The sequence below is a fragment of the Rhinoderma darwinii genome, chromosome 4 (genome assembly GCF_050947455.1).
Source record: "Rhinoderma darwinii isolate aRhiDar2 chromosome 4, aRhiDar2.hap1, whole genome shotgun sequence".
Taxonomy (NCBI): Eukaryota; Metazoa; Chordata; class Amphibia; order Anura; family Rhinodermatidae; genus Rhinoderma; species Rhinoderma darwinii.
In genome coordinates this window covers 81,313,768-81,890,483 of record NC_134690.1, presented here as the reverse complement: position 1 = coordinate 81,890,483, position 576,716 = coordinate 81,313,768, and the positions used below count along the sequence as shown (strand labels likewise).

General features: G+C 42.9%; 3 protein-coding genes across 5 annotated transcripts in view; 2 read left to right on the top strand and 1 right to left on the bottom strand.

Annotated features, from left to right (window-relative positions):
* Positions 1–167,796: 167,796 nt before the first annotated feature.
* SPHKAP (SPHK1 interactor, AKAP domain containing) lies at positions 167,797–463,454 on the top strand. 3 transcript variants are annotated; one of them, XR_012883118.1, is made up of 13 exons: positions 167,797–167,945; positions 277,019–277,133; positions 283,369–283,479; positions 406,933–406,983; positions 407,843–407,977; positions 413,000–413,249; positions 415,380–418,815; positions 425,971–426,147; positions 432,253–432,327; positions 437,092–437,138; positions 437,763–437,944; positions 456,981–457,040; positions 457,265–457,351. XR_012883118.1 is itself a non-coding variant. In XM_075861277.1 (12 exons), exons 1-12 carry the CDS (start codon positions 167,923–167,925, stop codon positions 457,406–457,408), a joined length of 4,746 nt encoding a protein of 1,581 aa, XP_075717392.1. In that variant the 5' UTR covers positions 167,797–167,922; the 3' UTR covers positions 457,409–463,454. The 3 variants fall into 3 exon arrangements, 2 of the variants coding, with proteins under 2 accessions (XP_075717392.1, XP_075717393.1); XM_075861277.1 differs by lacking the exon at positions 456,981–457,040 and having other exon boundaries at positions 457,265–463,454; XM_075861278.1 differs by lacking the exons at positions 432,253–432,327; positions 456,981–457,040 and having other exon boundaries at positions 457,265–463,454.
* An 18,363-nt stretch (positions 463,455–481,817) lies between these two features.
* On the bottom strand, positions 481,818–539,819 carry DAW1 (dynein assembly factor with WD repeats 1). Its single transcript, XM_075863924.1, has 13 exons — positions 539,712–539,819; positions 535,370–535,442; positions 530,324–530,468; positions 521,840–521,898; positions 517,494–517,616; positions 515,216–515,315; positions 511,329–511,436; positions 509,376–509,482; positions 507,847–507,949; positions 497,958–498,072; positions 492,077–492,153; positions 484,646–484,808; positions 481,818–482,135 (listed from the first exon to the last, which is right to left on the bottom strand). The coding sequence occupies exons 1-13, from the start codon at positions 539,749–539,751 to the stop codon at positions 482,101–482,103; spliced, it is 1,248 nt and encodes a 415-aa protein (XP_075720039.1). The 5' UTR covers positions 539,752–539,819; the 3' UTR covers positions 481,818–482,100.
* A 21,529-nt stretch (positions 539,820–561,348) lies between these two features.
* Positions 561,349–576,716, top strand: part of SLC19A3 (solute carrier family 19 member 3) — a 33,369-nt gene continuing 18,001 nt past the window's right edge. The window contains exons 1-3 of the mRNA XM_075863923.1: positions 561,349–561,567; positions 563,906–564,686; positions 568,927–569,119. Of these exons, the coding sequence (XP_075720038.1) occupies positions 561,418–561,567; positions 563,906–564,686; positions 568,927–569,119 (1,124 nt within the window). The 5' untranslated portion in view covers positions 561,349–561,417. The remainder of the gene's footprint in view (positions 561,568–563,905; positions 564,687–568,926; positions 569,120–576,716) is intronic.

Here is a 576,716-nt window from a genome sequence, read left to right as displayed (position 1 = left end):
GTTCTGATCTGGCACAAATGGAAAGTTAAGGAAACCAAGTGCTCTGTGCAATATCGGTGGGACACATGCTTCTTTTCCACCTCCCTGTGCATTTGTTGTTGTCCATAGAATTATTTCAGGTTTATTTTAGGTTTATAATTGTCATTATTTAAAATGGTTCCAAACAGTGGTGTTGTATTGTGTATGTGTGCCCGAGTGCATTCGAAACTAGCTCTGCAATAAGCACCAAACAGATCCCTTTACTTTTGGAGATTAAATGATCCATGGGAAAGGGATCCAAACTAGTCAAAGTTCAGACAAATATGATCTTTTTTATTTATGGTTAAATAAAAAAATATGCATAATTCATAATAATGTGAAATATATTTCTAGTTACAAATTGCATGCCATATTTTGTCAAAGCTATTTGTTACATGCTATGCCCTCCAATGTAATCATAGAATCCATAGGAAGAGAACTTAAAAGCTATATACACCTTTAAAAGGGATTTTTATTATATTTTTATTTTTTTAATAAAATGGTCAATCAGTATATTTGGTGCAACTGTATAATTAGGTTTTTTAAATGTATTTTTTCAGATATAGCTGGTTTGAATTCTGCATACAGAGCAGCTGTATCGTTCGCTAACACCTGAATCCATCTGTCCCGTGGACCTGACGGGTCCAGTGTCAGAGGATCCACCTGTAATCTATCACATCTAAGTTATGAACTTAGATGTGATCGGTACCTACGGACCTGAAGGGCACAGTATTAAGTGAACGTTACAGCTGCACTGTATACAGAATAAAAAACAGCTGTATCTCAAGAGCTAAAAATATTTTTTAATAAAGACTAATTATAAAGTTGCACTAAACAGACTGATTGACCTTTTTATGAAAAAAAAAAATTACTTTTAAAGGTGTGCATAGCCTTTAAAGGGAACATGTTGCATGGAGCATTCTATGTAATCTGTAGTAGTTAGGCCCCCCATACAGTAGTTAGGTCCCCCATAGAGAAGTTAGGTTCCCATATAGTAGTTAGACCCCATATAGACGTTAGACCCCATATCGTAGTTAGGCCCTATAAAGAAGTTAGGTCCCCATACAGCAGTTAGGCCTCCATGCAGTGGATAGGCCCCCATATAGTAATTAATAAATAAATAAACTCACCTAATCCCATTTCCATGATGAGATGCTGGATCTTCTGCCTGCTGCCTGGTGCAGGCAGTGCAATGAAGTGACATCATCATGCTGCTTGCAGCGGAATGTCACACTGACGTCTTCCTGACCTCCAGTAGGCCACAAGTCCAAAACAGCCTGTGGCTTACCAAAGTAAGTGACAGGGGAAGAAGCCACTGGCTCTTTGCTCGGCCCAAGTAAGCGACGCTCGCCCGGGCCTCCTTGTGGGCCCTCCTGTGTGTCGGAAGACTGCCAAAACGATCAGCTGTTCTTTTTCACTAACTAGTGGACGAGAACAGTTAATAACTGCAGCAGCTGTCTGCTCTGTATGACCGGCCAAGGTCCACCGGGGCAATTACCCGCTACCTGGTGGGAAAGCCTGAGCCTGCTTCCATCTGCTCTGTGGATTTTTTAAACTCCTTCAGTGTTAGCGTTGGTGTCTGTTGAATCTCTGATTAATGCCCTCCCTACCTGTTCTGTGAGTTTTGGTGGGCTTCTCTTGCAAGGTTTGTAGTTGTGTCAAATTTTTCCCATATTAATATAATGGATTTAATGCTGCTCCCTGGGATAGCTTTTTATAGACCAAACCTGATCTATACTTCTCCGCAACTTTGTCTTTGACCTGTTTGGAGAGCTCCTTGGTCTTCAGGTTGCTTGCTTAGTGATGTTGCACCATCATTGGCCTTTCATTGCACACGGGGATGATCTTGCCAGCTGTTTGATTTGCAGCAGAAATTTTTTGCAGAAAATCCACAGAAAACTGCAGAAAAATCCACGTCCGCAAGTCCGAACGAAATTGTGCAAATCTTGGTGTGGATTCTGTTGCGATTTCCCTTTTGCAGAAATGTTGGTCACTAAAAAAAAAAAACAGAAAACGGTATACTCGCCTTACCAATCCCTGGGAGCTCATGTGGTGATGCTTGCCTGGTCCCTGTATACTGTGTAAGGTGTTAGTGGTATATTTGAAGCCTTCCACCGCAGGACTTGATATTTTGTATACTCTACAATAATTAATAATTGAATCACTGGAATAGGACTAGAGTTTCGTTTAAAATGTAACTTTTACTTGTAACATATTTAAAAAGTGTGTAAAACAAATGACACACCAGGACAAGACTGTTTACAAAAAAATCTTCCTTATAGTACAGGAGATATAGTGCTCAATGCAAAAAAAAAGTCAATTCAATATTGGTGATATCATCATTTCTTTGCAGAGTTAAAGAAAAATGCTCCAAATTGTTGCAAAACATGTGAGTGATCTATTTCCCAGGAGGATATATATAAAACTCTGTGGGGTAATGACCCCTCCTACCCGTTCCGTAGTGTGTTAAAGTCCTGTTCCGTTCTTATGGCTGGGGACTGGGAAGCCTCACTTGTTTCTTTTATATGATTTTAGGCAATCAATCATTTTTTTCTCCCGACGCATTTCCTTATGGCCAGAATTCCTCAGGGGAGATAAGGCCAGATAACCTCCTTGACAGGGGGCACAAATGAAGTTGGTCACTAAAAAAAAAAAACAGAAAACGGTATACTCGCCTTACCAATCCCTGGGAGCTCATGTGGTGATGCTTGCCTGGTCCCTGTATACTGGCCTCAAGCAATGAAGTATCGATACATGTGACCGCCAAAGCCTGTGATTGGCTGTAGCAGTCACGTGTCGACTAGACACGTCATCACTGGAATCAGACAAGTGATGCTACAGGAGCGCCAGGGAATTGTTAAGGTGAGTATTCTTTTTTTTTTTAAAACGGGTACCATCATCTGTGGTTTGGTTGCAGGTAATCCGCAGCAAAATCTGCAACACTAGAATTGTTTGCTGATTTCTTCCTCCCCATTGATTTCAATGGGGAAAGCCTGCAACAAATCCATGCTCATTCCGCATCTGAAATTGACATGCTGCATATTTTAAAATGTGCATCATAGGTCAATTACCTGCATGGAAAGTTTCTGCAGCATGTGGTTAAGATTTGTTAAAATCTCATCCACATGGCTGGTACTGTAACCCACTGCGTGTGAATTAACCCATAGAGTTTTTAGCTTTGTATTTTAGTCTATATGTCGAGTAATTTTGGAGAAGAAAGTTGTTATACTATAGACTTCCAGTCTAATGCTAATATTTGTATATGTCAGACAGACCGTTAGAGAGAGAATTAAAAGAGGATCTTTAGCCATGTAAATTACATAGACACATAATGATTATCTATTCTTTTCCCAGGAATAAAATGTTTTAGTATTTTCGGATCAGACTGTACTTCTAAGACCTATTATTAAAAGTTTATTCATTTATTGCCCAATTCTATAAAGAGAACCTTGTTTTCCTGAATTCTGCTTTAGTCAGTCTTACCGACACAGCCTCACATGCTGGACAACTCTCCATTCAACCCAGAAATTCCAATTAGCTGCATTGTGTATCCAAAAATGAGATGTTATAATAATCCCATGGCAAAAGAACAATTGCTAATTGGATGACAAGGCAATCACATCCGGACAAAGACAGCACAAGCTCATGAAGGCTGCTGTGCTATTTCTTCAGAGTTTACAATTCCTGACAAATTCCACAATTTTTTCTTTACATTCCTGACAAATCAGACAGGACAGGTGATGTCTTGAAGAAATCGATTGTTTTCTTTGGAAGACGAAGGAACATGCTTTGCGTTCATTATAAACTATCACAGAATATTCATAAGTACAGTCTTCAAAGTCTTCTCAAAAGAACAATGACCCTTTTGCTAATGACTTCCATACTAAAGGGTTATAAGCAGTGTCGGACTGGAGTACCTTGGGCCCACTAGAAGAAAATATTTCTTGAGGCCCATCCATTAGCTATGTATAAAAGATGTGACCACTCTTAATTGTGTAGTAAAACAAAGGCCAACATTATCACCATACAGTGTCAGACACCAATCCTACACACACGCTCTGCAGACCATAAAAGTTAATACAGTACAGTGAAATCCAGTAACTCACAGGTATGTTTTCTCAGATTGGAGTCGTTCACTTTCCCTTTTCTTCTTCATCTGCCCAAAACGCCATGATGACTTCTTCTATACGCGACACACCTCTGCAGAATTTGCAACACAAACATCTTTAGCTGCTCGATTTTCAGCACACTCCCCACCTATTGCCCACCGTCTACAAAAACTCATCATTTAGAGTGCCCCACATGGAAATAACGCCCCCGCTTGGTGCCCCACACTGTAATAGTACCCCCCTTTTGTGCTCCACACAGAAATTGTGACTTCCACACAGTAATATTGCCCCCTTTAGGCCCCGCACAATAATAGTGCTCCTCTTAGTGCCCCACACAGTAATAGTGCCCCCAAACAGTAGTAGTTCGTCCTTTAGGCCCACACAGTAATAGTGCTCCCCAAACAGTAATAGAGCCCCCTTTAGGTCCCGCACAGTAAAAGTGCTCCTCTTAGTGCCTCCTACTGTAATATTGCCCCTTTGTACTCTCTACACAGGAATGCCTCCCTTTGTGCATTTATACAATAGCAATGTGTCCCTTTCTTACCCCTATACAGTAGTTAGGTCTCCTTTGTGCCACCATATAGTAGTTAGGTCCTTCTAAGTGCTCCCATATAGTATTAAGGTCCCCTTTTGTGCCCCCATATATGGATGTGTGATATCACACAACAAAAGCCACTGAAAAGTCATTGAAAAAGTCCAGATAAGAGATCTAGCCATTGTTTATTTAATGCGTTAAAAGTCATGGTAAAGATGGCTACATCTGGCAGTTGTTTGTGCCCCCTATATAATAGCTAGGTTCTCATTTGTGGCAATAATAATAAAAAATAACTCACCTAACTCCGTTCCCTCGATGAGCAAATCTGTCCTTTGCCTGCTGTCTGTGGCTTGGTGCAGTGATGTCATTGCGAAACCTATGCCAGGATGTCCTCTGCATCCTCTAGTAGGCCACAGGCCTTAGACAGCCTGCGACTTACAAGAATAAGCGGCTGCAGAGAACCAATGACCCTCTGCTCCGTGGCTGGAGCGTTGCAGCTCGGTGCCTGGGCCCACCGGAGGATCCTGTGGTCCTCCGATGGGCCAATCTGACGCTGGTTCTAAGGTTGGAATCACACATGCAGTTTTCAATGCAGTTTTTGGTCTTTTACTTTAATTTGGATCCACTTTTGACTTCACCTAGAAAAAACTGCATCAGAAGCTTCACCAAAAACTGCATGCGTAAGTCTAGCCTAAGGGGGGGGGGGGGATTGTATTCAAGATCTCATTGACAACAACAACACTAGATGACTTCCTTAGTTTTGCCTTTAATTTGCCTTCCATTGCATTGCGTTTTTAGTCTGAAGTTTGTTTCTGCACGTACATAACATACATTTAAGAAGTAGTTTCTATTGTGACAGCAGCTATGGTAACCATTATTTTTTTGTAGCTAAGACTTCTAATTGAATGCATCTGTGAGGAGTCTGCAAATTCTTCTTAGAAACAAGTAGTTAAATCAGAGTCATTGATCAGCTCTAGTTTACAATAAAATTTCATGAAATCTCTGCAGACTAGCAATTCCGCTCTGTAGTGAGTGATACAGTTAGCTCTTAACAAGAACGTGGGCAATGAAATGTGCCATCGACTGCTGGCAGTGCCTGTTGCTAAAAAGCTACCGCAACTTATTTGATTGTAGCCCATCAAGCACTGCGTTTGTAGAAATGTACCATGATAAAGTCTGAAGGAATCTAAATGGTTATTTGAAATTATCATGGCACAGCTTATGTTCATGTTCATAGTACTTATAAAAGAAAATCAATTGGCAACGAAAGAGAGAGGGATTGAAAGGACTTTAACCATGTTATTTGCTTAAAAATGTAATTTCAAGATTAGTGCAATACCAAAGACACATTATAGAGATGAGACAAGTTCCCAAAATTAATTTCGGGCCCGATTCTATCGCACTGCCCGTCAGATTAAATCCGGTCTAGAAAGTTCTCTGATTGTCCTGAAATGTAGTGTATGACTCTCTGAGGTCTTTTATGACTGTATTCAAGCCCTTTCAAGCCCTTTAACGCCAAGACAACATTAGTAATGTCAAAGTGACAGCAACATATATGACTATGGGTAAACGATGTGATGAATGATGATGAAAGATAAAGTCCACCATCCAGACTTCTTTTTAATAAATTATCCGTAATATATATAGAAAAGAAAAGTAGATCCCGAGTTTTTTTTGTATATAAAATATAGCTTTTACTTGTTTCTCTTAAAAAATTACTTTAGAAAAAACATACATGTACAGACAATATATATATATATATATATATATATATATATATATATATATATATATAAAAAGTAGCAAGTGTACTGAATTTTTGATGCTCATTCATAGCCTGTATCCAGTATCGTGAGGTGATACGACATTAACAGCAGTTCATGCGTGTATATAATGAATAAAGAGTGTTCATCAATTTTTATGTCTAGAGATCCTTTCCAGTTAGTAACCAACAGGTAATAAATAATAAGTGACCAACAGATACAAGAGTATGGGGCTCAATGCCCCCCAACCCGTATGGATGTCATCCGTTTTCTCTGACAACCTTTAAAGCTTGCTGTCCAATGGATCAGGAAAGCTCTCCTTGTATGTATAAAGGATCTACTCTGTGAACTCTCGTAGTATAGATAAAATCTCCCAACGCGTTTCCTCACGGCCACATGATTCTTCAGGGGAGAGGGGCCATACCCAGCTAGATCCAAATTTTCAGGAGTGCTGGAGCAAATCAAACAGGCTGTATGTCTGCAGGCGTGAAACAGGCGCCAGACAAGGAACTATAGACGTACCTGAGCGATTTCTTGCCACTGCAAGCACGCCTGCAGACATACAGCCTGTTTGATTTGCTCCAGCACTCCTGAAAATTTGGATCTAGCTGGGTATGGCCCCTCTCCCCTGAAGAATCATGTGGCCGTGAGGAAACGCGTTGGGAGATTTTATCTATACTACGAGAGTTCACAGAGGAGATCCTTAATACATACAAGGAGAGCTTTTTCCTGATCCATTGGACAGCAAGCTTTAAAGGTTGTCAGAGAAAACGGATGACATCCATATGGGTAGGGGGATATTGAGCCCCATACTCTTGTATCTGTTGGTCACTTATTATTACCTGTTGGTTACTAACTGGAAAGGATCTCTAGACATAAAAATTGATGAACACTCTTTATTCATTATATACACGCATGAACTGCTGTTAATGTCGTATCACCTCACGATACTGGATACAGGCTATGAATGAGCATCAAAAATTCAGTACACTTGTTACTTTTTATATATATTGTCTGTACATGTATGTTTTTTCTAAAGTAATTTTTTAAGAGAAACAAGTAAAAGCTATATTTTATATACAAAAAAAACTCTGGATCTACTTTTCTTTTCTATGGGTAAACGATGGTAACAAACAGCTACCGTTTAAAAACACACTGCACTGCTTGATATTTTTGCTTTTTAAATAAAAAATGGTCAAAAAATTATTCCTTTTTGGCGGCAGATGCCTGCCGCTGTTTATACACACACAGTGGTATCGAAGAAGCAATGGCTTTTTAACAGGCAGTTAAAAAAAATATCCCTTTTTAGTGAGTAGCAACAGGTTTGGTGTTATTTTAAAGAAAAAATAAATAAATACAAAAAATAATTTATATATATATATATATATATATATATATGCAGTGGATATAAAAATTCTACACACTCCTGTTAAAACGCCAGGTTTTTGTCCTGGCAAAAAAATCAGTACATTCCCCACCCATAATCTGTACAATTCCATTGAAAAATAAACTGAAATCATTTAGAGGGGAAAAATATAAATAACAAAACTACAATAATGTGGTTGCATAAGTGTGAACACCCTCTTATAGTTGGGGATGTGGTTGTGTTCAGAATTAGCCAATCACATTTAAACTCATGTTAAATATTAGTCAGTACACATCTGCCATTATTTAAAGTGATTCTGAGTAACCCCATATAAAGTTCAGCTGTTCTATTAGGATTTTCTGACATTTTCTTTGTTGAATGTGACAGCAAAGTCTGTGGTCCGTAAAGAGCTTACAACACATCAAAAGGATCTGATTGTTGAAAGGCATCAGTCAGGAGAAGGGTACAAAGAATTCCCAAGGCATTAGATATACCATGGAACCCAGTGAAGCCGGTCATCATGAAGTGCATTACATTTGCAACAACAGTGACATTACCAAGAACTGGACGTCCCTCAAAACTTGATGGAAAGACAAGATGAAATTTGGTCTGGGAGGCTACCAAGAGGCCTACAGCAACATTAAAGCAGCTGCAGGACTTTCTGACAGGTTCTGGTTGTGTAGTGCATGTGACAACAATCTCCCTTATTCTTCATATGTCTGGGCTGTGGGGTAGAGTGGCAAGACGGAAGCCTTTTCTAACAAAGAAAAACATCCAAGCCCGGCTATGTTTTGCAAAGTCCTACATCAAGTCTGCCTAAAGCATGTGGGAAAATGTGTTATAGTCCGATGAGACCAAGGTTGAATAGTTTGGCCATAATTCCAAAAGGTATGTTTGGCGCAAAGCCAATACTGCACATCACCAAAAGAACACCATACCCACAGTGAAGAATGGTGGGGGCAGCATTATACTTTATTTTTCTGCAGCTGGAACTGGGGCTTTAGTCAAGGTGGAGGGAATTATGAACAGTTCCAAATAACAGTCAATATGGGCACAAGACCTGCAGGCCTCTGCCAAAAAGCTGGAGATGAAGAAGAATTTCACCTTTCAGCACGACAACGACCTAAAGCATACCTCCAAATCAACATATAGAATGGCTTCACCAGAAGAAGATCAAAGTTGATCTTGATCTGTACCTATAGCATCTGATGTGCTGTGTAGTAGAAATTTGCCTAGCATTCTTTTTAAAATAATAATTTACCTCTACATGTCTGCTGAAACAATTTCATGTAGATACAATAATAGTTTTCATTTACAGAAAATTTAAATATGAACAGTACGGTGGTGATGCGGGATGAAATCCATGCACAGGAAATAGCTCTGAGGTTTAAACCTGCTAAACAATTTAGTTTCTGAAGCCGAATGCAATCTAACAACAAATAATTTATGAAATGCCAGTGTGTATTAGAAGCCACAAAGGGTTATTGTCTAAGGGATACAGCAAATAACATTAATCTATTTCAATCCTTCCCCAGATGGCCCGCTATTAAAGAGCACTAAACAGAGACATGTACATAGCTACTACAGACAATGCTATAAGTGCTCAAACCTCAGGGTAATTTCACATTGCAAGGTCATTTCAAAGACATCCTTCAGACTCATACGTAAAACGTTTTGGGGTTTTTATATATTTTTTTAGGCCTCATGCACACGACCGTAAAAACTCCCGTTATTACGGGTCGTAATCACGACCCGTAATAACGGGCTCATAGACTTCTATTGGCGACGGGTGCCTTCCCGTTTTCTCACGGGAAGGTGCCCGTTCCGTTAAAAAAGATAGAACATGTCCTATTTCTGGCCGTAATAACGGCACGGACAGTCCATAGAAGTCTATGGAGCTCTCGTAATAACGGGTGGCTACATGTGTGCACCCGTCATTACGGCAGCGTTGCTAAGCGACGTCAGTAAATAGTCACTGTCCAGGGAGCTGAAAGAGTTAACTGATCGGCAGTAACTCTTTCAGCACCCTGGACAGTGACTACCGATCAGTATAAACCTGTAAAAAATAAAAATAAAAGACGTTCATACTTACCGGCTGCTTCCTCCAGTCCGGTCTCCCGCCCGTTGCCTTGGTGACGCGTCCCTCTCGACATCCGGCCCGACGTCCTGGATGACGTTTCAGGCCATGTGATCGCTGCAGCCAATCACAGGTCAATCACAGGCTGCAGCGGTCACATGGACTGCCGCGTCATCCAGGGATGTCGGGCTGGATGTGAAGAGAGGGACGCGTCACCAAGACAACGGCCGGGTAAGTATGAATTTCTTTAACTTTTATTACAGAAAAGGCTGTCCCTTCTCTCTATCCTGCACTGATAGAGAGAAGGGGCTGCCGATTAGTGCAGTGCTATTTTGCCGCCAAAAACGTGCTCGTAAATACAGGTGGAATACGTGTGACACCGGACCCATATTTACGAGCACGGGTTCGTAAATACTGGTGCAAAACGGGTGGAATACGTGTGACACCGGACCCGTATTTACGCCAGTATTTACGGGTGGGAAAAAATACGGTCGTGTGCATGAGGCCTTATGGTGAGTTTTTCCTTTATTAACAATATATCAGTATATAATGTCTCAGACCTAGTCATAATCTACTAAAGTTTTCCTAAATCTTATGTACAGATGTAGCCATCTTTATCTTGACTCTTAACGCATTAACCGGTTAAGGACTAGGCTGTTTTACAGCTAAATGACCAGAGCAAATTTCACAATTTTGCTATGCGCTTCTTTACATGACTATAACTCAGCAGGTGAATAAAGTTCATCTTTGAATTTTACACTCTTTTTAAAGGACAGATAGGGCTTTGTTTTAGTGGCATTTGTCAGTATATATCATTTTTTTTTTTTTCACTAAAGTGGGCAAAATTGGAAAAAAATGCAAGAATTTAACAATTGCGTCGGTTTATGCTAGCATTTTTCACACACGGTATGAACCACGGCCAAAATTAATCTCCTTTCACATTCTTCCACTTCTCCCGTGCATGGGGATACCAAATATGTGAGCCTTATTCACTGTGCGGGCATGTGCCAGGGCTTGGCATAAAAGGAGGCTTTTTGGCCTTTTCGGTCCAGGAATTTTGCATTTGATTTTATAGCCGCATACTGTTTTCTGGGGGGTGTAATGCTGCTGAAACATTAGAATCACCCCATAAATGACTTCATTCGCACAAGTAGACCCCACAAGGTTTCCTTCAAGGGGTTTATCATATTTTTAGCAAGTCCAGTTTTCTTCTGAAAGTTTCTTGAATAAGATGGAACAAAATAAAATCAGCACTTTTTTAGCAAATGCGTCAGTTTAGGCTAGTATTTTTCACACACGGTATAGACCACGGCCAAAATTCATCTCCTTTCACGTTCTTCCACTTCTCCCGTGCATGGGGATACCAAATATGTGTGCCTTATTCGCTGTGCGGGCATGTGCCAGGGCTTGGCATAAAAGGAGGCTTTTTGGCATTTTCGGTCCAGGAATTTTGCATTTGATTTTAGAGCCGCATACTGTTTTCTGGGGGGCCTAATGCTGCTGAAACATTAGAAACACCCCATAAATGACTTCATTCACACAAGTAGACCCCACAAGGTTTCCTTCAAGGGGTTTATCATATTTTTAGCAAGTCCAGTTATCTTCTGAAAGTTTCTTGAATAAGATGGAACAAAATAAAATCAGCACTTTTTTAGCAAATGCGTCAGTTTAGGCTAGTATTTTTCACACACGGTATAGACCACGGACAAAATTCATCTCCTTTCACATTCTTCCACTTCTCCCGTGCATGGGGATACCAAATATGTGAGCCTTATTCACTGTGCGGGCATGTGCCAGGGCTTGGCATAAAAGGAGGCTTTTTGGCCTTTTCGGTCCAGGAATTTTGCATTTGATTTTATAGCCGCATACTGTTTTCTGGGGGGTGTAATGCTGCTGAAACATTAGAATCACCCCATAAATGACTTCATTCGCACAAGTAGACCCCACAAGGTTTCCTTCAAGGGGTTTATCATATTTTTAGCAAGTCCAGTTTTCTTCTGAAAGTTTCTTGAATAAGATGGAACAAAATAAAATCAGCACTTTTTTAGCAAATGCGTCAGTTTAGGCTAGTATTTTTCACACACGGTATAGACCACGGCCAAAATTCATCTCCTTTCACGTTCTTCCACTTCTCCCGTGCATGGGGATACCAAATATGTGTGCCTTATTCGCTGTGCGGGCATGTGCCAGGGCTTGGCATAAAAGGAGGCTTTTTGGCATTTTCGGTCCAGGAATTTTGCATTTGATTTTAGAGCCGCATACTGTTTTCTGGGGGGCCTAATGCTGCTGAAACATTAGAAACACCCCATAAATGACTTCATTCACACAAGTAGACCCCACAAGGTTTCCTTCAAGGGGTTTATCATATTTTTAGCAAGTCCAGTTATCTTCTGAAAGTTTCTTGAATAAGATGGAACAAAATAAAATCAGCACTTTTTTAGCAAATGCGTCAGTTTAGGCTAGTATTTTTCACACACGGTATAGACCACGGACAAAATTCATCTCCTTTCACGTTCTTCCACTTCTCCCGTGCATGGGGATACCAAATATGTGTGCCTTATTCACTGTGCGGGCATGTGCCAGGGCTTGGCATAAAAGGAGGCTTTTTGGCCTTTTCGGTCCAGGAATTTTGCATTTGATTTTAGAGCCGCATACTGTTTTCTGGGGGGCCTAATGCTGCTGAAACATTAGAATCACCCCATAAATGACTTCATTCACACAAGTAGACCCCACAAGGTTTCCTTCAAGGGGTTTATCATATTTTTAGCAAGTCCAGTTTTCTTCTGAAAGTTTCTTGAATAAGATGGAACAAAATAAAATCAGCACTTTTTTAGCAAATGCGTCAGTTTAGGCTAGTATTTTTCACACACGGTATAGACCACGGCCAAAATTCATCTCCTTTCACGTTCTTCCACTTCTCCCGTGCATGGGGATACCAAATATGTGTGCCTTATTCGCTGTGCGGGCATGTGCCAGGGCTTGGCATAAAAGGAGGCTTTTTGGTCCAGGAATTCTGCACTTGATTTTATAGCCGCATACTGTTTTCTGGGGGGCCTAATGCTGCTGAAACATTAGAAACACCCCATAAATGACTTCATTCACACAAGTAGACCCCACAAGGTTTCCTTCAAGGGGTTTATCATATTTTTAGCAAGTCCAGTTATCTTCTGAAAGTTTCTTGAATAAGATGGAACAAAATAAAATCAGCACTTTTTTAGCAAATGCGTCAGTTTAGGCTAGTATTTTTCACACACGGTATAGACCACGGACAAAATTCATCTCCTTTCACGTTCTTCCACTTCTCCCGTGCATGGGGATACCAAATATGTGTGCCTTATTCACTGTGCGGGCATGTGCCAGGGCTTGGCATAAAAGGAGGCTTTTTGGCCTTTTCGGTCCAGGAATTTTGCATTTGATTTTAGAGCCGCATACTGTTTTCTGGGGGGCCTAATGCTGCTGAAACATTAGAATCACCCCATAAATGACTTCATTCACACAAGTAGACCCCACAAGGTTTCCTTCAAGGGGTTTATCATATTTTTAGCAAGTCCAGTTTTCTTCTGAAAGTTTCTTGAATAAGATGGAACAAAATAAAATCAGCACTTTTTTAGCAAATGCGTCAGTTTAGGCTAGTATTTTTCACACACGGTATAGACCACGGCCAAAATTCATCTCCTTTCACGTTCTTCCACTTCTCCCGTGCATGGGGATACCAAATATGTGTGCCTTATTCGCTGTGCGGGCATGTGCCAGGGCTTGGCATAAAAGGAGGCTTTTTGGTCCAGGAATTCTGCACTTGATTTTATAGCCGCATACTGTTTTCTGGGGGGCCTAATGCTGCTGAAACATTAGAATCACCCCATAAATGACTTAATTCACACAAGTAGACCCCACAAGGTTTCCTTCAAGGGGTTTATCATATTTTTAGACAGTCCAGTTTTCTTCTGAAAGTTTCTTGAATAAGATGGAACAAAATAAAATTACCTTTTTTTTTTAACAATTGCGCCAGTTTATGCTAGCTTTTTCACACACAAAATGGACCACGGACAAAATTCATCGCATTTCACATTCTTCCACTTCTCCCGTGCATGGGGATACCAAATATGTGTGCTTTATTCACGGGCATGTGCCAGGGCTTGGCATAAAAGGAGGCTTTTTGGCCTTTTCGGTCCAGGAATTCTGCACTTGATTTTATAGCAGCATACTGTTTTCTGGGGGGCCTAATGCTGCTGAAACATTAGAAACACCCCATAAATGACTTCATTCACACAAGTAGACCCCACAAGGTTTCCTTCAAGGGGTTTATCATATTTTTAGACAGTCCCGTTTTCTTCTGAAAGTTTCTTGAATAAGATGGATCAAAATAAAATTAGCAATTTTTTAGCAAATGCGTCAGTTTATACCAGCATTTTTCACACACGGTATAGACCACGGTCAAAATTAATCTCCGTTCACATTCTGCCACTTCTCCCGTGCATGGGGATACCAAATATGTGGGCCTTATTTATCACATAGAGATGTAGGAGGGCGGACGATAGAAGAAGATTATTTCACAAATCGCTTTTTTTCAAAGCTGGTTTTACAAAACTCAACAGAGTTTCTATAACACTTCCAAAATATCTGCTCTCGAAGCAGAGATCCCAAAATATTCATCTAGGGGTATAATGGGAATTTATTTTTTGGGGTTTTCTAAAATAAGAAATTTCAGGTTAATGCAAATGGAGCTCTCCAGCAGATGAACTTTAGAAAACATCAAACATGACATCCACCCCCCACCCATTCCCTCCCTCACCCTTGGAGTAAAATCAGGGGAAAAATAAAAACGTAATGTAGGGCAAATATATTTTCAACAAATTAACTAAAATCTAATAATTCAGAACAGTGTGGTATTTTTTAAAACATGGCTCAATGCACAGGCCTGGTTGCGAGGGACATGAGGGACAGAAATATCGGGAATCTTTGCGGTGCCCGTCTTTTCTGCAGACGCGGCACTTTTTCTGGGGGTTGCTTCTGGTTGCTGTTGGGGGAATCCGACTGACGAAGTGTCTTTCAGTCAGTCGCGTGACATCCTCAGACTGGGGGCATTCTCGGGTGTCCTGAACATCAAAAATGAGGCCTTCAATAATTTTCTCCTGGAAATCCAGGTATGTGTCTCTGCCTCTGTTTTTTTTATAGAGCACAAATGAGTTGTGGATGGCCACCTGTAACAAATAAATGGCCACCTTTTTGTACCAGGTTTTAGTTTTGCGTTTTACTAAATAGGGCTGTAAAACCTGGTCGCTTAAATCCACCCCCCCCATGTACTTGTTATATTCGGACACGCTCACTGGTTTGTGCTTGTCCGATGTTGCCCCTCTTTCCCTCACTGCCACTGTTCCTGCGGTATGAATCGTGCTTAGCACATACACATCTTTGCGATCCCTGAACTTGACCGCCAGCAATTCCTCAGATGCATAAGCACAGGAGTCCCCCTTTACCATGCGCTTCCCCACTAATTGCTGTGGAAAACCAATTCTGTTTTTGCGCATGGTACCACATGCCCCAGTCCTTGCAGCATGCAAATGCCTAAACAGGGGCACACTGGAATAAAAATTATCACAGTACAGGTGGTACCCCTTGTGAAGCAGAGGCTGCATTATCTCCCACACGATCTTACTGCTGGTGGAAAGATCAGGGGGGCATCCAGGAACATTTATTGTGCGGTCCCGCCCTTCATAAATCCTGAAGGCGGTGGTATATCCTGACCCGCTTTCACACAATTTGTAGAGCTTAACGCCATATCTTGCCCTTTTTGAAGGTAGATATTGGCGAAAGCTAAGTCTGCCATGGAAGTTGAGGAGGGATTCGTCCACACTTACATTCTGCTCAGGGGTGTAGAGTTGCAGAAATAAATTATTCAGGGAATTTATTAGCGGTCTTATTTTGAACAACCGATCCCGGTTTGCATCGGTACTTGGGGGGGCCTGTGCGTTGTCATTGAAGTGGAGGAACCTCATTATTGTCTCATAACGAGACCTGGGCATTACTGCAGAATATACTGGGGTGGCTTGGGCGGGTCTTGTTGACCAGTAAGACCTAATGGAGGGCTTTTTGACAATACCCATATTTAGGGTGAGCCCCAAAAAATTTTTTAATTCCTGCAAATTGGTGGGCGTCCAATCTCTGGCATGGGTGGATGAAGGTTTCTGCCTTATATATTGCGTGGCATATAAATTTGTTTCGTGGACAATCTGATTTAGGATGTCGTCCGTTATAAATAAATGGAAGTAATCCATTTGGACAAAATTTGTATTGTCCACGGTTATGCCAGGAGTGGCCGTAAATCCGTGGATTCTAGGCCCAAAAGATGGGGCAGGTGCCCATACAAGAGCCTGGACTGGAGGGACCAGGCTGTCCCGTGCTACAGCGCTACTTGGCCCTGCACTTTCATGTTCTGCAGTTTCGACTGCATCAGGGACAACGTCCCCTGAAGATGAACCTGAAGTGACGCTGTCATCGTCACTACCTAAAACAGGTTCCATCTCGGACGCCATCTCTGATGCGGTCTCCGACTCAGACCACAGCATGGCGTATGCCTCCTCGGCGCTAAACAACTTCCTCGCCATAACGTAACTAACACTAACACTAACTAAACAAATTTTTTTTTTTTTTTTTTTTTTTATAAAACACACAAACTAACTGCTATATATATCTACACTACCGCTAACAAAAAAATAAACCGCTATTGCTATATATATTATATATATGTGGATATATATATAATTATATACTCCCTACCTGCCTATTCTAATAGAATAAAAGAAAGAAAGGTAGATAGATAGAAAAAAAGATAGATGGATAGATAGATTGTATAGATAGATAGAAATCTATCTATACAGAGAATGTTTTATAGTGTAACTGTATTTTTTTTCACTGTATTCTTCTGGCAGCAATTCTCCCGAGTCTCTTCTTCTCCTCAAACTGAAACAATGTTTGAGGAGAAGAAAAGAGGCAGGAGATTTACTGCCAGAAAAGTCAAAATAAAACAAATGTGGTCGCTGTGATAGGTTTTCACAGCGACCACATGATCAGGGACCATCAGATTGGTCCCTGATACTCTGCCCAGTGCCCAGAGCTGTTGGTAACAGCGAGGGCACAGGGCTGTGTGCACGCGATCGCGTGCACACTGTTTTCTATGCAGAAATGCATGTGATCGCTGTGATTGGTTGTCACAGCGATCACATGTTCAGGGGCCAAAAGATTGACCCCTGACATTCTGCCCAGTGCCCATGGCTGTTAGCAACAGCCAGGGCATAGAGCTGTGTGCACGCGATCGCGCGTGCACAGTCTCTGAAGTGCGGCCGTATATATACTATACGCCGGACTTTAGAGACCCTGGCCGCTGGCCGTATATTTACGGCCAGCGGTCGGGAACCTGTTAAATACACAGTGGCAAGAAACTTTAACTTGACTTTTTCAATGACTTTTCAATGGCTTTTGTTGTGTTATATCACAAACCCATTGTCCTATATTTTATTAAGCAGGGTTTGGATTGCTTGAACTGCACTGTTCTTATGTATGTTTTAATCCCTGCTTAGTGAATATTTGAAATATTTGAAAAAGGTATGTGAAGTCTATGGACTTTCTTGGGATAAGTCAATGTTTAAAAAGATACTTGCAGTAAAGTCACTGACGTCAATGGAGTTCAGTTGCATGTTCATTGTGACTAATATAAATCTCTGTGCTATCACTTGGATAAAGAAAAATCATTTTACGTTCTGATAAAGTTCTATTTTATTAAACTGTAACTCGAGGCAAAAACCAAATGTGAATTTCTTTCTACAAATGACTAGAAGGAACAACAGAAGTGAAAAACATAACTTGGTAATCATTCTCTAGAGAACCCCTAGGAGATCTCTGTATCACGAAATACCAGTTAAGAGATTTCAGGGGTGGGGTATCAGGTCATTTTCAGTTGTTCATTATTGAAGGAGAGCACTGTGTTCTGTCTATAGTAGTTTTCTAAAAGGCCGATCTTTTGATTCTCACAAAGATAAATGGCACTTTGCGTGTCTGATAGCTGCTTATCTCTCCCTCCATGAAATGACATGCAAGCTGCATGGTGACAAATGGCATGTTATTTCAATGTAAGTCCATAATATGTCATTATTTTAATGTCCGTATTTCCATACCCGGACCCCATGTGGATTCGCTGAGCTAAACTTAGATCATTATAGGGTTTCTATGGTGATCTAAATTCAGTTCAGTAGTAAAGCAGGGGGTCTGGGTCTTGCATATGTAACATAGACATTAAAATGCTGCATATTATGACCTTTTGAAACTTGTTGGGCGAAATCCACAGCAGATTTTACATGCTATGTTTGAATTTCGCCTTATTTATGGAAGTACGTGTATCATTAAAGAGCACACTTAACATTAAAAATGTACAGAGACGGAAGTCTGCTCAGTATGTGTAGTCACCAGGGGTGTAGCTAAAGGCTCATGGGCCCCGATGCAAAGGTTCTTCCTGGCCACCCCCCAAACTTTTAATGGCGGTCGATGGCCCGCAGCTTTCAGCTGCATCGCTGGGTCTCCTAAGTGACTCAACAATGCAGCAGTAGCAGGGGCGCCACTAAGGTCTTACAACATCAGGGGAAATAGCCCCAAGACATATGCCCCCCCCCCCCCCAAAACAAAAAAAATATGTGTGTGCATGATGTACATGTGTCTAAGTATATGTATATATATATATATATATATATATATATATATATATATATATATATATAAAAACAGATGGATCCAGCCGCACCGGTATGCTATGGATGCAAGCCAACGGGATAAGACCACAATCCCAATGGTATATAAGACAAAAAATAGGCAGCACTCCGTTCAGGTAGAGGTGAAAAAAGAGGGTACTTTTATTGTCCCATAAACAGTGGCAACGTTTCAGCTCCTTCCACTGGAGCCTTTCTCAAGGCTTGAGAAAGGCTCCAGTGGAAGGAGCTGAAACGTTGCCACTGTCTATGGGACAATAAAAGTACCCTCTTTTTTCACCTCTACCTGAACGGAGTGCTGCCTATTTTTTGTCTTATATATATATATATATATATATATATATATATATATATATATATATATATGTGAGACAGCATATCTATAGCACTATAACCCTATAGCTATGGATAGGTTTAGATAAGGTGGCTCAGCAGAGAGTATCACACATTATACAGGGTGGGCCATTTATATGGATACACCTAAATAAAATGGGAATGGTTGGTGATATTAACTTCCTGTTTGTGGCACAGTATATGGGAGGGGGAAAACTTTTCAAGCTGGGTGTTGACCATGGCGGCCATTTTGAAGTCGGTCATTTTGTATCCAACTTTAGTTTTTTCAATGGGAAGAGGGTCATGTGACACATCAAACTTATCGAGAATTTCACAAGAAAAACAATGGTGTGCTTGGTTTTAACGTTACTTTATTCTTTCATGAGTTATTTACAAGTTTCTGACCACTTATAAAATGTGTTCAAAGTGCTGCCCATTGTGTTGGATTGTCAATGCAACCCTCTTCTCCCACTCTTCACACACTGATAGCAACACCGCAGAAGAAATGCTAGCACAGGCTTCCAGTATCCGTAGTTTCAGTTGCTGCACATCTCGTATCTTCACAGCATAGACAATTGCCTTCAGATGACCCCAAAGATAAAAGTCTAAGGGGGTCAGATCGGGAGACCTAGGGGGCCATTCAACTGGCCCACAACGACCAATCCACTTTCCAGGAAACTGTTCATCTAGGAATGCTCGGACCTGACACCCATAATGTGGTGGTGCGCCATCTTGCTGGAAAAACTCAGGGAACGTGCCAGCTTCAGTGCATAAAGAGGGAAACACATCATCATGTAGCAATTTCAGATATCCCGTGGCCTTGAGGTTTCCATTGATGAAGAATGGCCCCACTATCTTTGCACCCCATATACCACACCATACCATCAATTTTTGTGTTCCAACAGTCTTGGAGGGATCTATCCAATGTGGGTTAGTGTCAGACCAATAGCGGTGGTTTTGTTTGTTAACTTCACCATTCACATAAAAGTTTGCCTCATCACTGAACAAAATGTTCTGTGTAAACTGGGGGTCTTGTTCCAATTTTTGTTTTGCCCATTCTGCAAATTCAGTGCGCCGATCTGGGTCATCCTCGTTGAGATGCTGCAGCAGCTGGAGTTTGTAAGGGTGCCATTTGTGAGTAGCTAATATCCGCCGAAGGGATGTTCGACTGATGCCACTCTCCAGTGATATGCGGCAAGTGCTACGCTGTGGGCTCTTGCTGAATGAAGCTAGGACAGCCACTGATGTTTCTTCATTAGTGACAGTTTTCATGCGTCCACATTTGGGCAAATCCAACACTGAACCAGTTTCACGAAACTTGTCAAGCAGTTTGCAAACTGTAGCATGGGAGATGGGTGGTCTCGTAGGGTGTCTTCCATTGAAATCTGCTGCAATGACCTGGGTACTGCGTTCACCAGACATCAACACAATTTCTATCCGCTCCTCACGTGTTAACCTCTGCGACATGTCAATGGCTGTAAACAAAGAGAAGCTTGTAAATTACTCATGAAAGAATAAAGTAACATTAAAACCAAGCACACCATTGTATTTCTTGTGAAATTCTCGATAAGTTTGATGTGTCACATGACCCTCTTCCCATTGAAAAAACTAAAGTTGGATACAAAATGGCCGACTTCAAAATGGCCACCATGGTCAACACCCAGCTTGAAAAGTTTCCCCCCTCCCATATACTAATGTGCCACAATCAGGAAGTTAATATCACCAACCATTCCCATTTTATTTAGGTGTATCCATATAATGCTCACCATGCTCTCCCAGCATTATAAGACCTGGCTGTGTCCTGAAAAAAAGATATACGGTGTAAGTAACCGTATGGTGTGCTGTTGTTTGGTATAGCAAGCAGGGCAGCCCGCTCTATGTAATAGCATGGGCGTTATAAATGCTGCGCCTCACAACTCGCACATCATCCCTCCATGTTTCACACACTGCACTCACACTTCATGTACAACTAACAGTCCCAACCCTTACGCACTATACCCAGTACTGCCTCCTATATTTCACACATATTATTACCACATGCATATTATACGCAATTTGTAAATTTTTTTACTATACATCCACACCCATGCACCACACACCACTACCCTCAAGGCCAGTGGGAGAGGATTCTATTATTTAATGCACCTGATCACTCTCCTTCAGCAGCATTTCTGACCTGTCTGTGTCCTGATGGGAACAGGTTTTTACCTGCCCATTTTTGTAAGTATTGCCTTTATTGTGTACAGTGAAGGAAATAAGTATTTGATCCCTTGCTGATTTTGTAAGTTTGCCCACTGTCAAAGACATGAACATTCTAGAATTTTTAGGCTAGGTTAATTTTACCAGTGAGAGATAGATTATATATATAAAAAATAAATAAAAAATCACATTGTCAAAATTATATATATTTATTTGCATTGTGCACAGAGAAATAAGTATTTGATCCCTTTGGCAAACAAGACTTAATACTTGGTGGCAAAACCCTTGTTGGCAAGCACAGCAGTCAGACGTTTTTTGTAATTGATGATGAGGTTTGCACACATGTTAGATGGAATTTTGGCCCACTCCTCTTTGCAAATTATCTGTAAATCATTAAGATTTCGAGGCTGTCACTTGGCAACTCGGATCTTCAGCTCCCTCCATAAGTTTTCGATGGGATTAAGGTCTGGAGACTGGCTGGGCCACTCCATGACCTTAATGTGCTTCTTTTTGAGCCACTCCTTTGTTGCCTTGGCTGTATGTTTCGGTTCATTGTCGTGCTGGAAGACCCAGCCATGAGCCATTTTTAATGTCCTGGTGGAGGGAAGGAGGTTGTCACTCAGGATTTGATGGTACATGGCTCCATCCATTCTCCCATTAATGCGGTGAAGTAGTCCTGTGCCCTTAGAAGAGAAACACCCCCAAAAGATAATGTTTCCACCTCCATGCTTGACAGTGGGGATGGTGTGCTTTGGGTCATAGGCAGCATTTCTCTTCCTCCAAACACGGCGAGTTGAGTTAATGCCAAAGAGCTCAATTTTAGTCTCATCTGACCACAGCACCTTCTCCCAATCACTCTCAGAATCATCCAGATGTTCATTTGCAAACTTCAGACGGGCCTGTACATGTGCTTTCTTGAGCAGGGGGACCTTGCGGGCACTGCAGGATTTTAATCCATTACGGCATAATGTGTTACCAATGGTTTTCTTGGTGACTGTGGTCCCAGCTGCCTTGAGATCATTAACAAGTTCCCCCCGTGTCGTTTTCGGCTGAGCTCTCACCTTCCTCAGGATCAAGGATACCCCACGAGGTGAGATTTTGCATGGAGCCCCAGATCGATGTCGATTGATATACAAAATGACTATCTTCCATTTTCTTACTATTGTACCAACAGTTGTCTCCTTCTCACCCAGCGTCTTACTTATGGTTTTGTAGCCCATTCCAGCCTTGTGCAGGTCTATGATTTTGTCCCTGACATCCTTAGAAAGCTCTTTGGTCTTGCCCATGTTGTAGAGGTTAGAGTCAGACTGATTAATTGAGTCTGTGGACAGGAGTCTTTTATACAGGTGACCATTTAAGACAGCTGTCTTTAATGCAGGCACCAAGTTGATTTGGAGCGTGTAACTGGTCTGGAGGAGGCTGAACTGTTAATGGTTGGTAGGGGATCAAATACTTATTTTTCTGTGCACAATGCAAATAAATATATATAATTTTGACTATGTGATTTTCTGTTTTTTTATTTTTTTAATATATATAATCTATCTCTCACTGGTAAAATTAACCTAGCCTAAAAATTCTAGACTGTTCATGTCTTTGACAGTGGGCAAACTTACAAAATCAGCAAGGGATCAAATACTTATTTCCTTCACTGTATATCTATATCCCCCTGTCTGTATCTAAGCCTAACACATGGTAGGCTTAAAAGGGGTTGTCCCATCCCTAAACATTGATGGCCTATCCTTAGGACCATAAATAGCTGATGGGTCGGGTCCGTACAAGTGCTGCTTCCCCTTCATTTCCCTTACCTGCTCAGACTGTGAACTGCTAACACGTCCATGTCGGCGATTCACAGTGTCACAAAGTGACCGGAATGAAGGGGAAGTAGCGCTCGTGCGAGTGCTGCACTCCTTTCAAAACAGCTAATTGGTGGGGGTCTCAGGAGTCGGACCCAACGCTTCAGCATACAGTAATATTAAACTTACCCTGCTCTTCGGCCACAGCGGAGGTCCTGACTCCATCCATGGTAAGGATGTTGTGCTCAGCGCATAGCGTTGCGACGTCATCCGCTGTGCACAGCGCTGTGACGTCAAAACCTCTGCAGCGCTCCGGAAAGAGGGGGGTAAGTACTGTCAGTTACTATAGTAACAGGGGCCCTCTTAGTTTATTACATAGGCCCCAGTTACTATAGTAACTTTTCATTGATGTGGTGTTGGGGTCCGCGGGCCCCCCTCGTTTCAGGGCCCAGTCGCAATTGCGACCGCTGCAACCCCTATAGTTACGCCACTGGTTGTCACAAAAGCATAAATGGAAGGTATACATACATTTCAGTTCTATAATTTTTAAGGTATATCTTCAATTGGCATCTGGCAATAGTGTCAGATGGCAAAAATGTATGTGATGTGTAACACCCCTTTGGGCCGACCTCTGTAGGCAGGGTGTAGTGTAGTTCTCACCTCACTATGGCGCAGTGCCTCCACCCGAATCTTGCTAGGAGCTCTATAGGAAAGCAGGGGGGTATTCCTCTTCTGCCAGGGGTCGACTCGGGAAACCCCCACCTGAGCTCAGTACACACTCACAAGCGGTTATGGTGAAACTACTCAACCGTTTTATTTAGGGAAAGGTAAACAAGGGCGATCTGAATAAGAATAATGCAAATAAAGAAAAAGCACAAATGACATAACAGTTACAGTTCTGTGTGATTGACCCCTAGTGGTGGGCATGGGCTATATGCAATATGAAATGTTATAGGGATAACAAGGGGTTAAGATACTGTCTTCACCAAACATATACAGTATATCAGTGACCCAAACAGGATAATGATCACTCACACACACTTATAGGGCTGGTAATAGCTGGCACACACTTATACTGTTACTAATGGCTGCAGTAATGCAATGAACATAGTCCAAACGTTGGCGCCCTGTTGCCGCGGACGTTGGCGCGCTTTTCAGGAACCGTTGGTGCACTTAGATACTGAACTTCCTCTCAAGAACAGTTCTATCACTAAGTCCTCAAGATCAGCACAATAAGTTCCAGCAATGTGTACTCACTACTTCTTGCAGCAAAGTTGATATTCCCCTGGGATCCAGCTCGGGGCCGCAGTGTTAAGACGCGTGGACGACAATGGAGTCGCAGGCAAAATCCTCCTGTGCTGCAGACCAGGGAACCTCCCTGGAATCAGGCTGTTTTGCAGAGGTGATGCTGCTGCAGCATTTCTTTCTCTCATACAGTGAGCTGCTGGGCTGTCAGGACTGTCTCTGGGTCTCTGTGCTGTGTGCCCCAGTGCAGTACTCTCTTCTCTCTGCAATGCACTCACAGTCTCCCTATCTCCTGACCATGTGTCTCTCCCAAAGATGGCCACCGTCTCCCCAACCTGCTCAGCCTTGTCCCACAATCCCCTGCTCAGCCAATCAGTGCTCCCCTCTGCTGCTCCTCTCCTAGGCTGCAGGGGTATAGAGAAGCAAGTGTTGCTGGGACATGTAGTCCACTGCACTTCAGAAGAAGATGTGCTAAAGTCTGTTGATGTGAGTCCCTGCTTGGCATTAACTGCAGCATCCTCTATACACAATGCTTTCTCTGCAGGTGTTACACTCTCCCCCTGGTGAGTCGGTGCTAGTGTCCGAGCACAAAGTGAAGACTCACCACCTGAAATACAAATTGGCGTTAAAGCATCCTGACCAACACCACAATCAGTCACGCACATACCATTTCCATGCCACATGGGCACAGAGGGGAAATATGGCCACATGACAATGAAATTGGGGTGTAATACTCTGGGTACCTCAGTAGCATGCCCCATTCTATCATAGGTTAGCATCATTGGGGGCCTAGTGTCCGGTCTGGGACGAGTGTGCACTGTGGGAGCCCCCTCCTCGACCCCTAGCTCTTGACTTTCAGGCTCAAGTTCCATGATGGTTACTTTGTCACCTGGTGACTCTATATCTTCTAAATTCTCCCCCGACTGGGGACACGGTATGCTGGCTTCTAGACTGGATTCTTCCTGGTTGTTCACATCAATCAACCGATCTGTACCATCTTTGATGATAGGGCCTGGGTTGCTTACCCATCTGTAGTCTGGACCCCATTCATCACTGGATTCACTATCACTTCCTTCAGGGGGAAGCACTGGGCTGATCCCTCGTCGATGGCGGCCACTCCTTCTAGGAGGTCGGGTGGGCGTCTTGGCTCCATTTGCTTGTGGCTGTTGCAAACAAATATTTTTTACTACAGGCAACAGATGTTGGCGATGATAGGTCTTGATGGTCCTACTTCCATTCTCAGACTTCACTCTGTAGGCTGGAACACCAGGCAGCTTTTCTACCACCACATAGGGTTCTGGACACCACCGATCAGCAAGCTTGTGCTTTCCATGCAGGCCCAGCTGTTGAATGAGGACCCTATCCCCAGGCTGCAGAACTTGCTCTCGAACTCTGCAGTCATAACGGTTTTTGTTTCGCCTTCCTGATCGACTGGAAGCCTGGTCAGCCAATCTGTAAGCCTCCTTCAGTTCTTCCTTTAACTGCGACACATACTTCAAATAGGTATTTCCCGATGACTGGTCAGGTGATACTCCAAAGCTAATATCCACTGGTAGTTGGGCTTCCCTACCAAACATGAGGAAGTAGGGGGAGTACCCAGTTGACTCATTTTTGGTGCAATTGTAGGCATGAACTAACTGACTTATGTGTCGGCTCCAGCGTCCTTTCTGCTTGGGGTCCAAGGTGCCCAACATGTTGAGAAGGGTACGGTTGAATCTCTCTGGTTGAGGATCCCCTTGGGGGTGGAAAGGTGTGGTTCTAGATTTCTTGATTCCACAGATCTCACACAGCTCCTTGATCAGCCGACTCTCAAAATCTCTTCCTTGGTCAGTATGGATGCGGGCTGGCAGCCCATAATGTATGAAGCACTTCTCCCACAATGTTTTGGCCACGGTGACTGCTCTCTGATCTTTGGTAGAGTAGGCTTGCGCATAACGGGTGAAGTGGTCAGTGACCACTAGGACGTTACTGACATTGCCCTCGTCAGGCTCAATGGAGAGGAAATCAATGCACACTAGCTCCAGTGGACCATCACTTGTGATGTTAACAAGAGGGGCTGATCGAGTGGGCAAAGTCTTTCTCAGAACACACCGTGCACATGACTTGCAGTAGCCCTCAATGTCTGCTTCCATTCTTGGCCAGTAGAATCTGTCTGCAACAAGACCAGTGTTCTTTTCAATGCCAAGATGCCCATGGTCATCATGCAAAGCCTTCATGACCATCTCCCTAAACTGGCCAGGTAGCGCCAGCTGTTTTCTCACCTCTCCATTTTGCCGTTTGGCCTCTCGATACAGCAGTCCATTTCTTACTACTAGAAATTCTGACTGGCAAGCAAGCAAGATGGACCCTTCTGTTTTCAGAGCCTTCCTTTCAGGTCTCCAGCCCCTTTTCACTGACCACCGGACCACTCCCACAGAAGGATCTTCCTGTTGGGCTTTCTCTACTTGGCTTCTGGTTAATTGAGGCAGGGACTCTGTATTCACCTTAGTCAACTGGCAAAACAAGGGTGGAATGGCCTCCTCTGAAACCCCTAAGAAATGGGCGCAGCCCCGTAAAGGAACAGTCTTGGCTTGGTGTCTGCGACACATGGCTTTTACCTCTGGGGCAGGAACCTCTATCCAGGTCTTTTCGTCATCATAAAGCAGCTGCCTAGGAAGACGGGATAGGGCGTCAGCATCAATGTTGGTGGTGCCCGGACGGTACTTCAAGCTGAAGTCGTACACTGCCAGCGCTGCAAGCCACCGATGCCCAGTTGCATCAAGCTTGGCTGTGGTCCTCACATAGGTCAGAGGATTGTTGTCGGTGTGAACTTCAAATTGTACCCCATAAAGGTAGTCATGCAGCTTGTCCACCACTGCCCACTTCAATGCTAGGAATTCAAGCTTGTGTGCTGGGAAGTTGCGCTCACTCTGAGTCAATCCTCGACTGATGTAATAGACTGGTCGCAGAGAACCACCATGATCCTGATGCAGGACTGCTCCGAGCCCCTCAAGGGAAGCATCCACATGCAGCACATATGGTTTGCTGGGGTCCGCATAGGCCAATACTGGAGCCTGTGTAAGGCAGGACTTCAGCTTTTCAAATGCCTCATCACATGCAGGTGTCCATCTTTCTCCAAATAGCTCATTAACCTTAAAGTAGGACTGCTTAGCTGGCTTCTTGGAGTGATTTGTCCCTCTAGGAGGAGGATACCCCTGGGTGAGGGCAGTCAGAGGCTTCGTAATCTCGGAGTACTGTGGTACAAATCTTCTGTAGTACCCACAGAATCCTAGAAAAGACCGGAGCTCTCCCAATTTGGTGGGCTTGGGCCATTTGACTACAGCTTACACTTTGGCTGGGTCTGTAGAGATCCCTTCCCGGCTGACAATGTGTCCCACATATGTCAGAGTCCTCTGGCAGAACCGACACTTGTCGAGGGACAACTTGAGCCCAGCCTTCTTCAGCCTATCCAGTACCTTGAACAATCTCTAGTTGTGCTCTTCTATGGTTTGCCCAAACACGATCAGGTCATCTAGGTAGACCAGTACTTCCCGGAAATTCATGTCTCCCATCACCTTATCCATGCACCTCTGGAAAGTGGCGGGAGCACCAGTAACTCCTTGGGGCATCCTCTGGAACTGGAGGAACCCAATGCATATGAAAGCGGTCTTCTCTTGATCCTCTTTATTCATGGGTATCTGGTAATAACCACTCTGGAGATCAAGCACAGAAAACCACTTGCTGCCTTGTAGGCAATCCAAAGCTTCATCAATTCTGGGCACAGTGTATTGGTCAGTAACCGTGCGCCTGTTTATAGTGCGGTAATCCACACACGTCCGGATATCCCCATTTTTCTTCCGAGCAACCACTATGGGAGAAGCGTATGGGCTGTTGGACTCTAGGATGACTCCAGTATCCAGCAGGCCTCTTAGATGCTGCCTGACATCTTCAATATCAGCAGGAGCTAGCCTTCGGGACCTCTCTCAGAAAGGCTTTTCATCATTCAGTCGGATGCGGTGTTCCACTCCTTGTGCCAGGCCCAGATCCCAGTGTCCTAATGAGAAGGCGGCACCACGCTCCATCAGGCCCTTTATTAGTGACCCCTTTTCTTCCTCCTGCAGGTCACTATCTTCAAAACAGGGATTGAAACATTCAGGACGTAGTTCCCTTTCTTTTTCCTCCTCCTTTCTCACGTAAGCAGCCAGACAGGCTGGGTGAATGGTGAGGGTCTGGGAATAATTATTGCCCCCGATTTCTCGACACCACTGTGCTAGGGTACGGAAGATGTTCACATTTGTCCCCACTATAATAGGCACGGATCTCTGGTCTGCTTCAGACTCTGGACAGACTAGTGCTATGATGGGTATCCCCTTCTCCACTCCAGCAACTGTCTTCGGGAACTGTAGCATAACAGACACATATCCTCTGTATGGGTAGCTATGTTCACTCAACCCCCAAACCACGAGTCCTGATAAGGGATGTATGGGCACGTCTGACAGGTATTTCTTGTACCATTTCTCAAAAATGATGGAGACTTGAGATCCGCTATCCAACAACACAGTACATGGTTGATCATTGATACAGGCTGGTACATGTGGGGCCGGTCCTACTAGACTTTCAGGAAGTGGTTCCAACCGAGCAACAGTATATGGGGCAGTAGAGTATGCCTTTGATGTTGACGGGGGGCCAGTATGGGACTCTACTGGCCCCCTTTCCCGTTTCCCGACAGCCTATTCTTCTGATGGGGAGGAGACGGAGACGTCTTGGAATGCCACCTCTTCGGGCACTGGCGAGCTGTGTGGCTGGACTCCCCACACGCAAAGCACCCCTCTGTTTTCATATCTCTACCTCTCCGTGGATCATCACTTGCCCTTCTCGGGGACTGCTGATGTCTCTCAGTGACAGCCTCGGCAACCTGTTTTAACCACTCCACTTCCTTAGCCTGGGCACTTAAGAGTTGTGCAATTTGATCCCCCTGCTTCGCTATGATTTTAAGAAGCTCCTCCTCACGACAACTTGGCATAGGCTTTAGAGCAACAGCAGCTACCATCTTGGGTGTCTACTCCCTGGCTGCCAAAGTAACTTCCTCTAGTCGCACTTCCTTAAAGGGAATGTGTCGCAAATTAAACCTTTCTTTTTAAGTGTCGTTACTTATTTCTATTATATTTTTTACGTTTTTTGCTGTATTTTTTTTTTTTTTCCGTATTGTGGAAAGTATTAAAAATTAAATAATAATTTGACATGTTTTCCAATGTTGGCCACCAGGGGGAGCACTTCCCAGAATTACAGCAAGGTGAATAAGGCAAAGCAACCTGACTCACAGCTGCTGTAAATCTGGGAGGGAACTTCACCCCCCCCCCCTCTCACAAGCCAGGTAAAGGTGTCTTCAAATTGCTAAGCAGTGTCTGGCAGCCATATTGGGTGTGATTCTGCAACTGGAAGAAGTTCTAGGACACACCAAAAGGCTAAGTGTATGTTCACACGCTTACTGAACAAAGGGAAAACCGATCCTGATTTTCAGCCATTTTTTAATCAAACTCGCGTTTTTTAACGGCCGTTTTTGGAGCTGTTTTTCTATAAAGTCAATTAAAAACGGCTCCAAAAACGTCCCAAGAAGTGATGTGCACTTCATTTTGGTCGGGCGTCTTTTTACGTGACGTTTTTGGAAAACGACCACGTAAAAAACGCCCTGTTGGAATAGAACGCCGTATTTCCCATTGAAACCAATGGGCAGATGCTTGTAGGCGTTCTGCTTCCGATTTATCAGCTGAAAACATTGTGTGTGAACATACCCCTAGGGTATGTGCACACACTAACTGCATTTACGTCTGAAATGACGGAGCTGTTTTCAGGAGAAAACAGCTCCGTCATTTCAGACGTAATTGCTTGTACTCGCGTTTTGCGAGGCGTCAATCACGGCCGTAATTTGGAGCTGTTCTTCATTGAATTCAATGAAAAACGGCTCAAATTACGTCCCAAGAAGTGTCCTGCACTTCTTTGCCGAGGCTGTTATTTTACGTGCCGTCTTTTGACAGTGACGCGTAAAATTACAGGTCGTCGGCACAGTACGTCGGCAAACCCATTCAAATGAATGGGCAGATGATTCTTCAAAACAGCTGATAAGCGGCTATGAAGTATCAGCGGCGCCCGTGCACACTCCGCTCTGCCACACACACACACGGGAAAAGTCTTAAAGGGGTCGTCCAGGAAAACATGGCGCCGCACCTGTCCTCAGGTCGTGTGTGGTATTACAGCTCTGTCCTATTCACTTCAATGGAGGTGAACTGCAATACCAGACAAAACCTGAGGGCAGTTGCGGCGCTGTGTCTCCAATCCGGACACCCCTTCTGTCCTGAGATGACCCGATGGGAGGCGGGTGTCAGAGCCACCCACCGCCATCACCGCAGACAGAACCACACAACTACGGCATGAGGGCAGGGCTTGTCCTGAGTGCACTGTCTCTTGTTATGGACAGAGTTATAGTCACATGAACCCCGTCTGATGAACCGGTAACCTAGGTCCGATCACATGACAGAGGGGGTCACCAAAGACCCTGTGCACGCTCAGCCCGTCCATCCAGCCCTTTCCTGGTTATATCTGCGTCTGGGAAAGCTGGGTGACCACCATTACCCCTCATACTGGAGTGTTTAGGGATGTGACTAATGAACCTATTCACACTTTTCGTTTCGGGGGGGGGGGGCCCGTCGGAGGTCACGAGAGCGGGGGTCTGTGAGGTAGAGAGTGGGACATGCAGAGACACACATCTTACCTGCAGTGCAGCTGGTCTTCAAGATGGCGCCTGCTCTCTCCCTGCAAATAGCTGCTCTGCTCTGTGTAACTCTGACCTGCGTCTGCGCAGGACAGAGCCATAGTGCAAAGTCAATGGGACGGCTCTCGTTCATTGACTCCTATGCACTGTAGCTGCCGTATTCCATGTCTGTATGTGTCGTTAATCGACACATACAGAGATGAAAAACAAAATGGCAGCCCCCATAGTGAAGTAAAAGTTAGAAAAAAGAAAAAAGTAAAAAACAAACACACACATAAATAAAAGATTTTATAATAAAACACTAAATGCAAATTGATATCCAAATTTTTTTTTTCGTGACACCTTTCCTTTAAGTAACTGAGGGAAGGAATGGGGAATTTTCTCTTTATCGCAGCACCTCAATCTTTGAGCGATAGGGTCCTGGGTCAGAGCTCCACGCAGTACTTGATCAAGGCGGCGCCGGTCAACTTCTCCAGGGCTAAGCCCGCCTTTGGATACTATTCTGTGAACCAGTTTGTCTAGTCTGTAAAGATAGTCAGACATTTTCTCACCAGGATCTTGGTATGTAGTACGGAGTTTATAAAGTAGGTCTGTGGCATCCTCTGGGGACCCAAAAGCATCCTCAAGAGCAGTCATATAGTCCTGGGAAGTTGCTTGGGGCTTGCTCCGCCATGCAGCCTGTACCACTTCCATAGTCGGACCCAGTGGCGGATTATCATTAGGGCGTTTCGGGCGGTCGCCCGGGGCCCAAGACTGCCAGGGGGCCCAAGGCTCCCAGCGAGCCTATGACCGCCCGAACCCCCTCATGCCCAGTGGCGTCGCTAGCACCGGAGGGAGCCCCGGTGCCAGGACCGCACCTGTCAGGCGAGGGGAGCTTTGCTTCTACTTAGCAGCCGTGGTCTGTGCTGCTTTAGAAGCTCCCCCTCCAGCCCCCCTTCCCTGCTCTAAACATCTCTGCTGCTAGCTGTCGGGACATGGGGCAGGGGAGACTGTCGGCGGGCTCTGTGCTGTGAGCAGGAGAAGAGCTGCAGTGAAGACATAAAAGGTAAGTGCATGTGTGTTTAATATCCATATTAATGTATGTTTAATGTCCATATTCATGTATGTTTAATGTCCATATTCATGTATGTTTAATGTCCATATTCATGTATGTTTAATGTCCATATTCATGTGTTTACAAGGTGTACTTTGTGTATAATGTGCATACTCGTGTATAATGTGCCTACTTAGTGTATAATGTGCATACTCGTGTGTACTTTGTGTACTATGCATACTTTGTGTATAATGTGCCTACTTTGTGCATAATGTGTGTACTTTGTGTACTGCGCGTACTTTGTGCATAATGTGCGTACTTTGTACTGTGCGTACTTTGTGCATAATGTGTGTACTGTGCGTACTTTGTGCATAATGTTGTACTTTGTGTACTGTGCGTACTTTGTGCATAATGTGCCTACTTTGTACTGTGCGTACTTTGTGCATAATGTGCGTACTTTGTGCATAATGTGCGTACTTTGTGCATAATGTGGTACTTTGTGTACTGTGCATACTTTGTGCATAATGTGCCTACTTTGTGCATAATGTGCGTACTTTGTGTACTTTGTGCATAATGTGCGTACTTTGTGTACTTTGTGCATAATGTGCGTACTTTGTGCATAATGTGCATAATGTGCGTACTTTGTGCATAATGTGCGTACTTTGTGCATAATGTGCCTACTTTGTGCATAATGTGCCTACTTTGTGTACTTTGTGCATAATGTGCGTACTTTGTGTACTTTGTGCATAATGTGCGTACTTTGTGCATAATGTGCATAATGTGCGTACTTTGTGCATAATGTGCGTACTTTGTGCATAATGTGCGTACTGTGTGTACTTTGTGCATAATGTGCGTACTTTGTGCATAATGTGCCTACTTTGTGTACTTTGTGCATAATGTGCGTACTTTGTGCATAATGTGCCTACTTTGTGTACTTTGTGCATAATGTGCCTACTTTGTGCATAATGTGCCTACTTTGTGTACTTTGTGCATAATGTGCGTACTTTGTGCATAATGTGCCTACTTTGTGTACTTTGTGCATAATGTGCGTACTTTGTGCATAATGTGCGTACTTTGTGCATAATGTGCGTACTTTGTGCATAATGTGGTACTTTGTGTACTGTGCGTACTTTGTGCATAATGTGCCTACTTTGCGTACTTTGTGCATAATGTGCGTACTTTGTGCATAATGTGCCTACTTTGTGTACTTTGTGCATAATGTGCGTACTTTGTGCATAATGTGCGTACTTTGTGCATAATGTGCCTACTTTGTGTACTTTGTGCATAATGTGCGTACTTTGTGCATAATGTGCCTACTTTGTGTACTTTGTGCATAATGTGCGTACTTTGTGCATAATGTGCGTACTTTGTGCATGTGGTACTTTGTGTACTGTGCGTACTTTGTGCATAATGTGCCTACTTTGTGCATAATGTGGTACTTTGTGTACTGTGCGTACTTTGTGCATAATGTGCCTACTTTGTGTACTGTGTGTACTTTGTGCATAATGTGCGTACTTTGTGCATAATGTGCCTACTTTGTGCATAATGTGCGTACTTTGTGTACTGTGTGTACTTTGTGCATAATGTGCCTACTTTGTGTACTTTGTGCATAATGTGCGTACTTTGTGCATAATGTGCCTACTTTGTGTACTTTGTGCATAATGTGCGTACTTTGTGCATAATGTGCGTACTTTGTGCATAATGTGCGTACTTTGTGCATAATGTGCGTACTTTGTGCATAATGTGGTACTTTGTGTACTGTGCGTACTTTGTGCATAATGTGCCTACTTTGCGTACTTTGTGCATAATGTGCGTACTTTGTGCATAATGTGCCTACTTTGTGTACTGTGCGTACTTTGTGCATAATGTGCCTACTTTGCGTACTTTGTGCATAATGTGCGTACTTTGTGCATAATGTGCCTACTTTGTGTACTTTGTGCATAATGTGCGTACTTTGTGCATAATGTGCGTACTTTGTGCATAATGTGCCTACTTTGTGTACTTTGTGCATAATGTGCGTACTTTGTGCATAATGTGCCTACTTTGTGTACTTTGTGCATAATGTGCGTACTTTGTGCATAATGTGCGTACTTTGTGCATAATGTGGTACTTTGTGTACTGTGCGTACTTTGTGCATAATGTGCCTACTTTGTGTACTTTGTGCATAATGTGGTACTTTGTGTACTGTGCGTACTTTGTGCATAATGTGCCTACTTTGTGTACTGTGTGTACTTTGTGCATAATGTGCGTACTTTGTGCATAATGTGCCTACTTTGTGCATAATGTGCGTACTTTGTGCATAATGTGCCTACTTTGTGCATAATGTGCGTACTTTGTGTACTGTGTGTACTTTGTGCATAATGTGCCTACTTTCTGTACTAGTGTTTAGGTAGTGTTAGCAATAGTTACGGCACGGCAGGGTGGCGGTGGAGAAGGGGGGCCCAAGTTTGGGTAACAGCCCAGGGCCCATGGTCTTCTTAATCCGCCACTGGTCGGACCCCTCAAACTCTCCACTATTCTCTGCTTCTTTGCAATATCAGTACACTGCCACTCTTCCAGGTACTGCAGGGTAACATCTCTCCATGTGTCATACCCTTCTTCTCCAGCTGGGGTAGGGGTGACACCTGAGAAGGTCCTCAGACGGCGGTAGCTCCCCTCAGGCTGCATCTTTGCAAATTGGCTGACTAACTTCTCCATGGCTGCCATCAGCACGTCAGCAGTAGCAGAAGTCTCCTCTGACTTGGCCTGAGGTGGAGTAGTAGGTAAACATCTACTGGGCCTCCTATTCTGTATGACTGGATCCTGATGCAAGGTTGCTGCAGGCCTCATAGGCCATACGATCTTCCATTGCCGACCATGTTCTGGTGGCACAGCTATAACAGATGGGAAGTATTCTCTCTCTAAAACCCTTTCCGTGGCTATTAAAGCTGCTGACAATTGCCCCACTTCTTCTTCCCGGCAGTCAATCACTTTGGGGTGGACAATCCCATGAAGCCTGTTCACTATCTGCAGTATGTCATCATTAGACGCCTCAAAGAGTTTGCCGCACACTACAAAACTATGTTCCGCAGCAGCGCTCATCTCCTCACACCACGTGTACACCTCTCCCTCGGTGAATGTTTCCATGGCGCCTGTTTCTTTCGTGATCTCAGCAGTGCCTCCACTGTAACACCCCTTTGGGCCGACCTCTGTAGGCAGGGTGTAGTGTAGTTCTCACCTCACTATGGCGCAGTGCCTCCACCCAAATCTTGCTAGGAGCTCTATAGGAAAGTAGGAGGGTATTCCTCTTCTGCCAGGGGTCGACTCGGGAAACCCCCACCTGAGCTCAGTACACACTCACAAGCGGTTATGGTGAAACGACTCAACCGTTTCATTTAGGGAACGGTAAACAAGGGCGATCTGAATAAGAATAATGCAAATAAAGAAAAAGCACAAATGACATAACAGTTACAGTTCTGTGTGATTGACCCCTAGTGGTGGGCATGGGCTATATGCCAGGCCTGGCTGGTACAACACATATCAATATTCCCTGAAATGTTATGGGGATAACAAGGGGTTAAGATACTGTCTTCACCAAACATATACAGTATATCAGTGACCCAAACAGGATAATGATCACTCACACACACTTATAGGGCTAGCAATAGCTGGCACACACTTATACTGCTGGTAATAGCTGGCACACACTTATACTGTTACTAATGGCTGCAGTAATGCAATGAACACAGTTCAAACGTTGGGGCCCTGTTGCCGCGGAAGTTGGCGCGCTATCAGGAACCGTTGGTGCACTTAGATACTGAACTTCCTCTCCAGAACAGTTCTCTCACTAAGTCCTCATTATCCGCACAATAAGTTCCAGCAATGTGTACTCACTACTTCTTGCAGTAAAGATGATATTCCCCTGGGATCCAGCTCGGGGCCGCAGTGTTCAGACGTGTGGACGACAATGGAGTCGCAGGCAAAATCCTCCTGTGCTGCAGACCAGGGAACCTCCCTGGAATCAGGCTGTTTTGCAGAGGTGATGCTGCTGCAGCATTTCTTTCTCTCATACAGTGAGCTGCTGGGCTGTCAGGACTGTCTCTGGGTCTCTGTGCTGTGTGCCCCAGTGCAGGACTCTCTTCTCTCTGCAATGCACTCACAGTTTCCCTATCTCCTGACCATGTCTCTCCCAAAGATGGCCACCGTCTCCCCTCCCTGCTCAGCCTTGTCCCACAATCCCCTGCTCAGCCAATCAGTGCTCCCCTCTGCTGCTCCTCTCCTAGGCTGCAGGGGTATAGAGAAGCAAGTGTTGCTGGGACATGTAGTCCACTGCACTTCAGAAGATGAAGTGCTAATGTCTGTTGATGTGAGTCCCTGCTTGGCATTAACTGCAGCATCCTCTATACACAATGCTTTCTCTGCAGGTGTTACAGATGGAAAAACTAAAAACTTATGTGACTGGTAATTTTTTTAGCTCTATAATAGGAAATGCACCTATTGTAAAAATCCTGACAAGGAAAATTTGACTGATTCACAAAATTCTATCCCTAAAACATAGTTGCCATCAGTCCCGAATTTGCTGGGACTGTCCCGAGTTTACAGAGACAATCCCAGCAAATTACTGTCCCAGACCGTGCCCCGCCAACTTGAACTGGCGACTGCAATCCTCAGGACGCAGATACAATTGAATACTATGGCAGAAAAGGGAGCCTGCTCCCTGCTCTGCCATTCACTAGGCTACTGGCCACATTTGCCTCCAGCGTATGAAACGCTGGGACAGGATCCCTGTGCATGCCGCTGCAATGACGTCACTAGATCACGTCGGCCTACGCAAGGATCCTGTCTCTGCGCCTCATAAGCTGCAGAACTGAGGAGGCTGTGGACTAGGTGAGTAAGTGTTTTTTATTTGTTTGGGGGGTATACGGGCACTATCTACAGGTGGGCTGCGTGGCAGTATCTATTAAGGGGGGAGTGTGGCAGTATCTATAAAGGGGGAGTGTGGCACTATCTATAAAGTGGGAAGTGTGGGGCATTATCTACAAAGGGGGAGTGTGTGGCACTATGTATAAAGGGGGGGAGTGAGTTTCTACCTACAAGGGGTGTGTGTGTCTCTATCTACAAGGGGTGTATGTGTCTCTATCTACAGGGGGATGTGTGTGGCACTAATATACAGGGGTCTGTGTGCGTTTAACTATCTACGGGGGCACTGTGGAACTATCTAAAAAGTGTGTGAGTAAAGGGGGGGTGTGTTCCTATCTACAGGGTGTGTGTGTGTGTGTGTGTGTGTGTCTCTATCTACAAGGGGTGTGTGTCTCTATCTACAGGGGGATGTGTGTGGCACTATCTACAGAGGTCTGTGTGTGTTTAACTATCTACAGAGGGCACTGTGGCGCTGTCTAAAAAGGGGGCTTTGTGGCACTATCTACAGGGGGCTATGTAGTACTATCAACAGGGCACTGTGGCTCTATCTACGGAGGGCACTGTGGCACTATCTGCAGGGGGCATGTGTGGCACTATCTGCAGGGGGCCTGTGTGGCACTATCTACAGAAGGTGTGGCACTATCTATAAAGGGGGAGTGCATCACTATCTATAAAGGTAGAGTGTGGCACTATCTATAAAGTGGGGAGTGTGTCTCTATCTACAAGGGAATCGGTGGGGCACTATCTACAGGGGTGTGTGTGGCACTATCTAAAGGGGTCTGTGTTTGTGTGGCACTTTCTACAGGGGGCTGTGTGTAGCACTATCTACAGAGGGCACTGTTGCACTATCTACAGAGGGCACTGTGGCACTATCTACAAGAGGGACTGTGGCACTATCTACAGAGGGAACTATCTACAGGGGGCACTGTTGCACTACCAACAGGGGCCTGTGTGGCACTATCTGCAGGGGGCCTGTGTAGAACTATCTACAGGAGGTGTCGCACTATCTATAAAGGTGGAGTGCATCACTATCTATAAAGGTAGAGTGTGGCACTTTCTATAAAGTGGGGAGTGTGTCTATCTACAAGGGAATCTGTGGGGCACTATCTACATGGGTGTGTGGCACTATCTACAGGGGTCTGTGTTTGTGTGACACTATCCACAGGGGGCTGTGTGTGGCACTATCTACAGAGGGCTAAAAAGGGGTCTTTGTGGCACTATCTACAGGGGGCTATGTAGTACTATCAAGAGGGCACTGTGGCCCTATCTACGGAGGGCACTGTGGCATTATCTGCAGGGGGCCTGTGTGGCACTATCTGCAGGGGGCCTGTGTAGCACTATCTGCAGGAGGTGTGGCACTATCTATAAAGGGGGAGTGCAGTGGGGAGTGTGTCTCTATCTACAAGGGAATTTGTGGGGCACTATTTACAGGGGTGTGTGTAGCACTATCTACAGGGGTCTGTGTTTGTGTGGCACTATCTACAGGGGCTGTGTGTAGCACTATCTACAGAGGGAACTGTTGTACTATCTACAGAGGGCACTATGGCACTATCTACAAGAGGGACTGTGGCACTGTCTACACAGGGAACTATCTACAGAGGGCACTGTGGCACTACCAACAGGGGGCTGTGTGACACTATCTACGGGGGCACTGTGGAACTATCTAAAAAGTGTGTGTGTAAAGGGGGGGTGTGTTCCTATCTACAGGGTGTGTGTGTGTGTGTGTGTGTGTGTGTGTGTGTGTGTCTCTATCTACAAGGAGTGTGTGTCTCTATCTACAGGGGGATGTGTGTGGCACTATCTACAGAGGTCTGTGTGTGTTTAACTATCTACAGAGGGCACTGTGGCGCTGTCTAAAAAGGGGGCTTTGTGGCACTATCTACAGGGGGCTATGTAGTACTATCAACAGGGCACTGTGGCTCTATCTACGGAGGGCACTGTGGCACTATCTGCAGGGGGCCTGTGTGGCACTATCTGCAGGGGGCCTGTGTGGCACTATCTACAGAAGGTGTGGCACTATCTATAAAGGGGGAGTGCATCACTATCTATAAAGGTAGAGTGTGGCACTATCTATAAAGTGGGGAGTGTGTCTCTGTCTACAAGGGAATCGGTGGGGCACTATCTACAGGGGTGTGTGTGGCACTATCTAAAGGGGTCTGTGTTTGTGTGGCACTATCTACAGGGGGCTGTGTGTAGCACTATCTACAGAGGGCACTGTTGCACTATCTACAGAGGGCACTGTGGCACTATCTACAAGAGGGACTGTGGCACTATCTACAGAGGGAACTATCTACAGAGGGCACTGTTGCACTACCAACAGGGGCCTGTGTGGCACTATCTGCAGGGGGCCTGTGTAGCACTATCTACAGGAGGTGTCGCACTATCTATAAAGGGGGAGTGCATCACTATCTATAAAGGTAGAGTGTGGCACTTTCTATAAAGTGGGGAGTGTGTCTATCTACAAGGGAATCTGTGGGGCACTATCTACAGGGGTGTGTGGCACTATCTACAGGGGTCTGTGTTTGTGTGACACTATCTACAGGGGGCTGTGTGTGGCACTATCTACAGAGGGCTATGTTGTGCTATCTACAGAGGGCACTGTGGCACTATATACAAGAGGGACTATGGCACTATCTACAGAGGGAACTATCTACAGAGGGCACTGTGGCACTACCAACAGGGGGCTGTGTGACACTATCTACGAGGGCACTGTGAAACTATCTAAAAAAAAGTGTGTCTTTACAAAGGCACTGTGGCACTATCTAAAAAGGGTATCTGTGGCACTATCTCCTTGGGTTGTGGCCCTATCTACAGGGGGGTGTGGTAATATCTTCAGGGGGCTATGTAGTACTATCAACAGGGCACTTTGGCACTATTTACGGAGGGCACTGTGGCACTATCTGCAGGGGGCCTGTGTGGCACTATGTGCAGGGGGCCTGTGTAGCACTATCTACAGGAGGTGTGGCACTATCTATAAAGGGGGAGTGCATCACTATCTATAAAGGTAGAGTGTGGCACTATCTATAAAGTGGGGAGTGTGTCTCTATCTACAAGGGAATCTGTGGGGCACTATTTACAGGGGTGTGTGAGGCACTATTTACAGGGGTCTGTGTTTGTGTGTCACTATCTACAAGGGCCGTGTGTAGCACTATCTACAGAGGGCACTGTTGTACTATCTACAGAGGGCACTGTGGCACTATCTACAAGAGAGACTGTGGCACTGTCTACACAGGGAACTATCTACAGAGGGCACTGTGGCACTACCAACAGGGGGCTGTGTGACACTATCTACGCGGGCACTGTGGCACTATCTAAAAAAAGTGTGTGTGTACAAGGGCACTGTGGCACTAAAAAGGGTACCTGTGGCACTATCTCCTTGGGCTGTGGCCCTATCTACAGGGGGGTGTGGTACTATCTACAAGGGTCACTGTGGCATTATCTACAGGAAGCAGTGTGTGGTAAAGTCTACAGGGAGCAGTGTGACACTATCTACACAGGGCACTGTGGAACTATCTAAAAAAAAGTGTGTGTGTACAGGGGGCACTGTGGCACTATCTAAAAAAGAGGCTTTGTGGCACTTTCTACAGAGGTCTGGGCACTATCAACAGAGGGCACTGTGGCATTATCTACATAGGGCACTGTGACACTATCTACAGAGGGGCTGTGTGGCACTATCTACAGGGGTTGTGGCCCTATCTACAGGGGGGGTGTGGTACTATCTACAAGTGGCACTGGGGCATTATCTACAGGAGGCAGTGTGTGGTAAAATCTACAGGGAGTAGTGTGTGGCACTATCTACTAGGGGCAGTATGGGGCACCATCTTCAAGGGGCACTGAGTGTGGCACTATCTTTTTTTATGCTACCAGTAGTGGTCAGCACATATCGCCTAGCCCTAGTGATAAAGTGAGATATCACCTGCCTGTATACAACCGGATAACCGGAGATATATACCGGCCACCATAGTAGTTGTCAGCCAAACTAATGCAGACCATTTTGTACATTTATTTGTATGTAAAAATTCTGGTAAGAAAGTCACGCCCCATTAGCCACACCCATCTGATAAACCACTCTCCTATAAGACACACCCACCCGATAAGCCACACCCTAAGTGTCCCTGGAAAATAAAATTAAATTGTTGCCAACTATGTTGATACTAGATTATGTTATACTCTATAGACACAAATTCAACAAAGCATATAACTAAACTAAGAGGAATGGGAGATGGAGGGGTCTCTCTCTCTCTCTCTCTTACTGTCTACCAGAGAGATCTGAGAGAGAAAGAGACAGGAACCTCTGGGTAACCACATGACAGAAAGAGCAGCCGCATAAGAACTAATATGGCTGACAGTGGTAGCTGTCCCAAAAATGGAAGATACGTAGGAGACGTTTGGAGCATAAACAGTAGTGTTCACACAAATACTGCACATAAGGATTCAGGAGTAAAGATTTAATTTTTCTCTGTTCTTTAACAGCAATCTTGTGATAAATGCATAATAGGCTGAGACATCTCACAACTTATGATAATGCTATCCCTAAAAGAACAATTACACATGAACATTATAAATTTCACAAATAATAAAGAAGGAAATACTTAACATTTACAATCATAATTAAAACTATAATTTTCTCTAATCAGATTGTTCTTATTTAGCTGTCACTGAGGATTTTTTGAGCTATAGAATAATTATTACATGAATTATTCTTAAATTATCTGATGATTATATAATTATACAATGAGGATACAGAAAAGCTATTTAAATACGTTATAATCATTTCCTTAAAGGGTAACTAAATGTTCAACATCTTCTGACATGTCATAGTGACATGTCAGAAGCTTTGATTGGTGGGGGTCCGAGCACTGAGACCCCCACCAATCGCTAAAACGAAGCGTCAGAAGCGCTCGTGTGAGCGCTCAGCCGCTTAGTTTCTGCTTTGCTTTTTCTGGAAAGCCGATGTATCAGAGTACGGGCTCATAGGCTTTCTATTGAGCCATAGGCCCCATAGGAATGAATGGGGCCTCAATTCTCCTGTGGCTTTTCGGGGGAATTGCGGATGCAAAAGCACGTTCGTGTGCATGGGGCCTTACTCTGATACATTGATTTCCGAAAAAGCCGAAACAAAACTAAGCGGCTGAGTGCTCACACTAGCGCTTCTGCCGCTTCGTTTAGCGATTGGTGAGGGTCTCAGTCCCCGATCAATAAAAACTTCTGACATGTCACTATGACATGTCAGAAGTTTTTTTAAACGTTTAGTTACCCTTTAAAATAAAAAAAACCTGAGGATGAACTCAAACGACTACGTCACAGCTAAACAGTAAGGCCTTGTTCACACTGAGTTTCTTGGCACGGTTTTTGATGCGGAATCTGCACTAAAAAACGTTTGAAAATGCCTCCCATTGATTTCAATAGGAAGAAAAAAATACTCGCGGGGAAAAAGAAGTGTCATGCCCTTTTTTCAGGCACTTCGGTTTGAAAGGCAGAGAAAGCGGTTTTCGCTGTGTTTTTACCTTCGGCGCTCATTAGCCGCGGCCGAAAAACGTAGCAAAAAGCACGGCAAGTGTTCTGCCGGCAGGTCAAAATCTGCATCAAAATTGCTGAAGGAGTTTTTAGGCTATGTTCACACGGGGTATTTTGCAGAGTCTTTTGACGCGGAAACCGCGTCGCAAAACTCGGCAAAAACGGCCCGAAAATGCCTCCCATTGATTTCAATGGGAGGCGTCGGCGTCTTTTTCCCGCGAGCAGTAAAACTGCCTCGCGGGAAAAAGAAGCGACATGCCCTATCTTCGGGCGCTTCCGCCTCTGACCTCCCATTGACTTCAATGGGAGGCAGAGAAAGCGTTCTATGCCCGCGGCGCTGCAAAAATCGGCGTGCAGGGAGAGGAAAACCTGCCTCAAAGTTCCAAACAGAATTTTGAGGCAGATATTCCTCCCCCAAAATACTCTGTGTGAACATAGCCTTAGGCAGATTTTTCTGCCTGCAAAAAACTCTGTGTGCACTAGGCCTTAAATAACTAGTAAAACACCAACAGTTATTATTCCACATATTAACCCACAGCCATTTTTTCAGTTTTGCCTCTGCGCATTTCAAAATTATCTTTTAATCTTTTTAAAAAAACGTTAACTGTTTTTTATTTTTTTCTTAGTCCCCCTAGGGTACTTGTTGGATCGCTTGCACAATATACTGTAATACTAAAATATTGCAATATGTTGTGTTTTTCACTGGCTTCTATTTATCTCTGCCTCTGGCATGGCTTAATAGGAGCACAAAGATGTCAGACCTGGGGGCCTTCAATAGGCCCCCAGGCTGCCATGACAACCATTGGTAGGTCATCATCGTGAAGCAGGGGATAAATTGGCTACAGTTGCTATTGACCTTGGCATATAAGTGGTTAAATGGCCAGGATTGGAGTTATCTCCGATCCCAACCGTTGCAGTGAGGTGTCGTCTGTAACATAGAATCGACGCCCGCTTCTAAAGTCAACGGTGTCCGTGGTACAATAGAACCAGAATCCGGTTATTTCCTTCTTCTACTCCTCTGATGGAGTGCAATAATGGAATGACGAGCGCAGCTGTGAACATAGCCTAACCCTTTTGTGCATGGACATCCCGTCTTGTGACTTGTATTCAGGGCCGGCGTCAGCACCCGCCGAACCTACCCTTGGAGGGCCCCACTCTGCCGCCGGGCGCTGACGCTGCCATCATGGCTCCGCCAGGAGTGGAATCCCTGGCCAGAGTCTTGCCGGGGATTCTGCTTCTAGACAGAGCCCTGTCTAGGAGGCGGCGTAACTACTGCTGTAGCAGCCATAGCGGCTGCCACAGGGCCTGCAGCATGAGGGGGCCCGTGCTGCTCGTCGTCACGCCTCCCCCATGTACAGTGGCCCCACCAGCAGCCAGTATGGCTGCTACAGTGGTAGCAACGCCACATTCAATCTCCCCGCTTTGACATTTACTAAGCTACGGACTCCCAAGCAGAGTGCTAGTAGCTAATAGCGCTCTGCCGGGACTCCAGCTTTGGGGAAGCCCCAGACATCACTGTCCATATATGGACAGTAATGTTAGGAGAGGAGAAGGAGTCCTAGGCAGAGCGCTAGAAGCAGCTCTGCTCAAAAACTCCATCCCTGGGGAAGTCCCTGACATCACTGTCCATATATGGACACTGATGTCAGGAGCTGAGCAGTGTCCCAGGCAGAGTTCCAGTAGCGCTCTGCTCGGGACTTTGGCTGTGGGGTTGCCCCTGAAATCACTATCCATATAGGGGCTTCCCCAGAGACGAAGTACCGTGCCTTTACTAGCGCTCTGCCTGGGACTTCAGCTATGCTCCGGACATCACTATGTATATATGGACAGTGATGTCAGGAGCAGAGCAGGAGTCCCAGGAAGAGGGCTAGTAGCGCTCTGCCCGGGACTATGGCTCTGGGATAGCCACTGACAACACTCTCAATATATGGACAGTGACGTCAGGGGCTTCCACTGAAGCAAATTGCCCAGCCTAAGCGTAGGCAATGCTCTGGCTGGGAATTCCACTCCTAGAGGGAGCCCCAAAGGCGCTACCTACAGAGAGGGGGGCTGTGTGGCACTACCAGGGAGGGGGCTGTGTGGCACTACCTGGGAGGAGGGGGCTGTGTGACACCACCTCGGAGGAGGGGTCTGTGTGACACTACCTCGGAGGAGGGGTCTGTGTAGCACTATCTACACAGGGCACTAAATTTATGGGGGTACAAACTGGGGGCCTATCTTCTATACTGGGGCATAAACAGGGCCTAACCTCTATAAGAGGGCACAAAGTGACATTTTCTGCAATTTTACTGCAGCCATGAGTTCCCCCGCAATGGGGCCTACTAAGGTTGGGCGACTGGAGTTCTGGAGAAGTCCTCAAATGGTGATCCAAGTGTCTTCATCGCTGTCTGCAACAGATTTGTCCTGTTTTGCCTCCACTGCCACAGACACTCTCTGATTTACCCACACATTATGCCAGCTTTGCAGACGTCTTTAGCAAGAAGGAGGCAGGGACTCTTCCTCTCCATCACATCTACGATTGTCCTGTTGAACTTGTCCTTGACATCTTACCCCCGAGTGGACGAGTCTATCTTCTTTCTCTGCAAGTAAAAAATATACAAGAAAAATTGGTCCATTCACCACTCATTTGAAGTAAAGATGCCAAATTCCATGATTATTCAGTGCACAGGCAAGAGAGCTACATCGGGAGTAGGTAGAAATCTAAAGGAAAAAAGTTAGAGGTCCAGCACATGATATGATGTGAAAAAATACAAAACTGTTTATTTAAGTCACCTAGGAAAGATATATTAAACAGAAAAATAGCAAACTGTTTCTCCACACTGTCCAAACACATCCCTATATGTGAATAAAGCACAGAAGACAAGTATACAAAGACATGTATAAATAGGAAAATAATTTACATTTATAGATGCCTCAATCCTATCCAGAGAATACATAACAGTTTACTGGAAATATAGGCATAAACTCAATACAAAATCAGTATAAAGTTATTTCAAAGTATACATACACACTTATGTAAATATGTAGCATTAACCCCTTCAGGACACAGCCACTTTTGGACCTTATGACACAGCCTCATTTTTTAAATCTGACATGTGTAAATTTACGTGGTAATAACTCTGGAATGCTTTTACCTAGCCAAGCGATTCTGAGATTGTTTTCTCATGACATATTGTACTTTAAGTTAGTGAAAAAATTTGGTCGATATATTCAATATTTTTGTGTGAAAAACACCAAAATTTAGAGAAAATTTGCAAAAAATTAGCATTTTCTAAACTCAAATGTATCTGCTTGTAAGACAGATAGTTATACCACACAAAATAGTTACTAGCTAACATTTCCCATATGTCTACTTTAGATTGGCATCGTTTTTTGAACATCCTTTTATTTTCTTAGGACGTTACAAGGCTTATAAGTTTAGCAGCAATTTCTCAAATTTTCAAGAAAATTTCAAAAGCCTATTTTTGTAGGGACCAGTTCAGTTCTGAAGTGGCTTTGAGGGCCTTATATATTAGGAACCCTCACAAATTACCCCATTTTAAAAACTGCACCCCTTAAAGTACTCAAAACAGCATTTAGAAAGTTTCTTAACCCTTTATGCGTTTCACAGGAATTAAAGCAAAGTGGAAGGGAAATTTGCAAATTTCTTTTTTTTTTTTGCATAAATTCCATTTTAATCCATTTTTCCTGTAATACTGAAGGTTTTTACCACAGAAACACAACTGAATATTTATTGCCCTGATTCTGAAGTTTTTAGAAATATCCCACATGTGGCCCTAGTGCGCTACTGGACTGAAACACCGGCCTCAGAAGCAAAGGAGTACCTAGAGGATGTTTGGGCCTTCCTTTTCTTAAATTATATTTCAGGCACCATGTCAGGTTAGAAGAGGTCTTGTGGTGCCGAAACAAAGGAAACCCCACAAAAGTGACTCCATTTGGTAAACTATACCCTTTGAGGAATTCATCTAGGGGTGTAGTGAGCATTTTGACCCCACAGGTGTTTCACAGATTTCATTATAATTGGGCAGTGAAAATGAAAAATTACATTATTTTCCAATAAGATGTAGTTTTACCTCAAAATTTTTATTTTTTTCATCAAATAAATGGGGAAAAGCACCCCAACATTTGTAAAGCAATTTCTCCAGAGTACGGAAATACCAAACATGTGGTCATAAACTGCTGTTTGAGCAAGCAGCAGGATTCGGAAGGGAAGGCACGCCATTTAGCTTTTGGAGCGCTGATTTTGCTGGATTCATTTCTCTGCACCATGTCGCATTTGTAAAGCTCCTAAGGTACCAGAACAGTGGAAACCCCCCAAAAGTGACTCCATTTAGGAAACTACACCCCTTGAGGAATTCATCTAGGGGTGTAGTGAGAATTTTGACTCCACAGGTGTTTCATAGATTTCATTAGAATTGGGCAGTGAAAATGAAAAATGACATTATTTTCCAATAAGATGTAGTTTTACCTCAAAATTTTTATTTTTTTCAACAAATAAATGATGAAAATCGCCCCAATATTTGTAAAGCAACTTCTTCAGAGTACGGAAATACCCAACATGTGGTCATAAACGGCTGTTTGGGGAAGCGGCAGGACTCAGAAGGGAAGGCACGCCATTTAGCTTTTGAAGTACAGATTTTGCTGGTTTGATTTCTCTGCACCATATCGCATTTGTAAAGCTCCTAAGGTACCAGTACAGTGAAAACTCCCCAAAAGTGACTCCATTTGGGAAACTACACCCCTAGAGGAATTCAACTAGGGGTGTAGTGAGCATTTTGACCCCCCAGGTGTTTCATAGATTTCATTAGAATTGGGCAGTAAATTCACTGTATAAATTGATATAAATATAATTGTGCTCCCACAATATAAGGAAATTAGAAGGTTCACTGAAGTGACAACTGAGTAAAATATACCTTTTAATAGTAACTCGTTTTAAAAACAGGGGTAACACACCACTGTGAAATAAGCCCCACCGTGAAGTTTAAAAGCGTATTAAACAAAAAACACTGAGTCATTATGATAAATATATCTCAGTGTTTGTAACAATGTTTCACTGAAAACAGCATTTAACCTGGGCACAACAGTAGTACAATCCCCAAAGTGCACCAGTGTCCGTGAACAAAACACCGGATCTCCTAGCGCTGGGTGTAAAACAATGCTACTGTCCCCTATGCAGATATTCCATATACAATGAACGACCCTACGCGTTTCAGATACTCATCCTCAGGGGTCCGTATCTTGGTCACTCTGGCCTCATCACCAGCGATAATAGTATTCAACAGCAGATATTCTGCTGTGCGTCACGGGAAGATGCTCGTATCGATGTCAACGGCATACTTCATTGCAGGCGCTGGGTTACTATAAGCACCAAACTCCACCCCTCGTTTTTGGCGGCGCTACATGAACTGACCAATCACAACACCCTCTCGATTCGTGACACCTGCCCATGTGACCCCCCGCCGTCAGCTGACAGCCAGGGGTCATCATCGGCCGCATCAATCCGAACGCGCAGGCGCAGTAGAAGCCAGGGACGTATCGCCCGGACTGCCAAGTAAGAGGAAGGTAAGAGCAAGCCGATAATTTGTTTGTAAGTATGTCTTGCGGGACAGTTACCCACCGCAAGTGGACTACCTCAAATAAGCAACTCTCTAGTTTATAAACACATATTGGGTGGACAAGATAGCGGAATCCCTCCCATTTAAAATTTCTGACACAAGATCTCTAAATATGTTAACTGGCTGTAATGGCAGGGGGTAGGGAGACGGACAAGTGAGCCCTAATCTACCCGCCACTCTGTCCCTGCCTACTTGCAACGACCCGCCCTAGGCGACGGGGTACAACTGGGCGGCGGTCCCTGCGCTCAGTAAGTGCACGATAAACACGACAAACATACAAGGAACACAAGCAAGGAAAAGGGGCCGTTGCCCACGGCAACACCGTGAGCAACCAGAGTGGTGAACGAGCCGAGTCAAGCCAGGAGTGTGCGAGGTACAAAACGAAAAGCAGAAGAGTAGTTGGTAAGCCAGGGTCGGTATGGAGCAGGATCAAAAATAGCAGGAGCTGTAGCTGGGCCAGGAACCACAAGGAAAGAAACAAAAGCAATAACAAGCACCGAGGGACAGGAAGTGCAGGCTTAAATAGACCGAGGGCGGGAGCTAGCTGAGTCTGGCCAGGTTACGATAGGCTCTCCCACTCCTAAGCCTGCCAGCCTGAATGGTGGAAGCAGGAGTCAGTCTCAGGGATGTATTCTCAGGTGCTGACTGATTAGTTCTGGGAGTTAACCCCGCTGTGCCTGGCAGATCCTTTACAGTACCCCCCCTTTTATGAGGGGCCACCGGACCCTTTCTAAGTGGACCTGGCTTACTGGGGAAACGCAGGTGGAACCTCCTGACCAATACCCCAGCGTGAACATCCCGGGCGGGTACCCAAGTCCTCTCCTCGGGCCCGTATCCTCTCCAATGGACCAGGTACTGGAGGGAGCCTTGGACCATCTTGCTGTCCACAATCCTGGCCACCTCGAATTCCACCCCCTCCGGGGTGAGGATGGGAACAGGAGGTCTCCTCGAGGGAGCCAAGGACGGGGAGCAGCGTTTGAGGAGGGAGGCATGAAACACGTCGTGTATCCGAAAAGACGGGGGTAACTCCAGCCGGAAGGAGACAGGATTGAGGACCTCAATGACCTTATACGGCCCAATAAACCGGGGAGCAAACTTCTTGGATGGAACCTTGAGACGCAAGTTCCTAGACGACAACCACACCAGATCCCCGACCATAAACAGGGGGTTAGCAGAACGTTTCTTATCAGCCTGAGTTTTTTGTACGCTCTGGGACACCTCTAGGTTTTTCTGAACCTGGGCCCAGACTGTGCACAGTTCCCGATGAACGACCTCTACCTCAGGATTGTTGGAACTACCAGGTGAAACGGAGGAGAACCGTGGATTAAACCCAAAATTACAAAAAAAAGGAGAGACCCCTGACGAGTTACTGACCCGGTTATTAATGGAAAATTCGGCGAGGGGAATGAAAGAGACTCAATCAAATTGACAGTCAGAGACAAAACACCTTAAGTATTGTTCTAGAGACTGATTAGTCCTCTCCGTTTGGCCATTGGTTTCAGGATGGAAGGAAGAGGAGAAGGACAGATCAATCCCCAACTTCATACAGAAGGCTCTCCAAAACAATGAAACAAATTGTACCCCTCTGTCCGAAACAATATTGACAGGGACCCCATGGAGACGCAGGATGTGTTTGACAAACAAGGTAGCCAACGTTTTGGCGTTGGGTAGTTTCTTGAGGGGCACAAAGTGGCACATCTTACTGAAGCGGTCCACCACCACCCACACCACCGACTTGCCTTGGGATGGAGGAAAATCTGTGATAAAATCCATGGAGATATGTGTCCAAGGTCTCTGGGGAATGGGCAACGAACGCAGTAAGCCCGCTGGTCGGGACCTGGGAGTCTTGGACCTAGCACAAACCTCACAAGCGGCGACGTAGGCCTTAACGTCTTTAGGCAACCCAGGCCACCAATAATTTCTGGTAATGAGGTGTTTGGTACCCAGGATGCCTGGATGGCCAGATAGTGCGGAGTCATGATTTTCCCTAAGTACCCTTAGCCGGAATTGCAGGGGAACAAACAGCTTGTTCTCAGGAAGGTTCCCGGGAGCTGCACCTTGATCAGCAGCAATTTCAGAGACTAAATCAGAATCGATCGAGGAAATGATTATACCTGGAGGCAAAATACAAGCAGGATCTTCCTCCGAAGGAGGGCTGGCCATGAAGCTACGCGACAGTGCATCAGCCTTAATATTTTTAGACCCAGCCCTATAGGTAACCAAAAAATTGAATCTGGTAAAAAATAACGCCCATCGAGCTTGTCTCGGGTTTAGCCTCCGGGCAGATTCTAGGAAAACCAGATTCTTGTGGTCGGTAAGGACCGTTACCTGGTGCCTAGCCCCCTCCAGGAAGTGGCGCCACTCTTCAAATGCCCATTTAATGGCTAAGAGTTCGCGGTTGCCAATATCATAGTTACTTTCAGTTGGCGAAAACTTCCTGGAGAAGTAGGCACAGGGGCGTAGATGGGTGAGGGACCTGGTACCCTGGGACAAGACAGCCCCCACTCCCACCTCAGATGCGTCAACTTCCACGATAAATGGCTCCATTTGGTTGGGCTGAACCAGCACCGGGGCCGAGACAAAGCACTTCTTAAGGACCTCAAAAGCCTGGACAGCCTCAGGAGGCCAGTGGAGGAGATCAGCACCTTTGCGAGTGAGGTCCGTAAGGGGCTTAGCGATGACCGAGAAGTTAGCAATAAATCTCCTGTAATAATTTGCAAACCCCAAAAAACACTGTAACGCCTTCAGGGAGGCAGGTTGGACCCATTCCGCCACAGCTTGAACCTTGGCGGGGTCCATGCGGAATTCATGAGGAGTGAGGATTTGACCCAAAAATGGAATCTCCTGTACCCCAAACACACATTTTTCGGTTTTGGCAAACAGTTTATTTTCCCGAAGGACCTGGAGCACCTTCCTGACATGCTCCACGTGGGAGGACCAGTCCTTGGAAAACACCAGTATGTCATCAAGGTACACTACCAGAAAAATCCCCAGGTAATTTCTCAAAATCTCATTTATGAAATTCTGGAAGACCGCAGGGGCATTACACAACCCAAAGGGCATGACGAGGTATTCGAAATGGCCTTCGGGCGTGTTAAACGCAGTCTTCCACTCATCCCCCTCTTTGATGCGAATAAGGTTATACGCCCCCCGTAGATCCAATTTAGAAAACCATTGGGCCCCCTGAACCTGATTAAAGAGATCAGGAATCAAAGGAAGGGGATACTGGTTCCTTACCGTGACCTTATTCAGGCTACGGTAGTCAATGCATGGCCTAAGACCACCATCCTTCTTCCCCACGAAGAAGAAGCCAGCACCTACCGGAGAAGAAGAGGGACGAATGTAACCCTTGGCCAGGGATTCCTGGATATACACTCTCATAGCTTCACGTTCGGGACAAGAAAGATTAAATATCCTACCCTTAGGGAGCTTAGCTCCTGGTACCAATTCGATAGCGCAATCGTATTCTCTATGAGGAGGTAACACTTCGGAGGCCTCCCTAGAGAAAACATCAGCGAAGTCCTGAACAAACTCGGGTAGCGTATTCGCCTCCTTAGGGGGAGAAATAGAATTAACAGAAAAACATGACGTACAACATTCATTACCCCATTTGGTTAGCTCCCCAGTATTCCAGTCAAACGTAGGATTATGCAACTGCAACCAGGGAAGACCTAGAACCAAATCGTACGATAATCCCTGCATCAACAGTACAGAGCATTGCTCCAAATGCATGGAGCCAACAAGGAGTTCAAAAACAGGGGTATGCTGTGTAAAATAACCATTAGCAAGAGGAGTGGCGTCGATACCCACTACCGGGACAGGTTTAGGCAAATCAATAAGAGGCATAGCAAGGGACATAGCAAATTCCACAGACATGATATTAGTAGAGGACCCTGAATCCACGAAAGCACTGCCGGTAGCAGACCTACCACCAAAAGAGACCTGAAAGGGAAGCAAGATCTTAGTACATTTCATATTTACGGGAAATACCTGTGCGCCCAAGTGACCTCCCCGATGATCACTTAGACGCGGAAGTTCTCTGGCTGCAACCTTACGCTTAGGACAGTTGTTCACTTGATGCTTGTCGTCCCCACAGTAGAAGCAGAGACCATTCTTCCTGCGGAATTCTCTACGTTGTTGGGGGGACACGGAGGCCCCGAGTTGCATAGGTATCTCTGAATCTTTCGGGGAGGAACGAAGCAACGGAGCTTCGGGAGGCATCATGGGGGAGTCGGAGGAGAAAACACATAAACGTTCACGTTGTCGTTCCCTGAGACGTCGGTCAAGTCGTATCGCTAAAGCCATAACCTGGTCTAGGGAGTCAGAAGAGGGATAGCTAACTAGCAGGTCTTTCAGGGCATTCGACAGACCCAACCTAAACTGGCACCTTAAGGCAGGGTCATTCCACCGAGAAGCTACGCACCACTTCCGAAAGTCAGAGCAATACTCCTCAACAGGTCTCTTACCCTGACTTAAGGTCACCAGCTGACTCTCGGCAAAGGCAGTCCTGTCAGTCTCGTCATAAATAAGTCCGAGAGCAGAAAAGAAACAATCAACGGAGGAAAGTTCAGGGGCGTCAGGAGCCAAGGAGAAGGCCCACTCTTGGGGCCCTTCCTGGATCCGGGACATAATTATACCCACCCGCTGGCTCTCAGAACCTGAGGAATGAGGCTTTAAACGAAAGTAAAGCCTACAACTCTCCCGAAAGGAGAGAAAAGTCCTCCGGTCCCCTGAGAACCGGTTGGGCAGCTTGAGGTGGGGTTCAAGAGGTGCGGTGCGGGGAACTACCAGGGTAGCATCAGGCTGGTTGACCCTCTGAGCCACGGCCTGGACCTGTAGGGGGAGACCCTGCATTTGCTGAGCCAGGGTCTCACGGGGATCCATAGTGGTGTCAGGGACCAGGGGTAGACTAGGTATGGGCTTGTTATTATGTAATGGCAGGGGGTAGGGAGACGGACAAGTGAGCCCTAATCTACCCGCCACTCTGTCCCTGCCTACTTGCAACGACCCGCGCTAGGCGACGGGGTACAACTGGGCGGCGGTCCCTGCGCTCAGTAAGTGCACGACAAACACGACAAACATACAAGGAACACAAGCAAGGAAAAGGGGCCGTTGCCCACGGCAACACCGTGAGCAACCAGAGTGGTGAACGAGCCGAGTCAAGCCAGGAGTGTGCGAGGTACAAAACGAAAAGCAGAAGAGTAGTCGGTAAGCCAGGGTCGGTATGGAGCAGGATCAAAAATAGCAGGAGTTGTAGCTGGGCCAGGAACCACAAGGAAAGAAACAAAAGCAATAACAAGCACCGAGGGACAGGAAGTGCAGGCTTAAATAGACCGAGGGCGGGAGCTAGCTGAGTCTGGCCAGGTTACGATAGGCTCTCCCACTCCTAAGCCTGCCAGCCTGAATGGTGGAAGCAGGAGTCAGTCTCAGGGATGTATTCTCAGGTGCTGACTGATTAGTTCTGGGAGTTAACCCCGCTGTGCCTGGCAGATCCTTTACACTGGCCAATCTGGCCATATCAAACATAGTACACTATGCAGAATACAACCACCCACCCAAAAGGCCACCCAAGGTGAATATTGGCCGCCTAAGGAGGAGGAATGGTATTACATATTAAATAAAACACGTATAATTAGTCTGCTCGTTTAAACCCGCTGGTTGTATGCATGCCAGTCTATGGATCCATTGGGCTTCTTTGCGTAGAATTAAATTGTCCCAGTCACCTCCTCTTTTAGGGGGTCTAATAAGTTCAATTGCTTGAAACTTTAAACATGCTGCATGGCCTTGGTGTTTGGCATGCACATGCTTAGATATTGGGGTGTCCCTAGCATGGATAATGTCTCCGATATGCTCCCTTATGCGGCGCCGAAATTGTCGCGCCGTTTTACCCACATAATTAAGGGGGCATGGGCATGTAATGAGGTAAACCACCCCCGCTGTTTTGCAATTGACAAAATCCCGAATGTTGTATTTCTCCTGTGTTGCAACACTGGTAAAGCTATTCCCTTTGAGAATGAAGTCACAAGCTTTACAGCTACCACATCTAAAAGTGCCTGGTATTTGTCTATCCAGCCACGTACCCCTAGGTAAAATGGGGTCAAAACAGCTATGCATGACTCTGTCCCTGATGTTTTTCCCTCTCCGATACGTGACAGAGGGCCACTGTGTGATCTGATCAACCAAATCTGTATCAGAACTGAGAATACGCCAATACCTTTTCAGGATTTGCATGATATCATTTTGTTTAGAATCATAGGTGCCTATGAGTCTCGTAACTTGTTCTTGTTTACGTTTTTTAGGAACCAGAAGACATTGCCTGTCTGCGTCCCTTGCTCCCTCATAGGCCTTTCTGATTACACCCTTGGGGAAGCCTCTATCCTTCAATCTTATCTTGAGTTCCTGAGCCTGGCACTCAAAATCACCCATGGAGCTACAATTCCTGCGTACTCTCATAAATTGGCCTTTTGGAATACCACGTTTGAGGGGATAAGGATGACAACTGTTCCATTGCAAGAAACTATTGGTTGCTGTTTCTTTCCGGTGTACCTTTGTACGAATTGTGCCTTCTCCTGTTTTTATAATTTTCAAATCCAGAAAAGACAATTCTTTTTCACTGATCTCACACGTGAACCTAAGCCCTATATCATTTGTGTTGAGGGCTGCTACAAAGCTATGGAGAGGGAAAAACATCAGGGACAGAGTCATGCATAGCTGTTTTGACCCCATTTTACCTAGGGGTACGTGGCTGGATAGACAAATACCAGGCACTTTTAGATGTGGTAGCTGTAAAGCTTGTGACTTCATTCTCAAAGGGAATAGCTTTACCAGTGTTGCAACACAGGAGAAATACAACATTCGGGATTTTGTCAATTGCAAAACAGCGGGGGTGGTTTACCTCATTACATGCCCATGCCCCCTTAATTATGTGGGTAAAACGGCGCGACAATTTCGGCGCCGGATAAGGGAGCATATCGGAGACATTATCCATGCTAGGGACACCCCAATATCTAAGCATGTGCATGCCAAACACCAAGGCCATGCAGCATGTTTAAAGTTTCAAGCAATTGAACTTATTAGACCCCCTAAAAGAGGAGGTGACTGGGACAATTTAATTCTACGCAAAGAAGCCCAATGGATCCATAGACTGGCATGCATACAACCAGCGGGTTTAAACGAGCAGACTAATTATACGTGTTTTATTTAATATGTAATACCATTCCTCCTCCTTAGGCGGCCAATATTCACCTTGGGTGGCCTTTTGGGTGGGTGGTTGTATTCTGCATAGTGTACTATGTTTGATATGGCCAGATTGGCCAGTTAACATATTTAGAGATCTTGTGTCAGAAATTTTAAATGGGAGGGATTCCGCTATCTTGTCCACCCAATATGTGTTTATAAACTAGAGAGTTGCTTATTTGAGGTAGTCCACTTGCGGTGGGTAACTGTCCCGCAAGACATACTTACAAACAAATTATCGGCTTGCTCTTACCTTCCTCTTACTTGGCAGTCCGGGCGATACGTCCCTGGCTTCTACTGCGCCTGCGCGTTCGGATTGATGCGGCCGATGATGACCCCTGGCTGTCAGCTGACGGCGGGGGGTCACATGGGCAGGTGTCACGAATCGAGAGGGTGTTGTGATTGGTCAGTTCATGTAGCGCCGCCAAAAACGAGGGGTGGAGTTTGGTGCTTATAGTAACCCAGCGCCTGCAATGAAGTATGCCGTTGACATCGATACGAGCATCTTCCCGTGACGCACAGCAGAATATCTGCTGTTGAATACTATTATCGCTGGTGATGAGGCCAGAGTGACCAAGAATTGGGCAGTAAACATGAAAAATTTCATTTTTTTCCACTAAGACGTAGCTTTAGGTAAAAAATCTTCATTTTCTCATCAAATAAAGGGGAAAAATCACTGTAACATTTGTAAAGCAACTTCTCCAGAGTACGGAAATACCCCATATGTGGTAATAAAGTACTGTATGAATACACATCAGGGCTCAGAAGGGAAGGAGCGCCATTTGGCTTTTGGAGAGCAGATTTTGCTGGATTGGTTTTTCTGCGCCATGTCGCTTTTGCAAAGCCCCTTAGGTAGCAGTACAGTGGAAACTACCCAAAAGTGACTACATTTGGCAAACTACACCCATTGAGGAATTCATCTAGGGGTGTAGTGGGCATTTTGACCCCACAGGTGTCTCATATATTTTATTAGAAATGGGCATTGAAAATGAAAAATTACATTATTTTCCAATAAGACGCAGCATTAGTTAAACATTTTTCATTTTCTCAACAAATAAAGGAGAAAAAGCACCATAACATTTGTAAAGCAACTTCTTCAGAGAAGGGAGATACCCCACACGTGGTCATAAACTGCTATTTGGACACACAGCAAGGCTCTAAAGGGAAGGAGCGCCATTTAGTATTTGGACTGGAGATTTTATAAGATTCGTTTTTTGACACCATGTTGCATTGAGCTATAGTACCAGTACAGTGGTACCCCCGAAAAATTACCCCATTTTGGAAACTAGATCCCTCAAAGAATTGATCTAGGGGTGTAGTGAGCATTTTGACCGCACAAGTGTTTTGCAAAAATGAGTAAACAATAGATGTTGCAGATTGAAAATTGCTGTTTTCCACAGATATGCCATTTCAGTGCCCAATGTGTTGTGCCCAGCTTGTACCACCATAGACACTCATCCCATAAATTGTTAAGCGGGTTCTCCAGAATACCCCATATGTGGTCATAAATTGCCGTTTGGGTACACTGCCAGGCTCAGTTGGACCACCATTTGGCTTTTGAAGTTTGAAGATTTTGCTTGGTGTATTAGTGGTATTTCAGCTTATAATGTGGGGGCATATGTGAGCTGGGCGGAGTACATCAGGGTATATGTAAGCTGGGCGGAGTGCAACAGGTCATAATGGGATGATGTAATAATGGGGAGATTGAATAATCCATGGATTGGTGTGGTCGCTTTGAACCAATCCTTTATACACAGGCCGGGTTTATTGGGTATTATACAAAATATCTGCGCTCCAGTGTTGCCTTATATTTGACTTCTTCACTAGCCCTATAAGCCGCACAAGGCCCTAAAGTTTCCTCATCGCCGCTACATCTACGGGGTCCACCTGTGGGGTCCAGCAAATGATGATGTGGGGTATTTAGTAAAATTCTACTGGACCTAAAAATGGGTCTGAGCCGTCATTTAGAATCATTTTGCATCATTGCGTTTTGAGAGTCATAACGTGTTATTTTTCCGGTGACGGAGCTGTGTGAGGGCGTGTTTTTTGTGGAACGAGCTGTAATTTTTATTGGTTCCATTTTGGGGTACATGCGATTTTTTTATCACTATTTATTCAATTTTTTGGGAGATGGGGAAACCAAAAAACAGCCATTCCAGCACGTTTCTTTTTTGTTGTTTTTTTACAGTGTTCACCGTGCAGTATAAACAACATGTTAACTTCATTCTGTGGGTCGATACGATTACAGCGACACCAAATTTATATTGTTTTTTTACGTTTCGCTACGTTCCCACAGTAAAAATACTCTTTTCTAAAAAAAATCATGTTTTAGTGTCGCCATTTTCTGACAGCCATAACTTTTTTACTTTTTAGTTGATATCGCTGCGGGACGGCTTCTTTTATGCGTGACGAACTGTACTTTCTATTGGTACTATTTTGCAGTACATGCAACTTTTTATTACATTTTTTTTGAGACAAGATGACCAAAAAATAAAATACTGTCATTGTTTTTTATTAAAACTTTTTACGGTGTTCACCGTACGGTAAAAATAATGTGATATTTTTATAGATCAGGCCGTTCCGAACGCGGCGATACCTATTATGTATATTTTTTTTTTCATATTTTCATGTTTTTCTAATAATAAAGGAGTTGATCAGGGAAACAGGGCAAGTGTTGTTTTTATTATTTATTGATTATTTATTAACTTTTATTTATTTATTTTTCTTTCACATTTTTTGTAAAATTTTTTACTTTTTCTTTTACACTGACCTGGGGACATGAAGATCTGGTCTTCTGATCCCCGGTACGATGCATTGCACTACTTATGTAGTGCAGTGGATCGTAACTGTCATTCTTCATTTGACAGTTAGCGTATTAGGTCCTGCCTCGGGCAGGACCTAATAGGCTACCGTACCTTGGCAACCAGGAAGCCTAGTAACGGCTTCCTGGTTGCCATAGCAACAATCGCCACCCGCGATCCATCGCGGGGGGGCCCGCGGGTTACAGAGGGAGCTCCCTCCCTCTGTCAACCACTTCAATGCGGCGGATGTCATTGACAGCCACATTGAAGGGGTTAAATGGCTGCGATCGGCGGCAACAGCCATCGCAGCCATTGCAGCGGCATGTGAGCTGTGTATAACAGCTGACAGCCGCTGAAGATAAAGCGCGCACAGCTCCTGTGCTCGCTTTATCTGCAGGGCGTAACTGTACGCCCGTCTGCGGGAAGTCACTTGGTTTTCGGGTGTACAGTTACGCCCAATTGCGGGAAGGGGTTAAGTATAAAGCCATCTCAAGATATGTATATAAATGCATGAATGCGTTTCAAGGTCAATATGACGATATTTTGAAATACAGCATTAATTTCAGAAGGCTCCGAAAAGAGAAGAAAATTATCCCCTATATCAACAATTAACACAGAAATATTTTGAACGAACCCGCTCGATCCACTATATAAGGCTGCGCCTCCATCCTCTTCTGCCCCAGTCACTTATTCCCAAGCACTGTAGCGCAGCCTTATATAGTGGATCGAGCGGGTTCCCCATCAGCATTTAAAAGAAACAGGATCCTGACCTGTCCACAGAGTTTAAGGCAGCACAGAGTATTTCAGGAGATGAGCGTGCGGATCTTGTGCGGGGTGGTGACTTGCCAATCATGTGAAGGTGTTATTGAGCACAGGAGTGGAGGAGAGTTAACAGACTGAGAGCTGCGTTATGGGTAAGAGCAGAGTTCACAGCAGCACAGAATATTTCAGTAGAGGAGCGTGTGATTGGCTGCAGAGGCCGCTGCAGCCTGTGATTGGCTGCAGATGCCGCGGCAGCCTGTGATTGGTTGCAGAGGCCGCGGCAGCTTGTGATTGGCTGCAGAGGCGGTCATGTGACGTGCGTGACCGCCACTACAGCCTGTGATTGTCTGCAGGGAGCGGCAACATGGATGAAACGTCATCGCTGGAGGCCGGACAGGAGGAATGTAAGTATGAAGGTATTTTTTTTATTTTTTATTACATTAAAATTGTATTTTCCGCGCGCCAAGCATGGTACTGTCAAGGTTGCTGAAAGAGTTAGTGCAGCCCATTAACTCTTTCAGCACCCTGGACAGTACCATGCTAGGCGCACGGAAATTACAGGTTCGGTCAGAACTAGTTCGGTCCGAATCAAACTTTTTTGTGAAATTCGGCGAACTAGCCGAACCGAACTTTTCATAAGTTCGCTCATCTCTAATTACGAAAATATTGTAATTTCAAAATATCATCATATTGACCTTAAAACGCATTCATGCATTTATATACATATCTTGAGATGGCTTTATACTTAAAGAGGCTCTGTCCCCACATTATAAGTGCCCTATCTCCTCCATAAGGAGATGGGCGCTGTAATGTAGGTGACAGCAGTGATTTTTATTTACAAAAACGATCTATTTTTACCACGTTAGGAGTGATTTTAGCTTTATGCTAATTCGTTTATTAATGCCCAACTGGCCGTGTTTTTACTTTAGACCAAGTGGGCGTTGTACAGAGGAATGTATGACGCTGACCAATCAGTGACCAATCAGCGTCATACACTTCTCCCCATTCATTTAGTCAGCGCATAGTGACACTGTGTTATTCACTATGTGCTGTGTTATACTGACACATTAACGTTGCTGAAGTGTTTAGACAGTGAATAGACATTCCTTCCAGCCAGGACGGGATGTCTGTTCACAATCCCGATACTTCAGTAACGTTTCTATGGTACTTACAGCAGAGCAAACGTAATCTCACGAGATCACGCTGTAAATGACAGGTTACAGCTAGATTACGCTTTGCTCTGCTGTAAGTACCACGGAAACGTTAACGAAGTGCAGGGATTGTGAATAGACATCCCGCCCTGGCTGGAAGGAATGTATATTCACTGTCTAAATACTTCAGTAACGTTAATATGTCAGTATAAGACAGCACATAGTGAACAACGCAGTGTCACTATGCGCTGACTAAATGAATGTAGAGAAGTGCATGACGCTGATTGGTCAGCGTCATACACTCTTCTGTACAATGCCCACTTGGGCATTAAGAAAGTAATTAGCATGCCTATATTTCCAGTAAAGTGTTATGTATTCTCTGGATAGGATTGAGGCATCTATACATGTAAAATATTTTCCTATGTATACATATCTTTGTATACTTGTCTCTGGATCTTCTGTGCTTTATTCACATATAGGGATGTGTTTGGACAGTGTGAAGAAATGCTTTGGTATTTTTCTGTTTAATATATCTTTCCTAGGTGATTATACGTCCATTGCAACTTTCTTTCCAAAGGGTTGTATTCACACTTGCCATATAAAAACAAGTTAATCAACTCCCTAGCCTTATAGTTCATTGGAAATAGATACAAATCTAATTAATATTACCATCTATAGCATTTTACATTCATATATCTAATGAACTTCCCTTTCCACATTATTCCAATTCACATAGATACCTTAAACGTGGTTTCAAAAAAAGCTTAATGATATTGCCCATATAATAATAAGTTTGTGTACCATAAAGGGTTAATTGCTTGATTTGGCAGCACATTCACCCTTTGCCTCACTATCCAAGCACCTGATTTTTTAAATGGACTAATTTATGAAAGGGCACAACTTTCCAGGAGACAGATCTATAGATTGTATTTTTTGTATCTTTTAATCTAAAGAGGTGAGTACATATGCATCTAATATAAAAGAATGCTTCACTTATACTGTTTATTCAATTGTTTGCATTGTACCTTGTCTTCTTTTCTGTGATTCTGTTTAGTATGTTGCTAAAAATGTGCAAAGAAACTGTGTACCCAATAGCCAATCAACTTGAAGGGGTTAATTCTAAGCACTCCCACTTCCTTGTTTTTCCCAATATCTGATCCATAAAAGCAGACTCTATACAGCAGAGAGTAGCTATGATTAAGAACTGAAAAGTTTGAAACGCGTAGGCGTTCTCTCCCGGGATTTTTTAATTTCTTGTTTTAATTTTGACTTAATTAAACAGTTTTGTATTTTTTCACATCATATCGTGTGCTGGACCTCTAACTTTTTTCCTATCTTCTTTCCCTGCCAGAGACCCTGGCCATATCTGCTTACGTTAAGGAGAACCTTGAGAGAGTGTTCATCCGGAAGTCTTCTTCCCCAGTCGGAACCGGATTCTCCTTCGTAAAGAACAAAGGTGGATCTCTTCATCCTTGTATCGACTACCTAGGTTTGAACCAAATCATGGTTAAAAACAAATATGGTAGAAAATGTATAGGAGGAAACCTCCAGCTCACCTTAGAGCAAATGGAATTCCAATGCCTGCTGCACACGGATCCTCGTGTCGGCACACGTTGGTAGGAGTGTAGAAAAAGAAGTAGATGAGATCCAGCGCAAAAATATGGGATATTCCAATGGTAGGTTTAAAATGGAATCTAGTTCTCAGCCATGACTAAGGACGAGGACTTCGTCTGAAACGCGTAGGCTACACACCTATTTCTTCTATTCACATCCACCTTACCCGCTGTGGGAAGTCAGACTCCCGGTTTTACGTTTATTTATTCAATAAAATTGGAACTAGATTCCATTTTAAACCTACCATTGGAATATCCCATATTTTTGCGCTGGATCTCATCTACTTCTTTTTCTACACCCTTAAAAACAAATATCCCTGGCCGCTCATATCTTAGCTTATTGACAGAATTTGTGGGGCCAAGGTGTTCACAAAGCTGGATCCACGCGGGGCTTATAACTTAATCCGTATCCGCAATGGTGACGAGTGGAAAACTGCATTCAACACCCGAGGCGGTCACTACGACTATCTTGTGATGCTCTATGGACTGTGTAACCCTCCAGCTGTGTTCCAGGACTTCGTAAATTACATCTGCCGGGATATGCTGTATGTCTGTGTGGTGGACTATCTGGACGACATCCTGATCTACTCACCCGATTTGACGACGCACCGGAGGCATGTTCACCAAGTTCTGTTGCAGTTAAGGGGGAATCACCTATATGCTAAACTCAAAAAATGTGTGTTTGAAAGGAACTCTCTGCCCTTCCAGGGCTACATTGTGTCCGATCGTGGACTCAAGATGAATCCAGAAGAGGTGAAGTTCGTCTTAGAATGGCCACGTCCACAGGGTCTTCGGTCTATACAATGATTTTTGGGATTCGCAAACTTCTAACGACAATTTATCCCAAACTTCTTGTCTCTGACTGCTCCAATCTCTGCTCTCACCAAAAAGGGGGTGAACGCAAAGGTTTGGCCTCTGGAGGCAGTCAACATTTACCAACCTCAAGAGCGCTACCACCTCAGCCTCAGTTCATCATCCTGACGCATCTTGGCAATTCTATCTGGAGGTGGATGCGTCTTCCGTTCGTTCTGGAGCACTGCTGTATCAGTAAAACTGCAAAGGCTTGTGGCTTCTTTTCAAAATTATTCTCCTCTGCAGAGCACAACTATTCCATCGGGGATCAGGAGTTTCTGGCCATCAAGTTGGCCTTAAAGGAGTGCAGACACTGGCTGGAAGGCGCTATTCATCCTATAATTTATACGGATCACGAGAGCCTCACGTACCTACAGTCTGCACAACGACTAAATCCTCGCCACGCCAGATAGTCGCTGTTTTTCTCTCGATTCCGATTCTTGTTTCACTCCGTCCTGCAGACAAGAATGTGAAGGCTGATGCCCTGTCTCGATCATTTGAAACTAAAGATTCTGAGAAAATTCCTCAATATATCATAGATCCTTCTAGGATTATTGTCGCTAACCCTCTGCAAATTAGAGACATTCCTCCTGGAAAGACTGTTGTTCGTCTTGCAGACAGGAACAGAATTCTCCACTGGGGACACAGCTCCAAACTGGCTGGGCACTCTTGTGTCAGTAAGACACAGGACTTGATAGCGCGGCATTACTGGTGACCCACGTTGCCTAGAGACGTTGTGAACTATGTTTCCTCATGTATGAACTGTGCCTCAAACAAGTCTACCCATTCCAAACCTGCTGGTCTGCTCATACCCCTGCCTGTCCCTGATGCCCCTAAGTAACATATTGCTATGGACTTTGTTACAGGCCTTTTTCCTTCAGCTGGATGTACTGTATTTCTCAAAAATGGCACAGTTTGATTCTTTGACTGGCATTTCCATCTGCTCCTTGTCTGGCAAATCTATTCATTCTGCACATTTTCCGTCTGCATGTACTACCTCTGCATATTATCTCGGATCGGAGTGTACAGTTTACGTCCAAATTCTGGACAGCCCTGTGCAACCTGCTAGATATGCAGCTGGACTTCTCTTCTGCCTATCACCCACAGTCCAATGGTCAAGTGGAGAGGACCAATCAAATTTTAGAGAATTATCTTTTCGTTTCCGCCCAACATGACAATTGGGTACAACTTCTGCCTTGGGCGGAATTCTCTTACAACAATCATACAAGTGAGTCTACTGCCTTTTCTCCTTTCTACATTGTGAACAGCCAACATCCACGAGTTCCTGTTCCAGCCATGACTCAATTACCGGCAGCTGATTCTTCATTTGGGACTTTCATTCATATCTGGCAGAAAACGAAGTCGGCGATCCTTTAACCCCTTAAGGACGCAGCCTAGTTTTGGCCTTAAGGCTCAGAGCCCATTTTTCAAATCTGACATATTTCACTTTATGTGGTAATAACGTCGGAATGCTTAAACCTACCCAAGCGATTCTGAGATTGTTTTCTCGTGACACATTGGGCTTCATGTTCGTGGTAAAATTTGGTCGATATATTCAGTGTTTATTGGTGAAAAATTGCACAATGTAGAGAAAATTTTGAAAAAATTGCATTTTTCAGAATTTAAATGCATCTGCTTGTAAAACAGACGGTTATACCACCCAAAATAGTTACTAGTTCACATTTCCCATATGTCTACTTTAGATTGGCATCGTTTTTTGAACATTTTTTTATTTTTCTTGGACGTTACAAGGCTTAGAACATAAACAGCAATTTCTCATATTTTTAAGAAAATTTCAAAAGCCTTTTTTTTAAGGTACCTCTTGAGTTCTGAAGTGGCTTTGTGGGGCCTATGTATTAGAAACCCTGATAAAACACCCCATTTTAAAAACTAGACCCCTCAAAGTATTCAAAACAGCAGTTAGAAAGTTTTTTAACCCTTCAGGCATTTCACAGGAATTAAAGCAAAGTGGAGGTGAAATTTGCAAATTTCATTTTTCTTGCTGAATTTCAATTTTATTCATTTTTTTTTCTGTAACACAGAAGGTTTTACCAGAGAAACACTACTAAATATGTATTGTCCAGATTCTGCAGTTTTTAGAAATGTCCCACATGTGGCCCTACTGCGCTCGTGGACTAAAACACAAGCCCTAGAAGCAAAGAAGCACCTAGTGGATTTTGAGTCCTCTTTTTTATTAGAATATATTTTAGGCAGCATGCCAGGTTTGAAGAGGTGTTGAGGTGTCAAAACAGTAGGAATCCCCCAATAGTGACCCCATTTTGGAAACTACACCCCTCAAGGAATTCATTTAGGGTTGTTGTTACCATTTTGACCGCACAGTTTTTTCACAGCACGTATTTGAATTGGGCTCTGAAATGAAAAAAATGTCATTTTTTCCAATAAAATGTCATTTGTGATCAAAATTTCTTATTTTCACAAGAAACAAAATACCCCATTTTGTTGCCCAATTTGTCCTTAGTGTGGCAATACCACATTTGTGGTGATAAACTGCCGTTTGGGCCCATGGGAGGGCTCAGAAGGAAAGGAGTGCTATATGTTTGTTGGAGTCCAGATTTTGTTGGATTGGTTTTCGGGTGCCATGTCGCATTTGCAGAGCCTCAGAGGTATCAAAGCAATGGAAACCCACCAAAAGTGACCCCATTTTGGAAACTACACCCCTCAAGGAATTCATTTATGGTTGTTGTTAGCATTTTGACCACACTGTTTTTTCACAGCACCTATTTCAATTGGGCTGTGACATTAAAAAAATGACATTTTTTCCAATAAGATGTAATTTTTTACCAAAATTTCTTATTTTCACAGGGAACAAAATACTCAATTTTGTTGCCCAATTTCTCCTGAGTGCATCAATACCCCATTTGTGGCAATAAACTGCCGTTTGGGCCCATGGGAGGCCTCAGAAGGGAAGGAGCGCTGTGTGTTCTTTGGAGTACAGATTTTGCTGGTTTGGTTTTCGGGTGCCATGTCGCATTTGCAGAGCCCCAGAGGTATCAAAGCAATGGAAACCCACCAGAAGTGACCCCATTTTGGAAACTACACCCCTCAAGGAATTCATTTATGGGTAATGTGACCATTTAGACTCCATAGTTTCTTCACAGAACTAATTTGAATTGGGCTGGGAATTAAAAAAATATATATTTTTTCCAATAATATGTCATTTTAGCTCAAAAATTCTTATTTTCACAAGAAATAAAATACTCCATTATGTTGCCCAATTTGTCCTGAGTGCGGCAATACCCCATTTGTGGTGATAAACTGCCGTTTGGGCCCATGGGAGGGCTCAGAAGGAAAGGAGCGCTGTGTGTTCTTTGGAGTCCAGATTTTGCTGGATTGGTTTTCGGGTGCCATGTCGCATTTGCAGAGCCCCAGAGGTATCAAAGCAATAGAAACCAACCACAAATGACCCCATTTTGGAAACTACACCCCTCAAGGACTTCAATTATGGGTGTTGTGACCATTTTGACCCCATAGTTTTTTCACAGAACTTATTTGAATTGGGCTGGGAATGAAAACAAAATTATTTTTTTAAAATAATATGTAGTTTTGGCTGAAAATTTCTTATTTTCACAAGAAACAAAATACCCCATTCTGTTGCGCAATTTGTTCTGAGGGCCGCAATACCCCATTTGTTGTGATAAACTGCCATTTGGGCCCATGGGAGGGCTCAGAAGGAAAGGACCACCATTTGGCCTACTGGGGATTTTCTAGTGCGAAGTCATGTATGCAGAAGCCCCTGAGGTACCAGAACAGTTGAAACCCCCAAGAAGTGACCCCGTTTTAAAAACTACACCCTTAAGGCATTCATCTACATGTGTAGTGAGCATTTTGACCGGAGACCTACACCCCATAAACTGTAATGTGGGTTCTCCCGGATATGGCAATACCCTACATGTGGCTGTTATCAGCTGCCTGGACACACAGCAGGGCCCAGAGGGGAAAGACGAGGGGGGATAAGCTGTGTGGAGTGCATCAGGGTAAGTAAAATTGGGGTAAATTATAAACCAAGGGATGTATGATAAATTTTAAAACACTTTCATACAGAGCTCTGGTTATTCGGGACACGTGTCACATTGATATATTGTGTCCTCCCTTACCCCCTCTTATAGCAGACTTTGCACCTCTTTTGACTTTTTCCCTTCTTGCCAGTTTGGGGAACTTCTCCTGGAAAGTGTTGCCCTGGTACGATGCGTGTGGGCTCGCTTCCAGAAGTACTGGGTGCCCCCCCTTCTTGGTCCCTAAAGATTAGGTTCTTGATAATCACCTCTTGAAATTCCAGGAAAGTTCCCGTCTGGCCTGCACATCGACGTAGCATGTACGCATTGTACAATGCCATCTGTATGATGTGCCCGGCCAGCTTCTTATACCACACCGCATGGCGCTGTAGGGCTTCAGGGCTTGATCTTACAAGTCCATCCCTCCCATGTACCTATTGTAGTCCAGGATGCAGTCTGGTTTGGGGGTGGCCTTTCTTTCATATATCCTAAACCTGTAGGTATACCCTGATGCACTCTCACAGCTTATACATCTTCACGCCATACCTTGCCCTCTTACCCGGCAGGTACTGGCGGAATTGAACCCTCCCTTTAAAATGTACCAGGGACTCATCGATAGAAATACACTTCTCAGGGGTGTATGCTGGGGAAAACCGGGCACTGGAACGGTCTAATAGGAGTCTCCGTTTATACAAACGGTCAAAACTGGGGTCATCTCGGGGTGGGCACGGCTCATTATTAGTATAATGTAAGAAGCGAAGTATTGCCTCATTTATTTATTTTTTTAGGTTCCAGTTCAGTTCTGAAGTTGCTTTGAGGGGCCCATATATTAGAAACCCCTATCAAACACCCCATTTTAGAAACTAGACCCCTCAAAGTATCCACAACAGCATTTAGAAAGTTTATGAACCCTTTAGGTGTTTCACGGGAATTTAGAGCAAAGTAGAGGTGAAATTTAAAAAATTTTTTTGTCAGAAAATCCTCTTTATACCATTTTTTTTATAACACAAAAGAATTTATCAGAGAAACGCAACTTAATACGTATTGCCCAGATTCTGCAGTTTTGAGAAATATCCCACATGTGGCCCTAGTGCGGTAATGGACTGAAGCACCGGCCTCCGAAGCAAAGGAGCACCTAGTGGATTTTGAAGCATCTTTTTTATTAGGCACCATGTCCGGTTTGAAGAGGTCTTGTGGTGCCAAAACATTGGGAACCCCCCAAAAGTGACCCCAATTTGGAAACTAGACCCCTTGAGGAATCCATTGTAGTTTTCTTGGGGTGCATGCGGCTTTTTGATCAGTTTTTATTCTATTTTTAGGTGGCGTGGTGACTAAAAAACAGCAATTGTACGATTGTTTTTTTTTTCGTTTTTTTTTACAGCGTTCACCGTGCGCTATAAATGACATATTCACTTTATTCTGCGTGGCGATACGATTACGGCGATACCAGATGTTTATAGTTTTTTTTAATGTCTTATGGCGTTTGCACAATAAAATACGTTTTGTAAAAAATCATTCACTTTTTGTGTTACCTTATTCTAAGAGCCATAACGTTTTTATTTTTCAATCAATAAAGCCGTGCGAGGACTTATTTTTTGCGTAACGAACTGTAGTTTCGATCAGTACCATTTTTCGGTACATGCGACTTTTTGATCTCTTTTTATTCCATTTTTTGGGAGGTGAAGTGACCAAAGAATTGTGATTGTGGTTCGGTTTATTATTTATTTTTTTTACGGCGTTCACCGTGCGGGATAAATAATGAAATAATTTTGTAGTTCAGGCCGTTACGGACGCGGCGATACCAATTATATATAGTTTATTTGTTTGTTTATATATTTTTATTAATAATAAAGGACTGATAAGGGAAAAAGGGGGATTTTTACTTTTAATACTTTTAAAACTTTTATTTTCTTATTTTTACACAACTTTTTTTAACTTTTTTTTTACTTTATTACTTTGTCCCACTAGGGGACATGAGGGCAGGAGGCCCTGATCGCTATTCTAATACACTGCACTACATGCGTAGTGCAGTGTATTAGAACTGTCAGCTACTCACTGACAGCAAGCATAGTGGGTCCTGACGTTGTCAGGACCCACTAGGCTTCCGTCTATGGCATCGCCGGACGCCATTGTTTGGTGTCCGGTTGCCATAGTCACCATCGCCGGCCGCTATCGCGTAGCAGGCCGGCGATGGCAGCTTAACCCCTAAAAAGCCGCGATCTCTATAGAACGCGGCTTTTAAGGGGTTAATCAGCGGGGACACAGCGATCGGTCCCCGCTGTAGGAGCTGTGACAGCTGCTGAACAAGACAGCAGCGTCACAGCTCCTGTATGTGTCGGGAGGACGGCCGAAACGGCCGTTACTCCCGAGACGTACTATTACGGCATGGAGCGCGAACGATACAGCTGCCATGACGTAATAGTACGTCAAGGAGCGGGAAGGGGTTAAGCAGTGGACTGCATGAAAAAACATGCCGATAGATAAAGAAAGGTTTCTCCTCAATTCTCCCCCGAAGTCAAGGTCTGGCTATCCTCGAGAAACATTCCTCTCAAGATGCCCTCTCATGAATTCGCTCCCAGATTCCTTGGTCCTTTCTGGTGTCATCTGCCATGCCAAGTTCCATCCGTGCCTAAGCCTCTGCTACACCTAGTGTCTTTCTGGACTTTTACAGGTACTCTTGTGCTAAAGACTTTGCATATACTTTACTTCACTGTCATGGATTCCACAGAGTCCCGGAGCAGAGCCTATACTAGCACTCTGCCTGGGACTCTGGCTCTGGGGAAGACCCTAACAACACTGTCCATATATGGACAGTGATGTCCGGGGATTCCACAGGGTCCCGGAGCAGAGCCTATACTAGCGCTCTGCCCTGCTCTGGGACTCCGACTCTGGGGTCAAATTAAGTTGTTTTTTTTAACCATTATGTAAGAAAGTGTTGTTTGGTACAGCACTGATATGTTGCATGTTTATCGTTAGCTCTCACTGATCCAATGAGAGCAGTAAAATGGCAACGGAGTATGTGTATAGCTGGGTGTAGTTAGCGTGATGAGTCCCTGCTGCTGGCGCATTGCATGCTGGGAAACAAGCGGTGCATACCGGGAACTGTTTGACCGGAAGAGCAAAACAAATGAACACAGAGAGGTAAACAAACCTCCCAATGTAAACAAACAAGAATAATGGTAAATTAAAAAATATAAATGTAGATAACTATATTCAGGGGCATTAATAGTTAAATTGAGAGGTGATGCAGTGATTAAAAAAAAGTATTGGAAAACCCCTTTAATTGATATATTAACAGCACTGGCACCGGCTACATCAGCTGCTCTTTCTTCTGTTGTATATACAGAGCTAAAGAACCTATTTAGTAACTTTGCCTTCTTTTGATCACCTGTCACCAACTCCCCATTACCACTGTTTAGGGGTCCTAGCTGTCCATGTCCTACCTGCCTTTCATTTTGTATGTTTGCTGATTTTATTATCCTTTTACAGATTTTATTAAGCTCTTTATAATTTACAAAATGTATTTTTGAAATGGCTTTTTTTTTTTTTTAAACATATATTGCCCTTTTTAAAGAAGGTGTAAGCCATGTGGGGTTTAATTTTAGTAGTTTATGCTTGTTACCTATAGGCATACATTTTGCATTATAATTGTACAAAGTAGATTTTAAGATCTCCCATTTATCATTTGTACCATTATTTGACATTAGTTGTTCCCAGTCTATGTCCTGAATTGCAGCCCTCATCCTGGTGAAATTGGCCTTCTTAAAATTAATTGTTTTTTGCCCTCCCAGCCTGTGTTTGTTTTTTACAGTAAAGGTAATATGTAACTATATGGTGACCACTGTTACCGAGGTTTTCACGAACACTCATCAGCCATTCTGAATTTAATGCTTTTTCTGTTTTTCTCAAGACAAGATGGACTATCAGCTCACTGAAGGATCAGGTTACAGCTGTCATAGTAGTCTATGGAGAGGGGAAATCAGGTGTTATATCTCACCCCAGTGCTGGATTCACAGCTAGACTGTTTATTACTGCTGTTTTTATATATCTGATAGCCAGAGATAGGGGAGCAGGATACTCCTCTTCTCTGTGTGCAGTGTATAGAAGACATGATAGCAGTTAGGCTCCACCCACTAGCTTAGAGAAAACTGAGAATTAAAGATAAAGCCTTCAGAGGGAATAACTACTAGAAAACAAAATGCAGGATACAAGATGTAAAAGGGTAGGTATTATAGCAGGGTTCACTGGCTAGTGTCACCCACTATTACTACCTCCTTTAAATTGGGGTTACTGGGGTTATGCCTAGTTTCCCCTACCTTTCTGTTGTATTAACGTTAGTCTACTTGCTTTGCTACTAAGTAAGTGGATACAACTGTATAGTAGAAATAAAGGTAATATTTATTAACACAAACAGTAATCACTCTTAGATATAAGAATACACCAAACACAGTAAATAATCATAGTATAGTATCAGTGTATCCCAATTCACATAATAACTTAAAATGTATTTAATACTCTGACACTACACGTAGCACAGTATAAACAAGGTATTACAATCCTAATCTATACCACCACTCACTTACCTAAACATACATATAAGTTACGTTGCAATTCTCACTTGCTCACTATTTCTGTCCCACTCCCTCCTAAATATATCTGTCCCTGTACACTAAGGTTTAACAAGGGAGGAGGAGGATCAAGGGTTACCAGGGGATAATCATGTAAAGGGTTAACAACGGGAACAGGGTTTATGCAGGTAACGTGCAGGTGGGAAAAGGTTAACTAGGGCTTTACCAGAGGGTATGCAGGTAAGTCAGACCAGGGGATGTGCAGGTAATGTGAGGGTTGGAAGGGTTAAACCCAGTGAAGGTAAGGGTTAACTAAGTGATACTTAGTGGTACGTTGGTGGAGCGGTGAGGGATGCAGGGATGACGTTGGTGGAGCCGGGGAGGAGGAGAGGTCCGTTGGTGGAGTGGTGAGCAGATGAACCGAGCTCATCGGTGGAGTGGTGAGGGTAAGCTGCGCTACTGAGCGTACCGACACAAGGCTATTTAAACCCTGTCGGTACGCTCGTAAATGGGGGGCGAGTGGCGCTCACCCCCGTCTAACATGGGTTAGTGTGGCGATATCACATCGCCGGCCGACTCATGAGTGCGAGAGTCCGCGGGAAGTTTAATTGGAGACAGGAGATCAAAAACAGTATGCGTCTCTACAGCCCTGGCTCATGAGGCTAATATATATATATATATATATATATATATATATATATATATACATATAACACTTCCCCTTACACAAGTCAGGTCAGAAACACTTCCCTTTACACAAGTCCAGAAACAACTTTATTCCTCATGTACACACATCTTATTCTGAAAAGTCACCTAACACTACAGGTACACTTTAAGTACTGTACAACATTGACCTGTAATAAGGCCGTGTGCATGAGGTCTTAGAGTTAATATTTCAAAAGTAAATTGTACAGCAATGTTCAGGGCTGAACTGTGAGAAGATTTGGGGAAATATAATTTTAGATACATTTGGTAACAGTTGCAGAAGAACATGTAGGTAGTCTAATCAATTATAATTATAACCTGAAGCATTTGGCTTTTATCTTCTTTAATTATGTAGCAATGAGATTCAAACCACAGGCACTAACGTTGTAGGTTTGTTTACTTGGTCACTGACGGTGAAAATGAAAATGTTATGTGGGTTGTGGGCATTAAGTGATTGTGATTGCTGAACTTTATACACAGAACGAGCGGAGGATGGAAATCTTTGAGGTCACCTATCAGCTAGCTGGCAGGTTACAGAGAAGTTATAAATCAACTTCAGCCCCAATATGTCTGCTAGGGATTGTAGGGTTTATCTTTTATTAAAATGCATAAAGAGGTAGATAAAGCATATCATGCCTACATATTTCAGCATTGTATTATGTTTGTTTCAATAAATGCTACAGTATTATTGTTTAATGTATTTCAGAAACAGAGTTTTCATGTAAATTCAGGCATGTACTTGTCTGATAGCTCAGCTCTCTCAGGCCATGCTTCCCCAAAGATCTGTATATATAGCAATGGTCCAGATGTTTGCTCCTCTATCCTGGTCCAAAAATGATAGGCAGGTCTGGCTCTAGTTTTATGTGGGCGTTTGGGCGAAACAGACTTAGTGGGCCTCTTTGCGGGGGAACTCATGGCTTCAGTAAAACGGCAGTTTGTGCCCCATATAGAAGTTAGAATCTGTTTATGCCCCCATATAGAAGTTAGGCCCCAAGTTTGTCCCCCCATATAGAAGTTAGGCAATGTTTATGCCCCTATATAGAAGTTAGGCTCCCAGTTTGTGCCTCCATAGAAAAGTTAGACCCCCCTTTATTTCCCCATATAGAAGTTAGGCCCCCAGTTTGTGCCCTCATATACACAGTGCAGTCTGTAGATAATGCCGCAGTGCCCCCTGTAGATAGTGCCACACAGCCCCCTGTAGATAGTGCCACACAGCCCCCCGAAGATAGTGCCACACAGCTCCCTGTAGATAGTGCCATACACACCGCCCTGTAGATAGCGCCAACCCCCACCTCCTTGTAGATAGAGCCATTGGGGCTCCCTCTAGAAGTGGAATCCACAGCTAGAGGATTGGCAACACTCTAGCAGGGGATTCCTCTCCTGGAGGAACCCGTTAGGTCACTGTCCATATATGGATAGTGACATCAGGGGCTCCTCCAGTAGCGCAATCCCCAGCCAGTGCATCAGCAATACTCTGGCTGGGGATTCCGCTCTAAGAGGAGCCCCTGACTTCTCTGGACAGGGATGTCATGGGCTCCCTCTATGAATAAATCGGCGTCAGCAATACTATAGCCGGGGATTATGCTCCAGAAGAAGCCCCTGATGTCACTGTCCATATATGGATAGTGACGCCAGGGGCTCCTCCAGGAGCGTAATCCCCAGCCAGAACGTTGCTGGCGCTCTAGTCGGGGATTCCTCTCCTGCATGAACCCCTGATGTCACTGTCCATATATGGACAGTGACATCAGGGGCTCCCTCTAGGAGTGGAATCTCCGGCCAGAGCATCGGCAACGCCCTGGGGGATTCCTCTCCTTGACAGGGGCTCCCTCTAGGAGCAGAATCCCCAGAAAGTGCATTGGCAACTCTCTGGCCGAGAATTCCGGTCATGGAGGAGCCCATGACGTCCCTGTCCAAATACGGACAGGGATATCAGGGGCTCCCTCTTGGAGCAGAATCACATTTATTATGTGGTCCATGCTGTATGATAAATATATGTCAAACTCCTTCGATTTCAGGGTCATTATTGACTGCAGCATCTTGGAAGTTAAACAGCCGTGATCAGAGGTTTCTCTGATGCCTAACATTACATCGGGAGCCCGGCTGTCAATCACAGCTGGACTTTCATGTTAATTGTTTCTGTGTCTGCACAATCACGTACTGCGGTAAAGACACCGCTATTAGGATGTAATAGTATGGATACGGGAAGGATAACTAACGAACTAGTCATAGCATGACACCTGTTTAATATCTACATTAGCTGTAAAAAGAAAGTATTTATATACTAAAATAGTTTTCTCTTGTGTAATTATATAATTACGCAATTAGTAAGACTCTTACAGAACCGATAAAAACACAGGGACATATACAAAAACACCGACAAAGGCCATACTTACAAATGGACACAGCCAGGCCAGAAATGCTGATGAAAGGGCGAGCAGGTGCTTTAAAGAGGCTCTGTCACCAGATTGTGCAACCCCTATCTGCTATTGCAGCAGATAGGCGCTGCAATGTAGATTACAGTAACGTTTTTATTTTTTAAAAACGAGCATTTTTGGCCAAGTTATGACCATTTTTGTATTTATGCAAATGAGGCTTGCAAAAGTACAACTGGGCGTGTTGAAAAGTAAAAGTACAACTGGGCGTGTATTATGTGCGTACATCGGGGCGTGTTTACTACTTTTACTAGCTGGGCGTTGTGTATAGAAGTGTCATCCACTTCTCTTCACAACGCCCAGCTTCTGGCAGTGCAGATCTGTGACGTCACTCACAGGTCCTGCATCGTGTCGGCACCAGAGGCTACAGATGATTCTGCAGCAGCATCAGTGTTTGCAGGTAAGTCGATGTAGCTACTTACCTGCAAATGCTGATGCTGCTGCAGAATCAAGTGTAGCCTCTGGTGCTGACACGATGCAGGACCTGTGAGTGACGTCACAGTGCTGCACTGCCAGAAGCTGGGCGTTGTGAAGAGAAGTGGATGACACTTCTATACACAACGCCCAGCTAGTAATAGTAGTAAACACGCCCCGATGTACGCACCTAATACACGCCCAGTTGTACTTTTACTTTTCAACACGCCCAGTTGTACTTTTGCAAGCCTCATTTGCATAAATACGAAAATGGTCATAACTTGGCCAAAAATGCTCGTTTTTAAAAAATAAAAACGTTACTGTAATCTACATTGCAGCGCCTATCTGCTGCAATAGCAGATAGGGGTTGCAAAATCTGGTGACAGAGCCTCTTTAAATAATAATAGCCACTCCCACTAGTCTTGAGGGGAGTGGTGTGTGGTGCATGGGATGTGTAGTAAGAAATAATAAATGAATAGTGTGTGTGCAAGTGTAATACTATAAGTGAAATATAGGGGGCAGTAATAAATGAAGTGCCTCAATAGAAATAAATGGATAATGGGGTGCAAGTGAGTGAAACATGGAGGGATAGTGTGTACGTCATGAGGCACAACGTGTATAGCCAGGTAGAAGCCTATTTGTGACGCCTTGATAATTCATAGAGTGGGCTACCCTGCTTGCTATGCCAAACAACAACACACCATGCTCTCCCAGCATCAAAGACCCGGCTGTGTCCAAGAGAAGCGAATATACATAATAATGAAAAATACCTGGGGTATTGGTAATCATTTTGGCCAAAAGGACGCCAGCTCGCAATCCACGACAAGGATCCCCAGACTTGCGAGTCCCTAACTCCTAAACTGGAACAGAACGTTCCTGATGCACAAACAGAACCGATAAAAACACAGGGACATATACAAAAACACCGACAAAGGCCATACTTACAAATGGACACAGCCAGGCCAGAAATGCTGATGAAAGGGCGAGCAGGTGCTTTAAATAATAATAGCCACTCCCACTAGTCTTGAGGGGAGTGGTGTGTGGTGCATGGGATGTGTAGTAAGAAATAATAAATGAATAGTGTGTGTGCAAGTGTAATACTATAAGTGAAATATAGGGGGCAGTAATAAATGAAGTGCCTCAATAGAAATAAATGGATAATGGGGTGCAAGTGAGTGAAACATGGAGGGATAGTGTGTACGTCATGAGGCACAACGTGTATAGCCAGGTAGAAGCCTATTTGTGACGCCTTGATAATTCATAGAGCGGGCTACCCTGCTTGCTATGCCAAACAACAACACACCATGCTCTCCCAGCATCAAAGACCCGGCTGTGTCCAAGAGAAGCGAATATACATAATAATGAAAAATACCTGGGGTATTGGTAATCATTTTGGCCAAAAGGACGCCAGCTCGCAATCCACGACAAGGATCCCCAGACTTGCGAGTCCCTAACTCCTAAACTGGAACAGAACGTTCCTGATGCACAAACAGAACCGATAAAAACACAGGGACATATACAAAAACACCGACAAAGGCCATACTTACAAATGGACACAGCCAGGCCAGAAATGCTGATGAAAGGGCGAGCAGGTGCTTTAAATAATAATAGCCACTCCCACTAGTCTTGAGGGGAGTGGTGTGTGGTGCATGGGATGTGTAGTAAGAAATAATAAATGAATAGTGTGTGTGCAAGTGTAATACTATAAGTGAAATATAGGGGGCAGTAATAAATGAAGTGCCTCAATAGAAATAAATGGATAATGGGGTGCAAGTGAGTGAAACATGGAGGGATAGTGTGTACGTCATGAGGCACAACGTGTATAGCCAGGTAGAAGCCTATTTGTGACGCCTTGATAATTCATAGAGCGGGCTACCCTGCTTGCTATGCCAAACAACAACACACCATGCTCTCCCAGCATCAAAGACCTGGCTGTGTCCAAGAGAAGCGAATATACATAATAATGAAAAATACCTGTGGTATTGGTAATCATTTTGGCCAAAAGGACGCAAGCTCGCAATCCACGACAAGGATCCCCAGACTTGCGAGTCCCTAACTAGTAAGACTCTTCTATACACATCCACACCTCCATCTTATACTATTGCTATTCACTTCTATGGCAAGGGGGCCTACAAATCATTGCAACCAATATGCATACTTGGTTGATAAGCAATAAGATTTAACCCGTTAGTGACCGCCCCATAGTGTTTTTACGTCGGTCACTAATGGGTTAAATCTTATTGCTTATCAACCAAGTATGCATCTTCCGATGCAATAGACTTTTTACATCACTGCATCTGAATAAATAAAAAGAGCAGGGAGCTGTCAAATCTCCCTGCTCTCAGCTGCCAAAGGTAGCTGAGGGCTGGGGGCATCCCTGCTCGAACGTGTGAGATCGATATTAGTATCAATCTCAAACGTTTAACCCCAATGCGGCGCTCAATAGCGTGCACCGCATCTGAGTTGTTTTGGAGAGATGGAGGGAGACCCTTTTCATCCCACTGACACCCGGTGATAAGATCACCGAGTGTCTGTGTCTCCGATGGAAGCCGGGGGCCTAATAAAGGACCCAGGTCTGCCTGTAGTGAATGCCTGCTAGATCATGCCTCTGGCATGACCTAGCAGATGCCTGTCCGTTTTACACGGACAGGCATAATACACTGCAATACAGAAGTTTAATAAAAAGTGAACAAAAAAAAAAATGAAACACCCACTGTTCCCCCTTACAAACTGCTTTATTATTAATGAACAAAATAAAGTAAAAAAATTACACATATTTGGAATCGCCGCGTCCGTAACGACCCCAACTATAAACTTATTACATCATTTAACCGCACGGTGAATGTGTAAAAAATAAAATAAAAAACATGCAAAAATTGCTGTTTTCTTTTAATCCAGCCTTAAAAAAAATGTGATAAAAAGTGATCAAAACGTCGCATCTTCTCCAAAATGGTACCAATAAAAACTACAAGTCGTCCCGCAAAACAAAAGCCCTCCTACAATTGCATAGGCGAAAAAATACAAACGTTACGGCTCTTCAAATATGGAAACACAAAAACAAATAATTTTGAAAAAACAGTGTTTACAATGTGTAAAAGTAGTAAAACATACAAAAACTATACAAATTTGGTATTGTTGCAATTGCAACAACCCACTGAATAAAGTTATTATGTTATTTATACCAAACGGTAAACGGTGTAAATTTGGGACGCAAAAAAGTGTGGTGAAATTGCTGTTTTTTTTCTATTCCCCCCTCCCAAAAAAGTTGATAAAAGTTAATCAATAAATTCTATGTACCCCAAAATGGTGCTATTAAAATTACAACTTGTCCCGCAAAAAATATACAGCTATGTTGACGCAAATATATGAAGGTTATAGCTCTTTGAATGAGACGATGGAAAAACGTAAAAAATGGCTTGGTCATTAAGGTCTAAAATAGGCTGGTCATTAAGGGGTTACATTTGATGTCATAGGCCATTTAAGTGTCCATTGTTTTCAGGACAGACCAACATCTGTACTGGCTAACGTAAAAGCAGTGTGTGGGATAACCAAAATAAATGTAAAAAAATGTTTATTGTAGCAATAAAAAAAACTTTAAAAATGTACACAGTGGGGCAGATTTACTAATACCTTCTAAGTTTTTGACATTGTAAACGTAGACAAGGCAGTCAGAAAATGTGCCACATTTATTAAAGTGGTCCATGCTGTATGATAAATTTGGCACATGCATCTAGACAATTTTTTCTTCCTTATACCAGTTTGTTTGCCTTACGACAGTTTTTCCCCAAAATTGCCCAAGATTTTGGCGAATTTTAAGTCATGTCCCTTTTGCTAAACCATAAAAAAGTGTCTAAAACAGTTAATGCAAGCTTAATGTAGTGAAGCTTAACGAACAATTAAAATTGCTTGTAGTGAAGCTTAATTTTAACCCCTTTCCGCAATTTTACGTACAGTTACGTGATGGGAGATGGCCTTTTCCCGCATCTCCACGTAACTGTACGTGAAGGAGATGGAGCTGGCTCAGGAGCTGAGCCAGCGACATCACCGCCGGGTGACAGCTGTATGTTACAGCTGGCTCCCTGAGGTATCGGCCAGGACCGGAGCTAGCCTCCGATCCGACCGATTAACCCCTCACATGCTGCGTTCAATAGAGATCGCAGCATGTGAGGAGTTTATAGCCACCGGCACCCCAGCAACGTGATCGCTGGGTTGCCGGTGGCTGCAAAGGTGATCGGAGGGCTAATACTTACCTCCCGGTCTGCCAGTAACGGAATCCTCCTATGCCCCGTCGTCGGCGGGGCCCAGGAGGCTTCCGGTACCATTGGCAAGATGGCGCCGGCTCAGCTTCCGGCTCAGGAGCTGAGCCGGCATCATCAGCAGTGGGTGTCCGCTGTATGTAACAGCGGACACCCCGATCTATCTGCAGGAGCCAAAGCTAGCTCCGATTCCTGCCATTAACCCCTTCAATGCAGCGATTCAATACAATCGCTGTATCAAAGTGGTTTCTATGCAATCGGCAGCCCTGCCATACGATGGCAAGGCTGGCGACTGCTACTATGGCAACAGGATGCCTAACAATGGCTTCCTATCTGCCATTACGTTAGCCGATTAGGCCCCGCCCGGAGGCGGATCCTGATCGGCTTGCTGTCAGTGAACAACTGACAGTTCTAATACATTGCACTACATAGGTAGTGCAATGTATTAGAACATCAAACAAACAGTTGGACCTTCAAGTCCCCCAGTGGGACTAAGGAAAAGTTGTAAAAAATAAAAGTTGTAAAAAATACAATAAAAGTTTCAAATAATAACACAAAACACAATCGCCCTTTTTCCATTATCAAGTCATTTATTATTGAAAAAAATAATAAAGCCATACATATTTTGTATCGCTGCGACCGTAACGACCTTAACTATAAAAATATTATGTTATTTATTCCGCACAGTGAACACCGTAAAAAAAATAACTAAAAAATACTGACATAATTGCTATTTTTTGGTCACTTTGTCTTTCAAAAATTGAAACAAAAAGTGATCAAAAAGTCGCATGTACCTAAAAATGGTACCTATAAAAACTATAACTCGTCTCGCTAAAAACAAGCCCTCATACAGCTGCGTTGACGAAAAATTTAAAACCGTTATGGCTCTCACAACTTGGCGACAGAAAAAATCCATTCTCTTTACAAAAGTTATTTTATTGTGCAAAAAGTTGTAAAACATAAAAAGTGCTATAAATTAGGTATTACCGGAATCGGACTGACCCGCAGAATAAAGCTAACATGTAATTTATAATGCGTGGTGAACGCTGTATAAAAAGAACTAAAAAAATATGCCAGAATTGCTGTTTTTTGGTCACTTTGCCTCCCAAAAAAAAAAGGATAACAAGTGATCAAAAAGTCGCATGTACCCCAAAATGGTACCAATAAAAACTACAGCTCGTCACACAAAAAAAAACAGCCGTCATACCACTACGTCTATGAAAAAATAAAATTAGTCAAGGCACCAATAAGCCAGGAAATAAAAATATGCAGTTGTGCCGGCCCGAGAGGAACATTTCTTCTGTTTCAAGTGGCGAATTATCAAGGCCCCTAAAATTAGGGAACAAGGAAGGGGAGGGCCCAAACATATCTGCTGGAAGTGAGGGCGCCCATATTATACCAGGACAACACTTCCCAGCAAAATTCCTCAAACTGCAAAGATCCCGAGTGCGGACCAAAAGGGGAATAAGTAAAGACCATTTATTAGTGCGACACCGGCCTGTGCAGAAAGGATTGTGTCACAGCATAACACACATCTATGGATTATTTTATTGTTTTTTTTTACCCCACTATACCACCTGACTATTCCCCTTATATACTCCGCCCGCCTTACATGTACCCCCACATTATAAACGGAAACACCAGTAAGACTCAAAACATAACTGCTACAAGCAAAATCCACGCTCCAAAAGCCAAATGGTGCTACCTCCCTTCTGAACCCTACAGTGTGCCCAAACAGCAGTTTACTTCCACATATATGGCATCGCCATACCCGGGAGAACCCTTTTAACAATTTTTGGGGTGTGTTTCTCCAGTGGCACAAGCTGGGCGCCACATATTGTCATATCTATGGAAAAACCATTTTCACTCTGCAACATCGAGTGCACACCAATTTCTGCTAATCACCTATGGGGTTAATATGCTCACTACACCCCTAGGTGAATACCTTGAGTGGCGTAGTTTGCAAAATGGGGTCACTTCTGGGGGGTTTCCACTGTTTTGGTCCCACAGGGACTTTGCAAATGCGACATAGCGACCAGAAACCAATCCAGCAAAATCTGTACTCCAAAAGCCAAATGGCGCTCCTTCCCTTCTGTGCCCTACTCTGTGCCCAAACAGCAGTTTATGACCACATATGTGGTATTGCCGTACACAGGAGAAGTTGCTTTACAAGTGTTGGGGTGATTTTTTTTTCATTTATTTGTAGAGAATATGAAACATTTTCAGCTAAAACTACGTCTTATTGAAGAAGAAGGATTTTTTTTATTTTCACTGCCCAATTCTAATAAAATCTATGAAACACCTGTGGGGTCAAAATGCTCACTACACCCCTAGATGAATTCCTCAAGGGGTGTAGTTTCGTGAATGGAGACACTTTTGGGGAGTTTCCACTGTACTGGTACCTTAGGAGCTTTGCAAGAGTGACATGGTGTCAAGAAACCAATCCAGCAAAATCTGTGCTCCAAAAGCCAAATGGCACTCCTTCTCTTCTGATCCTTGCCGTATGCCCAAACAGCAGTTTATGACCACACATGGGGTATTGCCGTACTCCAGAGAAGTTGCTTTACAAATGTTGGGGTTCTTTTATTCCTTTATTTGTTGAGAAAATGAAAAATTTTGAGCTAAAGCTACGTCTTATTGGAAAAAAATGATTTTTTTTATCTTCACTGCCCAATTCTAATAAAATCTATGAAACCCCTGTGGGTTAAAAATGCTCAATACACCCCTAGATGGATTCTTCAAGGGGTGTTGTTTCCTAAATGGAGTCACTTTTTTGGTGTTTTCACTGTTTCGGTCCCTTAGGGGCTTTGTAAATGTGACGTGGTCTCCGCAAACCATTCCTGCTAAATTTGAGCTCCAAAAGCCAAATGGCGCTCTTTCCCTTCTAAGCTCCGCCGTATGTCCAAACAGCCGTTTATGACCACATGCGGAGTATTGTTTTACTCGGGAGAAATTGCTTTACAAAAGTAGTGGTGCATTTTCTCCTTTTAGTCCTTGTGGAAATTAGAAAAAATTAGCTAAACCTACATTTTCTTTGAAAGAATGTAGATTTTCGTTTTCACGGCCTACTTCCAATAATTTCTGCAAAAAACTTGCGGGGTCAAAATGCTCACTATACCCCTAGATAATTTTCTCAAGGGGTATAGTTTCCAAAATGAGGTCACTTTTGGGGGATTTCCACTGTTTTGGTGCCGCAAGAGCCTTTCAAACCCGACATGGAGCCTAAAATATTTTCTAATAAAAAGGAGGCCCCAAAATCCTCTAGGTGCTCCTTTGGTTCTGAGGCCTGTGCTTCAGTCAATAAGTGCACTAGGGCCACATGTGGGGTATTTCTAAAAACTGCAGAATCTGGGCAATAGATATTGAGTTGCGTTTCTCTGGTAAAACTTTCTGTGTTACAAAAAAAAATAGATGAAAAATGAATTTCTGCAACAAAAAAAGAAATTTGAACATTTCACATCTACTTTGCCTTAATTCCTGTGAAACATCTAAAGGGTTAAGAAACTTTCTAAATGCTGTTTTGAATACTTTGAGGGGTGAAGTTTTTAAAATGGGGTGACTTATCGAGGGTTTCTAATATATAAGGCCCTAAAATCCACTTCACAACTGAACTGGCCCCTGTAAAAATAGCCTTTTGAAATGTTCTTGAAAATGTGAGAAATTGCTGCTAAAGTTCTAAGCCTTGTGATGTCATAGAAAAATAAAAGGATGTTCAAATAATGATTCCAATCTAAAGTAGACATACAGGTGATGTTAATTAGCAACAATTTTGTGTGGTATTACTATCTGTCTTACAAGCAGATACATATAAATGTAGAAAAATGCTCATTTTTGAAATTTTTCGCTAAATTTTGGTGTTTTTCACAATTAAATACTTAATGTATCGAGCAAATTTTGGCAGTAACATAAAGTCCAATGTGTCACGAGAAAACAATCTCAGAATCGCTTGGATAGGTAAAAGCATTCCGAAGTTATTACCACATAAAGTGAAACATGTCAGATTTAAAAAAATGGGATGTGTCCTGAAGGCCAAAACAGGCTGTGTCTTGAAGGGGTTAATAGCATTTTAAATAGTAAATCTTCTCCAGGGTCTATTATATTAAGAACAGGGTTAAAGCATGCCAACTAATTTTTAAGGCATCTTAATTGCTATTGCCATGTTGTAATTCATGTCTTTGCCCAACCTGCTCAAAAATTGGTTATAAAATAAACTGCATCCAACACTACCTCCAATTTTAACAGCCATTCTGCTCTTGCAGCTTGTGTCATTCTTTCCATGTCAATAGTCAGCAGAAACAAAAAGACAAAAACACCACTACTATAGGAGGCATACACTGGGACAGACCAATAATATAACATATCAAGCATAAGGCAATCAGATCCTCACAATAGGTAACCTGAGGACTACGGGTACATAACATGTAACCCCCGCAGTCCTCTTTTGAGTTTCTTACTGCTGTGCTACCCACCAGTCCACTAGATAATTCTATTGTTTTCAGAACACTTTGTGTTAGACATGTAGAAATGTGCAGAAACATCATTAATTTCATTTGACTTACTGAGCTGCTAATTTCACAGCAGGAGAAACAATTTTTATAGTTCACAGAGAAGCTGCTGCGTCTACGCTGTAATTATGTGAAAGATCCATGTATTTTTTTTATATATATATATATATATATATATATATATATATATATATATATACCGTTTAAAAGTTTAGGGTCACTTAGAAATTTCCTTATTTTTCCAGTTTTTTTCAATGAAGATAACATAAAATTAATCAGAAATACACTCTATACATTGTTAATGTGCTAAATGTTCTATTCTAGCTGCAAACGTCTGGTTTTTAATGCAATATCTACATAGGTGTATAGAGGCCCATTTCCAGCAACCATCACTCCAGTGTTCTAATGGTACATTGTGTTTGCTAACTGTGTTAGAAGGCTAATGGATGATTAGAAAACACTTGAAAACCCTTGTGCAATTATGTTAGCACCGCTGTAAACAGTTTTGCTGTTTAGAGGAGCTATAAAACTGACCTTCCTTTGAGCTAGTTGAGAATCTGGAGCATTACATTTGTGGGTTCGATTACACTCTCAAAATGGCTAGAAAAAGAGAGCATTCATGTGAAACTCGACAGTCTATTCTTGTTCTTAGAAATGAAGGCTATCTGTAATGGAGTGGCCAGCGCAGTCACCAGATCTCAACCCCATAGAGCTGTTGTGGGAGCAGCTTGACCGTATGGTACGCAAGAAGTGCCCATCAAGCCAATCCAACTTGTTGGAGGGGCTTCTGGAAGTATGGGGTGAAATTTCTCCTCATTACCTCAGCAAATTAACAGCTAGAATGCCAAAGGTCTGCAATGCTGTAATTGCTGCAAATGGAGCATTCTTTGACGAAAGCAAAGTTTGAAGGAGAAAATTATTATTTAAAATAAAAATCATTATTTCTAACCTTGTCAATGTCTTGACTATATTTTCTAGTCATTTTGCAACTCATTTGATAAATATAAGTGTGAGTTTTCATGGAAAACACTAAATTGTCTGGGTGACCCCAAACTTTTGAACGGTAGTGTATATATATATATATATATATATATACAATTACATGTAAGTGTGACACAAAATGAACACTTGTTCTATGGAATAATTGTGTGCAAATGTTGACATTTGATGCATTTGAGACTTATCAATGTTAGAAAACTGGCATAGAAAAGTTGATAAATCCCCACCCCACGAGTGTATGTAAATAAATTGTAACCACCTCTGAAACCTGTGTATCCTGGTTGGAGCTATTGTCCGTTAGGAAATCAGTTCTGTGTGAATGTGTTACTTGCATTTAGAAGTCACAAGAGAACAATTTCTTCTTCTAGGTAATTTCACTGCCTTTACAAATTTGGTGCATATCATCCACATCTTGACATATAAGTGGCCAAACCATTAGCTAATTAGACCGTTGGTTTAATTTGTTGACTTAGCACTAACTGGACTATTGGGTATTCCAAGAATACAGTTTGCCTAGGTAGGTCCTCTAAAACATAAAGAAAAGTTGGTGGATTCACAACAAGCTGACGTAACTGAATGCATTGTTTATTTAATGGTCTCTCTATCATTTACTCTAGAGTACACATGCACAACCTGCAGTCTGGGGGGCACATGAAGCCTGTGATGCCTTTCTATGCTGCCCTCAACAGAAGGGGCAGTCACAATGTACAGTAGAATATATTTGTCCCGTATAGGCAGAAATTTCCGCCAGTCAGTAAAAGCACTGTAATGTACACTTTATTCTCTAACATGGCGCATGCTATCAAAAGTTCATTGCCGTTATCTCTTCCCCTAAACTCCTCCTCCAACCGTAAATAACGGTCTGCAAACATTTGCGCCTTATATGGTAATTTTTTTAATTTTAAGCCACGCCTCTAATCCCACTCAATCCCCGCTCATACACACCCGGTTCAGCCCACACAGTATCATTCTCCCATAGTGCCTCCCGCACAGTATATTACCAAATAGCTGCCCCCACACAGTATAATGCCCCCATAGCTGCCACCATACAGTATAATTCACCCATTTCTGCCACCATGCAGTATAATGCCCCCATAGTTGACTACATACAGTATACTGCCCCATAGATGCACACATCCAGTATAAAGCCAACACAAATGCCCCCATACAGTATAATGCCCACACAGATGCCACCATGCAGTATAATACCCACACATTAGCCAGGGGCTGGCATTAAAGGAGCAGTGCATGCAGTGCTGATTGAGTTTCTCAATATACAACTGGGCGTGTTTTACTATATGACCAAGTGGGCGTTGTACAGAGGAGTGTATGACGCTGACCAATCAGCGTCATACACTTCTCTCCATTCATTTACACTGCAAATAGTGATATAGCTATATCGCTATGTGCAGCCACATAAACACACTATAACTGTAATATCGGGGTAGGGAGACAGACAGGTGAGCCCTAATCTACCCGCCACTCAGTCCCTGCCTACTTGCAACGACCCGCCCTAGGCGACGGGGTACAACTGGGCGACGGTCCCTACACTCAATAGGTGCACGACAGACAAACAGACAAGGGTACAAAGAAGCCGGGGAAATGGGGAAGTTGCCCAGGGGAACGCCGTGAGCAACAAGCGAGGTGAACGAGCCGAGTCAAAGCAGGAGATGAGCGAGGTACAAAAACGCAGAGCAGAAGAGTGGTCAGTAAAGCCAAGGTCAATAAAAAGCAGAGGGTCAGTAGTTCAAGAAGCTGCAGCAGGGCCAGAAAATCAGCAGAGAAGAGTCACAAGCAAAGGAGGAACAGGAAAGGCAGGTATAAATAGACAGAGGGCGGGAGCTAGCTCCGTCTGGCCAGACTGTGATAGGCTCTCCCACTCCTAAGCCTGCCATCCTGGGTGGTGGAAGATGGAGTCAGTCTCACAGACATAGAAGCAGGTGCAGACTGATTACCTATGGGCGTTGACACAGAAACTGTGTCTGGCAGATCCTTTACAGTACCCCCCCCCTTTTATGAGGGGCCACCGGACCCTTTCTAGGTGGACCTGGTTTATTGGGGAAACGAAGGAGGAACCTCCTGACCAATACCCCAGCGTGAACATCCCGGGCGGGTACCCAAGTCCTCTCCTCAGGCCCGTATCCTCTCCAATGGACCAGGTACTGGAGGGAACCTTGGACCATCCTGCTGTCCACAATCTTGGCCACCTCGAATTCTACCCCCTCAGGTGTGAGAACAGGGACCAGAGGTTTCCTCGAGGGAGCCAAGGACGGGGAGCAGTGTTTAAGGAGGGAGGCATGAAACACGTCGTGTACTCGAAATGACGGGGGCAACTCCAGTCGGAAGCAGACAGGGTTGAGGACTTCAATGACCTTGTACGGCCCTATAAACCGGGGAGCAAACTTCTTGGACGGGACATTAAGGCGCAAATTTTTTGACAATAGCCACACCAGATCCCCGACCACAAACAAGGGGTTAGCAGAACGTCTTCTATCTACCTGAGTCTTTTGTATGCTCTGGGACGCCTCTAGGTTCTTCTGAACCTGGGCCCAGACTGTGCACAGTTCCCGATGAACGACCTCTACCTCGGGATTGTTGGAACTACCAGGTGAAACGGAGGAGAACCGTGGATTAAACCCAAAATTACAGAAAAAGGGGGAGACCCCTGACGAGTTACTGACCCGGTTATTAAGGGAAAATTCGGCGAGGGGAATGAATGAGACCCAATCATATTGACAGTCAGAGATAAAACACCTTAAATATTGTTCTAGAGACTGATTAGTCCTCTCAGTTTGGCCATTAGTTTCAGGATGGAAGGCAGAGGAGAAGGACAGATCAATCTCCAACTTTTTACAGAAGGCTCTCCAAAACAATGAAACAAATTGTACCCCTCTGTCAGAAACAATATTGACAGGGACCCCATGGAGACGCAGGATGTGTTTGACAAACAAGGTAGCTAACGTCTTAGCATTGGGTAGTTTCTTGAGGGGCACAAAGTGGCACATCTTACTGAAGCGGTCTACTACAACCCACACCACTGACTTGCCTTGAGATGGAGGCAAATCAGTGATAAAATCCATGGAGATATGGGTCCAAGGTCTCTGGGGAATGGGCAAAGAACATAGTAAGCCCGCTGGTCAGGACCTGGGAGTCTTGGACCTAGCACAAACTTCACAAGCGGCGACGTAGGCCTTAACGTCTTTAGGCAAACCAGGCCACCAATAGTTTCTGGCAATGAGGTGCTTGGTACCCAGGATGCCTGGATGGCCAGATAGTGCGGAGTCATGATTTTCCCTAAGTACCCTTAGCCGGAATTGCAGGGGAACAAACAGCTTGTTCTCAGGAAGGTTCCCGGGAGCTGAACCTTGATCAGCCGCAATTTCAGAGACTAATTCAGAATCAATAGAGGAAATTATTATACCTGGAGGCAAAACACAAGCAGGATCTTCCTCCGAAGGAGGGCTGGCCATGAAGCTACGCGACAGTGCATCAGCCTTAATATTTTTAGACCCAGCCCTATAGGTGACCAAAAAGTTGAATCTGGTAAAAAATAACGCCCATCGAGCTTGTCTCGGGTTTAGCCTCCGGGCAGATTCTAGGAAAACCAGATTCTTGTGGTCGGTAAGGACCGTTACCTGGTGCCTAGCCCCCTCCAGGAAGTGGCGCCACTCTTCAAATGCCCATTTAATGGCTAAGAGTTCGCGGTTGCCAATATCATAGTTATTCTCAGTGGGCGAAAACTTCCTGGAGAAGTAGGCACAGGGACGGAGATGGGTGAGGGACCAGGTGCCCCGGGACAAGACAGCCCCCACTCCCACCTCGGACGCGTCAACCTCCACGATAAATGGCTCCATTTAGTTGGTTTGAACCAGCACAGGGGCCGAGATAAAGCACTTCTTAAGGACCTCAAAAGCCTGGACGGCCTCAGGAGGCCAGTGGAGGAGATCAGCACCTTTGCGAGTGAGATCCGTAAGAGGCTTAGCGATGACCGAGAAGTTAGCAATAAATCTCCTGTAATTATTAGCGAACCCCAGGAAACACTGTAACACCTTCAGGGAGGCAGGTTGGACCCATTCCGCCACAGCCTGAACCTTGGCGGGGTCCATGCGGAATTCATGAGGAGTGAGTATTTGACCCAATAATGGTATCTCCTGCACCCCAAACAAAGATTTTTCGGTCTTAGCAAACAGTTTGTTTTCTCGAAGTGCCTGGAGCACCTTCCTGACATGCTCAATGTGGGAGGACCAGTCCTTGGAAAACACAAGTATGTCATCAAGGTACACTACAAGAAATACCCCCAGGTAGTCTTTTAAAATCTCATTTATGAAATTCTGGAAGACCGCGGGAGCATTACACAACCCAAAGGGCATGACGAGGTATTCGAAATGACCTTCGGGCGTGTTAAACGCAGTCTTCCACTCATCCCCCTCTTTGATGCGGATAAGGTTATACACCCCCCGTAGATCAAACTTAGAGAACCATTGGGCCCCCTTAACCTGATTGAAGAGATCAGGAATCAAAGGAAGGGGATACTGGTTCCTTACAGTGACCTTATTCAAGTTTCGGTAGTCAATGCATGGCCTAAGACCACCATCCTTCTTCCCTACGAAGAAGAAGCCAGCACCTACGGGAGAAGTAGAGGGGCGAATTTAACCCTTGGCCAGGCATTCCTGGATATACTCTCTCATGGCTTCACGTTCGGGACAAGAGAGATTAAATATCCTACCCTTAGGGAGCTTAGCTCCTGGTACCAAATCAATTGCGCAATCGTATTCTCTATGAGGAGGTAACACTTCGGAGGCCTCTTTAGAGAAAACATCAGCGAAGTTCTGAACAAACTCAGGTAGAGTGTTCACCTCCTCAGGGGGAGAAATAGAATTAACAGAAAAACATGACGTCATGCATTCATTACCCCATTTGGTAAGATCCCCAGTATTCCAGTCAAACGTGGGATTATGCAACTGCAACCAGGGAAGGCCTAAAACCAAATCGGACTATAATCCCTGCATCACCAGTACAGAGCACTGCTCCAAATGCATGGAGCCAACAAGGAGTTCAAAAACAGGGGTATGCTGTGTAAAATAATCATTAACAGATATGATATTAGCAGAAGACCCTGAATCCACGAAGGCACTGCCAGTAGCAGACCTACCACCAAAAGAGACCTGAAAGCGAAGCAAGATTTTATTACGTTTCATATTTACGGGAAATACCTGTGCGCCCAAGTGACCTCCCCGATAATCACTTAGGCGCGGAAGTTTTCCGGCTGCTTATTCTTACGCCTAGGACAGGTGTTCACTTGATGCTTGTCATCCCCACAATAGAAGCAGAGACCATTCTTCCTGCGGAACGCTCTACGTTGTTGGGGGGACACGGAGGCCCCGAGTTGCATAGGTACCTCCGAGTCTTCCGTGGAAGAACGAAGCAATGGAACCTCGGGAGGCATCATGGGGGAGTCAGAGGAGAAAACAAAAAAACTTTCAAGTTGTCGTTCCCTGAGACGTCGGTCAAGTCGTACCGCTAAAACCATAACCTGGTCTAGGGAGTTAGAAGAGGGATAGCTAACTAGCAGGACTTTCAGGGCGTTCGACAGACCCAACCTAAACTGGCACCTTAAGGCAGGGTCATTCCAACGAGAAGCTACGCACCACTTACTAAAGTCAAAGCAATACTCCTCAACAGGTCTCTTACCCTGACGTAAGGTCACCAGCTGACTCTCGGCAAAGGCAGTCCTGTCAATCTCGTCATAAATGAGTCCGAGAGCAGAAAAGACAAGATCAACGGAGGAAAGTTTAGGGGCGTCAGGAGCCAAGGAGAAGGCCCTTGCTTGGCTTCTTTGTACCCATGTCTGTTTGTTTGTCGTGCACCTATTGAGTGTAGGGACCGTCGCCCAGTTGTACCCCGTCGCCTAGGGCGGGTCGTTGCAAGTAGGCAAGTAGGCAAGTATTCCCACGTTTGACTGGAATACTGGGGATCTTACCAAATGGGGTAATGAATGCTTGACGTCATGTTTTTCTGTTAATTCTATCTCTCCCCCTGAGGAGGTGAACACGCTACCTGAGTTTGTTCAGGACTTCGCTGATGTTTTCTCTAAGGAGGCCTCCGAAGTGTTACCTCCTCATAGAGAATACGATTGCGCTATCGATTTTGTACCAGGAGCTAAGCTCCCTAAGGGTAGGATATTTAATCTCTCTTGTCCCGAACGTGAAGCCATGAGAGAGTATATCCAGGAATGCCTGGCCAAGGGTTACATTGGCCCCTCTACTTCTCCGGTAGGTGCTGGCTTCTTCTTCGTAGGGAAGAAGGATGATGGTCTTAGGCCATGCATTGACTACCGTAACTTGAATAAGGTCACAGTAAGGAACCAGTATCCCCTTCCTTTGATTCCTGATCTCTTTAATCAGGTTCAGGGGGCCCAATGGTTCTCTATCTTTGATCTACGGGGGGGCGTATAACCTTATCCACATCAAAGCGGGGGATGAGTGGAAGACTGCGTTTAACACGCCCGAAGGTCATTTTGAACACCTCGTCATGCCCTTTGGGTTGTGTAATGCTCCCGCGGTCTTCCAGAATTTTTTTCGGACAGCAAGACTCATTTTTTCGCAAGAATAAATCCTGCTAAAAAGTCCCTGCCTCTTATAGTCCAGGTATAATCATTTCCTCTATTGATTCTGAATTAGTCTCTGAAATTGCGGCTGATCAAGGTTCAGCTCCCGGGAACCTTCCTGAGAACAAGCTGTTTGTTCCCCTGCAATTCCGGCTAAGGGTACTTAGGGAAAATCATGACTCCGCACTATCTGGCCATCCAGGCATCCTGGGTACCAAGCACCTCATTGCCAGAAACTATTGGTGGCCTGGTTTGCCTAAACACGTTAAGGCCTACGTCGCCGCTTGTGAAGTTTGTGCTAGGTCCAAGACTCCCAGGTCCTGACCAGCGGGCTTACTATGTTCTTTGCCCATTCCCCAGAGACCTTGGACCCATATCTCCATGGATTTTATCACTGATTTGCCTCCATCTCAAGGCAAGTCGGTGGTGTGGGTTGTAGTAGACCGCTTCAGTAAGATGTGCCACTTTGTGCCCCTCAAGAAACTACCCAATGTTAAGACGTTAGCTACCTTGTTTGTCAAACACATCCTATGTCTCCATGGGGTCCCTGTCAATATTGTTTCTGACAATTTGTTTCTTTCTTTTGGAGAGCCTTCTGTAAAAAGTTGGAGATTGATCTGTCCTTCTCCTCTGCCTTCCATCCTGAAACTAATGGCCAAACTGAGAGGACTAATCAGTCTCTAGAACAATATTTAAGGTGTTTTATCTCTGACTGTCAATATGATTGGGTCTCATTCATTCCCCTCGCCGAATTTTCCCTTAATAAGCGGGTCAGTAACTCGTCAGGGGTCTCCCCCTTTTTCTGTAATTTTGGGTTTAATCCACGGTTCTCCTCCGTTTCACCTGGTAGTTCCAACAATCCCAAGGTAGAGGTCGTTCATCGGGAACTGTGCACAGTCTGGGCCCAGGTTCAGAAGAACCTAGAGGCGTCCCAGAGCATACAAAAAACTCAGGCAGATAGAAGACGTTCTGCTAACCCCTTGTTTATGGTCGGGGATCTGGTGTTGCTATCGTCTAAGAACTTGCGCCTTAAAGTCCCGTAAACGCTGCTCCCCGTCCTTGGCTCCCTCGAGAAAACCTCCTGTCCCCGTTCTCACCCCTGAGGGGGTAGATTTCGAGGTGGCCAAGATTCTGGACAGCAAGATGGTCCAAGGCTCCCTCCAGTACCTGGTCCATTGGAGAGGATAAGGGCCTGAGGAGAGGACTTGTGTACCCGCCCGGGATGTTCACGCTGGGGTATTCGTTTCCCCAATAATCCAGGTCCATCTAGAAAGGGTCCGGTGGCCCCTCATAAAAGGGGGGGTACTGTAAAGGATCTGCCAGGCACAGCTTCTGTGTCAACGCCCATAGGTAATCAGTCTGCACCTGCTTCTATGTCTGTGAGACTGACTCCATCTTCCACCAATCAGGATGGCAGTCTTAGGAGTGGGAGAGCCTATCACAGCCTGGCCAGACGGAGCTAGCTCCTGCCCTCTGTCTATTTATACCTGCCTTTCCTGTTCCTCCTTGCTTGTGATTCTTCTCTGCTGGTTTCCTGGCCCTGCTGCAGCTTCTTGAACTACTTACCCTCTGCTTGTGATTGACCTTGGCTTTACTGACCACTCTTCTGCTCTGCGTTTTGTACCTCGCTCATCTCCTGGTTTGACTCGGCTTGTTCACTACTCTCCTGCTCTGCGTTTGGTACCTCGTACACTCCTGGTTTGACTCGGCTCGTTCACCACTCTTGTTGCTCACGGTGTTACCGTGGGCAACTGCCCCTGTTTCCCTTGCTTCTGTGTACCCTTGTCTGTTTGTCTGACGTGCACTTATTGAGCGTAGGGACCGTCGCCCAGTTGTACCCCGTCGCCTAGGGCGGGTCGTTGCAAGTAGGCAGGGACTGAGTGGCGGGGAGATTAGGGCTCACTTGTCTTTTTCCTTACCCCCATCATTACAATATATATATATATATATATATATATATATATATATATATACTCACAAACACACACATATCGTATTTTTCGGACAGCAAGACTCATTTTTTCGCAAGAATAAATCCTGCTAAAAAGTCCCTGCCTCTTATAGTCAGCAGTCAAGGGGCCCGGCTGCGCCAGACTCCCCAGGCAGCTTCCTTGACCCCTTCCCAACACATGCCTGCCGGCACGTCATGGAGTGGAGGGGGGGTGATGTTTGGAGCGGGCTCACGTGCGGAGCCCGCTCGACACACTGCAGGTGTCAGCTGTGTTTTACAGCTGACGCGCTGCTCTAACGGCCAAGAACAGTGATCGCACTATTCCTGGCCGTTTAACTAGTTTAAAGGGTTTTCCCATGAGGGACATTTATGACATATCCACATTATATCCTCAGAAAAAGCATGGTTGAACTGCAGCACACGTCTCCCAAATTTCAATCAGTATGTTATTTTATTGGTCAATTAACCAGTAAAAAATGGCAACGTTTCGACCCGTGACAAATGGAGGGTCTTTCTCAAGCCTTTTCATGGGTCGAAACATTGCCATTTTTTACTGGATGTTTGACCAATAAAAGAACATATTGATTGAAATTTGGGAGACGTGTGCTGCTGTTCAACCATGCTTTTTCTGAGGATTACATTATGTCAGACTGGGTTTGTCTGATCTTACAGCATGTCACCGCTCCTGATATCGGGATTTGTGTTACTTCAAACACTTTAGTTTTTTAAATTATATCCACATTATATATCATAAATGTCAGACAGCTTAGGGTCCTACCACTGGGACCTGCACATATCTCTGGAACGGGGCCCCCTAAAGCCTGTTCTACCTTCTTGTGCTCACGCTGCCTCCCGGCTACTTACTGATTACATGGTCGGGAGTTACGGAAACAGCACAACTCGCTGAGCTACACTGTTTCCGTATTTCCCATAGAACTGAATAGTAGTTACGGAAACAGTGTAGCTTGCATGCCACGCTGCTTCTGTAACTGCCATTCACTACTATGGGAGATACGGAAACAGTGTAGCTCAGCGAGTTACGCTGTTTCCGTAACTCCCGACCATGTGATCAGTAAGTGGTCGGGAGGCAGCGTGAGCACAAAAAGCTAGAACGGGGTTTAGGGGGCCCCGTTCTAGAGATAGGTACAGGTCGCATAGGTGAAACCCGCATCTATCTGACATTTATGACATGTCCTAAAAAAAAAATTAAAAATTCAAAGTGAACAAAAAATCTATATCTAGATATATATATAAATATATATATAGATCAAGCAGTGTGTTTAGTGTAACTTTATAATTAGCCTTTATTAAAAAATAGTTTTACTTTTGGAGATATAGCTATTCTGTATTCTCTATACAGAGCAGCTATATCATTCGCTGTACTCTGAATCCGTCAGTCCCGTGGACCTGACGGGTTCACGCAGAATCCACCTGTGATACGCAGGATCCATCTGTAAACGATCACATCTAAGTTCATAACTTAAATCTGATCGATTAACAGTGGATCCTGCATGTCAGAGATACGCAGGACCCACCGTCACTGAACCCATCAGGTCCGCGGGACTCATGGATTCAGTGTAAAGCGAACAATACAGCGGTTCTGTATAGAGAATACAGAACAGCTGTATCTCCAAAAGTAAAACGATTTTTTAATAAAGACTAATTACAAAGTTACACCAAACACACTGACTAATTATTTATTAAAAATAAATGCCCTCAACAATGTTCATAGCCTTTAAATTTGATTTACAAAAATAAATAAATAAATAAAAATAAAACAAAAAATAATTTTATTAGATGTTTCCATCTTTTCTAAACATGGATCCTGACTGGGAACATCTGGAAGTGGTTGCATTAAAACCCCAGATGAATAATCATGCATGAATCCCTACCTCATCTTGTTTTACAGAGATCTAGCCATTATCCCACAGTCTGATTTTCTCTGCTGAATGAGCATATTATAGACAATTCAATAATACCTGCAGATTTCATAACTACATGAAAACCAAGGAAGTTTGACATCTGTTCCAGAAGAAAATGAAAAGTTTAGCAAAAATGCAAAATGAAATAAAGTTTTTATGTATCACAGAATAATCACAACAACCAGGTTCTGGTAATGATGAGCTGGGACAAGTCTTCTTTATATTGCTCATACGCATTCATGGAAATATTTGGGTGCTAGAGTTGGTATTGGGCCCATGACGAAGTAGTCCAACACAGTTTGGCCCTATTACATTCCCATGGAAAGTATGAACCGACATTGGGTTCCTTTGCTCCATAAGAACTGCTAAACATCTAACCTCTATTTGCTCCTACATAGGATAGGAAAAGAGCGGCACACAAGTGCAAGAACCACCTGTCATAGAATCACTTGATTTTGAATTTATCCTATTTTGTTTGTGTGGCGTTGTCAGTGTCTTCCCCAGAGCGGAGTCCCGGGCAGAGCGCTAGCATAGGCTCTGCTCCGGGACTCCGTGGAATTCCCTGACATCGCTGTCCATATATGGACAGTTTTGTCAGGGTCTTCCCCAGAGCTGCGTCTCTGGCATAGCGCTAGCATAGTGTTAGGGATCTGCCAGGTACTACGTCTAGGTATACTCCTGGGATTAATCAATCCACACCTGAGGCCAGACCTGTTCGACTGACACCATCTCCCACCAACCAGGGTGGCAGGCTCAGGAGTGGGAGAGCCTATCGCGGCCTGGTCAGTCGGAGTTAGCTCCGCCCCCTGTCCTTTATTACCTGCCGTGTTCTCTTCCTCAGTGCTTGTAATTCTTCTGGATTCCTGGCCTCCCTGCTGCTTGCTCCAGCCTGCTCCTGCCGTGCTTCTGCCTTGCTGCAGTTCCGCTTAATCTGCTTTGCTTGCCCCTGGCTTGCTTCCTTCTCCGTGCTCACTTGGGTATACTCCACTTCATCCTGGTCCTGACTACTCATTCACCGCTCCGTTTCCTCGCGGCGTTCCGTGGCTACTGCCCCTTCCCTTGCGTGTTCCCTGTTTGTTCTCCCGTGCACTTAGACAGTGTAGGGACCGCCGCCCAGTTGTACCCCGTCGCCTAGGGCGGGTCATTGCAAGTAGGCAGGGACAGGGTGGTGGGTAGATTAGGGCTCACTTTCCCTTCACCTCCTTCCTGCCATTACATAATTACAAGCCCTTACCTAGTCTACCATCTTTCCTACGCTGACGCTATCATGGACCCCCTTGAGACCCTGACCCAGCAGATGCAGGGCCTCTCCCTACAGGTCCAGGCCCTGGCCCAGAGGGTCAACCAGGGTGACGCTGCCTTAGTAGTACCCCTCACCTCACCTCTAGAACCCGACCTCAAGTTACCTGACCGGTTCTCAGGGGACCGTAAGACGTTTCTCTCCTTCCGGGAGAGTTGCAGACTGTATTTCCGCCTAAAACCCCACTCCTCAGGTTCCGAGAACCAGCGGGTGGGTATCATCATATCCCGACTCCAGGAAGGGCCCCAAGAGTGGACCTTCTCCTTGGCTCCTGACGCCCCTGAACTTTCCTCTGTTGATCGTTTTTTCTCTGCCCTCGGACTCATTTACGACGAGACTGACAGGACTGCTTTAGCTGGTGACCTTACGTCAGGGTAGGAGACCGGTTGAGGAATACTGTTCTGATTTTAGAAAGTGGTGCGTGGCTTCTCGGTGGAACGATCCGGCCCTAAGGTGCCAGTTTAGGTTAGGATTATCTGACGCCCTGAAGGATCTGCTGGTTAGCTACCCCTCTTCTGACTCCCTTGACCAGGTTATGGCCCTAGCAGTACGACTTGACCGACTTCTCAGGGAACGTCAGCTTGAACGCTTCAATGTGCTCCCCTCTGACTTTTCTGCGATTCCCCCCGAGGTCCCGTCTCCTCGCCGCTCCACGGAGGACTCAGAGGTACCTATGCAACTCGGGGCCTCCATGTCCCCTCGACAACTTAGGGAGTTTCGCAGAATGAATGGTCTCTGCTTCTACTGTGGGGACGACAAGCATCTACTGAACACCTGTCCCAGGCGCAAGAATAAGAAGCCGGAAAACGTCCGCGCCTAAGTGATCATCGGGGACACAGGTATTTCCCGTTAATGTGAAATGCAATAAAATTTTGCTTCCCTTTCAGGTCTCGTTTGCTGGCCGGTCTGCCACGGGCAGTGCTTTCGTGGATTCTGGCTCATCTGCTAATATCATGTCTGTGGAATTTGCTATGTCTCTAAAGATGCCTTTTATTGATTTACCTTATCCAATCCCTGTAGTAGATATCGACTCAACTCCCCTTGCTAATGGTTATTTTACTCAGCATACTCCTGTTTTTGAACTCCTGGTTGGCTCCATGCATTTGGAGCAGTGCTCTGTACTGGTGATGCAGGGATTATCGTCTGATCTGTTATTAGGTCTTCCCTGGTTGCAGTTGCATAATCCCACGTTTGATTGGAATACTGGGGATCTCACCAAATGGGGTAGTGAATGTCTTATGTCATGTCTTTCTGTTAACTCTATTTCTCCCCGGGAGGAGGTAAACACGCTTCCTGAGTTTGTTCAGGACTTCGCCGATGTGTTTTCTAAGGAGGCCTCCGAGGTGTTGCCCCCCCATAGAGATTACGATTGCGCCATCGATTTGGTGCCTGGTGCCAAGCTTCCTAAGGGTAGGATATTTAATCTTTCATGTCCTGAACGTGAAGCTATGAGGGTGTATATCCAAGAATGCCTGGCCAAGGGTTTCATTCGCCCCTCGACTTCTCCTGTACGTGCTGGCTTCTTCTTCGTGGGGAAGAAGGATGGTGGTCTTAGGCCGTGCATTGATTATCGTAACCTGAATAAGGTCACCGTAAGGAACCAGTACCCACTTCCTTTGATTCCGGATCTTTTCAATCAGGTTCAGGGAGCCCAATGGTTTTCTAAGTTCGATCTACGGGGGGCATATAACCTTATCCGCATCAAAGAGGGGGATGAGTGGAAAACTGCGTTCAACACACCCGAGGGTCATTTCGAATACCTGGTCATGCCCTTTGGGTTGTGTAATGCCCCTGCTGTCTTCCAGAATTTTATTAATGAAATCCTGAGAGATTACCTGGGTAATTTTCTTGTTGTGTACCTTGATGACATACTGGTGTTTTCCAAGGACTGGTCCTCCCACGTGGAGCATGTCAGGAAGGTGCTCCAGGTCCTTCGGGAGAATAATCTGTTTGCTAAGACTGAAAAATGTGTCTTTGGGGTACAGGAGATACCATTTTTAGGGCAAATCCTCACTCCTCATGAATTCCGCATGGACCCTGCCAAGGTTCAGGCTGTGGCGGAATGGGTCCAACCTGCCTCCCTTAAGGCGTTACAGTGTTTTTTAGGGTTCGCCAACTATTACAGGAGATTTATTGCCAACTTCTCGGTCGTCGCTAAGCCTCTTACGGACCTTACTCGCAAGGGTGCTGATGTCCTCCATTGGCCCCCTGAGGCCGTCCAGGCCTTTGAGACCCTCAAGAAGTGCTTTATCTCGGCCCCCGTGCTGATTCAGCCCAACCAAGAGGAGCCATTTATTGTGGAGGTTGACGCATCCGAGGTGGGAGTGGGGGCCGTCTTGTCCCAGGGTACCAGCTCCCTCACCCATCTCCGCCCCTGTGCTTACTTCTCTAGGAAGTTTTCGCCCACGGAGAGTAACTATGATATTGGCAACCGCGAACTTCTAGCCATTAAATGGGCTTTTGAAGAGTGGCGGCACTTCCTGGAGGGGGCCAGACACCAGGTAACGGTCCTTACGGATCACAAGAATCTGGTTTTCCTAGAATCGGCCCGGAGGCTTAATCCTAGACAAGCTCGGTGGGCACTATTCTTTGCCAGATTTAATTTCTTGGTTACCTATAGGGCTGGGTCCAAGAATATAAAGGCTGATGCTCTGTCACGTAGTTTCATGGCCAATCCTCCTTCCGAGAAGGATCCTGCTTGTATTTTACCCCCTGGTATAATCGTTTCTGCCACGAATTCTGATTTAGCTTCTGATATCGCGGCTGATCAGGGTGCAGCTCCCGGGAACGTCCCTGGGGACAAACTGTTTGTTCCCCTGCAATACCGGCAAAGGGTACTCAGGGAAAACCATGACTCCGCTCTATCTGGTCATCCTGGCATCTTGGGCACCAAACACCTCATTACCAGAAACTATTGGTGGCCTGGGTTGCCTAAAGACGTTAGGGCTTACGTCGCCGCTTGTGAGGTTTGCGCTAGGTCCAAAACCCCTAGGTCCCGACCTGCGGGCCTACTACGTTCCTTGCCCATTCTCCAGAGACCTTGGACCCATATCTCCATGGATTTTATCACCGATTTGCCTCCATCTCAGGGCAAGTCGGTGGTGTGGGTGGTAGTAGACCGCTTCAGCAAGATGTGCCACTTTGTGCCACTTAAGAAGCTACCTAACGCCAAGACGTTAGCTTCTTTGTTTGTGAAACACATCCTGCGTCTCCATGGGGCCCCAATCAATATCGTTTCTGACAGAGGGGTACAATTTGTTTCCTTATTTTGGAGAGCTTTTTGTAAAAAGTTGGAGATTGATCTGTCCTTCTCCTCCGCCTTCCATCCCGAAACTAATGGCCAAACGGAAAGGACTAACCAATCCCTGGAACAATATTTAAGGTGTTTCATCTCTGACTGTCAATTCGATTGGGTCTCATTCCTTCCCCTTGCTGAATTTTCCCTGAATAACCGGGTCAGTAACTCGTCAGGGGTCTCCCCGTTTTTCTGTAATTTCGGGTTTAACCCAAGGTTCTCCTCCGTTTCCCCTGGTTGTTCCAATAATCCTGAGGTAGAGGATGTTCATCGGGAACTGTGCACTGTCTGGGCCCAGGTTCAGAAGAACCTAGAGGCGTCCCAGAGCGCACAAAAGATTCAGGCGGATAGTAGACGTTCTGCTAACCCCCGGTTTGTCGTCGGGGATTTGGTCTGGTTGTCGTCCAGGAACTTGCGCCTTAAGGTCCCGTCCAGGAAGTTTGCTCCCCGATTTATTGGACCTTATAAGATCATTGAAGTCCTCAACCCTGTATCCTTCCGTCTGGAGCTGCCCCCATCCTTTCGCATACATGACGTCTTCCATGCCTCCCTCCTTAAACGCTGCTCCCCGTCCTGGTCCCCCTCGAGGAAACCTCCTGTTCCCGTTCTCACCCCTGAGGGGGTGGAATTCGAGGTGGCCAAGATTATGGACAGTAGGATGGTCCAGGGCTCCCTCCAGTACCTGGTCCATTGGAGAGGATACGGGCCGGAGGAGAGGACTTGGGTACCTGCCCATGATGTTCACGCTGGGGTATTGATCAGGAGGTTCCACCTTCTCTTCCCTACTAAACCGGGTCCTCTTAGTAAGGGTCCGGTGGCCCCTCATAAAAGGGGGAGTACTGTTAGGGATCTGCCAGGTACTACGTCTAGGTATACTCCTGGGATTAATCAATCCACACCTGAGGCCAAAGCTGTTCGACTGACACCATCTCCCACCAACCAGGGTGGCAGGCTCAGGAGTGGGAGAGCCTATCGCGGCCTGGTCAGTCAGAGTTAGCTCCGCCCCCTGTCCTTTATTACCTGCCGTGTTCTCTTCCTCAGTGCTTGTAATTCTTCTGGATTCCTGGCCTCCCTGCTGCTTGCTCCAGCCTGCTCCTGCCGTGCTTCTGCCTTGCTGCAGTTCCGCTTAACCTGCTTTGCTTGCCCCTGGCTTGCTTCCTTCTCTGTGCTCACTTGGGTATACTCCACTTCATCCTGGTCCTGACTACTCATTCACCGCTCCGTTTCCTCGCGGCGTTCCGTGGCTACTGCCCCTTCCCTTGCGTGTTCCCTGTTTGTTCTCCCGTGCACTTAGACAGCGTAGGGACTGCCGCCCAGTTGTACCCCGTCGCCTAGGGCGGGTCGTTGCAAGTAGGCAGGGACAGGGCGGTGGGTAGATTAGGGCTCACTTTCCCTTCACCTCCTTCCTGCCATTACACATAGGCTCTGCTCTGGGACTCTGGAATTCCCTGACATCGCTGTCCACATATGGACAGTGATGTCTAGGGATTCCCCAAAACTGGACAGTGATGTCAGGAGAACAGTTGGAGTCCCAGTAGTAGCGCTAGCAGCGCTCTGCCCGGGACTCCAGCTCTGGGGTTGCCCCTGACATCTCTGTCCATATATGAACAGTGATATCAGGAGCAGAGCTGGAATCCCAGGCAGGGTGTTAGATGCGGCAATGCTCCGGGACTCCAGCTCTGGGCAAGCCCCTGACATCACTCTCCATATATGGACTCTGATGTCAGTTGCTTCCCCAGAGTTCCGGAGTAGAGCATATAATAGTGCTCCGCTCTGGGACATCGGCTCTGGGGTTGCCCCTGACATCACATTCTGGTCCAGGAGGATACCCTCACATCACTGTGTATGAACAGTGACATCAGGGGCTCCTCCAGCAGAGGAATCCCTGGCCAAAGCGTCGGAAACGCTCTGGCTGGGGATTCCACTCCTAGAGGGAGCCCCAATGGAGCTATCTACTGGGGGTGTCTGTGGCACTATCTACAAGGGGTGTGTGTGGCATTATCTACAGAGGGCACTGTGGCATTATCTACAGAGGGCACTGTGGCATTATCTACAGAGGGCACTGTGGCAGCATCTCCAGAGGGCACTGTGACAGCATCTACAGAGGACACTGTGACAGCATCTACAGAGGACACTGTGGCAGCATCTACAGAGGGCACTGTGGCAGCATCTACAGAGGGCACTGTGGCAGCATCTACAGAGGGCACTGTGGCACCATCTACAGAGGGCACTGTGACAGCATCTACAGAGGGCACGGTGGCAGCATCTACAGAGGGCACGGTGGCATTATCTACAGAGGGCACTGTGGCATTATCTACAGAGGGCACTGTGGCATTATCTACAGAGGGCACTGTGGCATTATCTACAGAGGGCAATGTGGCAGCATCTACAGAGGGCGCTGTGGCAGCATCTATAGAGGGCACTGTGGCAGCATCTACAGAGGGCACTGTGGCAGTATCTAGAGAAAGCACTGTGGCAGTATCTACAGAGGGCACTGTGGCAGTATCTATAGAGGGCTCTGTGGCACGATCTAAAAAGGGGCTGCCTAATTTTGACATTTGTGTGTCTGCCAAACGCTGCCAACTGAGTTGCCGGACTGCATTTAGCGACACTTAAACTGTAAAAGTGGATTGTTAAAATAAGCACGTGGAGAAATCTCGCAAATTTCCGGTAAGTTTAAACCTAGCGCTATTATTATAGTAATGTAGTATTATAGTAACATAGTGTTATAGTAGTTCAAATAACTAATTAATTAACAATAATTTTGTAATGTATCAAATTTGAAAGTAATGCGGCCCGTCAACTTCAAATTTTTTCTATATGTGGCCCACTTACCCGGCCGAGTTTGAGACCCCTGCTTTAGATGGAAAGAAAATCTAAAAATTTGACCTCGTGTATCAGTCTAGGCTTTCTTTTATCCTCCTTAGGATCTCTCGCTAGCCGCTGCGGTCTGCAAACAAGTTCTTCAGCTCTCCTCCTTTATACATGCCTCAAACCACACATCCTATGGACCTCTCAGTGTAACCAGCCAGTACACCTGTGACAGCACAAAACACGCCAGGAAAAACGCACTCCCCACACCTTTCCTGAAATGCTCACAGGATTGCAGAGCCTAAGGGATAGGGCAAAAAAAGTTTTATTTTAAAACCAACAGATAAAAAACGCATCACACAGCATGGCCCGGTATACCCCGACCAGTTTCGCTCTTCCAGTTTTCTCAAAGGATCATTTTTCATTTCCCTCCCCTTCCTACTTATACCACACTTAGCCCCCCACCTCTTCCATATTGTGGCCATTTTATTTTTGTTGCCGTGGAACTACATGTCTCATCCAGACCAACATCAAAAAACAATTAAAAATACAAAGCAAATGATTACAATTTCTTTTCCTTACAAACGTTTTGAACAACTTCCCAAACAAAAAATACAGAAATACAAAAGCATAAAATATATAAAAGAGTACACCTTATATTTCCTAATAAAGCAGTTCAAATCAAGCTCAACGTTCAGACCTTTTGGTTTAAACATATCTAGTTTCCATTCTGGACAATTTCTGAATAATATCTCCGCCCCCTCCAATTCCCCTTTACCGTAGCAATACCCATAAACACTAGCCCCCTGGCATCTCCATTATAATGAGACCTAAAGTGTGATTAAACACTATGTGCAATATACCCATTGGTAATATTCGGACCATGGAAACCACGGTCATGTGCATTGGCCCATAGGATATAATGTGCATTGTGCCATATACCATCCGCAATTGCTGCTCTGCAATTGCGGATGGTATACGGATGCAAATGCATGGTCGTGTGCATGAGGCCTAAGCCTATTGATCCTGCTCCACCTGCCAAGACAGAATGATTGACAGCTTTTCTTGCATGTGTTTGTATACAGAGAGCAGGGGGAAGCAACACTCTCAAATAGTCATAGCAGCATTTAGGGTATGTTCATACGTGGTGGATATGCTGGGGATTTTCTGTCCAGGAGTGAACTTTGCAGTGTATTAGAATAGTAGAACAGTGGATTTTAACAAATCTCATCAACACTCTGTGGAAAATGTTTAAATCCACTGCATTTCCATTTAAATGGCAATTGTTGCAGATTTTGATACAGATTACCTGCTGGTCCAAATAAAAACCCCTACTATTTTCTCAAAGTTTAAAGTAAAAAAATACTATACTCATCTCCCCTGTCGCTCGGGCAGCAACATTGTCCAGGATCTCTGTATAGCCGACCTCCTGTGATGAAGTTTTGTCATACTTGACCGCTTCAGCGTTCCCATCTGAAAAAACTGAAAATCTGCTACAAAGTTTGCATCAAAATGTAATTTACTGAAGATTTTCTGGTTGTTTTTCCTGCAGATACTGGGTCGATTTGCCGCACAAATGTCTTTTTACACTAAAATTCTGAATAAAATTACAGACAACTATTTATCCTCAAGTTCTACCCATATTTTATTTGCTGACCCTAAATAGAAACTGATCGGAGACTTGACAGAGTCACTATAAATAAATAACTGAAAATACGCTTTATATACGCTTCTAACACTACAATGTGCACATGGCATAGATAAGAGGGCTAACTGTTGGGGTATGTGCACACGCTAGCTACCTTTTACGTCTGAAAAGACAGACTGTTTTCAGGAGAAAACAGCTGCGTCGTTTCAGATGTAAAAGCTCCTCCTCGCATTATGCGAGGCGTCTTTGACGCTCGTAAATCTTGAGCTGCTCTTCATTGACTTCAATGAAGAGCGGCTCAAATTACGTTGCAAAGAAGTGTCCTGCACTTCTTTGCCGAGGCAGTCAATTTACGCGTCGTCGTTTGACAGCTGTCAAACGACGACACGTAAATGACAGGTCGTCTGCACAGTACGTCGGCAAACCCATTCAAATGAATGGGCAGATGTTTGCCGACGTATTGTAGCCCTATTTTCAGACGTAAAACGAGGCATAATACGGCTCGTTTACGTCTGAAAATAGGTTGTGTGAACCCAGCCTTGTTGTAATGGATCTGCCAGACACAGCTTCTGTGTCGACGCCCGTGGTTAGTCAGTCTGCACCTGCTCCTAAGTCTGATTGAGTGACTCCTTCCTCTACCAGTCAGGATGGGAGGCTGAGGAGTGGGAGAGCCTATCACAGCCTGGCCAGACGGAGCTAGCTCCCACCCTCTGTCTATTTATACCTTCACTTCCTGCTCCTCCTTTGCCTGTGATTCTGTCTGGTTCCTGGCACTGCTGCTGCTTGTACCTTTGTCCTCTGCTCCATATAGACCCTGGCTTACTGACTACTCTCCTGCTCTGCGTTTGGTACCTCGTACACCCCTGGTTTGACTCGGCTCGTTCACTACTCTCCTGCTCTGCGTTTGGTACCTCGTACACTCCTGGTTTGACTCGGCTTGTTCACTACTCTTGTTGCTTACGGTGTTGCCGTGGGCAACTGCCCCGTTCCCCTAGCTTCTGTGTACCCTTGCCTGTTTGTCTGTCGAGCACATAGTGAGCGTAGTGACCGTCGCCCAGTTGTACGCCGTCGCCTAGGACGGGCCGTTGCAAGTAGGCAGGGACTGAGTGGCGGGTAGATTAGGGCTCACCTGTCTGTCTCCCTACCCCGGCATTACATAATCATAGGCCCATATACCTTTTCTACCCTGGTCCCTGACACAACTATGGACCCCCTTGAGACCCTGGCTCAGCAAATGCAGGGCCTCTCCCTACAGGTCAAAGCCCTGGCTCAGAGGGGCGACCAGCATGATGCTACCCTGATAGTGCCCCCCACCTCACCTCTTGAACCCCACCTCAAGTATCCTGACCGGTTCTCAGGGGACCGGAAGACCTTTTACTCCTTTCGGGAGAGTTATAAGCTCTATTTTCGTCTAAAGCCCCACTCCAGGATGGGCCCCAAGAATGGGCCTTCTCCTTGGCTCCCGACGCCCCTGAACTTTCCTCCGTTGACCTTTTTTTTTCTGCTCTCGGGCTCATATATGACGAGACTGACAGGACTGCCTTTGCCGAGAGTCAGCTGGTGACCTTACGTCAGGGTAAGAGACCCGTTGAGGAGTACTGTTCGGACTTTAGGAAGTGGTGTGTAGCTTCTCGGTGGAATGACCCTGCCTTGAGGTGCCAGTTTAGATTGGGTCTGTCGAACGCCCTAAAGGACCTGTTAGTTAGCTATCCCTCTTCTGACTCTCTAGATCAGGTTATGGCTTTAGCGGTACGTCTTCACCGACATCTCAGGGAACGACGACTTGAACGTTTTTGTGCCTCCTCCTCTGGCTCCCCCATGATGCCTCCCGAGGTTCCGTTTCTTCGTTCTTCCACGGAAAACTCGGATGAACCTATGCAACTCGGGGCCTCCGTGTCTCCCCAACAACGTAGAGAGTTCCGCAGGAAGAATGGTCTCTGCTTCAACTGTGGGGATGACAAGCATCAAGTGAACAACTGTCCTGGGCGTAAGAATAAGCAGCCGGAAAACTTCCGCGCCTAAGTGACCATCGGGGAGGTCACTTGGGCACACAGGTATTTCCCGTGAATATGAAACCTAATAAGATCTTGCTTCCCCTTCAGGTCTCTTTTGGTGGTAGGTCTGCTACCGGCAGTGCCTTCATGGATTCAGTGTCTTCTGCTAATATTATGTCTGTGGAATTTGCTATGTCTCTAGCTATGTCATTGATTGATTTGCCTAAACCTGTCCCGGTAGTGGGTATCGACTCCACTCCTCTTGCTAATGGTTATTTTACGCAGCATACCCCTGTTTTTGAACTCCTTGTTGGCTCCATGCATTTGGAGCAGTGCTCTGTACTGGTGATGCAGGGATTATCGTCCGATTTGGTTTTAGGCCTTCCCTGGTTGCAGATGCATAATCCCACGTTTAACTGGAATACTGGGGATCTTACCAAATGGGGTAATGAATGCATGACGTCATGTTTTTCTGTTAATTTTATTTCTCTCCCTGAGGAGGTGAACACTCTACCTGAGTTTATTCAGGACTTCGCTGATGTTTTTTCTAAAAAAGCCTCCGAAGTGTTACCTCCTCATAGAGAATACGATTGCGCAATCGATTTGGTACCAGGAGCTAAGCTCCCTAAGGGTAGGATATTTATTCTCTCTTGTCCCGAACGTGAAGCCATGAGAGAGTATATCCAGGAATGCCTGGCCAAGGGTTACATTCGCCCCTCTACTTCTCCGGTAGGTGCTGGCTTCTTCTTCGTAGGGAAGAAGGATGGTGGTTTTAGGCCGTGCATCGATTACTGAAACTTGAATAAGGTCACTGTAAGGAACCAGTATCCCCTTCCTTTGATTCCTGATCTCTTCAATCAGGTTCAGGGGGCCCAATGGTTCTCTAAGTTTGATCTACGGGGGGCTTATAACCTTATCCGCATCAAAGAGGGGGATGAGTGGAAGACTGCGTTTAACACGCCGGAAGGTCATTTCGAATACCTCGTCATGCCCTTTGGGTTGTGCAATGCTCCCGCGGTCTTCCAGAATTTCATAAATGAGATCTTAACCCTTTCAAGACCGAGCTCATTTTGACCTTCATGACCAGCCCCATTTTCTCAAATCTGACATGTGTCAATTTATGTGTTAATAACTCTGGAATGCTTTTGCCTATCCAAGCGATTCTGAGATTGTTTTCTCGTGACATATTGTACTTTATGTTAGTGGAAAAATTTGGTTAATAAATTCATTGCTTATTTGTGAAAAACGCCAAAATTTAGAGAAATTTTGCAAAAATTATAATTTTTCTCATTTTAAATGTATCTGCTTATAAAACAGATAGTAATACCACACAAAATAGTTACTATTTTACATATTCCATATGTCTACTTTATATTTGCATTGTTTTTGAACATTATTTTATTTATCTAGGACGTTACACGGCTTAGAACTTTAGCAGCAATTTCTCACATTTTCAAGAAAATTTCAAAAAGCTATTTTTACAGGGACCAGTTTAGTTCTGAAGTGGCTTTGAGGGCCTTATGTACTAGATAGACCCCATAAATCACTCCATATTAAAAACTGCACCCATCAAAGTATTCAAAACAGCATTCAGAAAGTTTCTTAAAGAGGCTCTGTCACCAGATTTTGCAACCCCTATCTGCTATTGCAGCAGATAGGCGCTGCAATGTAGATTACAGTAACGTTTTTATTTTTAAAAAACGAGCATTTTTGGCCAAGTTATGACCATTTTCGTATTTATGCAAATGAGGCTTGCAAAAGTACAACTGGGCGTGTTGAAAAGTAAAAGTACAACTGGGCGTGTATTATGTGTGTACATCGGGGCGTGTTTACTACTTTTACTAGCTGGGCTTTCTGATGAGAAGTATCATCCACTTCTCTTCAGAACGCCCTGCTTCTGGCAGTGCAGATCTGTGACGTCACTCACAGGTCCTGCATCGTGTCGGCACCAGAGGCTACAGTTGATTCTGCAGCAGCATCAGCATTTGCAGGTAAGTAGCTACATCGACTTACCTGCAAACGCCGATGCTGCTGCAGAATCATCTGTAGCCTCTGGTGTCGATGTGTCCTCGCTCGTCTGACACGATGCAGGACCTGTGAGTGACGACACAGCGTGATCTCTGGAGAACACGGCTGTGTCTGCACTGCCAGAAGCTGGGCGTTGTGAAGAGAAGTGGATGATACTTCTATGCACAACGCCCAGCTAGTAAAAGTAGTAAACACGCCCCGATGTACGCACATAATACACGCCCAGTTGTACTTTTACTTTTCAACACACCCACTTGGACTTTTGCAAGCCTCATTTGCATAAATACGAAAATGGTCATAACTTGGCCAAAAATGCTCGTTTTTTAAAAATAAAAACATTACTGTAATCTACATTGCAGCGCCTATCTGCTGCAATAGCAGATAGGGGTTGCAAAATCTGGTGACAGAGCCTCTTTAAGCCTTTAGGCGCTTCACAGGAATTAAAGCAAAGTAGAGGTGAAATTTACAAATTTTATTTTTTTTGCTGAAATTCATTTGTAATACATTTTTTTCTGTAACACAGAAGGTTTTACCCGAGAAATGCGACTCAATATTTATTTCCCAGATTCTGCAGTTTTTTTAAATATCCCACATGTGGCTCTAGTGTGATAATGGACTGAAACACCGGCCTCAGAAACAAAGGAGCACCTGGTGGATTTTGGGGCCTCCTTTTTTTAGAATATATTTTAGGCACCATGTCAGGTTTGAAGAGGTCTTGTGGTGCCAAAACAGTGGAAATCCCCCAAAAGTGAGACGGTTTTGGAAACTACACACCTCAAGGAATTTATCTAGGGGTATAGTTAGCATCTTAACCCCACAGGTCTTTTGCTATATTTATTGGAGTTTGTCTGTGAAAGTGAAAATCTACTTTTTTTCTGAAAAAATATTAAAAAAAATAATATTTGCAAGGAATAAAGATTAAAAAGCACCCCAAAACTTGTAAAGCTACTTCTCCCAATTACGCCAATACCCCATATGTGGTACTAAACTGCTGTTTGGACCGACGGCAGAGCTCAGAAGGGAAGGAGCGTCATTTGGATTTTGAAGCGCAGATTTTTCTGGATTGGTTTTCAGTGCCATGTCGCGTTTGCAATGCCCTGGAGTAAGCAAAACAGTGGAATTCCCCCAAAACTGACCCCATTTTGAAGACTACACCCCTTAAGGAATTTTTCTAGGGGTATAGTTAGCATTTTGACCCCACAGTTTTTTGCTGAATTTAGTGGAATTAGGCTGTGAAAATGAAAATCTACTTTTTTCTGAAAAAACATAGAAATGTTTAATTTTTACAATGAATAAAGTAGAAAAATCACCCCAAAATTTGTAAAGCAATTTGTCCTGATTATAGCAATATGCCATATGTGGTAATAAACTGCTGTTTGGACCCACGGCAGGACTCAGGAGGGAAGGAACAATATTTGGCTTTTGGAGCTCAAATTTAGCTGGAATGGTTTTCGGGTGTCATGTCGCATATGCAAAGCCCCTGAGGTACCAAAACAGTGGAAACCTCCCAAAAGTCCCTTTAGGGGACTGGAACGAGCGATCATTAGGTCGCTGGTACAATACACTGCAATACTAATGTATTGCAGTATAATATAATTTTTACAGGCTCCTGTAACAGCGCGATCGCTGTTCCTGTCCGTTAGTCCCGGGTGTCAGCTGTAATACACAGCTGACACCTGCAGAATATGGGGCGGGTGCAGCGCGTGAGCCCGCTCCATACATAACCCCTCGCACCACGACATGCTATTAAGTCGTGGTGCGCAAAGGCATTAATGCGCAGCGGATGGTGCAAATTGAAAATTTTCCACTGATATGCCATTTTAAAGCACAATATATTGTGCCCAGTTTGTGCCACTGAAGACAAATACCTCATACAATGTTGAGCGGTTTTTCCCGGATATAAAATATCATATATGTGGACGTAATCTGGTGCTTGGGCACGCTGTGGGGCTCAAAAGGGAGGGAACGCCATTTGGCTTTTGGAGCGCAGATTTTGCTTGGTAACTGTTCTGTTTGGGGTTTTGCTGGTATTTCAATTTATAATGTGGGGGTATGTGTAAACTGGGCAGAGTACATCAGGGCATAATAAGAGGGTATAATAATGGGGTACATAAATAATAATTCGCAGATATGTGGCCGGTGTCGCACTGATAAATGGCCCCCTGATCTTATCCGCTTTTGGAACGCTCTGCACATTTTGCATCGCTATATTCTGAGAGCCAGAACTTTTTTATTTTTTCTCCAACGGAGCTGGGTAGGGCTTATTTGTTGCGGGACAATCTGTACTTTTCATTGGTACCATTTTAGGGTACATGTGATTTTTTTTATCACTTTTTATTAGATTTTTTTTGGCAAGCAAAGTGACAAAGAAACATAAATTCTGATAATGTTTTTTGTATTTTTTTTTTTTTACAGTGTTCACCGTGCGGTATTAATGACGTTTTACTTTATTCTGCGGGTCGGTACGATTACGGCGATATCATATGTATATAGGTTTTTTATGTTTTGTGGTGATTGCGCAATAATATCACTTTTCGATAAAATTATTTATTTTTTGTGTCACCATATTCTGAGAGCTATAATTTTTTATTTTTCAGTCAAAAAAAGCGGTGTAAGGGCTTGTTTTTAGCGGGACGGGTTGTAGTTTTTATTGGTACTATTTTGGGGTACATGCGACTTTTTGATCACTTTTTATTCTATATTTTGGGAGGGTTGATGACCAAAAAATAGTGATTCTGACATTGTTTTTTAATTATTTTTTTTGCGGTGTTCACCGTGTGGGAAAAATAATATTATAGGTTTATTGTTTGGGTCGTTGTGAACGCGGTCATACCAAATATGTGTACTTTTTTTAAAAATTTTCATTTTTTTTCCTATAATAAAAGACTTATTATAGGAAAAAAAGCATTTTTTGTTTTTGTAAGTTTTATAACTTGTTTTTACACTTTTATAAAACATTTTTATTACTTTATTTTTTACTTTTTACTTGTTTTACTTAAAGACTGGCAGCACTGATCGCTGCTATAATACATTACACTACCTAGGTAGTGTAACGTATTATAAACTGTAAGTGTGACGCTGAGAGTCACACTGACAAGAAGCTTATGAGGACCGGCCTCCGGCTGGTTCTCATAGGCTGTCGTGCATGGCAGACCCGGGGGCTGTTGTATGGCCCCCAGTTCTGCCTTATAACCGACTGCAGCACCCACAATCGGTCCCCGGGAAAGTTTGTTGTAGCAACAAACTTTCCAGTTTGTTATAGCAACAAAATTTCCAGTTCGTTGCTACAACACACTTTCCCTGCGATCACATGACCGGGACCTGAACTAATCATGTCCCGATCAGATCTCCGAGACCAGAGGCAGGTGATAACAGCGCGATCCGGGTGTCAGCGCTACTCTGAGACACCCGGATCGCGCTTTTAACACCCACCATGAATTCACGTCGGCACTGCACAGAGCCCAGCAAGTCCCAACGTGAATTTACTGTGGGCGGTCGGGAAGCGGTTAAGAGACTACCTGGGGGTATTTCTTGTAGTGTACCTTGATGACATACTTGTGTTTTCCAAGGACTAGTCCTCCCACATTGAGCATGTCAGGAAGGTGCTCCAGGCCCTTCGGGAAAACAAACTGTTTGCTAAAACCGAAAAATGTGTGTTTGGGGTGCAGGAGATACAATTTTTGGGTCAAATCCTCACTCCTCATGAATTCCGCAGGGACCCTGCCAAGGTTCAGGCTGTGGCTGAATGGGTGCAACCTGCCTCCCTGAAGGCGTTACAGTGCTTCCTGGGGTTTGCTAATTATTACAGGACATTTATTTCTAACTTCTCGGTCATCGCTAAGACTCTTACGGATCTCACTCGCAAAGGTGCTGATCTCCTCCACTGGCCTCTTGAGGCGGTCCAGGCATTTGAGGTCCTTAAGAAGTGCTTTATCTCGGCCCCAGTGCTTATTCAGCCTAACCAAATGGAACCATTCATCATGGAGGTTGACGCCTCCGAGGTGGGAGTGGGTGCTGTCTTGTCCCAGGGTACCAGGTCCCTCACCCATCTCCGTGCCTGTGCCTACTTCTCCAGGAAGTTTTCGCCCACTGAGAGTAACTATGATATTGGCAACCGCGAACTCTTAGCCATTAAATGGGCATTTGAAGAGTGGCGCCACTTCCTGGAGGGGGCTAGGCACCAGGTTACGGTCCTTACCGACCACAAGAATCTGGTTTTCCTAGAATCTGCCCGGAGGCTAAACCCGAGACAAGCTCAATGGGCGTTATTTTCTACTAGATTCAACTTTTTGGTTACCTATAGGGCTGGGTCTAAAAATATTAAAGCTGATGCACTGTCGCGTAGCTTCATGGCCAGCCCTCCTGCGGAGGAAGATCCTGCTTGTGTTTTGCCCCAGGTATAATAATTTCCTCTGTTGATTCTGACTTAGTCTCCGAAATTGCGGCTGATCAAGGTTCAGCTCTCGGGAACCTTCCTGAGAACAAGCTGTTTGTTCCCCTGCAATTCCCGCTAAGGGTACTCAGGGAAAATAATGACTCTGTACTATCTGGCCATCCAGGCATCCTGGGTACCAAGCACCTCATTGCCAGAAACTATTGGTGGCCTGGGTTGCTTAAAGACGTTAAGGCCTACGTCGCCGCTTGTGAAATTTGTGCTAGGTCCAAGATTCCCAGGTCCCGACCAGTGGGCTGACTATGTTCTATGCCCATTCCTCAGAGACCTTGGACCCATATCTCCATGGATTTTATCACCGATCTGCCTCCATCTCAAGGCAAGTCGGTGGTGTGGGTTGTAGTAGACCGCTTCAGTAAGATGTGCCACTTTGTGCACCTCAAGAAACTACCCAATGCTAAGACGTTAGCTACCTTGTTTGTCAAACACATCCTGCATCTCCATGGGGTTCCTGTCAATATTGTTTCTGACAGAGGGGTACAATTTGTTTCATTGTTTTGGAGAGCCTTCTGTAAAAAGTTGGAGATTGATCTGTCCTTCTCCTCGGCCTTCCATCCTGAAACTAATGGCCAAACCGAGAGGACTAATCAGTCTCTAGAACAATATTTAAGGTGTTTTATCTCTGACTGTCAATATGATTGGGTCTCCTTCATTTCCCTCGCCAAATTTTCCCTCAATAACCGGGTCAGTAACTCGTCAGGGGTCTCCCCCTTTTACTGTAATTTTGAGTTTAATCCACCGGTCTCCTCCGTTTCACCTGGTGGTTCCAACAATCCTGAGGTAGATGTCGTTCATCGTGAACTGTGCACAGTCTGGGCCCAGGTTCAGAAGAACCTAGAGGCGTCCCGGAGCATATAAAAGACTCAGGAAGATAGAAGACGTTCTGCTAACCCCTTGTTTGTGGTCGGGGATCTGGTGTGGCTGTCTTCAAAAAATTTGCGCCTTAATGTCCCGTCCAAAAAATTTGCTCCCCGGTTTGTAGGGCCGTACAAGGTCATTGAAGTCCTTAACCCTGTCTCCTTCCGACTGGAGTTACCCCCGTCTTATCGAATACACAACGTGTTTCATGCCTCCCTCCTGAAACGCTGCTCCCCGTCCTTGGCTCCCTCGAGGAAACCTCCGGTCCCTGTTCTCACCCCTGAAGGGGTAGAATTCGAGGTGGCCAAGATTGTGGACAGCAGGATGGTCCAAGGCTCTCTCCAGTACCTGGTCCATTGGAGAGGATACGGGCCTGAGGAGAGGACTTGGGTACCCGTCCGGGATGTTCACGCTGCAGTATTGCTCAGGAGGTTCCATCTTCGGTTCCCCAATAAGCCAGGTCCACCTAGAAAGCGTCCAGTGGCCCCTCATAAAAGGGGGGTACTGTAAAGTATCTGCCAGACACAGCTTCTGTGTCGGCGCCCTTGGTTAGTCAGTCTGCACCTGCTCCTAAGTCTGATCGAGTGACCCCTCCTTCTACCAATCAGGCTTGGAGGCTGAGGAGTGGGAGAGCCTATCACAGCCTGGCCAGACGGAGCTAGCTCCCGCCCTCTGTCTATTTATACCTTCACTTCCTGCTCCTCCTTTGCCTGTGATTCTGTCTGTTTCCTGGCTCTGCTGCTGCTGCTTGTACTTTTGTCCTCTGCTCCATATAGACCCTGGCTTACTGACTACTCTTCTGCTCTGCATTTGGTACCTCGTACACTCCTGGTTTGACTCGGCTCATTCACTACTCCCCTGCTCTGCGTTTGGTACCTCGTACACTCCTGGTTTGACTCAGCTCGTTCACTACTCTCCTGTTCTGCGTTTGGTACCTCGTACACTCCTGGTTTGACTCGGCTTGTTCACTACTCTTGTTGCTCACGGTGTTGCCGTGGGCAACTGCCCCGTTCCCCTAGCTTCTGTGTACCCTTGCCTGTTTATCTGTCGTGCACATAGTGAGCGTAAGGACCGTCGCCCAGTTGTACGCCGTCGCCTAGGACGGGCCGTTGCAAGTAGGCAGGGACTGAGTGGCGGGTAGATTAGGGCTCACATGTCTGTCTCCCTACCCTGGCATTACAGTATCAAAGAAAGCTTCACAAAACTGTATCAGTTTTCAAATATAACATGCGTTTTTTATGGTGCTTTTAGTGGCATTTCTTATGTGGTATAATTTTGTACATCCTTTTCTTCTGCCATTTTTGAAGTCCTATAGTGGAGCCTATGGAAAAAATGCCTGAAAAAATGCCATACCCATATGCTATACTGCATTTGGAAAAAAACGCCACTGACCATAAAATTGCCTCAAAACGCCACAAACTAAATGTAAAAACTACGCAGCGTATCCGACCTGGAACCCACAGCACATTCTGTCCAATAAAACGCACCACGCTGTGGTGCAGGTCTTTTGGCTGGAATTTCTGCTGCGTTAGGCAGAATATAAATAATTTTAAAAAACGCCCATACTTACCCCAGCCGTTGCCATGGTGACGCGTCCCTCCCTGGATGACACTAAAGTCCATGTGACCGCTGCAGCCTGTGATTGGCTGCAGCGGTCACATGAAATGAAACGTCATCCCAGGAGGCCGGACTGGAGGAAAAAGTAGGGAGTTCTGGGTGATTTGTATTTTTTTTTGTGAGTTGCAATTTTTTTGCTGGGATCGCTGCGGTTTTGCCCCAATGTTGCGACACTTGGCTTTCTATTGCGGGTTTCGCATCCCCATTGAATTAAATGGGGAAAATCTGCAACAGAAAAGCAACGAAAACACAGCATAAATTGACAAGTCAATTTATTAATGTTTTAGCTTAATGTTTCCGTTAAGGAAATTCTGCAGTGTTTACGCTACGTGGGAACCCGGCCTAACGTTAAACTCACACATGGCAGATTTTGTTGCAGAAATTTGTGCGACCGAAAATCAGTTACAATGACCTGAATGGAACTTGCAGAAATCCATGCACCTGCAGAAACAACCCCATTTAGGGAGGAGTTACACGAGCGTGTGCGTTTTTGCGTGCGCAAAAAACGCTGCGTTTTGCGCGCGTAAAATGTACTTGACAGCTCCGTGTGTCATGATCATATGGTGCGCGGCTGCGTGTTTTTCGCGCATCCGCCATCATTATGACACTCTGGATGTTTGTAAACAGAAAAGCCTGTGTGGCATGCATGATTTTCACCCACCCATTGACTTCAATGGGTGCGTGATGCGCGAAAAACGCAGAAATATAGGATCTGTCGTGAGTTTTACGCAGCGGACTCACGCTGGGCAAAAATCACTGACAGTCGGCACTGCCCCATAAACTAGCATAGGTCCGTGCGAATCGCGTGAAAAGCACGCGCGTTGCACGGACGTATTACACGTTCGTGTAAATCCGCCCTTAGGGTAAGGCCACACGGTGCGTCGTTGACGTGGTTTTGTGGCGTTTGAAAACCACATTTTTTTGTCTCTGTAATGCTGCAGTTCTGTTGCGTTTTTTAAGGAAATAATTGATGGACATAGTTGTCACACGTATTGAAGTTTGTTAGGTGTTTCCTGTATATAGGTCATTACAATACATTGCAGAACTGTTAGCAAAAACGCAAGCAGTTAAGCAAAAACATTGGCAGCGCGGTCATTAACTGCATGCGGCCGGACATTATGAAGATGCAATTACTGCACAAAAAACACATTGTAATATAATCGCAGCAGTCTGTCCATAACAAACATTTCACCATTGACTTCTATTGAAAAATTACTTGCTGCGGTTTAAAAACGCAACATAAATGCACCGTAACTGCACCGTGTGGCCTTAACCTTAGGGCGGATTCAGACGAGCGTGTTTTGCATCCGTGCCGGCCGCGTGATTTTCACGCGGCTCGCGCGGACCTATACAAGTCTATGGGGCAGTGCAGACAGTCCGTGAGTTTGCGCAGCGTTAGTCCTCTGCATAAAACTCGCGACATGTTCTATGCTTCGGGGTTTTTCGCGCATCACGCACCCATTGAAGTCAATGGGTGCGTGAAAATCACGCATGCCCCACGGAAGCACTTCCGTGGGACAAGCGTTATTCTCGCAATAACAGTAAAAGAATGAATGTAAACAGAAAAGCACCACGTGCTTTTCTGTTTACAAACATCCAAACGGAGTGTCATAAAGATGGCGGCTGCGCGAAAAGCACGCAGCCGGGCATCCATATGAACAGGGCACACGGAGCTGTCAAGTGCCTTTTGCGCACGCAAAATGCAGCGGTTTTTGCAGGCGCAAAACGCACACGCTCGTCTGAATCTGGCCTTAGATGAATGGAACTGATTTTCAGTTGCAGAAATTTTTGCAACAAATCTTCTGCATGTGAATCCACTCTAGGCCTCATTCACACGAGCATATCCGATTCACGCACCTGAAAAACGTGCGTGAATCGGGTCGGTGTGTGTTGCATTGTTTCATCGCACAGCACACGGACATGATTCACGCTCGTGTGAATGGGGCCTAAGGCCGGGTTCCCACGGGTTGGATACGCTGCGTGAAAACGGCGTAGCGTATCCGACCTAGAACCCGCAGCACCTTCCGCCCGAAACTAAATTTCCACTGCGGAATGCAGCGCTGGGAATAAAAAAACATAGTTCATACTTACCCCCTCCCTCTTTTTTGCGCGTAGTCCAGCCTCCTAAGAGGACGTTGCAGGCCATGTGACGCTGCAGCCTGTGATTGGCTGCAGCGGTCACATGGGAAGCAACGTCATCCCAGGAGGCCGGACTGCAGGAAGAAGGAAAGAGTTCTAGGTAAGAATGTTTTTTTTTTTCCTGAGTTGCAATATTTGCGGCGGCATCGCTGTGATTCCGCCACAAGAGTCGCAACACTTGGCTTTCTGTTGCGAGTTTTGCATATATATTGAATTCAATGGGGTAAACCCGCAACACAAAATCAATGAAAACGCAACATAAATTGACACGCTGCAAATTTAAATTCTGCAGCGCAGGTCAATTTATTAACGTTTTGCTGCAGGGTTTTTTCCGCAGCGTCCGCATGAGATTTTCTAAATCTCATCCACTTTGCTGCTACTGTAAATGCTGCGGAATTTACGAACAGAATTCCGTTACGGTAATTCAGCAGCGTTTACGCTACATGGGAACCCGGCCTAAGGCCTTGTTCACAGTGCAGATTTGCTGCAGATTTTGCATGTATTTTTTGAACCAACCTAAACAGAAGGAATATATAAAGGAAAGCCTTTTGTTTTTTTTAATCTGCAGCATGTCAATTGTATGTGCGTAATCGCTGCTTACTTGTTGCCAGTTTTCCCCATTGAATTCAATGGGGATGTAAAAGTCGCAACAAATAGCAGATGTTGCGGTTTTTTGCGGGGGAAAACCAGTGATTCCACCGCAAAAAAACACAAGTCAGAAAAAAATATTCTTATACTTACCCAAAATTCTGTGTTTCTTCGTCCAGGCCAGCCTCCGGGGATGACGTATTATCCCATTTGACTGCTGCAGCTAATCACTGGCTGCAGTGGTCACATAGGATGAAACATCATCCCAGGAGGCCGCGCAGCAGGACGGCGGAGGCACACGTCGCCATTGCTATGTGAGTATGAATCTTTTTTTTTTTCGGTGCAGTTTTCCGCAGCGGCCGGAATTCCCTGCGGCGTCCAGGGCAGATACACTGTGTGCTTCTACCCAGCGTATCCGCCCTGTGTGAACATGGCCTTAGAGTGTGTGTGACTTCTATCTGACATCAACATATTTTCCAAACACCTCCCACCACTTCCAAATTCAACAAATTCAATTATATATTTCTTTAACAGGAAAAAAATAAGGTGATTTGCAAATGATTAATTAAAACTGGTAGAAAATTATGGAAAATAAGATAAGACTAAACTCTCTTATCTCTGAACTAGTATTAAACAAAATAGAATTTATTAGACGGAATAAAAAAATCCTTTTGAGTTGAGAGGCACTAAACACTGTAGAGTTGCTTTAAGCGAGAAATATGATTGAATAACATGAAGGAGAAAGCAGAAATCCCTTGTTATTAGAATCTCAGCAGATATCACAGCCTCTTCTACACCTTTGATAGTTATTCCCCTGTAAATTGCTGCAGTCACCCCTCGTCCCCTTATAATAGCATCTGAAGATTGTGAGGATCCCTGGAGTTCAATCCATAATGTCTGAACCAGTGAAAATCAGTCAGCGGGAGACTTGTCTGTCCAGTATCTGAGCAGAGACCGTTTTTTAATTTGCAAGTACAGTAGCCGTCAGATTATTGTATTGATATTGACCCTTTCAGTTCCAGAGCCATGTTACCTGTGAGTAGATGACATGGGTCTTGTAGAATGCATACAACTTATCCCTCACAATTAAATCAAGTACTATAATATATTTTGTAACTATGTAACTATGTAACATAAAATAAAGTTTCAGCAATGCCATGAGAGAGATTCAGCGACCTGCAGGGTAAAATACAAGTTTGCTTTTACTTTGCAGAATACCCCCCCCCCCCAGCTCTTGAAACCTGTGAGGGTTTATATGACTGGGACACCAAAGAGAAAAAGTAACACTTGTGCTAAATGAACCAAAAGCCCTCTTATCCATATAATGCTTTGTCATCAAGAAGATGCACTCCAGGTTATATAAGTGTGCACAGGGTGTACACAAAATGCATGGGGTCCAACTTCAAAACTCAGAATGGGCCCCACTGAAAGCATTACAAAAATGTTTCTATTTTTGGTAATATCCACCTCCATCACAGCTATTAAGCAAAATCTGCCCAACCCTACTATCCATGTGTTTGATATGTATTTCTGCCGTTTTGTATTTTTTCATGTTTTATTTTTATACAAAGCCTAATCTTCCATTGTCCAATTCAGACTCTGGGACAGATCATTGTCAAATCTTCTCACCATCTATTACAGTCTATCGCTTGTTTCCCTCAATAGGAGAAATTACAACAGAGTAACTGTGAGGCTGGGTTCACACTACCTATTTTCAGGCATAAACGAGGCGTTTTACGCCTCGAATTACGTCTGAAAGCACGGCTCCAATACGTCGGCAAACATCTGCCCATTCATTTCAATGGGTTTGCCAACGTACTGTGCAGACGACCTGTAATTTTACGCATCGCTGTCAAAAGACGGCGAGTAAAATGACAGCGTCGTCAAAGAAGTGCAGGACACTTCTTGGGACGTAATTTGAGCCGTTTTTTCATTGACCGTAATTGACGCCTCGCAAAACGCGAGTACGAGCAATTACATCTGAAATGCAGGAGCTGTTTTCTCATGAAAACAGCTCCGTAATTTCAGTCGTAATTGTCGATATCGTGTGCACATACCCAAAGGGTAAAGAAATTAGGAAGCATGTGAAGTGGTTATTATGGAAGGGAAGATTAAAGGCTATGCACACCCTTGAATGGATTTTTTTTTTTAAATAAATTCATGTTTTTAATCACTTTTGTAATTAACTTTTATTAAACATTTTTTACTTTTTTTATGATACAGCTTCTATGTATCCTGTATACATAGAAGCTGTATTATTTTTCTTAGCCGATTCCCTCTGTCCAGTTGAACTGACGACTCAGCTAACAGCAGGTCCTGCATGTCCCTGACACACAGGATCCAGCTAATATCGATCACATCTAAGTTATGAACTTAGATGTGATCAATATTAGGTGGATCCTGTGTGTCAGAGACACACAGGAGTCAGGACCCGCTCTCAGCCAAACTATCAGTTCAGCTGAACTGACGGAATCGGCTGAGAGACACCAATACAGCTTCTATGTATATGGGATAAATAAAAGCTGTATCGTAAAAAGTACAAAAAATAATTATTATAAGTCAATTAGAAAAATTTATTAAATACACAAAACACATTTCAAAGGTGTACATAGAGAGAACGAAAAAAGCATTGGAAAAATATAGAGTAGAAGGACAAAACTTTATAAAGTATTGTAGTGTTAAATGGTATGATAGTAAATAGCGCAACATAGGAATATTATTATATTGTACATATAACAGGGTTGTTTCTTTTATAAAAGTTAAGTGTTAAAGCTTAGGATGATCATACACTGTACAGCAAGACCCCGCTGCCTGACCCAGTTGTCAAAAAGGATAAGTGTCTTATTTGGCCAAATTGTAAGAGAAATGGTGTTTCAGTTCCTTGGCTCCAATAGAGCAATTTTTTGTTATCAAAAGATGACTGTTTAGAAAACTCTATAATCCTATGTGCTTTTTTCACCTTGCCTGGTATTAATCTCTCAATTTTCGGAGAATAGATGCTTATACACTTCATGTTATTGTGTCAATTGCCCAATTTTCACTGCCATATTGCAGTTACAGTAGAAAACATAACAAATAATGCTGAACATGAGCATATACTGTATAGTAAGAGACTGCTGCTTGGTAGTGTTATGGGGCCACTGTGTCTAGCCCTGTTAGGAGGTGTCAGGGATTGGCACTATTATGGGGACACTGCGGTTGTCATTGTTATAGAAATGCTGTGTGTTTTTCCAGCTTGGTCCCGAAAAGGAGTTTTTAAAAACCAGAGATACCAGACTAGGAAAGTCACTTGATCCGGGTCTTAACCCCATAAGGCTATTTTGACACGAGTCAGATTTGCCATAGGCAAATCCGACACATATTTACTGCAGGATTCCTGGCAGAAATCCAAAATTTATCTCTGAAAATTTGTGCCACGTATTTCCAGTTTGATGTCCCACGGTCCCACATTTAATAGGGCTAATCCGTGTGTGGAAATCCGTCAGCTTTTCCATGCAGGATCCGCGTCATTAAGTGATATGTCACTTTTTTCAAGATGCGGAATTTAAATTCACCCAAAACAATTCTACAACGTCTGTACAGAAACGTGGATTTTCCATTGAAGTCAATTAGAGGCGGATCTCATGCAGATTTTGGCGCAGAAATCTGTATGATATCTGGAATGTGTGAACGAGGTCTAACAATACCCCTGTGATAAGGGTTTTCAAAATTCTGATATTCACATCTTCTAAATCACTAAAGGTCCTAACCTCAAGACATCACTGTCAATACCCGAGTGTTTCGGAACCATATTAACCAACCTGATAATAATAAGTAAGCAGAGGCCGCAACCACACGCAGGTCCAAATAAATTGAAATTCACTAACTCACCTCCAAAATTATTGAGATATTAGCAAAATGGGTGCCACATAACATACTTACTCCACTAACATAAATAACACAATCAAGTTAGATCAATGACTTCTTATTTTTTTATAGTGTACCTTGTAGATGATGTACTTTATAAGATCATGATATTCTGTATAATGGCTGCAAGTAACATCACTGGTGGTTAAGTGGATAGTACAGCACAAGAGCTTTAAAGGGGTTGTACAGAATTAGAAAAACATGGCGTCTTTCTTCCGCATGTCTATGGGTTGTGTCTGGTATTGCAGCTCAGCTCCATTGAAGTTAATGGGGCTAAACTGCAATACCGCAAACAACCTGTTGACATGTGCGGCACAGTTTGTGGAAGAGAGCAGTTTTTCTCATCCTGTACAACCCCTTTACGCTACGCTTCTCATATTATTGCTGGGAACAGATGAACATTATGGAATTTTACAGTAAACTCTAAGTAGCTGTATACAGTATGTACTATGTGCTGTGTATATAGCTATGACAGTGAACAGTAACAACTAGGCATAAAATCTGTATTAACATTGTGCCTGAAGAGTGCCACGATTGAGAAAATGAAAATTATTCTATGTAAATAATAATAATTCCATCTTTACTTATTGTAACAGATATTTGAACTACTAAGAGATGTGCAGCCTGAAGTCCATACACTAGAGATGGCGAATATTGCCCTGTCTGTCCATAATTCCCATACATGTATTGTTTCTGCTGCACGCATCCGAAGTATTATATTAATCATCCAGACAAGAACCATTATTCAACATATCCCCACCTATTACACCAGAGTTGCGGAGAATTTCTTCCCAGAGAATATTGATTTAATAAAAGAAATATTTCATTTTCTGATGTGTTTTAGATATCTGTAAAATAGCTTTCAGCCTTTGTAATTAGTGAAGTCACTGAAAATCAATGCGCTGGTCTAACGTTCTGACAAAATGACTTCCTTTTCCTCATGCAGACTTAATTTTAATAATTGTAATAAAATAGTTGTTATAATGTATAATGATTTTGGTTGAAGCAGCTTTTCACTCAAATGATAAAACTTACACTTCTCATTCATGTCCCCATTACCCCCATGACTGCGGCGGGGGTAAGTATGAACTTTTGGTTCTAGGTCGGATACGCTGCGTAGTTTTTGCGCAGCATATGCAACCCCTGGGAATGCGGTCTAAAAGTCCTGGTAGTCCACACCTTATTACTGCTAGGACTTTTTAAAATCCCTGCAGAGTTCCCCCTGCCACACTCCTCCTACACCATCAGAGCTCCGTGACCCCACTGTCTCTAGATAGCTGAGATCACAGAATTTTACCCAGAGATTAATCAGCATGCTCTTCAGGCATGTGATCGCTGTGGTGTCCAGTCACAGCGATCACAAAAAGTTTATTAGTAAATAACAAACTATTATAGCCCTTTGGCTTGACAAAGATCCCATAGAGACGGATCGAAACGTTGCCTGCCTGGGGTGAACAAACACACCACTTTTTTTCACCAATATCCTTGGAGTGCTGCCTCTTCATTTTTTTGGATTACATTTACAAGGGTTCCTAGCCTCAACCTAGGAGGCCTGCACCCACTGCTGTCGCTGTGCTGCTTTATTCTTTGTCTTATTATATATCAGTTTATGTATATAATGTGAGGTAAGGCCAAACATAGCAGCTAAATTGATGCAATGATGTGGCCGAAGAATCAAGTTTTTACCGCAAATCACAGCAATTTTGGAAAGTTGAAGTAATGAGTGAGGGGCCACCAATCACACAATAAATATGTGAGAGATCGACCACATTGGTGTACACCACCTAGGTAAGTATATTTGAATAGAGGAAGCGAGGAGAAGAAAAGTATGTGGCCTTATAATATATAACTTTTATTAGTTTAATTAAAATAAACAAATAATGATAAAAGTTACAATTAGTGCAACTGGGTATGTGTGAGTGACCCCTAAACTCACACTCCCCGATGGGCCAAAAAGACAATGTAACATGTGTATGTCACTAAAACCTGTGAAACAAAGTATGAACTAGAAAAAGCACGTGAGCACTGTGCTAATATTCGACTGGTAAGCAACACTGTGTGAATGGAGTCTGGACAATGCGATCACCCGCAGCGCGCTCCACCTAGGTCAGCAGAGCGGCAGTGCGGGGTGTGCCGTCCGGAGCTGCAAGCCAGCAGAGGCGAGAAGATCTCGCTATGTCATGCCCGACCGGAACCACTTCGGACAAAGTAGTCGGCTGCAGTGGCATCCCAGTGAGGCAAGGCAGGGGCGGCGATGCAGGAGACACTGTCCAATGTGTGGGATGCCGGAAGGGTAAACTTCCAGACGTGGCAGGAGAGAGAAGCAGTTGAGCGCTGAATTTCGCTCCACTGCTCAGTCAAAACCACGCGAGGCTACGCTTTATTCTCGCAAGACCTCGCTGGTTCACATACAGTACAGCTGTATGGGTACATTGGTGTATATATCTTGAGATTTTCCCAGTGTATACACTGAATGCGGACTGAGTGGTCTGAATTTAGACATATACACAAATAATAAAGAAAATATTGCATCTTGCTCTGTGCACATCTGCGTAGGAGGCTCTGTTATGGTCCCCTCTCACAGATCCGGTCTAGATTACCGGAAACAATAGCGCTTCTGCTTCCGGTAAAACCACGGACATCATGGCGGAACCCATTAAAGTCAATTGGCTCCATCGGCTGCCATTGGTGCCTGTGGTGCAGCAGAACCGTTGCTTCCGGTATTCCCTTGTTCTGCTCCTCTGACGAAGCAGAACAACGGAATGACCCAACGCAGGTGTGAACTCAGTTTTACAATGTCACCATACAACATATAACCCTTTGGCAAACCTTCCTATACTGTACAATGATGCTGTGTTTTGCAGTTGGAAATATTATATATGCATGTCTGAGATATTTCTTACCTCCCCAACAAACTGAAGGCTGTCAACTTCTTTTGCTTTTACCATCTAAACTTCGCTTTCAAATTGGCAGCTAATTGGTGATCTGTGATCAAGGTTGCCAAAGCCAACACGAATATTTTTTTTAATGTTTTACGTAGATGAACAACAGCAGGCAATCATTTTCAGTGTCATCTGTCAAGGTAGGTGTAGACACTGATCACAAACATAAGAGTCAGAACAACTGAACTCCTTTTCCTTTTCTTAAATTATTTAAACTCAGAACAACCTTGAAAACGTCTCAGTATTCACAGTTTATTGTAGATGAGCATCAGCCTTTCCCTTGACATTTACATTATAACTTGCAAACATTTTATATGTATATTTCATAATTTCAACTTAAAGGGGTATTCCCAGAATCAACATTCATCACCTATCCACAGGATAGGAGATACGTTTCCGATCACTGGGACCCTCATGATCACTGGAACAAAGGTTCCAAATCCCCTGTTCCTCTTCACTGCATCCCCCATAATTAGGATGAGCTTGAATGAAGCGGTGGATGAGTATGCGCCCTGCCACTCCATTCAATGTCTATGGGACTGACAGAAACAGCCGAGTCCTGTACTATGCTTTCTGCGTCAATCCCATAGACTTTGAATGGGGCAGCACCATGCATGCTCATCCTACACTCCATTCAAAGTTCTTTGAGAAAGAATGGGTGGCTTAGGACCCTCTTCTAGTGATCGTGGGACCACCAACGATTAGACACTTATCACTTATCCTGTGGATAGATAAATGTCCATTCTGGGAATATCCCTATAAAAGTGTCTATATGTTGTTTTAAACTTCACTACCTGAGATTCAGTTACCCAAATCCTCCACTGTTGACCTAAGTCCCACTCTCAGCGGTGCAGAAAGCTAAGATCTTTATGACTGATTGAATTGCTTACGATGGATCCATGTTTGACAGCTAAACCATTCTGCAGATCCACTATCCTGTTAGACAGGGTAAGAAATGTACCAGTAGCCTAAAGCTGCCCATACAGTTTAAAGTAGGTCAAACCTGCTAATTTCAGCGGGATTGGCAGAGCATCTCATGTGTATAAAGGCCTCCCCAATGTCTTTGGACGGTAAAGAGGGGTACTTTGTTCCCCCTCTCCTCAATGAAATAAGCATGCATGATTGGTCAACCCAACCATGCATGTTTATGATGGAGACGGCAAGATAGCTGTCGGCTGAATGAAATTGTTTCCCTCCACTTAGATGGAGCTTGTCATTAATAAAACATTTTTTATTGAGGTTCAGTGTCAAGACAGGGGCATGCCAGAGGCTTTAAAGCTAAGGGGCAGAGTAGTAAATAGTTCCCTCTAGTTCTATATTTTTCATTAATTTCATGGGGAGTCAAAGGGCCTTCCTTAACCCCTTCCCGCCGCAGCCATTTTTCAGATTTTCATTTTAGTTTTTTCCTCCCTACCTTCCAAAAACAATAACTTTTTTCTTTTTCCGTCGATATAGTCCTATGAGGGCTTGCTTTTTGCAGGACGAGTTGTAGTTTTTCGTAGCACCATTTATTGTGCCATCTAATGTACTAGGAAATTATTTGTGGGGTAGAAAATGAAAAAAACTGCGAATCCTCCATTTTTTTATTGTGCTTAGTTTTTACGGGATTCACTGTGCAATTAAAACAACATGTTAATTTTATTCTTTGGGTCAATACGATTACGGAGATACCAAATATGTGTTGTTTTTTCTATATTTTACTACTTTTACAAGTAAAAAACGAAGTGTAAAAAAAATAACATTTATTTTGTGCGGCCAAATTCTGAGAGCCATAACTTTTTTATTTTTCCGTTGATTTAGTGGTATGACGGCTCATTTTTTGCCGGATAAGCCGTAGTTTTTAATGATACCATTTTGGGGTACATGTGACATTTTGATCACTTTTTATTTCATTTTTTGTCGGAGATGAGGTGACCAAAAAATAGAGATTCTGGCGTTTACAATATTTTATTTTTTTACGGTGTTCACCGTGCGGTTTAAATAAAAATATATTGTAATAGTTCAGACTTTTACGGATGCGGCGATACCAATTATGTTTATTTATTTTTTTTTTTACTATGCTCTAGGGGGGAAATGGGAAAAGTTGTTTTTTTTTTAACTTTTAATTAAAATTATTTTTTTTGACATAAAAAAACAACTTTATGTTACAATTTTAAACTTTTTTTTATTAGTCCCCCTTGTGGACTTCAACCAGCGATCGCTCGATCGCTTGCACTATATACTGCAATACTAATGTATTGCAGTATATTGTGATTCTGACAGGCCTCTATTAAGCCCTGCCGGAGGCAGCGCTTAATAGGAGCACAAAGATGGCAGACGTGGGGGCCTTCATTAGGCCCCCATGCAGCCATAGCAACCATTGTTACCCCGCAAATGCATCGCGGGGGGCGAGATGAGCTGTTAGAGGAGGTCGCCCCCCTCTTTCTAACGATTTAAATGCTGCGGTCGCTATTGACCGCGGCATTTAACGATTTAAACTAGCGTGATCCCGCTCGTTACTCTGAAGTGTCGGCTGTAACATACATTGTATGGAGCCCGTTCCATACATCCCCTACCCGACTGACGTATTTGACGTATGGATACGTCAAATGTTGGGAAGGGGTTAAACTCTCAAACAAGCCTTTTCTTCACTCCATTCGTACGTTGTAAATGTTTTGAATACAGGGTTTATTGCACCATATTTTCTCCAGTACCTGGGGTGCTCTTGGGCAATGGGAGAGCACGAAGTCTGGCTACGGAAACAGAGGCCCATTGCCAATTCTTTCGCTATATCCCATATACACTATATGACAATAGTATTGAGACACCTACACATTTCACATACAGGAGCTTTTTTATGGCATCCTATTCTAAATCCATAGGCATTATTATGGAGGTGGTCCCCCTTTGCAGCTAAAACAGCTTCCACTCTTCTGGGAAGGCTTTCTACAAGATTTTGGATTGAGTCTCTGGATATATTTGCCCATTTGTCCAGAAAAGCATTTGTGAGGTCAGACACTGACGTTGGATGAGAGGGACTGGCTCATACTGACCTTTCTAGTTCATCCCAAAGGTGTTGGATGGGGTTGAGGTCTTGGCTCTGTGCGAGCCATTCAAATTCTTCCACATCAAACTCACCCAACCATGCCTTTATGGACCTTGCTTTGTGTACTGGGGCACAATCATGCTGGAACATAAAAGAGCCTTCACCAAACTGGTCCCACAAAGTTGGAATGTCTTAGTTTGCCGAAGCATTAAGATTTCCCTTCACTGAAACTAAGGGGCCTAGGCCAACCCCAGGAAAACAACCGAATAGCTGTATCCCTCCTCCACCAAACTTTACAGTTGGCACAATGCAGTCAGGAAGGTAACGTTCTCCTGGCATTCGCCAAACCCAGACTCGTCCATCAGACTGCCAGCTAGAGAAGCGTGATTCATCACTCCACAGAACACGTTTCCACTTCTCCAGAGTCCAGTGGCCGCGTGCTTTACACCACTCCATCTGACGCTTGCCATTGCCGTTGGTGCATGGAGCTGCTCATTGGAACTCATGCCATGAAGCTCCCGAGTCAGTTTTTGTGTGGATGTTAATGCCAGAGGAGGTTTTGAACTCTGCAGTAATTGAGTCAGCAGAGCGTCGGTGACTTTTATTGCCTCAGCACTCAGCGACCTCGCTCTGTAACGTTACATAGTTACATAGTTTGGTTGAAAAAAGACATTTGTCCATCAAGTTCAACCAATGGATGGGAAAAAGGAAAGAGATGAAACAAAAATTCTACACATTCATATAGGAGCTGATATTTTATCAATCTAGGAAATTATCTAAGCCTTTTTTAATGTCATCTACTGTAGCTACATACTGTGACCAGCTCCTGCGGTGACTATTCCACAGATTCACAGTTCTCACTGTAAAGAAGCCTTGTCACCTCTGCAGGTTGAACCTTTTTTTCTCCAGACGGAGGGAGTGCCCCAGCGTCTTTTGAAGTTTTTTTTTCATGGAACAGGTTTTCACTATATTTCTTGTATGTGCCATTCATACAAATTAATCATGTCCCCCCCTTAGTCGTCTCTTTTCAAGGCTAAATAGGTTTAATTCTTTTAATCTTTCCTCATAACTTAGATTCTCCATGCCCCTTATTATCTTCGTTGCTCTTCTTTATATTTATTCCAACTCCAGGGCATTCTTTCTATGAACTGGAGCCCAGAACTGAACTGCATATTCTAGATGAGGCCGCACTAATGCTTTGTAAAGTGGTAATATTATATTATGTGATATGCCACTTCATGGCTGAGTTGCTGTGGTTCCTAAACTTTCACTTTGCAATAAAACCACTCACAGTCGATCATAGAATATCTAGGAGGGAAAAAATTTCACTAACTGATAATAGTGACATCCTTTTTTTAACAACCCATTCTATCACAAATGTGTGTAAAGGCGACTGCATGACTAGTTGCTGGATTTTATACACCTGTGACAATGGGATTGAATTTAATGTTTAAGGCTGGGTTCACACACCCTATTTACAGACGTAATTCGGGCGTTTTAGCCTCGAATTACGTCCGAAAATACGGCTCCAAAGCGCCGGCAAACATCTGCCCATTCATTTGAAAGGGCTTTACGATGTTCTGTGCCAACGGTAATTTTTTTTACGTGCCGCTGTCAAAAGACAGCGCGTAAAAAAGACACCCGCGTCAAAGAATTGCCTGCCACTTCTTGAGACATAATTGGAGCCGTTTTCCATTGACTCCAAAACAGCACCAATTACGTCCGTAGTGGACGCAGCGAAAAACGCCTGCAACATGCCATTACGTCTGAAATTACGGAGCAGTTTTCTCCTGAAAACAGCTCCGTAATTTCAGGCGTATCGGACGCTGCCATGTGAACATACCCTAAGAGTTATGTCCCAATACATTTGTCCATGGAGTGAAGCCTTTAGCTGGATAGAACAAGTAAAAAAAAAACAAAAAAAACATTGGTGGGAATTTATCAATGACTATTACACCAGTATTATAACACAACAATTTGTCAATTATGACACCATATTTGTGTAATAATTTGCCACCACATGGAGTGCCTATGGATTCGTATTAAGGACCCATAGGCTTTGCCTGTACCTCTGTATGGTGCCTACATGAGCTACCATTTTCTTTTCTATATAATACATATCAGGGCATGTATTTTTACATGAATTCTGTATACATTTTGATGCACATTGAGCTACAGTATGGGCTAATAACATGTGATGGGTGCAAAATTATGGATCCATACACACATATCTGTAATACCCTAGTAAGAAAGTAAGAAAAAAAGTAAGAAATATTTTAGACATTTAGCACATTTATAATATTCCAACTCCAAAAAACTGTTTGCCAACCTGGTCGAAGCCCAAGTTGTGAGGTGTCTTCCTCTGTAATGTTAGTGATCAATCAAGTTCTGGCAAAACTTTTTCCCCCGATTACATCTCCCACAAGGACTTGAACCATATGCCAACAAGAGTCCTGAAAGAAAATCTGCCTAGTTATGCAGCATACATGCAATGCAGTCATACTCTCATCTCCCTTTATATCTAATCTCATTGTACATGGGGTTAATGAAGCCTTTGCGACTTTATTCCAAACAACTATACATTTACCAAATGAAATATATCTGTAAAAAGAAAGGTTTATAAGGTAATAAGAAAAAAATACATGAATGTAATCTGTCTCCGTGGATAGAGAAGGGAGATTTCTATTATTCAGAGGCTTTATGCATCACTTAAAAGAGTTCCCTCGAAACAAAGTTAATTAAAGATATGCAGGAAACGTGCCAGGGATGTTAGATTAGATGTACAGATCTACGCTCTATTATATTCAAGATGGTTCTGTGTGTTATTACTGAGAGGGCTGATTACAGATGATATAGAAATGACTGTATCTTTAGGTAGGAAAATGTCTGCTAAATGATTTAGTTAGCAAATGTAGATGCCAGGAATCGTCTAGTACACTAAATTAGATAGCTACTACTGCAACATGGTGCAATTCCATACTATACCATACCATACATCTTGTGCCCGCGGCGTCTCCCTCCCAGGTTACGCAAGCACACGTGGCTGTTCTCGGCTACTCCTGCCTCTACAGTGTGCGCGCGCGCTCGTCCCCAGCATTAAAAGCCAGCATGTGCACTAGCAAATTGTTCCCCAACCTATCCACTTACACCCTGGACTAAATAAGGTCTCTGCCCTTCCACTCCTTGCCTGAGCATTGTTGTAGTCTTCCCATGTTCGTTAAGCAAATGGTTCCTTAGTTGAATCCTGTTCCCAGTGTTCCCGTATCCTGTATCCCGTAACTGTGTTTATTCCTGAGCTAAAGTCTAGTGTTGGAGTTGTGTTGGAGTTCTGTCATGTCCAGTGTCATCTGCCACGTCCTGTGTCATCTGCCAAGTCCGGTGTCATCTGCCACGTCCGGTGTCATCTGCCACTTCCGGTGTAATCTTCCACGTCCTGTCATCTGCCTCGCCAAGTTTCAGCTGCCACGCCAGGCATCATCGGTCCCACAAATCATCTGTGCCAAAGCATCTGCTACATCTCATGCCTGTCTGGACTATCATACAGGTACTCTTGTACTTCGGCTTTCCGCTGACTGTTGTTTGGTCAGCTGCCACTCCTCTATGGGGGATCGGCCTAGTGGGTCCACATGCCCCGGAATCTTGACAATACCTCATAAGCCTCATAACCACACTGCTGATTACCCTTAAAGAGTACCTGTCACCTCTCCTGACATGAGTATTTTAGTAAATAATTGTATTCCCCACGAAATAACAATTGTAGAGCATCTTTTATTAGAACTCTACGTTGTGCCGTTCCTCTTTTATGTCTCCTAGAAATGTATGAATACATTGACAATTGGGTGTTAACAGTTGGGGGGTGTCCCTACTCAGTCTAACACTGTCCAATCAGTGCTGACACTGAGAATGTAAGGATTGATTGATTAATTAATTGTTATTTTATAAGGAATACAAATATTTATTAAAATAGACATGTCAGGAGAGGTGGGAAATGTTGTATTAAATCAAATCAATGGCTGACTCTAGTAGGCCCATAGGTATTTAGACTCAGGGCCCTTGACTGATTAAATGTTAAGGGGTTAATTTTAATGTTTGGACAGGCTAGCGGGGGTTTAAGTATTATTTTGGCTTAGAAAAAAGAGGGGGAGATGAAACCTCCAGCTCACCTTTTGAACGTAGATTTGCACGTTTGGCACCGCACGGATCCTCGCGTCGGCACAAGATGTATAGAAAATAGAGAACCAAGAAGGGTGGATCCAGCGTTGCTGTGAATAAAAAGGAACTTGTTCCAAGTTTAATGGTATTGTTTAAAATAGGATCAACCAAAATGATGTCCTAGAGTGCGAGTAGAGGTTTGAAGAAAATAGAGGAAGCCTACGCGTTTCAGACGCTTCCTGCGTCCTTAATCATGGCTAGGATTAACTGACTGACTTGTATGTCTGGTGTATTTATGTGTGGTTTCACATGTGTTTGTATTAATTGCGTTCCAGGTGGCTACGATCTCTTGAAACGCAAACCGGAAATGGGATAGTTCTGGGGTCTACCTTGCCGGCGTATCGTATTTGAGAGTAAACTAGTAAATGGATAAAGGATACTTTTATTTAAAAAGTGAGAAGGGTTGCCAGTGTGGTTTATTAGAGCCCCGAGTGACTATACGTATATTGGGGGAGGAGGACTGCACAAAACTATCGACCAATGCTAGGTTAGTTTGGAACAGAGGTCATTTCCGGTCTCACGTGTATGTTATTGTTTGCGTTTCAGAGTCACATGGATCGTATGGAACGCAAAACAGGAAACAGAGCCGCCTGTGTATATTGGAGAACGGGATCCTGACCTGTCCGGAGCTAATTGGTGAGTACATTCTATTCTATATTAATGAACATGTGAAATGGATATGTTTCAAAGAAATAAATGAAGAATATGCATATTTTTTGTGTGTATATAGGAGCACAGATAACTATGTGCTGCAGTACCAGAAAAAATAATAAAATTGAAGTTTTGTTTTTTATTTTTTGCTACAAACATAAGCAGTAGATATATTGTTTTAATCGTCAGCAGATTTAATGAGTTAGGCCAAATAGAAGTAAGAATTAAATGAGAAGCTAAGTTGGTAATAGATATAGAAAGGAGGAGTGGGTTAAAAGCTTAAAAGGTATATATTGCGGTTTTATGGTTAAAAGTGTGAAAATAGAAGAAACTTTATTATATATATGTTTTAATAAAAAAGTGAAAAAAAGTTGTTGGAGATCAATTTATTGACAATAATCCTTGATGACCCAATAGGTAACCTGTATATAATGTTTCTTATGGCTCTAGATATGAATTAAATTAGAACCGAAAAGAGACTTGATTAAGTATACTTTACAAATTATTGTCAATAAATTGATCTCCAACTACTTTTTTTCACTTTTTTATTAAAACATATATATTATAAAGTTTCTTCTATTTTCACACTTTTAACCATACAACCGCAATATATACCTTTTAAGCTTTTAACCCACTCCTCCTTTCTATATCTATTACCAACTTAGCTTCTCATTTAATTCTTACTTCTATTTGGCCTAACTCATTAAATCTGCTGACGATTAAAACAATATATCTACTGCTTATGTTTGTAGCAAAAAATAAAAAACAAAACTTCAATTTTATTATTTTTTCTGGTACTGCAACACATAGTTATCTGTGCTCCTATATACACACAAAAAATATGCATATTCTTCATTTATTTCTTTGAAACATATCCATTTCACATGTTCATTAATATAGAATAGAATGTACTCACCAATTAGCTCCGGACAGGTCAGGATCCCGTTCTCCAATATACACAGGCGGCTCTGTTTCCTGTTTTGCGTTCCATACGATCCATGTGACTCTGAAACGCAAACAATAACATACACGTGAGACCGGAAATGACCTCTGTTCCAAACGAACCTAGCATTGGTCGATAGTTTTGTGCAGTCCTCCCCCAATATACGTATAGTCACTCGGGGCTCTAATAAACCACACTGGCAACCCTTCTCACTTTTTAAATAAAAGTATCCTTTATCCATTTACTAGTTTACTCTCAAATACGATACGCCGGCAAGGTAGACCCCAGAACTATCCCATTTCCGGTTTGCGTTTCAAGAGATCGTAGCCACCTGGAACGCAATTAATACAAACACATGTGAAACCACACATAAATACACCAGACATACAAGTCAGTCAGTTAATCCTAGCCATGATTAAGGACGCAGGAAGCGTCTGAAACGCGTAGGCTTCCTCTATTTTCTTCAAACCTCTCCTCGCACTCTAGGACATCATTTTGGTTGATCCTATTTTAAACAATACCATTAAACTTGGAACAAGTTCCTTTTTATTCACAGCAACGCTGGATCCACCCTTCTTGGTTCTCTATTATTTTGGCTGTTATGCAGGCAGTGGTTGAATTTTTCTGCAGCGCTGATGTTGGTGGGGGCCATAGTTATGCTAATGAAGGGGGCTTATATAGGTAGGCCCCCTTCTTTACTCCTCTCATTGTGAGCAGAAATTCTCTTCTCTCCCTTGTTTTATTGGTTTTGGTGAATTGTTAGTATATTTTGTTCGATGGTATTTAAAAAAGAAAAAAAAAATTCTAACAAAAAAGGATTTTATAGCTTAAATGAAAAAAAAAAAAACACAAAAAAAACTATATGCCAGTACTATTCAGATACAAAAAAAGCAGGATGCTCACAAAAAACATGTCATAGTCCCCAAAAAGCACTTTAAAGTGACCACTGGGTCTCCATAGAATATTAGGGAACTGTTTAAACAAGAATTCCCTGATTTTAATTTGGTCTAATGCACGCAACCATATGACGGCCCTGTTTAGTCTTTTAGTCTATGGGCCCATACTGTATGTGCCTCCAATTTCAAATGGAGGCATACATAAGTTTTTTTCTTGTGCTTTTATCCAGGAAAACCAATTGTGCCACGTTCCATCAGATGCTGCATTATGGAGAATATGGGAGAATATCTCTATAATAAGGTGCCACAATCCAAAAGAAGAGGCAGCACTCCAATGATATAGAGAAATACAAAATGTATTCACTCAACATACAGGCAACGTTTCACCTTCCCATTGAAGGCATTTTCAAGCAATGAATGTGTGTGTTCAAAGCATTTATATAGTGTGCAAAAGTACAAATAGGCAATGAAAGATAATCAAACATGATTAATAATAAAGTGCAAAGTGCAATATAATAATACAGAATAGAAGTATTGCAATTAATACGAAATATGTGAAAGATATGTGAATCAATAGTTAAGTATCAGATATAAACATATCTGACAGTAATCGCATAAAATACATAAATATACATGACCTGCCTAGGTAGAGTCGTGTGTTAACCTTAAACCATACTATCCCCCACCCCCATTTAGTAACGACACATGACACCGAGGTTGGATGTGAAATGGCCACAGCAGCCGTTTATTAATTTCACAGTTTTATAAAAACAATTTAAATCCGAAACATTCGGATAACTAGTTAGGAATCCACCAGAGAATTCCTCCTAATAATTCACATGACCCAACATGGGTCAGAATCATAAATAACAATTAAACGTTAACATTAACCCGAGCAGAGGAAGTCCTTGAAGCCCCTTCAGATGTTCCTTTCAAGAACACACCGAATTAGCCATCTGCAAACCACTAATTACCTCCAGCCGTAAACCAGCTCGGAAGCACCGTTCACCTCTGCAGATGGCTCCAACCACTAGAAGTCCACTTCAAAGGGATAACACCCGATGAAGCCCTCAAGTGATATACCGACCACTAGAAGTCCACTTCAAAGGGATAACACCCGATGAAGCCTTCAAGTGACATACCTTCTACCAGAAGACCACTTCAAAGGGATAACACCCGATGAAGTCTTCAACCATGTACCTTTTTTGGGGGACGCATACCCCCGATGCGACCCCCCCACCATTTTGTACTGACTGGCCTCAAGGACTCCCCCCGCCAGCTGCCATGACAACAGAACCTACTCCGGAAAAAGAAAAACATGTTAAATAAGCACACAAAATAAAACACAACGCTCATAGACAGACGTACATAAGACCTAAGGAGTAACAAAACAAGGGTGGGAGGGTGGGAGCTTTGCTTACTGTGTGTTACTCCTCCCGCTGCTTCCGGCTCAATGCCGAGAAACAGCGGGAAGCGCAGTAACGGCCCCCCCGCCCCCCTTAACTCCTCCCCGTCCCTCCTTCAGCTCCTTCAACTTTCCCTGACCTCGTAACATTAACCCTTTCCCTACCAGGACGGTCATGTCGGCTTCCCTTAAGCCTGCAGCTGCGTCCAGCCTCTTCTTGACCTGCCTAGGTAGAGTCGTGTGTTAACCTTAAACCATACTATCCCCCACCCCCATTTAGTAACGACACATGACACCGAGGTTGGATGTGAAATGGCCACAGCAGCCGTTTATTAATTTCACAGTTTTATAAAAACAATTTAAATCCGAAACATTCGGATAACTAGTTAGGAATCCACCAGAGAATTCCTCCTAATAATTCACATGACCCAACATGGGTCAGAATCATAAATAACAATTAAACGTTAACATTAACCCGAGCAGAGGAAGTCCTTGAAGCCCCTTCAGATGTTCCTTTCAAGAACACACCGAATTAGCCATCTGCAAACCACTAATTACCTCCAGCCGTAAACCAGCTCGGAAGCACCGTTCACCTCTGCAGATGGCTCCAACCACTAGAAGTCCACTTCAAAGGGATAACACCCGATGAAGCCCTCAAGTGATATACCGACCACTAGAAGTCCACTTCAAAGGGATAACACCCGATGAAGCCTTCAAGTGACATACCTTCTACCAGAAGACCACTTCAAAGGGATAACACCCGATGAAGTCTTCAACCATGTACCTTTTTTGGGGGACGCATACCCCCGATGCGACCCCCCCACCATTTTGTACTGACTGGCCTCAAGGACTCCCCCCGCCACCGCGAAACAGGCCTTGACCACCTTAAGCCTGTGAGTTCCTCCACACCAACACCGCCCTTTCTATGCCTTCTGCTATAGCCAAGCTCCAAATATCAATGCCAACCTCGGTCAGATGAACCCCGTCACTCCTCCAGAAATTCCCCAATCCTGACTCCAAATCCCTATGCCTCACGCAAATGCCCCCGTTCTTCGCCACAAAACGGGACACCGCCCGGTTAACTTTTATCCGAGCCTTATTGACTCTCTCCACCGATCTAGCTAACCGCCAATGCTTCCTTGGGACTATGTCCGACCACACTACCACCAACTTGGGATAAGATACCCACAAACACAACAAATCATGTTTGATATCCCGCACCAACTCACGAAAAGGGCGGACTCCTAAGTCATTCCCACCCACGTGCAACACTAAAACCTCCGGAACCCTATCAAGCCGCACATATGTCTGGAATTCCCCCAACACCCTGTTCCACGACATACCTCTAAACCCCAGCCAATGCACAACCGCATCCTGTCGCGGAATGCGCAACTGGCGACCATCCGGGCGGACGTCCGCCCTCAAAGCCCCCCAGTGCACGTACGAATGACCCATCAACCACACCAGACAAGGAGGCGAATCTGAAACGGAAAACACAGTTAGGCACCACCATATAACATTTGCAAGCATAAACAACAAAATTACAACATATGGGGGCGGACATAAGACTTAAACCTTTTAGACTCCCAACGACCAATACGCCTCACCCCCTCATCATCCAACCCCCAGCGCCCTGCTTCCGTTGCTGCGCCAATCCGGAAGGAATGAGATGAATATGAGCCTGCCGCAACCCCAACCGCCGTCAAACATTTTTTAAAAAAAAAAAACAGCTCCAAACTGAAACCTGGACAAGAACGACCCGTCCACATGACGTAACAAAGGCAAATCTGGAGGCCCCCTGTTTTTTGTAAAACCCCGCATGCACTCTACTGGGCACATGACCGACCCCGGGAGAGCGAACAAAACTATCAGTTTTCCCTTCCCTAATTGGTCAGTTTTTGATCTACGCAACCATACCTCCAACCGATCTGCAAAAGGGGCTCACCTCCCCAGATCTCAGCCCCCCTGCCTGTTTAGTACTTGGCGACACCACCCTAACCAATACAAAAGTGCCACCAACCTGTCTCTATCCGTATTGACATCACCCAACTCTCTTACCCACTCCTCCCACTGCCTCCAACAAGCAGCATAAGCCCTCCACGTCGTGCGCGCCAAAGACCTTTGTAACAGCTGCTCTACGGGACCGATACCAGATCCCATAGATGATCCGGACAAGCCAAACCGAGACGTTCCGCTCCCGGGGCCAATTGCCGAAACCGGTCCCACTGCGAGCGAGAAAGAGCATCAGCAACACAATTCCGTACACCCGGGACATGCACCGCCACCACCCACGCGTTCAACGACAAACACACCAACACTAAATGTCGCAACAATTGAACTACCGGAGGAGAGGACGCCGTGATGTTATTAATGGCAAGCACCACCCCCATGTTGTCGCAGTAAAAACGAACCTTCTTATCCCTGAGCCTGTCCCCCCAAATGGTAGCCGCCACCACGATGGGAAACAGCTCGAGCAGGGCCAGATTCCGCGTCAATCCACTGGACACCCAGCTAGCCGGCCATTGACCTGCGCACCACGGACCTCCCCCGTAAGCTCCAAAGCCACCCGCCCCAGCCGCATCCGTGAAAATATTCAGATCACTCGTATCCTGCGCTGGGGCCATCCCTAGCGAGCGACCATTGTACTGGCCCAAGAAGTCATCCCAAACCTGAAGATCAGCTCGGTGCTCCTCCTTGAGCCTCACAAAATGATGCGGCGCCCGCACTCCCGCCGTTGCCGCCGCCAACCTTCTACCAAACACCCTCCCCATCGGCATAATCCGGCAGGCGAAATTCAACTTCCCCAGCAGCGACTGAAGCTCCCTCAGCGACATTTTCTTCCTTCTACAAGCCCGTCGCACCTCCAGCCTCAAAGCACCCAACTTATCCGCCGGGAGCCGACACTCCATTGCCACCGAGTCAATTTCGATTCCCAAGAAACAAATCGTCGCTACCGGGCCCTCCGTTTTTTCCGGCGCCAAAGGGATCCCAAAATCCCTCGCCACCTTCTGCAGGGCATGAAGCAAGTTACCGCAAACCGGCGAACCCCCCGGGCCAACGCACAAAAAATCATCTAAGTAATGGATCAACGAATCGACCCCGGATACTCCCCTCGTTACCCACTCCACGAAGCTACTAAACGCCTCGAAGTATGCACAAGAAAGAGAACACCCCATCGGAAGGCACCGATCCACGTAAAAGGCCCCATTCCAAAAACAACCCAACAGCCGTTGGCTTTCTGGATGCACCGGCAACAACCTGAACGCCGCCTCGATGTCGGTTTTTGCTAGCAGCGCCCCCGGACCCGCAGCCCGCACTAACCCCACCGCCTTATCGAATGAGGTATAAACTACGGAACACAACTCGTGATCAATCCCGTCATTTACCGACGAACCTTTGGGATACGATAAATGTTGAATCAACCGAAACTTTCCGGGCTCGCGTTTAGGGACAATACCCAAAGGGGACACAACTAAATCTTTCACCGGCGACTCCACAAATGGCCCCGACATGCGCCCCAACGAAACTTCTTTTAACAACTTTTCCGACACGACTTCCGCATGCAAGTAAGCCGATTTTAAATTTCTCCGCGTAACCGGAACCTCATAAGGAGGCGGAGGAATAACAAAACCAACACTAAACCCTTCATAAAGCAACTTAGCTGCCGCCCTATCCGGATACTCATTTAGATAAGGGGCCATCCTTTCCACCCTCACCGGCGACACCCCCTTGACCAGCCCCGTGCTGGTTCCCGGACCTCTTTTTCCGCAGACATTTTGCCGCCCCGTGTGATGCACCATTACACTCGGAGCACACGTGCTTGAACTTGCACGTGGCCCCAAACTTGCACTGGCCTTCATTGAATTGCCAGCAAAACCCCGCCTTTCCCCCGCCGCTTGGTCCACTCTGACTAGACTGGCCTCCCTGGCCACCGCTCCCGAGAAAGGGCTGCCTAACCGGAGCCGTAACCCGTAACCAGAGAGCAATATCCTTCTGGTCCCACCGAATCGCCGGCCGAACCGCCTTCCGCTGACGGAATTGCTCATCATATCGCAGCCACGCCTGACCCCCATACGCCCTATGAGCCTCCCCAATAGCATCAAAATAACAAAATAACGCCGAACAATTTTCCGGCGCCTTTTCCCCTATCACACTAGCCAATATGGCGAACGCCTGCGACCAATTAACGAACGTCTGCGGGATAAGCCTATACCGCCGCCGTTCCTCCTCGTCCTTTTTACTCTCATCCCGCTTGCTCTTATCCAAATTAAATTTAGCCAGCGGCAAGAGAGAAAAAATTTCAACATATTCATCTTTCCAGATCCGATCACGCACCTCCTGCTTTAAATGCGCCCCCAACGGACCCTCAAAACAAACATACACCTCCCCCCGAGCACGATCATCCATGCGCACTCGATCGCCGTCCTTCTGTACCTCAGTCTGTACCGACACCGCGACCGCCTCTCTAACCGCCACCACAGGACGCGCCTGCAACGATCCCACGTCCCTGGGGCCTTCCCAAACTACCGCAGGGGACACTTCCGTTACTACCGGCGCCGCGGCCCTATCCAGGCGCCCCACCAGCTCCCGTAAGCAACCCACTAAATCTGCCAAACCCGCTCCGTCGCGTCCGCCCGCGCCACTACCGGCCCCCGATGCTATGCTAGCAGCCCCCCCGCCGACACCCGACATAAAAATCGCTGGATAAGACAATAATGGAGTTATACACTCACCGGGCTGCACAGGCGCTGTGTTCCCGTCAGCCGGACCATCCTGACCTCGACGATACACGTCCAGTTCACCTTCCTCCAATTCTTCTCTCGCCGACGACTGTCCCTCCCAACGACCTCTTCGGAAAGGGGATGAGGACGCGCTGACCGATGGGCCGGCAACCTGCCGCCCGACCGCCGGGACCCAGACTTCCGACCGGACCTGTTGCCTCGACGTCGCTGCAGATCTAGTCGCCCGTCCAGACGATCCTGACGAAGCCTGCCCCCTGGCCGGAACCTCACCATGCGGGGCGGCCGTACCTTGCTCTCGACATCTTCCATCTGATGGGGGAGGGGTGACAGGGAGCCCAGCCTGCGACTCCCTGCTTACCGCCGGACCCCGTCGCGGCCTGGGATTCCTGCCAGGACGCAGGGCCTGGGAAGGGGCGGTCCTCCCAGCTGCCTGGCCTGCAGCGTCCGGGATCGGGCTCCCTCTGCGACGCCGTGTCCGCGGGACTACCTCCGGACTAAGGCGCTCTGGAGGTCGGGACCGCCGAGAGGGACGGGTCGACACAGCCCGCATCGCCGTCACCCCTGGCACCGCTCTCTGCCTGCCCAGCGCAGGAGCGGTTGTTGCCGACTCCCCCCCCGCCGCCATAGCCATGCTCGTAAGGGGGCCGGGGGAGGGGAGCCTGTCCCTTACAACAGACCCCGAACGCCGTGCCCGGCGTGGCGAAACGGCGTCCGGGATCCGCGTTAATGCAGCCACGGTCTCCTCCAGCCATCCGGGACCGTGGTGCACAGCAGCGGCACGCAGCCGCTCTAAAATCAGGGCCTCTGCCATTACTAAAGAACCGGGCAACGGGGAGCTTTGCTTACTGTGTGTTACTCCTCCCGCTGCTTCCGGCTCAATGCCGAGAAACAGCGGGAAGCGCAGTAACGGCCCCCCCGCCCCCCTTAACTCCTCCCCGTCCCTCCTTCAGCTCCTTCAACTTTCCCTGACCTCGTAACATTAACCCTTTCCCTACCAGGACGGTCATGTCGGCTTCCCTTAAGCCTGCAGCTGCGTCCAGCCTCTTCTATAAAGTGTCAATTATAATAATAAGAGTTACAGCTGGTACTCACCCTCAGTCATCACGCACAATATACCTGTTCTAACTAGCAGAATTAAGGTAATATATTATTACCGTCATGACGCGGCCAAAATCTCGGCTTTGTGAAAAACCCACAGCACATGCTCACATCGGTTCATCAGATTCTCACTAACGGCAAATCATATGTTAGATTGGAAAAAATTGTGAGAAGAAGGTCACCTGACACAGTGCATGGTAAAGAAGATATAGGTAAATATATTTCTCAAAATATATATCTCCTGTGTTGTGGTATCTAAAGTATTCAAACTTATTGTTACCATAATTATTAGCAAATTGTTACCATAATTATTAGCAAATCCCCAGGACTTGTTACATGGAACGAAGTCCCAGTACACGGATGCGTGTATCACCTACCCCAAGGAAACATTAGGAAACATTAGGATCATAACGGATTCCTGTGACCTATATATGTGCCATATCGGATTATCTTCCATAGTACAGGGGAGAAATACACAAAGAAGTTTGATAAAACTTAGGCGTAACTTCGATAATTGATATGAGATCAGGCATAGACGGGGTTTCCCAATGTTATCTTGTCGTCATGACACAAAGAACAATTTTAATACAACATTTCTCAAATCAGTAATGTTCATCTCGACCAGTGAGTGCTCAGCCAACTTCCAACAATATTCTGTGAAAAAAATAAAAATAAAAGTAAATGTAGTGAAGATTACCATTTGGCTCAATGTAAAAATAAAATAGATATATATTGAAAATATATCACATTCTGCCTATAGATTACTGATATCAACTCGACATATGACCAGAGTAGTTGGGCAAATGACCCTCAATGAAGTCTTACCAAGAAGTTATATAAGATCCTAAAGTATGTAGATTTTTTTTCCTAAACACATTAAGTCGATTATCCACATTTAAACCATACTGAGCCAATGTGTTCAGGCGATGAATCCATCATACTTCCCGTTGTTTTAGGAGAAGTTCTCTATTGCCCCCCCCCTGTTTCAATGTTGAACATGGTCTATAATCATAAACCTAAGGCTATCAACAAGACGTCCTGCTTCCATGATGTGTCTAGCAACAGGTAACTCACTTTTACCGATACGTATACTTGACTTATGATTATTGAGTCATAAACGGCATTCGGCAGTTGTCTCGCCAACATAAAGTAAATGACAGGGACATAAAAGAACATAAATAACATAATCATGTCTACATGTCAACGTAAATCTGACATAAATCTGATGTCAAAGGGTGTGTAAAAATATTACCCTTGAGCATACGGGGACAATTGTCACAGGACATACACGAATAGCTGCCTTTCCTACCAGATTGTGCATCTTGCCTCGGAGGTTTAGAGGTCCGTATCTCAGACTTGACTATTTTGTCTCTCAAATTACTTGGTCTTTTGTATGACAACAGTGGAGGTAGAGAAAATTCAGGTATATATTTGTAAAAATTGCCTAGCATAGCCCAGTGTTTATGGATAATTTTCCTAACATTGGTGCTGTATTGGCTAAATGTACTGACCATAGCAATCCTGCTACATTTGTCAACTCTGTTATTAGGTGTTAGTAATGCCTCTCTATCCATCAACCTAGTTCTGTCCAAATGTCTCTTTACTAATTTCTTAGGGTAACCTCTCCTAATGAATTTATTTGTCATGTCTTTCAGTCTTGAGTCAAGATTCTCTGGATCTGTAACAATCCTTTTCACCCGAAGCAGTTGACTTAAAGGTAATGAGTCAACCATATTTCTTGGGTGAAAGCTTTCATAAAGTAACAAATTGTTACAGTCTGTTGTTTTGATATAGGTCCGTGCTAAGTTTGTCCCCTGACACATAGACCGTGGTGTCCAAAAACTGGATGGATTTAGTAGAATGGACCATTGTAAACTTTATATCTTGATCAATCTCATTGAGGATGAAAAATAATTCTTCCAACAACAAAGGACCACCTGTCCAAATAGCAAAGACGTCATCTATGTATCTCCACCACCTCAATATATTTGAGAAGTGGTGGGATACATAGATGGACATCTCCTCAAGGTCTGCCATGATGATGTTGGCGTATGTAGGTGCCATATTCGCCCCCATGGCCGTGCTTCTCAATTGTAGATAAAATTTGTCATCAAACAAAAAATAATTACTCGTTAGGACAATATCCAGAAGAGCTAAAATAAATTCCCTACAAATATCTGAGTAAGGGCTTATTCAGATGAACGGGATATAAGTCCGTCGCACGGACCTATATTAGTCTATGGGGCAGTGCAGACAGTTGCGTGATTTTTCCGCAGCGTGAGTCCGCTGCGAAAAAGTCACGACATGTCCGTTCTTTGGGCGTATTTCGCGCATCACGCACCCATTGAAGTCAATGGGTGCGTGAAAATCACGCATGCCCCACGGAAGCACTTCCGTGGGACAAGCTTGATTCGCGCAACAGCTGTGAAAAGGATGAATGAAAACAGAAAAGCACCACGTGCTTTTCTGTTTACAAACATCCAAATGGAGTGTCATAATGATGTCGGCTGCGCGAAAAGCACGCAGCCGCGCATCATACAGGGCTGACACATGGAGCTGTTAAGTACCTTTTGAGCATGCAAAACGCCGTGTTTTTTGCGTGCGCAAAACTCACACGCTCGTTTGAATCCAGCCTTAAAGTGAGTTACCTGTTGCTAGACACTTCATGGAAGAAGGACATCCTGTTGATAGCCTTAGGTTTATGATTATAGACTATGTTCCACCATTGAAACGGGGGGCAATAGAGAACTTCTACTAAAACACCAGGAAGTAAGATGGATTCATCGCATGAACACATTGGCTCCATATGATTTAAATGTGGATAATCCACTTAATGTGTTTAGGAAATAAAATCGACATACTTTAGGATCTTATATAACTTCTTGGTAAGACTTCATTGAGGGTCATTTTTCCCAACTCCTCTGGGCCTATGTCGAGTTGATATCAGTTATCTATAGGCAGAATGTGATATATTTTCAATATATATCTATTTTATCTTTACATTGCGCCAAATGGTAATCTTCATTATATTTACTTTTAGTTTTATTTTTTCACAGAATATTGTTGGAAGTTGGCTGAGCACTCACTGGTCGAGATGAACATGACTGATTTGAGAAATGTTATATTAAAATTGTTCTTTGTGTCATGACGACAAGTTAACATTGTGAAACCCCGTCTATGCCTGATCTCATATCAATTATCGAAGTTACGCCTAAGTTTTATCAAACATCTTTGTGTATTTCTCCCCTGTACTATGGAAGATAATCCGATATAGCACATATATTGGTCACAGGAATCCGTTCTGATCCTAATGTTCCCTTGGGGTAGGTGATACACGTATCCCGAGTTTTACATTGGTGATCATCTGTTGGATCATGCTTCTGTATACAGGGACATGTTCTTTCGAAGTGTGGACTGTTCCGAGAACCATAAATATAGTGCCTTTCTGTACGGGTATTCCCTGCTGGAAACGATTGTCCGGGTAATGGAACTTCGTTCCATGTAACAAGTCCGGGGGATTTGCTAATAATTATGGTAACAATTTGTTAATAATTATGGTAACAATAAGTTTGATTACTTTAGATACCACAACACAGGAGATATGTATTTTGAGAAATATATTTACCTACTCTAAGGAAAAAAAAATTCTAAAAAATGTCCCCCAGCCTTGATTTGTCTTCCCTAATACCCCCTATTAAACTTCTAACCAGTTTCTGTTTGATTTCCATCGCCACTGCTGCTTTTTCTGTTTGTTTACATCCCTTGCTGTTTGTTTACATCCCTTACTGGCTGTTTCCTGTCTTGTAACCAGTGGCGTAACTACCGCCGTAGCAGCAGTAGCGGCTGCTATGGGGCCCGCGGCATGAGGCGGCCCGTGTCGCCCGCCGGCACGGGCCCCCACCATGGCCGGAGGCTCCGCTAGCAGCCGCTATGGCTGCTACAGCGGGACGCCACTGAACAGTACGGCAGAGCAGGGAGGTATCTCCCCGCTCTGCCATTAAGCAAAAGACATGTATCCCCTATCCACAGCACAGGGGATACATGTGTGATCGCTGGCATTGATAGGGAGAACAGGGGACTGAAAGTCCCCTGAAGTTCTCCATCACAAACCTCGGACATCCGGGGTCTGTGTCGGCAGCTCCGTAGAAATGAATGGAGCGCCGGTCCCGCTTGTGCGCATGCGTGACCAGCGCTCCATTCATTTCTACAGAGCTGCGCAGACGCCGGATGTCAGAGGTTAGTCATGGAGAACTTCAGGGGGACTTTCAGTCCCCCGTTCTCCCTATCGCTGCCAGCGATCACACATGTATCCCCTCTCCTGTGGATAGGGGATACATGTCTTTTATTAGGACACACTGTAGGTCGCATTTTTTTGGGAGGGGGGATGCTGTATGGCGTTCCCTACAGGGGGGGGAATGCTGCATGGCATTCCCTACAGGGGGGGGGGACGCTGTATGGCGTTCCCTACAGGGGGGGGACGCTGTATGGCGTTCCCTACACAGGGGGGGGGACGCTGTATGGCGTTCCCTACAGGGGGGGGACGCTGTATGGCGTTCCCTATAGGGGGGGACGCTGTATGGCGTTCCCTACAGGGGGGCTGTATGGCGTTCCCTACAGACCCCCCCTGTAAGGAACGCCATACAGACTCCCTGTAGGTAACGCCATACAGTCCCGCCTGTAGATAACGCCAGACAGCCCCCTCTGTAGGGAACGCCATACAGCCCCCTGTGTAGATAGCGCCATACAGCCCTCCCGTGTAGATAACGCCATACAGCCACCCCTGTAGATAGCGCCATACAGCCCCCCTGTAGATAGCGCCATACAGCCCCCCCTGTAGATAGCGCCATACAGTCCCCCCGTAGATAACACCATACAGCCCCCCATGTAGATAGCGCCTTACAGCCCCCCCTGTAGGGAACGCCATACAGTCCCCCCCCTGTAGGGAACGCCATACAGTCCCCCCCCTGTGGGGAACGCCATACAGTCCCCCCGTAGATAACGGCATACAGTCCCCCCGTAGATAACGGCAAACAGTCCCCCCGTAGATAACGCCATACAGCCCCCTCTGTAGATATCTACAAAGGGCTGTATGGCGTTATCTACAGGGGGGATCTGTATGGCGTTATGTACAGAGAGGGCTGTATGGCGTTATCTACAGGGGGGCTGTATGGCGTTATCTACAGGGGGCTGTATGGCGTTCTCTACAGGGGGCTGTATGGCGTTGTCTACAGGGGGTCAGTATGGCGTTATCAAAAGGGGGGGGGTTTGTAAAAAAGGCACTATCTACAAGGGGGGGGAGGTTGTGTGACACCCAGGGGAGGGGGGCCCCAGTCAAAAGTTTGCTATGGGGCCCAGTCTTTCCTAGTTACGCCCCTGCTTGTAACCCACTATACCCATGATCTCCGGCTGCATCTGACGAGACAGTTGCATCCTCCCCCTTCCTCCAAAGCACCTCAGCTATTTGCATACTGCCACGCCCCTCTATGGTCACATGTCCTTCCCTGCTCTAATTCCAGATTACAGGCAGACGCTCCTCCCTCCCTGCACATGGTCTGAGGCCGGATTACACCAACGTGTGCCTTTTGCTTGCGCAAAAAACACGTCATTTTGTGCGCGCAAAAGGTACATAACAGCTCCGCGTATCAGCCCAGTATGACACTCCGTTTGTATGTTTGTAAACAGAAAAGCACGTGGTGCTTTTCTGTTTTCATTCATACTTTTTACTGCTGTTGCGCGAATCACGCGCGTACCACGGAAGTGCTTCCGTGTGCTGCGATTGATTTTCACACACCCATTGACTTCAATGGGTGCGTGATGTGCGAACAACACACAAATATCGGACATGTCGTGAGTTTTACGCAGCGGACACACGCTGCATGAAACTCACAGACAGTCTGCACGGCCCCATAGACTAATATAGGTCTGTGCGAGGCGAGTGAAAATCACGCGCGTTGCACGGACGTATTACACGTTCGTCTGAATAAGCCCTTACACAGTAATAATCATCATTATCCTTTGTGCCTCCATCTATCCCTGATCTAAGTACAGGCAGCCATCTCCCTCCCCCGCCCCTTCCACAGCCTGATAAATGTCAGGGTATGTTCACAGGCAAAGACGTCTCAAAATACGGAGCCGTTTTCAAGAGAAAACAGCTCCTGATTTTCAGAAGTTTTTTGTGCAAATCGCGATTTTTACTCCCGTTTTTGGAGCTTTTTTCACTACAGTCTATGGAAAACGGCTCCAAAAACGTCTCAAGAGGCTTCCTGCACTTCTTTTTCGCGGTCGTTTTTTTATGTGTAAAAAAACACATCAAAAAACGCTCCTTCGGAACAGAACGCCGTTTTCCCATTGAAATCAATGGGCAGATGTTTGGAGGCGTTCTGCTTCGGATTTTTCGGTAGTTTTTCGGGAGTTTACGGCCCGAAAAAGGATGAAAATAGGCCGTGTGAACATGCCCTAAGTCTGCCCACTCCACCTAAGTCCGACATCTTGGTACACACAATCCAGTCAGCACATTTACCTCACCTGCTGCTGGATCTGTTCCAATAGATCCTGTATTAGGCCCTGTTCACACTGAGTTTTTTTTGCTGGCAGAAAATTCTGCATCAAGATTCTGTCTTGAATTTGGAGGCAGATTTTGACCTGCCTGCACGCCGTTTGCCACGTTTTTTGCCCGCGGCCATTGAGGGAAAAAGAAGCGACATGCCCTATCTTCGGGCGTTTACTCCTCTGACCTCCCTCTGACCTCCCTCTGACATCTATGGGAGGCAGAGAAAGCGTTTTTCGCAGCGTTTTTGCCCGTTGCGCTCAATGCCCGCGGGCGAAAATCGTGGGAAACGGCGTGGAGGCAGATCAAAATCTGGCTGAAAATTCAAGCGAAATTTTGAGGCAGAATTTTCTGCCTGCAAATAACTGTGTGAACAGGGCCTTACAGTGAAGCAAACGCCAAACACTACTCCAAACAATGGTAAAACGTTTCCTTTTTTTTACATAATTTACTATAAATGTATGTAAGGCCCCATACACACTAACGTGCTTTTGTTGGCGCAATTCCCCCGAAAATCCACGAGAGAATTGCGGCCCCATTCATTTCTATGGGCCAATGCAAAAGACCGTGGTTTCCAAGGTCCATGCATGGCCCAGGACCCTGGACCGCGGAAAGAACGGACATTTCTTAGTACGGCCGTGTTCTGCGGTCCAGGCTCATAGAAAATAATGGACGCGGCCATGTGCACGGCCCGCGATTTGCGGGTGGCTCGCGGGTGACACTCCGGGGCAGGCCGACCCGAAGATCACGGCCGTGCACATGGCTACGGTCGTGTGCATGAGGCCTTAGTGTGTCTCACTATTTATATATATTTTTATATATAAAATTTTGTGTATGTGTGTGTGTATATATATATATATATATATATATATATATATAGCAGATATAAAAAAATGGCGACAGCACCCTGCAACACTAATGCCACCTAAACCACTAAATATAAATAGATATGCACTAAAGCTAAATCTACCTACAAATAGGGAGGTTCTTAGTGCACATTTTGATCAAAAAGTGTTAGCCCACCTGCCACGACAAGGCGACCTCTGTAAGGTGGGAACCTACGCTGCACATACACCCAGAACTGGGACTAAGCCTACATATATACCTGGGGATGGTAGGATCCAGCATTGAACTGATTAAAATCACCCAGGGCAGAGTGGGAGGAGTGCAAGAACAACAAGTGGAGGCAGTCACTAACCCCACATATATGGATCCCATAAACAAAACAAAAATTGAACAGCACATTCCAACTAAATGATACAAAATACGCAGGTGCAAGAACACCTATGACTGCAGATATACAGCAGATATAAAAAAATGGCGACAGCACCCTGCAACACTAATGCCACCTAAACCACTAAATATAAATAGATATGCACTAAAGCTAAATCTACCTACAAATAGGGAGTGTGTGTATATATATACACACACATACAAATTATATATATATATATATATATATATATATATATATATATATATATACACACACACAGTGCGGGAACTACAAGTGTGAAGAAGGATGAGAAGGTGTGGACGACGAGATTGTCAGAGGAGGGGGCGTGTTCTGTGATTGATGACGCTCCGTGTCTTTGCTAAGACAGCACTTTCGACTGTGTAAAGACACGGCGCGTCATCAACTACCTTTAGGCTCTATTCACACGAGAGGGTCTGAGTGTCGGCCTATAAAAAACGGCGGTTTTTGGTCAGTTTTCTCGGCCGTTTTGCATCTGTTCCGTTCCGGGCCATGCTTTCGTTTTTAACCCGTTTTGCACCCATTTTTTTCCTTGTCCGTTTTAAAAACGGATGAATTTCGTTTGTCAATTTCCTGCCACACACTGCCCCCTGTAGATAATGCCACACACTACCTTCTATAGATACTGCCACAGCCCCCCTGTAGGTAATGCCACACAGCCCCCTGTAGGTAATGCCACACAGCCCCCTGTAGGTAATGCCACACAGCCCCCTGTAGGTAATGCCACACAGCCCCGCTGTAGGTAATGCCACATAGCCCCCCTGTAGGTAATGCCACATAGCCCCCCTGTAGGTAATGCCACATAGCCCCCCTGTAGGTAATGCCACATAGCCCCCCCCCCTGTAGGTAATGCCACATAGACCCTCCCTTTAGGTAATGCCACATAGCCCCCCTGTAGGTAATGCCACATAGCCCCCCCTGTAGGTAATGCCACATATCCCCCCCTGTAGGTAATGCCACATAGCCCCCCCTGTAAGTAATGCCACATAGTCCCCCCTGTAGGTAATGCCACATAGCTCCCCCTGTAGGCAATGCCACCCTCCGTACTTTCCTGTAGGGGACGGCTCTGGAGAAATCCCTCACTTCACTGTCCATATATGAACAGTGAAGTGAGGTACTTCTCCTGGAACGGAATCCCCGGCCACATTGGCGGGGATTCCGCTTCAGAAGTCCCTGACGTCACTGTCCATATATGGACACAGTGAAGTCAGTGACTTTTCCTGGAGCAGAATCCCCGGCCACATCGGCGGGGATTCCGCTTCAGAAGTCCCTGACGTCACTGTCCATATATGGACACAGTGAAGTCAGTGACTTTTCCTGGAGCGGAATCCCCGGCCAATTCGCCGGTGATTCCGCTTCAGAAGTCACTGTGTCCATATATGGACACAGTGAAGTCCGTGACTTCTCCTGGAGCGGAATCCCCGGCCACATCGGCGGGGATTCCGCTTCATTAGTCACTGACGTCACTGTCCATATATGGACACAGTGAAGTCTGTGACTTCTCTTGGAGCGGAATCCCCGGCCACATCGGCGGGGATTCTACTTCATTAGTCCCTGATGTCACTGTCCATATATGGACACAGTGAAGTCTGTGACTTCTCCTGGAGCGGAATCCCCAATCCCGGGTTTGGGGATTCCGCTCCTACAGTGAGCAAATAAACACCCTCCTCCTCCTCCTCACATGCGCTTCGGACTGTGAGGAGGAGAAGGAGAGAGCGAGCTACGGCAGACACGGCCGTCACAGTGCACACCGACACCACATATTAAAACTTGCGCATGCGCAATGAAACACTGCTGCTGAAGACGCAGCCATATCATTTAACAGAGCATGCGTGGTAGTGTCAACTACGCATGCTCTAAGCAGATGGGAAAAACACATGGTACAGTTACGTAATTTATGACGTAACCGTACACTGTGAAAACCGGAAGCCGCAAACCGGAAGTTAGGCGCGAATGGACGGGTATGCACAGGAAGTGCAAATTTTACATGGACAAGCGGTCACGTGACGGAAGAGGGGATACGACGATACATCCAGCTAATCAAACGTAAGTACATTACAAAGTTAAATGTTTTTTATTGTTTAGTTTAATTAAAAGTAATTTTTTACTTCCGGAAAACCCCTTTAACTATTGATTCACATATCTTTCACATGTTTTGTATTAATTGCAATGCTTCTATTCTGTATTATTATATTGCACTTTGCACTTTATTATTAATCATGTTTGATTATCTTACATTTCCTATTTGTACTTTTGCACACTATATAAATGCTTTGAGCACACACATTCATTGCTTGAAAATGCCTTCAATGGGAAGGTGAAACGTTGCCTGTATGTTGGGTGAATACATTTTGGATTTTTCTATATCATTGGAGTGCTGCCTCTTCTTTTGGATTGTGGTCTAATTACGGTTTGAGGTATTTTGTCAAGATTCCTCTGAGGATAGCACCCACTACATGCTACGCAGCTCCTAGATCTTGTTTGTTCTATAATAAGGTGCTGTACTGAAGCACCATACAACTGCACAAGGAGTGCCTAGAGCTCTGTGATACAGAACTGTAGGGTCCTCCATAAGGCTTTGTGCACATGAGACCTTACTCCTATTAGCTGCAAGAAAGATCTGGAAATATTGCAAGACAGCACAGGGAAATTAAAATAGAAAATTCTATGAGGATTATTTTATATGCAATTCATGACCCATTGAATGCTGACCTATTGCAATGGGAAGGCTAATCTTTATCCCTGTGAGTTGAGAGGAGTGGCAGCTGCAATGAACTCTATGTTTTACCTGCTAAGAAATCATTACAGCATTGAACAAACCCCCTTCAGTTTGTAACCCTTTCTTCCATGTTGTCTTGCGGGGGAGGGCACTAGTTATATTGTTCTGATTAAGATTCCTTAATTTTTTCTCATGGACTTCACACACTTAAAGGCTATGTAAACCTTTGAAAGTTTTTATATAGTTATAACTTTATAAATAGTTTTTATTACAAAAATGTTTTACTTTTTTTAATACAGCTGCTCTGTATTCTGTATACAGAGCAGCTGTATTGTTCGCTATGACCTGAATCCGTCAGTCCCGCTAAATCCTGACCTGAATCCGTCAGTCCTGCTAAATCCTGTTCCTGTCAGTGTCTAAGATTCTAAATGTGAAAGATTACAGGTGGATCCGCATGTCAGAGACATGCAGGACCTGCTTTCATTGAACCCATCAGTCCTGCGGGTTTGACGGGAACAGGATTTAGCGAACGAAACAGCTACTCTGTATACAGAATGCAGAGCAGCTGTATCTCAAAAAGTAGAAATAATTTTTATAAAAACTATTTATAAAGTTGCCCCAATGACACTGATTTTTTTAAAACAAAAATGCACTTCAAACATTTACATAGCCGTTAAGCAGTAAATTATTGATGTGATTATATGTTATGTAAATGTTACAAATAGATTTTAGTCTAGAAATCCCAACACTCTAAGGAAAGACGCTGACAAAGTGTGAATAAATGGTATTTTCTATGTCTAAGAATGCTTACCACAGTAAATACAGGTCTAACTGAATGAGACAGTGATAAATATTTTATCTGCTATCTTAGAGAGCTCATATTATTATTTGTCACTCAGACAAGGCACCTTGCCGGCTTCAGCTGCTCCTCACGTCTCTTTCTCCTGTCAAGTTACAATGTTCACAGTGTTTAACTTATCAGACCGAACTCTTCCGATGTTGCTTACCAAGGCGTGCACACAATTTCTACTTGCTAATATCAGGATTCAATACTGCATTCTCTTTGCTGAGAGTTAATAGCTGCAGTTTTTATCCCCTTCCCTAAAATATAAATTTAAAGGCTAACAGTCGTTTTAAAAACAAAACAAAAACGTTTTGATCCATGAGGGTCTTGTTGCAGGGACCCCCACCGATTGCTAGAACAAAGAAGGAGAGATGCCCTGTGTGTGCCCTTTCAGCTTTGGTTGGCTTCAGAAGTTTTGAAAACAATAATGCCTTTTTATCTCGTAGCTTTTCTACAATTTTAAAGCGTAGACTTTTCTAGTCATGCAGTTATACATTACCCCAATTCCATAACAATTGTATGCAATTTCATTGCCTCCCACAAACTAGGCCTCATAATAATACTCAGACCATATAGTTAATGCATTTTTATATATACACTAATAGTAATAAATATAAGAAATATCTGTAACAAATCAAATCATCTTTTTTAACAGCATCAGCATTTCACAGAATAAAATCATCCGCAACATATCTTATTCATCAGAAAATCTGAACATCATGCTTTTTAAATGTCAAGATTGCCGGCTCTCGTTTTGGTCATTTTGTTTCTGTCCTGTTTTCTTCCTATTCACTAGGATCTGCCTTGTTGTCTCATAATATAATGTTGCATCCAGTACTGTACAGTCACTGTGGAAGTTAATCTCCCCTCCGGGGTGCTTTGTGCACGCTCGTGACTCTGCTGCTGACCTCATGCTAAGAGACGAAGATGTTGCTGCTGATTCTCCATGAACACAGATTTGTTCCAAACAGCAAACCGTTATTTTGCATTGTCAGGAAACATTAACAGAGTTAGTTACAGATCTGTCCAATCAGCATTAGTCACAAAGGACAAAACTCTCAGACAGTGTTACGCTGCATGTAGACAATTAATGGCGCTCTAGATTTATTCCATAACATCACCTTTATAGTGGTCCCTAAACTATAATAGATACTCTCTACAATCTGCTTTTCACACTCGGCAAGTATCAACTACACAGAGGATGACTTGAGTAAAGGCCCATTTACACGGGCCAATTATCGGGCAAACAAGCTCGTTGATCGGCTGATTGTATCGTTTATGCTGCAAGAAATATTATCGTTGTCGGCAGCACATCTTCCTGTGACAAGCGATGGTAGTATAGGTGGTCCCTATACATTACTGATCATAGCAGATCAACTAGCTGTCTCGTTGATCGGCACTCGTTTACGTGGCCCATGTTGGGCTGTGTAAGAGGATGCGAAGTCGAGTTGTCCCCTACCAACCCCTAATCTTACCAATAAGAAAATAAAACTCAGGCACATTATCTGGTATAATTGGCTACAGCAGCCGTTTATTAAGAAAATATAACAGAATAAATCTTTTATATTCAAACATTAAATACCAATAATAAATACAGTATTCAACCATACTTAAGAACAAATTGTTCTAACAATAATCAAACATTCATTCCAAAATGACATACATATAATGGGGAGTACTTGGATCTACAAATATATACCCGGCTCGGAGGCACCTATAACACCTGCAGATGCCATGTTCCACCACCAATTACTTCTACAATATACCACTTTGAGGAGCCCCACAAACCAGCAAGATAGTTAAAAAGATCCACCATCCAAATTTTTGGGGGATACATACCCCTGATGAATTTTTCCCATGCATTTTGACAACAACTCCAAGGATTTCCCCCACGCTATACAGCTGCATGGACAACAGATCCAAAAAGGACAACACAGAAACAACATACACCACCACCAAAATAAGGAGAGAGGGGGTAGGTGGGCGGGAATGTTGCTCCCTCGCTGTGCCGCCGGTCAAAGACAAAGTGACACCCGCGTCACTTCCTCTTCACACTAATTTGACCCTTCCACTGCAACCTACCTTCCTATTCTATATCCCCTACCTATGCACTGCTGTAGCCTGGAGTCCATGCCTACTCCTCTGTCAGCCAGGCCTCCCCTAACTGTGTTGCAGTCTGGTCTGTGCTTCATTTTATTAGAACAAATACAGCGAGAACAGTTCATAGCTGGTCCATATCCCTATTGTTTTAATGGATTAAACAGTTGAACTATAACCATAGCAAACATAGCGGTTGCTATTGGCCCATCGCCCCAACGGTTTCACTGGCTTAGTAGCTGAAATGCCTAATGGGTTCACGTAGCAAAGAAGTTAAAACACACACAAATCTCTTCATTGCCTGATGAGCGCTTAAAGAGAATTAAAGTCAGGGCAAGGGAAGAAGTAATGTCACTGCCTCATTTTGTGAATGCATTCTAGTCTGAATCAAGGGTGGGCACTTCTATTAGCGACACTGATGTTGGAAGACTCCATTCTGTGGATGCCTTCTCATGTGCTGTTTACATACATTTATTGAAGCCAAAACTAGGAGTTGATTCAAAAAAATAGGAGAAGTAGAATCTTTCCTATATACTTCCCCTCCCTTTATGACCCACTCCTGGCATTGGCTCCAAAAACTGCATGTAAATGGAACATGAGAAAGCTCTCGCATTTTTTACAGCCGTTTTTGGAGCTGTTTTTCTATAGAGTCAATGGAAATCAGCTCAAGAAGTGATATGCACTTCTTTTTCGCGGGCGTTTTTTTTTACGTGGCCGTTTTTCAAAACGGCCGCGCAATTAAACGGCCCACTGGAACAGAACGCCGTTTTTCTCATTGAAATCAATGGGCAGATGTTTGGAGGTGTGGTGCTTCCGATTTTTGGGCTGTTTACGGCCAGAAAGCGTCCGAAAATAAGCCGTGTGAACATACCCTTAGTTATGAACTTAGAAGTAATCGATAACAGCTCGATCCTACGTATCAGATACCAGCAGGACCCACTGACACTCAACCCGTCAGTCCCGCAGACCTGACGGATATTGGTTTCAGCGCTAGATACAGCTGCTCTGTATGCAGGATACAAAGCAACTGTATCTCAAAAAGTTAACATTTTTAATAAAATGTAATTACAAAGTTGCACCAAACACATTGATACACTGTTTTATTTAAAAAAAAAAATATTTTCAAGGGCTTAGGAATCTCCTATTAAGCCCTGATGGAAGCATCTTTTTTATAACTGACAAAAACATTGATGATTTTTAAACATATTGGTATAGATATTGTTATTTTTTAAAAAGCAGATCTGTCACCATAATATGATGTCCAATTTCAGGGAAACATATTATATCAACAGATCCGCTGGGCTATTAGATAAAACGGCACAAAAAAGTAAGACTGAAAAGAAGTTAAGGCAGAATACAGCGGACTCGTAGTTTTGAGTCCACTGTATTCGTGAGCGCTTTCCTCGCCTATCTTCATTTCCTCCTGCTTCCTCACCGCTGTGTATCTGCTTGTATAAATAGGGCAGCATATTATACTGTAGTGGCAGATCCCCTTTAAAAATATATTTTTGGAATCATATTATCTGGTTGCCTTGACTCACATAGTCACATGGAGGACAGATGTTTGCATTATGTTCCTCACCTTCCTTTCAGTCGTCCCGTTTTACCTACCAACTCTCCCGAATCCCTCTCTCCCATTCTTTTTCTAGACTATTCCTGGAGCACTTGCAGGCTGACATTTTTTTGCTCCCCTTTAATGATAAGTGCTGTGTTTATGATAAATGCCCCTTACTGGCTATTAACTTTACTTCTGTCATTATCTATATAGCAAAATCTGTTTCTTTTGAAATTCTAAACACTTGTAATGTGGGGGCTGACGTCCTATTTTACTCTTGTTTAATGTTTATGTAACTGTTAAACCATTTATATCACATTTCTGTGGGGTTTTTTTGTGCTCTTTTATTGAAACCTCAATAAAAAAGATTGTAAAAACATGTCAGGCTGTAGGTTGCCTGGGTTCGGCTGTATCCTACACGTAGTTAATCGGGCATAGGCCAAGGTGTAATCTTTATGAGATAAACGCTTTATACATTTTATAAAGGATTAAAAGAAAAACCTAGTAAATGTTATCATAAAGCCCAGTACAATCTGGCCTTAACAACAACAGCAACCTCTGCAGCATAACATGGATGTATTGTTAGTACTAAATGCATATACAAACAGCATCAGTATCTCCCCAGGAAACGATTGAATTATCATTGGGAGAAAATGTTCAGTGCAGCAAGCATTTACAGCAAATTGTATATTCTAGTAATGTCATCCATTCCTTCTGCTCGCCACTGAGCCATGACGGACATGTACTGGTGTGATTGTATAGTGTGATTTACTGAGACTCTACACTTCAATATGCAGATGGCTCAATACAGTGGCCAAGGCATCAGCAAACACGAATTACCAGAAACCATTGTGTCAGGATCCGATCAATACTGGAAAAACATAGGTCTCCTGTAAAATAGGTAACATCTGCTGTTTTTGAATATATCTGCGATCTGGAGTTTCACTAAATTTTTGGAAGATGTATTTTTAAGAGACATTGCTGCTATAATGCTAATTCTATGGACTGACAGAGAAATGCATAAAACATATGTACTAGGAAAGTCGCCTGATTATCTGCCTGTGGGAAACAGCAATCCAGCTGAGTTGTAGTTAATCCATGCAATTATCTTGTATAAAAGTCAAATCATCCAATTACTTAAAATATTATTTCTAAATTACTATTATTAGTAGTAGAAGAAGTAATAGTCTGTTTAGAACCGTAAAAAGATGGGAGCATGGTTTGAGCATGGCACTGTAAAGACATGCTTTCCTGCGATCTTGAACCAGGGACCTGCCATTTTAGTAGATCCACAGACATTTTACCTCCTCCTGACACTGGAGATGGTAATAAGACATTCTAGATGCAGGAGCTTGTCTGGCATTTCTTAGGAGCTGCTCATCCGCAATTATGTCCTCCCTGCTAGGGATCCTTCTGCTTATGGGGCTGCTCCCATATAGTGCTAGTTCATCACTGCGAGGCTGCACATCCCAGTCTAGGCCCCGGCCTCCAGTAGCAGGCTTGATTGTCAGCTCAGCAAAGCACCCGGCTCCAGCCTTGAATACAGTTTGGGATAGGGAGGAAACAGTTTCCTACAATGCCACTGACCTGCAGCTCCAACCCGGCCATGCAGCCTATGCCACTCCCAACATGGCCCTGGGTGGTCTCTCCCTGTCCGTATCATCCCAGCCCAACTCCCAGCTTCCAATTACTGTCTCAAAATACCGCATTACACCCGGCAACAGACTGGACTATAACCCAAGGCTGGGAGGCAGCGGCTTTCGTAACCGTCGCTGGTCTGCAGCTCGGGCCTGGCCCTGTGGCCCACACGACTGAAGCACAAGGTAGGCCTCTCGGCCCATGTCTATCTCCTATAAGTAAAGACCTGGAGAAGACCAGATACCTCCACTCTTAAAGAACCCATCCACCATTTTTCATGTGGGCAACTCTGGCTCAACTGCACCCACTAAGGGGCTGATTACCCCTAAGCCTTTTTCCACTCCTCAGTTCTTCAGCTCTCGCTCTGCTTTTCAGCTTACTCTCCCTTTGACTCCGATTCTGATTGCCGCTTCCAGTGTCCCCAACTTAGGGACCTCCAAACTCTGCTTAGTGCCCTTCCAACTAAATAGAATTTGGAGACAATGATCATAAGTCGAAACCAGGCAGGAGAGGGCTATCTTAGAATTCAAGTCTGAACTTCGCTCCATTTCCACTCATCTATCCTCTCATAAACAAGTTACCTCATCTCTAGACACAAGATTAACCAGGATGAAGGCGACATTGGCTACTCAACACTTTTTCAATAGGACCCTGCTTCTTCAAGTCGACGACCAGGAAAAAAGATGCAGAGGGAACAATAGTTGCGCTGCATCGCCGAGTCGGTGCCCGCAAGGGACCTACATTCCACAGTTACCTATATATTGATCCTTATTGACAGAGTGGCAAGCCCTAGACGTCAGGACTTTGAGAGACCTCATGATGTCCTGTGCAGAATTTACTTCTTTAGGAAGGAGGAGGAAATTCTTTATTTAGCCTGGCAACAATGTCCAGTGTCACACCTGGACACTGAATTTACACTGCTTCCAGATGTCTCCTGCCGCCAGCTACCAATGAGAAGTGTCCTCAAGCCTTTACTCTAAACATTACCGGCAATTGATGCTAACTGTAGACTTTTGCCCTTTATATTCCTGATCAAAATGGGCAATCCTGGATATACCAGATCTCCAAATTCCAGACTGGCTGAACTTTCCTCTACCGCTCTTGCAACAGCATCCATTGCCACATCGCTCCAGATAACAGTCATCCCCTCCTCCCATACACCAGGGAAAGGATACTATGGCTCATGCTGGGCTCCCTTCATTGCTTCAGAAGCTTAAGTACTTGTATCCTTTGTTAAGCATTTTAGAGTGGTTATACTCTGTTATAACGGACATACAACTTGCCTGTTAGGTTTGTGGACTAGCTCCTTCATCTGTTCATGTTGCATTGCCATCAGGCCCCTCCTCATCTGACAGTTGTCTTCAGCTGGCCTGCAATTGAACTCTTACAGGAGACCGACATTGAACAGTTGTTTTTTTCCCTGTTCCTTTCTTATTATCTCTAAAAAATTTATTTGCAGTACCGGACTCTCCCAATATGTCGCATTAGCCCACTTATTTTTTACGCCAAGCTGTTGTCTCCTTAATTCGCTCCTCCTCCATTAATTTGATAACATTCTCGGATCACGCTCCATGTCTCATTAACTTCCCGCATAATGGCACTTGAATGAGTCCCTATTCTATAACGAGTTCGTCTCGAGAGTTGTCCAGACAGATTTGCTCCAGTATTTTTCTGAAAATCCCTTAGAAGTTACTTCACATCTCACGGTCTGGGCTACACATAAGTGTACAATCAGGAGTTTGTTTAGGAAACATGGAACACGTTTGAAAAAGAAAAGAGTCTGAGAGATTGCATCTATCCTATCCAACATTGAAACTCTAGAGTGGGCACATTAACGGTCCTGTGCAATGTCCCTTCAATCCCAACTAACTTTGGCCCGTAAAAAGCTGTGAGATAAACTTGATCTTAAAACCAAACTGATCTTGAATAAAGGTAGACATATTTTTTTCTAATATTTATCACAAGTGCGGTAGATCACTGGCCAGATCATTTAGAGAGCATAGGGCCCGTAACTATCCCTGAAAATTTTTTCATCTATTAACCTGGGACTTGACAAGATTTATATAGGCTGGTAAACCTGTCCGCATTGCTCGCTACTTTTTATTTCTACCTAAAACTAGAGGCAGAGTTGGTCTGCCGTATCTAAAAATTTCTCCCATACCCCTGCACTTGTTGCCATGGCTGGGTTCTGGTTCACCCCCCACTGGCGTTGGCTTACAGCCAACTGTAGGTCCTACCCTATCCCAACCCTATTTATCTCTTGTAAATGGCTCTTCCCCACAGCCCTGATTCACCCCTCCCCTTTTTGTTCCCCATTCTATGGAATCCACATCTATGGGCTTGGCAAAGAGCAGGTAAATGCAAAGCAGTTAAATTTTTCTCTAATTCATCCTGTTTAGCTAAGTGGGAAACGATCTGGGCCTTGTGCCACTCCCTGCCAAAAGGGATAGGATCTTTGAATTTACACAGAAATCCTTTATAGCTGGTAAGTATTAAGAATCTAGGTACGACTTGTTATCTAGATGGTATCATGTACCCTCCAAACTACTTAAGATGTACCCATCTGTCTCTCCCTTATGCTGGCAATGTGGTTCAGCAGAATATGCTGTGTTACAAGTGTTCTGGGAGTGCCCTAGGTTGGCTGACTTCTAGAATAGAGTACATGCATATGTAGCAGTCGCCACCATGTTGTGGCAGTCCATTTGGCGGCTGCTAGATCTTCATGGTGACGCGAGGTGCTCTGATTTCCGCTACGCCAATCCACAGCTTTATATCTCCTGCACCTTTTAGACCTCTCCCTGAGTGCTTATCAGAAAGCAATGCTAAAACATTTTATTTATGCTGCCAGCTTCTGTATTCAATCTCCCTGGGAATCTACATCCCCATCATCTTTGGCCCACTGGGTTCACAATGTAGATGATATAATGAGAATGGAAGGGCTCACTGCATTGCTACATGATACATATACTTCTTACTCAACTTTGTGGACCCCATGGACTGTATTCCAGGGTTTGGCTAATTATTGTTCCATCTTAGCTGGAAATAGTTAGGTATCCCCCTCCCCCCTCTTTTTTTCTTCTTTTTTCATTGTGGTTAACTCAGGTCTTGCGTTACACATCTCCCTTGGTAGAACATCATCATATACTACCCAGTATGTGCTTCTACCTACAGTGTACTCATCTTCCTGATATACTAAGAGATGCTATGTGAAATCTTTCTCTGCTGTGGCCATGGAGCATATTTTTATTTTTGTATTGTGTCCTAATTGTGTTTGTCGTAACTTTTATAATTTTTTTATTTTTAAGAATTGAAAAACTGTAAAAAGTTAGAAAAATATGAAAATAGTTATATTATCTATACACAGGGCTGAATTATAGGCAGACCAGTAGAGTTAATTGTCCAGGAGTCCCTGACACTTAGTGGCCTCCACCACCCAGCCACTCCAGATATTCCCAGCATCCAGACATGGGCTTTTTAGTACCATGCTTTTTATATTACCTGTAATATAACCCTCTAATCTAATTAGCAGCTGCCAGTGTTTGAGCTACTGACATGTAGAGAAGAAGCCCAGAAAGGCAGAATATTTTCCTATGCCCAAAAATGAGCAACAAGTGGAGACAACTTCAGTCAGTTGGAATTGGATGTTAGTGTGGAGTGTCTGCTACCAATTGGCAACCATATGATGTAAGTGGGGCCCACCACCAAATTTTTTGTCCAAAAGCTTTCACCAACCTTGATCCAGCTCTGTCCATAAAGAGATATGACATTAACCAAGAATATCATAAATGGAACTTATTGCAGTCCTAGGGGGTCTCAGAGGGTAAGGGGACCCTCAGGGGACCTGCCTTCCATCCCCACAGACTGACAAATCAGGCAAGGTCTCTGCTTCAGCGCATAGAGGATCCTGCTGCCAATCAGAGTCAGAACATTGTATGTGAGGTAGCAGAGACCTTGTGCAGTCTGTGGGGATCTTTGGCAGTAAGTAACTGTATTTTTTTATTGCATTTTTTTGTCTGATCTGGGGTTCAATTTAGGGGGCTATGCTCCCACATAGAGGGAGACCCATGCTGGGTGTCAATGCTTTGGGGCCACAAAGGGGGCACATTTACCATGTGGGGACACAAAGGGGACTTATTACTTTGGGGGTACAAAGGAGGATTATTCTTTTGGGGCTCAAAGTAATGATTTGTACTTTGGAGGAACAGAGGGGGTGCAATTACTATGTGGGGTACTATTACTGTGTGAGGTGCAAAATGGGGCACTATTACTGTGCTGGACAGAAAGGGGGGAATATTACTGTGTAGGAGGCACTGAGAGGGGTATTTATGCAGCTAAAAATATGGATGGGCTGCAACCGGAATTTGGGCAGGGGCAGGGACCAAGGGCTCTAGGGCCTGTGAGCCTTTAGCTATGCCTCAGGGGTAAATTATAAACCCTGGGGCCTTGTGGCTGGGAAAGAAGACTAAGGATACAATTCCTGCTGCTTAATATTTGGAACAGACAGTGGAGGATTTAATTTCTGTTTAGTGGGTGAGGAAGAACATTTCCTTTGTGTATAATGTGTGAAGAGGTTTAGATTATAATTCTTGGTCCAATCGATAGGGAAAAGAGGGTTGTGAGTTGTTATTATGAGGGTATGTTCACACGCAGTGGTTTCAGACGTAATTCGGGCCGTTTACGCCTCGAATTAGACCTGAAAAAACGGCACCATTACACCTCCAAACATCTGCCCATTGCTTTCAATGGGATTTTATGGTGTTCTGTTCCCACGAGGCGTAATTTTACGCGTCGTTTTAAAAATATGGCGTGTAAAAAGACGCCGCTTCAAAAGAAGTGCAGGTAATTTCTTGGGACGTTTTTGGAGACGTTTTTCATTGACTCCATTGAAAAACAGCTCCAAAAACAGCCGTAAAATATGCAGCGAAGGACACGAGTTGCTACAAAAACGTCTGAAAATCAGGAGCTGTTTTCGCTTGAAAACAGCTCCGTATTTTCAGACGTTTTTGAGTTTGAATGTGAACATACCCTTATAGTGAACTAATTCCCAGGGCAAAATCATTTCCACCTCCGAAGCCAGGTATGGTAACATTATTTGAAGTTTGCTGTGAAGTTTCCTGGCAGTCTTTTGACTACCCGGCAGTGACTGACAATGCACCAGAAAGTCCTCCACTCATTGTTAGTTTCAGGCAGGGCCTGTTTAAAGGGCTCATCTGTTTGAACTGCTGGGAACCTTAATGCCATGTTTTTTTCTCTGCCCTTTTTTCTTCAGTATCAATGGCACTGAACATTATTATCTAACAAGCAGGTAAAATACCAACATATGGTTGGGTTATATATTTATGAATATTATTATTAATAACCCCATAGATTATCAGTCATTTATAAGGATTTCTCACTATGTCCACAATACATTTTTTTGTGTGTACCTGACTTTAATATCCCCTATACCACCAAAGATATTATTAACCCATGGGACCATCAGGAATAGTCCACCAGGACTATTAAATAACTGATGCATCAAGGAATAACATAAAGCACTGAACTACCAGATATAAGTAATGAACAGCTGGGTCACCAGAAACAGGATACTAAATCATTGGGCCACCTAGAACTCTCTATAACTACGCAAGGTCAGGCTTGCATAAGAGAGTAACACATTACTGGTTGTATCTATGGGCAGAGCTGTCTCTTCTTTGCTTTTTACTTAAAGGCTATGCAGACCTTTGAAGTATTTTATATATAAAACTATGTATAATGTGATTTTGTGTCAATTTTTAAATTTTAAATATACTTTTAATTACATTTTTTTTTACTTTTTGAGATACTCCTTCTATGTATCCTGTATACATAGAAGCTGTATCTAGCCGGCATAGTTGAATCCATCAGGACTGCAGAACAGACATCTTGGCGAAAAGCTATCAACGATCACATCTACGCTCATGAACTTAGATGTGATCGATAACAGCTGGATCCTGCGCGTCATGATCTCTTGGTATGTGGATCCACTTGGCCGTACCGCCGTAGCGGGATAGCAGCTGGCCAAACAGGATACAAGGTCAATGTCTATAGTTCGGATAAAGGTAATAATAAACCTAAAAGATGGAGTCTGACACACTAAAGTACAATTAAAACAATGTAATTTTATTAGAACAATGTAAAATATCAAAAATTAAAAGCAGAGATGATTTCCACAGTGCGGAAAGACAACCAGATTGTACAAGGAAGGTAACTATTACATATAAATATATAGATGACACTGTGTAACTACAAGACAATGAAGGTACAGCTCATTACATTTGTGTAGTATATTTGTTACCAATACATGGACAGGTAAGAGGGCCTACTCAGCACTTCTTTCATGGGCTATATATAAATATTAGTGCTTAATGAACATATAAATAAATCTATAATGATATAATAATAGATATAAGTAACACTATGTGCACCATGTGGCATCACCACATAGTGTACCCAGGAAGATGCCTATGTAAACGGCAGAAAATTACCTGTATAACTTAGTAGAAAAAGAGAATAAATGCCCGTTATGGAAGGTCTATATTACTAGGAAGCTCTTACCCATCATGAACGTCACTGTCTCTGGTGTCAACCCCTATAAAGGTACCTGTTGCAATGCAGACAGTAGCGATGGTGTAGGCTCGAATGGAACTCAGGCAGCAGGCAGAAAACAGGTACGGTGAAACACAGTGGGTGTAGCACGTGACACAAGACGACTCCAACTCTGTATAGCACAGGAACACTGTAGCAGGAACGGGAACACTGGGAACTGGAAAACACTCAAGGGACCATTTGCAAAAACTAACACGGGTAGGTGCAAACAACGCTCAGGCAATGCAGGAAGGGCCAGGGCCCTTCTTATAGTCCAGGGTGATCTGGGGGCAATCAGCTCAATCTCACACATGTGTGCGCTCTGGGTCTTTAAGGCTGGACTGAGTTCGCGCGAGCACCCTAGTGCGGGACAGGACGGCCGCATGAGCTGGCATCTCTGGAGAGAAAGGCGTCGGCAGGATGAGAGGAGTTCGTGGTAAATGACCGCGAACGTTACACTGCGTGACCAGCGTTCACCGAAGCCGTCAGTGCTGCAGACCTGATGGATTTGGCTTTTACGGCAAAATACATATTATATGTATACAGAATACATAGAAGTTGTATCTCAAAAAGTAAAATACATTTTTAATAAAAACCTATTTAAAAGTTGCATAAAATCACATTACACATCATTTTATAAAATAATTGATTTGAATGGTTTAAATAACCTTTAAAACTGTTATCCTAATTTATTTATTTTTCATTTAGATAAAAAGAGTTGAAATTTTATATATCATAAGTTTCAATTGATCCATCTCTGAATACCATTTATCAGCACATAAACAAGACTGCTCTATATACATAATGACTACTTTCCATTAGTTTTATTTTTGCTGTTGGAGTCATTTACTTGGTAAGTGCCATTTTAAGAATAATAGGGTTCCACACAGGGGGTCCCGTAACATAACATTAGCCCTGTTGTCAACATATCTGTGAATGAGAATGGAATATAAGACATTCTGTTAGCTTAAGATAAGTAAAGCATTAACAGTGTTACTCAAATTTCCAAGAGATTATATCAATGTGCAAATTGTAATATGCTATTGAAGATGCAGTTACACTTTATATAAATGAAATGTGAATGGCTTTTATTGTTATTCTGAGCAGTTTAGCAGTTAATCAGAAGCACTTTGGTGTGGGATAATCTGCATGTTTCACTTAATAAAAATGACTATGACTTAACTACCGACCAGTCTCTAATCTCCCCTTTATCTCCAAACTCCTGGAACGCTTGGTCTACTCTCGCCTTATCCGCTATCTCTCTGCTAACTCCATTCTTGACCCCTTACAATCTGGTTTCCGCACTCTGCACTCCACAGAAACTGCCCTTACTAAAGTCCCAAACTATGCCTTGGCGGCTAAATCCAACAGCAAATACTCTCTACTGATTCTTCTGGATCTCTCTGTAGCCTTTGACACTGAAGACCACAAACTCCTAATTAGCATGCTCCACTCTATTGGCCTTAAAGACACGGCTCTCTCTTGGTTTTCCTCCTATCTCTCTGACCGCTCGTTCAGTGTGTCATTTGCTGGTTCCACTTCTTCTCCTCTTCCCCTTGCTATCGGGGTTCCTCAGGGATCAGTCCTAGGTCCGCTTCTCTTTTCTCTTTACACAGCCCCTATTGGACAAACAATGATCAGATTTGGCTTCCAGTACCATCTTTACGCTGATGACACACAATTATATACCTCTTCCCATGACATTACACCCGCTCTAATACAAAACACTAATGATGGTCTGTCCACTATCTCTAACATCATGTCCTCTCTCTATCTGAAACAGAATCTTTCTAAAACTGAGCTCCTTGTGTTCCCACCATCTACTAATCTACCTAAACCTGATGTCTCCATCTCTATGTGTGGCACTACCATAACTCCTAAGCAGCACGTCCGCTGTCTTGGGGTTATTTTTGACTCAGGTCTTTCCTTTACTCCCCACATTCAATCAATTTCACGCTCCTGTCACTTTCACCTCAAAAACATCTCCAGAATCCGCCCTTTTCTAACTGAGGAAACAGCCAAAACTCTTATTGTTGCTCTGATTCACTCTCGACTTGACTACTGTAACTCATTACTAATCCGTCTTCCACTCACTAAACTCTTCTCTCGCCAATCTATCCTTCATTCAGCAGCCAGGCTCATTTTTCTGACCAACCGCTACACCAATGCCTCTACCCTGTGCCAATCACTGTACTGGTTGCCCATATTCTTCAGAATTAAATTCAAACTTATTACTCTCACCCACGAAGCTCTCCACAGTGCTGCACCTCCTTACATCTCCTGCCTTATCTCTGTCTACCACCCTACTCATGCTCTACGTTCTGCCAACGACCTTAGAATAAAATCTCCCATAATCCGAACCTCCCATCTCCAAGATTTTTCTCGTGCTGCACCAGTTCTCTGGAATTACACTATCCCAGACAATCAGGTCAATTCTCAACATCCGCCGTTTTAAACGTGCCCTGTAAACACATCTTTTTAAACAGGCCTATAACATTCCCTAATCTGACCACTTTCCCTGGCCCCCTTTTACAATAGTCATGAGAACTTGACCCCCTCATTCAGCAGTATCTCCCACACTCCTTGCACCCTAATACACTTCATGTCTGTGATACACAGACACTGGCTGGTGATCAGCACATGCAGCTTGATGTTTACTACCCATATGTATAAAAGATGGCCGGACTATTGTACTGAACAAGCACTTTTTATTACATTTTGTGTCTCCATTATTTCCCCATACTGTAGATTGTAAGCTCTTGCGAGCAGGGTCCTCACTCTTCTTGTTTGAATTGTAAATTAGTTTTGTCAATATGTAATGTCTGATATTGTCTGTACAATGTACCCCCTGAATTGTAAAGTGCTGCAGAATGTGTTGGCGCTATATAAATAAATATTATTATTATTATTATTATTATTATTATTATTATTATTAATAATACTAAGTCAAATCCATTATGATTTATTGAGAATTAGTGCGTTGTGATCACAGGCTCACCTTGTAACTATTCACATCAAATTGTGCCCAATACATTGAACATGATTTGAATTCTCTTTACTGTGGTGACATTGAACATTTCGGCATTCCTATATACCCTGCTGCAGAAGGGTTAAAGAAAACTGCCTTTCTCACATCGTGTGACTCATCCGTGTGTAGATGGAAGGAGTGGCTTTGCTCCTGTATCCGAGGATTCAGTAAAGCTTCACTACCAGCAGAGAGAATTGCTTGAAGTGGTTCTGTACCCTGTGCTGTAATACTGTGTAGTCATCCCCGGCTGCTCTGTCTCTCTACAGCTCCACATGCGGCTCTCCTGAAGATGTGCTCCTGTGCATCCCACAGGTAAGACCTCTCGGGGCTGTCTACACTGTATCATAAACTGGGCATTAACTTGGAAAACTTCAGTCATTTATCCATACTTGCTACATATTTAACAAATAATGTACTTGCTTCTTATCTCTTAAAAGAAATATCCGATATCCTACATATCATAATTATAAAAATCGGATTAACAGAATTTTTTTTCATTATTTTACCTTAGTTGGCATGTCAAACTGCTATTTTTTCATTAAATTATAAACCAATTATCTATCATTTAAGATATAAAAATACCTGTAAGGAGTACACATGCCCAAATACTGTCATTTTTTTTAGAACTACAATATATTTCTGTCCTACCAGCAGTTTTAAGTGGCAAGTGCATTCCGTTAAATCTACTGCATCCCTAATGTGTTAAAGGGATAGGATTGAATACTGTATGTGTCCGTCTGGATTCCTGTGCACTAGTAGTCAAAGCTAGAGGAATTGTGTTACATTTAATGGCAAAGTGAAATGTAAGAATTCCTGTGCTGAGGGCTTTAATCCCCTATTCAGTGTTTCATGTGGGTTTCAGAGTACCCTGTATTTATTTATCCCGCTGATGACAGCTTCATGAGGGTCTGATCGTGTCTGAGGTTTCTTGAACATCCAAATTCCAAATTAAAGGAATGTTTTGTTGGATTTTGTATTTCCGATTGGAGGCTCCTCTGTAATCACAATAGTGTTCTGTAAATGGATATATCTTGGGTACCAGCTATGCAGGAAAGACTTCATCTCACATATGTTCCTCATTTATTTTTCTGTAATAATCTAATGTGGAATGTGGTGTTACAGTACTGCTTTTTTCTGCAAGTTGACTCCACCTGTCAATATTCCTGGTGCCAAGTAATTGAAAAGTCATTTATCAAGCTGTTCGATCCGTGCAGAATAAAAACCTTAACTCCACGCGTGTCGAGTCAGAAGACTGGTGCCAAACACATGCATAGCTAGGTATTCCATATACTTCGAGAAACAGGTAAATGGATTGAAATCCTGTTATACATTTTCCTATTTCTGGACCAGCAATCCATAAACTGTAGTGTGGGGCTTAAAATAAAATTTGTAAGGGTTTTAATCTCAGTCAAGCAAATATCAAACACCAGCACCAGATATTTAGTCCATGTACATCTGTCTCTTGAGCTCTAGGTTCCGTTTGCGTGGCGTGAAATGTGATTTTATACCCAAAGGTAGCTCCGTCTGAAGGACGGATGAAAGAAATAGATGAATGTTCCATGAATCATTTATCCCAGGAGCTGAGAACAGTTCTCGGCAAAATATAAATAACTCTTTTTCATCCCGATTCTATGCTTTGAGAACAGTTTCTTTGTGTTGCAGTAAAATCACTTCCTTCCACCTGTCTACTTCTATTTAATTAATTTCCATAACTCTTCCTACTGCCCCAGATAATCTTCATTAATGTGTTGTGGAATACAGAATTCTTCTCGTTCATGGAACTTCTATACACCATTCTCACTAAAGCGTACCTAACTTTTCATATGTCTTTTCAGAATAAGCTGTCATATGTGTGTACATGAGGGATAACACTATTTCTTATATGACTTGTATGTAGCATTATTTAGCAGTTTTCCCCCCTGCAGGCTCTTTCTGTAATTCTCAGTTCTCCCAAAGCTACTGGGCAGAGTCTAACACTATCAGGTCTTCTAGTAACTGCACACATATAAGAGGATCTGCTCTCCTGTCTCTCTCTCTCTCTCTCTCTCTCTCTTTCTCTCTCTCTTTCTCTCTCTCTCTCTCTCTCTCTATATATATATATATATATATATATATATATATATATATATATATATATATATATATATAAAAGCAGTAGTAACACGGAGGACATCATACAGCAGTACAGACCCCTGTAGCTGAGAATCCAGCACAAGTGTGACATAGAAATCCTACTATCACGTCTGTGGGTTTCTCTCTACCCCTACTTCCCTCGCCTGCTCACCCCTCCCCGCACCCTAGACTTATATGCAGCGTATGTTGCTGAGTCCCACTCTGTCTCCGCTCCCGCCTTCTGCTTCCTCCTCCCCTCTCCATAGAAAGTTATAGCCCGGCAGCGAAGTGACACCCCCCCCCACCTTCTCCAGCCGTCAATTCTGTACTGTAACCAGGGTTGACCAATGCTTAATAACAGGGGGTGCACAGCAGATTACAGGGAGGGAAACACCTAGTGGCAGGAACTTCACACAGAATTTGCATGGATAAAACAATTATTTTAACAGTAATTAAATAACAAATTTGTTTTATATCAGGTATACTATTAGATCAGCAGAAGTTGTTTGAAAAGTAAAGCCCCATGCACACGACCGTATTTTTCATACATCCGTAAATACTGTCTGTAAATACGGATCCGTAGTAATTTATAGTCATCCATAAATCATCGTAAATACGGTCCGTAGTGCATCTGTTATGCATCCGTATTTACGGATCCGCAAAAACAAGAAAACCACAAATGATATGCAACATCTGCAAACCTGGCGTCGCCTAGCAATGCTTTCATAATGACGGATGGCTACGGGTGCACATCTGTAACTGTCCATAATTACGGAAGTGCCCATAGACTTCCATGGGGAGTCCACGCCGAAATTATGGACAGAAAAAGGACATGTTCTATCATTTCTACGGCACGGACGCCCATCCGTAAAAATATGGAAAGGTGTCCGTAGCCCATAGAAATGAATGGGTCCGTAATAACGGATGAAAAATACGAACGTGTGCATGGGGCCTAAGTGTCCATTAAATGAACTAACCTCACTATTATAGAAAAAAACAACATTATTGGAGCACAATTCACTGGCTGTTCATAGCCCTTTCCATACTATTATGTCAAAAAATACCAAAAAATACCAAGCTGCTCAGGATTAAACTTCAGGCCTAGTCTCCATCTTTCTCTCTCTGGTAGCCAGGACGCAAAATGCTGGCCACATATGAATACACACCAGCTGTCCTTTTCTACGCAGGAATGTGAAGATCAAGGGTCACATCCTTTGTTTCTAAGAAATGGCCGGAATACATGTTGGCGACTGTTTAGCAAACCAAAATATGATGTCACACCATAACTAAGTTGTCATTTTACAAGACTAAAGACAAAGATATTCTGGGTTACAAATGACTACTTATTCTCATGATTGTCTATGCAGCCAATGCTGCCAAAAACATAAGAGACATAACTTTACACATACATTCACAGATATGTGTTCAGAATCGTATCAGGAAAAAATTAATTTCTTCAGTCTGCTACTGGGACATGCTTCATGACAGTATTACAGTAACAGAATTGTACTGACTAAATGGCCCAAAAAACACAAGGGCCAAGATGTTCAGGAGGGACCATTTGCCATAATTCAGGATTCTTAAAGACATTCAAAACCTCCAGACAAAAAACGCAAAAAAAACATCCCAAAAGGATCCAATTGGTAATTTTTTATTGTTTGAATTTTTTTTTTATCCTTAAAAGCATTGGAATGAACAAGGTGCATTTGTTAAATACTACTAACTTTCATGTCTATGATCACTTAAATTTTGCGAGCCCCGGGGGGAAATGCCCCTTTTGCCTATTCTTTAGTCCAAATCTGCATTCTACAGATGGCCTTGTAAAATGAATGATGTTTTTAACCTTACAGTTCCTGAGAATTGTATAAAAAATGGAGGTCCATGTGGTCAAGGTCTGTTGTAATAGGGCTGTGTATAATCAGGAGGTTTTCTAACAATTCTTTGGCTAGCCTGAGGTTCCTATTGTCAACCTCTTCTAAGTATAGACTGTTACATTTACATTAATAAACTTAACACTTGGCTTTTGTCACATGTATAAGCTTTTCAGAACTTAATCTATTTCAATATCACATAATGGTTCAGTTCTTCTCTATTGGGGGATTAGGAGATCTTCCTCTGTGATGATTATGTGGGGGAGGAAATGCCTGACTGTACTGAAGAAATATACATGCATTTATTAATACAAAACATTTTGTAACATAAGCCCCCCTGATGTAATGAACTGTGAGTAAAAAATGAAACGCCATGCGGCTTTCAGGAAAGCGAGGATAATTCTACAACAGATATAAGAACAACTATAAAGTGTCTCTTTATATAAATTGGAAGTGATGTACCAAAGAATCTCTGAATATGGAGGATAGTCTTGACCTTGCTCCTTGCTGGGGATTAATCTTCGTCATATGAAGTTACCTTCACTTAGGTGTTATCCAGGTTTCCAGAAAATAGGCTTTTCATTTTATTATGTATTGATAATAAATCCACTATGAACAGGAGTGGACTTAGAGAGTGGCCGAAGACCCAAGTCCAGAGGGGATCCAAAGCTCCTTGGTCAGTTAGAGCACTCACACTAAGTGAGAAGAGCACCTCAAATGAATTTTAACCAGTCAAGTGTATCATGACCATAATGCAGATATTATATAGCCATTATAAATGCTTTGGGGTATCCATGGGATATGTCCATCCTCACACGCAGAAAGGGCCCATGACCTTATTGTCAAGGGGCCAAGACCAATCTCAATATGTTTTAACTTTTGAGTATACTGTGATCTCAAAATTTCTTTCCATGTTTTCCTTATGTGATATGATTTTTGTTATTTTTATTTTTTTACAGACATTTTGATTACTTTGAGGTCCCCATGAGATATTTCCATGCCCCAACCCTAATGAGCATGGATGTACAAACATGGGACTTGAAAGATTTATCAGATATTAAATTGCTTGAATAAATTCTATAATGCCAAAATATATACCGAAATGATAGAATTTCACTTTGTTGAGTTATTTTGTCTGCTTATGAAATTCTGTTGGTTGCTCTTGGAAATTGATAGAAGCATTTCTCTGCTTGAACTCCCACAATGCAGTGATCTCTGGTGAAACCAAAGTTCTAGATGTAACTAGAAAATATAATCTAACATATAATTTACAGACCTACTCAACATTTTATATAGGTTTCAACTGTGGAATGTTGAGAAAATTGCTCTACATAAATATATATTGTAGATTTTAGAATAGTTGAGGTATTCACAAGAAATTATGTATTTCAGATAAAATGTACTTTACAGAGAAGGATGCCATAAAAATACAATCACTGAGCCTGATTCCTGAATTGCTTATCTTAGTCTACAAGCTTGAAAAACCTAATGCCACCTCAAGCATTGGTAGCTTCTGAGAAGACTGGCACCTGGCCCTGCATCCAAACTCTATACAACCAAATGTCAGTTGTGCTATACATGTTGTAGATCATATGCTTTTCATGTATTGTACACATTGCTTTGAAATTTTAACTAAATACATTGATCTTTCTATTTCACTTTCAGTTGTTTTAGATTAGCATTTTATTGTTAAGCTAAGTTTCAATGCGCTGTGGACACACAGGTTTGCGATATACACTATCTTGTCAAAACTATGTGGAAACCAGACCATTACACCTATATGAAATTTCTGGACACCATTGTCATTGAAATGGAGTTGGGCCCTCTTTTACAACTGTACGGGCCTCCACTCTTCTGGGAAGGCTTTCCAAAAAATTTGAGTATTTCTGTGGGAAATTTGTAATCCTTTAGTCAACAGGGCATTTGTGAGGTCAGGCGTTGATGTTGGACGAGAAGGTCTGGCTCACAATGGACGTTCCAATTCACCCAAAGGGTGTTCAGCTGGGCTGAGGTCAGGGCTCTGTGCAGGCTACTCAAATAACATGTATTTTTTGACATGTTGGAACAGTAGTGTTCCTTCCTCAAAGTGTTACCACAAAGTTGGAAACATACAATTATCCAAAATGTCTTTGTTGTAGCATTAATATTACCCTTCAAAGGAAATAAGGGGTCTAAATCCTACAATACCACTACTGGACCATTATCAATCCTTACTTCTTCACCAAATTTTACATTAAGCACTATGCATTCCAGTTGGCAGGAGCGTATGCAGGATCTTCTCAGGGGAGGATGGGTTAAACTTCCTCTCCATTCTTATAGCTCCTACTACAGCATGTTGAGCAGAGGATGTGGCTGCCGCTTATCGGGGAGAAAGTTTCCCAGTCTCCTCTTCAGGAGAAGAGACCGTTATTCTTTCTCCCCAAACACCGGCAGTCCTATCCTCTGCTTAGCGAAGTCTGCTGTACTGTACACAGCCCTGCCTGACCTAGCGCCGCTGTGCCGGGAGAGAGCACTTGCTAACAGTAGAAGTAGTCAACAAGTGTCCTCTCCGAGCGCTAGGACAGGCTGTATACAATGCAGCAGATTCTGCTGAAAAGAGGATGTGGCTGCCGGTGTTTCGGGAGAAAAGCAGCTGCATTTTCTACTCAGCAGAGTCTTCTGTACTGTACACAGCCTCTAAATATTACAGTTATACTGTTACCATGTAATAACACTATACAAGGGCCAAATAATACCTCCACATCATGACCACACATTATCACCACAAAGAAACTGAATAATACCACCATACTGATATTGAATAAAAACCTCTATACAAAGATTAATAGTATCACTATACAGGCACCATATAGTGGTAGATACTAGTTCTTCAAAGGTCCTCTGCAGACCGTACAGTATAAGTGATTACAGTACAGTTACATCCAGTCTCTCACCGGTGACATCTTCTCTGATTGGAGTCGTTCACTTTTTCAATTTTTTTTCTCTATCTGGCATATTCCGCCATGACAACGTCTCCTGGCCACGGCTCATCTTTGCAGAGCTTGCTGTCCAGACATCTTTGGCTCCTTACTTTTCCAGCATCCTCCAGACCTATTCCTCATCCTCTACACAAATGTCCCATCCTGCTGCCCCTTTAACAGAACCATACTGCTGCTTCCCACAATATTATGCCTACTGTTGCTTAGGTGCCCCCATATCTATAGTTACCCACCAAATATACTGGCAAATAGATAGTGCCCCAGATGATAATAGTGCCGGGGGGCTCTACACAGTAATAGTGCTCTACACAGTAATAGTGCCTCCCTTTGGGCCCAACACAGTAATAGTGCACAACCAGTGGCATCAACACAGTAATAGTACAATGTAATTAAAGTTATATGAAGTTGACACCTCAATATATTTATTTTAAATATACCGACTCACAAAGGTGTACTGTAATTGTATCGAATTAAGCTGTGTTCAGAAACCTGTTAGAATTGTAACTATAATAGCTATATTTAAATCATACAAAATGATCTGATCTATCACACCTAATCTGCATGTGACTTGTCCAATGTGATAACAGTTATCACGACAATGGTACCATGTAATTTGTGATTGTAATAGAAAACTTGTTGTGGGCTATACCAATTTTTTATTTGGGTTACAATCTTATAGTAAAACCCCAAAAATATATTTAAATGCATACCTTTTTGAATTATTGGGCTGCTTTGGAGCCAAAATCTTTATACATAAGCCCAAGTTGCCATAGTGTGAAAGTGTTATTGTCGGTGCTATTATAATAGGCTTTCCGACATTGCACTTTGTGGCTGACAGTGAAGATGGTCATTGTCAAGGTGACCCGTGAGCGAACCAATGGAGTCGAAGTCACAATGTCCCATGTTATGGTCACTCATTTTCAGTAGTCAATAGTTTTTCAATAGGATTGAGCTTGCCTGAGAGCAGTCTCATTTATAGGAACAAGGTCTCACACAATAGCATGATGTGAGTAAGACATGTTTAATGGAGGATGATCTCTGATGCTGCTCTTTTTTAAATGATATTTGTCTTCCACATGATTTTCTGCAAAATGCATGAAATGAGGTGAATAAATCTAAAGTAATTGATTCCTCCTGCTGATTTCTGGCACTCAAATTGCAGGGGGCGAGAGCGGAGACAGCCAGGAATGCTATGGTAGGGCTGATGGCACTGTATGTAAACAATGTATTCAGCTGTGATATAAAACCACCTCACTCTAGTTATAGAAAATAGACCCGAGGGGACAGAAACCTCCTCAAACAAATCTTCAAAGTGAGCTTAACACTCCCTTGTGATCTACGGTTCTTTATTTCGGCACCGTACCTAGATAGATTTATGTGGCAAATATTCTGTATTTATATTTAGAAAATTGCCTGTTTCACTGAAACATTTTTTTAACCCCTTAATACCAAAGGTATTTTAAATCTTAATGACCGAGCAATTTGTTACGTTTTTCCATCATCGCATTCAAAGAGCTATAACTTTTTTATTTTTCCGTCGACATAGCTGTTTAAGGTCTTCTGGAGCCCCCCTGCACGATGCAGGAAAAGTACTTCTGAAGTGCCGACATGAAAAGGTGGCGCTTCAGAAGAACTGCCCCAAACGGCCAACATAAAAAGGCTATAGGCCGGTAGTTAAAGGGTTAAGTATGTGACATAAAGTAGCAAAGTGGTTGGTATTTTCCAAGTGCAATGGCAAAAATGTACTCTTATGTCCAAAAATCTAAGTTTTGCTATGATATTATATGGTGCTGAAATGATAAATGTCATTTGACTGGCTGTGATGGGAAATAATATAAAACTTTCATAATTTGTCATGCTCTGGATTCACAAGGTGCCAGGTTATTGGATTTTGTGAACTATTGAATGTTCTAAATATAATCCCGATCATTACATGATGCTGCTCATGGTCAGTGCAAAGACCTTTTACACATGGCTCTGACTAAAATTGATTTTAGAAATTTTGGAGACTCAGAGGTAAATAAGAAAAAAAGTAATACGTTTAAAAAGAAAGCCTTAAACTTTGACAAAATGGTGTCCACTTTAAATATAAAGACTCAGCAGGTTAAATCACAAGTTAGGTGCCAATGACAAGTGTCTGAGCACCTCCAATATAGGTTTATATAATGGCAAGCTTCATTGCATCATAAAGAACTAGGAGAAAATGAAGCCATAACACCACCAAAGTTTAAAGATAAATTACAAATTTTATTGGGACATACAACATAAAATAACATTATTATAAAATTTAAAGGGATCTAAAAAGAAACAGTATGGTTGCTTCAAAACAATTGAATGCAGGGTGTCTTGCATAACAGATTCTTTAGCGGTTATGTAAGCCTCACAACGACCAACAATGCGTGTCAAAATCCTATAGAACGGGCGTGTATGTAGCCTATGTGTGAAAACACAAAAGTAGTCTTAAAGGGAATGTGTTGCCAGCAAAACATGTTTTTTTTTTTTTAGTTAAACAATTAGTGTGTAGGTGATTAAACATTGTTCTAATTTTTTATTTTTTTTTCACGAGTCAGAAAATATTATAAATTGGATTCAATTGGATTCTAATTTATAATATTTTCCATTGCTGGTCACTAGATGGAGCCATTCCCAAAATTGCAGCATTGCATGTGGTAAAGCAACCACATTGCTTTATGCTGCAAAATTGGGTAAAAATCCCTAGCTCTAGTAAGCTCTCAGAATCCCCCCCCTCCTTTATCCTGGCTAGTGCCGGGAGAAACGAGGGGTTTGAACGGTCTAACCTCCTACACTGTGTGTCACCATTTTTTGAGCTAACACACAGTGTAGTAGGTTTACATACAGTAGTAAACACACACTGAAACACAAACATACATAGAAATCCCTTACCTGCTCCAGTCGCCGCCGCTCCCTCCGGTCCATCCGCTCCGTCTGCTGCCGCTGCTCCTTGTGCACAAGTCCAGAAGCCGCGACTTCCGGTCCACAGGAAAATGGCGCTGGACGGCGCGCATTTCAAATTGAACTGTGTGGGAGTGGCGCATGCGCCGTTCCCACACAGCGGCGTACATGATAGTGGATGGAACGGGCCCCGTTCGCGGTCCCTATGGGACTGGAGCTGCCGTATTCCATGTCTGTATGTGTCGTTAATCGACACATACAGAAATGGAAAAAAAAATGGCAGCCCCCATAGGGAAGAAAAAGTGTAAAAATAAAAAAAAGTAACACACAAATTAATCCAAACGTTTTTATGGCCAGACGGAGCTAGCTCCCGCCCTCTGTCTATTTATACCTGCCTTTCCTGTTCCTCCTTTGCTTGTGATTCTTCTCGTGTGGTTTCCTGGCCCAGCTACAGCTTCTGACTATTTGATCCTGCTCCATACTTACCCTGGCTTGCTGACTACTCTCCTGCTCTGCGTTTGGTACCTCGTTCCCTCCTGGTTTGACTCGGCTCGTTCACCACTCTTGTTGCTCACGGTGTTGCCGTGGGCAACTGCCCCTTTTCCCTTAGCTTTGTGTACCCTTGTCTGTTTGTCTCGTGCACTTACTGAGCGTAGGGACCGCCGCCCAGTTGTACCCCGTCGCCTAGGGCGGGTCGTTGCAAGTAGGCAGGGACAGAGTGGTGGGTAGATTAGGGCTCACTTGTCCGTTTCCCTTCCCCCTTCATTACATAATCACAAGCCCATATACCTAGTCTACCCTGGTCCCTGACACTACTATGGACCCCCTTGAGACCCTGGCCCAGCAAATGCAGGGTCTCTCCCTACAGGTCCAGGCCCTGGCTCAGAGGGTCAACCAGCCTGACGCTGCCATGGTAGTACTCCTCACCTCACCTCTTGAACCCCACCTCAAGTTGCCTGACCGGTTCTCAGGGGACTGGAGGACTTTTCTCTCCTTTCGGGAGAGTTGTAAGCTCTACTTTCGCTTAAAGCCCCACTCCTCAGGTTCTGAGAGCCAGCGGGTGGGTATAATTATGTCCCGGCTCCATGAAGGGCCTCAAGAATGGGCCATCTCCCTGGCTCCTGACGCCCCTGAACTTTCCTCCGTTGACCGTTTCTTTTCTGCTCTCGTACTCATTTATGACGAGACTGACAGGACTGCCTTTGCCGAGAGTCAGCTGGTGACCTTACGTCAGGGTAAGAGACCTGTGGAGGAGTATTGCTCTGACTTTAGGAAGTGGTGCGTAGCTTCTCGGTGGAATGACCCTGCCTTAAGGTGCCAGTTTAGGTTGGGTCTGTCGAACGCCCTGAAAGACCTGCTAGTTAGCTATCCCTTTTCTGACTCCTTAGACCAGGTTATGGCTTTAGCGGTACGACTTGACCGACGTCTCAGGGAACGACAACTTGAATGGTTTTGTGTTTTCCCCTCTGACTCCCCCATGATGCCTCCCGAGGTCCCGTTGCTTCGCTCTTCCACGGAAGACTCGGAGGTACCCAAGCAACTCGGGGCCTCCGTGTCCCCCCGACAATGTAGAGAGTTCCGCATCAAGAATGGTCTCTGCTTCTATTGTGGGGATGACAAACATCAAGTGAATACCTGTCCTAGGCGTAAGAATAAGCAGCCGGAAAACTTCCGCGCCTAAGTGATCATCGGGTAAGGTCACATGGGCGCACAGGTATTTCCCGTAAATATGAAAGGTAATAAAATCTTGCTTCCCTTTCAGGTCTCTTTTGGTGGTAGGTCTGCTACCGGCAGTGCCTTCGTGGATTCAGGGTCTTCTGCTAATATCATGTCTGTGGAATTTGCTATGTCTCTAGCCATGCCTTTGATTGATTTGCCTAAACCTGTCCCGGTAGTGGGTATCGACTCCACTCCTCTTGCTAATGGTTATTTTACACAGCATACCCCTGTTTTTGAACTCCTTGTTGGCTCCATGCATTTGGAGCAGTGCTCTGTACTGTTGATGCAGGGATTATCGTCCGATTTGGTTTTAGGCCTTCCCTGGTTGCAGTTGCATAATCCCACGTTTGACTGGAATACTGGGGAGCTTACCAAATGGGGTAATGAATGCTTGACGTCATGTTTTTCCGTTAATTCTATTTCTCCCCCTGAGGAGGTGAACACTCTACCTGAGTTTGTTCAGGACTTCGCTGATATTTTCTCTAAGGAGGCCTCCGAAGTGTTACCTCCTCATAGAGAATACGATTGCGCTATCGAATTGGTACCAGGAGATAAGCTCCCTAAGGGTAGGATATTTAATCTTTCTTGTCCCGAACTTGAAGCCATGAGAGAGTATATCCAGGAATGCCTGGCCAAGGGTTACATTCGCCCCTCTACTTCTCCGGTAGGTGCTGGCTTCTTCTTCGTAGGGAAGAAGGATGGTGGTCTTAGGCCATGCATTGACTACCGTAACTTGAATAAGGTCACTGTAAGGAACCAGTATCCCCTTCCTTTGATTCCTGATCTCTTTAATCAGGTTCAGGGGGCCCAATGGTTCTCTAAGTTTGATCTACGGGGGGCGTATAACCTTATCCGCATCAAAGAGGGGGATGAGTGGAAGACTGCGTTTAACACCCCCGAAGGTCACTTCGAATACCTCGTCATGCACTTTGGTTGTGTAATGCTCCTGCGGTCTTCCAGAATTTCATAAATGAGATTTTAAGAGATTACCTGGGGGTATTTCTTGTAGTGTACCTTGATGACATACTGGTGTTTTCCAAGGACTGGTCCTCCCACATTGAGCATGTCAGGAAGGTGCTCCAGGTCCTTCGGGAAAACAAACTGTTTGCTAAAACCGAAAAATGTGTGTTTGGGGTACAGGAGATACCATTTTTGGGTAAAATCCTCACTCCTCATGAATTCTGCATGGACCCCGCCAAGGTCCAGGCTGTGGCGGAATGGGTCCAACCTGCCTCCCTGAAGGCGTTACAGTGTTTCTTGGGGTTCGCTAATTATTACAGGAGATTTATTGCTAACTTCTCGGTCATCGCTAAGCCTCTTACGGACCTCACTCGCAAAGGTGCTGATCTCCTCCACTGGCCTCCTGAGGCTGTCCAGGCTTTTGAGGTCCTTAAGAAGTGTTTTATCTTGGCCCCGGTGCTGGTTCAACCCAACCAAATGGAGCCATTTATCGTGGAAGTTGACGCATCCGAGGTGGGAGTGGGGGCTGTCTTGTCCCAGGGTACCAGGTCCCTCACCCATCTCCGCCCCTGTGCCTACTTCTCCAGGAAGTTTTCGCCCACTGAGAGTAACTATGATATTGGCAACCGCGAACTTCTAGCCATTAAATGGGCATTTGAAGAGTGGCGCCACTTCCTGGATGGGGCTAGGCACCAGGTAACGGTCCTTACCGACCACAAGAATCTGGTTTTCCTAGAATCTGCCCGGAGGCTAAACCCGAGACAAGCTCGATGGGCGCTATTTTTTACCAGATTCAACTTTTTGGTTACCTATAGGGCTGGGTCTAAAAATATTAAGGCCGATGCACTGTCGCGTAGCTTCATGGCCAGCCCTCCTTCGGAGGAAGATCCTGCTTGTATTTTGCCTCCTGGTATAATAATTTCTTCTATTGATTCTGATTTAGTCTCTGAGATTGCGGCTGATCAAGGTTCAGCTCCCGGGAACCTTCCTGAGGACAAGCTGTTTGTTCCCCTGCAATTCCGGCTAAGGGTACTTAGGGAAAGTCATGACTCCGCACTATCTGGTCATCGAGGCGTCCTGGCTACCAAACACCTCATTGCCAGAAACTATTGGTGGCCTGGGTTGCCTAAAGACGTTAAGGCCTACGTCGCCGCTTGTGAGGTTTGTGCTAGGTCCAAGACTCCCAGGTCCCGACCAGCGGGCTTACTACGTTCGTTGCCCATTCCCCAGAGACCTTGGACCCATATCTCCATGGATTTTTATCACCGATTTGCCTCCATCTCAAGGCAAGTCGGTGGTGTGGGTTGTAGTAGACTGTTTCAGTAAGATGTGCCACTTTGTGCCCCTCAAGAAACGACCCAATGCCAAGACGTTAGCTACCTTGTTCGTCAAACACATCCTGCGTCTCCATGGGGTCCCTGTCAATATTGTTTCGGACAGAGGGGTACAATTTGTTTCATTGTTTTGGAGAGCCTTCTGTAAAAAGTTGGAGATTGATCTGTCCTTCTCCTCTGCCTTCCATCCTGAAACTAATGGCCAAACGGAGAGGACTAATCAGTCTCTAGAACAATATTTAAGGTGTTTTATCTCTGACTGTCAATATGATTGGGTCTCATTCATCCCCCTCGCCGAATTTTCCCTTAATAACCGGGTCAGTAATTCGTCAGGGGTCTCCCCCTTTTTCTGTAATTTTGGGTTTAATCCACGGCTCTCCTCCGCTTCACCTGGTAGTTCCAACAATCCCGAGGTAGAGGTCGTTCATCGGGAACTGTGCACAGTCTGGGCCCAGGTTCAGAAGAACCTAGAGGCGTCCCAGAGCGTACAAAAAACTCAGGCTGATAGAAGACGTTCTGCTAACCCCTTGTTTATGGTTGGGGATCTGGTGTGGTTATCGTCTAGGAACTTGCGCCTTAAGGTCCCGTCCAAGAAGTTTGCTCCCCGGTTTATTGGGCCGTATAAGGTCATTGAAGTCCTCAATCCTGTCTCCTTCCGACTGGAGTTGCCCCCATCTTTTCGAATACACGACGTGTTTCATGCCTCCCTCCTTAAACGCTGCTCCCCGTCCTTGGCTCCCTCGAGGAAACCTCCTGTTCCCGTTCTTACCCCTGAGGGGGTGGAATTCGAGGTGGCCAAGATTGTGGATACGGGCCTGAGGAGAGGACTTGGGTACCCGCCCGGGATGTTCACGCTGGGGTATTGGTCAGGAGGTTCCACCTTTGTTTCCCCAATAAACCAGGTCCACTTAGAAAGGGTCCGGTGGCCCCTCATAAAAGGGGGGGTACTGTAAAGGATCTGCCAGGCACAACTTCTGTGTATACGCCCATAGGTAATCATTCTGCACCTGAGTCTATGTCTCTAAGACTGACTCTATCTTCCACCACTCAGGATGGCAGGCTTGGGAGTGGGAGAGCCTATCGCAGCCTGGCCAGACAGAGCTAGCTCCCGCCCTCTGTCTATTTATACCTGCCTTTCCTGTTCCTCCTTTGCTTGTGATTCTTCTCATGTGGTTTCCTGGCCCAGCTACAGCTTCTGACTATTTGATCCTGCTCCATACTGACCCTGGCTTGCTGACTACTCTCCTGCTCTGCGTTTGGTACCTCGTTCCCTCCTGGTTTTACTCGGCTCGTTCACCACTCTTGTTGCTCACGGTGTTGCCGTGGGCAACTGCCCCTTTTCCCTTAGCTTTGTGTACCCTTGTCTGTTTGTCTCGTGCACTTACTGAGCGTAGGGACCGCCGCCCAGTTGTACCCCGTCGCCTAGGGCGGGTCGTTGCAAGTAGGCAGGGACAGAGTGGCGGGTAGATTAGGGCTCACTTGTCCGTTTCCCTACCCCCTTCATTACACAGGGTTAAATTAACACCATGTGCTCCAGAGTACCCAAAGTCAGAAGGCTGTATAGCAAATTACGCCAGAAAAAAAGGATAGACCACGAGAGGGAGGTCAGAGTCAGGCAAACACAGCCAAACAAAAGTTCAAGTGTCTAAAGCGTTCAAAAAACAGAAAGAGTCTGTACGTGCATGGTAGATATGTCTGCATGCTTACCCATGGTAATAGAGGGTATGATGGCCCCACACTGCAGCCTGATATGATAGCGCCCCGACGCACGTTTCGCCAATCTAGCTTCCTCAGGGGGTAGTGTGTAAAGGATTAGCATTGTCCCGTTTATATATGACTAGGTGTGTGCTGGTTATTGTGTTCCGGTGTCTTCCTCTATGCCGGGCCCTGGCGCATGCGCGAGAGTCTGACCTGAGCCACGAGATCGCCGCTGTCCGTCGTCACGTCCGCACTGCGTGTCCATGGAGACAGAGCAGGCGCAGCACGAGCGTAGAAGACGACAGAGAGCCGGGCGAGGCTCCCAGACTCACCGTACATGCGCGACCCCGGAATAAGAAGGTATTGAAATAAGTGTACGGGGGTCATTTACTCCTAGGCCTTATTAAAAATGAGAACCTAACAAATATCCAATTTTATCCTGTACTGAAAGAAATGAAAGCTAAAGAACAGAGGAAAACCAAGAAAGAACAAAGAGAAAAAATATAAAAGAAAAAAAGAAAAGAAGAAAACCGAAGAAAGAGGAAAAAAAAAAAAGAAAAGAGAAGAAAACAAAAGAAAAGAAAAAAACACAAAAATGTTTATTTTAATAAGTATATATAACTTATATTTTTATGGTTAGCACTTCTTTATTTACACCAGTTTCAATGTATTACAATGTGGGTTTTTTTTTTTTGTTTTTTTTTTAGTAACTCACTGTATTGTTATGTATATTAATATGCAACTGCAATAACAAATGTAGTGTGTACATTACGGTTATTATTACTTATCTTATCTTCTCTTGGTGTTGTGTTTTTTTCTTTTCTTTTGTTTTCTTCTCTTTTCTTTTTTTTTTTTTCCTCTTTCTTCAGTTTTCTTCTTTTCTTTTTTTCTTTTATATTTTTTCTCTTTGTTCTTTCTTGGTTTTCCTCTGTTCTTTATCTTTCATTTCTTTCAATACAGGATAAAATTGGATATTTGTTAGGTTCTCATTTTTAATAAGGCCTGGGAGTAAATGACCCCCGTACACTTATTTCAATACCTTCTTATTCCGGGGTCGCGCATGTACGGTGAGTCTGGGAGCCTCGCCCGGCTCTCTGTCGTCTTCTACGCTCGTGCTGCGCCTGCTCTGTCTCCATGGACACGCGTCCGTGGGGGCACGCAGGCGCAGTGCGGACGTGACGACGGACAGCAGGGATCTCGCGGCTCAGGTCAGACTCTCGCGCATGCGCCGGGGACCGGCATGGAGGAAGACACCGGAACACAATAACCAGCACTCACCTAGTCATATATAAACGGGACAATGCTAATCTTTTACACACTACCCCCTGAGGAAGCTAGATTGGCGAAACGCGCGTCGGGGCGCTATCATATCAGGCTGCAGTGTGGGGCCATCATACCATCTATTACCATGGGTAAGCATGCAGACATATCTACCATGCATGTACAGACTCTTTCTGTTTTTTGAACGCTTTAGACACTTGAACTTTTGTTCGGCTGTGTTTGCCTGACTCTGACCTCCCTCTCGTGGTCTATCCTTTTTTTCTGGCGTAATTTGCTATACAGCCTTCTGACTTTGGTTACTCTGGAGCACATGGTGTTAATTTAACCCTGTGTCTCCCTTAAGACTACTTTTGTGTTTTCACACATAGGCTACATACACGCCCGTTCTATAGGATTTGGACACGCATTGTTGGTGGTTGTGAGGCTTACATAACCGCTAAAGAATCTGTTATGCAAGACACCCTGGATTCAATTGTTTTGAAGCAACCATACTGTTTCTTTTTAGATCCCTTTAAATTTTATAATAATGTTATTTTATGTTGTATGTCCCAATAAAATTTGTAATTTATCTGTAAACATTGGTGGTGTTATGGCTTCTTTTTCTCCTAGTTCTTTAAAATGGTGTCCACTGTTGGCAAGTGCAGATATACCCCTTGCTTAATTGTGGCAATAAATAGTTACCATGAGTGTTGGCTACTAAATTAGCTGGGGTAGTATCATTGGTGATCGCAGATGACCAGACGGGCTTTATCTTATCTACTTCCACGTCCATAAATATCAGAAGGGTTTTTGGCAACCAAGGAAAGTAGAGAACGGGTCATTGTGTTTATCGAGTAGCAATATCTATGGCAGACTCTGCAAATGTTTGGGTTTGGGGCCAAATTTATTAGATAGATTCAAACAGATCCTCTATGCTGAACCTAGAGCGAGGGTAAAGGTGAACAGCAATATTTGGGAACCTATTTTTCTGGGAAGGGGCACGAGGCAGGAGTACATGTTGTTGCCTCTGCTGTTTGCTATTTCAGTAGAACCCCTGGCTGCCCTCATTAGGCAAAGTGAGGACATCCCGAGATTCAGATATAGGTGGGCAGAGAAAAAAATGTCCTTGTTTGCAAACGATATCTTATTGTTTTTTAAAAAAAAAAAGCTTCAATATCTGTAAGCAAGGTAGTGAGTACTTTAAAGGGTCTGGGAATTTGAGATTAAATTGGTTAATGTCTGTTTTGCTCCCATTGGATGATATGCTTGCTGTGCCTCAAACTAATATGCAGATTCTACCCCTTCATAGTCACTTTAAATATTTGGGAGTAAATATTGCCTGTGTGCCTTGTGAAAGTATTCACCCCCTTGGTATTTTTCCTATTTGATACACAACTTTAACCCCTTTAAAGCGATTTATTGATTTTTTTCATTTTCGTTTTTCACTCCTCGCATTCCAAGAGCCATAACTTTTTTATTTTTGCGTCAATAGAGTAGTGTGAGGGCTTATTTTTTGCGGGTGGAGTTGCAGTTTCCTTTGGTGCCACTTATAGTTCCATATATTGTACTGGGAAACTTAAAACAAATTATTTGCGGTCTGAAGTTGGAAAAAACTGTGATTCCTCAATAGTTTTTTGGGGTTTCTTTTTTACAGATTTCACTGTGCGGTAAAAACGACAACGACTTTTTATATTTTTTCGTAGATTGAGCATTGTGAGGAGTTATTTTTTGCAGAGCGAGCTGTAGTTTCTATTGGTACCATCTTGGGGTACATGAGACTTTTTGATCACTTTTTATTCCATTCTTTGCAGGATATGAGGTGACCAAAAAACACCGATTCTGTTGGTTTATCTTATTTTTTACGGTGTTCATCGTGCGTGTTGACCTGTTCTAAGTTCCCTGGATCCTTCTTCCAGCAAATATATTAAGTAATTATAGTATTCCATATACAATGCGCAGTTTATTGGACTTTAATATATTGTTCTGCTATTTATTCTCTCATTAGCAAGTCTTGTGAAAACAATAGTTAGTTAAAAGTCTGAGAATGATTCATGTTGTCTATCCTATGGCCATTTTATCCCATATCAATCCTAATTTTCTCTTAATGTAAAGCGTAGCTGATTTATCAATAGTTTGTGGTACAAGGTTTTTCACTTTAACATTATATACTGCAGAGAATGAATTATGTAAATTATGTAGTGTGGCATTGACTCTCATCCTGCTCGCCTGCGCACTGTTCATTCTTTACACTAGACCTAAATCATAATTCTGAATTCTCATTTACCCTTTGAAATACGTGTTAGTAGCACAGGCTGCACGATGTCATTCATGCCGCCTGAAATCCCTGTGATGGTAGATTCTTCTTGTAATGCAAATAAGCCTAAAACTGAGACGTCTTATGGCAAAACAAATTTAAAGCCACATATTCTACTATATGAATGCAATAAATATCTGTCAATTGCTGACAGCGTCTTAGCTTTTACTCAAGTGCAATTTTTATTGTAATATTTCTCATAGTGATCATTACGCCTCTGTATCTTCTGAACATTGTCTATTAACTCCAAAGAATTTGCCTAATTTTCAAGCCTATTTTCCTTTTTATAGACTTCTGAAATGTTTTATCTCTACTGAAAAGTTTATATTTTAATATTAACTGAATCCAATATTTATCTGTTCCATGTAAACTATGAATAGTATTCAAGCACAGACTTCCCAGCACTCCCATTTTTGTAGGACTGTCCCATGAGCAGGACCACAAAGAGGCAGAGAGATTTCAGTTCGAAGGCATTCCGTGGCAAATAGTAGATGGGGCTTAAAATCTCCCGCTATTTGGTATTTAAATATTGGGAGTTCTGTTCATATGTGTTGATTTAGCCCCTAATGTCACCTGACACACCTTATATTGATGCTAATACTCGAGTCAGTACCAGTGCGATAATACCATGCTTACTGGATTGGTGAAGTCCACATGGTCACACTGGTCTCGTAATACATGTAAGATGATCCAAGGCACTTCACTTATTTTTCAAGGCTTCATTGTGAGCACATCAAAATAAAATAGCGTTGTTTTGGCACGCAGACCAGCTCGAAGAAGGCCTACGTGCTAACATGTTGGAGCTGATATGATATTTAGATATCAAAGTATGACATTGGTAGTTATTAATAGAACTGCTTTTACATCTATTGTGTTATTACAGCGTCTATAAATAAGATTAATGACAGATTCAGCAATGATATATTCGTATATGGTTCCAATTATTGCAAGTTTTAAAATTAGGGTGCTCTACCCACAATAATATCCACACATGTTGAACCACACTCCATTCTTGTGTAGCCCTACACATTTTTTGGGGTTCTGGATTTGAATTACACTACCGTTCAAAAGTTTGGGGTCACCCAGTCAATTTTGTGTTTTCCATGAAAACTCACACTTATATTTATCAAATGAGTTGCAAAATGACTAGAAAATATAGTCAAGACATTGACAAGGTTAGAAATGATTTTTATTTGAAATAATAATTTTCTCCTTCAAACTTTGCTTTCGTCAAAGAATGCTCCATTTGCAGCAATTACAGCATTGCAGACCTTTGGCATTCTAGCTGTTAATTTGCTAAGGTAATCGGGAGAAATTTCACCCCATGCTTCCAGAAGCCCCTCCCACAAGTTGGATTGGCTTGATGGGCACTTCTTGCGTACCATACGGTCAAGCTGCTCCCACAACAGCTCTATGGGGTTGAGATCTGGTGACTGCGCTGGCCACTCCATTACAGATAGAATACCAGCTGCCTCCTTCTTCCCTAAATAGTTCTTGCATAATTTGGAGGTGTGCTCTGGGTCATTGTCCTGTTGTAGGATGAAATTGGCACCAATCAAGCGCTGTCCACAGGGTATGGCATGGCGTTGCAAAATGGAGTGATAGCCTTCCTTATTCAAAATCCCTTTTACCTTGTACATATCTCCCACTTTACCAGCTCCAAAGCAACCCCAGACCATCACATTACCTCCACCATGCTTGACAGATGGCGTCAGGCACTCTTCCAGCATCTTTTCAGTTGTTCTGCGTCTCACAAATGTTCTTCTGTGTGATCCAAACACCTCAAACTTCGATTCGTCTGTTCATAACACTTTTTTCCAATCTTCCTCTGTCCAATGTCTGTGTGCTTTTGCCCATATTAATCTTTTCCTTTTATTAGCCAGTCTCAGATATGGCTTTTACTTTGCCACTCTGCCCTGAAGGCCAGCATGCCGGAGTCGCCTCTTCACTGTAGACGTTGACACTGGCGTTTTGCGGGTACTATTTAATGAAGCTGCCAGTTGAGGACCTGTGAGGCGTCTATTTCTCAAACTAGAGACTCTAATGTACTTGTCTTGTTGCTCAGTTGTGCAGCCAGGCCTCCCACTTCTCTTTCTACTCTGGTTAGAGCCTGTTTGTGCTGTCCTCTGAAGGGAGTAGTACACACCGTTGTAGGAAATCTTCAGTTTCTTGGCAATTTCTCGCATGGAATAGCCTTCTTTTCTAAGAACAAGAATAGACTGTCGAGTTTCACATGAAAGCTCTCTTTTTCTAGCCATTTTGAGAGTTTAATCGAACCCACAAATGTAATGCTCCAGATTCTCAACTAGCTCAAAGGAAGGTCAGTTTTATAGCTCCTCTAAACAGCAAAACTGTTTACAGCGGTGCTAATTGCACAAGGGTTTTCAAGTGTTTTCTAATCATCCATTAGCCTTCTCACACAGTTAGCAAACACAATGTACCATTAGAACACTGGAGTGATGGTTGCTGGAAATGGGCCTCTATACACCTATGTAGATATTGCATTAACAACCAGACGTTTGCAGCTAGAATAGTCATTTAGTACATTAACAATGTATAGAGTGTATTTCTGATTAATTTAATGTTATCTTCATTGAAAAAAACTGTGCTTTTCTTGCAAAAATAAGGAAATTTCTAAGTGACCCTAAACTTTTGAACGGTAGTGTACATCTGTACTTTTTTCCTAACAGGTTACCTTTCATTAAAAATGGGGAGGATTAGTAGGATTAGATGAAAGCTGGGCCCAAGCACAGCGACTGTTAGGCAAAGAGAACACACAGCGACTGTCAGACAAAGAGAACACACAGCGACCGTCAGGCAAAGAGAACACACAGCGACTGTCAGGCAAAGAGAACATACAGCGACCGTAAGGCAAAGAGAACACACAGCGACTGTCAGGCAAAGAGAACACACAGCGACTGTCAGGCAAAGAGATCACACAGCGAATGTCAGGCAAAGAGAGCACACAGCGACTGTCAGGCAAAGAGAACACACAGCAGCTGTCAGGAAAAGAGGACACACAGTGACTGTCAGGCAAAGAGAACACAGAGTGACTGTCAGGCAAGGAGAACACACAGCAACTGTCAGGCAAAGGAGACACACAGCGACCGTCAGACAAAGAGAACACACAGGGACTGTTATGCAAAAAGAACACTCAGCGAATGTCAGGCAAAGAGAACACACAGCGACTATCAGGCAAAGCGAGCAGACAGCGACTGTTAGGCAAAGACACACAGCGAATGTCAGGCAAAGAGAGCAGACATCGACTGTCAGGCAAAGAGAACTCACAGCGACTGTCAGGCAAAGAGGACACACAGCGACCGTCAGGGAAAGAGAATACACAGCGAATGTCCGGCAAAGAGAGCAGACAGTGACTGTCAGGCAAAGAGAACACACAGCGACTGTCAGGCAAAGAGAACACACAGCAACTGTCAGGCAAAGAGAACACACAGCGAATGTCAGGCAATGAGGACACACAGCGACCGTCAGGCAAAGAGAAAACACAGTGAATGTCAGGCAAAGAGAGCAAACAGTGACCGTCAGGCAAAGAGAACACACAGCGACCGTCAGGCAAAGAGAACACACAGCGACCGTCAGGCAAAGAGAACAAACATCGGCTGCCGGGGAGGGTCATAGCAAACTCACAGGAGTCCAGATAGCTCAGCTATGAGAAGTTTGGTAGGGTCCTCAGGGGCATAGTTATATGGGGTGCAGAAGTAGCAGTCACACCTGGGCTCTGGTGCCTGAGGGGGTGAAGGGAACCTGTGCCACATAAGACGGCACCATTAGTATAAATGGCACCAGGTAAGTTAGGGGCCCTATTACAGATTTTGTACTGGGCTGAAGGAGTTTCAAGTTACACCTTTGAGGGACCTAGAACAATTGTCCTTGTGTCTCCAAAATGAAGGAAAAACTGTGGTCACCGGGGATTTCCTTTTCCAGATTAAAAAAAATAAATTATTTTTGACTTAGATAGAAAAATAGTGTAAAGGGAGGACTTGAAAGTCTTATACTTTAGCTCTTTTTTTGGATCCAACCCGAGGTTTAGCTAAAATAGTCCAGACACACATGCAAATATTGTGAACAAGGCTTAAACAAGAGGACTGCTTTAGTTGAAAAGCCTTTGATTCACATCAATCAGCAACTAGATTTGATCCCCTAGTGCATATCAACCACTGACAGGTAACACACAATTCATTGTTAGCATTTTGGCTGGGTTCACATGTTGCAGTCAAAATGAATTTTTTTGCCGTCATTGTTGCAGATGACAATGTGTAAAACTAGCCTTCAAGTACTGTCTATAAACCGAACCGGAAGAATAAAAAGGAGCCCTCCTGGATCGAAAAAATATGTTCATTACATATTGTGTAAAATACCCCAAATTTCTGTGATGCGCTTTGAACAGACATTAATAAATTAAATTGATCTTTAGAGTTAATTCATATCCCAGCAAATTAAAAATGGCATATACATTTACAAATGTCTTTATTTTCCTAAATCTCTTATAAATAACCGTATGATCATAATTAACTTGAACTGTCCAAACAAAAGAATGAAAGTTGGGGAATATGATGACAATTGCACTCCGACAGTTCCTCAGTAATATGTCTAATAAGTAATGAATTCATATTTTACATTGGTGTTCTTACATAATTGTTGTATCCGGTGTAAAGGAACGTGGTACAAATACTGGCTGATTCCAAGAAAACACCATATTCCTCAACCCGTCCATATTGTCACTGATTCATCTGAACTATACAAAGTCTCCTCTACCACCATCAACAAAGTCATAAGAAACTAAACATTGTCCGCATTATAGAAATCACTGTATTTGTTCCCCAAATAAGGATATACAATAGAACTATTTTCGAAAATCTAACTGTTATAACGCATTATCGTTTTCATCAGATTATCCATGTGGTGATGACAGAACAGTAAGTTTACCAATATTTTAGTGACAGTGGAGGTTCCTTTGTGAATTAGACTGTATACATGCAAAAAAAGTTTCTGCATGGAGAAAGTACAAAGAAGAGCAACCAAATAAATAAGAGTTACGGAGTTATATTCCAAGAGTTATATCAACGCTAGAGAAGGCTGAGGGTCATATATTTATATACTTATGTAAATGGCCCCTATAACCCTTTCAGGACTGACATTTTTTGCATTTTCATTTTCGATATTCACTCCCCACCTTTCAAGAGCCATAACTTTTTTCTTTTTCCGTATATGGAGTGGTGTGAGAGCTTATTTTTTGGGGGGAGGAATTGTAGTTTCTATTGACACCATTTAAAGTAGTCTCTAATGTACTGGTAAACGGAAAAAAAAAAAATCTTTGTGGGGTGGAATTGGAAAAAACGGATCGTCCATTGATTTTTGGGTTTTGTTTTTACAGCTTTCACTGTGCAGTAAAAACGACAACTTAAAATAATTCTGCTGCTCAGTACGATTATGGAGATACTAAATGTATATAGATTTTTATATATTTTACTACTATTACAAAGAATAAACTATTTGTTCAAAAAAATTATTTTTTTGTCACCACATTTTGAGAGCCACAACATTTTAATTTTTTTGTCGGTTGAGCGGTATGAGGGCTCATTTTTTATGGAACGAGCTGTAGTTTTAATTGGTACTATTTTTTGGCACATACAACTTTTGGATCACATTTTATTCCATTTTTTGTGAGAGCTAAGGTGACCAAATGTCATGATCTAGGTATATGTGGACCCACTAGGCCGCTCCGCCACTGGCCAAGTCACAGTCTATGCAAAGTCTATACAAAGAGTTTGTAGCACAAGCGTACCTGAGATAGTCCAGACTGTGGCACACTCTCTGGCATGTATGGGGCTAGATGTGGCAGGTTGCGCCAGATGTGGCTAATGATACCAGGAGTGGCAGATGACACCAGACGTGGCATATAGCAGAGGCATGGCATGTTGCACCAGATGTGGCGGATGACACCAGACGTGGCGTATAACCGCAGGCGGCACAACACAACTCCAAAACTAGACAGGCTCAGCAACAAAGCACGGGATACAGGATACAGGTAGCAGGGCACGGCAACACTGGGAGCAGGGTAACACTAAGGAACCATTTGCAATACGAACAAGGAAAGACTACAACAATGCTCAGGCAAGGAGTAAAAGGGCAGAGCCCTTTTTATAGTCCATGGTGATTAGGGCTAATTAACAATGTTTCACATGTGCGCACTGGCCCTTTAAGGCCGGGCACGAGCGCCCGCGCACACTATGGGACACTGCAGAGCGGAGCAGAAGTGAGTGCTGGTGTCTCCTAGGAAGGAGATGCCGGCTAGCACTCACAAGTCCATGGACACGGCCGTCGAGGGGTGAGTAGGAACGACCGTCCGCAGCCATGAACGTTACACCAAAAAACAGCGTTTGTTTTTTTTTACAGCGTTGACTGCGTAGGTTAAATAATGTTATATTGTGATAGTTCTGACTTTTACGGATGTACATTACTTCAGAAGAAAATGGGAAAACATTTTTTTTTAAACGTTTAAGATTTTTACTTTTTTTACTACTGAAAACTTAATTCAACTTTTTTTTTTTACACTTTTTATTAGGGGACTTGAATCAGTGATCATTAGATCACTGGTACAATACACTGCAATACTAATGTATAAAAGATTGAATATTAACCTTGAAAAAGCTGTTTATTGCGAAACGCGCGTCGGGGCACTGCCTCATTTCTGGGCCCCTTTACTGCACTCCACATCTATAGGCAAGGCATGCCTTGTTTTTGATATTTTATCTACATTTTTCAACTCCTCTGGTTAGTTGCTTTTGACCACTATCTTAAGTCAAAACCTTTTTGTCTGTGACTACACCTTTGCTATATGTTGACGATCTACTTTTGTGAATCTACGTGGTAGACGTTTACCTGCTAACATAGCTATACAGCATGTACCCTGTTGAAAATTGCATGTACATCTAGTCATGTAAATGCCTCTCCTATATTAACCCTTTCAGGACCAAGGGTCATCAATGCCTCAATGACCAGTCCCATTTTTTCAAATATAACGTGTCATTTTATGTGGTAATAACTCTGGAATGCTTTTGCCTATCCAAGCGATTCAGAGATTGTTTTCTCGTGACATTTTGTACTTTATGTTAGTGGAAAAATTTGGTCAATAAATTCATAGCTTATTTGCGAAAAACACCAAAATGTAAAGAAAATTAGCAAATATTATAATTTTTCTCATTTTTAATGTCATCTTTGTAAAACAGATAGTAATACCACACAAAATTGTTGCTAATTAACATCCCCCATATGTATACTTTATATTTGCATTGTTTTTTGAACATTATTTTATTTTTCTAGGACGTTACAAGGCTTAGAACTTTAGCAGCAATTTCTCACATTTTCAAGAAAATGTCAAAAGGCTATTTTGTCAAGGACCAGTTCAGTTCTGAAGTGGCTTTGAGGGCCTTATGTACTAGATAGACCCCATAAATCACCCAATTTAAAAACTGCACCCCTCTTAAAAACAGCATTCAGAAAGTTTATTAACCCTTTAGGCGTTTCATAGGAATTAAAGCAATGTAGATGTGAAATTTACTTAATTTTTTTTGCTGAAATTCATTTGTAGTACATTTTTTTCTGTAACACAGAAAGTTTTACCAGAGAAATGCAACTCAATATTTATTACCCAGATTCTGCAGTTTTTAGAAACATCACACATGTGGACATAGTGTGCTAATGGACTGAAGCACCGGCCTCAGAAGCAAAGGAGCACCTAGAGGTTTTTGGGGTCTCCATTTTTTAGGCTATATTTTAGGCACCATGTCAGGTTTGAAGAGGTCTTGTGGTGCCAAAAGAGGGGAATCTCCCCAAAAGTGGTTTTGAAAACTACACACTTCAAGGAATTCATCTAGGGGTATAGTTAGCATCTTGACCCGACTGGTCTTTTGATATATTTATTGGAATATGTCTGTGAAAATGAAAATCCACTTTTTTTCTGAAAAAATATGATAAAATTTAATTTTTATAAGGAGTAAAGAATAAAAAGCACCCCAAAACTTGTAAAGCTATTTCTCACGATTACGGCAATACCCCATATGTGGTAATACACTGTGGTTTGGACCCACGGCAGAGCTCAGAAGGGAAGGCACGCATTTTTGGCTTTTGGAGCGCAGCTTTTGCTTGGTAATAGTTCTGTTTGGGGTTTTGCTGGTATTTCAGTTTATAATGTGGTGGCATATGTAAGCTGGGCAGAGTACATCAGGGCATTATAAGAGGGTATAATAATGGGGTAAATAAATAATGGATAGATATGTGGCCGGTGTCGCACTGATAAATGGTGCTCAATCTTATCCGCTTTTGGACACTCTGCACAATTTCTATATTCTATTCTAACTCCTATATTCTGCGCGGCAGAACTTTTTTTTATTTTTTCTCCACCGGAGAATCACTTTTCTATAAAAATTATTTATTTTTTGTGTCACCATATTCTGAGAGCCATAATTTTTTTATTTTTCAGTCAAAAAAGCTGTGTAAGGGCTTGTTTTTTGCGGGACGGGTTGTAGTTTTCATTGGTATTATTTTGGGGTACATGCAAATTTTTTATCACTTTTTATTCTATATTTTGGGAGGGGTGATGACCAAACAAATAGTGATGCTAGTATTGTTTTTTAATAATTTTTTTGCGGTGTTCACCGTGCGGGAAAAATAATATTATAGTTCTATAGTTGGGGTCGTTACGAACGCGGTGATACCAAATATGTGTACTTTTTTAATGTTTTATTCTTTTTCCTATAATAAAAGACTTATTATAGGAAAAAAGGATTTTATGTTTTTGTAACTTATAACTTTGTTTTTACACTTTTATAAAACATTTTTATAACTTTTTTTTTTTTACTTATTTTCCTTGAACACCTGCAGCACTGATGGCTGCTATAATACATTACACTACCTAGGTAGTGTAACGTATTATAAACTGTCACCCTGACAGCTGGTCCTCACAGGCTTCCGTGCCTCGCAGACCCAGAGGTCATTGTATGGCCTCCGGCTTTGCCATGCAACCGACGGCAGAGCCCGCAATCGGTCCTCGGGAAAGTTTGTTGTAGCAACAAACTTTCCAGTTTGTTGCTACAACAAACTTTCCCTGCGATCACATGATCGGGATCTGAACCAATCAGTTCCCGGTCATGTCTCCGGGACCAGAGGCAGTGGTTAACAGCGCGATCCGGGTGTCACCGCTACTCTGAGCCCGGATCGCACTTTTAAAACCCACTGTGAATTCTCATCGGCGCTGCACAGAGCCCAGCAAGCGCCAACGTGAATTTACTGTGGGCGGTCAGGAAGCAGTTAATAACGGTGATCATATTCTCTGTAGCCGATTGGTTCGGTTGTCAGAGAACAGGTTGCTGGGGAGCTGCGGACACTGACACCACCGGCGTCCGAGCGCTTTTCACAGCGCTATGCCGGCTGGAACAGAGATCTGTATATACACGCACTGGCAGCACGGATGTACAGATTGTCGGCATGAAAGGGTTAATGAATAATATGCAATTTGCACTGAGCATGCATGTATTCATTATTTTGTCATCACTCTGGTGCTAATGTTATTATGCATGTGTTATTATGCAATATTTCCTCATTGTTTAATTATAATAATAAAATTGACATTTTCTATTTTTCAATATTAATAGTGTCTGACTCCTCTTTCTCAGTGTTAATACATGATATTTTGGAGTCTCTATTCCTGTACTTTTCTGAACATTTGGATGTGTTTAACATTAAGTTGGTATCACCTAGCCAATAATTTGTCCTGTGGGATTTATGTTGATTATATTGTCATTTTTACAGGCTTCTGTTAAGCCCTGCCAGAGGCACGGCTTAACAGGGGCAGAGAGAAGGCAGACATGGGGCCCTTTATTAGGCCCCTGGGCTGCCATGACAACTATCGGCACCCCACAATCGCATCGCGGGGGGGGGGACTATGGGCCATCCCCCTCTTTCTAACGGCTTAGATGCCGCCGTCGCTTTTGACCGTGACATCTAAGGTGTTAAACGGCCAGGAACAGTGCGACCGCTGTTCCTCGCTGTTAGTCCAGGGTGTCAGCTGTGATACACAGCTGACACCTGTAGAGTATGGAGCTCATGAGCCTGCTCCATACTTCACCCCTCACACCAGGACGTGCTATTATGTTGTGGTCCATGAAGGGATTAAAAACCAATGCAAAAAGTTCTTCTTTGCGTAAACCCCACAGAGAACTAAATGCCCTTTTACATGGGACAATGGTTGGGAATGAGCAGTGGCGGATTAAGTAGACCATGGGCCCTGGGCTGTTACCCAAACTTGGGCCCCCATTCCGCACCGCCGCCCTGCCATACCGTAACTATTTTTAACACTACCTTTTTGGGCAAGCATTAACAAATGGGTGTTACGATTCTTTTTGTCACAGAGCTGTGTCCCTACATACTGACAGTATCACACTGTGCAGGGACACGTCCACCTGACAAGGGGAATTGTCTATCAGTCCTGGACTGCAGAAAGACTTTTTGTGAAATACAAGGATTTCCTATAATAAACATGTCAGGAGAGGTGACAGATTCTCTATAAATCTAGTGACTCACAGGTGACGATGTCTCAGATTCTAGTAGTTTATTTCCTCTTCTCTTCTCCATCCGGTCCAGAGCTCATGACTACATCTCCTGGCCAAGATCCATTTCTGCAGAATTTGCCACTCAGATGTCTTCGGCTCCTCACTTTTCCAACATTTCCACACCTATAAACGAAAATAAAGTCATCATGGTGCCACATACTGTGCCCCTAAATATAATTGCACCAAACACTGCGTGCCTGAATATAATAATACCACACACTGTAAAAAACAACATACACACAGCCCCTTGTACATAGTGCAACACACAGCCCCCTGTACATAGTGCCACACACAGCCCCTGTAGATATTACACACCCCCATAGAGTGTTACACACAGCCCCCTATAGATAGTGCCATACAGCCCCCCTGTAGAGAGCGCCACACAGCCCTCCCCCTCTTGTAAATAGCGCCACACACATACCGCTGTGGATAGCGCTACACAGCCCACCCTTGTATATAGTGCTACACAGCCCTCCCCCTTTGTACATAGTGTCACACAGCGCTCCCCCTTGTATATAGTGTCACACAGTTCTCCCCCCCTTTGTATATAGTGTCACACAGCGCTCCCCCTTTGTATATAGGGCCACATAGCACCCTCCTTGTATATAGTGACACAGAGCACTCCTCCCCTTTGTATACAAGCCCACACAGCTCTACCCTCCACCTTGTATATAGGGCCACCCAGCACACCCCCTTGTATATAGTGTTACGGAGCAATCCCCCCTCTCCTTGAATATATACACAGCGATAGTCCCCACCTAAAAAAATATATACAGTTTACTTACCTTACCCCGTGGTGGCCGCTCCAGCTGGACACGTGTGAATCCTCCGGACTAGACGCATGATGCAGTACCTCATCACGCCTGCCTGCGCAGGGAGTCTTCCCAGCATCTTAAAGGCTGCAAGTTGAACGTGACCAGCTGCAGCCTATAGTATTAACTTTCCATGAGAAATATTCATGGTTTCTGGTCGTAATGCAGAATATTGATGTACGGTTCTGTTGGATTGCCAGTAAAGCGGTCAGGAAGGAATTTTTCTTTTTATGGCAAATTGGCCATTCTAGGGTATTTTTTTGCCCTTCTCTGGATCAACTGGGGTTTGTAGGTATAAAAGGTTGAACTTGAAGCTCTATTTTCAACCCTATAACTATGTAATTATGCACATACAATGGACTGTGCACATAGGATAGGACTATTTTAACCAGTATAAATGTCATTGACAACCCATTTCTTTCTTCTACATTGAGTCGTAAAATATCTCATGTGAAAAGCAGTGTCAGAATAAAAGCTATTTATGGAATCAGGCTGAAGCTTTGCACGTGGCTCCTGTTTTACACAAGCACCAATCCATCCCATTTGTCATTTTTGACATGCTGAAGGATTTGTGCGGACTGAATTATGCACCGAGAGGCGGCCCAAGTCAATAAAAATGGTAATAAAACCTAAAGAGGAACAGAACGTGCTCAGCAGAAGTATTGTGAATATTGAACTTATCTAAACTGTGTTCCTCATACATACTGACCTTTTCAGGCCTGGCAGAATTATTTTTGCATAGCTGCTGAGGGGTGAATTTATACTTTCCAGCTCAGTGCAAATTAAAATATCTGTTTTGTCAGGGATTAAAAAAACAGGTGAATAATGTAGCTGTTAGTAAACTAAACTGTCATCTCTGCAGAACATCAGAGATGCAGAAAATTGCCTGAATCGTTCTTTCTTGTAGGTTTCTAGAGGCCTCCACATAGCCTGCAGACTGCGTTGACTGCACACTTGGGGTAACTAATAGAAAATGTCATGTGTAGATGCTTTAAAGGTTTCTGGACAAGCTAATATTTCTAGGTTTGAGGCCATACCTATAAATATTCCAAAAGGTTCTGTCTTGCAAGTTGCACGTGGTTCACGGATTTCCTCCCATACCTAGGTGCAGGTGCGTAACTAGAAACTGGGCCACATAGCAAACTTTTGACTGCCCCCCTCCCTTGGGTGCCATACAGCCCCCCCCCTGTAGATCGTGCCATACAGCCCCCTGTAGATAGTACCCCCCCACCTGCCCCTTGAAGATGGCACACCCAAACAAATAAAACAAAAAAAATTATATTCACTTAGGCCCCATTCCCATGACGAACGGAGCTTCTCCAAAGCATCCTCAACGCCGACGGGATCCTTGCGTAGGCCGGCGTGATCCAGTCATCAACCGATAGGTTGAAGGCCGAAGGTGGCCTGTAGGCTGTAGTCTAGTAAATGGCAGAGCAGGGAGATATATCCCTGCTCTGCCATAGTGCATACCTCTTAACTTTCAAGTATCACAAAGAGGGACAATTTTTTCCATTTAAGCCACGCCTCTAATCCCACCCAAGTCCTGCCCATACACACCCGGTTCAGCCAACACAGTATCAAGTTCCTAAAGTGCTTCCCACACAGTATAATACCAAATAGCTGCCCCCACACAGTATAATGCCCCCATAGCTGCCACCATACAGTATAATGCCCCCATAGCTGCCACCATACATTATACTAACCCATAGATGCACCCATACAGTATAATGTCCACACAGATGCCCTCATACAGTATAATGACTCCACAGATTCTCCCGTGCAGTATAATGCCCATACAGATGCCCCATGCAGTTTAATGCCCAAGCAAATTCCCCCATTCAGCATAATGCCTCATAGCTGCCCCATGCAGCATAATGCCCATATAGCTGCCCCATACAGTATAATGCCCCCATACAGTATAATGCCCCCATAGCTGCCCCATACAGTATAATGAACCATAGCTGCCCCATACAGCTTAATGCCCCCAAAGTTGCCCCCATACAGCATAATGCCCCATAGCTGCCCCCATACAGCATAATGCCCCATAGCTGCTCCATACAATATAATGCCCACCTAGCTGCCCTTATACAGTATAATGCCCCCTTAGCTATCAATAGTGCCAGTGCCCTTGTAGATAGTGACACAGTGCCCATGTAGATAGTGCCCATGTAGATAGCACCACAGTGTCCCCTGTAGATACTGTCCCTATATAGTGCCACAATGTCCATGTAGATAGTGCCACACACCCCTTGAAGATAGCACCATCCCCCTGTAGATAGCACCATTGGGACTCCCTCTAGGAGCGGAATCCCCAACCAGAGCATAGGCTGGGGATTCTGCTCCTAGAGCGAAGCCCTGATGTCACTGCCCATATATGTGTCAGTGGCTTCTCCTTGAGCGGAATCCCCATTGCCGACTCTGGCCAGAGATTCCGCTCCAGGAGGAGCCCCTGACGTCAATTTCCATATATGGACAGTGACCTCAGGGGTTTCCTCTTGGAGCGGAATCCCCAGCCAGATCATCGGCAATGGGGATTCCACTCAAGCAGTATCCACAGATGTCACTGTCCATATATGGACAGTGACGTCAAGGACTTTCCCGAGCACATTGCTTACAATTGCGCTGTGCCCGGGTAATCCTCGGCGAGCGAAGGAACTCCCTCTGCTCCTCCGCTCTGAACTAATTCTGAAGCAGGGAGCTGATGGTTCCCTGCTTCATAAATGGGTTCAACTGTATCTGCGTCCTGAGGACGCAGATACAGTTGACAGCGTGACATACCCCCCTGCCTGGAATCCGGGACTGTCCCGCTGAATTCGGGACGGTTGGGAGTTATAGCGTTCAATAGTATCTGCGTCCTAAGGATGCAGATACTATTGATTGTGGCATCGCTTGCCTTGTAGCAGCCTTAGCGGCTGCTAGCAGCGGCATCTGGCATGGGGGGGCATGTGCCGACGGGCCCCAGTGAAGCCGCTATGACAGCTACAGCGGTGGTTACGCCACTGCATAGGTGGCTCGTAAAAGCCCTTTTTTCCATTATAACTTTTACTACAAACTAAAAAAATTGCATTCAATCAAAGAAATGTTAACATGTATAGGTTTTCTTGAATTTTAACATTTCATCACATTAAATCACAAATGTAATGTAGCTCCATTGCTTTTTATGGATTGTAATGTCGCACTGCCATTATGTTCTGCAATAAAACTTACAATGTTTCTGTAGCCATAAAGGGAAACTCCAGTTAAAAACAAAGTTTCTCATTGCAAAAGTTATTAGAGATTCCATCATTATACCTAGAGATGAGCGAACTTATGAAAAGTTCGGTTCGGCTAGTTCGCCGAATTTCACGAAATAGTTCGATTCGGACCGAACTAGTTCTGACCGAACCTGTAATTTCCGTGCGCCGAGCATGGTACTGTCCAGGGTGCTGAAAGAGTTAATGGGCTGCACTAACTCTTTCAGAAACCTTGACAGGACCATGCTCGGCGCGCGTAAAATACAATTTTAATGTAATAAAACAAAAAAATAAATACGTTCATACTTACATTCCTCCTGTCCGGCCTCCAGCGATGACGTTTCATCCATGTCGCCGCTGCAGCCAATCACAGGCTGTAGTGGCGGTCACGCACGTCAGGATGACGTCAGAAGGCCGGCCTCCAGGGATGACTCTTCATCTCACATGACCGCCTCTGCAGCCAATCACAGGCTGCAGCGGCCCCTGCAGCCAATCACAGGCTCCGCTCTTACCATTACGTAGCTCAGTCTGTTACCTCTCCTCCACTCCTGTCCTCAATAACACCTTCACATGATTGGCAAGTCACCACCCCGCACAAGATCCGCACGCTCATCTCCTGAAATACTCTGTGCTGCTGTGAACTCTGCTCTTACCATTACGTGGTGACTTGCCAATCATGTGAAGGTGTTATTGAGCACAGGAGTGGAGGAGAGGTAACAGACTGAGAGCTACATAATGGTACGAGCAGAGTTCACAGCAGCACTGAATCTGCACGCTCATCTCCTGAAATACTCTGTGCTGCCTTAAACTCTGTGGACAGGTCAGGATCCTGTTTCTTTTAAATGCTGCACTGTAGCGCAGCCTTATATAGTGGATCGAGCGGGTTCCCCAGCAGCATTTAAAAGAAACAGGATCCTGACCTGTCCACAGAGTTTAAGGCAGCACAGAGTATTTCAGGAGATGAGCACGGCCGACCACGGGCAGCCTGTCGTTTTTCCGAGCCGTGCTCCCATTATAAAGTATAGGAGCACGGCCCGTAAAATAAAAAAATAGAACATGTTCTATCTTTTTAACGGCACGGGCACCTTTCCGTGAGAAAACGGGAAGGTACCCGTGGCTAACAGAAGTCTATGGGCCCGCTATTTCGGGTCGTAATTACGACCCGTAATAACGGGTGTTTTTACGGTCGTGTGCATGAGGCCCCGTAATGACGGGTGGCTACATGTGTGCACCCGTCATTACGACAGCGTTGCTAGGCAACGTCAGTAAATAGTCACTGTCCAGGGTGCTGAAAGAGTTAACTGATCGGCAGTAACTGTTTCAGCACCCTGGACAGTGAATTCCGATCAGAATATAGAGTAACCTGTAAAAAAAAAAAAAAAGACGTTCATACTTACCGAGAACTTTCTGCTTCCTCCAGTCCGGTCTCCTGGCCGTTGCCTTGGTGACGCGTCCCTCTTGACATCCGGCCCGACATTCCTGGATGACGTTCCAGCCCATGTGACCGCTGCAGCCAATCATAGGCTGCCGCGGCCTCTGCAGCCAATCACAGGCTGCAGCGTCTGAAAAGAAGGTCGGACTGGAGGAAGAAGAGGGACTCGTCACCAAGACAACGACCGGGTACGTATGAAATGCTTTTTATTTTATTTTTAATCAGCAGCCTCTTTTCTCTATCAGTGATTGATAGAGACAAGTGGCTGCCGATTTGTATAATATTTTTGACCGGGTTTGGTCAAAACAGGTTCGGCCGAACCCGGTGAAGTTCGGATTCGCTGCGAACCGAACTTTTCCCGATGTTCGGACCGAAACCGGGTTCGGTTGTCCCGGTTCGCTCATCTCTAATTATACCTAATGATGATTTGTTGTTTTTTTTTTTGTCTGCTAGTGATGTTGCACTGCCAATTTGTGCACCAAATTTCTGCCCAAAAATCAATATGTACCGCTGGACTTGAAAGGAAATTTCAAGCTTTAAAGGCTATGTACACATTTTGAAATCATGTTGTTGTTTTTTTTTAAAATAAATTTGTGCAACAGTTTGACTGGGGCAACGGCCTAAATAAATTTTATTAAAAATTATTTTTCGTTTTTGAGATATAGCTGCTTTGTATTCTGTATCCGCAGGACTGACGGGCACAATGAAAACAAGTCCTTCGTGTCTCTGACACGTTGGATCCACCTCTAATTGATCACATCTATGTTATCAACTTAGATATTATTGATAACAGCTCGATCCTGCGTGTCAGAGACCCGCATGAACCCGCTGACACAGAACCCGTCAGTGCCATTGACCTGACAGATACAGGATTCAGCGCAAGATACAGCTGCTCTGTATACATCCTAAAAGTATTTAGGATGTTGCACCAATCACACTGATGGAAAATTGTATTGAAAAACAAAAGCAAAAAAAATTATTTGAAAGGTGTACATAGCCTTTAACAGACCAGGAGATGGTCACAAATAGCAGCCTGACCAGATTCACCTTATGGTCTTGTCAGATTTCATTTCTGAAACTAGATTACATATTTTAGATTATGCCGAATAGAAATGTTGAAATAATAAATGTATAGTATAGTTGTAACTTCTGTGGTCGCTGACCACGAACTCCTCCCATCCTGGGGACGCCCTTCTCTCCAGAGGTGTCTGCACATGCGGCCGTCCTGTTCCGCAGTGACCACTAGGGTGGGCTCGCGAGCTCAGTCCAGCCTTAAGGAGCCAGAGCGCACACATGTGTAAGATTGAGACGATTGCTGCCAGATCACCCTGGACTATAAGAAGGGCTCTGCCCCTCCCTACAATGCCTGAGCGTGTTTGTATCTACCCGTGTCTGCCTTGCGAATGGTTTCCTTGAGTGTTTTCCAGTTCCAGTGTTCCCGTTCCTGCTACCTGTATCCTGTTTCCCGTGCTACCGTGTTCCTGTGCTATACTGAGTTGGAGTCATGTTGTGTTGCCTACTACACCCGCTGTGTTTCTCCGCACCTGTTGTCTGCCTGCTGCCTGAGTTCCATCCGAGCCTTAACTATCGCTACGGTCTGTATTGTCACAGGTACCTTTATCCGAACTATAGACATTGACTTTGTACCCTGTATGGCCAGCTGCTATACCGCTATGGCAGTATGGCCCAGTGGGTCCACATACCCACAGATTGTGACAATAGTGTAGTATAGTTTTTTGGGTTCTTTTGTACAACCCATAGAGTTTCTTGTCTTGATGTTTCTGTAAGTATTATCAATATAAGAGTATGTTCACACGGCAGCGTCCGATACGGCTGAAATTACGGAGCTGTTTTCAGGAGAAAACAGCTCCTGAATTTCAGACGTAAATTGCTCGTACTCGCGTTTTTCGCTACGCCAATTACGGACGTAATTGGAGCTGTTTTTCAATGGTGCCAATGAAAAACGGCTCCACTTACGTCTCAAGAAGTGACATGCACTTCTTTGACGCGGACACAGTACATCGTAAAACCCATTCAAAAGAATGGGCAGATGTTTGCCGATGCTTTGGAGCCGTATTTTCGGACGTAATTTGAGGCTAAACGAATTACGGCCGTAAATAGGGTGTGTGAACCCAGCCTAATAGATACGAGTAAACACTTTGATTATTGAAAATTTTCTACCAACGTATTTTATTCAGGGGATAGGAGACCCAAAATCAAAGGCTACATTAACCCCCTGTATGTTGGTGCTTTCACTCAAATGTAGCTAAAAGAGATTGAAGAATGAGAATCAAAATATGACAGAACTATTTTATTAAAATGTAACAAGTTCCAAGACTACTGTTTTCAAAGGAAGATAGATGTATCACGACACAAGGTTATAATCCCTGGTGTTACATTCAAAAGAAATGTGAACCACTTTTACAGTAAAGGTGGCCAGTCTAGAGGCAGCAAGAGGGGGAAGGACGAGATAGAGAGAAGCTGAGGAGCCAAACATGCCGGGAATAGGAATAGCTATATAAAAGCTATTCATGGGGGAAATATAATAAAAGGATTTGCAGATAAAAAGGACAAAGGGGTCACATTATACATTTTATCCTTTATGTTGAAAAGATCTGACAAATATTGTAACAAGATGTGGAGCAAATGTGTTTGGCATACAAATGTATAAATCATTCATTTATGTAAGGTATTGGGTGCAGGTTCGAAACAAAATCCAGTCAAGTTCACATTGACTGATCTGCTCCACATTGTGTGGATTTTACTTACAACTTTGTGCCACTAGCAAGGGCATAACTATACAGAGTGCAGATATTGCAGTCAGTCCTCGGCCTACGGGCTTGAGCAGGCCTAATGGGCACTCTGTCACGTAAAGAAAGATTGTGACATCACTGTCTACATTATCATTGTAGTGTGATGATGTGTTGGGACATCACTGTGATCCTTAACCATTAGGTGTGAAATCACTGTTTATTATTCCAGTTCTATTACATTATCCCTGTTCTATGACATCACTGCGTGCCTTATTCCCATACTGTGACATCAATGTGTGCAATGACCCTCTTTTGACTTAAAATTATTTATTATCCACGTACTGTGACATCACTGTATTTGTTATTCTGGTTTTGTGACTTCACATTGTGCATTATTATCCCTGTACTGTAATCCCTGTCTGTTATCTCTGTAATGTGACATTATTGTATTTATTATACCTGTACTGTGACTTCATGGTATTTATTGTCACTGTGGTTGGATATTATTGTGTACGATATTATAGTTCTGTGACATCACTGTAAGAATTATTCTTGAGCAGTGACATCACTGTGTGCATTTTTAGGAAGTATAAGAGATGCAGATGTTCCAGTTCCGTCTCAGTACTGATTCTTGAGGTACCCTATTGTTAATCAGTCTTATTAGAGAACACCAGATAAATTGCTCATATGGTTGTGCGGGCTGTTACAGATTTGAGGAAAATATATATATTTTTTTACTTGCTTATACTGTTGCATTGGTACATAAGTGCAGATTTTATCCAAGTATGAATGTTCTCTTGGTTGAAATGCCATTTTAACTGAATCTCTTGAGGCCACCTCTCTTACATTGCTCTCCTGTCGTGTGAGATGCCCTTGCACAGCATTGTGTAAATGACTTTCTAAAATCTCCTGAGATTATTTTATCATAACAGATCAGGTCAAGGTGAATAGATGTACTTTCCAAATTCTGTTTAAAATGAAGTATCTTTGTATGACAGCTGTGAAGAAATGGTCTTATCATGTTCAGTTCAGATGAGTCGTGTTGTATTTGCATTTTCATAATATCCTTAAAGCGTACCTAACCTTTCAGTTGACTTTTCAGAATAAACTGTCAAATGTGTGTATATGAGTAATAACACTATTTCTGGCCAATATATGTCTTTTATATTACATTTTTTATTAGCTTTTTTTCTCTGCAGGCTCAATCTCTAATTCTCAGTATTCTCTGAGCTAGTGGGTGACGTCAAACTGCCATACACAACACACACACAGCAGAAAACACTATGGTCCACTATCTTTTTGCAGCGCACCATAAGAAGCAGAAGTAGCATGGAAGACATTATACAGCAGTACCGAGCAAGGTAGCTGAGAATCCAGCACTGAGTGAGATATAACTCTTGCCAACAGCCTGTATCTCCTCTCTCTCTATGCTCTTGCTCCCCCTCCTACCACCCTCCCCTCTCCAAAGACTTATATGGGCAGCAGCGTCTGTGCCTCTCTTTGCTCCTGCTCCCTCCTCATGCTCCCTCCTCTCTCCCTGGACCTCTATGAGCAGCAGTATCTGCGCCTCTCTTTGCTTCTGCTCCCTCCTCCTGCTCCCCTCCTACCCTCTCTATAGACTTCTATAGGCAGTAGCATCTGTGTCACTCTTTGTTCCTGCTGCCTCCTCCTGCTCCCTGTCTCCTCTCCATACACTTTTATGGTCAGCTGTATTTCCTTTGCCTCTCTGTTCCTGCTCCCTCCCCTCTCCATGGACTTCTATGTGCAACGGCATCTGCGTCTCCTCTATCTGCTTCTGATCTCTTCTCTTGCTCCCCCACCCCTCTCCATAGACTTCTATGGGCAGCAGTATCTGTGCCTCTCTTTGCTTCTGAACACTCTTCCTGCTCCCCTCCTACCCTCTATATAGACTTCTGTGGGCAGCAGCATCTGTGTCACTCTTTGCTTCTGCTTCCTGCTCCCCCTCTCCTCTCCATAGACTTCTATGGTCAGCTGGATTTCCTCTGCCTCTCTGTCCCTGCTACCTCCCTTCTCCATGGACTTCTATAAGCAGCAGCATGTCTGTGTCTTTCTCTCTCCTCCTGCTTTGTCATTCTGCTCCGCCCTCCATAGAATACTATGGGCAGCATTGTCTTTGTCTCTCTGCTCCTATACCTGTTCCCCTATTATCTCCATAGACTTCGATGTGCAGCATGTCTGTGTCTCATATCACCTTCTCTCTCTGCTCCCTTTTCCTGCCACCGAGCCTCTAACATTTATGGGACTGGCGGCACGGGACCTCTCATGGCCGGTGGCGTTGCTAACACCAGAGGGGGCCCAGCTGCTTTGAAAAGCCACCCCCTTTTGCAGTAATTGTACCTGCATCTATAGCATGCAGGTACAAATACATGCATTAGTGCTGAATGGCAGGGCACATTCCGTGCCCGACCACTCAGCACCTTACAATGACGCTGATTGGCAGGGCAAAATGACTTGATCCGCCAATCAACTCCTTTCAACGAAGCTAGCGGCGCGATGACATAATCGTGCTGCTTCCGTGGTTGAAAGGCGCAGATTGACGGTCATTCAGCTTCAGCAGACCTGCTCAGAAGAGAGTAGATCTGCATTGCCACCGGACGGCGTGGGAACGGGATCAGGGTGGGTATGTAAAGTTGTTTTTTTTTACTAAAACTGTGAGTGGCATTATCTACAGTGGTGGCTCTATCTACAGGGGGGTCTATATGCGGGGATGTGGAGCACTATATACAAGGGAAGCTATATGTAGGGCACTATCTACCGGGGTGGGCTATATGTGGGACACTATATACAGGGGTGGGCTATATGTGGAGCACTATATATAAGGGGTGCTATTTGTAGGACACTATATACAGGGGTGGGTTACCTGTGGGGCACTATCTACAGGGGGCTATAAGTTGAGCACTGTCTACAGGGGTGGGCTATATGTGAGGCACTATCTACAGAGGTGAGCTCTATGTGGAGCACTATATATAGGGGAAGCTATATGTAGGGCAGCACGGTGACTCAGTGGTTTGCACTATTGCCTTGCAGCTCTGGAGTCCATATGTGGGCACTATCTACAGAGTGCTATATGTGGGGCACTATCTACAGGGGCTTCTATGTAGGGCACTATCTGCAGAGGCTCTATGGGGGTCACTATCTACAGGGGAGCTATGGGGGCACTTTCTACAGGGGGCACGGTGTGTGTGTGTGGGACACAGTGTATGGTACTATTATAATCAGGGACACGGTGTATGGTGCTATTATAGTTAGAGGTGCACTGTATGGCGCTATTATATTTAGAGGTGTAGAGAATTTTATCTTCGTTTATAGGTGTGGAAATGTTTTAAAAGTGAGAAGCTGAAGACATCTGAGTGGAAAACTTCATAAATAGATCATGGCCGGAAGAAATTCATCATAGAGGTCTGGACCGGAGGGAGAAGAAAAGATAAAAAGAACTAGAATCTGAGACGTCATCGGTGAGTCACCTAATTTAAATGTTTATTCTGCCTCTAATCTGTACTGTAGTCACTGTATGATCTGCAGCGAGATGATGAGTGGTATGAGGATTTTTTTTAAAACAGCATCTCCCAGCATATCCTTTCCATTCTTCGGGCCATGCTGGGAGCTGTAGTTTTGCACTAAATTGAGCTGTATTTCTTCTGGTGTTGTATATATATGTACTGAGCTTGGTTCTGGGGCTGTATATATGTACTGAGCTTTGTTCTGGTGCTGTATATATGTACTGATCCTGGTTCTGATACTGTATTTAAGTGCTGAACTTTGTTCTGGTGCTGTATATATGTATAAGCTTTATTCTGGTGCTGTATATTTGTACTGATCTTTGTTCTGATGCTGTATTTAAGTACTGAGCTGTGTTCTGGTACTGTATATATGTGCTAAGCTTGTTCTGGGGCTGTATTTAGGTATTGAGCTTTGTTCTGGTGCTGTATTTATGTACTGAGCTTGGTTCTGGGGATGTATATATGACCTGAGCTTGGTTCTGGTGCTGTAATTATGTACTGAGCTTGGTTCTGGGGCTGTATTTATGTACTGATTTTTTTTTCTCGTATTAAATATATGTACTGACCTTGGATCTGGTATTGTATATATGTGCTGAGCTTGGTTCTAGTGCTGTATTTATGTACTGACGTTTGTTATGGTGCTGTATATATGTATTGAGCTTGGCTCCCGTGTCGTATATATGTATGAGCTTGGTTATAGTGCTGTATTTATGTACTGAGCTTGCTTGTGGTACTGTATATATGTCAGAGCTTGGTTCTAGTGCTGTATTTATGTACTGAGCTTGGTTGTGGTACTGTATATATGTATGAGGTTTGTTCTGGAGCTGTATATATGTACTGAGCTTGGTTCTGGAGCTGTAATTATATAGGATATATTTATAATAACAAAAATTGCAGGGCAGATGGAATTGTTTTCAATTCATTGCATATTTAATGGGAACCTGTCTGGTAGTTTTAACCCCTTGAACTGTGACCATGCGGTAATACATGACCTGACAATATTTCCAAATGTATGTTTTTTTCAGATGCAGCAAAATCTATATTATCAACTTTTAAAATGGTGCACACTATTTGCTAATTACTCATTAAAGGGTCATGGGGCGTGCCGCTATCCTGAACAGTTACATTGAACAGTTACATTGACATCCCCCTCGCTGATACAACTTTCTCGTATGCGCCATTGCCTTGTACTACTTGGGGGTTATTGTGGCACTATATACAATGGGGGGGCTGTGTGGCACTATACACAAGGAGGAGCTGTGCGACACTATACACATGGGAGAGCTGTGTGGCACTATATATAAGGGGCTGTGTGGCACTACTAAGGGGGGGAAGTGTGGCACTCTCTACTAGGGGGGCTATATGGCACTATTTACAAGGAGGCTGTGGCTCTATCTACAGGGGGCTTTGTGTGGCGCAATCTGCATGGGTCTGTGTGTGGCACTATCTAATAAGGGGGGCTATGTGGCACTATCTACTAAGGGGGAGGCTGTGTGGCACTATATACAAGGATGCGGGGCTGTGTGGAACTATATACAGGAGGAGCTGTATGGAGCTATATACAGGGGGGCTTTATGGCAATATCTACAGGGGGCTGTATGGCACAATCTACAGGGGGCACTATCTGTAAGGGGGCTGCGTGTGGCACCTGGGGGGCCCCAGTCAAGAGTTTGCTATGGGGGCCAGTCTTTCCTAGTTAAGCCCCTGGTTGTAATAATAGCCAGGATACATACTACTTTGGCAGTAGAGTCACTTTTCATGGTGTTGTAGAGTGGCGCTGCCACAAGCAGCTTTGTTAGCTTACTGGGATCTAAATATATTAATATGTGGAGTAGGGGCAGCAAAATAATTTGCCCCAGGTGAAAGAAAGCCTTGCCTTGTCCTTTAAATTTATGTTGACCTTGCACACAAATCTATATCTCTATAAATTCTAAAATCACTTTATTATGATAATGTCCTGTGCACACTACACGAAATGGACTACAATCACCCCAAAAGGGTTAAAATTCAGTTTTCAGTTTTGGTTAAGAATTTAGAATAGAAGGAAAAATTTCAAAGAACAATAATCGTCAATTAAATTGGTTATTACCATGCTTTGGACTACTGGCCGGTATAGCAAACTGGCCTAATGCTAACTAGTTGACCTTTGTATGTGTTTTTAACCATGGACAGGAAAATATCAATGCTGTGAATCTGTGAAAGAAAAATCTCTGCTCGGCCTAATCTAGAGAGCAACCGGTGCCGAAATCTCTATAAGAGTTATCATTCCTATAAAATAGTCTGCCAGCCTTATTACCACAGTCATAGGGAACAGATTTTAGTTTCAAGGTCTCCATGGTGACTCTGTCCTCCAACATCTCCTGAGGCCCAGCACAGAATGGGTATTGCTGGATGATAATTCCTTTAGCTGTCACTGTCTATATAGTCAGTCCTGTCACCGGGTCGAGACTACGTCCCTACAGCCAGACCTCGTACATGTCATTTTCTCACTTCTCCGGACAGTCCTTCAGTCTAGATTAAAGTACTGTGCTTATTGTTCATTCACCTGTCCCTGTAAATATTCTGGGTCCCACAGTGAGTGTATTGCAGAGATAGATATATCGATTTTTTTTTTTATCACTTTTATTTATTGCTAATCAATGGCCATAAACATCTAGTAGAACAATGCTAGCATTAAACGTCAAAAGAGTTTAAACATCTACTTTATCCTATTTTATTTCACCCATGATTTTTAACTGAATCTACTTGAACTCAATAAGCAGGACCCATCTAGCAATGAGAATTGATAAGCCATAACTTATTCAATGTAGAAGGTCAATCAAGGACGCAAGCAATTCATTTTCCTTTAAAGGGATATTCTGACCGAAGGCATTTATGGCATATCTGATAGACAATATCCAGAAGTAGTAGGAGATGCCAGGGAAAGATGGTGCTGCATGTGTGCAAGTCTTTAAATTAAAGTCTATGGGAGTTACAAAAACACATGCAAGTGGAGACAGCTGAGCAAGCTGTTAACCCCTTAAAGGCTATAAACACCTTCGCACTAAAAATCTTTTTATTGTTCATTTGCTTCTTAAATGCAAAATGAAGCAAATTTCTAAATAGTCTTCATTAAACAATTTCTACTATTTGACTGCTAGAAAGTCTGTGTAACTCCTATAGACAGCTGCAAATTCTAATTCTAACTCAAATCCGTCAGTCCGCTGCTCCTGAAGGCTGACTTAACTGACTCCCTCCCTTTTCTTAGTGTTAGAGATAGTAGCAGGGAGGGGAAGTAAGTTGTATACATTAGATCTGAGCTGACTGGGACCAAACACTTGTTACTAGAGCCTTTTTAGGGGTTGATTCATATATATTACCTATTTGACCTTATTGATGATATGTCCTGTGAGTACTAGTTGCCACACACATGATCCATATTCTCCATATGCTGTAAATAATTTCCTCTGTCGGGCAAAGAACTGCAAGAGAGTTTCAGGATTTTAATCATTACGCACTGACCTGAAGAAAGTGTTATAAGTAGAGATAAGAAAATTAATTCTACACTATTTTAATTCAGAGTGAATTTCCTAAAAGTTTCGTATTTAGCAAATTCTGAAAATGTTATGGTTTGCAGCACATGACTTGCGGCAAAATGGCACGATTGGAAAAAGGATCACATGACCTCGTGCTTGCTTCCCCATAATATTTTGCAGGCAGCCTTCCCAGAATGCACTGTCACCCTTCCCCTACCCATAGAAGTTGCTGTCACTTGGATATTACTAATGCTGGCTTGGCATTAAAGAGCTTGAAAGGGATTGTATACAGTTCAAAAAGAAATCAGAGAGTCAGACACAAGTCTTCAGGGTAATCAGGGCACTTGTGATTTGCAATAAAATTATTCGGATCACATTAGACTGACGATTCGGCCAAATCGAATCCAAAATGGGGAATTCGCTCATCTCTAGTTATAGGCAATATTGCTTTTACCATCCAAATTGGAACTGTTCAAGGTTAGGAATCTGCAATATCGTCAATGTTAGATGTGGTGTTGTAGCTATAATGAATAAGCCTATTGCGGGAAACACATGTGGGGGTTGTTGTAGAATCCCACCTCAATGTCCGAGTCACTTTCAACCAGATGCTTCAACCAAGTAATTGCTTAATTGCGGTTAGGAACAACGAAGCAAGTATACAAGTATACATGAGCACAAGCAGCCAAGTTGTTCAAAGATCCGGGGTGGTCCCAGATTCTTATACGCAAAATACAGAATAAAAGTATAGTAAAAAATGCAACAATTGGATGTCCTTTTCCCGAGATTCTACTTTATCACATACATATGCCCATTTCTATAAAAAATCCTTGTCTAATAAACTAAACCTCATTGTTCTCTATCAACTCTTACCATGCAGGGTATATTTTCAAAACTAGAAAGTCTCATGGCTGAGAAATAGAAGATTGGGCCTCTCTCCAATTGGCAGATGTATGTGGGAGACGGAGAAAAAGAACACGTGTATAATAAACTATTCTGTAGCAGGACGTTGCTTCTACACTATTTCTCTTGGTCTACTGCTTCTTACAGAAAATTAAAATCAGCTTAAAACAAAAGGAAAGATGTAAAAAAAAAAACCGGCAATACAAATGTCTCTTTTTCTGTGGAAGTCTTCTTTCTTCTGATTTTCTTAGACAATAAAGCTTTAGGATCTCTAGTGCCGGGAAGTACGGGGGATTATTATACCCCTCGTCACCAATGGCCTATTACCAAGGTGACTTCACCATTTTCCTTGGTTGGCCAAAAAAACAGATCCTAAGGATGAATCTGTCTTCGCCCTTTACAATATAGATGGTTCATTACACTCTACTCATTTCTCCATGGTGATGAAAGAGGGGGTTTCAGAAATGTCTATGGTTGCAAATGCAGAGTGTAGAGCCCCTTTTTTGGGGGTAGCTGTGGCTGTTGAGGACTGTCTTTTATACAGCATTGTTGTCTCTGTTCTTCAGGGAGGAGCTTCCATGTTTGCCCCTTACCTTCACTTGTAAAGAGTGGTTCTGGAGATTCTTGTGACTGGCAGTTCATCAGCTTTGCTGGTTGTTGGTTTACTGCAGAAATTCTTTGACAAATGAATACCCCTCCACAGCTGAAAAGTCCATCCTCGGGCTATAGCAGGGCGAGCAGCAAGGTCTTCGTGATATGGCAGATCGTTGTTGTTGAGCAGTAAATGCCGCCAAAAGCTGTGTCTGGAAAACGTTTTTTTTGGTTGGCTTCTGAACACCTGGGCACTGTTGGATTCTCATCTAAAAAAAAAAAAAAAAAAAAAGGACATACCACTACAAGTAGGTATCTATATCTAACATGTCACAAGTGCCACCAAAAGCATACATTACGTCAGTGTCAATGAGTAGATTGGGGCTGGGTAGAGGCTCAGCTTCATACAATTCTAGAGTTGGATACAGTTGCATATCCAGAAACAAGCTTTCTTTGATCATGCTGCCAATGACAACCCACTTATGGTAGCAATACTCTAATACAGTGGGGTTCAAGTATTATTTGGCTGGGTATGTGGGCAGTACCCATCAGAGTTCTTCTCCATATTTTATATATTTTGTGATGTATTGATATACTATTTCTTAATAAAATGTAATGTAGTATTTTCGTGTATATATATATTGTTCTGTGATTATTCCTGCTATCTTTTTGGTGGGTTATTGTATAGGTTATGTGAATTCCACACTTTGACTTATGGGGTTATAATATAAGTTGTATATCAGCTGAGGAATGAGCATTTGCTTGTTCATCGCCTGATTGTTGCCCGTTTTACGCAGAGCAATGATCGGGAACGAACATGATCGCTTGTTCACATGATCATTGGCTCATGTTAAAGGCCCTTAACGTTGTCTGTTCTGTCCACTTTTTACAGTTTATATAAATATAAAAATCTTTGTCTGGATTACAGTCAATAATCCTTTGTTTAGGAAGTCTCATTATGGCGCGGATCAGACATTGCTGACCTCTCAAAACTCCTTTTCTTTCCAGGGAGAGAATGGCTCTCATAAAATAGAAATACAGCACAGTCTTTGCCATATGACAATCAAATAAAAAACAACAACAATCAATTCAGAAACAGTATTCTGATTAAATAATAATTCTCCACACAATAACCACTGTGCAGTGTAAGGAGTCAAGGGGTGTAAGGGGTTAGTTCTGGCCCGTAGCCACTACACATTAATAATAAGGCAAAGCAACTCTATTCCTGACTCAATCACAGAAAACACATTACATGACAAAGGGAAACACCCTACAAAACAATTATTTACTTGAGAAACAATTAAAAACTGTTTCTTAAACAAAGACAATGTACTACCATCCCTACCTGTTTCTATCTATCTATCTCGCAAGAAAATGGCGACAGCACACTGCGAACACCAATGCCACCTAAACCACTAAATATAAATAAAGATGCATTGCTGCTGAATCTACTTACAATAATGAGGTTCTTAGCGCACATTTTGATCAAATTGTATGAGCCCACCTGCCATGACAGGGTGACCTCTTAAAGGTGGGTCCCTACGCTGCTAAAAACACCCAGAACTGGGACTAAGCCTACATATATTACATTAGTTTAATGCTGGTTTCTACCATCCCCAAGTATATGTAGGCTTAGTCCCAGTTCAAAGCATTATGAAAGTGTTCAGTATATTGCAATGTGAAATCCCCTAGTGGGACAAAATAAAAAAAATTGATTTTAATAAAGTGTATTACAAAAAAGTAAAAATAAATACATCAATTTTTTTACATACAAAGTAATTTTGGTTTTTATAGGTGGTAAAAAATAACCCTGTTATTACACATAGTTCAGCACCTCATGCTTGAAACCTTTTAAAAATACTCAGGCTTTGACAGTGGTTAGCTATTTCTCTGCCCTATTGCCTGCTCCCTGTGCTGTGAAATTCTAGAGGTATTCTTTTACCTATCTTCTCTAGGCTCTAAAAGCCCAGAGGTATTCTTCTACTTATCTTCTCTAGTCTCTGAAAGCCCAGAGGTATTCTACTTATCTTCTCTAGACTGAAAGCCCAGAGGTATTCTTCTACTCATGTTCTCTAGTCTCTGAAAGCCCAGAGGTATTCTTCTACTTATCTTCTCTAGGCTCTAAACGCCAAGAGGTATTCTACTCATCTTCTCTAGGCTCTAAAAGCCAAGAGGTATTCTTCTACTTATCTTCTCTAGTCTCCGAAAGCCCAGAGGTATTCTTCTACTGATCTTCTCTAGGCTCTGAAAGCCCAGAGGTATTCTTCTACTTATCTTCTCTAGACTGAAAGCCCAGATGTATTCTTTTACTAATCTTCTCTAGGCTCTAAAAGCCCAGATGTATCTTTCCACATATCTTCTCTAGGCTCTGAAAGTCCAGAGGAATCTATTTACATATCTTCTCTAGGCTCCAAAAGGCTAGAGGTATCCTTCTACATATCTTTTCTAGGCTCTGAAATTCCGGAGGCATCCTTACTTTCACTTAGGTCAGGCAACCTAGAGGACAGCGTCACCCACACCAACCTTACCAAACAGAGATTTGTGCAGCTTTACTACAGTATATAAGGACAACTTGAGACTTTAGCAAAGCATTGGGTCTGCTTAACTGCAGTGCACTTATGGTTGTCCAGTATGGTCTGTGGCGGAGTAACCTTGTTGCTCTCCCTGTTTGGGCGGCAAAATGTTGTAGAATCCCACCTCAATGAGTCAGGTTCAACCAGGTGCTTCAATCAAGTAAGGGCTTTATTACGACTGGGAACAAGTATACATGTATACATGAGCACAAGCAGCCAAGTTGTTGAAAGATCTGAGGCAGCCCCAAATTCTTATACGCAAAATATAGAATACAACGATAGTAAAAAATGCAACGATTGGTTGTCCTTTTCCCGAAATTCTACTCTTTCACATGCATACGCGTATGCCCTTTTTATAAAAAAAAAATCCTTGTCTAATAAACTAAACCTCCTTGTTCTCTATCAACTCTTACCATGTGGTGTATATTATCAAAACTTAAGAGTCTCAAGGCTGAGAAAGAGGAGACTGGATCTAAATGGAAGATGTATGTAGGAGACGGAGAGAAAAAGAGCAAGAGCTAGGTCAATGGAGACTCAGCATTATACAATATATATCTACACTAACATTTCTATTCTGCCCAGATACTAAAACTACAAACTATGCTAATGCCATTTTGTTTTACCCAAGTTATTCTGTATTACTCACGTCATTTTGTTTACATTTCTTTCAGGGTCAGGAGTCACTTGTGTCTCTTGAGCCGCTGGTTCTGTATCACTGCATTAAAGTGCAGAGTAAAATAACATAGAAGTAACAAACAGTACAAGTAGGTCAGGTCTTTGCATTTCTGTGAAACAAATTGTAATACAAGAGTAAATGTGGAATAATAATAGCCATCAAATATACATGTTGGGAGGGAAGCATAATCAGGTTACTTTGTAAATAGCTATAGATAAAAGAAGCAAAGAAGCCAAGGACACTGTGTAGATGAATATTCAGAGGTAATCAATCCACTTCCACCATGTTCTAATATGGAGTATTATTCTGGGGTATTAGTCAAGAGTTCATCCATTCTATTTATTCTGATCACTTCTTGCAACCATTTTTAGATAGGCTAGGGTTGTATATTTCCAATGGCATGAGACAGCAAGCCTGGTATCATTAGATACCACATCCAGCCTTTTTTTTTTTTTTATAGAGGCTATTGAGCATCTATAAATAGACCGCAGAGGTGTTTTGGGGAATTAAATTATTTTTTATATCCATCTACGATGCATTACTATGGAAAATCCATAGTCATTAAATATATACTGCATTATTATTATTATATGGGGTCTTCATGAAGTCAGTATAAGAATAGAATCGATAGAGCTGAGAATACTCACCAGCAGTTTCATCATCAGAGTTGTTCTAATACTTGCCAAGTATTCCCTAGAGAAGTCCTAGACTTCTACCTTTCAATGTTCTGTACCTGATTTATTAGTATGATAGTATGATTTATTAGTAAGTAGCAACTGAACAACTGTCTATTTCTCTAAATAGTAGATTCAATTCCTACCACGAGTTAAGGCAAATCAATAGTATTTATAGATGGAAGCAATACGTATTACAGACATTTTCCTATTAAGAATGTTCGGAATCAAGTCCTGATCTGGGATCATGATTCAATTTGGCAGAAGGATTTCTGTCTGGATGAGAGATCAGATTCTCTCAAAGTTACATATGTGAACCCCTATAGGCAGCTGAAATGAGGGGGGGAGATTTCATGATGTAGGTCAGAAACTGCAAGGCAAGTCATATGGAAGATGGTATGGTATCTATTCTTGGAGCATTAAAGTGTACTTTTGGATAGATGAGCTCATTAATATTCTCTAGACTTCTTGAAAATATGTGCGAAAAAAAATAGTGTCTCCAATCAAATCTGCAAGCTAGTATGCAGTGGGAAATGTAATGCAACATAGTTCAGACATACAATATTGTCGGTCATTGTATTAGATACTGTAACGGCCGCAGTTGCAGACTGCCGCCTTCTCTTACCTCCCGTTGGCCGCAAACGCATATCTCTGTGCTCGTGCCGGCTTCTACACCCCCGGCCATACTGCCCTGCAGCCTCTCCTAGCGTGCGCGTGTGCACGTTTGTCCCCGGCTTTAAAAGGCCAGCACGCGCCCCAGTAAAAAGTTCCCTAACCAATCCGCAGATCACCCTGGACTATAAAAAGCCCTTCCACCCCTTACCTGAGCATTGTTGTCTACCCATGTTCGTATCGCAAATGGTCCCTTAGTTGTATCCTGTTCCCAGTGTTCCCGTATACTATATCATATATACAGTAACTGTGTTTGTTCCTGAGCTAAGTCTAGAGTTGGAGTCAAGTGCATCTTCTGGGCTGCGTGTTTTCTGTGTGAAGTGTCATCTGCTACGATATGTATCATCTGTGCCAAGTGTCATCTGCCACGCTACGTATCATCTGTGCCAAGTGTTAACTGCCACGCTACGTATCATCTGTGCCAAGTGTCATCTGCCACGCTACGTGTCATCTGTGCCAAGTGTTTACTGCGCCACATGTCTGCCATGCCTACTGTCTGCAAGCCGAGTGTTTGCAAGATCACCTATCCAGGTACTCTTGTCCTAGAGACTGTTATTGACTTTTGCTTGGCCTGCTGCTACTCCGCTTCAGCGGACCAGCCTAGTGGGTACACATAACCCACAGCCATGACAGATACATTTGCTTAACAGCCAGGTTATGTTATGTTATGGCTGAAAATCGTTTCTACCAACTGGCCAATCACAAAACATGCCAGATCATTACTTTTCAGCATTTTTCTGTTTTCTGTGGAGCCAACTGTTGTCTTAGACTGCCATACAGAATGCCAATTATATACTGACTGGCAGCATTTTTCCCATAACACTTTGGTATAATTACAAGTCAGTGTGTATTAAATACATTTATATACACACACAATGTTTAACCATAAAATAAAACCACTGACAGATAAAAGTGAAGAACGTTGATTATCTCATTACAATGACACCTGTTAAAATGTGGAATATCTTAGGCAGCAAGTGAAGAGTCAGTTTTTTAAGTTAATGTGTTGGACTTGACAAGAGACAACTTGTGATGGATTAGAGCATATCCAAAATAGCAGGTCTTGTAGGGTGTGTCCCGGAATGCAGTGGTTAGTACCTACTAAAAGTGGTCCAACGAAGGATAATTGGTAAACTGTTGAGATGCATGGTCATGGGTACCCAAGGCTTATTGAAATGTGTGGGGAGTAAAAGGCTAGCTCGTCTGGTCCATTCCCACAAAGAAACTGCTGTAGCACAAATTTATGACAGAGTTACAGCTGGCTATGATAGAAAAGTGTCAGAACACACAGTGCATTACAGCTTGCTGCATTTGGGACTGTGTACCCGCACACCTGTCTAAGGGACCAACTGACCCCTGTCCACTGCCGAAAGTGCCTACAACTGGCCTATGAGCATCTAAACTGGAATATGGAGCAGTGGAAGAAGGTGCCCAGGTCTGAAGAATCACATTTTCTTTTACATCATGTGGACGTCCGGCTGTGAGTGAATCACTTACCTGGGGCTGAGATGGCACTAGGATGCACTGTGGGAAGAATACAAGCTGGCAGGGGCAGTGTGATGCTATGGGCAATGTTCTACTCGGTGAACTTGGCATTTATGTGAAAGTCACTTTGACACGTACCACCTAACTCGATGCAGTCCAAGTACACTCGATCATAGCAACGGTATTCCCTAGGGGCAGTGGCCTCTTTTGCCACACTCTAAAATTGTTCCGCAATGGTTTGAGGAACATGAAAATAAAAAAATCAATATGTTTATTTGGCCTCCAAATTCCACAGAGCGCTTCACGTGCACTTCTGCCACTTTGTTTTAACAATTGGTAGGGGTCTCAGTGTTTGGACCCCCACCAATCAAAACTTCTGACATGTCAGAAGTTTGTTGAACGTTTAGTTAGCCTTTAAAGGCTATGTTAACTTTTTGGGTCTTTTTTTAAATAATTATAATCAATTTAATTACCAATTAATGATAGATCCACTTTGACTTGATTAGAACTGAGCTTAGAAAATTGCTCCGGAGCACACAGGAGCAGCGGTCGGTCGAGCCGTCAGTGCAGCTCAGTAACGGTATCAGATCCAAACACGTTTCTATAGCACTTATGTAGTGTGATACATAGAAGCTGCAGAAGTGAAACTAAGATTTTTTTAATAAAAATGTATTACAAAAGGTATTTTAATCACTAAATAAATTGATAAATTGAATAATAGAAAAAAGAAGACCCCAAAAGGTTTACGTAGCCTTTAAAGCAGGGGTCCCAAACTCGGCTGGGTAAATAGGCCGCAAATTGAAAAAATTTGAAGTTGACAGGCTACATTACTTCCAAATTTGATACAATACAAATTATTGTTAATCAATCAGTGATTTGAACTACAATAATAATACTACATTACTATAATAATACAGCTACTCCACGTGCTTATTTTAACAATCTAGTTTTCCAGTTTAAGTGTTGCTAAATGCAGTCTGGCTGCTCAGTTGGCAGCAATTGACAGACACAAGATTGTTAAGATTGGGCTTGATATCAAGCGCCGTAACCAATCGCAATCTTGCACGAAGATGTTCACCTGTAAGTCTTGACCGTAACGCTGATTTGCTAATCTTCATTGAAGAGAATAACTAAGTACGTACATGCTGCCAAACATGGCCTTGATCCTGGCAGCGGCGTTAACAAGTTTTGGAAACTTTTCTTGAGAGACAAACGTGTAGAAATCTGAAACACCAATGTCCATATTCTTCTGTTTAAGAACAGTCTCGCACTACTTTATCACGTATTTTGGGAGTGCCCTCTTTTAAGATTGTTTTGGGACAAAATAGACAAACTCTTGACTACTGTTTTACAATATTCCTTCGTTTGTAGTCTGGCATTAGCATTACTTAATATTGGAGTCGCCGACTTTAATTCTCATGATAGGACAATCATATTTCATGTTTTGACCTCTGCAAAGATTCTGATAGCTAAATATTGGAAGCATACTGCCACTCCTACCATGTCTGAAGTAATTCAATATGTCAATACAACTTGCATTATGGAAAGAACGGTTTCTACTGTACATGGGTATCAATTCTCTCAGGGCTTATCTTGGGACAAATGGCAGTCCTCTAGGTACTTTATGGACGCTCTTCATACCTAATTGTACATGCCTGTATCTCTGTCTTTCTCCTATCTCATTTATGACTGGTGAGTTTTGTTTTTGTTCAGGTTTGTTTTTGTTTGGCTTTTTCTTTCTTTCTTTATTTTTATAATAAACCTCAGCATGTCCTTACTCTTCTTTATATACACATGTATGTATTCTTGGAATGTATAATGGTTTATTTTTGTAAACTTGCAGATGTGTACTGCTATGGAATTTTGTTTTAGCTACTGTTCCTGATACATTTTGTACATTCCTATTCTGTAACATCTCTGATGATGGTTCAATATCCTACTTTGTATTTTCTATTTTGTCAATAAATATGTTTTAAAAAAAAGAACAGTCCCACACTGCAAGTCCACAATCTCCATCTGCAGATCTTCTGAAATGCAAGCAACGTCTACCACAAACGGAGTGGCAAAGAGCCCTCTGTAGATAATGCCACAATGCCCTCTGTAGATAGCGCCACAGTGCCCTCTGTAGATAATGCCACAGCGCCCTCTGTAGATGGGGCCACAGTGCCCTCTGTAGATGGTGCCACAGTGCCCTCTGTAGATGGTGCCACAGTGCCCTCTGTACATAATGCCACAATGCCCTCTGTAGATAATGCCCCTGTAAATAATGCCCTCTGTAGATGGTGCCACAGTGCCCTCTGTACATAATGCCACAGTGCCCTGCCCTCTGTAGATAATGCCACAGTGCCCTCTGTAGATAATGCCACAATGCCCCTGTAAATAATGCCCTCTGTAGATGGTGCCACAACCTCCCCCCTAGATAATGCCACAGTGCCCTCTGTAGATATTGCCACAGTGCCTTCTGTAGATAATGCCAAAATGTCCGCTGTAGATAATGCCATAATGCCCCCTGTAGATAATGCCACAATGCCCTCTGTAGATAGTGCCACACACAACCACATGTAGATAGTGCCACACACCCCTTTGTAGATGCACCCTATAGATATGCCCCCACACACACCCTATAGAAAGTGCCACATGCACCCCTATAGATAGTGCCACACACCCTATAGATAGTGCCACACACACCCTAGTAGATAGCTCCATTGGGACTCTCACTAGGAGTGAAATCCCCAGCCAGAGTGTTGCCGGCGCTCTGGCTGGGGATTTCTCTGCTGAAAGAGCCCCTGAAGCCACTGTCCACATATGTACAGTGATATCAGGGGATCGTCCAGCAGAGGAATCCCCGGCCAGAGCGTCGGCAATGCTCTGGCTAAGGATTCCACTCCTAGAGGGAGCCCCATTGGAGCTATCTACAGGGAGCAGGGGTGAAGTGCTATCAACAGGGTGGGGTGTGTAGGGCGCTATCTACAGGGGGGGTTGTACTATCTACAGGGGGAGTGTGGCCATTGCTCACCTACCACCAACGATCCAGGAAAAGGGACCACACACCTTCATGACGTCATTTCGGGCGCATTTCTTCTTCGGCCTGCTCTCTCCTCTCCCAAGGGAGCTTCGGTGCCCCACTGGCCACAGATGACAGCCTCAGGGGCCGCATGCTGGCCGCGTGTTTGTGACCCCTGCTTTAAAGGATCTGCTGCTAATGTCTTGGTGTCAGATACCACAAAGCATCTTCAGAAGTCTTGTGGAGTCCAGGCCTTAATGGGTCAGAGCTGTTTTGGTGGTATGAGGTGAACCTACACAATATTAGACTTGAAAAAGGCCCCATTGAGCAGAGCCTCATACATGTGTGTGTGTGTGTGTGTGTGTGTGTGTGTGTGTGTGTGTGTGTGTGTGTGTGTGTATATACAGTGAAGGAAATAAGTATTTGATCCCTTGCTGATTTTGTAAGTTTGCCCACTGTCAAAGACATGAACAGTCTAGAATTTTTAGGCTAGGTTAATTTTACCAGTGAGAGATAGATTATATTTAAAAAAAACAGAAGATCACATAGTAAAAATTATATATATTTATTTGCATTGTGCACAGAGAAATAAGTATTTGATCCCCTACCAACCATTAAGAGTTCTGCCTCCTCCAGACCAGTTACACGCTCCAAATCAACTTGGTGCCTGCATTAAAGACAGCTGTCTTACATGGTCACCTGTATAAAAGACTCCTGTCCACAGACTCAATTAATCAGTCTGACTCTAACCTCTACAACATGGGCAAGACCAAAGAGCTTTCTAAGGATGTCAGGGACAAGATCATAGACCTGCACAAGGCTGGAATGGGCTACAAAACCATAAGTAAGACGCTGGGTGAGAAGGAGACAACTGTTGGTGCAATAGTAAGAAAATGGAAGACATACAAAATGACTGTCAATCCACATCGATCTGGGGCTCCATGCAAAATCTCACCTCGTGGGGTATCCTTGATCCTGAGGAAGGTGAGAGCTCAGCCGAAAACTACACGTGGGAAACTTGTTAATGATCTCAAGGCAGCTGGGACCACAGTCACCAAGAAAACCATTGGTAACACATTACGCCGTAATGGATTAAAATCCTGCAGTGCCCGCAAGGTCCCCCTGCTCAAGAAGGCACATGTACAGGCCCGTCTGAAGTTTGTAAATGAACATCTGGATGATTCTGAGAGTGATTGGGAGAAGGTGCTGTGGTCAGATGAGACTAAAATTTAGCTATTTGGCATTAACTCAACTCGCCGTGTTTGGAGGAAGAGAAATGCTGCCTATGACCCAAAGAATACCGTCCCCACTGTCAAGCATGGAGGTGGAAGCATTATGTTTTGGGGGTGTTTCTCTGCTAAGGGCACAGGACTACTTCACCGCATCAATGGGAGAATGGATGGAGCCATGTACCATCAAATCCTGAGTGACAACCTCCTTCCCTCCACCAGGACATTAAAAATGGCTCGTGGCCGGGTCTTCCAGCACAACAATGACCCGAAACATACAGCCAAGGCAACAAAGGAGTGGCTCAAAAAGAAGCACATTAAGGTCATGGAGTGGCCTAGCCATTCTCCAGACCTTAATCCCATCGAAAACTTATGGAGGGAGCTGAATATCCGAGTTGCCAAGCGACAGCCTCGAAATCTTAATGATTTACAGATGATCTGCAAAGAGGAGTGGGCCAAAATTCCATCTAACATGTGTGCAAACCTCATCATCAACTACAAAAAATGTCTGACTGCTGTGCTTGCCAACAAGGGTTTTGCCACCAAGTATTAAGTCTTGTTTGCCAAAGGGATCAAATACTTATTTCTCTGTGCACAATGCAAATAAATATATATAATTTTGATAATGTGATTTTCTGTTGTTTTTTTTTATATAATCTATCTCTCATTGGTAAAATTAACCTAGCCTAAAAATTCTAGACTGTTCATGTCTTTGACAGTGGGCAAACTTACAAAGTCAGTAAGGGATCAAATACTTATTTCCTTCACTGTATATATATATATATATATATACATATATATATATGTATAAATATATATATATATATATATATATATATATATACACTACCGTTCAAAGGTTTAGGGTCACTTAGAAATTTCCTTATTTTTGCAAGAAAAGCACAGTTTTTTTCAATGAAGATAACATTAAATTAATCAGAAATACACTCTATACATTGTTAATGTGCTAAATGACTATTCTAGCTGCAAACGTCTGGTTTTTAATGCAATATCTACATAGGTGTATAGAGGCCCATTTCCAGCAACCATCACTCCAGTATTCTAATGGTACATTGTGTTTGCTAACTGTGTTAGAAAGCTAATGGATGATTTAGAAAACACTTGAAAACCCTTGTGCAATTATGTTAGCATCCGCTGTAAACAGTTTTGCTGTTTAGAGGAGCTATAAAACTGACCTTCCTTTGAGCTAGTTGAGAATCTGGAGAATTACATTTGTGGGTTCAATTAAACTCTCAAAATGGCAAGAAAAAGAGAGCTTTCATGTGAAACTCGACAGTCTATTCTTGTTCTTAGAAATTAAGACTATTCCATGCGAGAAATTGCCAAGAAACTGAAGATTTCCTACAACGGTGTGTACTACTCCCTTCAGAGGACAGCACAAACAGGCTCTAACCAGAGTAGAAAGAGAAGTGGGAGGCCCCGCTGCACAACTGAGCAACAAGATAAGTACATTAGAGTCTCTAGTTTGAGAAATAGACGCCTCACAGGTCCTCAACTGGCAGCTTCATTAAATAGTACCCGCAAAACGCCAGTGTCAACGTCTACAGTGAAGAGGCGACTCCGGGATGCTGGCCTTCAGGGCAGAGTGGCAAAGAAAAAGCCATATCCGAGACTGGCTAATAAAAGGAAAAGATTAATATGGGCAAAAGCACACAGACATTGGACAGAGGAAGATTGGAAAAAAGTGTTATGGACAGACGAATTAAAGTTTGTGGTGTTTGGATCACACAGAAGAACATTTGTGAGACGCAGAACAACTGAAAAGATACTGGAAGAGTGCCTGACGCCATCTGTCAAGCATGATGGAGGTAATGTGATGGTCTGGGGTTGCTTTGGTGCTGGTAAAGTGGGAGATTTGTACAAGGTAAAAGGGATTTTGAATAAGGAAGGCTATCACTCCATTTTGCAATGCCATGCCATACCCTGTGAACAGTGCTTGATTGGAGCCAATTTCATCCTACAACAGGACAATGACCCAAAGCACACCTCCAAATTATGCAAGAACTATTTAGGGACGAAGCAGGCAGCTGGTATTCTATCTGTAATGGTGTGGCCAGCACAGTCACCAGATCTCAACGCCATAGAGCTGTTGTGGGAGCAGCTTGACCGTATGGTACGCAAGAAGTGCCCATCAAGCCGATCCAACTTGTGGGAGGGCCTTCTGGAAGCATGGGGTGAAATTTCTCCCGATTACCTCAGCAAATTAACAGCTAGAATGCCAATGGTCTGCAATGCTGTAATTGCTGCAAATGGAGCATTCTTTGACGAAAGCAAAGTTTGAAGGAGGAAATTATTATTTGAAATAAAAATCATTATTTCTAACCTTGTCAATGTCTTGACTATATTTTCTAGTTATTTTGCAACTCATTTGATAAATATAAGTGTGAGTTTTCATGGAAAACACACAATTGTCTGGGTGACCCCAAACTTTTGAACGGTAGTGTATATATATATATATATATATAGAGAGAGAGAGAGAGAGAGAGAGAGAGAGAGAGTCCAAAGAAATGTCAGACGCACAGCCCCAGTAGAATGTGGGTAGCAAGCCCGCCTGGGTCGCGACCATAAGGCCCATGCATATAGGTCATTCATTTACAGATCAATATAATAATTGGTGCACAGACATAGTTGACATATATATGAGACCAGGGAATTATTTAGGATAAAGAAGACTGCAGAATTGTGCTGTGGAAATAAACAGGAACAAATGTATGATCATTCAGCCATGTACTTATTTATAGAAGTTTAGCGTCCAAGACATACTCAATGACAGACTTATGCATACAATAAGTTCTTTCACAGCGGTGTGTAGAATGTTATTACAATGTTATGGGGGGGCACTGTGTACCGCTGTTGATATAAAATATCTGAAATATATGGTGTTTACCTGGAACACTGTAACTTTATATGTCTGTTCAGTGAAATTTTGTGATAAATAAGTACTGTACATTCAGTTCTTGTTTCTTGAAGGTCTGACGAAGATTTCTGCTAAGACTGTCACGTAATGTGAAGTTGACCTGTATTTTCTTGCCTCTGAAGAAATCAACCAAATGACAGAAAGGTCTATCTGAGCTGAAGGGGCTGCCACAATGGGAGGGGGATTGTGTATATACAAAGTGTCTGCAAAGGCTACAAGCAAATGTCTGACTATTCTGACATATATTTTTGCCTTTTCAAAATGGTATTTTTGTGTTTTTGCTTTATACAGCTGGATGTGGGTTTGACATTATGGTATTTCTAAATACCAGTCAAGGTGAATATCTGTGCTGTGCTAAATTATGCATGAAGCTTTCCAAACTAAAATGTAAAAATGGCCATATATTAGTAAATCAGAAGTTTGAGCTGTTACCAAAATTTTTTCATTAATTTTACTTACAGACATATTGGGATTTTGCTTTTTCTGTTGTCACTTTTGAAAAATGGGCAACAGAACAAAAAAAACAAAGAAACATTTGAATTTTATATAATTACCAAATTTTGTCTATTGCTTTAACTTCTGATTTACTGATAAATGGGCAATGTTAAATTTTGGGTGGAAATCCTCTTTAAATCTTTTTGGATTAAGTTCTTTGTCCATTGTGAGTTAAAATAATTCAGTAGTACTGCAAAAATTTTCAACTAGCAGTGGCAAGTCAGAATCAGCAGTGTCCCACTACTTCACCAAATGGCCTCATCAAGACGTCCAGTAGATTTTGATTTATTACTACTACATATAACTTAGTAGCATTATCTACATTCCACCACAGATAACACAACTTGATAAGTGTACCAAAAGGCAACTTCAGCCCTGCTGCATCAATATATAATGGAGAGAATTTTTCTCACAATCTACACCAGTCGGAATTTATCCAAAATTCGTGTATCTTTTTGTAACTTTTTAATTTCTACAATACTCAGGGCTTAGCAAAAGGGGGTTGCCTGACAAATTGACTATAATATACACCATAAATTGAAATAAATTATACTTAAAATCTACACCAGCTCACAGCTTACATACATTTGACTTTCTGGAGCATGGGTGGGCAGAGATAAGTCAAATTTGTTGAGAGGCGTGTGCCTCTTAATAAATTAGGCGCATCTTACTCCAGCGCACTTCAGATTAAGACTGGCAAATGAAATATCAGTCTTAATAAATTCCCCCCAATGTATCTATTCATCCTTCATGTGACAATGCACATTCTAGGCTATTTGTAATCAACTATCAAGTCATAGTATGAAAGGGATATATATGCAAAAATATGTCACCAAATATTTAATCGAATTGATCTTATCCGTGTTCCAAAATAAAAATTGTTCTTAAGTCCTGTCAAACCCAGGGGCTTATTTAGTACTTCATGTCACAGTCTATAAAAAGTAAATGTACTGCACACTAAAATATTACTTCATTGTATAGAATTGATTGCAAAAATAACGAGATACATGTCCTGAGATTTACTACTAACTAATTACCTGAACTCTATCGAGTTTTGTTTTTTTATTGTCCTACCAAACGTTCATGGACAGGGGGCTGCTTTTCACCCCAGGGATTATTTTATTTCTTTCTAGAGTTGTATTTGGGTAAATCTAAAGAGTAACTGTAGTTTAAAAAAACTTTTGATATGTCATAGAAACATATCAGAAGTTTTGATAGGTTGGGTCCGGTTGGTTGGTTTAGACCCCATCGTAGGCTGAAACAAAGGTGCATAAATGCTCATATGTCTCTAAGATGTATTAAAAGTTTTTTAAACTACAGTTACTCTTTAAAGTTTCTTCTTACCCTTAGGCCAAATTCAGACAACGAGTGCAAACTCGGACGTGAAAAACTGAGTTGCACCCGTGCGGGACCTGTTTTCATGGATCCCTATAGATTTAAGTCTATCGAGGGATCCGTGAAAACAGAAGAAAATAGGACATGTTCCATTTTTCAATGGACCCTTCATACGGTCCGTTAAAACAACGGCCATGTGAACGGCCGCATTGAAATACATGCATCCGTGGGATGGCCGTTGTTTTAACGGCAGCCACACAGACGTATTCTACGTTCGTGTGAATAAGCCCTTTTATTTATGCATGTCATTTTCTTTTAAACTTTGTGCAGTACTTGTATAGGCTCTGCACTGACATAGTCTACTCAGCTGTGTAAAGTTTAGCTAGTTTTCTAGATGCAAAACTGTTTTGGGATCCTTCTTGAATATTTCGGCCACTGTGTTCAGCAGTCAGGTGCTGTAGCAGTTCGTGGTTTGTGTGGGCGCCGTCATTGGCGTAGCTCCTGTAGCTTATGGCAGCCAAGTGGTGACTACTAAACAGTGAGTAGTTTGCATCTATTCATGTTCCTTGCCCTATTATAGCCTAATGCAGTTTTTTCAAATTGTGTGCACATAACAAAGTTGGTGACTTTGATATTAGGATTGGGTCTTTGTTGTAGACTTCAAATGTTTTTTTTTATTGTTCACTTGCTTCCTAAATTCAAAATTAAGCAACTTTGTAAAGAGTCTTCATTGAAAATTTTGTACCATTTGGCTAATGTAGAGTCTGCGTAACTCCTGTAGACAGCTGGTTTCCTGCAAATTCTAACTCAAATCCGTTAGTCCACTGCTTCTGACGGCTGACTCAACTCCTCTTCCCCCTTCCTTCTCTTAGTGTTAGAGATAGCATCAGGAAGCGGAGGGGGATTGTGCACAGCAGGTCAGAGTTTAGAGAAAGATCTTGATAGACTGTGTGCATTCCTTCCTATCCACACTATGATACTAGTGTCTTCTGTGATCTGCTGTCCCTGAACACCTGGAAGCTTTCCCCGTCTCCACACATTGATGTGCTTTGTACAACCTCCTCCCCTCCCTGCTGCTATCTCTAACACTGAGAGAAGAGAGAGGGGAGAGCAGTTGAGTCAGCCGTCAGGAGCAGTGGACTGAAAGATTTGAGTTCGAATTTGCAGAAGACCAGCTGTCTACAGGAATTACACAGACTCTACAGCAGCGAAATGGTAGGACATTTTTAATGAAGACTCATTAGAAAGTTGCTTAATTTTGCATTTGGGAATCAAATGAACTTCAGTTGAAAGGTGTACATCACCTTTAATGGTCAGTCAGTCACAACCCATACAAATTTAAATCTTGCAGCGTCCGTGCCATATTTCTACTCTACCCGTAGTGGTTTTGCATGAGCAGTGTATAATATGCAAAACATATCAGGCATGCGGAAGCCATCTTAATAAATGCCATGGGCTGACAAAATGCCATAGTTATCAAAATAAGCTGGCATTTTGCCTGTCTTACACCTGGGAACCATTATCCATCTTAGGTACCTCAATACTTTTATTCAATAGGAATAGCATAGAATGGAGACTATCCAATAAGTGAAATTCCTTTTAGACATTGGCGATTATATGGTTACTCTGTACCACAAATATGCATATCTGCATGTTCTGGTGGCCCAAACCCACAGAGAATTCCTAAAACTAGTCATTAGACAGGGGTCAAGGATTATGAACCAGCAGGGAGGATCCCCGGGCCTTCTAAGAGAAGAGACAAGAGCTTTGACCTGGGCAAAGGCATATGTGGAAGAGATCTCAGTGGTCCACATTTGAAGAGAACTCAAAGGGTGGGAAGATGATCTCAAATTGGTTGCAACCAATTTGATACTAGTGGTCCCTTCCCCCAGAAGTGTTATCCCAACTGTTAGAAAGATAGGGCCTACCAGAGCTAGATTTGATGACAACGAGAACCAACATCAAAGTCAAGGCGTTTTGCTTGTTCTATTGCCACAACAGATGCCTTTTCACCATCCTGTGAAATATCTGGTTGACTCACATCTTCCTCCTGAGACAGTGATCGCAAGAGTATGAGTTGAGGAACCGCCAGATGTCCAAGAATTTAAGGTGTTCGGCATGACAGCATTAAAGTTGGTGGGCCCTTACTAAGCTTATCATAACCAGTAGTCTCCACCCTGTTTTCTTCCCAAGGAGCGGCAACAAATAAAGCCTATGTCTGTAGTGTCCACCTTTAGGAGGTGGTGTGACGAGAGAAGGCTAATGGAAGAGGAACTACCTTTCAGACATATCCTCAAATTCCTGCAGGATGGATTTGAGAAGTTGCTGAGCCCCAGTATAATCAGCGTCCAGATCTCCACTTACAGCTTTTCTTGGTAAGTATATCAAAAGAGCCTTTGATAAAGCGGTTCCCAGTGGTCATTTAAAAACTACTGCCAGCTGGAGACAGCCCTTTTCCAAAGTAGGATTTTCCTCTGGTCTTGAGAACATCCATTTGAACCAGTGCAGAAGGCAGGCTTAATCTTTCTATCAGAGAAAGTGGCATTCCTGGTGGCAGTTACATCAGCCAGGGGCAATAACAAAAATAAATATAGATACTACACACACTTTCTAAATAATTGTCAGAGCAGGCTGAGTAAGGAGTTGTCCAAAACTTTCTTAAAATTCACAATCGTGAATTAATATTTTATTGTTGATTGTACATCAGCCAGGTGTATCATTGAGCCAAAAGCCTTGGCTGCAGAGGAACTTTATCTGTCCTTTCATGAGCACAAAGTGGTGTTAAGGACTTCATTCAGGTCCAAATTTCCTTTTCTAATATTAATCAGGAGATTAATATGCCCTGCCAGGCTTATGTGGCAAATCTAGTTCAGAGGGGGAAAAGCGCTTATAAACACTAGACCTGGGGCGGTGTTTGAAGATCTACCAATCCCAGACTTACAGCATCCGGAAGACAGATCATCTATTCCTGCTCACACATGGCCCAAAGAAAGGAGAGAAAGCCTCCAAACCCACCATAGCTAGGTGGAGGAAAGACGCTATTAGGTGTATTACAAAAGCAAAGGCAGTACTCCTCCCAGTAGGTGTCCAGACTCACTTGTCAACAGCCACTTCAAGGGCAAAACGAGCTCAAGTGCCAATGAGGGTGAGGGGCTAAGGTCATTTTATAGGGTTGGTTCAAGTTGAAATAACCCTTTGTGTCACCTGTCCAAAGCAAGTGGTAGAAGGAATATTCCTGTATGTATGTGCTACTATATGGGCTAAAGGAAAGAGGAATTGCGTAAATAAATTCTAGAATTAATCGCCAAGGTTATAGTATTAATGCACTATTGTTTATTAGATAACTTGAATGTAATAATAATAATATTATTTATATCACTTAAATGTGGTTTTCTAAAATGTATTCAAAACAAAATATAAAAGAATCACTAGAAATAAAATAGATCATTGCAATTTCTATTAGTTGTAGTTTGTATCAGAGACCCCCTTCTGCTCCCCAATCTTTGGAACGAATCAAACAAATGTGATAACATTACATATATACCATGACAGGTTCAAGGTCTGTTGTTATTTAATAAAACAGGAATTCAGAACAGCACTTTTAGTTCCATGTATTAGTAAATCGTCTACTTTCATAATATCTCTATTTCTACTTCACAGGAATAAGCAATTTGTCTTGAAAGAGTTATTTTTGCAGTTGTAGCTGAACAACGCAAAGCCACAGGTTGCTCATCTTGGGTTAAGTGATTCATCATCTGTCCAGCAACTCAATATTCACTTCAGCACCTCGGACAGCGACTCTGGTATTGTGTACAGCAGATAAGAAGCATTCTGGTTCAGCAATGCTACCAATTGCAGGGTCAGGCTTTGTCAGATGAAATCTTTTGTCAAGTATAACTGATGCATACTTGTAAAAATTGAATTCCTGCGTTACAAGAAGCAGCATTTCAAGGAGTAATTCATTCTAAGTGCTTCTTTCTGCAATTCCTAATCCGAGGGATAAGTAGAATTGTTGTTCTTGAAAATATGAATTTATACAGGCTTGAAATGGCACAGACAAATTTGTTTGAAAAACCTACTTAATCCTTGTGAGTTGCTGCAGACAAAGACATATTTGACTGCAGGTGACAATTACGGTTAATAAAATCAGACATTTTCTTATCACCTACAGACTACAAAACATCCGGTAAAATGGTTTTAAGAAAAACACAAACAAAAGCAAGATCTGATGCAGATTAGATATCCTACTTGCTTCTATGGATTTCTTTTTGAATATATCACTCCATCATCTCCCCAGTGTCTGTCACTATCACGTCATCGTCTAAAGGTGACCTTTCCTATTGTTGCTCTTTTTGAGACAAGATGTTTCCCATCCTCTAGAAAACCATCACATGCAAATACCACGTTTTAGTCATTGTATTGAATATTGAACTTGCAAATTACATTATTATGGACACACACTGAGCAGAGAAATTAATCCAAAGTGTAACAATGCAAACATTATATATAAAGAAACAACAATACCCTAAACCTATGAAATGAGAGCTCATGAAGAGAGGGGATAATATATATATATATATATATATATATATATATATATATATATATATATATACATATATACACCATTTTCCAAATTATTATGCACATTGGATTTAAGTGTCATAAACATTTAATTGTTAGCTTTTATATTATACTCATGGATGGTATTGTGTTTTAGGGCTCTTTGGATCATTGTAATCAGACACCTGTGATAATTAGTTTGCCAGGTGTGCCCAATCAAAACTACTTAAGAAGGACGTTCCACATTATTAAGCAGGCCACAGGTTTCAAGCAATATGGGAAAGAAAAAGGATCTCTCTGCTGCCAAAAAGCGTGAAATAGTGCAATACCTTGGACAAGGTATGAAAACATTGGATATTTCAAGAAAACTTAAGCGTGATCATCGTACTGTGAAAAGATTTGTGACTGATTCAGAGCACAGACGGGTTCGTTCAGATAAAGGCATAACGAGGAAGGTTTCTGCCAGACAAATTAATAGGATTAGGAGAGCAGCTGCTAAAATGCCATTGCAAAGCAGCAAACAGGTATTTGAAGCTGCTGGTGCCTCTGGAGTCTCGCGAACCTCAAGGTGTAGGATCCTCCAGAGGTTTGCAAGTGTGCATAAAGCTATTATTCGGCCACACCTAAACAATGCTCACAAGCAGAAACGGTTGCAGTGGGCTCAGAAATACATGAAGACTAATTTTCAAACAGTGTTGTTTACTGATGAGTGCCATGCAACCCTGGATGGTCCAGATGAATGGAGTAGTGGATGGTTGGTGAATGGCCACCATGTCCCAACAAGGCTGCGACATCAGCAAGGAGGTGGCGGAGTCATGTTTTGGGCTGGAATCATGGGGAGAGAGCTGGTAGGCCCCTTTAGGGACTCTGAGGGTGGGAAAATGACCTCTGCAAAGTATGTAGAGTTTATGACTGACCACTTTCTTCCGTGGTACAAAAAGAAGAACCGTGCGTTCCGTAGCAAAATTATCTTCATGCATGACAACACACCATCTCATGCTGCAAAGAATACCTCTGTGTCATTTGCTGCTATGGGCATAAAAGGAGAGAAACTCACGGTGTGGGCCCCCCATGTTCGCCCTGACCTCAACCCTATTGAGAACCTTTGGAGCATCCTCAAGCAAAATATCTATGAGGGTGGGAGGCAGTTCACATCAAAACAGAAGCTCTGGGAGGCTATTCTGACATCCTGCAAAGATATTCAAGCAGAAACTGTCCAAATACTCACAAATTTAATGGATGCAAGAATTGTGAAGGTGATATCAAAGAAGGGGTCCTATGTTAACATATAACTTGGCCTGTTAATTTTTTTTTTATTAAAAGAGCTTTTGATTTCTGTAAATATGACCTCCTGATGCTGCAAATTCAACAAATGACCATTTTAGTTCTCTTTACAACCTTTAAAATGTTTTGATCTTTGTTGTGCATAATAATTTGAAACAGTGCATTTTGAGTTTTTTACTTCTAAAAAAAAATCTGTTATCATTAGGAGATTTGTTCAATAAAATTCGCACTATACTCCAACGGTTGATGGCTTGAAGATTATACTGACTGTCATTTGCATCGACTATTTAGGAAAATCAGTGAAAAATAACTTTTCCATAATAATTTGGAATGCAGTATATATATATAATGTACTTGCAAGTTCTCATATTAAGTAGTGATAATGGGGTCAGACATATTCTTCTTTTAATGATTCCATCGGACCCTGTTAACCTATGCCCAGCCTGAAATGGCTGCTTACAGGAAAAGATAGCAAACACACTCAGGTGCAAATATAAGAATATATATACAGTATATAGATGAATATTGTCAGATACCTACAGCACCAATAATCTCATCATTAATAACAGAATAGGATAGGAAAACGCCAATCTGTCTGTTAAATTTTCCATTGTCCCCTCCTCAAAAGACAGATCACATCCTGACTCCAACCCACTGCAAAACAGCAAAATGGTGTAAATTTGGCTGCTAAAAACTCCAGAGATTACCTAATACAGCCAAGGAAGCTGCAGAAAGTTTCTATAGGAAAGGTTATATTTTACATTTATCTGCATGGATAGTAATGTGATACATCTATATGCATGCAACAAGTCCTCCAGGCGGGACATGCTCTTTCCAGCGGCTCACCAATCCAGCTAATAAAGGAGGATCACAAGTGGGGGACCTCCCTCTTTGACGTCCATATGTCCTAATGTGCCATATGGTAAGGGGTTGTCAAACATGTGGTGGGGAAAGGCAGTCCCCATAGATGTAATTGGATCCTGCCATAAGTATTCGCTATGGCACCTTATATTTATTATATTTATGGAAGCCTTTTGTAAGATATTGACTAGCAATTAGAATTAGTTCAGTAAAGAAGCTTTGGTGCCTTTTAAATAATTCATAGGCTGATATAAGGTCTTCTCTAGACGGACGATTCATTCTATCACTTTATTTATAACATTATTTACAGTGATAACAAATGGGACTCTGTGTATATGTACAGTAATTAGGTTATTGTAAAGCATTAGGCCCTTTATTTGCTGACTGCTTACCCAGCATCCCCAGCATGCTTATCAGATGCTGTATAAATGGTGCTGTGATAAATATTGGCTCATTTAAATCCTTTTAATTAACTCAGTTAATGCTAAACAGGAAATAAGCGTTGGCGAGGAGGAGTCTGTCCATGAAGGAGATCTTCAGAGTTTTATATAGCGGATGTCTGGATTTACAAAATATCTGGCCCATCTAAGCTTCAGGCATTACTCTGCTCTTCTTCTTTTTAGTGATGTGACAACAGGAGAAACTTCGAGAGGAAGAGAACAATCCCACAAAGGCCAATGTGACACTATTAAAATCTGCTTTTCTACTAAGAATGTAAAGTGCTGAATCAGTTGCCAAGAGCATTAGAAGCAATGGAAATACTTAAATGTTCGTGCTTGGAAAATTGACATTAATGGAAGTAGATATTTACATAAGCAGGTGGAGATGGGAACCGCATACATAAATATGTTATTTTCTTTAAATAACTTTGACATGATTTTCAGCACTGTACAGAGAGTGTATTCATTTACATTGATTCACATGAATACAGAATATTCAGGCATGCACCCAGGGGTCTGGACTCTCTGGCAATTATGGTCATGGGCCCCTTACCAACCACCTTTATTATAATAAACAGGAGCTTGGTCTGGACAATGACTTTGGGCACCATTTATCTCTTGTGTTTTGTTTTGGATTTTTTGCAAACCCTGCACTTACAGATGTAGCCATCTTTATCTTGACTCTTACTATAACTATAATTTGCTGCAGCGTGATATCACACAACAAAAGCCATTGAAAAGCCATTGAAAAAGACAAGTTAAAGTTTCTTGACTCTGTGTGTATTTAATGCGTTATTGTCCATGAGTCCTTAGGCACTGTTTATTGCCCGAATGATTAGCCTAATAATACACGCACCTTCTTTGATTTGGGCCAAGTCCTCAGCAGGCATCCTTCCCTGACTCTAGGGGTTAACAGTTTGGCCGAATTTGCAGTGTGTAACGTCCACAGCCCCGGACCATCATTCTAATTTACCCCCCCCCCCCGACGGCCGCGGACATGGACGAGTGAGTGCTGGGCGGCATCTCCCTCCTGAGAGACGCCGGCACTCACTTCTGTATCAATGTACTGGCTCTCGTAGGGTGCGCATGCACGCTGGCGCCCGGCCTTAAAGGGCCAGTACACGCACATGTCAGAAATCTGTAATTAACCCATAATTCCCCTGAACTATAAAAAGGGCTCTGCCTGAGCGTTGTTGTGTTTACCCGTGTTAGTCTTGCAAATGGTCCCTTAGTGTTTTCCTGTTCCCAGTGCTCCTGTGCCCTGGTACCTGTATCCTGTATCCCGTGCTATACCTGGTTTTGTGTGCTTGAAGAGTTGGAGTCGTGTGCTGCTTGCGTCCACGCCTGCTGTGTTGCCCCGCGCCTAGTGTCTGCTGCCAAGGTCCCATCTGAGCCTAGCCATTACTACTGTCTGAACTACCCCAGGAACCCTTGTGCTCGGACTATAGACATTGTCTTGCTACCCTGTTTGGCAAGCTGCTATCCCGCTATGGTGGTACGGCCCAGTGGGTCCACAAACCCACAAAGCATGACACAGTGCATTCTTACACTTCCCCCAACTCCATTTAGAGGAAGGTGGGGATCACTGTTTCCTTTTTTCTGAGACAACAACACGACCCCTGATAATATTGTTGGTGCCCTAGTCAGAATCAAGTGCATAGCTCAATGCTGCAAGAGAAGTCATGAGTTAATGTCAAGTTTTCACAGGATGCAAAAGCCTTTAGGTCTCAAAAATAATTAGAAACCTACGTGGTATCTAATGCTACTGCAGTGTTTTCATGAATTTGGAAGATGAAAGTAAAATAGGAAAGAGATATGAAATGCAGAGATGTAACTGTACTGGGTTTATTCCCAGTGGAGAGAAATGTTAGAACAGGAGAGCGGTATCACATAAGAAGATCTAAGGAGATATAGAAAAGTAGCTGGTTAAGAATTACAAGTTTACTGTTTCTCTACCTTTTCCTTTGTACTATTACGCATTTCTTCTCTAAATTCAGCACTGTTGGCAAATACTACAGACCATGTATACTTTGTATCATATGGTAAATCTATCTTAAATGAACACAAACTTTTCAAATAACTTATGCTAATCTAATAGTATACCTGATATAGAAACTTATAAAATGAAATGTAGTTGTTTTCTTCATGCAAATTCTGCGTAAAGTTACTGCCACTAGGTGTCTCCCTTCCTGTAATCTGTGTCTACCCCCTGTTGTGAAGCAAAATTCGTCTCTAGTTACAGAACAGAGGAGACGGACTGCAGGTAGTGGGGGTGTATCTCTTCACTGCCTGCCATTAGAAGTCTATAATGAAGGGAGGGTAGAGCAGGAGGAGGAAACACGAGCATTAGGAGAGAGACGCAGATGCCCATAGAAGTCTATGGAGAAGTTAGCGGGAGCAGGAGGAGGGATAACAGAGAGAAAGACACAGACACGCTACCAATATAAGTTTATGAAGAGGAAATGGCAGGGAGAAGCAGGAGGAGGTAGAAGGAGCAGAGAGAGACACAGGTTGCTTGTAAGAGTTGTCACCCCAGTGCTGGATTCACAGCTACACTGCTCATTACTGATGTATAATCTCATCAATGCTGCTTCTGTTTCTAAGGGTGTACTACAGAGAGATAGTGGACTAGGATAGTTTTTGCTCTAGGTGTGCAGTGTAAAGGAGATATGATAGCAATAAGGCTCCACCCACTAGAATTAGAGAGAGAGCCTGCAGAGGGGAAAACTGCTAAAAAAAAATGCTATATACAATTCATATAATGGAAAGAAATCGAGTTATTCTTATGTACACACATATGACAGCTTATTCTGAAAAGTCACCTGAAAAGTTAGGTACGCTCTAAACAAGACTTTCAATAATAATATATTTGTATGCTTTCCTTAATGAAAAGTTACAACAAGAACTCTCTTTACTCATGATTCTAACAATAGCAGGTGTCATAGAACAGGATCTTGAGAATTTAACTTCTAATTTTGCAAATTTGGCGGATGACTTGTCAGAGCGTTTGTTTGTGAAAGTAACTTCTCCAGGTGCTAACTAGAAGACTTGTGAAAGTGCATTGTAGACAGAAGTTTTAATTTATTTATTTTTTTTAAATGACTGCACAATGGATGAAAAAAGTTTTGTTTCAGTACAATGGCATCTAACATTTCAAAATATATGGCTTTATTTCAATCAATTGTATGCTGCCACATTTTCAGTTTCTCTCCATCACCCCTGAGTACCATTAGAAGATAATTTATGCTTTATCTACTACCAGAACATTTCTATTAATGTATAATTATTATTGGTGCAGCTTTGAGGAAAGAAGGAAAAGTGGGACATGATCAAAACCTTGAAATATGGGAGAGGTTTATATAGGGTTCAGGAGGGTAATCTGTCGGATGATATGATTTTACTGAAAGAGTAGTAGATGCTTGGAACAGATGTGGTTGGAAAATTAACAGTACCTAAAATTAATAATAAAAAAATGAAAATAAGATAAGGGCAGACTAGATGTGGTTTTTTTTCTGCCATCAATTGCTAAACTCACTAAAAACATTCTAAACTCACCCCATCCATAGGGTGAGTTTAGGTCTGATGGAGTTACCAGTTCCTTTGCTTGATAATTTCATTGCAAGTACTCAGTTCGCCCAAGGTTTTAACAACACAAAAAAAACATTAGATAAGGTCACACAAAAAATAGCTGAATATTTGGGTCAAGCCTCAACTTCCAAGGAACAATGGCTCAGCTAAGGCACTGGCCACAGGCATACATACCATAGAGGCAGCGCTAACAGTTGCTTTGGAGCCCATGGGAAGTAGGAATACAACATAGTTTGGCACATTCCCTTTCTTATGGCTGGCAATGGCCAATTTATTTCCACCACCCTTACCTACTAAAAAGAACAGAATGCATGAGGAAAACAAGAGTTCTTGTTTCAGGATAGGGACCTACGATAAAAAGAGAACCCTATTTTTATCTTTCAGAAAGCCATTAGCCCTCTCCCCTATGTATACCTTTGATATAAACATACAAATATATAGAGACTTAGAGGTTCCTGGAAATACTGTATAGATAATTTTTTAGAAAACGGGATAATTGGGTAATGTTTTTGGATCCAGCATGAATTTACAGCTCCCATATTTGTTTATCGGAAAACAAATAATGTAAAGAGACTGAAGTATTAAGAGGGTGCTTTTAGAATTGATTTCCAGCATTTCATTCTGTTTTAGGGGCTTATTAATTAATTAAAGAGGTTTGTCGGGAGAGAAGATTCCCTAAACTGGCTCCTATCTTCCAGAAATCCCTGTTTCCCTCACCAGTTGTCCCACCAGAGGAGCCTATGCAGGTGGACCGGCTCAAACTGCCTGCCCAGGAGAAACACCGCAGATGTACTTCAGGACTTTGTCTGTATTACGGCCTTGGAGGCCATGTTGTGTGTTAGTGCCCTCAGAAGCAAAAGAAACTCCAATGCTTAGGATTGGATGGAGAGACAACCCTAGGTGGAACGGTGCTAGATAGAAAGTTCTCCTCTAAACTGTCCATTCCCGTGACCATAGTGTCTGGAGAAAAGACGCACCGGGTCTCTACATATCTGGACTCAGGGTCCGCAGCAAACTTCATCCAAAAAGACCTAGTGGATCTTCTCCAGTTGCCCACAGTCCCTCTGGAGACAACTTTAGCTGTTGCCTCGGTGAATGGACTGCCTCTGCCCGACCCGATCGTATCTGAAACCAAGCACCTGAAGCTCCAAGTTGGAGCCCTCCATTCGGAACTAATTTTGTTTCTTGTTTTGCCTAAAGCCGTCAATCCTGTCCTACTGTGCCTGCCTTGGCTTCGACTACATGCCCCAGTCCTGGACTGGAATTCCGGAGAAGTACTTCAATGGGGCTCCAAATGTCGCAGCCGCTGTCTGTTACAGGTCCATCCAGTTTGCGGATGTATTCAGCAAGAAGGAGGCTGAGACGCTTCCTCCACACCGGGCTTATTAATACCCTCTCTCCTTGCCAGATAGATACTCAGTCTATGTCGGCCTATATCAAGGGGAATCTGGAGTGGGGTTTCATATAAAAATCCTCCTCCCCGGCCAGGGCCAGGTTCTTCTTTGTCAAGAAAAAAGACGGGTCTCTTCAGCCTTGCATTGACTACCGTGGTCTCAATCAAGTCACAGTCAAGAACAAATATCCGTTTCCACTAATTTCCGAACTATTTCACCGCATACGAGGAGCCAAGATCTTCTCTAAACTAGACTTGCGTGGGGCTTACAATTTGATCCGAATCCGTCAAGGTGATGAGTGGAAGACAGCGTTTAACACTCGAGATGGGCACTACGAATACCTGGTGATGCCCTTCGTTCTGTGTAACGCTCCCGCTGTCTTCCAGGAATTTGTCAATGATATCTTCCGAGATCTTCTCTATGTCTGTGTTGTGGTCTATGATGATATTTTGATTTTCTCTCCAGATCCGATGACTCATCGGAGGCATGTTCGTCAAGTTCTACTGAGATTAAGGGAGAATCGTCTATATGCCAAGCGGGAGAAGTTCGTCTTTGAAAAGAACTCTCTGCCATTCCTGGGTTACATCATCTCGGATCAAGGTCTCAAGATGGATCCTGAGAAAGTAAAGTCCGTCCTGAAATGCCCACGTCCTCAGGGCCTGCGCTCCATACAGCGTTTTCTGGGATTTACCAACTTGTGCCGGAAGTTTATCCCAAACTTCTCATCATTGACGGCTCCCATCTCTACCCTTACCAAGAAGGGTGTGAATGCCAAGGTGTGGACTCCAGAGGCAGAATCTGCATTTAGTAGAGGAGTAGACACATCTGCTAGAGGGCGCAGCCCACCCCATCCTGATATACACCGACCACAAGAAGCTTACATATCTCCAGTCAGCTCAATGACTGAACCCCCGTCAAGCCAGCTGGTCGCTGTTCTTCGCCTGGTTCCAGTTTGTGCTCCACTACCGGCACGCGGACAGAAATGTGTGGGCTGATGCCTTGTCGAAGTCATTTGAAACAGAGGACACCATGGAGCCTCCGCAAATTATCATTGACCCATCGTGTATTATTTCTGCTAATCCTCTGCAAGTTAGAGACATCCCTTCGGAGGGGACTTTTGTGCGGTTGGCAGACAGGAGAAGAATCCTTCGCTGGGGGAACAGCTCCAAACTGGCTCGCACGCGAGTGCTGGTAAGACTCGAGATCTGATTGCCCGTCATTTCTGGTGGCTTACACTGCCCAAAGATATTGTGGACCTTGTCTCGTCATGTTCTGTGTGTGCTTCCAGCAAAGTTGCTCACTCCAAGCCTGCCGGTCTGCTCCAACCTCTGCCTGTGCCCAATGCTCCACGGCAGCATATAGCAATGGACTTTGTCACTAACTATCCTTCCTCTGCAGGATGCAATACGGTCTGGGTGGTGGTGGACCAGTTCTCGAAGATGGCTCATTTTATCCCGCTGACCGGACTACCTTCTGCTCCTTGGCTGGCAAATCTCTTCATCCAGCACATCTTCCATTTGCATGGTTTGCCTCTTCATATCGTGTCTGATCGGGGGGGGGGTTCAGTTCACCTCGAAATTCTGGAGAGCCCTCTGTAAACTCCTAGATGTGAAGTTGGACTTTTCTTCAGCCTATCATCCCCAGTCTATTGGCCAAGTCGAGAGGATTAACTAAATCATGGAGAATTCTCTTCACCACTTCATCTCCATGCAGCATGATGATTGGGTACAGCTTCTTCCATGGGCCAAGTTCTCATACAACAACCACACAAGTGAGTCAACCACCTCCATACCATTCTACATTGTCTACGGCCAGCATCCATGAATTCCTCTTCCTGTTCCGGCTACAGCTGAATCTGCATTTGGAGATTTTCTACAGGTTTGGCAGCAAACCCAGTCCTCTATTCTGCAGGCAGTCGATCGCATGAAGCTAAAAGCAGATACTAAGAGAAGAGAGCCACCTCCATATCTTCCAGGTACGAAAGTCTGGCTATCCTCAAGGAATATCCAGCTGAGGGTGCCGTCATACAAGTTTGGTCCCAGGTTCCTCTGACCCTTTGAGCTCCTACAGAAAATCAACCCTGTCTTGGCTGCCTCCTTAGGATCCCAAACTCCTTTCATGTGTCCCTCCTGAAGCCTATGGTCCTTAACCGCTACACAAACATGCCTAGCCCTGCAGTAGCTCCCAGCAGGACTTCAAAAAAGTAGGAGGAAAAACGCTTTATTTGGTGGATTGGAAGGGGTTTGGTCCAGAAGAGAGGTCCTGGGAGCCAGAAGAGAACCTCAATGCTTCTGCACTCATTAAAAAGTTCCTCTCCTGCTCTGGTACCAAGAAGAGGGGGCATAAGAGGGGGGACAGTGTAGCGTCCACGGCCGCGGATCATCTGGATTACTCTCCCCCCCCTGACGGCCGCAGCCATGGGTCTATGAGATCTGACCCGCATCTCCTCCCCAGGAGACGCCAGCACTCACTTCCGCTCTGTTCTTCTGCGTCCCGTAGGGTGTGCACGCTCGTGCCCGACATTAGAGGGCCAGCGCACGCACATGAAAATAATCATCAATTAACCCATGATCACCCTGGACTATAAAAGGGGCTCTGCCCTTTCACTCATTGGCTGAGCGTTGTTGTGTTTACCCGTGTTAGTCTTGCAAATGGTCCCTTAGTGTTATCCTGTTTCCAATGTTCCCGTACCTGCTACCTGTATCCTGTATCTCATGCTACCGTTGTTCCTGTGCCTTAGAAAGTTGGAGTCGTGTTGTGCCATTGGTCATGCCTGCTGTGTTACACCACGCCTGGCGTCTGCTGCCAAGGTCCCATCTGAGCCGAGCCGTGACTACTGTCTGAACTGCTACAGGTACCCTTTTGCTTGGACTATATAGACATTGACTTGATACACTGTTTGGCCAGCTGCTATCCCGCTACGGCGGCATGGCCCAGTGGGTCCACATACCCACATATCGTGACAGGTCTGAAGACTTTCCGAATGCATTGTACATACACTTTACAGAATACAATGCAATTTCACATATAAATGGTAAAGTAAGAATATCAACTCTAATCACTCTGCCATTTGCATGTCTCCATATATTTTATTCATATCATGTCCACATTTTCCATTTTGTATAAAAGACAGAGTTTAGATTATTCTTCCTACAACCAACATCATTATATTTGTAACAACAGTCAACAGGGTGCCTCATTTTCCTGCAGTTGGGAGGAATTAGCTATCAAGTTATTGTATTTCTCCACATTCCTGATCAACAATCCTCAGCAGAGCAGTAGTGAGACTTTGCCTTCCTTTATACCACACAGATACTGTATGTACAGTCTTTGCATTTATCTAAATAGGAAACAATCCATGTTATGACCAAGGGTTTGGCAGAAGAGGCAGCAGCCTTTGGCATCCTGCACAAATGTCTATTTTTTTTCTTCTTTACAGTAGCAACAACTTTCAATATGATGCCAAACACAGGGATGTAAGCATAATATAGTCTTTTTCTGTTATGCAGTGATATTGAGACTAAGCAATGACAAAGATAATGAGTCTTGCCACCAAGAACAGACAATCTTTACTTGCTGCATGCTTCAGAACTTAAAGGGGTATTCTGGTTACCACAAGTTACCGCCTATCCTTAGGGTAAGGGGTAACTTGCTGATCGGTGGGTGTCTGATAGCTCGGACCCCCACCGTTTACCTGAACGGTGGTCCCGAACCCCTGGTTTGAACCGAGCGACAGGTCGCTCATGCACACTGCCGTCCCTTTCATTCTCTATGGCAGCGCTGGAAAAAGCCGAACACTGCTATCTCTGTTGTTCCCATAGAGAATGAATAGAGCGTCAGTGCGCATGAGCGACCTGCTGCTCGGTTCAAACGAGATGTTCGGGGTTCCCTGTTCTTGTAAATGGTGGGGATCCGAGTTGTCGGACACCCACCAAACAGCAAGATACCCCTTACCCTTTGTATATGGGGTAACTTGTTGTAACCGGAAAACTCCTTTAACTCTATTAACTCAGAATGGCCTCATAGGACACTAAAATTAGTTCTCTGAACAAGACAAACCCCTTAAAGAAATATCTGTATACCAAAGTGAAAAGTACGATCATTTTAACTTGGTTATATTTCTACCAGTTCCTGAGTGGATAGTTACACCGTTCACCCATAACGTTAAAACCACCCCCTTAATATTATGTACGCTCCCATCGTGCTGCCAAAACAGCTCTTACCCGTTGAGACATGGACTCCACAAGACCTCTGAAGGTGTCCTGTGGTTTTTGGCAACAAGATGTTAGCGGCAATTTTTTTTATGTCTTGCAAGCTTGCTAGGTGGGGCCACTATGGATCAGACATGTTTTTTCAGCACATCCCACAGATGCTTGATTGGATTTAGATCTGGGATTTGGAGGCCAAGTCAACACCTTGAACTCTTTGTAATGTTCTGACACCTTTCTATCATAACCAGCAGTAACTTTTTAAGCAATTTGTGGTACAGTAGTTTTTTTGCAGGATCCTGTTGTATAGAATAGCGTCGTTTTGTAGTCGGGATACATTTTTTTATAGAATGCCGTAATAGACTACGCTGAATTATTCCTAAAAAATAATGATAGCCTTATGTAATCCAGCTTGACAGAGGACAAAAGGACACTCTCTTGGCCTCAGTCGGGCTAATAAAGCCCAATGGATATGTTTAGCGTGTACACCTAAAACTATCCTGGTGTACACACTAAACGTACATGACAAAAGTAATGTGAACAGGGCTGAAAACCCCACCAAACCTGTAATTTTGGAGATGCTCTGACCCAGTCATCTAGACATCACAATTTTGCCATGATAAAAGTCGCTCAGATCCTTACGCATGCCGATTTTCCTGCTTTCAGATAGGTAGAATTTGTAGAATGCAACAATTCTTGTTGGTTTATGGAGCGCCATAGTAATCAAATATGGGCAATATTTTGGACCTAGATGACCCTTTATCAAGCGGTGCTGTGAATTAGCGGGACACATGATCACCACATTTTGGTGTGGTTTTGTTGCGGTTCACAGAAAATGCATTTAGACAGCGACGTGTGAACGTAGCCTAAATGTTATGACTGAACAGTGTACATTATTTTTTAGAGTCTACTTCATGTCTCACATCACTTTCATGGCTGGTCACATCATTGTTCAGATTCTTTCCGCTAACTCTATGGAGAGGAAATCTGCATTAATAATTGCTATCTGTTATTCCAGGCAGCACTGTAATGTGTTGGCAGACAATGAGATTATAATATTCACTGCTCAGCAAAATGTATTAATTGATTTAAAATTCAGTAGACTTCTCTTTCGTGCATAAAAATGTGGTGGTGAATTTACTGTAAATCTACATATAACCTTTATAACCCATCTTACCTGTAGTAAATACCTTTATGCTTACATGAATTATAATGTTTTGTTCACGAGCCACTTAGCTATCACTTTTACCTTGTGACATGCTGGAAAAAGCATTGTTCATCACCAAATAGCTCCTGGATCGTTGGGAGAAGTTGCTCTTGGAGGATGTGTAGATGCCATTCTATGTTCATGGAAGTGTTCCGAACAGTCTGAAGGGGGCTTCATCAGAAAAAATAATGTTACCCCAGTCCTGTACAGCCAACTCCCTGTACTTCCTGTAGAATGCCAGTCTGTCCTTGATTTTTTTCTTGGAGTGAAGTGGCGTCTTTGCTAGCCTTCTTGACAGCAGGCCAGCCTCCAAAGGCCTTCGCCTCACTGTGTGTGCAGATGCACTGACACCTGCCTGCTGCCATTCCTGTGTAAGCTCTGCACTGGTGTTGAACCAATCCCATAGCTGAATGCTCTTTGGGAGACGGTCCTGGCACTTACTGGACTTTTTCGGAAGCCCTGAAGCCTCCTTCTTAGCAATTGAACCTCTCTCATTGAAGTTCTTGTTGATCTGATAAATGGTTGATTTAGGGGCAATCTTACAAGCAGCAATGTCCTGTAAAGCCCTTTTGATGCAAAGCAATCATGTTTCCTTGGAGGTAACCATGGTTAACAGAAGAAGACAATGATTTCAAGCACCATCCCCCTTTTAAAGCAACCAGTCGGCTCTTATAATTTAATCAGCATGACAAAGTGATATCAACGGCCTTGTCCTTGTTAACACTTTCTCCTGAGCTAACAAGAAGACAGTGGCGAATCCCCACGGGTCCATTATGGGCGGCCACCCTGGGTCCGAGGCTCCCACAGGGAGCATGGCCGCCCAAAGACCACATCTTAGTTTGGTCACATTTTTGCAGCGAATCGCGGCAAAAACCTTGACAAGACTGAATGCACCTGGAATCAAGTGTATCCGTGTCCAGAGGATGGCGATACAATGACATCACTGCCAAGGCAAGGGAAGCGTCGATTCCCTTGCCCGCCATTCGTCCTTTTTTTTCATGCAGGCCTGCATCATCGGAGAAGTGAATGGCGCTGGAATGGGGACAGGTAAGTGTGGCGATTTCTACAGGGGGCTGTTTGGCGCTTTCTACAAGGCAGGTGGTGCTATCTACAGGGGGCAAATTGGCTCTATCTACAAGGGAGTGTGTGTGGCACTATCTATCGGGGGGGCTGTGTGGCACTATCTATAGGGGGTGTGGCACTATTTACAGAGGGGACTGTGTGTGATGCTATATACAGGGGCTGTGTGTGGTGCTATCTACAGGGGGTGTGTGGTGCTATAAATATGGGGCGGTGTAGTGCTATATACAGGGGGGCTGTGTATGGCGCTATCTACAGGGGGTGTGGTGCTATCTGTAGAGGGGTGTGGTGTTATCTACAGGGGGGCTGTGTGTGATGCTATCTACAGGGGGTGCATGTGCCACTTTCTACAGGGGGGGTGTGATGCTATCTATAGGGGGGCTGTGTGTGATGCTATCTACAGGGGGTGTGTGATGCTATCTACAGGGGGGGTGTGATACTATCTACAAGGGGGGTGTCTGGCGCTGTCTACAGGGGGCTGTGCATGGCGCTATCTACAGGGCACTGTGCATGGCGCTATTTACAGGGGGCTGTGCGTGGCGCTATCTACAGGGGGCTGTGTGTGGCGCTATCTACAGGGGCTGCGTGTGGAGCTATCTACAGGGGCTGTTTGTGGAGCTATCTAGAGGGGGCACTGTGTATGTGGTGCTTTACTTTACAGTGTTTGACACAATTATATTCAGGGGCACAGTGTTTGGTGCTATTTTATTCAGGGGATCAGCGTATGGTGCTATTATATTTAGGGGCACGGTGTGTGGCACCATGACAATTTTATCTTCGTTTATAGGTGTGGAAATGTTGTAAAAGTGAGGAGCCGAAAACATCTGAGTGGCAAATTCTGCAGAAATAGGTCATGGCCGGGAGAAGTCGTCATGAAGTCTCGATCGGATGGAGAAGAAAAGAGGAAAAAAACTACTAGAATCTGAGAAGTCGTCAGCTGTGAGTCACTGGATTTATAGAGAATCTGTCACCTCTCCTGACATGTTTATTATAGGAAATACTTGTATTTCACAAAAAGACTTTGTTCAGTCCAGGACTGATAGAAAAATGTGTGTTACCATTCCCCTTGTCATGGGGATGTGTCCCTGCACAGTGTGATACTGTCAGCGATGGTTGGAGACTGTCAGTATGTAGGGACACGGCCCTTTGACAAGGGGAATCGCAACACCCATTTGTAAAGCTTTAGCAAAAAGGTAGTGTTAACAATAGTTACGGCGCGGAGAAGGGGGCTACTTAATCTGAACCTGTGAGAAGATCACTGAAATTTTGTGGCAGGGGAAATGTTTTTTTTTTGTGATGAAGTTATTTTCATGGCAAGGAATGGCTTTGCAATTAATTGCAATTTATCTGATCACTCTTCGTAACAATCTAGAGTAAATGCAAATTGCCACTATAAAAACTGAAGCAGCAAACTTTGTAAAAAGCAAAATTTGTGTCCGTCTCAATACCTTTGGCCAGGACTGTACTGTATATACATACCAATGATTCATCCATAACAGGAATAAAGGCTCCATGTAAAGTATAAACAATGAACAAAGAAGATGAAATAATAACGCATGCAAGGTGGCTGTCTGTTTTGCATTGTGTTTAAGAAGGTGCTTAGCTATTTTGCTGATTTATTGATAACATCCCAACTTCAATTGAATATAAAAAAGTGAATAATGTCTGTATCTGAAGTTGAGAATCCCCCAAAAAAAGAGCAAATTAAATCTAGAAATTACAGACCCATGATCTGGACATCTACAAACATCTGTAGAAATTAGCGACAAACAGATAAGAAGATAATAAAATAATATTAAAATGGTTTCTTAAAGTTAATAATTAGTCAAATTGACCTACTAGGTTCATATAATACAGTGGTGTGTTTAATTATTTCACTTTGGTCCCCCAACTGCAAGTTTCCAAGTTGCTCTGACCACTATAGGTCCTTAACACCAGAGGCAATAACACCTACTGTTGCATTTTACTGGGCTGGGCAGTAGAAGTTGCCAAAATGACGCCCCCTCTGCGACATCACTCAGTGCTCTGCAGCAATTGGATGAAGCTGCACCACACAGACTTCCTGCTCTTTCTGCCCCCTGCATTCACTCCGCACATAATACTGTTAGTACTCTTCTTCATTTTACCTGTTTTCTCGTGCATTTGGATCAGTAATTATAGGGAATTTAGTAAAAGGGAACTGAGAACTCTAATAATTTTGTTGAGGTTTCTGGGGCAAAATACTTTTGAAGAGTTCAATATTCCAGAATATTTGATCTAGAAAATACATTTATAGGAATTAGTATTTGTACATATTCAGATTGGATTGAATTAACCATTGATATATCCCACCTACTTGTACAGTTTCCCATTCTTTGACATTTTATATTAATGATCACATAGAAGGGACAAGAAGTAATAATTACATTTTAAAGTTTGTCATGTAGGTGACACAGAACATGTGAGGAAGTTTCTTCCAATGAATGGGAAAAAATGGTATATGATAGTCAGTTATATTTCATTATTAAAGATGAGGCATTTCTTATAGCCACTAGGTAATAATAGTATGTCTATAAAATTCATTGTCAGGGGATATAGCAGCTTTGCCAGTAATGTATTTGATGTATCCCTTACAAGAAATGTTATTAATAGTTCTAAAATGGAAATGGTAACATAGTGATTGATCAGGGGAAGTAGTCTGACGATTCAAAGGATTGTTTCCACCCCTTTAGGCTAAATTATCTTCTGAATCAATACTGGCTTTGGTTGCCCTTTCATAGATGAACATATCAGATTCTTTAGACAACCCTTTAAACTGTAACTTTATTAAGACCTAATATGTGTAGGGGATCACTGTTCGGGAAACAGTCAATTACCTAAAGTTTTTATTGCATTAAATTGGCATAAGCCATGCCCCTTTTTGGTTCATTTGGCATGACAGTCCGTCAAAATCAGGACTATTGGCAACTATGCATTCGGGAGGGCATCGAATTTCTAGAACAAGGGCCATAAATTAGAGAGAGCATCACAGAAAGGATGGATCCATTGGCCAGCCTTTCCTGCTGGGGATACAAACTGTTAATGATGCATTAATCTGATAGGAGTAGTAATGACCAGATCCTCCAAAAGTAAAGGGTAAACTAGATGGAGCAATCAGATATTTTCCAACCTAAAACTCTCTGCTCCTTTCATTTGCTTATACTACTGTGGTCTACAGCTTAGTGCTGAGAAACATAGTGATGCATAGAGGAACCATATGAGTTATTTTCTCACCACCTGCTATGGACAACACCCCATGTTTTATGCATTTACCTGTAAGAACACGTTTTATACATGTGCCATTCTTTATAAACCGAAGGGTACGTCTAACACTTCCATCTGAACTTTGGTTTAGCTCACACACTCTAACGGATTCGTCTGCATGTAAATAATGTGAATTGCATCTCAATCATAAATAATTTTGATTTCCAATTCTATTGCAGCAGTGTTCTGCAGCTGTTGTGTCACGCGCACATTTCAGCTGGTCTCTAGGAATATTCATTGACATTGTTTTATCTCATATGAGATAATTGTCCAATTTATCAATGTGTCTACCAGTTTTCAGTTTTCTTTTTCATCAACAATTGCCAGGAAATACTTCAGAATTCACCTCACGTGCCAAAAATATATCATAATGCTGTCAATGTGTTCAACTAGTCCTAAAATAACAAAAATGGGACATTTAAAGTGGAACACCACATTCAGGGAAAATTTAATTAACTTATTATCAAACTCTTTTTATAGCAATTTACTAATATATTATTCCCACAAGGGAGGAAAGAAAACCAGGACCACATATCCACTTGCTATACTTGATCTATTGCGGCTCAGCAAAATAAAAATGGACGAACATCAGGTTCTTAGTAAACATTTTGATCAAACTTTATAAACCCACTTTCCACTTCATGGCGAACCTCTTTAAAGTGGGTCCTTACTCTACCAAGTGTAGTATCCCATGGCAACCAATGCCTCTGCAACACAGCACTTGCAGAGGGACCCACTTTAACCCCTTCAGGACCAAGCGAATTTTGGCCTTCAGGACCAACCCCATTTTTTTCAAATTGGAACTGTGTCACTTTCTGTGGTAATAACTTTGGAACGCTTATACCTATACACGCGATTCCAAGATTGTTTTCTTGTGACATATTGTACTTTATGTTAGGGAAAAAAATTGTTAGATAAATTCAGTATTTATTTGTGAAAAACGCCAAAATTTACAAGAAATGTGCTAAAAAAAAAATTACTAATTTAAATGTATCTTTTTGTAAAACAGATAGTAATACCACCCAAAATAGTTACTAGTTAACACTTCCCATATGTCTACTTTATGTTTGCATCATTTTTTGAACATTCTTTTATTTTTCTAGGACGTTACAAGGCTTAGAACTGTAGCAGCAGTTTCTCACATTTTCAAGAAAATGTAAAAAGGCTTTTTTTTCAGGGACCAGTCCAGTTCTGATGTGGCTTTGGGGGGTCCATATATTTTAAAACCTTAAAAAACACCCAAATTTATAAACTGCACCCCTCAAAGTATTCAAAACAGCATTCAAAAAGTGTTTTAACTCTTCAGGCATTTCACAGAAATTAAAGCAATGTAGAGGTGAAATTTACAAATGTCATTCTTTTTTTTTGCTGAAATTCATTGGTAATAAACAAATTTCTGTAACATACAAGTTTTACCAGAGAAATGCAACTCAATATTTATTACCCAGATTCTGAAGTTTTTAGAAATATCCCACATGTAGCCCTAGTGTGATAATTTACTGAAGCACCGGCCTCAGAAGCAAAGGAACAGCTAGCGGATTTTGGGGCCTACTATTTATTAATTATATTTTAGGCACCATGTCAGGTTTGAAGAGGTCTTGTGGTGACAAAACAGTTGAAACCCCTCAAGGAATGTATCTAGGGCAATAGTTAGCATTTTGACCCCACAGTTTTTTATTTGAATTAGTATGTAAAAATTTAAATTTATATTTTTTCTAAAAAACATAGAATTTTCTAATTTTTACAAGTAATAAAGGAGAAAAAGCATCCCAACATTTGTAAAGCAATTTCTCCTGATTACGGCAATACCCCATATGTGGTCATAAACTGATGTTTAGACCCATGGCAGGGCTCAGAAGGGAAGGAGCACCATTTGGATTTTAGAGCGCAGATTTTGCTGGAATGGTCTTCGGTGCCATGTCGTGTTTGCAACGCACTGGAGGGACCAATACAGTGGAAACCACCCAAAAGTGACCCAATTTTGGAAACTTTACTCCTCAAGGAATTTTCCTAGGGGTATAGTTAGCATTTTGACCCAACAGGTTTTTTGCTAAATTTATTGGAATTAGTCTGTGAGGATACAAATATACTTTTTCTATGAAAAAACATAGAATTTTCTAATTTTTACAAGTAATATAGGAGAAAAAGCACCCCAACATTTGTAAAGCAATTTCTCCCGAGTACGGAAATATGTGGTCATAAACTTATGTTTGGACACACGACCTGAGTTAGAATGGCAGGAGCGCTACTTGGCATGCAGACTTTGCTTGATTGGTTTTTAGGCGCAATGTCACTTTTTCAGAGCCCCTGAGGTATCAGTACTGTAAAAACCCCCGAGAAGTGACTCCATTTTGGAAGCTACACCTCTCAGGGCATTAGTCTAGGGGTGCAGTGAGCATTTTGACCCCGCAGGTGTTTCATGAATTTTATTAGAATTAGGCAGTGAAAATGAAAAAATATTTTGATTTAGCTCCCAATTTTTTATTTTCACGAGGGGTAAGATGAGAAAAAACACACACAATTTGCTACTCAGTTTCTCCCGAGTACGGCAATACCCCATGTGCATTCCTAAACTTCTGTATTGGCACATGGCAGAGCTCAAAAAAGAAGGAGCGCCATTTGGCTTTTAGAGCGCATATTTTGCTGGATTGGTGTACAGGCCCCATGTCGCATTTGCAGAGCCCCTGAGGTACCAGATTACAGTAGAAACCCCAGAGAAGTGACCCCATTTTGGAAACTACACCCCTCAAGGCATTTATCATTTGCCTGGATTTATGACAGGGCTCATGAGTGAAAGAGCGCCAGTCGCATTTGAGGCCAATTTTGGTGACTTTTGCAGCATTGGCCCACAATTGCAGGGCTCCAAGGTCAAATAGTAAAACAAACCCTCAAGTAGTAAACCTCTATTTTGGAAACTGCACCTCTCAAGGCATTTAAGGGGTGTAGTGGGCATTTTGACCCCCAGGTTTTTTTTTTTTCATTTATTGGAAATGAACGCTCAGCGGATGGTGCAAAGTGAAAATTGCAATTTTCCACTAATATGCCATTTTAGTGCCAAATATGTGTGCCCAGTTTGTGGCACTACAGACAAATATCTCATAACCTGTTAGGCGGGTTCTCCCAGGTATGGCGATGCCATATATGTGGATGTAAACTGCTGTTTGGGCACACTGTAGGATTCAGAAGGGAGGGAGCGCCATATGGCATTTGGAGCGCAGATTTAGCTAGGTAGTTGTAATGACGGGATAGGGAGACAGACAGGTGAGCCCTAATCTACCCGCCACTCAGTCCCTGCCTACTTGCACGGCCCGTCCTAGGCGACGGCGTACAACTGGGCGACGGTCCATACGCTCAATATGTGCACGACAGACAAACAGACAAGGGTACACAGAAGCTAAGGGAAATGGGGCAGTTGCCCACGGCAACACCGTGAGCAACAAGAGTAGTAAACGAGCCGAGTCAAACCAGGAGTGTACGAGGTACCAAACGCAGAGCAGGAGAGTAGTCAGTAAGGCCAAGGTCAATATGACACAGAGGTCAATAGTAATAGCAGGAACAGCAGAGCCAGGAAACAAGAGAGAATCACAGGCAAAGACAAGCAGCAAATGAAGGTATAAATAGACCGAGGGTGGGAGCTAGAACCGTCTGGCCAAGCTGTGATAGGTTCTCCCACTCCTCAGCCTACCAGCCTGAGTGGTAGCAGATCGAGTCACTCTATCAGACCTAGGAGCAGATGCAGACTGATCAACCACGGGCATCGACACAGAAGCTGTGTCTGGCAGATCCTTTACAGTAGTAGTTCTGTTTGGGGTTTCGCTGGTATTTCAGTTTATAATGTGGAGACATATGTAAACTGTGCGGAGTACATCAGTGTATAATAAGAGGGTATAATAATGCCATAAATAAATAATAATCTGCAGATATGTGGCCAGTGTCACAATGATAAATGGTGCCCAATCTTATCCGCTTTTGGAACGCTCTGCACATTTTGCGTCACCATATTTTGAGAGCCAGAACTTTTTTTATTTTTTCTCTACCGGAGCTGAGTGAGGGCTTATTTGTTGTGGGACAATCTGTAGTTTTCATTGGTACCATTTTGGGGTACATGCAATTTATTGATCACTTTTTATTACATTTTTTAGGCAAGCAACGTGACCAAAAACCGTAAATTCTGACAATGTTTTTAATTCTGTTTTTTTATGCCGTTTACCGTGCGCTATAAATGACATATTCACTGCGGGTCAATACGATTACGGCGATACCATATGTACCATATGTAGGTTTTTTTATATTTTACAACGTTTGCACAATAAAATCCCTTTTTTTTTAAATTATTTATTTTTTGTGTCACCATATTCTGAGAGCCATACGTTTTTTATTTTCCCATCAAAAAAGCTGTGTAAGGACTTGTTTTTTGCGGGACAGGTTGTAGTTTTTATTGGTGTCATTTTGTGGTACATGCAACATTTTGATCACTTTTTATTCTGTTTTGGGAGGGGTGGTGACCAAAAAACAGCGATTCTGGAATTGTTTTTTTTGTTTTATTTTTTTACGGTGTTCACCGTGCAGGGAAATAACATGATATCATTATGGATATGGGTCGTTAAGGACGTGGCGATACCAAATATGTGTACTTTTTTTTTATGTTTCCAGGTTTTTCTTATAATAAAAAGGCTTATTATGGGAAAAAGGCAGTGTCTGTTTTTTTAACTTTTTAACATCTTTATTAACGTTCTTTTAACTTTTTTCCCATTATGGGACTTGAAGGCATGAAGCCCTGATCGCTATTCTAATACACTGAACATAGTGCAGTGTATTAGAGCTGTCAGTTATTCAATGACAGCAAGCCTATTAGGCTTCGCCTGCGGGCGGGGCCTAATAGGCTTCTGTACTAGGCAGACCAGGAGGCCATTGTTAGGCCGCCAGTTGCCATAGCAACCATCAGCAACAGCGTGGGTGTCGATCATTGCCATAGCAACCATCGGCTGCGATCTAACGGTTAATCGGCAGGATCGGAGCCTAGCTCCGGTCCTGGCCATCCCAGCGGGATGTCAGCTGTAATATACAGCTGACACCCGCAGGTGATGGCCCGTCTCTGAGCCCGCACCATCACCATCACGTACAGTTATGTGAGAAGGTGCTAACACATTAGCGCTGACGACGTAACTGTACGTGATTGAGCGGGAAACGGTTTAAGAGGTCGCCGTGAAGCGGCCCGTGGGCTTATACAGTTTCATCAAAATGTTTATTAAGAACCTCATGTTCGCACATTTTTATTTTGCTGACCGCAATAGATCAAGTGGATGTGTGGTCCGGGTTTTCTTTCCTCCCTTGTGATACTAATATATTATTATTACAGATGCAATCAGAAAGCATAAGCCTTCAGGGATGGGACAAGCCCCCTTTGATGCCCAAGGCAGGGTTTTTAGAATGTGCAACCAACCCCTCGCCCATCTTTAGTCATTAAAATTCAGCATGATAGCTGTTTACGTCATTCAATCATTTAATTGTTCTGAAGGGAACATCTACACTACCTACAGCTCATCCTGTTCCTGCAAGGCTGAATAGTGCGGAAATTAAATTTCCTGCAGATTCCCACTGACTATAAGGGTATGTTCACACGATTAACAAAATACGTCTGAAAATATGGAGCTGTTTTCAAGGGAAAACAGCTCCTGATTTTCAGAAGTTTTTTGAGCAATTCGCGTTTTTCGCAGCGTTTTCGTGGCGTTTTTTACGGCCGTTTTTGGAGCTGTTTTCAATAGAGTCTATGAGAAAACAGCTCCAAAAACATCCCAAGAAGTGTCCTGCACTTCTTTTGACAACCCGTCATTTTACGCGACGTATTTTGACAGCGATGCATAAAATGACAGCTCGTCTGCACAGAACATCGTAAAAGCAATAGGCAGATTTTTGCCAACGTATTGGAGCCGTCTTTTCAGGCGTAATTCGAGGCGTAAAACGCCTCCATTACGTCTGAAAAGAGGTCGTGTGCACATACCCTAACTTTAAATTATGGTAGGAGGCAGCAAAATATAAAATATTTGCTTTTAAATGTATTTAAGACTGGACATATTGGCATATTTACTAATACAGTCTAAGCTTTAGACGGCGTAAACGTAGACAAGGCAGTCAGAAAATGTGCCAAATTTATCACAGTGGTGCACGTTGTATGATAAATTTGTCTCATCTAGCTGCACACGTTAGACACTTTTCCCTTCCTTACACCATCTCTGGGTTGGCTTAGTTAATGCCAGTTTTTTTGTGCCAAAATTTTTCTGCAAATGTGCCACACAGTGGCTCCTTTAAGCCATCCCCCTTATTCTGGCTGGGCTCTGCCCCCTTGCTGAGCAAGGCACCAATATTGTCTAAAACAGTTAATAAGTGTGGTGCACGATATGCAAACAAGAATTCTTCCTTAATTTAAAGAGGCTCTGTCACCAGATTTTGCAACCCCTATCTGCTATTGCAGCAGATAGGCGCTGCAATGTAGATTACAGTAACGTTTTTATTTTAAAAAAACGAGCATTTTTGGTCAAGTTATGACCATTTTTGTAGTTATGCAAATGAGGCTTGCAAAAGTCCAAGTGGGTGTGTTTAAAAGTAAAAGTCCAAGTGGGTGTGTATTATGTGCGTACATCGGGGCGTTTTTAATACTTTCACTAGCTGGGCGCTCTGATGAGAAGTAACATCCTCTTCTCTTCAGAACGCCCAGCTTGTGACAGTGCAGATCTGTGACGTCACTCACAGGTCCTGCATCGTGACGGCCACATCGGCACCAGAGGCTACAGTTGATTCTGCAGCAGCAACAGCGTTTGCAGGTAAGTCGATCTTACCTGCAAACGCTGATGCTGCTGCAGAATCAACTGTAGCCTCTGCTGCCGATGTGGCCGTCACGATGCAGGACCTGTGAGTGACGTCACAGATCTGCACTGTCAGAAGCTGGGCGTTCTGAAGAGAAGAGGATGTTACTTCTCTTCACAGCGCCCAGCTAGTAAAAGTATTAAAAACGCCCCGATGTACGCACCTAATACACGCCCACTTGGACTTTTACTTTTAAACACACCCACTTGGACTTTTGCAAGCCTCATTTGCATAATTACAAAAATGGTCATAACTTGGCCAAAAATGCTCGTTTTTTAAAATAAAAACGTTACTGTAATCTACATTGCAGCGCCTATCTGCTGCAATAGCAGATAGGGGTTGCAAAATCTGGTGACAGAGCCTCTTTAAGTCATAATTCTGGTGCATTTCGAATGGTAAATGTGCCCCATAGTCTGATCTCATCAATCTATTGCTGTAGGATGAGAAAGCGAAAGGTTTTTGCAACTCCTTGGCTTATTTGTACTCAATAACGCAATTAATCTCATTTAACACTGAGGTAAGATTTTATTGGAAAAGTTAATGACGGTGTTTTCATTGAGCAGTCTCCATGGTGTCAATGCAGTGGTACATCAAGCTGTCCTTGGGGAGTACGATCAACTAGATGTGTGTAGAAATTATGAAAGAGCAACGGCCTCACACGAGCGTTCATATCTGCAGGAGATCAATGATAGGACATTACTCAATACTCACATGTCATCTGATACTAGAGGGAAGTACGATAACTGTGACATCCAGAACAGATCTGTAAACTTCAGAAACCATGAGTTCTACTGTGGTCCAGAACCAAATGGTACTAAATTGGATTTTGCAAAGTTTCAGTTTTCAGCCCACTCTGTTAAAGGGGTTGTCCACGACCGGACAACTGATAACCTATCCAAAGGATAGGTCATCAGTACATGATTGGTGCGAATCTGACACCCGGACCCGGCACCGATCAGCCGCCCCAGCTTTCTCCGGGCGCCGAATGTTTCGAACGGTATGCAGTAAATTGAGCTGGAAGCAGATGGCTCTGACCACTGCATAGTGGCCATTCTGCAGAACTGCAGCTCTGCTCCTATTGCTCGGCCGCTATTCCGAGACCGGAGCCATCTGCTTCCGGCTCTAACTACTGCATACCATTCAACATTTGGCGCCCGGAGGCAGCCGGAGTGGCTGATCAGTGCATGGTCCTGGTGTCAGACCCGCACGGATCATATACTGATGACCTATCCTGTGGATAGGTCATCCCACTCACTATTCATTCTGCTGAACTACCAATCACACATCGATGGTCTATTGGCCATCAATGAGTTTTTCTAGAAAACACCTTTATTTTCCATCTGTAATTCTCTCAGTTTATCAGTCAGCACAATTCTGTAAATGGACAATGATTTTGTTATCCCTTTTATCTTCTTCTAAAAATTACTATATTCCGTCTGATATAACGGACTTCCTTAAATCTGTTCAGCTGCCCCAGGTTTCCCAATCCCAGTTACAGGACCTCTCCGCTCCTTTTACTGAACCTGAGATACTTAAAGCTATATCTTCCCTTAAATTATTCAAGGCCCCTGGTCCTGATGGGTTCACGAACAATTATTACAAAGTATATGCCTCAACTTTAGCCCCTCATCTCCTGCGAGTATTCAATAAGGCTGCATTAGAAGGTACTTTCCCTGAGGAAATGCTATCGGCCACTATAGTTACCCTCCCAAAGCCTGGAAAAGAACCTATATCTCTGTCTAACTTTCGCCCGATCTCCCTTTTGAATTCGGATATTAAAATATATGCAAAAATCCTTACAAATCGCCTTTTTAGAATTGTCCCCGAGGTAGTTAAATCAGATCAAGTAGGGTTTATGGCAGGACGACAGGCACCAGATGGAACGCGCAGGTTTATGGATTTGGTGCAGTGTGCGGAGGCATCTCGGCGGCCTTCCCTGCTCTTAGCGTTAGACGCGGAGAAGGCGTTTGATCGAGTGCATTGGAATTACTTGTCTCATCTTTTGGAGCACTTTGGTATTAGAGGTTTCATTAAATCCTCTATTCTTGCATTGTACTCATCTCCTTCAGCTAGAGTTCTTTCCTCTGGGTTTTTGTCCGACTCATTTAAGATAAAGAATGGCACGCGGCAAGGTTGTCCATTATCCCCTATATTTGCTTTAGTTATGGAACCATTGGCAGAGTTGATACGCAGTGATCCAATATTCGGGGTATTATGGTCGGTTCTAAGGTTCATAAAATTGGTCTTTATGCCGACGATGTTCTCTTAGCAATTACGGACCATCTCCAATCTTTGACCTCGGTGCAGGAGGCTATTTCAGTGTTTGGAAAAGTATCGTAATATAAAGTCAACTCGGCTAAGTCCCAAATATTGAGTATTGGCATCGACCCCACCACTGAGTGCGCATTTTCCTTATGTGTGGAAGGAGGATCAGATTACTTATTTAGGAGTGTCCATTACTAGCCCTAGTTCAGCCCTTTTCACAAAGAATTATATCCCATTACTTTCGAAGGTCTCCAACTTATTAGAAAATTTTTCCAAACCTCTGATTTCCTGGGCGGGTAAGGTAGCTATAGTTAAAATGATGGTATTGCCGGTAATACTATATATGTTCCGTACGGTAATTATTCCGGTTCCCAATACTTACTTCTCCAAACTCCAAAAATTACTTACGGATTTCATTTGGGCTGGGAGAAAACCGAGGATACGGTTTTCCACAATGGCTCGACCATGGTCTTCTGGGGGGATGGGAGTCCTGGACGTTCAAAAATATTTTCACTCTGTGGTACTTACCCATGTGTACCACTGGTGGCATAGCAATTCCGATCTCAGATGGGCAAAGATTGAGAGGATCAAGGTTGTGTTACCTCTTGTCTCCCTTCTGTCCCTTGAGAGGTTTAAGCGCTGTATATTGTATGCAAATTTGCTTTCTATTGTTGCTTCTGTATTCTCCTGGAAATATCTTATTTCAGCTACGCCAGTGTCGGAGTGTATATTGTTGAGGTTACTGCCTCTCAGCTACCTGTCTTCATTTTTGCCAGACATTCATTTACACGCTTGGGAAATAGCTGGGATACGTGACATTGGCTCGCTATACGATGGTGATTCCCTGATACCGTTATATGATTTGGTACATACATATAATATTCCCAAGCATGATCTGTTTAAATACTTTCAAATTCGCCATATCTTGCAGTCTAGACACTTGGACACACCGGTATTCCCTACTAGTGCATATAAGATTTTTATCCCAGCATCACCCAAACCCAAATTGATCTCTGTGTTTTATTCTGGGATTTCCCAATTTCAGTCTTTCACCAAACCAGGATATTTGTTACACTGGGAAACAGATCTTAATTTGGAACTCTCACTACCTGAGTGGTATTCTGCCATACATTGGGTCTCCAGAATTTCGAGAGGCGCTAGTCATAGAGAAACAGCCCAGAAAATACTCGTTAGGTGGTACAGAACCACTTTGCAAATTGCCAAATTTAATACTACTTATTCTCCATTGTGCTGGAGGGGTTGTGGTTTGATAGGTAGCTATATGCATGTGTGGTGGAAATGCCCTCTGGTATTCAGTTTTTGGAAAGCTACATTCACACTTATCTCTTCTATTGTACAGCTCGCTGTGTCCCCATCCCCTGCACTGGCATTATGTTTTATTGGTCTGGCTGACATTCCTGCAGATCTACGTTGTGTTGTTGGCCATGTCATCCTAGCTGCTAGATTATTGATAGGTAAATCCTGGAAATCCCATGATCCACTTATGTTAGCGGAGCTAATTCATTTAGTGCAATTTGATTTTGTTATGGAGAAGATGGTAGCTGTACGACTGAACAAATTAATTGCTTTCGAGCACATTGGGCTTTATGGTCTGAATACAGATCGTCCGGAACTTCCTCCCACGTAATATAAGCCCTGGTGTCTGCGGGTGGTACTATTGGGGTTACGTGTTCATTTTTAATCCTCTAATTTGAACTTCTGTATAGTTGGATAGCCTTGTATACTTTTTTTTTTTTTTTTCTCAGGGGGTATAGGTGTACTTGCCTGTTAGTTTGCGGGAAGGTGCTGCAGTCTTTGCATGAGTGGGCACATACTATGGAGTGGGATTTACATGTCTTTAACACAGGTGATAAGCTGGTTCTTTCTAGATGTTTTCTTTTGCAGCCGGGAAATTTGGTTCTATCTTTGCTTGATGTTTTTGATGCACTTGTACTCTATACAAGCATAATAATCCTTCATGATTGTACGTTAATTGATGACAATGTATAGTATTGTTAATACTGAGATGGATTATTGAGTGTACTTGTTCTTCTTTTTCTTTTTGTTTTATTGAAAAATGTAATAATAAAAATTAAATTTATAAAAAATTACTATATTCCTTTGACCATGAAGTGACCTACAATTAGGTCAGATGTTATTATTAGGCCAGGATCACACACACAGTTTTGATGCAGTGTTTTACTTAGTTTTTGGAGAAAAAACAGTAGTGGATGCAAAAGGAAGTAAGGATATAAAGAAAAGACTGATGCATGTTCACTCATGTGTTTGGCTTGAAAAACAGAGCCAAAAACTGCAACAAATACTGCAACAAAACTGTGTGTGTGAGATCTAGGCCTATAAGGGTATTCCCAGAATCATAAATTGCCATTTATGAGAATGACAGAAACAGCCACGCGCTTTACTCAGCTGTTTACGTCAATCCTATGGACTATGAATCTGGGAAAACCCATTTAAAGGGATTATCTGAGATTAGAAAAAAGGGTCCTTTTTTTCTGGAAATAGCACTACTCTCATCCATGGAATGTGTCTGGTATTGCAGCCAAGTTCCATTTAACTGAATGCAATTGATTTGCAGTACTAGACACAGCCACTGAACAAGAGTGGCGCTGTACTTTAATTCTAGTCTTACGTAGTGGATAAGCACACTAGAGTATCCATATATTAACGTTTTTCATTTTGAACAATAAAGGATTATCTTGGACACCAAGTCCTACCAAAAAAAAAAATAGATTATACCTTAAGCAAATAAATTTCTTGAATAAAGCCTTATAGAGGTAATATGTTTTTGTTTTTTAAAAACTTTTTTTCACCTTCTTGCATATTACTATATGGTACATGTTAACCTTTTATTTATTGTGTATATATAATTTTGGGAAAATTTAGGATTATATTTATCCTTACTAAAGTAAAAAATGATGCAGGGAAAATGTCACACTATTTTAGGCGCTACTGACCTTGTCAGAAGGGTGGGCACCAGTAAGCTATCAACCTCAAATTAGAATCTACAGGCCTACATCTAACTCAACCCTTAACCTTGCACTTTAGTTATTTTAATTATATTTTAATAAATTTGATTTTCCCAGATCCTTTTATAATCTATTTTGAGAATTCATTATTTCCAAGTTACATACAGTAAGATTGCATGTAAAGGTCACTGATACAAAAATTCAGCCACCCGAGGAATTTTCAACAAACATTTAATTTACAATTACAATAAGGTCTGCGAGACACCTGCACATCTAGGCTCTTAATAGCCACCATAGACCTGTCATACAGCGCCACTGCTGTATGTGCGATGACATTACAGCCATATGTAAACATTAGCATAGCTTCAGCCAAGCTTGAACAATATGCAATCATGTACAATAAAAAAGAATGTTTCAAGAAAAATGTTTTTTTTTAGTTTTTTTTTTAAATACAACTTAAAGGTAATTTATACAATTTCTCATCATACAGGTGATACTTCAAGTGGCTATATTTAAACGCTGAGTAGGTTCATCAGCTATTTATGAAAAGTAATTTTCATTGAAGCTAACCTTTAAATGCTAAAGTCAAAACCATTCTATGACCAATTAGATTTTTAGGATCACATTTGAAAAATCCTGAGATTAAAGGGGAGGTCCACCTTAGCAAACAATTTTTGAAATTGCTTGAATGCCTGAGAAAAAAAAAAACAACTTTGCAAACCATCCTCATGAAAAATCTCATACTGTCTTGTGTCTACAGGTCGTATCCCCAGTCATCTGTCTCGTACTTCCTGCTAACCTACTAAATGAATGTTAGCAATGAAGGGAGTATGATCGCCGGATCAGAGTACACAGGTTTTGTCGTTGTCTGTTAGGGTATGTTCACACGACAGCGCAAAATACGTCTGAAATTACGGAGCTGTTTTCAGGTGAAAACAGCTCCTGAATTTCTGACGTAATTGCTCGTACTCGAGTTTTTCGCGGCGTCCTTTACGGACATAATTAGAGCTATTTTTCAATGGAGTCAATGAAAAATGGCTCCAATTACGTCCCAAGAAGTGTCCTGCACTTCTTTTGACGAGCCGTCTTTTTTACGCGCCGTCTTTTGACAGCGACGCGTAAAATGACAGGTTCGTCGGCACAACACATCGTAAAACCCATTGAAAGTAATTGGCAGATGTTTGTCGGCGTAATGGAGCCGTTTTTTCAGACGTAATTCGGGGCGTTAAAACGCCCAAATTACGTCTGAAACTTGGTCGTGTGAACACACCCTAACTGTGGAGACATATTTCTTTATACGAGCTGTAAACACAAACAATTTTTAATGAAGATTATTTGCAAAGTTGGTTCATTTTCATTTCAGATGCATTGGAGAAATGAAGAAGATTCCTTTAAATCTATAAGTTACAGTGCCTGTGTAAACAATGAAGGCTGCATCGCTGGTTAAAGCATAACGACCCGATCCTTATGCTGATCATTGGGCTCCAACTCCCACTGATCAAACATTGATGGCCATCAATGTTTTACTCCTGGAAAACCCCTTTAACTCCTTAACGCCGAAGGACGGATATATCCGTCCTCAGCAGCTGCTAGTTCGCGCAGGAGGACGGATATATCCGTCCTGTTATGGCGCGGGTACGGACACTGTACCCACGCGATCAGCGGCAGGAGAACGGCTGTTATACACAGCCTGGCTCCTGCTGCAACTGCCGGAATCGAAGCGCGTTCCGATTCCGGCAGTTTAACCCATTAAATGCCGCTGTCAATAGTGACAGCGACATCTAATGTGTTTGACAGAGGGAGGGAGCTCCCTCTGTCACCCCATCGGCGCCCCCGCAAACAAATCGCGGGTCGCCGTCGGGTTTCCATGACAGCCGGGGGTCTAACAAAGACCCCCAGGTCTGCCTTCAGCATCTGCCTGTTAGGCGATGCCGGAGGCATGACCTATTAGATTGCCTGTCAGTTTTACGAAGTATACCAAAGCATTATATATGCGATCAACAGATCGCATAGTGAAGTCCCCTGGTGGGACTTAAAAAAAAAATGTCAATCAGTTAAATAAAGTTTGTGAAAAAAATAAAAAATAATTACAGTTAAAATCAAATAAAACTAATTTTTTTGCCCAAAAAGTGGTTTTATTTAGTAAAAGTGTCAAAACAAATCACACATACACATATATGGTATCCCCGCGATCATAACAACTTGACCAATAAAATGAACACATTAATTAAACCGCCGGATGAACGGCATCCAAAGAAAACGCAAAAAACAACGGCAAAATTTTCTCTTTTCTCCCATTCCCCCCATAAAAAATAAAATAAAAGTTCATCTATAAGTCCTATGTACCCCAACATAGTACTAATGAAAACTACACATTGTCCCACAAAAATCAAGCCCACATACAGCCACATCGACGAAAAAATTAAAAAATTACGGCTTTTGGAACGCGCCGATGCAAAAACAAGTAATTTTTTTCGAAAAGGATTTTTTTATTGTGCAAACGTAGAAAAAACATATAAAACCTTTACATATTTGGTATCCCCGTAATCATGCCGACCCATAGAATAAAGTTAACATGTTATTTACGCTGCATAGTAAACTGCGTAAATTTATAACGTGAAAATCAATGCTGGAATAGCTGCTTATTTTCAATTCTCTCCTAAAATAAAGTTAATAAAAGTTAATCAATGTGTAGTAAGCATCTAAAAATGGTACAAAATACAACTCGTCCCGCAAAAAACAAGCCCTTATACGGAATAAAAAAAAAGTTACGACTCTTGGAATGCGACCGTGAAAAAACAAAAAATAATCCTTGGTCATTAACATGCAAAATGGCCCGGTCATTAAGGGGTTAAGCCCATCTTTGTTGTGATGGGATTGATATTTAGAATAATAATAGCTATTTTGCAAAGTTTATGGTGTAACCAAGGTACATTAAAATATCTCATATGTCTTTGACTCACATTTACAGTATCTTTCTTTGTTTATCTAAAGGCCCTTTTGCCCGGGTCAATGATCGGGCAAATAAGCATTGATATGAACGATCATTCCAGATCATAGGTCTGTGCAGACAGAGCACCGGTCAGACGATGAACGAGCAAACACTCGTTTATCGGCTGATCTGCTAGTTTATGCAGCAATAAATATGTGTGTAAACAGGGAGATGTGCTGCCGACATGACGGAAATGTATGGGGACGAACGATCATAGTAACCATCACTCGTCCCATACATGACCAAGTATTGCCCCTTGTGAAAGGAGCAAACGAGCACCGATCAACGAACTTCCGCATTGATCGGCACTCGTTTTCATGGCCCATGTCGGGCCGTGCAGAGTTAAGTATATTGTCAAAGACAATGTGGAACAAACTACATTTAAAAGAAAAGGAGATTAAGATAAAACTGGAAAAACAAAGTGTAAACTTCAAGTGTTATAAATAACTCATTGTATTATTGAAGGCTGCAGAATTATTACTTGTCCCCCAGAATGTCCACCCTCTGGATTTGTATCTTATGTGCTTCTTAAGCTTTTCTAGTATAGTGTTCCTTCAAATTGAATATTGATTGGGAAAAGACGCTAAATAATCCTCCCTTTAGATAGGAAATCAATTAATGGCTGATCAACTAAGTGAATCCCCCACAGGCCCAGTCAATTGTTTAACTGGAGTAAATCAATGATACCATTAGTTCCCACAGAAAACAAAAGGATTCACATACGTGGCAGCTCCCTGAGATGATACTGCAGGTCTGTTTTCACTTCTGTAGCTATTGCTATAAATAATTAAATGGTTCTGGAATTGTGAAATGTCCCATATCAATATAGTACATTACTGTAGCATTTTACTGCATTGCCCATCATGCAATGCCATCTTCATTTGGTACCATTGTTTTCTAGGATGATGAACTATATAGGGACATTTATTAAGGGCATATACCGCATTACAGATAGGAAGCCCTATAATAAAAATGAAAATGGCCTTTCTTGTTCTCCCTCCCATCCCTATTCATTGTCCATGATAAGTGTGACATAACCCTCAGTCCAATTCTCTCCACCTTTGTTGGCTAATTGTATGGCACTTGTGGAGGCGGGTGGTACTTTTTCCGCAGACACAATATCGGAAATGGGATCTGCATCTATGAATATGTGAACCTGCATGCTTACATTTCCTTCTGTAATCGGTTTACGGTTCCTAAAGGGTAACTAAGCTAAACTGTGCCGCTTCATTTATGATCAGCTTTTCTCAGAAAGCCAAGCGAGCACTCTTCAGGCTGAATATAAAGGGTATATGTCCATACACTGCTCGCCCGGCTTTCTGAGAAAAGTCAATAAAAAACGTAGTGGAACAGCACTCACCTGAGCACTTTGTAATAGTGATCGTGGGGGTCTCAGTTCCCGGACCCCCAATGATGAAAACTTCTGACGTGTCTTTATGACATGTCAAAAGTTTTTTAAAGGTTTAGTTAGATTTGAACATGTAAACTACTCGAAACTTCCTAATGGTGAACCTTACAATATAATACGCTTGTACTAAGATCAGGCTTAGTCACCATAGACATCTTGTACTTGTATATTTCACGTTATCCAAACACATATTCACATTTCACCTTAACAATTTAATTATTGCCTCACTACGTACCGGCGGCCATAACTTTTTTATTTTTCCCCATTTACATGGATATTTGATGCTTGTTTTTTGTGGGATGAGTTGTATTATTCATTAGCACCTTTTGTGGTGTATATATACAGTGGATATAAAAAGTCTACACACCCCTGTTCAAATTCCATGTTTTTATCATGTTACAAGATCAGTCCAAGATGAATAATTTCAGAGCTTTTTCCACCTTTAATGTCACCTATAATTTGTACAATTGTGGTTGTAAATAAATATAAATATGCACACCCTTAAACTAATACTAAACTAATACTTTGTTGAATTACCCTTTGACTTTATTATTGCATTGTCTTTTTGGGTAGTTTATCAGCATGGCACATCTTGACTTTATTATTGCATTGTCTTTTTGGGTAGAAGTCTATCAGCATGGCACATCTTGACTTGGCAATTGTTGCCCACTCATCCTTGCAAAAGCGCTCCAAAAATGTCAGATTGCGAGGGCATCTCCTGTGTACAGCCCTCTTCAGGTAACACCACAGATTTTCAATGGGATTCAGGTCTGTGCTCTGGCTGGGCCATGTCAAAACTTTGATCTTCTTCTGGTGAAGCCATTCTTTGGTTGATTGGAGGTATGCTTTGCGTCATTGTCATGCTAAAAGGTGAAATTCCTCTTTATCTTCATCTTTTTAGCAGAGTCCTGCAGGTTTTGTGCTAATATTGACTGATATTTGGAACTGTTCATAATTCCCTCCACCTTGACTAAAGCCCCAGTTCCAGCTGCAGAAAAACTGCCCTAAAGTATAATGCTGCCCCCACCATGCTTCACTGTGGGTATGGTGTTCTTTTGGTGATGTGCAGTGTTGGCTTTGCGCCAAACATACCTTTTGGAATTATGGCCAAAAACTTCAACCTTGGTCTCATCAGACCATAACTCGTTTTCCCACATGCTTTTGGCAGACTTGATGTAGGTCTTTGCAAAACATAGCCGGGCTTGGATGTTTTTCTTTGTTAGAAAAGGCTTTCGTCTTGCCACCCTACCCCACAGCCCAGACATATGAATAATACGGGATATTATTGTAACATGCACTACACAACTAGTACCTGCCAGAAAGTCCTGCATCTCCTTTAATGTTGCTATAGGCCTCCTGGTAGCCTCTCGGACCAATTTTCATCTTGTCTTTTCATCAAGTTTTGAGGGACGTCCAGTTCTTGGTAATGTCACTGTTGTGCCAAATGTAATCCACTTCTTGATGGCCGTCTTCACTGTGTTCCATGGTATATCTAATGCCTTTGAAATTCTTGGTACCCTTCTCCTGACTGATGCCTTTCAACAATCAGATCCCTTTGATGTGTTGTAAGCTCTTTACGGACCATGGCTTTTGCTGTCACATGCAACAAAGAAAATTCAGGAAAATCCTAATAGAAAAGCTGAACTTTATATGGGGTTATTCAGAATCACTTTAAATAATGGCAGCTATGTACTGACTACTATTTACATGAGTTTAAATGTGATTGGCTAATTCTGAACACAACCACATTCCCAATTATAAGAGGGTGTCCACACTTATGCAACCACATTATTGTAGTTTTGTTATTTTTATTTTTCCCCTCTAAATTATTTCAGTTTGTTTTCCAATGGAATTGTACAGATTATGGGTCGCATTAAAGGTGGAAAAAGTTCTGAAATGATTCATCTTGTACTGATTTTTTGACATGACAAAAACCTGGCATTTTAACAGGGGTGTGTAGATATGTGTGTATATAGAGAAAATAGAAAACAGCAGCACTCACAAAACAAAGTTGTATGGGTGCCAAGCAAGTCGTCCTGATCCAAGGACTAAACAATGTAGAAAAGTAGAAAAATCTGCATGCTTGATAAAGGTCCTAAAGGTCCTATTGTTGGACAGAAACGTTGCTTTTGTTGACTGAACAAAACCACAATTTTTTCACAAATTGGAGTGCTGCAAGATTTTTCTACTTTTATATATATATATATATATATATATATATATATATATATATATAAATAGGAAATCCCACAGCACTCCGATGTAGTAAGAAAAAGTGGTTTATTCAGTCAGCAAACGCTGCAACATTTCCGTCCTGCTATAGGAGTATGGAAACGTAGCAGTATGTGCTGACTGAATGAACGTTGTGGGATTTCTTCTATATTTACCTATATCCCTTGGATCGGGATTACCTGCCTGCATCCACAACCATCTTGGAATTGAATATTGAGTGCTGCTCATTTCTGTTTGTGTATCAGTAGATATATATATATATATCTTAGGCATTTTTATATGACAGCCCTGGGGGCCTTTCTTCGCCCCCTGGTTGCAATATTTAACCGTCGTGGTTGGAGGACAAAGTGAACCCCCACCATTTGTTTAAATGACTTAGATGCCAGAGTCACTATCGCCCGCAGCATCTAAAGGGTTAAATGTTCGAGATTCAGAGTTACTCTGCCGTTGCTGAAGATCAGAGTTACTCAGATCTTAGTCATTGCTGAAGGAGGCCGACTGTCACTCACTGTCAGTCAGCTATCAATCACAGCAATCCTCCCATCCATACTTTGCTGTACGTTTATGTGGCTGGTCGCTAACTACATATTTTCAGCACCATAAATGTAAGGCGCATGGCCTTTTGGGATTGAAGGTGTACTCTGTTAACCTTTGTTTAATGAAAAGTTATACAATTTTCCGATATACTTTCTTTATTAATAACCCACAATTTTCAAGATCTCTGCTTGCAGTAAATAATAATAGTTAATAAAAATCTGTCCTGGTCATATAATATAGGTGCTCCGCTCATTACAGTTACAGTATGTGTTTTAGACCTTTTTGTCCATTACATGATCAAGACACATTTTTATTACCTGAAGGCACACAATACAGATTCCTATTTCAATGACTGCTAGCAGAGATCTTAAAAACGGTGAGGAATTGATACAGAAAGTATATTGAAAAATGGTATCACTTTACATAATACAACAAATAAGCTTTATTTGCTGAAACTGTTAAAGCCCTTTAAGCCATTAATGACCACCCATTAGTGTTTTAATGGTGGCCACTAACGGCATTATTCCGATGCAATAGCCTCTTTACGGCGCTGAATAAAGAAAGAGAGCAGGGAGCCGTTAAATCTCTCAGCTACCGGAGGTAGCTGAGAGCAAGGAACAGCCCTGCTCGAACGGGTGAGCTTGATATCAGTATTGATCTCGCCCTTTTAGTCCCCTCAGATGCGGAGCTCAATAGCGAGTGCCACATCTGAGTGGTTTTGAAGAGAGGGAGGGGGCTCCCTCTCACCCCACCGACACCGGGCGATAAGATTGCAGGGTGTCGGAGTCTTCTATGGCAGCCGGGGTCCTAATAAAGACCCTCAAGTCTGCCTGTAGTGGATGCCTATGGCATGGCCTAGCAGATGCCTGTCCGTTTTAAACGGTCAGGCAGTAACACTGCAATACAGAAGTATTGCAGTGTATTATAAAAGCGATCGGATGATCGCAGAGTGACGTCCCCTAGTGGGACTAGTAAAAACGTAAAAAATAGTTTAACAAAGTTAATAATAAGTAAATAAGTGGAAAAAAAAACACCTTTTCACCTTACAAAATGCTTTATTATTAAAAAAATATACAAATAAAAAATTCACACATATTTGGTATCGCCGCGTCCGTAACAACCCCAACTATAAAGATATTACATTGTTTACCCACTTGGCGAACACAGTAAAAAAATAAAATAAAAAACAATGCAAAAATTGCTGTTTTCTGCGAAGTCTTAAAAAAAACTGAGAAAAACTGATCAAAAAGTCGCATGTACCTCAAAATGGTACCAATAAAAACTACACGTCGTCCCGCAAAAAAAGTCCTCATACAGCTGCATCGACAGAAAAATTAAAAAGTTATGGCTCTTCAAATTTGGAGACACAAAATCTATTAATTTTGAAAAAATAAGTGTTTTTACTGTGTAATAGTAGGAAAACATAAAAAAATCTATATAAATTTGGTATCGTTGAAATCGTAACAACCTGCTGAATAAAGTTATTGTGTCAATTATACCACACGATAAACGGCGTAAATTTAGGATGCAAAAAAGTGGGGCAAAATTGCTTGTTTTTTTCTATTCCCCGCCCCCCCCAAAAAAAAAGTTTAGCAATAAATTATATTTACCCCAAAATGGTGCTATTAAAATATACAACTTGTCTACAGCTATGTCGACGCAAAAATAAAAATGTTATAGTTCTTTGATTGAGATGATGGAAAAAACGTAAAAAATAGCTTGGTCAATAAGGCCTAAAATAGACTGGTCACTAAAGGGTTAATGTTGGCAAGCTTCAACTGCAGTACGGCTTTTCATAGAATGTGACAAAAAGGATGAGTCGATTTCTTTTTTATTATGGAGATGTCATAGTTTAGATCATGTATATCCCAATCATAAAGAAGAGTATAAACTTGATAAGTCAAGTGCTTCTAATAGCCAGAATTTTCCATTTCAAAGGAGCAAAGACACATGACATATGCCATGAAATGTATTTCTTGAAGTCACAGTGACCTGATGCATTAGATAGTAATGAATCAGATTTAGATGACACAGTAGATGCTACTGATCTAAGGAACTGTATACTGCCAAGTCAGACTACAGCGGGAGCGTTCCAAGCATGAGAGCCTCGTGTAATGCCAGTTCCATGCCAAGTAATGCCAATAATTCCCCTGGTTTCTGGCCTTTACTAGAAATTATTTTCCATCCACCAATGCTTCTGCTTATTTCTATTTATTGCCTTTCTTTTCACACATTTCTTCTATCCTCTGGCCTTCTGAGAGTCACTCCAATGACGACTGGGTATCAAGAAATGAATTATAGGGACTATGTAATGCTGCTACCCATTTGGGTACATTCTTTAGGTGAGCCATTTACCGCCAGTGGGACATATGCAATAATGCTTTAATGAAGTTGCTGTGTGCTGTGTCTTTTAATTGGATATGTAAAATGTTCTTTTATGTCCTTTTTTTTAGCTTCATGAAAGCTTGAGCGATAGATTTAACAAAAATAACAGCCTTGAAGGAACATTTGTAAACCTCTTACCCAAAGGATAAGCAGAACAAAACACAAAAGAGTAATTCTCCTCCATATTTAGCTTCTCTCTTTCATCCCTCACGCTCTTCTTACTGCCACTCTCCAACTTGTGTTGTATAGTATATAGTATGTGACAATAATCTGATAACAATTCCAGCTCCATTACTACATTTTCTACATTCATTTCTTTACAAGTCTATTTGGTCTAATAATATATATATAAACCAGGTTATCTAAATTAAAAAGGTTACCATAAAGAAGGCTTCCATGACAAAGGCAGAACTGCTACATCCCTACATCTTAACAGCATATTTTATATGGTTTCAGGGAGAAGGAATACTGTTTGGTTTGTGACTATGCCTCACGTTTTCATGAAATGTATTGCTGATTGGTTGCTGTCCATGGTGCTAGATCCTTTAAAGGCTATGTAAACCTTTGAATGGCATTTTTTATTTTTATTTTTAAATAAAAATGTCTTTCAGTTTGATTGGTACAACTTTATAAATAGTTTTATTAAAAATAATTTTAACTTTTTGAGATACAGATGCTCTGTATTCTCTATACAGGGCAGCTGTATCTTTCGCTATGACCTGAATCCGTCAGTCCCGTGGACCTGACGTGTTCAGTGTCAGTGGGTCCTGCGTGTCTCTGACATGCAGGATCCACCTGTAATATATCACATCTAAGTTATGAACTTAAATGTGATCGATTACTAGTGGATCCTGCGTGTCACAGACACGCAGGACCCGCTTTCTCTGAATCCGTCAGGTCCACTTTCACGGAGCAGACGGGAGCAGGATTTAGAGAACGATACAGCTGTCCTGTATAGGGAATATAGAGCAGCTGTATCTCAAAAAGTAAAAAGAATTTTTAATAAAAACTATTTATAAAGTTGCACAAATTACACTAATTGACCTTTTTTAATTAAAAAAAAAATGTCATTCAAAGGTTTACATAGCCTTTAAAGACTAAAACCCTAGGCTTCGTGGACATTAATTCGGGACTACTGAAAAGATAATTATTCTTTGTGGCCTTTTGCATATCTGAAAATCATAAGATACTAAAGATGGAGGTGGTCAAGCATTTGTATGAACAAAATGTATGTTTTATATAATATTGTATATTCCCTGTGAAAGTCCAGGCTGAACATATGCAGGATAATGGAACATTCTCTTAATTCTATATACTCATTCCAGATGGATATTTCCTTACATGCTATAAGGCACCATCTACTATATAGAAGCACATCATAAAAGCTTCACGACAGCCTGTTACAACAATAGACAAATCTTTTTTAGCTGTTTTTATAGAGTATATATGTCAGTACTAGAAATATTTGTAACATACTGTACATTGATTGTATTTACTGGCCGAAAAAAATGTAATAAATAATGTCATTCTCATACGTACATTCTACATATCCATATCCCATTCATCAGCCTGTTATAGATGTCATACGGATCTTTCCCTGTGCATAAGAGTTGAGTTATTCTCTTACAAGTAATTGTTAGGGTTTTGGACTGACAAGAACAAAGAACTGAACATATTTATTTCCTATATAATGATCAGAGAACGTGTTTATCTAATTTATCAAACACTTTATATACATATACATCTCTGTGTGTCAATTAAGTAGCTTGTTTGCCTTGAAGGCGCCCTGAAATTTCCTTCTAAAACTATTTTTAACTGACCCTGTTATATTGGCATAAACTGGACTTGTCCAATTACCAAGGAAGCCATTAAAATAAGTGCAAACCTTTTCAGACTGCATAAATTGGAGCTTGACAATCCTCCTGCCTGCTCCAGGATCGGTGGGACTATAACCCTGAAGGTTTCAGAAGTCACTTTCAGGCAGGACTGTTGCTATGGCGGGTGCAGAGATCGCAGTCACATCTAGGCCATTGTCCCCAGGGAGGCCCAAAGGTCCCTCTGCCACATAAGAATTTATAAATGGCATATGGTAGATAGGGGATCTGTCACAGAGTTTGCATTGGGGCACAGGAGCTACAAGTTATGCCTCTGTTTACAGGTACCAATGGTCAGCCCTCCACTGAGAATTCATGGTCTGTCTTTTCTGAGGGTCACATTGTTCTGGGTTATCAGAGCTAGGTGATCTGTTGTAATGTAATAGGGTCCACGGTCCCATATTTGATTAACAGTATAGCTTTAGGCCCGTTTGGGCATTTGGGTCCAAGAGGTTGACAGCAGAAAAGTGCTTATATCCATCTTTATACTATATGCAATGAGTCTGCCTACCAGCAGGAAGTTTTCGGCACCATTGACTAGAAGAGTGATTACTGGCTGATAATAGGAGTATATTATGCAGTATATTCTTCAGAAGCTCCATAAGGGTATGTTTATAGGCAAATCTGACAGGTATTCACTACAGGATCTGCGGCAGAAATCCGAGGCCGATACTCAGATGTGTCCCCCTGATGTGCAGTTTGATTTGATGTTGATACTCACAGATTATTTTCAGTTGCATTCAAACAGGGTTACAAAAAGACAATTTACATGCATTCAATGCGGATTGTCATCGAATTTGATGTCATCATAATATCCTGAATGTGTGAACGCTGTCTAAAGGTTCTGATGATCACTGATGAGGATGATAATCTTGAGCACAGAATTTATACAATCGCATAGTTATTTGAAATCAATTTCTCTGGTGAGGAGTAAATGCAATTTTTCATTATTCTTCACCGGTTAGGTAAGCTTTGGCGCTTTTGAGAAAGGTTGACCGGGCATGATAGAACTTGTAGATGAATAACAGCCGAACAACCTGATCTAGATGATTATTTTGCTATAATGATCTAATTACAACCTGAAGACAATTATTTCACTTTATGTTCAAACATTCAACTCATTACAGGATATTAGGCTACCATATTATATCACTTAGGTATAACACATTAGTCAAAGAGTTAAGATATCTCTTTTTCAAGGTAGATTTAATATAGAGCATGTACAAGAGCTGATATCTAATAAGCCACATTGATATTTTAGGCATAGGTATTCTTAATGATAAGGACTGGGAATTCTTACAGAGTTCCTATTCCTAGAGACTACATACCTGGCACCTATGTACAGCCGTATATATACCATGGATGCAGACCTCATAGCAGGTCCTTGGAGAGAGGGGGCCAAGCCCATGTTGTTATCATCCCCTCTGTTACTGGGTGGTGAGAAGTTGTCTATAGAAAGGGCATGGATGGAGAGACAAACACCAGGCCCATCTGTCCTAGATGGCAAAACCTGGCACAATTTTGAGGGTCCCATTTTAATCTTAGCTATGTGGCCATCCTCTCCATATATGCCACTGCATTTCTGGGCAATTTTTGCTGCAAAGGCTGAAATCTGCAGTGAAAACAGACTGTGCATGCTGCGGTGTGAAAATTCTGCACCGCAGCCTAAATTCCATACTGTTATTTTCTGCAGTGTCTAAAAGGTAGAAAAACCAATGGAAAAAAACGGCTGCTATGGGTTTCCACTGCGGACTGTCCGCAGCGGAATTCAACAGCAATTCTACCATGTCTGAATGTGCTCTTACAAGGCTGATTTCCCAGTAACAATGGAAAAGTATAAAGATAAAATAATAAAGTCCCCCAAAGTTCTTCTCTGATCTTAAAGGGACAGGCCATAATAATACAAAATAAAAAAAATAACACATAAAATACCCCCCCCCCCCCCGCCCAAAAAAACACCAATCATTGTCATAACACTAGCCCAGACACAATTATCCTAAAATAGACATGTAATATATCAAAATTTAGGGTGCACAATGACGATCACAAATAAAAATCGATTTTAGGGTAACACAATATTATTAACAGAACAAATGTGCTAAAAAGTAAAAAAGCATGTTTAAAAAAAAAAAAATATATTACAACTATTAGCCTAAAATGCTGAAAAAAAAAATCTGTAAAATCACTTAGATGCCATGGTCATCTGTATAAAATGATCTGTATAAAAATAATAAGAAAAGAAACCTGCACAGTAAGGAAGTCCATAAAATAGACAGATTGACATTCTTGTTGCATGTGTTTTATTTCAGTTGTGACCTGGCAGCCATGGATGGACCTGCAAACAAACACGGAAGCAGTGGTGGTAACAGCATCAATGACACATCAACCAGCAACCTGGGTAGTTCCATCACAGCATGCAAAAAGGTACAGCAAAACTATATTTGATATGTGTGTTAAAGTGGGTTTACAGTTTTATGTAACTCTCTGATATACGTTTTATTCCAATTCCTCACCAAATTCGATATCCCTGCTTGCTATCAGTGAATGGAGCATTCATGTTTACAGTCAGAACATGAAAACCTATCAGTGCATAGCTCATTAGGGCCACTTTTACACAGCAGTATTCTGGTCAGCATTTTGTATCAGTATTTGTGAGCCAACACCAAGAATGGGTCCATGACACAGAAGAGGTGCAAATATTTCCATCATAGTTTTTTTATGTGTAGGAAAAATACTGACCAAAATACTGGGGTGTGAAAGTGACCTTATATGTCAGGACTCTTGTAGAGTTACATGCACCTGTGTGAGCAGCCCATGATCAGGACCAGTTTTCAGCCCCTGAGGGAAAGGCCACTCTCACATGGCAGTATTTTGGGCAGTATTTTACATCAGTATTTGTAAGCCAAAACCAGGAGTGGATCCAAACGAAAGAGGTACATATATTTTCATTATTATTTTTCTCTGTGTAGGTGCCACTCCTGGTTTTGGCTTACTATTACAGAATACTGACCAAAATACTGCCATGTAAAAGTGGCCTAAATAAGATTATTTCCAATACTAGCCGTAAGCAGAAAATCTTGAAGATCCTAAAAATTTGGAGGAATTGAAATTATATATTGACTAAAAGTCCGCACCCGGCGAACTCAGGCAAGTGTTGGGGCCCCCTGCTCTTGTAGGGGTCCACTCAGCCGCTGGGTGCCTAATGCTCCTCCAGTAGGCCAAGCCGCCAAACCGCATTGGTAAGCTTAGCTTACTAATGCAGAGCAGACTCAATGCCCCGCGTCTCACATACGCAACGCTAGCGTCCTGGCGCAGGTGACGTAATCATGTCAGCGTGACGTGATTACGGCGCTGTGCCAGGTGCATAGGAGGCCTAACTTTTATATGGGGTCACAAACTGGGGGCTTACATTTTTTATGGGGGCACAAACTGGGGGCCTAACTTTTATATGGGGGCATAAATTGGGGGCAGAACGTCTATTTGGGGGCACAAACTGGGGGCCTAACTTTTTCAAAGGGGCCCACTAATGCTCTGTCGCCAAGGGCCCACATAAACCTGGAGCAGGCTGTAACTGTTACGAGTCGTGCACCTGTGTGTCCATCACATGACCATGGACAGATTGTTATGCACTGGAAGTAAATTATATAGTTTTCTATTAAATGACAACATGCAGAAACCTTGAAACCATGAGGAATTAATGCGCAAAGTATATGGGAAAATTTTATAATTTTTCATCAAACAAAGAAAAACATTTATCTGCTGAAACTGGAATCCTCCTTTAAAATCATGAGTTAGGCCCTGTTCACACCATGTTTGTGATGTACACTTCATGTGTACATTGGAAAAGCTCCTGGCGTCATAGTGATCCATGATTTTACTGCAGCCATCCTACGACCAAAAGACCCCCTGGAGCTCTATTCTAAACCTTTGTATACCAGATTCTGCCTTCAGTTTTTCTCCACACAAACGGGCAATAGTTACTCCAAACTTGTACTTTAAATAAGACATTTTTAGGTATAAAGCCGAGATCTCGAAGAGGATTCAGAAAATAAAAATGTTTACCTGAAATCGTTCTGTAGGAGAACTTATAATGAGTCAAGCAGGAGAGGTCTTCTTATACCACAGACTCCCATGCCAAAAAATGTCAAGCTTTGATAAATATATTAATATTTACTAAGGTATTAATGATCGAGCCGCTCTGTACAGTCTGTGCTCTAAAATCTTCAAATAATAGTTTACCCTCCAATTCCTTAGTGTAGTTCAGATGACTCATTCGCCTTCATGCTAAATGTATAAGTCCTCAGTGCACGTAGCAGCGTACCGTCAGTTCTCCCAGTCCTGCACTTTGCTGGAAGCCGAGCTGCTCTGTGAATTCAGAAGGCCTTCTGTTTGGTCTCTGCTCAGCAGCAATCCATCCACAGCTTGTTTTCCTTTTAATAACCTGTAATTTGGCCGCGTAATTCGATTAACTGAGGTTCCGTGTCTGAGAATGAAGAAATCTGATTTAGAATAAATGATTTGGTTATCTTTTCCTCTGATATATGCAGAAGCCATTTAGTGGTCTTTTTCCAATTAACCCATTCCTATAAAGATCTCACTGTAAAATAATTGCGCGGGGAGTATGTTTCCGTGTCTTAATAACTGGATAAAGAATGTACACACTTAACCTATTTACACCTGGTAAGATTTACTTATGTAAGTAGTTAGTAAATGTTAAAATGACGTAAAAACGAACTCCGTTATTTAAAATGCATGTATATCATGAATAAGTAATAGTGCCCTTTCTCAAAAAATGGTCCTCTTAATACAGCCCCATTGTTTCAAAATGAAAAACACTGTTAGGGTAGGAACACACACAACGTATTCAGTGCGGATACACTGTGTTAAGCTGCGCAGCGTATCCGCCATGAACACCGCAGGGAATGCCGTCCGGAAAATGGCACTGCATTGTGATGCATTTTGCCAGGGGAATTATTACAGTGTGGTGCAGGATTTTGGACGGCGATCCCTGCGGTGTTCAGGGCGAATACGCTGTGCAGCTTAACGCAGTGTAACTGCCCTGAATATGCTGTGTGTGTTCCTACCCTTATAAGGCTGGGTTCACACAAGGCGGAATTTCACTTGAATTCCGCTGCGGACACTCCGCAGCGTTAATCCGAAGCGGAGCCGTTTCTCCATTGACTTCCACTTAAATTTAGAAGTGTTCGTTTAGACGATGCGTAAAATTCCGCTGCGGAGCATAGGCTGCGGAGCGGAATTTGGTGTCCGCAGCATGCTCTGTCTGTTGCGGAGGAGTGGCGGACTGGTTGCGGACTCATGGCGGAATTTCTCCATTGACTTCAATGGAGATTCTAATTTCCGCAATGAAGTCCGCAGCTGTCATGCACATGTTTTGTGTGCTGCGGATGCGTCTTGCTTTTTTGACATGACATTTCTTCATTCTGGCTGGACCTATGTATTTCTAGGTCTACAGCCAGACTGAGGAAGTCAATGGGGCTCCCGGAATTACGGGAGCGTTGCTAGGAGACGTCAGTAAATAGTCACTGTCCAGGGTGCTGAAAGAGTTAAGCGATCGGCAGTAACTGTTTCTGCACCCTGGACAGTGACTACCGATCCCAATATACAGCAACCTGTAAAAAAATAGAAGTTCATACTTACCGAGAACTCCCTGCTTCTGTCTCCAGTCCAGCTTCCCAGGATGACGTTTCAGTCTAAGTGACGGCTGCAGCCAATCACAGGCTGCAGCGGTCACATGGACTGCGCGTCATCCAGGGAGGTAGGGCTGGATGCCGAAAGAGGGACGCGTCACCAAGACAACGGCCGGTAAGTATGAAATTTGTTTACATTCACTAGGGAAAGTGCTGTCCCTTCTCTCTATCCTGCACTGATAGAGAGAAGGGAAGCACTTTTTCCGCAGTCCGCAGCAGCTAGTCCGCATCAATTTACTGCACATTTTGGGCAGATCCGCAGCCGTAATCCGCAACCCGGATTAGGTGCGGCATTGATGCGGACAGTTGCGGAGGAAATCCGCCACGTGGGGGCATGCCCTTAGGGTATGTGCACACAGGAAAGATACTCTGTGCAAAAGTTCGCAGCATTTCTGTCCTAGAACCCGCAGGGAATTCCGGCAAAAAAATCGAACCAAATTGTGGTGCAGATTTACCCCAAAAAAAGTTGGCAAAAAAAAAAAAAGACAATGGGCATTGCCATAGATGCGCGTCTCTCTGTTCTCTGTGCTGCCCGGCCTCCTGTTATGACACTGCAGCCCATGTGACTGCTGCAGCCTGTGATTAGCTGCAGCAATCACATGGTATCAAACGTCATCCCTGGAGGCCGGACTGAATGGTATACGCGTCACAATAGCAATGGGTAAGTATTGGCTTTTTTATGAAATTGAAACAAAAATTTTTGTTTTCTTTTCTTTTTTTTTATTTGCAACTTTTGTAGCAGAATCGCAGCTATTCTGCCGCAAAAATTGCAACACTTGTCCTGATGAAGCCTCAGTGAAACGCGCGTCGGGTTCCCTGCAGTGTACGTGGGTCCGATCCTTCCATGGCGCTGTTACCTTTCTATTGCATTATGTATGTATTTCGCATTCTGGGCTAACTATATGTACTTATTTATTACACTGTGCAGTTGTGCCTGTGTAATATGAGGCTGGGTTACTATCCTGATTGTCCGTATTTACTGTGACTTATCTCCATTAGTACGCATTAAACAATGCTATCACTGTATGCCCTATATGAAGGACCTTGACACAGTCTCTATACCCATTTCACCCATCGTGCTTTTTTTCTTTCTCCCTCTTTTTGTAAAGGTTGTACGCTCTATTTTACTTTTTTGTACTTTTATGTACTCTTAATCATGTTCCGTAATAAAGTTTACTTTTAATCTTTATGCCAAAAGGTCGTGTTGTCTCACATTAGGTTTTCTTGGATTTGTTTTACACTAACCATTTATATATATATATGGGTCACCTATTAGGAGATTGTTGGGGGTTTTACCTCCCAACTGAATTCAATGGAGAAAAGAAAAGTGCAGCGATTCCACAGCATAAAGAGACATGCTGCGGATTAAAAAAACACACCGCAGGTCAATTTATGAACGTTTTCTCTGCGGATTTTTTCCTTAGTGTCTGGATGAGATTTCTTCAAATCTCATCCACTTTGCTGCTATTGTAATAATCTTCAGAAATCCTCTATGAAATCCGTCTCGGAAAATCTGCAGGTAATCCGTGAAGTGTGAACCCTTAAAAAAGAGCACAATGTAAAATTATTATTGTACTTTATTGTCTACTTTATATTATCATTTCATTTCATGAAAGTATGTCCCTGGATATGATAGTTGGAGGCGGTAATTATTAATTAGTATTTATTAAAGGGGTTTTCTGAAGAAATAAAATAGATGGCCTATCCACAGGAGAGGCCATCAATATCTGATGGGTGGGGGTCAAACTCTCGGCACCAGCTTTCAGCGTTCAGCTGTTTTGAAGGGGCCGCGGCACTCATTCGACCGCTGCTTTAACTTCATTCCCTTTACTGCTCAATATTGTCAAATGCCGACACATTTGTAGCGGCGGTTCACAGTGTTACAGCCTTCTCCCGTTCATGGAAGAAGACTGTAATACTGTCTACTACTGCTACAAGTGTGTCGACGTTTGACAGTATTGAGCAGCGTGAACAATGAAGGGGAAGTAGCTCTCGATCACCACAGTTCCTTCAAAACAGCTGATCGGCGGGTATGCCGAGAGTTGGACCCCCACCAATCAGATATTTACTGCCTATCCTGATAATAGGCCATCAATTTTCTCTCTCCAGAAAACCCCTAAAACGCTGATTTGTTTTTGAAGTTTTTTGTGTATTTGAAAACCCATTTTTAAATACCCTAATTGGGCATTCTATTAATTGAGGGAAGTCCCTCATTCGGGACATCTAATGAGAGTTTGTTTACGGAGGATCCAGCACATCCATGCATTACATAAATAGCTTATTAATTTAAGTAGACAGTATGTAATTCTTAATTTGCCCTGCGGTCGAGCTGCAGGAGAATCAAACACTTGTTCCCCCGCAATTTACAGCTGATTAATGGAGGTCACACCAGTGGAACAGCCTTTGATCATCTTATTTCAAGGAGACCCTTCTAACAAAAATGGATTTTCAGAAGCGCAAAACCTCTTTAAATGTGTGACACACTGAAAAACTGTGATTTACTTATTTATTCTTATATTTTTGCACATATACCACTGATATATTCCACACAGTAGTAGGGTAAATGTGCTCATTCATGTTGCCTCAGTGGATGTTACAATCTAATGTCCCATCAATGGACTCTAGAACAACAGCTTGCTTCTGCTGACACAGTTGTAGCACAACTGTGGGGAATATTAAATTGCATATTCATACCTGGAATGATTCCAAAACAAAATTGAGCATTTCGTATAATAACATTATATTAGGGAACAGAAACCTGTGCAATTCCCTAATATATTCTTTAAAGCCACATCAAAGGTGGAGCATCCTAAGGACCCAAATTATATTTGCAACCTTTTTTTTTTATAACCTGATACATTCATAAGGATACATCCAGCATATTTTTCTCTAAGTTCTTGAAATGATTTTCCTATATGAATGAACTGTATATATTTCGTCTTCATTTCCAGGTCATCTGTACCAACCGACCTACGGATTCATTAGAGTACTGGCTGCAAAATTCCAAGAACCTTTGCAAGATCAGCCTTGTAGAGGAGAGCATGGAATCCAATTGCACACCTGTAAGTAACAATTTATAGAATTACATTTCTCCATCTAGTAGGGAATCTTAAAGGGTTCGTATAAAATTAGAAAAGCATGACTGTTTTCGTCTAGATAGAGCGCCACACTTGCCCATGGGCTGTGTCTGGTATTGCAGCTCATTCCGTGAGCTGTAATACCAGACACATCCTATGGAGAAAAGTGACGCTGTTTCTGGAAAAACTGACCCTTTTTTCTTATAGAACCAAGGGCATCGCTTTTTTTTTTTTCACTTCAATATCTGGAATACAGGAGATTTCCTTCAAAGTTTTCAAATGTCTTTATAGGTAATCCTACATCTAAAACCAAAACTGATCCATTTATATTTTAATCATATAGTATTTGAAATGTGGAAATGTTCAGATTATTTACCCTGAATCCCAGTAATCCCTGGTCAAGGTTGAATTTAATCCATTTAGTTTGATGACTTGAAGCATTAGAACTATGATCAATGTCAGAAGCATAGAATGTTAATTATTTATGGCTATTAGAAGTCGCTTTCTATACCCAGACATTCACTGAAGGTTTTATGAATAGAGGCTGATTATTTTCCAGATCTCATTTGCTCCAGTTGGACATTTCCTATGGATATAATGCCAGAGCTGAGTAGCCGTTTTCATTCTTTGTTCTGTAGCATGTTTTTGTCATTAGCGAGATATTGGTCATGGTCATGGCAATAGATGTCAACATGACTTTCAGACTACCGCTTTCCTCCAGTGGTAATATGGGGGAAGCTGTAGTCTGAGACTGTTATCTTTAGACGTCAGCACAGTCTGTGACTAAAGAAAGCGGGCATAGCTGGTGACGTCACCAGCTACTGCCCGCCCATTTCATTCTAGAATGGTGGTAGCATATAGGAGCCACAGGGTACGGAGGCTAAGTGAGTTGTTTTTTTGGTTGTTTTTTTAAATACATCCAACTATATTTCATTAAACCTAAGGGGATACTTAAATGACCTGTTCAATCAGAGAACTTGACAGTTGCTTTAATATATTATTACTATACACAAAGTTTGGACTGGTAATGGCATAATTTTCTAAGCAAATCTACTGCTATAGTTGAGATTACTTTTTTGTTGTTGTGTTAAATTAATTTATACATCTATATCAGCTAGCTACATGGTCTTAGTAAAACTTCCATCTCAGCACACATAAAGCATATAATTTACATTCTGAAGTACTGGATTTGATGATATCAGGATTGTCAAGTAGGCCATGTATGGTTTTATCATGTTTCTTCTCTTACCAAATAAAGCAGAACTTTCACTCTATTTGTATGTAAATTCCCCTTAAGCCGATGTCTTTCCCCCAGGGCCGCCCATTGTCCACAGGCCTTTTGTGCCTTTGATAAATCTGGCCCTGATTTGGAGTGTAAATGGGAGGAACCTAAAACAAGCCTGTGCAGCATGAAGAGACACTATATTGTATAGCAACTTCCTGTAACCACTACTGTGCATGTATATGTACTCAAGTTGTAGTCCCTCAGACAAAAAAATCAGAAGGTTGCTATGCAAACTAAGCTCACAAACCCTGCAGCAATCAATAGGGGAATTGTAAGAAGAGAAATATACATGGATATAGTTAAAGGGATCTGATACTTATTCCATTAATGAGGACCTGTCAACCATGTACTAACATCCGATTTGCATATCTTACCTTTACACCGTTCCCTCCCTGTTTCCAGCACTGTTTTTCTTTTTGTACTGCGCCCCCCTTTTCGGAGTTATTATGCACAGTACTTTTGGCGCCCAATATGCTAATTCACTGTAGTTATCCAACAAGGCGTGAACTACAGTGAATCTCTCTCTGGGTGGAGCCATCTTCACTGCCTCTGACATTGATAATAATGGGAGGGAGGAATCTTCTTGTCGCCGGCAGGAATGGTTCCGTGGCTAGCCCTTACTCAGGAACGGGGGGGAGCAAAACAAAAAGAAAAACAACGCTGGAATCAGCAAGGAAGCGGGCTAAAGGTAATATATGTGAATTGGATGTTAGGACCTGGTGGTTATACCACTAGGAACTTGAAATAACACATGCTATATGCCAACTGCAGAATAAGTTGTATATAAAATCATATAAAAATCATCCATAGTGGATTTCTTAAAAAAATATAAGAAGGAAAACTGGACAACAAATATAAAAATATCCATCATCTATGGCTAAACGCGCAGAGTCCCTGACAATTTCTTTCTCCTACAAGCCACATGGATAGCTACGTTATGAGCTTAAAAGGACACGCACAGTGCATTGCTGGAGGGTGAGTTGCAGCTAGATGAGGTACTGGGCTAAGTGGCAGCATGCCTGGAGTCCCGTGGGCATGTATGACAACTCTGCCATAAACAGATAATGAAATAAATTCCCGTGGTTTAGATCCTGTGTCTTTCTGGCTTTCTTTTTCTCATAATGTTCATTCGGTGACACCAGAGAAATGCTGTGTGGATGGAAAACTGTTAAATTCTTACACACTGCTCCTTAAAGGGTTTGTCCTGGTTGAGCAAATTTGTGTTATTTTTTGTATAATTAAAAGTTACACAATTTTCCAATATACTTTGTGTATGCATTTCTCATGTTTTTCAAGATCTCTGTTTGTTGCTATTTATTAGAGACATTCAGTGTTACTTCCAGTGGATACAATTCTGTCCATGGTCATGTGATGGAGAGGTGCATGGCTCGTTACAGTAAAATGATGTGAGTCCATCACATGACCAGGCAAAGAATTGTATCCACTGTTCAGTTTTTATTGAATAACAACAAGCAGTGATGTGGGAAATCGTGAGAAATGAATACAGAAAGTATAGTGGAAAATTAAATCATTTTAATTATATAAAGAATATATTTTTTAATTGTATAGGAAAGTGTAGTCTGCTTCCTTATACAGGGTCACCCTGCAAACAAAACATATATTCTATATTATATTTATCATGGAAGCCTATGGGCGACATTTACCACTGTATACCAGTGCAGTATATATCGGAGGCTTCTGTTGGAGGTATATGTCAGGAAATATTCCAATCATATACCTCCGATGAAAGCCTCTAAACAGCCTTATGAAGACACAGCCTGAGTCAGGCATGAGTCAAGAGTTGAAAAGGGGAACGGAACAATAAAAATGAGGAAGCCAAAGTCTCAGATGATTAAAAATCAATATATCCTTTCAAAAGATTATAAAGATGTCTCCCAGCAGACGGAAAGGTATGTCACAGACATAAGCGGTGGAAACAAACTTCATGATGTGCATTGAAAGGAATTAAGGTTAGACACATATTTCTAAAATTAATGAGGTCTGCTTTATTTGTGCATAGACTTAGTATAGGCTTCCTGTATAATGCCAGTGAACGGCAAGCAAGTCATTATCAATTCAATATTGTCATTACAGAAGAAAAGTGTCACGCACAATAAGAGTGTTATCCTGACATGCCTTTCCAGTTAGGCGGGATTCACACGACCGGGTCGGGTCCGAGCCCGAGTGCCGGCCGGTAAAATCGGCCATTCTGCCCGGCCGGTTTGCATAAAGTTATGCATCCGTGCCGGGCCGGGCAGATCCGGACAGTGACATCAGCGGCAGCTCCTGAAGGGGAATCCCCATGTGTTCGGGGATTCCGCTTCAGGAGTTTCCCCTGATGTCACTGCCCAGATATGGACAGAGACATCAAGCGCTCTGTCCAGGAGCGGAATCCCCGAACACACGGGGATTCCGCTCCTTCAAGGAGCTAAAGTGCGGCTAGCACATAGCAGAGCGGGGAGATACCTCCCTGCTCTGCTATAGTGGCGTCGCTACAGTAGTAGCAGCAGCAGCAGCTGCTGCAGCTGCTAGCGGCGCCATCAAAGGTGTCGCCGGGCCAGGGCGCTTTTAACAAGCAGGAGAAGGGAGCCAGCGCAGCGCTCCCTTCCACCTGCTGTACACCCCGGCCCTGCCACATCGTGTACAGCGATGCCATTCGTCAGAATGGCATCAACTCCTCCTCCTCACATGCACTCTGCGCTGTGAGGAGGAGGAGATAGAGCGCAAGCCACGGGAAACCCGGCCATCACTCGGAACACATTCCGGTGATGGCCGTGTAATACCCGGCCCCATAGACTTCTATGGGAGCCGGGCGGCCGGGTGCCCGGGCAAAGATAGAGCATGTCCTATTTTTTGACGGCCGGATTTTCCGGCCGTCAAAAAATCGGTCGTGTGAATAGCCCCATTAGGGGTCTATCATTCCTAATGCAGCCGGGTGCCGGCCGATTTATGAACGGCCGGCACCCGGACGGGAAACCCTGCCGTGTGAATGAGGCTTTAGACTGCGCAAGAATATCCTGGCCTCATTAAAACTGCTTATTAAGGATCCAGGGTGAAGCATTTTGCTGGTTCTGTAGAATCGAAAATGCACATTTGTTACGGAGTTAATTTTATTCAGATACGATATAGGTACCGGGACCACAGAACATGTATATTTAGGGTAAGGCCACACGGTGCGGTCACGGTGCGTTTATGTTGCGTTTTTAAACCGCAGCAAGTCATTTTTCAATAGAAGTCAATGGGGAAATGTGTGTTATGGACAGACAGACGGCTGCTATTATATTACAATGTGTTTTTTGTGCAGATAACTGCATCTTCATAATGTCCGACCGCATGCAGTTAATGACCGCGCTACCAATGTTGTTGCTGAACTGCTTGCGTTTTTGCAGATTTTTTTGCAGGCGGAATTTCTGCCTCAAAATTCCGTTTGGAATATTACGCGGGCATAAAATGCTGCGTAATACGCTTTGATGTCAATGGGAAGTCAGGGGCGTAAACGCCCGAAGATAGGGCATGTCCCTTCTTTCTCCTGGGAGATGGTTTTACCGCTCGCGGGAAAAAGACGCCTCCGCCTCCCATTGAAATCAAAGGGAGGCATTTTCGGGCCGTTTTTGACGAGTTCTGCGGCGTGGTTTCCGCGTCAAAAACTCGTAAAAAAAACTCTGTGTGAACATAGCCTAACAGTTCTGCAACGCATTGTAATGAACTATATACAGGAAACACCTAACAAACTTCAACACGGGTGAAAACTATGTCCATCAATTATTTCCTTTAAAAACACAACAGACCTGCAGCATTACAGAGTCAAAAAACTCATGCAGTTGACCGCATGCGGTTATCAAACGCAACAAAACCGTGTGGCCTTACCCTTAGTGTGGAGACCAGAAATGGTACTTTAGGATTGTGATTGTTCATGGGCTGATATTGACCCTTTTTCTTATGAATAACGCATACATCCAGTGCTCCAGAATAACTGTGTGCAGTCTTTTTTCTTGAAAGCTCGGCTTCTATGTGCTGTAGATTTCTCCTGCTTTCTGTTGCTACTTCCTGACAGCCATATTCACTATGTATCGGCACTCTGTATCGGGGCATACCTTGGTAGTCACTAAGCATAGTAGAATTCTCTGGCAAGCACTGCTTATTGGGCACTCTCTAGCAGGCTCAGTGCATAGGAGCACTATCTGGCGGGCACCATGTATCTATGGGAGAAGTGTACCTCGTATTGCTATGAGGAAGCTGTGTCTGTTATGGGGTATATCAATTAACATTTAATTGGTCTAAAACATTCATGTGTATATTTCACTGAATATACTACACAGCATGGATGTACACAGACTAAAATAGACCCTAAAGCAAAAATGAAGCCGTCTCAACCCCAAGTTTGGGGTCACATAATTTCAAACAATGAGCCCTTGTAGGAGAAGGCAGTGTGACCCACAGGTCTGTACAACCCTCCATTATTAGAAGCACCTGTGAAGATGAGAAATCACGCACAGACCAAAAACATTGAAGATTGGCACAATTTGACATGGAGTTCCCCTATGCATGGTCTCTATCCCCAAACAAACAACAATTATATCTGGATGTCCGCTATCATTGTACTTCTTAGCACTCGGGTACAACGATTGGTAACGTGGCATTTTACATCATCTTCAAAGGGGTCACAGAAATTAATCCGTTTACACGGACAAGGCGGTGGTTAAGATGGATGAAATCCAGAAATATAATCAGGGCAACCACTGGGATCACTTCACAAGTGACAGAAGAAGTGTGAAAGTGACAGCTACTGGTGGTTTCCTGACCCCTTCTTCACGCATAACTGATTATGATCCTCACAATTTTTAGAGGATAATTAGTAGTTTTGATGGATATTTTTGGGTCTATGTTTTTGGACATTTATTTAATTTCACTGCAGTTATAACCCCATTCAAGCAATTTATTTGTAATGTTGCCCTAATCATTGATGAAACCCCAACTATACACAGTACCATGGTATATTACTGTTTGTTAATGTTTGTTTCCCATTTGAAAATTGTTAGCGGTTATTTTCAGGAGCTAGAGAATGTCTTTACGTATTTGTTTAGTTAGAAAGCTCTGTCTATAGTCACTATCAGGATATAATGTATTACCACACCTCTGAAATACGCCTTTGTATATTGCTGTTATTTTTTGTAACAATGGGGCCACTGAACCCTAAGGGCACAGGTTTAACTGCATCCCTAAGGCCTCATTCACACGGCAGGGTTTCCCGGCCGGGTGCCGGCCGTTCATAAATCGGCCGGCACCCGGCTGCATTAGGAATAATAGACCCCTAATGGGGCTATTCACACGACCAATTTTTTGACGGCCGGGAAAACCGCCCGTCAAAAAATAGGACATGCTCTATTTTCGCCCGGGTACCCGGCCGCCCGGCTCCCATAGAAGTCTATGGGGCCGGGTAATACCCGGCCATCACCGGGATGTGTCCCGAGTGACGGCCGGGTTTTCCGGCTCTTGCGCTCTATCTCCTCCTCACAGCGCAGAGTGCATGTGAGGAGGAGGAGTTGATGCCATTCTGACGAATGGCATCGCTGTACACGGTGTGGCAGGGCCGGGGTGTACAGCAGGTGGAGGGAGCGCTGCGCTGGCTCCCTTCTCCTGCTTGTTTTAAAAGCGCCCTGGCCCGGCGACACCTTTGATGGCGCCGCTAGCAGCTGCAGCAGCTGCTGCTGCTGCTGCTACTACTGTAGCGACGCCACTATAGCAGAGCGGGGAGGTATCTCCCCGCTCTGCTATGTGCTAGCCGCACTTTAGCTCCTTGAAGGAGCGGAATTCCCGTGTGTTCGGGGATTCCGCTCCTGGACAGAGCGCTTGATGTCTCTGTCCATATCTGGGCAGTGACATCAGGGGAAACTCCTGAAGCGGAATCCCCGAACACATGGGGATTCCCCTTCAGGAGTTGCCGCTGATGTCACTGTCCGGATCTGCCCGGCCCGGCACGGATGCATAACTTTATGCAAACCGGCCGGGCAGAATGGCCGATTTTACCGGCCGGCACTCGGGCTCGGACGCGACCCGGTCGTGTGAATCCCGCCTAAAGGTGGTTTTACACAAGCAGATATTAGCTACAACACTGATTTGAATTTTGTCTACTTTTTTATTTTGTTCACTTTACTTTATTTTTGTTCTTTGAGTTTATCATCCATACTATCCTTCATCCTGATCTTATGTGTTTGCCTGCGTCAGGGTCGTTTTAAGACAAAGTGTGGCCCTGGGCAAAGTTAAAAGTGGGGCCCCAAATGCTGAATTACTAAATAAATAATACAGTAAATTCAGAAGTCAATGTGCAGAGAACTGCATCTCTGATTTCTAGCGTGACCATGAGTGTTGCAAGACCCAAAGCATATGTCCCCCCTCCCACACAAAAAAATATCTATATACATATACAGTTATTCAACCACACCACTATACCAGATTAAATATTACCTGCATACTGTTACTGAACACAACTCATTATTATAAGACCAAATTACCAATAATAACACAATATAATATCTTAATAATACCACCGTATAGTAACTGAGTAATACCACCATACTGTTACTGAATAAAAACAACTATACAAAGACCAATATTACCACAATATAGTGACCATACAGTTGTAGATGCCAGTTATACACAGGAGATCTGCAGACGATATAAGTGATTACAGCACATTTATATCTAGTGACTCACAGGTGATGTTTCCTCTGATTAGTCGTTCACTTTCCCTTTTTTTCTCCATCTTGCTCAGATCAGTGTGATGACTTATTCCAGCCACAACTCATCTCTGCAGAATTTGACACAGAGACATGTTGGTTTCTCGCTTTTCCAGCATCCTCCCTACCTATACCCCATCCTCTAAACAAACTCATAATACAAATTGTCCCAGATGGCAATAACGATCCCTTAGTGCTTGACACAATAAAAGTGCCCCATCAGTAACTGTGCCCCCTTTGTGTCCCCTGTAGATAGTGCCACTGCGTCCCCTGTAGATAACGCCACACACAACCTCCTGTAGATAGTGCCACACACAGCCCCCTGTAGATAGCTCCACACACAGCCCCCTTTAGATAGCGTCACACACAGCCTCCTGTAGATAGTGCCACACACAGATTCCTGTAGATAGTGCCACACACACAGCCCCTTGTAGACAGTGTCGGATTAAGTAGACCATAGGCCCTGGGCTGTTCCACAAACTTGGTCCTCCCTTACCCAGCGCCGATCTGCCGTGTCCATAGTGAACACCACCTTTCTGTGCGAGCATTGACAAATGGGTGTTACGATTCCCCTTGTCAAATGGCTGTGTCCCTACATACTGACAGTCTCCAACCACTGCTGACAGTATCACACTGTTTCGGGACACTTCCTCGTGACAATGGCAATGGTAACACGCATTTGTCTATTAGTCCTGGCTACACAAAGATATGTAGAATACAAGGATTTCCTATAACAGACATGTCAGGAAAGGGGACAGATCCTCTATAGATCCAGTGACTCACAAGTGATGTCTTCTCTGATGGGAGTCGTTCTCTTTTCTTCTCCATCTCACACAGACCGTTATGGCGACTTCTCCTGATGAGACATCTTTGCTCCTCGCTTCTGCAGCCATTTCCAGCCTCTATAGAAAAACACAAATTCAGACTCCAAGGCCCGGGCCCATACATTAAAGGGTTTGTCCGGGCACCGACCGTTTTTTTTACTGAAGACCTATGTATGTGCCTTTTACTCAGACTAATAAATTCGGACCCCAGACTAGATCATAGAATACATACAGACCCCAGACCTTCTAAACTATTGCCGTTCCCAGACCAGACCCCTCTAAACAAATACAGACCCCAGAACAAGCACACTAAATAAATACAGACCTCGGACCAGACCCCTAAATACAGACACCAGACCTGACCCCCTACACTAATAATGACCCCAGACCTGACTCCCTTAAGTAATACAGACCCCAGACCAGACGCCCTAAACGAATACGGACCCCAGACCCCTAAATACCGACCCCTAAACTAATACAGAACCTAGACTAGGCCCCCTAAATACAGACCCCATAAACTAATACAGACTCCAGACCAGACCCCTAGATACAGACCCCAGACCCCCTAAATACAGACTCCAGACCCAAGACCCCTTAAACTAATACGGACCCCAGACCTCCTAAATACAGACCCTAGACCAGACCCCCTAAATACAGACCTAAAACCAGACCCCCTAAATATAGACCCACACCAGACCCCCTAAATACAGACCCCTTAAATACAGACCCCAGCCCTCCTAAACAAATCCATCCACTTATACTTACATAGCAGCTAACCACGCAGTCTTCTCTGTGGAGTCTTGCTGCTGTTCAAGGACCTCCGGTATTGTCACCAGCAGGTCTCTAAACAGTAGTAAGAACTGCAGAGATAAGGTCATGTGACCTTATGTCTAAAGGTCCTTTTGCAGGACATACACAATGCAGTTTTGTCTCGGTTTTTGCCACGATTCGCAGAAAAATTGCGTCAAAAATGCGACAAAACTGCATTGCACTTTGGGCAGCCATGGGCCCCCAGGGAGCCTCGGGCCATAGACGGCCACCTAAAACACTCTAATGATAATCCGCCATTGCCTGTAGATAGCGCCACACACACAGGCCCCTGTGGATAGTGCTACACACAAACAGCAACCGCCTTGTAGATAGTGCCACACAGCCTCCCCCCTTGTATATAGTGCCACACAGCAATCCCCCCCTGATCGGCGAGCACTTCGCGCATTAGGACGAGCATACTCGTCCTGTGTGACAGCCGTCTGTGAGCGTCTGTGCGCGCGATCGAGAGCGGGGCAACGGCTGTAATACACAGCCACGGCCCCGCTCTGACAGCGGAGAGAAGAGAAACAGCGTTCAAAGAGGGGGGACTGCACATTGATCGCGTCACAGAAAATAACCGTGACGCGATCAAAGCCCACAACTCATATGAAGGACCCCAGGGCTGTCTGAACATATTTCCTGTTGTTAGGGCATACTGAGGTATGCCCTAACAACTGCCTGTGTACAATCAGTACACAGGCTAATGTACTAGCATATAGATCTATGCCAGTACATTACAGTTACAAAATCAAAATCAAAATGATAAATCCCTTTATGGGATTAAAAAAAAAAGTTAAATGAATGTAAAAAAAAAATTATGATAAATAAATAAAAAGTAAAAAAAATACACAGAAACACAAATTTTTTATAATAAATAAACTTTTTCAAATATAAGTCCCAAAACATGAAATAATATAGACATATTTGGTATCGCCACGACCGTAGCAACCTGTACAACAAATGTATTACATTATTTATGATGATCGGTGTATGGTGTAAAAAAAAAAATATTAAAACTGCAGCGGAACTGCTTTTTTTTCTGCATTTTCGTCAAAATAAAAATTTCTAGAAATTAAACGATAATGTATTTGTACCAAAAAATGGTACCTACATAAAGTACAACTTGTCCCGCAAAAAACAAAGTCTCATACAATTACGTCGTAGAAAAAATAAAAGAGTTATGAGCGTCGGGATGCAAAGAGGGAAATGTGATAAAAATTGCTCTGTCCTCAAGGAGAAAATTGGCCGTGTCCTTAAGGGGTTAAAGAATGACTATAGACATGCATGTTTTATGTTGGGGAAAAATATGTGTGTCTATGGTAAAAAGCAACCCCTCTACTCCACTAGTCATTAAATGGATCATATTTTTAAAAAATCATTCTTGATCACTAGTTATTGCTCCAGCTACCAAAAGAGCTCTGATTTTTATTACAGATTTCACCAATATGATCTTCTCACATGCATTTATGACATATCAGATGATCCTTTTGACTGGATTTACAGGGGAATTTGGTTTTATGTGGAAAGTTCTGCAACTTTCTAATCTATGTTGATTCCCTGCATTTTTAGGATCTCTGTTTGCTGCCAGTGAATATAAGCCTTGTTTACATTCAGATGCTGAAAACTATTCCTCATTATGTAATTCTCATAGAGGAAGACAGCTCATTACAAAGAGACATTGTGTCAGCAGAACATTATTTGGTTACGTTTTAGGCCCCTGGATGCAAACAAATATTTCAAATTACTGTCAGCAATCAGAGAATATAATAATGATGAGGTTCATAACTTTTTTTTTAATATGGTTAATATGACCGTAAGACAGTGGTTGTTAGGCCGTGTACTACATATCTTAGCTGTTAATGTCAAAGTTATCTTGGGATTGTACTGACCGCAGAGTGGGGTTAAAGAAAACCTCTGTATGTGGACTGTATATGCTCTCTCTGACAAGTACAATAAATGGGTTCACTTTCTCGTGGCATATTGTTTGGGGCACTCTTTGGCATGCACAGTGTATAGTGGTATTCGCTGGCAAGCAGTGTTTATGCAGGCATTCTCTAGTAGGCTCATGGTATAGGGTCATTATTTGGCAGGAACTGTGTATGGGGCAGTGTAGCTGTCATTGCTATGAGTAGCGCTCTTTGGCAGCCCATTTTTTCTACAGTCTAGTTTAGTTGATAAACACTCTTCCTGAGTTACTTATATGAATTTTTTTTCTTGTTCCAGTTTTTACCAAAACGAAATCTCTCCTACAAACATTTACTAGTCCGATGCTGTTACTGTGTATGCTTTTCTAATTTCACAAATGTCCCCTAAACTGGAAATAAGAACATAATAAGTAACCATGGTGCCCCATAACAAAACTTGGATTGTACCCCACGCCAGCATAAGCAAATGAGGACTGGTCATGATTATTATGGTCATTGCTCTGGAGACATTCTTTACATTCAATTTACCACTGACGCTCTCCTCCTTTTCCTGCAAATTTGATTTCTCCGACCAATTCCATTCTTCACAATGACTATAAACTGTCTCTTAGCTCAATAATTATTTGGGTTGTGGGACAGAGACTATATGACAGTAGTGAAATAGTCCTGTTTAGTAGAAGTACGTGCGGATTTAAAGTTAAGAAGTGCATCTTTGTATGTTGGGAAGTCTTCTTTGGAGTGCTGTAGTCCTGGAAGCATTCTTCAGTTTTTTTGTCAGATTGGTTTGCCAGGACTACCTATTGACTTGGCAAGATCTGTTGTGTGTGAGTTTGGTGTTATAGAAAACCTGGGGAGGCAAATGAAGAGAAAAGGGAAGAGAATGTAAGTAGATTGGGGTCAGATAGGGGGAGAGACGAGTTTGAGAGGTTAGATAGGGAACAGAGGTGGAAGAAAATAAGGTCTAGTGTGTGGCCCTTTGTAAGTGGCTGTGGAGGACCACTGTGAAAGGCCAAATGAGGGATGATAGTAGTTTGGAGGCATCTCAGTGGGATGCGTCAATGGGGTCAATGAGGATTTTGAAGCCATCCATGATGATGGTGGGGATGTCAGTTGAAAGGAAGTGTAGAAGCCAGGTAGGGAAGTGGTCAATAAAGCTGGTAGCAAGTCTTGGTTGTTAGTAGATGATGGTGACTTGGAGGTTGGGGGGAGAGTAGATACGGGCAGAGTGTACTTCAAAAGATGGGAGGGTGAGGGAGGGTACAGGTGGAGTTGAGTCAAAGTTCTCCGATAAGAGAATGCCACCATGTTTGCTGCCGGGGTAGGGGAGTTCACAAATTGAAGGCCTCCATTAGAGAGTTCTGCAGAGGAGGCTGTGTGGGAGAGTGTCAGAAATGTTTCTGTTAGACCTAGGAAGGACAGATTACGAGAAATTAAGAGGTCATAAATGTAGGAAAGTTTGTTGCAGACAGTACATGCATTCCAGAAGGACTGGGGTCATGTGCCCATTATTTCACATGGAAGGATTTATTTTAAAGCAAAAATCTTTAACTTTCATAGCATTAAATATTTTACGGCAAAATCAATCAAAATAAGCACAGAATAGTTAAGGAACTTGTCATTGTCTACATAATTTAGAAACTAAAAGGAAAAAGAATTGAATGCAGTCAAAACTTCTGAATAAATGGGTATCCTGCTTTATTATTTGAAATTTAAGGAAGATTTATACATTTTCTAGAAATAAACGGGAAGATTTAGAAACTCAAAATGAATCTTTTTTACGCGTAACAAAACGGCCATGAAAAAGAAGTGCAGGACACTTCTTGGGACATATTTGGAGCCGTTTTCCATAGACTCTATCGAAAAAACCTCCAAAAACGGCCGTAAAAAATGCCACGAAAAACGCCCCGAAAATCGCGAGTGGCACGAAAAACGTCTGAAAATCAGGAGCTGTTTTCTCTTGAAAACAGCTCCGTATTTTGAGACGTTTTTGACTCTGCGTGTGAACATACCCTTAGGCAGCAGGGCGGCCACAGGCTGGTTTTACCAGGCTGGGAAGGGACAAAAAATGTGGCCCCTCCCATCCTGGTAATGCTAGGCTGCAGCTGCTTTATTGTATCTCGCTGGTTATAAAAAATAGGGGGAACCCCACGTCATTTAAAAAAAAAATATTATATAAAAAAAGATTACGTGAGATCTCCTCCATTTTTTATAACCAGCCAGATACAATAAAGCAGCAGCAGCCTAGCATTACCAGGGTGGGAAGGGCCACGGTTTTTGGCCATTACGAGCCTGATATTACCAGCTTGCGGCCACCCCAGTACCTGCCCTTCACTTCAGACGAATGGGTGCTGGATGGTACCCAGCTCTTCCAGGTACTCCTGGTGGTGGTGGGTACCAGGGTAATAATAGGGGTTAGTGATAGCCTTATTACTGGCTAACACTAAGCCCTTTCTTAGTAATGGACGCTCTCAATCAGACAGCAGCCATTACTAAGGCGGTAATGAAGTATTAAAAGTATTAAAAAACAGAACCATAAAGAAATTTATTTTATTAAAATAACAACTCTTCCACACAATCAACTTTAACCATTTTATTAAAAGAAAAAAAGCTTAAATCAGCGAAGTAGTCCAACGAATATACAACGTAGTCCAAATGGTTCAGCGGATACTGCAAAACAAAAATTAGCAGTATGAAAAATAAAAATAAAGATGGCTGTCCCCACAAAAGTACAAACATATGAATAAATAGTTACCTTCGGGAACATATTAAAATAATTTGAAAAATTAGGCCCATAAAAAAAAACATATCAAATAAATAAAAAATAAATTATTATAACACCTTTCTTTTAAAGAGAACCTTTCACCTCCCCATACATGTGCAGATGAGTGCAGCATGTAATGGGGAGGGCTGCACAAACTCTGGGGCACTTTACATTTTTTTCCTAGCCTCCTACGTTATTTTGATATCGGTGCTGTAATATTTGGCGCCCGATATTTAAATAACCCCATGAACTGTCAATGGGGAGGTAATTGGCAAGGGGGCGTGTAACATCGCTGTGACACTGTCCAATCAGCTACGGACAGCGTCACAACAAGAGCTGGAGAGAGAGCGCATGCGCACGAGCGCGCAGCTCTGCCACCACTACGGAACAGAAGAGGAGAAGAAGAGTGTGAATTCTTCTTCTTCTATTTCATGGCATCGGTGCTGTGCGTGCAGGCACGCTCTCGCTCTTTAGCTCTCGGCAGACAAGGACGACAAGACTGATCTCTCGCGAGAGATCACATAGTCTTGTACTTGCCTGCCGAGAGCTGAAGAGTGAGAGAATGCGCACGCACATGCTCTCCTCTCCCCAGCGCTTGCTGTTGACATTGTCCTTAGTGGATTGGACAGCATAACAGCGATGTTACACGACCCCTTGCCAATTACCGCCCCATTAACAGTTCATGGGGTTATTTAAATATTACGGCACCGATATCTAAGTAAGGAAAGAGGGTAGGAAATTTTTTTTAAAGTGCCCCAGAGTTTGTGCAGCCCTGACCATTACATGCTGCACTCAAATGCACATGTATGGGGAGGTGAAAGGTTCTCTTTAAAGTGTAATAACTTTTTTAAAAACTTTTGACATGTCAGAAGTTTTGATCAGTGGGGTCCGAACACTGAGACCCCCCACTCAGACCCCCCACTAGTCGCTAAAATAAAGCAGCAGAAGTGCTCGGGTGAGCGGTGTGCCGCTTCAATTCTGTTTGGCTTTCCTTGGAGCAGTGTACGGGCTCAATAGAAAGTCTATGAGTCCGTACACCGCTCACTAGGCTGAAAGTCGATCATAAATGAAGTGGCACAGTGCTCACCCGAGCACTTCCGTTGCTTCGTTTTAGCGATGGGGGTCTCAGTGCTCGGTCCCCCACCGATGAAAACTTCGGACATGTCACTAGGAAATTATAAAAGTTTAGTTACAGTTTAAAGGCTATGTACACCTTTAAAAACTTATTTTATGTATATATATATATATATATATATATATATATATATATATATATATATACACTACCGTTCAAAAGTTTGGGGTCACCCAGACAATTTTGTGTTTTCTATGAAAACTCACACTTATATTTATCAAATGAGTTGCAAAATGACTAGAAAATATAGTCAAGACATTGAGAAGTTTAGAAATAATGATTTTTATTTGAAATAATAATTTTCTCCTTCAAACTTTGCTTTCGTCAAAGAATGCTCCATTTGCAGCAATTACAGCATTGCAGACCTTTGGCATTCTAGCTGTTAATTTGCTGAGGTAATCGGGAGAAATTTCACCCCATGCTTCCAGAAGCCCCTCCCACAAGTTGGATTGGCTTGATGGGCACTTCTTGCGTACCATACGGTCAAGCTGCTCCCACAACAGCTCTATGGGTTTGAGATCTGGTGACTGCGCTGGCCACTCCATTACAGATAGAATACCAGCTGCCTGCTTCTTCCCTAAATAGTTCTTGCATAATTTGGAGGTGTGCTTTGGGTCATTGTCCTGTTGTAGGATGAAATTGGCTCCAATCAAGCGCTGTCCACAGGGTATGGCATGGCGTTGCAAAATGGAGTGATAGCCTTCCTTATTCAAAATCCCTTTTACCTTGTACAAATCTCCCACCTTACCAGCACCAAAGCAACCCCAGACCATCACATTACCTCCACCATGCTTGACAGATGGCGTCAGGCACTCTTCCAGCATCTTTTCAGTTGTTCTGCGTCTCACAAATGTTCTTCTGTATGATCCAAACACCTCAAACTTCGATTCGTCTGTCCATAACACTTTTTTCCAATCTTCCTCTGTCCAATGTCTGTGTGCTTTTGCCCATAGTAATCATTTCCTTTTATTAGCCAGTCTCAGATATGGCTTTTTCTTTGCCACTCTGCCCTGAAGGCCAGCATCCCGGAGTCGCCTCTTCACTGCAGACGTTGACACTGGCGTTTTGCGGGTACTATTTAATGAAGCTGCCAGTTGAGGACCTGTGAGGCGTCTATTTCTCAAACTAGAGACTCTAATGTACTTGTCTTGTTGCTCAGTTGTGCAGCAGGGCCTCCCACTTCTCTTTCTACTCTGGTTAGAGCCTGTTTGTGCTGACCTCTGAAGGGAGTAGTACACAACGTTGTAGGAAATCTTCAGTTTCTTGGCAATTTCTCGCATGGAATAGCCTTCATTTCTAAGAACAAGAATAGACTGTCGAGTTTAACATGAAAGCTTTCTTTTTCTAGCCATTTTAAGAGTTTAATCGAACCCACAAATGTAATGCTCCAGATTCTCAACTAGCTCAAAGAAGGTCAGATTTATAGCTCCTCTAAACAGCAAAACTGTTTACAGCGGTGCTAACATAATTGCACAAGGGTTTTCAAGTGTTTTCTAATCATCCATTAGCCTTCTAACACAGTTAGCAAACACAATGTACCATTAGAACACTGGAGTGATGGTTGCTGGAAATGGGCCTCTATACACCTATGTAGATATTGCATTAAAAACCAGACGTTTGCAGCTAGAATAGTCATTTAGCACATTAACAATGTATAGAGTGTATTTCTGATTAATTTAATGTTATCTTCAGTTAAAAAAACTGTGCTTTTCTTTCAAAAATAAGGAAATTTCTAGGTGACCCTAAACTTTTGAACGGTAGTATATATATATATATATATATATATATATATATATATATATATAAAAGATATCTATCAATACGATTGGTGCAAGTCTTAATTACTTTTTATTGAAAATTATTGTTACTTTTTGAGATACAGCAGCTTTGTATCCTGTATACAGAGCAGCTGTATATAGCGCTGAGACCTGAATCCATTAGGTCGCCTATTATCGATCACATCTAAGTTATGAACTTAGATGTGATCAGTAACAGCTCGATCCTGCACGACCTGCTGACACTGAATCAGTCAGTCCCACTGACCTGACGGATACAGATTCAGCGCTATATACATTTTATATATATACATATATATATATATATATTTGAATTAGCGGGCGCAGGTTTATAGGGCCTGTTCACATGAAAGCAATGATAATTCTAATGGAACCGTTGCTTTCCGTTTAACGTATCGATCCTCTCTTCCTCTGACAGAAGAGAAGTAAATGTATAGAAACGCTAGTGTGAAAGAAGCCTTAGGGCTTTCCATTCTGGGGTTCCATCGGAGGTTTCCGTCAGGTGAACCCCGCAATGGAAAGTTAAACTGAAACCACAGCTTCCGTTTCCGACACCATTGATATCAATGGTGACGGAAACATTGCTAATAGTTTCCGTTCCTCACCATTCCGGCAGGTTTCCGTTTTTCCGACGGAATTAATAGCGCAGTCGACTGCGCTAATGGTGACGGAAACGGAAGATGTGGTTTCAGTTTGACTTTCCGTTGCGGGGTTCACCCAACGCAAAGCTCAGATGGAACCCCGGAACGGAAAGCCAATGCTGATGTGAACAGGCCCTTATACTGCGCTCAGCTTCCTGCCCCTACTAATTTAAAAGGGGTCGGTCAACGCTGGGGGGGCCGGGAGTATACTGCAAGGGGGGATCCAAGCATTTTCCTGCCACAGAGGGCTCTATAGATGGGAAATATCCCCCCCCCCATAGAGCCCTGACTAGGTACTATACTGCCAGGTTAGGGGGGTTTGAGCATCTGACTGACTGCTCTAAAGGGGGGGGGGCAGAATCCCCCCTTTAGAGCCCTCTGCAGTAAGTCAGACGCCCCTATCCTTCCATTATAGTGATGTGAGGGATCTATGGGGTGGATTATTCCAGCCCCATGGAGCCCTTTGCTGTCGGTAAAATGGCCAGACCCCCCCTTGCAGTATACTCCCGGGTCCCGGTCCCAGCAGCTTCGGCCGACCGAGTTAAGGCAGGAACATACCTCGTGCTCCTCCTGCAGTCCTGCTCCTCTCTGGCGGCGCGTGCTACGTACAGCGAGGAGGAGGAGTGTTACACACATGCCCATCATGCGGCACGTCTGCTATGTCTGCATGGCCCCTCCCCCCGTCCAGTTGTTCCCTGGCTGAAAATGTAACTTTTCATTGATGTGTTGCGGGGTGCCGCGGGCCCCCCTGGCTTCAAGGCCCGGTCGCAATTGTGACCGCTGCGACCCCTATAGTTACGCCACTGGCTATACCATTCTACTGTGACAGGGGCCTCGTTCACTATAATAATTGTATGTGAGCAGAATTTCTAATACATGTATATTAGAAAGCTGTATTATTTACTATTATACAAAAAATAAACAAACAAACTAGACAACCCCTTTAACCCCTTCCCTCTTTAGCCACTTTTGACCTTCCTGACCGAGCCTCATTTTTCAAATCTGACATGTGTCACTTTATGTGGTAATAACTCCGGAATGCTTTCACCTATCCAAGCGATTCTGAGATTCTTTTCTCGTGACACATTGTACTTTAAGTTACTGGCAAAATTTGCTCGATATGTTCAGTATTTAATTGTGAAAAACACCAAAATTTTGCGAAAAATTGCAAATATTAGCATTTTTCGAAATTTAAATGTATCTGCTTGGAAGACAAACAGTTATACCACACAAAATTGTTGCTAATTAACATCACCCATATGTCTACTTTAGATTGGCATTTGTTTTTGAACATCCTTTTATTTTTCTATGACATCACAAGGCTTAGAACTTTAGCAGCAATTTCTCACATTTTCAAGAAAATTTCAAAAGGCCATTTTTACAGGGGCCAGTTCAGTTGTGAAGTGGCTTTGAGGGCCTTATATATTAGAAACCCCCAAAAAGTCACCCCATTTTAAAAAATTCACCCCTCAAAGTATTCAAAACAGCATTTAGAAAATGTCTTAACCCTTTACACATTTCACAGGAATTAAAGCAAAGTAGAGGTGAAATTTACAAATTTCATATTTTTTTGCAGAAATAAATTTTTAATACTATTTTTTTCATAACACAGAAGGTTTTACCAGAGAAATGCAACTCAATATTTGTTGCCCAGTTTCTGCAGTTTTAGGAAATATCCCACATGTGGCCATAGCGTGCTACTGGACTGAAGCACCGCCCTCAGAAGCAAAGGAACACCTAGTGGATTTTGGGGCCTTATTTTTGTTAGAATAAATTTTAGGCACCATGTCAGGTTTGAAGGGCTCTTGCGGTGCCAAAACAGTCAAAATCCCCCAAAAGTGACCCCATCTGGGAAACTACACACCTCAAGGAAATTATCTAGGGGTACAGTGAGCATTTTGACCCACAGGTTTTTTACAGAAATTATTGGAAATAGGGCGTGAAAATTAAAAGCAAAATTTTTTCGAAGAAAATGTAGGTTTAGCGATGTTTTTTCTCATTTCCACAAGGACTAAAGGAGAAAAAGCACCATAAAATTTGTAAAGCAATTTCTCCCGAGTAAAACAATACCCCACATGTGGTTATAAACGGTTGTTTGGAGACACGGCAGGGCTTAGAAGGGAAAGAGCGCTATTTGGCTTTTGGAGCTCAAATTTAGCAGGAATTGTTTGCAGAGGCCATGTCACATTTACAAAGCCCCTCAGGGGACAAAACAGTGGAAACCCCCCACAAGTGACCCCATTTCAGAAACTACACCCATTGAGGAAATTATCTAGCGGTATAGTGAGTGTTTTGACCCCACAGGTTTTTTGCATAAATTATTGGAAGTAGGCCCTGAAAATGACAATCTAAATTTTTTCAAACAAAATGTAGGTTTAGCTAATTTTTTCTCATTTCCACAAGGACTGAAGGAGAAAAAGCACCGTAAAATTTGTAAAGCAATTTCTCCCGAGTAAACCAATACCCCACATGTGGTAATAAATGGCTGTTTGGAGACACGGCGTGGCTTAGAAGGGAAAGAGCGCTATTTGGCTTTTGGAGATCACATTGAGCAGGAATGGTTTGCGGAGGCCAGGTCGCATTTACAAAGCCCCTGAGGGGACAAAACAGTGGAAACCCCCCACAAGTGACCCCATTTCGGAAACTACACCCATTGAGGAAATTATCTAGAGGTATAGTGAGTGTTTTGACCCCACAGGTTTTTTGCATAAATTATTGGAAGTAGGCCCTGAAAATGACAATCTAAATTTTTTTCAAAGAAAATGTAGGTTTAGCTAATTTTTTCTCATTTCCACAAGGACTGAAGGAGAAAAAGCACCATAAAATTTGTAAAGCAATTTCTCCCGAGTAAAACAATACCCCACATGTGGTAATAAACGGCTGTTTGGAGACACGGCGTGGCTTAGAAGGGAAAGAGCGCTATTTGGCTTTTGGAGATCACATTGAGCAGGAATGGTTTGCGGAGGCCATGTTACATTTGCAAAGCCCCTGAGGGGGAAAAAACAATGAAAACGCGCAAAAAGTGACACCATTTAGGAAACTACACCTCTTGAGGAATTCATCTAGGGGCGTAGTGAGCATTTTGACCCCACAGATGTTTCATAGAATTTATTAGAATTGGGCAGTGAAAATAAAAACAATCCTTTTTCTTCAATGAGACGTAGCTTTAGCGCAAATTTTTTCATTTTCTCAACAAATAAAGAAAAAAAAGAACCCAACATTTGTAAAGCAATTTCTCCCGAGTACGGCAATACCCCATATGTGGTCATAAACTGCTGTTTGGGCACACGACAGGGCTCATAATGGAAGGCGCGCCATTTGGAGTGCAAATGTTGCTGGATTGGTTTCTGGGCGCCTGTGGTCCCAAAACAGTGGAAACCCCCCAGAAGTGACCCCATTTTGGAAACTACACCCCTCAATGCATTTACCAAGGGGTGTAGTAAGCATTTTAACCCTGCAGGTGTTTTGTAGAAATTAGTGTTAACTCGATGTTGCAGAGTGAAAATGGGATTTTTTTCCATAGATATGCCAATATGTGGTGCCCGGCTTGTGCCACCATAACAAGACTGCTCTCTTATTATTATGCTGGGTTTCCTGGTTTTAGAAACACCCTACATGGGGCACTAATCTTTTGCCTGGACATTCGACCAGGCTCAGGAGTGAAAGCGTACCATGTAAAATTGAGGCCTAATTTGGCGATTTACAAAGTATTGGTTCACAACTGCAGAGGCTCAGATGTGAAATAATAAAAAGAAACCCCTGAGAAGTGACCCCATTTGGAAACTACACCCCTCAAGGCATTTGTTAAGGGGTGTAGTGAGCATTTCACCCCACAGGTCTTTTCCATAAATGAATGCACTGCGGATGGTGCAAATTAAAAATTTAGATTTTTCCCTAGATATGCCATTTCAGTGGCAAATATGTCGTGCCCAGCTTATGCCACTGGAGACACACACCCCAAAAATTGGTAAAAGGGTTCTCCCGGGTATGGTGGTGCCATATATGTGGAAGGAAACTTCTGTTTGGGGACGCTGTATGGTTCAGATGGGAGGAAACGCCATTTTGCTTTTGGAGAGCGGATTTTGCTTGGTAGTAGATTTGTTTGAGTATTGCTGGTGTTTCCGTTTATAATGTGGCGGTACATGTAAGCCGGGCGGAGTATATAAGGGGCATAGTCAGGTGGTATAATAATGGGGTAAAAAAAAAACAATAAAATGATCCATAGATGTGTGTTACGCTATGCTCAATCCTTTCTGCACAGGCTGGTGTCGCACTGATATATGGCGTCCTTTATTATCCCCCTTTTGATCCACACTCCGCGCCTTTGCAGTTTGGGGAATTTTGCTGGGAAGTGTTGTCCTGGTATAATACGGGCACCGTCGCTTCCAGCGGATATGTTTGGGTCCTCCCTTTCCTGGTTCCGTAATTTTAGGTCCTTGATAAATCGCCTCTTCAAACAGAAGAAATGTTCCCCTCGGGCACAACTGCATATTTTTTATTTCCTGACTTATTGGAGCCATAACTAGTTTTATTTATTCATAGATGTAGTGGTATGAGGGCTGGTTTTTGCGGGACGAGCTGTAGTTATTATTGGTACCATTTTGGGGTACATGCGACTTTTTTTTATACAGCGTTCACCATGTGTTATAAACTACATGTTAACTTTATTCTGCGGGTCAGTACGATTCCGGCGATACCTATTTTATAGGACTTTTTTATGATTTACAACTTTTTGCACATTAAAACTACTTTTGTAAAAATAATGTATTTTTTCTGTCGCCAAGTTGTGAGAACCATAACTTTTTATTTTTTTTGTCGACGGAGTTGTATGAGGGCTTGTTTTTTGCGAGACAAGCTATAGTTTTTATAGGTACCATTTTTGGAATATGTGCGGCTTTTTGATCACTTTTTATTCCTATATTCATAGGGCAAAGTGACCAAAAAACAGAGACTCTGGTATCGTTTTTTCCAGGTTTTTTTTACGCTGTTCACCGCGTGCAATAAATAATATAATATTTTGATACCTCAGGTCATTACGGTCGAGGCGATACCAAATACGTATGGTTTATTATTTTTTTTCAATAATAAAGGACTTGATAAGAGTAAAAGGGGGATTGTGTTTTATTTTATTACTTGAAACTTTTATTGTTTTCAAACTTTTGAAACTTTTATTGTTTTCATACTTTTTTTTATACTTTTTCTCAAGTCCCACTAGGGGACTTGAAGGTCCAGCTGTCAGATTTATTTTTTTCTAATACATTGCACTACCTTCGTAGTGCAATGTATTAGATGTGTCAGTTATTGACTGACAGCAAGACGATTAGGCTTCGCCTCCCGGCGGAGCCTAATCGGCTTCCTTAATGACAGAGCAGGAGACCATTGTGTCTCCTGTTGCCATAGCAGCAGTCGCCAGTCCCGATTGCCTGTCAGGGCTGGCGATCTGCTAGTAACCTCTACGATGCAGCAATCGCTTTCGATTGCTGCATCGAAGGGGTTAATGGCAGGGATCGGAGATAGCTCAGTTTCCTGCCGTTACAGGTGGATGTCAGCTGTACAGTATAGCTGACTTCCACCGCTGATGACGCCGGATCAGCTCCTGAGCCGGCGCCATCTTGCCGGCAGCTACGGAAGCCGATCAGGCTCCGCCGCCGGGCGGATCTTGACCAGTTTCCGTGCTAGGCAGGCCGGGAGACCAGTATTAGGCCTCCGGTTGCCATTGCAGCCACCGGAACCCCGGCAATTTCATTGCTGGGGTTCCGATGAGCTGCAAACACCTTAAATGCAGCGATCGCGTTTGAGCGCTGCACTTAAGGGGTTAATGGCGGGGATCAAAGCTAATTTCGGTCCCCGCCGTTACAGCCGGATGTCAGCTGTAAGATACAGCTGAGATCCGGTGATGGTCCCAAACATTCGGCGTATGGGTACGGCAAGATTCGGGAAGTCAATGCTTTCCATGGCGTACCCATACGGCGAATGTCGGTAAGGGGTTAAGAAATATTTAGTTAACCCCTTCCCGCCACAGTCATTTTTTAGTTTTGAATTTTTGCTTTTTCCTCTTAATTTTCCAACAGCCATAACTTTTTCGATACTATTTATTGTACCATATAATGTGCTGGGAAACTGGAAAAAATTCTGTGTGGGTGGAATGTGAAAAAACAGTAATTCCTCCATTGTTTTTTGAGTTTTGTTTTTAAGGCATTCACCATGCAGTAAAAATAACATGTTACATTTATTCTGCGGATCAATATGATTACGGTGATACCAAATTTATATATTTTTTTTACAAAGAAAAAACAAATTATTAAAAATTTTTAAAAATTTGTCTCCATAGTCTAAGAGCCATAACTTTTTTTTTTTCCGTTGATTGAGCAATTTGAGGGCTTGTTTTTTTGCAGGCAAAGCTGTAGTTTTATTGGACTTTCTGATCACCTTTTATAAAAATTTTTGGGAGATGAGGTTACCAAAAAACAGCAATTCTGGCGTCCTCACGTCACAGGGGGGAGATGGAACGTCGGAGGGGACCGCCCCCCTCTTTCTAATGGCTTAGATACTGTGGTTGCTATTGAGGGCAGCATCTAAGGGGTTAAATGAGTGTAACATACAGCCAACACACGCAAGTTATGGATCGGGCGCAGCCTGTGAGCCTGCTCCATATGTACTTTCTCTCTCGACCCCTGCTGTATATATGCGGCAGATGTCGGGAAGTGGTAAAATATTTGTTTTTCCAGTTTGTCACTGATTGATTATTTCTGTACAAAATAGACATTTTTCATCAGTCTAGTGAAAGTTTCTATATTACATAACTGACCTTATAGCAATTCTCAGATTTCTATTATGAGTTAATAAATATTAACAATAATAATTAATCTCAATCTTTTTATATAATTAGATGTATTATAAATGTGCTTCAAATTTTTGAAATAAGGCATTTTTAAATAATAACAGTTAGCTAGGAACAATATCCATTGCTATACAATGATTGTAATGGCCAATATGTAATGCTTTATTCTACAACAGTGCATTGCATTGTGGGTCTAGCAGTGATGAATGCTGACAGACAGGTTTGCCAGCGTTGACCCCCACAATCAGCTTCACTTTGAGGGACCAGGCAGCTCCTAAAGGGTATATACATTTTTAAAAAGCTTCTGACATGTCATAGTGATCGGTGGGGGTCTGAGCACTGAGATCTCCACCGATCGCTAATACTAAGCGGTAGAAGCCCTAAGGTGAGCGCTTTGTTTCTGATCGTTTTTTCTCGGAAAGCCGAGCAATTTTTTAATGTGCTGAATAAAAAGTCTATGAGCCGGGTTCACCAATTGCACGGCTTTCCAAGAAAAGCCGATGAACAATTAAGCCGCTCAGCGCTCACCTGAGCGATTCTGCCACTTAGTAGTAGCGATCGGTGGGGATCTCAGGGCTCAGACCCCCACCGATCAAAACATAGTGAATAGGGCTGAGCTGCAATACCAGACATGACCTATACAGTGGTGCTGTTTCTGGAATAAAGCAGCCATGTTTTTCTAAACATCTCTTATACAACTTTAATTTATGGATTTTTCCAGTTTTCAGCAGCTTTTTACATAAAAAATAAAATATGTAACAATGCCACTTCACTTACAATAATTTTCAGTCAGAAAAGGAAACTGACATGAAAAATTTGTGAAAGATACAAGATGTCTCCAGAGAGATGTGACGCGTCTAGAGCTATGTGGTCTTTCAAAGAGACATTAATGAATATCTGCAGAATAGGGCACTTGGGGAATGGGGGAAGGGAATGTGCTGACAGTAGTTGCTCCCTGATGGACTATGTCTTTAAGTAGACATGGAGTACACATAACTACACATAACGCAGAGCTGGTTCATTGGTTTTCTGACGCGTGTGATATCAGGTGGATTTAATGACAAGTTAGTAGCACATCAGGACGAGAGAAAATCATGTGTTTCTGTAGCAATCATCTTGTCTAAAGTGACTCTGCGTGGGAAGGGCTTTAAAATACCTTTCTTTCCACAGCCAAAAGGTTAACTCATTTTCCTTCTACTTAGAGGGGAATAAGCCGGTGAATAAAAAGCCTCATACATTTATTCATGGATTGTTCTAGATTTAAAGTTCACATCAATCTGACTGCATCTTTTCTTAGTATACATTAGAGTAGGATATATTAGAGGCAAGAGATGATGCAGAGAGATTACCAGAAAATATTGCTGTTTGCATGTTAAGAGACTTCCATCTTGGTTTTATAGAAATAATGAAAGACATTGGTCGGGCAACATAAAGATCCCAGATAAACCACATTTGGATCAGATTTTGCACACCTTATAAAACCAAATCCACCTGCGTCCATTTAGATTATGCTTCCAAAAAAAACAATCATCAAAGTGGATCTTATATATAAAAAAGCAGTGGCATATATGTATGAATAGCGCTGTACGACACTAAGACTCATGGTAAAACTTGCAAGTGTTACTAAATCTAAATGAAAATGGTGTATGACACTTCAAAGGGAAGGTTCTACACTATATGTACAAATGTATTGGGACACTTACACATTACACCTACAGGAGCTTTCATGACATCCCATTCTAAATCAATAGGCATTAATATGGAGTTGGTCCCTCCCTTTGCAGCTAAAACAGCTTCCACTCTCCTGGGAAGGCTTTCTACAAGATTTTGGAGTTTGTCTGTATGAATTTTTCCCCATTCGTCCAGAAGAGCATATGGAAAGTCAGACACTGATGTTGGATGAGAGGGCCTGGCTTGTATTCTCTGTTCTAGTTCATCCTAAAGGTGTTCGATGAGGTTGAGATCAGGGCTCTGTGCGATCCAGTCAAGTTCTTCCACACCAATCTCAACCAACCATGCCCTAGTGGACCTTGCTTTGTGCACTGGGGCTGAAGCATTAATATTTCCCTTCATTGGAACTGAGGAGCCTAGTCCAACCCCTGAAAAACAGCCCCATTGCATTGTAACTTCTCCACCAAACTTTTCAGTTGGCACAATGCAGTCAAGCAGGTAACGTTCTCCTGGCAATTGCCAAATCGTCCATCACACTGCCAGATAGAGAAGCGTGATTCATCACTCCATAGAACACGTTTCCAATGCTCCACAGTCCGGCGGCGGCATGCTTTACACCACTCCATCCGATGCTTGCCATTGTTCTTGGTAATGTAAGACTTGCATGCAGCTGCTTGGTCATGGAAATCCATTCCATGAAGTTCCTGGGAAAAACACAGTTTTTGTGCTGATGTTAATACCAGAGTAGGTTTGGAGCTCTGCAGTTATGGAGTCAGCAGAGCATTGGAGACTTTTATGCACTATGCGCCTCAGCACTCGCCGGCCCCACTCTAACTTTACATTACTTGCTGTTGTTCCTAAACACTTTCACTTTGTAATAATACCACTAAAATTAAATCGTATAATATCTAGGAGGGAAGAAATTTCATTAACTGATTTATTGCAACGGTGCATACACCAGTCTTAGCCTGAAGCACGAAGTAGTATGACGCAACAAATATATTAAGGGGCCATTCACATATGTCAGTTGTCCCTTTCAGTTTCCCTCCAGCTTTTCTGTAACACGCTGGACTGATGCTAGCTTTCTATGGAATTTGTTCTGGCACATGGGACATAAGTTGCACAGCGCTGGACCTGTGCAGGAGCCGGATCCAAAAACTTTACCTGCAGCGTTTTTGGATCTGGCTCCCAGGGAGATCCGGTGCCGTATCCTATCTTAATTCACTGTAGCCAGAAAAAGGCCGGGTGCTGCGTCGGCAGCGCTCTGGCCAGAGATTCCGCTTCTCGAGGTAACCCCTGACATCACTGTTCATATATGGACAGTGACGTCAGGGGCTACTCCTGGAGTTGATTCCCCTGCCAGAGTGTCGGCAACGCTCTGGCCGGAGATTCCACTCCTAAAGGTAACCCCTGACTTCTCTGTCCATATATAGAATCCCCTGCCAGAGTGTGGGCAATGCTCTAGCCGGAGATTCCGCTCCTAGAGGTAACCCCTGATGTCAGTGTGCATATATGGACAGTGAGGTCAGCGGTTTCCACCTAGGAGTGAAATCACCAGCCACAGCGTTGGCAATGCTCTCGCTATGGATTCCGCTCCTAGGGGGAGTCTCTAACATCCATGTCCATATATGGACATTGACATCAGGGGCTCCTCCAGGGGGGAGGCGCTATCTACATGGGGGGCATGGGTGGCGCTATCTACAGGGGGGCTGTGTGGCGCTATCTACAGGGGGCACTGTGGCATTATCAACAGGGGGTGTGTGGCACTATATACAGAGGGCACTGCATCATTATCTATAGGGGGTGTGTGGCACTATATACAGAGAGCAGTGTGGCACTATATACAGAGGGCATTGTGGCATTATCTACACATGAAATTCATCCATTTTTAAAACGGACAGTGAAAAATTGATGCAAAACGGGTCACAATCGGCTGCCAAATATGGAAACAGGCACATAGAACGGATACAAAACAGATGCAAATCAGCCGTCAAAAATGGACCGAGACGGCCGTTTTTTAACTTCCGACACCCGGACCCTGTCATGTGAACAGAAACAGCAGCAATCCCAGAGAGGGGTGGGTAGGAAATGCGGGAAAGTATTGGGAAGCTGTAAAGGCGCCAAACACTAGCTGCTCCCTGAAGTTAGGGCTAGTGTTTGGCGTCTTTGCAGGTTCACAAGACTGCTTCGAAAATCTGATCTGATCTGTGGTGAGGTGAGTGGACAGCAGCTGCCTTGTGGGCTACCCCTCTCGGCGCCGGCCTCGGCACTGCACTGAATATGACACAGGTGACATTACAATGTGTGTGTCAGACTTCAGTGTAGCGCCGAGGCCAGAGCAGAGAAAGAGAGCCCTGACATGCCAGGATCACGTCAGAAGTTTTGTGAAATTACAAGTACATAACATGTATCCAATCTATCACAAACTATGCACCACTCTGATAAAATTGCATATTTTTAGACCCCAAAATATCTTTTCGGTGGACCATTGTGGTAAAAACTGATGTTAAAAAACGGATGGTAAAAACTGATGACTACTGATGGTTTTGTAGTAAAAATTGTGAAAAAGCCTGATGGCAACTGATACATTTTTACATCAGTTTTTGCATCAGTTGTAATCACTTGAGAGTCAAAAAACTGATGCACGTGATATATGTGAACGCACCCTTAGAGGTGCACGCATCTTAATAACTTTGTTGCATTTTGGGCTGTCCATGCACCACAAAGTGAACTCTACTGTTTAGAGAAACAGGAGCACCCCAATATGTTTGAAGGCAAGAGATGGAGCGTGCAAACACAGTCAATAAAGCCTAGAAGCCAAAGAAGGGAAAAAATGGGCTTTGCACCATAGCAAAACATAGGTTTTGCTATGGGGCAGTATAATTTGTGTGTAAGCCTTGCTGTACAGTGTAGTGGACCATGCTGTCGCTGTAAAAATAAAGGGGACTCTGCATTTCTTATATATGCATAGTGCAAACATTTAAAATATATACATAATAAAAGCAATTCCCAACTTGGAGACAAAGTATTTAACTTCTAAACCTGGCACAGAGTAGAATAGAGCAAACTTGAATGTTTCCTATCATTTCTACAGTGTTTTGGTTTCAGACTACGGCCGTACCTTTATAGAGCAGAGCCTATGTGCCAAGCCTACACATTCGGGTATATTTATATGAAGATTGGCGTAGACTGAACATTGCTGTGTGTCATCTTGTAAATATGAATTCATATACCACAACTGAGAGCATCTATATTATTATACCTTATTCACCTCAGTATCATAACTGAAATCTATTGAAAAAGCCACAAATTACATTTTACTAAAATAAATTGATCTTTTGAAAGGGAAAAAATAAAATAAAAACTGTCATTGCACGTAACAAAATTAATTGTGCGACAACAGAATCAATATTCTCACATAATTACTGTTGGATACAAAATCCTTTTTGATTATGGGAAGTGCTGAGATTGCAAAAAACTGATTTTATGGAGTGAAATTACTGGACGCAGAGAGAATCAATTCCAACTGAAATAGAGGTTGTGAGCATAATCTGTAGAAAGCATGTTATATACTGTAATATCTTTACCTATACACAGGTTAACAGCCCGGACGTGCTATCTCAAGGGACTGAGTATAGAAAGACAGAATTGTTACATTATTTCATACATGGCTCAGTAGACATCTGAACACAAAATATCATGAAATACAAAAGTGATGTCCACCGTTTAAAACAAAGTCGTTTTTTAACATTATGTCATATTTTTAGGTGCAAAATTCTGTGTTAATACATTTTTTAATAGCTCATTTGCAGATCCGGAGAGAAATGGCAGACAAAATAGCGCAGCGTGCTGCGCTATTTTTTATGGTAAAATGACGGACACTATAATGGAAACCCGACAGAAAGCATGTTATATACGGTAATATCTTTACCTATACACAGGTTAACAGCCCGGACGTGCTATCTCAAGGGACTGAGTATAGAAAGACAGAATTGTTACATTATTTCATACATGGCTCAGTAGACATCTGAACACAAAATATCATGAAATACAACTAGCTACTGTATAAATGCTTAGGGTATGTGCACACGTAGTGACCAAAAACGTCTGAAAATCCAGAGCTGTTTTCAAGGGAAAACAGACCCTGCTTTTCAGATGTTTTTTGACCAACTCGCATTTTTCGAGGCGTTTTTCGCGCCGTTTTCGCGGCGTTTTTTACGTCCGTTTTTGGAGCTGTTTTCATTGGAGTCTATGAGAAAACAGCTCCAAAAACGTCCAAAGAAGTGTCCTGCACTTCTTTTGACGAGGCTGTATTTTTACGCGTCGTCGTTTGACAGCTGTCAAACGACGACGCGTAAATAACAGGTCGTCTGCACAGTACGTCGGCAAACCCATTCAAATGAATGGGCAGATGTTTGCCGACGTATTGTAGCCCTATTTTCAGACGTAAAACGAGGCATAATACGCCTCGTTTACGTCTGAAAATAGGTCGTGTGAACCCAGCCTTACATCTTGGTCACAACAGTCGTATGTGTACTAATATACGAAGAGGATGTTATGGCATGTCTGATGTACAGTTGTGCCAGAGAGATGCATTACAGTAAACATCTAAAAGTGATGTCCACCGTTTAAAACAAAGTCGTTTTTTAACATTTTTAGGTGCAAAATTCTGTGTTAATACATTTTTTAATAGCTCATTTGCAGATCCGGAGAGAAATGGCAGACAAAATAGCGCAGCGTGCTGCGCTATTTTTTATGGTAAAATGACGGACACTATAATGGAAACCCGACAGAACCTATTTAAGTCAACGGGTTTCGTTGGGCGCTGTTGGTGCAAAGGATACAGCACTTCCATTTTTTACTTGTTCTGCTCCTATGATGAAGCACAACAATAGAAAATCAGAACGCTGATATGAACGAAAGCCTAACATGTCATGTAACATGAATGAAGCCATTTCCCTGTATGATGCTCCCTCCTACTACAAATGGTGTTCATCTCTGTGCATCTGTCAATCGACTGTCACCACTTCTTGTTTTAGTCTTCTAACAGATCTGACTGTCTGGTCACCGACAATAATTCAACTAGGGTACTAAAAGAACTGAGTCAGTAGCAGTCACGGATTAAGTAGACCATGGGCCCTGGGCTGTTACCCAAACTTGGGCCCCCTTCTCCACTGCTGCCCTACTGTGCCGCAACTATTCTTAACACTACCTTTTTGTGCAAACATTAACAAATGAGTGTTACGATTCCCCTTGTCAAAGGGCTGTGTCCCTACATACTGACAGCCTCCACCATCGCTGACAGTATCACACTGTGTAGGGACACATCCTCCTGACAAGGGGAATGGTAACACCCATTTTTCTATCAGTCCTGGACTGCACAAAGACTTTTTGTGAAATACAAGGATTTCCTATAATAAACATGTCAGGAGAGGTGGCAGATTCTCTATAAATCTAGTGACTCACAGGTGACGACTTCTCAGATTCTAGTAGGTTTTTTCCTCTTTTCTTCTCCTTTCGGTCCAGACTTCATGACGATTTCCCTTAGGCATGACCCATTTCTGCAGAATTTGCCACTCAGATGTCTTCGGCTCCTCACATTTCCACACCCATAAACACAGATAAAATTATCATGGTGCCAAACACTGTGTCCCTAAATATAATAGCACCATACACTGCGCCCCTGAATATAATTGTGTCAAACTGTAAAGTAAAGCATTACATGCACACAGCCCCCTGTAGATAGCACCACACACAGCCCCTGTAGATAGCGCCAAACACAGCCCCTGTAGATAGCGTCACACACACAGCCCCTGTAGATCATGCTACACACATCCCCCTGTAGATCGTGCCACACATATCCCCCTGTAGATAGCACTACCCCCTATAGATAGCGCCACGCACATCTCCCTGTAGACAGCATCACCTATAGATAGCGCCACACAACCCCCCCCCTGTAGAGAGTACCGCACACATCCCCCCGTGGATAGTACCACACATAACCCCCTGTAGATAGCACCAAACACACTCCCCTGTAGATAGCACCACACACACACACCCCCTGTAGATAGCACCACACACACACCCCGCCTGTAGATAGCACCACACACACAGCCCCCTGTTGATTGCATGACACACAGCCCCCTGTAGATAGCGCCACACACAGCCCACTATAGATGGCGTCACATAGCCCCCCTGTAGATATCGCCACACAGACCCCCTGTAGATAGCGCCAAGCAGACCCCCCTGTAGATAGTGCTACACACACACACCCCTGTAGATAGCATCCCAGACAGCCCCCTGTAGAAGGTGCCACACAGCCCTCCCCTTCTTGTAAATAGCGCCACATAGGCCCTCTTGTATATAGTCCCACACAGCTCCCCTTATATATACACTGCCACACAGCCCCACCCCCTTGTGTATAGTGCCACACAGCCCCCCACTTGTAAATAGTGCCACACAGCCTCCCTTCCTTGTACATAGTGCTACACAGCACTCCCCCCTTGTATATAGTGCTACAGAGCAATCCCCCTTGTATATAGTGCTACACATCAATCCCACCTTGTATATAGTGCTACACAACGCTACCCCCCTTGTATATTGTGCCACACAGCAGTCCCCCTTGTTCATAGTGCTACACAGCGCTTCCCCTTGTCTATAGTGCCACACAGCGCTCCTCCCCTTGTATATAGTGCCACACAGTTCTCCCCCCTTGTATATAGTGCCACACAGTATTCTCCCTTGTATTTAGTGCCACACAGCACTCCCCCCTTGTATATAGTGCTACAGAGCACACTCCCATTATATATAGTGCTACACAGCACCCCCCCCACTTGTATATACTGCCAAACAGCCCCACACCCTTGTGTAGAGTGCCACACAGCCCCCCACTTGTAAATAGTGACACACAGCCCCCCCTTGTATATAGTGCTACACAGTCCCCCTTCCTTGTACATAGTGCTACACAGTACTCCCCCCTTGTATATAGTGCTACACAGCAATCCCCCTTGTATATAGTGCTACACATCAATCCCCCCTTGTATATAGTGCTACACAATGTTACCCCCCTTGTATATTGTGCCAAACAGCACTCCTCCCCTTGTTTATAGTGCTACACAGCGCTCCCCCTTGTCTATAGTGCCACACAGCGCTCCTCCCCTTGTATATAGTGCCACACAGTTCTCCCCCCCTTGTATATAGTGCCACACAGTGCTCCCCCTTGTATTTAGTGCCACACAGCACTCCCCCCTTGTCTATAGTGCCACACAACGCTCCCCCCTTGTATAGTGCTACACAGTGCTTCCCCCTTCTCTATAGTGCCGCACAGCGCTCCCCCCTTGTATAGTGCTGCACAGCACTCCCCCCTTGTCTATAGTGCCACACAGCGCTCCACCCCTTGTATATAGTGCCATACAGTGCTCCCCCATGTATATAGTGCTACACAGCGCTTTCCCCACTTGTATATAGCGGCACACAGCTCTCCCCCCTTGTATATAGTGCCACACAGTGCTCCCCCTTGTATATATTGCAACACAGTTCTCCCCCCTTGTATTAAGTGCCATGCAGCGCTCCCCCCAGTATATAGTCCTACACAGCACTCCCTCCCCTTGTATATAGTGCTACACAGCGCTCCCCCCCTCAAAAAAAAATAACAAAAATATTTTACTTGCCTTGCCCCATTCCCGCGATGGACGGAGCGCTACACATCCTCCGGGCAGGATGCTTGTGCAGACCAGCGTGATGCAGTGACGTCATCACTCAGGCATGCGCAGAGAGTCTTCCCAGCACCTTATAGGTTGCAGGCCTAACAAGGCCTGTAGCCTATAGTATTCATTTGTATCTGCGTCCTGAGCACGCAGATACACGTGAATGTGGTTGTTGCTATCACTGGGGCCCCCTCCGGTGCTAGCAAGGCTATATATATATATATATATATATATATATATGTGTGTGTGTGTGTGTGTGTGTGTGTGTGTGTGTGTGTGTGTGTGTGTGTGTGCGTGTGTGTGTGTGTGTATGTGTGTGTGTGTGTGTGTGTGTGTGTGTGTGTGTGTGTGTGCGCGTGCGTGTGTATCAGTGTGATTAATACAACTTTGTAATTACATTTTATTAAAAAATATTTGTACTTTTTGAGATACAGCTGCTTTGTATCCTGTATACAGAGCAGCTGTATCTAGAGTTTAATCCTGTATCCGTCAAGTCAGCGGGACTGACGGGATCAGCGATGCGGTTCATGCGTGTCTTTGGCACGCAGGATCAAGCGGTTATCGATCACATCTAAGTTCATAAATTAGATGATAGATTACAGGTGGTTCCTGCATGTCAGGGACACGCAGGACCCATGTCACTGATCCTGTCAGTGATCCCACTGACCTGACGGATACAGGATACAAAGCAGCTGTATCTCAAAAAGTAAATTTTTTTTTCCATAAAATGTAATTACAAAGTTGCACCAAGTTTTCAAAGGTGTACATAGACCCCCCCCCCCCCCATTGCAGTCAGTCAGACAATCTGACCTCCCCTTGCAATATAATAACTACTGAGGGCTCTATGCCCCCCGTAGTGCAAGGTTATACTGCAAGTGGGGGGGTCTAACAATCTGACTGCAGAGGGCTCTAGGAATAATCCCCCCATCCCCCATAGAGTCCTCAGTAGTTCTTATACAGCAAGGGTGGGTTGAGATTCTAACTGATTGCAGAGGGCTCTATGGGGGAAAATTATTAACCCCCTTGTTGCATAATCCCCCACCTATCGGTGGTCAATGACTTTAATGTTAATTGTGGCAGGAGGCTGAACCGGCAGCCAGTACCACTAACTTCACCAGCGGTGACCACACTGCTCTTCTCTTCTAGGTTTGTGAAGGGATCGCTCTGCTGTTCCTCTCTGGCGATGCGCGCAGCATCGGAGAGACATGTCCTAAACACTAGCAGACATGCTTAACGTCTGCTATCTAGCACTATCCCGGCCAAGCCCGACCTGAAGTGCTGTCCCTGCCCCCTCTCCCCATCTCTGCAGCGGCAGGTAGCGCGTTGCATAATTTTTGAAGATTATGTGTGGTTCGGGCAGCCTCGGGCCCCCGGGCGGCCACCCAATCTGCCCCTTGGTCGGTAGGCTCTACCCATGAAGCCAGAACCAGCTATGGAAGATTGCTGCTTGTCTTGATTGGGCGTGCGCTTGCTTGATCTAGGGGATAGATTATAGATAATGATTGATAATGTGCAAAGACATTTTGTTAGATAACTAAAAGGTAGTTTTTGCGTTATACTTCCATTTTTTAGAAGTTTTTGTTTTTTTAAATAGGACTGGAGCCACATAGCCAATGGGTCAACAAAATACTTCTGACACATTCATTTTGAGAATGATTTCTATTTATACCATGGTTTTCTAAATGTTTTTATTTTGTCAAGGCCTCCTTTATATGGATAACCTGGCCCTGTATACACGTCTGACTAGCTGGCCGCATTACAATGGAGGCAGGTGCAGCTGATGAGCCATGACAAGCATCGCCTTGTAAACAGATTCAGCCCTTATATTCATATTGCAGCTGCAGTGAATCCTCTTCTGATGATTGTCGGTAGAACTTTATTACTAATCTAGGCCTTGATCCCAATATAGGCAAATGCTGGTCAAACAGCCAACAAAGTACTACAGCTGTAATTTTTCCTCTCCAATATAAATATAATACTGTGCCAACGTAGTGGAAAAACTCAGTCAAGCAAAGTTTTTATGGTACATAAAATTTGCTGATGGTTTTTGTGAATAGCACATTACCTTTAAATACAGTCTATTATGTCCTTCAAAATGAAATTCATAGGGAACAATCCAGCATAATTGAATGATATTTCAAAAGACATTTAGAAACAGGGTGCTTATGTGCAAAATTAAGACTATAGTTTATACTTTAGCAGTTATGCGTTCCGAATGGCAGCAGAATCCAGTCACTATCTGTTTGGGGTCAATTCAATTGATCTGCATGTTAAAAATAATATCATCAGAACAACTAGATAATCCATAAATGTTCTTGGAGTGTCTATTTTTTTGGTCCTGTTTATGAATACCTATTGTCAGAATAAATTTGCATCCAGTTCTGACAATCTGCTATCTATGGTGCTTGAGACATGGGTACATGGCCTGCTGACACGGGAAGTCAGCGAGACATATGGCTGACTTTCAGCCCACCAGGATTACACATAAAATAGCTGATGACCAAACGATCACTTGACTGACTCCCCCCATAAATAAAATTATTTGATTTCGGCTAAGCATATATGTTATTTCAGTTAAGGGAGGGAGACAAGCAGTAGCCGGTATCCAAAAGAAACAAAAGATCGGGTAGGTTATGATGTAACCTTTCCGACCCTTGTGGCTAAGTGCTTGTTATGCTCTTGACTGTCACTGGTATCGCAGGAGCAAGTACTGCCCTGCACTGTCATGTAAAAGGTAAGCTGTCAGAACAACACGACTGTCATGGATGCCTGGTACCCAAAAACATGTTTTAATGGTTATACAGCAGACCGGATCAGCAGAAAACAGGAGAAACCAATAGAGGCATGTATTTTAGATTACAGTCCATCAAACGACCTTGAGTCTCCTTGGTGAAGTGAAGCCTGGCCAACATAGGGATACATAATATAATGTGCATTTCAAGTATATACGTTTTCAATCATCCTTAACAGGTATGAGATATATTAGGATAAATATCTAGATAATATGGCCCATACTACTGTAAGTGTTCAGTAAGGCTGTTAATAAGTGAGCATTGTAGTTGGGATTGTGGGCATTATAGCTTGTACTAACTTGGCATTACTGTGCTTATGGGGCATTAGGTGAGCACAAAAGCTGGTACTAAGTAGGAACTACTGTATGGCTGGTGCAATGTGGGAATTATGGTTGGCATTAATTGGGCACTATGATTACGAATAAATGCAGTATGGTAATACGGTTGTGGACGCTGTGACTAGTATATTAGTACTGTAGCTTGTATTATATTTTTAATATGATTGGCACAATTATATATGCACTACAACTAGTAAACCGTAATTTTGTAGTCTTTTCCTTTGTTGCTTTTATATATGCACTGCTTGTTTTGTGACATGTTATAATGGTATAATTTTGGAACTGTATGGTATTAGCATGTGAGCACTGTATGACACTTCTATGCAGACAGTGTAGCACTATTATATTAAGATTTTATTTGAATATTTTCACAATGTAGGTTGGTATTATTGGGCATTGTATACTGGTACTTGGCCATTTTACAGTGGAATACTAGCAAGGTGTGAACAGTTATGTGGGCACTGTCTTATTTAAGTATTGTATTGTGCTATTACATGGGTATTGCATGATATAATTGTTTGTAAATATTATTATGTCTTTTATATATATATATATATATATATATATATATATATATAATGAGAAAAACAGTAAAGCAGCACAGCAACAGCAGTGGGTGCAGGACTCCTAGGTTGAGGCTAGGAACCCTTGTTAATGAAATCCAAAAAAATGAAGAGGCAGCACTCCAAGGAAATTGGTGAAAAAAAGTGGTGTGTTTATTCACCCCAGGCAGGCAACGTTTCGATCCGTCTCTATGGGATCTTTGTCAAGCCTCTTCATTTTTTGGGATTTTATATATATATATATATATATATATATATATATGTATATATATACATATATATATATACATACCAGCAGAGAGAGACAACAGCACTCTGGTTCCAAACAGAAGTTGTCCAGTAATAGACAATGCTTGAAAAAGGTCCCAAGGTGGGACGGAAACGTTGCATTGTACCTGCCATGCTGGCATAATAAACCACTTGTTTTCACTTTTGAACATCGGAGTGCTGCTGTATTTACTTTTGGGATATATACATATATATATATATATATATATATATATATATATATATATATATATATATATACAGTATATATATATATATATATATATATATATATATATATATATATATATATGGCCAATTTGTGAATGATCTTTTGACTATTTTTAAGGATTTATCTTGTTCAGGCATAGCAAGAACAAGTTTGTTGCAATGTTTAGTCATACAGGCACTGAGTACCCAAGCTGAGATAAGTTATTAACCCCTTAACACACCAGGACACACCAGTACGTCCTGTGTTGCAGTGCTTTAAGGCACCGAGATGTACTTGTGCGTCCTGGCTAACAACTATCACCCTGTTAAAGGACAAGGTGACAGAACTGTGCCACTAACTGTTTATGACAGTTGATCGGCACAGTCAGACAGCAGGAGACCAATCACAGCGGTCCCCTGCCGGCGATCAACGTGATTGGTCAGTCACAGCAGACTGACCAATCACAGCTCCTTGACAACAAAACTGGGTTGTAAACATTGTTACAGCGTCTGATCTCTTCAGTCTGAAAGTGAGGAGATCGGACATGTAACAGTGTGCCCAATAAAAGACTAGATGCCACTTACTCCAATTAACCCCTCCACTCCTGCCCAGTACCCCAATTCTCCCTTCCCTGCTTCCATTAGATTCTGGAAGCTTCTTTTTTAAAAATAAATAATATAGAGAGAGCGGGACAGAATAGAGAGATAGATTAGATAGATTAGATAGATAGATAGATAGATAGATAGATAGATAGATAGATAGATAGATAGATAGATAGATAGATAGATAGATAGATAGATAGATAGATAGATAGATAGATAGATAGATAGATAGATAGATAGATAGATAGATAGATTTTTGGGATAACCTACAGCATTAGATTATTAGAGATTAGCTAGGTATAATTATTACGTAGATAGGGATAGTTGGCTAGGAATAGTCAGGGACATTTTATAAAAATAGAATTAAAAAAATAAACATTTGATTTTAAGTTTCAAAGTTTCACGGCCTAATTCCAATAAATTCTGCAAAAATCCTGTTGGGTCAAAATGCTCACTATATCCCTAGATTAATTCCTTGAGGGGTTTAGTTTCTAAAATGTCCCTCCAGGACTTTGCAAAGACAACATGGCACCCGAAAACCATTCTGTTCTGAGCCCTGCCGTGGGTCCAAACAGCAGATTATTACCACATATGGGGTATTTCCATAATTGGGAGAAACTGCTTTACAAATGTTGGGGTGTTTTTCTCCTTTATTCCTTGTAAAATGAAATATTTCTACGTTTTTGCAAAAAAAAGTGTTGGTTTTCATTATCACAGACTAATTCCAATAAATTCAGCAAAAAACCTGTGAGGTCAAAATGCTCACTATGCCCATAGATAAATTCCTTGAGGGGTGTAGTTTCCAAAATAGGGTCACTTTTGGGGGGTTTCCACTGTTTTGGCACCACAAGACCTCTTGAAACCTGACATGGTGCCTAAAATATATTCTAATAAAAAGCAGTCCCCAAAATCCTCTAGGAGCTCCTTTGCTTCTAAGGCCTGTGTTACAGTCCATTATCACACTAGGGCCACATGTGGGATATTTCTAAAAACTACAGAATCTGGGCAATAAATATTGAGTTGCGCTTCTCTGGGAAAACCTTTTGTGTTACAGAAAAAAATATATTACAAATGAATTTCGCAAAAAAAAAATTTAATTTGTAAATTTCACCTCTACATTGCTTTAATTCCTGTGAAACGCCTAAAGGGTTAAGAAACTTTCTGAATGCTGTTTTAAATACTTTGAGGGAGACAGATTTTAAAATGGGGTGATTTATGAGGGATTTATAATATATAAGGCCCTCAATGCTACTTTGGAAATTTTCTTGAAAATGTGAGAAATTGCTGCTAAACTTATAAGCCTTGTAACGTCCTAGAAAAATAAAAGGACATTCAAAAAATGATACAAAGATAAAGTAGAAATATAGGAAATGTAAATTAGTAACTATTTTGTGTGGTATTACCAGCTGTCTTACAAGCAGATTTTTGCTTATTTTCGTATTTTCTCAAGAGTTTGGTGTTTTTCACAAATAAACACTAAATGTATCGACCAAATTTTACCATTTTTGTTACGAGAAAACATTCTCAGAATCGCTTGGAAGAATAAAAGCATTCTAAAGTTATTACCGCATGAAGTAACACATGTCAGATTTGAAAAAATAGGCTGTGTCCACGAGGCCAAAACAGGCCGTTTCCTAATCACTGCTTGTTTGTTAAGGTACTTTTCTTCACCTCTGACTTTAGAACTACCCATAATTTCTCTATTGGATTCATGTCTGGGCTATTGTCTGGCAAGAGTAACACTTCAATGCTATGATCTTCAAGGAATTCTGTTACTTCAGGACCTTGTGTATCAAGAAGAAATCTCTTGTATCTATAAATCCTTCCTGTACCCAGTTGCGCAAGCTGAAGGATGAGACGTTGCTCTAGTATGGATTTGTACTTCTGCTGCTTCATGTTACCCTGCCTGTCCTGAAGATTCTCATGATGATCCATACCATGACCTGAGTGGGGTGCTTGACACGCTGAATGATGCAGTCTTCCCTCATAAGTACTTACTGCTCGAAACACTGGATTATACTCTTGTCACTGAAAACGACCTGAACATCAAAAGTAATCAAAACAATGCAAAGTCGAAAAATATCTTACCAGTTCTAGTCTTCCGTTGTCCATATGTCCTAGTCAAGTCTTTTTGCCTTCATTTGTTTAGTCAATTCCTGTTCCTTCAAAGGTCTGCAGACTTGAAGCCCAGAATCAGAAGACTTTGTTAAACAATTCTCGAACTTATTGCAACTTCATGTTGTTCCAGCAACCCTTGCAGCGGTCTGCTGTATCTTTTGCAATTCTTTTGGCAATCCCCGATTAAAATCAAGTTATCCCGTGTAGTTATGGCCCTTTGCGACAAAATTTACCAAAATGTCTGGATGACAATGGTTCACAGGTCATCAGTTTCTTATAATTTCGGCTAATAGACACATCTCTAACACCAACCTTGTTGGCAATTTCTGATCCATGGACACCTCCTTTCTCCAAAATTTTAATTTTTACATACTTTCACAGCGTTAGGTCAGACAATTAACCATTACGATTGTGTTGTCTGCGTTTTGCCATGTGACACTATACTGATGATATCATTTGTCAAATAAGTACATCAAACTTATAAGAAATGCTTAGTAGCAGCAATTCATAAAATTATTTGAAAACTTAAAAACACCAAAATACACATATGTTTTTAAAACAATTCTCGACTAAATTGCTGGCAACATAAAAATTATCAAAACAAAGGCAGATTTCCAGATTTTGTTTTGGTTTCTATAAATTTTCAGCGAAAACAGCTTTTTTTTTTATAAGGGTTGGCAAACAAAAATGAATTTGTAACAACGCTGAACTGAGAACCACCAAATAAACAATAAAAAACTCAATATTTGTTGATATTTCTATTCATTTGGTCAACACTGTGTAAATATGAGTGTCACTGTCTAGGGCAGCACCAACTGTCAATAGCAAATTATGGCTCACAACGATATACAGGTAAAAATCCGATTATAGACTATGTGATGACAACCTGCCTGTAAAGTCGTTTTCTCTCTACTGAATGAAAAAATAATCATGTTTCTTTCAGTGTAAACATATTCTGAAGCTTCAGCAATTACTACATTCATTTTATACAGCGTACTCTTCCCTCTTGCCATAAACACAATGTAAAACCAATTATGTTACCCAGAGGCATAAAAAAAACCAGTATCCCAAATTTGAGCTTGGTTTTCATCACGTGTGGAGTGTCAAAGTGCCATGTATTTGATTGATGATTTCCATTGCACTTTCAATCTTCCTGAGTAAATTTAGACATAAAGCATAACAAAATGACTAAGAGAGAAAAAAAGAGCTCAATGGCAAATGGAAAAAGTCCTAAAAATGCACGTTTCTAAAAGAGGGAAGATTGGCTTTTAAATGGTTATTCAAATGAGGGGAAACAACAGAGAGGTTAACGATCGCCTGGCATGGAAATCTCATCAGTGCAGTGATTTTCACAGCTGACGTCAACGTTCCTAAGGTTTACAAAGGATGAACACAGCTGTTTTAAGAAAATTATTGTTTAATTAATGTATTACAGACTGTAGTCTTTTAGGGACATGCAAACCAGCTAAATCAACAGTAAACTTCTTGGGGATTATGAGCCAGTCGCTTCATGTCATTGCACAGATGGTTCCATATCTGAGTGAATCACAACGCAACTTTGTGTCATTTGTAGAGAGATTGGCTTTACTGTGCAGGGTGGACACCAAGGAGCAAAACTATTAACTGTATCTAATGAAAAGGGATAGAGTCTCCATTATTCTGTCATGTTCTATGTATTGTACACTACGAAGAGATATACAAAATGGCCCACTACACCGCACACAAGTTTCTTGGAACCTGAGTTTTCTTTGTGGTGACTGAAAAAATGTCAATTAAAATCTAATCAGTGATTTTATTAATAGTGGGAATATTTTGGGACCTACTGTGAAGATGCAAATTACATATAAAAAAAATCTGAAAAAAACCTAAGGCATAACAGTCATCCAGACTAATCCAATAGAGCATGGAAAGGTGTGGTTCTCATAATTTCAAAGAATGTGTGTGGTTCTTATATATGATTCAAAGGGAGTGACTTAAATAAAGGAACTATTACGTTTTGGCATTTAAGAAAGAGATGTACAAAATGAGACTACCACTTTAAGGCCACGTTCACATGGGCGTATTGTAGTCAGTATTTTGCATTAGTGTTTGTGAGTCAAAACCAGGACTAGGTCCAAAACATGGAAGAGGTGCAAATCTTTCCATTATACTATTTTTCTGTTTATGTTCCACTCCTGATTTTGGCTTCCAAATACTAATGCAAAATACTGACCAAAATACTGCCGTGGGAAAGTGGTCTATAAGTGTTTTCTGGTATCATGTACACTACCGTTCAAAAGTTTAGGGTCACTTAGAAATTTCCTTATTTTTGAAAGAAAAGCACAGTTTTTTTCAATGAAGATAACATTGAATTAATCAGAAATACACTCTATACATTGTTAATGTGCTAAATGACTATTCTAGCTGCAAACGTCTGGTTTTTAATGCAATATCTACATAGGTGTATAGAGGCCCATTTCCAGCAACCATCACTCCAGTGTTCTAATGGTACATTGTGTTTGCTAACTGTGTTAGAAGGCTAATGGAGGATTAGAAAACACTTGAAAACCCTTGTGCAATTATGTTAGCACCGCTGTAAACCGTTTTGCTGTTTAGAGGAGCTATAAATCTGACCTTCCTTTGAGCTAGTTGAGAATCTGGAGCATTACATTTGTGGGTTCGATTAAATTCTCAAAATGGCTAGAAAAAGAGAGCTTTCATGTGAAACTCGACAATCTATTCTTGTTCTTAGAAATGAATGCTATTCCATGCGAGAAATTGCCAAGAAACTTAAGATCTCCTACAACGGTGTGTACTACTGCCTTCAGAGGACAGCACAAACAGGCTCTAACCAGAGTAGAAAGAGAAGTGGGAGGCCCCGCTGCACAACTGAGCAACAAGACAAGTACATTAGAGTCTCTAGTTTGAGAAATAGACGCCTCACAGGTCCTCAACTGGCAGCTTCATTAAATAGTACCCGCAGAACGCCAGTGTCAACATCTACAGTGAAGAGGCGACTCCGGGATGCTGGCCTTCAGGGCAGAGTGGCAAAGAAAAAGCCATATCTGAGAATGGCTAATAAAAGGAAAAGATTAATATGGGCAAAAGCACACAGACATTGGACAGAGGAAGATTGGAAAAAAGTGTTATGGACAGACGAATCGAAGTTTGAGGTGTTTTGATCACACAGAAGAACATTTGTGAGATGCAGAACAACTGAAAATATGCTGGAAGAGTGCCTGACGCCAGCTGTCAAGCATGTTGGAGGTAATGTGATGGTCTGGGGTTGCTTTGGTGCTGGTAAGGTGGGAGATTTGTACAAGGTAAAAGGGATTTTGAATAAGGAAGGCTATCACTCCATTTTGCAACGTCATGCCATACCCTGTGGACAGCGCTTGATTGGAGCCAATTTCATCCTACAACAGGACAATGACCCAAAGCACACCTCCAAATTATGCAAGAACTATTTAGGGAAGAAGCAGGCAGCTGGTATTCTATCTGTAATGGAGTGGCCAGCGCAGTCACCAGATCTCAACCCCATAAAGCTGTTGTGGGAGCAGCTTGACCGTATGGTACGCAAGAAGTGCCCATCAAGCCAATCTAACTTGTGGGAGGGGCTTCTGGAAGCATGGGGTGAAATTTCTCCCGATTACCTCAGCAAATTAACATCTAGAATGCCAAAGGTCTGCAATGCTGTAATTGCTGCAAATGGAGCATTCTTTGACGAAAGCAAAGTTTGAAGGAGAAAATTATTATTTCAAATAAAAATCATTATTTCTAAACTTGTCAATGTCTTGACTATATTTCTAGTCATTTTGCAACTCATTTGATAAATATAAGTGTGAGTTTTCATGGAAAACACAAAATTGTCTGGGTGACCCCAAACTTTTGAACGGTAGTGTATATATATATATCAGTGGGGGACAAAAATAGAGTTGTTTGGCGCTGTAGCGTCCCATACAACTTGGGAAGAGGAATGGAGCACTCAGAACACCTGTACTAGTGATCGGTGGGGTTCATGTGGATAGGTGATAAATCTTTTACATGGGAAAACCAATCTTAATATGGCATATCAACATGAATAGCTGAGCTTACAAGAGAAAAACTGCACACGGTTGCCATATACAGTGTAAAGTTTCAGGAGCACAGTCATGTTTGCATTTTTTGATTAATGTACGCTTTTTCTTACAACAGCCTGGTTTGGGGGCAAACACTTTCCATATTTTTCTAATGGAATATTGTGACATCTGGGCCATGTCTCGGGTGTGGTTGTGGTTGGCTTTCAGAGATGTAATGAGATATATTGTACACTGATTATGTTCATGCTTGACTGCTAGTGACTAATACCGTTTACAAACATTCGAGCACGCTTAGAAATCTATGTGTGTAAATGTCACTGCTTAAAAAACTATCAAATAAAGGGGTTGTATAACGAGAGAAAAAAAGAGTTTATTATTTAGCAAATTTAAAATAACAAAATGTACTAAAATACTGTACATGTTGCTGGATTTTGTTCCCGATCACCGTGGTCCTGGAAGTTCCGTGCCTCTGCTTCTTCCCCATTGCTTCCTCCTCTCCCTGTGTGCCCGTGACATGTATGAAGGGGTTGGCTGCAGGGTTCAGTTCATCAGCTAAGCCAGAAGTCTGATCCGTCATGGCTGATTCAGAGAAATAGAAGGAGACTGGCTTTTAGCTGACGAACTGCGCCAGACAGCCAGCCACTTCATTTACGTCACCAACATACAGGTAGGGGAGAATGCTTCCTGCCACTTGAGCCTGTGATTACACATCACAGCTGCAACAGAAACACTGGACCACGTTGACAGGGACAGAAATCCAGCAATCCGTGCAGTTTTAAAATTCAAACTATTTTAATTTGGGTTGTATTATTTTACATTTGTTTTACATTTGACAAACAATAAAAAAATTTCAAGCAATCTGACTGTTTGGGGTAACGCATTCCAGAGAACCGGTGCAGCACGAGTAAAATCCTGGAGATGAGAGGGGATGGTTTGAATTATGAGAGTGTTACTCTTAGATTGTTGACAAAACATAGAGCACGGGTAGTGTAGTAGGCAGAGATCGGGGAAGAGATGTAAGGAGGTGCAGCACTGTGGAGAGCTTTGTAGATGAAAGTAATAAGTTTAAAGGGGTTTTCCGATAATCAATAGGTGATAAATATCCACAGGATAGGTGATAAATATCTGATTGGTGGAAGTCCGATCGCTGGAACCCCCACCGATCCAGAGAATGGGCTTGCCTTGGCACACTTGTGTGCCCCATATGAATGGAGCGGTACTGCGCATGCTCGGCCGTTGCTTCATTCACTTTCTATGGGGCTGCTGGAAATAGCATCCGGCAGCACCATATAAAATTTATTTGGCCAAGCATACGTAGTACCGCTCCATTCATATGATGCGCACAGGTGCAGTAAATTAAGCCTCTTCTCAGGATCGGTGGGGGTCCCAGCAATCGGACCCCCACCAATCAGATATTTATCACCTATCCTGTGGATAGGTGATAAATATAGTTTATGGGACAACCTTTTTTAATTGAATTCTAAAGGGAATGGAAAACAAGTGCATGGGGCCAGGCTAGGGACATGTGTGTAGCAGTGAGATGTAGAACTTATCTGGGAATTTATTCTGATTCTGTATATTCTACTTTAATTGGAGTCAGGAAGGAAAAAAAATTTTCCCTGACTTGATAACATATGAAAAATATTTGAAAAACTACCTCGAAAGGCATTTGTTTTTCCCTTTATAGTACCTTTTCTCTGCTACATGGAGAACAGTTGTCCTTCTGGTGCAGTTTAAGATTTTGAGCAAACTGAAGCTCATTTTAAATAGTAATTTACCATAAACTCATTTAAATCTCACCCAACCATTTGGAGATGTAAGCTGAATGACAGTTTAATTACTTTATCATTTGATAATCCGCCTGCACAACAGCTCTAACTTTGAGAACACTGGTTTTGCCTCTAGCTGGGAAGTTTTCATTTTTTGTCCATCACCTGTACATATTCTGATGAGTAATGCTAATGGCTAATGGTTTGATAATGTGAATTAAATGGAGTATGTGTTTGTCCATTAAATATGTATTATAAACTGTTATTGGCAGTAAAATTACTGTAGTATAACAGTGTAGTCGTTTGCTGCAAGGAATGAAGGATGAGCGGAGAAATTATTAGGAAATTATTTTTTTATAGAAGTTTGTGTATTGGGAATGAAGGGATACAACTATTTTACTGCATGTTAGCAGTATACCTAACCAAACCCAATGACAGTAAAGAGTGTTTTCATCCGAAAGTCTAACAATTTATTCCCCAACACTTAAATAGCACCAACAAATACCACAGCGCTGTACAGAGAATGCAGTTGCATCAGTTATTGTCCCCAATGTGGCGCACAATCGAACTTACCTACCTCTCACACACATACGCCGATCAGCCATAAATTTAAAACCCCTGACAGGTGAAGTGAATATCATTGACAGTTTTGTTACAATGGAACCTGTCAAAAGGATGGGTATTTTAGGCAGTAATTGTGTAGGAAGGGTGTGATTGCATTACTTATGAGGTATGATATTGGTTGCTGCTTGTTTCCGTGTTACTAATACTTTTGAGAGTTGGTCATGTAAATGATAGTCTTACCGATGTAAATGTGGTGACTTTCCCCTCATTAATGGCGCAGCTTTCCTTAGCCTAGGAAACAACATGTACACGGGGAGTGTTGACCCAGGACACCATGTTGTTGGAGGAATGTTAGTATTAGATCTAAGGGATGTTGAGACGTGAGAGCGTAACATCTTGCATCAAGGTGGGTGGAACTTCAAGAAGATATAAGTATAAGGAGTTGGTGGTGCCAAGTGTATGTAGGTGTTAACCGTTGTACAAGTCAGGACCTTGCTGTCAAAACTGCGGAGAGACAGCATTAAGATTGAGGTTGAGAGTACAGGCCAGAGAGAGATTGGTACTTGAGGCTGATGGTTGAAGCTGGTGTGCAGAGTGGTCAATCGTAAGGTCTACTAAATGACAAGAACCAGAAAGCCTGCAAAGACCAGAGTTTGGCCTTGCGGGCATAAGTCACTGACAGAGCAGCTATGAAGTATTCACGCTAGCAAAGGTGGAAAGTCATTACCACCATTCAACGTGCCGAGATCGATATAAAGATAGTCCGAGTCTCTCCACGAGCAGATATGCGTTGGAGGCGTTATTCATTGCAGAAGTTTAGTATGTCATTATCTAAGAACTATCATAATTGCTGAGTTGATCTATAGAGAGTAGCTGTGTACCTCTGTTTTCTTCATATTTAGCTGCAGGTCCATCTTTTTACCCTGTTCTTTAACTTTTCTTCTAAGGGTTTTAGGTCTTCTTAATTTTCAGCTATGAGTGTGGTGTAATCAGCATATCGAAGGTTGTTGATGGGTTTTTTAAGCTTTTTTTTTAATCTCATGGATCTTCTGGAAAACAATCCTTTTTTTTTCTTTGCTTGTTTCCATCTTCAGTATCTTTACAGATGTTGTTGTAGTATTAGTCTTCGTCCCTCCTGGCAGCTCTTTGGAATTCACAAATCAGTTCTCTTAAAAGAGCCTTTATACTTTTTTGCTTTAGCTTCTCTTTTTTTTTTCTTTTTTTTTGTAAGTTCCTCTATTTGTTCTGTCATTCACCTACATTTATTAGTTCTTTTAATTTTTCATAAGGTTTTCTCTGATTCCTTATTTAAGAGTGTCTTTGATTTCCATCCACAGTTCCTCTGAAGCAGACTACATGTGGATTTATACGACTCCTATTGAAATAATGTCAAAATTTATTCAAACAAATATAAACTATTTGAAACAGGTATTACTATAATTTATGTTTTATTTATGAGATTGTAGTCCATTGAATTTGTATAGTCCAGCATTAATTGGACATGATATGTCCTGGATGATCAAAATTCTGGAATTTTAAGCGGTCATACAAAAGTTTGCAACCTTTACTTGTAAGGGAGTTTGAAGTTTTTATAACTTTTCTGCAATTGTATTTGTTGTTCAGTCATTTGCATGTTCTAACCAGCAACAGTGAATTATTAAGGAGGAGGAGCAGACGGTGTAGAGACCCTGAGGCCGCCTGCACACTGCCGTAGCCGTAATTGCGGTTTTCGTGTTTGCGGGATGTGCTCCCATTATATAGTATGGGAGCACGGTTTGTAACATAAAAAATAGGACATGTCCTATTTTTTACGGAACTTTCTACGAACCGGACACCTTCCCTTTATAACACCCATGGCCACAGGCCGTAGGTATTACTCACCGCCCGACGGCCGCAGCCATGGATCTGTGAGCGCTGGCTCGCATCTTCTTCTCACTTCCGCTTCACACTGCTGTGTCCCGTAGGGTTCGCGCGCTGGCCCTTTAAGGCCGGGCACGAGCGTGCGCGCGCACCCTACAGGACACAGCAGCGTGAATTGGAAGTGAGCGCTGGCGTCTCCTGACACACATGTACTAAATATGTAATTAGCCCATACTCACCCTGGACTATAAAAAGGGCCCTGCCCCTTCTCTCATTGCCTGAGCATTGTTGTGTTTACCCGTGTTAGTCTTTGCAACTGGTCCCTTAGTGTTTTCCCGTTCCCAGTGTTCCCATACCTGCTATCTGTATCCTGTATCCAGTGCTACCTTGTTACTGTGCCATAGAGAGTTGGAGTCGTGTTGTGCCGTATACTACGCCATCTGTGTTACACCGCGCCTGCTGCCAAGTTCCCATCTAAGCCTACCATCGCTACTGTCTGAATTACCACAAGTACCCTTATTCGAACTATAGACATTGACTTGGTATCCTGTTGGCCAGCTGCTATCCCGCTACGGCAGTACGGCCCAGTGGTTCCACAAACCCACAGATCGTTGCACCCTTAGCCCCTTCCCGCTCCTTGACGTACTATTACGTCATGGCAGCTCTATCGTTCGCGCTCCATGCCGTAATAGTACGTCTTGCAGTTAGAACAGCGGTGCGCGCGCCCGGCGCGTTCATGCGCTGTGATAGCTGCTGTTTCTGACAGCAGGCTATCACGGCATAATGGGACGGGACCATTTACTATGGTCCCGCCTCGCCGATCGCCGCTATTGGCTAGTCAGTGAGTAACTAGCCAATAGCAGCGATCGGTCTCATTCAGCACAGCAGTGCTCGAGCCCGGCGTTCCTGAGCTGTGATAGCTGCTGTTTCTGACAGCATGCTATCACAGCATAATGGGCCGGGACCATTTACTATGGTCCCGCCTCGCCGATCGCCGCTATTGGCTAGTCAGTGAGTAACTAGCCAATAGCAGCGATCGGTCTCATTCAGCACAGCAGTGCTCGAGCCCGGCGTTCCTGAGCTGTGATAGCTGCTGTTTCTGACAGCATGCTATCACAGCATAATGGGCCGGGACCATTTACTATGGTCCCGCCTCGCCGATCGCCGCTATTGGCTAGTCAGTGAGTAACTAGCCAATAGCAGCGATCATTCTCGTCACTTCCTCTCTCTGACCTCACATCCTGCTGCAACCGCCCTGAACGCCCTGTTGGAGTTAGCGAGGCGTTGAGATCGGTTGTGAGCAGAGAGTCAGAGAGAAAAGAAGTGAAAAAAAGTGAAAAAAAGTTTCTAAAACAACGTTTTTTTTGCTTCCCACCACCCCATCCACTACCCACTCCTGTTCCCTTCCTCTTTGAGTTCTACCCACGTTTTTTGGTCAGTGATCTCCTATCACTGACCACTTTTCAGTCTTCAGGACCACATTTCTTGGTCCCTGGGGATTTTTTTTTCATTTTTTTCTATATAAAACATAAAACAAAAAAAAAAATATAAAAAGAAAAAAAAGAAACAAAAAAAAATAGTTAGTTTAGCCAATTTTGAAAATTTAACTGGTTAGTTTAGTATTAGGGTTAGTTAGTGTCAGGGAACCGTCAAAAAGCGTAGTTAGGTATAGTGTCAGGGAATTTAGCGTCAGGAATCGGTCACCGTAGATAGGCTTAGCGTTAGGGATCCATCACCGTAGTTAGGTTTAGCGTCAGGGAAGCTCGGAATAATTAGATAGGTTTAGTGTCAGGCACCCGTCACCGTAGTTAGGTTTAGTGTCAGGGAAGCTTGACATAATCTAGATAGGTTTAGTGTCAGGGAATCGTCGCCGTAGTTAGGTTTAGCGTTAGGGAAGTCCACATAAAATTTAGTTAGGTTTAGTGTTAGGAACCCTCGCCCTAGTTAGCTTTAGTGTCAGGGAAGTCCACTTGCTCTCTAAAAACAAAACACACATTTGTGCTAGTTGTGCTATCCTATTGCTCCCAGTTAGGGATTTATTTTTTTGCAGTATATAAATTTTGTCTTCGCACAACAAGCATGTCCCAACGGACATTTACTGCTGAAGAGGCGTATGCATTTCTGGCCTCCGACACAGACTCGTCGGATGGCGATACAGTATTTTATTTGTCTACCTCCTCATCCAGCGATGAAGAGGAGGGACCCCCTAGGAGACGCCCCAGGACCACCACCATAGTAGAAATCCCTGAGAGAAGTGACCCCACAACAAGTGATACCCCTGAGCGAAGTGACCCCATTTGGACACCCACACCAGACCATTATGAACCCCAAATCCCTGAGTACACGGGCAGCCCAGGCATCAAATTTAACACGGCAGGGTTCAGTGAGATGGACTTTTTCAAGTTCTTCTTCACTGATAACTTTATAGAGCTAATGGTCACCCAGACTAATTTATATGCCCAACAGTATATCACCAAGAACCCCAACTCATTTTATGCCCAATCCCAGAGGTGGACTCCTGTAAACGCAGCAGAGTTGGGCAAGTTCTGGGGACTGCTCTTGAACATGGGGCTTCTAAAAAAGCCATCCATTAGGACCTACTGGAGCACGGACATCCTATACCACACCCCGATGTACCGTATGGCCATGTCCAGGATGCGTTATGAGGCAATACTTCGCTTCCTACATTATGCCGATAATGAGCAGTGCCCACCCCGAGATGACCCCAGTTTTGACCGTTTATATAAACTGAGACCCCTATTAGACCATTTCAGTGCCCGGTTTGCCCAAGCATACACCCCCGAGAAGTGTATTTCCATTGATGAGTCCCTGGTACATTTTAAAGGGAGGCTTCAATTCCGCCAATACCTGCCAAGTAAGAGGGCAAGGTATGGCGTGAAGTTGTATAAGCTGTGCGAGAGTGCATCAGGGTATACATATAAATTCAGGATATATGAAGGGAAGGACAGCAGTATTCAGCCCCCAGAATGCCCCCCCTTACTGGGAATTAACGCAAAAATTGTGTGGGATTTGGTGCACCCACTGCTGGACCAGGGTTACCACCTCTACCTGGATAATTTTTATACCAGCGTCCCGCTCTTCAAGTGCCTCGCTTCCAGAAGGACTGCGGCATGCGGCACTGCTAGAAAAAATCTTAGAGGCCTCCCTAAAACACTGCTTGGGCAAACACTCAGAAGGGGTGAGAGCAGGGCACATTCTAGTAGCAACATATTGTGTGTCAAGTACAAGGACAAGAGAGATGTCCTTGTATTGACAACAATACATGGCCACACCAGTACCCATGTACCTGTACGAGGTACCAGTACAGAGACCCCCAAACCAGATTGCATCCTGGACTACAATAGGTACATGGGAGGGGTGGACTTGTCAGATCAAGTCCTGAAGCCCTACAGCGCTACGCGGAAATCGAGGGTGTGGTATAAGAAGCTGGCCGTGCACATCATACAGATGGCATTGTACAATGCGTACGTGCTACGTCGATGTGCAGGCCAGAGGGGAACTTTCCTGGAATTTCAAGAGGTGGTTATAAAGAACCTAATTTTTGGCGACCAGGAAGGAGGGGCACCCAGTACTTCTGGAAGCGAGGCCACACGCATCGTACCAGGGCAACACTTTCCAGGAGAAGTTCCCCAAACTGGCAAGAAGGGAAAAAGTCAAAAGAGGTGCAAAGTGTGCTATAAGAGGGGGATAAGGAAGGACACAACATACCAATGCGACACGTGTCCCGAAAAACCAGGGCTCTGTATGAAAGATTGTTTTAAAATTTACCATACATCCATTGATTTTTAATTTACCCTGATGCACTCCGCACAGCTTATCCCCCTCATCTTTCCCTTTTGAGCCCTGCCATGTGCCCAAGCAGCAAATAACAGCCACATGTAGGGTATTGCCGTACCCGGGAGAACCCACATTACAATTTATGGGGTGTATGTCTCCGGTGGCACATGCTGGGCACAATATATCGGACACTGAAATGGCATATATGTATAGGAAATTGCAAATCTCACTTTGCACCATCTACTGTGCATTACCTTTTACACAATAACTGTTGGGTCAAAATGCTCACTACACTCTAGATGAATGTCTTAAGGGGTGTAGTTTTTAAAATGGGGTCACTTCTCGGGGGTTTCAACTGTACTGGTACCTCAGGGGTTCTGCCTACATGACTTAGCACCAGAAAAGCTCCAGTAGGCTAAATGGTGGTCCTTCCCTTCTGAGCCCTGTCGTGTGCCCAGGCAGCTAATAACAGCCACATGTAGGGTATTGCCGTACCCGGGAGAACCCACATTACAATTTATGGGGTGTATGTCTCCAGTGGCACATGCTGGGCACAATATATCAGACACTGAAATGGCATATATGCATAGGAAATTGCAAATCTCACTTTGCACCATCTGCTGCGCATTACCTTTTACACAATAACTGTGGGGTCAAAATGCTCACTACACCACTAGATGAATGTCTTAAGGGGTGTAGTTTTTAAAATGGGGTCACTTCTCGGGGGTTTCAACTGTACTGGTACCTCAGGGGTTCTGCCTACATGACTTAGCACCAGAAAAGCTCCAGTAGGCTAAATGGTGGTCCTTCCCTTCTGAGCCCTGTCGTGTGCCCAGGCAGCTAATAACAGCCACATGTAGGGTATTGCCGTACCCGGGAGAACCCACATTACAATTTATGGGGTGTATGTCTCCAGTGGCACATGCTGGGCACAATATATCAGACACTGAAATGGCATATATGCATAGGAAATTGCAAATCTCACTTTGCACCATCTGCTGCGCATTACCTTTTACACAATAACTGTGGGGTCAAAATGCTCACTACACCACTAGATGAATGTCTTAAGGGGTGTAGTTTTTAAAATGGGGTCACTTCTCGGGGGTTTCAACTGTACTGGTACCTCAGGGGTTCTGCCTACATGACTTAGCACCAGAAAAGCTCCAGTAGGCTAAATGGTGGTCCTTCCCTTCTGAGCCCTGTCGTGTGCCCAGGCAGCTAATAACAGCCACATGTAGGGTATTGCCGTACCCGGGAGAACCCACATTACAATTTATGGGGTGTATGTCTCCAGTGGCACATGCTGGGCACAATATATCAGACACTGAAATGGCATATATGCATAGGAAATTGCAAATCTCACTTTGCACCATCTGCTGCGCATTACCTTTTACACAATAACTGTGGGGTCAAAATGCTCACTACACCACTAGATGAATGTCTTAAGGGGTGTAGTTTTTAAAATGGGGTCACTTCTCGGGGGTTTCAACTGTACTGGTACCTCAGGGGTTCTGCCTACATGACTTAGCACCAGAAAAGCTCCAGTAGGCTAAATGGTGGTCCTTCCCTTCTGAGCCCTGTCGTGTGCCCAGGCAGCTAATAACAGCCACATGTAGGGTATTGCCGTACCCGGGAGAACCCACATTACAATTTATGGGGTGTATGTCTCCAGTGGCACATGCTGGGCACAATATATCAGACACTGAAATGGCATATATGCATAGGAAATTGCAAATCTCACTTTGCACCATCTGCTGCGCATTACCTTTTACACAATAACTGTGGGGTCAAAATGCTCACTACACCACTAGATGAATGTCTTAAGGGGTGTAGTTTTTAAAATGGGGTCACTTCTCGGGGGTTTCAACTGTACTGGTACCTCAGGGGTTCTGCCTACATGACTTAGCACCAGAAAAGCTCCAGTAGGCTAAATGGTGGTCCTTCCCTTCTGAGCCCTGTCGTGTGCCCAGGCAGCTAATAACAGCCACATGTAGGGTATTGCCGTACCCGGGAGAACCCACATTACAATTTATGGGGTGTATGTCTCCAGTGGCACATGCTGGGCACAATATATCAGACACTGAAATGGCATATATGCATAGGAAATTGCAAATCTCACTTTGCACCATCTGCTGCGCATTACCTTTTACACAATAACTGTGGGGTCAAAATGCTCACTACACCACTAGATGAATGTCTTAAGGGGTGTAGTTTTTAAAATGGGGTCACTTCTCGGGGGTTTCAACTGTACTGGTACCTCAGGGGTTCTGCCTACATGACTTAGCACCAGAAAAGCTCCAGTAGGCTAAATGGTGGTCCTTCCCTTCTGAGCCCTGTCGTGTGCCCAGGCAGCTAATAACAGCCACATGTAGGGTATTGCCGTACCCGGGAGAACCCACATTACAATTTATGGGGTGTATGTCTCCAGTGGCACATGCTGGGCACAATATATCAGACACTGAAATGGCATATATGCATAGGAAATTGCAAATCTCACTTTGCACCATCTGCTGCGCATTACCTTTTACACAATAACTGTGGGGTCAAAATGCTCACTACACCACTAGATGAATGTCTTAAGGGGTGTAGTTTTTAAAATGGGGTCACTTCTCGGGGGTTTCAACTGTACTGGTACCTCAGGGGTTCTGCCTACATGACTTAGCACCAGAAAAGCTCCAGTAGGCTAAATGGTGGTCCTTCCCTTCTGAGCCCTGTCGTGTGCCCAGGCAGCTAATAACAGCCACATGTAGGGTATTGCCGTACCCGGGAGAACCCACATTACAATTTATGGGGTGTATGTCTCCAGTGGCACATGCTGGGCACAATATATCAGACACTGAAATGGCATATATGCATAGGAAATTGCAAATCTCACTTTGCACCATCTGCTGCGCATTACCTTTTACACAATAACTGTGGGGTCAAAATGCTCACTACACCACTAGATGAATGTCTTAAGGGGTGTAGTTTTTAAAATGGGGTCACTTCTCGGGGGTTTCAACTGTACTGGTACCTCAGGGGTTCTGCCTACATGACTTAGCACCAGAAAAGCTCCAGTAGGCTAAATGGTGGTCCTTCCCTTCTGAGCCCTGTCGTGTGCCCAGGCAGCTAATAACAGCCACATGTAGGGTATTGCCGTACCCGGGAGAACCCACATTACAATTTATGGGGTGTATGTCTCCAGTGGCACATGCTGGGCACAATATATCAGACACTGAAATGGCATATATGCATAGGAAATTGCAAATCTCACTTTGCACCATCTGCTGCGCATTACCTTTTACACAATAACTGTGGGGTCAAAATGCTCACTACACCACTAGATGAATGTCTTAAGGGGTGTAGTTTTTAAAATGGGGTCACTTCTCGGGGGTTTCAACTGTACTGGTACCTCAGGGGTTCTGCCTACATGACTTAGCACCAGAAAAGCTCCAGTAGGCTAAATGGTGGTCCTTCCCTTCTGAGCCCTGTCGTGTGCCCAGGCAGCTAATAACAGCCACATGTAGGGTATTGCCGTACCCGGGAGAACCCACATTACAATTTATGGGGTGTATGTCTCCAGTGGCACATGCTGGGCACAATATATCAGACACTGAAATGGCATATATGCATAGGAAATTGCAAATCTCACTTTGCACCATCTGCTGCGCATTACCTTTTACACAATAACTGTGGGGTCAAAATGCTCACTACACCACTAGATGAATGTCTTAAGGGGTGTAGTTTTTAAAATGGGGTCACTTCTCGGGGGTTTCAACTGTACTGGTACCTCAGGGGCTTCTGCATACATGACTTAGCACAAGAAAAGCTCCAGTAGGCCAAATGGTGGTCCTTTCCTTCTGAGTCCTGCCATGGGCCCAAACATCAGTTTATCACCACAAATGGGGTATTGCCGCACTCAGGACAAATTGGGCAACAAAATGGGGTGTTTTATTCCTTGTGAAAATAAGAAATTTTGAACAAAAATTACATCTTAATGGAAAAAAATATCATTTTTTTAATTCACAGCCCAATTCAAATAGGTGCTGTGAAAAAACGGTGTGGTCAAAATGATAACAACAACCATAAATGAATTCCTTGAGGGGTCTAGTTTCCAAAATGGGGTCACTTCTGGTGGGTTTCCATTGCTTTCATACCTCAACACCTCTTCAAACCTGGCATGCTGCCTAAAATATATTCTAATAAAAAAGAGGCCTCAAAATGCACTAGGTGCTCCTTTGTTTCTGAGGCTTGTGTTTTATTCCACGAGCGCACTAGAGCCACATGTGGGACATTTCTAAAAACTGCAGAATCTGGACAATACATATTTAGTAGTATTTCTCTGGTAAAATCTTCTGTGTTACAGAAAAAAATGGAATAATATTGAAATTCAGCAAGAAAAATGAAATTTGCAAATTTCACCTCCACATTGCTTTAATTCCTGTGAAATGCCTGAAGGGTTAAAAAACTTTCTAAATGCTGTTTTGAATACTTTGAGGGGTCTAGTTTTTAAAATGGGGTGTTTTATGGGGGTTTCTAATACATAGGCCCCTCAAAGCCACTTCAGAACTCAAGAGGTACCTTAAAAAAAAGGCTTTTGAAATTTTCTTAAAAATATGAGAAATTGCTGTTTATGTTCTAAGCCTTGTAACGTCCAAGAAAAATAAAAGAATGTTAAAAAAACGATGCCAATCTAAAGTAGACATATGGGAAATGTGAACTAGTAACTATTTTGGGTGGTATAACCGTCTGTTTTACAAGCAGATGCATTTAAATTCTGAAAAATGCAATTTTTTCAAAATTTTCTCTAAATTTTGCAATTTTTCACCAATAAACACTGAATATATCGACCAAATTTTACCACGAACATGAAGCCCAAAGTGTCACGAGAAAACAATCTCAGAATCGCTTGGATAGGTTTAAGCATTCCGACGTTATTACCACATAAAGTGAAATATGTCAGATTTGAAAAATGGGCTCTGAGCCTTAAGGCCCAAACTAGGCTGCGTCCTTAAGGGGTTAAATATATGGGAAGTTTTCCGTTGGCCAGAGAAATGAATGGGTCCATAATTATAGATGTAATCTACGGTTGTGTACATGGGGCCTTACCCTGTAATCCAGTATTCTAGTGTGGGTTTCCTTGAGCATCACCTGATCCATACAATGACATTACAACTGACGACGAGGATTAATAAAGGATAGTGAAGGATAACCACAGCACTCACTGAAACAGGAACTCCCCACTCAGAAGCAAAGGGAATGCAAATTCCATATCCAGAAATCCCATCCAGATATTACTTGAATGGTGAAAAACTTGAGGGCAGCATCCATCATGGCAAAAAACTTTAGTATTTATTAACACATCTCAATATAATAAGAAGCTACGTTTCGACCCAGCTGGAGACTGCAATGCTAGAACCTACCATGGCCTGTTTATTCTAATTTCCTTCTTTTGATGTGCATCAGTCCCAAGCAAACTTAGGGGCATGCTGGAATAAATGCTGGAATGCTTTGAGATATTTCTGCAAGCGCTGAACATTACTAGCAATGCAAGAAAGAAAGCAATGCTATTACATTATGCTGGAGAGCAGCATATGATGTTTTCACAACCCTGCCTGGTAAAGGAGAGGGCAGTGACTATCACCTGTGCAAAGTACCCTCAGTAAGCACTTCTCTCCACATACAAATAAAGCATTTGAGATTTTTACGTTCAGACAAGCAAAAACAGTCACCAACAGAAAGCATTGATGAATATCATGTACGATTAAGACATCTTGCTACCTACTGTGAATTTTCAGATATTGACAAAGATCTTCAAATGCAAATCAGACAAGGATGCACGTCTTCTAAGTTAAGAAAACAAAAATGAAGAGATCCCACCATGACTTTAACAAAATTACTGGAGACTGCACGCATCAATGATGCAGCAGGGAGTCAGGCTAAGCTGATAGAAAACAGAGACTGTACGCCAGAGCAGCTATCTTCTGTAGCAAAGGTCACACAGAAACCAGTAGTAAATGAAGAGGGATGTATCCAGCACTCATAGTATAAAACGTCTTATTTTATCCAGTCATGTTTAAAACATAGTTTCAAATACTGGGAAGACGCTGATGCGTTTCGAACCACTAGGGCTCTTAATTGTAGCCCTAGTGTTTCGAAACGTGTCAGCATCTTCCCAATATTTTAAACTATGTTTTAAACATGACCGAATAAAATAAGAAGTTTTATACTACGAGTGCTGGATTCATCCCTCTTCATTTACTACTACCTTTTGCATCTGCTGCTGACTCAGAAAACTCTCTGTATCTCCAAGCACCACCAGTGGCATGGAATAATCTCAGGAAACGCGGTGAGTGAACCTATGCAAATCCATACTCACACAGAAACCACATGTGCCTCACACACAGGCTGCAACCTGATATAACTGTGGAGGTTCTTACCCTCACCAGCAAAACTGCCCAGCAAAGGGTGTAACCTGCCATAACTGTGGAAAACTTAATCACTTTGCTAAAGTTTGCAGATCAGCATCTAATTCACAATCTTCCAACCTACTAAACAGCCTCGGCCACATAAACGACATGCAGTGCAGTGCAGTCAGTGTCACCTCATGAGGAATCACACAGCACATACTTATTCTCAGTTACTGAAGTGGAGTCTCAAAATGTGCATGTGATTACTATTCCAAAACAGGTCATCTTCATAAATGACAGTCCTGTGGAAGTGCTCGTTGATATGGGGGCATCCGTCAGTGTTATTAGTCAAGCAGTTTATAATAATCTTAAGAACAAACCTGCCTTGCAAAGTACCAGCCTTTGTATTTTTTTCTTATGGTTCAGCTACTGCCTTACCTTTGTGTGGCAAATTTCAGTCAGAACTATCAACTGATGGGAAGTCAATAATGGACACGTTCTATGCTGCTGAATGCTCTGCAGACATGCTGCTCAGCTGCAGGAGTGCGGTATCTCTGGGTCTGGTGAAACTGGTACACAACATAAACAATTTCTCCTTTCCAAAAGTGGCAGATAAATATTCCCACCTATTCAAGGGCCTTGGTAAGCTGAAAGAGTTCCAAGTAAAATCACATATTGATCAGTCCATACATCCTTCAGTTCAGCCTCACAGGCGAATCCCGTTCCATGTCCGCAAGCTTGTAAAACAAGAACTTCAAAACTTAGAGGCATTGGATGTAGTTGAACGACTTGAAGGCCCAACTCCATAAGTCTCACCAATTGTTGTTGCAACTAAACCAAAGCAGTCCGGTAAAATCAGACTATGCGTAGATATGCGACATGCAAATCGGGCTATTCAAAAAGAGAGGCACCTCACGCCTACCATTGATGAAATTCTCAAAGATCTAAATGGGGCAATAATAATTTCAAAAATCTATCTCAAATCTGGTATCAGCTTGAGTTACATCCAGATTCTAGGTATATTACAACTTTTAGTACTCGTGTGGGTCTGAGAAGATTGAGGTTTTTTTTTTAGGAATACTTGAAGTCCTCAACATCAGTGATTACATCCTAATATTTGGTACAACCCAAGAGGAACATGACACCTGCTTAGAGCAAGTATTTCAGAGACTGCAAACCTGCAATTTAAATCTAAATCCATCCAATTGTGAGTTTAATTAAAAGTCATAGAATTTTTTTGGCTATATTTTTTCCAAAAATAGCATATCAACAGATCCTCAGAAAATTGCTGCTATAAAATATGCTAGCCAGCCTCAAAATGTATCAGAGGTTTGCAGTTTTCTTGGACTGATCACGTACTGTGTACCATTCATACCTGATCTGGCCACTGCTTCTGAACCCCTGCGACAACTAACAAAAACAGATACTCCTTGGTCATGGACTGTTGAACATTAAACAGCATTTTACACACTGAATTCCAGCCTGACAAGTGATACGGTCATGGCCTATTTTGACTCCCAAAAGTCTCCAGAGCTTATCGTCTACGCCAGTCCAGTAGGCCTTGGTGTGATTTTCGTCTCTACTATCTCTTATGCAAGCAAGGCCTTAACAGACACAGAACAGCGCTACTCACAAACTGCCAGAGAAGCTCTTTCTGTTGTGTGAAGATACCTTCATTTTCATCTATACCTGTTTGGTCGTCAGTTCACAGTGGTAAGTGACCACAAACCACTCATTCCAATCTTCAACAAATATTCCTCTAAGCCTCCCCCACAAATTGAACGCTGGCTACTCCATCTACAGAACTACCATTTTAACTTAAGATTTGAGGCAGCAGCTGGAAACTCTGCAGACCATTTTTCAAGACATCCATCACCACAATCCGCCAATGATGACAAACCAACAACTATCTTAACTGAGGAGCATGTCAATTTTGTTGTTGCACACTCTGTGCCAAGAACAATGACCATTGAGGAAATAAAACAAGCGGTGGATTCTGAATCCCCAACTTCAATTAGATATTGAAACTGTTCGGTCTAAGAACTGGAATTCTTACCATGTGAAGGCTCACCTGAAGCCACCTGAACAAACGGCATACTTACTAGCTTTCTTTAATGCCAGATATTCACTCTTTGTGTCAGACTCAAATTTACTACTGAGAGACAATCGCCTTGTAATACCTCAGAAACTTCAGAATAGAGCGCTTGATCTGACTTCCAAGGTTCATCAAGGTGTTGTAAAAACAAAACCATTTCTTAGAGAGAACGTTGCCTCCTTTCAATAGTACAGACTTTCACTCTTTTGAATTTATCTTGGCTTCACACACAGAAAAATAACCCCTTACTTGCCTCAGGCCAATTGTGAAGTGGAACGCTACATGCAATCTATCAACAAACCCCTTAGGCCTCATGCACACGACCGCAGACATTATTTTCAATGAGCCCGGACCGCAGAAGACGGCCGTAATAAGACATGTCCGTTCTTTCTGCGGTGCGGGCTCCCAGGCCATGCACAGACCGTAAAAACTACGGTCGTGTGCATGGCCCCATAGAAATGAATGGGGCCGCAATTCTCCCGTGGATTTTCGGGGGAGAAAAGCACCATGGAACAAAAAGATTTGGCTCAAGAGTTGTATGAATTCCTTAGACAATACAGAGCCACAACACACTCCTCTACTGGAACACCACCAGCAACTGCGTTTTTCAACAGGCCTTTGGGCATCAAACTCCCAAGTGTCCCGACAACTCCTGTCAGGACCCCATTTATTTTCAATGATTTCATCTCAAGAGAAAAGATGAAGAGATATGCAGATAAAGGCAGGCATCGCTGCAAGAAGCTGCAATGAAGGGTAGGAGTCCTGGTTAAAAGACTGAGACCGAGTGACAAATTATCATGAATAGTAACCTGAAAGTTTTCAAGTCATACAGGTCAACGGTACCATGATTACTGCACAACGCCAAGGTCATCAGGTCACAAGAAATGTGTCCCATTTCAAAAAGCTTCATAGCTACGATCCAAGAGCAGCCAGTACAGAAGAGGCAGATGAAGATGACTCCTTCTGGGTACAAATTTGGTCCCAAATACAGTACATCTATTGACTTGACATCTGCTTCTACTTCTGCAACTCCAACAACAACCACATCGGAGAACTCACAGATGTCTGTTAATGAGATGGCTCAATGTTATCCAGAAGGAACAAGTCGAAGGCCACCAAATTACCTCATGGATTATGTTCTTCGGTAAAACATTTCATTTACAGTGAACTTTGGTTTTGTAGCCACACCGATTGCCGACTATACAGGGCTTACAATAGGAAAGTATAAGTATATACTAACTATATCCCGAATGTTAAAGAGTCTTAAAAATATACAGATTTCCTCACAGATTTACTAAAATATAATATTTATTTCATATACAAAAGATTTCCTTTTTGTCTTCTGGCTTTTAAGTACAATTTTATTTATTTTTTTAAATTTAACTGGAATCTTGGTTATATATATATATAACAAGGAACAATTATGTCTCAAGAAACACGATGTTCCAGAGACTAAATGGCCGCTCAGGTATTTGGCAACTATGACACTCCAGAAGGAGGAGACTGTATACTACAGGAAATGTTCCGGGACTTGGAAAAAACTATCAGTACAGGAAGCTAAGATATCGTGCGACCTGACGACTCTATGTAATTATATTACAAAATAGATGATCCCAAGAGGTCTACGTTTAAGCAAAAGTCCTACTTTTATCTATTCTGAAGAATTCAGTACACAATGGAATTCTACACTATCAGAATGCTCCATAAAATTAATGGAACTAATAACCAGACATGAGGAGGCAAAACTGATAGAATTGGAAACTGACATTTCCGCCCTAAAGGAACAAATTAATGCTTCCTCCAGCTCACCTACCTTCACTACATTGGAACAACGTACTTCTTTATATTTGGGAAAATTAAACAAATCCATAGCCGAAACTAAGAAAAATAAATTTCAAAGAGACCTCAGGGACTATGCAAATAAGGAGGTTTACGAGTGGAATAAAAGAGACAAACCGCATAAAATTAAACCCACCTTGAAAAACCACAGACAAGAGAGAAGATCCGGCAGCAGTCTGAACAGAGTCAGTTTTAGCCCCTCTGAACCTGACTCATTGGAAGGAACAAATGAAAATTCAGACAGTGACAACTCTAGGAATTTATATTCCCAAAGATATCAACCAATTAATAAACTGAGGAAGGAGGGGCGGTAGGAAACATAAATCAACAAGATCTGGAACAAAACTGCCGCCTACGAAATCGCAAGAATCCATACTCAACATAAATGTGATCAACCTTTCCTCAGCTGAGCTCACTCCAGCTCAAGTCAAGGTTCTTTCATTGGGCTTAAATTTTGCCCCAAATCGTATGTTTGATACTTTCAATACACTTCTGTATATTAACCATTTTGTGAGAAATCTGACAGTAAAAAGGCACTTTTACAACTCGCCATTAATGTCAACGGATACTGAAGAGCGTAATCCCCAAGAGTTTAAAATAAATACCCATGACCATAGATCACTGTCAATTGAAGAACATAGGACTATTCAATGCCTAGAAAGTCTGAATCCACAACTTCCTATACGAAACATTAGTCTCTCTAAAGACTTTGTCACAAAAAATCCAAGCTTCTATCCCCTGGCATCCAGGACCGACTCTATGGACAGATTCCAATGGGCAATCGAAAAGGATCTTCAACAACTATCCGAAAATTTTAAGCATTGTAAAAAGGATTTCAACATCTCAAAAGAACTGAATATGGCAAAAAAATGGTTGAAGAATAATAATGATATTGTTATTAAAATGTCGGATAAGGGGGGGCAGTATTACTGTACTAGACAGGGAAATGTATAAAACCCAAATCTTAAAGCTCCTAGCAGACACAGATACATATAAAAAATCAACATGCAATCCAACAACCATGTTCCAAAAAAAGCTTAACAAGCTTATAAATGATGGCCTAGATAGTGGTGTATTGACAAAGAAGCAATCAGAATATATCATGGTCCAATGTCCCACAATTCCAATCATGCACGCATTGCCTAAAATGCACAAAGGCATAATCCCTCCTCCTATGCGTCCCATAGTGTCAGGGATAGGATCAATGACAGAAAAACTTTCTGAATGGCTAGACTCCTTATTACAACCCCTTGCATTAAGGGGCCATTTACGTGATACAAGAGATGTTCTATGCTCATTTCACAATAAAAGGTGGGAAAATAAATTTACATGGTTGAGTTGTGATGTGACTTCTATTTATACCAGTATCCCACATGATATAGCACATAGGGCATTAGAACATCATCTTCTTAGACACAGCATCTATAGCCATGAACTCCAATCTTTTATACTTGAAGTTCTCACATATTTGATGACACATAACTTCTTTCAATTCGATGGGTTGTTTTATCTACAACTCAAAGGAGTATCAATGGGAGCTAAATTCTCCCCTTCTCTGGCAAACCTTGTGATGGCCTGGTGCAATTGGTACTCAAGATATATTGATGACCTGCTATTTATATGGGAGGGAAGCATGTCTGATGTCCCAAGTTTCATGGATTATCTAAATAATAATCAATTTAATTTGAAATTTACCCATTCTTTGCAAAAAGATACTATCCAGTTTTTGGATCTAGAACTCACAGGACAAGCAGGGGAAATAATTAATACTAAAACCTACCGTAAGCCCATCTCAGGGAACACCATCCTGCACGCAACAAGCAGTCACCTTAGACAAACCATATCATCAATCCCAGTGGGAGAGATGTACCGGGCAAATCGAAATTGCAGTAATGACCCTAATTACCGGGTAGAACAACAACAAATTTACAGGAGACTACGAAAGAGAGGGTACCCAGAGTGGACCCTTAAAAGAGCAACCTCTATTATGGAAACAAAACCCAGAGATCTACTTCTAGAGCCAAAGTACAATAAAAATACTGGTCGAAATATACCTACCATGGTGCTACAACACAGCAGCCAGTTTAATGAAATAAAGAAAATTGTTCACAAAAATGTAGTTATTCTTATGGAAGACGAAGCCTTATCAGATATTCTGAAGGATGGTTGCCAAGTAATATCCAGAAAAGCTCCCTCTTTAGTTGATCTATTATCTCCCTCTATATTTTCCTCAAATACTTCAAAACTAACATGGCTTCAATACACAGGCTTTTTCAAATGCGGCTCACATCCATGTAAGGTCTGCTCATATGCTAAGCCTACTAAGACCTTCAGAGATTCAGATAATACAACAAATTTTTTAATTCAAAGTTCAGTAAAAAATTGTGTAGTACCGTGTTAGCCAGAGACAATATGAAATGTTAAATGCTTTTTTCTAAGTCATTCATTTGTAAAGGCCTGAAGAAGGGGCCTCTGTGCTCTGAAAGCTTGCATATAGAACTTTTATGGTTAGCCAATGAAGGTATCATACCTATTATGCTTTTGTCTTTTTTGACACAAAAGTATTTAACATTTCATATTAATTCAAAGTTATATCAATTGCAATAGTGAAGAAGTAATATACATTATAGAGTGCAGTGAATGCAATCTAATGTATATAGGATGCACTAGCCGCAAATTTAAAGCTAGAATATTAGAACACTTGGGTTATATAAAAAATCCTAATATTGCAAATATTTCGAACGTCGCAAGACACTTTATAACTTTCCACAATAGATCAACTACAAGTTTGGGATGCTATGCCATAGAGAAGGTTAAGATTCCAATCAGAGGGGGGAATATTAAACATAAAATTCTATCACGAGAGGCTTACTGGATATTTACCTTAAAAACTAGGGTCCCTAAATGTCTGAACTTAAGAAAAGAGCTTATGTTTCACTACTAGCAAAAGAATCCAAGATAATATGGGTACAAAATTAAAAATTTAAAAATTTTAAAAATTAAGAAATTAAGAAAACAATAAATTAATCTTAAAGTATCAGTTGCTAGTGTAACGACGGGGGTAGGGAAACGAACAAGTGAGCCCTAATCTACCCGCCACTCTGTCCCTGCCTACTTGCAACGACCCGCCCTAGGCGATGGGGTACAACTGGGCGGCGGTCCCTACGCTCAGTAAGTGCACGAGACAAACATACAAGGGAATACAAAGCAAAGGGAAAGGGGCAGTTGCCCACGGAAACACCGTGAGCAACCAGAGTGAACGAGCCAAGTCAAACCAGGAGAGCACGAGGTACCAAACGCAGAGAAGGAGAGTAGTCAGTAAGCCAGGGTCAGTATGGAGCAGGATCAAATAGTTAGGAGCTGTAGCTGGGCCAGGAAACCACACGAAAAGAATCACAAGCAAAGGAGGAACAGGAAAGGCAGGTATAAATAGACAGAGGGCGGGAGCTAGCTCCGTCTGGCCAGGCTGCGATAGGCTCTCCCACTCCTAAGCCTGCCATCCTGAGTGGTGGAAGATGGAGTCAGTCTCAGAGACGTAGATTCAGGTGATTACCTATGGGAGTTAACCCCGAAGCTGTGCCTAACAGATCCTTTACAGTACCCCCCCCCCCTTTTATGAGGGGCCACCGGACCCTTTCTAAGTGGACCTGGTTTACTGGGGAAACCAAGGTGGAACTTCCTGACCAATACCCCAGCGTGAACATCCCGGACGGGTACCCAAGTCCTCTCCTCAGGCCCGTATCCTCTCCAATGGACCAGGTACTGGAGGGAGCCTTGGACCATCTTGCTGTCCACAATCTTGGCCACCTCGAATTCCACCCCTTCAGGGGTGAGAACGGGAACAGGAGGTTTCCTCGAGGGAGCCAAGGACGGGGAGCAGCGTTTAAGGAGGGAGGCATGAAATACGTTGTGTATACGAAAAGATGGGGGTAACTCCAGCCGGAAGGAGACAGGATTGAGGACTTCAATGACCTTATACGGCCCAATAAACCGGGGAGCAAACTTCTTGGACGGGACCTTAAGACGCAAGTTCCTAGACGATAACCACACCAGATCCCCGACCATAAACAAGGGGTTAGCAGAATTTTTTCTATTAGCCTGAGTTTTTTGTACGCTCTGGGACGCCTCTAGGTTCTTCTGAACCTGGGCCCAGACTGTGCACAGTTCCCGATCAACGACCTCTACCTCGGGATTGTTAGAACTACCAGGTGAAACGGAGGAGAACCGTGGATTAAACCCAAAATTACAGAAAAAGGGGGAGACCCCTGACGAGTTACTGACCCGGTTATTAAGGGAAAATTCGGCGAGGGGAATGAATGAGACCCAATCATATTGACAGTCAGAGATAAAACACCTTAAATATTGTTCTAGAGATTGATTAGTCCTCTCGGTTTGGCCATTCGTTTCAGGATGGAAGGCAGAGGAAAGGACAGATCAATCTCCAACTTTTTACAGAAAGCTCTCCAAATCAAAGAAACAAATTGTACCCCTCTGTCCGAAACAATATTGACAGGGACCCCATGGAGACGCAGGATGTGTTTGACAAACAAGGTAGCTAACGTCTTGGCGTTGGGTAGTTTCTTGAGGGGCACAAAGTGGCACATCTTACTGAAGCTGTCTACTACCACCCACACCACCGACTTGCCTTGGGATGGAGGCAAATCGGTGATAAAATCCATGGAGATATGTGTCCAAGGTCTCTGGGGAATGGGCAACGAACGTAGTAAGCCCGCTGTTCGGGATCTGGGAGTCTTGGACCTAGCACAAACCTCACAAGCGGCGACGTAGGCCTTAACGTCTTTAGGCAACCCAGGCCACCAATAGTTTCTGGCAATGAGGTGTTTGGTACCCAGGATGCCTGGGTGACCAGATAGTGCGGAGTCATGATTTTCCCTAAGTACCCTTAGCCGGTATTGCAGGGGAACAAACAGCTTGTCCTCAGGAAGGTTCCCGGGAGCTGAACCTTGATCAGCCGCAATTTCAGAGACTAAATCAGAATCAATAGAAGAAATGATTATACCGGGAGGCAAAATACAAGCAGGATCTTCCTCCGAAGGAGGGCTGGCCATGAAGCTACGCGACAGTGCATCGGCCTTAATATTTTTAGACCCAGCCCTATAGGTAACCAAAAAGTTGAATCTGGTAAAAAATAGCGCCCATCGAGCTTGTCTCGGGTTTAGCCTCCGGGCAGATTCTAGGAAAACCAGATTCTTGTGGTCGGTAAGGACCGTTACCTGGTGCCTAGCCCCCTCCAGGAAGTGGCGCCACTCTTCAAATGCCCATTTAATGGCTAAGAGTTCGCGGTTGCCAATATCATAGTTACTCTCAGTGGGCGAAAACTTCCTGGAGAAGTAGGCACAGGGGCGGAGATGGGTGAGGGACCTGGTACCCTGGGACAAGACAGCCCCCACTCCCACCTCGGATACGTCAACTTCCACGATAAATGGCTCCATTTTGTTGGGCTGAACCAGCACCGGGGCCGAGATAAAGCACTTCTTAAGGACCTCAAAAGCCTGGACAGCCTCAGGAGGCCAGTGGAGGAGATCAGCACCTTTGCGAGTGAGGTCCGTAAGAGGCTTAGCGATGACCGAGAAGTTAGCAATAAATCTCCTGTAATAATTAGCGAACCCCAAAAAACACTGTAACGCCTTCAGGGAGGCAGGTTGGACCCATTCCGCCACAGCCTGAACCTTGGCGGGGTCCATGCGGAATTCATGAGGAGTGAGGATTTGACCCAAAAATGGTATCTCCTGTACCCCAAACACATATTTTTCAGTTTTTGCAAACAGTTTGTTTTCCCGAAGGACCTGGAGCACCTTCCTGACATTCTCAATGTGGGAGGACCAGTCCTTGGAAAACACCAGTATGTCATCAAGGTACACTACAAGAAATATCCCCAGGTAATCTCTCAAAATCTCATTCTGGAAGACCGCCGGAGCATTACACACCCAAAGGGCATGACGAGGTATTCAAAATGACCTTCGGGCGTGTTAAAAGCAGTCTTCCACTCATCCCCCTCTTTGATGCGGATAAGGTTATACGCCCCCCGTAGATCCAACTTAGAGAACCATTGGGCCCCCTGAACCTGATTAAAGAGATCAGGAATCAAAGGAAGGGGATACTGGTTCCTTACAGTGACCTTATTCAGGTTACGGTAGTCAATGCATGGCCTAAGACCACCATCCTTCTTCCCAACGAAGAAGAAGTTAGCACCTACCGGAGAAGTAGAGGGGCGAATGTAACCCTTGGCCAGGCATTCCTGGATATACTCTCTCATGGCTTCATGTTCGGGACAAGAAAGATTAAATATCCTACCCTTAGGAAGCTTAGCTCCTGGTACCAATTCGATAGCGCAATCATATTCTCTATGAGGAGGTAACACTTCGGAGGCCTCCTTAGAGAAAACATCAGCGAAATCCTGAACAAACTCAGGTAGCGTGTTCACCTCCTCAGGGGGAGAAATAGAATTAACAGAAAAACATGACGTCAAACATTCATTACCCCATTTGGTCAGCTCCTCAGTATTCCAGTCAAACGTGGGATTATGCAACTGCAACCAGGGAAGGCCTAAAACCAAATCGGACGATAATCCCTGCATCAACAGTACAGAGCACTGCTCCAAATGCATGGAGCCAACAAGGAGTTCAAAAACAGGGGTATGCTGTGTAAAATAACCATTAACAAGAGGAGTGGAGTCGATACCCACTACCGGGACAGGTTTAGGCAAATCAATCAAAGGCATAGCAAGAGACATAGCAAATTCCACAGACATGATATTAGCAGAGGACCCTGAATCCACGAAGGCACTGCCGGTAGCAGACCTACCACCAAAAGAGACCTGAAAGGGAAGCAAGATCTTATTACGTTTCATATTTACGGGAAATACCTGTGCGCCCAAGTGACCTCCCCGATGATCACTTAGGCGCGGAAGTTCTCCGGCTGCATTCTTACGCTTGGAACAGTTGTTCACTTGATGCTTGTCATCCCCACAGTAGAAGCAGAGACCATTCTTCCTGCAAAAATCTCTACGTTGTTGGGGGGACACGGAGGCCCCGAGTTGCATAGGTACCTCTGAGTCTTCCGGGGAGGAACGAAGCAACGGAACCCTCGGGAGGCATCATGGGGGAGTCGGAGGAGAAAACACATAAACGTTCACGTTGTCGTTCCCTGAGACGTCGGTCAAGTCGTACCGCTAAAGCCATAACCTGGTCTAGGGAGTCAGAAGAGGGATAGCTAACTAGCAGGTCTTTCAGGGCATTCGACAGACCCAACCTAAACTGGCACCTTAAGGCAGGGTCATTCCACCGAGAAGCTACGCACCACTTCCTAAAGTCAGAACAATACTCCTCAACAGGTCTCTTACCCTGACGTAAGGTCACCAGCTGACTCTCGGCAAAGGCAGTCCTGTCAGTCTCGTCATAAATGAGTCCGAGAGCAGAAAAGAAACGATCAACGGAGGAAAGTTCAGGGGCGTCAGGAGCCAAGGAGAAGGCCCACTCTTGGGGCCGTTCCTGGAGCCGGGACATAATTATACCCACCCGCTGGTTCTCAGAACCTGAGGAATGAGGCTTTAAGCGAAAGTAAAGCCTACATTTCTCCCGAAAGGAGAGAAAAGCCCTCCGGTCCCCTGAGAACCGGTGGGGCAACTTGAGGTGGGGTTCAGGAGGTGAGGTGAGGGGAACTACCAAGGTAGCATCAGGCTGGTTGACCCTCTGAGCCAGGGCCTGGACCTGTAGGGAGAGACCCTGCATTTGCTGAGCCAGGGTCTCAAGGGGGTCCATAGTGGTGTCAGGGACCAGGGTAGACTAGGTATGGGCTTGTGATTATGTAACGACGGGGGTAGGGAAACGAACAAGTGAGCCCTAATCTACCCGCCACTCTGTCCCTGCCTACTTGCAACGACCCGCCCTAGGCGACGGAGTACAACTGGGCGGCGGTCCCTACGCTCAGTAAGTGCCCGAGACAAACATACAAGGGAATACAAAGCAAAGGGAAAGGGGCAGTTGCCCACGGAAACACCGTGAGCAATCAGAGTGGTGAATGAGCCAAGTCAAACCAGGAGAGCACGAGGTACCAAACGCAGAGAAGGAGAGTAGTCAGTAAGCCAGGGTCAGTATGGAGCAGGATCAAATAGTTAGGAGCTGTAGCTGGGCCAGGAAACCACACGAAAAGAATCACAAGCAAAGGAGGAACAGGAAAGGCAGGTATAAATAGACAGAGGGCGGGAGCTAGCTCCGTCTGGCCAGGCTGCGATAGGCTCTCCCACTCCTAAGCCTGCCATCCTGAGTGGTGGAAGATGGAGTCAGTCTCAGAGATGTAGATTCAGGTGCAGACTGATTACCTATGGGAGTTAACCCCGAAGCTGTGCCTGGCAGATCCTTTACAGCTAGTGTAATGTTTCAAAAAGAATGATACTAAAGAGGCTCTGTCACCAGATTTTGCAACCCCTATCTCCTATTGCAGCAGATCGGCGCTGCAATGTAGATAAGAGTAACGTTTTTTTTTGTGTTTTTTTAACGAGCATTTTTGGCCAAGTTATAACCATTTTTATATTTATGCAAATGAGGCTTTCTAAAGTACAACTGGGCATGTTTAAAGTAAAAGTACAACTGGGCGTGTATTGTGTGTAACATCTGGGCGTTTTTACTTCTTTTACTAGCTGGGCGTTGTGAATGGGAGTGTATGATGCTGACGAATCAGCATCATCCACTTCTCATCGTTAACACCCAGCTTCTGGCAGTGCACAGACACAGCGTGTTCTCGAGAGATCACGCTGTGACGTCACTCACTTCCTGCCCCAGGTCCTGCATCGTGTCGGACGAGCGAGGACACATCGGCACCAGAGGCTACAGTTGATTCTGCAGCAGCATCAGCGTTTGCAGGTAAGTAGCTACATCGACTTACCTGCAAACGCCGATGCTGCTGCAGAATCAAATGTAGCCTCTGGTGCCGATGTGTCCTCGCTCGTCCGACACGATGCAGGACCTGGGGCAGGAAGTGAGTGACGTCACAGCGTGATCTCTCGAGAACACGCTGTGTGTCTGTGCACTGCCAGAAGCTGGGCGTTGTGAAGAGAAGTGGATGATACTTCTAGTCACAACGCCCAGCTAGTAAAAGAAGTAAAAACGCCCAGATGTACGCACATAATACACGCCCAGTTGTACTTTTACTTTAAACACGCCCAGTTGTTCTTTAGAAAGCCTTATTTGCATAAATATAAAAATGGTCATAACTTGGCCAAAAATGCTCGTTTTTAAAAGAAAAAAAACGTTACTCTTATCTACATTGCAGCGCCGATCTGCTGCAATACGAGATAGGGGTTTGAATATCTGGTGACAGAGCCTCTTTAATTGCTCATATTAACATGCTGTTTCTTCTGTATACTGTATGCAAATTTTATAGTCGTACAGTTTATGGGAAATTCTCTTATAACTAAAATTATCTTCAAATAATAATAATCTTTTTCCAGTTCATACATTGTCTTAAATTGTTTAAATGATGTATTTTTTAGCGCATTATCTATGTTTTTAATATCTTGATGTGAGTACTGCAGAGGTTCATATCCGACAGCCTAACAAATACAATTTAATATTATTATTCTATCCATCATATACTGACAAAACTTGATCAGTCTTTATCAGTTTTTCATTTTCACTACTGATAATTATTGTTACAGTAATATTATAAGTACTGCACTTACCATTAGACAAATGATGCTCTATTATCGGTCTTCTGTTTCAGCACCACTCTGCTGGACAGCTCCACCGTGCTGGATAGTTTTCATTCATAGACGGCCAACATTTGTTAGGCGTCTCCCTAGTCTGATACTACTATGCTGGACAGCATCATCTTGCTGAATCAGTTTTAATTTTCACCTGCTGGCAACCGGATATAAACCTCTTCCTGGTATTTGGTTATTCAGCAAAAAAAACATGAGGAAGGACGTGGTGTACGTCTGAAATGCGTAGGCACCTATCTATATCTCTACCCATGCATTCGAGAATGATCTTGTTTTAAATCATCCAAATAAAATTGGAACTACGTTCCATTTTAATTGACTGCGCTGGATCCTCTACTTCTGTTTGTTCTTTCTGTCCACTTTAAAATGGTTGAATTTCTTGTTGTTGAAAGGAGGGGAGAGATGTGATGTTGTTATAACTATTTTGCAATTGTATTTGTTGTTCAGTCATTTGAATGTTCTGCCCAGCAACTGTGATGTATTATGGAGGAGGACAAGACAATGTGGGTGCAGATTGTTACAGACAGAGCCATGGAACAAAGCATGGAATAAAGTGCTCTCTGACCCTGCAATCCAATATTCCAGTGTGGGTTCCTTGGGCATCACCTGCATCCATACAATGCCATTACAGGGAGCAAAAGCAAAAAGCAAGTAATAAAAATTAAAACAAAAATAAAAATAAACACTCATCCACAATTTTAGATACTTCTTCTATATATACATACATCTTTTAATAAAAAGCCGATCTTTAATAATAAAAAGCCGATCTCTCATCAGTTCCGAAATCCAGATGTGACACGCTGTTCCCTTTTGACTCATTCTCAGTTATATATTTTAACTATACGTATTTCTAGTATTATTATATGTATTTTCTTATGGTTATCACTTTAACATCTATGCACACTGTTTTCCTTGTATTTGCCTATTTAATTTGAACTTTGACCCCCAAAGTGTTTTTTGGCGGTTTTTTACATGTCAATCTTTGCCTCATCTGAATTGGGCCAATCACCACTCAGTGGTGTGTGTATATATACTGTCCTGTTTTAAACATTTTTTATGCCTGATGAAGACGCCAGTTCGGCGTCGAAACGCGTTGCTACTGCAATAAAAAAAGTTTCAGCAATATCACAAGAGACTACCTGTTTCTTCCTTGTCCTATACCACCTAGCAGCGCCGAGATAGATCCGTTTTTTTCTCTCCACTAACCTATTACCCACCAGCGGTTTCCTTCGGCAACCGGTATTGGATCTGGCAGCAGCACTCGTGGTTATACTGCTTTTACCCTAAAGCCTTCTGGTGAGCATGGTATTTATTCACCCCATCAGTTTACCCTACTGAGTTACGCTATGTGGCGCCGTGGTCTTTTTTCTGTACCCCGCATTTAGATCGGTTTCTATCGGCTCCCTCCATAGCTGACATCCCGATTACAGGAGCACCTCTACCTGGGCGAGATTACCCTCCCACCCACTGGTTGTTGGATATCCCTCCTGCACTGGCAGCCGCATAATTCTTTGAGAGCGACCAGGACTTCATCTACAGTATCACCTCTACCACTACTCGTTTACTCCTCCTAAACACCCGTTTCCTCCAAGAACTATGCTGGATTTCGTCACCAACAGGAATTCACTACGGGAACGGCTCATTTTGGAATCCATTGGAAACGATGCTTTACCTGGATCTTCTCACATAGTGAGTACGAACCCCTCTGCGGTTGAAACCCAGAGAATGACTGACCTCTACCTATCCCTAGAAGATGTCTTGAAAAAGGAAGCTCTACAGAGCATTGACTGTCGATTTTTACAATTGTATATTTCTGAAAACATTGCACCTAGAGGTCTGAGGATCTTGACTTCCAACCCATATCCCGACGACACCATTTTCAGCACTGACTGGAATAATTTCACCATCTCATGTCATTTAGGTTATCTAGAAAGGTTACATAACAAACGTACCTCCCTTAGCATCAAATATAGCTCTGAAATTACGTTGATTAAAGAACAACTACTATGTTTTGAAGACCATAGTGATTTCTACAAATTAGAGAAATCCACCAATAACAGGCTAACCACCTTTGAGAAAGAACTAATTTCTAAAAAAGCAAAGAAACTACTGAGAGATCGTGCCGATTACAGTCGTAACCCATCTGGAGAATGGAGACCCGTTTCCCTCCCTAGTGTTCAGACAAATTCCACCCTGCCCGAATCTACTGTTTTTCCGAAAGGGAATAAATTCATTCAAGCCATCCCTGTTACCCCTCGAGAGAAAAATTTTACCTATAGCAGATCCTTTAGGAATAGTTCCAAAACTAGACCCACCAACATTGGGACCACCCCCCAATTGAATATTCATGATACCTGTGGAAATTTAAAATATCCTTTGACTGACGTCTCCAACGTTTTGACCAAGAAAACTATTCCCATTACTGCAAGTATTTTTTCCCGTCCAAAAGGTGTCCCAACTCCGCAGATACCCATTAATGCATTTAAATCCTCTGATTTAGACCTCCATCTATCTAGACTCATTTCCACCACTGAACCAATGGAATTGCCCCTCACTAGCAATTCCCCTATATTTTCCCTCAATGATACAATGGACGACAGTAACTCCTCTCTATTACAATTATCTACCCATAATTCTCCCCAGTCCCCCAATTCAGGTTCACCCATCATCATATTCCATCAGCCCCCAGGTAACCCCGATCCCTCTCATAGACCTACCACCACGTTTACTGAGACAGACCTAGCCACCTCTGCCCTCGACTACACATACACTGCAACCTCTTTTTTAGGCCTTCCCTCACAACTAGTCGGCCCCCCTTTAACTCCTACAATCATGAGCGAGGAATCATTAATGCCCTTCATCAGGAGCCCGAAAGCACAAACAATTACCAACCTATTTTCCATGTTACACAAAATCTCCAGCAAAAGAAAGCTGGCTACAGAACCAGAGGACGGAGAGGAGGAAAAAATAGAAACAGACACAAACAAACCTTCCCTCAGGAAAAAGAGGAACCTTGTCCCCCACCAGGATTAACCAAAATATTTAACATATCCTCATATGTGTTGAATTCTCATGAACACAGCCTTCTCAGCAAAGGCCTATCATTTTGTCCAACATCGTCAATCAATTCATTTGAACTGTTCATGGACCTCAATAGATTTATACGGAAATTAACTTTGACAAGACACTTTGCTATGGCCAAACATACTTCCACTCCCGTCGTTGTTCCTGAACAACCCCTAAACAGTTCAGTCACCAATGCTATCCCGGTAGACGTTCACCCTAAGTCAACATTCTATCCAACTCACCACCAGGGTCCCCTTTTGGAAACTTTTTCCACCCTTGTCAATAATGATTTTAGATCCATCGAAACACCGACACACCATCCTGATAATCTAACCCCTAATGAAAGAAAAGCATTGAAAACCCTCCAAAAAAATGCCGACATTGTCATCCGTCCGGCAGATAAGGGAGGAGGCATAGTGATCCAAGATAAAATAAATTATCTCCACGAAACCACAAGAATTCTAAGTGACACCTCATTTTACCATATACTTGCCTCTAATCCACTATCCACGTACGTATCAGAATACAAAAACCTCATAGATAATGCCGACACCGATGGTCTCATCACTAAAAAAGAGAAAGCTTTTCTGTCCGTTCCTTTTCCAAACATGCCTTTCATTTATCACTTACCCAAAATTCATAAATCACTTACTGACCCCCCAGGACGTCCGATTATATCCGGAATTGGCTCCCTCACCAGTAACCTGTCCCATTTTGTCGATCTTCACCTGCAACCACTAGTGCTCAATCTTCCATCATATCTCAAAGACTCAGCGCAATTAATCAGAGACCTGAATGACCTCAACTTCGATCCTCTCACATCCCAAATCAGTTTTTTGACAGCCGACGTCACCTCATTGTACAGCAACATACCACATAATAAAGGCATTGAAGTAACAGAATCCTTCTTATCATCCAACACTAGAATTCCTGAATCACAAGTCCAATTCATTATTAATTGTATCAGATTCATTCTCTATCATAATACGTTCAGCTTTAATAATAAATTTTACAATCAAATAAAAGGTTGTGCCATGGGCACTCGGTTTGCACCAGCCTATGCAAACCTCTACATGGGTGCCTTCGAAAATACTTATATCCATAGCCCACATCAGTTCAAGAATAACATTTTACTTTACAGGCGTTATATAGATGATTTATTCATAATCTGGAAAGGAAACAACGAGGAGGCTTCCCAATTCATTGAAAACCTCAACCACAACACCTTCGAACTAACCTTCACACACACATTTTCCCCTGTTTCTATTGACTTCCTCGACCTTACCCTCAGCCATGATAAAACTAAAAACCAATTCATCACACAAACCCATTTCAAACAGGTTGATGTCAACAGCTACATTGATTTCAGAAGTGCCCATTATCGCCCGTGGCTCCTAAACATACCCTTTGGACAGTTTAGGAGGATTAGGAAAAACTGCAGTACAGAGAAACTTTATCAAAAGGAATGTAATGTTTTGCAAAAACGTTTTATCGATAAACACTTTCCCCCGAAACTAATAGAAGGCGCAAGAACAAAAGCCACTGAATTAACACAACACTCCTGCCTTAATCCGTCCCTCAAAAAAACATTACCTGCTAAAAATTTCAAAACCAATTTCATTACAACGTTTAATAAAGGGAACAGAATTATCAGAACCATTCTGGGCAAACACTGGCACATCATTAAGAGCGACCCCTTTCTAAAAGACCTGATACCGGCTAAACCCAACATCACTTTTAGGCGGTCCCTAAATCTTAAAAATATTCTAGCCCCCAGTAGGATCAAAAAACAATCATCATCCAAAACGCATTTTATGTCCGATCTGAAAGGTTCCTACAAATGTGGCCATTCCCGTTGCCTATGTTGCAACATCATCTGTAATAAAAAACATACATATACATCCACGGTAACCAGAGAATCTTTCCCCATTAGAACCTTCCTTAACTGTGGAAGTTCATATGTGATTTACCTTATTGAATGCCCGTGCCAACTACAATACATTGGCAGAACCACCCAATGCTTGAGAACCCGGGTCAATAACCACCGCTTTAACGTTAACACAGGTTTCGTGAAACATAGTGTGTCACGGCATTTTGCCCAGATACATAAATGCCAATTTAATCTAATCAGTATCACCCCTATAGAACATATCCCCCTTGATGTCCCAAATAGGTTCAACAAACTGAAACAACGGGAAAATTATTGGATTTTTAAATTAGACACACTACATCCAAAGGGCCTAAATGATATTTCGGAATCAAGCTTGGACTAACTACATTAATAGCATCTAGACTCCACTCTTCTGGAAACACTACCAACCACGTTCCCGTTATTCAAAACCCGGACATTTTAAGTTAAAACAACACACACACCCCCCATGTACACACATACTAATGGCATTCGATGTATTTCCCTACCTGGTTATCCCCAGCCTTTCTCTTTCTTCTCCGATGTCGCCCACACTGACCTGCCGAATATGCGGGTCATCATGCGGGCCACAGTGCGTTCCACCACATGCGTTCCACCTCATGCACACACATACTAATGTCATACGATGTATTTCCCTACCTGGTTATCCCCACCCTTTTCGTTCTTCTCCGATGTCGCCCACACCAACCTGCCGAATATGCGGGTCACCATGCGGGCCACTGTGCGTTCCACCACCTGCGTTCCACTTCATGCTTTCCAATTTTGGTCCTCCCCGGCCGCCGTAGTTTACATGGTTCCTTTGACAACGTTCTACACAATAAAAATCCGAAACTGACAGACTCTCCCGAGATGTTTTAAAAGCAAAAAGCAAGTAATAAAAATTAAAACAAAAATAAAAATAAACACTCATCCACAATTTTAGATACTTCTTCTATATATACATACATCTTTTAATAAAAAGCCGATCTTTAATAATAAAAAGCCGATCTCTCATCAGTTCCGAAATCCAGATGTGACACGCTGTTCCCTTTTGACTCATTCTCAGTTATATATTTTAACTATACGTATTTCTAGTATTATTATATGTATTTTCTTATGGTTATCACTTTAACATCTATGCACACTGTTTTCCTTGTATTTGCCTATTTAATTTGAACTTTGACCCCCAAAGTGTTTTTTGGCGGTTTTTTACATGTCAATCTTTGCCTCATCTGAATTGGGCCAATCACCACTCAGTGGTGTGTGTATATATACTGTCCTGTTTTAAACATTTTTTATGCCTGATGAAGACGCCAGTTCGGCGTCGAAACGCGTTGCTACTGCAATAAAAAAAGTTTCAGCAATATCACAAGAGACTACCTGTTTCTTCCTTGTCCTATACCACCTAGCAGCGCCGAGATAGATCCGTTTTTTTCTCTCCACTAACCTATTACCCACCAGCGGTTTCCTTCGGCAACCGGTATTGGATCTGGCAGCAGCACTCGTGGTTATACTGCTTTTACCCTAAAGCCTTCTGGTGAGCATGGTATTTATTCACCCCATCAGTTTACCCTACTGAGTTACGCTATGTGGCGCCGTGGTCTTTTTTCTGTACCCCGCCCTTATAACTATTTTGCAATTGTATTTGTTGTTCAGTCATTTGAATGTTCTGCCCAGCAACTGTGATGTATTATGGAGGAGGACAAGACAATGTGGGTGCAGATTGTTACAGACAGAGCCATGGAACAAAGCATGGAATAAAGTGCTCTCTGACCCTGCAATCCAATATTCCAGTGTGGGTTCCTTGGGCATCACCTGCATCCATACAATGCCATTACAGGGAGCAAAAGCTCCATGACGATGCAAAAATACATGCCAACATAAACTATGCAACTATTGTTTTGTAATCAGATTAATGTGTATGATTTGACTAATTACAATTGTCTCAACGTGTAGATACTTGTAAGCGATCACTTACGCCAAAATCACGAACGGAGATCTCCAGGTATACTGAAAATTTTAATGTAAGGATCTACAAATCGCCGTGTGTAAATGCAATTCGCTCGATGGTCTGGCAATTGAAAACTTTGCAAAATTTACTTGTAAGGGAGCAGAATCTCCTGGACATGCCAACATGAACATGAAACTATTGCTTGCTTTGTAATAAAATTTGTTGAGTTGGTCACCTCTTCTTTACAGTCCTGGCCAAAAGTTTTGAGACTGACACAAATTTGGTTTTTCACAAAGTTTGCTGCTTCAGTGTTTTTAGATCTTTTAGGCTTTGTTCACATCTGCCTCGTAAGGTTTCCAATTTTTTTTTGGCTAAGTCAATGGTAAAGCTAACAGAAAGCTATAGTTTGCGTTTGGATTCCGTTCGTGGGTTCCCCTGATGGAAAGGTCTGACGGAACCCACGAACGGAACTCCGACGCAGATGTGAAAAAAGCCTTTGTCAGATGTTTCTATGCTATACTAAAGTACAATTATAAGCATTTCATACATTTTTAAACTTTTATTGACAAATACAGAAAGTTTATTAACTCTTTCTAGGGGGAATGAAAAAAAAACAGCAATTCCGCCATCGTTTTTTGTGTTTTACATTTTTACCATTCCCAGTGCAGTGTAAATAACATGCTATCTTTATTCTAAGGGTCGGTATGATTACGGCGATACCAAATATGTATAGGGGTTTTTATATGTTTTACTACTTTTGTACAATTGAAAAACTTTTTTCATCAAATAGTTTGTTTTTCCAAGAGACATTACTTTTATATTTTTCCATCGATTTAGCCATACAGTATGTGGACTTATTTGTGAAATGTAGTTATTATTGGTACCATTTTGGGGTACATGGGACTTATTGATTAACTTTTATTATTATTTATTGGGAGGTTGTTATGGGGAAAAAAAGCAATTCTGCCTTTGTTTTTTTACGTTTTTTTGTATGCGTTCATCGGCCGCTGACGGGGGACAGAGGGAGCATTTTTGACTGTCGCATTTAAGGGGGTTAAACAGCTTGGATTGGAGTTCTCTCTGATTCCGGCTGCTGCACTTGGAGCCCGACTGTCAGTCAACGCCAGCCTCTCGCTGTGATCGCTTGGGCACAGCTCCTGTGCCTGTGCGATCACCATGACGTAACTGTTTATCAAGGTGGCTGAATTCAAGCCAAACCATGACATACAGTTTTGTGCTGGTGGCTTAAGCGGTAAAACTTTCTAATTCAAGTTCAATGGAGAAAAAGCATGGACGGTTGACTGCTATAGATTATCACAAAGTTTGCATTAAAAAAAACAATTTAATAAACTGTAATAAACAATTAGTTGCAAATGTTGTGGCCACTGACTGTAAAATATGACCAAGTGGATCTGTATATTTGTAGAACTATACATACATAGTTACATTACTAGCATCAAATGCCCTACAAGGGTGCTGAGTACAAAGTCTGCGGCGTCACTATGATTTTAATTAATACAGATGACAAGTGTCGCATTTTCTAAAAGCATGCAGTGCAAAGCCTATAGGAACAACACTGTGCATATGGCTGATGAATAGTGACAGATTGATAAAGGAAAAAATACTGATTAGCTTTATCTTCATAGAGAAATGTAAGCACCATTGGTAAAATGGGTAAAGGGGGTTTTACATTAGGCAATTATTGGGCAGACGAGCATTCATAAAACGCTCGTTGCCGATAAGTGCCCTGTGTAAGCAGGGCAGCGATCAGCAGATGAACGAGCAAACGCTTGATCATCTGCTGATCATATCGTTTTAAAAAAGTTAAATATTATCGTTGTTGGCAGCACATCTCCCTGTGTAAGCTGGGAGATACGCTGCCAACATGATAATAATGTATGGGGACGAGCGATCGAAGTAACGACCACTCATCCCCATACATAGCTCCTTGTGACAGGAGCAAACGAGCGCTGATCAACGATGTATCAGGGGGCTTTAGAGTTAGGGTATGTTCACACGGCAACGCCAATTACGTCTGAAATTACGGCGCTGTCTTCAGGCAAAAACAGCTCCTGAATTTCAGACGTTTTGACAAGTGCACGCATTTTTCGCGGCGTCTTTTACGGACGTAATTGGAGCTGGTTTTCATTGGAGTCAATGAAAAACGGCTCCAATTACGTCCCAAGAAGTGACATGCACTTCTTTGAGGCGGGCGTCCGTAAATAGGGCGTGTGAACCAGGGGCATAACTAGGAAAGACTGGGCCCCATAACAAACTTTTGACTGTGGCCCCCCCTCCCCTGGGTGTCACACAACCCCCCCTTGTAGATAGTGCCTTTTTTACAGCCCCCCCCTGTAGATAACGCCATACAGCCCCCCCCCCTGTAGATAACGCCATACAGCCCCCTTTGTAGATATCTACAGAGGGGGACTGTATGGCGTTATCTACAGGGGGGACTATATGGCGTTATCTACAGGGGGGACTCTGTATGGCGTTATCTACAGGGGGGACTGTGTGGCATTATCTACAGGGGGGACTGTATGGCGTTATCTACAGGGGGGACTATATGGCGTTATCTACAGGGGGGACTCTGTATGGCGTTATCTACAGGGGGGACTGTGTGGCATTATCTACAGGGGGGACTGTGTGGCATTATCTACAGGGGGGACTGTGTGGCGTTATCTACAGGGGGGACTATATGGCGTTATCTACAGGGGGGACTCTGTATGGCGTTATCTACAGGGGGGACTGTGTGGCATTATCTACAGGGGGGACTGTATGGCGTTATCTACAGGGGGAACTATATGGCATTATCTACAGGGGGACTGTGTGGCGTTATCTACAGGGGGGACTGTGTGGCATTATCTACAGGGGGGGACTGTTCTTTGAGGCGGGCGTCCGTAAATAGGGCGTGTGAACCAGGGGCATAACTAGGAAAGACTGGGCCCCATAACAAACTTTTGACTGTGGCCCCCCCTCCCCTGGGTGTCACACAACCCCCCCTTGTAGATAGTGCCTTTTTTACAGCCCCCCCTGTAGATAACGCCATACAGCCCCCCCCCCCTGTAGATAACGCCATACAGCCCCCTTTGTAGATATCTACAGAGGGGGACTGTATGGCGTTATCTACAGGGGGGACTGTATGGCGTTTTCTACAGAGGGGGCTGTATGGTGTTATCTACAGGGGGGACTATATGGCGTTATCTACAGGGGGGACTCTGTATGGCGTTATCTACAGGGGGGACTGTGTGGCATTATCTACAGGGGGGACTGTATGGCGTTATCTACAGGGGGACTATATGGCGTTATCTACAGGGGGACTGTGTGGCGTTATCTACAGGGGGGACTGTGTGGCATTATCTACAGGGGGGACTGTGTGGCATTATCTACAGGGGGGACTGTGTGGCGTTATCTACAGGGGGGACTATATGGCGTTATCTACAGGGGGGACTCTGTATGGCGTTATCTACAGGGGGGACTGTGTGGCATTATCTACAGGGGGGACTGTATGGCGTTATCTACAGGGGGAACTATATGGCATTATCTACAGGGGGACTGTGTGGCGTTATCTACAGGGGGGACTGTGTGGCATTATCTACAGGGGGGACTGTGTGGCGTTATCTACAGGGGGGACTGTGTGGCGTTATCTACAGGGGGGACTGTGTGGCGTTATCTACAGGGGGGACTGTGTGGCGTTATCTACAGGGGGAATGTGTGGCGTTATCTACAGGGGGGACTGTGTGGCGTTATCTAGAGGGGGGACTGTGTGGCGTTATCTACAGGGGGGACTGTATGGCGTTATCTACAGGGGGACTGTGTGGCGTTATCTACAGGGGGACTGTGTGGCATTATCTACAAGGGGGACTGTGTGGCGTTATCTACAGGGGGGACTGTGTGGCGTTATCTACAGGGGGGTGCATGGCGTTATCTACAGGGGGGACTGTGTGGCGTTATCTACAGGGGGACTCTATGGCGTTATCTACAGGGGGACTCTATGGCGTTATCTACAGGGGGGACTCTATGGCGTTATCTACAGGGGGGACTGTGTGGCATTATCTACAGGGGGGTGCATGGCGTTATCTACAGGGGGGACTGTGTGGCGTTATCTACAGGGGGGAATGTATGGCGTTATCTACAGGGGGACTGTATGGCGTTATCTACAGAGGGGGCTGTATGGCGCTAATGCCATACAGCCCCCACTGTAGAGAACGCCATACAGCCCACCCTGTAGAGAACGCCATACAGCCCCCCCTGTAGGAAACGCCATACAGCCCCCCCTGCAGGGAACGCCATACAGCGCCCCCCCCCCTGCAGGGAATGCCATACAGCCCCCCCATGCAGGGAACGCCATACAGCACCCCCCCTGTAGGGAACGCCATACAGCCCCCCCCCCCACAAAAAAAATGCTACCTATAGTGTGTCCTGCAAATAACATGCATCCCCTATCCACAGGATAGGGGATACATGTGTAATGTGTAATCGCTGCATTGATAGGGAGAACGGGGGACCGAAAGTCCCCCGAAGTTCTCCATGACTAACCTCTGACTTCCGGCGTCTGTGTCGGCAGCTCAATAAAAATGAAAGGAGCGCTGGTCACGCATGCGCACAAGCGCGACCGGCGCTCCATTCATTTCTACGGAGCTGCCGACACAGACCCCGGAAGTCCGAGGTTTGCGATGGAGAACTTCAGGGGACTTTCAGTCCCCCGTTCTCAATAAAAAATGCCAGCGATTACTCATGTATCCCCTATCCTGTGGATAGGGGATACATGTCTTTTGTTTAATGGCAGAGCGGGGAGATACCTCCCTGCTCTGCCGTAGTGTTCAGTGGCGTCCCTCTGTAGCAGCCATAGCGGCTGCTAGCGGAGCCTGCGGCCATGGTGGGGGCCCGTGTCGGCGGGCGACACGGGCCCCCTCATGCTGCGGGCCCCGTAGCAGTCGCTACGGCTGCTACGGTGGTAGTTACGCCACTGGTGTGAACATACCCTTAGACACTAAATACACTACATGGCAGCCCATTGCTCAGTGACAGTAGTCCCGCCATAGGATGCCATTGATTCATCAAGTGTCTGGTTTATCAGAAATACATAAGCCTTGAAGTGTTAGGCCGCATAATGTCAGCACAAGATTTGTTTGCTGGGTTGTCAATGCCAGGCTGGAGTGATGAAAAGCATGAAAATGTAATTGCACTGGAGCACTGGGGATGTCTGATGTGATGAATCGCATTTCTCCTAAAAGTTTAAAGGATTCATTTGGCTTTGGCAGATGCCAAGGGGGCTATTTTCCTCCCAAATCGTTAAGTTTGGTGGATAAGGAATTAAGGTCTGGGATTCAAGATGTGGCCAGGACTCCTTAGGTCTACTGAAGGGAGATTATAAATGTACCCTTAAATGTACCGAGTGTCCAAAATCACAAACGGTTTTCTGGCAGAATAGATGAATATTCTTGTAGCCATATTCCAAAATATAGGTGAAAGTATTCCTAGTGTGGAGGCTGTTCTATCAGACAGGTTGTGAGGCCAAGGCAACTTTATAGTTATATTTATATCCCTTGTTTTGGAATAAGATGTTCAGCAAGAATGTCCACATACTTTTGACCATGTAGAACATATACTGTATCACTGATAAAAATGCAGGATTATCATTTATTGTGGCTCTATTTCTATGGCCTGTCCCTAGGGGATGCGACTAAATATCCTATTTCATGGCTTTCCTCTTTGTAATCAGAGATGTGCAGATTTATGATTGGCACAGCAATAATTATTCCTGGGTAGATGTAATGTCAACTGTCATGTTGACTATTGTAATAATGATTCCAATAACAGCTTACATAATAGACTATCATGTCAAATAAAATTAAAAAAAAGTTACAACAAACCTATGCAAGGTAATCGTGAAAGTCCAATTTATCAAGGAAATGTGATAAACATGGATGACATCTTGTGAGTGACAGAATATATAGCAGGAAACCTGGTCACAGCTTGTCACAGTGTGTGACACCTCTACTCTGCCACAGGCAGGATAATCAGCATTCACACTAAGATGTACAACGAAAGCAACACTGCTTCAAAGTCTTTCTTTTTATACAAAAATACCTTGGGTTTTAAATATATTATCAGTAATACTGGCAGTGGGCACCTAGACATAATAAAATAAAATCCGAAAAAGACCTGTTGTCTGCTATGGGAGAGTGTTGTAGGCATGCTCTGTGACAAGTGCAGAGTTCACTGTGCAGGAGGTGGAGGAGGAAAGTGGTGTCCATCACCGGTTGTCAGTGGTGTGATCCTGTGTTATCTGCCTCCAGCTCTATAATAGAGGAGTTATCTTTCATTGTAATCCTGCCTGTAATGATAATGAAATGACTGCTGAGAAGTGATCTCAACAGAACAGGAAGTGTCAGTCTATTGTGAGGCTCAGTGGCCAGAGTGAAAACTGCAGAATTTTTTTATTAAGATTTTTTTAAAACAAATAATGCCAATATCTCTGTAAGAAAATAAAATACAATTACGAACTTTGGCTGCTGCTCTAACTTCTAATTAAATAATATATGGCCATTTTTATGTTTTAGGCTGAAACTTCTTTAAGGAAGTGTAAATCTGCATTTAATAAATCTACACAAATATGTTATTGAGTTTCTTAAGAACCGTTCTCTATTATAGTTTTAATATCTCAATTACACCGTTTCAAATGCAAGTAGGACATTGCCCTAAAAAATCTGTCCTCAGACTGCTGTTGATAGCAGCCAGCATTCTGTGAATCGACACCAGATTTAGTGAAACAACTTGTAATCTGCTCATTTATATGTAGAGCAATGATTGAAAAATGTGATGAGGGGAGCAAATCCAAAAATATCAATAAATTACAGAATTGCTATTCTGCAGCCATTTCTGAGTCCCACATTCTAAATAAAACCAAAGTCCTTTCATACATCTATTCAGACCAACAAATACATTTATAAAACATTTCATTCTGATTTTCTCATGGTCAACACTTAGAGAACAGAAGGTTTATTGGATTCTCTTGACATTTTGCAATCTGCATGGGGTTTTTCTCACCATATACAATAACAAGCACAGTAAAGGTCATCTGTAGTCTTAATAAAGTACACCTGATCACGAAGCCCCGGATGTGTTAAACAATTGTTGAGGGGCTGTGGAGAAATTGTCTTGTAGTTGTACAATTAATTTAGTAACAGATTTGTGTGGATTGCTTGCATTGTGCCAGGACGTCAGTCATCACTCTGTGTGTCCCTGTACCTTGCTTTCAGAAGACATGTGTTTTAAAATCTCACCATCTGTTTATATGGAAGATTAATGAATCTCTCTTGCATGCATTTGCACTCTTCTGCAAGCTAGGAAATTATTTGAGGGACTTCCTTGTCCTTATATTAACTAGTTGCCGACACAGGACGAGAATACTCGTCCTGAGGGGCGGGTAATCCGCGCATTAGGACGAGCATTCTCGTCCTGTGTGTCAGCATCCTGTGTGTCAGCCGTGTCCGCGCGCGATCAGGTGCGAGTCAACGGCTGTAATACACAGCCGCAGCCCCGCTCTAACGGCGGAGAGAAGAGAAACCTCTTCTCTCCGCCGTTAACCCCTTGAACGCCACGATCAAAGCCGATTGCAGCATTCAAAGTAAATAAGAGAAGGGGGGACTGCTCGTTGATCGCATCGCAGAAAATCCCTGTGACGCGATTAAGGCCCATAACTTGAATGACCAGACAGCCTATGGTCCATTGAAGGACCCCAGGACTGTCTGACCATATTTCCTGTTGTTACGGCATACTGAGGTATGACCTAACAACTCCCTGTGTACAATCAGTACACAGGCTAATGTACTGGCATATAGATCTATGCCAGTACATTACAGTTAAAAAATTAAAATGAAAAAGCCCTAATTAAAAAAAATAGTTAAATTAATAAAAAAAAACAATTAATGTTAGATAAAAATAATAATAAAATAATACACAGTAATACACATTTTTTACAATAAATAAACTTTTTAAAATATAAGTCCCAAAACATGAAATAATATAGACATATTTGGTATCGCCACGACCGTAACAACCTGTACAACAAAGCTATAACATTATTTATGATGATCAATTTATGGTGTAGAAAAAAAACAATTAAAACTGCAGCGGAACTGCTTTTTTTCTGCATTTTTGCCAAAACAAAATTTAAAGTCTCATACAACCATGTCGTACAAAAAACAAAAAAGGTATGAGTGTCGGGATGCAAAGAGGGAAATATAAAAATATTGTTCTGTCCTCATTGCCAAAATTGTCCGTGTCCTTAAAGGGGTTTTCCAATACTTTCTTATTTATTTTTTAATCACTGCAACGCTTCTCAAATTATCTATTATTGACCTCTGAATATCGTTATCTACATTTTTATTTTTTAATTTACCATTATTCTCTATTGTTTACATTGAGAGGTTTGTTTACCTCTGTGCGTATGTTGTCTTGCTTTTCCGATCATACATTTCCCATCATGCACCACTTGTGTCCCAGCATGCAATGTGCCGGCATCAGGGACTCGTCACTCCTACTACACCCAGCTATAAACGATCTCCATTGCCATTTTACTGCTCTCATTAGATCAGTGAGAGCTAACGATAAACCTGCAACAGTTGCTAGCAGTGCTCTGACAGGTACTCCAGCGCTGGGGTTAAAGCCGGAGTCAAGGGCAGAGCGCTAGTATAGGCTTTGCTCCGGGACTCTGTGGAATCCCCTGACATCACTGTCCATGTATGGACAGTGTTGTCAGGGGCTTCCCCAGAGCCGGAGTCTCGGGCAGAGCGCTAGTATAGGCTCTGCTCTGGGACTCTGTGGAATCCCCGGTGATCACATACATTATGTGCAGTGAAATAGAAATTAGTTAACTGGTTCCGGAAGACCCCTTTAAGGGGTTAAATCTCTTTTTTCGATTTTTTTCACATTTCTGTTTTAGTGTAATATACAGTAATTTTCCATCCATCAGCAAATAGACTTGGGATGTAAATATGTTGCATTCATTAGATTCTATGTTTGCCCTCAGTATTTAACTCGATGTAACAAAAAATCAATAGTTGTCAACATTTCAATACAGTTTGAAGGAAACTTCACTGACAGGAGAAAACAGTTCATTTACTATACTCTGCACATCTGGCACTTTTAATTCCCATGTGCTACATGTCTTCAAATGTAATAATGTGCCTATGAAAACTGAGATCCCAATTGACTTCCAAAGCTATGAAACTTGTTGTTGTTTTTCATGGATATATTAGCTGAACAATATAGCACAGGCAGGGCCAGATTGACAATAGGGTTGATGGAGCTGCAACTCCAGCCCCCCCCCCCTCCCCCAGAAATAGGCCTTCGACATTTTGCAGTTTTCCAGCTATTTGCGCAAAATTGTGGCAAAAACACTGCGCTGCAGAACTGTGTTGTTTCTGATGAGGTCCCATATAAGTGCAGCAAAGTCCCAGCAGTAGGGCCCATCCCCGACGATCAGACATTTATCACATATACTGTGGATGTTCTAGCTATGTGACTGATAGTGTGGTATGATGGATTCAGCCAATTCTCCACCTTTTCTGCCAAACGGGTTGTTGAAATAGCAGCCGTATCACAGAACTGGAGAGAAGTAGGACCCCATCCAGTTTAAGTTCAATTGTATGCGTGTTCTAAGAAATGCAGATAAGTTTTTTGAAAGTAGGTTACCCTTTAAATCATTTGTATCACATGTCATAGTGACATGTCAGAAGTTTTGATCAGCGTGGGTCTGAGCACTGAGACCCCCACCAATCTCTAAAAAGAAGTGAGCGCTGATATGCTTTATTTCTGATCGCCTTTTCTCGGAAAGCCGAGCAATTGGTGAACAGGCTCAATAGAAAATCTATGAGCCCATACACCAACTGCTCGGTTTTCCGAAAAAAGCAGATCAGAAACAAAGTGGCTCAGCGCTCAGCCGAGCACTTCTGCTGTTTCGTTTTAGCAATCGGTGGGGGTCTCAGTGCTCGGACCCACAGTGATCAAAACTTCTGACATGTCACTATGACATGTCAGACATTTTTTGAAAGTTTAGTTACCCTTTAATTAAGTTGCAGCAGCAAGTACAAGGGAGCCCTAGGTTCTCTGAATCACCAGTCTGTGGTCACAGCCCTCTTTTAGATACAAACCAGTGTAATGACATCATCATGCCTCATGGGCACGGGGACAGGTGAGGTTCAGAGGCACTTAATAGATGATCGGTGTTTTATATTGTACACTGTACGTATATCGCTATTTTTGGGGCCACCTGCTATATATATGTGGCACTATTTTAGGGGATACTACGTGCAGCAGTATTATTAGGGCACTCCGTGTGAAACTAGTTTAGGGGGCCATATGGGAATACTATTTAAAATTAATGGGTAGTAGTAGTGCCAGCATGACACAGTATAAGGGTAGCAGCAGGCACAATAAGGGGCAACAGCAGACTCTGTATTAGTGGCCAGCAGGCTGGCTCTTTGTAGGGTGGTGACACTGGTAAAGAAGAGGTCAGCAGGATGAGGAGCTTGTGTTGTTTAGAAAGTGCAAAAATGATGAGGAGCCAAAGACATCTGGGTGGCAAACTATGCGGAGAAGAGTGGTGGCTGTAAGAAGTTGTCACGGCCGTCTGGGCAGGATTGGAAAAAAGAACAGCAGAGAAGATGTAACCTGTGAATACTAGAGAGACCCTAGTAGTTGCTAGTTATATGAATATATCGAAAAAACTAATGTGCCTAAGGCACATTGAAACCCAATTTCCCAACTACTAACTGAACAATATAATATAACTTTTATTATTATGCTTTTATAATGTCCATGGAGAGATAAACAACAGGCGTACTAGATTAAAATTTGTGGCACAGTCAGCTATGCCTTTACTGCGGCAGAATAGGGTGTGATGGATACAGAGGTATAAATGCTTAGGGTATGTGCACACGATAGCTGCCTTTTATGTCTGAAATTACAGAATGTTTTCAGGAGAAAACAGCTCTGTCATTTCAGACGTAAATGCTCCTCCTCGAATTTTGCGAGGCGTCATTGTCGGCCGTAATCTTGAGCTGTTCTTCATTGAATTCAATGAAAAACGGCTCAAATTACGTTCATAGAAGTGTCCTGCACTTCTTTGACGAGACAGTCATTTTACGCGTCGTTGTTTGATAGCTGTCAAACGACGACACGTAAATGACAGGTCGTCGGCACAGTACGTCGGCAAACCCATTCAAATGAATGGGCAGATGTTTGCCGACGTATTGTAGCCGTATTTTCAGGGGTAAATCTAGGCATAATACGCCTCGTTTACGCCTGAAAATAGGTCGTGTGAACCCAGCCTTAGAACAGCAGCTGCAGACTGCTGAACATATGTAAGTATTGCAATGAATCCTGATATAGAGACTGGTCTGACATGGCAGTTTAAAAGTATTTTAGCCCCCCCCCCCCCCCCCCCCCCGACATGTTCCGCTGTGAAGTTAGAATGTTAGCCCCATTCTAATCCCCCGAGGACGCTGTGTTTACAGCGACACATGTCGAGGGGCTAAGATACTTCTAAACAGCCATGTCAGACTAGCCTCTATATCAGGATTCATTGCAATACTTACGTATGTTCAGCCACCTGCAGCTGCTGTTCTAAGCATTTATACCTCTGTTTCCATCACACCCTATTCTGCCACAGTAAAGGCATAGCCTATATAGAGCCTGTGTCCGCTGACTTTGGCCACAAATTTTAATCTATTGCGTCTGTTGTTTGTCTCTCCATGGACATTTTAAAAGCATAATAATAAAAGTTATATTTTATTGTTCAGTTAGTAGTTGGGAAATTGGGTTTCAATGTGCCTTAGGCACATTAGTTTTTTTAGATGTAACCTGTGAGTCACTGAAAGTCATTGTTTAATATGTCTCTGACCAGTACTGGATTCACTCACAAGGTCTGCAGCGAGATGATAAACAACAACTCCCAGCATATCCTTACCATTGTTCAGGCCATACTGGGAACTGTAGTTTCACATGCTACAAAATATGAGTATTACACAGCAGGGGTAACACTGAGCTTATTCTGGTACCATATTTGTGAACTAAACTTAATTTTAATACAGTTTTTAGGAACTAAGCTTGGTTTTGGTACTGTATTTATCGAACGGGATATGGATGCCACTGTTGCCACTAATCATTTCATGAAAATTTTTCCCTCCTAGATATTCCACAATCAATTGTGAGTGATAATATTGCAAAGTGGAAGCATTTTAGGAACCACAGAAACTCAGCCACGAAGTGCAGACCAAGTAAAGTTCCAGAGTGGGGTTGCCGAGTGCTGAAGCGCATAGTGCATAAAAGTCACCAATGCTCTGCTGACTCAATAACTGCAAAGTTCCAAATCTTCCCTGGCATCAACATATGCACAAAAACTGTGTTCTGAGAGCTACATGACATGGGTTTTCATGGATCAGTAGCTGCATGGAAGCCTTATATCACCAAACTCAATACCAAGCGTCAGATTGAGTGGTGTGAAGTACATAGCCAGTAGACTCTGGAGCAGTGAAAACGTGTTCCTTGGAGTAATGAATCTTCTCTGTCTGGCAGTCTGATGGACGAGTCTGAGTTTGGCGAAAGCCAGGAGAACGTTACCTGCCTATGATTACCTGCCCCTATAATTCTATGGGGTTATTTTTCAGGGGTTGGTCTAGGCACCTCAGTTCCAGTGAAGGGAAATCTTAATGCTTCGGCATACCAAGACATTTTGGACAATTGTATGCGTCCAACTTTGTGGGAACAGTTTGGGGAAGGCCCTTTTATGTTCCATCATGACTGTGCCTAGTCCACAAAGCAAGGTCCATTAGGGCATGGTTGGGTGAGTTTGGTGTGGAAGAACTTGACTGGCCTGCACCGACCTCTAAACTCAACCCCATTGAACAACTTTGGAATGAACTAGAACAGAGATTGCGAGCAAGGCCCTCTCGTCCCACATCAGTGTCTGACCTCACAAATGCTCTTCTGGATGAATGGGTGAAAATTCCCAGAGACACTCCAAAATCTTGCAGAAAGCATTTCCAGGAGACTGGAAGCTGTTTTTGCTGCAAAGGGTGGAGCAGCTCTATATTAATACCTATTGATTTAGAATGAAATGTCATATAAGCTCCTCTAGATAAAATGCGTAGGTGTCCAAATACTTCTGTCCATATAGTGTATATATAGTTCTGTGACTATATAAAAGCCTAAACCCGCAGTTAGAATGCGTTTATACAGGTCACTGAACTACGAGGACAATTCTAATATTTTTAATGCATTACAGTAGGGGGTACCTGATTCTTATACATGCAGAACCTTCTTTTAAAGTATAAAGTGGGGGGGGGGGAATTCCTGTCCACAAATGGGTATGAAACATCCTTATCCTTATCTATTTGATTAGGAAAAGAAAAAAGACAAACAGAAGCGCTTCATGGGATGAGCATCTGCCCAGTATAAAAATAAATCAAGGGTCAAATAGATGAACTCTCACCTTTTCAAGTTGTGTAAGACAGACACAACCCTGTGTTGAGACAATGATTAGTCCACGTGTATGCCAGATTGCTCCAGACCGAGGCAGCTCACCCCGATTACCCGTTCCAGATGAACGGTCACCAAACGCAGATGCAAGAAAAAAACAGAAAAAGACCAAAGGAGCGCTCCTAGTGCATTACTGGTATTTAAAACAAGTCTTAATGTAATCTGTCTGGCAAATACTCTCACCTTTTTGTTTTGTACTTATGGTACAACACGATATTTCAGTAATCTTAACTTGTGAATCCATAACGCGTTTCAGGGTGCACTCACCTCTTCTTACGATCAACATGACATTGACAAACTCTGAGCCATCATGGAGTATATATACTTCCTCTTATGGTCAGAGGGCAAAGGGTAAAAGGAAGGGGTTACTATAATCAGATAAAAACATACAATTGTCAACATACTCAGATCCAATTATAGACCACAACAAACATATCTATAATTTTCACATTTGGATACATGTTAGGATCGTTCCGGTCCCCCATGCTGGGTTATCGATCCTCTCCACCTGTATAAAAAGGACAAATCATTGAAGTTACATACTGGTCTTAGCATTCATGACTGAACACCACACTGATTCTGAGGTTATGCTGATGGTAATGCTAATTTGTTGACTGGCCTAAATAATATAAAAGACAATATTAAAAATTGTGTTTACTACTAGGTGGATAGTAAAAACTATGACCTAAATCAACTATACAAAAAATATATCACATATATATAGATATTGCTGAAGTTTATATGATATATTATAAATTGTCGTCTTCCTAAAGAATATCACGTTTTAAATGCGTAATTAATATTGATTATATATCTATAAAGAACCTTAATGCTGCCTACCTTTATATGAGTGCATCAATAAATATTATCTATGCACTCATTCAAACAATTAGGGGTTAGAGTTTCTAATTTATAAATCCAATAGGACTCTTTGCATCTTAAAGCGTGAAACATGTTCTCAATACTGGTATATGGTCAATTGGTGTTACAAGAAAGTCAGAAAAACTACACTGGTGGCTGACCGCTGCATGCCTCCAGAAACTATGTTTACTGCATACTGTCACATTGGGTGCGTGGACCCACTGGGCTGTACAGCCTTAATGGTATGGCAGCTAGCCAACAGGACACAGGTCAAAGTCTATAGTTCAAATAGGTGTACCTGTGGTAACTTCAGACAGCAGCAAGACAGGCTCGGATGAGACTTTGGCAGCATGCAGACACCAGGCGTGGTGTAACAGGACAGGCGTAGTATTTAGCGCAGCTCGACTCTATACGGCACTTGGTTCTGGATAGCATGGGACACAGGATACAGATATCAGGAACGGGAACACTGGGAAATACGAAACACTAGGAAAAGGGACCATTTGCAGAGACAAACATAGGTAAACAACAACAACAACAACGCTCAGGCAATGAAGGAAGGGGCTGGTCCCCTCTTATAGTCCAGGGTGCTCGGGACACAGCAGAGTGAAGCGGAAGTGAGCGCTGGCGTCTCCTGAGGAGGATATGGGGACCAGCTCTCACTGATCCATGGCTGCAGCTGTCAGGAGGTAAGTAAACCTGGCGGCCCGCCGCCATGGGCATTACACATTCTATTCAACATTGTGTCTATGTTTATTTATTCTTTGCCTTAGACCTCGGACCATTCTCCCAATGTACTGCACATTGCGCATACATTCCAACAGATAAATCACATATTCCATACTACAGTTCAGAAAAAACCTCATACGGAATATTTTGCATGTCCTATTATTTTTAAAAGACGTCCTATTGATACGAATAGATGTGCAACACTTCCATCTGCTCACACCACACCTATAGCTTCCCAGTACACTAGGTAAAAAGTTCTCCAAAGTATTCTGGGGCTTACTGCTTTTTATTTTGTTTAATTTACTTGGTGCCAGGATATTTTTCAATGTCCTGACCCTACGGTAAATGATATTTGGATATTCTGGAATAATGTATTTTAGATATTGACCGTTCTTTAAAAGGAAACAATTTCTGTTCAGAACTTCTCTTATTTTATTCCAGTTCCAATTAAAAGTGGTAATAAAATGAAAATTACAGTGAAATTTCCCTTCGTCAAAATTGTTTTTTTTTCTTGATTGTAGACAATCTGTTTGTTTTAGTTTCATAGCTTTCCTATATATTAATGTCTTAGAATACCCCATTGCAACAAAACGATTTTCCAGAACCTTACTTCTGAAAATCAGAATCCAAGGTACAATTCCTACATTACCGTTTGAACTGACTATTGTGGCAGCTTTTGAAATTCAAAAAGCTATTGCTATATACCTGCTTAAAAAACTTTTTGGTAGCTATTTTGTTCTCTTTAATAAATATTAATAGATCTAAAAATACCAAATTGCTTTCAGAAATGGTAGATGTAAAATGAAGACCCCAATTGGTCTTATTAATCGATACAAAAAAATCATATAAAACCAGTTCCGGTCCCTTCCAAATTAGCAATATATCACCTATAAAATGTTTATATAAGACAATGTGTCCATTAAGCATCTCATTATTGTGAATAAGTTGTTCTTCCAGTGCCCCCATAAATAGGTTGGCAAAACTAGAGGCAAACCGTGTGCCCATTGCGGTGCTCCTAGGTTGCCGGTATAGAACTCCTTCAAATTTAAAAGCATTATTAGTGAGTATAAAATGTATTGCTTCCAGTACAAATTCTCTTTGAGGTAGGGGCATAGCCTCATCGCTACATAAAAAGGAGGCGATCGCTTCTAGGCCCTTTGTGTGTTTGATATTTAAATAAAAAGCCATAACATCTAATGACACTAATTTGTATCCTTCATTGTGGACCTATACTGCATATATTAGCATCATTATTACCTCGATCATAAGGTTTCTTGAATTTATTTGTATTAGCTTGTGTTTTTTCAATTTCAAAGTGCCTTTTGAGAGTTAGAGATCTAACAAACTTATTAATTTCCACAAATAGATTAAAATCATTTATTTCATTATCAGGACAGAAGGACAAACCTTTTTCTAAACCCTTATCCTTATCAGAGGTGTGGATTAGGATGTTCTGCAACAACTGGAATGGAATACAGTACTGTATAATATACACTGCCGCCAGTGGCGGATTACCAAAGGGGAGGATGGAACAACTGCCTGGGGCCCCATCCCCCCTGAAATGCTCCAAACAATAGCAGCACAGGGAGCCATTTGCTCCCTGCCCTGTTGTTTTTTCTCGTGGACCATAGCTTGGTTTAGGCCGGCAGCCTACGAGGAACCAGGAACCTGCTGATGACGTCACTGCATCACGCTATCTGCCTCGGGCTGCTGAACTCAAAGAAAGCAAGAAGTCAGAACGTCCGACTGGGTTAGTAGTCTATAAGGTGAGTATAATGTGTTATTGTTTTCAGGCAAAAAGGAGGCATTATTAGAGGGGGCATAAAAAGGGGGCATTCTTACTGTGTAGGCAATAAAGAAAAGGGCATACAGAAGTGGCATTCTTACTGTTGGGGCATAAGAAAGGAGCATTCTTGCTGTTTGGCCTAAAAAAAAAGGGTGCATTCTTACTATGGTGGCATAAAAGGCAGCACTATTACCGTGGGGACATAAAGGGGGCATTATTTCTGAGGGTGACATAAAAAGAGGCTTTATTACTAAGTGGGGGCATAAAAGGGGGGATTATTACTCAGTGGAGACATTAATACTGGGTGGGGCATGCAAAAGAGCATTATTAGTGTGGGAAACATAAAAGAGGGTATTATTACCAGGTGCAGCAGAAAAAGGGGCATTAATACTGAGTGGGGGCATAAAAGGGGGGGTTATTACTGTGTAGGCATAAATGAGGGTATTATTACTGTGTAGGCATAAAAGGGGGTATTATTACTGTGGGTCATAAAAGCGGTTATTATTACTGTGGGTGCATTATTACTGAGTGGGGGCATAAAAATGTATGAATACTTTGTGGGGGGCACTAAAAACTGCACTTATACAGGACACTATTACTGTGTTGGAGAACTAAACCGGCACTTGCAGTGTGGCGTTTCTCTGAAATCACGTCGACATTAGTCGACATGACTACTGCTGGCAGTAGCAGCTAAAAGTCACTACCACAATCGAAAAAAGGATGTCAGTACTGCATATACTGTGTATTTAGCCCTGACATCATATGCAAAGTAACTGTCAGATTGCTCTAAATAGAGGAGTACTTAAATTAATTCAATCAGTGTTTGGCACATGAGAAAGAACCTCCTGAAAAAGTGATCTGGGATAGACTGTTACTGCAGGAAGAGATAAGTAATGTCTATGCATTTCTGTATAATCAAATGTCATGTAATATAATGTATATATATCTATATATATATATATATATATATATATATATATATATATATGTATATATATATATATATTATTTATTTTATTTATTTATTTTATTATATTTTTTATTTTAATTTTTTTTAAACTGTATATATCCATTCCCAATAACTAGGAGAGTTGTGCATATTCCATCTAGCAATTTAAGTTATTTTAGCCTATATAGGGATACATAAAGGTTAGTATCACATTGGGATTAATGGTTTCACTACAGTACTATAGAAGAAAAGGATGAGTCATAAGATGGAGTAGACAGCTAAATGTGCTAGAATGATGTTGGTAATTTCAACACAGAAGTAATATATTTTGTACAATATGACATATATTGGATACAAAGAGCATGTTAGTGACTTTATGATGCCCTTGCTGGGAATTTAGAGTATTTAGAATGTCACAGCTCTCGCATTGCCCTGGAAGGAAGGAGTCCGGTGTATTCATGAGCTGCCGTTCACTGGCTGACGATTATTGGCAGCTTTCTCTCTAAGCACAGGAATAGGGAGAAAGTTGTAAATCGGCGTTGGCTGGACTGGGCCCATGAATGCGCTGAGCTCCAATCTTATAGCGCAATATAAGTGCTGCAACGTTCTTTCTAAAATGACTAAACTATGAGACATAAGAGACAGGAATATTGGATGTTACGAAGATGCCTGACCAATTTGGCATAAAGAAAAGACCTTCAGGAATCCTTATAAAAACACATTATCAGCTCTTTTGCCATCAGATGGGCATAAATGTAATTTGCAATCAGTTAGATCCTATTACAATATGTCCACTATAAGATATCTTATGTTCATTTGTGTTGCTGGTAGAAAGTTAGGTTTAGTTTTGTCACTTGTTTTGTTTTCTTGATCATCAACAAGAACCTCAAATGTCTATGTGACATCAAAGTTCCAAGGCATCATTGTCTAGCTTTCACTTCCATACCAAACCACTTCCATGCTAAAAACTGGACAACTTTGATCTTGTATAGATATCACATCATATTTCATGTTGTCTTATAATAGAGAATTCTGCTAAAAAATTGTTAAATAAACACTCCGGGTAAAACCCGTTCCATAGTGTTATGCCTAGTGCAGGATTTGAGCAGGCATGCATGACACAGGGAGGATTTCTTTGGTGCTCTTTGAATCCTTGTTTCATGCATGCCCCCTCAGGTCCTACACTAGGAATAACCCAATGTATCAGTTTTATCTGGACTGTTACCCCAAAACTCACCATTTCGATGTTTAGGTGTAGCTCTTCATATCTACAGATGTAATTTGCCACAACTAATAGTCTTATCAATAGTTATGCCACAGTACTGCTGTTAAAATTACTAAGTTATTTTAAAAGCACAGCTTATGACTCAATTTATATTATAGGGTTGTTTTTTAAATTATTATTATTATTATTATTATTATTATTATTATTATTATTATTATTATTATCATACTGTATTTATTTCCTGAATGCTGTCCTCAATTTCCACAGCATGAGAAGGTATGATTTAAGGCAAAGTTAGCAGTCCATAACTGTGTCATGTTGTACCTGTGCCATGATGTCTACAAGCCTATCTTTGCTATTGTCAGTGTGAATGCTGCTTATCTTGGCTCAGACTGTTCTTTTCATTCTGTTATTCTGCCAAAACAGTTCAAATAAAACAATAAGTTATGTTACAAAAAAGTCAAGTGTAAATTACCTCATCTCTACATGAGAACATACAGGGACAGCAATACTCAATATTAAAAAGTTTGCATTTTTGAAAACAATTACAAAAGGTTTATATTTAATATAGTCATTGTATCAGCTCAGATTTTAAATGTCTCAGTTTATTATGAGAGAGATAAAAGGATTCTGCACAAACTTTTAATTATCTCCAATTATTTCTGGCTGACTTTCAATGATCTTTTAATCTACATTTCCCTTTTTTCTGTCTCTCTATTTTTAAATTTTTTTTTTCATAGCAAGAAAACTGCAGCAATGGGGGAGGAAGACAAGTTTAGATTTAGTTCATGGACGGTTAATTTATTTTTTGTATGTTCAACATAAAATAATGTAATGCTTCTATCCTTGAGAGAATGGTGTTCAGACCATTTCCCTGTTTTACTGTGATGACCCTTTACTTGGTATATAGAAAATAAAATCAGCGTCAGCAAAATCGCTTTTTAACACCAGACTACAGACAAATAGCGAGGACATATAATCTGAGCTGTGCACTAGAATAACCAACCTACACCTTAAACAGAAAATCCCAAACAACACCTGGAAATCCCACCAGAGATATATTTTCCTCAAATTCCAGGAGATGCGGTTTGGGCTTATTCTCGGACCAGAATCTGCGGTCTCAATTGGCAACTTGCTGAGCACCTCTACAAAGCCCAAACGCTTTGCCTGGTACTTATCAGCTTCACGAGGCGTGGGATCTGCCTCTGCTGATTCCTGAAGTCAATTACAAGCAGCAATATACTGTTCTCAAGCCCCATGGGACATAGTTCGATCATAACCATGGAGCAGAGGACGCAGCCTCGCTTAGCAGCCGGAACTCCAACTTCTCAACTGATCCAGATTCACCTGCTTCTCAAGATTCAGAAACTGCTCCCAGTGGTGAGATACTCCTGTCATTCACCAGCCCCTTGTTTCCATAATACCTTTCAAAGCTGGACTGGGTGGACTAGCTATAGGAATGGCGCTGAAACAATCTTCCGCACCCCTAACTGCTGTACCCTTTAACCACTTAATTACTGGAGGGTTTACCCCCCTCCATTACCAAGTGGAATATTTTTAACTTTTTGCATCGCCGCATTCACAGAGCCATAACTTTTTTAATTTTCCATCAACATAGTGGAATATGGGCTTGATTTTTGGAAGAGGAGTTGTATTTTTCAATGGTACCAATTTGGGGTACATACAACTTAGACAATGTTCACATCTGTGTCGGAGGCACTGTTAGGTTCCTCTGTCGCAGTTCCAGTAAATTATTCCAGTAAAACGAGGGACATCCTCACAAAAACTAGATGAAACCCATAAAGTAAATGGGTTATGTCGGGCGCCGTTGGTGTCTGTGATGCAGAGGCTTCGGCACTGCTGTTTTTTCGTTCCTCTGTTCCTATGATGCGCAGATGTGAATGAAGTCTTAATTAATGGAAAACATTTTGTATTTATACCAAATATGTATAGTTTTTAGTATACTTTTGCACAGTAATAACAAATTTCATGGAAAAAAAAGTTTAGGTTATTGCATTCCAATAGCGAAAACTTTTTTATTCCATTCATGTAGTCGTATGTCGGCTTGTTTTTTGCGGGATGAGTCATATTTTTTAATAGAACCATTATCTGGTACATGTAAATTATTGAGTAACTTATTATTTTTAGGGGGGGATGGGAATGGAAAAAAAAATGTTGCTTTTTTTTTTAATGTAGTTTACCATGCGGCTTAAATAACATGTTACTTATATTATGCGGGTCATTACGATTATGGCAATAACATATATGTGTACAAAAGAAATGAACACCTATGGAAAATAAAATCCCTTTTAATGGGGCTGCAAAGTTTTTTGCCGCGGCCTCTTTAGTGTTTACCAGGCACAGCGTGATACACTTCTGTAGCAGCTGTGCCTGGGATTGCAGCTCAGTCCCATTAACATGAATGGGACCGGAACTGCAATCCCAGGCACAGCCGCTATTAAAGAGTACGGCGCTGTGCCTGTAAACAAGGAAAAGGCTGCAGCGACGAACGCCGCAGCTCCATCAATCAGCTGATCGGCGGGGTGCAGGGAGTCAGACCACCACCGATCTGATATTGATTACCTATCCTATGGATACATAGGTCATCAATAAAAAATGCCTGGACAATGCTTTTAAACTCTAATTGTTTTGTTTTTTTGTCCCAATAGGGGACATTACAATGCTATATACTATTTGCTTTCATAATGCTTTGGTATACTCAGCATTTATGCCTGTGAGAAATAAACTGGCAAAGCCTAATAGGCATATACATGTAGCTATGGCAGGCCTGGGATAACCACCTAGGTGCCGGGGCATCTAGGGGGTTAACGCAGTAGAAGTACTACAGGGTCTTCGCTGAGACCGGTGCTGTTTATTAACAGCGTGGACACCAGTATCTGCAGTGCCACCCAGCCTGGCAGATAGTTAAAGCAGCCACCGTTAACTGCCTATCGCTGCAACGTATATAGTCATTCAGTGGCTGGCAAGTGGTTAAAACCGTGACTCTCAACTATAAATAGACCCCCATCATAACTCCTGCAATCCCTACAATAAAACCAGGGAGACATTCTACATTCTATTTCAAACTAAATTGATTACTAACGAGTATCATACCATGTGAAATACCTATGAGTTATTATAATATGTCAGACAAGCAGCACTTACAAAATGCATTGAACACAATATACAGAGTATTAAAACGTCATAGTCGCTCAGACAAGATCTCTGGTATATGCAGGGCCCAGCCCTATTTTTTAAGGTCAGGATTTTCCATTCCTGCCCACTCTCAAAAGCACCATCTCAGAACCCTTCTCTTCTTAACTTTTCAACAGATAAAAAGGCAGAACATATGCTATCTGCTTACCTCTGTAAAACATTTCCCTTTCTGAAACTTTTCCTATAGCACCAGCAAGAAACAAGGACAAAAGACAAAATCGCTACCAACAAGCCGGAAAAATGTTCTAAAGTTGTATTTCTTCCCAGTACAGTTGCATTAGAAACAGGCAAATAATGGGTAAACCGTCAGGAGTGGTAAATGATGAGCACAACAAGAATAGTAAAACAGCCAAAACAAAAAAAAAGAAGGAGACAAACTTATCAAAAAACAGATCTTTGAAAACATGCAAAGGAGTAAAACAAAGACTGATCTTCAAAGTGATAAACAAAACGACAACTTCTCCACAAATTGATCAGACAGTGAAGAGGAAAAATAAATCATATACAAGAAACATATTGAAAGAATTTACCCAAACTGTAAAAGAAGACATCTCTTAACTGAGAAATGATGATAAACAGGTCTTTGCAAGCGTGCAATCATTAGAAGACACTAGACACACGTACTTAAGGCATCCGCCACAGTATTTTTACCCGATAATTAAAAAATAAATCTACCTCTAAAAATTTCATATTAATGACTTAAAAATAAATCCTGGAGTAACAATTTAAAAAATAGAGGCAAACTAGAGTTGGTCCCAGACAAAGGGATATCCATGGTATTAAGCCAAATCTTCAACGTAAACAAGAAAAAACAATGTAGGTCTGGAGACATCTCAGACCCAAACCTGTAGGTCTTAATAAACTAAGAAACATACTCTGTTGCATACAATGCCTCAGGATTAAAGAAGAAATCTTACAAACATCCAGCAAAATTGAATATGAAGATAGTGAAGCTCAAATCTACCAAAATTTATCAAAACTCACCTTCAAATTGAGAAGACAACTCCAACCAAAAGATCCATTCTTTACGAATGAATCTGTTCCTTCGGCCTGGCAATCACATTATCAAGAGTCTGATAACTAAAACTCCAGACGATCTTCCTTTGGTGTTAAACAAATTAGACCTAAACCATGTGCAAATTAGGAGGTCTAACAACATATACTTGATGACAAACGATGTTGTGTAAATGGTAACTGTACTAACGTATTAGGCCTCATGCACACGACCGTAGCCCGACCGTAGCCGTGTGCACGCCCGTGATTTTCGTGTCGGCCGGCTGCGGACTGTCAGCGGACTGTCAGCCGCAAGCCGCCCGCACATGCACATGGCCGGGCCATTGTTTTCAATGAGCCCGGACCGCAACTCCGGACCATAATAGGACATGTCCGTACTTTCTGCGGTCCGGGTTCCCGGGCCGTGCACGGACCGCAAAAACTACGGTCGTGTGCACGGCCCCATAGAAAAGAATGGGTCCGCAATTCTCCCGTGGATTTGCGGGGGAATTGCGGACGCAAAAACACGGTCGTGTGCATGAGGCCTTACTGTAACTGAATCACTAGTTGAGCAATTTTCCAGAGTGCAAGTTATGGAATTGCTCTGTAAGCAATTCCCCAAAGGCAGCTGGAGACTGTCTGGATAAAGCATGCAGGTAATCCGATATCTCAAGTCCATCACTACTCTGATCAGCAGAGTCTAAGGCTACTCTATGGTCTTCTCCAGAGCCCACTGCAAGGCAGGTTGGATTTGGCTGCATAGAACCCAGGTTGCATTAATAGAATACAGTGTTGGAGAGGAGGTGATACCAGAACAGAAACCAGACAGACAGAGGGTAAACAGCAAACAGAGTACACAACCAGAAGATACTGGAAGTCCAAATCAGAAAGCAGAAAAATGCCAGGCATTGCAGAGTTCAAAACCAGCTGAGAGCAGAATGTCCAAATCAGTGAGCAAAAGGGTTAATCCAAAGACAAAGCCGAGGTCCGGTTCCAAGAATCCAAATAGTCAGGTGATACAGGGAGTAAGCGGAAGCTTGATCAGATTACTTGCATACAGAAAGAAATTCACAAGCAACAATGAAATAACTGACCCGTCTTAAATACTCCACCCTAGAATCTGATAGGAAAAAGATAGAGAAATTAGATTGGCTCTGCAACTCAAACCAGAGCCACCTAGAAGCTAGGCTAATAGTCATGACAGTCTTAAAGAGACAGACATTTCCTAACAATTACATTTTCACAGGTCTTCACCATCCTCCTCACCCCTGTATAATGCTATACACTAGTAATTTATGCTATACACTCTGGTTAGGAGAGGATTTTAATCCACACCCTCCCAACTAGCTGTATAAAGATATAATTGTTGTTTTTCATTCAACATCTTTCAAATGTTACCAAAGGTTTAAATCTCCATTACCGGTTTCCACCCCCTTCTCTTCTGACTGTAATCCATCCTCAGACACTTTACACATACCAATAATGGCTAAACATAGTCTCATATAATGTGGAAGACATCAATGTCCTCAAAGCAAACATTTTACAATATTTGGAGAAAAAACTTGACATACTGTAGCCTACTTACTGCGGACCATTTAAGAAAATGAACACACCTTTAACTTAAAACAAAACATTTGCTCAATGGTATAGCTCTTCCTCGCCGATTAAGAGGAACAAAGGAGAAGCTATTGCCATTAATAAAAGGGTTCTGTAATGACGGGGTAGGGAGACAGACAGGTGAGCCCTAATCTACCCGCCACTCAGTCCCTGCCTACTGGCAACGGCCCGTCCTAGGCAACGGCGTACAACTGGGAGACGGTCCCTACGCTCAATAAGTGCATGACAGACAAACAGACAAGGGTACACAGAAGCTAAGGGAAATGGGGCAGTTGCCCACGGCAACACAGTGAGCAACAAGAGTAGTGAACGAGCCGAGCCAAACCAGGAGTGCACGAGGTACAAATCGCAGAGCAGGAGCGTAGTCAGTAAAGCCAGGGTCAAAAATGAAGCAAGGTCAATAATAATAGCAGGAGCAGCAGAGCCAGGAAACAGAAAAGAATCACAGGCAAAGGAGGAGCAGGAAATGCAGGTATAAATAGACAGAGGGCGGGAGCTAGCTCCGTCTGGCCAGGCTGTGATAGGCTCTCCCACTCCTCAGCCTCCAAGCCTGACTGGTAGAAGATCGTGTCACTCTCTCAGACTTAGGAGCAGGTGCAGACTTATTACCCACGGGCGTCGACACAGAAGCTGTGTCTGGCAGATCCTTTACAGGTTCCCTTTATATTCAACGAGGCAATAACTGATGTAGAAGGACGATACATATTTTTGAAAGGCTAAGTTTATGGCAAAGTGTTTACATTTGCAAACATATACGCTCCCAGTATAAATCAAGATAAATGCCTTAACCCCTTAATGACCAGCCTATTTTGGACCTTAATGACCAAGCTATTTTTTACGTTTTTCAATCGTCGCATTCCAAGAGCTATAACCTTCTTATTTTTGCGTCGACATAGCTGTATAAGGTCTTGTTTTTTGCGGGACAAGTTGCACTTTTTAATAGCACCATTTTTAGGTACATATTATTTATTGATTAACTTTTATTAACTTTTTTTTGGGGGGGAATAGAAAAAAATCTGAAATTTTGCCACTCTTTTTTGCATCCTAAATCTACGCCGTTTACCGTGTGGTATAAATAACAAAATAACTTTATTCAGCGGGTTGTTACGATTGCAACGATACCAAATTTGTATAGTTTTTGTATGTTTTACTACTTTTACACAGTAAAAACGCTTTTTTTTCAAAATTATTTGTTTTTGTGTATCCATGTTTGAAGAGCCGTAACGGTTTTATTTTTTCGCCGATGAGGTTGTATGAGGGCTTTTTTTTTGCGGGACGACTTGTAGTTTTCATTGGTACCATTTTGGAGTAGATGCGACTTTTTGATCACTTTTTATTACATTTTTTTAAAGTCAGTATTCACAGAAAACAGCAATTTTTCCATAGTTTTTTATTATTTTTTTTACGGCGTTCACCGTGCGGGTTAAATAATGTAATAGATTTATAGTCGGGGTCGTTACGGACGCGGCGATACCAAATATGTGTAACTTTTTAACTTTATTTTGTTTTTTTAATAGTAAAGCATTTTGTAAGGGGAAAAGCTGGGTTTCTCATTTTTTTCACATTTTATTAAACTTTATTAAACTTTTTTTTCACTTTTTTACTAGTCCCATTAGGGGACTATAATATGCGATTCTGCGATCGCATTTATAATACACTGCAATACTTTTGTATTGCAGTGTATTACTGCCTGTCCGTTTAACACGGACAGGCATCTGCTAGGTCATGCCTGCGGCATGATCTAGCAGGCATTCACTCCAGGCAGCCTGGGGGCCTTTATTAGACCCCCGGCTGCCATTAGAGACACAGACACTCGGCAATCGTATCGCCGGGTGTCGGTGGAGGAGAGAGGGAGCTCCCTCCCTCTCTCCAAAACCACTCAGATGCGGTGCTCGCTATTGAGCACCGCATCTGAGGGGTTAAACGTGTGAGATCGATACTAATATCGATCTCACCCGGCAGAGCAGGGACGCTCCCAGCCCTCAGCTGCCTCTGGCAGCTGAGAGCAGGGAGATCTGACAGTTCCCTGCTCTGTTTACTTATTCCGATGCCGCGCCGTAAAAAGTCTATGGCATCGGAATAAGGCCCATTAGTGACCGACGTAGAAACGCGATGGGTCGGTCACTAACGGGTTAAACACATTTTTGAAAAACTGGAGAATTTCACAGAAGGCCCAACCCAACACCTCAACCCAACCAACTCTTTATACTAAGGGTATGTTTACACGCAGTATTATCAGGGGTATTTCAGGGCTGAACGCCTACAAACATCTGCCCATTGAAATCAATGGGAAAAACAGCATTTAGTTCATATGGGGCGTCTTTTTACACCTCTGTTTTAATAAACGGAACGTAAAAAGACACTCCATAAGGTTATGTGCACACGATAACTGCAATTACGCCTGAAATTACCTCTTCTTACCACATTCTGTAGCTCAATAACAAATTTCACTATGGTTCCATCACTGGCTTAAAGGGGCTGTCCAGTTTCTGAAAACTGATGACCTATCCACTGGATAGGTCATCAGTATGTGATCGGTGTGTGTCCGACATCCGGACCCCGCACCGATGCTCAACTTCGGCTGCCTCCATGCACCGGATGTTTGGAACGGGATGCAGTAGTTGGAGCCAGAAGCAGATGGCTCCGACAACTGCATAGCGGCCGTTTGGCAGAACTGCAGCTATGCTCCTTTTCGCTTGAATAGGAGCAGAACTGCAAAACTGCAGCTCGGGCGCTATTCTTTGACCGGAGCCATCTGTTTCCGGCAACATCGTCCGGCGTCCAGAAGCAGCGGGTGTGGCTGATAGGTGCGGGGTCCGGGTGTCAGACATGCACCGATCATATATTGATGACCTATCCAGTGGATAGGTCATCAGTTGTCAGAGAGTGGAAAACCCCTTTATGTCATGCACCTTTTTATCTATTTCCTCAAAAGAGAATAACCCATTCAACTGAAAACTTAATGATAGTTTATTCAAAAACAAAGAAGGCAGGTTAAATATACTTAAATGTATTCATAACTATTTTAAACTGCTCAGACGGTCCTTGCAATTCAAACCTATACGTGCACAAGGCTGTAATTAGTGGGTGTCTGAGAGAACTTGGCTCTAGGAAAAGAAAACAAGAAATTACAACTCACACATTAAAAAAATCCTTATGCCGTTTAATAGAAAAAGACCAATGTACGCTCAGAATAGAGATAAAAAATGTACTCCACCAGAGCACAAAGTTCAAATCCTACGCCTATTAAGACAAATGTGGTCAAAAAAAAAAAAAAAATTTCTCCAATGGAAAAACAAAACTCTTTAACTTTTATTCCCGAAATAAAGAACAAGCAAGATAATATCCGTTAAACTACTGAAGAGTTAGCCAAGGTATTCTGCACATACTACTATAATATACTTGTCTAATCGCGGGGGGCGCTACATCTGGGGGGTCCACTGATCACAAGAATATGGTTTGCGAAACCCCTGTTCCTCCTCACTGCTTGACCACAGTGAGGAGGACATTTAAAGGGGTATTCCCATAATAATAAATTATCACTTACCCACAGGATAGGTGATCATTTTCTGATCACTGGGGGCCCCACTGCTGGGACCCACACTGATCGTGAGAGCGGAGGTCCCGAACACTTGTTCCTCCTCACTGCTCAAGTGCAGTGAGGAGGACATTTGATGGAGCGGCGGTCAAGCATGCAAACTGCACTCCCTCTTCTTCACTCTCAGCATTTGACCGAATAACTGAAGAAGAAGTCTCCAGGCTCCTCTCTTCTTCTCGTCCTACTACCTGCCCTAGTGATCCTGTCCCCTCACACCTCCTCCAGTCCCTCTCCCCAGCTGTCACTAGTCACCTCACTAAAATATTTAACCTCTCTCTTTCCTCTGGTATCTTTCCCTCCGCTTTTAAACATGCCATTATAAACCCATTATTGAAAAAACCAACACTTGACCCATCCAGCGCTGCCAACTACCGACCAGTCTCTAATCTGCCCTTCATCTCCAAACTCCTGGAACGCTTGGTCTACTCTCGCCTTATCCGCTATCTCTCTACTAACTCCATTCTTGACCCCTTACAATCTGGTTTCCGCACTCTACACTCCACAGAAACTGCCCTTACTAAAGTCTCAAATGATCTCTTGGCGGCTAAATCGGACGGTAAATCCTCTCTCCTGATTCTTTTGGATCTCTCTGCAGCCTTTGACACTGTAGACCACAAACTCCTACTTAACATGCTCCACTCTATTGGCCTCCAGGACGCGGCTCTCTCTTGGTTTTCCTCCTATCTCTCTGACCGCTCATTCAGTGTGTCATTTGCTGGTTCCACTTCTTCTCCTCTTCCCCTTGATATCGGGGTTCCTCAGGGATCAGTCCTAGGTCCACTCCTCTTTTCTCTCTACACAGCTCCTATTGGACAAACCATCAGCAGATTTGGCTTCCAGTACCATCTCTACGCTGATGACACCCAATTATATACCTCTTCCCGTGACATCACCCCTGCTCTAATACAGAACACCAGTGATTGTCTGTCCGCTGTCTCTAACATCATGTCCTCTCTCTATCTGAAACTGAATCTTTCTAAAACTGAGCTCCTTGTGTTCCCACCATCTACTAACCTCCCTAAACCTGATGTCTCCATCTCTGTGTGTGGCACTATCATAACTCCTAAGTAGCACGCCCGCTGTCTCGGGGTTATTTTTGACTCAGATCTTTCCTTTACTCCTCACATACAATCACTTTCATGCTCCTGTCATTTTCACCTCAAAAACATCTCCAGAATCCGCTCTTTTCTTACGGAGGAAACTGTCAAAACTCTCATTGTTGCTCTGATTCACTCTCGTCTTGACTACTGTAACTCATTACTAGTCGGTCTTCCCCTCACTAAACTCTCCCCTCTCCAATCTATCCTCAATGCAGCAGCCAGGCTCATCTTTATGACCAACCGCTACACCAACGCCTCTACCCTGTGCGAGTCACTGCACTGGTTGCCCATCCCCTTCCGAATAAAATTCAAACTTATTACTCTCACCCACAAAGCTCTCCACAGTGCTGCACCTCCTTACATCTCCTCCCTCATCTCTGTCTACCACCCTACTCGGGCTCTACGTTCTGCCAACGACCTTAGATTAAAATCCTCCATAATCCGAACCTCCCACTACCGTCTCCAGGATTTCTCTCGTGCTGCACCCGTCCTCTGGAATGTGCTACCCCAGACAATCAGATTAATTCCCAATATCCACAGTTTTAAACGTGCCCTGAAAACACATCTATTTAGACAGGCCTATAACATTCCCTAATCTGACTCCTTTCCATGGCCCTCCATTTAGATTAGTCATCAGAATAAGATTCCCTCACACTCCTTCTCTTCATGTCCGTCATACACGGATACTGGCTGGTGACCGGCTCATGCAGCTTTATGTTACCACCGCATGTGTATAAAAATGGCCGGACCATTGTACAGAACAAACACTGTTATACTTTGTGTCTCCCTTATGTCCTCATAGATTGTAAGCTCTTGCGAGCAGGGTCCTCACTCCCCAGGTTTGAATTGTAAATGAACTTTGTCACTATGTAATGTCTGATATTGTTTGTTTCATGTTCCCTCTAAATTGTAAAGTGCTGCGTAATATGTTGGCGCTATATAAATAAAGATTATTATCATTATTAAGTCCATGGGAATTACAGAAACAGCCTAGCACTGTACTTGGCTGTTTCCGTCATTCCTATATACTTTAAATGGAGAGGTAGCGTGCATACTAAACCTGTGAATAGGTGATAATTGTTGATTCTAGAAATACCCCTTAAGTTTACTTTATTACTGGTCCTTGGTGGTCCACCTGTGTTCTTCAGTGCCCTTATAGTGGGTTGTCTTCCTCATACAGCCCAAGTGACAAGCCCCACTGCCTAGACTACATTTTCAATCTCCACTTGTGGTTCCAGCTAGCTGTGCGTTCCCTAAGGTGAGGCTAATACATTGGCATGCCTCTCTTCCTCAAGACAAAGTGGTGCAGTAATCGTTAATTCCAGACATAGTGCTGGAAAAGTAAACAATATTACATGCTGTAATGCGCCTGTACAAGTCTCTGTGCGCGATCTGGAGAAGAACTACAGGATACATAGCTTTCTATGATTTTATTTTCATGTAAAAATTGTTTCTATGTTGCCACGACTCATAAAGAAAGCCTGTGAGTCTTGCTCCCGCCGCCCACACAGAATGAACGACAGTTTTTCCTATATGAGTTTGTATCCAATGAGGGCTGTCAATCAGTCAATGTGGGCGGAGGAAAGCAGGACATGAAGACTTTTTCTATGAGTCCTAGGAGCATTTAACCCCTTAAGAACCTCGTTTTTACCGTAAAGTCTATGTAAACATTTGGTGACTTTTTTTATTATTCTTTTTTATATTCTATAATATGTATGTATATTGTCATTATAAGCCCTTTTATAATACACATTTATTTAAAAAAAAATATATATATAATTTTAGCACTGCAGCTTCTATGTATCCACTTTACATAGAAGTGGCATGACGCCGCTGTAAGCCGACTTTTGGAGATGGGAAAGATACATTACTACAGGGCCCCATAACAGAGATGAAAACAAAGTAGCTCTTCTGTCCTTAATAGTTAAGGAGAGCACTCAGCGTATGCAAATTTTCCTTGCCCCCTTCCCCCAGGGCCACACATCGAGCACATGAGGGTCGCCAGTTGGGTTCCACTCTGCCACTTGGGGATCACTGCTCTACGTATTCTGTGATGTTACATTTATCAACTCTGCTATCTGCATTTTATTTCTTTTACAGGGATTTTCAAATTAAATATTCATTGCCCAACTAAATGTTTGTACATCCCCAGGGTAATCAGGCAATACGTGTGAGGGTCACACACTGTAATACTTATACCAACATATGCCAGTGAGGTTCCTGCCGAGATCGCAACATTACACGAGTGCTCTAGGTAGAATAGCAGATGGCCCATCTCTTTATGCAGACGTTTACTGATCTAGAGAGCATGTTCATTTACAAAATAAATTACCATGGCATCTCTTTACATGAATTGCTTTCTATCTTCTCAGAAGCTCTTATGTTTTATAACTTCTGCAGACTGCAATGGTCTGACCTTTTCATGACTTTCAAGAATCCTTAGAACTCTGATTTAAGTGATTGTACCCAGCAAAGAGCATGCAATTTACTTGTAAGTGCACGGATAAAATACTAGTGATCTACACTTCATCCAAGCTGGTATGAAGATTGTAGCATAAGAGCTTGAGTCATATAGGTAACCAACTTTTAATGCATCGGTTGAGATTGCTGGGTCATGGTGCGGGGGTGTACCTATTAAGGATTTATGTTATTTGCCTAATGCTAATATTTAAACAGATGAATGATGCATAAATTGAAGTGTTATTATACCTAAATTAATACCATACTGAATAGTTTGAATCAGGAGGTTATTAATATATTGCATTATGAATGTAATCCACACAGTGCAGTTCTCCGGAACTTGAAAAACATTTCGGGAGGGGATTTAAAAGACAGGGCAACCACTAAGCACCACATGTACTCACCTTTCTATTCCTATACGTTAGTGAGTGGTAATGGGTTCCTCTTGGCTGGTTGAACACCTGCAAAGAATATGTAAAGTTTCTATGCAGAACTTTGCTGCAAAACATCCAGGTTCCAGACCTAATAAAATCTATTTAAGGAAAAACTCCTGGATTGGTGTGGTTATCTTCATAGGCTACTTGCCCAATTCTTTTTGCTACTTCCGTTGTTGCACTGTAGTAAATTGGATTTTAAAGTTGTAGCATGCTCACTTGGTCGCGGATTTATTGTAGCGTTTCGCCATTGACTTTAAATATATAGTAAAAAATTCACTTGCTGCTATTGCATGAAATACCGCAATGCGGTTTTCCATAGAAGCAATTATAGGGCTATAATCATCTGTAACTGATTCTTTTTTTTAAAAATAAAATCCAGCTTTTGCAGTGGTTTTTGCTGTGCAGTAAAGGAGCAGCATGTGCAGGTACCAGGCAGAGGAAGGACACTTTATGGTCAAAAGTATGTGGACACCTGACCATCACACTTGTTAATCATCCCATTCTATAACCATAGGCGCTTTCGGGAAGTTAGTCCCCCTTTTGCGGCTATCACAGCCTCCACTCTTCTCGAAAAGCTTTCCACAAGAATTTGGAGTGAGTGTGGAATTATTGGCCATTCAGCCAAAAAAATATCTGTGAGGTCAGGCACTGATATTGGACGAGAGGACCAATTCATCCCCAAAGTGTTGGATGGGGTTGAGGTCAGGGCTGTGTGCAGGCCACTGGAGTTACACCACATTAAACTCACCCAACCATGCCTTTATGGACCTCTTCTTTGTGCATTGGGGCAAAGTCATGCTGGAACAGAAAAGAGCCTTCTCCAAACTGTTCCCACAAAGTTGGAAGCTACAATTTTCCAAATTGTTTTTGTATGTTGTAGCATTAACATTAACTTTCACTGGAAATAAAGAACTGAGTCTAAACTCGTCAAAAACAGCCCTGACCATTAAACCTCCTCCAAAATTTTTTACAATTTAGATAGATTCGTCCATCACACTGTTAGAGAGTGGAACGTGATGCGTCACAGAACAGAACAGATTTCCACTGCTCCAAAGTCCAGTGGTGGTGTGCTTTACACCCCTCCAGCTGATGCTTGGCATTGTGCATGGTGATCTTAGGCTTGTGTGCAGCTGCTTGACCATAGAAACTCCTTTCATGAAGCTCCGGATGCAAAGTTCTTACAGCTGACAGAAGCAGATCTAGTGGATCACAAATTTCACAAACTGGCTTGTGGAAAATGTGGCATCCTATGCAGTGGCGGATTAAGTAGACCATAGGCCCTGGGCTGTTACCCAAAGTTGGGCCCTCCTTCTCCACTGCCGCCCTGTAACTATTGTTAACACTTCCTTTTTGTCCAGGCATTAACAAATGGGTGTTACGACTCCCCTTGTCAAGAGGCTGTGTCCCTACATACTGACAGTCTCCAACCATCGCTGACAGTATCGCACCATCTAGGTACACATCCTCCTGACAAGGGGAATAGTAAGGGTATGTGCACACGATAACTGCATTTACATCTGAAATTACAGAGCTGTTTTCAGGAGAAAACAGCTCCGTAATTTCAGACGTAATTGCATGTACTCGCATTTTGCGAGGCATCAATTACGGCCGTAATTTGGACCTGTTCTTCATTGGAATCAATGAAAAATGGCTCAAATTACGTCTCAAGAAGTGTCCTGCACTTCTTTTGATGAGCCGTCTTTTTTACGTGTCGTCGTTTGACAGCGACGCATAAATGACAGGTCGTCGGCACAGTACGTCGGCAAACCCTTTCAAATGAATGGGCAGATGTTTGCCGACGTATTGGAGCCGTATTTTCAGACGTAAAATGCCTCGTTTACGTCTGAAAATAGGTCGTGTGAACCCAGCCTAAGGGGAGATTCACACGAGCGTTGCGTTTTTGCGCGCGCAAACAACGCGGCGTTTTGCGAGCGCAAAAACCATTTGACAGCTGCGTGTGTCATGCGTGTCTGATGCGCGGCTGCGTGATTTTCGCGCAGCCGGCATCATAGAGATGAGGCTTGTCGACGCCCGTCACTGTCCAAGGTGCTGAAAGAGCTAACTCTTTCAGCACCCTCGACAGTGAATGCCGAACACAACAGCGAAAAACCTGTAAAAAAAAAAGATAAAGTTCCTACTTACCGAGAACTTCCCGGCCGTTGCCTTGGTGACGCGTCCTTGGTGACGCGTCCTTGGTGACGCGCCTCTCTTGACATCGGGCCCCACCTCCCTGGATGACGCGGCAGTCCAAGTGACCGCTGCAGCCTGTGATTGGCTGCAGCCTGTGCTTGGCCTGTGATTGGCTGGAGCTGTCACTTGAACTGAAGTGTCATCCCGGGAGGTCGGACTGCAGGAAGGAGACAGGAGTAATCGGTAAGTTAGAACTTCGTTTTTTTACAGGTTCATGTATTTTGGGATCGCAAGTCACTGTCCATGGTGCTGAAACAGTTTAACTCTTTCAGCACCATGCACAGTGAATCTCTCCCGACGTCGCAGACTGGAAATTTTTTTGCCGGGTTCGGCCAAAACGAGTTTGGCCGAACCCGGTGAAGTTTGCCTCGGTTGTCGGGGTTCGCTCCTCGCAAAGACACTCCGTTTGGATGCTTGGAAACAGAAAAGCACGTGGTGCTTTTCTGTTTTCATTCATCCTTTTCACTGCTGTTGCGCGAATCACGCTCGTCCCACGGAAGTGCTTCCGTGTGGTGCGCGTGATTTTCACGCACCCATTGACTTCAATGGGTGCGTGATGCGCGAAATACGCAGAGTTATTGAACCTGTCGCGCTTTTTGCGCAGCAGACAAACGCTGCGCAAAAAGCACGGACTGTCTGTACTGCCCCATAGACTTGTATTGGTCCATGCGTGCCGCGTGAAAACCACGCAGCCCGCACGGACCGAATACACGCTCGTGTGAATCCCCCCTAACACTCATTTGTCTATCGGTCCTGGACTGCACAAAGACTTTTTGTGAAATACAAGGATTTCATATAATAAAGATGCCAGGAGAGATGACAGATTCTCTATAAATCTAGTGACTTACAGGTGACGACGTACTTTTTTTCCTCTTTTCTATTCCATCCGGTCCAGACTTCATGACGACTTCTCCCGACCATGACCCATTTCTGCACAATTTGGCACTCAGATGTCTTCGGCTCCTCACTTTTCCAACATTTCCACACCTATAAACAAAGATAAAATTATCATGGTGCCACACACTGTGACCCTAAATATAATAGCAACAAACACTGCACCCCTGAATAAAGTAGTACCAAACGCTGTGCCCCTTAATATTATAGCACCATAGGCTGCTCCCTTGAATATAATTATGTCAAACAATGTAAAGTAAAGCACCACATACACACAGCCCCTGTAGATAGCGCCACACACAACCCCCTGAACATACCGCCACACACAGCCCCTGTAGATAGCATCACACACAAATCCCCCTGTAGATCACGCCACACACACCCCCATATAGATAGCGCCACACCCCCCTGTAGATAGTGCCACACACCCCCTGTGGGTAGCGCCACACACATCCCCCTGTAGATGGCCTTCCACACAGCCCTACCTATAGATAGCACCACACACAACCCCTTGTAGATAGCGGCACACACCCCCCTGCAGATGGCGCCACACCCCCTGCATATAGTGCCACACACATCCCCTGTAGATAGCGTCACACACAGCCCCATGTAGATAGCGCCACACAGACCCCCTTTAAATAGAGCAACACACAGACCCCTGTAAATAGTGCTTCACAGCCCTCCCCCTCTTTAAATAGCTCCAAACTGCCCCCTGTAGATAGCGCTACACACAGACCGCTGTAAATAGCGTCACACAGCCCACCCCCCTTGTATATAGTGCTACACAGCAATCCCCCTTAGATATAGTCATACACAGCGCTCCATCCTTCTATATAGTGCTATACAGCAATCCTCCCTTGTATATAGTGCTACGCAGCGCCACCCCCCATTGTATATAGTGCTACACAGCGCCTCCCCCCTTGGACCTGCAGCTCTAGTAATTGCTCAGTATAATGTCCCCCATAGTTGCCCCCATAGTATAATTTCCCCCATAGCTGCCCCCACAGTATATTGCCACCCATAGCTGCCGCATACAGTATAATGCCCCATACAATATAATTCCCAACATAGCTGCCCCATACACTATAATGCCCCATACAGTATAATGCTCTCCATAGCTTCTCCATACTGTATAATGCTCTCCATAGCTGCCCCATACAGTATAATGCCCCTATAGCTGTCACATACAGTATAATGCCCCCTATAGCTGCCGCATACAGTATAATGTTCCCCTTAGCTGTCCTATACAGTATAATGCCCCCATATGTATGTACCTAATAGGAAAATAATAAGATAATTACTTACCTACCCCCGTTCCCATGACATGTGGAGGATGCCTCTCCTCCTCTGCACTGTCCCGTGAGTGACTCGGTGCAGACAGGCTCGATGACGTCACTACATCGCACCTGCCTGCGCCGAGCCGCTCACGGCAGGGAGAATGCTGTAGCGAGGCTCCAGCATTCAACTCAACTGAATCTGCGTCCTGCAGATGCAGGTTCAGTTGGAAGCGGGTTCAGCGCTGTGTGGCAATGGGGCCCTGCGGGCCCACAGCCTTAGGGGTCCGGTCGCAACCGTGACCGTTGCGACCCCTATAGCTACACCACTCTCCACAGTGGCAGTTAGCAGCGCTAGAGCGCTGCATAGTTTTTTAAAATTATGTGTGTTTCGGGCCACGGCCGGCTGCCTGAACCGCCCATATGATAATCCGCCATTGATACTATGACAGTGCCACATTTAGGGTATGTTCACATGGCCTATTTTCGTAAACGCCTGAAAAACGGCCGAAAAATCGGAAGCAGAAAGCCTCCAAACATCTGCCCATTGATTTCAATGGGAAAACAACGCTATATTCCGACGAAGCGTTTTTCGCTGCGTTTTTTTTACGCGTAAAAAAACGGCCACAAAAAGAAGTGCAGGACACTTCTTGGGACGTTTTTTAAGCCATTTTCTATAGACTCTATTGAAAAAAGTTCCAAAAACGGCCGTAAAAAACGCGAAAATCGCGAGTGGCACAAAAAACGTCTGAAAATCAGGAGTTTTTGACTCTGCGTGTGAACATACCCTTAAAGTCACTGAGCTCTTCAATATGACCAACACTATTACCAATGTTTGTCTATGGAGGTTACATGGCTGTGTGCTTGATGTTATGTTCCTGTGTGTGGGTGTAACAGCTGAACGTAACATTAAGGAGGGGTGTCTACATACAGAACTTTTGACCATATAGTGTACTTCCACCAGTGGCGGATTAAGTAGACCATAGGCCCTGGGCTGTTAAACAAACTTGGGCCCCCCTTCCGTACCGCCGCCCTGCCGTGCCATAACTATTGTTAACACTACCTTTTTGGGTAAGCATTAACAAATGGGTGTTATGATTCCCCTTGTCACAGGGCTGTGTCCCTACATACTGACAGTATCACACTGTGCAGGGACACATCCTCCTGAAAGGGGATTTGTCTATCAGTCCTGGACTGCAGAAAGACTTTTTGTGAAATACAAGGATTTCCTATAATAAACATGTCAGGAGAGGTGACGGATTCTCTATAAATCTAGTGACTCACAGGTGACGACGTCTCCGATTCTAGTAGTTTTTTTCCTCTTTTCTTCTCCATCCGGTCCAGAGCTCATGACGACTTCTCCCGACCATGACCCATTTCTGCAGAATTTGTCACTTTTCCAACATTTTCACACCTATAAACGAAAATAAAATTATCATGGTGCCACATACTGTGCCTCTAAATATAATAGCACCAAACACTGCGCGCCTGAATATAATACCATACACTGTAAAACACCGCGTACACACAGCCCCATGTACATAGCGCCACACACAGCCCCCTGTATATATCACACATCCCCCTATAGCCAGCAACACACACATCCCCCCGTAGAGAGCGTTACACTCAGCCCCCTATAGATAGCGCCATACAGCTCCCCTGTAGAGAGCGCCACACAGCCCTCCCCCTCTTGTAAATAGCGCCACGGAGCCCCCCCTGTAAAAAGCACCACACACATACCGCTGAGGATAGTGCCACACAGCCCCCCCTTGTATATAGTGCTACACAGCCTTCCCTCTTTGTACATAGTGTCACGCAGCGCTCCCCCCTTGTATATAGTGTCACACAGTGCTCCTCCCTTTGTATATAGGGCCACACAGCGCTCCCACTTGCATATAGGGCCACTTAGCCCTCCCCCTTGTATATAGGGTCACATAGCGCTCCCCCATTGTATATAGTGCACACAGTGCTCCCCCTTTGTATATAGTGCCACACAGCGCTCCCCTCCCCCTTGTATATAGGGTCACACAGCACTCCCCCCTTGTATATAGGGCTATACAGCGCTTCCCCTTTGTATATAGGGCCACATAGCGCTCTCCCTTGTATATAGTGCACACAGCGCTCCCCCTTTGTAGATAGTTCACACAGTGCTCCCTCTTTGTATATAGTGCACACAGTGCTCCACCTTTGTATATAGTGCACACAGCGCTCCCCCTTTGTATTTAGGGCCACACAGCACTCTCCCCCTTGTATATAGTGTTACAGAGCACCCCCACCCCTTTGTATAAAGTGTCACACAGCACTCCCCTCCCCCTTGTATATAGGCCCACACAGCGCTACCCTCCCCTTGTATATAGGGCCACCCAGCACTTCCCCTTGTATATAGTGTAACGGAGCACTCCCCCCCCTCCTTGAATATATACACAGCGCTACCCCCACCTAAAAAAAATATATATATTTTACTTACCTTGCCCCATGGTGGCCGCTCCAGCTGGACGCATGTGAATCCTCTGGACTAGACGCATGCGCAGACCGGCATGATGCAGTACCTCATCACGCCAGCCTGCGCAGGGAGTCTTCCCAGTGCCTTATAGGCTGCAGGCCTAACGTGGCCTGCAGCCTATAATATTCATTTGTATCTGAGTCCTGAGGACAAATGAATGTGGCTGCCGCTAGCACCGGGGCCCCATCTGGTGCTAGCGACGCCACCGGGCATGTGGGGGCCCGTGCGGTCATGTGCGGTTCGGGCGGCCGCCCTAATGATGATCCGCCACTGACTTCCACCTAGATTGAGAATGAAGGCTTAGCTGCTGAGGTGACCGCCGCGGCAGCCACCATGATATAGGGACACAGGGATCACCTCACAGTGAGATGCCAGATTGGTGCTGGAACATATATATATATATATTGACTTGAAAATTCAATCAAAATAAATAGAGATAGGGGGCGAAATCTGATATGGCTGATGGAGGTGACTATCATAACATAATATTAACCCTTTCATGACCAAGGCTCATTGATACCCCTGTGTCCAGGTAAAATTTGCCATATGCTGATATGCACTTCTTTAACGAATAATATCTTTGCAACCGCTTTGAATATCACAATTATTTTTATTTTGTTTTTTACATTTTGTGTGTGTATATCTCTCTCTCTATATACATGTACACTATCACCCTGGATCGCCGTGACGTGGAAAAAAAGGGCAGTTAACAACGGATCAACTGTCTGTTTTTCATGGCTGTTTTGCATGAATGTGTCTCAAAATTTGAATCCATTTCATGACCCTCTGGCCGTTTTCCACTGACATTTGCCATCCATTTTTCATGGACGTTAAAAAAAATGGATGAATTTTATTCGTTAGGGTTTTTTGTCGCAGCCACCTGACAAAACCACAGTGCATCATCCCCATGCAGATAGCGCCACCCCCTGCAGATAGCACCTTCCCCTGCTGATTGCACCATCCCCCATGTAGATAGCGCCACCCCCCTATAGATAGCGCCACCTCCCTGTAGATAGCAACATCCCATCTGTAGATAGTGCCACCCCCTGCAGATAGCACCACTTCCCCTGTAGATAGTGCCCAGTATGTATCTGCATGCCCCCCCCCCTGTAATTGGCACCCACTTCCTGTAAATAGCACCACTGTAGCTCCCTGTAGGAGCGGGATCCATCTGGCAGGGGATTCCGCTCCTAGAGGGAGCCCCTGATGTTTCTGTCCATATATGGACAGTTACATTAGCGGTTAACTCTAAAAGCGGAATCCCTTGCCTCAGCATCGGCAGCACTGTGGCCGGGGATTCCGCTCCAGGAGTAGCCCCTGACATCACTGTCAATATATGGATAGTGACCCCAGGGGCTTTTCCAGTAGCGGAATCCCCGGCACAGAGTGATCTGACACCAGGGATTCTGCTCCTAGAAAGAGCCGCTGACGTCACTGCCCATATATAGATAGTGACCCCAGGGGCTTCTCCAGTAGCGGGATCCCTGGTCAAAGTGTCGGCTGGGGATTCCGCTCCTAGAGAGCCTCTGACGTCAGGGGCAATCTCTAGAAGTGGAATCCCCGGCACAAAGCTATTTGACACCAGGGATTCCGCTACTAGAGAGGATCGCCGATGTCACTCTCCATATATGTATAGTGATGCCAGGGGCTTTTCCAGTAGCGGAATCCCCGGTCAGAGTGTCGGCCGAGGATTCCGCTCCTAGGGAGAGTCCCTGACGGTGAACAGCGACATCAGGGGCTCTCTCTAGAAGCAGCATCGCCGGCACAGAGCGATCTGACCCCGGGAATTCCTCACCTTGTGGGAGTTTAGGTGGCGCTATCTACAGGGGGGGTTGCTATCTACAAGGGGGGCTCTATTTACAGCAGGCATGGAGAGATGTTGGGTCTCCCTCTAGGAGGGGAATCCTCGGCCAGAGCTGGCTGGGGATTCCGCTCCTAGAGGGAGCTTAGGTAGCGCTATCTGCAGGGGGTTTTGCACTTTCTACGGGGGGTTGTGTGTGGCGCTATCTACAGTGGGGGGTGTAGAAGCCCCGGCAGACATGAGAGTGCAGCACTGCACTCATTAAACCCCATTCAAGGCTGTCAACGTTTATACACGTGACAACTGCACTGGGCATCGGCAGTTGGAACGTATATAGCCATATGGTAGTCGTGAAGGGGTTAATAAATAGTTTAGAATCTCCTTCTTGGTATAGTGTTAACTTTTCCATGTCTATTCTTTTCTTCAGCTTTTCTTGTTTTTTGTTTTTTTCATTACATTTTTACATCTTATTGGCAAATCCCCCCCCCCCCCCCCCCCCCCCATTTATGTTGAAATACAGTCATTATTTTTCTTCTTGGTTGTACTTGAAGCTGCGAGCCTATGTCAGATTTCTGTGTTATGCTGCGTGGGGGACTTAATCTTACAACTTTAAACAAACAGCCAGCTTACTGAGCTTTAGAAACATGCTCCAAACACAAAGACTTTGACATAATTATGCACTGGTTAAGAATATACAGTATGGTAATAATGGGGAGACACACAGGCAGGCTTTCAGCATGCAACAAAACACAGAGTGATGTATGACAGCAGAATAATTTATTTAATCTCAAGGATTTAATGTGTGTGATTAAATATTTCAGTCTCTACCGCTGAGGCAAACTTAACTCCAGAACACTTTTGGACAATAGGTAACACAACATGGATTAATAAATATAGCATTTGGTAAAAGTGCACGAGTGTATGTGTGTAAATAATCTGTATATCACAGAAACTTAAAGGGGTATTCCAAAAGTACGGCATATCGCTAGCATATACCATCACTTTATGATAAGTGGGGGACCAACCTCTGGGAACCCTACTGATTCTGAGAATATAGGGGCCGCTTTGCTGTTTTCGCGCTGCAGCCCTTTCATGGTTTTTTTCCTACACAGTAGCGCCTCGGCCACCCGCTGTGCAGGAAACTGCAGCATAGCTTCATTCAAGTGGCCAAGAGTGCCGCTCTGCAGGGAAAACTCAGAAGGCGACACAGCGCTAAATCATCACAGTGGACCCTTCATTCTCAGGATTCTAGGGGTCACAGAGATCAGACCCCCACTGATCATAAATGGTTAGCCATCACTATATAAGATGAAACTTAACCCCTTTTTCAAATTAAATCGGCCCGGTGATCAGCCGATCATTATAGGTCTAATTTCTGAAACCCCCAGCAATAGCTAAAATGACTGGTGAAACTTGAAGCCAGCCATACATTTCCCCTGCAGGTAGCGCTGCAGGGGAAATATAGTATTAAATGCTGGCCATTTAAATGAATGGCTGAGCATGTAATACATTGCCGAGCCAGCTCTACCATAGCGAGATACTCTGTTTCTTAACAGTTCTCTGCTCTGGTTAATAGAGGAGCGTCCTGAGTAGGAGAACCCCTTTTTGACATCCATATGCCCTAATAGGGCATATGAAAATGGGTTGTTTTATTGGGATGACCCTTGCATAACTAAGAAGGTTTGCCATTTTAAAGTATGTAGGCCATAATGTAGTTATTTTATTAGAAACAAGTATTAATGAGCAATGCTTGAATAAGGGGTGTAAATAGAATACATTAAAAAAAAAATGAGGAAAAGTGCCCCTACCTAGTTGACCGTAACCTGAAAAATAGAAATGCAAACATTTATACAAAGAATGGATAATAATGTCATATAGCAGATTTCCTGCAAAAAAAAGAGCCCTCATATTAGAGCTGCACATCTGAAAGTCACCACAAAAAGGAACAATAGTCCTTCATCTGAGTGGGTCCTCTTATACTCTGGACCCCAAAGCAGCAGCTATAGTAAAACCCATGGCCTACATATCATTATAAGAACATAATACGATGGTATCACTACTTGATATAATTCATTATCATATTGTATTGAAGAAATATGGGGTATTACTAAATAAACAGCTGGAATTCTTGTAGTCTGACGTCTGTCTCATATTGCCTATGGGAAAAATATTAATTAACCCTTGTTTACCTTTCTAGATCTGTTTTGTAAACCTAAAAGAGGACTCAAGCAATGAAGTTTTACCACAGGTAAGTCACATTCTCCATACACGCTGCAGTACATTAAGGACCTGTTCACATCAGCGTTGGTTTCCGTTCATGGGTTCTGTTGGAGCTTTTCGTTGGAGCAACCCATGAAAGGAAAGTCAAACGGAAACCATAGCTTCCGTTTGCATTACCATTGATTTCAATGGTAATGCTTCTATTGCGAATGGTTTCTGTTTGTCTTCGTTCCATAAGGTTTCCATTTTTTTTGCGGAAACTATAGCGTAGTCCGCTAAAAGAAAAAAAATAATATTTCAAAGGTTTACATAACCTGCTCCTGCTCACGACTTGTATTGGCAACTACCGTTTATCCCCATTAAAATCATGTTTGGAAGGGCATTATTACACTGGAATATCCCGTCTCTTGGCACGTGTCCAGTTCTTGTCCAACACATAATGGGGCAGATTCACTAATGGTGCTGCACCATAATTCTGACCTAAGGCTTCATTCACATCTGCGCTAGGGTCCTGTTCCGACGTTCCGTCCGAGCTTTCCATCGGAACGGGACCCTGACTGACACAAACGGAAACCAAAGGTTTCCGTTTCTATTACGATTTATTTCAATGGTGACGGATCCAGTGCCAATAGTTTCCGTTTGTCTCAGTTGTGCAGGGGCACCTTCTTTTTGGCACAATCATTTTACACAAATTTATCTTTGAAATGCACCAAAAAGAACAGATGTTTGTGACTCGTTAAACAAGGTTTGGCTGGAACTGGGGCATGTCTTAAAATACACCAAATTGCGACAACATTTTGATGCAGAAAAATGGTCTAGAGTAAGCCAACTAATAGGTAGACAATGTTCTCAAGATATTCCTAAACCATAACTGCTTTTTATTTTAGAAGTTGGATGAAGTGTCTCCAGACCTACAGAGGTTGATAAACTCCATGCGGTCACAAGAGCTGGCAGAGAATGAGATTGTATTGTTGAGTGGATTATCTAACAGGAAATGTGGGCAGGTTCCGGAGATCCAACATGTAGGTATAAAATACACCAACTGTCTACTGTAGATGTTTTAATACACAAAACGAATAAATATATAAATATATTTACAAATGAGGAACAGACACTTTCTTCTGCCCGTCCCTTAAACCAACAAAAAAAAAATCCAATTTTTATATACTTAAAGGGAAGGTGTCACAAAAAAAAAGCAGTTTTTGCTTTTAGTATGTTATTAAAATAAATTTTATTTATTTGTGTTTTTGTGTTGTACTTTTTTCTTTTTTCCTTACTTTTACTTCTCTATGGGGGCTGCCATTTTTTTTTTCTTCTCTGTATGTGTCGATTAACGACACATACAGAGATGAAATACGGCACATACATCCCCATAGTGAATGCGAACGGGAGCCGTTCCATTCACTATAGCGTACGCCGTCTGTGTGGGAACGGCGCATGCAAAAATACAAAACAAAATCTGCTTCACCAGCCTTTCTAGACATAAATGCTAAAAAAAAAACCTGATAGCTACTAATACATAGTAGAACAGGGGGAGGAAACCTCCAGCTCACCAGCCCAACGCCTGATAGTCCTGCTTTGCTCGGATCTCCGCAACGGTCCACGGTAGGCAATAGTAGAAATGGAAAGAATTGATCCAGCGCTGCAGTAATGTGATTAAATAGGAACGTATTCCCAATTTTATTTGTATCAAAAAGCTTGTTTAAAATTCGGTAACAGGCAGACTTGGCATCAAGGCAGTAGTCGGTAGGTATAGTGAGCCTACGCGTTTCAAGCACGTCAAGTGCTCTTAGTCATGGCATTCATCTAATATATCTATCTATCTATCATCTATCTATCTATCTATCTATCTATCTATCTCATATCTATCTATGTATCTATCTATCTATCTATCTATCTATCTCATATCTATCTATCTATCTATCTCATATCTGTCTATCTATCTATCTATCTATCTATCTATCTATCTATCTATCTATCTATCTATCTATCTATCTATCTATCTATCCATATCTATCAATCTATGTGTCAGTTTTAGTCTATCACTTTTATATCTATAGTTTTTGATGTAGTGCTAGCTAAAGTTAGCAAAATTCCAAATTAGACACAGATACAATGTTTGAGCTGTCGAAATCTATGAATTTGAACCTGGAGATGGTAGTCATCCATCAAATATCTTTGCTTTCAGCATCACTTATTAGTATAACCAAAGTTAGATAAATTCTCTAATGTACTCCTGTGGAAAAGAATGGGTTAATATCAGACCCCCCTCTTTATGATTATACAATGCAGCAGTAATACTGTATCTACAATAATTCCCTCTCCATCCTGTGATGTGTGCAACAGCCCATGCATATATTTTTATCTGCCACAAACATGTCAGTGAGATCCAATAATTTCTCCTGTTCCGTTCCAGGGGAATCTATTTTTCGCGCTCGGCAATTTCCCATCATTACTAACGTTATTTATATTTTAATGTTAGAAACAGACCATTACAGCCCACTTACATGTCCCACCGTGAAACCGAGTCATCACATCAAACAAAAGTGAATTCCCTAAATAGCTCCCACTATACACCAGCCTGGTAGATCCTGCACCTATTTATCTAGCTGTAAACTTTGTATTCATATTCTCATAGCGATTACAATACGACCATTACACTCCCACCACCAGGGGATACGTCAGAAATAATGGGGCAATTTTCTTTCTTTACCAGAGAAATAAGGCCCTTCTTTTCAGTTCTAATAAGAAAATGTAATAAACTGCTCAAACATTTACCTCTATTAATGTCAATTGCATATCATTATCTTTGTTTACCTATATGTGTATAGACATCTTTGTACCAATATCATTTTCTTTATTAATGTATATGCATTTTATAGTTACTCTCAGCAATTTGTATTGTAGGCTGAATTTCATAGTTTGTGCTAGTTGTGCTAGTGAGGCTAAATTCACACGATGTGTATTATGTGCAGCATACAGTACCAGCAAAGTAAATGAGGTTTCAGGAAATCTCATGTACACGCTGTGGTTTTGCTTGGCACGTATATTGACCTGTATTTTAAAAGCTGCGGCATGTCAATTTATCTTGCATTTCGCTTACGAATTGAATCTGCCTAGTTCTAAGGAAAAACACAGCAAAACCCTCATGGAATCATGAAAACGCACCGATTTACGAATCAAAACGTATAAACCACACTGAAAAACGCATAAAAAAATTAGGTTTGTTTTTTACCTGCGTTTTTCCTGCAGCAAAATATGCAACATGTGCATGTAGCCTTACTGTATGTCCAAAGTATAGCATAGCCCCTATAAATACAGTTCATTATTTAAGGCAGTGGTTTCCAACCTGTGGCTCTCCACTTGTTATGAAACTACAACTCTCAGCATGTCCTGTCAGGGAATTCTGGGAATTGTAGTTTCTTGACAGCTGGAGAGCCTCCCGTTAGAGACCACTGCCTTAAAGCATACCTCAAAATGTAGGCTTGAATGGAACCTTGAATAAGCCATATACACCATTTAGTCATAACATTAAACCACCTACAAATGAAGTGAATAACATTGATTATTTTATTACAATGGCGGGCACCTGTAAAGGGGTGGGATATATGAGGCAGCAAGTGATCAGTCATTTCTAGAAGTTGATGTGTTGGTAGCAGGAGAATTGGCAAACGTAAGGATCCTTAGTGGATTTGACAAGGGCCAAATTGTGATAGCTATAAGTCTGGGTCAGAGCATCTCCATAAGGGCAGGTTTTGTGGGGTGATCCTTTTAAGCATTGGTTAGTACCTACGAAATGTGGTCCAAGGAAGGACAGCTAGTAAACAGGCTCATAGGTGCCGACGGCTCATTGATGTAGGGAGCAAAGACTAGCACATCTGGTCCAAGCTCACAATAGAGCTACTGTAGAACAAGTGCTGGAAACTTTAATGCTGGCTATGATAGAAAGATGTCAGAACACACAGGCATCGCAGCTTGTTTCATGCGGTGCTGCGGATCGCAGACCGGTCAGAGTGCCCATGCTGACCCCTGTTCACCACTAAAAGCACCTACAGTGAGCACATGAGCATCAAAACTGGACCATGGAGAAATGGAAGAAGATGGTCTAATGAATTACATTTTCTTTCACATCATGTGAACGGCCAGGTGCGCGTGAGGCGCTTAACTGAGGACTTAGGAAAAGATGGCACCAGGATGTACAATGGGCAGAAGGCAAGCCGGCGGAGGCAGCATGATCTCAGTGCTGCTGGGAAATCTTTGGGTTCTGGCACTCATGAGGATGTTACTTTGACATGAATCACCTACCTAAACATTGTTGCAGACCAAGTATATGCCTTCATGGCAACGGTATTCCCTAATGGCAGGGGCCTCTTTCAGCAGGATAATGTGCCATGCCACACTGCAAACAATGTTCTGGAATGGTTTGAGGAACATGACAAAGAGTACAAGGTGTTGACTTAGTCTCCAAATGTGCTGGAGAAACGAGTCCGATCCATGGAGGCCCCACCTCACAACTTACAGGACTTAAGGCATACTGTTTTCATAAGTCCCATAGGAATGAATGGAGAGAGCCGCCATTCTCCATTTATTCTCTGCCTTGAACTGCTGCTAACATCTTGGTGCCAGATCTCATAGGACATCTCCAGAGGTCTTGTGAAGTTCATCCCTACAATATTTGGCAGGTGATTTTAAGGTTATGACTGAACAGTGTACAGTAACTCGGTGTAGTCTTTTCCTGCTTTCCATTTCTGGTATAGGAAGTACAGTCGATTTCTGACAGCTAACATTGTCCATCTGGACAACCCCTTCATCTGAATGGTCACCAATCACCATGTAAAAATAAATTTTCCCTGCAGTGGTGCTGCAGGGAAAATGTATAGCTGGATGAATCCTACCCTTGCAAAATCAGCTGTTTATCAGGATATCGGCCTTGGGTTAAATTAGCTAATCTTCCTCTCTGATTTCACAATTATACTAACACATATGCCACATTTAACATCCCTGTGCAACCCATTTTCCCCACAATCCACAATTTTTCTCTATTCAGCTCCATTAAGGATGTTGGTTGTACATTTGATCGGAAATTAAAAAAAAAAAAAACAGAAGTTACAATGAAGCTAAACCTTTGGAGCCGCCTTAAAGGGGTTGTCCACTTCTGAAAAACAATCAAGCAATGCCTATTAAATATTTATTAAAGTATTTTTTAAATATATTTTCCATCTCAAAGTTGCAGATGTCTTCTAATTCCGTCTAGTGTCACGTGACTCCGCCACCGTCTGAACTTTTCTCTTCCGCTAACGTCTCGTTCGGTCTTCTACAATCCTGACTTCCGGACGAGCTCCTCTTCCGGTCTTCTTCCCCTTGCACCTACGCATGTGCAGTAACCAACAATATTTTGCTCATGCGCATTGAAAGCACTTTCATTAACAGTAAGTTTATTGCGCCTGTGTTCGAGGCATCCAAAGCCTCCTCAATACCCGCCCCGTTCTTTCCTAGATTACATCTCAATGCGAGCACTATTTTAAGTTTATTCATGTTATTCCTCAGAGCCATTATCACTGTAGATACCATCTTTGCGGGGCGTGCGGGCACTGAGGGATAACATGAATGAAAGTACAATAGTGCTCGCATTGAGACGAAATCTAAGAAAGAACGGGGCGGGTATTGATGAGGCTTTAGACTAATAGGATGCCTCAAACACAGGCGTAATAAACAGACTTTTAATGCGACTTGCGCAATGAAATTGCTTTCATTGCGCATGCGCAAAATATTGTAAACAAACCACAATATAAACAATACAGCGTAAAGCTGATTTAAAAATATATAAAAATTTTAATCGATAGTCAGGGAACAATAAAATCACAAGGCAGCAGCATTGCAATGATTTGAAAAAAAATGTAGTGGAAAACACCTTTAATGATTAATTGGGCAACGAGCAATTCTCTAATATCGCATTCTCTCTTAATATCGTCATTCTGTGTGAGCTTTATGATGTTAGAAGTATAAAAGTATCAGTGACACAAGTTTTCCCCATTGTCTTTGAGGTTTGGCAGCCAGATGAAGTCTGTCTGCTGTTGCGGGGCAAAATGGAGAACACATCAAATGCCATCATCCTGGAACTAAACAAGTTTCTTCTTGGTTTGGAGATGGCACAAGAGAACCATTTGCAACCTGACACAAGCCCACTCCGAGCCGAGGATGACACTAACTGCTCAGTTTCATCAATAGAAGAGGATTTTCTGACGGCCTCTGAACATCTAGAAGACGATAGTGAAGGGGAAATCTGTAAGGGAGGCAAGTATCCTTGAGAAACAGGATATGTACTGTAGTAGTTACTAGTAGTAGACATATTACTTCTCTCATCATTTACCTTTACTACGTAAATATTACCTTCTTTAATTGCCCTTTTAGTTTACGTAAAGTATTTAGACAGTGTTTAGAAGGGGTACCCCTTCATTTGCGCTTTGCACTGGACAGGTACAAGACTGCATAATAGAAACGAGGAACAGCATGAATATTCACTGATTTCAATAGTCCGAGGCGATAGCCCCTCAAACCCATTTAAGAGCTAGCAATAGAAAAAAAATGTACTTTAAAGGAGTTGTCCAGTCCCTAGAAATTGATGGCCTATCTTCAAGATAGACCATTGATATCTGATTGGTAGGGGTTCGACTGCCAAGACGCCCGCCGATCAGTTGTCTTGAAGGGGCCGCAGCACTCGTACAAGCGCTGCTTCCCCTTCATTCCGATTACTGCTCACACTGTGAATCGCTGACACAGCAGTAGTGGCGGTTTACAACCTTCTCCCATTGAAGTGAATGGGAGAAGGTTGTAATACTGTGAACCGCCGCTACAAGCGAGTCAGCGATTCACAGTATGAGCAGTAAGGAAAATGAAGGGGAAGCAGTGCTCGTATGAGCGCTGCGGCCCCTTCAAAACAGCTGATCGATGGGGGTCCCGGTAGTCGGACCCCAACCGATCAAATAATTATGGCCTATCCTGAGGATAGGCTGTACATTTTTATGGACAAGGCATCTCCTTTAATAATGTTAAGATATTATCCCGAAGCTTAACCCCTTAAGGACGCGGCCTATTTTGGCCTTCAGGACGGATCGATTATTTTCGTTTTTGCATCGTCACATTCCAATAACCTCTTAATTTTTCCATCGATGTAGCTGTATGACAGCTTGTTTTTTGTGGGCTTGTATTTTTCAATTACACTATTTTGGAGTACACATCATTTATTGATTCACTTTTATTTAAAAAAACTCGGTTGGTTGAAAATAAAGAACAGCAATTCCTCCATTATATTTTTAGTTGGTTGAAAATAAAGAACAGCAATTCCTCCATTATATTTTTTTCATGCTATGAATGTGTGGTATAAATAACATGTTACTTTATTCTACAGTTCCTTACGATTCTGGCGATACCAAATATATGACTTTTTTTATGTTTTAATATGTTTGCACAGTAAAGCATGTTTTATGGGTCAAAAAAATCTTTGTGTCACCTCCATTAAGTCTATAATTTTTTTGTTTTTCTGTTGATCGAACCATATGAGGGTTTGTTAATTGTGTGACAAATTGTAGTTTTTGGTTATATAAAATTAACTGATTGACTTCTATACATTTTTTTGGGGGGGTAAATGAAATAAAAAAATAGGAAATCCACCATAGTTTTTTGTGGTTTAAATAATGCTATATATTTTTTTCTACTGGTCATTACAATTGTGAAGATACCGTAAAACTCTATATTTATACCCAAAAAATTTTTTATCTTTTTTGGGAGGGGAGACTTTTTTAACTAAACTTTATTGAACTTTATTTTCCAAAGCTATAAATTCCTGTAATCCATCAAAGGAAGACCAAAGTAGAGTATGAAATCTAAAATTCACTTTGTTACCCTAGTACAAAGTTATTTCCCATGAATCCAGTGCACCATGAAAGTTTAGAAATTGTTCCAGTTATAAAGTAGCTACTGGGACAGTATTATTTATTGAGTCTGACTGGGGACACATCAGATATATGTGAATATATAATTCAATCATCTTCATGGAATCCAATTTATATTCCAATATGTAGAATCCAATATTCCTTTCATGTGGGATATATATTATTCATTATTTTGGAGTTCATCTTTTTAGAAATGTAGGATGAAATGCTGAAATAAAATATAAAAAACTGTTCACGTGCAGCTAGCTATGCCTTCCCCAAAATATCCACAGTCTAAAAGTTAATTTGAAGTCTAGCAGAATTGGCTATTGTCAGTGGTGACATTTATTTTCGTGAGATAGTTATTATCAAATAATCCATTGTATTTCATGTTGTATATGTGTCTTGTGATCTTCACGTTAATACTATATATTCTTCATGGATAATCCACTGAAGCAAGTTCTGACCTACTTTTCTCCACTCTTCATTGTAGAGCCTCCTGATGATATCAAGAAAGTGAAAAGAAAAGTATCTGAAAGTTCTCAGAACAAAAAAATTGGAAGGACAAATCTAAGAAGAGAGGAATATAATGTGATTGTTGAGTCCATGGATAAGATAAGAAGAAACTCTGAAGAAAGGAGAGCTTCTGTAATGGGAATCAACCTTGAGTGTAAAACTGGAATAAAGGAGTGTCACTGTATAGAAAGTAATGTACTACAAACCACATTGTGTGAGGTTGATCATTGCACAGAATCATTTGAAGACCCGGCAACTACAGGCCAGTATGCAACCAACCTGGCAGAGTCTGTACTACAAGACGCATTTATTCGGCTTTCTCAGTCTGACAGCTCTTTCACCAAGGAGGCAGCTCTTTCCATCTCAGCTAGTGACTCTTTACTTTCAGGGTTCACTTCTAAAGAAGGTTCTCTTGCGGCATCTCGCTCATGGAATGATCTTCCAAAAATTGTTATAGTACAGAGCCCAGACAGTTGTGACAGCCCAAGAGAATGGGTTGATGAATCTCATTGGCCTGAGCAGGAGAACCTTGAAAATAATTCTGACCATTGGGCAGATGAGGATGCCCCATATGGCTCCACACAGAGTACATTAGATGCAGCGTTCACATGTGCAGCATCTGTGATAGGCACACTTTCAAGACCACAGTCTACCGATCCTAATAATTCAGAACATAATGATAGTATAAATGTAGAAAAGAATTACAGTGTTGAAGAACACATCACAGATCTTGTAGGATTTCCAAGTGGTATAGAGGGTACAGAATTTTCTGTGCCATCTGCTTTGTGTGGGATGACTCGGGTAGCAAGTGCCGTAGCTGTTTGCGGCCTAGGTGAACACAGACAAACTCATTATCCTGCCACATCTAGTGGACTTTTATTAGCAGCTGATGCATCAACAGCTGTGGCTCTACATTGCAGCATTGCATTGGGAACCAGCATGGAAAAACTCAAAGATAACATTGCGAAAGCCCTTCTCAAAGAAGCTGCTCTCGTACTAACCAGTCCCTGCACATATAAGAATGTAGGCGAGTTTCTAGAGTCTATCAATGAGAAGATCCTGAACAGTGTAAGCACTGCTAAACTTGCTCATGTCGGTGATGTGGTTAATGATGACCTAGCTCACAATTTATCTGATACTATCTTAAGACATTCAGCAGACAAGGCAGTACAAGGTTTTGAAGTTCAGGTATGCTCCACTACACCCAATGATTTTGTAGCAACTACTACTGAACTTCTTTTTGATGTAATGCATTTCACCTGTAAGAAGATGAGTGATCTTGTGCAAAGTGGAGACTTGCCTTTGAATGTATTAGATGACAGTCCTAAATCTGTAGATTTAGAGAAAAGAAACAGCCAAGTTGATGAACCCGGTCACAGGAATAAAAGCCAGTCAACCAATTTATGTAGCACCCCTGAACAGAGAATTGAACCAATTCCACTCACACTGCCTCAAAATGAAGGGAACGGAGGCAATACCCTCCCAGGAGAGAGTCATTGCACTACAAGTAGTCAAGCTCAAATTAAAACTCCATGCAGTAAACAATGCCTAAGGAGGGAACGCTACAAAAGACACCACAATGACCAAAGAGCCAGGGAAAGTATTTTTCTAGAAGATGACTGCAGGTATTGTGTGCCAGACAATGGATCCATGGATGGAAGTATGAGTTCAGGAAGTCAAGAAAAGCTCCACAGTGAGATACAAATAGCCAAAGAATTCACTCTGAATTTATCATTGGGGAGTAATAATATGTTGCACCCGTCCCAGGCCGTAGTTCCAGTGAAACATCTTGTCAGTAATTACTGTTTAACAGACTTTGCTGATGATTTGTCGGAAACTGTGGTTTCTATGGCCACTGAAATAGCTGCTATATGTCTAGAGAACTCCAATGGGAAGCAGCCTTGGTTTTGTGCATGGGCAAAAGGGAGTGAGTGCTTGTTGACACCTTGCAGGTCAGTGAAAAGGAAAAAAGATGCATCCCCTGGTGGGTCTGTAGTTAGAAGGCACCGTCCTCCAAGACTCAGTGAAATAAAGAAGAAGACAGATGAGCACCCAGAGCTTAAAGAACGGCTAATGAACCGAGTAGTAGATGAGTCCATCAACCTTGATGATGCCCCCGACCCTGTCAGTGCTTTTGCCAATGAAGTGGCTTCTAAAATAATGAATTTAACAGAGTCATCCGCTGCAGATCCTCTATGGCAGGGGCAAAACCTATCACGGAACAGATTACATTGCGACAGATGGAGTAGAGGTAAAGCATCTAGTTATGAAAGCATCCCTGAGGAAGATTTTGATGCCAAAAGTCTTATGAACACACTGGGCCCTGGGAACATGTTGGGACAGCCGTTTAGCAGGACAAGTTCTGTGTCTAAACAGTCCAGCTGTGAAAGCATCACTGATGAATTTTCTAGATTTATGGTGAACCAGATGGAAAATGAAGGAAGAGAATTTGAGCTGTTGCTAGACTATTATGCTGGGAAAAATGCAAATAGTATTCTGAATTCTGCTTTGCAACAGGTTTCCAGGAGAAATAGCCACTTGAATGTGAAACCCACATGCCTTTCCAAACAGTCTAGCACAGAGAGTATCACTGAGGAGTTCTACCGCTACATGATAAAGGAAATAGACAAGGAAAGTAAGGAAATGTATTCCAGCAGAAATACTGCCGAATGGACAAATAATTTAATGCCTCCCTCACCCCGCACCCTTTTCTGCTTTCGCCAATCTTCTATGCCTAGTACCATATCATCTAGCGCACGTCTCACTGTAAATACACCTGTTAAAGCAAACTCTCTAGATGGGTTTTCAAGGAGTGGTTCACGTGACTTCCTCAACATTCAATCTGCAAATTCCATCTCTTACACAAACCTCTGCAAGTCAGACTCTTGTCTATACCAAAGGTGCCAGACTGACCAAGCTACAGATATGTTAATCCATGAAACCTGGTCCAGTTCCATTGAGGCATTGATGCGCAAGAATAAAATCATAGCAGACAGAACGGACAGTGTAGATGCTGAGGCATCATCATCACCGAAGGCTTCACCAGCACATGTGAACCGATATGCCAACAAGCTGGCTGTGGACATTGTTCAAAGTGGAAAATCCCTGCTAGTCCAACACCAGGACTCATATGAGAGCACAAATAAGGGAAGCCTTAAAAGTAATAATCCAAGTAGCTCACAAAGTGGATGCAAACCTACAGACAGTCAAGACATTATAGCTGTAAATAAACCTAAAATTCACCAGCCTGGTTCCTCCGGTGGACCTATGGAGGTGCCTTTGATACAAATTGAAACAGAGCAAAGGGAAGACACAGATGAAAAGGACCAAGCCCATTTACCCAAGGAGATTAATCGTCTTGAAGACTTTCCAAAACAGGGTGAAGGAAGAAGCATCTGCCATGTAGACATCAGGTACTAGCGCTACTTTATAATGTATACATGAACGGAAAAAGTGCCTTTTACTCACAGTCTTATTTATATTACTGGTACTACCAGGCGTGACACTAAAAACACAGATTTCTGGGTAATCTACTGATTTAGAATGACACATTTTAGAATGACAGATCTCTGGTGATATGACCTCATATGATACTATTGACACTGGATTTATTCCCTAAACATTATCAAGTGCAGTTAAATTCACCTTTTTGCTCCATATTTCGGCTTTATGGGGTATGTTATGTGTTTGCATATATAACATGTATATGTACAATACCTTAAAATAGAAATATCAAATTTAAATATCTAAATATTCTAATAAAAGAACACATATTACAGATTATATATTCCACTTTTTCCATTTTACTGTATTCCACCCAAAAATCAAAATATACAGCAGTTGGCTTAAAAAAAAAACTAGGCCGTTTTAGAGTCTGAGCGAGTCACACATACTTAATGGAAATGTATAGTTCCTTTTCGGCATTGATGCGAAGTGTATGTATGTTAGTGCCACCATCATGTACATGCTTACCAGGGTCTAAGTGGCGTGTGGCAAAAAGCCTTTTCTTGTTAAAAATTAAATAACAATTTCAAAAAGAAAAACAACCCCTTCCAACATATACTGTATCTGAGCAGCAAACATCTGGGACGATTACTGATAATATTGCACGTCTTTCTGAGGAAACCTTTGAGTGTTGGCATTCAATGTAAATTATGTGCAGTCTGTAAAAAGTTTTAAAAAACAGTGAAATTACCTGTTTTTAATCTTTATGTCTTTCTCTTTTGCCAGTGAAGTAGTCTTCTACTATTTCACCCAGCGACTAGCAGAAGGTAGTAAAAAAATAATGTATTCTACAATATATCTGACTGATTCAGTGGTTGTTCTTTAATCACTCATGCATTCAACCTTCTTTTAAAGGGGTTGTCTCACCACGACTAATTCAGTCTATATGTCCTATTATGGCATATGGGCGTCATAGAGGGGTCCCCTGCTCAGAAACCCCTCTGTGAGCCAGAACAGAGAGCCAATCTGGAGGACCCAGTGCGTCCATAAATAACATTAATAGTCATTCATTTGAATGGTTGGAATATAAAACTGCATTATACAAATATATAGGCAGATGCGGGATCCCTTGGTGATAACAGCAGATAGCCGTGGGTTAGAGAAGCCCTAGACAACCCCATAAATGATAGGGGGGACCTGACTCAGGCTGACAGTGGCACAGCTGATTTCAAGTGTTACCGCAAGCTTGAAGTGGTTGCAGCATTAGACCAGATGAGGGGAGATAGTCTCTCTCGCTGTTTTTTTTTTACAATATATGCTAATAAATGTAAATATATTGTACATAATTGTAAATAAATCTAAATCAATTAGTGCATCGTAATAAATAAGAATACATCAGTTAATAACAATAATTGAGTGAAAAGTGCAAATTTTTTCAAAGAATGAAAATAATGCTCCAGGGGTTTGATGTGCATGACTTTCTGACTTGTTGTTGCTCTTTAACTCATTGGTGCATATAGATGGTTGAATTCCCCATTCAGTCACAGATTATATTTTTCTTGCAGATGCTGTAGTGTTCTGCATTCACTACTCAAATAGAGAATTTGGCTAGGTTAAAGGGGTTTTACACAGGACGATTATCATACAGACGAGCGTTCATATAACGCCCGTTACCGATAATTGCCCTGTGTAAATAGGGGAATGATCAGCACATCTCCCTGAGGAAACAGGGAGACGCACTGCCGACATGATAATAATGGATGGGGACGAGCGATCAGAGTAACGACCGCTCGCCCCCATCCATAGCTCCATGTGAGAGAAGCAAACGAGCGCCGATCAACGATGTCTCGTTGATCGGCGCTCGCTGCACCGGCCGATTGTCGGCCGGTGTAAAAGGGTCTTTATTCCCGATTTAGACATTTATGGCCTATCCATGGGATAGGCCATAAATGTTTGATAGATGTGGGTCGCAGCTCTGGGACCCGCACCTATTTCCAGAACGGTGATCACCTGACCCACCTGCCTGGCTTGCTTGACTATTTCCATAGCTCCTATAGTTGTAAGAGGAGATAGCCACGCACATGCTCTGTCACCTCTCCATTCATTCTCCTGTGGATATGCCATACATGTCTGAGTTGGAAAAACCCCTTTAGCTGAGAGCGTACACAGCAGTGTACTTACCATCTTCCATTGGTGCATCGTTGGGGACAGTCTTACCAACTACATTGTAGTCTAAAATGACAATGATATTCTTAAAGATGTTGTCCAGGCTGGGGCTGTTTTTTATACTAATGCCCTATCCACAGAATAGGTCATCAGTATATGATCGTGGGGGTCCGACACCCGGACCCTGCACCGATCAGCCGTTCCGGCTGCCTTCGGGCACCGAAAGCTATGCAGTGGTTGGTGCCAGAAGCAAATGGATCCGACTACTGTATAGCGGCCGTGCTGCAGTACTGCAGCTCTGTGCCTCTTTAAGTGAATAGGAGCAGAGCTGCAGTAACCCAGCACGGTCACTATACAGTGGTCAGAGACTACTGCTTCAGGTACCGACCACTCAATAGCTTCCGGCAGCTGGAACGGCCGATCGGTGTGGGGTCTGGGTGATGGACCCCCACGATCATATATTGATGACCTATTCTGTGGATAGGTCAGCAGTATAAAAAGAATAAAGGCAATTCCTGACTTGGGTGATTCGATTAGAAAGGTGGTGGTGCTGTTATATTACTGCTAATAAACCTCCCATCCAGTAAGTTTCCTGCAGATGTCACATGCCAAGTGATATGCCAATTTACTTTTTTATTCTTCAACTTTTGTACAATTATGGCAGCTGTATGCAGATTTACAGTTCTGTGCTGATGTTCTGGGATGAAATTAGGGCTTAAGCTTCTATTTAGTGGCCTCACACCAAGGGCATACGTACCATGAAGGCAGCTCATGTGGCCACTATGGAGCCTTTGGAGAAAAGGGGGTCCAACTTCTTTGCTACTGGGTGGTGAGAAACTGTGCAGAACTCCCAACTACAGAGAAACTTAATTATTATCATGTAAGGGGGTGGTGGTAATGGGGAGGGTGTGGAGGGGCACAAACACTAGGCCCCCTTCTATCCTGAGTGGCAAACTGTAACACCATAATGGGGGTCTAAGTTTGATCTTATCGAACATTTGGAGCTCCTTGATACAGCGATATTATCTTGTGTATAACATGTCCACATGTCAGTTGGAAAACGGTGGATAAGGGGATCCTTTAAAGGCATAATATATGTGAGAATTTTTTTCTCTTGATGTAATTGTATAGTTGGGGAATAGTAGTCCAAGAAAATATAAAATACAGAATTTTATAATATGGACATATTGAACACATTCAAAATCCGTGTGATGGGGCGTAACTAGGAAAGACTGGGCCCCAAACCAAACTTTTGACCGGGCCCCTGTCCCCTGGGTGCCACACACAGCCCCCCTTGTAGATAGTGCCCCCTGTATATTCTGCCACACAGCGCCCCCCTTGTAGATAGTGCCCCCCTGCAGGTAGTGCCATACAGCCCCCCTGTAGATTGTGCTATACAACCCCCTGTAAATAGTGTCACACCTACTTGTAGATAGCGCCTCCACCATCTTCTTGTAGATAGTGCCATACAGCCCCCCATGTAGATAGCGCCATACAGCCCCCCTTGTAGATAGTGGCATACAGTCCCCCTCCTGTAGATAGCGCCATACTGCCCCCTCCTATAGATAGCGCCATACAGTTCCCTCCTGTGGACAGCACCATACAGCCCCCCTCCTGTAGATAGCGCCATACAGTCCCACTCATGTAGTTAGCGCCATACAGCCCGCCCTCCTGTAGATAGCACCATACAGATCCCCTGTAGATTGTGCCATACAACCCCCTCACTGTAGATAGTGACATACAGCCCCCTCACTGTAGATAGTACCATACAGCCCCCTCCTGTAGATAGCGCCATACAGCCGCTCCTCCTGTAGATAGCGCCATACAGCCTCCCCTCCTGTAGATACCGCCATACAGCCCCCCTCATGTAGATAGCGCCATGCAGCCCACTCTTGAAGATTGCACCATACAGACCGCCTGTAGATAGCACCATACAGCCACCTCCCTGTAAATTGTGCCATATAGCCCCCTCACTGTAGATAGCGCCATACAGCCCCCTCGTGTAGATCACGCCATACAGCCCCCCCTGTAGATAGCATCATACAACCACCTCCCTGTAGATAGTGCCATACAGCCCCCCTCCTGTAGATAACACCATACAGTGATAAGGAGAACGGGGGACCGAAAATGCCCCCAAAATGCTCCATGAGAAGCATGGGACTTCAGGCTCTGTGTCCGGCTTGTGTGTCCGGAAGCTCCATAGAAATAAACGGCGCGCCGGTCACGCGTGCGCACAAGCGCGAATGGCCCTCCATTCATTTCTACGGAGTTCCCGGACACACAAGCCGGACGCAGACCCCGGAAGTCACATGCTTCTCGTGGAGCACTTCGGGGGACTTTCGAGCCCCCGTTCTCCTTATCGCTGGGGGTCCCAGCGGTCGGACCCCCAACGATCACACATGTATTCCCTATCCTGTGGATAGGGGATACATGTGTTTTGTTGGACATCCCCTTTAATGGCAGAGCGGAGAAATACCTCACGGGCCTTCCGTAGTGTTCAATAGTATCTGCATCCTAAAGACGCAGATACTATTGAATCTGGCATGGGGGGCCGTGACGGAGGACGGTACGGGCCTCCTCATTCCATGGGCCCGGTAGCAGCCGCTATGGCTGCTACAGCGGTAGTTACTCAACTGTCCGTGTGTGTTCACAGCAACTATTAGGCACACAGCCTACATTATAACAGAAGTCATAGCTCTAGTAATCTTCTGAATGACCAAATGCTGAATGTCTGACTTCATTTCTCCATCAAAAGATTATTTAAGAGTCAATTGTTATTTATGGCTCATCAGCTTCCCTACTTAGGATTGTAAGCTTACGGGAGCAGGGTTTGCTACCATTTGTATGTATCTACAAAAGCATTCCAATCTTGCATGTGACTTGTTGTGCTACTGTTGTGTTTTACCCCTGTTTGTGTTGTGTTTTACCCGTTCGTGTTGTGCTATACCCCTGTTTTGTACTGCATTGTAAAGAAGCACAGAATGTGATAATGCTATAAAAAAAAATCTGAAATAATCATAATAGTCGCCCTGAGCACCCAAGGAAAGATATAACCCTGTAGGATGAACTATGTAAATTTCCAAGATGAGAAAGAGGGTGGTGCTGCCAGACTTGGAAGCTGGACCTGATTTTTGTATTTTCTTTTTAGTAAAATCTAGGAATGCACCCACAGCATGTGCCATTGAAGGGAGGGGGAGGGGGTCTGGACGGCCTACATTCCTGGCCTGACAGGGAGAACAATTGGCTTGAAACACGTTTTCTGGGTTAGGATAAAATCTACAAAAATAAGTTGTATTGTCTGTTTTTGAGTCAGCTTGAATTTTTTCTAATAAATGTAAAGAACAGCTAAGGCTTCGTTCGGGCTCCATTCTGACGTTGCTTTCTATCAGAACGGAGCACTGACTGAAACAATCGGAAACCATAGGTTTCCGTTTGCATCACCATTGATTTCAATGGTGACGTTCCAGTTCAAATGGTTTCCGTTGTGCAAGAGTTCCGTCGTTTTGACGGAATGAATACCGATATCAAAACGGCAGAATCAAAACGACGGAAACCTTGCATAACTGGAACAAACAGAAACCATTTGCACCGGATCTGTCACCATTGAAATCAATGGTGATGCAAACCTATGGCTTCCGTTTGTTTCAGTCAGGGCTCTGTCCTGATGGAAAGCTCCAAAGGAACGTCAGAACGGAGCCCTGACGCAGATGTGAACGAAGCCTGACAGGTGAGAGATGGTGCAGAGCTTGTGCCTGTTGTAAAACTATGGTCATGAGCTCTGCAAAATGTTAACAAATATTTCTCAGACATGACTCAAACTAATAACGACAGTTTTACAGGGTCCACATCTTGGTCTTTCAGCAACATTGATAAGTCTTCCCCCATGTAGGAGCGGCTGTCAAATACCTCGTTAAGGGGTATTCCGGTTACATGCGCATGCGCACTGCCGCTCCATTCATTCTCTATGGGAGCGCCGGAGATAGCAGAGTGCAGTGTTTGGCTTTTTCCGGCGCTGCCATAGAAAATGAATAGGGGGTAAGTTGTTGTAATTTGCAAAATCGTGCGGCCATAAAGGGTGTATTAATTCATGGCCGCACAATTTTGCAGATAAAGGGACAATTTACCCGCGTTAACATGCGGCCACTAACAGGCTGTTTGACAGCCGCACCGAACATGGTGCTGGAGCGGTTGTTAGCCGCGTTGCGACCTTGTCAGGGTTGTTCCGTGTGGCCCTACCCTTACCATATCTGGACAGGGAGGAACGTTCCGAGGGAGAAGCGAGAGCTGCCACAGTCGATACTGTCTTTTCAGGAGTATTGACATATGTTTGCCATTAGGAAAGAAGGGAAACGACACAGTACTGATTATTACATGAACTGTAGGGTTCTCTGCTGCGTTTTTTTTTTCCATTGCTGTTTTCTAATAATTTATGATACCACATATTCCCAATGATGTTTTATGATGTTGTATGAAGCTATGTATTTAACATTTTAAGTATTGCTATTTAAGTAGATAAGGTTTGGATTTTGGAACAGGGGGGCTGCTGTGGGGATTGCTGAGTCTGCATATCTTGTTGTTTACTTTTAGCAGGTTGTTGGGGGCTACACTCCATTTTTCGAGGTTTTTTTCTATTTGCATGTTGTCAGATGCTGCAGATTTCGTTGCAAAAATTTTCTGAGACTGAAAATCAGTTCCATTCATCTGAATTAAATTTGCAGAAATCCATTCACCTGCTGAAGAAACAACCACATTCAGATGAATAGAAGTGATATTCAGTCACAGAAAATTTCTGCAATATTAGCTGTCGCATGTGACTACATCATTTACAAAATTGCTTTATTTTAGAAGCATTGGAGAAATAAAAAACAGTTTGGTTGCATTAACCCAGAATACTCAGGTAAATGTCTCAATATTTCATTACAATGTATTGACCTTTAACATGTTCTGTTTTATACCAGGCCATTGCCGGCAAAGCAGGGTACGCAGAGGTCTGCAGAAATAAAGCCGAGTCCTGAACCCCCTACTCCTCTGAGTAGCAGTGAGGACAGCACAGGTAGCTGGTCTCAGCTCGTGAATGAGGAGGAAAACCCAGAGGATACCAGCAGTTTTCTACAGCTGAGTGAACGATCCACAAGGTAAATATATCAGCAATATCCAGCACCTTCATGTTCCACTGAACTGAGTATACAATGATATAAGAGCATAAATGAAACGTTACATGGATAGTCCAAAAAGCATTTCCCCCAAAAATCCAATATATTTGGAAATATAAGTCTCTGTACTTTACTATTTAGTGGAGTCATGTGTTGCTCACCTGTACAGGACACAAATACTGGGGTGTAGCCACTAATGGCAGACAATACAGTGTCCATAGGAGTTGTCACCAGTTTTCCACAAACCCCGAATGTAAATCTTCAAATATCTCCTTGGTATAGATCTATAGATGTGTGTCGGTCTTCACTCAGTGATATCCTAAGTAGATATTGTTACATTAGATACATTTTTACAACCTGTAAGGGTAAGTTCACACGTAGCGTAAATACTGCGGATTTTCCGCTACAGATTTTGTTGCAGAAAATCCGCAGTATAATACAGTAGCAGTATTTGAACAAATCTCATCCACACGCTGCGTAAATGATGAGTGGAAAAAAACTCTCCAAAATTTACCTGAGGTGAGGAATTTTAATCCACAGCATGTCAATTGTTGGAATCGCTGCTTTTTTTAAATTATTTTTTATTTGAGGGTTTCTCCTATTAAATTCAATGGGGAGGTAAAAGCCGCAACTAACAGCAGATGTGTAAAGGATTTGCCAGACACAGGTTCTGTGTCGACGCCCGTGGGCAATCAGTCTGCACCTGCTCCTATGTCTGTGAGACTGACTCCATCTTCCACCACTCAGGATGGCAGGCTTAGGAGTGGGAGAGCCTATCACAGCCTGGCCAGACGGAGCTAGTTCCCGCCCACTGTCTATTTATACAGAGGGACAATCTGCGTGATGCTTCCCTGGTAGTGCCCCCCACCTCACCTCTTGAACCCCACCTCAAGTTTCCTGACCGGTTCTCAGGGGACCGGAAGACTTTTTTCTCCTTTCGGGAGAGTTGTAGACTCTATTTTCGCTTAAAGCCCCACTCCTCAGGTTCTGAGAGTCAGCGAGTGGGTATAATAATGTCCCGGCTCCAGGACGGGCCCCAAGAATGGGCCTTCTCCTTGGCTCCTGATGCCCCTGAACTTTCCTCCGTTGATCTTTTCTTTTCTGCTCTCGGGCTCATTTATGACGAGACTGACAAGACTGCCTTTGCCGAGAGTCAGCTGGTGACCTTACGTCAGGGTAAGAGACCTGTAGAGGAGTATTGTTCTGACTTTAGAAAGTGGTGTGTAGCATCTCGGTGGAATGACCCTGCCTTGAGGTGCCAGTTTAGATTGGGTCTGTCGAACGCCCTCAGAGACCTGCTAGTTAGCTATCCCTCTGCTGACTCCCTAGATCAGGTTATGGCTTTAGCGGTACGACTTGACCGACGTCTCAGGGAACGACGACTTCAACGTTTTTGTGCCTTCTCCTCTGACTCCCCCATGATGGCTCCCGAGGTTCCGTTGCTTCATTCTTCCACGGAAAACTCGGATGAACCTATGCAACTCGGGGCATCCGTGTCCCCCCGACAACGTAGAGAGTTCCGCAGGAAGAATGGTCTCTGCTTCTACTGTGGGGATGACAAGCATCAAGTGAACAACTGTCCTGGGCGTAAGAATAAGCAGCCGGAAGAACTTCCGTGCCTAAGTGATCATCGGGGAGGTCACTTGGGCGCACAGGTTTTTCCCGTAAAGATGAAACCTAATAAAATCTTGCTTCCCATTCAGGTCTCTTTGGTGGTAGGTCTGCTACCGGCAGTGCCTTCGTGGATTCAGGGTCTTCTGTTAATATTATGTCTGTGGAATTTGCTATGTCTCTAGCTATGCCATTGATTGATTTGCCTAAACCTGTCCCGGTAGTGGGTATCGACTCCACTCCTCTTGCTAATGGTTATTTTACACAGCATACCCCTGTTTTTGAACTCCTTGTTGGCTCCATGTATTTGGAGCAGTGCTCTGTACTGGTGATGCAGGGATTATCGTCCGATTTGGTTTTAGGCCTTCCCTGGTTGCAGTTGCATAGTTTAACTGGAATACTGGGGATCTTACCAAATGGGGTAATGAATGCATGACGTCATGTTTTTCTGTTAATTCTATTTCTCTCCCTGAGGAGGTGAACACTCTACCTGAGTTTGTTCAGGACTTCGCTGATGTTTTCTCTAAAGAGGCCTCCGAAGTGTTACCTCCTCATAGAGAATACGATTGCGCAATCGATTTGGTACCAGGAGCTAAGCTCCCTAAGGGTAGGATATTCAATCTCTCTTGTCCCGAACGTGAAGCCATGAGAGAGTATATCCAGGAATGCCTGGCCAAGGGTTACATTCGCCCCCCTACTTCTCCAGTAGGTGCTGGCTTCTTCTTCGTAGGGAAGAAGGATGGTGGTCTTAGGCCATGCATCGACTACCGGAATTTGAATAAGGTCACTGTAAGGAACCAGTACCCCCTTCCTTTGATTCCTGATCTCTTCAATCAGGTTCAGGGGGCCCAATGGTTCTCTAAGTTTGATCTACGGGGGGCTTATAACCTTATCCGCATCAAAGAGGGGGATGAGTGGAAGACTGCGTTTAACACGCACGAAGGTCATTTCGAATACCTCGTCATGCCCTTTGGGCTGTGTAATGCTCCCGCGGTCTTCCAGAATTTCATAAATGAGATTTTAAGAGACTATCTGGGGTTATTTCTTGTAGTGTACCTTGATGACATACTTGTGTTTTCCAAAGACTGGTCCTCCCACATAGAGCATGTCAGGAAGGTGCTCCAGGTCCTTCGGGAAAACAAACTGTTTGCTAAGACCGAAAAATGTGTGTTTGGGGTGCAAGAGATACCATTTTTGGGTCAAATCCTCACTCCTCATGAATTCCGCATGGACCCCGCCAAGGTCCAGGCTGTGGAGGAATGGGTCCAACCTGCCTCCCTGAAGGCGTTACAGTGCTTCCTGGGATTCGCTAATTATTACAGGAGATTTATTGCTAACTTCTCGGTCATCGCTAAGCCTCTTACGGATCTCACTCGCAAAGGTGCTGATCTCCTCCACTGGCCTCCTTGAGGCGTCCAGGCTTTTGAGGTCCTTAAGAAGTGCTTTATCTCGGCCCCAGTGCTGGTTCAGCCCAACCAAATGGAGCCATCCATCGTGGAGGTTGACGCCTCCGAGGTGGGAGTGGGTGCTGTCTTGTCCCAGGGTACCAGGTCCCTCACCCATCTCCGTCCATGTGCCTACTTCTCCAGGAAGTTTTCGCCAACTGAGAGTAACTATGATATTGGCAACCGCAAACTCTTAGCCATTAAATGAGCATTTGAAGAGAGGCGCTACTTCCTGGAGGGGGCTAGGCACCAGGTAACGGTCCTTACCGACCACAAGAATCTGGTTTTCTTAGAATCTGCCCGGAGGCTAAACCCGAGACAAGCTCGATGGGCGTTATTTTTTACCAGATTCAACTTTTTGATCACCTATAGGGCTGGGTCTAAAAATATTAAGGCTGACGCACTGTCGCGTAGCTTCATGGCCAGCCCTCCTTCAGAGGAGGATCCTGCTTGTGTTTTGCCTCCAGGTATAATAATTTCCTCTATTGATTCTGATTTAGTCTCCGAAATTGCGGCTGATCAAGGTTCAGCTCCCGGGAACCTTCATGAGAACAAGCTGTTTGTTGTCCTGCATCTCCGGCTAAGGGTACTTAGGGAAAATCATGACTCTGCACTATCTGGCCATCCAGGCATCCTGGGTACCAAGCACCTCATTGGCAGAAACTACTGGTGGCCTGGGTTGCTTAAAGACGTTAAGGCCTACGTCGCCGCTTGTGAAATTTGTGCTAAGTCCAATACTCCCAGGTCCCGACCAGCGGGCTTACTATGTTCTTTGCCCATTCCCCAGAGACCTTGGACCCATATCTCCATGGATTTTATCACCGATTTGCCTCCATCTCAAGGCAAGTCGGTGGTTTGGGTTGTAGTAGACCGCTTCAGTAAGATGTGCCACTTTGTGCCCCTCAAGAAACTACCCAATACTAAGACGTTAGCTACCTTGTTTATCAAACACATCCTGTGTCTCCATGGGGTTCCTGTCAATATTGTTTCTGACAGAGGGGTACAATTTGTTTCATTGTTTTGGAGAGCCTTCTGTAAAAAGTTGGAGATTGATCTGTCCTTCTCCTCGGCTTTCCATCCTGAAACTAATGGCCAAACGGAGAGGACTAATCAGTCTCTAGAACAATATTTAAGGTGTTTTATCTCTGACTGTCAACATGATTGGGTCTCATTCATTCCCCTCGCCGAATTTTCCCTTAATAACCAGGTCTGTAACTCGTCAGGGGTCTCCCCCTTTTTCTATAATTTTGGATTTAATCCACGGTTCTCCTCCGTTTCACCTGGTAGTTCCAACAATCCCGAGGTAGATGTCGTTCATCAGGAACTGTGCACAGTCTGGGCCCAGGTTCAGAAGAACCTAGAGGCATCCCAGAGCATACAAAAGACTCAGGCAGATAGAAGACATTCTGCTAACCCCTTGTTTGTGGTCGGGGATCTGGTGTGGCTATCTTCTAAAAATTTGCGCCTTAAAGTCCCGTCTAAGAAATTTGCTCCCCGGTTTATAGGGCCGTACAAGGTCATTGAAGTCCTTAAGCCTGTCTCCTTCCGACTGGAGTTGCCCCCGTCCTTTTGAGTGCACGACGTCTTTCATGCCTCCCTCCTTAAACGCTGCTCCCCGTCCTTGGCTCCCTCGAGGAAACCTCCGGTCCCTGTTCTCACCCCTGAGGGGGTAGAATTCGAGGTGGCCAAGATTGTGGACAGCAGGATTGTCCAAGGCTCCCTCCAGTACCTGGTCCATTGGAGAGGATACGGGCCTGAGGAGAGGACTTGGGTACCTGCCCAGGATGTTCACGCTGGGGTATTGCTCAGGAGGTTCCACCTTAGTTTCCCCAATAAACCAGGTCCACCTAGAAAGGGTCCGGTGGCCCCTCATAAAAGGGGGGGGTACTGTAAAGGATTTGCCAGACACAGGTTCTGTGTCTACGCCCGTGGGCAATCAGTCTGCACCTGCTCCTATGTCTGTGAGACTGACTCCATCTTCCACCACTCAGGATGGCAGGCTTAGGAGTGGGAGAGCCTATCACAGCCTGGCCAGACGGAACTAGTTCCCGCCAACTGTCTATTTATACCTGCCTTTCCTGTTCCTCCTTTGCCTGTGATTCTTCTATGCTTGTTTCCTGGCTTGCTGCTGCTACTTGTACTACGGATCCTCTGCTTGTTATTGACCTTGGCTTTCTGACCACTCTCCTGCTCAGCGTTTTGTACCTCGCTCTGTCCTGGTTTGACTCGGCTCGTTCACCACTCATGTTGCTCATGGTGTTCCCGTGGGCAGCTGCCCCGTTTCCCTGTTTCTGTGTACCCCTGTCTGTTTTGTCTGTCTTGCACTTACTGAGCGTAGGGACCGTCGCCCAGTTGTACCCCGTCGCTTAGGACAGGTCGTTGCAAGTAGGCAGGGACTGAGTGGCGGGTAGATTAGGGCTCACCTGTCTGTCTCCCTACCCTGTCATTACAAGATGTTGCGATTTTTGCAGCAGAAAAGCTGTGATTCCGCCGCAAAAATCACAACTCAGGGGGGAAAAAAATTATACCTATCCAAAATTCTGAGTTTCTTCATCCAGGTCAGCCTCCCGAGATGACCTTTCACCCCATGTGACCGCTGCAGCCAATCACAGGCTGCAGCGGTCACATGGGATGAAACGTCATCCCAGGGCTGCAGAATGTCAGGACGTCAGAGGGTTGCATCGACTTGGTAAGTATATATTTATTTTTTTTCATTGCAGGATTTCCACAGCGGACATCCCGGACGAAAAACTGCACCACAATCTGCTGCGGTTTTTTGGCCAGAATTCACTGCGGCTAACAGGGCAGATACGCTGTGTTTTCTTTTCTTTTTTTTTGCAGCGTATCCGCCCTGTGTGAACGTAGCCTGATCCAGGTTTTAACAGATTTATTTTGCCTTGAAGTGCAGTAAATGTATTTTTGAAAAATAAAAAATAGTATCAAAGATTATAGAAACCAAAAGAATAATTGTGCAACAGTTGTCTCATAAATCCTTGTGTGTGTTCTTTCTCAACAATAATGGCAATGGCAGCACTAGGAGCAGTGTAGGTGCTGTAGAACTGGACGCGTTCCTAGAGATTGTTCCGCCTGGCACTACAGTGGATATGTAAGTATATATTATGTTTATTAACATGCATTCTTCTTCATATACACATAAGACTAATAAAGGCTGTGTGAGCTGTCAGTGCAAAGCCTTAATTCAAAGGATCTGCCTACCAAGTGGTATCACATAATCAGTGGGTATTCATGTGGGATAACTAAATAGTGAGATGCCAATAATACTTATATGCGTAAGCTTCATGTATTGAATGTAGTCATCATTTCAAGGTTACACTTGGTATTAGGGTTGTGCAGCCTATGTATGCGGTCACACATCACTTGTCACTACTGAAAGGCGTGCCACTAGCCCTGATGGCCTGGGCACATGGAGCTTGTACACTGGATACCACACTTGGTCCCATAATCTATAAGTAGGAAGCTGTACTGGTTACATTGCGCAGTTCATTGACTTATCAGCGTTATTTAGGTAACTGCCTGGTGGCATTATTTGGGCACCTTGCGGCAATGTTATTTAGACACTCGTGCACTTTATCATTGTATTATTTGTGCACTGTATGGCACATTATAAGGGGGAGTGCATTAATAGAAGGTACTGCACAGGGCACCATCCAAACTGGGGTTGGCCCTGCTTCACAAAAATCACTGAGAGACCTTAACCCAATAAGAAAGGATTCAGATCATAGAATTGTTGTGATTGGAATCAGTGGGGCAAGGATCTCTGCCAGACAAAACTACTGATATGCACCAATAAAGTTTAGAATACATGAAAACCCTATTCCAAGGTGAAAGATCGTCTGCTATAAGTTAAGGGAGTTTTATGGTTTTATGTAAATGAAGCTTAATTTTAAAAACAATTATAATCTCTAATATACTTTGTTTCAATTTCTCACAGTTTTCAACATCACTGTGTACTGTATGTGAACATTTTTGTTTACATCAATTTGCTGAAGACCCATACAGCCCTAAAAATGACTAACTTTTAGCTCTCAGTAGTATTAAATCTCTATGGGTTTTCAGACTAGGTACTCAGGCACCCAGTCGTATTAGTTCCGTGCAATTCGCAAAAATATGCAGCAATTCTGTAAGATAACTGGCATTTGCAAGTCCGCAGCATGCCCTAAAATTCACGCAAATATTCCCACTACATGTAGATTAGGTAGTAGTTTAGAATATATTAGAAAATTAGAGCATGTCTAGAGCTCTGTTATTTCAGCTATATTTATGTAGTCACCGAGAACCTCTTTAAGTGGCACCTGCAGTGAAGCCGCTATTTTTCCCTAACTTTATTATGCAAGTCAAGGAAAGTTAGTATATAAAAGTATAAAACAAATTACAGTGGTAAAACTCTGACATACGGAATCTCTGCAAATGACATTCAAAAGCTCCAGGGTCATGTTCTACATGATAGTGACACAAAATGACTGTTCTGCAGTATAAAGAAAACTTCTATTTTATAATTGCAGCTTAATTTACCAACCTAACATAAAGGGGTTGTCCAGGATTAGACAAAAGGGTGAGCTTTTCTTCTAGAAACAGCAGCCATTCACTGAAATAGGGATGAACTACTGTACAATGCATTAGGAATGTCTTCAGACCCTTTCACTGTTTTCACATTTTGTTATGATGAGGCTTGTGCTAAAACCCAAAAAAATAAAAAAAAATTCCCCATCATTCTGCACTCAATATCCCATAATGACAAAGTGAAAACAGAAGGTCAGTAATCTTTTATAATTTATTGAAAAGGAAAAACTAAAATATTGCATTGACATAAGTATTCAGACCCTTTACTCAGGACTTAGTTGAAGCACCTTTGGCAGTGATAACAGCCTCCAGTCTTCTTGGGTATGATATCAGTCACATGGTTTTCACACCTGGATTTGGGGATTTTCCGCCATTCTTCTCTGCAGATCCTCTCAAGCTCTGTCAGGTTGGATGGGGACCATCAGTGGACAGACAGTTTCAGGTCTCTCCAGAGATGTTCAATTGAGTTCAAGTCAGAGCTCTGGTTGGGCCACTTACCTGTGTTGTCTTGGCTGTGTGCTTTCAGTCATTGTTTTGTTGGAAGGTGAACTTTTGGCCCAGTCTGAGGTCCAGAGCACCCTGGATAAGGTTTTCATTAAGAATATCTCTGTGTGCAGGTAAGCAATGGGTGCGCATTGAGAAGGGAATGTCTTCCCTCGCATTGTCCTCCTTGCCTTGGTTGACTGCCTCCCAGCGACCAACGTCGTCGTTGCCTTTCCTCACACGTCAATTTCTTGTAGTTTGGGAACGGATCATTGGTACTCTGGACCTTGTTCACCGTCCGGGTCCTTTGACTCCTCTGTTTGATAACCCTTCCCTCCGGCGGTGGGTGTGGATACATTCCTCTGTTGGGAGAGACGTGACGGTGGATGTTTGGCTCAGACCCTTACACCTGATGGTACAATTTTGTCGATGACTGCTGTCTCTGAGGCCTGCCCGAGGAGACGATCAATATGGTGGTCTTATTTTCAGCTGCGTTCCTTTCTCTCCTCCATGGGTGATTGTCTTGTGTTGCTACAGGGTAAGACTCCTCTGGAACATTACCTGTCTTTGACTCCTGCTCCTTCTCATTTGCTGTCCTATTTACATGGTGTCCTCCAACCAGGATATTCCTACTCTCAGTTGACATTCACCACAGCTTGGGATGAGGAAATGGGGGTTCGACACTCTGAGGAGGAATGGGGAACTTCTTTCTTACTGGCTCATAAGTTACCGACTTCTTGTTTTGCTCAGGAGAAAAACTATAAAATACTTACCAGATGGTACCACTGTCCTTCCTTTTTGAATAAGATATTTCCAGATGTGTCTGCCGATTGTTGGAGGTGTGGGGAGGCTCCTGGAACTATGTTGCACATTTCGTGGGATTGCCCCAAGCTACGTCCCTTTTGGGGAAAAATCTTTGATCTTGGCAACAAACTTTTTGCCACTGACGTTCCTACCTCGGCTTCTATTGGGTTGCTTTTCATGATTCCTGGATCACTCCCACACCTCAAAAAGGGTGTCTTTAGGCATTTTCTGACTGCAGCTAGAACAGTCATCCCACGTCATTGGAAGTCTAGTACTGTGCCTTCTTTGAAGGAATGGGTAACGGAGGTGAACGGGATTATGAGGATGGAGGAATTGATGTCTGCTAATCGGGGTACATGAGAGATCTTTGTTCGAACTTGGTCAATTTGGTCAGGATTCCGGGGTGGTGCTGATCTGCCTCTCTGGTTGGATCACCTTTTTTGTTGACTGCTCATATAGCCAAAATCTATGTGCTTTTGTCCGTTTGTGTTTCCCTTCGTCGTCTTGTGATTATGTAACTTCGTGTTAAAATTTGCACTAAATCGTGTCATTATTACTCGTTTTTTGGGACTGGTTTCCCTAAATATTGCACTATCTTTGCTGTGAATATGGTACTGTTAATTACCACTAGATTTTATTATTTTCTTTCCATTACTTTGCTGGTTGGGAGGCTACCTCCTACCATGTTTATATGTCTTTGTAACATTTTATACAGTTTGAATTTATTGTATTGCACTGGGTGCAAACTTTTGAAATTTCGTGAGATGTTTTATCTGCTCTGTTATATTTTCTAATAAAAAAATTTTGATAAGGAAAAAAAAAATGAATATCTCTGTGCTTTGCTCCATACATTTTTCCCTCAACCCTGACCAGTCTCCCTGTCCCAGCTGCTGAAGAACACCCCCACAGCATGATGCTGCCACCACCATGCTTCACTGTAGTGATGGTATTGGGCAGGTGAGGAGCAGTGCCTGGTTTCCTCCAGACATTACGCTTAGAATTGACGCCAAAACGTTCAATCTTGGTTTCATCAGACCACAGAATCTCGTTTCTCACAGTCTGAGAGGCCTTTGGGTGCTTTTATGCAAACTCCAGGCAGGAGTTTGCATAAAAGAGGCTTCTTTCTGGCCACCCTACCATAAAGCCCAGATTGCTAAGTGCTGCAGTGATGGTTGACCTTCTGGCAGTGTCTCCCATCTGCACACAGGATCTTTAGAGCTCAGCCAGAGTGACCATTGGGTTCTTGGTCAATTCTCTTACCAAAGCCTGTCTCCCCCAATTACTTAGTTGGGTGGGAGTCCTGGTTGTTCCAAACTTTTTCCACTTAATAATCATGGAGGCCACTGTGTTCTTGGGAGCTATGAGTGCATCAGAAATTTTTTTTTGCCCTTCTCCAGATCTGTGCCTCCACACAATTCTGTGTCTGAGCTCTACAGGCAGTTCCTTCCTTATCATGGCTTGGTTTTTGCTCTGATATTCATTGTCAGCTGTGGGACTGTATATAGAAAGGGGTGTGTCTTTCCAAATCATGTCCAATCAAATTAATTTACCGCAAGTGGACTCCAATGAAGGAGTAGAGACATATCAAAGATTATCTAGAGAAATGGGAGGCTAAATTTCAAGTGTCATAGCAAAGGATGAGAATACTTATGTCCATGCAAACTGAGTTTCTCATTGTTAATACATTTGCAAAAATTTCTAAAATTCGGTCATTATGGGGTATTGAGTGTAGAATGATGGGGAAAACTTGATTTTTATTTTAGCACAAGGCCTCAAAATAATAAAATGTGAAAAAAGAGAAAGGGTTTGAAGACTTTTCCGAATGCACTATACAATACCAGACACAGCTCATGTACCAGAGTGGCACTGTTTCTGGATAATAAAAAAACAACACCTTTTTTTTTATTGTTATTTTTTTTTCTAATCCTGAAACATCACTCTAACCTCTAATTCCCTAAACGTTGCATTGCTTTTAATGACCTCCTTTTTCTTTGTTTATTAGAAAACCAGAAAAGACTGTGACCAAGGATTTGGAAGAAAATCCAGATGGTGAGTTACTGGATACTTATAAATCATGCAGACCACATTATCTGATAATGTTCACATCATAATCTTTTCCGTCAAAGGAGCCCATGAACGGAAAGCCAAATGGAAGCCATAGGTTCCGTTTGAATTATCGTTAATTTCAATGGTAATGCTTCCGTTGCAATTGGTTTCCATTTGTTCCCGTTCTGTAAGGTTTCCATTTTTAGCGGAAACAATAGCGCAGTCAACCCATGAACGTAAGCCCAACGCTGATGTGAACACAGCCTTATACTATTGAAAGGTTAACATTTAGTCTTTGGCTGGATAACCGACATTCTTCTAGTTGATACATTAATTGATTTGTTTTTATAGCGTCCTCTACATAGCTTATCACGTTTTTGCTCTCGATAATAGTTAAATTAAGGCCACTTTCACACGGCGGTATTTCAGTCAGTAGTTTGCTAGGTATTTGTTAAGCCGAAACCAGGAGTGGGAAATAAACAGAAAAAGTATAATGGAAAGTTTTGCATCTTTTCTGTGTTTTGGACCTACTCCTGGTTTTGGCTTAACTAATACTGATCTCAAACACTGAACAAAAAAGTGGCCTAAATTATATCTGGAGCTGGCACCAATTGTTTTTCCTTTCAGAATGTACCTCCGGGTTATCGGTCGGCACTGTCAGCTGTCAGCATGAAGTCTCTGTCTTAAATATTGACCTGGATTCAGGCACTGACTGTGAATTTCGCATAACTTTGCAGTGGATTGCTGCATCAGAGCTAGGAATACCTGCGGTCTACTTCAGAAAATCTCAGGAAAGCAGGATTCAGAAGGTATTGTCTGCTGCCCCTTCTTGTGTGACTGGAAATGATAGAAACCGTATGCATGCACTGGCATCGTGAGCCGTGTATCCAGAAGGTTGTCCATGAAGTCGTGCTGGTCTGAAAATGTATAACTGTATAGTCACATAGTACCGTTTTTGAAGCCCCAACCAGGAGTGGGAAGAAAAAAAACGGTGTGAAAAAGGGCCAAAGATGGATTTACACATGGTTTTTGGTGCAGTTTCTTGAGCCAAGAACCGGAGTGAATACAAAAGGAAGGAAGAGTACAAAGAAAAAACGTATGTCTCATGTCTCCTGGCTTCACTGATGGCTTTATATTAAAAACCTCCAACCAAAAACTGCATGTGAGAATCCAGCTTAACAAAAATCTTTTATTTGCAGATTTTTTTAAAAACCTTTAGAAGGGGAAATGCATCCAGGGCCGGCCTTAGGCCTCATTTACACGAGCGTAATATACGCGCGTGCGACGCGCGTGCTTTTCACGCGTGTCGTACGCACCTATATTACTCTATGGGGCAGTGCAGACAATGCGTGAATTTTGCGCAGCGCGAGTGCGTTGCGTAAAACTCACGACATGTTCTATAATCGTGCATTTTTCGCGCATCACGCACCCATTGAAGTCAATAGGTGCGTGAAAACCACGAAGGTCGCACGGAAGCACTTCCATGCGAACTACGTGATTCGCGCAAGAGCTGTCAAACTGAATGTAAACAGAAAAGCACCACGTGCTTTTCTGTTTACAAACATCCGAACGGAGTGTCTTAGAGATGAGCGAACCGAACTTCACCGGGTTCGGCCGAGCTCGTTTTGACCGAACCCGGCAGGAGACAGTCACTGTCCAGGGTGTTGAAAGAGTTAAACTGGTTCAGCACCCTGGACAGTGACTTCCGATCCCAATATACGTGAACGAGTAAAAAAGAAAAAAGTTCTGACTTACCGATAACTCCCGGCTTCTTCCTCCAGTCTGACCTCCCGGGATGACAATTCAGTCCAAGTGACAGCTGCAGCCAATCACAAGCCAAGCACAGGCTGCAGCGGTCACATGGACTGCCGCGTCATCCAGGGAGGTGGGGCCAGATGTCAATAGAGGCGCGTCACCAAGGACGCGTCACCAAGGACGTGTCACCAAGGCAACGGCCAGGGAAGTTCTCGGTAAGTACGAACCTCTTTTTTTTTAAACAGGTTACTCGATATGGTGATCGGAATTCACTGTCGAGGGTGCTGAAAAAGTTACTGCCGATCAGTTAACTCTTTCAGCACCCTGGACAGTGACTGATGTCGACTAGCCTCATCTCTATGATGGCGGCTGCACGAAAATCACGCAGCCGCGCATCATACACTGATGACACACGGAGCTGTCAAGTGCCTTTTGCGCACGCAAAACGCTGCGTTTTTTTGCGTGCGCAAAACGCACACGCTCGTGTAAATCAGGCCTTAGGTTGGATAGTTTTGCTGCTCTCCACAAACCAAAAAATACTAACTATATATATACTGGAACATATATACTAAACATACATAAAGGCACATATTTAAACATACAGGCAAATATACAGTATATATATATATATATATATATATATATATATATATATATATATATATACATATTGGCTTCAATAAAAAAAACACAGTTTTTCATCTATTCTATCGGAGTGCTGCAAGATTTATTTCTTTGGGATATCGATATAGTCTCTGGATCTGGACTACTTGCTGGCACCCGTTTACATATCAATTTGACTGTGTTGGAGTGCTGCTGTCTTTCCTGCTGGTATATATATATATATATATATATATATATATATATATATGTATATATACACATACTGGAACATATACAAATACATAAAGGTAATGTATAGACATACAGGCACATAAATATATATGTGTGCATCATATATATGACACGCACATACTGGAGCATATACAAATACATACAGGCAAATATATACACATGCACAGGCACATATATACATGCGCAGAGACACATATACACATAAAGACTCATATATACACAAAGGCACATATAGATCAGGAATTTCAGGGCCCCATACAGCAAAATTTTCTGGGCCCCCCTACCGTGGCACCGCCTGTTAACGGTACTCCGTCCAACACTATATCATGCTACCCAGGGCCGCCATCAGGGGGGTATTAGGGGTACTGATGTGAGGGGCCCGGCCAAACCATATTGAAAGTGGGGCCCGGCAACTGCCGCGACTTGCCTTTGGTAGAAAAAAAACAGGCCCCTGCAATGGGGCCCGTTTTTTTCACCAAAAGAATGTCGTGATCTGCGGGGCCCCCCCTTTCGTCATGGGGGCCATCAAACACTGCCCGCGCAACCGATCGCGCGCACCCGCAAACTCCCACGCGTGCGCACTCGCAAACTCCCGTGCGTGCGCACTCGCAAACGTCCGCGAGCGCGCACCGGCGACCGCACGCACCGGCGACCGACTGGAACCACGCACCGAATTTTGAGGCAGATTTTGACCTGCCCACACTATCTTGCCACGTTTTTTGCCCGCGGCGATTGAGGACAGCAGACAAAAAATGCCACGAAAAATGCATTTTCTGCCTCCCATTGATTTCGACAGCGGAAAGAAAGGATGTGCTGCTGTTTCTTTTTTCTGGCTCCTATTGATTTCAGATTAAATCAATGGGAGGCGGTTTTGGAAGTTCTTTGGTGCTGATTCTGACGCAGTGTCCGAGTCAATATCAAGGCCCAAAAACTCTGTGAACTGGGCCTTATTGTTAGGGCTTATTCAGACGAACGTGTAATACATCCGTGCAACGCGCGTGATTTTCACGCGCCTCGCACGGACCTATGTTAGTCTATGGAGCCGTGCAGACTGTCCGTGAGTTTCATGCAGCGTGTGTCCGCTGCGTAAAACTCACCATATGTCCTATATTTGTGCATTGTTTGCGCATCACGCACCCATTGAAGTCAATGGGTGCGTGAAAATCACGCCCATCACTTCCGCAGCAGTATAAACTATGAATGAAAACAGAAAAGCACCACGTGCTACAAACATACAAACAGAGCGTCATAATGATGGCGGCTGCGCGAAAATCACGTGATCTAGGCACGGGGGGGCGATGGCACATAAGAGGGAGACGTTACCCTTATTCTAATGCCTTAGACGCCGCAATCACGATTGACCGAGACATCTAAGGAGTTAAACTAACGTAATCAAAGCGATCTCCACGTACATGGCATGTCGTTAAGGGGTTAAGGTCTTTTCAGACCTCGTTAAATTGAATCAGTCGATCACCACAGGTCCGGTTTAAGATCCAACATATCACAGAAAAATGGCATACTGATACAAGGGCAGGTTAAAACACGCAGTAAAAAAAACTCAGTGTGAACAGGGCCTTAGAACTGCACACAAGCTACACCTAGATGTTTTATAGCACTACTGATTGATTTTAACTACTGTATTGAGCTACAGTGGTCACTAAAGAGTTCAAATCAATCACTAGCGCTACAAAAAGTCTAGATGTAGCCCTGACCTAAGGCTGCTATAAGGTGGCAGTCACACGTACCTATATTTATGCATTCATATTATCTAGTAACGGTGGACTTTATATTGTAGCATTTTTGCTCTTTTGAAGCATTAGTGGTGGGGTCGTGCATGGGGTTGTTACGCTATTTTTGAGATGGGTTGTTCTGTTAACCCTTAGGTATATTAACATCTTATCTAACTGATTTTGTTCTCCGTATATGACCTTTTTTTATCCAGTTTATTCTATATATTCATCTTTTGATACCATGTATTGTTGATACTTATCATATAATAAAGCTTTCTATTTTTTACAGTACTTGGGAGTTATATATATTCCTTTGGGTGCTATGTTCCCTGTGCTTTTTGCTTATAGGTTATCTACTTGTATTGTGGGGACCACTTTTTTCTTTGGTTTGTTGAGGTTTTATGTAGGTTTATACTAGTTTATGAATTCCCTATCTCCTAACTGATCTACTATGCTGATAACTACAGTGCCATTTTTTTCCCAAAAGATTTATTATTTGCAGCAGTAAAGGATATGCCAGGCACTGCTTCGGGGTTAACTCCCATAGGTAATCAGTCTGCACCTGAATCTACGTCTCTGAGACTGACTCCATCTTCCACCACTCAGGATGGCAGGCTTAGGAGTGGGAGAGCCTATCGCAGCCTGGCCAGACGGAGCTAGCTCCCGCCCTCGGTCTATTTATACCTGCCTTTCCTGTTCCTCCTTTGCTTGTGATTCTTTCCGTGTGGTTTCCTGGCCCAGCTACAGCTCCTAACTATTTGATCCTGCTCCATACTGACCCTGGCTTACAGACTACTCTCCTGCTCTGCGTTTGGTACCTCGTGCTCTCCTGGTTTGACTTGGCTCGTTCACCACTCTGGTTGCTCACGGTTTTGCCGTGGGCAACTGCCCCTTTCCCTTAGCTTTGTATTCCCTTGTATGTTTGTCTCGTGCACTTACTGAGCATAGGGACCGCCGCCCAGTTGTACCCCGTCGCCTAGGGCGGGTCATTGCAAGTAGGCAGGGACAGAGTGGCGGGTAGATTAGGGCTCACTTGTTCGTTTCCCTACCCCCGTCGTTACATAATCACAAGCCCATACCTAGTCTACCCTGGTCCCTGACACCACTATGGACCCCCTTGAGACCCTGGCTCAGCAAATGCAGGGTCTCTCCCTACAGGTCCAGGCCCTGGCTCAGAGGGTCAACCAGCCTGATGCTACCTTGGTAGTTCCCCTCACCTCACCTCCTGAACCCCACCTCAAGTTGCCCGACCGGTTCTCAGGGGACCGGGGGGCTTTTCTCTCCTTTCGGGAGAGTTGTAGGCTTTACTTTCGCTTAAAGCCTCATTCCTCAGGTTCTGAGAACCAACGGGTTGGTATAATTATGTCCCGGCTCCAGGAAGGGCCCCAAGAGTGGGCCTTCTCCTTGGCTCCTGACGCCCCTGAACTTTCCTCCATTGATCGTTTCTTTTCTGCTCTCGGACTCATTTATGACGAGACTGACAGGACTGCCTTTGCCGAGAGTCAGCTGGTGACCTTACGTCGGGGTAAGAGACCTGTTGAGGAGTATTGTTCTGACTTTAGGAAGTGGTGCGTAGCTTCTCGGTGGAATGACCCTGCCTTAAGGTGTCAGTTTAGGTTGGGTCTGTCGAATGCCCTGAAAGACCTGCTAGTTAGCTATCCCTCTTCTGACCCCCTAGACCAGGTTATGGCTTTAGCGGTACGACTTGACCGACGTCTCAGGGAACAACAACGTGAACGTTTGTGTTTTCTACTCCAACTCCCCCATGGTGCCTCCCGAGGTTCCGTTGCTTCGTTCCTCCCCGGAAGACTCAGAGGTACCTATGCAACTCGGGGCATCCGTGTCCCCCCAACAACGTAGAGATTTCCGCAGGAAGAATGGTCTCTGCTTCTACTGTGGGGATGACAAGCATCAAGTGAACAACTGTCCTAAGCGTAAGAATGTAGCCGGAGAACTTCCGCGCCTAAGTGATCATCGGGGAGGTCACTTGGGCGCACAGGTATTTCCCGTAAATATGAAACTTAATAAGATCTTGCTTCCCTTTCAGGTCTCTTTTGGTGGTAGGTCTGCTACCGGCAGTGCCTTCGTGGATTCAGGGTCCTCTTCTGTGGAATTTGCTATGTCTCTTGCTATGCCTTTGATTGATTTGCTTAAACCTGTCCCGGTAGTGGGTATTGACTCCACTCCTCTTGCTAATGGTTATTTTACACAGCATACCCCTGTTTTTGAACTCCTTGTTGGCTCCATGCATTTGGAGCAGTGCTCTGTACAGTTGATGCAGGGATTATCGTCTGATTTGGTTTTAGGCCTTCCCTAGTTGCAGTTGCATAATCCCACGTTTGACTGGAATACTGGGGAGCTTACCAAATGGGGTAATGAATGCTTGACGTCATGTTTTTCTGTTAATTCTATTTCTCCCCCTGAGGAGGTGAACACGCTACCTGAGTTTGTTCAGGACTTCGCTGATGTTTTCTCTAAGGAGGCCTCCGAAGTGTTACCTCCTCATAGAGAATACGATTGCGCAATCGAATTGGTACCAGGAGCTAAGCTTCCTAAGGGTAGGATATTTAATCTTTCTTGTCCCGAACGTGAAGCCATGAGAGAGTATATCCAGGAATGCCTGGCCAAGGCTTACATTCGCCCCTCTACTTCTCCGGTAGGTGCTGGCTTCTTCTTCGTAGGGAAGAAGGATGGTGATCTTAGGCCATGCATTGACTACCGTAACCTGAATAAGGTCACTGTAAGGAACCAGTATCCCCTTCCTTTGATTCCTGATCTCTTTAATCAGGTTCAGGGGGCCCAATGGTTCTCTAAGTTTGATCTACGGGGGGCGTATAACCTTATCCGCATCAAAGAGGGGGATGAGTGGAAGACTGCGTTTAACACGCCCGAAGGTCATTTCGAATACCTCGTCATGCCCTTTGGGTTGTGTAATGCTCCGGCGGTCTTCCAGAATTTCATAAATGAGATTTTGAGAGATTACCTGGGGATATTTCTTGTAGTGTACCTTGATGACATACTGGTGTTTTCCAAGGACTGGTCCTCCCACATTGAGCATGTCAGGAAGGTGCTCCAGGTCCTTCGGGAAAACAAACTGTTTGCAAAAACCGAAAAATGTGTGTTTGGGGTACAGGAGATACAATTTTTGGGTCAAATCCTCACTCCTCATGAATTCCGCATGGACCCCGCCAAGGTTCAGGCTGTGAAGGAATGGGTCCAACCTGCCTCCCTGAAGCCGTTATTGTGTTTTTTGGGGTTCGCTAATTATTACAGGAGATTTATTGCTAACTTCTCGGTCATCGCTAAGCCTCTTACGGACCTCACTCGCAAAGGTGCTGATCCCCTCCACTGGCCTCCTGAGGCTGTCCAGGCTTTTGAGGTCCTTAAGAAGTGCTTTATCTCGGCCCCGGTGCTGGTTCAGCCCAACCAAATGGAGCAATTTATCGTGGAAGTTGACGCATCCGAGGTGGGAGTGGGGGCTGTCTTGTCCCAGGGTACCAGGTCCCTCACCCATCTTTGCCCCTATGCCTACTTCTCCAGGAAGTTTTCGCCCACTGAGAGTAACTATGATATTGGCATCCGCGAACTCTTAGCCATTAAATGGGCATTTGAAGAGTGGTGCCACTTCCTGGAGGGGGCTAGGCACCAGGTAACGGTCCTTACCGACCACAAGAATCTGGTTTTCCTAGAATCTGCCCGGAGGCTAAACCTGAGACAAGCTCGATGGGCGCTATTTTTTACCAGATTCAACTTTTTGGTTACCTATAGGGCTGGGTCTAAAAATATTAAGGCTGATGCACTGTCACGTAGCTTCATGGCCAGCCCTCCTTCGGAGGAAGATCCTGCTTGTATTTTGCCTCCCGGTATAATCATTTCTTCTATTGATTCTGATTTAGTCTCTGAAATTGCGGCTGATCGAGGTTCAGCTCCCGGGAACCTTCCTGAGGACAAGCTGTTTGTTCCCCTGCAATACCGGCTAAGGGTACTTAGGGAAAATCATGACTCCGCACTATCTGGTCATCCAGGCATCCTGGGTACCAAACACCTCATTGCCAGAAACTATTGGTGGCCTGGATTGCCTAAAGACGTTAAGGCCTACGTCGCCGCTTGTGAGGTTTGTGCTAGGTCCAAGACTCCCAGGTCCCGACCAGCGGGCTTACTACGTTCGTTGCCCATTCCCCAGAGACCTTGGACACATATCTCCATGGATTTTATCACCGATTTGCCTCCATCCCAAGGCAAGTCGGTGGTGTGGGTGGTAGTAGACCGCTTCAGTAAGATGTGCCACTTTGTGCCCCTCAAGAAACTACTCAACGCCAAGACGTTAGCTACCTTGTTTGTCAAACACATCCTGCGTCTCCATGGGGTCCCTGTCAATATCGTTTCGGACAGAGGGGTACAATTTGTTTCTTTGTTTTGGAGAGCCTTCTGTAAAAAGTTGGAGATTGATCTGTCCTTCTCCTCTGCCTTCCATCCTGAAACCAATGGCCAAACGGAGAGGACTAATCAATCTCTAGAACAATATTTAACCCCTTCCCGCTCCTTGACGTACTATTACGTCATGGCAGCTGTATCGTTCGCGCTCCATGCAGTAATAGTACGTCTCGGGAGTAACAGCCGTTTCGGCCGTCCTCCCGACACATACAGGAGCTGTGACGCTGCTGTCTTGTTCAGCAGCTGTCACAGCTCCTACAGCGGGGACCGATTGCTGTGTCCCCGCTGATTAACCCCTTAAAAGCCGCGTTCTATAGAGATCGCGGCTTTTTAGGGGTTAAGCTGCCATCGCCGGCCTGCTACGCGATAGCGGCCGGCGATGGTGACTATGGCAACCGGACACCAAACAATGGCGTCCGGCTATGCCATAGACGGAAGCCTAGTGGGTCCTGACAACGTCAGGACCCACTATGCTTGCTATCAGTGAGTAGCTGACAGTTCTAATACACTGCACTACGCATGTAGTGCAGTGTATTAGAATAGCGATCAGGACCTCCTGCCCTCATGTGCCCTAATGGGACAAAGTAATAAAGTTAAAAAAAAGTTAAAAAAAGATGTGTAAAAATAAGAAAATAAAAGATTTAAAAGTAATAAAAGTAAAAATCCCCCCTTTTCCCTTATCAGTCCTTTATTATTAATAAAAATATATAAACAAACAAATAAACTATACATAATTGGTATCGCCGCGTCCGTAACGGCCTGAACTACAAAATTATTTCATTATTTATCCCGCACGGTGAACGCCGTAAAATAAAATAATAAACCGAACCACAATCACAATTCTTTGGTCACTTCACCTCCCAAAAAATGGAATAAAAAGAGATCAAAAAGTCGCATGTACCTAAAAATGGTACTGATCGAAACTACAGTTCGTTACGCAAAAAATAAGTCCTCGCACGGCTTTATTGATTGAAAAATAAAACAGTTATGGCTCTTAGAATATGGCAACACAAAAAGTAAATGATTGTTTACAAAACATATTTTATTGTGCAAACGCCATAAGACATAAAAAAAAACTATAAACATCTGGTATCGCCGTAATCGTATCGCCCCGCAGAATAAAGTGAATATGTCATTTATAGCGCACGGTGAACGCTGTAAAAAAAAACGAAAAAAAAACCAATAGTACAATTGCTGTTTTTTAGTCACCACGCCACCTAAAAATAGAATAAAAACTGATCAAAAAGCCGCATTCACCCCAAGAAAACTACAATGGATTCCTCAAGGGGTCTAGTTTCCAAATTGGGGTCAGTTTTGGGGGGTTCCCAATGTTTTGGCACCACAAGACCTCTTCAAACCGGACATGGTGCCTAATAAAAAAGAGGCTTCAAAATCCACTAGGTGCTCCTTTGCTTCGGAGGCCGGTGCTTCAGTCCATTACCGCACTAGGGCCACATGTGGGATATTTCTCAAAACTGCAGAATCTGGGCAATACGTATTCATTTGCGTTTCACTGATAAATCCTTTTGTGTTATAAAAAAAATGGTATAAAGAGGATTTTCTGACAAAAAAAAAATGTAAATTTCACCTCTACTTTGCTCTAAATTTTTGTGAAACACCTAAAGGGTTCATAAACTTTCTACATGCTGTTGTGAATACTTTGAGGGGTCTAGTTTCTAAAATTGGGCATTTGATAGGGGTTTCTAATATATGGGCCCCTCAAAGCAACTTCAGAACTGAACTGGAACCTAAAAAAATAAATAAATGAGGCAATACATCGCTTCTTACATTATACTGATAATGAGCCGTGCCCACTCCGAGATGACCCCAGTTTTGACCGTTTGTATAAACGGAGACCACTATTAGACCGTTCCAGTGCCCGGTTTTCCCAAGCATACACCCCCGAGAAGTGTATTTCTATTGATGAGTCCCTGGTACATTTTAAAGGGAGGGTTCAATTCCGCGAGTACCTGCCGGGTAAGAGGGCAAGGTATGGCGTGAAGATGTATAAGCTGTGAGAGTGCATCAGGGTATACCTACAGGTTTAGGATATATGAAGGAAAGGCCACCCCCAAACCAGACTGCATCCTGGACTACAATAGGTACATGGGAGGGATGGACTTGTAAGATCAAGCCCTGAAGCCCTACAGCGCCATGCGGTGTGGTATAAGAAGCTGGCCGGGCACATCATACAGATGGCATTGTACAATGCGTACATGCTACGTCGATGTGCAGGCCAGACGGGAACTTTCCTGGAATAATTTTGTTTTCATTCCCAGCCCAATTCAAATAAGTTCTGTGAAAAAACTATGGTGTCAAAATGGTCACAACACCCAGAAATGAATTCCTTGAGGGGTGTAGTTTCCAAAATGGGGTCATTTGTGGTGGGTTTCTATTGCTTTGATACCTCTGGGGCTCTGCAAATGCGACATGGCACCCGAAAACCAAACCAGCAAAATCTGTACTCCAAAGAACACACAGCGCTCCTTCCATTCTGAGGCCTCCCATGGGCCCAAACGGCAGTTTATTGCCACAAATGGGGTATTGCTGCACTCAGGAGAAATTGGGCAACAAAATTGAGTATTTTGTTCCCTGTGAAAATAAGACATTTTGATAAAAAATTACATCTTATTGGAAAAAATGTCATTTTTTTAATGTCACAGCCCAATTGAAATAGGTGCTGTGAAAAAACTGTGTTGTCAAAATGCTAACAACAATAAATGAAATCCTTGAGGGGTGTAGTTTCCAAAATGGGGTCACTTTTGTTGGGTTTCCATTGCTTTGATACCTCTGAGGCTCTGCAAATGCGACATGGCACCCGAAAACCAATCCAACAAAATCTGGACTCCAACAAACATATAGCGCTCCTTTCCTTCTGAGCCCTCCCATGGGCCCAAACGGCAGTTTATTCCCACAAATGGGGTATTGCCACACTAAGGACAAATTGGGCAACAAAATGGGGTATTTTGTTCCCTGTGAAAATAAGAAATTTTGATCACAAATGAAATTTTATTTGAAAAAATTACATTTTTTTCATTTCAGAGCCCAATTCAAATACGTGCTGTGAAAAAACTGTGCGGTCAAAATGGTAACAACAACCCTAAATGAATTCCTTGAGGGGTGTAGTTTCCAAAATGGGGTCACTATTGGGGGATTCCTACTGTTTTGACACCTCAACACCTCTTCAAACCTGGCATGCTGCCTAAAATATATTCTAATAAAAAAGAGGACTCAAAATGCACTAGGTGCTTCTTTGCTTCTAGGGCTTGTGTTTTAGTCCACGAGCGCACTAGAGCCACATGTGGGACATTTCTAAAAACTGCAGAATCTGGACAATACATATTTAGTAGTGTTTCTCTGGTAAAAGCTTTTGTGTTACAGAAAAAAAAATGAATAAAATTGAAATTCAGCAAGAAAAATGTAATTTGCAAATTTCACCTCCACTTTGCTTTAATTCCTGTGAAATGCCTGAAGGGTTAAAAAACTTTCTAACTGCTGTTTTGAATACTTTGAGGGGTCTAGTTTTTAAAATGGGGTGTTTTATCAGGGTTTCTAATACATAGGCCCCACAAAGCCACTTCAGAACTCAAGAGGTACCTTAAAAAAAAGGCTTTTGAAATTTTCTTAAAAATATGAGAAATTGCTGTTTATGTTCTAAGCCTTGTAACGTCCAAGAAAAATAAAAGAATGTTCAAAAAACGATGCCAATCTAAAGTAGACATATGGGAAATGTGAACTAGTAACTATTTTGGGTGGTATAACCGTCTGTTTTACAAGCAGATGCATTTAAATTCTGAAAAATGCAATTTTTTCAACATTTTCTCTAAATTTTGCCATTTTCACCAATAAACACTGAATATATTGACCAAATTTTACTACGAACATGAAGCCCAATGTGTCACGAGAAAACAATCTCAGAATCGCTTGGGTAGGTTTAAGCATTCCGACGTTATTACCATATAAAGTGAAATATGTCAGATTTGAAAAATGGGCTCTGAGCCTTAAGGCCAAAACTAGGCTGCGTCCTTAAGGGGTTAAGGTGTTTTATCTCTGACTGTCAATATGATTGGGTCTCATTCATTCCCCTCGCTGAATTTTCCCTTAATAACCGGGTAAGTAACTCGTCAGGGGTCTCCCCATTTTTCTGTAATTTTGGGTTTAATCCACGGTTCTCCTCCGTTTCACCTGGTAGTTCCAACAATCCCGAGGTAGAGGTCGTTCATCGGGAACTGTGCACAGTCTGGGCCCAGGTTCAGAAGAACCTAGAGGCATCCCAGAGCGTACAAAAAACTCAGGCTGATAGAAAACATTCTGCTAACCCCTTGTTTATGGTCAGGGATCTGGTGTGGTTATCGTCTAGGAACTTGCGTCTTAAGGTCCCGTCCAAGAAGTTTGCTCCCCGGTTTATTGGGCCGTATAAGGTCATTGAAGTCCTCAATCCTGTCTCCTTCCGGCTGGAGTTACCCCCATCTTTTCGTATACACGACCTGTTTCATGCCTCCCTCTTTAAACGCTGCTCCCCGTCTTTGGCTCCCTCGAGGAAACCTCCTGTTCCCGTTCTCACCCCTGAGGGGGTGGAATTCGAGGTGGCCAATATTGTGGACAGCAAGATGGTCCAAGGCTCCCTCCAGTACCTGGTCCATTGGAGAGGATACGGGCCTGAGGAGAGGACTTGGGTACCCGCCCGGGATGTTCACGCTGGGGTATTGGTCAGGAAGTTCCACCTTCGTTTCCCCAGTAAACCAGGTCCACTTAGAAAGGGTCCGGTGGCCCCTCATAAAAGGGGGGGTACTGTAAAGGATCTGCCAGGCACTGCTTCGGGGTTAACTCCCATAGGTAATCAGTCTGCACCTGAATCTACGTATCTGAGACTGACTCCATCTTCCACCACTCAGGATGGCAGGCTTAGGAGTGGGAGAGCCTATCGCAGCCTGGCCAGACGGAGCTAGCTCCCGCCCTCTGTCTATTTATACCTGCCTTTCCTGTTCCTCCTTTGCTTGTGATTCTTTCCGTGTGGTTTCCTGGCCCAGCTACAGCTCCTAACTATTTGATCCTGCTCCATACTGACCCTGGCTTACTGACTACTCTTCTGCTCTGCGTTTGGTACCTCGTGCTCTCCTGGTTTGACTTGGCTCGTTCACCACTCTGGTTGCTCACGGTGTTGCCGTGGGCAACTGCCCCTTTCTCTTAGCTTTGTATTCCCTTGTATGTTTGTCTCGTGCACTTACTGAGCGTAGGGACCGCCGCCCAGTTGTACCCCATCGCCTAGGGTGGGTCGTTGCAAGTAGGCAGGGACAGAGTGGCGGGTAGATTAGGGCTCACTTGTTCGTTTCCCTACCCCCGTCGTTACAGCAGCTATGTGCATTTTTCTAAATATAATAATGTGGCTATACTTGCCAAATGGGAAGTTACTCTTTTCTCAGAATCATACAGTGTAATGTATTCTGTATGATGCTGTCCAATCAGCATCATACAGTTCTCCTCTGCGCTATTGATTCCGTCAAAACAACGGAACCGTCACGACGGTGACAAATGGAAACCACTAGCAACGTTTCCGTCACCATTGAGATCAATGGTGATGCAAACGGAATCTAAGGTTTCTGTTTGCCTTTCCGTTGAGGGGTTCCCCCGACGGAAACCTCCGACGGAGCCCATAGACGGAAAGACAACGCTGATGTGAACACCGCCTAACATAATCAGATATTATGAGATGTATCCAATCAATGTAAAATTAAAGTTATTACATAGCAGATCAGAAAATGTCTTAGTTTTGCAGATACCTTTGGCTGTTTCACAACTAGAACTGCAATCCTGGTGTCATATGAATGATTAGAATTTCATCTTTTATACGTACGCCAACAGAACCACTGTTCTAGGTGGTCCATAGCCGGCTGTTTGAAGTGATCCCCCTTCCCTCAAGCCTCAGTCTCTCACAAAGTGTGAAGCAGCTTCATGCTGATAGGACGGCGTCAGAGGCTGTGAGGTAGCTCCACCTCAGGAGAATCGCTGCTGTTACCTCCCACTTGTCTAGCATAGCCTCATTTGCATATTTAGAAAAAAGCTCATAACTTAAAATAATAAACTTTTTGGGACACAATTTTCACTAGCATTATCAGCGCGACAGCACCTATTAGATTGCTAGGGCATTACTAAACTAGTGACAGATCCTCTCTAAGAGCTGGACAACTTCAGCTGACTCCCTGCTCACTCCCCTTCATCAGCGTTTCTGACCTGGCTGTGTCCATTTGTAAGTATGGCCACTTTTCGGTGTTTTTGTGTCATATGTCCCCTTGTTTTTATCTGTTTTGTTTGTGTATCAGGAACATTTAGTTCCATTTAGGGAGTTAGGGACTCGCAAGACTGGGGATCCTTGTCGTGGATTGCGAGCTTGCATTCTTTTGGCCAAAATGATTACTAATACCCCAGGTATTTTTAATTATTACTTATATTTGCTTCTTTTGGACACAGCCGGGTCTTTGATGCTGGGAGAGTATGGTGTGCTGTTGTTTGGCATAGTAAGCAGGGTAGCCCGCTCTATGAATTATCAAGGCATCACAAATAGGCTTCTACCTGGATATTCACGCTGCGCCCCATGACCTACACACTATCCCTCCATGTTTCACACACTGGCACCCCATTATTCATTTATCTTTATTTATGCACTTTACTTATTACTGCCCCCTATATTTCACCCCTATTATCACTTGCACATACACTATTCATTTATTATTCTTTACTACACATCCCATGCACCACACGCCACTTCCCTCAAGACTAGTGGGAGTGGTTACTATTATTTAAAGCACCTGCTCACTCCCCTTCATCAGCGTTTCTGACCTGGCTGTGTCCATTTGTAAGGCCTCATGCACACGACCGTATTTTTTCCCACCCGTAAATACTGGCGTAAATACGGGTCCGGTGTCACACGTATTCCACCCGTTTTGCACCAGTATTTACGAACCCGTGCTCGTAAATATGGGTCCGGTGTCACACGTATTCCACCCGTATTTACGAGCACGTTTTTGGCGGCAAAATAGCACTGCACTAATCGGCAGCCCCTTCTCTCTATCAGTGCAGGATAGAGAGAAGGGACAGCCTTTTCTGTAATAAAAGTTAAAGAAATTCATACTTACCCGGCCGTTGTCTTGGTGACGCGTCCCTCTCTTCACATCCAGCCCGACATCCCTGGATGACGCGGCAGTCCATGTGACCGCTGCAGCCTGTGATTGACCTGTGATTGGCTGCAGCGGTCACATGGCCTGAAACGTCATCCAGGACGTCGGGCCGGATGTCGAGAGAGACGCGTCACCAAGGCAACGGGCGGGAGACCGGACTGGAGGAAGCAGGAAGTTGTCGGTAAGTATGAACGTCTTTTATTTTTATTTTTTACAGGTTTATACTGATCGGTAGTCACTGTCCAGGGTGCTGAAAGAGTTACTGCCGATCAGTTAACTCTTTCAGCTCCCTGGACAGTGACTATTTACTGACGTCGCTTAGCAACGCTGCCGTAATGACGGGTGCACACATGTAGCCACCCGTCATTACGAGAGCTCCATAGACTTCTATGGACTGTCTGTGCCGTTATTACGGCCTGAAATAGGACATGTTCTATCTTTTTTAACGGCACGGGCACCTTCCCGTGAGAAAACGGGAAGGCACCCGTCGCCAATAGAAGTCTATGAGCCCGTTATTAGGGGTCGTAATCACGACCCGTAATAACGGGAGTTTTTACGGTCGTGTGCATGAGGCCTAAGTATGGGCTTTTTTCTGTGTTTTTTTTTTTTTAACTTCAGCTGAAGTTGTCTTTCCAAAGCCAGAGTAGTTGTCAGATCTTTAATGCTCTGTGAGACTTCCTGCTTCTAAACTGGGTGAGTCCACTATGTATGTAAACAGATATCTACTTATCCCTTCATGCTGGATATAGCTATATTAGCAGCAAAATGATTCTCCTGTGCAGGGCCGGCGTCAGCACCAGGCGAATCCGGGCGAGTGCCGGGGCCCACTACCCTCGGGGGGGGCCCACTCGGCTGACGCTGCCGTCCTGGCTTCCCTGGGGACTCCATGGGCAGGCTGGGCTGGTGGGCGGGTGCTCCCCGGGCCGGTCCTCCAGTAAACTTTTAGGGCCGTTCTCCATATTTTTTTCACTACCCTCCCCCCACCACGGCCGCGCTATTCCTTTAAAATCCATTATATAGAAGACGTGCGGCAATAGGCACGTCTGCTATGACACACACCTCCTCTCCCCTGACACTGCCAGCACCACCAGAGCGGAGCAGGAGCGCCAGAGAGAAGACACCGAGGAGAGGCAGCTGGGCTGAGACTGAGGTGAGCGCTGTCTTAAAACAAGTGAGTGCCGCTCACTGCACTCAGCCTCCTGCCCCCCCCCCCTGCCCCTTATTAACTTAAAAAAGTCATCGCCGGCCGACGCTAGGGATTGGGGGGGGGGATTTTGGCTGTTTGCAGGGGGGATTTTGGCTGTTAGCAAGGGGTGGGGATTTCAGCTATTAGCAAGAGGAGTTTTGACTGTTAGCAAGGGGGGGATTTTGGCTTTTTGCAAGGGGGGATTTTGGCTGTTTGCAAGGGGGTCTTAGCATCTCGTTGACTGCAAAGGGCTCTATGGGGGGATTATCTGCAAGGGGGGTTTCTGAGCATCTATGACTGCTCAGTGCTCAGAGCCCTCAGCAGTCAGAGTCAGACCCTCACACTTGCAGTATACTAATTCTCCATAGAGCCCTCAGCAGTCAGTCAGATGCTCAGACCCAGGGCCGGCAAAAACACCCACTGCCCTTTGGGGGGCTCACTCGGCCGCCTGGTGCTTCCTTATGCTGCTATCAAGGCAACTCCAGGAGCCCCTGACATCACTGTCTATATATGGACTGTGACAGTAAGTGCTTCTGCTGGTATCAAAATCTCCGGCCAGAGTGTTCGTCAACGCTTTGGCCGGGGATTCCACTGTTAGAGGGAGCCCCAATGGCGCTACCTACAGGGTGGGGTGTGTGTGATACTATTTACAAGGAGGTGTGCATGGTTTTATCTACAGGGGGCAGTGTGCGGTATTATCTACAGGGAGCCGTGTGTGGTATTATCTACAGGGGGAAGTGTGTGGCATTAGCTACAGGGGGCTGTGTGTGGCATTATCTACAGGGGGCAGTGTTTGACATTATCTACAGGGGGCAGTGTGTGGCAATATCTACAGGGGGCTGTGTGTGGCATTATCTACAGGGGGCTGTGTGTGGCATTATCTACAGGGGGCTGTGTGTGGCATTATCTACAGGGGGCTGTGTGTGGCATTATCTACAGGGGGCTGTGTGTGGCATTATCTACAGGGGGCTGTGTGTGGCATTATCTACAGGGGGCTGTGTGTGGCATTATCTACAGGGGCTGTGAGGCATTATCTACAGGGGCTGTGTGGCATTATTTACAGGGGACTGTGTGACATTATCTACAGAGGACACTGTATATATGGGGGCACAAACTGGAGGCTTAACTTCTATATAGGGGCATAAACTGCCGTTTTACTGCAGCATTAAGTGAGTTACCCGCAAAGGGGCCCACTAAGTGTGTGTTGCCCAAGGGCCCACATAAACCTGGAGCTGGCCCTGCTCCTGTGTATTATTAAGGAGTAGACTAGGAGAAGCAGCCGAGGTAAATTTTGTCACAACTTTCTCCTCAGTGTGTGGCTGCTGCTAGCTCTGTGTGTATGTAGTGAGAGACTCAGATTAACCCTTTACAAGCAGCAGTCTCCAACTTCTCCTCTTGCAGATAAACCCTTCAGGATATGTTCAGTTGAAAAAATACATCAGGGATTTGTCCAAAGAATCTGCAGCAGAAAACCAAGGTTGACCCTCAGACTTCTGCTGTGGATCCGCATGCGGATTAGCCGAAAACAATGGGGCTAATCCACTTGTGGCTACCCAGCACAGTTTCTGCAGATTCACCATTTAAATTAATTGGATGCGGTTTGCTGGCATATTTCATTCTGATTTTGGCGTGGAATACATGTGGATTCCACGCCAAAATCGGATGTGAATGAGGCCTTACAAGCAGCTTTGTCTTCCTCCTCTAGCTGGGCTGTATAATACACAGGAAAAAGTTATTCCATGGCTGATAAAACAACAATATTCTGTATGAAGTAAACTTCAGGTCCCTGGCTGGAGGTAGGCCAATTTTATGTCTGATTTGCGTTACGCTGCACATTAGGATGCATTGGGGAATTCACCAGGTGTGAGATTCGTTTTGGAAGGATTTATGAGAAAAACAGATGAATCCATTCTCTCGTTGCATCCTATGGGCCAGCAAAGTAACAAAACTGCGAAACAGGCAAATTGATTCGCTCACCCCTAATCCTGACCAGATCTGAACACAAGGTTCCTCTTTGCCGTTTTAAATGCTGTATAGAATCTGCACCCCCTCCGTCCTTAAAGTTGATATCACCCAGAGAAGAAGAGAATCTTATGAGATTTCAACGTCACATAATTTACAGGCTGGGTTCACATGTAACATAAATACTGCGGCTTTTCTGCAACAGATGTAATTGCGGAAAATTTGCAGCATATTACAGTAGCAGCAAAGTGTACGAGATTTGAACAAATCCACATGCTGCGTAAAAAAATAGCTGAAAAACTGTTCATAAATTGACTCCATTTATGTTGCGGAATCGGTTGTGGGTTTTCCGCATTAAAATTCATTGAGATTTCGCCACAAAGATCTCAACTAGGAAAAAAAAATCTCATACTCTCTACTCCAGCGTCTAGCCCAGCCTTAAGGGATGACGTTTCATCCCATGTGACTGCTGTAGCCAATCACAGGTTGCAGCAGTCACGTGGGATGAAATGTCATCCCAGGAGGCAAGGCTGCAGGATGTCAGAGGGACGCGTCATCGCGGCTACGGGTAAATATAAGGTTTTTGGGGGTTTTTACCTGCTATTTTCCGCAGCGAACATTCCGGCTGAAAAACTGCACCACAATTTTGTGTCTTTTTTCAATCAGAATTCCTTGCGGCTTCCAGGTCCGTCCTATGTGAACATACCCTCACGATTTTATCTACTGTCACTTTTTGTGTTTTTCTCAGAACTGAATAGTCCTCTTACAACCCAGTTAAATGGCCATATAATGCAAGGATGTGACCAAGGTGAGAGACTAGAGAGTTTCTAGTGGGAGACCTGCCTATCTAACACTTTAATCCCCTATCAGGAAATATGGAAAGGGGTAGTCTTCATGATTGTGATATTTATTTTTATGATAATCTGACCAAAGATTGTGTAACCATGTCTCTAGATCTCATAATAATGCAAATATCTGCTATACATTCAGTTAAATGTACTCTTATTAATATGTATGTTATATGTCCTTAAGTTTCTAGAAATCACACAGCTCGTCCAAGAAAAGTCCTGGAAAGTTGGGGATATTTTCAGCGCCCTTATTCTTCACTGCAAAGTGCTGGAGCAGAGGAGGGAGGCTACACCAAGCTTTTTTGACTGGCTCTTAGAACTGGGATAGGATCTTTCCCGGCCACTACATGGACAGTCGTGGGATTCAGCATGGTCAGTCTGGACTCCTCCACCTGTTACAACGCAAACAGACTCCAATTTATTTTATACCGTTATTGGGAGAAGATTGACAGATTGTAAATTTAGAATGTAATAGATAGTTTTTTTTAGGCATGTGGGCCATGCTTAATATTTTTCTAGTATACATATATAACTATGTATGATATTGGATTGAATATGTTTGAAACAGCAGAGTTTATTTGTACTGTGTGTATTTTTAAGGTCTGTAGTACATGAACTTTGAACAAAGTATATAGTACATATTGGTGCAGTACTGGAACTGAGAAAGCACACTATAGTGGACGGACCAGGAGAGATATGGAAACTTGCATTATAGCACAAAACTAGGTCATTTCCTCCACATGAAAATGTATGTTTCTATATTTAGATTATTAAAAACGCTGTATACCCGATCACTTCTGACGTGTCCATAAAGGCATGTGTAAAGGAAATGTAAATAAACCCAGCCTCAGTGTTCTTTAACGTGAATTTCCACCTTTCAAATAACATTATGTTCTTTTAACCTAAATTGGTTAAAAGATTATGTGCTGATTAATATAGAGCTCAATAACCTGATAGTCATAGATTTAAAGAGTATCCGTAATTTCTCCTGACCGGTCTATTTTAGTAGATTCTTGTATTCCCCATGGTAAAACAATTCTAGAACATATTTTCTAAAAACTCTGCATTGTGCCATTGTTCTGTTATTCCTTCTAGAATTTTAGGAATAAATTGACAACTGGGTGTTACCATTCCCCATGTCAAAGGGGCGTGTCCCTACAATCTTATAGTGTCAGCACTGATTGGACAGTGTCAGACTGTGTATTGTCACACCCTCAACTGGTAACACCCAGTTGTCAATTTATTCATATACTTCAAAGAGTAATGGCACAACGTAGAGTTCTAAGAAAAGATGCTCCGGAATTGTTATTTCATAGGGAATACAATTATTTACTAAAGCAGTCATGTCAGGAGAGGTGACCGGTCCTCTTTAAAAGATAACATGCTAACTACCTGCAGTCACTAGAGTTAGCTGACCACATACCGCTATACATTGAACTCAATAACACGGTATACCTTAATGTGGAGAAGAGAAAGAAAATAGTCATTGATTTTAGAAAACATTTGTGCATTATCATGTGCGGGAGCCAAGTGGGGACTGTAAAGGAATGCAAGCTTGTGAAGTAAACTATCTCTTATAATCTGACATGGTCTACAACAATATATGACACCGTGAAGTAAGCCAACAGCACATTTATTTTTTAAGAGTTTTAAAAGGTTTTTAGTGCTGAGGTCTTGGAAAAGTTTTATTGGGCAACCATTAAGGCCTCATGCACACGACCATGTTGGTTTTTTGGTACGCAAAATTACAGCTCCGTTGCTGTCCATTGGACCACAAAAAAAATCCTCGTTGTGCATCCATGTGTCATCAGGACTCACGGATCCACAAGAATTTTTACCTAAAAACAATGTGTTAAAGGTGGACAATAACCAAGAGAACGGCAGTATCATTGGAGCACTGTGGTTATGCAAGTTGGATGGCGGAAGAGCATCCGCTGTAAATGTAATGAAATCCATCTTAAAGGTGTAACTATTGCCTAAGCACATTGATGGGAACTATGTTGTGCACTGAACTAGTATGAGGGATATCAGATTTCTAAGATTTACGGTAAATGGCAAATTTTGTTTTGTTTACTTTGGCAGCTGAGATATGCAGAACATTGAGACATACACAGAATTGTGGAAATTGTAGGACCGGTAACATTGGTAACAGGGTTTGATTACAGCAATTAAAAAATGTGTTCATGTCTCAGAAAATAGTTACAGGGAAAAAAGGAGGTTCTTTTTGTTGTTTTTTCAAACACTGCAGGGTTAATGTCAGGAGCATCCACTCTGTGATTATGCCTGTATCATGTCGTCAAAAGTGTCAAATACTGTAGTAGAATTTGAATTAAATTTGTAAAGATTTTTGGCCCTATACAGGAATACCATCCATGCCAACGTCGCCAATAAATTATCTCACTGCTATATATCATCTCACTGTATAGCATCATCTAGAGCTATATTATATGTCCCTCTGCACGACCCCTTTATAGCATTGGCGGTGTCATATGCATCTGTGCAGTGGACCTCCCAGACCACTTCATTTACAGTCTCTGTTTTTCCTATTGTTATGGCACTGGACAGAATTGATATTCTTCTTTTCAATCTTGCAGATCATTATTTAATCTCTGCCGCATTTACAAGTAGGTTTGAGTTGAAGAGGTCTGTAATAGCTGCGTCTCACTTTATATAATTAATACTAGACTTAAAGTGAAAACCCTGAGAATGCTCTCTGGCGTCATGAACAGAGAACAGCCATTATAGGAGAGGGACTGCTTTATGATCGTAGTCAGAACATCACACTGGACCCTCTTCCCTCCCCATTGACAGAATGCAGGCACAGTAAGCCTTAGTATGCTGCTGACAGCTCCAGGGTTAGCAGACTCATGGAACATGGCTTCCCCACACCTGCATTCACCTATTACCAAATCTGTAAAATAAGAAAAGAGCGTTATTGTAGTAATAATTATACATTAAAAAGGGTTTCTAATGAAGTCAACACTTTCTCTAAAGATAGCCGCCCTAGCGATTGCCACAGGTCCAGCTCCATGGGCAGCTGCTGCCTGTCATACATTTTCCCTGCAGTGGCGGTTACTTAGTAGCTCTCTGCTCTGACTCATATGGGTGGGTTTTGAGTGGAGAATCCCCAGCAAGACATCAATAAACCCTAACAGGGCATATGCACAGGAGTTGTTGCTAGGAGACAACCCCTTTAAATGCCCTTCCATAATAAGTCAATAATAATGCTCCGATAATATTATTATTGGATGTGGACAAATAGACGTGCACAATATTTCTTTCCACATGAGCTTCTTGTCTAGGATCATGGTGGCTTTCATCAAAAAATAACATCTGGTAGACAAGGCATCCTCATTTCAGAAACAACTTCTATATATATGTGAGATTTTGTGTTATCATTGATAGACAGCAGTGAATATTGGGAAATGTTTAAGTGGTTTATGATGTACGTCATGTGAAGTTTTACTATGTTATAAAACGTTGAGGACAACAATAGAAATACTGATATTACCCAGCATTCCGCTGTGCACAAATTGACCTATGGTACAGATATGACAATCTATCATATTTGATGTATTAATAATGATCCCATTTCTGTAATTGAGTTTGACAACTTCATAAAGAAGATTAAACTCCGTTGTAAGTGGTGACAAGTTCTATCAGTATAACCCATCTCACTATAACATATAATATCAGTGATCTATATATAATCCCCACCTTTTCATCTTGGTTTAGTATATACCATTTTGCCTTCTTCTTTACAAGCCATATTTTCATGTTTAAAACCAGCAAAAAAATTAGGAAAGAAACTTGGGAAATTTCTTTGACATTTAATATACCTGTAGATAAATGCATTAAGGTGACTTGTTAACGCTGTACATTGAGGGTACACATAAGGGGGAAATAAACCAATAAGATCGCTCTTGCAACCTGTAGTTCGCTCTTTAAAGCACAAACATTAAAAGCAAATCAACCAAATAAAATTGACACGTACTCCTAAATTCTTCTCTTCTCTGCATAATATTTCACTTGTGGGAACAGCAAATCAGCTGCGATTTCCATTGTAACTGTGGGCATAGATTTAAATTCATAGTCTGCCGCTTTCCTGGAGCTGTGTTTTTGCCCAATTCTGCCACAGCCACGACTCATTTTGCCTTCTTCCAGCTTCTAGGATTAGCATATGTGGAAGGTGTTAATACCCGGCCCCCTAACCTCCGATTCCCCCCCCCCCCCCCCCCCCCCCGGAAACTAGCACTCCAAAATGCTTCTTTTAGGCTGGATTCACAAATTCAGCAGTTGTGATAAAGGTTTTTTTAAGCCAAAGTCAGGAGTGGATCCAAAACAGATGAGATGTATCAGTCTTTTCTCTATGCTTTTCCTTTCTTTTGTATCCACTCCTGGCTTTGACTCTTAAACTGTATCAAAAACTTCATCAAAACTAAATGTGTGAATCCAGCTTTAGAAGTTTCCATTCATTTAAATAAAGGTCACCGCCTGGAAGAAAAAACAGCTACTAAATATAGGCATGCAATTTTTTTCAATAAAATATTTAGTTGAAATATTGTATTGTACCCAAACATAGGTTTCCGTTTCCATCACCTTTGATTTCAATGGTAACGGATCCGGTGCCAATGGTTTCCGTTTGTCTCAGTTGTGCAAGGGTTCCGTTATCTTGATAGAATGAATAGCGTAGTCTACTACGGTATTCATTTAGACAAAATGACGGAACCCTTGCATAAATCAATGAAATCAATGGTGATGGAAACGTCAGAACGGGACCCTGACGCAGATGTGATTTTCTTAGCAGGAGAAGCTTCTAAGGGTGGTTTTACATGGCCAGATTTCCTGGCCAGTAATGAGCGCCGATCAACGATGTAGCATGTCGATTGGCGCTTGTTTACTCTTTTTACATGGAGCAATGGTCGGAATGTATGGAGATTAACGATCCTAAATACAATTATTTATCCCTATACAGTACATTTTCATCTTGTCGGCAGCACATCCTGTTTACCCTGTTGCTAACGAGCAACCATTTTTTTGCGGCATAAATCTGCGCTCAGCCGATGTGTGAGCTGATCGCTGACCTGCTTACGCAGGGCAATGACCGAGAACAAGCGTTCGTACGAGCCCTCCATTGCCCGATCATTGACCGATGTAAAAGGGCCTTTACAAAAAGGGATTGTTTAATGCAGACCTCACCTTTATGTCACATAAGACACCCATCAAGCCACCAACACTTGTCTTTCTCCATAAGGAATTATAAGCTGCCTATCTCCCAGGGAAACTTTTTCCCCCCAACACGTTTGGCTGCCATTATACAGATTAGTTTACCAGTGGATCCTGCCAAAATTGGTAGTAGCTGTCAAGAATTATGTAATATATTTGTCCAACTTAAGGTATAGGAAACAAAAAGTTTAAGGCCTCATGCCCACTTCAGTGTTTTCCTTCAGGATGCTAGCCGTTTTTCTGATGGCTAGCACCCTGACCCATTCATTTCAATGGGGCCATGCACCCTTCAGTTTTTTTGACGGTCCTTTTGCTCTATTCCGATCCAAAGTAGAGAATGTTTTACTTTGGCTCGAGATTCCGTGACCGTGAGGCCCATGCAAGTCATTGGGGCCGTAAAAAAAAAACGAAGGCACACGGAAGGTATCCGTGTGCCGTCCGTGTGTGACGGAGCCGTTGCCTAGCAACGGCCGGGCGGGCAGAAATACATTACAGATATATTACACTAATCGGCAGCCACTTGTCTCTATCAATCACTGATAGAGAAAAGAGGCTGCTGATTAAAAATAAAATAAAAAGCAGTTCATACGTACCCTCTTCTTCCTCCAGTCCGATCCTCCTGTCTGATGCGGCAGCCTGTGATTGGCTGCAGAGGCCGCTGCAGCCTGTGATTGACTGCAGAGGCGGTCACGTGGGATGAAGCGTCATCCCTGGAGGCCAGCCTTCTAACGTCATCCTGACGTGCGTGACCGCCACTGCAGCCTGTGATTGGCTGCAGCGGTGACATAGATGAAACGTCATCCCTGGAGGCCGGGCAGTAGGAAAGTAAGTATGAACTTATTTTTTTATTTTTTATTTCATTAAAATTTTATTTTCCGAGCGCCGAGCATGGTACTGTACAGGATGCTGAAAGAGTTACCGCCGATCAGTGCAGCCCTTTAACTCTTTCAGCACCCTGGACAGTACCATGGTCGGCGCTCGGAAACGGAAACACGGAGTGCACACGGCCGCTAAAACGGGCACACGGATCCGTCAAAAATGGCCGTGAAAACTGTGTGGGAAGTGTGCACGAGGCCTAAGAGTTGACCTAGGGTATCATGACTGTAGACTGCTATTGACAAAGTACTTAAAGAGGCTCCGTCACCAGATTATACGTGCCCTATCTCCTACCTAATCTGATCAGTGCTGTAATGTAGATAAAAACAGTGGTTTTTATTTTGAAAAACCATCATTTCTGAGCAAGTTATGAACAATTTTAGATTGATGCTAATTAGTTCTTAATGACCAACTGGGCATTTTTTAAGTTTTGACCAAGTGGGCATTGTAAAGAGAAGTGTATGACGCTGACCAATCAGTGTCGTACACTTCTCTTCATTCATTCCTAGCTTGTTTCACTGCACAGCGTGATCTTGGGAGATCAAGTTGACAGGACTTCCTCCCACAGGTTCTTCATCGGAGCCATGGAAGACTGAACAGACATTGCCTCCAGCTGCTGCAGATTTGGATAAACGTCCTGGCACGGCTGGAGGCGATGTCTGTTGACTCTTCTATCGCTCCGGTGAACAACCTGTGGGAAGAAGTCTTGTCACAGAGTGATCTCGCGAGATCATGTTGTGCAGTGAAACTATTTGGGCTGGAATGAAGAGAAGTGTATGACGCTGATTGGTCAGCGTCATACACTTCTCTTTACAACGCCTACTTGGTAAAAAGTAAAAACACGCCCAGTTGGTCATTAAGAAACTAATTAGCATAAATCTAAAATTTCTCATAACTTGCTAAAAAATGATTGTTTTTCAAAATAAAAACCACTGCTGTTATCTACATTACAGCGCCGATCAGATTATGTAGGAGATAGGGCACGTATAATCTGGTGACAGAGCCTCCTTAACATTTATTTCTATATACATATCATGTCTATATAGGCTGCTACATGTATGTGCATTAAACTATTGAACTCCATGCACTATTTGTATAGAACCTCTTTAAATACTATGTATTCCTGGTGCATATTTACCAAAATATAGACATCTCAACTCTGATATGGCAACAAAAGGTTATTTTTATTATTTGTGTCATTTTCACAGAAAACAGGATCTGAATCTTCATGGTTCTGCTGACTCCTTTCTGGATTGTTATTGATGACGTTAAAGTAATAAATAAATGTTGTGTCAAGTATTGATGTGTGTGTATGATTTAATAGCCTGAATTACATTTCCTTGAAGAGAACCTATTATAGTGTATGTACTGTAACATGGTATTCCTTAGTGAAAAAACAGAGTTTCCTTCCAACTCACGAAAATTTTTAGTCTGTAGCAGTTTGCATTTTTGCCCACAAGGGCACACTTCAGAACAGTAAAGTTGAATTAATAGAAGTACATTTCAGCTAAAGCCCACAATTCATATCCCAAAACAAAGTTGACAACTGTTTGACATGTTGATCTCACCGAAAACTACTTTAATTTAGTTAATATAATCAACTTACCCAACCACAACTGGCTTTTGCCCATCTCTCTCATCCACTCATATAGAAAAGTTGCCATTGCTAAACTGGCTGTACTAACAATAAGTTGACTGAGCATCAAGATATTTCTGCTATCTAATGACATAATATCAAACTACATGGCATCACAAGTAATATCCAGCTGCTTTGGTAATAGTTAGGTGAGGGATTTACACAGTACAAGAGAAAATTAACAAAAAAAGGTTACCACTCTACTTTCCATCATGTCATCTCGTGACCAGAGCTTGGTTGGTGCCAATCTCATTATAAAGCAGGACAATGATCTAAAGCATACCCCTAAGCTATGTCAAAATTAATTAATAAAAAAAATGGGAGAAGTCATAAGTTAAAATTTCTTCAAGGGTGGATTCACACGTGAAAGATTTTATTGCAGAAATTTCTGTGAGTGAAATCAATTCCATTCATCTGAATGGAACTTGCAGAAATCAATGTTCTTGCTGCAGGAACTATTCTGATAAATGGAACTAATTTTCAGTTGCACAAGTGACTATCAATGTATTGACTATAATTTCTATGACAGCTTGTTAAATAAAAGTTTTTATTCTTTCAAAACAGAAAAAAAATTATTTGTGACCTGCCATCCAGGACAGAAGGGTTTGTAATTTCTTTTCCTCTCTATCCCCTTTATTAAGTCCCTTGGGCCGATTCCCCAGAGTTGGTCTGTAGAGGTAAGTCCAGCACAGGTTTTTACATAGAGAAATGGAATACTTTTAATTATCTCTGCTTGGTCTTCCTATTACAGTCTTCAGAGACTCTGGAGACTCAATTCAGTACGAGACTGTCAGAATAGCAAGAATATTAAAACCCAAATTAAGAGAATGTTATGGTCATGGAAGACTCCACATTTGTAGATATTATATAGTCAAAAACGCTTTAATGTGTGCAGTGGGACTTCACTATTCCTGCATTTCCTGAACACTGTTGACACCTGCGTGGCTATTAAAGGGACACTCGGGCCAAAATGTTCCCATGTGTACCATTATGATATGTGTCAGTCTCCCACCTGTTATTTTTCTTGCTGCTTCTATCTCTATATATCAGACTGGGATGGTTGCTTAGCAGCAGTGTGGATCAGGCTCGGTGACACGTTTTCTTTACTTGATTCTATGGAGATCTATGTGTCACCCATCACAGGCTTCAGCAGTTCCTGTACACCACTAGTTTTGCACAGGGGGGACGGAAACTTCTATCATCAGCTACCACTGATACTTAGACAGGTTCCTGTCACACGGGTATAAAGTAGAATAATATAGTTCAGCCTCCCTGACTGTATACTTATGGTTTCTCAGCTTATTTAGGAGAATATAGAGAGAATGTTAATCACAGTGACCCCCAGCATGCAGAAATAATCTGGTCTTTAGCTAGTCATGTGATGCTGTGTTGAAGCATCATGGGATTGATAGCAAAGCAGAGGTGAAGAGAAAGCTGGGGAAATCTAAGAATCAAGATGGAGGCTTTTTAAAGTACAGACAAGGCAGCACTTCAAAAAGTAAGTACAGAATACATAAAAGAAGTGTAGAGTGTGGTATACAAACAGGTGGGGAATGCAGACATGGAAAGTTGTGTTTCCACTGGATGTCTTCTTTAACATTCATTTTCTGGTGGTCCTCAGACGTTACACAAAGGGTTACGGTAAGTCTAGGTACCATCCTATTTGTCAGAAGACAAGGTTAATCAGCAATAGCCAATCAAAGCTCTTTATCCTCCACATACTTTATATAATTCTAACTTCACAATAAGAGCATGTTTTTTTTTTTCTCTTATGGAGAACAACAGCAGTCCAAGCCTAAATGTTCTGACTGGTGAGATTGTAGTCAATATTGCCTATTGCACCATGTGTAAACCGTTAGTGGTCTCTATCCATTCATGCACCCCCTTCAGGATACCTTGGTGCCACAGCTGTGTTCTGTATGCTGGTACTATTTTTACTACACATTTATTGCCTTAAAGGCATTTGGTGTGTTTTTTTTCTTGCCCTTAGTATTTCTAATGCGGTGGGAATTCCGAATACCCTTGCGTGCACGCTGGTTGCTAGTCAGTGGGAATGCGCTGGCTGTCTGGGTCAGGTGCATTGAGAACAGCGGCGTCATAACACACTAGCGTGGTGACATCATATAGGGGGACATGCTAAGCGTTCTGCTCTGCGCTTCTATGTTTCTTCTTTTGTTGTCACTTTTCCCTGTCAGCTGTTATGAGGCTTATTCTGTTGCTGTCTCTCCTAGATGTCCAGGCACTTTTCTGAAGGGAGAAAAGGGAGGCAAAAAACTCACCATAGGCTCTGTGAACAGCCCATGCCAGAAATGTTTATCCGCAGAACAATCTTCTCTGTACTCAGAGGCTAAACAATGTTTTGCTTGGTTCAAATCACAATTAATGGAAACTTTCCAGGAAGGCAAGTAGTTGGGTTAATGTAGTTAGGGGCAGTAGAAAGGGGTCGAAGAAAATGAAGGCCAATCCTGTTTCTGATATTCCAAGCAAAATTGCCAAGTTGGGTGATGATGCGAGGGTGTCGGTCTCAGAAATGGCAGCCCTAGTGGATACTGATCCCCCTAACAGCAGGGAGAACAGACCAGCTAGTACTCGGCGGGATGTTAATGCAGGTAAGGCAAGACAATTGACAGTTGTAGGGGATTCTATTATCAGGAAGACGGATAGAATAATTTGTCGCCAAGACCGCCACAACCAAATGGTTTGCGGTCTCCCTGGTGCCAGGGTTCGGCATGTGGTGGAACGGCTGGATAAATTACTGGGAGGGGCTGGTGATGATCCAGCTGTTGTGGTCCATGTAGGTACCAACGACAAAATAAATGGTAGGTGGAGGAGCCTTAAGAATAATTTTAAAGAACTAGGCTACAAGCTGAAGGGAAGGACCTCCAAGGTTGTATTCTCAGGAATACTGCCTGTGCCATGCGCATCACAGGAAAGATAGCGGGAACTCAGGGAGTTAAATGCATGGCTTAAGTCTTGGTGTAGAGGAAAAGACTTTGGGTTCCTAGAGCACTGGGCTGACTTTTCATTGGGGTACAAACTGTATTCTGCAGATGATTTGCACCTAAATGGAAGGGGGTCCGCTGTGCTGGGGGAGAGAATTTTAGCTGGGGTGGCGGAATATCTAAACTAGGGCTGAGGAGGGAGGTCAATGTAGAAAATAAAGGGGTAGTTAGGTTAGAGAGGGGTCAGACTATATTGGTGGGGGGAGAAACAGACTGTGGGGAGAGGACTAGACAACAGGATAGGGAGATCCTTTTGTTACAAAACACCAATGAAAATGAAAATAAAAATGCCCAAATAATGTCAAATAATCACATTTCTGATAATGAAAGTGAAAAACTGAAAGGCAAGTTAAAGTGTATGTTCACAAATGTCAGAAGTCTAGCAAGCAAAATGGGGGAGCTGGAGGCCTTGATACTGGAAGATAATATAGATATAGTTGGTGTTGCTGAAACATGGCTGGACTCTTCACACGACTGTGCTGTAAATCTACAGTGTTTTACACTGTTTCAGAAAGACAGGACAAATAGGAAAGGCGGTGGTGTATGTCTGTATGTGAGAAGTGATATGAAGGCGAGTGTGAGAGACAAATTAGAGGGTGAAGATTGTGAGGAGGTTGAAGCCTTGTGGGTGGAATTACAAAGGGAGGTAAACACTGAAAAAACTACTTTTGGTGTAATCTATAGACCCCCCAATATAACTGAGGAGATGGAAGGTCAGCTATATAAACAGATGGAGCGGGCTGCACAGGCGGGTACAGTAGTGATAATGGGAGATTTTAATTACCAGGATATTAATTGGCGTCATGGTTCGGCTTCAACTGCAAAGGGGAGACAATTCCTCATCCTGTTGCAGGAAAATTTTATGGGCCAGTTGGTGGAAGACCCGACTAGAGGTGAAGCTCTGCTGGATCTGGTCATTTCTAATAATGCAGAGCTTGTTGGGAACATCAATGTTCATGAAAACCTCGGTAACAGTGATCATAATATAGTTATATTTTACCTATACTGTAAAAAACAAACACAGGCTGTGAGGGCAAAAACACTTAATTTTAAGAAGGCCAATTTCCCCAGGTTGAGATCTGCAATTCAGGATATAGACTGGGTAGAACTAATGTCAAATAATGGTACAAATGATAAATGGGAGATTTTCAAATCTACTCCGGGTAATTATAGTGCAAAATTTATTCCTATAGGTAACAAGTATAAACGACTAAAATTAAACCCCACATGGCTTACACCTTCTGTAAAAAGGGCAATACATGACAAAAAAAAGGGCATTTGAAAAATACAAATCTGAGGTACATCTGTAGCCGTTTCAAATTATAAAGAGCATAATAAAATCTGTAAAAAATGTAATAAAATTAGCAAAAATACAAAATGAAAGGCAGGTGGCCAATGATAGTAAAACAAATAAAATTCTTCAAGTATATAAATGCAAAAAAGCCAAGGTCTGAACATGTAGCACCCTTAGATAGTGGTAATGGGGACAATATAGAAAGAGAAAACCTCCAGCTCACCTTTGTTGTGATTTTGCTCAAGTGAGCCTGCACGGATCCTCGTGTCGGCACACGGTAAATGGATAGCAGATAGGGAGAAAAGTTGGATCCAGCGTGAATGTATAAGATGGAAAAATCGTTCCAAGTTTAATTTATTTAAAGTCTAAAAATAGGACTTAGTTGAATTATAAAATCCTATGGTATGAGGAGAGATATCATAAGTAAAGTGCGCCTACGCGTTTCAGACGCTTCTTGCGTCCTTAATCATGGCTGATGTTCAATGATATCTCTCCTCATACCATAGGATTTTATAATTCAACTAAGTCCTATTTTTAGACTTTAAATAAATTAAACTTGGAACGATTTTTCCATCTTATACATTCACGCTGGATCCAACTTTTCTCCCTATCTGGTAATGGGGAGTTGGTCACAGGGGATCAAGAGAAGGTAGAGTTACTAAATGGGTTCTTTAGCTCTGTATATACAACAGAAGAAAGAGCAGCTGATACAGTCGGTGCCAGTGCTGTTAATATATCAGTTGATATACTGAATTGGATGAATGCAGATATGTTCCAAGCTAAATTAAATTAAATTAAATTAAATTAATGTTCACAAGGCCCCGGGATCAGATTGGTTGCGCCCTAGAGTTCTTAAAGAGCTTAGTTCAGTTATTTCTGTCCCCTCTTCATAATATTCAGAGATTTTCTAGTGACTGGTATAGTGCCAAGGGACTGGCGAAGGGCAAATGTGGTGCCTATTTTCAAAAAGGGCTCTTCCCCGGGTAATTATAGACCAGTACGCTTAACATCCATCGTGGGGAAAATGTTTGAGGGGCTATTGAGGCACTATATACAGGATTCTGTGACAAAAAATAGTATTATAAGTAACAGCCAACACGGTTTTACGAAGGACAGAAGTTGTCAACCTAACCTGATATGTTTTTATGAAGAGGTGAGCAGAAGCCTGGACAGAGGGGCCGCTGTGGATTTAGTGTTTTTGGACTTTGCAAAAGCATTTGACACTATTCCTCATAGATGTCTAATGGGTAAATTAAGGACTATAGGTTTAGAAAGTATAGTTTGTAATTGGATTGAGAATTGGCTCAAGGACCGTATCCAGAGAGTTGTGGTCAATGATTCCTACTCTGAGTTGTCTCCGGTTATAAGTGGTTGACCCCAGGGTTCAGTGCTGGGACAACTTTTATTCAACTTATTTATTAACCCCTTGAGTACCCAGCTCATTTTGGCCTTGAGGACCAGACCCATTTTTTCAAATCTGACATGTATCACTTTATGTGGTAATAACTCCGGAATGCTTTTACCTATCCAATTGATTCTGAGATTGTTTTCTCGTGACACATTGGACTTTAGTTTAGTGCAAAAATTTGGTCGATAAATTCATTCCTTATTTGTGAAAAACACCAACATTTAGCGAAAATATGAAGAAATTATGATTTTTCCCATTTTAAATGTATCTGCTTGTAAAACAGATGGTAATACCACACAAAATAGTTACCAATTAACATATCCCATATGTCTACTTTATGTTTGCATCGTTTTTTGAACATTCTTTTATTTTTCTATGACCTCACAAGGCTTAGAACTTTAGCAGCAATTTCTCATATTTTTAAGAAAATTTCAAAAAGCGATTTTTTCAGGGACGAGTTCAGTTCTGAAGTGGTTTTGAGTGCCCTATATATTAGAAACCCCCATAAAACACCCCATTTTGAAAACTGCACCCCTCAAAGTATCTAAAACAGCATTCAGAAAGTGTTTCAACTCTTTAGGCGTTTTACAGGAATTGAAGGAAAGTAGAGCTGAAATTTTCAAATTTCATTTTTTTTTACAATATTCATATGTATTTCATTTTCTTCTGTACCACAGAAGGTTTTACCTGAGAAACGCAACTCAATATTTATTGCCCAGATTCTGCAGTTTTTAGAAATATCCCACATGTGGCCCTAGTGCGCTAATGGACTGAAACACAGGCCTCAGAAGCAAAGGAGCACCTCTTGGATTTTGGGACCTCCTTTTTTCAGAATATATTTTAGGCACCATGTCAGGTTTGAAGAGGTCTTGTGGTGCCAAAACAGTGGAAACCCCCGAAAGTGACCCCCATTTTTTAAACTACACACCTCAGGGAATTTATCTAGGGGTATAGTTAGCATTTTGACCCCACAGGTATTTTGCTATATTTTCTGGAGTTAGTCTGTGAAAATGAAAATCTACTTTTTTTCTGGAAAAACGTAAAAATTTCTAATTTTTGCAAGAAATGAAGGAGAGAAAGCACCCCAACATTTGTAAAGCAATTTCTCGCGATTACGGAAATACCCCATATGTGGTAATAAACTGCTGTTTGGACCCACAGCAGGGCTCAGAAGGGAGGGAGCGCCATTTGGATTTTGGAGCTCTGATTTTACTGGAATGGTTTTCAGTGCCGTGTCACGTTTGCAACGCCCTGGAGGGACCTAAACAGTGGAATCCCCCCAAAAGTGACCCCATTTTGGAAACTATACCCCTCAAGGAATTTTTCTAGTGGTATAGTTATCATTTTGACCCTACAGGTTTTTTGCTGAATTTATTGGAATTAGTCTGTGAAGATGAAAAGAGACTTTTTTTTGGAAAAAAACACAGAATTTTCTAATTTTTATAAGGAATAAAGGAGAAAAAGCACCTCAACATTTGTAAAGCAATTTCTCCTGATTACGGAAATACCCCATATGTGGTAATAAACTGCTGTTTGGACCCATGGCAGGGCTCAGAAGGGACGGAGCACCATTTGGATTTTGCAGCTCAGATTTTGCTGAATTGGTTTCTGGGGGCCATGTCGCGAGTCCCTGAAGTACCAGTACAGTAGAAATTCCCCAGATGTGATCCCAATTTGGAGACTATACCCCTGAAAGAATTAAATTAGAGGTGTAGTGAGCATTTTGAGCCCTCAGGTGTTTTATAGATTTTATTAGAATTGGTCCGTGAAATATAACCTGTAGCTTTAGCTCAGAATTTTTCATTTCCACAAGGAATACAGGAGAAAAGACACCCCAAAATGTGTTACACAATTTCTCCTGATTACGGAAATACCCCATATGTGGTTGTAAACGGCTATTTGGACATACGGCAAGGGTCTAAACGGAAAAAGTGAAATTTCGTTTTTGGAGTGGAGATTTTACAAAATTTGTTTTTGACGCCATGTTGCATTGCGCTGAGGTACCAGTACAGTGAAAACTCCCGAGAAGTGACCCCATTTAGGAAACTACACCCCTCAAGGAATTCATCTAGAAGTGTAGTGAGCATTTTTACCCCCAAAGGTTTTGCAGAAATTAGTGCACAGTGGATGTTGCAGATTGAAAATTGACATTTTCCACATATATGCTATTTCAGTGCCCAATGCGTTGGGCCCAGCTTGTACCACTGGAGACATACGCCCCATAAATTGTTAAACTGTTCTCCAGAGTACGGTAATACCCCATATGTGGTCATAAACCGCTGTTTGGGCACACTGCCAGGCCCAGAAGGAGCGCCATTTGGCTTTTGGAGCGCAGATTTTGCTTGGTAGTAGTTTTGTTTAGTGTTTTACTGGTGTTTCAGTTTATAATGTGGGGGCATATGTAATCTGTGCGGAGTACATACATTTTTTGCGTGACACACTGTCGTTTTTATTGGTACCATGTTTGGCTACGCGCGACTTTTTGATCACTTTTTATTCCATTTTTTTGGAAACAACGTGACCAAAAAAGGAAATTCTGCCATTGTTTTTTATGGTATTTTTTTTACGGTGTTCACCGTGCGGGATAAATAATATGATATTTTTTTAGGTCAGGCCGATACGAACGCGGCGATACCTATTATGTCTAGTTTTTGTCTTTTTTTTCATTTTTTTTCTAATTATAAAGGGCTTGATCAGGGAAACAAGGCGATTATTGTTTTTATTACGTAAAACTTGTATTTATTTATTTATCTAAAACTTTTTTTTTTACTTTTTTTTTTACTTTTTTTTCACTTTTTATTTTACACATACTAGGGGACTGGAAGATCTGATCTTCTGATCCCCTGCACAATACACTGCACTACTTCTGTATGTACTGATGTAGTGCAGTGTATTGTAACTGTCACTTTACAACTGACAGTTGAGCAGGACCTAATAGGCTCCCGTACCTGGCAACCAGGAAGCCGTTGCTAGGCTTCCTGGTTGCCATTGCAACCATCAGATTTTTCGCGGGGGGGGGCAATGGGGTGCAGAGGGAGCCCCCTCCCTCTGTATCAATCACTTAAATGCCGCTGTCGCTATTGACAGCGGCATTTAAGGGGTTAAACTACAGCGATCGGAGAGGACAGTGATCGCTGTAGTTGCAGTGGGATGTCGGCTGAATATTACAGCCGACATCCGATGAAGATGGAGCGAGCACAGCTCCTGTGCCCGCTTCATCCTCAGGGCGTTACTATACGCCCATTTTCGGGAAGGGGTTAATAAAAAGTGTTTTTTGTTTTTTTTACACCGCTTTCTCTGATCTCCTCACGTATCTCACAGAAGTGAGGAGATCAGAGAAAGTGACAGGAGCTTTCTCCTGCAGACGACGTCACAGACGGCTGTGATTGGTCAGTCTTCAGAGACTGACCAATCACAGCAATCGCCGGCATTGGGGACTGCTAATTGGTCCCCAGGCCGGTAGCAGACACGGTTAGCTGTCAATGACAGCTGCCGCCGCTGTTCTGTCACTATGTGATTTCACATAGTGACAGTTTATTCCTGCGCCGTAATAGTACGTCGAAGGTACGCTGGCATAAGTGGCCAGCGACGTACTATTACGTCAAAGGTACGCAAGGGGTTAAGGATATAGAGGATGGGATTAATAGCACTATTTCTATTTTTGCAGATGACACCAAGATGACACCAAGCTATGTAATATTCAGTCTATGGAAGATGTTCGTGAACTGCAAGTGGATTTAAACAATCTAAGTTTTTGGGCATCCAGTTGGCAAATGAAGTTTAATGTAGATAAATGTAAAGTTATGCATCTGGGTACCAGCAACCTGCATGCATCATATGTCCTAGGGGGAGCTACACTGGGGATTCATTTGTTGAGAAGGATCTGGGTGTACTTGTAAATCATAAACTAAATAACAGCATGAAATGTCAATCAGCTGCTTCAAAGGCCAGCAGGATATTGTCGTGTATTAAAAGAGGCATGGACTCGCGGGAGAGGGATGTAATATTACCACTTTACAAAGCATTAGTGAGGCCTCATCTAGAATATGCAGTTCGGTTCTGGGCTCCAGTTCATAGAAAGGATGCCCTGGAGTTGGAAAAAATAGAAAGAAGTTATGAGGAAAGATTAAAAGAATTAAACCTATTTGGCCTTGAAAAAAGACGACTAAGGGGGGACATGATTAATTTATATAAATATATTAATGGCACATACAAAAAATATGTTGAAATCCTGTTCCATGTAAAACCCCCTCAAAAAACAAGAGGGCACTCCCTCCTTCTGGAGAAAAAAAGGTTCAACCTGCAGAGGCGACAAGCCTTCTTTACTGTGAGAACTGTGAATCTATGGAATAGCCTACCACAGGAGCTGGTCACAGCAGGGACAGTAGATGGCTTTAAAAAAGGCTTAGATCATTTCCTAGAACAAAAAAATATTAGCTCCTATGTGTAGAAATGTTTCCCTTCCCTTTTCCCATCCCTTGGTTGAACTTGATGGCCATGTGTCTTTTTTCAACCGTACTAACTATGTAACTATGTAATAAGTGTCGCCTACCTCTTATAGATGTAAATCATCTTGTAAGAGAAAGAGAGTTGCAAGTCTGACCGCAGATATATAATCTGAATCATGTAGGAAACTCTCAGATGAAGACGTTAATATCAGATTATTCCAGTTCAAATTTTTCCCAGGAAGAAATCGAAAGTTTTTCCCAGAATATCTGCTACTAATGGATTTTTTTTTTAAGGATTGATAAAAGTCAGAAAAAGGATTGACACGGGAGTAAGATTTAAAGAAGACCTGTCCGACCTCTCCTGATATGTCTGTTTTAGTAAATACTTGTATTCCAGCTAGGTGTTACCAGTTGGGGTGTGTCCCTACACAGACTGTCAATGTGCAATCAGTGCTGACACAGTGAGACTGTAGGGACATGCCCCTTTGACAAGGGAAATTGGTAACACCCAGTGGTCAATTTATTCATACATTTCTAGAAGGAACAGAGGAATGGCACAATGCAAAGTTCTAAGAAATTATGTTCCAGAATTGTTATTTTATGAGGAATACAATTATTTATTGAAATAGATATGTCAGGAAAGGTAACGGGTTCTCTTTAAATTGTTTTACAAGTTAGATCCTGAAATGATGACGTATTGGGAGTCACCTACTAAGGTTAATATTCCGATACCAAAATTAGCCATGAAATGTACCGTTTCACTACACGTATCGTCAGCTCTAATATACGCAATGAATTGCAAGGTAAAATTGTTATTAAAAAAAAAAAGTTATTTGTCTTCAGCATCAGTCTGTAAAATGGCCATGCATGTGGTTCCAGTTGCAAGGGCCCTGAGAATTTGGCTTGGTATATATCTCATGACCTACAAGAGGAGGTTCCGAGAGAGTCTATTCTAGAATCTTTACCTATTTTAAAGATGGCCACAGATTTTTTTTGTGTGTGACATGCGATATTCTCGTAAAAAAAAAAAAATCTTGCTTTTTTTAAAATTCTGCCAGAAGGGGTGATCTGGATAAAACATTGGTCTGGTGATCTTCCATCCCAAAATTATTTTTTGTGCACTTCCATTTCAGACAGTTTCTTTGGACATCAATTAGAAACATTTTCAGAGTTGCTGAACGAAGATAAAGGAATGTCCTTTATCGAAAAGAAGCCCACCAATAGGCCTTTTCATTCTCAATTCAGGTCTGCTAAAATTAAAATAAACAAGTAGTTGGACAAGCAGACGAGGTACAAAGTCTAGAGCAGAGCCTCAGACTACCATATTTAAGAAAAATTATTTCTAAGCAAGCTCCAGAAACTTAAATTTATGACAACAGGTCTATAACACATTGGGTAGGAGCAAGATTGAGCAATTTTTTTCAATATGGAATGTAATTGAAGCAGACTCTTGGGTTTCTTCTGTAATTCTAAGAGGATACCCAATAGCGTTCAGATGCCTTCCTCAGGAGTATTTTTTCCTAAACTCCTTGAGGAACCCTGTAATTTTTAAACTCATGGATGAGTTTCTTTTGCTAGGAAGCATTGGAAAAACCCAAATAGGCAAGAGGGTCTATTTTTGTCACCAAGCCAAGAGGAAAGTGGAGGTTGGTAATATATCTGACTTACCTGAGAAAATTTGTGATAAAAAATAAATAAAAGATGGAATCAATCAAATCAGTATGACAATAATAAAGCAATAAAAGCTACATGTCAATTATAAACCTGAGAGATGTGCATCTCCACATCCGTATTTTTCTCATGGGAAGTTTCTCATGTCTCCCCTTTGTTGTCGCCTATTCTCAGAGAGTTTTACCAAGATTGCAGTGGTTCTGATGGTAACTCTGATGTGGAAAGGAGTTTATAATTCCATATTTGGACAATTGTCTGATAAAGGTTGAGACAGAAGAATTACTGAAGAGTCATCTGAATCAGATTTTAGACACACTGGCGAATGGTTTCATAGTCAACTGGGAAAAACCCCATATGTCGCCCACAAGGAAGATAAAATTCCTATGTTTTATCTTAGATACCAACAAGATGTCCCTGGGCCTTTCGGATGACAGGAAAAAAGAACCTGAAAGTGGCAGTCAGGAAAGTCCTAGCTTCTCATCGATTTACAATGCTTATGGCCAAATAGATTTTGGGAATACGCGCCTGATCGATAGAAGAAGTACTATGGGCAAAGGTGTACATGAGGAAGCTACCAGCAGATATCCTGAAACAGTGTTCAAGATAACCCTTGGAGTTGAATTACATAATTTGCCTCTGACCATCAAAAATTCAAAATCACTTCTGGTGGTTAAAGATAAGGATTCAGGGCAAGAGCCTCTGGAGATCTCACCAGGTAGTCTTTACTTCTGATGCCTCTGATTGGGGTTTGGGTGGCTATGTATATCACATGTAGGAGCAGAACTAGTAGAGCCTGTAGGATAAAACATTGTCCTCAAATTTCAGAGGGCTAAAAAGAATCAAGCTAGCACTTCTTTAGTTCTAAGTAGCTCTCCAGAACCAGTAAGTGCTTGTTCAGATGGACAGTCCCTCCGCTGTGTTTCACATCAATAAGCAGGGAGGGAAAATAAGCATCCTACTCTCAAGGGAGTGCGCACAAATTATGCAGTGGATGGAGAAGAACCTAAAAAGTCTCTTGACAGTACAAATCAGAGGTTGTGTATATACTGAAGGGTTTTGGTTAAGCAGAAACACCCTCGAGCTAGGAGAATAGTTCCTAAACCAACAGTTGTTTTTTTTTTTGTGGATTGTATCCCAGATAGGTCTTCCTCAGATGGGTACCCTAGCAACAAAGGACAATACTCATTTGCCTAGGTTCTGCTTTCTGCAAAAAACGATCAACCCAAAGCCCTAAATGGTCTGTCCATGGGCTGGAAGTGCAAGTTTGTGTACGTATTTCCTCCCAATCCTCTTATTCCAGGAGTTCTCAAAAAAAATCAAAGAGGAAGAAACAGTTGTCTTGATGATTTCCCCGTACTGGTCCTGCAGGGCATGGTTTCCTCTCTTATTAAAACCTTTGAGGGGAAACTCCATCCAGATACCAAACAGATAGGATCCCCTATTTAAGAAAGGAAACCTTTACTCAAATCCCTCTCATTTACAGCTCTCCGCTTGGAAACTGATAGGAAGGGTTTAGACTCTTCAGGGTTTTCTAAGGAAGTCATCAACACAATTTTGGCCTCTAGAAAGCCTACCACTATAGAAACTGAATTTTATTTAAGTGGTGTAAAGACAATCATGTATCTTCTTCCGCTTTACTGGACATGTTACACTTCCTGCAAAGGGGTTTCCAGAAGGGCTAGAAATGGAAGATCTTAAAAGTTAATTTCTCAGCTATTCCAGGCAAGTTTTCAAACTAACTGCTAGCAAGAAGATTCTTCAAAGCGATTAGGATCTTTAGACCTTCAAATCAAAGCCAGGCCCCTTCTTAGAAATTGGGCCTTTTTCTTAAACTACTAGTCCAGGATCAAAATGAATCTCTTCAGGAAGTCAGTTTGAGGTTTTTACCTTGAAAAAAATAGTTTCTATCAGCTATTGCTTTAGGTCTTTCCTGTAGAGCCCCTTATAGTAGATTAGAGTCTTGGTCCTTAGAACTTTACTGAGATTTCTTCCAAATGTGGCTTTTTCCTTGTCTTTTAACCAAGAAATATTCCTTCAAGTCTTACAGTCCAACATAGATCAAAACCATGATATTCACCTGTTAGATGCAAAATGGACGTGTCACGAAGGGTCTGTGGACCCACTGGGCCGTACCGCCTTGGTGGCAAGGCAACTGGCCAAGAGGGTGCAGGTCTGAGTCTATAGGATATAGGCTACCTGTGGCAGCATGGACAGAAGTTTGGCAGGAACTAGGCAGCAGGTGGACGTCAGGCGTGGAGAAGCAGACAAGCATGGTATCCAGCACAGCATGACTATAGCAAGCACGGCACTAGATCGGGATACAGGTTACAGGAACAGGAAACAATGGGAGCAGGAAACACTAGGGAAACATTTGCATAGACAGACTAAGGAAACACAACAACGCTGAGGCATACAACTAGGGGGCTGGACCCCTCTTATAGTCCAGGGTACTCACGGGTCAAAGTTCGTCCATGAGGTCCGGTACGCGCTGCCCCTTTAAGAGCGGGCACGAGCGTGCATGCGCACCCTACGGGATCCGGCAGAGGTGAGTGGACGCGAGCGCTGGTGTCTCCTGAGCAGGAGGCTGGGGCCAGCGCTTGCCGACTCGTGGCTGCGGCTGTCAGGGGCAGGTTGGAGCTGACAGCCCGCAGCCACGGACATTACAGGACGGTTCTTATTTATCCTCGAAAAGTGGAAAATTTCAGGAGAAATGAAAAGTTCTTATTCTTACAATTTGATGGTCCTAATAAGTGGGAAAAAGCAAGCAAAGCCACCCTGGCTAGATGGATCAAGTCCACAATTACCGAATGTTATTTTTTTTCTTCACAGGGGATACCTGTACATATACAGTTGGGAGCTCTTTCCACTCGGTCTGCCGCTACTTCTTGGGCCAAAGTGAGATATATATCCCTGGACCAGATATGTGGAGCTGCTGCATGGCCATCTTCACTCACATTTCTGGAGCACTCCAGCCAGGACAACACGGCTGCATTAGCACTTGGCATAAAAAAAAAGTGCTGGAAAAGGAAGTATCTTCTGCTCATCCCCCCCCCCCCCTTTCCCAGAGAAATGCTTATTAAATACTGTTGTGTGCTGCATGAGGACCACCAGGAAGAATAACATTTTCTTACCTGAAATTTTTTCATGTAGTCCGAAAGCAGCACATAAAAAAATGTTTTCTTATTGTGTAGGATGAAGAGCTTTGATTGGTTATTGACGTTGTTGGTCTTCTGTTCAATAGGACGATACCTAGACTTAACCTTTCTTTGCTGCATTCGGACTACAGGAAAAAAACATTTTAGGTAAGAAAATTATTTTAATTGTGCCTTTTGGGATATATGCTTTTAAATAGCTGAAAGCCACAGGTTGTGCCCACTTGTTGCTAAGTGGTTTCTCCCCTTTTGCTGGAATGCAAATATGAATGTTAATCGTATGGAAAGACCTCCACCAAGGACGGGACCGAACGAGCCTCAACAAATGTTCCAACTGACTGGTCTACTACAATTTTGATTACTTGCGTTGTAAGACTTTTTGCATGAATAAACGCCATTATATAGTAATGAGTGGAAGCGTGTGCAGTGGTGTATGGTGTTTATTGTGAAATCAGCCTGCATATTAACCATGTCATTGCCTTCTAGAACTCCCTCTATCTGTAAATAGAACTTCAGATAAAGGATACAGTATAAACCCACACTGCTTCTAATGTATAATAAAAAAAAATCCTCAAAACCATAGCACATGAAAATGTAACACTTGCTCCTCCTGTATTTCGCCAAAGAAAGGCAGTAGAACAATTGGGCAACCCAATACAGTTGCTGCTTGTTCTACACATTTGTATTTCTAAGGCTAATTATAAGCAGGCACAGAAAATGACTTTACAGCTCCGGGACCCCAATGCAAAATCTGTAATAGGACCCTCACCTACTATTTGTCATTTAAGGTTTTCCTTATATGGGTCAGGTGGACATTTAGGCCCACTCAGGCTTTAGGGCCTGGGTGCAACCACAATCTCTGCACTCCCTATAGTTATTTCCTTAGCCCCTTTATTATGTTTAATAGCGAGGGCTGTGACGGCCATCAATGTTAAAGTCCTGGAAAACCCTTTTAAGTCAATAGCAGCTACTGATTGTGGCAAACCCTTAACAAAAACAACTTGTATGAAAATGCACCTCTTGTTCTGATATAGTGGTGGAGCTTTCTGACCAATACCGTCATGTATAAACAGTCTCGGCCTATGTGTCGGTCTTCCCAGTTGAAGTAAAGAACTAAGGCAACTTGCATGTGTTCAGCCCAGATACATATGTACCTTCTTAAAGTATATAGTGATCCAGAGGTGTGCCTTGTAATTTCAGGATCATTGTTATCTGCCAAACAATGGGACCAGAGTGAAGGTACCTTAATGAAAAGGTATCAAATTCATGACACTTTTGGCATTTTGCTTTTCCATTTGTGATACTGGTTACTGGTTTCTTATCTCAGAGTGTATGGATATAACACAATCTCGTAATAAACATTTTCATAAATGAGGGACCTGTTATGGAACATTTCAAAAAATCTTGTTAAAAGATTCCCACTGACAGAGGTGTAGCCTGCACAACCCATTATAGTACTGCTATCTTCTTATCCAACTAAGCATTTAAGCTCTTACAGGCACCAGAGCTTGAGAGCAACCTCGGCCTCCCCTATAGCTATGCCACTATAGCAATGTCTTTCAACTTCTGTAATTGAAGAACTGAGAGTCATACAAAGGTGAGTCACAGTAAGGGGATAATACATGTAGATATGTCACAGTGCAGAAACAATGTACAAAGTGATGTGACAGACTAGAGTCAATGTACACAATGATGTCGCTGCACAGAGTAATGCGCATAATTATGTCACAATACTGGGACAATGCACACAGTGATGTCAGTGCACATAATTAATAGATATAGTTATGTCACAGTGCTGGAATAATGCACACAGTGATGTCACTGAACATGAATAATGCATATAGCTATGTCACAATGCTGGGAAAAGGCACACTGTGATGTCACAGTATAGCATTTATTGCACACTGCTTTCACTATACAGGAATAATTCACACAGAGAAGTCACAGTATATGGAGTATATATAGCTATGCTGTCCAGCATTGCAAATTGCTTGTGATGAATGCTGAAGGTCAAATACTAATGATTTCATGAAAAATGTTTATTGCTAATAAATAAAACCGTTAACTATGTAAAGTCACAATGTCAATATACAAAAACAGAACCAAATTTAAAACAGAACTCATTTCAATAAACAAGATTCAGATGGATATTCAATGATAAGAACCTAAGAATTGGAACACTTTGTGAACTTAAATGTGACACAATTGGCAGAGAGGTCGTGACTGTCGGTGAATTAGTATGGCATTCCTTATGTCCAACACATTTGGCTACCCCAGAATATAATCCAGTCCGCATGGAAGGGTGAACTAACGCCATATTCTGCATGTGTTGTCCTTGCTCCCTGTAAAACACAGTATTAGTTGAATAAAACAGCAACTGGTAACAACATAACTTTCTGTAACAATAATATACAGTATATTTAGGATACATTTCCGATAAGTAAAAGGATAGATGAATAAAGTTTGCTTCCTGTTGTTTATAGCATGGACTATATTCAAATGAGCAGATTTCATGTCTGTAAGCAGCATTTTGTATAATGGTCCATGTTGCCTATTGTTTTTTTGGAGCTCATGACAGCACCCGAGTAAATAAAAAGTTCACATCCCCTCCACACCTAATTGGTGGGCGAGACAAAAACCGAGGAATGAGAAGAAAAAGCATAGGATAAATGCCCCCAAACCAATACAGAATGAGAGCTAAATTATACAAAAAGAGAGGGAACCAAATACAGTAAATTAACTTCCCTTCATCTTTAAAACATTCCTTTTCTTACAAAAATTTTTAATTACTATTTATTGGGTAAAGAAGGGTTTATTCACCCTAAACTAAAAGCATACCTTAAGGTAAAGAATTAAATGTAAAAAAAAAACAGGGTTAAAAATCGTTCCCATGCAAGATTGAATTAGGAAAATAATTAGGAATGGACTACTGACTGCAGGACTTTCCTCCCAAAGGCAAGAGCTGCATGAAACTAATGCTGTAGTCTTTAATGTTTGATAGCGGTACAACGGGAGCTTCCGGGGCAAGAGATGCATTCGATCTCTCTGGTTGAGTGGGTTCTGAAAACCCTTAGGTTGATCAAAGGAAAAAGACACATAGGCAAAATGAATAGCTAATGGACCCAGTGGAAGTTTTAGAGCCGTTACATCTACCCTGGAGCAGCAACAACTAGCGGATCAGACACCTACTCACATCTAGGGGCAACATTTTCCTCTTAAGATTTGTGGGGCGGGCACAAAAGGAGGATAAGACTACCACCTGATTTCTATGAAAATCTGATGCCACTTTTAGAAAGAAGCAAGGAAATGATAACATTACCCTCTCTCTAGTGTAAGGGACATTGGCTGAGAAGGCCTGGATTTCACACAACCTTCTAGCAGAAGAAATTGTTAACAAGAAGAACTTTCTTAGGGTTTGCAGGCGGATCAAGCATTTATTCTTTCAATAAGGTCAAACGGAGGGATGGAACCACTGATCTGACTGAGGGATATAACCTGGTGAATGCATTAATACATCTTTTCACCCAGGGCTGGTCAGACAATCTGACATTAAAAAAGAAGCAAAAGGTCGATATCTGACCTTTTAGAATACTTGGGCTAAAGTTTTTATCTAGACTGGCTTGGAGAACATCTAAGGTAAAAGCAATAATAAGAACCCCAGGGGATTTGGATCCTCACCAACAAACCTGGCAAATGCATCCCAAACTCTAAGATAGATATTGGAAGGGACCATTCTGCTTACTAGCCAGGAGGGTAGAAACTACTCAGTGAGTGGGGTCCCCGCCCCCCAATCCCATCCCACTGGCCGCAGCATCCAAACAGAAAATCAGTGGAGAGGAGGACAGGAGTTACAGGAACAGAATAGCACAGGCTGGACTGACAAACAGGCTTTTGGTAGGAGGGGAGTCATTTTCTTTTACAAATTCCACAATCTCTACTTTGCCCTTACAGGTTCTCTAATTGAGTCTTTATAACTCTAATACAAACAAAAAAGGAGGAAACACAAGGAAAAAAAAAAAGTATGAAAAAAGTACGTCTCATCACCACCAAACAGATTGCATCCCTATTTTCCACCAGACGAATACCGGGTCGGAGGCTCCGGTGAACTCAGATCGGTCGGCGCCTCACGCATCTCCTGCTTCCGACATACTGTAGGCTACCCCACTGCCAACCTATTTAGCGCTCGGCAATCCTGTTCGCCACCGATGGATGCCAATCAGAAGAAAAATCCCTGCCCTACAACAGATGCTGGGCCCCGTACCCAGACGTGACGCGCTACATCTGCCGTTCCCCACGTGGACTGCCCGCCAGCACCAGCGACCCGTAAGCTGCACTAGTTGAAATGCCACCTAGGAGCACAGTGGGCCATGGATAGAGACTGTCCGGCACGGCCTGGCCCATCTGGGCACTAACTAAGCAGCAGGTTTTCTCATTTATTATAAACTAACTATGAGTACATTCTTCCTTGGATCAGGCTTTCCACACTATCCTTGTGTCGATTCCCAGTCTCTAACCTTCTCTGCACTAACTGCAGAGCTTTTATGGCGGAGTACTGAGCCCAGTGTCTTCACCTGAACTACCTGGGCTTCGGGTAACGCCCGTACTGGGGCAGGTAAGGGAATGACAGGTCTTACTGCCGAACCTAACTTCCATTCCATAGAAATCCAGTTCCAGAACACACATTGAACAAAAGCCTTAGCAAACTAGGTTTTTATCTTACCCCTCTCAACAAACAGAGAGAAATACACCCCTCCAGTACTTTTCCTGCTGCAGAATTACAATGTATGTATATATATATATATATATATATATATATATTTATTATGTGCACTGAATTTATAGGCAAGCCTACCTGTAATAATGGTGTTTCCTTCATAGTTGAAAGCACAGGAGAAAATCTCATCCGAGTGCCCCTCCAGAACCTGAACACATTGCCCTGTGTGCGGATCCCAGAGGCGTGCTGTCTTATCAGAGCTAGCCGTTAAAATCCGGGTACCCTGAGCATTAAAACAGATCTGGAACAGAGAAGAACAAGGGGTCAATGTAAAGGTGTCTGATATGAAGAAAGAAGTTCTAGGAAATCCAGATAAAGTACAATGCAATATGACATAGTAAGAGCTATAACTTAAGGCCATATTACACAGGCTAATGATCAGGCAAACGAGTGGTCATATGAACACTTGTTCCCGATTATTGCCCTGTGTAATCAGGGCAACGATCAGCTGATGAATGAGAAAACGCTTGTTCATTGGCTGATCTATGCAGAATTAAAAATCTTTGTCGGCAGCACATCTTCCTTTGTAATCAGGGTTATGCGCTGCCGACATGATGAAAATGTATGGGGACGAGGGGTTGGAGTAACGATCGCTCGTCCCTATAGATAAGCAATCACTGCTCTGTGTGAAAGGAGCAAACGAGTGCCGATCAACGAGCTGTCTCAGTGGTCAGCGCTCATTTACACGGCCCACATCGAGCCATGTATTAGGACCCTCACTCACCTAGCAATCTGACTAAATTATTTAATTTGCTATAATTAGTTCTGATCTAATGCGAAGGACAAGCTGTACAAGACTATTATGCAATATACATTTATACAAGTGCTGCTTGCATGATGACATATCCTTTACAATGTATTTTGCTATGTCCTATTGGAAGTTGAAAACATAATGGAGGGCGATTTGAAGGATTTTAACACAAGCCAATATGCTAAATTTTCCTACTACTTTCTTTTTTATATTCTTGGTTTATCTGTGCAATAGGCTTTTAATAGTGCATTGAAGAGACTTGTCCTACGGTATCAAATATTTAATCTATTAGGGGAATTCATGCAAAGTACTGAGTGCAAGTACTCTTATCCAGCAAAGCGATTGCCACCTCTTGATTAAAATCAATGGGATTCTGAAATACGAGTCTAAAAACATATAGATGGGTAGATCGATAGAAGTCAAAAAATGAGCAGCTGCTCATTTTTTGACTTCTGTGTATCTGGGACTTTGGTCTGTCACTCAGAGCTTGGACACATGTGCTGCTGGATTTTGTGTATAGATAGATAGATAGATAGATAGATAGATAGATAGATAGATAGATAGATAGATAGATAGATAGATAGATAGATAGATAGATAGATAGATAGATAGATAGATAGATAGATAGATAGATAGATAGATAGATAGATAGATAGATAGATAGATAGATAGATAGATAGATAGATAGATAGATATGAGATAGATAGATAGATAGATAGATATGAGATAGATAGATAGATAGATAGATAGATAGATAGATAGATAGATAGATAGATAGATAGATAGATAGATAGATAGATAGATAGATAGATAGATAGATAGATAGATAGATAGATAGATAGATAGATATGAGATAGATAGATATGAGATAGATAGATATGAGATAGATAGATATGAGATAGATAGATAGATAGATAGATAGATAGATAGATAGATAGATAGATAGATAGATAGATAGATAGATAGATAGATAGATAGATAGATAGATAGATAGATAGATAGATAGATAGATAGATAGATAGATAGATAGATAGATAGATAGATAGATAGATGATAGATAGATATGAGATAGATAGATATGAGATAGATAGATAGATAGATAGATAGATAAATATGAGATAGACAGATAGATGATGATAGATAGATAGATGATAGATAGATATGAGATAGATAGATATGAGATAGATAGATAGATAGATAGATGATAGATAGATCATGAAGAAATCGCAGCACTCCAGGAAGTTTCATTAAAGCAGTGGTTTATTCATCCATGCGCCTTGTACCAGAATCATCGTCTTAAGGGCCTTTTACACCTGCCGATATTCGGCGGGTGCAGCAAGCGCCGATCAACGAGACATCGTTGATCAGCGCTAGTTTGCTACTGTCAAACAGAGCTATGGATGAGGATGAGTGGTCGTTACTCCGATCGCTCGTCCACATACATTATTATCATGTTGGCAGCGCTTCTCTCTGTTTACACAGGGAGATGTGCTACTGACAACAATAATATTTCACTTTTCTAAAACGATACGACCAGCAGATGATCAGCGTTTGCTCATTCATCTGATGATCCCTGCCCTGTTTACACAGGAAATTATCGTCAATGAGCGTTATATGAACGCTTGTCTGCACGATAATCGCCCAGTGTAAATCCGCCTTTAATCCCTTGCACCCATCTTCACCATGAAGCTATTTAAAGCGTGTCTTTCCTTGTAGGTAGATGGACAGACAGACAGACAGATCTCGCTGTGCACTTTAGCCTGGACTTAATATGGGTATGTTCAATTGTCATCACCTGTTGTGAACATTTTTTATACCTCAGCATTGTCTATTTCTCTGCCGTGTTATTTATACGCACTTGGTTACTCATTCTTAGACCATTTTACATGGCATACACTTTCATTACTTGTAACTATTAGGGCAGCATATAGCTTGCAGACATATCCAGTGCTAGGTTATGCCACCAGGCATTTATTCATTTTTTATGTCTACATGGCTTATTTACCCTGTAAGTTGCATGGCTTGTATGTCTTTTTTAACCTGTTGGTTTATGGATTCTTTTTTTAATCATTGTATACTCATGTCTTATCTTCAATAAAGTATTTTTCTATTTTCTCATACTTCTAGTTTATTGGCATCTTCTACTTTAGGTTATATAGACAGACAGATCTGTCTAGCCATCTTTGAAAGAGTTTATATTTGCAAATGTTAATTGCTTCAGGGTTATAGCACAGAAGTGTTAGGGTATGTGCACACGATGAGAGGCTTTTACAGCTGAAATGACAGACTGTTTTCAGGAGAAAACAGCTGCCTCGTTTCAGCCGTAAAAGCTCCTCCTCGCATTATGCGAGGCGTCTAACGCTCGTAAATCTTGAGCTGCTCTTCATTGAGTTCAATGAAGAACGGCTCAAATTACGTTGCAAAGAAGTGTCCTGCACTTCTTTGCCGAGGCAGTCAATTTACGCGTCGTCGTTTGACAGCTGTCAAACGACGACGCGTAAATTACAGGTCGTCTGCACAGTACGTTGGCAAACCCATTCAAATGAATGGGCAGATGTTTGCAGTCGTATTGGAGCCGTATTTTCAGGCGTAAATCGAGGCATAATACGCCTCGTTTACGCGTGAAAATAGGTCGTGTGAACACAGCCTTACTGTGCTAACACCTTTTCATGGTATTTCTCCAGTATTTTATTTACCGCTTCAAATGTTAAACTACCCAACAGCAAGAAAGAAAAGAACAATTAGACAAAGCTTTTATTTATACGTCTCTGTGGTTGCTCCATAGCTGCTTTCATAAGCATCCCAGAGTGTGCCAGAGGCTCCGCTCATTCCTCCACGTATAGCTAATTTACAAGTAATACAAGCAGAGGAGTCCTGTCTCACATGTGCGCTGTTTACTGATCAGGAGAGGTAGCCAGCATTCTGCATGAATTATTGATAACTGTGTTGTGAGAGCAGTGGGTGTTCTACAGCCGTCCCAGAACACATCTATCAAACCTGTGCAGGCTGGAGAGGTGCCAATATCACTTCTACATACATTCATTATTAATCATCAGTGCTCAGGAAAACTGCAATCTACAGGTTCAACTGTGATAAACAATAAAGAATTTATTGAGATCCCAAAGCTCTGCTAAATCCCGTAATAGACAGACAACGGCCGAGGAGATGAGACTGTTACAGTGATTCAGAAGAAATTCAAGAATGAGATCAAAGGATGCACATTATAAATATTGTCACTTTATAAAAGTCACTTTATAAGTAAGGCAGCTTTACAGGTCAAACCTAAAGTCCATGTACACCTTTGAAATAATTTTATTTTTTAATAAATCAATGTTTTATGTGTTTTTAAACAACTTTAAAATAGATTTTTATAAAAAAAAGTTTCAACTTTTTAAAATACAGCCTCTATGCATCCTGTATACATAGAAGCTGTAACGTTTTGTCAAAGCCGATTCCGTCAGTTCAGTTGAACTTAGATGTGATCGATTTCAGCTGGATCCTGTGTGTCAGAGTAGGTGTTTTTATTATGGTGGCCTATGGGAGACGTATACAACTATATGGCATACAGTTGCATACACTGGAGGCATTTGTCAGAGGTATACGTCAAATGGATTCCTCTGATGCATTGTAAATAGAGCCTTTGAAAGAAATGATGTTAGATCGGTTGGTGTCCTTTACTTCATCTCCAGAAGGATTAACGTCTGTCCCCTATCCCCAGCTCGCTCAGCTGTTCCTGTACTTCCCATGAAGTTGTATGGAGTAGCAGCCCACATGCTCAGTCACAACTTCTCCCCAATACAGCCGTCCCGGTGGAAATAGACGCGTGTACCCCATTGTAGAAAATGGTGGTGATCCCAGTGGTTGAACCCACACTGATCTAACATTTCACCTATCCGCGAGGAGGGGATCATACAATGCATTCGGAAAGTCTTCAGACCCTTTCAATTATAATACATTTTGTTATGTCGAGGCCTTGTTCTAAAATAAAAAAATATTTAAAATGTTTCACCATCATTCTGCACTCAATATCCCATAATGACGAAGTGAAAATAGAATGTCAGTAATCTTTTCTAATTTATTGAAAAGTAAAAACTAAAATATTGCATTGTCCGAAGTATTCAGACCCTTCACTTAGTACGTAGTTGAAGCACATTTAGCAGTGATAACAGTCTCTCAAGCTGAGTCAGGTTGGATGGGGACCGTCGGTGGACAGACAGTTTCCAAAGATGTTCAATTGAGTTCAAGTCAGGGCTCTGGCTGGGCCACTCAAGGACATTCACAGAGTTGGCCCTACGCCACTCCGGTGTTGTCTTGGCTGTGTGCTTTTTGGAAGGTGAACCTTTGACCCAGGGCACTCTGGATCAGGTTTTTATTAAGAATATGTCTGTACTTTGCTTCAGTCATCTTTCCCTCAACCCTGACCAGTCTTTCTGTCCCAGCTGCTGAAAAACACCCGCACAGCATGATGCTGCCACCACCATGCTTCACTGTAGGGATGGTATTGGGCAGGTGTTAAGCAGTGCCTGGTTTCCTCCAAACATGACGCTTAGAATTAAGGCCAAAAACTTCAATCTTGGTTTCATCAGACCACAGAATCTTGTTTCTCACAGTCTGAGAGTCCTTTAGGTGCTTTTTTGCAAACTCCAGACGGGCTTTCATGTGTCTTTTACTGAGGAGAGGCTTCTTTCTGGCCACTCTGCCATAAAGCCCAGATTGGTGGAGTGCTGCAGTGATGATTGACCTTCTGGTAGTTTCTCCCAGCTGCACACTGGATCTTTGGAGCTCAGCCAGAGTGACCATTGAGTTCTCGGTCACCTCTCTTACCAAGGCCCTTCTTCCCCGATTACTTCGTTTGGTGGGACGGCCAGCTCTAGGACGAGTAATTGTTGTTCCAAACTTCTTCCATTTAATAATTATGGAGGCCACTGTGCTCTTGGGAACTTTCAGTGTAGCAGGCATTTTTTGTACCCTTCTCCAGATCTGTGCATCCACACAATCCTGTCTCTGAGCTCTATGGGCAGTTCTTTCCTCCTCATGACTTGGTTTTTGCTCTGATATACATAGTCAGCTTTGAGACCTTATAGAGACAGGGGTGTGTCTTTCCAAATTATGCCCAATCATATGAATTTACAACAGGTGGACTCCAATCAAGGTGTAGATACATTTCAAAGATGATCTAGAGAAATGGGAGGCCCTCAAAGCTAAATTTCAAGTGTCATAGCAAAGGGTCTGAATACTTACCGTATTTTTCGGACTATAAGACGCACCTGACTATAAGACGCACCCAGCTTTTAGACAACAGAAAATAGGAAAAAATTTAATATTTTACTTCTTTTACAAAGAAAAAACTATTGGTTAAAAAAAAAATAATTGTTCAGTTTCACCACATTCTGAAAGCCATAACTTATATTTTTCCATTATTTGAGCGGTGTGAGGGCTTAGTTTTTGCAGGACGAGCTGTAGCTTTTATTAGCACCATTTATTGGGTATATACGATTTTTTTATCACTTTTTGTTTAATTCTTTTTAGCGCTATGGTGACCAAAAGACAACGATTCTGGGGTTTTAAATTTAATTTTTTTTTACACTGGTCACGGTGTGAGTCAATTAATGCCATATTTTAATAGTTTTGGACTTTTACGGATGCAGCGATACCAATATTTTTATGAATTTTTTATTTTTACATTTTTTTTATACTCCTGAAAATGTATCTAACTTTTTTTTTTACACATTTTATTAGTTCCCCTAGGGGACTTGAACCAGCGATCATTAGATCGCTGGTACAATACACTGCAATACATGGATGAGTTACGGAAACAGCGTAACTCGCTGAGCTACGCTATTTCCGTAACTCCCATAGTAGTAAATGGCAGTTATAGAAGCAGCGTAGCATGCTACGCTGTTTCCGTAACTACTATTCAGTTCTACTGAAGTTACGGAAATAGCGTAGCTCAGCGAGTAACGCTGTTTCCGTAACTCGACCATGTAAGCAGGAAGTGGCCGGAAGACAGCGGAGCCGGGAAAGATTGAACGGGGCTTAGGGGGCCCTGTTCTAGAGATAGATGTGGGTCCCAGAGGTGGGACCCGCATCTATCTTACATTTAGGATATATCCTGTGGATATGTCCGAAATGTCCTTCATGGGAAAACCACTATATATGCCGCAGTCGCTATTGACAAAGGCATTTAACTAGTTAAACGGCCAGGAACAGCGCCATCACTGTTCCTAGCCGTCAGTGCAGCGTGTCAGAAGCTGACACCTGCAGTGTATGGAGCGGGCTCAGCGCGTGAGCCCCCTCCATACATCATCACCTCCCTGCTCCATGATGTGCCGGCACATCACGGGTCAGGGAGGGGTTAAGTAAAGAGCGGTCAGAGACTGCCGGGTCCCCTGACTGCCGACTATAAGACACAGGGACATTTTAGCAAGATTTATTCTTGCTAAAAATGCGTCTTATAGTCCGAAAAATACGGTATGTCCATGTGAAATTTGAGTTTTTAATTTTTAATAAATTTACTAAAATTTCTACAATTCTGTATTCACTTTGTCATTATGGGGTATTGAGTGCAGAATGATGGGGAAAAATAGAATTTTTTTTATTACTTTAGTACAAGGCCTCAAAATAACAAAATGTGGAAAAATGAAAGGGTCTTAAAACTGTCCGAATGCACTGTAGATCAATCCTAACCTCGGCAAGAACTAAATTTCGATTTTATCAACAGAGATTAACTTTAAGTGATTACAAAAAAGTAAAATTACCTTAGAAATCTCTCCATCGTGTCCCTCTAATTTGGCTAAGTACTTCCTGCTAGCTGCATTGTAAACTCTCCCTGTCCCTGTTGAAAACAGAAATATCAGATATAAATTGAACACTTCCAGACCAAAGTATAAAGTGAGAAGTCTAATAAACCCAGATGTCACTTTTTTTTCAATGGCTGATGATTGTATCAAATAATCCTAGCCTTTAGCCAAAGATCAGCGGAACAAATTCTAATCCCTGGAAAAGCTTTCCTGGTCCCGCTATCAGCAAAGTGCTGGAAATTGTCTGTAATAACCATAAACATTTGAGAAGCACTTGACTCAGACAGAGAGAGATAAATGCAGAGTAATATACATGAATCACGCTATTTACATTGTATATGATTATAGGGGCTATAGATGCATGTATATATATATATATATATATATATATATATATATATATATATATATATATATATATATAGCGCACGGAAGCAGCACTCAAAGCAAAAAATGTGACGTTTATTCACCCAGCAAATGAAACGTTGAGAATGCTCCCATTGAGGTGAAACGTTGCATTTGCTGGGTGAATAAACTTCACATTTTTTGCTTTGAGTGCTGCTTCCGTGCTCTATTCTTCTATACATCATATGGGGAAAGGTCAATCCTCATTATTTGAAGCATAGCACCAGCCAGTTTTGGTTTCTTGCCACGGTGCTGCTTCTACCTTGCTTTGCATTTTATATATATATATATATATACATACACACATACATACATACATACATACATATATACATACCTAGTCCTTCTCAATGAATTAGAATATCATCAAAAAGTTAATTTATTTCAGTAGTTACATTCAAAAAGTGAAACTCATATATTATATAGATTCATTACACACAGAGGGATCGATTACCAGCATTTTTTATTTTAATGTTGATGATTATGGCGAATAGTTAGGGTTTGTTCACACTAAGTCATTACGTCCGTAATTGACGGACGTATTTCGACCGCAAGTACCGGACCGAACACAGTGAAGGGAGACGGGCTCCTAGCATCATAGTTATGTACGACGCTAGGAGTCCCTGCCTCGCTGCCGGACCACTATCTTGTACTGAAAACATTATTACAGTTGACAGTTGTCCGGCAGCGAGGCAGGGACTCCTAGCGTCGTACATAACAATGATGCTAGGAGCCCGGCTCCCTTCACTGTGTTCGGTCCGGTACTTGCGGTCGAAATACGTCCATTAATTACGGACGTAATGACCTCGTGTGAACATACCCTTAATGTAAACCCCAAATTTTGTCTCTCAGAAAATTTTAATATTGGGTAAAAGATTGTAGACTCATCGTGTCACACTCTAATCAGCTAATCAAAACAAAACTGGGCTAAGGAGAAAAAGGACTGGTCTGTTGCTCAGTGGCCCAAAGTCCTGTTTTTAGATGAAAGTAAATTTTGCATTTCATTTGGAAATCCAGGTCCCAGAGTCTGGAGCAAGAGTGGAGAGGCATCAATCCAAGTGTCTTGCGGTTCAGTGTGAAGTTTCCACAGTCAGTGATGGTTTGGGGAGCCATGTCATCTGCTGGTGTTGGTCCACTGTGTTATATCAAGTCCAGAGTCAGTGCAGCTTCTACCAGGAAATTTTAGAGCACTTCATGCTTCCCTCTGCTGACAAGCTTTATGGAGATGCGGATTTCATTTGTCAGCAGGACTTGGCACCTGCCCACACTGACAAAAGTACTAATACCTGGTGTAATAACTACAGTATCACTGTGCTTGATTGGCCAGCAAACTCGCCTGACCTAAACCCCATAGAGAATTTATGGGGTATTGTCAAGAGGAAGATGAGAGACACCAGACCCAACAATGCAGACGAGCTGAAGGAGCTATCAAAGCAACCTGGGCTTCCATAACCCCTCAGCAGTGCCACAGGCTGATCGCCTCCATGCCACGCCGCATTGATAACACCTCAGCAGTGCCACAGGCTGATCGCCTCCATGCCACGCCGCATTGATAACACCTCAGCAGTGCCACAGGCTGATCGCCTCCATGCCACATTGATGCAGTAATTCATGCAAAAGGAGCCCGACCAAGTATTGAGGGCATATACTGGACATACTTTTCAGTAGGACAACATTTCGGTATTAAAAATCTTTCTTGAAATTGGGCTTATATAATATTCTAATTTTCTGAGATACTAAGTTTTAGGTTTTCAGTAACTGTTCCCATAATCATCAACATTAAAAGAAAAAAATGCTGGAAATAGATCATTCTGTGTATAATGAATCTATATAACATGAGTTTCACTTCTTGAATTGAATTACTGAAATAAATTGACTTTTGATGATATTCTAATTCATGCAGAAGGACTGGTGTATGTATATATATATATATATATATATATATATATATGCCCTTTCTATACTGTTAATACATATCTTTTAATATTTCCAATATGTAAAGTAAGGAATGTACAATGTGAGTATTAGCATTGCTGTAATGAATTTGTAATGTAGAGCCTTGCAGCACGTCAGCCTTATAGTTCAGCCTCTTCCTACGTCCAGGAATCAGCTATTTTGTGGATTGCTCCAGTTTGTGACCTTGTTTTTAGTGATATATGTTGGACAAAGTGCATTCTGGCTCAGAGAGATAACAGTGCTGCTCCAGCTGTAGATATCGGGAATATTTCAAGCTGTCACTGAGCTGTAGCACTTCATTAAATTGTATAGAGATCATAATGAATTTGTTTGCAGAGTATTGCATCCATTGCCCAGAATTCCATGTATTCTGATGCTTTCACAAAGTTTACAGTCAGGTATCTACAAGTCAATAGTAATATTGTAAACTAGGCCATTATTTTTCTGCTATACGAAATGTAAATGTACCGGTTTTAAAGATGTTGTCCTCCTAGCCCATCCCCCTTTCCTTGTTACAGGGGGTTTAGCTGCTGGTTATAGCTGGGGAAGGCTGCTGGCATGACCCCATGAAGTAGTTAAAGTGAATAGGCAACCATGGTTGAGCTGAGATCTCCAGAGCGAGAGCTGCTTGCAGTGGCCATAAAAGTGTTTATGGACAAGGGTGTCCTGAGTGGACAACCCCTTTAAGCTCATTATAAATTTTCACATGGCTAATCAGTGGGGTTGTCCCACGAAGGGCATTTATCACCTATCCACTGTACTCGGATGTTTCAGTCAGAGCCATAGATATTGAATGGAGCTGCAGGTCGCATGCGTGACCACCACTTCATTCAAACTCCTCAATTACAGGGGCTCGAGACCCCATGTCTAGTGATAAGTGGGGTCCTAGCAGTGGGGTCCCCAGCGATCAGACATTTATCACCTATTCTGTGGATAGATTATAAATGTCCTTCCTTGGGCACTCAAGCAAAAGAACCATTTCCACTGTATGTGCTGGTTGCAATAGGTAGTAGTTGACAATTCCAAAGTGCCCTAATCTATTAAAAATACTGGTGATATTGATGAGGCACCAGTAACCCTTCCACCTCCAAGATTTCTCCTGTGTAAAAGTCAGTTTGATGATACACAAATATTAAGCATACTTTTTCAATGTGGGACAATTGTAGATACAGAGTTTTTCTGTATATAGGAATGTACTGCTTATACTTTTTTCCTCTTACAAAATGAAGTCAGTGAAATCTGTTTTTATTTATTTTTTATTGCAAATTTTTTTTATTCTATTTTCTGTACATGATCATGGGGGCAGCCGTCTTGCCTGCGCTACGGTTAACAAAATCTAGAGATATGCTTTACAGCAGCCACATGGACCACAGGAAACAATAGTCTGGAGCTGATCCATTGACTTCTATAGCAGAGTTTTCTGGGCATGCTCTGTGACCTGTGCAGAGTTCATAGTGCAGGAAGGGATAGGAGGGGAGCCGTGTCCATCATCTATAGTCAATGGTGGATTCTGTGTTATCTATATAGAGCTGTTATCTTTAATTGTATTTCTGCCAGTTATGATAATGAGATGACTGCTGAGACGTGATCTCTACAGAACAGGAAGTGTCTGTCTATTATGAGGCTCAGTGGCCAGAGGGAAAACTGCTGAATTTTAGGATTATTTTTTTAATATAAACAATGATGTAGAAAATTAAAATTAAAAAAATCACCAAAAATTATTTTAAATTGTTTTACTTGATTTAAACAATAGGTCATTTTCTGATGGCACAGTCCCTTTAACCCCTTCCCACAAAATCACGTACAGTTACGTCATGGGCACTAGTGTGTTAGCGCATTCCCACGTAACTGCACGTGATGGTGATGGAGCTAGCTCAGGAGCTGAGCCAGCACCATCACCGATGGGTGCCAGCTGTATGTTAAAGCTGGCACCCTGATGTAACGGCCAGGACCGGAGCTAGCCTCCGATCCGGCCGATTAACCCCTCAGATGCTGTGTTCAATAGAGATCGCAGCATGTGAGGGGTTTTTAGCCACCGGCACCCCAGCAACGTGATTGCTGGGTTGCCGGTGGATGCAATAGCATAATACTGGCCTCCCGGTCTACCAGCAATGGAAGCCTCCTATGCCCCGCTCAGAGGCGGGGCCTAAAAGGCTTCCGGTACCATGGGCAAGATGGCGCCAGCTCAGCTTCCGGCTCAGAAGCTGAGCCAGCATCATCAGCCGTGGGTGTCCGCTTTGCAAATGCGACATGGCCTCCGCAAACCATTCCTGCTAAATTTAAACTCCAAAAGCCAAATGGTGCTCTTTCCCTTCTAAGCCCTGCTGTGTATCCAAACAGCCGTTTATGACCACATGTTTTAAAAATGTTGCGGTGCTTTTTCTACTTTAGTCCTTGTGGAAATTAGAAAAAATTAGCTAAACCTACATTGTATTTGAAAGAATGTAGATTTTCATTGCAAAAAACTTGTGATGTCAAAATGCTCACTATACCCCTAGATAATTTCCTTAAAGGGTCTAGTTTCCCAAATTGGGTCACTTATGGGGGATTTCCACTGTTTTGGCACCGTAAGGGCACTTCAAACCACCTGACATGGTGCCTAAAATATTTTCTAATAAAAAGGAGGCCCCAAAATCCACTAGGTGCTCCTTTGCTTCTGAGGCCGGTGTTTCAGTCCATTACCGCACTAGGACAACATGTGGGAAATTTCTAAAAACTGCAGAACCTGGGCAATAAATATTGAGTTGCATTTCTCTTGTAAAACGTTGTGTTACAAAAAAAAAATGGATTAAAAATGAATTTCTGCAATAAATTTTTTTTCATTTCACCTCTACTTTGCTTTAATTCCTGTGAAGCTTCTAAAGCGTTAAGAAACTTTCTAAATGCTGTTTTGAAAACTTTGAGGGGTGAAGTTTTTAAAAAGGGGTTGACTTATTGGGGGTTTCTAATATATAAGGAGGCCCTAAAGCTGCTTCACAGCTGAACTGGCCCCTGTAAAAATCGCCTTTTTTATTGAAAATTTGAGAAATTGCTGCTAAAGTTCTAAGCCTTGTAATGTCCTAGAAAAATGAAAGGATGTTCAAAAAACGATGCCAATCTAAAGTAGACATATGGGGGGATGTGAATTAGCAACAATTGTGTGTGTTATAACTGCCTGTCTTACAAGCAGATACATTTAAATTTAGAAAAATGCACATTTTTGCAATTTTTCGCTACATTTTGGTGTTGTTCACAATTAAATACTGAATGTATCGAGCAAATTTTGCCAGTAACATATAGTCCAATGTGTCACGAGAAAACAATCTGAGAATCGCTTGGATAGGTAAAAGCATTCTGAAGTTATTACCACATAAAGTGAAACATGTCAGATTTGAAAAATGAGGTTCTGTCCCGAAGGTCAAAAGTGGCCAAAGTGGGAAGGGGTTAAGGCCACTATTTAAGGCATAAAACCCTCCCTAATATTTTCAATAGAATTTACCATCAGCTGAGGCTGTGACAACCAGTTGTCCAGTGGAGTCAAATGCAACATCCAGAACCTCATCTTCATGACCAGTCAGAGTTGCCACACATTTTCCACTTAGTGCATCCCACAGCTATAAAGGAGACAGAACCTTATTAGTTGCAAGAATATAAAGCTATTAAACACAGTGTAACAGCATGTCACTTGCTAAACACCCATGCAGGGGAGTTCTAATCATAGTCCAAATAAAATTGTCTACCTCATATATAACTATTTGAACATATGACTTGTGTTAAAAGGGTCGCGGTATAGTTATATTAGCCATTTTGTATTTGTATATATGGGCCAAACCCTCCACTGAACCATTGTATTTATTCCAATTATTCATTTGTAATGCAACTTGCTGTAACACCTTGCTGTAGCTGAGTATAACAGGCTACATTATTTTACACGCAGGTGATTAAAAGTGAGATTTTAACCCGATAGAACGGCGTCCTCCAGTGTACCTGCAAACAACAGGGTCGATGATACGGTTTGTTGGCTGATGCTTCCTATTTAGGTATCAGCCACCCTATCAGGAGAAAGGTACTATCCCTTGTGACCTAGCCTAATAATGTGTCCATCTGTCACAGGTATGCGCTGGGTGACGTGGCTATTTTGGCCACGCGATCCAGATGCATACAAACAGACAAACACCAACTGACTGTGGCTTGGAAGCCGTGTCATCCAAACCCACCGTCGTTGATTGGAGGCCGTGTCTGTCAATTCTCTCCATGGAGAGTCACGCTTGCCTTGTGAATTGAATGGCCATAGCGGTCTCTTGATTGGACAGAAGTGTTGGTTCCATGTTGGTTCTCAGTTCGGTGGCCATGTCTGTCAATCTGGCTTGGAATGTATTTGTATATAGCCATGAAAGTTTCAATAATTACTATTCATATTGTTAGAGCGTCCATATGTTTCCGTGGTGACGCTATTATCCAGCATTTTACAGATTTTAAGCAGTATTGTTGAATTATTCATATTTTAAAGTGTTCAACCACTTTTATTAAATAATATGTCAGACTATGGCAATTCAACAATTACAGTACTTATGCGAATGGTGTTTTTCGCTGTGATGTTCATGTTTCACATCTTATCCCATCCAATAAATTATATATTATCCAACATTATGTGTTTATTTAATTATGACTTGAGTTGAATTATAGCTCGATTTGCTGTAACTGCAACGTCATATTTAGAACGTCAGGATTAATGTTTATGAAATCAAGATATTGATGTTAATCCCTTCCCAACATCCGTCAATGTGATCGCGGGGTGCTGATGGTTGTCATGGCAGCCTGGGGGCCTAATGAAGGCCCCCAGGTCTGCCATCTTTGTATTCTTATTAAACAGGGCTTAATAGAAGCATGTCAGAATCACGATATACTTCAATACATTAGAAAGAAAATGTTAAAGGATCACTTGTGAAATACATTATTTCTTAGCAAGACAACATATCAGTAAAGCAGAACTGAACTCAAAGGAGTATACGGCTGTACTCATGCAACTTTTTAAAATAATACTACATAATAGTACAAAGTTCTTAAAAGAGTGAAAAGAAAACAAGAATAGGAGAAAAGGGGTTAAGACCACTGAAGGAGGGAAAACCAGTCAAGTGGGTTATATCCATAAGAGTCTTCTTAAGTGTAATTCTAGTTCTCACGGCCTCTTAGACTGGTGGGAGTTTTATAGATTAAAGGGGTTTTCCCATAATCATTATTTATCACCTATCCACAGGATAGGTGATAAATATCTCTTCAGAGCGGGTCTGACCGCTGGGACCCCCACTGATCAAGAGAATGGGCTTACATTGCAGTTCCTGGGAACCTCGTCAGCCCCATTTATTTCTATGGGGCTGCAGAGCACCAGTCTAACTGTTTCTATACAAACCTCCATAATGGCATAGGCAGGAATGTTTCCGTAATGGCTCAGTGGGTATGTCACCCAGGATTAGGGAAGTACAGGATATTAAACCTGTGAACAGCATGCCTTCTAAGCATACCCTTTTAAATAGGGTGAATTTTGGAAATCACGAGAATGGGGTCCAATGTCCCCAATTCTCTAAGCTCCATTATACACTATGGGCGACATTTTATGGAAGAGATGGAAACTGCAGAGTTAGTTAACTTTATTTTTGTATCTCCCATAGACTTGTATAGAGCATGCCACAAATACGTGGCCTCGACGCTATAATCCCCTCCCACTTAGATCCCCACAACATTTATACCCGAGAACAATGAGGAGGCTTCTGTGACGCACTGCTTCCCCTTCATTGTTTACACAGGCATAGAAGTTTTGAGCTGCAGTATTAGACACAGCTGCTCATAGTGCTCACAGATCCTAAGAATAGGCCATTAATGTTTAGGCCCGGAGAACTCCTTCAAAATACTAGGTTTGAGCCCATAATTACAATATCTAACCCATACTTACAATATCAGTTTTCACCATACCTATCCTTGGCTTATACAAAAAACTAAGTAACTTTTAGCAAAATAAAAACAAAAACCCATTTAGTACGGCAAACACACTGGACGTCTCGCTGAAATATACCGTATGTTGCAGCACATATTAATATACACTTATATTACCTGAAATATACTTCCTTCATGGCAGGCTTATCGTTACAATTAATAAATTGCCATCATCACCAGGACTGAAGTCAATACAGTTATTATTAGTATTGACTGAAACCTCAACAAGAATTTCAATCTTCAGGCCAGTTCTCTTAGAGCCGTGAACAGACTTACATAAGTGAACTTTAAATCAATAAGATTTTTATTACAATTTTTCAAACAAAGATAGAAAGTAAAATACAGCAATGGGCCTGCGCCCAAAGGTAACCCAACATGGGAAAACCTAAAGAGTGACATCAATAAAATAAATGTAAAACAAATCCAATACATACTGTGTCTCCGCATATATACAGTCAATCCAGTATAGCCGGCTCTGGGGACCCCTGAAGTTGTATACCAGAAAATTCAGAGATCACTTGAAAAACTTATCTCCATAGTAAACATATAGTTGGGCATATGTAATGTGGAGCCTTTATTTCCACATCCTCTCCAACATGTACTGGAACTGCCCACAACAAAATATGAATATCTGGAAGGTGGTAAGTACCACCTTAAATGTATTTTCTTTACTAGCTCAATATGGTTTATGCATCTAGAATACTTAAAAATCTAGTTAGCAGCTTTAATGCATTAGGCTATGTTCACACAGCGTTTTTTGACGAGTTTTTTGATGCGGAAACTGCGCCGCAAAACTTGTCAAAAATGGCCCGAAAATGCCTCCCTTTGCTTTCAATGGGAGGCGGAGGCATCTAAAACCGCCTCGCGGGAGAAAGAAGGGACATGTCCTATCTTCAGGAGTTTACGTCTCTGACCTCCCATTGACTTCAATGGGAGGCAGAGAAAGCGTATTTCGCTGCGTTTTATGCCCGCGGCTGTCAATGGCCGCGGGCGAAAAACGCCGCAAGAAACGCCGCGAAAATCAGCGTGCAGGGAGAGGAGAATCTGCCTCAAACTTCCAAACGGAATTTTGAGGCAGAAATTCCGCCTGCAAAAAACTCTGTGTGCACATAGCCTTACTCTGAGGAAGATGAGCTACCCAACTCTCCCTCCCATTTTAACATATAGGAGTCTTTTGCAGAACGCCCTCTATGCAGTAACAAGTCATAACTGAAGGTGAGGCCCTTCTGGAAACCCTGCCATTCAAACAAGTATTTATGAAATGTAGATAATGTAATTGGTTGGGTAGGAACTTTAAAGTTTCATGACATTGCATAAAATCAGGTCCCAAGATCTATCAAGGTGTCTGCTTGAAACTGTGATTGAATGTCAATGACTATTATTACCCAGATAACAAATTCTTTAAAGGGGTTGTATGAGACTAGAAAAACATGGAGGCTTTCTTCCAGAAACAGCGCCAGTCTTGTCCATGGGCTGATCAAGGGGATATGGGAGATAAAGTAGTGATCAAGGAGATATGAGAGATAAAGTAGTGATCAAGGGGATATGAGAGATAAAGTAGTGATCAAGGGGATATGAGAGATACAGTAGTGATCAAGGGGATATGGGAGATAAAGTAGTGATCAAGGGGATATGGGAGATAAAGTAGTGATCAAGGGGATATGGGAGATAAAGTAGTGATCAAGGGATATGAGAGATAAAGTAGTGATCAAGGGATATGAGAGATAAAGTAGTGATCAAGGGGATATGGGAGATAAAGTAGTGATCAAGGGGATATGGGAGATAAAGTAGTGATCAAGGGGATATGGGAGATAAAGTAGTGATCAAGGGATATGAGAGATAAAGTAGTGATCAAGGGATATGGGAGATAAAGTAGTGATCAAGGGATATGAGAGATAAAGTAGTGATCAAGGGATATGAGAGATACAGTAGTGATCAAGGGGATATGAGAGATAAAGTAGTGATCAAGGGGATATGAGAGATAAAGTAGTGATCAAGGGGATATGAGAGATAAAGTAGTGATCAAGGGGATATGAGAGATACAGTAGTGATCAAGGGGATATGGGAGATAAAGTAGTGATCAAGGGGATATGGGAGATAAAGTAGTGATCAAGGGGATATGGGAGATAAAGTAGTGATCAAGGGATATGAGAGATAAAGTAGTGATCAAGGGATATGGGAGATAAAGTAGTGATCAAGGGATATGAGAGATAAAGTAGTGATCAAGGGATATGAGAGATACAGTAGTGACAAAGGGGATATGAGAGATAAAGTAGTGATCAAGGGGATATGAGAGATAAAGTAGTGATCAAGGGGATATGAGAGATAAAGTAGTGATCAAGGGGATATGAGAGATAAAGTAGTGATCAAGGGGATATGAGAGATAAAGTAGTGATCAAGGGAATATGAGAGATACAGTAGTGATCAAGGGGATATGGGAGATAAAGTAGTGATCAAGGGGATATGGGAGATAAAGTAGTGATCAAGGGGATATGGGAGATAAAGTAGTGATCAAGGGGATATGAGAGATAAAGTAGTGATCAAGGGGATATGAGAGATAAAGTAGTGATCAAGGGGATATGAGAGATAAAGTAGTGATCAAGGGGATATGAGAGATACAGTAGTGATCAAGGGGATATGAGAGATACAGTAGTGATCAAGGGGATATGAGAGATAAAGTAGTGATCAAGGGGATATGGGAGATAAAGTAGTGATCAAGGGGATATGGGAGATAAAGTAGTGATCAAGGGGATATGAGAGATAAAGTAGTGATCAAGGGGATATGAGAGATACAGTAGTGATCAAGGGGATATGAGAGATACAGTAGTGATCAAGGGGATATGAGAGATACAGTAGTGATCAAGGGGATATGAGAGATAAAGTAGTGATCAAGGGGATATGAGAGATACAGTAGTGATCAAGGGGATATGGGAGATAAAGTAGTGATCAAGGGGATATGGGAGATAAAGTAGTGATCAAGGGATATGAGAGATAAAGTAGTGATCAAGGGATATGAGAGATAAAGTAGTGATCAAGGGATATGAGAGATAAAGTAGTGATCAAGGGATATGAGAGATAAAGTAGTGATCAAGGGGATACGACTTGCGTAAATTAATTAAAAACTACAAAAATTGAAGAAATGTTGTCAAAATTAACAATTTTCCCTATTTTGAACTGCAATATGTCACATATGTACACACATACTGTACAATTTTTTTTCTTAAATATATATTTCCATCTCTTTACTCTATTTTGGCAGCACTTTTGAAAAAAACACCAAAAAAAGATAAACCTGGTTGTACAACGTCTCTTTAGCACCATCAATCCCTAAATGAGGGACAAACGTGCCAAGTGACGCGGTACACCATAACAGGCCCCTGCCCGGCAAGGTAGGAACCGCTATGTGCACAAAACAACCAATAGGTTAGAGTACATATAAAGGGGCAGTGTCCAAAACCATCTATAGGAACAGTAAAGGATCACTAATCCCCAAAATAATGTCAGTATTTCCAGAAGAATTGTCGGGTGTACTACGTCCAGTAAGAACCCGAACAAAACGAACAAAGCCCATGGTGTATTGATAAGGAACAGCTTATTAGAGATTTTCCCCAAAAAATAATATCATGCCCGTATCACGGTACAGAATTAGGAATGTAACAGCCGTATGTGGCAGGACATAGTCATAAGAAAAAGGAAATACATCCCCAATTTATTCTTGTTATCGTTGCTAAAACGCTCGACCTACTAATTCATGTGCGGCTAGTGGAATTATCCACTAATAAATGCAATGCCCACATTTTTTATTTCAAGAACACTTGTGGGGTCCATGTTCTGAATAGACAGATGTGGGCTCCTGCACAATAAACTGTATTCATTTGTGAGTGATCAAGTCCTGGATTCAATTGTGCAAGAATTGTATAAAAAAAATCATAAGGGGTAAAATTAGTTTTATAGTCGGAAATAAATACACTTTACTACCTCCCCCTCCCCATGAGAATCCCTCCCTCCCTTGGGAAACCCAGAAACAAAACAAAAAATATGAATAAATTAAATTGACTCCCTAAAAAGAATCTCCCCACCCCACCCCAACCTTTTTTGTTTTCCCTAAATGATACATAAAATTAATAATGAGAAACGGTGTGGTAAATCTCAAAAACAGGGGTAGTTGCACAGGCCTGGATTTGAAGGGCACATAGGGCAGTAAAACCGGGAATCCCTCCTCCTTCCATGTTTACTGCACACCCCGTATCTCTTTTGGGGGTATCTTTGGTTCTTAGTGGCAGGGATGGGGTGAAGGAAGTGGCACTCAGTGAGCCTTTTGACCTGCTCTGACTAAGGATTCTCCAGGTGCGGGGGAGACAAACAGGAGGTGCTCTATAATTTTCTCCTGATATTGGAGGAAACTGAGCGTTCCCTGGGTCTTATAGAGCACATAACTATTGTAAGTAGTCATCTGTATGAGGTAGATCGCTACCTTTTTATACCAGGCCCTAGTTTTGCGTTTGACCAAGTGTGGTTGTAAGATCTGGTCTGATAGATCGACTCCCCCATGAACTTGTTATAGTCCACCACGCAGACCGGTTTCCTCTCATCAGAGGTAGCTCTCCTCTCTCTCACTGCCCCTGTGGTGTCCTCATGCAGGGTAGTCAGCATGTAAACCTCCTTTTTGTCACTCCACTTGACAGCAAGCAACTGGTCACCTGCAAATGAAAGTGTCGCACCCCTTTCTAATTACCTGTACACCAGTTGTTGAGGGAAGCCAGCTCTATTTTTGTGTACCATCCCACAGGACCCTGTACTAGCAGCATGGAGGGACTTATACAGAGGGACACTGGTGTAATAATTGTCGGTGTACACATGGTACCCTTTCTGTAGGAATGGCACCATGAGTTCCCAGACAATTTTCCCACTAATGCCAATATCCTCTGGGCATCCTGGGGGATTAAAGTGGCGGTCCCTACCCTCACATAAAAAGCCACAGGTGCAGCCCGTTGTGCTTTTGCACACCTTATAAAGTTTTACGCCGTATCGGGCTCTTTTGGAGGGGATAAATGGCCGAAAGGATAGACGGCTCTTGAAGGACATAAGGGACTTGTCTACCACTAGTTTTTGGCCTGGGGTGTATAAATTAAAAAATGAGTCACTTAGGAGAGAGATAAGGGTTCTCAATTTCTTAAGACGATCATAGCCTGCGTCACTTCTAGGGGGGATTAGTGAGTTGTCTGAAAAATGCATGAAACGCATTATTGATTCATAGCACGTTCGGGCTATAACGGCTGCACATACAGGGCTGCTGTGGATGGCGCTGGTAGCCCAGCAGGAGCGGATAGAAGTTTTTTTTACTATCCTCATGTTTAGGGTAATTCCCAAAACAAAAAATATTTCAGAAACTGTTGTGAGGATCCATCCCCTGGCATTGCCTGGCATATAAATTTGTCTGCTGGACAATTAGTTCCAGGACCTGATCACCTATAAACAAATGAAAAGAATTATAGGGAGTAAAATTTTAGACATCTGCGTTGATGCCTAGAGTAGCTATAAATGGCAAAATTTGGGGGGAGAAAGCAATTGCAGGATCCCACATTGTGGGAGGGACTGCGTTTCTAGGCCCTGCTCCTGACGCTTCAACGTTGACAGCTGCGTCACCACCATAGGGCTGGGGGGTCCAGTGGCAGAAGCAGAACTTGTGTCGCTTTCTGAGCTAAGTTCTGCTTCTGACGCAGTGTCCGTATCGCACCCGGCACTGCTAGAGCACAGCAGGCGTATGCCTGCTCTGCAGAGAACATTCTGCGGCTTCTGCGATTCATTTTCGCTACAATAATAACTTTTTTTGTATTTCTAATTTATTCTTTTTTTTTTAGAAGACAAACAAAAAAACTAAAATCTTTAATAGCGTAATAAGAAAAAACGGAGATTACGTGTAATCTGGGGGTGATTACGAGTAATCTGGGGTGACTATGGCTAATCTGGGGTGACTACGGCTAATCTGGGGTGACTACGGCTAATCTGGGATGTGATTACGGGTAATATAGGAACGTGATTACGGGTAATAGGAACGTGATTACGGGCAATAGGAACGGGATTACGGGTAATAGTAACGGGATTACGGGTAATAGTAACGGGATTACGGGTAATAGGAACGGGATTACGGGTAATAGGAACGGGATTACGGGTAATAGGAACGTGAATATCTGGTGTGTTTTTCACAGTGAAACAGGACATGATTTGTATAGTTTCTCTCTCTCTCCTCTCACAGATCAACTACAGTGAGGGGAGGGAGGGAAACTTCACAAATCCTGTGCTGTATTTAGTAAATATGAGACTATGGTCACTGTGATAGGTATATCACAGTGACCACATGATCAGGAATCAATTATAACGGTCCCTGATCAGTTTCTATTTACAGGCAGAATATCTGATTTACACTTACAGCTAATATGAGCACCATTCTCCTTTTTTTTCCCGGCGGTTGGGTGGTGGGGGGCACAATCGCTGGCAGCGGGGGCCTAACAAGTCATTTTTTTATCTCCTCTCACCAAACATTCATGGTTAGAGGAGATAAAAAGCTGATTTACAAGACTGCATACATTGTAACGACGATCACTGGTATTCGTTGAATACTGGCGATCAACGGTTTGGGGAACGCAAACAACGTCCCCAGACAGTGCTGCAAGCCCTCAGCTACCCGGAGGTAGCTATCCCTCTGCACGGCGCCGCAAATTTATTCTGCAGCGCCGTGAAAAGGCATATGCATCAGAATAAAGCCCATTAGTGGCCGCCGTGAAAATGCATATTGGCGGTCATTAACGGGTTAAACCTTTGCCACAAAGGTAGTGATAGTGACCCCTAAGCATGTACATGAGAGAAAATGCCGCTCAGTATATGCTATATACTACTGACTCCGGCTCCTGCTTCCGGCTTTTTCTATGCCATCAAATCATGGTAAATCCAAATGGGTACGTGCCTATGTTAATAAAGTACGCACTCTTACAAATAAAGAAAGAAAAATACTTTTATGTAAATTGCCTTTGTTTCTTCTCCAGTGCATGAATATAAGATTTTTGGTTCCTGAAGTGTTCACAAACCAGTAAACACATCAGTTATGCACGAGATATTACATTTTATTTATTTATAAGTCTTGTAGCTGGGACAGATGCTTTGAGATCTAAAGCAGTGACAACAACAATGACAACAAAGTATCCCGAACACTGAGCTGAAAATATTACAAGTTGCAAAGCAATGTCAATAGCATTTATCTAGCGGTTTAACCAGTGGAAGTACAGTAAGAAAAGCTCCATGATCACAAGTATTTACATTTGTATTTCTATTTGTGTATATGGCTGTCATTCCTACAGGGATGTAAAAACCACAGACTGCAGAAAAATAAATCCCCTTACCCTGCAGGTCTTGTCCATTGAGGCAGTGGCAACCAGAGAACAGTCCCAGTTGAACTGTGCGCTGCTGATCTCTCCGCGATGACCGATGAGGGTGTGAACTTTTCTGTGCACATGAAACAAACATACAGTCAGAGGGTAAATAGAATCAGAACTAACAAAAAATCTAAAAGGTAAAAAACAAAACAACAAAAAAAAAAAACAGGATTCAGCAAGCTGGGAAGTGGAGCATGCCGCTCCACTTCACCACTTCCCAGCTTGCTGAATCTTGTTTTTTTTTTTACTTCTGGAAAGCTGCTTTTATCTTTGCTGTCAGCAATATCTCAATCCAGCTTTAAAATTGAGTCATCTGAGATAGACTGTTTGCTAGGGATACACTACTTCCTACTACTGCCTTTTATGTGGGGTTATCAAATAGTACAATCCTAGTAACCAGAGTCTCATGTAATGCAGGTCTGCAGCCAAGGCCAAGTGGACACTGAGCTAAGGGGAGAGAGGGAGAAAGGATTCTCGGCAGTACTCAAACATGTCTCTTGTTGCCACATTCATTTTTGTGGAGAATGTCCTTAAGACATAATGGCATAAACAATGTTGCAATAGGTAATACCCCATATGGACAAAAGTATTGGGACACCTACACAGTACACCTACAGGATCTTTATGACATCCTACTCTAAATCCATAGGCATTAATATGGAGTTGTCCCCTCTTTGCAGCTAAAACAGCTTCCACTCTTCTGTTTACAAGATTTTGGAGTGTGTCTGTGGAAATTTTTGCCCATTTATCCTGAAGAACATTTCTGGGGTCAGACACTGATGTTGGATGAGAGCACCTGGCTTGTAATCTCTGTGCTAGTTCATCCCAAAGGTGTTAGATGGGGTTGACATCAGGGCTCTGTGCGGGCCAGTCAAGTTCCCCCATACCAAACTCACCAAACCATGTCTTTATGGACCTGGCTTCGTGCACAGTCATGCTGGAATAGAAAAGGGCCGAACCCCAAACCGTCACTTCACAGAACACGTCTCCCTTGCTCCAGAATCCACTGCTGGCGTGCTTTACACCACTCCATCTGACGCTTGCCATTGTGCTTGCGGATGTAAGGCTGGCATGCAGCTGCTCGGCCATGTCATGAAGCTCCCAGCTTGTCCATATAGTGTAAATTTGCATCATACTCAGTAATTTTTGTTTTTTTATACCGTTGAAAATTCAGTTAGGATACAACCACTACGGTCAACTCAAAAACACGTGTTCTACCTGTGTGGCCATGGACCAGTAGAGACCCCTTGAAAAAGAGAATCTGGGTGCCCTGAATAAAATCATTTAACACCCAAGTATGCTGATTGACCCAGGAAGGCACAGTTTAAAAATGATTTATTTCAAATATAATAGAACAGTAATAGAAAATAAATTTTGGTCTTATAAAAATCCCCTACTCTTCTGCTTAAGCGCTACTGGCTATTCCACAGAATTATCTCAATGTCTATAACCCATCAGAGCATATAGTGTAATAGAGATGCTGTATAGCACTGTACCTGCCGGAAGGAATGTCCCATACGGACACCGTATGATCAAAGGAGCCTGTGATCAGTCGGTCACCGGTTGTGTTAAACGACAAAGAAATGATTTCTGCAGAGTGTCCCTGGAGGTAAAATGAACAGAACAGAATATTAAAAGAGCGGTGTGAAATAGTGCTATAGTAATCTTATGCAATGCGGGCAGCTCAATCACACTGTATTTATATAGTATATATACACAATATGGGTTTTTTGTTGACCTATCGCATTGATCTGCGGTTACTCTCCAGAGGTCTGATTGTAGCGTATCCTGGTAACAAAATAAAGTAGAGTTGGAAGCCATTCTGAAAGCACTGTTAATAGAAATGCTAGTTTCCTTTTTCTATTTTTCTTTATTGTAAAGTATACCAACAAAAAACATCAAATTCTATATTATGCTTATAACCTGGTGGTTGCACTTTTTTAAGGAACCATATGGATTCCAAAAATGGAGTTTGCATTTCTACAGTATATTATATACACAAGAATAGACAAAATTCAGATTCAGAAAATTAATATTAGGGATGAGTTTACTGGGATTTTACTATCTTTATCCAAAACTGTATTCCCTATACAGAGCTGGCCTGGGGTTAAAAAAAGGGGGGGGGAAAGAGGGCTAGGGGAGAAAAAGGTGGAGCACCTTCCCAAATACCAAGTTTTAGTACTGAAACCAATGTTTGGAGAGCGGCTCTATTGCCCCGATCCCCACCTCCTGATTCTGTTTTTACACCCATATCACTTCTTGGACTCTGTTACTCAGTCCTCAGAATGCTGTGTAATACTGTCCCAACACTGGAGAAGGGTGGGGGGAAACAACATTGTCCTGGCTCGTAAAAGGAATACATGGGTTTGATTACGGGTACTTAAATTCCTTGCAGCTTCCATGCCAGTCTGTCTGTGGTCGGAAGATCCTCTATAGCCTGTATCCTACTTGCAGACAATATACAGTCATAAACTAAGGCCTAATGACTGATGAGCTGGATGAACTGCCAGAAACGGCAGAGAATTTGGAGCGGTCACAATTGCGCTACTCTCTCAGCTGAGGCCAGTCCATTAATATTCCTATATAAAGTATTTATGGCAAATCCCCAGAATATAAAGGCCATAAATGCCTGATAGGTGGGGGTCCTATTTCTGGGACCTCTTTTTACCCCCATTTGCCCATGCAAAGCTGCTTCAATGGAGAACTGGACACACTTGCATGCAGCTTTCCCCAATGACGTCTATTGGAGTTACAAGAGCTAAGCAAGCAGCGCTCGGCTCTTTCATTAAAGCCGATGTATGTGGCGGCCACTTTGCATTGGCAAACAGGTGTCAGGGACCTACTACTCATGCAATTATGGCATGCCTCGTGGATATGACAAATACAATTTCCTAATATTTTATGTAAAGGACGTTAAAAACAAGAAGACTGTTTAAATATATTAATTTTCACTGACAAATTGTTGCCCAAGTTCAGAGAACACATTGTGACTACTCTGCATAACCATTTATATTTTCAATGTGAGCAATCTAAACGTATAGCCCCAGACTACAGTGATGACATCAGCCTGCTACCGAGATAATGTCACAAATCTGGGGACCCAGCGTGTGTGTTACCAAGTTACAGTGTCCATAATGTAGTCACAAAAACACAGACACTGAGTTTTTATTACTCAGAACAAATCAAGTCAATGGAAAAATGCAGTCAGAGTGGGGCAAGTGGGTGTTCAGCTAGAAACCTTCTAAATAACACTTGAGAGAGAACAGTAAAGTAAAGAAGTTGTTTTATGCCGCTGTAATGGAGGTTGTAAATAATGGAAACTGCTCTGGTGTCTGGGAATAATAAAAACGACTTCTACACGATGTCCTTGTGTTCTAGAACACAGAATAATAGTCAAGGCTGGACCTGTGCGTGCCAGGGAATATGTCTGTCGTCAACTCTGAACTTACACTTAAGGTGAGTGCCTCTTCTCCGCTCTTTATATCCCACAGTTTTGCGGTCGTGTCCATGCTTCCAGTTGCTATCAAGGTACTTTGAGGGTTAAATGCAAGACAAACCTGGAAATAAAAGAAAGTTTTACATTATGGAATACCCTGAACAGATTAAATATTCACCACTAGTATGGCAGATACAATATAAATCAGTCATTGCAGCAGGACTGGACACATGCCAGCTGTTAAATCTCCGTAGTGACTAGGAAATCACAGCTGGCGACCAGGACTTCCTGCTAGTCATGTAAGTATATCCTGCCAAATATGGAAGGAAATATAGAATAAAATAAAGATAGGCTGCACTCCTGAAGTTGAATGTTGGTGCGGTTAGGGTTCGGATTGGAATCCCCACAATATCACTAACGAAGAAAACCCCAGCACTCAAATATGAAACATGACCAAATCCTTAATTTTTCAAAATGCGTTTTTATTCATACATAGGTTGACGTTTCGGCCTATCCAAGGCCTTTGTCATCATCGCTTGGAACAAGTGTGCTATGTAATCCTGATGGGATGAATCGGCATCTGCCAAACGCTCTTAAGTGCGGGGCACTCTGCTGGCACTGCTCGCGCGGGGCACTCTGCTGGCACTGCTCGCGCGGGGCACTCTGCTGGCACTGCTCGCGCGGGGCACTCTGCTGGCACTGCTCGCGCGGGGCACTCTGCTGGCACTGCTCGCGCGGGGCACTGTAGTACTTGCAGCCTCCACAACTCTTAAAAAGACTACCTATTGTGGATAGATTGTGGTTTATTTCGCAAAAACTACAAAAAAATGACTATTGCTATATTACGTTTAAGAACTTTGGAATCTTGGGAGCAAGGAAGGTCTAATTTTGCAATGTAATTTATTTTTAAATGACTAAATATTTGTGTCATTCATTGGGGTGTGTGTACTATTTTGTCCATACATCCTTGCCTTTCTTATATTACACAAGTACCACACATTATACATGGAGATATGCCATGCTACTGGCAATCCTCCCAGGCCATAGTTTTCTACCATACATGACAAAGTCATGTATAAACAATAAAATTATTCACAAGTGTCCAACCATCACAAGAGCCACTAGACAAAAAAAACTACTTTTGAATTGGTTGTTATTAAAAAAAACATTGTACTTTTTGAGATACTGCTTCTATGTATCCTGTATACATCTTGCGGACCGTCTGCTTCGGTGAACGCTGGTCCTGCATGTCTCGGACACGCCGGATCCGTTATCCATCACAGCTAAGTGCAGAATCCAGCTATTATTGATCACATTTAGATTCATGAACTTAGATGTGATTGATTATAGCTGAATCTTGCGTATCAGAGACATGCAGGACCAGGGTTCACCAAAGCCATCAGCCCTGCTGACCTGACGGATACGGCTTTGACTGCAAGATCCATATTTTATGTATACAGGATAAATAGAAGCTGTATCTCAAAAAGTTAAAAATGTTTTAATAAAAACCAATTAAAAATTTGTTCAAAATGAATTAAAACATTGATTTATTTAAAAAAATTGTCTTCAAAAGTATACATAGCCTTTAACTTTATAGAGGAGACCCACCAAGTGCTGAGGGTTTGGACGGAAAGCCCATCATGATCATTGGTTACCATAAGGAAAGCACCCTGGAGGTTGTGTACAAAACCAGGCGGAGAAAAAAACAGAAGACATATACATGACAACCAATTAGATGTTTGCCTTCATATTCTAACCTCTAGTAGCTGAATGAGAATTGTAATTTGATTATTTGTCATGGGCGATGTGACTTTTTATATTAACCCTATTAAACCGTGCTGTACTTTAGTTAAGCACTTCTTATAACCCTCTAATGTACTACCAGAACATCTATTCGTTTTACTGAGGTAAGATAATCTTCTAACACTACAATCTCTTCTCAGAAATATCCATGACATCATAAGAATGAAATAGTATTAGAATAATTTCCCAGCGTGGCAAGGACGAGGCATCAGTAGGCCAAGATCGAGCACCTTTACCCAAGTCCACCATTATTTTCTGCATAAATAGTGGACCCTTAATTTAACAGATGGATAATAAATTAGAAATAATAAAGCTTAAACGGGTTATTCTGGATTTTAGAATTGATGGACTATCTTCAGGATAGGCGATCAATATTAGATCAGTGGGGGGTCCGACTCTAGGCAGCCCTGTCGATCAGCTGTTTGAAGGGGCCACAGCCTCTTCAGTGTTTACATGGGTTTTATTTTTGCTCGTACTTGCACCCGCCATTACTTCCATATCAGATATCGCTGCGTTGACCCATTACAAGTACATTAAAGGGGTTTTCCCACGAGGGACGTTTATGACATATCCACAGGATGTGTCATAAATGTCATATAGATGCGGGTTCCACCTCTGGGCACCCTTAAACCTCGTTCTAGTTTTGTGTGCTATCGCTGACTCCCGGCCACTTCCTGACTTTATGGTCGGGAGTTACAAAAACAGCGTAGCCCGCTGAGCTATGCTGTTTCCCTAACTCCCATAGTAGTGAATAGCAGTTATGGAAGCAGCGTAGCATTCGAGCTACGTTGTTTCCGTGACTACCATTCAGTTCTATGGGGCTTACGAAAACAGCATAGCTCAGCCAGTTACGCTGTTTTCACCTTCATGGTCAGAGATCAGCCGACACACACACACACACACACACACACACACACACACACACACACACGTAGAACGGGGTATAGGGGCCCCGTTCTAGAGATAGGTGCGGGTCCCAGAGGTGGGACCCGCATCTATCTGACATTTATGACATATCCTGTGGATATGTCATAAATGTCCCTCGTGGGAAAACCCCTATAACCATGAAAAGTACATAAGATTAACAAATTAAAGAAGATACTGTCCATTAAGAAACACTGATTTAATAAAACAAAATAGCTTGATGAGACAAGTGAATAGATGTTCAATATGTCTGTGTATTTGGGAACAAATTTCTCAGCATACTAAAATCAATGCCGAGAAATATCTGTCAAAAAGAGTAGAAACGGTGATAAGACTTTATTGTGTGGAACACACATCTGGCTCAGGGGACCCCGACCGACAGTTAAGTAATAAAAAAAAAAAAGCCTGGCTGACGCTATACTGAGAAATCTCTTCCATGACTCTAAGGCTTTCTTTAAACAAAAAAACGCCTCAGGTAGATGTGTTTGGATAATAAACAGATATGGACCCATGAATTTTATGTTGCTTATATTAATATACCCCCAATTATATAGAGATGAGGTGCACTACATAAGTAACGTTTATCTTTCCCAGAAGAGTGATGGAAAAAAGAAAGGACAGCGGTGACGAAACAGCTTCTGCTGCTGTAATATGGAGTACATTGAGGTTGGCACTATTGCAGTGGTGTGTACTGTACCTAGCACTCTTTTGAGGCACTGGCTGACACTGTATGGGGGGCATTGGCACTTAGGAGTATATGTGGATAGTACAGATATGGGGATATCGTGGATAGAGGGGCATTGTGGCTGACAGTAATAAACACCTCAGCTGTCACAGGACGTCAGTTTGAAGAGCAAGATTTCCGTTATTCAGTGTCTGACATAAAGTTGCCACTTCCTCTTCAAAAAGAGGTTCTGCAGCAGCTGAGGAGTGGATTATAAAGGAAAAATTTGTCTGCTACTATAAGAAAATTAGAAGCCACCAAAGGTTTCTGTAACATGGAAAATATAATTCACTTATTCAGTCTTGTCAGAAATCCTCGGTGATCTCTAATATTCTTAAAGTTTACAGAAAAAAATGTTTCTTATCATTTGAACAGACACATTAAATACAGGACACGACGCACGTGTAAGGTAGCAAAAGTACATTTGGGAGGTACTAGAAATGACTTACTATTTCTGCAGTGTGCCCCTTGAAGGTGTGGTAACATTTGCCAGTCTCTGCACTCCATAACTTGCAGGTCTTATCAAAAGATCCAGTGGCTATTTTATCTCTGTTGAAAAAGTTGAGATTTTACATTCAGACCTCCTTTAGGTCTTTTTCACACGGGCGTATTGTGGTCAGGATTTTGTTGTAAGTGCAGGTTCCACTCCTGGTTTTGGCTTACAAATACTGTTGCAAAATACTGACCAAAATACTGCCATGTGAAAGTGGCCTCCCACAGATTTTTTTTCTGGCTGTTTTAAACTGCATGAAAAATGCGTAACAGCGTTTTTTTAATTGCGATTTTAGTGGTGTTTTTGGTGGCATTTTTATTTAGTGTCATTTTGTACATGCTTTTTTTCTACCGTTTTCGAAGTCTTATAAAGAAGTCAATGGAAAAAAAACAAACCTGAAAAAACACTATACCAGAGCATGCTGCATTTTGGAAAAAATGCCACTGAACACAAAATTGCCACAAAAACGCCAGAAACAAAAATCGCAATTGTATGTAGTGCATTTTACATATTTCACTATGGACTTTAATGTTACATCTGGCCGAACTAAAAAAAAAAAAAAAAGAGATAAAAATGGCAATAAAAGTGCCACGAAAAACACGGCAAACCGCTGTGTGCGAATCCAGCCGTACTGTGACCTGTCCGTGTTTTATACAACGTAGTCTCTACATATTTTGATCATTTGAGATGTATACATTAGAGTGGAGAATGGTCATATGCTGCAATTATAAACTATAGATGCAATTGCAACATTTGGCATAACCCCTGAAGGGACTTCCCATCGCCCATGCATGTATAACAGCCTGTATGCGCATACACGTCACAAATAATCCGCAGATATGCAGCCAACATGTGAACTCTTAATGTGTCAACAACTAGGCTAGTGTTTCCTGTATATTATATATATATATTGGATATAAAAAGTCTACACATCCCTGTCAAAATGCCAGTTTTTGGCATGTTACAAAATCAGTCCAAGATGTATCATTTCAGAACTTTTTCCGCCTTTAATGTCACCTATAATCTGTATTGAAAAACAAACTGAAATCTTTTAGGGTGGAAAAATAAAGAACAAACATAAAGTGATTGCTTAAATATGCACAACCCTAAACTAATACTTTGTTGAATTACCCTTTGGCTTTATGACAGCATTCAGTCTTTTTGGGTAGAAGTCTATCAGCATGGCACATCTTGACTTGGCAATTGTTGCCCACTCTTCTTTGCAAAAGCTCCAAATCTGTCAGATTGCGAGGGCATCTCCTGTGTACAGCCCTCTTCAGGTCACCCCACAGATTTTCAATGGGATTCAGGTCTGGGCTCTAGCTGGGCCATTCCAAAACTTTGATCTTCTTCTGGTAAAGCCATTCTATATGTTGATTTGGAGGTATGCTTTGGGTCGTTGTCGTGCTGAAAGGTGAAATTCCTCTTCATCTTCAGCTTTTTAGCAGAGTCCTGCAGGTCTTGTGCGAATATTGACTGATATTTGGAACAGTTCATAATTCCCTCCACCTTGACTAAAGCCCCAGTTCCAGCTACAGAAAAACAGCCCCAAAGCCTAATGCTGCCCCCACCATGCTTCACTGTGGGTATGGTGTTCTTTTGGTGATGCGCAGTGTTGGCTTTGCGCCAAACATACCTTTCGGAAATGTGGCCAAAAAGTTCAACCTTGTACTCATCAGACCATAACACGTTTTCCCACATGCTTTTTTCAGACTTGATGTAGGTCTTTGCAAATCAGCCGGGCTTGGATGTTTTTCTTTGTTAGAAAAGGCTTCCGTCTTGTCTCCCCACCCCACAGCGCAGACACACGAAGAATAAGGGAGGCTGAACTTTATATGGGGTTACTCAGAATCACTTTAAATAATGGCGGCTATGTACTGACTACTATTTACATGAGTTTAAATGTGATTGGCTAATTCTGAACACAACCACATTCCCAGTTATAAGAGGGTGTTCACACTTATGCAACCACATTATTGTAGTTTTGTTATTTTTATTTTTCCCCTCTAAATGATTTCAGTTTGTTTTTCAATGGAATTGTAAAGATTATTGGTCACATTAAAGGTGGACAAAGTTCTGAAATTATTCATCTTGTACGGATTTTTTGACATGACAAAAACCTGGCATTTTAACAGGGGTGTGTAGACTTTTTATGTCCACTGTATGTATATGTGTATATATATATATGTGTGTGTGTGTGTTTCTTGTTCCCCTGGCAGTGGTCCCTTTCTTACCCATAGGGGTTATTAAACTGAATGGCATACACCACATTTCGATGGCCTTCCAAAGTATGCAGCTCTTCTCCTGAAGCGGTATCCCAGACTTTACATGTGCGATCATAACTGCCGGTAATGAAGCTAAACAGAAAAAAAATGTGGTAAGATTGACAGGATTCTATTTAATGAGGCGACATATCCATGTGGTGTCTATTCATACCATTGTAGACTTTTGTCGTTTTATTTGTTACATTAGAAAAAAGGGAAAAACTCTAGTTAAGGGCTCAGCAACCTGTGGCACCAGTGGGACATGATTTGGTGGCAGACTTCCCTCTACCGGTGTCTAGTGCCGATGCATGCTTGACGACTCTGAGCACAGGGAGAGAGCGGCACTTCATTTTGCGCTTGGCGGCCCTGATCACCATTAGAGAGCAGTGCTTTATTGTGTTTGTCAATGCAGCACTGCTCTCTCTCCTGGTGTTCACCGTCGCCAAGTGCATAGTGAAGTGCCGCTCTCTCCTGGTGATCAGTGCCGCAAGGACGGAGACCACTAGCCGCTTTGTAAAAGAAAAAGTTTGCAGCTTTCTCTCATATATAAACCACCCACCCCTAGCTGGCGTACGGTAGTCACAGTCTCTCCTAAGTGCACCCCCCAGCTGGTGTTCAGTAGCCTCTATGCACCACAGATCGATCTTCTGTGCAAAATAACTCAGTGACAAGGGTCACACTAAAATGTAAGTTTAATTAACTCATTAATTGGTTTATGTCACATACGTGGTAACAGTTTTCTTATATGACTTTTATGTTTGCATGGCACACTGAGTACTTCAACGTTGAATTTTTTCTATTTACTGGTACGCCACTCAAAATAGGTTGCCTACCCCTGCACTAGAGGCACATACTGTTGGTTACAGCTACAGTATCTGTATCAGATCTATGTCCTGTAACAAGCCGTGCACCTGTGTGTCCATCACAGGTCCATGGACAGAATTTTATCCCCTGAAAGTAAACAATGAATGTTCCTACTGAATGACAACAAGCAGAGATCTTGAAACTGTGAGGAATTAATACAGAAAATATATTGGAAAATTGTATAGCTCTTAATTATACAAAAAATAACATTAATTTGCTGAAACGGGACAATCAGCTGAAGACATACAATATACCAGAATGCAGTCATTTGTTTTCTTATATATTTTGTACACAAACTTGGTAGCTATAGGATACAGTGGTTAGTTTGGCATTGTGTAAGGTGAACAACGATAAAAAAACTACAATGTATAGATGTACTGCAATTTATTTACTGCATAGTCAATAAACCACAGCCATTGCCTGGATTTGTCCTCTCGTGTCGTCCGTACACCTCCAGACTGTAAGACATAGATCACCCTCCCTACTGTATCTCATAGTAATTCACAGTATCTCAAGCAATTTATGTAACCATAGCATTATAAATTTCGTAGGGAAGCAGGAAATGAAAACTGCTCATCTTTCACCCGCTGATCAGCACGTGCCCAGGGTAGTAACGGAGCCAACTCACAGCCAATAAATCAGTTCTTTCTGTCACTAAAAGATAACGCATGACTGAGGCATTGCAGTGATACCTTTCATCCTATATATGCCTATATATACATATGCCATGCAAGGATAGTTATGTTGTATTAGGCCTTCCTCACACACACTTTTGTCATTTTGGTGGCGTTTTTTCAAAATAGTGTGTTTTACTACCTGCTTTTATTTTAGTTGCCATTTTTCACATTGCAAATCATGGGATTCAAAGATCCAATGATGCAAAGATTCTTCTTTGCAACACATTTTTGTTTGTTTTTTTAGAAAAAAAAAAAAAACTATGAAAGTTTATAGGAAAAAAACACCACTAAGGACCCATGCACACGAACGTAAAAACGGCTGTAATTACGGGCCCATAGACTTCTATTGGCCACGGGTACCTCCCCGTATGCTTACGGGAAGGTGCCCGTGCCATTAAAAAATATAGAACATGTCCTATTTCAGGCCGTAATAACGGCACAGGCAGGCCCATAGAAGTCTATGGAGCTCCCGTAATTACGGGTGACTACGTGTGTGCACCCGTCATTACGGGAGCGTTGCTAGGCGACGTCAGGGGATAGTCACTGTCCAGGGTGCTGAAAGAGTTAACTGATCGGCAGTAGCTGTTTCAGCACCCTGAACAGTGAATAACGATCACAATATAGATCAACCTGTAAAAAAAATAGAAGTTCATACTTACCCAGAACTCCCTGCTTCTTCCTCCAGTCCAGCCTCCCGGGATGACGTTTCAGCCCATGTGACCGCTGCAGCCAATCACAGGCCAGTCACAGGCTGCAGCGGTCACATGGACTGCTGCGTCATCGAGGGAGGTCGGGCTGGATGTCAAGAGAGGGACTCGTCACCAAGACAACGGCCGGGTAAGTATGAATTTCTTTTACTTTTACTACGGAAAGGGCTGCCCCTTCTCTTTATCCTGCACTGAGAGAGAGAAGGGGCTGCCGATTACTGCAGTGCAATTTTGCAGCGAAAACGTGCCGGTAAATACGGGTGGAATACTGGTGACACCGGACCCGTATTTACGGGCACGGGTCCGTAAAGACTGGTGCAATACGGGTCAAATACGTGTGACCAAGGACCCGTATTTACACCAGTATTTACGGGAGGACAAAAATACGTTTGTGTGCATGGGGCCTTAGGCTGTGTTCACACAGAGTTTTTTGCAGGAGGAAAATTTTTTGCACAGTGGTTTGACAAAAACTTGTCAAAACACTCGTCGAGGGTTTTTTTTCCCCTTTCTGACTGATTGAAATGGGATTTTGGAGGCGGAAACCGCCTCATGATAAGTCATGTCGCTTCTTTTTACCGCGACACGTTTTTTTTGCTCGGGCGGTTTGTGACGAGTTTTGCGGAGCGGTATCCGTGCCAAAAAACTTGTCAAAAAAACTCAGTGTGAACAGGGCCTAAGGGTCAGTTCACACAGAGTTTTTTATGCTGATTTTGACACGGTGCCAAAAACCAGAGGCTTTTTTTTTTCCCGGGTGGCTTTTGGGACAATTGAGAAAAAAAAGCAGCATGTCCTTTATCACCGCGGTTTCCGCCTCTGACGTCCCATTGAGATTGTTGAAGCCAATTTTGGTATAATTTCATGTACAGATGTAGTAGAGCTTAGTGCAGGAAAACCCGCTCTGCGTATAGAAGTAAATGTAAGTACCAGGAACATTTAATAACACATCAGTGTATTTTACAAGTACAATTCCCTTTCATTAGTAGCAATGACAAGCTATTCAAGTGTTTTATAATTTACTCTGCAATTTGGTTGAGATTTTGGAAACGTAATTTTATAAATGTGCTTTTTCGTAAATGTGGAGATAATGACAGAGAGAAAACAGTCATTTTATAGATTCAAAATGAGTCAAATACTATTCTGGTGGAAAAGTTAACCCAGATATGGCTGCACCTTCTTTTCTCTGCTGAGCAGATACCCTACGGCCGGGTTCCCACATAGCGTAAACGCTGCGGAATTTCCGCTACGGAAATCTGTGCAGAAATTCCTCAGCATCTACAGTAGCAACAAAGTGAATGAGATTTGACGAAATCTCAGGCACATGCAGCAGAAAAAATCTGCAGCAAAAACTTTCATAAATTGACCTGAATTAAATCGGCAGAACGTCAACTTATTCTGCGGATTCGTTGCTCTTCTATTGCAGGTTTTCCCTCATTGAATTCAATAGGGATGTAAAGCTTGAAACAAATAGCCAAGTGTTGCGAGTTTTGCGGCTGAAACAATTAGATTCCGCTGCAAAAATCATAGCGACACTTTCTTCTTTCTTCTGTCCAGGCCGGCCTCCTGGGATGACATTTCATCCCATGTGACTGCGAAAGCCAATCACAGGCTGCAACGGTTACATGGGCTGCAGCGTCATGCCAGGAGGCCAGACTGCACGGACAGCAGAGGGACGTGTCGCCATGAAAACAGCCTGGGGTAAGTATAGACTTTTTTTTTTTTTTCAAGTGCTGGTTTCCGCAGTGGGGATTCCGCCCAAAAAACTGCACCACAATTTGGCTCGCAAGACGCGTCAAAATACACGTCAAAAATATGCTGTGTGAACAGGGCAATAACATTAAGGCCTCATGTACATGTCAGAGTCGTGTACACAAAATGAATTACTGCAGCAAACTCTACTGCGTGTGAATGCACCCTTTGGCATTGTTCACACAGTGCAGATTTGCTGCAGATTTCCCTCAATTTCAAGCTTGTACCCTCATGTGAGGACATCTATATACTGTATATAATTGGATTGTTAAACACCCATCACACTTTAGCTCTGAAATAAAATTCCAGCAGATCATCTTACCTGGATCCAGATTTATTAAATGCCACATTTGTCAGAGGCAAAATATGGGCTCGGAGTACCTGTAATGATAAAAAAAAAAAAAAAAACAGCTTGTTAAAGAAATGCTGATACAATCACAATAAGGGTATGTTCACACGTAGTGACCAAAAACGTCTGAAAATACGGAGCTGTTTTCAAGGGAAAACAGCCCCTGATTTTCAGACGTTTTTTTAGCAACTCGCGTTTTCAAAGCGTTTTTTACGGCCGTTTTTGGAGCTGTTTTCATTTGAGTCTATGAGAAAACGGCTCCAAAAACGTCCCAAGAAGTGTCCTGCACTTCTATTGACGAGGCTGTAATTTTACGCGCCGTCTTTTGACAGCGACGTGTAAAATGACAGGTCGTCGGCACAGTACATCGTAAAGCCCATTGTAAGTAATGGGCAGATGTTTGCCGACGTATTGGAGCCGTTTTATCAGACGTAATTTGAGGCGTAAAACGCCTCCATTACGCCTGAAAATAGGTCGTGTGAACCCAGCCTAACTGCAGAGAGCTAGCGCATTAATTCCTGCTTGGGAAGACTGACTCTTAGGGCGGATTTACACGAACGTGTAATACGTCCGTGCAACGCGCGTGTTTTTCACGTGTGTCGCACGGACCTATGCTAGTCTATGGGGCAGTGCAGACTGTCAGTGATTTTTGTGCAGCGTGTGTCTGCTGCGTAAAACTCACGACAGGTCCTATATTTCTGCGTTTTTCGCGCATCACGCACCCATTGAAGTCAATGTGTGCGTGAAAATCACGCGCACCACACGGAAGCGCAACAGCAGTCAAAAGTATGTTTACAAACAGAAAAGCACCAAGTGCTTTTCTGTTTACAAACATCCAGAGTGTCATAATGATGGCGGCTCCGTGAAAATCACGCAGCCGCACATCCTATGTGATGACACACGGAGCTGTTAAGTGCCTTTTGCGCATGCAAAACGCTGCGTTTTTTACGTGCACAAAATGCACACGCTCGTGTAAATCCGCCCTTAGGGTATGTGCACACGCAAACTCAAAGACGTCTGAAAATACGGAGCTGTTTTCAAGGGAAAACCGCTCCTGATTTTCAGAAGTTTTTTAAGCCACTTGTGTTTTTCATGAAGTTTTTTTACGGCCGTTTTTGGAGCTGTTTTTCTATAGAGTCAATGAAAAATGGCTCCAAAAACGGCTCAAGAAGTGACATGCACTTCTTTTTCGCAGGCGGCTTTTTACAGAATGCCGTTTTTCCCATTTAAATCAATGGGCAGATGTTTGGAGGCGTTCTACTTCCGATTTTACAGCAATTTTTCTGGATGTTTATGGCCCGAAAAATGGCCAAAAATAGGTTGTGTGCACATACCCTTAGTCTCTTATAGATAGGAGCAGCTTATCTTGTTGGCTGGATTTCTATTTCCGCTGCATGGAGGTCAAATTTAGAAAGGATCGTGAGGTACGTATTCTTACAATTTTCCATAATTCATAAAACATATACATATATATATATACACACACACATATATATATATATATATATAAAATATATTTATACACATACATACATATGCACAGCAAAAAATAGGCAGGAGAAAGGCTCCATTTTAAGGAGCTGAAACGTTGCACAGAGGGTAATAAAGTACCCCATTTCTTTCACTTGATGTACAGAGTGCTGCCTATATTTTGTTGTGTGTATATACGGGATAAGGGTCTGTTCCTCTGGGCCTGCACCCACAAGCCACCTGTGCTGCTGGACTATTGGATTCTCTCTCTATGTATATATTTATATATACAAAAGATCTACGGAGTATTAGACCTCATGCGGATATGGAAGATGGGCCGATGTTTCTCCTGTCGGATTCATGTGGAATCCAACAAAAAATCCTCAGTATGCCTGAAGGTACATTATGGCCCCATAGAAGTCTATGGGAGACATTTTAGAGCTCTGTACATCTTGGAGGTTGTCTGTATGAGCACTTAGTGATTACATTAATTACAATTGTAATTGACCGAGTGTTCCCAGAAAGGCACTTAAAGGGTCAGTTCACACAGGGCGGATACGCTGCGTAAAGGTACACAGCGTATCCGCCCTGTACAGTTTTTCGGGTGAAATGTTCGCTGCAGAAAACAGAAGCGGAAAAAAAACGCCCATAATTACCCGCTGACGTCCTGCACACCGCCTCCTTGGGATGACGTTTCATCCCATGTGACCGCTGCAGCCTGTCATTGGCTGCAACGGTCACATGGGATGAAACGTCATCCCAGGGGGGCGGTCGGCAGGACATCAGAGGGTAAGTATGGCCCTATCTTCGGGCATTTACGACTCTGACCTCCCATTGACATAAATGGGACGCAGAGAAAGTGTTTTTCGCGGCGCTTTTTGCCCGCAACGCTCAATGGCGAGCAAAAAACCCGGCAAACAGCGTGCAGGCAGGTCAAAATCTGCCTCAAAACTCCAGACGCATATTTGGGGCAGATTTTTCTGCCTGAAAAAACTCTGTCTGCACAGGGCCTTAAAGGTTTTTTTCAGTTAGAAAAAATTGATGGCCTATCTTCAGGATAGGCCTTCAATAGCTGATCAGTGGGGGTGCGAGGCTCAGCACCCCGGCCGATCAGTTGTTGTAAATGGGCTGCAAGTGTGCTTCCCCTTCATTCCTTACCTGCTCCGTACTGTGAATCGCCTACACACATGTAGCAGCAGTTCACAGTATGACAGCCTTTTCCTATTCAAGTGAATGGGAGAAGGCTGTAATACGGTCAGCCACCGCAACAAGTGTGTCAGCGACTCACAGTACGAGCAGTGACAAGAGTGAAGGGGAAGAAGCGCTGCAGAGCCTTCAAAACAGCGGATCTGTGGACGTGTCACAAGTCGGACCCCCGCTGATCAGGTATTGATGGCCAATCCTGAGGCATCTGTCAGACACTTCTGAAATAACCTAGGTGTACAGAGCAGTCCAGCATGTCTGCCATTCTGTATTTGGTGGAATTAATAATTCATCTGTATAATTGACGCTACTATAATTAAATTATTCCTGATGAGGATTTCACGGTCGCTTTGATCAGTAGGACAAAAGAAATACAAAGGTGTAATTCCTACACAGAACATACACAGCTCTAATTCCAGAATTACTACTACAGTTATATAGACTATAACATGTACTAAGAGCTTCGTTCCCTTGTTATATTTTAATCCTCCTGCTGACATATCTCAGGTGTATACCCAGATTTTTTTTTTAAGACTTCCTTAAAGGAAACCTGTCATCATGACCGGTTCTCTCTTGAGAGGTCAAAATATTGGGTGCAATTGTAGCCAAGAAATGATCCCTCAAAGTGCCAGAAAATCTGAGCATCGTTTTTGGAAATTTCTCCGATCTTTCTATCTGAATGAGATATCATATTCGGGTTTTTTTTATAAAGAGAAGGAGAGACAGGTCCTATAACCCCTCAGTTCTGCAGAATGGTTTATAGCACTCAAAGATTGTTTATAGCATCACAAGCTCTTTCTAACACTTTGGGTACAACTGTGCCCTATAGTCCAGCATTTTTACAGCATCGGTAATCAAGCTACAGTGTACCCACTAAAAAGATGAGAAAGTTGATCCCTACTTCCGCCAACTCAAGGAGGCCGCAGAGTGTGAAGAAGTACTTGCCAATAATGAATTGACATAAAGAAATGGAGAAATGCTGATTCCACGACAGCAGGGTGGTGGTGCTTAGTTGACTTATTAAAAACAAGGTACAGCCTTTACTTGCTATTTATGTCCGGCTGCACACAGAATCTTTGCTTCACTTTCAGTTACAGTCAGCTTACCTTGGCTTTTTTAAGAAAGTTTTGCTTCAAAGATTATGGCAACTTTGACATGGAAAAAACATATTTTTACATGTAAGGTTATATCTGGAGTTAAAAAAAAGTTGCACTAAGTTCCGGGCTGCAATCTTCACTCCTTCATGCATTTTCACACCCTGTTACACAGTTTGCAACCTGCTCCTAGTTTCAGACTTTTCTCATGTTTGTATCTCCCTTCCAGTAATACATGGGGGATGTGAGTTCTGTGTGTCCAGGATTCTGCTGGCCTCACTAGATCTCATGTATCAGCACAGCTACATTCCTGTACTGCTTTATACTTCTACAAGTCATGAGGGATCTCTTCTCCCTTGTCCTGACAGGTACAGATGCTGAGGACAGTGTGACTTCCCTTTGCAGAGCGTCCTTGGGTTCTCTCCTGTCTTTCTACACTGATAGCCTATGTGATTCCCCCTACTTTTCCCTGTACTCTCCTCCTTATCTACACTCTGATTCATTACAGGCTGTGTAATCTGCTCTCCCTGAACACGTTGATGTTTAACTCTCTCTCCACACTCAAATCTGCCCTACCCTGCTGATTTCTCCAACACGGAGAAAATGAAGGGGGAGAGCAGAGACAGCAGATGACGTTGTCAGCCCTCGACAGGAACAGTGTTCTGTTGTCAGAATTTGCAGAATAGCCACATACAGTAAGTGAAGGAGTTACAGACGCTACAGCATCAATATCATAGTACATTTTTTAATAAAGACTATTTTTATTAGCTATATCATTCTGGCTGCCAGTAAATGTATTACTGAAGGACATTTATTGATTGTGGATCTACGTGCTGCCTGCTACCCTGAGACGTACAAAGAACTGTAAAATGACAAAAAATTACTCACATAGTGATTGGGGAGTACTTATCACTACAAAAATATATGCCAACTTTCCAGTTTACTACTTACAACTCACCGTAGGCAACTGTAGGAGAGAAAAAGAAGTCGTTTAATTGACCAACTGACTTCAGATTACCTGGGTTGCTTAGAACATTTTCGGCATTACAAGCCTTACCGATACCTAAAATGCCTGAAAAGTTGTCAATGTACACTACATAAAACAGTAAGCATATGTACTATGCCAATGTATCACCATTGGCACAGACAATAGAAGCTATGGGGTCAAACCCTGCATTGAGCATCTGGGGCTCTATTCTCCAGATCTAAGGCTGGGTTCACACGACCTATTTTCAGGCGTAAACGAGGCATATTATGCCTCGTTTTCCGCCTGAAAATACGGCTCCAATACGTCGGCAAACATCTGCCCATTCATTTGAATGGGTTTGCCGACGTACTGTGCAGACGACCTGTAATTTACGCGTCGTCGTTTGACAGCTGTCAAATTACGACGCGTAAATGGACTGCCTCGGCAAAGAAGTGCAGGGTACTTCTTTGCCACGTAATTTGAGCTGTTCTTCATTGAACTCAATGAAGCACAGCTCAAGATTTACGAGTGTCTCAGACGCCTCGTATATTAAGAGGAGGAGCATTTACGTGTGAAACGAGGCAGCTGTTAACAGTCTGTCTTTTCACACGTAAATGCCTCTCATCGTGTGAACATACCCTAAGGCTTCATGTTCCCAAAGCATGGTTAGGGGATGTACTGCTTTTCTGTACGTTGACTGTAGAGCAAAACTAGTTCAAGTAGCAGTGTGTGCAATTTTGCTGCCAGGACGTACAGGAGTGCCGCCTCAAGCACTATATTAGCATCCCAACAATCGCTAGCAATTACTGCAGTGAAATGACTGTAGTTCTTCATATTTACATACCCTGGAAAAGCCACAAGTGCAAAACTCAAGGTTCAGCTAAGGCTACAGTGCTGCAAGCTTTTTAATGTCTTACCTGCTTTTTATGATTGTCAAAACTCTGAGTAACATAAATTCTCTTATTATTATGTCTTAAAAAAAAAGTTGTGGGTACCATCTATAGACATATACCATCTATAGTCAAAATACAGGTCCCAGCAGACACCGTTTGAAATACACAACATTAAATTTCACAGCACCCTTTGTAATACACAAAAGCGCCGGCTCTGTCAGAAAGATGTCACCCCCTGTAGCAGCTCTATGTGTTTGTCTTTCAGTATACCTAGTCAGGCATCAATTTCTAAGCAGTTGTATACAGAATCTACCGATCGGAATATGAGGTATATACAAGTATACACTAATCCCCTAGTGGTAGAAGTGGCCTACAGAGGTTTTGTTAAGTGGCTTGCTTTACTTTGGCGGGCAGTAGTGTAATCTTCTACGTTGTTATACCCAATAAAAAAAAAGAATGGAATCCTGACTATCCCAAGTCAATGGGATTCTTCCAGTTGTCTTAAAAAAGCATCTGTCACATATCCGTCACCATCAGAAACCTTGATGCAGAAGTAATCAGAACCTGAGTGTGTTGGTAAATGGGAGATCGGTGCACCACGGTAAATAAACGAATGGAGCACAACTTACGTATGTTGAAAAACAGCTTATAATCAGGTATACTGCAGCCTCATATATAGCTGTGTATACCAAGAGATATATTTGAAAAGCTGACAATAAATCGGGACTGTTATTTGAAGTCCATAGACTAAGTAGGTAATGCATAGTAAGTTAGGATATCAGGAATTTTTTCAATCATTTGGAAGAAACTCTGTATTATGAATAGTGTGAGAGCGCCCTCTACTGGAAAAGTGTTTGCCTATTAAGCAGCAAAATAAAAATTAGTTAAAAAGCAACGTCTAAGTAAAATACTCCAATTACTTGGATATTATCCACTCTTCCTCTATGCAGCCATTTTGCATCTGACAGATGATCATAAACCAAACAGCGGATACACTAGCAAGAGCTGGAAAAACACAAACACTATCACAAAAAGAATGAAAAGTTCCTGAAAGTGCATATCACTGCATGGCATACAACAGTGTTTATAGGGGCGTTGCAGCTTAAAAGATTCACATTCATTCTATCCTCACTCTTAAAATCTTGATGTTTGTCATATATAATTGTTATTTTCTATTAAAGGGTGACTAAACTTTTAAAAACTTTTGACGTCATAGTGACATGTCAGAAGTTTTGATCGGTGGGGGTCCGAGCACTGAGACCCCACGATCGCGAAAATTAAACTGCAGAAGCGCTTGGCTGAGCACCGTGCCACTTTGTTTCTGATTGGCTCTCCTCGGAAAGCTGAGTGAGCGGTGTACGGACACATAGACTTTCTATTGAGCCTGTACACTGCTCGGAAAAAAGCCAATGAGAAACTAAGGGTATGTGCACACACACTAATTACGTCCGTAATTGACGGACGTATTTCGGCCGCAAGTCCCGGACCGAACACAGTGCAGGGAGCCGGGCTCCTAGCATCATAGTGATATACGATGCTAGGAGTCCCTGCCTCTCTGCAGGACAACTGTCCCGTACTGTAATCATGTTTTCAGTACGGGACAGTAGTTCCACGGAGAGGAAGGGACTCCTAGCATTGTACATAACTATGATGCCAGGAGCCCGGCTCCCTGCACTGTGTTCGGTCCGGGACTTGCGGCCGAAATACGTCCGTCAATTACGGACGTAATTAGTGTGTGTGCACATACCCTAAGCGGCACAGCATTCTCCGGAGTGCTTCAGCAGTTTCGTTTTAGGTGGGGGTCTTAGTGCCCAGACCGCCACCGATCAAAACGCCTGACATTTTTAAAACGTTTAGTTACACTTTAAGGCAATGTTCACAAAGAGTTTTTTGCAGGCAGAAAAATGTGTCTCAAAATGACTTCAGGAATTGTGAGGCAGATTTTGAACTGACTGCACTTTCTTTGCCGTGTTTTTTGTTGCAACAATTTCTGAGATTGAAGTTCCATTCTTGTGAATGTGGTTGTTTCTGCAGCAGCTCCATGGATTTCTGCTGAATGAAACAGATTTTCAGTCACAAAAAATGATTTAATGAAATTTGCTGCATGTGAATGTACCCTTGAAGAACTTTACAACCTTGTTCACACAATGCAAATTTGCTGCATAGTTTGCATGTATTTTTTAAGCCAATACCAGAAACGGAACCTAAACTGAAGAAATATATAAAGAAAGGTCTTATAGGACTGCTCTCCTGAATCCAATTCTGGTGTTAGCTTAAAAAAAGCATGCAAAATCTGCACTGTGTGAACAAGACCTACTAGGGGTGGGATTGCTGGGGTGGGTCATAATGTACATGTCTTGTATGGTTATTATTTTATAATTTTGGTGCTACTGTCTCAGCTTATTTAAAATGGAAAACTTTAAAAAGTGAAATAAAATTTCTTTAACAAAAATGAAGTATTTTTTTCCTTTCTTGGTCCACCACTTTATGCGGCAATTCATGCACAGCGTAAATTGTGCAAGGGGAATGTAATCAAAATATAACTCATACAGATGTGTTAAAAGAATCAATGAACCTTTGCTTAGGCTCTGTTCACACTGACATCATGGCTTGCATTTGAACGGAAACCATGACCGATATGACAGATTTGTTATATGGTAATATAGTTTGCAATGCAGTTTGTAAGGCTGAAAAAATACGTATGTCCATCCAGTTCAGCCTATTCTCCTGTAACGTTGATCCAAAGGAAGGCAAAACCCCCAAGAATATATTATTTAGGGATATTCAGACAAATGGACGATCCCAGAGAAATCCCGCTACAGGCACTGACCTTAAATAGATAGAACTTGTGGTGGTCCTGCTGTCCGATCTTCTCTTGCAGACGTTGGACGAGGTGCTTGACTTGCTCTGTGCGGGAGACAGTAATAAGAGGTTCGGCTCTCCGTATTTCTTCTACGAGTAGGTCCACATCAGTCCTTCAACAAGAAAAACGGCCGCTAAGTATTTGTATTTTTCCTAGATATCTCCTTATATTTCTATATGTAACTCATACAGAATAGAGAGAATACTCTACTACAAAATAGTTTTGCTTTTTTTCAACAATTATCTTTTTTTTCCCAGAGCTGTCTGTAAAAAACCAATCACACTTTCTGAGATGATGTACTGTATGTAAGGCAAACTGTATATAGTTCAGGTTTTTCTGCTTTATAACAGTATTGACATGGACCACCTACATGGCTGTGTGTGGCCCTTGTTCTGGCTGACCATGAGGACCATAAGTAGAGCGAGCTGCAGTTGTCCCATAACTGTGCCCATGTAAAAAAGCCATCCACAATGCCCTCCAAGGGTGTTAGACATAGGGCGAAGTTAACAAGGTTTCTACATCAAAAATTTTGACTTGTGGGCCATTTGCCCTGCTCTCGCCGCTTTTAAAAGTGGTCGGGACTTAGTAAAAGGGTCATGGCCATCTGCAGGCAACTCATCGACTAGAATTTACGCCAGAACCTGGTGTAAATTATAGCGGAGATCTACGTCAGCTTCCAGCTGGCGTAGATTTAGTTTAGTGTTGCACGAACAGCCAAAGATGCAATACATTTCTGCCACTTAATAAATTTGTTGCATCTTACTCCATCCTACTTGTTTTTAATCCAAACTGGTGCAATCTTAATACATCTCCATAGTGTCTTCCTTAGTGCCAGCCACAGTACCCCCACTCAGATCTGATACTATATAAGCCTTACCTGAGTCAGAGATCTGATACTGTACTGTGTATAGCCTTACCTGTAATATATATATATATATATATATATATATATATATACTGTATATCTGCTACCTATATCAGAGATCTTCTACAATGCTATTCATGCCAACCTGTATATAGTCCTTCCTATATAAGATCTGGTACTGATCTGTATACAGCAGAGATCTAAACCTTATCTGGCTTTTCCCTTGGGGTCTATAAGGCACACACACATGTCAAGTCTTCCTGGTGTACCAAGTTTGAAATGGGAAGTAATAAAGATTTTATAGAGTCTTGGGAGAACCTACTAAAAACTTTCATCTCTTTTGACCCATCCACATGGAGTCAACCTACTTTACATCCCCACAACATGGAGTTCAAAACAAATGCCATGTGGGATACAATTCCATATCACATCAAACAATGGAGAGTTATCACTAGTAACCTGAGAGTAAGGCTGGATTCACACGAGCGTGTGCGTTTTGTGCGCGCAAAAGGTAGTTAACAGCTCCGTGTGTCAGCCCTGTATGATGCGTGACTGCGTGATATTCGCACAGCCGCCATCATTATGACACTCTGTTTGTATGTTTGTAAACAGAAAAGCACGTGGTGCTTTTCTGTTTTTATTCATACTTTTAACTGCTGTTGCGCGAATAACACGCGTCACACAGAAGTGCTTCCGTGTGCTGTGAATGATTTTCACGCACCCATTGACTTCAATGGGTGTGTGATACGCGAACAACGCACAAATATAGGACATGTCGTGAGTTTTACGCAGCGGACACACGGACACACGCTGCGTAAAAATCACGGACAGTCTGCACGGCCCCATAGACTAACATAGGTCCGTGCGAGGTGCGTGAAAATCACGTGCGTTGCACGGACGTATTACACGTTCGTCTAAATAAGCCCTAAAGGTGGCCATACATATTAGACCAAAGTTGGGAAAATTGGACAATTTTGACTACAACAAAAATTCGCAGCTCGAAATTATAAGCAAACAATTATTACAGCCGACTGATGGCAGGCAGTCATCTCCGAAAAATCAAGTCGGCCGTGTAGGAAATTTTCGGCCGAGCATTGGAAGAAGTTGAATGTAAATGGATCATTCAGAGCGAACTGCACACTCATCCGGCAATGCCAACCCACAGAGGAGGAGAGCAGGCTGGGTTAACTTTAAGAGGGCATCGCTTTCCTGGACAAACATTGGAAATCAAAGTCATTTTCATTCCATCACTTCCGGCCATACATCGCTGTTATTTTTTACAGCCAATATCATCTGAAATGCGTATACACAAGTCGGCTAAACAAATATTCTTCTGATGAATAGAGCATGAATATCACCATACATCTATCTAATGTGTATGGGCACCTTAAGGCTCTGTTCACATCTGTGTCGTGGCTACCGTTTCTAGCAAAAGCCACGATGCAGTGCTGTAATATTGTACCACATATACCAGCGGCACCTGGTGGCCCTCCTGACTTATACGGGGGTCTGTCTGCATCTCAATAAAAGGGCATTATTAGAGATCTGTGAGGGGATGTTCACACGCAGTGTTTTCAGGCGTATTTCGGGGCGTTTACGCCTTGATAAATGCCTGAAAAGACGGAAGCTGAACGCCTACAAACATCTGCCCATTGAAATCAATGGGAAAAACAGCATTTAGTTCATACGGGGCTTCTTTTTACACCGCTGTTTTAAAAATAATGGAGCGTAAAAAGAAGTCCATGTCACTTCTTGAGGCGTTTTTTGGAGCTGATTTTCCATTGAACACTATGAAAAACGCCTCAGAAGAAGCTCCAAATTTCACGTGAAAACAGCTCCTGATTTTCAGACGTTTTTTTTAAAAAAACTCGCATTTTTCGCAGCGTTTTTTACAGCCGTTTTTGGAGCTGTTTTTCAATGGAGTCAAAGAAAAACGCCTCCAAAAACGTCCCAAGAAGTGTCCTGCACTTCTTTTGACGAGCCGTCATTTTACGCAACGTATTTTGACAGCGACGCGTAAAATAAAGGTTCGTGGGAACAGAACATTGTAATTCCCATTGAAAGCAATGGGCAGATGTTTGTAGGCGTATTAGGGGCGTTTTTTCAGGCATAATTCGTGGCATAAAACGAATTACGTCTGAAACCACTGCGTGTGAACATACCCTGAAAAGAAGCTTTATTTTCAGCTTCAAAAATGCCTGAAAATCAGAGGCCGCTTTCTCTGAAAACAGCTTCGTATTTTCAGAAGTTTTTTGCTAAGTGTGTGAACATACCCTAAGGGCATGCCCACACGTGGCGGATTTCCTCCGCAACTGTCCGCATCAATGCCGCACAGAATCTGCGTTGCAGATTCTGCGGCGGATCTGCCATAATGTGCAGTAAATTGATGCGGACTGGCCGTTGCATATTGAGGTGAAAGTACTTCCCTTCTCTCTATCATTGCAGGATAGAGAGAAGGGACAGCACTTTCCCTAGTGAAAGTAAACGAATTTCATACTTACCGGCCGTTGTCTTGGTGACGCGTCCCTCTTTCGGCATCCAGCCCGACCTCCCTGGATGACGCGGCAGTCCATGTGACCGCTGCAGCCTGTGATTGGCTGCAGCCGTCACTTAGACTGAAACGTCATCCTGGGAAGCCGGACTGGAGACAGAAGCAGGGAGTTCTCGGTAAGTATGAACTTCTATTTTTTTGACAGGTTGCTGTATATTGGGATCGGTAGTCACTGTCCAGGGTGCAGAAACAGTTACTGCCGATCGCTTAACTCTTTCAGCACCCTGGACAGTGACTATTTACTGACGTCTCCTAACAACGCTCCCATAATTACGGGAGCCCCATTGACTTCCTCAGTCTGGCTGTAGACCTAGAAATACATAGGTCCAGCCAGAATGAAGAAATATCATGTCAAAAAAGCAACACGCATCCGCAGCACACATAACATGTGCATGACAGCTGCGGACTTCATTGCGGAAATTAGAATCTCCATTGAAGTCCATGGAGAAATTCCGCCATGAGTCCGCAACCAGTCTGCCACAACTCCGCAACATCCAGTGCATGCTGCGGACACCAAATTCCGCACCGCAGCCTATGCTCCGCAGCGGAATTTTCAGCCTCGTCTAAACGAACCCTACTAAATAGAAGTGGAAGTCAATGGAGAAACGGCTCCGCTGCGGATTAACGCTGCGGAGTGTCCGCAGCGGAATTCAAGAGCAATTCCGCCACGTGTGGCTTTGCCCTAAGGGTATGTTCACACGCAAACCCAAAAACGTCTGAAAATACGAAGCTGTTCAGACTTTTTTTAAGCCACTCGCGATTTTCCCAGCGTTTTTTACGGCCGTTTTTGGAGCTGTTTTCAATAGTCTATGAAAAACGCCTCCAAAAACGTCCCAAGAAGTGACCTGCACTTTTTTTCCGCTGCCGTTTTTTTACATGCCCGTTTTTCAAAATCAAAATTTTTTGCACTCAATGGGCAGATGTTTGGAGGCGTTCTGCTTCCGATTTTTTGGCAGTTTTTCGGGTGTTTATGGCCCGAAAAACGGCCGAAAATAGGCCGTGTGAACATACCCTAACAGTCGAAATAATTTGATTGCAAGTATTGTTCTGATTACATCATCTTTTACGGTCCGATTTGTTAACTTTTGCCATTGCCGATGTAGCAATCCTTATCTTGACTATGATAAGTTTCTGCAGTGTGATAACTTATCACTTAAGCCATTGAAAACCATTCAAAAAGTCAAGTTAAAGTTTCCTGCCAGTGTGGATTTAACGCGTTAAAAGTCATGATAACAATCACTACATCGCCCATCAGCGCGCCAATTAATGGGCAAAAGCTTGTTCATCTCCGGATCTGCTAATTTATGAATTAAATATTATCGCTGTTGGCAGCACATGTCGCTGTGTAAAGAGGGAAACGTGCTGCCGACATGATGAAATGTATGAGGACGACTGATCGTAGTAACAAGAGCTTGTCCCTATACCTATCCAATTCATTGGTCCCTGTGATAGGACCAAACGAGCGCCGATCAACGAGTTGTCTCGTTGATCGGCCCATTTCTGAATCATATTGTATTGAATTGATATTGTACTCCTTCCTCTTCTGTAGTGTAAAATACATGAGTTTGTCTTTTATGGATTAAAGTACAGCACTTACTTGGGGGAAAGTTCCAGTAAATCAATAGACTTGGTTTTCAGCTCCCCACCTTTTTCATATTCCAAGATAATCCCTAAAAAAGGCACAGGAAATTCAATACATACAACATAATGCAATGGTAGAGAGAAAATGAGCAATGTAAAGTTCTCTCACTCACTCTTTGGAATACAATGTAATATTATACAATCGTCGTGTTATCATGTCCACAGCGGTCTAATGAAATCATGAAGGAGGTGCTTTCTAGAAATACACAGCTTGTCCCAGAGTACAGAACAGCGTCCCAATGGGCCGCTTCTCTCCTGTAATTGTAAGCTCAGTAGAATAACCTAGAGAAATCAGCGTTATTCATATGTTGAAATCAGTAGCTCAAACAACCAACGTGGTAGCCGCCCCTGTGACAGCTTTCCTGCCTGTGGTAAAGGTGAACATGGTTCACTATTTAGGATCACTATTGTGCAAGGAAGAAAGAAGAAAACCTGTGTCTTCTTTATCTTCCTAGCTCCAGATAGTCCCCTATTGATTAATGCCTACATTTCCCCTTGTAGTGCTTGAGGGAGGACACAATGAGGAACTACCTATAACCTAATATGTGTGGCCTTGGGTGATCCCTATGATAAGCAGAATCTCCAAGAGGGTCGCGCTCACCCATTTTTTCGGACATATTCATGTTTGCAGGTATCGTTACATTTTCTCACATTGACTTCCAAGGCATAAAATATGTAGGTAAAGAAAACAACATGTCCTTTTAGGCTGGATTCACACACAGTGTTTTGCTACGTTTTTCTGCATTTTTTTGTGGCATTTATAATGGCTTTTTTTTTGCCCTTTTTTTTAGTGCGGCCAGATGTTACATTAAAATCTATAGTAAAATATAAAATGCACTACATATACTGCGTTTGGGTTTGTGGCATTTTTGAGGCAATTTCGTAGTCAGTGGTGTTTTTTTCCCAAACGTTCTGGGTATGACATTTTAATAACGCTGGTGTTTATAGAATAATTTTTTGATGCAGTTTAAACTGCTAGAAAAATTGTGTGTGTGAAGGTGGCCTTACATAGGCAGATTTTCTGCTGGTAATAAGCGCTGATCCACGATATAGCACAATCGGCGCTACTTTAGCACTATTTACATGGAGAAATCATTGGTGGTGTTCATAGATTCATTGACAACCGATGATTTTTTAGACTGCAATAAAAGATGTGGTCAAATGACGTTTGCTTGTTTGTTGGCATATCACTGGGCATGTTTACATGGGGCAATTATCGGGAACAAGTGTTCGAAAGTGTGCCCGTTCACCGGACCGCGTAAAAGAGCAGTGCTTCAATTATCAGGGTGACCCTCAGTGCTCCTGACCGGATGAGATAACTCACTGAGAAGCAGGGTGCCCCTTTAGGTCTCCTTCACACACAGAACATTTTTGCCATCTTAAACCGTATCAAAAATCGCTTCTAAATACGCTAGTGTTAGCCTGGATTCACACACCCTATTTACGGACGTAATTCGGGCGTTTTAACCTCGAATTACGTCCGAAAATACGGCACCAAAGCGTCGGCAAACATCTGCCCATTCATTTGAATGGGCTTTACGATGTTCTGTGCCGACGGTCATTTTTTTTTACGCGCCGCTGTTAAAAGACAAAAAAGACGCCCGCGTCAAAGAAGTGCCTATCACTTCTTGTGACGTAATTGGAGCCGTTTTCCATGGACTCCATAGAAAAACAGCTCCAATTATGTCCGTAATGGATGCAGCGAAAAGCACCTGCACTTGCCATTACGTCTGAAATGGCGTAACGGAGGCTGCCGTGTGAACATACCCTTACTAAAAACACTAGTGTTATTAAAATGAAACATACATTTTTTTACGTCTTTTTAGGCTATGTTCACACGGAGTATTTTGGGGGAGGAATATCTGCCTCAAAGTTCCAAACGGAATTTTGAGGCAGATATTCCTCCCCCAAAATACTCCGTGTGAACAGCAATTATCGCACCGTTTTTCGCCCGCGGCCATTGAGCGCCGCGGGCATAAAACACGCTTTCTCCTGCCTCCCATTGAAGTCAATGGGAGGTCGGAGGCGGAAGCGCCCAAAGATAGGGCATGTCGCTTCTTTTTCCCGCGAGGCAGTTTTACTGCTCGCGGGAAAAAGACGCCGACACCTCCCATTGAAATCAATGGGAGGCGTTCTCGGGCCGTTTCTGCCGAGTTTTGCGACGCGGTTTCCGCGTCAAAAAACTCGGCAAAAGACCCCGTGTGAACATAGCCTTAAGGGTTTTTTAGAGGCGTTTTTAATTTGGTGTTGTTTTGGACATGCTTTTTTTCTGGCGTTTTTGTAGTCCGATAGAGAAGCCTATCGGAAAAACGCATGAAAAAGTGTCATACACAGAGCATTTTGCTGCATTTGGAAAACAATGCCACTGACCACAAAATTACCTCAAAACCGCCACAAACCAAAACGCAGTATATGTAGTGCATTTTATATTTTACGATAGACTTTAATGTAACATCTGGCTGCACTAAAAAGGCACCACAAAACGCCATAAAAAATGCAGCAAGATGCTGTGTGTGAATCCAGCCTTATGGGCTATTAGGCCCTGTTTAGATCTGCGCTCTGCATTCCGTTGTTCTGCTCCATCAGAGGAGCAGAACAACGAAAATGGCGGTAGTGAAGGTTCCGTTGAACAACTGAGGCAGCCAGGGCCCGATGGAACCAATTGACTTTAATGGGTCTGTCGGGTTTCCCATGGCTTTACCGGAAGCAATAGTGCAGCAGGCTGCGTTATTGTTTCTAGTATTTTTGGCGGAATCTGTGACGGAGGCCCCTAACAGTCTCCAACACAATAACCATTGGGGATTATGATTGGATTATATAAATATATGAAGAAATGGGGAGATGCGTTTTGTTTTGCGATCAAGTTAGGGCCGGTTCACACAGTTTTTTGACACGTTTTTTTGAGGCCAAAAAAATGGCTGAAAATGCCTCCCACTGATTTCAATGGGAGGCGGAGGCGTTTTTTTCCCGTGAGCGGAAAAAAACGGCTCGTGGGAAAAAGAAAGGACATGTCCTATCTACGGGCGTTTACGCTTCTGACCTCCCATTGACATCAATGGGAGGAAGAAGAAGCGTATTTCGCTGCGTTTTTTGCTTGCGGCGCTCAATGGCTGCGGGCGAAAAACGCTGCGAAAATCGGGTGCAGGGAGAGGAAAATCTGCCTCAAAATTCCAATCGGGATTTTGAGGCAGATTTTCTGCCTACAAAATACTCAGTGTGAACCCAGCCTTAAAATCTCAATAAAAAATATTAAAACAAATATAGTGCTTTCTTTTTTCAAGCCCCTGATTGGCATTTCCAGGGGCTGTTTTATGGGTGAAACCTTACCCTCTGATTTAGCTTTTTTATTATTATTATTATTATTATTATTATTATTATTAGGATTTCCTTGAATTTTCTTGTGACCACAGTGCTCAGCAAGTGACTCTCCCACTGCTGATCACTGTGGTTATCCCCAAATGTAGCTCTGGGGCCGAGTGATCACTAGTTATGCCCCTCTATATCACTAGTTATGCCCCTCTATATCACTAGTTATGCCCCTCTATATCACTAGTTATGCCCCTCTATATCACTAGTTATGCCCCTCTATATCACTAGTTATGCCCCTCTATATCACTAGTTATGCCCCTCTATATCACTAGTTATGCCCCTCTATATCACTAGTTATGCCCCTCTATATCACTAGTTATGCCCCTCTATATCACTAGTTATGCCCCTCTATATCACTAGTTATGCCCCTTTATTGGTGAATTAACTGGTTCTTAAAGGTAAATTGGAGGAGCGCAGTCTTTAGACAACATCTGAAAAATCCTGGATAATGTCCAGGCTACAGATCTGGAGGGTAGTAATACTGTAGGGCAGGAGTGGGCAACCTTCATTACGCTGGCTGTTATCAAACTACAATTCCCAGAATGCCCTGACAGCCTTTGGCAGGAAGAATAAGGCCTTTTGCTTGTCCGTGCATGCTGGGAGTTGTAGTTTCACAACCGTAGCAGTCGTGCTGAAGGTTGCTGAGCCCTGCTGTAGGGAGCCCATGTAATAACAAGAAATATAAATAAACCAGTGTTCCCTACACGTGATAGGAACTTTAGTTTAGTAACCTACAGCTGTCGATCTGACAGTAAACGCATTTATCTGTATCCAGACGCTGCATGGCTTCATGCTGAGACTTGTAGTGCGGGAGTAGGACTCCTACGGGCTGCACAATTCTACTATAAACAGGATTAGGACATATGATTATTTTCACGTCAGGGTGCAATTATTCTATTCCATGGTCCATGCCCTCCACTCGTTCTCACCTGGCGGAAAATACCGGAGAAGGAACCGTTTCAGCCTCATCTTTCGTTCTCTCTGCACGGAGCAGCGGTTACCAGGGAGACTAAAAACATTGCTACTGCGCAAGAGTAGAGAACGCTATAGCTGAAGGGGCGGGGTTATAAAATAGAATCGCTGATTCGCCGTGTCCCGTTAGTGTGGTAACCATGGTGACCGGCCTGTGTAATTCAACCATGAGTGGCGGGAAAGTAAAGGCGTTCCAGTGATTTTGCTGTTGTTGAATTCTATAACATAAAGACACGTGTGACAGCAGGGGTGGTGATAAGTAACCAGAAAGATGATTGGTTATAAGATTATGTTATGTGGGGCAAAAAACAGTGCAGATTTTGCATGTATTTTTTAAGCCCAAACCAGAATTGGATCCAGGAGAGCACACCTATAAGGCTTTACTTTACATAGTTCTTATATTTAGGTTCGGTACCTGGTTTTGGCTTAAAAAATACATACAAAATCTTAGGAAAATACAAAGCGCTTTGAAGGGAATGTGTCGCGAATTAAACCTTTTGTTTTTAAGTAAGATACTTATTACTATTATATTTTTTTACGTTTTTTGCTGCATTTTTTTTCTTCCACATGGTGGGATGTATTAAAAATTAAATAATAATTTGACATGTTTTCCTATGTTGGCCACCAGAGGGAGCACTTCCCAGAATTACAGCAAGGTGAATAAGGCAAAGCAACCTGACTCACAGCTGCTGTAAATGTGGGAGGAAATCTCACCCCCATCCCTATTTTTGGCTACAAGCCAGGAAAAGGTGTCTTCAAATTGCTAAGCAGTGTCCGGCTCCCATTTTGGGAGTGATTGTACAAATGGCAACTGGCAGAAGCTGTAGGACACACCAAAAGGCTAAGACTATGTTCACGCGCTTACTAAAAAAAAGGTCTGAAAATACGGAGCTGTTTTCAAGGAAAAACAGCTGCTGATTTTCAGCCGTTTTTTAATCAAACTCGCGTTTTTTACGGCCGTTTTTGGAGCTGTTTTTCTATAGAGTCAATGAAAAACGGCCTTAAAAACATCCCAAGAAGTGACATGCACTTCTTTTTCGCAGGCGTCTTTTTACATGCCGTTTTTTGTAAATAAGGTGTTAATAAAAACCCCCGTCAGAAAAGAACACCGTATTTCCCATTGAAATCAATGGGCAGATGTTTGTAGGCGTTCTGCTTTCGATTTTTCAGCTGTTTTTCGGGACGTTTACAGCCCGAAAAACGGCTGAAAACACTACGTGTGCACATACCGTTCTGCTTCCAGCCAAAAAGTCGGAAACAGAACGCCTACAAACACCTGCCCATTGATTTCAATGGGAAATACGGCGTTCTGTTCCGACGTGGAGTTGATAAAAAAATAACGTCTGAAAATCAGGAGCAGTTTTCCCTTAAAAACAGCTCCGTATTTTCAGACGTTTTTGATTTTTTGCGCCTCGAATTACGCCTGAAAAGACGGCTCCAATATGTCGGCAAACATTTGCCCATTGCGTGCAATGGGTCTTACGATGTTCTGTTCAGACGAGGTGTAATTTTACGCGTCACTGTCAAAATACGGTGCGTAAAATTACGCTCGCGTCAAAGAAGTGCAGGACACTTCTTGGGACGTATTTGGAGCCGTTTTTCATTGACTCCAGTGGAGAACAGCTCCAATTACATCCGTAAAAGATGCCACGAAAAACGAGTACATGCAAAAATGTCCAAAATTCAGGAGCTGTTTTCTCCTGAAAACAGCTCCGTCATTTCAGATGTATTTTGCGTTTTCGTGTGAACATACTCTTAGAATGATGAAAGTGAAGTGAATGACTTTTCAATTGACAGGTTCACACGGCATGCATTTGACACGTTTTTTTTGCGCGTTTTACTAGCCAAAAAACGCATCCAAAAATGCTTGATTACGCTTTTCTTATTGGTAAAGTGCGCTGTTAGTATATATAACACGCTTTTTTACCCACGCGTTTTTAAATAAACGCGTTGTGTAAATAAAGAAGTGTCGAGTCAATTCCTTTGCACGTAAAACGTGCCAAATATTCCCATAGTCAATGGGAGTCCTAATTATGTGCCAAAAAGCGCAAACAAAACTCATACCCCCCAACCGTCCCGGATTCAAAATAATTCTGAAGCAGAAAACCATCCGCTCCTTGCTTCAGAATTAGTTCATAGCGGAGGAGCAGAGGGAGCTCCTCCGCTCGCCGAGGGCTCCCCGGGCACAGGGCTACTTTGAGCGCTGTGCTCGGGGAAGCCCTTGACGGTAGTGTCCATTTATGAGCGGAATCCCCAGCCAGAGTTGGCAACGGGGATTCCACTCAAGGATTAGCCACTGACGTCACTGTCCATATATGGACAGTACTGTCAATGGCTTCCCCGAGCACAGCGCTTATAGTAGCGTTGTGTCCGGGGAGCAGGGTTGCCAACTGGGGTGACCTCAGTCAGAGACGCTCAGACCGTCATTGGGTCAGTGCCGGGACCAGTAACGTGTGAGTCACCTGGTCCTGACCTCATGTCCAGAGACCAGGCAGGGGGTGCGGGTGGATTGAGTGTCCGACTCACCAGTCACAGCCCCGCTTGTATCCTGGGAAAGCTACAAGCGGGGCTGTGACTGGTGAGTCTCCCAGTCACTCCCAGTGCATACTGCAAGCGGCAGCCAGTCTGATTGTGAGTCTCTGACCAGTCACCACCCACACGCAGCAGACAGACAGATGTTGCCAGCAGGATAAACTGACAAAGTGCCTGTTGTTATTGAATGAACCCTCAACTACTACTGTTTCACAGGTATTGAATATTACATCTTCTATAGTGTAGTGGTCAACTTGTCTGCCTTACATTTGGAAGGTTGCTGGTTCAAAGCCCAGCAGAGCAGTTTTTTTTATATTATTCATATCTTAGTTGTATTAGGCTAAGTTCACACTAGCATTAATATATGTTTACCTCGCTTCCGTCAGAGGAAGAGAGGATCGATACGTTGAACAGAAAGCAACGGTTCCATTAGAATCAGACTCCTGTCACTTCTCTGCACGTCTCTGTGATTTACAGCATAGCAGGCATAGTCTCGCGAGATTACGATGTAACCTGTCATTTACAGCGAGATCTCTCTGTGCTGTGCTGTAAATCACAGAGACGTGCAGAGAAGTGGTCAGGATTCTGAATACACATCCCGTCCTGGCTGGAGGTAATGTATATTCATTGTCAGGACACTTGAGTAACGTTATAGTGTGTTTATGTGGCTGCACATAGCGATATAGCTATATCGCTATGTGCAGTGTAAATGAATGGAGAGAAGTGTATGACGCTGATTGGTCACCGATTGGTCAGCGTCATACACTTCTCTCCACAACGCCCACTTGGTCAAAAAGTAAAACACGCCCAGTTGTCCATTGAGAAACTCATTAGCATAAAGCTCATATAGGTCATAACTCCATCAAAAATGATCGTTTTTCTAAATAAAAAACACTGCTGTTATCTACATTACAGCGCCGATCACATCATGTACAATATAGGCCACTTATAATCTGGTGACAGAGCCTCTTTAACCTTCCCATTTGCATCAATGGGAAAGCGAGCCGTTAGTTTTTTACTCAAGTTTTTTACGTTAGTTTTTTAAAGAACGGTTGCATGTTTGGGGGGATTTGTGTGGGGGGGGTTTCCGCCGCTGGTTCTTCAAAACAGCTGATAAGCGGCTATGAAGAGCCCGTGCATACTCCACTGCACAGAAATAGGACAAAGCTCTGCTGCGCACACTACACACATGCACACACACGCACACAGCTCTGCTGCATGTGCACACACAGCTCTGCTAGACCCATACACACAGACACACACACAGTTACAGCAGGTGTGCGGGGGGTCGAGTGGGGGGGGGGTTGCGAGGGAAGGGCCGCGAGGGGGGCTGTGAGAGAGAGGGACAGACAGAGACACACACACCTTACCTGCAGTGCGGCCGGTCTTTATAATGGCGTCGGCTTTCCCCTACAAACCAGCTTCTCTGCTGGGTCACTCTGAACTGCACTTGCGCAGTACAGAGCCAGATGGCAGATGCAACGGACGAGAGCCGTTCGTTATGTCCTATGCCCTGTGCTGCCGTATTCCATCTCTGTATGTGTCGTTAAGAGACACACACACAGAATAAATAAAACATGGCAGCCCCCAGTAAAGTAAAAAAGTGTTAATAAAAAAACATTGTATGTGAAAAAATAAATAGAGTTAATATAATATTTTATTAAATAAAAACAAATTAATTTTAACATGACACTGTCCCTTTAACTCAATACTAATGAATAAATTTAACAGAAGCCAATTTCATAGGAAGCCGCTTATTCTATGAGTGTGGAAGGAAAAAATCCACAAAGAATACATAAAATCCATACAGATGCTGTCGTTGGTTATATTTTAACCCAGAATCTCATTGCCGCAAGGCAACAGTATTATTTATGCCAACACTGGCATCACTTTTTACAATATTCTTCAGCCAAATAGTAAAGGAGCCACGACTCTGGTTGCACTGCCCGGCCCCTGGTCTCATTGCTTGTCATGTGAAGGTCTTAAAGGACGAGTGTCGCGAAAAAAAAACATTTTAGATAATTTTGCTTTTAGTGTTTTATTAAAAAAAATGTATTTATTTGTGTGTTTGTGTTTTACTTTTTTTTTTTTCAAACTTTTTCTTCTCTATGGGGGCTGCCATTTTTTTTTTTTTCATCTCTGTATGTGTCGATTAACGACACATACAGACATGGAATACGGCACATACAGCCCCAGAGAGAATGCGAACGGGAGCCGTTCCATTCACTATGCTGTACGCCGTCTGTGTGGGAACGGCGCATGCGCCGCTCCCACACAGTCCAAATGGAAGGTCTTCGGCCGAGCGACATCCGGCGCCATTTTCTTGTAGACCGGAAGCCGCGGCCGGACAGTAAGATGACTACTTCCGGTTGCAGCTTCCGGGCATGTGTTCAGAAGCAAGGACTAGGAGCGGAGGGAGCAGACGGAGCGGAGGGAGAGGCGGCGGCAGGAGCAGGTAAGTCATGTTTATGTATGTTTTGTGTTATAACCACTGTATGTAAACCTACTACACTGTGTATTCGCTCAAAAAATGGCGGCACACAGTGTAGGAGGTTTGACCGTTCAATCCCCTCCTTTCTCCTGGCACTAGCCAAGATAAGGGAGGGGGGATTCTGTGAGCTCACTAGAGCGTGTGTGTTTACACCAAATTTGCAGCATAAAGCAATGAGGTTACTTTACCACATGCTAATGCTGCAATTTTGGGAATTGCTCCCTCTAGTGACCAGCACAGGGAAATGTTATAAATTAGAATCTAATTTATAATATTTCCTGACTTGTGAAAAAATTGTAAAAAATTATAACAATGTCTAATCATGTATATACTAACTGTTTAACTAAAAAACACATTCCCTTTAATGAACAAGAAGTATTGTCCTAGTCTCTCCCTGCCATCCAACTAGTAAGCTGAAGGAGCAGTAGGGATACGTCCGGATGTACTGTGGATTCACCGTGGATTTCATCCTGTAACATTGAACGGGTGAAATCCACTGTGAGAATCTGAGGCATTTCCGCAACATAATGAGCATCTGCAGCGTGCTCGTTTTTCCACACAGATTTTTTCCACTACATGTTTATGGGGTTTTTAAACCCCAATTCACATGAATTGTACTGTCAATTGTTGCGGATTTACAGCAAAAAGTCTGCATCAAAACCACAGATAACCAAGTAATTCCGCAAGTAAAATCTGCACTTAATATTGTGTTTTTTTATGCAGATGTTACATTTTGATGTGGATACAGGTGTGGATTATATTCTGTGGATTTGAGGTTTTTTTAACCTCTCAGATACAATTCTGAGACGGAAACGCAAGATAAATTGACATGCTGCGCATTTTAAAATCTGGTGAGTTGTATCCACGCAAGTAGTGAGTAGACCTGATGGCTCCCTGCTCCACCATTGGTTTCAACTGTATCTGTGTCCTAAGGACGCAGTTACAGTATAAACCAGGACATACCACCGGCCGCCCGGGTCATCGGGACACCGCCCTGGGTCTGGGACTGTCCCGTCGGATTTGGGATGGTTGGGAGATATGGACACACACAGACATGCTGCAGCTTCCTGGCAAGTTATTTTTCACCCCCGTGCTGGATTCTCAGCTACACTGGTCTGTACTGCTGTATAATGTCATCAATGTTGTTGCTGCTTCTATATGTATGTGATAGAGATAGGAGAGCAGAATTCTCCTCTACTCTGTGTGCAGTGTTGTTAACGCAATCATGGGCCAAAATATATTAGACTGAAATTTGTAATGGGTATGTCAACCTATACCCGCCCTCCAGTGATTTATCCAGTTTCCAAATCATAGGTAATAGATATATATATCTGAGAGAAAAGATGACACAAGAGACTATGCTTGTATGCTCGAAATCCTTCTCTGCGGTTTATTGATCCAAACAAGTATACAAGTATAATGACAGGAAAGGTGTAGGCTTTGATTTCAGCCAATCATGTACAATATGATAATGACTCTGATTCTACTTCTTATCTCACTAGAGAATGGACTGTAGATAAGATTAAATCATTTAAACAGAGCCCTTCTCCAGGGCTCATCACCCCCTCCCTCATGGTAAACAATGTTATTGTCCATTCGACCAAGGCTATTTGATCTGCTCCTTACAAGAGTAATAAAACATTCAATTCAAGAACACATAACATAGAATTGCTTCAGGACATCTGCTGACATATTACTTTTTAATCTCTAGATGGCTCCTTCAGGCCAAAAGATGGATTCCAACGATCCAAAATGGACGCCTACCATACAAGATGGAGTCCATGCAAAATGTTATCTTTTAAACATATTCTAATCACTTTCACAAGTGTAAAAAAGACGTTATAGCAGTTAGGCTCCATCCACTAGCTCAGAGACATCTGGGAATTCTAGATATAGCCTGCAGAGGGGAAAACTGCAAAATGTCATGTCTGCGCTACTCAGCGTCAGGTGTCAGGACATTCAGCCAGAGGAGGAGTTACCTGCAAGATCAGAGGGGCCCAGGCGGCACACAATATCCTGGAAAGAAAAAATGGAAACGGTAGAGAGCACTCAGTTAAGGTGTAGATGAATCAACAGTGGTTTACTCCAGTATACAGCTGTATACGTTTCTATTTTTTCTGTACTATTGGGGAGGCTGGGACCATGCCGCTGGTTTGGCGTCCACTACTATTCAACCAGGTAATATAGAGTGCTATTCCCATCTCTGCTTCTGCACACAATTTCCATTCCTGACTGCTGCACTAGTCAGCGTCAGGACTTTTGAGAAAGGAGGAGTAAGGCTCTGCTCACAGCTACGTTGGTGTCCCATTCTGTAGTCGACTACGCTATTGCTTCCAGCAAAACGACGGGTCCGGTGCACAAAAGAGACTAATGGAAACCATGGGCACCGGCTCCGTCACCATTGAAATCAATGGTGATGGAAACGGAAAACAGTTTGTATCTGCTCAGGGTCCCGTTCTGACGGAAACCTCCGACGGAACGTCAGAACGGGACCCCAACGCAGATGTGAACAGAGCCTTAGTGCGGCGCGGCAGCAGCACTCAAGCACTGTGACAAGTTAAGCACACATCGATCAGGACAGGCAGTGAGTATAAAAGTTGAAGGGAGGAGGGGGAAATTTTGCTGAGCATTCATAGCCTGCTGGGCCCTGCTCTCTGTCATATTATATAATATATTTCTCTGTATAGCTATTGCAGCACTTGTGGGTTTGTACACATTACATTAATAATATTGAGAATTAATAGAAACTTAATTATGTAATGTGTGTGAACCCAAAAGTGTCACCATACATGCATGCAAGGGTGGTCACATCAAATATTGATTTAGATTTCTCTTCTATTCATTCACTTTGTATTTTGTAAATTGATTAAAAAACTATTAACACTTCTATTTTTGAAAGTATTCTTACTTTGCAGCATTTTTCCACAATTGCCTAAAACTTTTGCACAGTACTGTATTAAATATACATGGTAGAGGACACGGCATGCAGGATACAGCACCTTGGAGGGGCATGCATGCATTTCGTGGCACTTGTGGGTTCACACACATTACATAATTAAAGAGGTTGCCAAGTCCCTAAAAATGTATGGCCTGTCCTCAGGATAGGCCATCAGTAGCTGATGGGTTCGAGTCCGACTCCCGGGACCCCTGCCTATCAGCTGTTTGGAAGAGGGTGCAGCGCTCGTACAAGCGCTGCTTCCCCTTCATTTCTACTTGCTCACTGTGAATCTGCGACACACATGTAGCGGTGATTCACAGGTATTGCAGCCTTCTTCTCCCATTCACTTCAATGGGAAAAGGCTGCAATACTACATCTGTGTCGACGATTCACAGTGAGCAAATAGAAATGAAGGGGAAGCAGTCACAGGAGTCAGACCACAACCCATCAGCTATTGATGGCCTGACCTTCGTGCCAGGAAGAAACTGAGGGGGTTCTCTTCTCCTTGTGTCCGCATTCCGCTTCATGCGGTCGACCGCCAGCAGGATGGAGGAACGAGTCTGCTGCCAGATCTGCAGAAAGTCCCCAAAGGCCGTGTCAGCAGCTTGCACCTCGGACGTATCAGGGACCAGGAGAGGAATTCGTGCTGGCCATAGACAATAAGGAACGCTGTCTTCTGTGTGGACTCGCTGGTATGATTGTTGTAAGAGAACTCAGCCCACGGAAGCAATTGCACCCAGTCATCATGCTGCTTGGAGATGAAGTGGCGTAAGTCGTTCTCCAAGATCTGATTGATCGTCTCGACCTGACCATTGTACTGAGGATGGTAGGCCGAGGAAAAGTCCAACTTTATACCTAGGAGTCCGCAGAGGGCTCTCCAGAACTTCGAAGTGAACTGAACCCCCCGATCAGGCACAATATGCTGCGGCAAGCCGTGCAGGCGGAAGATGTGTTGGATGAACAGCTTGGCCAGCAGAGGAGCAGAAGGAAGACCGGTCAGAGGAACGAAGTGGGCCATCTTTGAAAATCGATCCACCACCACCCAGACAGTACTGCATCCGGCAGAGAGAGGCAGGTCCGTCATGAAGTCCATAGCTATATGCTGCCAGGGGGCATTGGGCACAGGCAATGGCTGGAGCAGACCAGCAGGTCTAGAGTGAGCGACCTTGTTGGCTGCACATACTGAACAGGAAGAAACAAGTCCATAATGTCCTTGGGCAACGTGGGCCACCAGAAATGACGAGCAATCAGATCCCGAGTCTTACTGGTCCCCGCGTGACCTGCCAGTCTAGAGGAGTGTCCCCAGCAGAGGATTCTTCCATGGTCAGCCAGGCGCACAAAAGTCCTCCCTGGAGGAATGTCCCCAACTTGCAGGGGATTGTCAGAGACAATGCAAGATGGATCAATGATGTTCTGTGGAATCTCCATGGTGTCTTCTGTCTGGAAAGACCTGGACAAGGCATCGGCCCTCACATTCTTGTCAGCCGGGCGATAATGGAGCTCAAACTGGAACCTGGTAAAGAACAGTGACCACCTGGCCTGACGAGGGTTTAGCCGTTGGGCGGTCTGAAGATAGGTAAGGTTCTTATGGTCCGTAAAAATCAGGATGGGATGAGCTGCGCCCTCTAGTATATGTCTCCACTCCTCCAGAGCCAATTTGATGGCCAGTAACTCCCGATCCCCAATCGAGTAGTTGCATTCTGCGGAAGAGAAGAGCTTAGAAAAATATCCACATACCATTGACTTGCCCTTGGAGCCTCTCTGGAACAGGAGTGCACCAGCACTGACAGAGGATGCGTCCACCTCCAACGAGAACTGTAGAGAGACATCTGGATGATGGAGGATAGAGGCTGACGTGAAGGCACTCTTCAGGCTATTGAATGCAGACTCTGCCTTGGGAGTCCACACTTTGGCATTCATGCCCTTCTTAGTGAGGTTAGAGATAGGAGAAATCAGTGAGGAGAAGTTTGGAATAAACTGTCTGTAAAAATTGGCGATCCCAGAAAGCGCTGTATGGCCTTCAAGCCTTGAGGGCGTGGCCATTCCAGGACAGACTTTACCCTTTCAGGATCCATCTCGAGACCTCGATTCGAGACGATGTAGCCCAGGAAGGGTAGAGCATCTTTTTCAAACACACACTTTTCCTACTTAGCGTACAGACGATTCTCCCTTAACCGCAGCAAAACTTGACGGACATGTCTCTGATGCGTCATAGGATATGGAGAAAAAAATCAAGATATCATTAAGGTAGACTACTACACAAACATAGGGGAGGTCACGGAAAATGTCATTAACAAACTCCTGGAAGACTGCGGGAGCATTACACAGGCCGAAGAATATTACTAGATATTCATAGTGTCCATCACGGGTGTTAAATGCAATCTTCCATTCGTCACCCTGGCGAATCCGGACTAGGTTGTAAGCCCCACGCAGGTCTAGTTTGGAAAAAATCTTGGCACCATGTATACGATCAAACAGTTCTGAGATCAGTGGCAACGGATGTTTATTTTTCACTGTGATCTGGTTGAGACCTCGGTAGTCAATACAAGGACGAAGAGAACCATCCTTCTTTTTGACGAAGAAGAACCTCAGCTCCTGGGAGGAAGACTTCTGTATGAAGCCCCTCTCCAAGTTCTCTTTCACATAGACAGACATGGACAGAGTCTCTTGCAAGGAGATAGGATATACCCCACCACAAGGAAGGGATGCACCAGGAGTCAGCTCGATAGGGCAGTCATACGCCCGGTGTGGAGGCAATGTCTCCGCCTCCCTCTTGCTGAAGACATCCGAAAATGCAGCATAATGACCCGGCAATCCTGCTAATGACCGAGGCAGCAAAGGCTGAGCCTAGCGTATCTGCACCAGGCATCGGCTTTGACACTCAGGGCCCCACTGGAGAACCTCTCCAGAATTCCAGTCCAGGACTGGGGCATGTAGTCGGAGCCAAGGCAGGCCCAGCAACACAGGGTTAACGGCTTTGGATAGGACATAGAACGACAGGAGTTCGGAGTGAAGAGCTCCCACTTGGAGCCTCAGCGGCTTGGTCACAGCTATAACTGAGTCTGGCAGAGGTAGTCCATTCACTGATGCAACCATCAACGGCCTCTCCAGGGGGGTGGTGGGTAATTGAAGAAGATCCACCAGGTCTCTACGGATGAAATTAGCAGCGGATCCAGAGTCCAGATACGCAGAGACCTGATGCGTTCTCTCGCCGGACACTATGGTCACTGGTATGGACAATTTAGACAGAAGTCCTTTCTTACCCAAGGTTGCCTCTCCTAACAACCCTAGGCTTTGGGATTTTTGGGGACACAGGCGCACAAGATGGCCACCGAGGCCGCAATATAGACAGAGTCCCAAAGTGCGTCTGCATTGTCTCTCCTGGGAGGATAGCTTACATTGGTCCATCATCACAGACTCCTTAGGAGGATCGACATCTGAGGACAGCAGGGGTTGCTGCAAAGTAGGGACCAGACTAGGAAGGCTTGCCTCACGACGATCCTCTTTGAGGCGTTCTCGGATCCGCATATCAATCCGGGTGGACAGAAGGATGAGGTCATCCAGGGTAGACGGCAGGACTCGAGTGGCAAGTTCGTCCTTAATTTTAGGAGACAGTCCATGCCAGAATGCAGCCACCAGGGCCTCATTGTTCCATAACAGCTCTCCCGCCAGGGTGCGGAAGTGGATGGTGTACTCGCTCTCCTTGGCGTAGGTTAATCAAAGAAGCCGCTGCAGATGAGACCCGTCCAGGCTCCTCAAACACCATGCGAAAAGTCCGGAGGAAGCCCTGGAAGTCACAGGTCTCTGGTCCTTGTCTCTCCCAGATAGGGTTCGCCCATGCAAGAGCCTTGCCAGTGAGGAGAGAGATGATGAAAGCGACCCTTGCGCCGTCAGACGAAAATGTCCTAGTATACAGGCTGAAGTGGATCTGGCACTGGTTCAAAAATCCACGACAGGTACTTGCGTCTCCATCATAGCGGTCCGGAAGAGGCAAAGAAAAACGCGGGTCAACACTGCCAGGAGGTGTAGTCTGAGGATTAACACTGCCAGGAGGTGTAGTAGGAGGAATGGCAGTGTTGATCCTCAGACTACACCTCCTAGCAGTGTTGACCCGCGTTGGTCCTGTCGAGACTGGAGGTCTAGCATATCCACCCGCATTCTCTTGTGACGTCGTCATGGTCTTGGATCGACCAGCGGGGTCCATGGCCTGAGCTTACTGTCATGTTGGGTTCGTTGACCTACTGGGCCGTACCGCCTTGGCGGTATGGCAGCTGGCCAACAGGGCACAGGTCAGAGTCTATAGTTTATATAGGGTACCTGTGGCAGCTCGTACAGTAGCGAGGCAGGCTTGGCAGGAACTAGACAGCAGGTAGACGTCAGGCGTGGAGAAGCAGGACAGGCGTGGTATACAGCACGGCTACAGCTAAGCACGGCACTAGATCTGGATACAGGTTACAGGATACAGGAACAGGGAACACTGGGAGCAGGAAACACAAGGGGACCATTTGCAAGACAGACTACGAATACAACAACAAAGCTCAGGCGTGGGAGGATGGGGCTGGGACCCTCTTATAGCCCAGGGTGCTCTGGAGCAATTAGCTCAAATCACCAACATGCGTGCGCTCTGACTTCTTAAGTCTGGACTGAGCATGTGAGCGCACCCTGGTGGTCACTGTGGAGCAGGACGGCTATATGTGCAGACATCTCTTGAGACAAGGGCGTCGACTGGATGGAAGGAGTTCGTGGTCGGCGACCGCGGACGTTACAATATGTTGATCTGAGCCGCTGGGCATAATTTATTATATAATATGAACATTTTGATCAAACTGTATAAGCCCACTTGCCACTTCACGGCGATCTCTTTCAAAGTGGGTCCCTACTCTATCGTTTGCAGCAACGCATGGAGGCCACTGCCACCGCAGCACCGCTCCTGAATAGGGAGCAACCCAGGTGCCCAAAAACACCCATGCTATCATGCTGTGCCAAGCCTCCTTGGCTCTGGGCCACGTTCCTCCACAAGTGCAGCACTACAGCAACAGACGCCACCCCACAGCACCACAACATGTGAACAGATGGAATAAGCTCACCTTACCATGCGCTCCCAGTGGCCAACTGAGAGCACAAGCAACAACAGAAACACCTATGAGGTCATTCCTTATAGTGGGTTAGTAGTGCTAAGGCTGCCCCAGGTTTGTCATTTGTTTAATTCCTAGAGGATGAGAAGGGGTAATTTCAGAGCAGCCATTCCCTTGATGGAGTTGGTTGGCAACAAACCTGAGTCAGCTTTAGCCAGCCGTGCCTCCGGTTTTCCTTGGAATAGGTGTCATTTGAGGTTACAATTTTGATACTGTATTAGTCCCATTGTGCTAAAACAAAGGCTCCATTGTTCCAGAGACCTAGCTGGTAGACTTAAAGGCAGCAAAACAGCAGGGATATCCTAGAACTTCTAACACCCTATAGTGGGACCCAATAGCTAATGGCTATGGTGGGCTTCGCCCTTAGGAGGAAGGTCTTAGGAGCGTGGGAACTGAGGGCAGTATTAAAGTATGTAAACTAGGGGGAGAAAGAAATCTGGAGTGAATCCTTGCAGAGTGCCTGTTACCAGAGTGGAGAATCTCTGTGGGGAATCGGGCACCGTGAAGCGATATCGTCTGCGAGACAATATTAGCCTGTTCATCTGCCTGATAAGTACAGAGACTGAAGTGTGCACCCCTACAGGAGAACCTGGCAAACCGCTATTAGTTGGTACTATACCCCACCTGGACGGATCGGAACAAGCGGGAGCAGGAAAGTGTACTTAGACGAATTCTTAAATTCTGTGGCGGAGGGTTGAGTGAGTCTAGCGTGAGCAGCGAGAAAAGTGGGGACAGTACAGAAAAAGACGCGTAGGCAACCAGCGTCTGGCTGAGCCTTGCTGTGCGACTCAGTGGAAAGTTGCGGTTTGGCGCACCCTGTAGAAAAGGACTGTGTGGGGCCCCTGTGGGAAGTAGACAACCCTGCAAGTCGGTGAGTGTGAAGGGGACTAGTTGGGGAAAAATTGTGTCTAAAAGTGTTTATTCTTATTGACTTAGTTGAATAAAACCGTGATTTATCGATTTTTAAACCTGGTGTTGACTGAGTATTGTACGATTTCAGGGAAGCCCCAGTGGTGACAGCTGACAAAAATAAGGCAGACCTGAAGTGTAAAAAGAGGACTGAGGCCCCGTATCTTCATGCCTACTTTATGCATTGATGATATGTGCATCGTGTGCTGTCCGTGGTTTTCATGCACCCATTGACTTCAATGGAAAAAACGCACCAATATAGGACATGCAGTGAGTTTCACGCAATGGACACTCGCTGTGTGAAAACTCACACATGTGTGAATGGGCCCGTATGCTGTGCGTTGTTTGAAAGCACAGCACATGGACGAGATTCACACTCGTGTGAATGAGCCCTAAGACTTTAAGAAACAAAATAGGCTGCTGGATATGGTTATAAAATAAAAATAAGAAACAATACTCACCTGTTAAATCCCCTGCCACTCCAGTGCCGAGATGCTCCAATGTTCCCTTCTGGTCTTTATTTACTAGTTCTGCAGTGATGACGTGACGTACATTAATGTGACCACTACAGCCAATCAATGGCCTCAGAGCTCACGTGCCGTACATGCTATCATCACTTCTAGCCAGTGATTGGCTGCAGCGGGCACATGGATGTATGGCCCATTACCCATTATCGCAGTAAAATCAAGAAGAGACCAGTGGGGCCACTGGAGCATCATCGCTGGAACAGCCGGGGATTTAACAGATGAGTATTGTTTCTTTTTTTCATTTGATAAAATATACAGCTGCCCATTTTGTTTCTTAACCCCAATCCGCACCACTACGTACTATTGCGTCGTGGTGGGGGGGTGATGTTTGGTGCGGGCTCGTCAGCTGAGCCCGATTTGTACAAAACGGGTGTCAGCTGTGTATTACAGCTGATACCCGGGACTAATAGCCAGGAACAGCGATCGTGCTGTTCCTCGCCATTTAACCCATTCGATGCTGCAAGCAATCACAATCGCAGCGTCTAAGATGTTAAAGAGCCTCTGTCACCAGATTATAAGTGCCCTATCTTCTAAATAATCTGATAGGCGCTGTAAAAGTAAAAATACGCCCAGTTGTCTATTAAGAAACGAATTAGCATAAATCTAAAATTGCTCATAACTTGCTCAAAAATGATAGTTTTTCAAAATAAAAACCACTGCTATTATCTACATTACAGCGCTGATCACATTATGTAGGCGATAGGGCATTTATAATCTGGTGACAGAGCCTCTTTAAAGAGAGGGGGACGCCCCCTCTGACACTTCATTGCCCCCTTATTTTTACAGGAACAGGACAATATACTGCAATACACTAGTATTGCAGTGTATTGTATCTGCGATCGTCCTTAGGCGTACTAATAAAATGTGTAAAAAAAAATGTAATAACGTTTTTAGTAGTGTAAAAAAAAAAGTTAAAGTTAAAAAAGAAAAATATACTATTTTTCCTCTAAAGTAATGTAAAAAAAATAAATATAAACAAAATTGGTATCACCGCATCTGTAAAAGTATGAACTATTACAATATACTATTATTTAAGCTGTACGGTGAATGACCTTATACTAAAAATTAATCTGTGTTTTTTGGTCACTTCATATTCCATAAAAAAATAAATAAAAAGTGATCAAAAAGTCTCATGTAGATCAAAATGGTACCAATAGAAACTACAGCTCGCCCTGCAAAAAAATAAGCCCTCAATCGCTGAAAAAATAAAAATGTTATGGCTCTCAGAATGTGGCAACAAAACAAATTTTATTTGTAACAATTACGCCTGATTTACACGAGCGTGTGCGTTTTGCGCACGCAAAAAAACGCAGCGTTTTGCGTGCGCAAAAGGCACTTGATAGCTCCGTGTGTCATCAGTGTATGATGCGCGGCTGCGTGATTTTCGCGCAGCCGCCATCATAGAGATGAGGCTAGTCGACGTCAGTCACTGTCCAGGGTGCTGAAAGAGTTAACTGATCGGCAGTAACTGTTTCAGCACCCTCGACAGTGAATTCCGATCACCATATCGAGTAACCTGTTTAAAAAAAAAGAGGTTCGTACTTACCGTGAACTTCCCGGCCGTTGCCTTGGTGACACGTCCTTGGTGACCCGTCCTTGGTGACGCGCCTCTCTTGACATCTGGCCCCACCTCCCTGGATGACGCGGCAGTCCATGTGACCGCTGCAGCCTGTGCTTGGCTTGTGATTGGCTGCAGCTGTCACTTGGACTGAATTGTCATCCCGGGAGGTCAGACTGGAGGAAGAAGCCGGGAGTTATCGGTAAGTCAGAACTTTTTTTTTTTTTACACATTCACGTATATTGGGATCGGAAGTCACTGTCTAGGGTGCTGGAACAGTTTAACTCTTTCAGCACTCTGGACAGTGACTGTCTCCTGCCGGGTTCGGTCAAAACGAGTTCGGCCGAACCCGGTGAAGTTCGGTTCGGTCATCTCTAAGACACTCCGTTCGGATGTTTGTAAACAGAAAAGCACGTGGTGCTTTTCTGTTTACATTCAGTTTGACAGCTCTTGCGCGAATCACGCAGTTCGCACGGAAGTGCTTCCGTGCGACCTTCGTGGTTTTCACGCACCCATTGACTTCAATGGGTGCGTGATGCGCGAAAAACGCACGATTATAGAACATGTCGTGAGTTTTACGCAACGCACTCGCGCTGCGCAAAATTCACGCATTGTCTGCACTGCCCCATAGAGTAATATAGGTGCGTACGACACGCGTGAAAAGCACGCGCGTCGCACGCGCGTATATTACGCTCGTGTAAATGAGGCCTAAGGCTGGATTCACACGAGCATGTTCGGTCCGTAAAGGACGGAACGTATTTCGGGCGCAAGTCCCGGACCGAACACACTGCAGGGAGCCGGGCTCCTATCATCATAGTTATGTACGACGCTAGGAGTCCCTGCCTCCCTGCAGGACAACTGTCCCGTACTGTAATCATGTTTTCAGTACGGGACAGTAGTTCCACGGAGAGGCAGGGACTCCTAGCGTCGTACAAAACTATGATGCTAGGAGCCCGGCTCCCTGCAGTGTGTTCGGTCCAGGACTTGCGGCCGAAATACATTCCGTCCTTTACGGACCGAACATGCTCGTGTGAATCCAGCCTTAGTCTCTTCCTTGTAAAAGTAGTAAAATATATTTAAAAAAACTTTATAAATTAGGTATAGCTGTAAACATACTGACCGGTAGAATAAAGTTAAGATGCCATTTTTACCGTACGGTGACAGCCGTAAAAACAAAACAACTCAAAAAATGGAAGAATCACAGTTTTTTTCATATTCCACCCACAAATAATTTTTTTCCATGTTCCCAATTCATTATATGGTACAATTAACGGCAAAATAAAAAAGTTATGGCTTTTGGAATGTGGGGAGGAAAAAATTAAAATGAAAATCCAGAAAATGGCTGTGACGGGAAGGGGTTAAAGTCTCAGGCATCCCCTTTAAGGCACCATGCACACGAACGTGCTTTTGCAGCCGCAATTCCCCCAAAGATCCAAGAATTGCGGCCCCATTCATTCCTATGGGGCCATGCACACGACCGTGGTTTCCACGGTCCGCGCATGACCCAGGAGCCCGGACTGCAGAAAGAACGGGCAAGCCTTATTACGGCCGTGTTCCGCGGTCCAGGCTCATAGGAAATAATGGACGCGGCCATGTGCACGGCCCGAGATTTACAGGCGGCTTGCGGGTGACACTCCGCTGCTGTCCGCACCGAAAATCACGGCCGTGCACATGAGGCCTAAGACCAATAAAGTGGTGGCATACCTAGTGGAGATGGTGATCTCCCGTCTCAAGTGCTGTAGGGAGATCCAGAAGAATCAATAGAAAGTAGTTGCTGTTAGATTATCCGTGGAGAAATAATTTTCAATACCTGGTTAATTGGAAGTATACAGATTTAAAAACAAAATAAAACTATATAGGTAGTTCCTCGGATAGAGACAGAGCATATTTTTTTTAATTGGCCATACGATTCATCATGATGCTCGTCCAAGATGATGTGTCCAAAGCTAATAATAAAAAAAAGCTAGTCAATGCATAGCTACTATACTTGGCATAGAAACATATTACTAGTCATTGGACCTATGTAGAGGTACACATCATTTGAGAGTTGGACCAGATTTGTAAAATAATTTCTGAAGTTGGAGAGAAGACATAGCACGAATAAAGAGATATTTTTCAAGAAAAATACAATCCCTAACTAGAATTTTAAATGTTGCTCTGTAAAAAATAAAAAAAATAAAAAAGGTGAAAGGTGTTTGGGTTTTTACCTATTCCTCTGCTCGTCTAGGGGTTTGAGTTTGGGAAGGGATTGGGTTTATATTGTATATGAAATTAATAGAGAACGATAAAACAAAAAGTCAACCATTATTTGTATCCCCCTTTACGTGGTCATCTACGTATGCTGATAATGGTAAATTAAGTGCTGGGAGTGGTAACGGAATCAGATATAATAAGGAAACAGCTTTGTTCATAGTTATTTTTAGTGTCATTTAGAAATCAAGGAACTATCTGCTACCTGTATATTTTATTGCACATCATAAGGTTATACACAGATGAGCATGCTGGATCCAACATCATTCTTTTCTTTTCCCTTGATCATGGTTGGCCTCAAGAGGGAAGGAAGGGAAAAGGAAGATCACAAGGATCATTAATTCTTGTAAAGAAATTCATTACGTGAGGATGAATTTAACAAATGCGAATCATGGACACAGATGGGAGATAATAAGACAGTGTCTCAGCGATCTGTGTTCATTATCTTTTTATTTACATTCATAGGATACACAATTACAGTTAGGTCCTGTTCACATTAGCATTCGGGTTCCCATTGTTCTGCTCCGTCAGAGAAGCAGAACAAGTGTAACGACGGGGGTAGGGAAACGAACAAGTGAGCCCTAATCTACCCGCCACTCTGTCCCTGCCTACTTGCAACGACCCGCCCTAGGCGACGGGGTACAACTGGGCGGCGGTCCCTACGCTCAGTAAGTGCACGAGACAAACATACAAGGGAATACAAAGCAAAGGGAAAGGGGCAGTTGCCCACGGCAACACCGTGAGCAACCAGAGTGGTGAACGAGCCAAGTCAAACCAGGAGAGCACGAGGTACCAAACGCAGAGCAGGAGAGTAGTCAGTAAGCCAGGGTCAGTATGGAGCAGGATCAAATAGTAGGAGCTGTAGCTGGGCCAGGAAACCACACGGAAAGAATCACAAGCAAGGAGGAACAGGAAAGGCAGGTATAAATAGACAGAGGGCGGGAGCTAGCTGAGTCTGGCCCGGCTGCGATAGGCTCTCCCACTCCTAAGCCTGCTAGCCTGAGTGGTGGAAGCTGGAGTCAGTCTCAGAGACATAGACTCAGGTGAAGACTGATTATCTATGAGCGTTAACCCTGAAGCTGTGCCTGGCAGATCCTTTACAGTACCCCCCCTTTTATGAGGGGCCACCGGACCCTTTCTAAGTGGACCTGGTTTAGTGGGGAAACGAAGGTGGAACTTCCTGACCAATACCCCAGCGTGAACATCCCGGGCGGGTACCCAAGTCCTCTCCTCAGGCCCGTATCCTCTCCAATGGACCAGGTACTGGAGGGAGCCTTGGACCATCTTGCTGTCCACAATCTTGGCCACCTCGAATTCCACCCCCTCAGGGGTGAGAACGGGAACAGGAGGTTTCCTCGAGGGAGCCAAGGACGGGGAGCAGCGTTTAAGGAGGGAGGCATGAAACACGTCGTGTATACGAAAAGATGGGGGTAACTCCAGCCGGAAGGAGACAGGATTGAGGACTTCAATGACCTTATACGGCCCGATAAACCGGGGAGCAAACTTCTTGGACGGGACCTTAAGACGCAAGTTCCTAGACGATAACCACACCAGATCCCCGACCATAAACAAGGGGTTAGCAGAACGTTTTCTATCAGCCTGAGTTTTTTGTTAGCTCTGGGACGCCTCTAGGTTCTTCTGAACCTGGGCCCAGACTGTGCACAGTTCCCGATGAATGACCTCTACCTCGGGATTGTTGGAACTACCAGGTGAAACGGAGGAGAACCGTGGATTAAACCCAAAATTACAGAAAAAGGGGGAGACCCCTGACGAGTTACTGACCCGGTTATTAAGGGAAAATTCAGCGAGGGGAATGAATGAGACCCAATCATATTGACAGTCAGAGATAAAACACCTTAAATATTGTTCTAGAGATTGATTAGTCCTCTCCGTTTGGCCATTGGTTTCAGGATGGAAGGCAGAGGAGAAGGACAGATCAATCTCCAACTTTTTACAGAAGGCTCTCCAAAACAAAGAAACAAATTGTACCCCTCTGTCCGAAACAATATTGACAGGGACCCCATGGAGACGCAGGATGTGTTTGACAAACAAGATAGCTAACGTCTTGGCGTTGGGTAGTTTCTGGAGGGGCACAAAGTGGCACATCTTACTGAAGCGGTCTACTACCACCCACACCACCGACTTGCCTTGGGATGGAGGCAAATCGGTGATAAAATCCATGGAGATATGTGTCCAGGGTCTCTGGGGAATGGGCAACGAACGTAGTAAGCCCGCTGGTCGGGACCTGGAAGTTTTAGACCTAGCACAAACCTCACAAGCGGCGACGTAGGCCTTAACGTCTTTAGGCAACCCAGGCCACCAATAGTTTCTGGCAATGAGGTGTTTGGTACCCAGGATGCCTGGATGACCAGATAGTGCGGAGTCATGATTTTCCCTAAGTACCCTTAGCCGGTATTGCAGGGGAACAAACAGCTTGTCCTCAGGAAGGTTCCCAGGAGCTGAACCTTGATCAGCTGCAATTTCAGAGACTAAATCAGAATCAATAGAAGAAATGATTATACCGGGAGACAAAATACAAGCAGGATCTTCCTCCGAAGGAGGGCTGGCCATGAAGCTACGCGACAGTGCATCGGCCTTAATATTTTTAGACCCAGCCCTATAGGTAACCAAAAAGTTGAATCTGGTAAAAAATAGCGCCCATCGAGCTTGTCTCGGGTTTAGCCTCCGGGCAGATTCTAGGAAAACCAGATTCTTGTGGTCGGTAAGGACCGTTACCTGGTGTCTAGCCCCCTCCAGGAAGTGGCGCCACTCTTCAAATGCCCATTTAATGGCTAAGAGTTCGCGGTTGCCAATATCATAGTTACTCTCAGTGGGCGAAAACTTCCTGGAGAAGTAGGCACAGGGGCGGAGATGGGTGAGGGACCTGGTACCCTGGGACAAGACAGCCTCCAAAAGAGGAACTACAGACTGCTGGAAGAGGTCACTTTCCCTCAGATAATTTATATTAAAAAGTTTCAAGTATTGACGTGTGCTACTGATGCCAAAAAACAATAGGTGAAGTCGTCTTTATTCCTAGTTTGTTGCCTAGCGGATTACTGTTTCTTGAATGACACTTTTCCTGTTATGAATTTTTTGCAGAATGGCAATTTTATGTTAGCTTTGCCATAGGAAACAATTATGTAACTTTATAAGGAGATTTTTTAACACTTTGTAATCCTAACTCCATTGTGTATCACTGCTCCTCCCATGTAATCCATAACAATGTACTTTAACCTCCTCTCCAGCAGAGTACAGATTACTGACTCCGGAGTGTGGAAAGAGTTGAAGATTTAACTCAGTTGTGTCTCGAGATTCAGTCTGATATGGGATTATGTACTAAGAGAGATAATGATAACTGGACATACCCCACTGTTCTCCTCTGCATATATGGATTTTTTACCTACATGAGACCTTCAGAGCCTTTCCTCACCCCGTATCTGACTGGACCTGTACACAATCTCACGATTGAGCAGGTAAGTGAAGAAGTTAATTTGTTGCTAACAAGTTGTTCATTAGGTCTGCCAGATATTTTTATTTTTTTGGCTTAAGTCCCATAAAGCAAACAAAACAATTGCAAGAATAGATAACTACCATGCTGAAGCACACGGGCAAATCTCCAAATTGGGCACGTTCATGTTATTATTCCATTCACTAAAGCCCAACACTTATCGTACACCTCATCTGCTTCAGAACCTCTTTTTTTAGATAAGCTTCTTGTCCACCATAGATTGATCAATATGAAAATCCCTCATCCTGCACCATATGAAGTGTATTATGCTGTTCTGCAGCAGCTGGGGCACAGAATTGCATAATAAATGCTGGAGATGCTGAAGAACCCTATCACCATCAGTGGTTGGCACAGGTGAAGGAAGAGATGAGCAGCGCCTATGTAATACCACTGATCTCTATAGAATCGTCAGGTCCTGACATTAGATTGTGATGTTTATACAAATCTTATTAATAGACACGTTGATAGAAAATGTATATAGTTAATGGGGTTTTCCCATCTGATAAAGTGATGGCATATCGCCATCACCAGCACTTCCTCAATTGCATAACCTAGAATAAGTAAAGTGACATGGATGTCCTCCTTCTGCACTTATGTAAATCTCCGTCAAGTATAACAAGTTTCTAAAGTTACACTTGGCCCAATTAGAAAACAGATGATTATGAAGGAACATTCATTCTTTCCTCCGCATTATCGTCACAATGCATTCTTTCTGATGTGCAGCTCGGCAGATTCAGTGGAAGTTACTTATTACAAGTTATAAACCTTACTCTCAGTCTAGGAAATTCTTTGTTTAACAGATTATTAAGTAGTAAATGTTAAATAACTCCAAAGATAAAGGACCATATACAGGGAACACAGTCAGGTGCACTTAGTAAGCAATATTGCCTAATAGTTCACACATTGCTGAAATAGCAAAATGTTTTATGCATTTACTGGCGGTATTATGTGTTGGGTGACAAATGTTATATATCTGTTGTTTAACCACTTCATGATCCGACATCTTTGGGCCTTAAAGTGTCTCTCCAATTCTAATCTTCCGCCCGATCTGATATGGAAAATGCTAGGTGGTACAGTTGTCAAGGCAACCATATGATGCCCAGAGAGAATTGTGCATGGGCTCCATTCTAATTAATACCGCCCCCGTGTGCACTAACTTCTCTACACGCTTAATTGAATTGGAGGGACACTTTAAACACGAAGACCATGTTCCCATTAGGTTTGAGTCTTCTGTCAGACATATACTTTAGGAGGCTTTCCCGACATATACCTCCAATGGAAGGCTGCAACATTTGCCACGGTATGCCGATCTACAATAGTCTCCCATGTTAAAGACAACATATACCTGCCAGTATATGTTTTTGCAGGATACATCTGTAAAGAAAAGCGTAGTCGACTATGCTTTTCTATACAGTTTTAAAAAAAGTTATAATGATGTAAACCCACTCAACGGAAAGCCAATAGGACACCATTTTGGCATTCATTGGGTTAATGGAGCCCTATAGATATGTTTGGCGTATGCGCCAGGAGTTTTCTTGGCACAAGCGCTGAACGTAGGGCTCAAACATTATGGGAACAGAGCCTAACCCCAATATTCTTAGCCCTAATGCACACAGCTGATCGGAGGGGATCTCAGGGGTCATACCTCCACCGATCAAATATTTATAGTCTATCCTAAAAATAGGCCATCAATATTTCCATCTTAGGAACGTCCTTGAATCTTCATTAAACCATAGGGAATCTCTGGAAAAGGACACGGATAATTATGTTCCCTAACAGCATAATTGACCCTAACAAATATTACTTATTACTCAGTGCAGAAAAAAAAAAGCAAAAAAATGATCTGTTTCCTATGCATTTGCATGTTTAATTTTATTTTTACACCTAATACATCCAATGTATCAATTTATTGGTGCATAATTTTTACCCTCTGGAAACGCTGTACTGGGTCCTGGATCTAAATTGGAGAAGGACTTTATTTTATATACAGTATACATATTATATATACATGGAGACACATAGGTCTGCATAGGAGCTATAGACACAAACCGGTATGTTAACTATTTGCAAAGTTTCTTCATTTTTTTATTTTAGATGCGTTAGAGCCATAAAAATGGTTGCAAAGGTGGACATAACCGTTAACTTTACATATAATATTAACAATATGAGTCAGTATAGTTATTCATATAGTTATGGCTTGTGGCGTGTGTCTTGTCCTGCCCTTGCCCGTTTCTTTTTTTCTCTTTACTGACACTTTTATATAACTGCTATAAGTATATGTTCTTTATTTACTTATCTCACAGGTAACCAACATTGTGTTCCCAGTATGGACATACAGCTACTTGGTAATATTGTTTCCAGTATTCCTGCTCACAGACTATTTAAGGTACAAACCAGTCATAATCCTGCAGGGCCTGAGTTACATAATCTCATGGGTCCTCTTGCTCTTTGCCCGTGGAGTTCCTGCCATGCAAGGCCTGGAATTTGTATATGGCATGGTCACTGCCACCGAAGTGGCTTATTTTTCATACATCTACAGTGTGGTTGATACAGAACATTACCAGAAGGTCACCAGCTATTGCCGCAGCATAACATTGGTGGGATTTACTGTTGCCTCTGTATTGGGGCAGCTTCTGGTCTCCCTAGCTGGAATATCTTACTACTACCTCAATGTAATCACTTTGGCAAGTGTCTCAATAGCTTTTGTGTCCTCCTTGGTGCTCCCCATGCCAAGAAAGAGTATGTTTTTCCACAAAAAAATGATAGGAGACTCTGTTGGAGAGTCTTCCAAAGATCCAAAAGTTACCAGTAATAACCCAGAAGTGCTTTGTACGGAATCGGAGACAGAGGCCTCAAAGAAAAATCCCAGCCCAAACTTCTGTAAAGTTCTCTGGCTCCTGTGTAAAGACATAAAAGAATGCTACTCTTCAACGCAGCTCCTATACTGGTCTTTGTGGTGGGCACTTGCTACCGCTGGATACAACCAAGTGATAAATTATGTGCAGGTTCTCTGGGAACATGTGGAACCTGCCCAGAACTCCACTATCTACAATGGAGGAGTTGAAGCTGTCGCCACATTTCTGGGTGAGTGGATTGGATTTGTTATACAGTTTAAAGAAATTAATTATTTATTCTTAATGCTATTTTTAAAGTGCATAAGGGGTTATGCAGGATTCAATACCACCTTATATAAATCTAGTCATGATCGCTTTGTAAATTAGTTAAATTATTCTATTCACTTGCAGCATAAAAAATTTGCACAGATTTAAAGGGGTTGTCCACTTTTTATTTTTTCTATTAACTTATTTATAGAATAGGAAATCATACAGATTTCTAATATACACGTATTTAAAATTCTGCTCACATACCTTTCTTATATCAGTGCTATTGTCTCTGTCTAAAAATAAAAAAATGGTATAGCCCACAAATGAGTCCATAGAAATGCACCCTCTGTTTTTTTTTATATAAATTAATTTTATTAACAACATGACAACATTTCACAGAGACAGACAGCCATTTTATAAATCATCTAGAGCAGAGGTCTCAAACCCCTGAAGCTGTCATCTGCGGCAGGCTGACAGAGGGAGAGAAGATGACTATGTGCTGTGTAAATGAATGGAGTGAAATGTATGATGCCGATTGGTCACTGATTGGTCGCTGATTGGTCAGCGTCATACACTTCTCTTCACAACGCCCACTTGGTCAAAAAATAAAACACGCCCAGTTGTCCATTAAGAAGTCATTAGCATAAATCTAAAATAGGTCATAACTCCGTCAAAAATTATCATTTTTCTTAATAAAAAACACTGCTGTAATCTACATTACAGCGCCGATCACATCATGTACAATAAAGGGCACTTAGAATCTGGTGACAGAACCTCTTTAAAGTAAAGATTAGTCTCACGCTTCTTTCAACATAGAGATGTGTGCCAGATCATTTGGATCAATAAATGAAAGAATAAGCATACTTATTTTGTGTTATTATTCAAATCGGGCTCTATGTATCTATTTTTATGTCATAGATGAGGATCTGGTCACATTTTAGGTTAAATTTATGCATAAATTCACAAGGGTTCAAAAACAATCTAGCAGCATTATACAGTTGAAATAAAAAGTAAGTGAACCCGAGAGGGTTAAGGTCAGGACTGAATTAGCGATTCCAAAACACAAATCTTCTTTTTCAACCATTCTTTAGTTGGTATACTTGAGGGCTTTGGGTTACTGTCTTGTTGCATCACTCAAGGTCTCTTCATCTTGAGATCATGGACAGCTGCCCTTACATTTTCCTGTAAAATGTTTGGATACACCATTGAATTCATAGTTCCATCAATGATCACAAGGCATCCAGTCCCTGAGGCAGCAGAACCGCCCCAAACCACGATGCTCCCTCCACCCTGCTTCACAGTTGGGATGAGGTTTTGGTATTTGTTGAGCAGCGTTCTTATTCCTCTAAACCTAGGGTTGTGTATTTGTGATAAAAAGTTCCACTATGTCTCATCTGTCCATAGATCATTTTCACAGAAGCATTGTGGAAAACCCAGATGGTCTTGAACAAACTTGAGATGGGATGCCATTTTTTTTTTTTTTTTTCAGCAACGGCTTTCTTTATAGTTTTCTTCCATGAACACCATTCTTGTTCAGTGTTTTTTAGTTTGTAGTTTGTGGAGTCTTCAGCAGGTCTTTTGGTGTTACCCTTGGGTTCTCTCTCACCTCTTTTAGCATTGCCCATGGTACTCTTGGAGCGAGTTCCAAAGGGATCACTTACTTGTTCTTGCAACTGTATGGATTGTATCATGAGTAGACATGTAAGACCTGAGGAAACAAAGGCACAACAGCCTACAATTATTAGAAAGAATACATTATATAATCGTGTCCAATGAGAAAATATTTATCATCATAACATAAAGGACTAAAGAACAAGAATCAGTCTTATGGCTCATATGCTCCAAATTCTCCATCCTCTGGATTCGTCTAGTTAGTTAAGGCTCATACTGCATTAAGATTGAAATAACACAATGTGTAAAGTTCCTCGGTCTCCAAAAACATTAGTTCCTAAAGTAAAATGGAGACACATCTGGTTATTGTTACAGAATATTCGCAGCAAGAGATCATACAAAACTGAAAAATGCTAAATCCCAAAAATTCCAGTTGTGGGCTGAGAAGAAAAAAATAAGACTGCTCCATGGGTGCCGAAACATTACTCCAAGCAGGAAATATACGAATTCCCACGTAACCATAATATTATATACGTACAACAAACTTGGGTCTTTATTATGCCAATAATAAGTTCATCCATCTTTTCAATCAAAACATATCAGGAACTTTTTTGTTTCAATTACATTTCCACTGCCAGCAAAAATAGCAAACCAAAGTTTAAACATTTTGGACATCTAAAATGTAATAGTTCAGATTACAGTGTCCAAGCATAGATTTTTGTCTAGTATTTTTAAGTAACAGGCTTCTTTTAAAGGGGTTCTCTGCTTTGGACAATCCCTACTTGTTAGAAAGGTCCCTTGACAATAAGTTGATCACAAACTGTCCCACTGCTGGAAACCTCAGCGATCTGTAATCTGTGGGCAGTAAGTGTTTACTTTGCCTGCAGTGCCACCACAGTTCTAAATGCCTTAATTTATGGCAAGAGCTTCAATGATTTTTATGGGAAAAGAAACACGAAAGCTGACCAGTTTATTTACTAATGGTGAACATACAATAATTGTATACGGAGCTATTATCTAATATAGTGTTATTGTCCAAAACACTACAAATCTATAAAAAAAACGTTATCAATATTTAAATGGTGAGCTGTTAGGAAACAGGTGAGAAACAAGCCATTGTTGGGCACCAGTGCATGAGATGACATCACAAGGGTGAAGACATCATTATGAGCAAAGTCAGTGATATTGCCTGACATGTCCCCTTTAAGGCCCAAATGGCTGGTGATGTCAGAGGCGGAGTGTAGTAGGCAGTGATATCACAAGGGATACTGATACTATAAATTGATCGCAGGAACTCTTCACAGGTGTCAGACAGTCACAGTGGCTGCATCTGGGAGCATGGGTGGCACATGCTGGTCCCATGTAGGACACCAGTGCATGTGGTTATATCAGTGTGAATGATGTCCCAGAGGTGGTGATGTCATAATGGGCACAATGATGGGTCCCCTTTAAAAAGAACTTGTCACTAGATTTTCGGGCACTAAACAAACAGCATGTCACCTAAACATGCCCTGCTCAAAACTGTCAATTTTAGCATTTTCTCTACAAAGAAGTTATAAAACAGCGTTCCCTGAATGTAAATTACCAGAGAATATAAATTACCAGAGATGAGTCTTGAGAGAAGTCCAGATGTACTGGCTTTATCTGAGGACTGAGCATGTGCAAGGAAGCCTTTGGACTTATCTCAAGATTCTGCTCTAAGAATTTACATACAGCGCACGCTGTATTATACCTTCTTTTTTTTAAGACCAAATGCTAAAGGATAGTTTCAAGAGGAGTATGTTTATTCCAGTATAATGACATGCTGGTGGTACCCTTTAAGGCCTTAGAACAGGTAATGAAGTTTCGGGTGTGGATGTCCTATAAATTGATTGCTAGAACTGCTGCACCAAGGAGTGGACGAGGCCAGTGGTGTGTCCCTTACAAAGTTCTATATCAGGTGAAGTAGTGTGACATCGTGGTATGCAACGTCACTGCGTTGGTGACATAATCGGGAGCGAGTACTCTCAGGGATATGGGTTGATGAGTCCTCGGTAGGTTACCAGTCTATGCAATGTCATCAGAGGGGTGATGATGTCAAAATGGGCAATGTCAGTGAGATTGCCTAACATGTCCTCTTTAAGACCCTAGAACGGGTGGTGACGTCAAATAAGGGGGCATGGTGGGTAATAAGGTCACTAAGGTTGCTAGCCATATTAAAAGAGGGCTGGGACTAGCTGCCAGACGACAGCCACATTGGCTGCATTTAGAATCAGGAGTGGCACATGCCGGAAGGTTGGCTGGTTCCCTCTATGGCTACATAGTAGGTGATGAATTCTCAAGGGCGATTACTTCTGATGATGGGAGAGCAGTGTTTGTCAAGGACATTCTTATGTTTACATTGTATAATGCTTTCAAATTTTTAAGAACTGGTCGTTTTGTGAGTGTGGCTAAACAAGTACGGAGGGCACTGCTATATTGCTGTATATATGAAGAAAATATAAATTATATTAGTACAGTATAATGTATGACAATGATGTGTAAATGATCGGAGTTATTCAGGACCCAGTTAGTCTATTGCCTTTGTATGATGTTTGTTTGAACTTTGATATAACATTGTCCCCCATCAGGCGCTCTCTCTTCTTTATCTGTTGGCTATGTGAAAGTGAATTGGGAGTTGACTGGAGAATTAGCACTTGCCATCTTCTCAGCGGTCAATGCTGGGAGCCTGTTTCTCATGGACTATAGCATTAATATCTGGATGTGCTACGCTGGTTACCTGATATTCAAATCCTCCTATATGCTTCTCATCACTATTGCCACGTAAGTATAAACTTTCTTCCTTTTCAAATGTGGAAACCAAAAGAAGATAGTTATGGTTACAATTCTAGCAGTAGAGCACAACTTTTTTCTAAATGGCGCATATTTGTTGTAGAATTTTGCCTTCATTTTCCAACCCTTGCAATGCAAATGTCACGAGCTGTGGGTGTGTGGACCCACTGGATCGCACCGCCGTAGCGGGATGGCAACTGGCCAAACTACAGTGTACCAAGTTAATATATATATAGTCCAAGCATAAGGGTACCTGTGATAGTCCAGACAGTAGCAACGGCAGGCACAGATGGGATCTTGACAGCAGGTGATGCAGATGAGACAGATGACACCAGACGTGGTGTAACACAGAAAACGTGGCCGATGGCAGAACTCAACTCCAATACTATAGCGGGCACAGGAACAACTACAACACTGGATACAGGTAGCAGGGCACGGGAACTGGATAACACTAAGGGACCATTTTCAAGACTAACAGAGGAATATGAAAACGCTCAGGCAGGGAGTGAAAGGGCAGGGCCCCTTTTATAGTCCAGAGTGATTAGGGCTAATTTGTGATATTATTCATGTGCGTACACTGGCCCTTTAAGACTGGGCACGAGCATGCACGCACACCCTACGGGACACACCCGAGTGGAGCAGAAGTGAGTGCTGGCGTCTCCTAGGAAGGAGATTGACGGCCAGCACTCAGAGATCCATGGCCGCGGACGCCGAGGGGTGAGTAGGAATAGCTGTTCGCGGCTGTGAAAGCTACAGCAAAACAGTATAAGAGTGCATTGAAGGTATTTAGCCTGTACGGTGTGAACACCACCTATTCCTAGGAAAGCCGAACAAAGCCGAAGGGGCAAAGGGGGAATTAATAAGCTTTTCTATGCCAGTTTTCTGGTGTAGAAAAGTCGCAAACAGCACAAAAGTCGCAATTTTCACAGCACTTTCTGAAAATGTATCATAATTACGATAAATTATGATGCAAATCTACACCAGCTCATAACTGGCGCAGATTTCCCTTTCTGGTTCACAATCAGCCAGAGATGCACCTAATTTATTAAGAGGCGTGCGATCCCTGATAAATTAGAAGTATTTTACTCCAACTTTCTTTATAATAAGAGTGTTGTATGAAACGCCCCCCCCCCCCCCCCCATAGTACTAAGCTGAATGCTTGTGCCCCTTTTTTCTACCGATCGGTAGTGGGCTCAGCAGCTAGACCCTCCCTAATCAAAACATCTGAAGTGTCACTTTGACATCTCAGACATTTTATGAAACAATAATTACCTTTTGATAAATGCAGTAATAATTTAATAGATTTTGTTGTGTTTACTCATGTTCCCTTTTACTAACATGAAACTTTTGGGGGGATTTATAAATAGTGTCATAAAATGGATAATTTTATGTGATGGCGCAAATTGCATCAAATTTACCAAAATGGTGCACGTGGCATGATAAATTTGGCATAACTTGCTAGACATGTTAAAATCTTATCTTTAGCACACGTCGTGACTGGCGTACTATACATACAGTATTTTTTGCCAATTAAATTCTACAACTCTTAGCCACACCCCTTTTTTCTAGGTACATTGTCAAATGAGGTATAAAAAGTGTCTAATACACATAATGAATTTAGTGCATGGCCTCTTTTTGGTACAATTTCAACTAGAATTCGGCATTAATCTATCAATAAATCTGATAATAGAAATTTCACGCTAAGTCTCAGAGTTCAGAAGTGGCAAAATTGTTGCAGTTATTCAACCTCTACCCACACAAAACAGGAAAAAAAATCAGCATGCTTATAAATAATGTACATTTTCAGAGGATTTTACCCTTGCACTCTGCAGCAAACTCCACTGTGGATTTTCACTAAATCCACAGAAGAAAAATCTGCCTAATACTTTTTCATGTGATTCACTTAAAGACCAATTTTTTTTAAAACTGTGGTAACACCAGAGTACATAACCCCTCGCTACTTTACTAATTTACCCTGGTTTTATTATTGGAATGTTTTGTGATTTCAAGACATTCATCCAAACTAACACCTTGTGTTAAGGTCTGTAGTAGATTTGTGTCTGAAACGATCATGGAAGATGGTGCTAATAGGAAGAGTAGTCAAGTAACAGTCCAGGTTCGGTACACAGATAAGCGGCAACAGGTTGTAGAGAGGCAACAAGGAACAAGACTATAGGCAGAATATGAATGAATGAAATGAGGAAGTACAAATTTCAGGCCTGTATAGGAAGTCAAAAGGGTTAGACTAATCAGGCAAAAATCAAGAGAAGCTAGACAACAGATTCAGCAGTGGCGCTGTCCGACATCTCAGATGACTCAATGAGAAGAGCTATTGCCTGGGTCACATGAGTCTCTGAGTTCAAATCCTGACAGTACTCCCCTTATTCCAGGATGTCCTAGGGGCTGTTTTGTTAGGATATCTCTGATGAAATTCTTTTGTAAGCCAAAGAGCATGAACATTTTCTTCTGGTTCCCAAGAATTCTCCTCAGAGCCGTACCCCTTCCACTGGATCAAGTATTGCAGCTTATTCCAATAGATTCTGGAGTCCAAGATCTTTTTAACAATATGTTCTTCTTCAGCTTGCACATTCACAGGTGGTGGAGGAGGCAAAATACAGCCTTGACAATGATTTTCCGGGAATGGCTCATAAAGAGAGCAACGAAAAACAGGATGAATCTTCATAGTCTCTGGAACTTTTAAGCAAATAGTGACTTCACTAATTTGAGCAGAAATTGTAAATGGCTCGATATATTTCTGGCACAATTTTGGAGAAGGAATTTTCAGTTTTAATTTTTTGTGGAAACCCACACTTTGTCCCCTACGTGAAAAACAGGAGCTGCTTTCTGGTGTTTATCAGCAGCCTGTTTAAATTGTTTTTGAACATTGTGCAAACTCTCAACAATCTTTTCTTTAACCTTTTGTTGTCAAGTGTTCAATCACTGCTGGAAGAAAGGTTACAATTGGTAAATCAGGAACGTCGACTGAGTGAATCCCTGTATGTGCGTAGAAAGGACTTTGCATGTAATAACTACAAGCATAGTTCAACAATCTCAGATGTGGGTAAGTAATCCAACCAGTCATCCTGAAGAGAACTAATGAAGCATCGAAGGTACTGTTCAAGAGTTTGATTAGTTCTTTCAGTCTGTCCATTTGATTGGGGATGAAAGTCAGAAGACAACAAATTTACTCTTATCCCAAGAGCAGAGCAAGCACTTTTCAAGAATTTGGTAGTGAAAAGTACCCTCATTCAGAGACCACGTTATCTGGAGTTGCATGTAATTTGAATGCTTCCCGAATCATTAGTTCAGCAGTTTTTGGTCCGCGGTGGGTATTCCTTTGATTGGAATATGTGCCATCTTTGTGAAATGGTCTAAGATAACTAGGAAAAGCAATGAAAAAAAAAATGCCCAAATAATGTCAAATAATCACATTTCTGATAATGAAAGTGAAACATTTAAAGGCAAGTTAAAGTGTATGTTCACAAATGCCAGAGGTCTAGCAAACAAAATGGGGGAGATGGAGGAGAAAATATAGATATAGTTGGTGTTGCTGAAACATGGCTAGACTCTTCTCATGACTGGGCTGTAAATCTACAGGGTTTTACACTGTTTCGGAAAGACAGGACAAATAGGAAAGGTGGTGGTGTATGTCTGTATGTGAGAAATGAAATGAAGGCGAGTGTGAAAGAGACATTAGAGGGTGAAGATTGTGAGGAGGTTGAAACCTTGTGGGTGGAACTAGAAAGGGAGGTAAACACTGAAAAAATTACTTTTGGTGTAATCTATAGACCCCCCAATATAACTGAGGAGATGGAAGTTCAGCTATATAAACAGATGGAGCGGGCTGTACAGGCGGGTACTGTAGTGATAATGGGAGATTTTGATTACCGGGATATTAATTGGTGTCATGGTTAAACTGCAAAGGGGAGACAATTCCTCAACCTGTTGCAGGAAAATTTTATGGGCCAGTTTGTGGAAGACCCGACTAGAGGTGAAGCACTGTTGGATCTGGTCATTTCTAATAATGCAGATCTTGTTGGGAACGTTAATGTTCGTGAAAACCTCGGTAACAGTGATCATAATATAGTTATATTTTACATATACTGTAAAAAACAAACACAGGTTGGGAGGGCAAAAACACTTAATTTTAACCCCTTCCCGCTCCTTGACGTACTATTACGGCATGGCAGCTGTATCGTTCGCACTCCATGCCGTAATAGTACGTCTCGGGAGTAACGGCCGTTTCGGCCGTCCTCCCGACACATACAGGAGCTGTGACGCTGCTGTCTTGTTCAGCAGCTGTCACAGCTCCTACAGCGGGGACCGATCGCTGTGTCCCCGCTGATTAACCCCTTAAAAGCCGCGTTCTATAGAGATCGCGGCTTTTTAGGGGTTAAGCTGCCATCGCCGGCCTGCTACGCGATAGCGGCCGGCGATGGTGACTATGGCAACCGGACACCAAACAATGGCGTCCGGCTATGCCATAGACGGAAGCCTAGTGGGTCCTGACAACGTCAGGACCCACTATGCTTGCTGTCAGTGAGTAGCTGACAGTTCTAATACACTGCACTACGCATGTAGTGCAGTGTATTAGAATAGCGATCAGGGCCTCCTGCCCTCATGTCCCCTAGTGGGACAAAGTAATAAAGTTAAAAAAAAGTTAAAAAAAGATGTGTAAAAATAAGAAAATAAAAGATTTAAAAGTAATAAAAGTAAAAATCCCCCCTTTTCCCTTATCAGTCCTTTATTATTAATAAAAATATATAAACAAACAAATAAACTATACATAATTGGTATCGCCGCGTCCGTAACGGCCTGAACTACAAAATTATTTCATTATTTATCCCGCACGGTGAACGCCGTAAAATAAAATAATAATAAACCGAACCACAATCACAATTCTTTGGTCACTTCACCTCCCAAAAAATGGAATAAAAAGAGATCAAAAAGTCACATGTACCTAAAAATGGTGCTGATCGAAACTAAAGTTCGTTACGCAAAAAATAAGTCCTCGCACGGCTTTATTGATTAAAAAATAAAAAAGTTCTGCCTCTTAGAATAAGGTAACACAAAAAGTGAATGATTGTTTACAAAACGTATTTTATTGTGCAAACGCCATAAGACATAAAAAAAAAACTATAAACATCTGGTATCGCCGTAATCGTATCGCCACGCAGAATAAAGTGAATAAGTCATTTATAGCGCACGGTGAACGCTGTAAAAAAAAACGAAAAAAAAAACAATAGTACAATTCCTGTTTTTTAGTCACCACGCCAACTAAAAATAGAATAAAAACTGATCAAAAAGCCGCATGCACCCCAAGAAAACTGCAATGGATTCCTCAAGGGGTCTAGTTTCCAAATTGGGGTCACTTTTGGGGGGTTCCCAATGTTTTGGCACCACAAGACCTCTTCAAACCGGACATGGTGCCTAATAAAAAAGAGGCTTCAAAATCCACTAGGTGCTCCTTTGCTTCGGAGGCCGGCGCTTCCGTCCATTACCGCCCGAGGGCCACATGTGGGATATTTCTCAAAACTGCAGAATCTGGGCAATACGTATTAAGTTGCGTTTCTCTGATAAATCCTTTTGTGTTATAAAAAAAATGGTATAAAGAGGATTTTCTGACAAAAAAAAAAGTAAATTTCACCTCTACTTTGCTCTAAATTTTTGTGTAACACCTAAAGGGTTCATAAACTTTCTACATGCTGTTGTGAATACTTTGAGGGGTCTAGTTTCTAAAATGGGGTATTTGATAGGGGTTTCTAATATATGGGCCCCTCAAAGCAACTTCAGAACTGAACTGGAACCTAAAAAAATAAATAAATGAGGCAATACTTCGCTTCTTACATTATACTGATAATGAGCCGTGCCCACCCCGAGATGACCCCAGTTTTGACCGTTTGTATAAACGGAGACCCCTATTAGACCGTTCCAGTGCCCGGTTTTCCCAAGCATACACCCCCGAGAAGTGTATTTCTATTGATGAGTCCCTGGTACATTTTAAAGGGAGGGTTCAATTCCGCGAGTACCTGCCAGGTAAGAGGGTAAGGTATGGCGTGAAGATGTATAAGCTGTGAGAGTGCATAAGGGTATACCTACAGGTTTAGGATATATGAAGGAAAGGCCACCCCCAAACCAGACTGCATCCTGGACTACAATAGGTACATGGGAGGGATGGACTTGTAAGATCAAGCCCTGAAGCCCTACAGCGCCATGCGGTGTGGTATAAGAAGCTGGCCGGGCACATCATACAGATGGCATTGTACAATGCAGGTGATTATCAAGAACCTAATCTTTAGGGACCAAGAAGGGGGGGGCACCCAGTACTTCTGGAAGCGAGCCCACACGCATCGTACCAGGGCAACACTTTCCAGGAGAAGTTCCCCAAACTGGCAAGAAGGGAAAAAGTCAAAAGAGGTGCAAAGTCTGCTATAAGAGGGGGATAAGGAAGGACACAATATATCAATGTGACACGTGTCCCGAATAACCAGAGCTCTGTATGAAAGTGTTTTAAAATTTATCATACATCCCTTGGTTTATAATTTACCCCAATTTGACTTACCCTGATGCACTCCACACAGCTTATCCCCCCTCGTCTTTCCCCTCTGGGCCCTGCTGTGTGTCCAGGCAGCTGATAACAGCCACATGTAGGGTATTGCCATACCCGGGAGAACCCACATTACAGTTTATGGGGTGTATGTCTCCGGTCAAAATGCTCACTACACCTCTAGATGAATGCCTTAAGGGTGTAGTTTTTAAAACGGGGTCACTTCTTGCGGGTTTCAACTGTACTGGTACCTCAGGGGCTTCTGCATACATGACTTCGCACTAGAAAATCCCCAGTAGGCCAAATGGTGGTCCTTTCCTTCTGAGCCCTCCCATGGGCCCAAACGGCAGTTTATCACCACAAATGGGGTATTGCCGCACTCAGGACAAATTGGGCAACAAAATGGAGTATTTTATTTCTTGTGAAAATAAGAATTTTTGAGCTAAAATTACATATTATTGGAAAAAATATATATTTTTTTAATTCCCAGCCCAATTCAAATAAGTTCTGTGAAGAAACTATGGAGTCTAAATGGTCACATTACCCATAAATGAATTCCTTGAGGGGTGTAGTTTCCAAAATGGGGTCACTTCTGGTGGGTTTCCATTGCTTTGATACCTCTGGGGCTCTGCAAATGCGACATGGCACCCGAAAACCAATCCAGCAAAATCTGTACTCCAAAGAACACACAGCGCTCCTTCCCTTCTGAGGCCTCCCATGGGCCCAAACGGCAGTTTATTGCCACAAATGGGGTATTGATGCACTCAGGAGAAATTGGGCAACAAAATTGAGTATTTTGTTCCCTGTGAAAATAAGAAATTTTGATCACAAATGACATTTTATTGGAAAAAATGAATTTTTTTTCATTTCAGAGCCCAATTCAAATACGTGCTGTGAAAAAACTGTGCGGTCAAAATGGTAACAACAACCCTAAATGAATTCCTTGAGGGGTGTAGTTTCCAAAATGGGGTCACTATTGGGGGATTCCTACTGTTTTGACACCTCAACACCTCTTCAAACCTGGCATGCTGCCTAAAATAT

What these genes read in the sequence shown, in the direction of transcription:
- SPHKAP (XM_075861277.1), top strand. Translation starts at nt 167,923, where the DNA reads ATGTGCTCCTGTGCATCCCACAG. An exon ending in TGGAATCCAATTGCACACCT is followed by an intron (nt 283,480 to 406,932) that starts GTAAGTAACAAT and finishes TTACCTTTCTAG; the next exon opens with ATCTGTTTTGTAAACCTAAA. An exon ending in GCAATGAAGTTTTACCACAG is followed by an intron (nt 406,984 to 407,842) that starts GTAAGTCACATT and finishes TTTTTATTTTAG; the next exon opens with AAGTTGGATGAAGTGTCTCC.
- DAW1 (XM_075863924.1), bottom strand. Translation starts at nt 539,751, where the DNA reads ATGAGGCTGAAACGGTTCCTTCTCCGGTATTTTCCGCCAG. An exon ending in ACAAGTTCTATCTATTTAAG is followed by an intron (nt 521,899 to 530,323) that starts GTCAGTGCCTGT and finishes TTATCATTACAG; the next exon opens with GTACTCCGAGCCCATATTTT. An exon ending in AGGGGCACACTGCAGAAATA is followed by an intron (nt 511,437 to 515,215) that starts GTAAGTCATTTC and finishes TTTTATTTCCAG; the next exon opens with GTTTGTCTTGCATTTAACCC.